General features: G+C 40.6%; 3 protein-coding genes across 17 annotated transcripts; 1 reads left to right on the top strand and 2 right to left on the bottom strand.

Moving 5' to 3' along the window:
• Window positions 1-41,135: 41,135 nt before the first annotated feature.
• HTR4 (5-hydroxytryptamine receptor 4) lies at window positions 41,136-435,561 on the top strand. 7 transcript variants are annotated; one of them, XM_068536142.1, is made up of 13 exons: window positions 41,136-41,234; window positions 98,146-98,268; window positions 140,106-140,176; window positions 228,173-228,415; window positions 236,730-236,837; window positions 238,355-238,403; window positions 263,351-263,423; window positions 354,038-354,163; window positions 355,441-355,641; window positions 378,907-379,060; window positions 379,991-380,032; window positions 382,685-383,253; window positions 403,761-404,028. In XM_068536142.1, the coding sequence occupies exons 7-13, from the start codon at window positions 263,398-263,400 to the stop codon at window positions 403,849-403,851; spliced, it is 1,209 nt and encodes a 402-aa protein (XP_068392243.1). In that variant the 5' UTR covers window positions 41,136-41,234; window positions 98,146-98,268; window positions 140,106-140,176; window positions 228,173-228,415; window positions 236,730-236,837; window positions 238,355-238,403; window positions 263,351-263,397; the 3' UTR covers window positions 403,852-404,028. The 7 variants fall into 7 exon arrangements, with proteins under 7 accessions (XP_068392243.1, XP_068392245.1, XP_068392242.1 ...); XM_068536144.1 differs by lacking the exons at window positions 41,136-41,234; window positions 98,146-98,268; window positions 140,106-140,176; window positions 403,761-404,028 and adding exons at window positions 210,077-210,472; window positions 432,588-435,561; XM_068536141.1 differs by lacking the exons at window positions 41,136-41,234; window positions 98,146-98,268; window positions 140,106-140,176 and adding an exon at window positions 210,077-210,472.
• Window positions 87,735-89,787, bottom strand: ADRB2 (adrenoceptor beta 2). Its single transcript, XM_068536140.1, has one exon. The coding sequence runs from the start codon at window positions 89,545-89,547 to the stop codon at window positions 88,291-88,293; it is 1,257 nt and encodes a 418-aa protein (XP_068392241.1). The 5' UTR covers window positions 89,548-89,787; the 3' UTR covers window positions 87,735-88,290.
• Window positions 435,562-440,796: 5,235 nt separating the features above from the next.
• Window positions 440,797-493,256, bottom strand: FBXO38 (F-box protein 38). 9 transcript variants are annotated; one of them, XM_068536130.1, is made up of 22 exons: window positions 493,171-493,256; window positions 485,949-486,138; window positions 482,043-482,176; window positions 479,091-479,254; window positions 478,716-478,881; window positions 476,198-476,335; window positions 474,866-475,003; window positions 473,119-473,212; window positions 471,972-472,102; window positions 468,026-468,196; window positions 466,240-466,382; window positions 465,130-465,340; window positions 457,983-458,102; window positions 456,336-456,515; window positions 453,992-454,762; window positions 448,867-448,967; window positions 448,545-448,647; window positions 445,519-445,685; window positions 443,444-443,589; window positions 442,854-442,957; window positions 442,244-442,357; window positions 440,797-441,457 (listed from the first exon to the last, which is right to left on the bottom strand). In XM_068536130.1, the coding sequence occupies exons 2-22, from the start codon at window positions 486,074-486,076 to the stop codon at window positions 441,279-441,281; spliced, it is 3,603 nt and encodes a 1,200-aa protein (XP_068392231.1). In that variant the 5' UTR covers window positions 486,077-486,138; window positions 493,171-493,256; the 3' UTR covers window positions 440,797-441,278. The 9 variants fall into 9 exon arrangements, with proteins under 9 accessions (XP_068392231.1, XP_068392234.1, XP_068392236.1 ...); XM_068536133.1 differs by having other exon boundaries at window positions 454,025-454,762; XM_068536135.1 differs by having other exon boundaries at window positions 454,151-454,762.
• Between the last annotated feature and the right edge of the window lie 6,749 nt (window positions 493,257-500,005).

Raw genomic sequence — 500,005 nt, 5'->3', positions numbered from 1 at the left:
CCTGACTGTGCCTGCTGTCTCTTTCTTTGCTACTGCCTACCTTTTTCTTGACACTTAAGTGAAGCCCAATTGCTTTACTTCCTACAAGCCCTCATGCCTCTGGTTGTTGTCTAGATAGATCATCCTTTCTGCTCTCTCATTCTCGTGTCTGTGACTCAACTTGGGTATCATTTCCTCTAGGAAGATTTCCCCGACCCCCAGGCTGGGCTGAGTACCACTCCACTGGTACTCATAGCATTCTCCTAGCACTTACCAAATGATACTACATTTTCTGTGGACAGACTTATCTCTGCCAGTTCTACGTTTGTCTACAGATTGTCTCTTGTTCACCTTTGGACCTGGAGTTCCCAATAAGGTCCTGTTACACGGTAGGTGTTCAACAGACATCTGTCCTCTTATTCCACACCCCGCCCCTTATGAGAGCCATGTCCTTGTCCAATGAACATTCGTTGAGCACTTTTGTGCAGCTATGACAGGGCATCACAGAGCAGTGGGCCGCCTTCATTACTGTAGCCATGACAGTGCCCGGAGTAGAATCTTTTATGCTATCGTTTTTCGGGAAATACTGTTTTTTTAATCGGAGCCTATCTTCTCTTGCCAAAATTGCTTCAACGCAGCATTTGGAAGCTGTGAAGGACTTGAGCAAGCATTGCCAGGCACAGGGACAAGCAAGGCATTGGAGAATCTTTGAAATAATTTCTTAGGGGAGGAAACCGCTAAGGTAAATTGCCCTTCTTGATTTGCTTTTATCTGTGCCAAAGAGGAATTACTCGGGGCTCTATGGAGATAAATGAATCCTAGATGGTTAGATCTGTAAAGAGTTTCAGGGTGATGAGGTGGAGATGGGCATGGAGTTTGCACAGAGTGCACGCAATCACACATTCCCCAAGAAAGAGGAAGAATAAGGAAGCTGGAGAAAGTTTGACATTGTCTCTCCCCTCAAGTCCAGTTCTGTGGGGATGGAAACTAGTCTCACGAAATGCTCAGGAAGAGCCGGAGAGGCCACAAGATGCAAACCCGCTCACCCCGGATTGGCATGGAAATCTGAAAACAAATGCTTTTTGGTCTGCTGGCTGAGCCACAAATCCTGCGCAGAGGCAAGATCTGACGGGCAGAAGCGTATCGGGGCTTCAAACCAGCCAAACGGGAAAAGGAAAGGCCCCTTCAATTGTTTGAGGGAGAAGAGGAAGACCAAAGGCAATATTATCTTTCATCAGCCACTCCCTGTGGGGCAATGAGCTTTCCAAAGACTACAGCCTCCTCTTAGCAGGGCAGGGAGAAGCCGCCTCTTTCTTCACTAAAAAAGCCTGATTCTGACCAGATAGCAAATCTGTGAGAACTGGAACTACTTGGGGTCCAATCAAAGCCAATCACTGGGTTGGCGATGATTATCTCTCTGCAGTGTGTGTGTGTGTGTGTGTGTGTGTGTGTGTGTGTGTGTTTGTGTGGTGTGTGTGTGTGTGTGTGTGTGTGTGTGTTTGTGTGGAGGGGTTGGTGGGGAGGACTGTGAGATTTATGCTGCAGAGGTTAGCCAGGTTTGTAAGGAGTCCTGGCTTCTGACCTGTGCACTGGGGACACAGATAGGATTATGAGCCAGTTCCTGCCCCCAAGGGACCAGAGGCCAGTAGGAGAGACAGACATGCAACATTAATGACGGCAGCAGTAACCGCTACATTATTGAGGGCTTTCTGTGGACTGTTGTGATCTCATTTATTCCTCATAACGGCACCAAGAGACGTTATTACTCACAGCAACTCTCCATTACACCCACGAGGAAACAGGCTCAAAGAGCTTAGTTACCTATTCAGTCACCATGGCAAATAGATGGTAGAAGAAAGACTCAAACCCAAGTCTTTGTGACTCATACTCTAAGCCACAGTTTCTCAATGGGGAGTGATCTTGGTCCCTCCCCGCCACTCCCCAGGGGACACTGGCAATGTCTTGGAGGCATTTTTGGTTGTCACAACGTGGGAGATGACCATTAGCATCTAGTGGGTAGAGGCCACCAGAGCTGTCAGACATCCTGTGGTGCTCAGGTCAGCCCCACCCCACCCAAACAAGGACGTATTGGGCCCGAAATGTCGATGGTGCTGAGGTTGAGAACTGCTGCTGTAGGCCATCTCTGCCCACTTCATTAAAACAGGTCTCCACCAGCCCCCCATTATGTTTAGCTTAGTTCCTCAATGTTTCATTTATGGTGCTCATCACAGTGTATTATTTTTGTTTGTGGTTTCCTTTGTTATCTGTCTCCCTCAGTCTAAGCTGCCTGAGGGCAAAGACTGCCTTCCTCCTTCAGTCCTGTATCTCCAACACCTGGCACACTGCCTGGGACATAGATGGTGCTCTGTGACTATTTGTTGAATGAGTAAATGAGCAAATAAACAGAGAAATTAAACACTCTGTACAAAGTCACAAGGACAAACTGGCAAACATAGTGTTGAATCCTAGGTCTGTCTGATTCCAAATGTGCTCCTGACCCACATGCACAGGACTAAGACAATTTAGTGTCATGGGACGGAGGATTGTCCTCTAGGAGCTCCAAGTCCCGCAGAGGAGAGAGAAAGTCAGTGCGTGTCAGGGTCTGATGCCAAATTCAAACTGGGAGCGAAATGAGGGAAGGAAGGAGATGGGAAGAGGCTCAGGGCTCAGCCAAGGACCCTGGCACTTACAAGTGGAGAGAGGACTTAGTGGAGAGTTTCGCAGATATTAAAAAAAAACGGCTTAGAATGACCAGAATCAATCTTTCTCCCCTTTTAGCAAAGATGGGCAATACATTTATCTTCTCCCAGTCCTCAGGGACTCTGGGCCTCTTTTAGTTCCCCCAAAATAATGGCTGGTGGCATCACAGAGGCATGTTCAAGTCTTAGAAGCGCCCTAAAGTCAAGTTCCAGGCCGGCTCCATCAGGTGAATGAGGCCCTGGCAGCAGTTGTCTCCTGCCCCGGGCTTGTGTCTCCTCTGCAGCCCGCCAGCCTGCCAGCGACAGCCTTTCAGGAGCCAGTGGGAGAGCAAACTCCCATGACTCATGGCTGGGGAAGCTGTCAGGGTGAGGGGAGGCAAGGGCACACGAGGGCAAGGGCAGCGAGAGAGGGGAAGGCAAAAGGAAGGGGAGTGAAGGGGAAGGTGGGAGCCAGGTTAGTGACCGAACAGGGAAGAAGCAAGCAAGAGAGGGAGAGAAGGAGGGAAGGAGAGCAATACTATGAGTAATAGTAATGATAGCAAATACTTGGAGTATTGACAATTGCCTCAAATTGTGTGAAGTCCTTACAATGCATAATCACCTTTAATCCTGAAAATAATTCTATGGTGTAGATTCTTTTTTTTTTTTAATGTCTGAAACATTTATATTAACATATTTCCATACATATTTCCATACAAATACAAATATAAGATTTTTAGGAATTTCATGTAATGTCTGAAGCATTTATATTAACATATTTCCATACAAATAACTCAATGAAAGTTTAGTATTAGTTGTTTTGTTTGTTTTTTTATACTGCAGGTTCTTATTAGGCATCAATTTTATACACATCAGTGTATACATGTCAATCCCAATCGCCCAATTCAGCACACCACCATCCCCACCTCACCGCAGTTTTCCCCCCTTGGTGTCCATATGTCCATTCTCTACATCTGTGTCTCAACTTCTGCCCTGCAAACTGGCTCATCTGTACCATTTTTCTAGGTTCCACATACATGCATTAATATACGATATTTGTTTTTCTCTTTCTGACTTACTTCACTCTGTATGACAGTCTCTAGATCCATCCACGTCTCAACAAATGACTCAATTTCGTTCCTTTTTATGGCTGAGTAATATTCCATTGTATATATGTACCACAACTTCTTTATCCATTCGTCTGCTGATGGGCATTTAGGTTGCTTCCATGACCTGGCTATTGTAAATAGTGCTGCAATGAACATTGGGGTGCATGTGTCTTTTTGAATTACGGTTTTCTCTGGGTATATGCCCAGTAGTGGGATTGCTGGGTCATATGGTAATTCTATTTTTAGTTTTTTAAGGAACCTCCATATTGTTCTCCATAGTGGCTGTATCAATTTACATTCCCACCAACAGTGCAAGAGGGTTCCCTTTTCTCCACACCCTCTCCAGCATTTGTTGTTTGTAGATTTTCTGATGATGCCCATTCTAACAGGAGTGAGGTGATACCTCATTGTAGTTTTGATTTGCATTTCTCTAATAATTAGTGATGTTGAGCATCTTTTCATGTGCTTCGTGGCCGTCTGTATGTCTTCTTTGGAGAAATGTCTATTTAGGTCTTCTGCCCATTTTTGGATTGGGGTGTTTGTTTCTTTGATATTGAGCTGAATGAGCTGTTTATATATTTTGGAAATTAATCCTTTGTCCGTTGATTCATTTGCAAATATTTTCTCCCATTCTGAGGGTTGTCTTTTCGTCTTGTTTATGGTTTCCTTTGCTGTGCAAAAGCTTTGAAGTTTCATTAGGTCCCACTTGTTTATTTTTGTTTTTATTTCCATTACTCTAGGAGGTGGATCAAAAAAGATCTTGCTGTGATTTATGTCAAAGAGTGTTCTTCCTTTAATCCTGAAAATAATTCTATGGTGTAGATTCTTTTTATCATGTCCTTTTTATGGATAAAAACAACAACAACAAAAACCCCACAAGTCACAGAGACCTTAACCAATCTAAGGACACACGGGTTGTTGTTGGTGGATTCAGATGGGAAAGAGGGAAGGAAAGAGTTGGTATGGTAGATGAGTGGAGAATAAACTCAAAGTTCCATAGTGTGTCGGGGGCAGACAGCAGAGTCCTGGAAACTGAACTATGGCTTAGAGTCTTAATGAATGTCTGTCTTTAACTGTCCTACTCATCTAGCATCTTAGAATCAGCCTGAGAAGGTTCTTTGCTTGAATGGGCTTCAATGACAGATTATATTGGAGAGTCCTTTGTGACATGTGAGCCCAAGACAATTGCAATGCCATCGTTAGATACTGATTCTTCCTTCGTAACACAAACAGGAGTCACAAAAATAATCCAATCTTATTATGCCTGGGGGCAAGGAAAACAAACAAAGAAAGGAAGTTATATTAAAATAAATACAAATTGCTTCTATATGCTTTGACATCTATCGGTCATTTTCACATCTGTTATCTCGCGTGATATTTTCGTTTGTACTAGGTGTCAGGCTCCACATTGCACCAAAGAGGAAATAGGTTCAGAGGGAGGAACTTCAATTAGTAAGAATCTAGGATCCAAATTTGGGTCTTCTCCAAATCTTTAGCTTCTTCCTAAATACAAATCTTGGGCACCGTATTGAAAGTCATGCTCAGTGTCTCTTAAATGCAATTATTATTATTTTTTTTTTTCAAACTAACTTCCCAGAATGAAAAGTTCTATTGAAACAAGATCCTGGCCAATTTTTCATGAAGAGAAGATTAATGCTAGGATCTGTTTAAAATCATATTGCTTATGTCAAATGTCCTTTTAATTAATTAATTAATATTTTTCGTTGTGTTGGGTCTTCGTTGCTGCGCGGGCTTTCTCTAGTTGTGGCAAGCAGGGGCTACTCTTCGTGGCGGTGCGCGGGTTTCTCATTGCGGTGGCTTCACATTGCGGAGCACGGGCTCTAGGTGTGCAGGCTTCAGTAGTTGTGGTGCACGGGCTTAGTTGCTCCGCGGCATGTGGGATCTTCCCAGACCAAGGCTTGAACCCGCGTCCCATGCATTGGCAGGCAGATTCTTAACCACTGCGCCACCAGGGAAGTCCTGTCAAATGTCCTTTCGATAATTATTTATAAAAGGGCTTATTTAAAATACAAAAAGTCGGTTCCCCCAAAAGTAATATGTGTCCTCCTAGGGACAAATTAATAGAAGCAAACAGTAGTGTTCTTGGAAATCCCTTGGATAAATAATTTTGTACACGCTGTTCCCTTTAGCCCCACCTTACCTGGGGCTACACCTTGTTCCTCTCTTGGATCAACTCTGCTGAAGTCCTCTTATTCTCTGCACTCTGGTTGCCTTTCCTTCCCTCCACTCCACCTCCCACACCCTCAGCTCCTATGGATCTTTCTTTCCGTGTAATTTCTTAGCCCTTCCTATCCATACCCCTTAGAAAGCAAACCCCCTGGGGCTGGGGCCTGGTTTTTCTTCCCTGTCACTGTGACCTCAGCGTGCTGCCTGGCTCATAGTAGTTGAACAATAAATATTTGTTGGATGAATGAATGCGTGGGTCACCCGCTACTAAACACAGCCTGGCTGGCATTAATTCGAGTTCTCTCCTTCTTTACTTGTCTCTTCTATTTATACTCCTAACAACAACCCTGACACACAGAATGGGAGCTCTGTTTGTCAAGTGAATCAGGGAATGAAAGAAATACTGAAATATTGTTTTATAAAACATGCTTTCAATAGAAACAGAATTTATCCATCTTGTGAAATAACATCATATCTCTCCTGTGTCCTGAAGAGAGTGGAGATGAGATGTTGGGTGGTGGAGGTAATTTACAGTCTCTATAAGTGGGTGCATTTTTATGGTGCGTTTGCATGATCACAGATTCCTAATGCTTCTGGTTGACAGAGACCTTAGCAATCGAGTGGCAGTAGTGATAATAGTGATGTTTAACAGTTATCGAGTACTTTAGTCCAGGCTCTGTGCCAAGGGTTTTGTTTGTATTAACTCATTAAATTCTTACAACCAACCTGTGAGGTAGGACTGTTTATTATTCCCATTCAACAGCTGAGGAAACTGAGGCACAAAGAGCTACATAAACAGGACTCTCTGAAGACTTATGGGTGTGTGGGGGAGCTTCTAGGCTGCTCTGGGGATGAAGGGAAAGTGCAAGACCATGTGAAGGCAAGGAAGGCTATCAGGCAAGAACCTGCCCTCCTCTCCTATATCCAGAGCTGCTATTCTGTTAAATGTTTTACATATCAGGCTCCTGCAAAAATATTTCTTAGGGGAACAGGGTTTTATCTAGCTAGAAAAAAAGACAGATATTTTAGTTTTACAGATAAGATACAAAGATTTCAGGATGTTAAAACCCTTGGCAATTGTCATCAGTGGCTAAGCCAGGTCTAAAAATCTCGACTCCAAATAGTCCAGGAATCTATTTCCTATGCCATGTTACTCGGGTGCCCAGGTATCTCCATAATGGCACTTAAATTTGGTATAACTCATTGACCATGACTTCCTTGTCCAAACTTTTGTTTCCAGATGTATGTTCTGAGCAATACTGAGTAAAATAAGGTTAATTACAAGGTAAATTTAGAAGTATTTGTCTTGCAGAATTGTTAGAGGAAAACAGGAAAGACAAGGCAAAGCTAGACAAGGCAGGAAGTAGAAAGAGTACTCAAGGCATTTGGTGAAGCCCAGGTTGTGTGTGTGGAGGTGTGTGTGTTGGTGGGGGGGGTACTGTGTATGACAGAATGGGCAGGCTTCTGACCCTGGAATAAAAATGACAACAGCAATAACAATAACAATAACATTTTTTTTTGAATGCCTAACATGTGACATGTTCACAAAGCTCAATGCTTTACATGCACCATCACTTTTAATATTGAGGTCAATCAGCTCTCCTTGTTTCCTTGAAGAGGAAATAGACGCTTATAGAGCTGGTAAGTGGCAGAGAGAAAACCAATGTCTGTCTGGCATCAAAGTGCATGCTCTGAATCCCTCAGCTACACTGTGACTTCAAACCCCCAGAATCACTGGGACTTAGGCATTTTTGTACCCAGCGGCAGCTCTTGGGACTAGGTCTACCTCAGAGCTAAGGCCCCTGACCCTGTCTCAGGGACCCTATGAGAAGCCTGAATTAGATCTACCTTTACAGCAAGCTGAGCCAGTCTAGGGTGATTCAACCACCTGCTACTTGGATGCCTGAGATTCTTTGACCTGGGGACCAAGGCTTCCATTCATTCCCCAGTTAGAGATAAAATACTGAGATTCTCGGTGGCTGAGTTTTAGTCAATTAGCAAGTTGGAAACGATGGCCCAAAGCAATCCCTGCACTTTTATAGCCTTTTAAGATTGTCAAAGTATTTCCCCTCTTTTCAAGGTCATTAGGACAGATGTTACAACTCCTACTTGACAGATCAGATCAGAACGAAGGAAAAATTATGGAGAGTTACACACATCTCAGAAGTGATTGACCAAGAACTCAATCCCCCGTCTTTTCAGGTCATTTCCTCTTTGCCAGGCACTAGAATGGTGAAGGTCCTAGAAGGGATTAGAAGTCTTAAGGGCAGGAGAGAAGCTCTGCTGAGGGGCTCAATGTGGAAAAAAACCCGGTAAGTGACTCTTCAGAGGGTACAGCGTTGGCTGGCCCTGCTTCTCTTCAGCTGGGTGGGAGCCCAGAGGAACTGTGCCTGGAGGTATTTTTGACTTGTTGTTTCAGCTCAGACAGCTCCACTTGGAATGATTTATGATGATTTCTTGGGTTTGTTTTGTAAACACAGTCATACCACAGGAGGGAGTTACATTCCCAGGGTCTTCCTTCACCAGTGGTATTGTTCTAAAATTATTTTGCTTTGGGCTGATACTATACTGTTAAGTGTTCTCAAGTTGTTGAACCTAGAACTTTAAGATGGTGAGAGGCCTCAGAGGTTACCCAGCCCATCTGTCTCATTTTATAGTTGGTGAAACTGAGGCCTAGAGATGGGGAAGGAGTTGCCTGAAGCATACAGCCAGCTATAGCCAACAGCTGGGCTAGAACATCTATATACCCTCAAATGTTTCTTCCATGATTACTATATCTCTGGGAGGAAAAAAGCGAGCACAGCAGATACAGTCTACTGCTTCATGGAGCTCAGACTTTATTAGGGGAGATAGACCTAACAGGTAATTAAAAACCACTTTGAGATATCACTTCACACCTGTCAGAATGGCTATTATCAAAAACACAAGAAATGAATGTTGGAGTGGGTGTGGAGAAAAGGGAACCCTTGTGCACTGTTGGTGGGAATGTAAATTGGTGCAACCACTACGGAAAACAGTATGGAGGTTCCTCAAAAAATTAAAAACAGAAGTACCATATGACCTAGAAATTTTATTTCTGGGTATTATCTGAAGAAAACAAAACAATAACTCGAAAAGATGTATGCACTCAGTGTTCATTGCAGCATTATCTACAATAGACAAGATATGGAAGCAGCCTAAGTGTCCATCAATAGATGACTGGATAAAGAAGATGTGGTACATATGTACAATGGAATATTACTCAGCCATAAAGAAGAATGAAATCCTGCCATTTGTGACAACATGGAAGGACCTAGAGAGTATTATGCTAAGTGAAATAAGTCACAGAAAGACAAATACCATACGATTTCCCTTATATGTGGAATTTTAAAAACAAAAACAAATGAACAAACATAAAACAGAAACAGACTTCCAGATACAGAGAACAAACTGGTGGTTGCCAGATGGGAGGAAGGTAGGGGGATGGGTGAAATAGGTGGTGAAGGGAGTTAAGAGGTACAAACTTCTAGTTATAAAATAAAGTCACAGGGATGTAATATAGGGAATATAGTCAATAATATTGTAACAACTTTGTATGGTGACAGATGGTAACTAGACTTATTGTGGTGATCATTTCATAATGTATAAAGATATTGAATCTCTATATTGTACACCTGGAACTAATATAATATTTTAAGTCAATTATACTACAATTAAAAAAAAAACAAGATAATTACAAGTGTCGCAGGGAAGGAGTAGAGGTGCTTTGAGGGCTTATAACAAGGGGGCATAACCTGGCCTAGGGTTGAGTGATGGCTGCGTTGAGGGCATGAGTTTCAGAAGGAGGAGGAAGAGTTGGTCCACGGAGCAGTAGGAGAGACCTCGTTCTGGGAAGAGGGACCAGCACGCACCCAAGGCAGGTAGAAGCATGAGTCTGAGGCTCTGAAAGTTGGCCAGGGCAGGAGCCAGGCGCCACAAGGCAAGGTTAGGGAGAGGGGCAGGGGATCTGGCGGGCCTCATGGGAATTTAGTCTGTACTCTAAACAGAGTGGAGAGCCATGAGAGTTTCAAGCAGAAGAACAGGAAAGTGATGAGGTTTGGTTTGATTTTTAAGTCACACCCCTCCAGCTGCTCTGAAAGAAATGGGCTGGGGAACATTGATATAGAGACTGGCTCCTTCCCCTCTGCAAAGTGGCCTTCATGCCTGAGAGTCCCCCATTAGCGTATGCACCACTAGGATAGTGGATTCCAGTTGTGGTTTCTTTTAGGGCAGGTGTCAAGCACAAAACTGGGCACAGGACACATGCTCTGTAAAACCCTCGTGGCCGGAATTGGGGCAAAAGCCAGACAATGGTGTCTTTGCTGGTGTTCGAGGGACACAGTGGAAGTTTGTAGGGCCTGAAGGAAATGCCTGGGGTGGAGGATGTGATGACAAGGGGCAGGGTGCAATCTGGTGGACTTTGATGGCTGGCCTGGTCTAGGTCTCTTGACTTGGATGGGAACAAAGCTGTGCTTGCCAACCTGCAGTTAGAGAAAGTGATGCATGTCTTCAAGTGCCTGTGAATGCAGGGAGCTCCGGGGCTCTGACAACCCAGCCCCACAGTAGTCTCTGCACACCAGGCAGGGACATCAGAATCTGGAATTTTCCACCCCTGATTTCCGGTTTAGAAAACCTGTTATATGACTGATCTAGAGAGGGCCCCTCTCTCATACAGGTCTCAATGCTTCCTGTTACAGAGTTTTACAGTTCAAAAAGCTATTTTAAATGCTCTTTCCTTTTCCTGTCTCTCTGTTCTTCTATCTGCTTCCCCATCTCTCTTTCATTTTTCCCCTTAGGAGGCAGTATGATGCAGTTAAAAGCAATTGGCTTTAGAGATAGGCAAGTCCGGGTTTGACTTGTGGCTTTTCCACTCACTAGGTGAGTTACTTTGGGCACATTTCCTAACCTCTTGGATTCTCAGTTTCCTCATCAGTAAAATGGGTATGTTAATATTTTAATCATGGAGTTGCAAGGTTTGAATCAGGCAATATGCATAATATACATAAGAAAGTGGCACATAGTAGGTGCATAATAAGCTACTATTGCTGATCATTTGTTCAGTGTTTATCTGGTAGCTACTGTGGGTCAGGCCCTGGGCTAGGTACTGGAGCCATAATGTTGATCCCCAACATACCTCTTTCAAGTCTTGGGCAGGGATCAGTGTTTCCAAAGCCCAATTGTAGCATGTGAAGAAAATGGCTCCCCTCCGACCCCCGCCCCCCACCAAGGGAGGATCTGGAAAATGGCCCCAGATCTAGAAATGGGTGTAGGTGCTATTTAAATGATGCTGTCAAGGACCTAGACTCTCCCTTTTCGCCATATTTTCCCCTTGGAGTTTCCTTGTTCAGTTTTGTTCAAATTAAAAATCACATCATGCTTACTACCATGTGGCAGGCCCTGGGCTAGGTCCTACAAAGGACTGCAAGGTGAGTAAGTTGTGGGCCTTTGTCAGTCCGATAGTGACCATAGGATGGCAACTAAGATGGTCATGGGACAAGACCTGCCCCATGAGGCATGTCTGCAGGGGCCAGTCTCTTTAGCTTGATGGTGAAAGACTCAGTGAACCTTCTAATTTCTGAAGCCTATCATAGGAAAAGGGGTCACATATTATTTTGTGGTCCCCCGGAGGCAGAACCAGGGCCCATGGCAGAAATCACCATAAGGCATATTTTGTCTCATTAAAAGGAATGGAGCTTTCTAATATCTTCAGGTGTCCAGCAATTAGGAAAGTCCCTCTGGTAAGCAAAGCAAGCTCCATCTCTGGGAATGCTCAGGCAGGGCTGGATAAATACCCATCAGGGTGTTGTAAAGGGAAGGCCTGATTTGGGTGGGGGCTTTGATGGGATGACCTCTAGGCTTCCTAGTAGCTCTTCGATGCAAGAATTCTAAGTTTCCATTGTCTGCCTGCCAGCTTCCTCCCTCTGGGGCTCACCCTGCAGCTTACCTCACTCCTTCCTGAACCTGGCTCCAGAACCTTGCCATGGCAACTTAACAACCCGTGTCCAACATGTCAGGCCACCAGGGCATGTGTGAAATAGATTTCACTCTGTGTTCTGGCTGAAAAATTTAGTTTTGTTATCACATCAGCCCCTTTTAGAAATCTTCCCCCTTTAGGTATGTGGGTTTTCTTTCCCAGATTTATATTTCACACACATTTCATATAAAAAGACATACCGGCATCTGTTACTATACTTTTAAGTTTGATATTTTGGAAAATCAACATCATAGTAGTTTTAAAGTTGCTGAATTCAAATCCTAGCGCTACTACTTACTATCAGTGTTGTCCTGGCCAAGCCTTTTAATCTCTCTAAGATATTAATATCTTAATACCTGTAAGACAAGGTAATAATGACATCTAGGTCATACAGATGCTGTAAGACTAAACAGATAATAACATGCAAAGAACTTAGAACAATGCTGGCACATTGTTTTCAGTAAATGCTAATGGTAAATAAATAATCATTCAATAATAATGTCATTCACTACACTTCATCTGCTATTTACGTATTAATTTTAGAACTATTTCTTGCACATTTTAGAGGTCAGACTATATCAGCTTTGAAAGGGTTCCAGAAGTTACCAAATTCAACCCATCTTTTTACTGCTAAGGAAATTGAGCCTCAAAGGAGGGAAGCTACTTGCTCATCTAGAGGCAGAGGCAGGAGGAGGGTGCAGGGGTCTTTGTTCTTGTCTGACACCTTTTCACACATCACGATTCCCTAATGAGAATTAATTAAGGGTTACCGAATTTTTCTGGTAGGTTGCTTTAAGAAAATAACAAATCACAAGCATGTAACTAACTAAATAAATACTGAAACCCTTCCAAGGAAATTTATTGTTTAAAGAATTGGAAACAGGAAAATGGGATTTATATACTACTTTCTATCTCTGTATTTGGGAGGACTTTGGACATTGGCTCCCAGGGATCCAGCAGCCCTGCATCCCTACCCCACCCAGACTTCCATGCCTTTTAAGGAGCAAGGGTTATCCCTGAGATAACCTCGCATGAATGCCTCTTCTCAACAGCCCTCCTAGTTTACTTCTTGGAATACCAGTTCCAGGGCCGGTGCTCTCAGCCTGTGTGGTTTAAATTATTTACAGATGTGCTGCCAAACTTTCTTCAATGTGTGTAAAATTTATTTTTGCTTCAGCTGCGCATCACACTGTTGCAAGGCTGCCTGCTGGGGAGAACTCTGAGCTAAGTGGATGCTGTGATGTCCTTCAGAGCTGGGTCAACTGGCTGTAAAGAGGCGTGGTGTGAAGCTGAGGCATTCCAAGGAAGACTTTACTGGAATAGGTGGCAACTTGGTTTTGGGAGTTTATAAGAAAGTTTATGATCAGGGCAGAGCCAAATTCAAGTCAACGTTCAACTCAGCACTGAGTGAATCATGCAGTTCTGGCTGTCCCATGGAGAGACCTTGTTAAACACTAGACCCGCCTGTTCCCATTGCCCGTATTCCTGATTTCAAGGGTGCTGCCCCAATTCCAGAATTTGAAAATGTACTATGAACAAAAAATCTGAGAGCCATTGTCCTAAGGGTGATATGGAACAAAGTGTCCCCTGGTGACATAATTTTGTGCAATACTGGTTTGAACAAAATTCAACCTGATTCCTCACTGCAGGATTTCTCAGTGCCTTTAATGTGCTAATGTATGTGGTGACTCCCCCAGAGCAGGTGTAGAATGCAGCATTTATCCATCTTTTCTGGTCACAGAGTCATGTTTTTCTTTCCAAAGACATATGTGGGGACTAGTATCCTGAGGAAACACTTCGGCAGATACTGTTTCAGAAGTATTTCACCTTCTTTTTCTTTTTGTCTGAGTGAAGTCTGAAGGCTGTTATAGGAGGGGTTAATTCAAAGATTGACCCTTGGTAGTCCCCGACACACAACTCAGCCACTCACCTGGACACCTAACTCTATTTAAGGTACTTTTTGAACACATCTCAGGAGGTTTGAAGAGCTACTCACTCTCCTTGGGGGGAGATGAGACCAGTTCTTACTGCAAAAAGGGAAGATGGTAACTCATACACTCTACCTTAGGGTTAGAGCATCTTTGGGGGCTCTGACCTCCTTAGTCAGATATTCTTGTAAATCCCTTTTGCTTACAAGGCTGCTTCCAAGATGTAGCTGCCAGGCTGCCCCTGCACAGGACACACTGTGTGTTGGAACTGATTTCTCTCCATCTTGCTGTACACTGTGGAAAGCCTTCATGTTTTGGCCTGAATGTTACAGGCTGGAGCTGATCCTTTGGCCAGCATGTCATTAGCCTGATTAAGTTAATAGCTTGGAATGTCTTTCCAGTTTTTTTGGACTCATTTTTTTCTCATCAATAAATGCAACAAGCACTCACAAACATTTGCTGAATCTACCTCAAGCTAGATGCCATGCTTTGGCAATGCACAGTGAATAAAATAGGGTTTTTTGGATAGATGCATGACAATAAATTAAAATACAGCATGCTATCTGCAAAATGTGCTGTGGAGACAGAGAGGAAGAAGTGATCACTTCTGTCTGGATGATCTTTAAGGTTCCTTCCAGCTCTTATGGTTTTCTTAGATACCATACCTCCAGGGGATTTTCTTCTCGTTGCAGTTGGCCCAGAGCCTTCTGATGCTCAGCACAGCAGAGAAGGTTGAGGGTCTCTGTCATTGGGTGCTAGATGACTGTCAGCTGATCTCCTCTTGACTAAATTTCACCTGGCATAGACCTCGACTCAGCCCAGGCCAGCAGGGCCATCCTGCCCCACTCCCCCAAGTAGGGGTGCACGCTCGTCCTGAACACAGTCTACCTTAGACGTTTGGGCTGGAGTGGAGCAGGAGCCTGTGTGCTGTCTTATTCATCCCCTGGACCAGCCTCCTAGTTTGAGAGGGAGAGGATGGGTTTCCACGTGGAAACCTCAGGTTCTAAACACTTCTCACGGCCTAAAGAAAACAACTAAAATTCTTCACAGAGGACCACAAACCCTCTCAGTTCGGCTGCAGGGTACCCATTTCTCATCTAACCCTCTTTACATCCTTCTGAGACCTGGAGACTCACCTTCTTCCCTGTTCTCATTTCTTTCCTCCTACTATTTTTCTTCCTTCTTCTCTCCTTCCACATTTCCAAATACCATTGTCCGAGGGCGATTTCAGCAATAATGAAATCGTCAATGCTAATGAGTTGCTGGTTATAGTTTCAAATAGAAAAATCAGGACACATGGTCTGATAATCCTCAGCTGACCCAGGGTGTGAGGAAAGACTTTGGCTCTGAGCACCTTCAGGCACTTCTGGTATACTCTAGAGAGCTTGGACCATTCTCCCTTCCTTAACAACAACAACAGAAAGTTTTATTCCACCAGGGACAAAATACCCGGAAGCAGCATTGTTAGTAGTTGTAGCCACAAGCCACCCACCCTCTGCCCTTCCTCACCTTCATATCCCCAGGGACGCTGCAGCAAACAAAGAGTTGTGTCTGGAGAGAACCAAAGGTGGGCTGGCACAAGGAAGCCTGGAAACCTGGATTGGGGAGTCCAGGAATGGGAGGGCCTTAGCTGGGGGTAATGAGGAGGAACTCCCTCCAATCCCTTCTGAGTAGTTAGAAATCAGGTGCTCTAATCTCCTCAAGCCTTCAACCTGAGGTCACCACCTCCCCACTCTACCTGCCTAATCAGGAAACCACCTCCCACCCACCTTACTGATAACTCTGAGACCACCCACCATTTTCTCAGAACTCTTAGGATTGTCAACCACCATCTTCCTCCCTCCTTTCCTCCCTCCCTCCCTCCTTCCCTTCCCTTCCCTCCCTCCCTCCTTCCCTTCCCTTCCCTTCCCTTCCCTCCCTCCCTCCCTCCCTTCCCTTCCCTTCCCTTCCCTTCCCTTCCCTTCCCTCCCTCCCTTCCTTCCTTCCCCACTAAATGTATTCCCGTCACTTGTTTCACCTTATTCTTCCCTGGTCCCTCCCTGGAGCTCCCCTCAAGGCTTCTGCAACTGCCCCACTTTCTTCTTTTCTCTGGCTCCTGTCCTCCATCTGACATGTGGGCAGAGAAGAGCGGCCACTGCTGACTCCACTTTTCACCCCACTCCTTTGTTCATCTCTGCACCACCACTCTGCCACTGAACCTGCTTTTTTATGGGTAACCAATGACCTCCCAATAGCTCTTTTTCTTTTTTTTTATCCTATTCAACTCTTTCAGGGTATTAAAATTTAAATTAAAAAATTTATTATAAAAATACCAAAAAATAATACTTTTATAAAGAATTCAAATATTGAAGAAGTATGTAGAGTAGAAAATGAAACATCACCTTGGGAATTCCCTGACAGTCCAGTGGTTAGGACTGTGCACTCTCACTGCTGGAGGCCTGGGTTCCATCCCTGGTAGGGGAACTAAGATCTTGCAAGCCAACACTCCCCCACTCCCAACTCTATGCCATTCCCCAGAAGTAACCACTATAAAATAGTTTGGTAAAAATTCCTCTATGCTGTTGCTTATGAATTTACAAATTTGGGATCATTTTAACATATGCTTCTACAATTGGCATTTTCATTTAATACTGTGCTGCAGATGTCTTTCCATGTAAGTGTATATGGATACATATCATTTAAAAAATGTCCAACCAGTGTTCCATTGTATGACTATATCACGATTTATTTAGCCAATCTTCTTTTGATAAATACTGAGGTTTAGAAATACCATTTATTTATTTATTTATTTATTTATTTATTTATTCCTTCATTCATTTGTTCATTCGCCAGTCTTCCTTTGATGGCTACTGAAGTTGTTTCCATTTATTTGTTTGTTTGTTTACTTATATATTTATGTATTCATTCATGCATGATCCCATTACAAGCAATGCTGCAGTGAATCCCTTGTACCTTATGTCTTTGCACACTTGTGCTCAGAGTACTGGACACTGCTAATCACTTTCTTTTTTGACACTTGTTGCATCTCCAGCTTCTGTCTTGCTTCCCTTCTGCCCTTGTAAACCACTCTTTTCCCTGAGCACACAATGCATGTTCACCCCTTCTGGCTTCTGTCCAAAGTCTCTTCTCCTGAAATGACCACTTCCAACTCATTCTTCTTGCCCCAGTCTTGTGTAGAATCATCCCTGATTCCCTAGACTAATCCTCCCTAATGGCTTCCCTTTATGTAGCACTTACTATGTGGTAGGTTGCGTGCTGGAGCAGACGTTATATCATTCCGTCCTGTAACAGTAGGATGAGGCACAGACTATAGTGCTGTCAGCATTTAAAGGTGATTAAAAACTGAAGCTCAGATAGTTAAGGAACTTGTCCAGGTCATTCGACTCATTCAATGGAAGAGCCAGGATTCAATCTCAGGCTTCTCCTGCTGTATAATCCGTGAATTTACATAAGCACCACATTACACTTCATCTTCTGCTCTGCTACTCGCAGGACCTCACACGAGCACTGGCTGCAGCACCTACCAAATGGAATGGTGATAACTTACTCACAAGTTTGTTTCCCTTCACTAGACTGGGAACTCCCTAAGGGCAGACCCTGTGTCTCTTCTTTCTGCATTTCCCATATTGAGTACAGAACCTGTTTTATCTTAGGTGCTGATATGGATTTGAATGAAAGAACCTGTGTTTGCTGATGAAGAATTCTAACACTCCCTGAACCAGGTCAAGAGTCACACTTCAGCACTCAGTAACACATGCTGAACTTGAAGTTTATTTCCTGCTAGTTAATGAAAATAAAATACCCTACTCCCAGGGCCCTAATTAACTAAATTAGAAGAAGCTCTTTCGATTGGCAGGCAGTAGAACATAATGATTTAAGAAACAGGCCCTGAAATGAGTTGACCTCTGTTCTGATCCCAGCTCTGCCATGTAAAGGCAAGTTGTTCAATTTCCATAATCCTCAGTTACCCAGCTAGTAAAATGGAGCTGGCGCTAATGACAGTTACTTAGAGCTAACTGGGTTATCATGAGGATTAAATGAAGAAGTTGATAGGAAACACTTAGCATAGTGCCTGGCATACAGAAGGCACTCAATATATGTTCGTTGTGCTATTGTCATGAGGACCAGTATTAACCCCCTCAGTCTTTGCTCAAAGTGAAATAGATCAAGCATTCATTTCTTTTACCACACTCCAAAGCTTTGACTAGGAGAGTTTGTTTTTATTTTTACTTCCAATTTACAAAAATTCTCTTTCTGGCTCTTACTTGTGAAACAAACATTTATTGAGTGCCTTCTGTTTATCAGACTCCTTTCTGATTGGTCCTTCAGCTGCTGGGGAGAGTCTACAATCTACAGTAGGGAGGATAAGCATTGCCCAGGCTAGCAGCCTAGGGGAGGATAAAATTTTCCTGCTTTTTACTGTTGAGAATATTACTTGATTCTCTGGAAAACACACCTTTTTCTTTTCAAACTTCAAGGATTTGTTTTAAAATATTTTCTCATGAAAGTCTGAAGGTTTTGTACCGTGATGCAGGAAGGAATGGTTACATAGTTTTTAGAGTCTGAATCATAGAGATGCCTGTGCTGTCTTTGTTCTTTGAGGCAGAAAGCTTTCTCATATCAGCAGGTCTCAAAGATGACTTTAGGAATCAACATTTGTTCTGTGGTTCCGTGCATGGTTCTTACCCATTACCAAGTATTTATTTTTTAGAGAGGTTGTTGTTATTTTGTTTGGGCTTAACCAGTTTTTTACAAGGATTACATTTGAGAAAGACCCTACCCCCCGCAACCAAAACCAAAACAAACGTAAAAGAAAATCCCCAACCCCAAGCTCAAATCCCAACAAAAGCGAATGACTCAGTACAAGCAAGCTTTCTAGACCTAATCGATAGATTATTCAATTTCAGAACTATATGTTCCCAGAGAACCATGCCTACTATTTTAATTAAATTACCTGAAAAGGAGGAAATTCCTTAGTAATGCGACTTAGCTTTGAAACTTGGGATTGTCTTTCCTTGCATGTTACATACACATCTCTTATTACAAACGAAGGGGTCTCTTTTCCAGGTGATATCTGTTCAGGAAATCCAGCTTTAGGGATGCAGGGAGACATGAAATGGGAAAGGCTTACTTTTCTTTGGTGAGTGTCGGAAGTAGGCGTGGCTTTACGTTATGCAAGCACCTGGCTGCTTGCACTGGGATACCTGTGCTGTCAGGGGACAGGCCTTCTGGACTGCCAAGTGCTCCTAGAAGCTCCTAGGGCCGGGTGCTTCTTCTTGCTCCTTGCTTCCCTGGAGCCCTGGCTTCTTGGTTAGATGCTCTGTTATCTGAACTGCTCAGGCCACCACACAGGAAGGAAGTTGTGGGCCAAATGACTAAAACTCTCACCTTGAGCCCAAAGTGTGACCCTTCTGTCTGAGCCTCAGTTCCCTCAGCTGAGAGACAAGGAGTTTCATTTGAGTGTTTCTGAGCTCTGATATTCTGGGGTTCCAGAAACCCTTCCCCCAGCCAGGCCAGTGACCTAGTTGTGAAAGACAGTGAGAATGAAGCCGTTGTTTGGAATTCATGGGTGGGGTGGGTAGGGCACCTCCTAATAAACTTGAGTGGGGATTGGAGCAACCTGTTTCTCCAATCCTCCAGTGAGGGCTGAACGAGGCATGTCCCTCCTTTGGCATTGTTGCAGAGACATTTGGAATGCACTTATTAGAGCACATCGGGCTCGTGAACTTGACACTTCACCATCTGAAATACCGAGAAAGATAAAAATTGCACAAGACATGGAACCCAGGTGATCTGCGGATCAAATCAATATTTCAACTCTGTTTCTCTTCGGAGCTCCTGTCTGAGGGAACACCTCCTCTGTCATCTCAAAAGACTTTTTAATACAGTTTACCCCTGTGTGATTTTGTCCTCAAGAGGAAATGTGGGAGGGCCAGTGGGGATTTCGAAAGCTTAATGCTGGACTAATTCTGTGCCCTAATGATTTTGAAAGCCTGTGTATTTAGGGAGGTGGTGGCAGGGAGTCTAGGGATGGAAGCTTGGGTTCCAGTCTTGGCTTTGCCACAGCATGGCTGTGCAGTCTTGAGCAAGCTGCTTCATCTCTCTAGGCCTCCGTGTTCTCACCAAACAACATCTATCTATGGTCCTTTCCAGCCTTGGCACACCACGATGCTAAGCCCCAAAGGCAGAAACGTACCGTCTTGGGTGTGGAATGAGGCCAGATCTACCCAACTATTTTTGCTAGTCTACTTGTCCCTCGTGTGAAGACATATCTCTGGTACGGAGGTTATAGTGCCTTCCCAAGCTCCTCCTTTTTGAAGGTCTTTGTAATGTATCCAAGGAAGTAGGAGAGAGGCATGGATGTTTGAGGCTTGGAAGGGGCTTTAAGGAGAATCACCCAGCTGTTTGAAGAATGTCTCCTACCCTCATTGTCTGGTGGGAGGTGTTTGGCAAGTTTGGGCATCAGCATTTCGTAAGAGTTAAGAGCCCTGGCTTCAAAGTCAGCCAGCTCTTTTTTCATATCCCAGCCTTGCCAATCATTTCAGTTCATTAGTCAGCAAGTATTTATCAAGTGCCAATTTTGTGCTAAGCTATTTTGCATACATTATCACATTTAATCCTCACGGCCCTGTGTAGCAGGTACTAATTTTATCTATACTTCAGATGAGGAAACTGAAACTCAGAGAGGTGATGTGACATATCCAAGGTCATACAGCTAGTAAGTGGCAAACCTGGGGCTTGAATCCAGGTCCAGTAGCTCCAGAGTGATGGCTGTCAGCCATGACCCTCTGCCGTTTCCCAAACCTTATTTTATTTAATCCTTATTTAAATCCTCATTTGCTTTATTGTAAAACTTCCACCTCAGTGCTTCAGAAAAGCCCCTGTGAGTTTGCCAGTCCACATAATGGATTAATGAGCAGATCCACTTCTGGAGGAGGATTGAGTAGGCAGACATTGGACGGTGCAGTGGGAAAAGCTCTGAAGCATGTATGCCTCCAATAACTCAGGCCTGCCTGGCCCTTACTAGTCATCTGATCTGAGGCATTTCCACTCTCTGAACTTTATCAGCCTTGCTTTCCTCACAAAGATATTGTAAGAATCAATCCAGACCGTGGCTATGAAAGGACTTTACAAACTAGACAGTGATGAAAATTGACTCATTATTATTGTGGTCATACTTGTCTGTTTTTGTCACTCACCGTACTGGACAGCAAATTGCATGTTGTCTTCAAGAATCTTGAAATACACCACCCAATGATCCAAGCCCTGGAGTCCCATGAAGAAGTAGTATGAGGCAGGTTTACACTTGGCATTCCTGCCTGACTCATTCAGAAGTACCACATTCTAGACTGTGCAGCATTACAATGGCTGCCACTGTGACATGTGGCCAGCCCAGAAAGGCTGGAATGTGAAATTCCTGAACAGATTCAGGCATGAAAAGAGAGAAGAAGAAAACACAGCATTTGTAAACAGACAGCCTGGAGCTCATTTTCTGCACGCTTGTTTTGAAAGTCTGCGGTGGTACAGCTATCTGCCCATCACTGGATCTTATGTCCTTGGGAAGCATGCACTGCCACACACCTGCAGACTGCCTCACCCAGGGCCTCACGCTCTCGGACCACTGATTCCAGGAGGGTTGGGCAGGGGAATCACTTGCTGAGTTAACCACTCAGCCCTCCAAGGAATGAGAGGAGATGAAAACCGAAGGTGCCATCTGCAGGTGGTTGAAGACCCCCTGCACTGTTGGTTGCTGAGTTTTCCCGTGTGTGCATTTACTCTCTGCCCTCTGCCATGGCTGTGCTAAGGGTGACACAGGAAGAGGATTTTATCCCTTTTGAGACTTTGTTTGTGTCTAGTTTGGGGCCCAAGGGGGAGAGAGAGAAGCAGATCCACTGGTCCAGGCTTGGATAAGAGCATTTCTTTAATTAGACAGAGGAGACAGGCTGCCAGAGAACAAGCCAAAGAGCTCCTGGGGCACATCAACATCCCTCCTGTCTAACGATTAGCAGGTAATCAGCTGTTGGAAAATCCTCTGCTTGGGGTGGTACCAAGGAAGGGGCTGTAGTCATCGAAGTGAAAAAGGCAAGAGTCCAGAGGATGCTGAAAGCAAACACCATTGAGGGAAAAGCCTGCAGAGCTAGTTGGAGACCTGGGCTCCTGTCCCAGCCCTGCCATTGGCCTCTGCGTGAACTTGGCTGAGTCACTTGCCCTCTCTGGGACTATATTTTATGAAAGAGAGTAAGGCAGTGATCTCTTAGATGCCTTCCAACTAGGCTGACCAACCATCTCAGTTTGCCCAGGACTGCCCTGGCTTTACTACTGAAAGTTTCGCATCCAGGAATCCCTGCTTCCAACTGAAAATTCCCCTACCTGATTGTTCTAGTATCTTCCTTCCGGGGTCTCAATCCCTTTCCTCTGTGCTGTAGAAGCCTGGATTCATTGGATCAGAAAATCCCTGGGATGATTGCTTCTGCTAAGGGGTGTGTCAGGGGTGATATTCAAAGCACGTAACATCCTCTGTGACCAGGGCACCAACCCATCAGAAAGGACCAGGCCATAAACCCCAGGCTACTCCCCGCCCCCAGACATGAACAACCCTACATTGAAAGTGGGCGTCCATCTTCAGATCTGTGATAATCCCACCTCTTTTTGTAGTCACACTAGTGACTTCAGGACCAGTAGAGCTGAAGGGTGACCCAGCTTCTCTTTTGATCCTTGTTCTCAGACCAAAGGTGGTGACTCCCCAGTTTACTGGTCAGACCACCCTCAGCCCAGCTTTTTTTTTTTTTTTTTTAATCTTTATTGGAGTATAATTGCTTTACAATGGTGTGTTAGTTTCTGCTTTACAACAAAGTGAATCAGCTATACATATACATATATCCCCATATCTCCTCCCTCTTGTATCTCCCTCCCACCCTCCCTATCCCACCCCTCTAGGTGGTCACAAAGCACTGAGCTGATCTCCTTGTGCGATGCAGCTCTTTCCCAGTAGCTATCTATTTTACATTTGGTAGTATATATATGTCCATGCCACTCTCTCACTTCGTCCCAGCTTATCCTTCCCCCTCCCCCTGTCCTCAAGTCCATTCTCTACATCTGCATCTTTATTCCTGTCCTGCCCCTAGGTTCTTCAGAACCATTTTTTTTTTATATTCCATATATATATGTGTTAGCATACGGTATTTGTTTTTCTCTTTCTGACTTACTTCACTCTGTATGACAGACTCTAGGTCCATCCACCTCACTACAAATAACTCAATTTCATTTCTTTTTATGGCTGAGTAATATTCCATTGTATATATGTGCCACATCTTCTTTACCCATTCATCTGTCGATGGACTCTTAGGTTGCTTCCATGTCCTGGCTATTGTAAATAGAGCTGCAGTGAACATTGTGGTACATGACTCTTTTTGAATTATGGTTTTCTCAGGGTATATGCCCAGTAGTGGGATTGCTGGGTCATATGGTAGTTCTATTTTTAGTTTTTTAAGGAACCTCTGTACTGTTCTCCATAGTTCAGCCCAGCTTCTTACAGCCTTTAAAGTTAAGACTGCTCTGGGCACTGATGACTAAATCCAGAGTTTAGTTTCTACCCTGAAACTAACTGGGCTGCCAGTTGTTTTTTCATTCAGAGAGGAGCCCCTAAATTATTTGGGGTTGAGGAAGTTTAAAGTTTCAAATAATGGTTGCCATATATGTATCAAGGGCAGAGGAAAGAAAACTCATGTGCCCTGTGGCTCTCGTTCACCTCCATGCTTGTTGAGCCCATTTCACATGACCTCCCTGCCTGTTTTGGTCCTTCCTTCCTTGTCTCCCTCATCCGTTTATGTTGTGTCTTGAGTGTGGTCACTTGCATTAGGCATTGTGCTACAGGTTGGTGAAGCTGAAGTTGGATATGACCCCTACGGTGACGCTGCAATGTGGCAGGGCAGCCCGACGTGAGCAGCTGTCCTGGGATGTGGCTTTTGTGCTCTAACAATTGGAGAGCCATCCCAGCATAACTGAGGATGAGTCATTCTGCCCCCGGGGTGACATCTGGGCTGGGCCTAGAAGGTGAGGAGGAGCTATGGGTGGGAGAAAGCAGGCATGCCAGGCATGGAAAATGGCACACACAAAGGCAGGAGCTCTCGCCCACCCCCTCTGACCATCTCCCTTTGTCACCCACTGTGGGTGGCACTGTGGGCGGCAGTGGGTCAGGGATTGCTGGGCCAGAGGCCAAGGCAAGCAGAGTCAGCCCTCAGGCGACTGCCAGGCCCAGGGAGCCCTGGCACACCCAGGAGCCTTCTTCCTATTCCCCAGAGCAAATGGAGGCTGCAGACGTGAATTTCCTCCCTTTCCTTTTCGTTCCTCGGAATACCTGCGTCCTCCTGTATCAAAGGGCCAGCTCTGACCCTGCCTTCACCCCCCAGGCCCCTCTCCACTCCGTCGCCAGTCACTGTCGATCCTAGCCCTCTGGCCTGCACTCCCTCCTGTCCAGTTCCACAGCTGCCACCAAGGTTCAAATCCCAGTCCTCTCCCACCTGGTTGGTTGCAACGTCTACGTCAATCCCGTGATTCAAGCCTCTTGGTTCCTTACTGTCCTGTGTGTGCTGCCAGATGAATCTTTCCAAAACAGTGTTTTGTTGACCTCATGCACCTGTTTTGAAATCTCTGTAAGCACATTTCCTCAGACCTCACCGTCCACTGTGTTCAAACAAGGCCACTTTCATATTCACAACCCAGTTGTCTTTGGCTCCTGCCTCTCTGCTGACATTGGACTTGTCTCTTCCAAATTGTACCCCAAGCAGTTCTGGGAAGCCCCGGGGTAGTGCTCTGAGCATCCAGGCCAGTCTGTGCATGTTTGCTAACAGTCTGGACACAGGCCAGACATACACCGAGAAGAAGTGTTTGGAGACTTACATGCTGTGACCTCTAGTATATGTGATTTTTTATTTTACAAAACAAACAAGACACTGCCCCAACAAAAACACCTGGTCCTTCACCATAGGTGATTTGAGAAGCACTGCCCTAGGGGATTCTCATACACAAGTAAGTCTGGCCCCTCTGTGCATTCCCTCATTTGCTTCCTGTTACCCACTGGCAGACCCGGAGTTGCTTTTTCCGGAAATCAATCCTTACTGCTTCTCTTCTTGGAGCACGGGTGTCCAGAGTCTTCATGCAAGAAGCAGCTTTCTTCAAAAAAAAAAGAAAAAAAAAAATACCAGCAATTCAGAACATCTGCCCTTTTAACGTTAAATTTGGGATTTCCATTTCATTTATTTGTTTATTTATTTATTTGGCTACGCTGGGCCTTAGCTGCGGCACGTGGGATGTTTAGTTGCGGCATGCGGGATCTTTTAGTTGCGTCATGCGGCCTGTAGTTCCCTGACCAGGGATCGAACCTGGGTCCCCTGAATTGGTAGCATGGAGTCTTAACCACTGGACCACCAGGGAAGTCCCTGGGACTTCCATTTCAAATCACTATTTGCCTTCTTTCTCCAAAGCATTTCTTTTTTCCTGTTTAGCATGGTAACTAAAAAAAAAAAAAAAAGACACTTTAAAATCAACTTGATTGAAAGTTAAGTTCCATACCATAAAGTGCACTTATTTTCAGTGTACAGTTTGATGAATTTTGACCAATGAATATACTTATTAGATCACCACCCAGTTAAGATATAAAACAATTTCATCACCTTAGAAAGTTCCCTTGTATTCCTTTGCAGCCAATCCCCACTTCCACCTGCAGTGAGAGGCAATAACTGATCTGCTTGCTGTTACTTCTTCTATAGATTGGCTTGGCTTCTTCTAGAATATCACATAAAATGGGATCATCCAGAATGTGCTCTTTGATGTCTGGCTACTTTCACTCACCATAATGATTTTGAGATTCACCTATGATGTTGTATGTATCGTAGTTCAACCCTTTTACTTGCTGAGAAGCATTGCATTGTATGTACCACAATTTGTTTATCTATTCTCTTGTTAATGGATATCTGGGATACTTCCAGTTTTTGGCTACTTGCGTAAGTTCTCTGAACATTCACGTGCAAGTCTTTGTTGGGACAATTGTTTTCATTTCCCTTGGGCAAATACCTAGTAGTGGGATTGCTGGTCATGTGGTAGAGACCATGTTTAACTTTGAGAGAAATCAACATTAATCCATAGTCCCTGTCTCTTTTGATGGGGATCATATGATTTCTAATGAGACCCCAGCTCCAGCTGCTCTGGAAGATGTCAGTTGTGCCCTGCTCCAGGGACTCACCAAATCAAATTTCACATGGAGTTCTCTCTCTTAGTGTCATGACACTAATGCTGTTATGATCTGCTGTGAGTTGTGTTGCAAATAGTAACCTGTGATAAAAACATATTTAAAAGTACCAATGTTTTTGAAAGATTTGCCTAAGAAATATAATGATATATAGAATCTATGTATATGTAGAATATATGTAGGGTTCAAGGTTATCTTTGTAATACACACATTTTCATTCAGTTGCATTCTACTAGGCTTATCCATTGCTACATCTTGTAGTAAGTGGCTGTATTAGCATCCAGCCTGAGTTGTGTATAACAAAGACCCACAAAAACAGCAGCTAAATTAAACCGAGAGAAGTCTATTTCTCAGTCCTGTAAAACACTGATGGGGCAGCCTATGTCTGGTATGGAACCTCTACAGTCATTCGGGACCCAGGCTTCTTCCAGTTCACCATCCCTAGGGGTGGTCCCAGTCCTCATGATCCAGGATGGAAATCCAACTGTCATATCTACAATCCAGACAGAGGTGGGGGGGAGGGCGAGGACACACTTCCTCCCCTAGGGACACATTCCAGAGCTTGACTTTGCTATTTTTGCTTACATCCCATTGGCCAGAATTTAGTCACATGGCCAAGCCTCACTACAAGGAATCCTGGGAAGTGTAGTAATGCTCCTACCTAAAACTGGGTTGCTGTATTACTGAGAAAGAAGGGAAAAGGTAATACGGAGGGACAAGAAGCAATTTCTGCCATTTGGCCATTATTGAAATATTATTAATAGTTATTTTCAAACGATTGCAGTTTCTTATGCCCTACAGCATTTTGGTGGGTAATAAAAGTGTGGGCATGTCTGTAGTAGTGCTTTGTGCCTGGGAACAATGTCTTATAGGTGGTGTTGGAAAACAGGTTGAGAATTCCTCTCAACTCCTTACCCTGATATTCAAGTGGCCACAGATTACTTATCCAAAAATTTCACCCTTTGGTTCCATATTGAGAGCTCTATTTTAGCCCAAAAGGGCCTTAAACAGATCTTTTTCCTTCTCTGTCATCGCTCATGTTGTTTCCTTCACTTAGAACCTTCCTCGGGTTCCTTGAATGTCCTGGGCTCATTCCCCACCTCAGCATTCTTGCATCTCCTCTCTCTGGGATGTTTTCCTCCAGAAAGCTTTTCAAACAGCCCTCTCCTTTCTGTCATTCAGATCTCATTTCAAATATCAAATGCTCAGAAAGTCCTTCTCTGAGTAAGTCTTCTAATACTACCTCTTCCTCACCCCACCCCATCACCCTACTTTATTTTCTTCATAGAATTTTCTTCACTATCTGAAATGAACTCATTCCTTTACTTGTTTGTAGCTTTTCTGTGTCTTCCCCACTGGAATGCTCTAGGAAATCCAAGGGCTTGTCAGCTGCCCCCCGCTGCATCCCTAGCTCAGTGAAGCACCTTAGAGGCTCAGTACTACATTGCTTAAATTAACAAGTAACTGGACACCTTTTTCTCTCTCCCTAAATCTACTCATGCTCTAAAGCCCAGCCCACACCCTCAACTTGCCCCATGAAGTGTGTTTTGATCCTTTCCCCCCCACTTGCCTTATGCCTGACTACTTCGCATCTTTTAAGTTGAAACGTAAATGCCTCTACCTTGGAAAGGCCATCGCTGCTGAACCCAGCTCAAGCAGGTCCCCATTGCTTTATTAGAGGACCCTGCTCATTTCCTTCAGAGCACTCCTCCTGACTTATAATTCTACATTTACTTACTTGTGCACTTATTTTTTGTCTCTCCCCACTGGAAGTTAAGCTCTAGAGAGGAAAGTTATGTCTGCCTTGTTCACCTGTATATCCCTCGGGCCCAGCACGGTGTCTGCTATCTACTAGGCGCCCCAGAAACTTGAGGATTAATGGATGAATTCCCAACCTGTTTTGTCTGTACCACTTCCCCAGGGAATAACGATTCTCTCTCATTACCTTAAACTGGTTTTCAATCTTGCAAAATTCCGCATTTAGGCAAGTGTTGTCCCACAATTTTGTAAGCTCCTTGGAAACAAGAACCAGTTCTCTCTTTATACCTCTTCACCCCAGCATCCTGGGTTCCCTTAGATAAATTTTTGTATCTATTCCAGGAATATTAATAAGCATTACAAGGAAACTGGATTCCAAAACTGTGGCCAAAAAGTTTGGTTGGGACGAGGATAAACTTTAAAAGCTTTTTTTAAATTGCAGAATTTTACAAGGATTTTAACATGCTAAGGCATGCTATAAATCTCCAAGAGCAGAGATAAAATAGTCAGCATCATTATTTGTACATTGAACCCTCCATGTTCTTTATTCAGAGACTCATCTTCTGTGCCCTAAGCATTTAATGGTACACACCTCCTTTTCCTCTAGTTTTTCCTGTTCCTCTTTCTGCCTCCTTACTTCCTTCCCTACTTTTTCTCCAGTCAGCCTCCCTTCTTGTTAAAACTCCCTTGCAAGTAGCCTTGACCCTGAACCCTCATTAGTGGTGTGCAGAGCACAGGTGTAATTGCTCAGGCCTACAAAGACCCACATATCTCTGGGTCTTATTTTCCACTCAGAGGATTTAGAAAATGGGACGATAAAGGATGCTTTCCTGATAAGTGTCCGGGGGATGCATTTCATATCTCAGACCATCTGTGGGGTCCATTTCCAGTTTGGAAGATGGAACTAGTGGTCGATCAGGAGCTGTGAGCAGGGTGTGAACCTGCTCCAACCTTAGGGTAGAGCAACAGGGTCTCAGACAGCTCTGGGGGACTTCCTCAGCATTGGACACTTTAATAGAAGTGAGTGTCTGACACCCCTGCTGAGATGTGAGTGTCTGATCTGAACCGTTGAGAAGTGTTTCCTGGCTTACTATATGCTTGAGGTATTGACTACACTTGCAGCAGCAAGATAAGCAAACCAATAACAACAGCAAACCACAAACTGAACAAACAAATAAAAGACCACCCACATTTACCAGGGAAAGCCCCACACAGCTTTGAGAAGACTTATTCTACATAACAGAATTCCGGAATGGCAGAGTCAAGAACTTAGAGAAAGCATTGTACGCATGGCAAAACTGAGGTCGAGTTGAAGGGTCTGCCCAAGGCCACACGACTGAGGCTGTGACTGAGCAGGGATCAGCATCTGGAACTCCCGATTCTTAAGCTGGTGCCCTTTTAATTTTCCCCAATGTCTCAGTAGAGGATATTTTTAGTACATTGTACTTATAAATACAGTTTTATGTTCTCTGGTGCCGTCTTACAAGCTTGGGAGCCAAATGTTTTATAAGAAACACAAATTGAATTGTTTATTCTATGTACCCATTAATTGGTTCCATAGGACGATCTGGGGGCTCAACTCAGTGGAGAAAGAACACTGTAAGATAACTATAAAGCAAGGTGAAGAAGGAAGCATTACTTTTGTCATGTTCCTTTGGGCTTGGTTTTGAAGGTAAGCAGAGACCACCTTCAAAGTTGTCATAGAATCAGAATGTTAGAGCCAGAGGGCAATTGGAGAACACACCCATTTCATAGATAAGGAAACTGAGGCCCAGCAGTAATATCACTAGGTTAGATTATATGAGCTAATTCATGTAAAATGATTATCGCAGTGCCTGACGTAGTCAAGCTTCAGTTAATGCTAGCTGCTGTTACTGTAATCAGTTTCCTTGTCATCATCATTATCAACTTCATCATTTTTTGCAGAGGGCTCTTTCTGCTCTGATGATCTATGTTCATTCTATGCTTTGTTGCAATCACAGTCTGGGCTCAGCGGGAGACAGAACCCTTCCTAATTCTATTCCTAGCAGTAGGACGGGGCATCCTCCTAATTAGGTCTCCTGGCCTGTTCCAGCCTGGGCTCCAGAAATAAACGAAGCCAAGCTTGAATGTCTGGGAAATGGCTACCACACTCCTAGCCAGACCCCATTCTTCAAGAAGAGGGAAGGAGAAGAGAATACTCTGTCTCAGCTAAGCTCCTAAAGTACACTGCGAACCTGAGACTCCTAAGGCATCCAGGTCAGGTTCTGAACCCAATGTGGTCCTCCACAGATGGCAGTAGACAGACACCAAGCTTCAGTTTCATTTTTAAGTCCGTCACAGGGTGACCTTGGCCAAGTCGTTGTTTCATCATCACAGGGATACATAAACCTCCTCTCTCCTTGCTAAGAACTTCCTGGGTGGAGTGAAGTGGTGTCATATGCCAACAGGCAGTGGGGGATGGGAAAACTGGCTAAAAAAATGCATGATACAGATACAGATGTTACGGGGGAAGGTGAGCTTTGTTTGGTGTTACCCTTGAGGGACTGGGATCTACAGGGTAGTCTCAAGGCATGAAGGGAGCACGCTAGGACGTGGAGAGCAATCCAGGACCTGTGCCCAGGGGCTGCTGGAGTAGCAGGCAGTTAGAGCCATTGTCAGCTGCTCTAGTGCTTGTTTTGCTACCTGCCTTGGAAGATTTTTCACCCTCTTTACCCTCTCTCAGTTGCCAGCTTCACGTAAACAATTTGGTGAGGTTGTGCCATCAGAAGACAAGGCACACTGGTTTGCTCTGCTTTTCACTTGAGACTCACTTTAAACACTGATGTACTTACTGCTTAGGACTTTGGGCATCTTGCCATGATGAGGCTAGTGGTGGGGCAGTGGTGGTAGAGAATTACGCCGTTTATAAGAGCAGTTTCCCTTTGGTACTGTGAGGCATACAACACCCTTCAGAAGTGCAGGATCCCGTGTGCATCATGTTTTATTTGCCTCTGCCTGGGAGGGCCATCACAGGGTTTGGACTAGACATTAAAACAATGTGTCACGTACCTCTAAGTAGAGACGATACTGTTGTACAGCCCTCCTAATAAACGACAAAATTTGTGTTTGAATCCAGAACTACCCTTCAACTCCACCTACTTTTTCAAGGAGCTCCTACATGGCTTAGGACTGAATCTTGGCTCTGCCACTGGTAGCTCTGAGATCTTGGGCAAGTTCTTATACTTTAGTTTCCTCATTTGTAAATCAGGGATAATAGTGCCCACCTCAGAGCTGTTATGAGTTTTAAATGAAATAATGTGTAAAAATGTTTAATGCAGCGTCTGGCAAAGAACAAGCACTTACTGCATATTAATTGGTACTGCTGCCACTATTAGTAATTGGGAAACAGGAATAGGAAAAATGGGGAGATGGGAATTGAGCTCAGACATGTAACCCAGCCAGAAATTTGTCGCCAAACTATGAAATAGATACCCTGCAAGTTGGCTGGCAGATCACATCACCTTCCTTTCTCAGGTGCTCTAACATGAAGCCCATGGTACCTAACACAGTGTCTCAAACTTTTTTGATCACGCCCTCTATCAGTAAAATAATTTTAAGTACTCTTCCATAATATGTGCATATTTGCTTGTATACCAATATATTATCAAGTACATTATAAAACATATAAAATAAAAAATTTTAAAACCGAGATAAAAATAAATATCAAGGGAAACTCTAATATTTCCTCCCATATTTGAGTTTTTTGTGCTGGTCTGTGGGTGGGATTGGGGGCTTGAGAGAGACCATTCTATCAAGCACCCTGCTGCAAGGATCAAATGAAATAGCCTCCTTCATTAAGCAGTTATAGGATTTTAGTTTGCTTGTCATTAACCCATGTATGCACATAAGCAATAATAATGATAAAGTCTCCTGAAAGTTATGGTTCAATGAAAGCAATAAAGCTGTACTTTGAAGGGTCTAGTTATCAAAAACCTCACTGAAAAATGCCATACCACATACCAAATGCCACTGCAAGAACTGGGAATGGAGATGAATAAAACAAAATCCTGGCCACCCAGCATCTGGACTTTTAATAGGGAAGACACCCACAGTGAATAAACACAGCACCATGTAACATATGCAGTGAAAGAAAGTACAAAATCAGAATGAGAGGAAGGAGTAGGGGTTGTCAGGGAAAGCTTCCCAGAAGAAGTGATGCCTGGCTATGGTTTTAAAAGATAAATAAGTATTTAACAGACGGAACAGAGAAGAAAGGGTGTTTGGGTTAAAGGCACAGAGATGAGAAATAGCCTCCACATTCAGTATCCTGATTGGACTGTAAAGCGGGGACAAGTGGGCAGAGATGATACTGGACAGATGGTCAAGTACAGGTCATGGGGCCTTGAGCCTTCTGATGAAGTTTGGGTTGAAACCCAAGAAGGGGGGATCCATTAAAGGCTATAGACAGGGGGGTGTCATGGTTGGATTTGCACGTTAGAAGGATCTTTCTGAAGACCCTGTGGATGGAGGGTTGTAAGGCATGAATCTGGGAGACTCCTGGGGCTTCAGGAGAGAAGGAAAGGGAGCCTGAACTAACTCGACAGGAGAGACAGTGAGGCTGATGATGGTGCGACAAAATTGGAATTTAGGAATTCAGACTTGGAATCTGCACGGCCCTCTCAGCTCCTTCAGTCTGTCAATTCTAGGAGATCAAAGGAAGCCTCTCATTCTTGAGAGGCAGTGAAACTTGAGGAGAAAGTTTCTAAGCCTCAGGTCTAGAGACCCCAGTGCCTTAGACTTTTTCCCAGCAAGACTTTCTTAAGTTCACTGAAACAATTCCCACAAGGCAATCTACAATCCTAGCAGGTATCCTAGCTGATCAGACCACCAAGGCTGCAGTGACATCACTACAGCTCCTACAGTCCCCAACTACAGACCTGAGCACTGGGTCTGACCTTTAGAGAGGTCAGGGGGCTGCTCCACTGGATTGGACTGGCTTTGCCCTAGACAGGGAAGGCTCAACATTGAGCTCCCCAAGGCCAAGAACTGGCACTGCTTAATAAGTGAAGACTGAAGACCACCTTTTTCTGAGTTAATTTAGTCCCTCCCATTTCTGGGATTCTAAGACTTGGAGACACTAGACATGAAACCAATTACTTCACCTACTTTCAGAACTCCAACCTCCTTTCCAAGTTTACTGGAAATATATTCCATCGCTTATGACTCCTTGTACCTACACTTTTATTTTTTTAACTTTTAAGAGGAGCATAGCAAATATACAGAAAAGTGCCCAAATTGTTAAGTGAATTTTCACAAAGTGAACATGCTTGTGTAACCAGCATCCAGATTAAGAAATAGAAAATTGCCAGCATCCCAGAAGGCCCCTCTTGCTCCTCCCCTCTTGCTCCTGAATCTAATCAATATTCAGATTTATAGCACCATAAATTTGTTCTGCCTTGTTTTGAGCTTGGTAGTTCACGTATTTTCCCTGTTTTATAGTATTTTATTGAGAAAATACACCATGAGTTTTTCTATGGTTAAAGGGGATTGAGTAGTTTCCAGTTTGAAGCTGTTACAAATAGAGAGTTATCACCATTCCTTTACATGTCTTATGGTGTGATAAGCATGCATTTCTGTTAGCTTCCAAAGTGGTTCCATAGATTTACATCCCCACCAGCAGTGTATGAGTGTTCCAATCATTCCACATCCTTGTCAAGACTTGAAATTGTCTATTTCTTCATTTTAGTCATTCTGGTGTGTGTGTGTGTGTGTGTGTGGTGGTATCACATTGTGTTCTAATTTGCATTTCTCTGATGACTAGTAAAGTTGGGGATGACTGTACTTTTTGACCAGTCTAGGTTTTTCACCTCCATTTCTTCCCCTTCCAATTACCCTTCACTTTGTCCAACCCTAACTTCTCCGCTAATGTTGCTGTCTCTAAAGTTGCCAACATCCCACTCAGCTGTAGCACAATACTTGTCCCTCTTTCAGTTTTCCCTAGCATCACTCATGTATGAGTTTGGGCTCCTTCAGATGCCAGCATCCATAAACCCAAAGCAAAGTGGCTTATGTGAAAGAAAAAAAAAAAAAAGGAAATTCTTTAGTTCCATAAGTGGAAGGTATTGTCTTATATCTCAGGTACAGCTTGATTTAACACTCAAATACTGTCATCTCTGGCTCTGCCACCGCTGTGTTGGCTCTATGTTCAGATGGGAGATGGCTGCAGTAGTTCCAGTTTATACAGTTACAGATTCAGTTTCCAAAGTAAAGATACAACTCCTTCTCCAAAGCCAAAGAAACAAAGAGCCCTAAAATTGAGTCTTTGTTGGCTCTGATGGCCTGTTTGGACCATATGACAATCCTGGAACATGGGAGATGAGCTTAGGCCTGGGTAATAGGTATAACCTGGAGGAGGTGGAGTGGATCGGCCCTGCTCAAAACAAATGGATTGAGAGTGGAGGCAGGTTGATTCCTCAGAGGGAAGTTGGGGTAAAATTACCTGGACAGTGAAAAGATTCCAAAAAGCAAATTCAGCAGTTGTCTACTACATTTGTGGACCCAGTTCTAAGGCCAGAAACCTTGGAATTATTCTTGAGTTTTTTTTCTTCTTCACCCTTTACCTCCATTAATTATGACTGCCCATCAATTCTACATCCTAAATAGCTTTCTAATCTATCCACTTTATCCTGCCTGTCACCATTCCAGGCCAAGAAAACATTAACTCATCTTTTGACTTGTGCAATAGTTTTTCTTACATTCTCTTTCTTTTCTCTAAACTCAAAAAATAACAACAACAGGGACTTCCCTGGTGGCACAACGTTTAAGAATCCGCCTGCCAATGCAGGGGACGTGAGTTCAATCCCTGGTCCAGGAAGATCCCACATGCCACAGAGCAACTAAGCCCGTGTGCCACAACCACTGAGCCTGTGCTCTAGAACCTGCAAGCCACAACTACTGAGCCCACATGCCACACCTACTGAAGCCCGCGTGCCTAGAGCCTGTGCTCTGCAACAAGAGAAGTCACTGCAATGAGAAGCCCGCGCACCGCAACGAAGAATAGCCCCCACTCTCCACAGCTAGAGAAAGCCTGTGTGCAGCAATGAAGACCCGATGCAGCCAAAAATAATAAATAAAATAAATAACTTTATAAAAAAAATAACAACAACAATAATAACCTAACACTTGTTGAGGGTTTATTAAATACCCAGCTCTGTGCAAAGCACTTTACTTTCACTACCTCATTCAGTTCTCAGAGCAACTCTACGAAGTAAATAACAGTGATATTCCCCCACCAGATAGAAGGGGAAACTTTAATTAGAAGCAAAATTCTTAACACTCAGATTTCTTCAATGGCTTCCCATTTCCCTACATTCCTGACATCTATTATTATGTAAGGAAGTACTTCCAAACTTTACTGTCTTGAAAACAATAACAATCATTCGTTTACATTAAGAATCTACAGTGTGGGCAGGGCTCAGCAAGAGAGGCTCGTCTCTTTTCCTTGCAGCATCAGCTGAAGTGGCCTGACTAGGGGATGGAGAATCCACTTCCAAGATGGCTCACTCATATGGCTGGCAAGTTAGTGCTGGCTATTGTCTATAAGCTCAACCAGGGCCAAGGGTCAGGACCCTCAGTTCATGTCCTCGTGGCCTCTCTATGTGGGCCTCTCCATAATCTGCTTGGGCTTCCTTACAACATGGTGGCTGGGTTTCAAAAGTGTCCAAAAAGACAGGAGGTAGAAGTTGCCATTTCTTAAGACATGAGCCAAGAATCTGGCACAGCATTGCAGAGCACACTGGGAGGATTATCAGAGAATTTTGGGGTCAGGTTTTAACTTGCCACAGCCTAACTATAACAATCCATAAAATAGGGGCTTCCCTGGTGGCGCAGTGGTTGAGAAGCCACCTACCAATGCAGGGGACACGGGTTCGAGCCCTGGTCTGGGAAGATCCCACATGCCGCGGAGCAACTAAGCCCGTGCGCCACAACTACTGAAGCCTGTGTGCCTAGAGCCCATGCTCTGCAACAAGAGAAGCCACTGCAGTGTGACGCCTGTGCGCTGCAACAAAGAGTAGCCCCCGCTCACCGCAACTAAAAAGAAAGCCCGAGTGCAGCAACAAAGACCCAGTGCAGCCAAAAATAAAGAAATAAATTTTTTAAAAATCCATAAAGTAAACTAAAGAGCTTTCGATGATTTGGTGCTTGTTAACCAATCCATTATCTCATTTCATGATAATATCTCTCTGTGAACTATGGCCTTCTTTTAGTTCCTCCAATGTATGTGGTTCTCTTTCACCTCAGGGTTATTGCATTTGCTATTTGCACCCACCTGGAATGCTTTCTCTGTCTTTACCCACTCTCCTAGCTTCAGATCTTAGCATAAACGTCCTCAACCAATACTGTTCTAGGTTAAGCCCCTTTGTTTTAAGCTCTCATAGAATTCCTGGCTCACAGTAGGTACATCTTAAGTACATTGTGAAAACAAAACAGTTGAATGAATGAGAAAATTCACTGCCCCTTCAGTCTGAAACACTTTCCCATCTCCATGTCTTCTCATGATGCACCCTTGCTCCACCCAATGTCCAGTTTCTGGTTGGATGGACTCCATATCTTGTAGCATTTCAACTTTTCTTAAAATTCCATCTCCTCCGGGAAGGTGATAATTTCCCACCCAGGATAAACACACAGCTTTCAGAACTCACTGACTCCATTGCTTGTATGAATGGAAAGTCTTGAGTGCTTGTTTTTATGGAACTTTGGTCTACTGCTCGTAGTATTCCTATCAGTATTGTCACTATTTAGTTTGAAGATCCTGGAAGGCAGGCACGATATCTCTCTGATTCACTCTTCTCTGTATTCTTAGAAAACAGGAAACAGATGGCCTGAGGACCAGCAGAGTAGAGTTGAATTTTAGTAGGCAGAGTGTACAGAATGAGCAAAGACTAAGTGTGCTGGGTGTTCTCCCTGCCTTCCGGTGGGGAGAACTTGGTTCTCATCATGCCACAGCCTAGGATCAATTTCTAGTCAGAGAAGGAGACAGTTCTTATAACGGAAAACAATTGCATAGCAAACCAGAGTTCTGGTTTACCACCACCAGGGGCTGTCACTTAGTCTTCCTGGGAATTACCTCCTTACCTGTAAAGCAAGGGCACTTACACAGAAGGTAACTAGGGGCTGTTCCAGCTACAGTGATGGTTGATTTTGACAATGGTTTGCTGGAAAACAAAGTTATTGAGAACCACTTATAGGAGGATGTGGTGCAGTGGAGTGGTTATAATCTTGACTTTGGGGTAAGATAATACATGAGCTTAAATACTGGTTTCATCATTTACTAGCTATGCGATCTTGGTCAAGTGACTTATCCTTTTTGAATTTCAGTGTTCTCATCTCGTACTGTGATTGCTATTGTAATGTGATTATTGCGATGATTCAATAAGATATAGTATATAAAATGTTTATCACAGTGCCTGGTATATAGTATATGCTCAGTAAATAAAAGCTGTTTTTAAAAATTATTACAAATAACTACTCTTCTTTAGGGAATAATATGTAGATCAGTTTGGTTGGTATGCAGGGAAACATGTAGAGGAATACAGGGACATATTTAAGAAAGATAGGCTGGGATCATATGTGGTGGTTCTTAAATGCACAGGTGAGGCTTTGGATTTTATTCCACTGGCAATGACAAGCCACTGAACAAGGTCAGGCTTTCAAAAAGATAATGTCAATGTAGGAGATAAAAGATCGTGAAGAGAAGACACACTCGAAATGGAGAGACTTATCATTCATTCACTCACTTATTTATTCATTCATTCTGTCAATCATCTAACAATTATTGAGCCCCTATCTGCTAGGCACTAGTGAGGATGCAGGGAACGATAGATAATTAATTAAATAATACATAAAATGTAATAAGTGCTAAAATAGAGAAGTACGTGACTCAGAATTCTAGAGGGATCCAAAAATTCTTCCAGAAGGAAGTGACATTTAAACGGAGACCTGAAGTATTAAGGAGGGAAAGAGCATTCTAGGCAGAAGAAGTATCAGGGGCAAAGGATGCACAGGCCAGAGAGAGCAGGGTGGGTGGGGGACTTGAAAGACGTTCAGTCTTTAAAACAAAAGTAAGGAGAATCAGAACTAGGGTGATGACCAAGGTGATAGAGAAGAGGGGATAAATGAGCGTGTCATTGTGGAGATAAAAGCTATAGAATATGATGACAAACTGGGTATGTGGGATATAAGAGAAGCGTCAAGGGTGACTCTAATATGACAACCCTTCCCATGTTGGTGAACCCTTAACTTAGTTTGCCTTTTACTTTTCAAGAGTGTGCTGAATTTGGCTGTGTCAACTTAGTTCAGTTGGGAACTACATATATTTCCCTTTATGGTCCCAGTCCAGAGCTGTGCAAAAGAGGAACTTGTATAATTTGGAAGGCAGAAGTGAAGCAGCAGCCATTAAGACTCTCTGGAGGTCACTGTGGTCAGATGCGGTGACAGGCGCAGAGGTACCTCATAGGTTTCAGGTCATCCAGCTCTTCCTCTTGACAACCAGTAGCTCCAGGCTCACCACCTCCTCTTGGTACCCGCAGAAGCAGTAGCCTCTGAGAGGTAATGGTGTTTCAAACCTCTTCATGTATTACCTTTTTGTGAGCCTACTTTGGTGGCTAGACATGCTTGATTTTTCAGATTTACTATGGTCCCTTTTCTAATCCTTCAAATATGCTTTCAAGACTTTCACTGCCCCAGCATCACCCACAGTTGTCTAAGGTCTAATTTTTATAGTAACTCTCTTATTCTATAACGCTCATAATGAATATACCCCCAACTGAACCCTGACTGATACAAGCCTCATAAAGTTCTAAGTAGCTTGGATTTCACTTATCCTTGAGTATTTCTGGCATACCCAGGCAGCCAAGGATGGGCTGATATTAATATTTCTTGCCTTTAAGGAGAGGCATAGATCATAATCTTATTTAGTCTAAAACCACACAAAGACTATTATCCCCTGCTTTAGCTCAGTAGACCAAGGCATAGGAAATGATAAACTAAATGGCTAAGCAGTAACATAACAAAAGGGGAGAGGAGAAAGCATGTTCCAGGAAGTGGGGACAGGATGTGCAAAGATCCAGAGATCACAGCTGCTGCTCATCTACCTTAGGCTTGTTGTGGAAATTAAATGAGATAGTGAGTATGAAGGCACTTGTAGATTGTATAAAGATGTGCAGATATGGCAACAAACTGGGAGGACCATTTCAAAGAAAACCAGTTTGTTTTCTGCTCTTTAATAGTCCTCTGGGATCTTCAGTTCACCTACGTGCTCCAGTCATCATACAACTGGAATATCAAAGAACATAATTATGTGGTTAGAGCTGGCAGGGGCTAAAGCAGTTGGCTCAGGGAAAACCATTGTCTGCTCCTGAGCCACTAGGAAAAAGGAACTGAGAGTGTCTAAAGACCAGTTTGTTCTCCTTTCATGCCAGGACTTTTCTGGAATGGAAGTGTACTGGTAACCTCAGAATTACTTCACTTTTCCTGCCCTCGAACTCTTTCAATTTATTATTTCTCCTCTGTCCTTCGGACAAGTCAGGGAAAAACACCCCTAAGGAATCTTGACTACAACACTTGCTTGTTGTGTGAATGTGGACAATTTACTTCAGTTCTCTGCCTCTCGGTTTCTGCATCTGCAAAATGGGGATAATGACTTATCTCATGGGGTTGTTGTGAGGATTAAATTATTTATGTGTATCAAGTCTTTAAAACAACACACAGCACATAATGAGTGATCAGCAAATGTTAACTGGTATTATTATATTAAAAATAATTTTTATTATTAGTATAGAATCAAAAGGTCAATTGCAGCCTCCTTGGTGTCCAAATCAAATGTTATATTTTCTACAGTTTTATTCCTGGCATTTTCTTCTTAGAGAAATCAAGTGACTTAGAAGTTCAGTGGTTCCTGACCAGTAGTAACATTGCTTATCGATTCTAGTACATGTGAGGAGAAATTGGTCTAATTCATCTATTCAAATGAATAGATGGGTGGGTTCTCCCATCAGGTACCACTGATGGTACGCCAAATGAATAGCGTGGGTTCTCCACCAGGTACCACTCCATCTTTCTCCTTGTCTTTATAGCCATGTGTCTCCATGTGCTGTCTCTACTTCTCCCCCTACTCACCTGCTGGTCAGCTACCACAGAGACTGGCTTCCTCCCCCACCTTGCAACTGAAGCTGGCTTCCCAAAGGTGACCAACAACTTTCTAGTTTCTAAATCCAGTTAACATTTCTTTGTCTGCAGACTACTTCTGCCTTCTGAAATTATTCTCCTTGCAGGATTCCAGGATACCACACTTTTCCTCTGTAGGCGTTTTCCTTACTTCCTTTCTGGGTGCTGCTCATTCTCCAGTCATTTTTATTCTTTTCAATCTTATTCTTTTGTCCAGACCTCACATGTTGGTGTTCTTCAGGTTCTCTCCTAGCCCTTCCTGTCCTCTCACTATCTACTCCTCCCAAGGGAATCTCATCCATTCCCACGGCTCAGTCATCAGATGTACAGAACTGTAGCCCAGCTCCTTCTCCTGAGCTTCAGACTCAACCTCATTGCCAGCTAAATGTCACAAAGGTGCTTCAAACTCAGCTTGTCCTAAAGCCGACTCATTATCTCCTCCCACAAAGGGACATTCCCCCCACGTCCTGTGTTCCCTCTGTCAACAGATGGCACCTCAATTGGCAGGTTACTTTATCTGCCTATACTTGAGAATCATCCCAGCATCCCATTTCTGCCTCTCTCTCACCTCCTCATACTTGATTAATCTCTACATTTGTCAACTTTCTGGGAACAGATATCTTTTCTCTCTGTTTCTTTTATTCTGGTTCTTACCATCATCATCTGTCTACTGACTGATTGCTATAGACTCCTAATTGGTGTCTGGGTCTTCACTCTTTCTTTTCTTTTTTTTTTTCAGAAGCAGAGGAAATCTGCGTTCTTTGATGAAAAAATGGAGAGGCGCGAGCTCCTGCTCTAGAGCACACGGTCTCCTCTCCGCAAAGGCCACAGGGCGGGGCTGCTTTATAGGGTTTCTGTAGTTCTCACAGGTCGGGTGCAGCTGTGCTGCTCGTGGCTCCAGGTGGTCGCAGGGCCGGGTGCAGCGTCTCTGCACACGGCGCGCCACCGCCGCGTTGAATTGTGGTGCTGCGCGCAGACCTTCTGTGCACGGTCTGCCGCGGCCATCTTGAGCTGAGGTGCCGTGCACGGCGCTTCTGCACACGCCCGCCAAGCCGAGGCGTCCGCCACCATTTTCACACTAGGAAGTCTGGTCTGAGGTGCTGGGCACGAGATGTCTGCTCGCAGCACCCTAGGAGCGAGTGAAACTAGACTAAGCACAAAGGAAAAAAGGTTAGACTTTATTTTCTTACCCAGATTCTTTTTTTTTTTTTTTTCTTCTGGGAATTGTTAATGGGCTTTGCCGTTCGGGCCTTCATTCTTGACTCATTCGAATTATTCTCCACCAAGCTGCCAGAATTATATTTTGTAAATGGAAAACTGACCCTGACGCTTTTCTGCTTAAAACACTTCCAGTAGTTTTAAGGATAAATTTAAATATCTTAACTGAGCTTTCAAGGCCCTGTGGTAACCAGTTCCCTGGTTACCCTTCCGGCCTCATTGCTGCCTCCCCCCAGCCCCTGTCAGCAATACACACGCCGTCCTCCTGATCTTTCAGTTCTCAGAACGTGTCCCCAGGTCCTCATCTGGAAGCTTCTTAAACAACTGTAGCCCATTCATTCATTCATTCATTTATTTATTTATTTATTTATTTATTTATGGCTGTGTTGGGTCTTCGTTTCTGTGCGAGGGCTTTCTCTAGTTGCGGCAAGCGGGGGCCACTCTTCATCGCGGTGCGCGGGTCTCTCACTATCGTGGCCTCTCTTGTTGCGGAGCACAGGCTCCAGACGCGCAGGCTCAGTAGTTGTGGCTCACGGGCCTAGTTGCTCTGCGGCATGTGGGATCTTCCCAGACCAGGGCTCGAACCCGTGTCCCCTGCATTGGCAGGCAGATTCTCAACCGCTGCGCCACCAGGGAAGCCCCCGAAGCCCCCTGTATCCCATTCTTGAGGTTGCTTCTTTCAGAAAGTTTTTCCTCATACTCAAGTCTGGGCTAGGTCTTCTCCCTCTCCTGGTAACTTTGTTCTCTTCCTTGTGATTTATTTAGAGTTTGGGCTTTGGAATCAGACCATTGGGATCTGAATTCCAGCTCTACCACCTACTAGCTTCTGTTTAACCCAGTGAGCTTCATTTTTTTATCTGTAAAATGGGTCTAATAACAGAAACTGTTTTATAGGTTTGCATGTTTATTGAAATAGGGATTAAATGGCTCTTAATTCATTATTTGTATAATTAATTGTTTAAAATCTATATTTTTAATTTGAATTTAAGCTCTATAAGGGCAGGGGCTATACCTACCACTGAATGCCCAGTATCTACTATAGTGCAGGTAGCAGCTCAACAAAAAGACATTGAATAAATTATTAAGCATAACTTGATATTTTGATTTAAAAAAAATTTTAACATTATCTTGGTGGCTTAATAGCCTATTGCATAAATGTCCCAGAAATGATGTAGCTCTTCACTTATTATTGGACATTTAGGGTATTTCAGTTCTTCATTATTTTAAATAATACTGTGACAAATATTCTTGTGCATAATTTTATGTCTATATCCTTTTTAAAAAGATTTATTTATTATTTATTTAATTCGTTTTTGGCTACATCGGCTCTTAGTTGCGGTACGCAGGATCTTTGTTGAGGCCTGTGGGATCTTTCGTTGCAGTGTGCGGGTTTTCTCTTCACTAGTTGTGGCGTGTGGGTTCCAGAGTGCGTGGGCTCTGTAGTTTGTGGCATGTGGGCTCTCTTGTTGAGGTGCGACAGCTCAGTAGTTGTGGTGCACGGGCTTAGTGGCCCCATGGCATGTGGGATCTTAGTTCCCTGACCAGGGAGCGAACTCGCATCCGCTGCATTGGAAGGTGGATTCTTTACCACTGGACCACCAGGGAAGTCCCCTTATGTCTATATCTTAGATTCTTTCTTTAAGTTACTTTTCTAGAAGAGGAATCTTCTTGTTATGTCTTCTTTTGAAAATATTCCAGAGCTCTCTATTCTATTTCCTTTTTTATTGCCTATAAAACATTTACCCTTAATGTTTTGTGAATTTTTCTTTCTTTCTAATGGCTTTGGGATAACTAGTACCCCAAGCCCAGGGCTGAGCCTTACTCAACCTTGCTGCTGTCCATGCTAGGGGTAGATGTTCTTGCTCCTACACTGGAAGCTACCAACATTTAGACCTTTGACTTATTAAATCTATCAGGTTACAGAGAGGGAATAAAAGCAGATTTTTTTAATTCTTCTTCCTCTTCCTACTGCTCTCCTTTGTCTTACCTCCCCCATCCTCTTCCTCCTCCTCTTCCTCTTTTTCTTCTTCTTCTCACACTCACCTTTTTGAAGAAGGAAAGATAAAACTCTTTGAAAAAAATAACAAAAATATATTTGTTATATAATGTGGGTAATTAAGGGAGAAAAACAATGAAAAGAAGGGAAGGAAAGAAAAGAGAGAGTGAGAAAAAGAAGTAAAACTAGAAAAAGAAAAAGAGAACGGAATGAAAAGAGACCAGAAACAACATTTTAGGATAGAAAGAATAATTAGAGAATGAGAGAGGAGAAAACAGGAAAAAAAAATACTGATGTAGCAAAGTATACCTGTGGGGCCATTCTTATACATCCCTTTGATTTAAATTTTACCTGACAATATTTCAGAGATTTGAAGAAGCTATCCTAATTCCATAAGATTCATTTTTACTTTTATTTTTGCTTTTCTCTGGGGTAAATTTACCTAATTATTTCCACCATTCCTTTGGGGACACAGTTTTCATACTCCTCAATAGTCCAGTTATCCTTTCTGGGTAGTATTCAGTTTGTCAACTTCCCTATTAAAAGTGTGGTGCTCAGAGTTGGACAGGGTAGTCTTGAGTGTTCCTGGTGTGGGATGATGTACAGAGAGCACAACAGGACAGTTACCTCCTGTGCTTGGTACATGGAACTTCAATTTACTCTTTTGCTGTTTTTCAAACATTTATAGAAGTGATTCTAAACGTCTTGGTTTTAGATCATTTTACTCTCTTAAAAAAAATGATTGAGGACCACAGATGAATTTTGTTTATGTAGATTATATCTACTAGTATTTACCGTATAAGGAATTAAAACATATAAGTTCAAAAAATGTTGATTTATTAATTCATTTAAAAATAACAGAAATAACAAAAATAAACCCATTACATGTTAACATAATTAACATATCTTTATGAAAAATTTTCAGAAACAATAATATTGAGAAAAATGGCATTTTATATCTTTTCATAACTTTAACATCTGACTTAATAGAAGACAACTTGATTCTCATATTTGGTTCTGATTAAATCTGTTGCAGTGTTTTGTTGAAGTGTATAAATAAAGTCTGGCTTTGCTCAGAGGCATAGTTGGAAAATGGAGAAATATTTTAATGGTCTTTTTAGATAATTATGGGTATTCTTCTTTGATATTACGCTAAAACTTGACATGTGGAATAGAGAAGCATATCAGTGACCTTTTCATATTTTATTACGTTGGTCTAACTTACACTAAACAGAGTTTTTACCCATGCATGATTTTGTAACATCATGCATTGCTCAGTGGGAAAATATTGGATTACTGAGTTATGCTGGCCTTCCAAATGTTAACACATTTCATTCTATAATATATAAAAAAAACTCGCATTCGTTAATATTACTTCAATCTCATTAGAAAAATCTTTAAGTATTGAGAAGCTGATGAGTTTATGGTAGCAAATATAAGTCTTCCCACATTCACTTGAAATCTTGAAATTTACCATTGGCAACAAACATTGGTAGTGATTTTCCTTGACATGACAGACTCATTTCATTGATTTTTGAGAAAATGTCTGTGAAACGCCTTTGTTATCTGAATAATAAAGTTTGTTAGGCAGTCAATCCTTTCAAGTAAAAATGTTCTTTCATGACAAAAGCAGCTAATTCATGTTGCAAATCAAACATCTGCAGGAGTGCTTTTCTTCCAGAAAACTATTGTATTACAGTGTCCAGCAGAAGTACTTTATGCCTGTCTTTATTTTGTCACACAGAATATTAACAAGAAGTATACTCAAGGGCCAGGATTTAATAAAATTAACATTTATAGCTTAATAAAACACAGTGTTAAGTGAAACAGGCTTTTTTCTTTCTTTCTGGTGCCTAGCAGTAAAGAATACAGTGGTGAAATGTACTTGGGAGTCACTATTTTGATTCATGCTAAGGTACCAGCAGTTTTGCCTGCCATTGCTTTTGCACCATTGGTGTAAATATCACTGCAGTGAAAAAGGCAAGGTAGTATTTTCTTGAAAATAGTTTTGGCTTTAGGGATGCCTAGAAAGGGTCTTGAGAATTCTCCAAGGTCTGTGGACCATACCTTGCGAACTCACTGTTTACAGGATGCCTTGTATAGTAGTTTCATTAGTTATGTCGAGTCTTACAGTGATCCCATCAGTGATGGCTTGGCTGTCACCAGCAGAACGGGGGGTCTTTAAAGAGAGAACACTAACAGCAATAGGAACTAACATATCTTAGGTGCTGCGTCAGATACTTTTTTATATACTATCTCACAGCAACACTTGAGGTAGGTTCTATTTTATCCTCGCTTTCAGATGAGGAAACTGAAGATCAGAGAGGTAAATTAACTTGCTGAAGATCACACAGCTGGTAGGCAAGAGAGCCAGTATGAATATCCAGGCAGTCTGATTCCAGAGCCCATGCTCAAACGGCATTGCTATTGCTAGAGAGGCTAACAGGATGGGCACAGTGAGGGAATAGCCCATTAGAGGGTCAGGAGGTCAGAGCAGTGGCTGAGAGTCTTGGACCCAAGGGTCTAAGTAACAATTCAAAGGTTTCCTCCGAAACTATTTTTCCAACTGATTCTCACAAAAGCTCTCTGAGTTGGCTGGTCACAGTTCTAATTTCCCTCTCATAGTTCAGGAAGTTGCTGCTGCTTAGCAGAGAAGGAACCCCTTAAAGGCCCAGAGTCATATACTGGGAGAGTTCTACCTTCTCACCCAAAGCCAAGGACTCAAGGCCCTTCTTGGTAGCTTTTTCCCTTTGGGGTGTCCCGCTGTCACATGTTATGGTGGGGAACTTGGCAAAGCAGGCGGTGTTGGCACTGATTCTAGAGAGAGAAAGAGAAAGGAAGAGCAAGCCCATTAGCCCCGGTGCCATAGAGGAAAAATGAACCGAGGTCTGGCAACCATGGGAGCCCTCCTCACCCCAGGTGTCTGTGACTGAGACTCAAAGTGGTTCCCCATTCTGGAGATGAAATTCCCCATCAAGCAGGAAACAGTTTATCTGCCAACAAAAAAAAGAGATGTGGAGGGGTGGGGGGAGAGAGCAGGTCAGAAAAGTACACCAAAGGCTTCGAGACTGCTGACAAGGAGGTTTGAAAGAACAGAGAAAAAGGTGCCCAGATGCAGCCCAGATCTCTTTCTATGGAAGGAGGAACTGAGTCCTGCAGTGGGGAGGGAATCTGCCAAAAGTCATACAGCCCATAAAGTAAAAATGCTGTGCTGGCCCGCAGGTCCCTGATGCTTGCTTCACAGTACTCCCTGAAAAGAGACCATATCGCAGATGTAGAGAATGGACTTGAGGACATGGAGGGGGGAAGGATAAGCTGGGATGAAGTGAGAGAGTGGCATGGACATATATCCACTACCAAATGTAAAATAGATAGCTAGTGGGAAGCAGCTGCATAGCACAGGGAGATCAGGTCGGTGCTTTGCCACCACCTAGAGGGGTGGGATAGGGAGGGTGGGAGGGAGACGCAAGAGGGAGGAGATATGGGGATATATGTATATGTATAGCTGATTCCCTTTGTTATACAGCAGAAACTTAACACAACATTTTAAAGCAATTATACTCCAGTAAAGATGTTAAGAAAGAAAGGAAGAAAGGAAGGGAGAGAGGGGGAGAGAGAGAGAGAGAGAGAGAGGGAGAGAGGGAGAGAGAGAGAGAGAAGGAGAGAGAGGAAGGAAGGAAGGGAGGAAGAAAGGAAGGAAGGAAGAAAGCCTGCTGGGATCTCCCTTCTGCTTTCTGAGACCAGAGGAGGCACAACTGGCAGCCAAGGTTGCTTTGCAAGGAGAAGCCCAAGCTCTGGGGAACACGTGCCCCTTCTATGAAATTCTTGTGAACATAGACTGAGAACCAGGATAGAATTTTGTTGGTTTATCTGGACCCCTCCCCAGGGGGTTTGTGTTGGTATTCTTTCTGCATGCCACTCTGGGTGGTATTTCAATTCCAAGCAGGTTTCATATTCCATTAGCTCTGAGATTCCTTTCCTTCCAACGTGTGGATTTTGCCTTTGTTCTTTTGTTTATATTCCCTAGACAATCAAGTTCCTGAAAGTTACAGGCCTCCTGGCTGTGGAAGGGGGGAAATTTCAGGACAGTTCCTGAATGTCCAAGCCTTCAAAGCCCCATGCAAGGCCAGCAAACAGCCTCCACAATCAAGGGGGAGAGCCTTCCTGAGTCAGGGTCTGCTCCAGGTAGAATGTCTGTTCTCAAGTGCACATCCTCCTGCGGTCCCCCTGCCCTGGGGCAGTGTGCCTCCACTGCCCTCTACACAGGGCTCCGTGTAGAGAAACCTTTGCAGGAGTAAGGGGGATGATTGCTGTTCCCCCCCGTTCCTTTCCTCATTAGCAGGCTGAGTTCTGAATTTTAACAATTAGAAATTAATTCTTTAACTTCAGGTTTTGTTCACCAGGACAAAAGAGAATGTTTTATTGTAGGATGACTTCCCCTCTCACTCTCCTTCCTCTCTTCCTTCTTCTCCTTCTTCTTTTCTGTCCCCAATATTTATTGAGAATTTGCTATGTCCAAGGCCCTGTTCTAAGAGCTGGTGATTCAACAATGAAGGCAGACATCTCTGCCCTGGTGGAGGTAGAGCTGATGGCCCTTTGAGGGAGTCAGACGATATATAAAGTGATGCACAGTGTAGGTTAAGGGCCTTGAAAGTGACAGAAATGACAGTTTAGACTGGGTAGTTAGAGGTAGGCTTAGAGTCAGGAACAGGGTTAGGAGGAGAGAGTGAGGAGGGGGTATCTGAGTAGAGATCTGAATGAAGTGAGAGACTGTGCCCTAAAGCCACCTGGGGGATGATGCCTACTTGCCAGAATGGTCCCCAGGAAATGTGGCAGGGTCTGCCATCCACTCATGGATGGCACAGGACCAGCTTAATCCTGTTTCCAGGTGATGTCCTCCTTTACATTCTTGAAGACAATTCTTAGATCCCAATTAAATCATCTTATCCCAGCAAATTTGGCTGTTATTTCAGCCTAAAGTAACCTTTCAGAGTAAATTTCCCTGTAAAAACATCTATTCCAGAATCTCAAGTTACTTGACTAAGTCTTTGTTTCTTCTTCTTTCATTCTTGATCCTCAGAAGATTCCAGTGTTTTAGAGTGGGAAGTGCCCTTTGAGGTCAGAGGGCCCAATCCCCTCATTTTAGAGATGGAGAAAGTAAGGCCAAGGCATAGGAAGGGCCTTGCTTATGGTTGGTTGGTCACAGGGTTAGGTACAGAATGGCAGAGTGAGGACACACACCCAGGTGTCCTCCTGTCCCAGTGCTTTTTCCCCTTCCACCCCCACTGCACCACATGACATATGCCCTCTAATCCACATCTATTTTCTATACTTGCAGAATAGCACTGCTAGCTCATATTTCCCCAGAACTTGGGTTTCCTCTTGCAATGTTGTTCTGTTCTTCTCTGAGAAAGTTTTCTGAGAAGAGAAACTCTCTGTAGGTTTCTTTTTTTCCCTTTTAAACTAAATATTGTCTTTTGCTCTATGCCAGGCTCTGTGCTAAAGGCTTTACACCCAGGAGTTCATTTAACCCTCACAAGCCCTTTGTGAGGTATTATTATAATCATTCTTACTGGAAGACTGGGAAACTCAAGTTTAGAGAGAGTAACTTACCCAAGGTCACACAGGTGGAGAATAGTGCAGCCAGAATAAGAACCCAAGCAGTGTGACTCCAGAGCCTGTACCCTCACCCACTAGGCTAGTCTCCTGTTCATGTGTAGCGTCTGGCACCAGCCAGGGCTGAAAGCTCCCGTGTTGGAGCATCTGTACCTTCAGACTTACAGAGCCTCTATCTCTTTGGCCATTTTGGATATTTTCCTCACCTGCATTATCATAGCAGGTGGTCCAGGCAAGGAGCTTACTGCCCCCTAACCTTCCTCTGGGAGGCCCTTGACACATAGGTTGGCATGCTTAGCATTACCTGACCTTGGTACCCTGACTACAGATGACACAATACAGAATGGCAGCTTGACCCAAAGACATAATAGTGTGTATGCTCTATCCAATAGGAGCACTGTGCCTTGGCTGGGGACTGGCTGAACCAATCAGACCTTGATTCTTAGAGAGCAGTAAGATAGGAGTCAGGCACAGAACAATGCTCCTACTCAGAGGAGGAAGTGACAGATGCCCACTGCTAATGGAGAGATGAGATAACCTAGTCACTAAGAGTGAAAACAGTCCAGTGGCTGAACAATATTCTCGCCTCCGGGTGGTTTGGCTCTGCGGCTCAGATTGTTTCTTATCTTTCTTCTCTGTGAATTCTTAAAATAAATTCCTGGTAAGTGAGTAACATTAGTGGGTCCCTGTCCATGCTCCCTGGAAGAGGCAGATAACTGTCCTCGGTCTGTGTCCCTTCAGTTACAGCAGTCAGTTCGGCTGATCACCCTCCAGTGCCAGGCACCCACGTCGGCCAGGACTTCCACGGTCGTCCATTTTACTGGTCCCTGGCTAGACCTGAGATCATTTTCCCAAAGGCAGACCTAGTGATCATCTGGGCAGATTCCCGAGGCCCACCTCAGACTTGCTAAATCAGAATTTCTGTGGGTGGTGCCTGAGGGATTCATGTACCAAAACTCCTAGGCTGCTTTTGTTCCCAAGTGATTTTTATGGATCCTGAAGTTTGAAAACAATAGCCATGGAGAGCTGCTTTTGGATCAGATACTCATCCCGGGTTCTACCAAATGTGATCAGCGTGCATTCTCTGGAGTAACGTTCCCATGTTCTGTTGGGGGATTGGAGGTGGGGAGCATTGAACTGCAGCAGCCAATACCTGCTGATATGTTTTAGAAACTGATTACACCTGAAATTGCAAAATGCCACTCATGAGCTCAATCTACACATTGTAGAAGTATTGTGCTTGAAAGATTTTGAATTGTTTGCCAACCTTAATGATCAGAAGATTTCACACAAAAAATACCGACTTCCAACTTTTGAAAATCTGGAAGCTCTAGTGGCATTGAACCTTCATTCTGTTTGGCAACGATCAACCGTTGCTGAATAACAGATGCCACCTTTAGGTGGGGCTTGAATGCCCTGACTTAGTCCCCTTTCCCTCTAGTCTCTTCAAATTTGAGGCTTTGTCAGTGGTTCAAGAGAAATGGGAGTGAGCACATTTCTTGGTGGATATGAAGAATATTCCTTCATGTTTAATAGGTCAGTTTTGTGACTGTATTGAAAACAACAGAATTCAAGATGGCTAACTTCACTCATGCCTGATGTGCACCTGATCTTAAAGGCATTTAGTTGGGACCCTGGACATTGACTCCCAGATCACTCTGAGGGTCTGTAACTAGAAGCTGAAAGTCCACCATAAACCCAGAGAATATTAGAATTCAATTGTAGAGTGCAACACCCTCCTTGTACAGATGGAGAGACGGTAGCCCAGAAAGAGGAGGAGCTCTTCTGGAGGTCACTCAAGAAGTGGAGTATGGCCGGGGTGCCAGTCCGGTGCTCACTCTAGTGCATCATCCAGCTTCCCCCATCTTCATCTATAGCTGGTACTATTTCCTACAAATTTTCCTTACACTTGGCCATATCATTTTTTCCGCTGGATGTTTACTGTATTCCAAGTACAGGGCTAACTATAGTGTTTTACAAGCATGTCTGATTTAATTTTTATCTCTGTTTGACAAATGAGGAAACTAAGATTTACAGAATCACTTTACGTATCAGTAGAAGAGACAGGATCTGAACCTAGGTCTGGGTATAATCAGAGCCTTCCCCACTGTGCAGCCTCATATTGACCAGCCCAGCGACCCTGCCAGGGAGGCACCATGCTGTTCCCATTTTACAGATGGAGAAAGCAAGAGGGTAAGCATCTTGGCCAGGATCCCACAGCTAGTAACTGATACAGTCAGGACTGACATCTAGGTCTGGCTTCAGGCCTGGGCGCATAACTGTGTCTTCATTTGCTGCCCTTCTGTACCTCCTGGGACCACTTGAGACCTTCCAAGAGTTCATTTGCATTGCTCGGCGTGTAATCACCCTACAGAACTCATTGTCATATGTAAATTTGGATGTGTAGAGGGGCTGCATCCATTCTGTGCCACACTTAGTATACCTGTGTGGTTAACTATAGTGCAACCTTCTGTGCCAAACATGCTGAGCGGCAGCCACAGCCTAGACCCTCAGGCAAAGTGACCTTCGTGAATGGGGACTCTTGAGTCCAAAGACAGGAAGGGACTTCTCAGGTGTCACCCAGTTCGTGCTAACTCTCCAAAGACTAGAGCCAAAACTCCAGGGCTCAGAGTCAAACACAGGGCCCAGACCTTTTCCTGCACCATCCTTTCTCTTTCCAACACACAATGCTAGTTCCCTCTTGTTCCATTTTAACCAGGGAAATGCTGTGAAATGCTTCAGTGCCCTTGTGTTATCTTTATCTTGCTTTGTGAGACATGATGGCAGTGACCTTGTGTTTTTAATCTCACTTTGTGAAAGATGAGATAGTGACCTGTGATGACTCAGAACCCTAACACCCCCGAAAGGGAGGACTTATCAGTGGTTTTCACGCCATGCTCCAAAGAACCCTGCAGTCTCCTGTACGTCCTTCAAGATTTTGAAAATAACAACATCTTTGCCACCAAAAAATAAAGATTCAAACAGACTAAGGAACATGTTAATCACTCATTTAAAAATATATTTTATATATTGGGATTTAGTGCAAGATGTCATTTTGAAGAAAGAGTTCTGCTACTAAAAAGATTACAAATCTCTTTTACTAAAATACCATGGATCACAGAGCTATAGGTTACATCTGCTCAGAGGTAGAAAGTAATCATGGAACAAAGTCAAGCACCCCAGCAAAGCAGAGGAACGAAATCTTCATCTTGGGCTAACCAAGCACCTTGCTGAAAGGCGATCCTGCCTTCCCAGCATTCCCACCTCAATCTGCTGGGACAATGACAACGCATCCTCTGTCCCCACTGGGCATGCATTGACCTGCCCCATCTTTGCAATGCAGGCTCTGGATTGCCCAGCTTTTCCCTTGCTCAGACAAAGGCCTGAGCTTACTGGAGAGTCTTAATATAGTATATAGGCTGCCCTGTAGGATTCTACACTCTGGGCCCTCCAACCCAGAGACCTGGCTGCAGATTCTGGCCCTAGAAACCTGGGGACAAGGGTCACTGGTAGAGGGGTGCTGTGAAGGTTTCTGGAAACAGAGCTACAGCTGATGTTTCCTTCTCTGTGAGTACAAGGGATTAGAAAGGTCTGTTCACACAGGAACAAACTTGAGAAAAGCAAACAGATGAAGCAGATATACACTCAGGCCTGTTCTCCCCTGTGCCTCTCCAGCTCAGGCAGGCGGGTGCATACACACACACACACACACACACACACACACACACTCAGATTCAGAGTTGGTTCGGTTCAGCTATAGTTCTGGTTCAGCTGTGGTTCTTAGTAAAGTGGTTTAACTAGTCAGGTCAGATCTCCTGCTTCTTTCCTCTCCAGCCAGCCTCACCGCCTGTCCTCCTGTCTTTTTCCACAGTAGGTAAATAACCATGGTGTTCTCCGCTAGCCTCCCTGGCAGCTCACCCAGCCCTGGACCCTCCCAGTGCTCATCTCCTCAGCACCATCCAGGCTCCCAACCCCTTCTGCTGCTCCTCCTGACTTCTTTCTTTACTCAAGCTGTTCCCCTTTCAATGCACCACGAAGGCGCTTAAACTTCATCTCAGACTCTCCCTTCCTTGCTCATTGTTTTAAATCAACGTTACATTAAACCCTGTGGTACGTTAAACCCTGTTCATATGTTCTCTGTGTTTTTGGCTTCAGATCTTTGTTTTCTGCCTCCCTCCCGCCTCAAATCCACTCTGCAAGGCATTGCCATGTTATTCTTTTTAAAGCAGTGGTCGGATCACGTCACTTCCCTCCTTAAAGACCATCACTGGCTCTCTACTGCCTGATGAGGCAGCCTCCCCTTCTTTAGCGTGGCCTTCGAGACGCTCTACCATATTGGGGAAGCTTCTCCAAGCATAGCTTCCTATAATTTCTCTTTACCTTTCCAGCCCTCCTGCCAAGCCAAACTATTCCCAGTTTCTCAAAGGTCCCCAATACTTGTCCTGTCTAAATACTTGTACCTTCTGTTTGGAATGCTCCACTGCTCAGCCTTCCTTGTGGGACTTCATTCCATCTTTTAAGGTCTAGCTCAAAAGCCACCTCCAGGAAGCCTTCCCTGAACAAAATTCTCTCCCTCTGCTACCACCCTCATTCCTGTTCCCCAGCCAAGGAGGCAAACTCTCACCATTTGACAACTGTTTATGGAACATCTACTATGTGCCAGGCACTGTGGATACTCATTCATTCATTCTTCCAAATCTCGGCAAATACTAAAGGAGTGCTTAGTATGTGGCCAGCACTATCCTGATACAAGAGATGTAACACTTACTGCCATGATATAATATCAGTGCAATGAAGAAAATAGAAAGCAGCTAAGTCTGATACACAGGGCATGATAATAAGTGAGGAATGAACAGGATCCACCAGGATCCAAGGCACTGAGGGACACCTGCTCCAGAGATGTGCAGGCCTAGCTGGACCTGCTCAAGAGCAAAAGTTCAGCACCAGCCTCTGGCAGTTCTATGGCTCGTCCTGCATCCTGACTCCTTTGATGTTGATTGACACTGTGGCTGCTGGGCCTCCTTTTTTAGTGCTCTCCAAGGGGAATGCAACCATGAGAAGGGCCTTCAGATGTAGGAGCTCCCCATGGCTGGGCCCTGGGGGCTCTGTCCTGATGCCAAGCACCCCACAGTCAGAGGAGGAATGCAGGTCCAGGCCACTGGACAGCACAGGGCAATGCAGCCAATCAGAACAAAGCCTTCAGAGAAGGGTGAGGGGGTTGATCTTTCCTTCAGTGTGCCCCTCTGAAGTCTGTGAGCAGGATGGCAAGCTTCAGCCAAGAGTAGTAGCTCAGGTGGCCTGATCATGCTGGACATGATGGACATCATAGGCAAACCGGCTGCTTCCTCTGTGCTCCACTCAAGTCCCACCCCATGGAACGTCCACCCCGTTTTCCTCTCTGATGCTGGCTGCTGAGGATGCTGATGAGGACTACGAGTAACGTTTGCTGAGGCTCTGTGCTAAGTGTGCTGGGTGGTTTTTCTCATTGCATGCTCACGTATAGTCCTTATCCCTATTTTGTAAGTGAGGACTCTCAGGCTTATAGAGGTTAAGAAATTTGCACAGGGGCACACCAGGCACATGGGAGTGTCAGAATTCAAAACCAATTGGATGCCAGACTCCAGAACCCCTGTGTTTAATCACATCATAGCATCTTCCTGTGCTATTAAAATTATACTCCACCCCAAGGCCTCATTCAAATATCACCTCTACTATGAAGCTTTTCTTGATTACCTTTTCCATCCCTGTATATGGCACATATAATTTCCCTGAGTAGTAGTTGTCATTCATTCATTCAACATTTATTGCATGTCTACTAACTGCTCTTTGATGAATAACTCTGCCTCTCCTCTTGGGAAGCTCCCCGTCCAGTTTCTACAGGGCAGGATCCAGGCTACTATGTGATATATTTTGTCTGCTTGAAGCAGTACACTCTCACTTCCAGGGCCTGAGAAAGTCGTGGGCCTATTCCTATAGCCAGATTGTCAAAGCCATTTAACAGTTCAGGTCAGACATATGGGAGTTTGCCTGCAAAACAAGCAGGTGGAGAAATAGCAGGGAGTTCCTCCAGGCAAAGCAGTGCTGGAGGGAGAGCGAGTATAATTCTTGCCCCTTTCCATGCAACAATCCTGCAGAGCTGAACTTCCGAGTCCTCCGAAGAGAAAGGAATGATCTGCTGAAGCTGTGCTCAGTGTGATTCTGGTTTTGTGGGCTTTTACCAAGTGTTTATGAAGTCACTTTAAGCAAAGCCCTGCTCCTTTCTCCAGGGTGCTATCACTCCAGCACCTCCAAGACTAACCTACCCAGAATTTAGAAGGAGCCAGGATTAGGCTGTGCCCTGTGGAATTCCCAGGCTCAGGTCCAAGAGAAGCCCTCCCACTCCCACCCCACCAAGTAACTGAATGGTATTGCCTCTGTCAATTAGAAGACCTTTAAAAAGGAGGATAGGAGGAAACTTGCTGAAAAGAGCTCCAGGCAGGCTATTTAGAAACTTCTGTCCTTTTGCCCAGTCCCTTCTCTAGAACCAACGGGTTCTTAGGGACCCAGCTGGAGGCAGTGGTTCTCAGCTTTTTTATAGAACAGACAGAACTTTGAGAATCACACCAAATTTATGCACTCTCTCCCCACAAAAATCCCCCCCTCTCCCACATACAACCAAGTATACAGTTTTAGGGTATTCAAGGGATTCCCGAAGTCTACCCATGAACCCAAAGTATGGTGTCCCCAAAGTGTTGTATGCAAATAAGATGATTTTAGGTGGTATGTGGACAAATACTATTTTAAGTTTTCACTCCTGAGTATTTATTTTAATATGCTTTGGAATCATAGTTAACGCATCACGCCTATGATATTGTAAATGTTCTAGGATGAGGATAGGCTAAAAAATTATGACTAGAATTGAAGTCAGTTTTAAAGGGAGCGTTAAGTAAATGATCACCATTCCAGGGAACCTGTGTCTGGAGAAAAAGCTGGGAAGCACTACACACACGACCCGTGTCATGGATGTGCTGCCCTGGTTTGTGGAAACTCCAGTCTGATTCAACGACCTCATTGCACAAATGAGGCAACTGAGGCGCAGAGTTAAGTGACCTACCTGAGAGCTCTCAATAGTCAGAAGCAGATTGGAGGAAAGTCCCCAGAGTAGCACACTCCCAGGCCAGTGTTTTTCCTATAAGCACCATTAGTTTTCTTGCTTTCTTCTGTGAAGTTTTAACCTCAGAGGGCAAAAGGAGTCTACCCAGGTTCACTCTGGGAGCAGAGAGAACCAGCAGTAACCTCAAACAGCCAGTTAGATCACTGTCATTTTACAAGGGTTTTTACAAGTATTTTCCTTAGATTCTTCTCACTGCTTATACTTACAAATGAAAAAATGTTTCAAGATGCTTGTCATTCCTCCCACATTGTTCCAGGTTTGCCTGTGTAGAGTCTCAGGAAATGATTTGATGTTCTCCCCTGGGGGTTATTCTATTTAGCTGGAGTCATAAGAGAGAATCAACTTTGTTTGTTGTGAGGCTTCTTTCAATTTGGGTTGACATTGTGCTCTCTGGTCTGGTTGCCAGGTTGAAAACTAATGGTGTGTAATATAAAGACTTTCTTTAAATCCTCTGCCTGGGTCAGCCCCCCTGGGGAGCATTGTTCTGGGTTCTGAATGCATCCCTTTAAGGAGTGTGCTCAGAGAGAGGGTAACAGGACAGGGAGGAGACTGCTGTCTAAATCAGAGGAGGGACGACTGAAGGAACCGGTGTTGAGAGTTCCAGTTGCAGGCAGAAGACTTGAGAAGCCATTCCAAGGTCACTGCAGATCTTTAAAGGGCTGCTGTGGGACCGGGCAGGGCAGGCACACAGTGCTGCAGGTCTGCTGTGCTCCTGTTGGCAGAGCACGTCTGTGGAACGGGGTGGGCAGGTGGAACAGAACGGATGAGTGGGCACCTGGGAAAAGAGAGGAGGGGTACACAGCAGCTCCAGGTTGTCACGCAGGCTAGAAATCTGCATTTTATATGAAATCTGATTTTTAAATGGTGGCAATACATTTCAAAAACATTTGAAAACATTGCTTGGCCAAACAAAACACACCCGAGTCAGATCCCAGCTGTGGACCACTATTTTGTATCTTCTGCCTCTGTGTTCATGAGTTACTTAGGTGTTCCTGGTTCCTGATCCAGTACTTGAGCCCAAGCATGGACTCCCCCTTTTTTGGGTGGCAATTCCTGAGTCATGGTCCTGTGAGCAGTGTTCAGGGTACACATGGTCTTAGAACAGCATCTTCACCACACTTTGGGGTAAAGTGGGAAGCTCCAAGGGCTGGGGTACTCCTTCTGGGGTGAAAGGAGGGACAGGCAATGCCAGGGAACCTGAAGGAGGTAGCATTGTACCTAGAAATATCATTGAATCAGAGGCAGGATATCTGAGTTCTCATACCATCTGTGTGATCCCCTAGTTGTGTGTCCTGGAACAAGTGACTTCTCTGGGTCTGTTTCTTCCTCTGAAAATGGGAGATGGTATTGGATGGGGTTCTGTGATTTTTATGACAGTCACTCCTCCTCACCCTCATCCCCACCCCTGTAGGACTTCCAAGTCCCTGTATCCTGTGTCCCTTTCTTCAGTGGGTTTCTGCCAACCCTAGGAAATCCCTCTGCATATCCAGCCTGGGTCAGGTTGTCCTGTCCTGTCACCTTAGGGATCTCTCTTCTGCTTATAATGTCTTCCTTTTCACTGTGCCCAGTAATTCCTACTTATCCACTCTCTGGGCAAGCTTCTCCTGACCCCAGGCCAGGTCTGTTCCCCAGTTATATGCACCTTTCCATCAGAGTACCCCCTATAGTTCTCCTACTCATTATTTGTATGATTATCAGGTTAATATCTCCTTGGATAGATTATCCTGATGGTCTCTTCCAACCCTGATATTCATTGTTTCTGGAATTACCAACCGACAAGGGACAGAGCACAGAGCAGTGGTTCTCAAGCTTTATTTCTGCCCCATGCACCTAAGAGATTACAGTACACACCCAGCATGAACTTTGCCCATTGGACAGAAACACTCACACGGAGGTGAAGAACACAAACCTGGTCTTAACATTTTCCCTGCTGCTTGTTAACTGTGTGGCTTTTTAGACGAAGTTCTCTGAGCCTCAGTTTCTTCTTCTGCAATGTGGAAAAAATAGCTTCCCCACAGGGTTCTTGTGAGGAGTAAGTGAGCTAAATCCCTTAGCCTCCTATTGGGCACGAAGCAAGCATGCAACACATGGAAACCATAAGAATATTTTCAAATTGCATGTTAGAGTATCCTTATGGTATAAATCCTAGCTGAAGTTTTGGATATTTGCTCTCTTCACCAATTAGCATCCCACTCTCCACCAAAGGACTAAGAAAGACAAGAGGCTAAATCAGTGGTTCTCGACCAGGGCACATTTTTCCTTCAGGGAACATTTTGCAATGTCTGGGAATATTTCTGATTGTCACAATGTAGGGCAGGAAGATGCTATTGGCATCTAGTGGGTACAGGCCTGGGATGCCGCTAAACATCCTGTAGTGTACAGGGCAGCTCCCACAACAGAGAGTTATCTGGTATAAAATGCCAATAGTGGGCTAAACAATAACCCAGGGACACAGACTACAATGGAGAAATAATTTCATGAGGTTTTATATATGTGTGTGTATATACATATATATATAATACGCATACATACATATATATATACACACATTATGTCTCTCCGTATATACCATCTGTATATGGACCATATACTATATGTATACGTATATATAATCTTATATGTTCTAAAGTCCATACACATACCGTCAACTGACAGCCAGCACAAATACAGAGCCAATGCACAGACTCCCAGCCACACACCAGACTGACTCACACTCTGGAGGCTGACTTACCGGAATGGGAAAGTCAGCATTTGATCTATGCACAACTTTTCGGGAAAGTAAAGCTTCGGGGAGGCTGAGATGTCCCTGGTTTTCTATGCAGCATGATCAGGGAACATGACATACATTTGTGCCCACACCCTCTTCCTGCTTAATCTCTCCCAATAGCGAGCAATTCCTGTCCCTGGGAAACTCTTTAGGAAGGTGAGAGGCAGAGAGGTGGCAGGCAGCAGGGGAAATGGCGGGGGCTGGTGGTTGTGCTGTGCTACCAGCTGGCTGGGCCACCTTGGTTGACTCACTTTCCCCTCTTTGGCTTTAATTCCCTCATCGGTGAGATGAGAGTGTGGGCTAAAACGACACCGTATGTCTTCTTTCTGTTCGGACAGTGCTGATTCTTAGTAAGGCAAGGTTGGAATTCCCTTCTTGAAGGCCTATTTTCCCAGCCACTCTGGTAGGCAGGAGACCATAGAAGTTGGGAACAACAGCTTGGGAATTAGAGAATCAGACAAACCTGTGTTGAAAATCCTAGGTCCTTCTCTTGCTTCTACGTAACCCTTGGAAATTTTCTTAAATGAGAATGGTAATACTACTTACCTCAGTAGGCTGATGCAAGATGAAGTAAGATATTGTTTGACTAGTCTATGACACAATAAGCATTTGATAAATAGAAGTTGCTATTATCATTATCAATATTATTATTAGGTATTGGATGATGGTGCTGGTGGTAGTGTGATTAAGAAGTGGTCGTTCTACTGGAAGAATTTACAATCTACCAAGAGAACCAGATAAGTGATACAGAGAATGATGAAGTGCTAAGTAGGAGCATGGCCACTGAGATTCAAGGTGGGGTTTGCATTTGGGATGAAGAAATTCATCCCAGCTGGAGAGGTCAGAGAAGTCTTTATTTAGTGGAAAAGGCAGGATAGAGGCTGGGAATGTTTCAGGATATGCTGGGAAATTCCCTCACCTAAGATGTTTTGTGGATTCTAAGCACCCTCATCTTTACTCTCCTAAGCAGCAGTCACATGGGACAAACAAGTTCTCTCTGTGGTCCACATTCAGCCCAGGTGTCTGTGGAACTGATGGATTCCACAAATATTATATGTTCTTCCTGACCCTTCTGCCAAAAGGAACTGGAAAGAAAGGAAAAAAAAAAATACATTCTGTGTCCCAAAAGAGTATTTGGTGGCAGGACACAAGTGCACAAAGGGGAAAAAAAGAGCAGGAAAATTTGTGGTGGCTCTTCTAACCAGGAACTCAGATGGGGAGTGTAAAGAGTGACTGTTGGGGCTTCCTTCCCAGTGGATAAGACTCTGCACTCCCAATACAGGGGGCATGGGTTCAATCCCTGGTCAAGGAACTAAGATCCCGCATGCTACACAGTGCGGGCACCCCCCCCCCCAAAAAAAAAAAGAGTGACTGTCTTCCACTTAACTCTTTGGTTGCTCTGTGAGGCTCACATCACACAAGCTGTGCATGTCCAGCCAGCACACTTTGCTCTCAGGTAGCAAAGCAACTTCCACCGGAAGAGAGGGGCAGCGAGAAGTGAGGGTGAGGCCAAGGCAATGAGGCAAGTCCTGCACAGTGGAACAGAACCCTAGACTTGGTGTCTCAGCCCCTATCAATTTCCCTCATATGTGGAATATAAAAAAATAAAAAATAAATAAATGAACAGACCAAACCACATGAGAATAAGCATGTAAATACAGAGAACAGAGTATTGGTTACCAGAGGAGAAGGGTTGGGGGGAGCATGTCACTTGTATGGTGGTGAAAGGAAAATAAACTTTTGGTAGTGAGCACACTGTAGTGTATAGAAATTGAAATATAATATTGTACACACAGATATATAATAAAGTTTTATTTTAAAAAGGCCAGCTGGGGGAAGGGCAAAAATTCTGGACTTGGGGCCCAGACCTGGGCTGAAGTCCCACCTTACTAGTTGTGTTATCCTCTACGGCAGTGGTCCCCAACCCCCAGGCCACACGGCAGGAGGTGAGTGGCGGGTGAGCAAGTGAAGCTTCATCTGCCTCTCCCCATCGCTCCCCATCACTCGCGTTACCGCCTGAACCATCCTCCCACACCCCCACACACCCGCGTCCTTGGAAAAACTGTCTTCCACAAAACTGGTCCCTGGTGCCAAAAAGTTTGGGGACCGCTGCTCTACATCACAGGTTGTAATGGTATTAAACGGAAACCACAGGTAAAGGGGCTGCTGTAAAATGCACAGTGTCCCGTGTGAAACAAAGATACCATTCCCCAGAGATGAGGAAACTGAAGCACAACAGGCAAGGTCTTTGCCTGGGCCCAGAGCAGTAAATGAAAGGCAGAGCTGAGAGGAAGGTTCCATCTCTTCAGGCCAGATGGGCAGGTTGCAGGCAGGCCAGGGTCACCTGAACAGCCAGATCCTTTGCTTCAGCCACAGGAGCCAGGCTGGGTCTGATAAACACAGCCAAAGGCATATCTGGTGCACATTTCAGCAGCCCGAGCCTTTGCTGCCACCCAAGCACACAGGTTGGTTGTGGGAAGCCCCGGGGAGCTGAGAAGAAGAGCTTGGGAGAACATGGTGGAAATTGAGCCTGCCAAGAGAAATGAAGAACACCTTAGCTGGTGTGAAGGGAAGAGGATGCAGAGGCATTATCCATAGCTTCAATGTTTCCATCATCTGTGGCAGAAAGGTGAAGGTGCCTTTCTTCAGCGCCAGCCCCAGTCCAAAGCCCAGGCTGCTTAAGCAAAATGCCTTTAGACTTCTCTGTCAAAAGTTTTGCACGTAAAGTGACAATGACAAAATCACTGCAATATAAATGTGCAGAATTTCCACAGCTTGGCTTCCAGGTTGGTCCATGGAAACCAACTTGTGTGTACTTTGAGGAATGGAGTGGGAATCGGGAGACTGGAGTTTAGTGACAAATTTCCTGACTTTTTGAGTCAAGAGGCAAGGATGCAGGTGGGCTTCCATATCAATTGGCCGTGATTTGCCGAGCAAAGTAACTGCCCTGCTTGAGTCTGTTATTCCCCAGCAAGACATCTGGATGGGAAGAGTTATGGGGTCCTTTCTAGGCCTAAAAATGTGAGGCATGTGGGAGAAGAAGGGGAAAGCATGAACATTTATTAAGTATCCCTAGTTGCTGAGGAGTGAGTACTAGCTTACATATTTTATTTATATATATATATGTATATATATATACAATATATATAATAGTATATATAAAACAATAATATATATAATATATATAAATTATATATATATATATATATATATATACACATACATAAAAATATACCCTTTAAGGTTTCCCTTTGAGGACTGTGTTACTGTGTTATTGTCCCTAGTTTAGATATGAGGAATCTGAGGCCTGGAGAGGTTTCAGACTCATCCAAGGTCACACAGCCAATAATCACAAAGTTGGGATTCAAAGTCATGTCTTTTGCCCTTCAAAGATCACGGTAAAATAGTGGGAGCAATACTCTCGCCCCTGAAAATGATGCTGTCATTGAACATGGCATTCCTTGTTTCCCTCATGGGCCTGTCCCATGTCCTAGTTCTGGATATTTTAGGGGAAAGATCTCTAGCTTTGGAGATGGGACATAGAAGTGTGTGCTGGGGCTGGCTTACACTGTCTCAAAAGAGTCAGTTGTGCGCATCTCTTTCTCAACTCCACATTCAGTGACGTCATGTTGGTGGCTTGAAACTGGCCATGGGAGGAGTATGGAAACAGGCACACTGCAAATCTAAGGGCTTGCCCCCACCAAGAGCCAGCTTACTAACACACCACTGGATGTGGTCTTATCTCCATCAACACCTGAGACACTAAGCGGTTAGAAACCCATATAGTAATTGTGGTGTTGTTGTGATATTCAAGTACATGAAAAGTGAACTTGTCTCATTGAGCTGGGTTAGGCTGGTTGGGTGTCGGTGAGTATCAGAATTACCTGGCATGCTAAGAGAGAGGACAGAGACCCAGGTTCCTTGAAATAGGGTAGGGCTTACTATGTTTTTACCACATTCCTCCGTGATTCTGATACCCATTACAGTTTGAAAACTGCTGGTCTATAGTACAGACTGTGAATAGGAATCCCTCCCTTGACCTTCCTCACAAGGATGATTATTGGAAGTATAAACAAACAAAATCAACACTTAAAAAGGAAAGCATCATATAAGCGCCACTGAGGCCCCATCTCCTTGACTATAAAATGTGGATAATTCTGCCCTTGCCCGTTGGTTATTGAGAAGGTAATTCCGTAGTAATGTTTCTATAAGTGGGAAAACTCTGTATGACATGTGGCATTGTGATGACAGAAATAGATGAGTTCTCCTTTGGGTCTACTTTCCTTGGAGTGCTGGGGAACACCCTTTTTCACCTTCTGTTCCCACACCCTGTTTTTGAACCTGGCATATTTTGGCCGAGGGATTAAATGACCACTGGGGAGAGCAAACCTGCGTGACTACCCTGCTCCGGCATTTCCCAGCACCTCTGCTCCTTGCAGCAGCTGACCTGCCTCCTCCCAGTGCAGATCACTGGCCTCCAGCCCGGGCTGAAGACACCCAGCAGCTCCATCTCCTTTCCCAGGGTTGCTTTTTAAAATCTGACACTTAGCTTTTTATGTAGTAGCTACTTCACCTCAGGAGGCTACTTAGTTTTAATTTTTTATATATCCCTTTCTCCCCTGTGTTTTGGAGTAAAGCCAACCTGACCCTAGCCAGTGACCTCTCCTATTCTTGGGTACAGCTGAAGTCCCCAAGCCTGTGGGGCAAGGGCCAACATTTTAGTGTGCACTTGCTGTGATCTTGCCAGCTGGTGTTCCTTCTCAGGGTCTCCCTTCCTCCTTTGGTGTTTCCCAGAAGGGAGCTGTTGGCATTTTGTGTGGGATGATTCTTTATTGTCCTGGAAATTGCAGGAAGTTTAGCACTCCTGGCCCCTAGAACTAAATGCCAGTAATGTCTGTTTTGTCAACAGTGACAACTTTAAGCATCCCCACACATTTTCAAATGGGCCCACGGGGCTGGTTCTGCTCAGGGACTGTGTTCTGAAGGGCCTCAGTTTCCTCATCTGGTAAATGAACAAGAGAGACTCCCCAGAACCAGAGGGGCCTCACTCAGGAGCAGCTACAAGAACTGCCTGGGGCTAGAAGGAAGAGCTGTGTCTCTGCCCTGATCTGACCAAAACTCTGCTTGGATTTATTTAATCTGTAGTGGTTCCACAAAATAACTTGTTTGGAGAAAACCTTCTGTGGCTAAAAAAAAAAAGTGTGAAAACCACTGAACTGGATCAGAGGTTGCTAAATGACAGCCCAAGGGTCCAGTGTGCTCTGCATACATGTTTTGTTTGACATGGGATTTTAAGATATTTGGAATCAATGTTGAAAAAAAAATCTGGATTTTAGGCCTCTCAAAAAAAATAAAAACAAGCAAAAAAGAAAACAGGAAGATTTGGCAGCACTAAGCCCAGATTTCTACAAGGCAACAGTGGGCTACAGCCGAGCACAGGCTGCCCACTGAAGTGGACTCTGTCCTGTCCTCATTTTCTCTACTTGCCTAGCCTCGGAGGCACCTTGATGTGCAATGTATGGATTAGATCCGTGCTTCTCAACCCAGAATACCTGGAGGAGCTTTTAAAATTCCAGTACTAGGACCCTAAGCCAGACTAATTTAATAACTGTCTCTGGGCGAGGGGCCTAGGTATGAGGTGATTTTACTGGCCGGGCAGTCATGAGAACCAGCGGACTCTAGAGGATCTCTAGTTTGAAAACCAGCTCCAAGAAGTCCAGATTCGTGGCAGGGCTCCTGATCCCTACCTTTCTACCCCTTAGGCTCCCCAGCCTCCTTCTCTTCCTCTGGAAACCCTTGATCTGCCCCAGACTCAGCCCCATTGATCTCCTTGCTCGGTTAGTGGGTTCTCACTTGGCAGAATGTCCACCTGGCCTCCCCCGGGTTCAGTGCTTTCTGGTTGGATCCAGTCAATGCTCTGTTCTTACCAAGGCCCCCAGGGCTCAGCGCCCTCTCCTGGGGCCCCAGCCCCACCCCCAGGGAAACTCCACAAGCCTCATAACTCACCAGCTCCTGTCAGCCTCTACCACAGAAGCAAGGTCCAGGCTCCTTCCTAATACTAGTCCTTCTGGACTCACACCTACAGGACCCTCTTCTCTGGGCCTTCATTTGCATAAACACAGAAAAGCAACTTGTAAAGCAGGGTTCTCAGCCTCAGCATTTTTGATATTTTGGGCCAGATAAATCTTTGTTATGGGGGCTGTCTTTGTGCATTGAAGGATGTTTAGTAGTATCCCTGGCCTCTACCCACTAGATGCCAGAAGGACCTCAATCCCCTGCTCTCCCTGCCCCCACAAGTCATGAAAACCGAGAGTCTGCAGACATTACTAAATGTCCCTTGGGGGCAAAGATCACATCCATTGAATACCATTGCTGTAAAGTAATTCAAGTTCTCACTTTCTCTTAAGGCGTAGGTAATATTTGCTAATATTCCACTTCTTATAGCATCCACATACCTGTACACTCTCCAACCCGTGTCCCCTAGAATCCCGTTTCCCTTTATAGTAAATAGTGCTCTCTAGTCCCACCCACCTCTAATGTTCCTTTACCACTTCAATAATAGCACATCAATTCACCCTGCTGCTCAAAAGCCTAGAAGTTTTCTTTGAGTCCTCTGATTCTCAGTTTCCGTATCCAGACCATCAGCAAGTCTTTTTTTTTTTTTTTAAATAAATTTATTTATTTATTTATTTTATTTTTGGCTGCGTTGGGTCTTCGTTGCTGTGCGCGGGCTTTCTCTAGTTGCGGCGAGCGGGGGCTACTCTTCGTTGCGGTGCGCGGGCCTCTCATTGCGGTGGCTTCTCTTGTTGCGGAGCACAGGCTGTAGGTGTGCGGGCTTCAGTAGTTGTGACACGTGGGCTCAGTAGTTGTGGCTTGTGGGCTCTAGAGTGCAGGCTCAGTAGTTGTGGTGCACGGGCTTAGTTGCTCCGCGGCATGTGTGATCTTCCCAGACCAGGGATCAAACCCGTGTCCCCTGCATTGGCAGGCAGATTCTCAACCACTGCACCACCAGGGAAGTCCCCATCAGCAAGTCTTAATAGGATCTATGTTTAGACATATCCCAAATCCTTCCACTTCTTTCCATCTCCATTGTTACTAATTTTGTCTATCATTTTTTTTTTTTTTGGTCTGGGCTATTTCAATGGCGTCATTCTGTCTTCTACAATCCATTCTCCTTCCTGCAGTCAGAGGGGTCTTTAAGAAATATAAACTGTAGATCTAGTTGCTTACCTGCTTAAGAGCCTTCAATGGCTTCCCATTCTTCAAATAAAACCCAAACTCCTTACTAGGGCCCATGAGGCCAATCTGGTCCCAGCCTACTCCTCCAGCCACTCCTCATGCTACTTTTCCCTTATTACATTCCAAGCCATACTGGTCCCCTTTCCACTCCTTAAATCTACCAAATGCTTTCCTGCCTAAGGGTCTTTGCACACACTATTCCCTCTGCCTGTAACTTTTTTACATCCTGGTGTCCACAGCTGCTTCCTTCTCAAGTTTCAGATTTCGCCTTAACTGCTGCTACTGCAAACAGTCACTCCCCCATCCCAAGTTATTCAATATCCATTCAATAAAGTGAATTAATCCATTATATATTTTTTATTACCTTTCAAGCAGTTATTACGAACTGAATTATCTTGCTTGTTTCTTAGTTTCCTGTTATCACGCATCTTGCCCCACTAGCATATGTGAGGGCAGACACCTCATCTGTCTTATTGATGTCTGTACCCCAGGACCTAGCACAGTGCTTGGCACGTGGCACAGGCACAATAAATTTCTGCTGAAGGAACCAGCGAATGGATACCCATAATCTTCAGGTCCCAGACTTCTCAATGCACCCATAGTGGATGATGATGACAGATGCCCTTCCAGCTCTGACATTTTAAGATGCCACAGACTCTGCACCATTAAAATGTCAATTCACAGTGGGCCACTGGGAATGACATGAGTCATGGGATTATTACTATCTTAGTGCCTCTGTGACCATAATAGGCCTTCTTTGGTAGAGGGATACTGATTTCTTAAATGTCAGTGCCAGAAAGGATCTTACAGACAATGAAAGCACAATCTCTTCATTTGTCAAGTAAGAAATAAACCCTTAAATTTTATCATCCACTGACCACTGACCCTTACCACTGAGATACATGAAAAGTTACAGAACACAGGACCATTCTTGCTGAGAGAGTCAAACCACCTTGTTCCACTGGTAGAAAATACTGCCTTTCTCTTGGGCCTGGTGTGAGTGCCCTGATGCTTAGTCACACGTTCTGGCTATGACCTGTACTTTCTGGTACAAAAGAAGTAGAAGGGAAGGGATCATACCTTATGATTTTCACTGGAAGCCTTGAGGTTGGCAGTAAGGCTGATCTCAAAGAATTTGTGATGATACTCTCTTACACCTGATAGCAAAGGGAAATTGAGTTATTTAGAAAAGTTTACATCCACTCAAAATAGATATGGCTTAGTGCTCAGCTTTCGTTGTCCATCAGCAGAGTATAGAGGAAAAAGTCTGTGAAACTGAGTTGTCAAAGATTATTAGGAAGAAGAGATAAAAGACTAAAAGAAAAGGAAGAAGGGAAAGTTGAAAGTACAAGCTACTATCTGAGATTAATTTGAAACCCCAAGGTCCAAGGAAGAGAGGACTGGTAAAAGGAAGAGTGAGTCTCCTATTGGGCTCCATGCCTCTCTCTGCCAAGAATTTGGTATGTGACAACGTGCAAACTCCATCTTCTCTCTGGTCCTCTGTAAAATGAAAACGGTGGAACAAATGGTCTTGAAGTAATTTCTAGAGTCCTGTTCATTTGTCGCTTTTTGATTCAAAACCACAGACAGATCCCCAAATAGAACTGAGAGCGGGCTCTGACATCCTTTCAGTTATGTGCCAATTTATTCAAAATCAGTTGGGGATTTCGAAGCCTGATGGCCCAGAGTGACAGACTGAAATAACAACCAGTAAAAAGCAGAGCTGCTTCTTTTTACTTAGGAAGTTAGCTCGGCATATAAAGTTCCCGATGACACCTGAACACCATCCCATTTTTTTTTTCCACCAGAGCCTAAAGTCCAAAGCACTTTGGATTAAAAAACCAATAATAAAAGCCCTTACATTTGTATATATGCCTTTTGAAGCTTATAAAGTGCTTTCTCCGATTTTATTTCATGTAAGTCTCACAAACAAATGTGAGAGTTACTATTCTTCTCAAATTGCCAATGAGGAAACTAAGACTCTGAGAGATGAAGTGATTTGCCCAAGGTCAACTGGGGTGCCCATCAGCCCGTGTTTGTTTTCTTCTCCTTTCTGCATACTTCCTCTGCTCTGCTCTGCATCATGGGGACCTCCACCCTGCAGGTTCCCCACCCTGTTGCTTCAGGGAAAGTTTGGCTAATGGGAATCTATGATAGAAGACTGGAGGTGAGGCGGGGAGAAGTGGCTGTTTCTCCTCTCTTTCTGCCTCCTGTGGTATCTTCGGCAAATGGCTTCATGTGTTCTGTGCCTCAAGCTCTTGCCAAATAAGTGCCCTGGCTTCTGGGATCTTGTAACACCACCTTCTCCTGTGTCCCTCCAGACCCAGGAGCAGCAGCATCTTCCTGCTGTTCCTAACCTCTGGTTCCTCACCATCCCCTGTTTGGCTTTGCAGCTCTTCTATCACCTGTGCATCCAATTCCTTATATTAAATTTCTTACTTTGAAAGATCTAGAGTGGTTTCCATTTCCTGGTTGGACCCAGTCCAAATCCCCTGGCTGGGTGGTCACTACTATGAGGAGCTATAAGCATGGCAGAAATAGCCTGAGATAGCATATCATACTTGTGTATGTGTGTGCATTTCATTATTACATGGTGAGAGCCTTTTCACCCAGGAACCGAGTTTATACAGCTTTAGGTCTTGAGGTTCTAGCACAGCGCTTGGCACTCAGCAGACACCAGTACAGTAAATGTTTGTTGACCTAATATATTTGTTTGGTAAAACAAACCCAGCCAGAGTGGCTGTTTAGTTTATCTCTATATTTCTACGTGTCTATTTAGACATAAGAATACAGGTCCTTCCAGTCTATAAAATGTACCAGTGAGCCATTCGGCCACACTCTACAAAGCCACACAGGGGACTGCATCATTTGCAATTTCTATGGGATATTTCTGACTTTGAACCATAGTAGTTATTTCAGATGCGAAGATATTAATGAGTTGAAACTTGGAAAAATATACAATTGACCAAAAAAGAAAGTGGATGAAAACCATGGGAAGACAGGAAAAGAGTTTTTTCTAATTATGTTAGTTTTCATATGCTTATATAGGCAGCGTTTAACTGAGTATAATGCTGGACTGGGATTGGAAGATTGGGTGTTTGTGTCAGCTCTGCCACTAACCAATTGTGTGGCCTTGGGCAAGTCATTTCTCTCTGGCCCTTGGTTTCCTTTGTGGTAAAATGAAGTAAGATTAAATGATCTCTTGCTATAAAATATCCAATAGCTCATCAGTGACTAGAGAATCGAGCCCAAATTTATTGTCATATAAAATAAGACCTCACCTAGTCTGACCCTAACTTACCTTTCTAGCCTCACCTCATTCACCAGCCCTCTATGCTGCCTGCTTAGCCAGCTCCTTACAGACCTTGGCCTTTAATCCTGTTTTCTCTATTTGCAATTCTCTTCTGTGCTCTCTTCACCTCACTACATGATGTGACTCAGCTTAAATTTCCTTCCTTTTCACAGTGGTCTCATGTTCCCCTTCCTGATGGGATAAAAAGAACAAGATTCCTTGTCCTGAAGAAGCAATGTGGGGTGCTGGTTAAGAGAGTGGACTTTGGGGTCAGAATGAGTGTGTTTAAGCTCTGGGCCTGCAATTTACTAGCTGTGTGACATTTGGAAAGCTACTTGCTGACTATGCCTCAGTGTTTTCATCTGCAAAGTCCTGATCATAATAGTACCCACATGAAATTTCTTATGTGTAAAGACTTAAAGTGATTCCCATTTTCCTGGTTGGGCACAGACTAAATTACCTGGCTGGGGAATAATAACTAGTGTGGGAGCCATAAACATGGCAGAAATGGACTAAGACAGTATATTAGATATATGAGTGTGTGCATTTCCTTATTAGGCAGAACAAGTATTTCTACTGTGATCTAAGCTTATATATTTTTGGACTTCTGGGCTTAAGCATAGTGATTGACATGGCAGGCACTAATGAAGGTTTGCTGAATTTAATCCTGACAAGGATTAAATTAGATAATACATTCTGTGTTTCGCAGTGTACATGGCACACAGAGATGCTTGGTGATACAGCTATTATGAATATTAACCACTGTCTGTTCTCCACAAGGTTTTTACTTTCCTGTATTACAGCAGTTATTACATTGTCTTGTCATTCCATTTTTGGGCACGTCCATCCCTTTCATTAAACTGTGAGCTAGTCAAGACTGTTATTGACTGAATTGTGTACCCCCCAAATTCATATGCTGAAGTCTAAACCCTCACTATCTCAGAATGTGGCTATGTTTGGAGGTGAAGCCTTTGATGAGGTAATTAAGTTAAAATTAGTCCATTAGGAATCCAGTCTGACTGGTGTCCTTCTAAGAAGAGATTAGGACACACAGATAGACACCAGGGATGTGGGTATACAGAGGAAAGATCATGTGGCGAGGCAGGAAGGTGGCCTTGGAGGAAGTCAACTCTGCCGGCACCTTGATAATGGATGGCCAGTTTCTAAAACTGTGAGAAAATATCTGTTGTTTAAAGCACCTAGTCTGTGGTATTTGTGATGGCAGCGCTAGAAAACTAATAGAGGCTATGTTTTTATTCATTCATTCAACAGATATTTATGGAGCAACTATTACGTGCCAGGCACTGATCTGTGAAATAGGGTATAGAGTGCTGAGAAAACAAGGAAAGAAAAAGGGCTTCTGCTCTCAGGAAGCTTATAGCCTAGTGGGAGAGATGGACAATCAAAAGATCACATGAGTAGTGTGGTGAGAATGAGGGAGAGGTTGCTGTGCTCTGAGGGTGCGTGATGCTGGATGGGGGTGGGGGATGGTAAGAGAGGGCTGTTTAGTTGAATGTACTGTTTTATCCTTAGCACAGTTGCTGCAGTGCTGTGCTCACAGCTGATAACTGTAAATCTTGGTTGGCTTTTGTTGAAGGCTACGATCTCTCAATTCTCTACGTGGAATAACTGGAATTTTTAGCACTCAAGGAAAGAGAGCCCACAGGCAGATGCTGCCAAGTGTGACTGTTTATAGGGCCCCACGAAGCTGGGGCAGTAGAAGGACTGATGGATGAGAAGGACGAGGAAGTTGATCTCATCTCAGCCCTGCCACAAGCTGGTGGTGTGGGGACCTACTACAATGCCCTTCCCTTGTCTAGACCTCCGTTTCCTCATCTTCAGCAATGATGAGGCTGGGCTGGAGTAGTTCATCTCTCAGATCCCTTCCAGCTCTGTGAAATCTTTTCTGAAATCTAATTCATGTAAGACTAGTACTGAAAAGAGGAAGGAAAGGACAGAGGGAAGCAGGGATGGGGGAGGGAGAAGCGGAAAGAAGCTCCACCATTATTTGCTACGGGACCCTGGGCAAGAGGTTGCCCCTGATCTGAACCTCAGTTTCCTTTTTCTTAAAGTGAGGAAGTTATTTACATTTAATATTCCTTTAAGTTCATGAAGATTTTATAAGTCTATGAGTATTTGGAATTCTTGACTCTTCCCTGAGCATTAATTTCAACAGGAAAACACCTTTGGGTTAAAAGTCTGCATTGAAGGTAACCCTGACGGCCTCTGTTTCCCTATTCACTCCATTCAGTTGTGAACACTTACATTGGCTTATCTTTCAAACAGGAAGTTTTAGAAACACAACTCTTTACTAACCACAAATCTTAATAACTAGATCATCAACTAAGTCAATTTGCACTGAAAGAGGTCGCAAAAAACATACAAAACTAAGGGTTGGTCTATAGCTATTTCGTGGAAAGGAAGTAATGTCTTTTTTCCAACTACTCGCAGTGAGAAACAGTTACTCCAAGCACCTTAAAAACCAGGTTCTATCAGAATGATTTGCACAGAAAATAGATCAATTAGAAAAAAATTAAATTGTCATTGTCCAACAATAGGGAAATGCTTAAACTACTTTTGATACATCCATATGAAACTTTATGCAGCACTGAAAATAGTGTTTAAAAAGATTGTTTTATAACATGTGGAAATACAGTATAGAGATAAATTAAAAAGCAGGATATAAACCATAACTTAGAATAATCTTAATTTTTAAATATGTACTATGTATCATATATATGTATACACATAGAAAAAAAAAAACCTGAAAAAAGAAATAATCCAAAATATTAACAGAAGTAAAATCCAGAAGGGGTAAGTATGAGTGATTTTTATTTGCTTCTTTATACTATTCTGCGTATTCAAATTTCCTTCAGTATGTACTCATTTGTTTGTTTAGTTTGCTGAATATTTAGAAATATTCAGCAAATATTTCTTATGTATCAACTATGAGCCAGTTGTGTTGTCGACACTAAAGACAGAAGCAAATCTCAGCTCTCCCGCAGTATACCCTCTAGTGAGTGGACACAGATAATAAAGAAAAATAAGTAAACGTGCAAGATGATGCAGATGGTGGTCCATGCTGTCAGTGCCTCCAATCAGGGGGATGGGAAGGAGAATGCGTGGGGTCCTGCATCAGCCTTGGTCAGGGAAAGCAACCCTGAGGTGGTGTCTTTAGACTTGAGACTGAATGGGACAAAGAAGCCTGACGATCTGGGAGAAGAGCATTCCAGTCAGAGGGAACAGAAAGGTTGCAGGGACCTGTCCACACATAGGCCTGGGAAGAAGTTTGACTTCTACTTTAGCTGCAGTGGGGGCCACAGAGAGCTTTCCCATGGGGAGTGACAAGGTTGCACACCCATCAGACAGATGACTCTGGCTGCAGAGTGGAGAGAGGCTCCTGCTGATAGAGGCAGAGTAAAGCAAGGAGACCTACCATGAGACATGTTTTCTTATAATTTGCCAATTCTGTGACATCAGTTTCCACTACTGTAAAATAATGAGATAATAATGACCCTGAGTAGGGCAAGGTCAGTGATTTCTAAGAGCCCTTCAGTACTTAAAAAATAAAAGCATTATTATTTTACATACCTTTTAAAAAAGTGTGTAAGCTTCTTAAACCCAGGGCCCAAGTCTTACTCTACTCCTCTTTTTATTCCCTGCATGCTGCCTTGCACCTCACAGAACTGAATGAAGGGACACGCTGTGGGCTGGTATCACTTGGGGTGCATCATTACTTCCCAACGTGAGTTTCCACTGTGCTTCTGTGGGCTCACCTGCTGAAGCCTTTATCCTGAAGGTAACAGGGAGCCACTGAAGGTTTTTCAGCAAAGGTAGAGTTCTGTGTGTTAGAAAATTCACACCGACAGTGATGAAAGGGGTCTGGAGTGGTCCACAAGCAGAAGAAGCACAGAAACAGAGAGACACATTGTTTCCTTGAGAATCCCCCTGGGCTGTGATACTGAGACCTGCCAGTGGGAAAGGTACACCTCACCTGCACAAAACCACCTCGACAGGGGGCCCACACACACTGGGAGAAAGTGCGAGACTCCACCTATTTTTGGTTGGGGGAAATGAGGCACAAAGAGACAAGTGGCTCATGTGCCAAGGATTTCTGGCTTCAGGGCCTCCACTCAGCTAATGTGAAGCCAGGCTGCACTTAGCAGGTCATGGCGGGGAGGGCTTTTGCTTGTGCCAGAACAGAAGGGAGCGTCAGGGGCTGGGGCAGGGTGGGGAAGGGGGAAGACACGAATCCTGGGCAGAAGCGGTGACAAATGTTCCAATACCTTCATTTTGACGCTCCCATAATCCAAGAAGGGCTAAAATTGGCTGTAGAGCTTGTGTTACGAAACCAGAGCAGGTCAAACAAAAGAAATAAGCAAAACTTGAGTCAGCCGGATGATAATCCTTGTGGTGAGCATGCAAATCCAAGCGAAAATAGATCAGAGACATTTTCCCAAGAGACACAGAACTTGGAGATCCTGGAAACAAACCCATCACGTGAAAGATGGGGAGGCAAAGGAAGGAAGGGAGGTTAGCATCACACCCTGGAGAAGGAGACAAACTTTGCTGGCAGAGCCAGGACTGGGACTCGAACCCAGCTCTCCGCATTCTGAGGTCAGAGCTCACATCACTCCTTCAAAACTAATTATGGGTCTAATGTTTTATTTGCCAAACCTACTGATAGGCACAAGAGCAGGAGGCAGTTAAAGTGATTTCAAAGCACCCTGTGTATACTCAGTGTGGCCACACGCACACACACACACACACAGAGCTTTAGTTTGGTGAAATCTTTCTTTAATTAAGTACTATGGACCAATTAAATATCTGCATTCACTGCCCCAAATCAAAGGCACAGCTCATGGAACCTAGAAGCTATCCTAGTCCAGCCCTTTTATTTTATAGACAAGAACTGGAATCCAGAATGGATGAAGTTGCAGTCACTTAAACCAAGAACCAGGGCACCCTGCCCCTGAGTTCAGTGCTCTTTCTAGCCCTGGCCCTAGCACCACAGGCAGGAAAAGTGTAATCTTTAATACACATGCATTACTTTATGTTCTTAAGCATGGATTCTCAAAAGGAAGGTGTTGGAGACAATTTCCAGTGTATTACTTTGACTGGGGCCTGAAATCTTGGTACACTGATCAGTGAATTTCAGGAGAAGGCTTTTAACTTCTTTAGAAGTTTCTACCATGATGATAACAATCACAGTCTTCCATTAAATAAACATTTACTGAATGTCCACTATGTACCGGTCACTCTGCTGGGTCATTTGTGTACTTTTAATCTCTTAATTTTCATAGTACTATGATACAGGTGTCATCATTCCTGTTTTGTTTTGTTTTTTCCCCACAGTGGGGAATACAGTTTGGAAAGGTTAAGCATTTTGTCCAGGTCATAGACTCAGGAAGCACAGAGCTGGGATTTGACCCTCTGTTGTCTTTTATTATGCTGAGCACCTTAGATATGAAGTGATCTGTACTACACCACAGGTACTGCATGGGGCACTCTCATAGTCCTAGAGGTGTGTGAGGCTGGTTTTCTCCAGATCCCATGTTTTTCTGGGCTGCTAAGTTCAGCTGTGAGCTCTATGCTACATCTCAGGTTTATAAGCCACTCCCAGAGGCTCAGAGTGGGGTTTCCAACAGCCAGGACCCAAGGTAGCTGGGCTAGGCTATGAAGAGGCCCAGACTAGAGCAAAGATCATTAACTTGTGAGGACTAATCTCCTAGAGGGATTTGGCTTACAGATGTGAAAGGAACATAGTAACAGTGACTCCAAGACAGATGGACTCAGACGGCAGAAAGGATATAGATCATGGGACAAAGTTTTAAAGAAAGTTTGCTGTTCTGTGTTTTATGTAAATAAAACTTCCATAACAGACTCGGAGAATTTCCTACACATAACAAGAATTTCCTCTAACGTCCCTGATGGCGTTTTTGTTTCTGCTTTAATGTCTCCAGGAACAGGGAGCTCATTACCTTTCAGACTTTTGTAATTGTTAGAAAGTTCTAGTCTTCAAATTAGGTCAAAAATCTGTCTCCCAGATGTGTTCATGCATTGGGTCCAGATCTGCCCTTTGGTTTACAAAGACTAAATCTGCTTTCTCCCTACTCAGCAAGACTCTGGATATTTGAAGACAACATTTATTTTTTATATCAGCATTCCCCAAAGTGTGCTGAGCAGAGTAGTAAGTTTTCACAGTGTTAATAGGTGTCCTCTATAAAACAAACATATCAAAACAAACAGACAAAAGCCCATAAATAGCATTCTGTGGGCATGCTAGGTTAAATCAGGTCAACCAGATATGTTTCCTGCAAGGCTGCTCAGGACGTTTACTACGCTGATGCAGAGTATGGATTCCAACGTGGAAATACTGGGCATGCAGTGTTTCCCAAACTTTCAACCTCCCAGATTTTTTAATCTCAAAACCCTTTTTTTCCCCCAGTATACCTTTTACTATTTTCCATATATACTTTTAGAAACTCTTCCCTACACAAGTCTAGGTTCTTACTCTTTTCTCCAAGCTAAAAAGCCAGGCTCCTTCAACTATTCATTTTCAGACAAAGTGTTGGGTTTCCTCACAGTCTTCCCTCTGGTTCTCTAATAGGGCTGTCAGTTTAAAATACAGGATGCCCAGTTAAATTTGAATTTCAGATAGACAGTGAATATTTTTTTGGTATGAGCATGTTCTATGCAAAATTTGGGACATACTTATATGAAAAAGAATTCTTTGCTTATCTGAAACTGGATGTCCTGTATTTTTATCTGCTGAATCTGGCAAACCTAGGAGGGCCCCAAATGCCCTTCTTCTCTTGAAAAATGTGGCCCGCAGAGCTGGGCACAGTATTTCAGATGTGGACCAAGATAGACACAATTGATAACTTTGTGAGCCACCATCAACTCCGATTTTCCCAGTGACATTTTTAAAGGGATGATAGAAATATTTTTTATAGATGATTAGAGGCCAGTCTGAGACTGACAGATACCAGATATCTTTCTGGATCTACTGGCAAAATGCAGAAGCCGATTTCCCATCCCTCACTCCTGTTCATAAGTATACTTAAGTTTCTCTGGTGTGAGTATTAGGGAACTCGATCCAAATACCATTTATAATTCCCTTTTCACTGTCTGTCTTCTCCATTAGACCGTAAGAAACTAAAACAACAGTGACCAACCATGTCTACCTCAGTCATGGCTGTATCCCTGGTAGTTAGCACAGGCTCTGGCGTATAGAAGTGTTCAGACATCTTTTGAATGAATGAATGAGCAAATTAGTCACACATTGCTTAGAAAGCTAAGTAAACCAGATAAGCTTACACTCTGAGGAGAAGAGATGGCCAACAGGAGCTTTCCTTGTGGTTGGATTTGTCATCCACTCCAAGCTTTCCCAGATCCATTAAATACAGTTCACCTGTGCTGAAGGCAACTCTGTTGGAAGATGTGTGTGTAAAACAAGAACACCTAATTGCTCTGACTAAAATAATTTCAACCCAACACAAGCCATTTTCAAGAATTTGAAATAGTTCCTGGAGCCTGCAATTTTTATCGAGGTGTGGAACTTGGCCCTTAAAAGAAGGCTGGGCTGTGGCCCAATGTGTGTGGGATTGGGGCAGCAAATCCCACTGGGTCTTCCCACAGGAACATCCTAATCTAAGAGGAATTGGGCAGAGTGAACAAGGACAGCCTCAGTGGAGCCCTAAGTTGCCAGCAGGGCATGTATGGGAAGCAGGACATGTGATTCCATAGCTCTGACTTGGTGAAAGTGCATCTGGTGACTGGCATGAGGAACCCAGAAGGCTTGGAGCTTCTCCTCTAAGCCATAGTTGATAGAGCTGGGCCCTGCCTACTCCGAGTTTGAGCTCACACAAGCTCGGGGCTTGTCAGTATTGAAAGCATCCTGGGGACTGTCCCTGGAGCTGGCAGTCACTTATCTGCTGCTTGGCAGCTGTGGCTTCTGTGCTGGGGAGTGTTAACCCTAAAATTTTAAGTTAAAATGCAGCAGAAAGCAGGAAAATACAGTGAGAAGAGCCCTGGGTCCTAGGAGGGTAGCAGAGTGTGAAAAAACTTCTTTTTTTTTTTTTTTCTGCATGTGAGTATGAAGACCTAAGTTTAAGTCCCAGCCCTGCCATGTCTTAGTGCCATGCCCTTAAGCAGGTTTTGAACCTCAATCTTTTTATCTGTGAAATGCAAACAACCATGCTGACCTCAGAGTTGTGAGGATTAGAGAAGATGGCATATAAAAAAGCCCTTTGTAAACTGCTAAGTGCTGGATCAGTGTGAGGGATTGCTACAACAGTAGCCCCATGAGCATAGTGCTGTGGCCTTCAGTCCTTGACGCATCTGGTACTTTGCTGCTGTGATAGCATAAAAGAACCACCCAACTGAAAGAAAAGAAGGATGTTCCTTACACAGCCTGAAGCAAAATAAAAAGAGGTTCAAATTACATTATATAATTCCTTTTAATTATGGAGGAAAACATTTTGCAAGCACGTATTTGAAAACATAAAATCTCAGTGGGTAGGAGTCTTTAGAATATATAAAAAAAAAATCACTTGGGAACATCCTTAAGACCCTAAGATGCAAGGCTCTAGGTGAGCCTTTAATTCTGCATGAATGTTTCTGTTGATCTCCCTGGAGCCTGTCACTGCCTCTGGTCAAGGCCTTTGCTGCCTTTGCTGGTAAACAGAAGCAAAATGTACACAAGTGCAGTTCTAGTTCATTGGAGGGAAAATAATGCAGGGTATTGTGGCTGATAATTACTTGCTACTTCCTCTGCTGTGAGATGGTACACCCACTGGAGGAAAATTTGTATGTGTAAATATGTATGTACATGTGTTTTCTGTGCCAGGGCAGTAAGGGACACCTTGTCAGACATCTTGCCTTGAAAAGGCTTTCTTGCCCGGCTTTCTCTTTTTCTTCCTCCAGTGTCACGTTTCACACAGTGGTTAGTTATGGAGCACATTGCTTCGAGTCCCATCGCGATCCCCATCAGGACCCACAGACCTCTGATTGTGGATCCTTATGTTAATATCTTGGTAGAGCTGACTGTGCAAAGATTACTTCAGGCCTGGAGCTGGGCAGAGGCTCTGCTTATACAATTCTGGGGGGGGGGGGCACAAAGCAATCTTTATGCAACCCGACCTGCCCACCCTCCCCTCCTTGCCTGGGCCAAGAATAGTGAATGATCCTGTTTTGGAAGAAACCCCACCTTGTCACTGAGTGCTCTGAGCCAAGAGAAGGGGGAGCAGAGCTGGAGGCACAGGCATGAGGCCAAGCCACAAAGCCCAAAGCTCCAAAGTCAGAGGGTTCAGATCTGATACACCATTTGCCTTGTCCCTGCACCATGGACTGGCTTAGTTAGGCCTGATGGTACCTAGCAAGGAAGGTGTTTCCCTGCCTCCTAATGCCCACTGGATTTATATGTACCATGAATATAAACACATAAGAGTATGTTCACAGAGGCAGTGTTTGCAAGTGAATACTTATATGTAAATATGCGTTTTAGGAAAACATACACAAGTGTACATAGGAACACATATGTGTGCACTTACCTATGTGAGAATGCTTTTGTATGGACAAGCATATCTTCAGAGACAGTCTTTCAAAATATACATCTGATCTCTGCTGTAAACATATCAATGGCTTTTAAATGCTTTTAGGATAAAGAGCCGAAACCTAATGCAGCTTATAAGGCCCTTTATGTGTGGCCCTGCTACGCTCCCTCTCTCTGCACACCTTCTCTACACTGATCTTTGCTAAGTCCTTTTTATGCATGAGGTTTCCTTTCACCACAGGACCTTTATACATGCTTTTCTCCCTGAATGGCATGTTCTTCCTTTCTCTCCTTTTCTAGAAATTACCTAGTCATCCTTCAGCTCTCAGTTGAAACCTTACTTCTATGGGGGAACCTTTACAAACCTCTCAGAATTAGTCAGATTCCCTCAAAACACTCTGAATCTCTTCATAGAAATTGCCACAGTTAAAAATCTGCCTTCATTAAAAAAAAAAAAAACTTACCCCTCCCATTACACAAACTCAATAAGGGCAAAGATAAACTGTTTTTGTTCGCTCACTGATCTTCAGCACGTAACAATTCCTGCCACTTAGTAAGAACTCAACAGACATGTATTGAATCAGGGGTGTATACATTTACCTAGGAAGAAGGGCCAGCATAGGAACCTGTGTGCCTGTGTGTACTTAGGTAGCGGTGGGACCATGATTACGTGACATGGCATATTTTCTCATTTGGAGCACACGAAAGTGTGCTTAGGAATACCCATGTGTATTTATCTAAGGGAGAATGTTTAGGTTGAGTACACCTGTGTCCTGTATGTGTGAACATATTCATATGGGAGTATACACAAAAGAACATAGATGTGTCCATACATCTAAGTGAAAATGTGTGTGTGTATACTTGTGTTGATATAGGTGTAGGCATCAATGTAAAAGTCTGTGTGTGTTATGTGTGTTTATTTGGGTATGTGTGTCTATGGAGGTGTATGTATATGTATGAATCATCCTCTTCTCTGCAGCTGGGTGGGTCCTCCTTCAGATTTCTAAGTAGGAGGGTTTATGTAAATTAGGCAAATTGATTCAGATGGACTTTAGTATGATTTGACTTAGTCATAGCAGAGTGTCCAGGAGGAAGGAGCACTGGACTAAGAGTCCATCCCTGCAGCAAAATCCTTTTTTCTTCCTGTGCTGCTATTTCTTGGTCTACATGCAGAGGGTTCGGGACAATGAGACAATGATGCTGTTGTGGAGGTACAACTGTGTAGATGCCATGTTGTCACAAAACACATTTTAAATCAAGTGCCTAATTGCTCAATGCACTTTATTATCACCTTCGTCTTTCATAGTAACTTTTTATCATTTATAAATTGTATTCATCTACATTGTTTTATGTGATAACACAGGGAAATTAGGATTCTGTTTATTTGACAGAATGGTTATTTTTGTGAATGTATGCAGCTGTACAGGATCAATTTTTACAAGCCTACATTTTGTGCTCTTGAGCAGGAGGAGTGGGCAGGGGAAGACAGTGAGATCCCTAGGTCCCCAAATTGCCATCCTAGGAGCACCTGCATCACAGTCCTCTGGGGAAGTAGTGACAAAATGCAGATTGCTGGCCCCCAACCACAGTCCTGTTAGAATCTCAGGGAAGGGGGTCAGGAATGTGTATTTTCTCAGCGCAGATCATTTTTGGCCTCTGTAAGGTTTGGGACCCACTGCAGTAACAACATAATGTCAAAAGACTCACTACCTAAACCAACACCACAATTTTATAGAAAGAAATTTCTAAGGCTGCCCACCTCAGGCCCTCGAGATTGACCCTTGGTTCTCTTAGGTTGAGGAGGCTAGGTGAGCATCTGGATTTATAGAAAGACACTGTGGGAACTGAAAAAAGAAAGGAAGTCTGACAGGCTTATTGTTGCAATACATATTGTGAGAACTGTGAATCTCTCTCAAACAAAACAATAAAAACCCAGCAGATTGTCAGGGTTGACTGTAGTATTTAGAGACATCTACTAGAATTTTTATAAAGAGAAACACTGGGCAGTAGCATAGAGACAGAATTGTCTAAAAATGAAGGAATCTCCCCAACAGCAGTTGTGGCTTCTGGGCACAAGGCCTGGGGCTGCAACGCCAATATGGTGTGGTAGAAAAGAAAGAAAGCAGGGATTACCTAGGACTCCAATTCTGCTTTGTCATGGGTGTTGCCATTATGATTTCAAAAACTGTTTTCTCTTCCTGGAGAAATGAATACATGCAGAAACTCCAGTCTTTCCCTCATAGCACTAGATAAATAATAATAAAACAAGCCATGAGAGATGGTCATCTCCAGGTCCCTGTGTTACCTTGCCACTGACGTTGCCTCTTGGAATCTGGGGTTTCTTAGTACACTAAGGGCGTATGCACTCTCTCAATGCCCCTCCTACCCTGATATTCTCTACCGTGGAGACTCAGATGCAGACACAGACCTGGGCAGAGAAATGGAAAGAGCACCCCATTTCCAGCTGTCAGGAGCTTCCTGACCCTAAAGCACTGACTTGACTCAGCACAAACCCATGTGCTGTTAGCAGGCGCCTCCCTCTGCCTCCTTCCTGGCCCTGGCGGGGCAAGATCACTCAAACCGTGCCTGAATAATGGTGAAAGAGCGTGCTGCCAACTCTCAGCACAGTCTGGTTTCCTAGCTGATACTTAGCCACCGCCTACCTAGAGGGCATAGGCTTGCCCCTTAGTTCCAAGGCTCAGAAATCCATCAGACTGCCCTGAAAAGAGTCCCTGGAGAATAAAATAAAATGCACCCATTAAAAATCTCCTCTCACCATTGTCTCCCTCCCTTCTTTCTTACTTGATCCCCAACAGGAGGAAATATTGCCTATCTTAATGGTAAAGCACATGGGCTCTGGCTCAGAATACGTGGGTTTTACTGCAGTATGGTCTGTAATCTTCAGCAACTTAGTTGATCCCTTCGAGTCTCAGTTTCTTGATTTATAAGATAGGGACAAACATAATAGTACCTATTTTGTAGGGTTGCTGTGAGTACTAAATGAGATCATGCATGAGAATTGCCAAGTACAAGGCCTGGTTCATGGTAAGTACACTGTGTTTATTAGCCATCATGATCACAACAGGTGCTCTATGGAATGGAAACCTGCTGCTGCACTTTTCAAATGGTAGGTATTGGTCACTATAAAACTTGATTAGACTTATTTTAACACAAGTCAACAGGCTGGGTCAGAGGCACTTAACAATGCAGAAAGAACCCTGCCCTGGAAGTTTGGTGGTTAGTTTCTCATGCTCTGAAAGCAGATCAGAGCCCGTGAATTGAGCTTTCAAAGAGACAAGTACCGCATAGAAACATCTTTTTCAACCACCAGTAACAGGAGAGGGAGCATTCTGTTTAATTTACAAAATTTATCTCTGTAACCTTGTTCCTCAAAATGTGGTCCTTGGAAAAATCCATGGGAGCATGCTAAAATGCAGATTCTTAGGTCCCAGCTCAGATTTCCCAATCCAGATGCTCTGGAAATGATGACTCTTTTGTACTCCTAAAGTCTAAAACTGCTAAATACTCTTTGCCAGGCTAGTAGCAATTACGATATCTGGATCATATTATATATAAAACATATTCAAGGAGGCATTTGTTAAAGTGTTATCAGTGGGTACAAAATTGTATGAATAATAATCATGTATGAATACTCTAATTCCGTTTTTATTTAAAAATATATTTCTACCCATAGCCATGCTTAGGACAAAGGCTGAAAGCATATACATCACATTTAACAATGGCTGTCTCTAGGTGGTAATGTTATACGTGATTTATCTCATTTTGTGCTTTCGTATATTTTAAAATGTTTTACAATGAGTTCTATTACCTTTTTAACAAGATAAAAATGTGCTTTTAAAATAAGAGCCATCCAGCCAAATGTGCAGCACTGAAGACTTCCTGAAATCTTACAGAGTTTTGGAGAAAGAAGGAAATGCAGGACTTACATAAACCAAACCATCTCTGCTCAGAGATGATGAAACAGGTCTAGAGAAGGGAAGTGACCTGCCTGAGGTTGCCCAGTGATTAGGGGTAGGCTATACAGTTCCCAAGTCTTCAGGACCTTAGGCCAGAGGGCTTTGAAGTGCTCCCTGTGCTGGCCAGGGACCTGCCTCCCTTCCTTCCCGTCCTGTGAGGGTGACGGAAAGACCACAGGAAGTGCAATGATTCTGAGTGTGGAGAAGGATGTAATAGACTCTGCAGAGAGGACTTTGCAGCTCTCATTATTTTCTCTCTGGGAGTTAGTAGGTCATTTGCAAAAGGCATGGGAAGAGCAGCTGATGAAAAGGTCTGATAGTTTGGAAAACTGCTTAACCTTATTGCTCTATTTCTGGATTTCCCCCCATGGCCAAGGACTGTTGAGATCCTGATTTCCCCCAGAGGTTTCCTGGTTAGGAATGCAGTGAAACCTCTGAAATCCAGAGGAATTGGGGAGAAGGCCAGCTGGAATTAGGGAATGGTCTGAATACTTTTTAAGAACATTTAGGTCTGTTGTTTTCAAGGACATAGAATCACAGATTTGGAAGGAGGTTAGTCCAGGCCCTGCTCAGTGTAGGAACCCCCTGTGCTTCATCCCACACAGAGTTTTATTTGGACGTCTCTTGAATGCTTCAAATGACAGGAGACTCACTACTCTGATAGAGAACCTGTTTCACTCTCAGAAAATTTTTCCTTCCCCTGAGCTGGAATCTATCTTCCTGTAATGTTCTACTTGCCTTCTGGTATTCATCTAAAACAGATATGCTCCTTTTTCCCAGATGGTCCTTAAATATTTGAAGGCAGTTATCATGTACCAAATAGTCCTTCACAGCATTCTCTTCTGCAAGCTGACCACCCCCAGTACCTTAAACCATTATTTATATGACAAATGTCATCAACTCTAATTAGAAACAAACTGCTGTCTCTAATTAGCCTCTTAATTAACAGCTATATAAATTCAGAGCTAAGCAGAGCTTAGAGACCACCTGCACTAGTCTCATTATTCTACAGATGAGCAAACTGAGGTCCACTGAGAAAGCAGGAAAACTGCCTTACCCAACTAGAGAGAGAGACAGACAGAGGGAGAGGAGAGGCAGAGTTGAGACCTGAAATCTAGTTGCATGAATCCCAGTCCAGGCCTCTTTTCGCCTCACCGGGCCTCGTATTATTCGTGAGACGCAAGAATTTCTCAAGTTCTTGAAAGTGGCTGGGAAGTTTGTTCTCTTAGGTATTTCAAAAATTCCTCCTTAAAATTATATTTGCACTGTCTGTGAAGTAGGGATTAGCATAGGGCTGAATTTAGTGGAGGTTATACTGTCAATGGAAAGCATCCTACAAAGTGTATTAACTCTCATTGCTCTCTGCTGTCAGAAGTTCATCTCCATTGCCCTAGAATTCTAGCTCAAAACGGCCAGCACATGTATAGGGCCACCTAGGCCTGCCAAATTTTCCATAAGGTCCAGATACCTGCTCAGTGTAGGAGACCTTCCCAACTCTGGAACCAGAAAATGAATTTGCCAGGACGTGAAGCAGGCTGTGTTTCTGCTTTACCCTGTGCTTGTTTTAAAGTTTCATATCCTCTTTTCAGTCTGGCCTGATTCTCTGATGAAAAGACAAAGCAAAGACTCAGAGAAGCAAGCTAGGCACTTCAGTGATTGGTTTCCTGTCCCAGTCCACAGCAAACTCTGCAGTCACATGCTTCCAGGGGAACATTCCTCCCTGCCCCAATCCACAGCAGTCTCCCTCTTCTCTCAACAAGGTATTGCATTTCCAGTTCTTACACTTGTTCTGGCATGGATTATAAATTGCCTCATGCTGCTCCCTGGTTTCCATGTGTGCAGGAATCACTGCACCTGGGTTCCAGTCCTAACTCTGCAACTAGCTGGCTGTGTGGCTTTGGAAAGTGACAGCCTTTCTGAAACTCAGTTCCCTCATTTGTTAGCTGAGGACAGTTTTGCTACCTACCTCATAAGACTGTCAAGGTCACATAATGCCTAAAAGGTGCCTAGCACAGTCCCTAACATTTAAGATTTTAGAAAAGATATCTATGTAGTATTATTAATATTATGTTCCAGAATTCAGAGACAGAAACCTGTATTTTTCTCCTGTTGCACTCAGTAGTTGTAAATACCCCGATTGATCCTGGTCTAGTCTTCTTTTGGCAGTAGGTACATCGGAAACATTCTAAGCATCGTGTAATGACAGTTCCTATTTCCCAGCTCCCTTTTCCCAAGATTCCCTCTCCCAATAATGATCTCAGTGGGGAGGCCCACCCTGTCCTGCCACTTTGCACACCTGTCAGCTTGCATCTCAGGATAAGGTTCTCATTTGACAGACTCCGAGAACTTGCTGTCCAGGCAAAGACAACTTTATGACGATGAATCCAACACAAACCTTATGTAAGCAACCTGTCAGCAAACAGAGGGACAGGGAGACACTGACAAATGCCCACCCCCAAAAGAAACAAAGCAGAACAAAAGGAGAGAGAAAGCAAGGAGTTGAGATAGGCCTAAGATGCTCTTGCTTGTCAAAACCCTTAAAACTGATCAGTGTTCTTACATTTAAAGTATTCCCAAATGAACATGAATTAGGCTAAACTCCCTTTTAGCTGAGAGTCTATGAACTAACATTCATAGCAGAGTTCTAAACTGAAATTACATTAAAATGCATCTCTAACCAAAGGAGTGTCTATACAACATTGTTTGTTAATAATATTTATTGTCCATGGGACTTAACAAATGATGACAGAAAAGTTTCCAACTTTTTTTTCTTTTAAATAAGACTATGGGAAATTTCTACCTGGAGTGGCTTGAAATCCCTTCAGGTCATAAAGAGTTAAGGAATCTCCCAATTTCCCTAAATGCTGAGGATATCCTAGTGAACTCTTGCCGAGAAAAAGGAATAATTCTTTCTTTTGTCCCTATCGCAGATTATTTGTTTATTGCCTGCGTTTTGTATTAAGGGCCCGAAAGAACTAAAAATATCTGCTGAAATGAATTTGTTAATGTGACAACCCCAGGGAAAAGCTTCCACAATTGAGGGTGAGGGCAGAATTCAATGACAATGTGGTGGAGAGCATACACCAATTCCTGGTATGACAGCCGGGTTCCCTGGCTTTAGCCCCATCTCTGACATCCTTGGCTTCTTACCTTGGGCAGGTCATCCCCCCTCGCAGGCTTTTGGTCTCTTTGGATGTCAAATGCTTTCTATGCTTTCTCTTGCAAGTCCGAGATCCCATGAGACTATGAGGAGTGTGAAGATTAGCTGGAGAAGCTGCCTGCATCTCTGAGTGCAGGGCCCAGAGCAGGAGAAGAATGTGATAATAGGTATGAAAGCCCTTGGAGAAAAAGCAAAGTGCTAAAGGGCACACGCTCTCCAAAGCTCGATGGCACATTCTAGAAACACGGGCAGCTAACTTTCTCTTGAGAGCTCAGGGCTCACCCAGAAACACCCCATCACTGAGCTGACAGGAAGCAGAGGAGACTAATGCTTTTCTGGTTGGGGACCGTGACTGGGACAGAGGGAAGAAAGAAGTGGAGTCAGCTTCATGAGCGAGTGAAATGGCAGTGAACCCTGCAGGCTGATCCTCTCCAGGCTGCCGTTGCCAAGGAGGATGATCCACTCGGTCAAACCTGGGCCAAGCTGTGGCTCAGACACACAGGCAAAAATAGAAAGGGGGTGGGAGAAGAAATGTGTTTACTTTTGTGATTTTTCCCTTACGTGCCTCTTAACGCTATTATAATCTCTCCACAAACAGGCAGTAACTGCTCACAGTCCTCACCTTCATTGATAAACCGTCCAAAACAATTCATGTCTTACAGTCAGTATGTGGGCAGCTGGAGAATAAGCTGGGAAGGCAGCGTGATGGAGTAGAAAGAGCACTGGCCCGGGGTCTGTCACTAACTGGGTGAACCGTGAGAAATTCCTCTCTGACGCTCTGCACAATGAAGTGGTTACATTAGGCAGAATCTAAAAATCTGTTTAGATTTTTGAAGTTTATAATTGTGGTTCTCAGCCAGGGGTAATTTCATTCCTCAAGGGAAGGGTACTTGGCAATGACTGGAGACATTTTTGGTTGTCACAACTCAGGGGATGCACTGGCATCTAGTGGGTAGAGACCAGGGATGCTGCTGAACATCTGACAATGTATAGGACAGCCCTTCACAATGGAGAATTATCTGGTTAAAAATGTTAATAGTGCGAGGTTGAGAAATCTCGATTTGTACTGAAGTGACTAGAGTCACAGGGAGAGGGGAAAAAAGGGACAGCAGTTCAAAGGAGGAGGGGTCAAACCCTGTTTCTAGGTCATGAGGTATTCACCAGTTAAGTGTTTCCCAGCTTTTCTCCCTATAACCCACGACCTTTTCATTTCCCTTGGAATTACGGGGCTATGTTTGAGTAGCTTTTTCACAAGAACTTTCTTATCCTTAAAATGCCAAGCCCTGATGCAGTACAAAGATCTCTACTGTAAGACACAGCAAAGATAAAAATATAAGCAGCTACAAAACAAGTAGAACTGGAAGGTGGGCGGTGGGGGCACATGAAGGGACACAACAGATGCCCTTAACTCCGTTTCCATGAGTCAGTGTTTCTGATGTTACAACACAAGAATAATACCGGTAGGAAGAGCAAGATGAGCTGTGCTCAGGGCGGGCAGAACTGATGTGGGGGCACCAGCGTCAGGAGAGATACAGGTTTACAACAGCAGATTCAAAGGCAAATGAACGGGTTAAGCAATCAGTGCGTGTCATTCCACATTAAGTCACTGGGAAGTTATTGCAAATAGTTACCTGCGGTTTTCAGTGGGAGAGGCAGCCACACTCCAGTCAAGGGGTTTTGGAGAAACAGGTGCAATGAAGTCATGGTCAAACAATTTATTTACTGTAAACTTTAGACTTTGCTCAGGAAAACAACCAAAGCTGCCCCTCAAATCCCTGCCTACAACACCCCGTTTGAGCAAATAAGAGGGGCGGGGAGAGTCCATGTTCACAGCAAAAGGTCCGAGAGACTCGAGATCGTCCAGTCCAAGGGTGCAGGAAGGAAGGTCTCCTTCAGATACAAATTACCAGCAGCAATATATCACCCCTAATACTTGATCAATGAGGTAGATATGCAGGAAAAGTCATTAAAACATAGCAGCCCCAGATCCTCTGAAACTGAAGCCCTTCAGACATAAACTTACAAGTTCCATGCAGAGGAACTGAACTGTACAAGAAACAATCACTCAAATACGTTTTCTCTTTTTTGCAACTTAAAAAAATAAAAAATAAAAAAAAAGGCAGAAGGATATCCTTCCTCCTGCACATCTCTATACAAGTTTATTCTAAATTTATTACACTCAAGTTAAATAGTCTGTTTAGTGTTTTGTTGGGCGGGGGGGAGAAGGGGTCTTAAAAAGTAGAAAAAGCGCATTACAGCAGTGAGTCATTTGTACTACAGTTCCTCCCTTGCGAATCAGTGCTATCATTGGGCACAGTACCTTGCCGGTTCACAAAGTCTTCCGTGCCTGGGGGATCCTCACACAGCAGTTCACTGTCTTTCTCCTCCCCCAGGTGATATCCACTCTGTTCCCCTGGGTAGTCAGTTCTGCCATTGCTGTTGCTGGAGTAGCCATTCCCAGAGTCCTTCAAGGAAGACTTGCGCCGGCACAGGAGCTCCTGGAAAGCAATCCTGAAATCTGGGCTCCGGCAGTAGATAAGGGGATTGAAAGCAGAGTTGACATAGCCCACCCAGTTTAGAAGGATGTAAACTTCCTTAGGGATGAGGTTATCCTGGATCACGTGCACAATGTTGACAATGAAGAAGGGCAGCCAGCACAGGGTGAAAGTGCCCATGATAATGCCTAAAGTCTTGAGGGCTTTGTGTTCCTTCAAGCAGAACTTGGAGGCCCTGCGTTGTCCGGGCCCGCTCCGCCCATCCTGCTCCACTTGGCTGATGTTCTGGGCATGGAAGCGGCCCTCAGATTTGTCGATCTTCTGGAGCTGCCTTTTGGCTACCTGGAAGACCTTGGAGTAGACGAAGACCATGACCACCAAGGGCAAGTAGAAGGACACAATGGAGGAGGCAATGGCATAGGCTTGGTTCGTGAAGAAGTCACAGCAGGTCTCCTTGGCATAGCAGTTGATGGCTTCCTGGTGGGTGGCCCGGTACCAGTGCATCTGAATGGGCAAGAAGGAGGTAAGGCCGGACACGACCCACACCATCAAAATGACCACCCGGGCCTTATTCTTGGTCAGCAGGCACTGATACTTGAAGGGTGATGTGATGGCAAGGTAGCGATCCACGGCGATCACGCACAGGGTCTCAATGCTGGCCGTGACGCACAGCACGTCAATGGAAGTCCAAAACTCACACCAGAAGTTGCCAAAAGTCCACATTTTCATGAGGATGTGGCTGGCCCCAAAGGGCACCACCGCCAGGCCCATGACCAGGTCAGCACAGGCCAGGGAGGTGATGAAGTAGTTGGTGACCGTCTGCAGACGCTCGAACTTGGCGATGGCTGTGATGACCAGCACGTTTCCAAACACAATGGCCAGGACGATAAGCGACATGACGATGCCCATGCCCACCACCCACGCCTCGTCCCGTTCCTGTGTGACGTCTTGGTCCGGTGCGTGGCTTCCGTTGGGCGCCAGCAAAAAGACGCTGCCGTTCCCGGGCTGCCCCATGGCGCGCAAGCTGGCAGGTGAGCGCACTGGCGGCCAGCGCACCAGCCGCCCCTCAGCGAGCGAACCTCCGGCGGGGCGCTGCGGGCAGCAAGCGGGCACCTGGAAGCCTCATTCAGCGGCCGTGAGGTGGGTGTGGTGGGGGCGCGTGGTATACTCAGCTCCGGGGGTGCTCTGGGCTCGCGGTGCCCGTTAGTCCCAGCCTGCGCTCTGGAGAAGCCGCCTCGGAGTGCGCGCTGCCCGTTATGGGCACAGGGCTTTAGGGGAACTGCCCTCCCCGTGACGTTCTGGAACTTTTGACCAATAGCGTGTGCGGGAAGCCCCGAAGGGGCGAGGCCCTCCGCCCCTTCCTTCCCCTCTCCCGCCCCCTCCTGGGGGTGGCCCGGGCGGGCTCCCCCCCCCCCCCGCTGCTCTCGGCGGGCGGGCGAGCCGGCCACCACTCCCTCCCGGCTCCCTTGGCTGGCCCCGAGGGCTGAAGCTGGGGCTGGCGTGCTTACCAGCCAACCCAGGAGGTGCTGGTTCTTCCGTGTCTGCTACCTGTCTGCGCGGGGCGCCTGTGCGACCTGAGATCTCAGAGCAGAGGGCAGTAGGCGGGGCCTCCCTCCCGTTCGGAGATAGATGAGAGCGCCCACCGAGACACGCACCGGACAGGCACAGTGTACCCCGACAGACATGCACAGACTTACACGGAACCAGAGCCACAGACACTCAGATACACCCGTCCAGCGCACCGACAAGTGCGCGCGCAGGCACAGAAGCCGACCGGCACAAAGTCACCCCTGTCCAACACAGAGACAGAGACACGGCCGGGGGCAAACCAGGAGCACCCAGAAGCACAAAGACATGGGCACACACACAAAAAGAAGTAAATAAACAACATACGAACACCCACTTGGAGGCAAGCAGTGCTCCACAGCTAAGGACTTCCCATCCAGGTACTCCAAACTCCTCAGCCCTGCATCCTGGCCATCCACCCCCTCTTCCCCAACACGGGGACACGCGGCATATTCCCTTTCAAACATTTGGCAAGACCACAGGAGGTGACTTCAACAGCAGCCGATTTCCTCAGCACGCTTGCTGTCAAGTACTTTTGGTGCCCTCCTTGGGAATTTGCAGGCATTGAGACATAATTTTACACTTGGGAATTCATTCGGAGCTGGGGTATACACGTATGTGCATGGGGACGGAAAGAGAAAGTTGTATGCTTTAATTTTTAATTCTAGGGAGTGTGGCATCACTCCATTATATGTTAAAATGAAAATGCGTTGAAAATGAGATTATTTTCCTTTCAAGTTCAACTTCCTCAGTAATCCCTTTGCAACTAGAAAAATCATCTGGGTAGTTTGTTGATCTGTTGGGCTGAGCCATATGAAATTGCCACTGTTCTGTAGTTTCTGACTTTAAAAAAATGGCAATTTCATATGGCTCAGATTATTAAGAACGTGTTAACATTAAGAATGTTTTGAAACCACAGAAAGCAAAAGATAATTTCTCTTAAAAAAAGAGTCAGACCAAACCTTCAAACTAGGGTCTTTGCCATGAAATACTATCCTTTGCATCTGGCATATGACTTTACTGTTTAAAAAAAAATATTTTTCAGTATTTGATTTCACATGTATCAGTTGTGCTTTTGAAAAATGGAAAATATTTCATGCAGTGTAACCAAACATATTTTCTAGATTACATAATAACATAACTATGGCTAACATTTATGGAACATTCTGCTATCTGCTTTTCATGCATTATTCCATTTAATCCTTCCCACAGTCCCATGGTGTGTGTTGTTGGGGGGGGGGGGAGGGTGTAACTATTTTTAGCTTAATTCACAAATGGGTCTCAAAGAAGAAAATAGTTTGCCCATGGGCACAGAGCCAGGCAGTGCCAGAAGCAGGAGTTGAACCCAGTTCTGTTTGACTCTAAAATCCACCTTTTAATCCTTTCAATGTACTGTATCACCACATGCAGAAAGGAATGGAGGATGGGGAAGAAGGATCACAACTGGAATTGGTATATCAGGTTCCAAATCCCCATCTTAGAACTTTCTAGCTCACATTCCTTAGACAAATTAAAAATGTGGACTCTAATTTCCTCCATGTCTAAATGGGGAATAAAGTCACTTCTATTGATCTGAGTGAGAATCCAATGATATAATGACAAACGTAATAGTGTTTTGCACGTATAAATGCCACACAAGTATAGGTTATAAATAAAATTTATATAAATTACTTAGTAGTCTAGAATATGTTGTTAGTGTTCTCTAATAGAACACTAAGATACTTTAGGACCAAAGTAACTTGAGCATTTACACTAGAAGTATAACTCAGAAACAAAATTTAACCTACATGCCCTTTTTAACTTCCTTCACTAGCAGAAATTGTTTTTGCATGACAGATGCCTTAAAAAACAAGTATTTCCCATAAAAGCCGTGCATATTAATTAAGAATCTATTATGTTCACATAGTTTTCAAAATATACCCATCCCATATTTGTGTTTTCCAAAATTGGCTCTGGTGTGATGCATTTTAGGAAGAGGCAGTGTGTTATGCAATATTTCTTTAAATATATATCTACCCCAAACTGTGGAACTGAGCCATTTAAAGCCTCCTTCCTCTTTGTGAAGCTATGGAATAAATAAGCATATTTCTTAAATTTCTCATAACAAAAAAAGAACAAAGCCCTTTTAGGACAAACACTAATTGATCATTTAGATATACACATAAGTCACTTAAAAATTTAACTTTGATTATTTTGGTAAGCACCTTTAAAAAACCCACAAACACTAAATCTAGAAGGGAGGACTGTTTATGTCAACAAAGTTCCAGACCTTTGTCTCATCAGCCTTGCCAAACGGACAATACCTCTCCCTCAGTCTCTTCCCCTTTCTTTTTCCTGCATCACCACGGCTGATAGGAATTTCAAAATGTCTTCACGCCAAGAGTCTTTTTCCTGACCTCCCTTTTAGAATTATAGGATTAAAGAGAGTTAGAATGGGAAAGAGTTTAATAGATCATTTACTTTATTCCCCCCAGTCCTCCAATTTGCAATTGAGGAAAATGTCCAGTCAAAGGTGGCAGGGAAGATTGGGAGTCCAGGTCTGTTCCTGGCCTCACACGTTTTCACTGCCCAACATTGTGGCTTCATTTCCCAGCGGAAGAATGTGACTAGCACTGCTTACTGAGCTTGTGGTCTTAGAGAGCTAATGCTTTAGTTGAACTGGAAAGTTCTTAGTAGACTAAATTCACCTTTATCTGATATGAGAAAAAGCAGGCTCTTTTATGGTGATTGATAGTGTCTAATTACATATTTTGTCAATCCCTTAAGACACTGATTTGTCATTTCCTGCCTACCAAACAGGAAAAAAACCCCTACATTTTGATTTACCAAACAAATGTTTGAATAGGAGTAAGGCTCTGTGAGCCAGGGAACGCTCTCACATGAATATCTGGACACTTTAGGAAAATCTTATCCTGGTCTTGGCTTAGACAAGATTCCTTCCACCTTTTAAAACATTTTTTTGTTGTTGTTGTTGAGGTGTAATTGACAAATAACATTATATCGGTTTCAAATGTACAACATAATGATTCAATATTTGTATTCATTGCGAAGTGATCACCTCAATAAGTCTAGTTAACATCTGTCACCATGCATCATGGTTAACTTTTAGGATTTATTCTCTTGGCAACTTTCAAATATGCTCTACAATATTACTGACTACAGTCACTATGCTGTACATTACATCCCCGTGACTTATTTATTTTATGATTGGAAGTTTGTACCTCTTGACCCTCTTCACCTGTTTCACCCTCTCCCCATCACCACTCCCCTCTGGCAAATACCATTTTGTTTTCTGTATCTATGATTTTTGTTTTGTTTTCTTTTGTTTGTTCATTTGTATTGGTTTTTAGATTTCACATGTAAGTGAAATCATACGGCATTTGTCTTTCTCTGTCTGACTCATTTCACTTAGCATAATTTCCTTAAGGTTCATCCATGTTGTTGCCAATGGCAAGATTTCATTCTTTTTTTATGGTAGAGTGGTAGTCCATTTATGTGTGTGTATATATAGAGAGAGATTCTATCATATCATATCATATCATTTCATATCTTATCCACTCATCTATCAGTGTACACTTAGATTGCTTTCTTATCTTGGCTATAGTAAATAATGCTGCAATGAACATGGGGGTGCATATATCTTTTTGAATTAGTGTTTTTGTTTTCCTCAGATAGATACCCAGAAGTGGAATAACTGGATCATACAGTAGTTCTATTTTTAATGTTTTGAGCAACTGAACCCCCATACTGTTTTCCATAGTGGTTGCACCAATTTACATTTCCTCCAACAGTGCACGAGGGGTTCCCTTTTCTCCACATCCTTACCAACACTTGTTATGTCTTATCCTTTTGGTAATAGCTGTTCTAACAGATGTAAGGTGATATCTCATTGTGGTTTTGATTTGCATTTCCCTGATGACTAGTGATGTTGAGCATCTTTTCATGTGTCTGTTGGCCACCTGCATGCCTTCTTTGGAAAAATATCTACTCAGATTCTCTGCTTATTTTTTAAAATTGAATTATTTGTTTACTATAGGGTTTTATGAGTTCTTTATATATTTTGGATAGTAACCCCTTATCAGATATATGATTTGAAAATATTTTCTCCCATTCAGTAGGTTGTCTTTTCATTTTGTTGACTGTTTCCTCTGCTGTGCAGAAGCTTTTTAGTTTGATGTAGTCCCACTTGTTTGTTTTTGATTTTGTTGCCTCTGCTTTGGATTCAGATCCAAAAACTTTTTGCCAAGATCAATGTCAAGTAGCCTACCATCTATGTCTTCTTCTAGGAGGTTTATACAAAGTGGATACAGAGGGAGGGAATGTACCTCAACCTAATCAAGGCCATATATGACAAGCTCACAGCAAACATCATACTCCATGGTGAAAAGCTGAAAGTTTTTCCTCTAAGATTAGGAACAGGATGACAAGGATGTCCACTCTCCCCACTTTTATTCAACATAGTATTGGAAGTCTTTGCCAGAGCAATTAGGCAAGAAAAAGGAATAAAAGGTATCCAAATCAGAAGTGAAGAAGTAAAGCTGTCACTATTTGTGGATGACATGATTTTATATAGAAAACCTTAAAGATGCCACCCCAAAACTGTTAGAATAATTGAATTCAGTAAAGTGGCAGGGTATAAAATAATATACAAAAATCAATTGTGGGACTTCCCTGGTGGTGCAGTGGATGAGACTCTGTGCTCCCAATGCAGGGGGCCCAGGTTTGATCCCTGGTCCGGGAACTGGATCCCACAGTTAGATGCCGCAAGTAAGAGTTTGCATGCCACGACTAAGGAGCACGCATGCCGCAACTAAGACCCAGTGCAACCAAACAAATAAATAAATAAATATTTTTTAAAAAATCGATTGCATTTCTATATAATTAACAACAAAGTATCAGAAAGAGAAATTAAGAAAACAACCCATTCACAACTGTCAAAAAGATAAGATACCTAGGAATAATTTTAACCAAGGAGGTGAAAGATCTGTACGCTGAAAATGATGTAATTGATGAAAGAAATTCAAGAAGACACAAAGAAATAGAATAATATTCTGTGCTCATGGAGTGGAAGAATTCATATTGTTAAAATATCCATATTACCCAAAGCAATCTACAGATTCAGTGCAATCCTTATCAAAATTGTAATGGCATTTTTCACAGAAATAGAACAAACCATCCTAAAATTTGGAACCACAAAGGCCCCAAATAGCCAAAGTAGTCTTGAGAAAGAAGAATAGATCTGGAGTCATCAAGCTCCCTGATTTCAAGCTATATTACAAAGCTATAGTAATCAAAGGAGACACAAAGATTAATGGGACAGGATAGAGGACTGAGAAATAAACCTGTACATATATGGTCAATTAATTTACAACAAAGGAGGCAAGAGTATACAGTGGGGGAAAGAACAGCTTCTTCAATGAATAGTGTTGGGAAAATTGGACAGCCACATGCAAAAGAATAAAACTGGACCACCATCGTACACCATACGCAAGAATTAACTCAAAATGGAGTAAAGACTTGAATGTTTCCTAGAAGAAAACATAGGCGGTAAGCTACTTGACATCAACCTTGAAGAGTCCTTCCATCTTTACAATCCTCTAAGCAGAGAAACATCTATAGATTTTTTTCTAAATGATGGTCTCAAATGTTTGTCTTTAGTGTTATCTCTGTACAGTATCATCTCATTAAGCTTGCATTAAATGAGACTAAATGCACGCAAAGCTTAGCATGCTGCCTTGGAAAAGAGATAAATATTACTGAAATCTTATTTTTGAATCAAAATGTATATATAGAATACATGTCTTATTCAGATCATGTTGTGAAAAGACACTTTGAACATAAATAATGAGCAATTTGTTTTTAATTTGAATTTCTGTGAAAATGAATTTAAAAAGGAATGAAACTTGGTTCCTTAGAAAGAAGAATGATTCTGAAAATGACCATCATCACTGAGTTATATAGCTGGATGGGATGTTAGTGGTTTTTGAATGAAGCATCTCACAGCCTAGTCAGCTCCTTCCACAGTGCATCCACCAAAACTCTTTGACAGCCATCTCTAATGAAAGCAAGCTCACCAGTTCCTTTCATCAGTGTATATTTCTCCAACTATCCAGATATTGAACTGAAATCCATCTTCTGATAGCTTCTACCCATGGATCTTAAGTCTGCCCCCTTGAGGCCACTCAAACAAGTCTCCTCTCTCTTCCCCAAGATTGTCCTTGAGATTTTGGTAGAATCCCTTAGAGTTCTCCTGAGCCTTCTACTCTTCAGGTTAAATATTTCTGTTCCCTTGGGTCTAGAGTCTTCTTTACCATCATGGCAGGTCTCTTACTAGTCATACTTGGGTTTGTCAATGTCTAAACTTAACATCAGTACCTAGAATGATCCAAGAACAAGTCATCAAACAATCAGTTTACAATTACCTTGGCAACCATAAAGTAAGCAGAGCAACCAGCAAAGCTTTCAGAGCAATACCAGATGAATTTAATTTCCTGCTATGCTAGTGTTTTATGAGAGACATGCTGATAAATTCTCTGTGTCTCAGGGGGACTGAACAAAGAAAGATGGCATTAAATTAAAGCAGGAGGAACTTCAGATGGTCATATGAAGGACTCTTTGGCCTGAGGACAATTAATCTTCAAAAGGGGCTAAACTCTAGCAACCTTCCGTGGTTGGGGTTTTGCAAGAGGATTAAACCCTACAGAAAAATATTTGAGTGGCCATTCTTCCCAATTCTCCCAAGGATGATACAAAACTATTACCCTACTAAGAACATATAATATAATAGATGCCTTAGGGAATAAGGCTTAATTTCTCTTACTGAATCTGAGCAGAACTGCTTGGAGTCTCCTTTAGATGTGGGAATGAACAGTGTGTGATGGTAAATACAAGTCATCATCAATCTGATGCAGAGGAGAGAGCATGAATTGGGGATAAGGAGACCTAGGTTCTGGTCCCAGAACAGCTATAATGTTATCCATAACCTTAAAGAAGTCACCTTCTTTCTTCGAGCCTCGGTCTTTGTCCATAGTTGGCATCTAAGAGCCTTCCTATTCTAAACTGAACAAGCCTGTAGTGGGAAGGAAGCACATTGAGGGCCATTGAGGAGATGAGTTCCTGCTCTGAAGAGCTTGGCAAGCAAAAACTGTCAATATCCCACAGAACAACTTGGTTATGTTTGTTTGGTTTCTTTTTGGCATACTTCACCATTGTGATTCCTGCTATTCTGAGTAGCAGGTGTACTATTATTTACTGAATACTTCTTTTTGACACTGACTTCTAAAACTCAAATACATTTATTTATTTATTTACTTTTAAAAATCAGTTGTTTTTTTTTGTTTTTAAAATTTTATTTGTTTATTTTTGGCTGCATTGGGTCTTCGTTGCTGTGCCCAGGCTTTCTCTAGTTGCAGCAAGCAGGGGCTACTCTTCATTGTGGTGCATGGGCTTCTCATTGTGGTGGCTTCTCTTGTTGTGGAGCATGGGCTGTAGGCGTGTGGGCTTCAATAGTTGTAGCACGCGGGCTCAGTAGTTGTGGCTCACGGGCTCTAGAGCGCAGGCTCAGTAGTCGTGGTGCACGGGCTTAGTTGCTCCGCGGCATGTGGGAACTTCCCTGACCAGGGCTTGAACCCGTGTCCCCTGCATTGGCAGGCGGATTCTTAACCATTGCACCACCAGGGAAGCCCTCAACTATATTTATTTTTAAAGAAAATTTTGTATTACTGCCATTACCGCAGGTGGAAAACCTGTGTCATCGGCCATAAATAGAAGGTAACCATGAAAACGAAACAATGTTAATAAATTCTAGCTAGATTTTGTTGCCTGCCAAAGTTCTGAGCCTGGGGCCTGCTCTCATTTTATTGAAAAGGAAGATTAGGAAGTGCCAGGGAGATATTAACGGTATTCTCGTAATAAATGGGACTTTCTCCATCTATTTTAGAAGATCGAAATAAAATTGAAAAGCGTAAAAATAACTTCAAAGTAGTACACTGTTATTCAATGTACTGTTACTGAAGTGTTTAAAATAATCTCTTATTACATCTAAAGGTATCTCAGCCCCAAGCTCGGGCTAATGGAACACACTGCTGTGAAGGAAAGAGCATGGGCTTCGGAGCCAAATGGATCTGGGTTCCAACCCTGATAATGCCCTTAACCAACTGAGCGCTGCAGGTAATATACTTGAGACCTCTGGGCCTCAGAATGTTTGTATGTAAAATGAGGATAAAATCTCTTGGATGACTGTTAAGGAAATAGAAAGAATGTATAAAAAACTGGGTTTGGAAAGGGAGGGAGAGAACCAAGAGATGAGGCAACAGAAGAAATCAGCCTAAGTTGGATTGGCTGGGGGTTGAGGAGATGAGTCAAAGGAGTGGGGGCCGTTGCCCAGCAGGTGTGAGGAGAGCAGTGGCCTAAGTGTCTGTAGCACAGGAAGGAGTGATGAATTCCGATATAGCCACATCAAGTTGGAGGTTTTGGTCGGGCATCAAAATGGCAGTTAAAATATCATAATGTTTAGAAGATAAACAGATTTGGGGTGATGTGTCTGTTGGTGGTTGCCATTATAGTGGAAGCATTCCCTGAGTAGCAGTACTCTCAGAGGACACTCTTGATGGGTAAATGAAATAATGCATGTAAGGTACTTTACACAGTGTTCCCAAAAGAAAGTGTTTATCGTTGCCATCATCATCACTGTCATCATTATCGTCATCTTAGATTTTCTAGCACAGCTTCAGTTTCACAACATTATATTTGTTTCTCTAAGGGCAGTCCTTTAAATGAATTAATAAATTTATCCAACATGGAAAAAAATCCTTTGTATATATCCAACTACTAACAGTGGTAACCTTTGGGGTGGATTGTTGGAAGAAGTCTTAGGTTGGATTTTCTAGCAGCAGCTGCTGAGATGAGGGTTTGTGAGTAATTGTTGAAGGAAGGGCTCCCAAGAGAAACCCGTCAGAGAGTGGGAGAAGCAAAGCCAGTGGTGGTTTCAGACAAAAACCCAGGCATGACCTGATCCTGTGAACAGGCGCTCTAGAGCGTCTCTGGAGCCAACTGCTTGGTTTGAAGCCCTGCTTCCTCCAGTTCTTAGCTGTCAAACCTTCCTCCAGTTCTTAGCTGTCAAACCCTGAGCAAGTTACTTAATTTCCCTGTGTCTCGACTTCCTCATCTGTAAATTGAGGCTATTGATAATAATATCTCACAACCTCTTGGGGGTGTTCAGAGGAACAAATGAGTTAATATCTGCAAAATGGTTAGAACTGGCCTGACACATAGTAAATGCTGAATTAATTACTGATATTAAACCTAGAGAAGCCATGGAAAGGTCTTCTGGCCATGGAACTGAGGAAACCTCTCACGGGGAAGAGATTGTACATGCAGCCTCTTGGGCTGAAGATCCCCTAAGCGCTAACTGCCCAGCGCTGGAGCCCAAGAAAAGTAACTGCAGTTGCGGGCCCTGTAGGAAAGTAGGGATGAAACAATTGTAGGGATCAAGAAGTGTCTGCTTGAAGAAAAGAAGCAGAGCTGACAGGGAAACAATGGGAGAAGGTAAAGCCAACTGTGGCTGGGGAAGATGGGCAAAGGAGGAGAAATGCCTTCCAGGTGCTTGAAAGGGAGCAGGGCTGGCCTCCCTCCAAAGTGGTGCCTTTTACTGATGCCACAGAGGGAAAGATCTCACTGGCTCAAGGTGAGAAGGTACAGATGCCCAGCTGAGTCTAATCACTGCGGGGTGGTGAAACATGTGCTGGCCCGGAGGAGGAGAGTCCATCCTGGCCCTCACCCCTGTTGTGCGACTGCCCCTCACTGGGCCTCAGTTTCCTCAACTGTAAAATGGGAAAGTTGAATCAAGTGACCCCTTCATAGTTCGTTCGTGGTTGTTAAGGGGTCTGAAAGACAACAGGCATAGGTTTTATTTATTATGTGCATATTCTATATACCAGGAGCTATGTGTAGCACCTTACCTGCAGTCTCTCATCTTTTATCTCATCTCATACAGCACTACGAGGTGGCACAGTTATTCCCATTTCACAGATGAGAAAACTGAGGTTTAAATTAAGCAGCCTGCCGCAGGTTACACCATAGGTAAAAGGAAGAGGAGAAGGGCTTTAGACCCAGCTCTGTCTGATCAAAAGCTTGCCTCTGAACCACTTAGTCAGGATTCAGACTCAATGAAAATACTGCGTGTTAAGGCTGCCGAGGTGGAAGTGCCCCAGTTGTCAGGGTCTCGGAGCTAGGTTCCACCACACTGCCGGAGGCTGGAGTAGTGGCAGCACTCTCCAATCACCAGTGAGGAGAGAGGTTGGAAGTCGTTGACCATGAGCCTCTGGGCTTCATCCAGCCTCCTTCCTCCACTCATAGTAGCTCCCTATTCCACCTCCTCTCCTTCTCCCCTCATCTCCTGCATGGTCTCCATCCCCAGTGCACGCGTACACACACACACACACACACACACACATTCACAGTCACACTCACTCACGCTTTGTCAGCTTCCTCCAGGAAGACTTGCTAACTATGAGACCAGGTTAGATGCCCCTGGTATGTGCTTTTGTGTCACACCAAACAGTAGCACTTGCCCTGTATTAGTATTATTCCTCATTTTGCTTTCTAATACTAATTTATTCATCTTTGTATCCCCAACACCCCAACACAGGGTCCAGAATACAGAGGGCAGATACTATATGTATATGTGTGCGTGTACACACACACACACGCACACACACATATTTACTTAGATATCCTTAAAGTATGCGGCTGAGAAATGTAAAGAAATGAACGAGGCAGGGCTCTTGCGTTGAAGAAACTCACAGGCTTAGTAGTGGAGGTTAGTACATAAACTTCAATTCCATATAATGAAGTAAATACTGTGAGCTGGGAACTTGATTTTATGCACAAAAGAGGACTGATTCGGTACCCAATCTCCCCACATAAATACTGGGGAGGAGGCATGGGGAAGACTTCTAAAAGAGCAGGGAGTATTGGATAATAAAGAGTCTTTAGCCAAGAGACTAACAGGATTTTAAAAAAGAAAATAAATTGGCACAGCAGTTTCGAGAGTAATTTGGTAGAATTTATTAAAATGTAAAATGTATATATCCTTTCACCTAGCAATTCTCTTGCTGGAAATTTGTTTCTTAAATGTCAGATGTTTATGTAAAGATACTGTTTCACTGTGTTTAAAACAAAACTAATTGTTCAAAAAGGGGAAATGGTTCAGTAAATTAGAAGAAATATATATTGTGATGTGTAGTTATTAAAAAGAATGAAGTAGACCAAAACCTGCAGACTCAGGAAGTTGTCCACGCTTTATCACTAAGGTATGAGAGCAAATTATATGCCAGATTGTATGAAATGGTTTCATTTTTGTCATGTTCAAAACATACATATGAGAGTTTTGGGGGGCACCTTAGTTACTACTTCCGGGTCCTGCTGAGAGCTCTGGGGGGACACAGTTAGCTGCCTCCCAAAGATTTACTGTAACACAGTGAAGTTAAGAAGGAAAATTATGATATGACAGGATGTGTGATAAAGGCTATAAAAGAGGTATAAAAGAGACCTGCATTCAACAGAGGGCTGGTCTTCTTAGTTATGTGGGCGAAGACAAAGAGAAATTATAACAAGTTTCATTCAGTTGGTGGCCATTGAGCTTAGCTTGAGGATAGTTGTGATTTGGGTAGTCAGGGAACAGAAAGGGAGAATACCACAGAGGAGATATGATGTGAACAGATATGGAAGTGGGAAACCTTGAACTGTGTTTGAGGAACAGTAACTATTGCTGGAGAGCTATAACACCTGATATATGAGGAGAATAACAGTAAGATGTGAGTCATGCTATGCATTTTGAAAGCCCCTGAATGCTGGGATAAGCAGTTGAGGTTTAAGAGAAATTACAGAAGGAGGCAGGCAGGCCATGGAAAGCTAAAATCTGGGAAAAAAATCGGTGGTGGGATAAATGAGGCTATTTCACAGAAATTGCCCAGCAGCCGTGTGCCAAAGGAGCAGATGAGGAAAGAAACCAATTTGGCAAGGGGCGTGATATGGCGCTGCTCCCGTGGGCCTTGCTGGGTGACAGGTCTTTGTTTCCACATTTGTAAAACAGAGTGTTACTGCACTCCTACCTGCCCTCAGACTGGTGGTGAGATCAAGTGCACTATGTGTGTGCAATTGTAGGGCTGGATGCCGCCAAAGGGCTGATTTCCTATAGAGGATTGTGATTAATGCTGCGAGAAAATACAGGACAGACCGCACAAGCAGGGAACTCAGGTTGACACAGGGAGAGGGATGTGTGACAAGCTGTGGGAGCATATGGCGTGGTCATCTGGGCACTGAGGGAGGAAAGGAAGGGAGTAGATTGACATACAAAATCCAGAAACAACAGCAAAAATTTTTTTCTCTACCACACTGGCAAAATCGAATGCTTTACAAAAACTCAGGGTTGGAACCAGACTAGGATAGACACTGTTATTGTCTTATTGAAATTTAAAATGCACATATCCTCTGACTCAGCAATTGCATTGCTAGGAATCTAGGAATTTCTCTTGGAGATATATGCACACGGATATGCAAAGGATATATACAAAGGATATTCTTTGAAGTGTTGTTTAGCATAATTTAAAAGCTCCCAAACTGGAAATAACCGAAATGTTTGTAAAAGGAAAATGGCTAAATAAATTTATGTATTGACATTCAGTAGATTATTGTGTAAACATGGATGTTTGTAGCAGCTGTATTCATATTTGCCAAACTTAGAAGCAACCAAAATGTCCTTCAGTAGGTGAATGGATAAATAAACTGTGGTACATTTGGACAAAGGAATATTATTCCACAGTAAAAAGAAATGAGCTATTAATCCATGAAAAGACATGGAGGAAACATAATGCATATTACTAAGTGAAAGAAGCCAATCTGAAAAGGCTGCATACTGTATGACTCCCAACTCTATGACATTCTGGAAAAGGCAAAATTGTGGAGACAGTAAAAAGATCAGTGGTTGCCAGGGGTTAAGGATGAGGGAAGGATGAATAGGCACAGCACAGGATTTTTAGGGCAGTGGAACTACTCCATATGATACTACAGTGGTGGATACATGTCATTCTACATTTGTCAAAATCCTTAGAATGTACATCAAGAGTGAACTCTGAACTATGGACTTTGGGTGATGATGATTTATCAGTGTAGGTTCATCGACTGTTAAAAAATGTAGCACTTTGGCGGGGGGAGGCTATGCACGTGTGGGGCAGGGGGCATATGAGAAATCTCTGTGCTTTCCTCTCAATTTTGCTATGAACCTGAAACTGCTCTAAAAAATAAAATCTCTTATCAAAAAAAAAAGAGGTAGCTCTGTACCAGCTGATATGAAGCAATATCCAAAATATATCATAAAGTAAAAAAGCTAACTGTACAACAGTGTAATATGTCCCCATTTGTGTAAACAAAACATTGTATGTGGCATCTTCCTAACAACACATACACGTCAATAAGGAGATGTGTAACTTGATTAAACAAATTAGTGTAACTGTACAGTGGAATGTGGAATTGTATGCTGCAGTTCAAAAGAATGGGATAGTACATGTGATAGATAAAGCTCTCTAAGATATTAAGTGGAAAGGGTTGAAGCAAAATAGTATGTGTGTCACCTTTTTGTATAACATATGTTTCTATTTTCACAAGCATAGTTTGGAAAGACACTCAGAAACAATTAACAGTGTTTAATATATAGGGGACCAGGGACTGGGAGATGGGGCTGGTGGGGAAGGCAGGACAGTATACTTTTACTTTCACTTTTTACTCATCTGCTCTGCTTGAATTTTCACTCTGAGTACTATTAAAAAGCGTAGTTTAATTAAAACAAAAAAAAAGTAATGCACACAGAATTCTAGAAAATACTGTCATGGCCACAAGAGTCTTTTCCTTTGACTACTCTTTTTTGGTGAAGAAATTGAGGTGGGATTTAAGCAAAAGTTAGTGAATTCTCTGTAATTATGGAGACTGAGGGTGGGTTTGGGGAGGGGAGTACAGTAGATAACAGCAAAGAAATCAAAGTAGAAATTATTAGAATTTTTCAGTAACTTCTTTGGAGGGAGAAGAGGAAGGATGTGAGAAGAAACCAGGAGATGAAAATAAAGATGGCAAAAACTTGAGCAAATGCGGAAGCTATAAGAGAGAAGACAGAGCTTGTTAAAGCAGTTTCTGGGGCCTGTTTTCTATTTAGAGTGTACATGAGTGTGTATCTCTGCTGATGCGGCCCTTTTTGACAGTACAGTGGATTAACAGGACTGTGAATCATTCCACCTTGGAACTGGAGTGCTCTTAAGGATTGCCTAGCTCAGAAGGGCCCCCACTTCAGCAGAAGGCCCTCAGAGGCAGCCACAGACACAGGGAGGTGGGTGGAGGTCCTGGGTTCCCACTCCAACCAGAGCTGCTCCCCTTGTAGTTGCCTTTTTATATCCTGCCTCTGCATACAATTAGACTTGTGCAAATCTTCCATCGCTAAAAAGATACCCATTAAGAAGATATTCTAACCCTCTCACAGTAGGAATGGGGAAACTGAGATCCATAATGAGGAAGAAAGTTGAGAAATGTCGCAAAGATAGTTGGAGGAATGGGTCAGAAGCCAGGGCTTCTGACTCTCAATCTTTCTTATGGCTTTTTATTCTTATGTTTTAGTTGAGACTGAACAGAAGAGGAACAGGCCTGCAGGCAAGCTTAAATTTCAGTGGCTTAAGTTGTAAAGGAATGTTCCTAGGGAAAAAATACTAGACTCACAAAGACCAAAAAGGAGGAAAAACAAATCAGATTGACAGAATGACAGAGGAGAGTAGACAAAGGAGGAAAATTAAGCCTAAATATGTTTGAGGATGAATTGGACCATAAAGTGGAAACTTACAGAACTGAACAGCAGGGATTAAAATACATATTAGCTGGTGCAACCAACAAATATGTTTTGATTACCCACTATGGGCCAGACAGTTTTTATAGCCGTTACAGTGATGAATAAATCAGCTGCAATTCCTGTCCTCAGTGGATTTGCTGTCTAGTGTACAGTTTGGCAGTTTGCACAAAACAGGACCATGGATTGATTTACACAAGCTCTCATTTGACATACCCTCGTGACGTACTAATTATTTGCAAAGAGCTGCAAAGCCTGCTGTGCTGTCTGGCATAAAAAAAGATGTTGGCCTCAGCCTCTGTAAAGCCCCTAGTCAAGAATGAAACTAGCCTTCAAGGGCAGCTGTTGAGGGGGAGAGACATAAGGCATTGCTTACTGGTTATGGTTACAGGAAAGTGGAGGAGAGGCTGGGTAAACAGAGCAGCCAGGGGAGCAAAGCGGAGTGTTGCTAAGAGGAAAGGGAAGGAGGGACAACAGAGGCTCCTGCCTGAACGTGGAGCTGACCTGCTGATGTGCTAAGTGGGTGAAGGAGCCAGTTGGTGACCACCCAGCTCAGAGGATGCAGTATAGACTCTCAGACCCTTAGAATCCTAGAGCCACCCATCTCTCTCTGCGTAGTGGAGGAACCTGAGTCCCGCAGGTGGGAAGGAGCTTGCTCTGTCACACAGCAAATCGGAGGCCGTGCTGGGAGCAGAACCCAGGATTTTTCTTATTGCTCCATCCTTGCCTGCTAAAAGAATATCACAGTGCTTAAATGCAGGATATTTTGGAGTCACACAGACCTGGGTCTACATCCTAGTTCTGCCACTTGTTGCTGGCTTTGTGATCTTGGCAACTTTCTTTCTTAGCCTCTGTCCCTTCATCTGTACGATGGTACTGTGGTGGCTTATCTCCAACACAGTCATCATTGATTCATTCCCTCCTGTATGCACATGCCATTGCTCCATCAAAAGATGGGCTTTATTCTTCCGCCCCCTTGAATCTGGTCTGACTATGACTGCTGTGACCAATGGATACAACAGAAGTGACACTGTGGCATTTTGGGTGCTAGTCTCTATGAAGACTGGCAACCTCTGCCTGTCTCACCTGAATAACTTGCTCTGGAGGAAGACCTCTGCTATAGGACTACCCAGAGACCTCATGTGAAGAGGCAGCCCAAACTAGCCACGAGGTGGAGAAGCCCCTTGGAAAGAGATGCCCCCTGCTCTTCCAGCCAGTCTAAATAGCTCAGCCCCAGCCACCATCTGGATGAAAATGCACGACGAGCCCCAAGGAAAATCCACCCAGCTGAGCCCCTTTCACAATCAAGAGACAGGATAATGAAATGATTGTTGTTTAAGCCACTGAGTTTGGCAGGTGTTTGTTACACAGCAGTGGTAAAGGGAGCATGTACCTTCTGAGGCTATTGTGTAGACTCATGAGACAATTATTTAGACCAGGGCCTGGGACATGTGAAACTGAATAAATGATAGCTTTTTATTTTAACTAAAAGCAAACAACAAATCCTAAACACTCCCATCAGTCTCTTATGGAAAGTGTGTCTGTGGCACCCCTAATGGATGCATTTGCAGACTGCACAGAACAAGCCTCATGAGGATAGCCTCCCAAGTCCCTCGGGGGGTGCTCCCACCACACTGGCCTTCTTAGTCCTTCCTGTGAGTCAGGTATTTGCACATGCTGTTCCTGATGCCTAAAAGCCTTTCCTTCCCCCTGTTTACATCATTAGTGCTCACTCATCTCTTAGCTCTCAGATGAATCATCATTTCCTATGGAAGTATAGGTCCCCACCCTCTGGGACACACCCTCAGAACACTATACCCCTCTCCTTCCCATCACTTATCTCAGTTTTGCACCTTTGCATTTGTTTTTGAGATTATTCAATCAATATCTTTCCAGAAGACTCCCTCGGGGTAAGTACAACATCAGTTTTATTTGCTTTTGCTTATCACTATGGCCCCAAAACCCAGCACCAGCTGGAACCCTGCCACATGTAGATGCTCAATAAATACTTTTTGCCAGCAAGCCAGCCAACTCCTGTTTCCTCTGTGCCTTTTCTTCAGACTAAGCATCCCCAGTCCCTTCAAGGTGTAGGACTTGGTTCTGACTTTATTCCTCCTCTCTTCTCTTGACCTCTGGTCCAGACTACTGAGCCCACATGCCCTTCCCTCCCCGCTACCTTCTTGACTCTGACCTCAAACCCTGTAATGGGTGGCTTGTTTAGTCTTTTTGCTATTTTGGGAGGAGGGCTCTCTAATACTAAGTGGTTCCTCCTCTCCAGTTGTCTGTTATCAAACAAGGCACTTCCTTCCTCAAACTTGAACAGTGGGTCCCCAGGGCTCTAGGCAAAACTGTGACATTGGTACCCGTCTTGGGCTCCCAGCCCCTCCCTACATCATCAGTTCTCCCAGCACTCCCCCCCAACCCCCCCCTCCCAGCTTCCCTCTCCACTGCCCCAGTTAAGGCACCAATCATTCCTCACCTGGAATATTATCTTTCCACTACCTCTAGTTTCTTCCCACTTCAATCTCTCCTTCATACCAGGTACCTCAGAAATTTTCTCAGGAATTTTTTGCTCCTGTTACTTCCCTGCCTAAGACCTTCGATGAACACACCCCTACCCTCTTTGCCTTTAGCAGAGGTTGCATATTGATAGCCATAGGCCACATTTGGCCTACAGATGTCTTTGGTTTGGCTTAGAGAGAGTTAAAACATTAATCAGGCACTAACATTTAAAAATTGGGGACTTTCACATATTTATATGCTCAGCTTGTCTTAGAAATATAAGTGATCCAGCCACACTGGAAATATGGAAGAATGAGTTGGGGCTAAGTAGCCCTTGGAGCACATGGTCTTGAGTTTGCCACAGCCTACACCACTCCCCAGCAGTCCTCACCTTTCAGGCCAGCGTTCAGCTGCCATTTACATTGAACTTGCAGTGGTGCGTCTCAGGTGTTTCACTTGATATCTCACCTTCCTGTTTTCTGTAGGGCCTTGCGTTGCCACCTGGTCCTGGTTTATAAGAATTCTCAATTTCTGAATCTGTTAAGAAGTAGAAAAGAAGGAAAAGAATAAAGAACATTGTCACCAGTCAGACCCTAGTAGTCCAGTAGCATTTGTAATTCACAGAGAAGTCTTAATTTTGTGTATGTGGGGGTGAAATTATAGTTAATTTTTATTTTCTTCTCTGTGCTTTCCTATAGTTACCAAATTTTCTGCACTAAACATGCATCCTTTTTTGCAAAGCTAGAATTAAGTAGGAGATATACCTACAGAATTTCAGCTATGTCTATAAAATCTAGAGTACTTAGCTCTGCTTTATATAGTTATACTATTGGCTTTGTTATCTAAGTAGATCACTTCTTATCACATGATACTTTTTAGTTCATAAATTTAACTAAATTTAAATCGCCTTTTACTTCTTACAGTTTTACTTTTTTTGGATTGTTGTTTTATTGAAGTAAAAAGCATACATGTAAGTGTAAAAATCTTAAGCATACTTAGTACATTTTTATAAATGCACTTTAATGCTTCATGTATTTTATTAAATGACTACACTTTTGTAAAGTGTACCCAGAATGAGTAGGCACTTCCACACATATTAGCTCATTTGATCCTTATGATCTTGAGATGCAGGCAGAATTGCAGGCGAGGAAAATAAGGCTCATAGGAGGCAAAAATAAATGCCTTGCTTTAGGTCTCCTGCCTGGCATGTGGTTGTGCTGAGACTTGAAGTGAGTCTTCTACACCATGGTTGGACTCCCAACAAGGCCACAGGGGGCAGAGAGCAAGGCCAGGCCAAGGGGACTGGAGAAAATATTGTTGCTGTGCATCAGACACACAGTAGATTTAGGCCCTGTGTGCACACAAAACATTTGCTCTTTTCGCTTGCCTCCTCCCACTTGCTCCTGCCTCCCCTGACCCCCCACCCTCTGCACTTCAGTTATTTGGTCACTTAACTAAATGTGAAACATTACCCTTAATGGCTATTTTGGGATTGGTTTGTCTGAGAGAGTCATCATATTGGAGAAATGCAGCCCTAGCTTCCTTCCTCTGCCTTCTTTGGAGCATGTAAACAGTAGCTGCAGAATGGGAAAAAGGAAATGTCTTATTTATATGATGGCTAAAGCCTGAGATTGGATCCTCTAGAGTGACATCATCATTCAGAAATCCCTAGCAACTCCCTGGTGCTTCTGCTGTCAAACCCCTGCTCATACTTAGAAAGGCCCTAAGAGATCATCTAGTTCTTTTTCCCCTGCCACGGATGGGGAAATTGAAGCTCAGAGGAGGGGAGCTCCTTGCCCAAGGACATAGTCAACCTGTGACAGAGCCAGGGTTTGAAACCCGCTGGCAGGAATCTTTCATAATTATGTGAAATATATATACCTTTGTATCAGATTCTTGGTTTGTGCTAGTTATGTGTCCATTGCCTTTCAGCTTGTATCCCACCTTCCTATCCCTGCTCTGTGATGCTGGGGTTGGGAGTCTGCAAACTATTGTACATTGCCTAGACTTCCATGCTGGGTATCTTGAGGTTTCCCTCTGACAGTAGAGGACAGACATGGCTCCATCTCCAGCAACCTTCAGCACACCCTGTATCACCTATGGTGTTCTCCAAATCAGAGGTCCAAGCTACAGCCATGTGGTTTCTGCCTGTCTGAGATCTAAGCTTCAGCCATGCCTGACACCCTCCTCTAACTCTTAGTTTTTGGTAACATTTCCATTTCGCTTCTATTCCCTCAGTCCTAGGAGTGGTAGCTGCTTCCTGTAGTCACTCATATCTGGATTTTCTCAGCATTCTCTGTTTGCCTTCCCTTCCTTCCAACAACTGTGTAACTAAGTCCCTGTATTAAATACCTTTTATTGGAAATAACTAGCATGGATACTGATCTTCAAACTAAACTCCAACTGATACGCTGCTTAACAAAATTTTGCTTTCTAATTTTTTTCTAAAAATTTTGCTTTCTAATTTTTTCTCCCTCTAACCATCCATAGAAACAAAATAGGTGATGCCAGAATCTGGAAAGAGATGTTAGCATTCGTTAATTCAACAAACATTTACTTAGAATCCATCTGGGTTCTGAGACATAATTTTAGGGAAACTTTGTTGAAAAGATATTTGAAGTCTTGTGGGGAGACAAGCAGTAAACAGGCAAGTATGGTGCAAAGTGATAAGGGTTGTGGGAGGTGTAAGCACAGGGACACTAGAAGGTATGAAAAAGGCTCTAATCTAATTGGTGGGTTTGCGAAACGTTACGGAGGAATTATCCAAGAAAGCAATATCTAACTGAAACTTGAGGGATGAGTAAGAGTTTGCCAAACAAACTGGTGACTGTGTTAGTTTGTTGGAAGGGATATTATGGGCAAAAATGGTAAGAGAACATGTCAGGGCCTGTTATAGGTTGAGTTATATCTTCCGAAAATTTGTATGTCGAAGTTCCAACTCCCAGTATCTCACAATGTGACCTTATTTGGAAATAAAGTTGTTGTAGTATATGAGGTCATACTGGAGTAAGGTGGATCCCTACAATATGACTGGTGTCCTTATAAAAAGGGAGAAATTTGGAGACACAGGAAAAATACCATGTGAAGATGAGCGCAGAGATTGAGGTGATGTATCTGTAAGCCAAGGAATGACAAGGATTCCCAGAAAACCACCAGAAGCTAGGAGAGAGGCCTGGAACAGATTCTCCCTCCAAGCTCTCAGAAGAAACCAACCTTGCCAACACCTTGATCTTGGATTTCTAGCCTCCAGAACTGTGAGCCATTGAATTTCTGTTGCTTAAGCTACTGAGTCCACGATGCTTTGTTACGGCAACCCTTTCAAACTAATATAGGTTCTAATCATGAAGAGTATTATAAGGCTTGTTAGTAATACTGTACATTTAATAAGCACTTATATACATCATGCTCTGTTCTAAGGGCTTTATAGGAATTAACTCATTTAATCTTCATGACAACTCTAAGAGGTAGGTACTATTATTATCTCATTTTGACAAATAAGGAGAATGAATACCAAGAGTTCAAGTGACTTGGTGAAGATTACACAGTTAATAAGTGATATTATGAGGCTGGGCTTTGAATCCAGGCTGAGAAGGAATATCTAATCCACTACGTAATACCACCACCCTGCAAAAAGTTAGATTTTTACCTGGAGAGCAATGACTATCATTAGAGATTTTTTAAGTCGGATTTATTGAGATACAGTTTACACACTGTAAAATTTACTCTATTTAGGTGTGTGGTTCTATGGATTTTGACAAATGCATAGCATTTTGCAACCACCACCATTATGAGCTATGTAGTCACCGTTGTTGGGGGATTTTCAGGAGAGCAGTGACATGATAAAATTTTTGTTTTAGAAATATAACCCTGGCTACGGTATGGAGAATGAATTGGAGGGGGTGAGCATGGAGACAGAGATAAAAGATGGTGGTGGCCTGGACGTAAGCAATGGTGGTAAACATGGAGAGAAGTGAATAGGTATTAGAGATCTGGAAGAGGTAGAATCCATGGACCTTAGAAATCATTTCTTGGGTCAAATACAATCTGAATGACCCCAGATCATCTGCGATCTTTCAGTAAAGACATTTTTTAACCAAGTTATCTGATACACCAGCAATAATGTCTATTCACCTATTGTTGCTCCTTTTCTGTAACCTACTCTGGCCAGGAGTCTCTCAATTAGGCTTAGAACAATTAGTATTTACAATGAAACCTGAGCAAATTATATAATTTGAGGCTACTAACTTATATTAAAATTACACCATGAAATTGGATTCATGATGAAAGGTTTATTGACAAAGGGGGGGACAGGCTTAAACCAAGCTCCCACATGCATCTAATTTAAATTTGAGGCAATTTCAATAGTTATTTAACAGCTGTGGGCCTTCTTGGATATTAATGCCTTTAGTTCCAATTCCATGTAGCCTGTGTATACTCATTTCTTACTCCTTCCTTCTCATCATTCTGTTCTTTGCTCAAAGCTCCCTTCCCCAGAGTGCCTTCACTGACTACTTCATATAAAATAGCCACCACCCTGCATCTGTCACTTTCAATCTCTGACCTTATTTTATTTTCTTCATGGGCTAATCGTTTTCTGAAACTTTCAACCTGTTTATTCTGTATTCCTCACCTCCACAACACACCTAAAATACAAAATCCTTGAATACAGGAACTTTGTTTATATTGGTTATTATCATATTCTCAGTGTCTGGAACGGTGCCTGGCACATAATGGGCATGCAGTAAATATTTGTGGAATTAATGAATAAAGCTATAGCTGACTAAGGAACATCCTCAACATCCAGTCATTTGCATTTGCAGATGAGGAAATTAAGGCCTAGGGAGGTACAGAAATTTCCTTGAGGTTCCAAGCAGGTTGGCTGGGCCCAGATGTTCCCTAAGTTCCCTGGTTCCTGGCCAAGACCTCTTTTGACTGCTTTATATGGCCTCATAAACCTGTCCAGTCCCAGCACAGCAGAGTGGGTTAAGAACATGGACCTCAAAAACCAGACCTTGGTTTAAATCTAAACTCTACCATTTGCAGAGGTGTTGCTTTACATGTCTGGATCTGTCTCGCTCACCTATAAGTCAGGGATAAAATAAAACCTACCTAGTAACATTGCTGTGAACCTTAAATTGATAATTCAGTCAAAGTACTTTGAGCAGGGGGCCTGGCACAAAATAAATTCCCCATAAATATTGGATATTGCTGTTCTTTCATGAGAACTACCAGTGGGCATTATATCTTTCCTAACTTCTAGTGGACTGGAATCATTCCTTTTTTTTCTTTTTAAACATCTTTATTGGAGTATAATTGCTTTACACTGTTGTGTTAGTTTCTGCTGTATAACAAAGTGAATCAACTATATGCATACATATATCCCCATATCCCCTCCCTCTTGTGTCTCCCTTCCACCCTCCTTATGCCACCCCTCTAGGTGGTCATAAAGCACCGAGCTGATCTCCCTGTGCTATGCAGCTGCTTCCAACTAGCTATCTGTTTTACATTTGGTAGTGTATATATGTCAATGTTACTCTCTCACTTCATCCCAGCTTACCCTTCCCCCTCCCCGTGTCCTCAAGTCCATTCTCTACGTCTATGTCTTTATTCCTGTCCTGCCCCTAGGTTCATCAGAACCTTTTTTTTTTTTTTTGATTCCATATGTATGTGTTAGCACATGGTATTTGTTCTTCTCTTTCTGACTTACTTCACTCTGTATGACAGACTCTAGGTCTATCCACCTCACTACAAATAACTCAGTTCCGTTTCTTTATATGGCTGAGTAATATTCCATTGTATATATGTGCCACATCTTCCTTATCCATTCATCTGTTGATGGGCACTTAGGTTGCTTCCATGTCCTGGCTATTGTAAATAGTGCTGCAATGAACATTGTGCTACATGACTCTTCTTGAATTATGGTTTTCTTGGGGTATATGCCCAGTAGTGGGATTGCCGGGTCATATGGTAATTCAATTTTTAGTTTTTTAAGGAACCTCCATACTGTTCTCCATAGTGGCTGTATCAATTTACATTCCCACCAGCAGTGCAAGAGGGTTCCCTTTTCTCCACACCCTCTCCAGCATTTATTGTTTGTAGATTTTTTGATGATAGCCATTCTGACCAGTGTGAGGTGATGCCTCATTGTAGTTTTGATTTGCATTTCTCTAATGATTAGTGGTGTTGAGCATCCTTTCAGGTGTTTGTTGGCAATCTGTATATCTTCTTTGGAGAAATGTCTATTTAGGTCTTCTGCCTATTTTTGGACTCAGTTGTTTGTTTTTTTGATATTGAGCTGCATGAGCTGCTTGTAAATTCTGGAGATTAATCCTTTGTCAATTGCTTCATTTGCAAATATATTCTCCCATTCTGACGGTTGTCTTTTCGTCTTTTTTATGGTTTCCTTTGCTGTGCAAAAGCTTTTAAGTTTCATTAGGTCCCATTTGTGTATTTTTGTTTTTATTTCCATTTCTCTTGGAGGTGGGTCAAAAAGGATCTTGCTGTGATTTATGTCATAGAGCGTTCTGCCTATGTTTTCCTCTAAGAGTTTTAGAATGTCTGGCCTTACATTTAGGTCTTTAATCCATTTTGAGTTTATTTTTGTGTATGGTGTTAGGGAGTGTTCTACTTTCATTCTTTTACATGTAGCTGTCCAGTTTTCCCAGCACCACTTATTGAAGAGACTGTCTTTTCTCCATTGTATATTCTTGCCTCCTTTATCAAAGATAAGGTGACCATATGTGTGTGGGTTTATCTCTTGGCTTTCTATCCTGTTCCATTGATCTATAGTTCTGTTTTTGTGCCAGTACCATGCTGTCTTGATTACTGTAGCTTTGTACAGGGAGCCTGAAGTCAGGGAGCCTGATTCCTCCAGCTCCATTTTTCTTTCTCAAGATTGCTTTGGCTATTTGGGGTCTTTTGTGTTTCCATACAAATTTTAAGATTCTTTGTTCTAGTTCTGTGGAAAATGCCATTGGTAGTTTGATAGGGATTGCATTGAATCTGTAGATTGCTTTGGGTAGTATAGTCATTTTCACAATGTCGAAAGCTTTTTCTGCATCTATTGAGATGATCATATGGTTTTTCTCCTTCAATATGCTAATATGGTGTATCACATTGATTTATTTGCATATATTGAGGAATCCTTGAATTCCAGTGATAAACCCCACTTGATCATGGTGTATGATCCTTTTAATGTGCTGTTGGATTCTGTTTGCTAGTATTCTGCTGAGGATTTTTGCATCTATGTTCATCAGCGATATTGGCGTGTAGCTTTCTTTCTTTGTGACATCTTTGTATGGTTTTGGTATCAGGGTGATGGTGACCTTGTAGAATGAGTTTGGGAGTGTCCCTCCCTCTGTTATATTTTGGAAGAGTTTGAGAAGGATTGGTGTTAGCTCTTCTCTAAATGTTGGATAGAATTCGCCTGGGAAGCCATCTGGTCCTGGGCTTTTGTTTGTTGGAAGATTTTTAATCACGGTTTCAATTTCAGTGCTTGTGATTGGTCTGTTTATATTTTCTATTTCTTCTTGGTTCAGTCTCAGAAGGTTGTGCTTTTCTAAGCATTTGTCCATTTCTTCCAGGTCATCCATTTTATTGGCATATAGTTGCTTGTAGTAATCTGTCATCATCCTTTGTATTTCTGCAGTGTCAGTTGTTACTTCTTCTTTTTCATTTCTAATTCTGTTGATTTCAGTCTTCTCCCTTCTTTTCTTGATGAGTCTGGCTAATGGTTTATCAATTTTGTTTATCTTCTCAAAGAACCAGCTTTTAGTTTTATTGATCTTTGCTATTGTTTCCTTCATTTCTTTTTCCTTTATTTCTGATCTGATCTTTATGATTTCTTTCCCTCTGCTAACTTTGGGTTTTTTTTGGTTCTTTTTTATCTAATTGCTTTAGAGGTAAGGTCGGTTGTTTATTTGAGATTTTTCTTGTTTCTTGAAGTGAGATTGTATTGCTATAAAGTTCCCTCTTAGAACTGCTTTTGCTGCATCCCATAGGTTTTGAGTCATCATGTTTTTATTGTCATTTGTCTCTAGATATTTTTTGATTTCCTCTTTGATTTCTTCAGTGATCTCTTGTTATTTAGTAGTGTAATGTTTAACCTCCATGTGTTTGTATTTTTTACAGATGTTTTCCTGTAATTGATATCTAATCTCATAGCACTGTGGTCAGAAAATCTACCTGATACGATTTCAATTTTCTTAAATTTACCAAGGCTTGATTTGTGACCCAAGATATGATGTATCCTGGAGAATGTTCCATGAGCACTTGAGAAGAAAGTGTATTCTGTTGTTTTTGGATGGAATGTCCTATAAATATCAATTAAGTCCATCTTGTTTAATGTGTCGTTTAAAGCTTGTGTTTCCTTATTTATTTTCATTTTGGTTGATCTGTCCATTGATGAAAGTGGGGTGTTAAAGTCCCCTACTATGATTGTGTTACTGTCGATTTCCCCTTTTATGGCTGTTAGCATTTGCCTTATGTATTGAGGTGCTCCTATGTTGGGTGCATAAAGATTTACAATTGTTATATCTTCTTCTTGGATTGATCCCTTGATCATTATGTAGTGTCCTTCTTTGTCTCTTGTAATAGTCTTTATTTTAAAGTCTATTCTATCCGATATGAGTATTGCTACTCCAGCTTTCTTTTGATGTCCATTTGCATGGAATATCTTTTTCTATCCCCTCACTTTCAGTCTGTATGTGTCCCTAGGTCTGAAGTGGGTCTCTTCTAGACAGCATGTGTATGGGTCTTGTTTTTGTATCCATTCAGCCAGTGTATGTCTTTCGGTTGGAGCATTTAATCCGTTTACATTTAAGGTAATTATCGATATGTATATTCCTATTACCATTTTCGTAATTGTTTTGGGTTTGTTTTTGTAAGTCTTTTCCTTCTCTTGTGTTTCCTGCCTAGAGAAGTTCCTTTAGCATTTTTTGTAAAGTTGGTTTGGTGGTGCTGAATTCACTTAGCTTTTGCTTGTCTGTAAATGTTTTAATTTCTCCATCGAAACTGAATGGGATACTTCCTGGGTAGAGTAATCTTGTTTGTAGGTTTTTCCCTTTCATCACTTTATATATGTCCTGCCACTCCCTTCTGGCTTGCACAGTTTCTGCTGAAAGATCAGCTGTTAACCTTAAGGGGATTCCCTTGTATGTTATTTGTTGCTTTTCCCTTGCTGCTTTTAATATTTTTTCTTTGTATTTAATTTTTGATAGTTTGATTAATATGTGTCTCGGTGTGTTTCTCTTTGGGTTTATCCTGTATGGGACTCTCTGTGCTTCCTGGAGTTGATTGACTATTTCCTTTCCCATGTTAGGGAAGTTTTCGACTATAATATCTTCAAATATTTTCTCAGACCCTTTCTTTTTCTCTTCTGCTTCTGGGACCCCTATAATTTGAATGTTGGTGCATTTAATGTTGTCCCAGAGGTCTCTTGAGTCTGTCCTCAATTCTTTTCATTCTTTTTTCTTTATTCTGCTCCCTGGCAGTTATTGCCACCATTTTATCTTCTAGGTCACTTATCCGTTCTTCTGCCTCAGTTATTCTGCTATTGATTCCTTCTAGAGTATTTTTAATTTCAGTAATTGTGTTGTTCATCACTGCTTGTTTGCTCTTTAGTTCTTCTAGATCCTTGTTAAATGTTTCTTGTATTCTCTCCATTCTGTTTCCGAGATTTTGGATCTTGTTTACTATCATTACTCTGAATTCTTTTTCAGGTAAGTTGCCTATTTCATCTTCATTTATTTGGTCTTGTAGGTTTTTACCTTGCTCCTCTGTCTGTAACATATTTTTTTGTCATTTCATTTGTTTGTTTGTTTGTTTGGTTTGATGGGTGGTGCTATATTCCTGTCTTATTGGTTGTTTGACCTGAGATGTCCAGCACTGGAGTTTGCAGGCAGTTGGATAGAGCTGAGAGGAGGACCTCTGGGAGGCCTCACTCCAATTGATATTCCCTGCGGCTGAGGTTCTCTGTTAGTCCAGCAGTTTGGACTCGGAGCTCCCACCACAGGACCTTGGGCCCGACCTCTGGCCTGGGAAGCAAGATCCCGCAAGCTTCATGGTGCGGTTAAAAAAAAGAAAAAAGAAAGAAAGAAAAAAGGAGTAGTACAATATCAAAGAATAAAAAACAAAATAAAATTAGAAAGATAAAAAATATATTAGGAAAAAGAAAACTATAATTGAAACAGCAGGGTGCTGGGGGTTCCTCCCGTCCCCTTAGGTGTCCGTGGTCCCCCACCGGTGCCCGGTAGGTGCCCTACTTGTGAGGAGACGCGAATTCCGTGTCCTCCTAGTATGCCATCTTGACTCCTCCCCTCTAAAATTCTATGTCTTTTAATTGAAACTTTTTCAAGTATTTTCAAGAATATGAAGTTTTATAAGATTGTCTTATAAAATTTTTCAGATAGAAGTCTTCACGTAGAATTAAAAACTTGCAATCAAGGAGAAACATAAAGCATTAACAGGAGCAGGTGTCTCCAAGGCTGTGCTTCCAGGCTTAAGGATCTTGGTAGGGGCCTTAAGCCCGCTTGGTTTTAGCATAGTCATTGTACTTAGTATGTCAGAGCTGTTCTTCCTTCGCCTGTTGCCACTATCTTTCCCCAGTCATTGATACAACTGTGGGTGTTTCTATAGTGAAGTCAGTCTCTGGGTTAAATCTCTCGCCGCCACCTTGGTCGCCACCAGTCACCCCCACCTGCCCCACTGCAGCAGCACGAGCAGCAGCAGCAGCAGCTGTGTGGCCTTTGCCTCCTGCCTCCTGGCTCATCTGGAATCATTTCTCATTTAAAGTTTAAGCTGTTGATGACAGCAAAGTACTAGGAGATATGTTAATGTATGATGGAAAAAAAGGGGAAAGGGTTCCCCTGCATGGGAGGGAGACATGCATATGGAAAGAACTAGTCCCTTCCTCATTAAATCCGATTTTACTCATCTGTAGAGTGGAAGGCTGAACTCCATAATCTCTATGATACTGTCTGTGTCTGGCATCCGATGATTCATCTCCTGAAAATAGAATGAGGTTAAAATGGTTCATGCTGAGTATGAGTTTAGAAGTTGAAGGAAGGTAACCTGGTGTGTCAACCTCTTTTTTTATCCCCTAACAATAGCGGATTGCTTTGAAATTCATTTCTTTCTTAATGAATAGTCAACACATGTCTATTATGTGCTGGACCCTGTGATGAACCTGGGAATGGCTTTGTCTATGAGAATCTGAATGGAGGGGTTTTCCCAACTTCCTTCAGGTCAAGGGTGCTCCTGGACCAAATGCTCTCTAGATCACTGTGTTAGTTTCCCTGGGCTGTCATAAACTGGGTGGCTTAAAATAACAAAAATTCATTGTCTCACAGTTCTGGAGCCTAGAAGTCCAAGATCAAAATGCCAGTGGGTTAATTCCTTCTGAGGACTTTGAGGGAGAATCTGCTTCTCTCTCCTCTCAGCTTGGTGGTTTTCCAGCAATCTTTGGCATTCCTTGGCTTATAGATACTTCACCCGGATCTCTGCCTTCATCATCATATGATGTTCCCCCTGTGTGTGTGTCTGTTCCTGTGTCCAAATTTCATTTTTCATAAGGATGCCAGTCATACTGGATTAGGATATACCCTTATTACCTTAACCTTAACTTGCTCATTGGCAAAGACCCTGTTTCCAGATAAGGTCACATTCACAGGTACTGGGGGTTAGGACTTCAACTTCTTTTGTTGGGGACACAATTCAAACCATAACAAGCACCCTTCCAGCCTTAAATAGCAACCCTGAGCCTTCCCTACAGAGAGTCCAAAATATGTTCTCTTGGCTTTGACTTCCCATGGAATTAGGCTCAGAGCTACTGAATACCATGAGACCATTAGTGCAACCCAAGATTCCATTTGTGTTTCTGGCAGTCACCTCCCATCATGGGCTCATTAAGCTTGTGGTCAATTAAAAGGCCCAGATTTCTTTCATATTAGTTGACAAACCAGTTCATCATACCCAGTGCTTGAACAGCTGATTTATGAAACTAAGTACCAAACTTTACACAGATTCCTAAACAATTAAATTTTGAATGGCTCAAGTTGGTATCATGAGAACTTAAGTTATTAACAACTTTAGGTCCAGAAATAATTTCTTTAGTTGCCATTTCTCCATGGCCCCAGGATCCAGTTAGAGGGCTATTTTGTTCAAGCAATTGGTCCCATTAGTCACAGGCCTGTAGCTCCTCGTGAGCAATCTATCCCAGCACTGGAGACTTACTTGTAAGGTCTCCTCAGGCCCTGGTGCTGGAGGTCCCCAGATATGGCTGGAATGAGGGTGAAGTGAGTGAGGCACTTGCCTCAGGCACAAATTAATGCAAATATATCCATGATGAGCAAAATATCCAAATTTTAAATAAGGACCAGAATTAGAATGAGGTGAGTGAGGTGAATCATGCAAAAGCAGGGTTGGATACTATCTTTATTTAAAATTTAAATATTTTGTTCATTATGGATGTTTTGTATTAATTCTGATTTATAAAAATATTGCATGAAAGTATTATCTTAGCGTCCCTTTAAAATTTGCACTTTAGGTAAGTGCCTCACTCAGCACACCCTGGTTCTGGCTTTTGGTCCAGGTGTGGATCCTTCTGGGTCAGAGTGGAGTCTGAGATCAGCCTCATAACTGGAAGTCAGGACACCTGGGTCTCATCAAGTTCTACTATTAATTACCTGTGTATCATTGAGTAAGTTACTTCCCCTTGGTGGGTCTCAGTTTCTCCAAATGCTAAATTATGTGGATAGAATATGATTTTAAGGTACAAACTAATCACAAGATTCTGTGATGCTAACCAGAGTTCTGACTGGGGGTTGGGAGACTCCCCTCTTTGAGCCTATCTGTGCTGTTCACTGACTCTGTGACCTTGGGCAAGTCACTTCCAGTTAAGACAGACTTTCTTCTCTCCACTAGCTAGGGTGCAATTGAAATGATCTGCAAGGCTCTTTTGAGTTCTGTATTTCTCTGATCCTTTTTCTGTTTTAATGTAAACAAGAATATCCAAACACCATAAAGTACTGGCAACTAGGCACCAGTTACAAGCAACTATATTTTATCAAAGGGACTTTCTCAAGAGCAAAGTTAGTAATTTGGCAAGATGTCAGGAAGCCTTCTCTACAGGGAAAGAGAATTCAGTGTCAAACAGGCAATATCTAGGTATTGTTTAATTTTGAAACACCCTCATTAGAAACTTGAGTTAGTGTGTTTTGCTGTTGAAGACAAAAGCATGGGTCAGGGTACTATATTTTTCACTGACATGTTGACATTTCATCCAGTGATGTGGAGAGGGCCCTCATGGAAGCTCAGTGTGAGTGTAACCTTGAGAAAGGCTCATGACTTCTGTGGAATTCTTTTTCCACAGAAAATGATAGGGACAACAAGACCTGCTCGTGGGGTTGCTGCAGAAATCAAGTAAGGTCTGAGTATAGGTGAAAGTGCAGTTTAAGCTAAAGAGTTCACATAAGTTATGAAATCTCATTCAAAATTGCCAGAGGGCAATTTGAAAATGCATATCAAAGACGTTTAAAATGACTCAGTAATTCAACCTCCAGGTATTATGTCTGGGGAACTAATAAAGAATATGGACAAAGATGTAGTTGCTGTGTATTTATTGCGGCACCTTTATAATGGAAACAAACTAGCAAAAATGAGCTTTCTGGAATAATAATAGAAGATTGGTTGAGCATGTTGTAATAGCTCCATTTGGCGGAATGTGTTGAAATGACTTCGTAGAAGCGTATTTATTGACATACATAGATGCTCAGAACATATTGTTGAGTGAAAATTACAAAGTAGTATATATAATGTAAGCCGATTTTTGTAAAAATAGGCATGGGTTATCTCTGGGTGGTGATATGATAAGCTTTATTCCCCCCCCCCCCTTTTTTTTGGTTTTATCTAAGTTTTCTGATTTTTCTACAATGAATATATATGACATAAAATTTCTAAAGGCTGTCTTAAAAACAGAGATACATTCAAGAGATTGTTCTTCTGAAAATAGTGTTGATCACATGTTAAAAACAAATGAATAAATATCAGAGGTTTTTATGATTTTTTTTTAGGAAATGTTATAGTGTGGGATCTTGATCTAGAAAATTATGTTCATTTTGCCCAAATTTTCCTGCTCTGTATTCTTTTGCTGAGTCCTCTGCATATACTTATTCACTGATTCATTCACTGAATCATTCATTCATCTTGCCAACACGTGTTGAACACGTATCATGTCCTGGACAGTAGGCTAAATACTACAATCAGTGCTGCAATATGGTTGCATAATGATTGATTGGCCCCCTTGTTCTAGTCTGTCTCAGTTTCCTCAAAAGAAACTTCAACCATCTCCAGAGCTCCTAGCCTTGGCGTCACCATTCATTCCACTCCATATCCATTGTGTCATAGTTGCTGCTGATGACTACCTCTAGCTCCCCAACACCCTCTCCTCCCTAATGCCACTCCCATCAAGTTCCTGATTTAATTCCTTCCTCTTTACTTTCACAACCATATCTTGATGCAAGCACTGTACATTTCCTTCTCCAGGTCATCTAATCTAGCAACCTCCAAGCTTTTTGTGATCAGACATACATCCTTAACCATAACATTTTTGACCACCCAAACGCAATGTATATATTTATGAATAATATGTGCCGCTTTCAATGCATTTAGTAAGTATTAGAGTATTCGTTTCTTTATGATTTTTTGAAACAATATAAACAGATATGATATTTTCTTCCCACGCTCCAGTGGATCATCTTGTAAACTCCCTGGAATGTTTGGAGACCTTTGCTCTACCTATAGTTCTAAACAGGACACAAAAAGTGACCTTCTTATGTATTTATTTGTTATGAACTTAGTTATGAACTTTGGTAAATTTACACTGGCCTCATGTTAACCCAAAATGCCTGATCCCTGGATTCAAGGGCTATTACTCATTACATCCCTCCAAGTAGGTCTTAGCTGGTTTTAAGCTGAAGTTGTTACACTGGGGTTTCCCAAGGTGTGTTTTATGTGAAGAGTCCTGCAGTTGAATAAGGTTGAGGAACCCTGCCAACTTCAGTCCTGTTGGAGTCCACTTGCAAATGACCACCCTGAAGGTTCTGAGAAAGCCCTAGTAAAGAGGGAAAAGGAGCATTTTCTAGGCTGACTTGACCCTTTATTGTGTAACATTTATTCACACACCTTGAAACTACTGTTAGCGTAAGATTCTTTGGGAAATACTAAGTTACACAGCTGACTGACTTCTGCCTACATCACCACGTATATATTTGCCATCACCAAGAATGGCTTCCTCCTTCTTATGTCTTTTCCTCACTAGGATCCATGTTCATCCCTTAATGAAATCATCCCAGATGGACCATGACAAGCAACAAAACTTTATTATTATTTAAGAAATCACCTGGTCTTTCATGGACAGCGCTGTATAACAATCAGTTATACGTTAGTCTTTTAAAAGTACAGATTGTATATGTTATTTCTCTGCTCAGAATCCTTCAATGGTTTCCCAAAACATGCAGAAGAAAATACAGCCTCCCTAGAGCCCCATGATCTGCCCCATCTGCTTCTCAGATTTTCAACCTGATTTTCATCCCCTTCTTACATCTTTCCAGTCACACTGGCTTTCCCTCAACCGTGCCAGCTTACTCTCGTTTTGGGATCTTTGCACTTGCTCTCCCTTTCACCTGGGATGCTCTCAGTCCAGAACCCATGTGGATCACTCCCTCTCTTTGCTTAGGATTCTCTCACAGATCACCTTCCCAGTGAGGTCATCCTGGACCTATGCACCTCAAGCCCCACTCCCCCCATTGGCTGCTTTCTGACCCCATGCTCTGCTGCTTTTTCTCCATAGTCTTACCACTACCTCCCTTATGCCATACAATCATTAGTTTATTTATTTCTTGTCTTTATCTCCCACAAGAATGTAAGGCCCAAAAGGGAAGGGAATTTGGTTGATTTCTTCATCACTGTATCCCCAGAGCCTGGAAGAATGGTTGGCACATAGTAGGAGTTCAAGAAATATTTGTGGAATAAGTGAATAAATAAAAATGCTTAGTCAAGGTTAAAATTCTGGTTGTTTGCATGATTTAGTGAAATAACTGGGCCTCTATTTATGTTTCTCTCCCATAGGGCTGTTTTAATAAATGGGACTGCCTGACTATTTTTATTATTATACTCAGCTCAGTAACCCAACTACTAGACTATAAATTTGAGAAGAAAGGAATAGTATTTTATTTATCATTCCATAGCCCACTGACACAAGCACAGGACCTTAAGAATAAAAGGCACTGGAAACTTGATTCCTTCTAGTTCTGATTAGCACAACTCGCTAAAACTTTGAGATACATAGCTTTGTTTAGAGTATTTCAGTTTGACGGTAATGAAAGCTTTATTATGTTTTTTTATTATTTTTCAAGGCGAAATGCAATTTTAACCTTCAGCATGCCAACTTTGTTCTGTATAAAGAATCTATACAGTCTTAATGGCTCCTAAATACAGTTGTAGGTGTTCTTTGTTGTTGTTTGTATTGAATTTTAGGCATTTTCTAATTCGCAGGCAGTGGGACAAAGGTACTGAGGCTGGAAAACCTTGGACTACACATTCACCTGACTTCCTTCAAAAAAAAAAGGAGATGAGAGGCCTTAATAAACATTGAGTTGAATTCATTGGTAAACAGAAATGTGCCCAGTTCTAATATTCATTTCTGGTATGACAATGGACAAGTCACTTGACCACTTTTGCAAAATGGGTATAATGATAGTACTTGCTGCATATGGCTATTATGAAAATTAAATGAACAATGCATGTAAGGTGTTGGGCACATAGATACTATTCTTTCATTTTATTGTTTTTCCTGCACTGACTCCATTGCCTAGCACATAATAAGGATGGAGAAAATGTTAGCTAATATAATTATTAACTCAGATACCTCCTTTTTCCTAAAGTTTGCAGACTGATCCTTTACCAATCAATCGATGCATATTTTCAGAGGTTTTTCCTGTATTTGGCACTCTACAAGGCATTGTAAGAGGGTATGTACACATATGAGATATGTACTTGAGATGATTGTAAGTCAGGGAGAAAGCATAAATGTATAATAATATCATTTGAAAACTGGGAAGACTTGAAAATGGACTGTAAATGATGAGACGCCTGGATAAGTTATGCTCTGAAGGATAAGTGCTACCTGACATACAGGGAGAGGAAAGGGCTCTCCAACGATGGAGAACACAGAGAGGAAAGGGGCAAGGTCCAAAAGGGAGAGGTGTGGTGACAAAGGAAGGGGGATTGATAACCAGGAGGATAGTGAGATATGCAAGGAGAGATAAAGCCAGGGAGGCAGTATGGGAAGAATCATGGGTCTTGGTGACTATGAATGAGTAAAGTAGAGGCAAAGGAAGAAGACAGACTATCAGGTTTTCAGCTTGGGCTACCGGAAGGGGTGGTGCTGTCTGTAACTAGATGGGGGTCCAAGAGGAGGAGTGAGTGTAGGGTAGAAGAGGAAGTAAATGGCACTGTGAATAGGGAGAGTAGCTCTGAGATTAAGTACCTGGGGAAGGTTGGAAGGAATGAGGAAATGGAGGATTTGGCTTAAGGAAAAAAAGAGATGTTTCCCAGAGATTGGAGGAGGGATGGGGGGAGGGTAACACCAGTGATTAAATCAGATGTGCATAAAAGTACATTGATAATAGGTATCATGTAACATGCCCTTGTCAAGTATTATCTCATTTAATGCTCATGGTGGTTCTATGAGACAAATTCTTTGAGGCTTACATAAAGGCCAAGTAATAAAGGTTGCTTGTCCAGGGTCATATAAAACCTAAGAGCAGAGACCAGATTTAGATTCAGAGTCAGACTCTAGAATCCACTCCCCAAACCTTTTGCTGCCAGTTGTCCAAGGACAGGGAGGGCTGTGATGCATGCAGGAGTGAGGCTGGGGTTAACTCAGGAATAAGTAATAGGCTGAGAGAAAAATCAGGGAAGTGGCGTTGGGGAGGAAGGAGAGGCCAGAGTCCTGTGGGGTGAGTTGAGGATTGAAGGAAAGAAGTCGTCCAGAAAAATCGCTGTGGGAAAATATGTTGGGTAGAAAAATGAGAAGGGAAAATGGAGGCCTGACTCAGAACAGCATGGGGATCTGCTCACAGGGGGGCAGAGAAAGTCATTTGAGGTGAAGCCTGGAGACACATGGAAGGCTTTCGTCCTCATCACCAGGGCAGCCTTTTAGAGTTCAGGGAAGGAGTTTCCAGTCTCTCTCCTGAAGGCTGAACATCGCTCTTTCCTGAGTGGGTAACTCTGAGATCTGGATCTGCTTAGGGTGCAGTGAAGTTGTGGCTCTCTGTGGGTCTGAGAGGCAGAACAGACCAAGATTCAAACTCAGCTCCTCCACCACTGGCTGTAGAGCCAGGGGCCAGGAATCCTTGTGCCTCGGTTTCCGTAACTACCCAGCACCCACTTCAGAAGAGTGTTGTTAGAATTAAGTAAAGTTTCTAACATAGGCTGCTGCAACTTCCCTAATGTATACATTACATCCTGAGAACTATAAATGGCTATACCAAATAAAGGGAAAAAAAGATTCAAACCATGGCTATTGGTTATTGGTTTAAAGAGAATTATGTTCCAAAAACTCTATATAAGCTATTGAACTTTAGGCATTATGTAGATATCATATATCGCTATTATTACTTGCTATAAGCCAAGTAATGATTTATTTTCTAGACCCAGCTCATTGGGTTAGCCTTTTGCTTGTCCTTTTGCCATCTCTCTCATTCTGTTATTCACTTTTCACTGAATGACACCAGTTTACACAAAGTACTTTTCACTTACATTATCTCATTTCATTTTTAAAGCAAACCTATTAAGTAGATGCATTTATTACTCCCATCTTATAGATGAGGAAGACTGAGGCCCACATACAGAAGGTGATTTCCTCAAGGCCCCATGAATTTTCTACCTCCAAAATCTTTTTTTTTTTTAATGTGAAAACTACTCTGCCAACACCCCTCAAAAAACGGCTGTGTTGATAAAATAAGAGAGGTGATTATGCCTTGACCACGTAAAAAGTGCTATAGTAGGTTGTGGGGTTTGGGAAGCAAGGACGGAGGACAGAGGAAACCAGGATGACCTGGCTTGGAATCCTGGCTCTGCCTACTTGGGCAAGTCACCTAACCTCTTTGAAATTCCATTTCCAGTTACTTATCATCTCTAATCCCTTAGCTTCTGAAAACATATAATAATCATTTTTACTAATGGAGTTGTTATGAGGATTAAAAGGCATAGTGCATCTGAGCATTGATCCTAGCCTAAAATACACTGAGTTAATTATGAATTCCTTCATCTTTTATTTCATACAGTCTCTCGTTGGTCCACAAACCACCTATTTATCTTTAATGCAAGGAGGGTCCGTCCCTTGCCAGCTTGTCATAGATGTAGTAAAATCCCCTAAAGATTTTAGGAGCTTGGTCTAGTGGTTAGAAAGCAGAGCCTGAGTCACAAAGTCTGTTTCCAAAGTGAGTCACTTTGTAGCTAGCGTTTTGCCTCAGCAAGAGTCAGCTGGGGAAGAAGGGAGACCCGTCAGTGGGGTAGGGGTTAAGGATGGGACTTCTGCTTTCCATGGAGAGCAGCTCTGTAAAGACCAAGTGGTGTTTTACTGGATGAATTATTTCAGTTTATCATTGCTTCCATTGTTTACATGTTACCGGCTCCTTTCTTTTTACTCCTCAAAAACTTGCTCTTTGAAACATCAGTGGTACTTGCTGTGTGCCCCTGGCCAGGTCTCTTCCCCTCTCTGTGCCTCATTCTCATCTGTTAAGTGATGGGATTGTGTCTGACATCCTTAAGGTTCATTCTTCTTTGGCATTCAGACCCTCTGGGATGGGGAATGGAGACTCAGGTGTGTTCTTTCTGTGCCAAGGAAAAGAACATGACATGATCATCTCACACCCAGCTTTTCCTGGTCCCTGACACATCATCCTGTAATTTTTGACTGGCTCCCAGGGCACCTCATGCCAGACAGTTATTTTCCATCCTCCCTACAGCTCTGCCATTCTCCTGGCATGAGGAAAATGGTGCTGGTGCTAGAGAGATTTAGAATTTTCAGGGGGACAAAATACCCCAAGGGCTGCTTGCTTCTTTAAGCCCCCAGGTGATGGCTCAGGAGCCAGAGGGATGGCTTCAACCTGAAACAAAACCATTCATCAGGAGTCATTTCCCATTTATGGCTGGTTGTTGTGGTTACTAAACAGATGGACATATATGGAATTGTATTTTCCCCTCTCTCTCAAGTTTTTAATAGTGAGGTGGGGCCATTGTAGGATTAGCTTAGAGCTGTGAGTCACTGGGTACAGGGCATGTTCCTATTTGTCTTAGCATTTTAGTATTATTATTGAAGTGTGTGGGGCCCTGTGGATACTGAGCCCTAGCTCCACCACTTCTTCTCCTCCAGACGGCCTCCGTGTTCCCATATGCATCACGAGCATGATGAGGAACAGCTACGTAGACATTCAGTAATGGAAGACACGCCTGTTGAAGTTAGGCCAGAGTTCTGCATACCTGACCAGTTTGCAGGCTTATAGTAGTTGGAAAGATTGGAGAATTTTCAGAAAGGGGAAAATGGAGAGAACATTGAATTGGGAACCAGGAGTTTAAGCTCAGTTATTAACCATTATATAAATTTGGGTCAATGATTTCACTACTTTAAGAGAGCAGGGTGATGGGGAGAGGTAAAGAAAATAAAGTTCATCTAGTTTGCCAGAACCAATTAATTGGTAGTTGCTTTCTGATGTGGCATGCTGAGAATTATGGGGCATGATTTGGGCTCCAGGGAAGAAGACCCCCTAGGAAAGTGACAGCACTGGGACTCTGTGTGCAGAGCTGGGTTCAATTAGCAATGTCCACCACTGGCTCTAGGGGCAAGAGTGTCAGGGGGTGTCAGCCATTCAGGTACTAGATGATCTCTAAAGTCCCGTTTAGCTCCAAACATTTCATAATTAGAAATTAAAGAAAATAAACTTGTCCCAAATCTGTCACCACTTCAATTTTGTCAGTGGGACTTGATCACCAGGGTATCTAATTGTCAAATATAGCTATATTACTGGAAAAGTGAATGTCTCTGGGACTTTTGTTATATGCACAACACACATTAGATCTGAATAAGATTCCAAATAAGAACTATAAGAACTTCAAGTCATCATAAAAGAGATGTCCTCTACAATTTTCAAGGGGACTGAACATAGGATGGATGAACAGCATGTGCAGTTTTAGAAAAAACTGTGTTCCTAATACTTACTGCTTTCATATTATAAACTTCAAAACACAACCTCCCCACCTCCCTTTCCCCGAAACCCCTTTCAAATCTTGACTCATGTCTGGGGCATGTGTTTAGAAGGCATAAGAAATATTGCCAGTCATAAAGCTGAGGCAGCTTTTTGAGAAGAGTAAACGATGTTTGGATGCAGAGAGGGGTTGCTGGCGTGAAAGAAAGTGAGGTAGGAGTCTTTGGTAAACACAAACTCTAATAAACCAACTAAATTTTTGGGCTGCTAAAAAGCTGAGCTAATCTTCGGCTAAATTAATAGACATACAATAAGTGTAAAATTTCTCCATACTCTAACCTAGCAGATCTACTTATGGACAATTATACTCATGTCTGAGCATCACGTGATCAGGATGGCGAGATATTTGGAACCACGTGTGATTGTGCACAATAGGAAAGTCAGGGAGAAGAGAACTGGGGAACCAGAGTTTTATTAGGGTTCCCTCTGGGTGTCTCCCATCTCAGCTGTCACCGCTCAGCCCCATTTCCTCCTTCTACAGTTGGGATTCCTCCACAGTGACATAGGCCGGGTTTTCTGGGAAAACAGACTTTAAGATGGAGATCAGTTTGGAGAGTTATTCAGAACATCAGCTGTGGAGAAGTGAAGGAAGTGGGGTGGGGTCAAGGGAAACGTTGGGCTGCATTGCTCTCACAACAACGGCCTTAGCCCACCCACCACGTGGGGGTCTGGAGCTGGGAGAGCTCTTCAGAATTGTCCTGGATGGAGGCACAGGAGCCAGGTGTTTCTACTCTAATTAGCCAGTCGCTGGATGTGGGCTGTCTGCACCTGGAGAGGGCATAATCATGCTCAAGGCAGTTCCCTTAGCTCAGAGGAAAGACTCAGCTGTGAGCCTCCAGCAAGCAAAACTCATGGCATTTGGGGGAGTAAATGCAATGTATCAATCCTGAATCTGGTGGCACATTTGGTGGCCCACCACAGCATCCACTGCAATGAGGCCAAAGACATGGCTACCAGTAGCCCTAGATTTATACTTTCCTAGCCCTATGACTTCAGAGAGAAAAGAGTCTCAATTCTGGCTTTAGTTTTAAAAAGTCTTGGAGAAGACTGGGTTGGCTTGGGTCACCAACTCTGGCCAGACGTTGAGGAATTATGATTGGCTGATTTTGAATGTGGTTGACCATTATGGCAAAGTGGATGAAACTGGTTAGCAGAGGAAAGGGTGACAGCACTACTGTGGGGAGCAGCCAGCTTTTGTCACGTTACCTGTCCTGGGAATGAGGGAGCTCATTGGCTCTGCATAGCATTAGAAGGCAAAAAGAGAGTGAGTTCAGCTCCGTGGAAAGTTAATTCTCTTTTAGTAATTAAAAATGCTTTCTAGGGCATTCCCTGGCTGTACAGTGGTTAGGACTCCATGCTTTCACTGCCAAGGGCCCAGGTTCAATCCCTGGTCAGGGAACTAAGATCCCACAAGCCGTGCAGCATGGCCAAAAAAAAAAGGCTTTCTGTGGGGAAGAAGCTCCCTAACTAGAAACATTCCAGCAAAGGCTGTATGCCTCTCTTTCCAGTACTCCGTAGAGAGATTTTTTTGTATTTGGATCACATCAGAATTAAATGAAGAACTTTAAAACGATACTGATTGCTGGGCTCTGTTATGAGAAGTTCTGACTCAGGAGGTCCAGGGTGAAGAGTTCATTCCAGGACTCTTGTATGTTTTTTTTTTTTTTTTTTAAACCAGCCGCTCTTTTTAAAAAAATAATAATTAATTAATTAATTTATTTTTATTTTTGGCTGTGTTGGGTCTTCGTTTCTGTGCGAGGGCTTTCTCTAGTTGCGGCAAGCGGGGGCCACTCTTCATCGCGGTGCGCGGGTCTCTCACTATCGTGGCCTCTCTTGTTGCGGAGCACAGGCTCCAGACGCACAGGCTCTGTAGCTGTGGCTCACGGGCCTAGTTGCTGCGGGGCATGTGGGATCCTCCCAGACCAGGGCTTGAACCCGTGTCCCCTGCATTGGCAGGCAGACTCTCAACCACTGCGCCACCAGGGAAGCCCCTCTTGTATGTTTTAAAATCTTCCTATTTGATTCTCATACGCTGCCAGGTTTGGAAATCCCAGAATATGAAGCAGATATTAACAAAACTGCTCTGTTGAATTGTTTGAAGCACCAGAGGGAAGTACAGGAGGCAGGTAGAGACAAAGGAAGTGAGTTTGCTTGTCCACTCTGTCACCCTGTTCTCATAAAGATGATATCTAAGCCATCTATGTGGGACAGAATTTAAAATCCACTAGACTAAAATTTTAGACTATCTTCTAGCTCTAAAAACTCATTGACCCCATGGATATTCCAGGTAAAATAAAGCAATAACTCTGCTCATTGTTCTTTACTGTTTCAGATAATTTTGGGCATTTCTGAACTGAGACTTACTTGGTGAAAAGAGGTTTATTAGATCTGTCTTATTTGTAAATGTTTCCTCAGACTTGCATAAGGCACAACTAATTGTGGGCCCAGGAGTAAAGAAAGAAAAGCGAGTTACCTTCGGAAACTTTAGAGTTATGAACGGTCTCTTCTGATTCAGCAGAGGAGATAATTTGGGAGTGACCGAAAATATTTTTCCTTCTTTAAAAAAAGTGCATGCTTGCATAATACTGCGAGGGAATTAAAAAAACAACAAAAATCTCTTTTGAAACTATTAAGCTGTTAACCCCTTGTCTTTGATATCTTCCTGTCATTATCAAGGTGCAAACAGAGATTTTATGCAGCTCTACATGGGTTTATGCAATCTATTGTTTTATTTTTTCCACTTGGCATTATTTTATATATGCATCTTTATGGCTCTTGTAGTTCTTTCTTTTATGGCTACGTAGTATTTCATTGCCTTAAAGTGCCATGGTAGACTTTATCTTACTCTAATTTGGGGTATTTGGGTAGTTTTCATTTTGTCAGTATGCATTTGGGTGGTTTCCATTTTGTCACAGTGCATTGCATTGCCATGTACCATCTGGTACCCGTCCTCACCTGTAACTGCCCCACTTCCAGAATTCCTAACTTTGAAGCTCCTTTCCCTGACTACAGATTCTCTCTGGTCACTATTGTCATGTAAGGTTTTTGGCTTTAGTACATAAGGATTGCTCAAGAAATATCAGCTATTATTATAATGACTGTGATGATAATCATGATTATTGAATTCAGGGTCAGTGTCTCACTCATCGTTGCCCAATTCACTACCCAAGAGTGTCTGACCCACAGACATCATCCCATCCCAAAGTTATTTGCTCAATGAATGGATGATTTTAATATTAATTATTTTTATCAAATGTTCTTTCTCATGTTAAATAATAATCCATTTTACCTTTTTTAATATAAAAATATCACACTAAATTCCTGGAGGACAGAAAACGTATCTTATTTTTCCTTTTATTCCCAATACCAGTCTGATTTCTGTCAAAGTTTGATAGAGAATTTTATCAAAACTCTTTTTGATGGTTTCTGCTTTCCTTTACTGTGTTAGTAGTTTTCTTTGAATTTTTCCAGTTTTGTTATGATAGGATAAACTATATTTAATCACAGAGAATGAGAATAATTTTCTTACTATATGGATGAATTCTATTTGCACAGATTCAGTTTAGAATAGTCTCATAATAAAACAAATTGCTTATAACAATTTTGTTATTTATGAACAGGGAGTTTCCTAAACGAAAATTTGAAAGAAAAATTTCCTTAACACCAATTATCTTTTTGTAATAACATTAACAGTTCTTTAAAAAATTTTCCAATTTTCTCTTGGTTTTTTAGTAAGTTTACACCTCTTTATTTCTTTCTGGTCACTTTTGGTCATTTTTAGTTTTGTAAAGGCTCAACCATGTCACTGTAAATTCAAATATATTAGCATGACACTGTGAATAATACAAACACTAACTTCTTAAGGTACTTTTTCCTTAATAAGTAAGGAAATAAGTAAAGTAGTAATGCATGCATGTATTTAAAAAATTCAAGATATAGTTTTTAATGAAAAATAAAAATTCTCTGCCCTACATATTCATATCTTAGCTCCAATTCCCAGAGTCAACCACTTTCAACTCTTCTACCTGTAACCTCTATTATCTATTTCAGTATTTCTGCATAACCTACTTATGCTGCCATTAGTTTTTCAGGTAATCTACATGTGTCTTAGTTCTGCTCTGTTCTCACTCTTAGAAATCCTGGTACCCCAGTTCCTGGGTGGTTGGTTCCACAGCTGCCCCCTCCTTCCAAGATTTTGTGGGCATCCCATGTTGGAGACTGTCTTCTCTTCTTTTTGTCCTTGTTGACTTAGTACTTTAAAAAAATATCTTGTCCTATCTATTTAGTAGGTGTCAGGAGGATATAGAGATAAAGCATATTCACCACTTGCCATGCTTAACTACTAGTCTCTAATAACTTTTTAATGAACTCAGATAATTAATAAATTAATTAATCATGATAAATAAACTAATCTCAGTGCTCAAAATTCAGAAGGTATAAAAAGTTTTAGAGTGAAAACACTCCTTTTACCATGGCCCCTGGCCGACCAGTTCTCTGCAACTAATGTCAATGGTTTCTTGGACAGCCTTCCAGAGATACATTATGCATGTATGTGCAAATATATGCATGTTATTTAGTCCCTCTATACACAGAATTCTGCACACTTCTTTGTTCCCCTCACTTAGCAGTACGTCTTGGAGAACATTTTTTATCTTTATATAAAGAGTTTATTTTTTAGTGGCTACATAATACACCATGATTTATTTAAGCAGTTCCCTGTTAATGTTCACTCATATATTTTCTAATATATTGCTCTCATGACCAGTGCTGCAGTAATTAACCTTGTTTTTTTGTCATTTTGTAAGTCTGTTAATTGATTTGTAGGATAAATTCCCAGAAGTGCAGTTGCTGGGTCAAAAGTACACCCATTTGTCATTTTGTTAGAGTCTGTTAGATTACCCTCCAGATAAGTTGTACAACTCACATTGTTCATTTCGGCAAAGTTTTAATGTGTATTTTTCTCATTATGAGTAACGTGGGTCATCTTTTCATATAATCAAGAGCCACTTGAATTTCCTTTTCTGTGAATATTTCATCTATTCTTTGCCCACTTTTGTAATGAGTGTTGTTCTTTATCATTTTTCAGAGGCTCTTTATATGTTAAGGAAACAACATGTGGTTGATCATATGAGTTGCATTTTTCCCAATGTGTCATTTGTCTTTTAATTTTGCTCATAGTTTATTTTGCTGTGTGGACATTTTAAATTTTTATGTAGTCAAATCAATCAAACATCAAACCACAGAGGATTTTTTACAGGCCTTGAAACCCAATGGAATTTGCCCCTTGGGTTTCAGACTCGCTTGGGACCAGAGACCCCTTTATTCCTTCCCATTTCCCCCAGTGGGAATGGGAATGTCTATCCTATGCCCATCCCTGCATTTTGGAAGCAGATAACCTATGTTCTAGTTTCACAAGACCACAGATAGAAATTTTGTCCCTGGATGGATGAAACCCAGAATCTCATTCAGGCTTGATTTGAATAATTTAGATCATGAGATTTGGGACTTTTTGAATTGATGATATTTGGATGAGATTTGAGACTTAGAGTTGATGCTGGAATTGATTAAGACTTTAGGTGATGTTGGGGTGGAATGAATGTATCTTGCATGTGTGATGCACATGAATTTTGAGGGGCCAGAGGATAGGCTGTGGTGGGTTGAATAGTGTCTCCCCCAAATTCATGTCCACCTGCAACCTCAGAATATGACCTTATTTGGAATAAAGATCTTTTAAGGTGTAATTAAGGTGAGGGTTGAAATGAGATCGTACTGGATTAAGGTAAGCCCAAAATCCAATGAGAGTTTCCTTATAAGAGACAGAAAAGGAGACACAGAGACACAGAGAAGAAAGTGATGTGAAGATGGAGGGAGAACTTGGAGTGATGCATCTATAAGTCATGGGACACCAAAGATTTCTGACAATCACCAGCAGCTAGGAAAGAGGTGTGAAACACTGCCCTTAGACCCCGGAAGAAATCAACCCTGCCAACACCTTGATATTTTAGGCTTCTGTCCTCCTGAACTGTGAGAGAATAAAGTTCTGTTACTTTAAGCCACCCAGTTTGTGGTAACTTGTTATGACAGCCCAAGGAAATGAATAAAGACTAACCTGGAGTATAGGAAAAGGCAGAGAGCTGGCAATGTATGGGAACACTGAGGGATGATGGTTAAAATCATGGCAATTTATAGGTTCACTCATTCGACAAATATTTACCCCCCGAAACATCTGAACTCCTCTTTGGTGCATATCTTGTATATACTGGGATGAATCAGATATATTTATTACAGTATGCTCACATCCTGGGATGCCTAGGTTGAGAAGGGCAAAAAGATGAGATGGTGAATCTTAGGAAATACCGTAAGTAGAGCAAGCCTGAGGGAAGAGTTGAGGAAGGAAACAGAGAAGTGGTTGGGGACACAGATGGAAGACTGTGAAGGAGCTTTATCACTGAGGTCAAGAGGGGAATGGTTGGTGGTGGAAACTGCTGAGGGGGCCATTTGAGTTGGGAAGCCTTTTGGATTAGACCGTTGAGGTCACAGATGTCTTATAAGAATGGTGAGAGCCTTGAGAATCAGAGTTAATGTGTTAAGGTGCCATTTTTTCAGAATCTCAGAACTAATATCTTCCTCATAGGTTGTCTTTTATTATCTGTTAATTCATCCCCCCCCAAAACATGGGCCAATACTGCACCAGGTATAGGTGTACAATGAGGAACAAGAGGGCGTGGTCCCTTCCCTCTTGGAGCTTAAAGTGCATTCAAAGAAACAATATTAACCGATAAAATTATGGAAAGTATTATTTTATTTCACCTGCAACAAGTGTTATGAAGGAAAGTGCATTGGGAACATATGAAAGGCCAATCTTACCTAATTTTCTGGGGGAACTGAATGAAGTAGCTTGTCATGAGAGCATGTGGCATATCTTATGCTTAATATGTACCAACTGATACTAAAAGAAGTCTAACTTTTTGCTTTAAAGCTGAAGAAACTTAGGCCCAGAAAAGTTCAGTGACTTGCAGTGTGTTGTTAGAAAAGCCAGGATTATAATTTAAATCTTAGTCCTCTTTCGTGTTCTTCTCTAAAGTATACTAACTCCCATAACCACACAAACACACGCACATGCAAGTACGGATCTCTATCTATATCCACATCTATATCTATGTCTCTGTATATACATATATGATGTATCACTTATATTATTAAAAAGTATATTTTATGAAATGAGTCAATTTAAATTTTGGATTGCACCCATACATGAAGAAAACATTGTATATAATCCTGTCTCTTTACCTATATTGTCATTGGCCACCCACGTTCTTTCTAGAAATGGATGAGTTATACATCATTAATTATGGAGTGGTTATTTTATCTGTGGCCTGGGGATTCTCAGCTCCTGAGCCTTTAGGAAATACTCCAGTGATGCTGTTACCTTTGTTGGGGGTATCTGTGTCACAGGCTTCCCTGCAGGGCTGGAGAGGATTTTCATGGTGAGAAAGTTTTATTTACTTGCACAGCCCTCACCCCTGGCGACTCTCATGGCTCCAGTGCCAGGATGTCAGTTATGATGCTCTCTGCAGGCCAGCCAAGGGCTCCTCATACTCAGTGAAGAGGTCTGCTCTCAGTAGCATTTACAGCCTCTCCTCTGAGTTGGGGCCACTCAGGAAATCCATGTTTACGTGTACAGACAGTGCCTTCTCTTCACTGTAATGCTGTTCTGGAAAAAGCAGTTGAAAAGCAGATTGCCAAACAGCAGGTTTAATTTTCCCAATAATGTTATCATTGGTTCTTTGTTGGTAACCAAGGATTCTGCATCAAACCAGTCAAGAGTAGGACCAAAAGTAGGTCTGAAAAGCAAAGGTACAGCTGTCAACCACCACTAATATTTGAGGTTAATACGTTATGCTTACTTCCAAATCTGGAAAAACAATCATAAATAGATTGTGTCCGTTGATTATTGCAAGGGGCATCTTATGCTGTAAATAATACATGCAGGACATGAAATTTAACCTATGTCATTAGGCTGACAATATTTTTCTTACTGTGGAAAGGGAGAAAGCAAATGAATTTTGGGACCAGGTGCATCGAGTGTGAATCTTGGCTTTATTACTTCTAGCTAGATCACTTGGGAAAGTTAAATAATCTCTTCTGAGACTTTTTTTCTTCCTCTGTAAACTGGGAATGATTTCTACACTAAGGGAATATTATGAAGATTTCAAGAAAGTAAAGAATGTAAAATACCTAGCACAGTGCCTAAGTATTGTTGACATTCAACAAATATTAATTTTCTTAACTCTGCATTTTCCCTTAATTTATCAAATGTAGAGTGTCTGGAGGATGGTTTGAATGAGTCAGATCTCTGACAAAAACTACTTTGATAATTTTGAATGTCTTGTGGGAAAAATATTTTTAAAAGTACTAAGCCAGTTGTTTTTTTTTTTTTATCTCAAGTTACCCCTAACAGTTTCTACAGTTTTTGTAGCCCATGGTTAAATAATACATAATCTGATAGGAAAACACTGTTGATTTGCAAAAAGAAAAAAAAAAACATGAGAAGGAAAAAATATTTCTTGAATCTGGGTTTTACATGTAAAGAGCCAAGCCAGGAAAGTCACAGCAAAGATTATTTATCTACCGTGGATTAGAAGGATGGAAATAAGAAATAAGAGCAACTCCTGCCATACGAGGGCAGGGGTGGGAGGCATGTGGAAATACCCCAAAAGGTTTAGGAGATAGCAGGTAATAGATGCTAGGAAGTGGCATGGGAAGGATGTAACTTCATATTTGGCAAGGTGCATAGCACTTATGTCCATGCGGCAGGACAGTGTAGAGAAGCAATGCCAAAGGGGGATGCCTGGGTGAGTGGGGTGGGTGCGGGAGGAACCCTGATCACTTCAGCTTGGTGAGAGTTTCCTGGGGCCCCAGAGAGAAGTGTGAAAGAGCTGAGTGTTTTGACAGACCAGAGGGACTGTGGTTGGGCTGAGAAGGTCCTAGACTGCAGACATCTTAGGATCAGAGTCCATAGTCAATGGACATCAATAGTGGAGGCCAGTGCCATGCCCTCAAATCCAGTTTGGGGAATCATATCCAGCTGATACCAGTGGAGGGTGCCCAGAGTCTGGGGCTAAGAAGGTCAGTTAGGTTCTGGATTCCAGCCTCCAGTTTTGCTATTCCTCACTCCCTAACCCAAAGAAGCCATGCTTGGGAGCTACCCCCCTTTCCCCCAGATGCCACTGCAGGACAGAAGGGGAGTGGAGAACCCTGAGTGGGGTAGAATAGTCCTGATACGGAAATTGAAATATGCATTGCTTCAGCTTATACCTTGGTGGTAAAAAAAAGTCCTAAGTTAAAAAAAAAAAATTAACTAAATTTCTGAAAAAAGTTTTTTGGAGGGGAGGAGCATTTAGAAAGAAAATTAAATTCTGTTAGAAAAATAAGGAATTCCCTGGTGGTCCAGTGGTTAAGACTCCAAGCTTCCACTGCAGGGGGTATGTGTTTGATCCCTGGTCGGGGAACTAAGATCCCACATGCTGCACAGTGCGGCCAAAAAAAAAAAAAAATCCATTCCTGGCCATTTGATTTCTTGAGTATAATCTTTATACCTGCTCCAAGCATAGAACTTCATTCCTCCTAAGCTGATCAGCAAGAGGAGGATGTCCAAACCCTTCATGAGTATAGTGCATAGCATCTTTTAGTATGAATGCCTGTTTACTTGCCTGTCTCCCCCACTAACACGAAGGAACCTGAGGCCATAACTGTATGCTGTTCATTTTCCCCAGTTTGGATAGGACTTGGCATATGGCAGGTGCTCAATAAATATTTGTAGAATCATTTAATGTCACTGGCTTTATTGCTGACACATGAGATGTGCCTTTTTAAAAACAACTGGTAGGAATCTTTTGCATGACCAAACTGTACACAAATGCATCTATAAACAAATATATTAAAATTGAACCAAAGTCTCATATTAGGAAGGCTGAATTGAACGGAGCAAAGTGACCATCTTGTGTAAGCAATGAAGTTCCTAGAAATCACAGTGCTTTTTACAGAACAAGATTGCATATTACTATGTTAAATTTAAAATTAAAAAAAGCATTCAAGCTGTGCTAAATCAGATGTCATCTTATACTTGATTCTAGTATAGACCAGAATTGTAGGAACCAACAAGTATAAAATAACTAATTATTAAAATTCAGAAAGTTCTGTTTACTAAATATAAGTGCTTTGCAAAGTACAGTAGGCAAACTAGTGGTGGAATATGGATAATTTTAGAGGCACATAAACATCTTAATAGTTGTTTGTGTGTTTTAATGAGTATTAGAAAAAATATGACCAGCACAAAAGCCCCATGATATCACAAATCTTATTGCTTTGGGTGAAGCTAAAGTAGATATCTGAGTATAAGAGGTGTGTTGATTTGAAGAACAATGTGAAGTAACGAGTAGCACAGGAGGTACGGTTTTGGCAAAAAGCACGAAGGAAGCACTGAGATCACAGAGGTTTGGCATGCCCAACATTAACTGTTTTTATTTTTAAAAAATTCAATTATTTCCCAGTTGGTTTATTTTGAAGTAGGTTAGACAGAGTGGATGGATTGCCTGCTTTGTAGTTTCCTGGTTCTCATCAGGGGGTAATTTCCCCTGGTGGAGCAAGTCAGGGAGCTAGAATCCTCATCTCTTACATGCAGAGGTTGGACTGAGCCAACAGTTTTGAGACTATATTCCTTAAAACTAGGGTTCCATACTTCCTGATTTGCCCAGGGCAGTCTCAGTTTACATCGGTTGTCACAGCATAGTTATTAATGGAGTCTCTTTTCATGCTCAAAAGTGTCCCGGTTTGGCAATATATCATACGGCCCCTTTACTTGGAGCCAACTCAAAGCACTCCAAGCAGTGGATACAGGGCTGGGCATTAAGGAACATGAGCAGGCATTGCTCAGGAGCCCCTATTTCACATGGAGCAGTTATACTTTTATATGGTAGGGTTTCGCATAAGATCTCATTTGGGGGACAAAAAGAGGATTATAAAGATAACAAAAACAAGAACTAAAACTGCATCACAAAATGAGCTTCAAGTTCCTTTCTCCCTCCAGCTCAGTTTGACTGAATTCAGTGTATTCAGTCCCTGAGGGGCTGTCTGGAGATCTGAAAGTGAATGAGAGTGCAGTGATTTACATCACTGTGTGCAAAGTCTCAGGAAACAGCAAGCTAACTTTCCAGTCCACTGTCAAGGAGGAGAAATAGCAGAGCATTGTAGTGTTGGCTTTTCTCTCCTAATCGCACTTCTTTTGATTCTAGGTGTCGCCAGCACCAATAGACTGAAGACGTCTGCAGAACATCAGGGTTCTTCCTTCACAGTTAAAACTCAGGTAACATGGCTTTGTGAGATTAAGATAATCTTAATCTCAGGACTTCTTTGATATTTCACATTTCTTTTTAAACATCAGTATATAAAGCTGTATTTCATAGGCCACAGGGGATAAAAATAGGGTCATGACAACACAAGACAATGTGTCTCTGGCTCTGCCTCTGTGTCCTCTCTATGGAAACATCAGTTGCTCTCAATTTTTTCTGTACAGTTTTAGGAGTCCCTGAGAGGTGTCTCCCATGTAATCCAGAGACTGGCTCTCCAATTGGCCAAATGGGGTCTGCCATTTCTCTTGTTGTGTTGATGTCTGGTTGCTACTGTCCCTGCTGGTGGCAGTTACGCTACCAAGAGGGCCGGGGTGGAAAGAGCATCAGCATATGATACCAGATTCTGCTCACACAGAGTCATCATACACAAGTACAGAGCTTGGACTCTGGCTTCAGGTGGCCTAGAACAAGATCCTAGCTTTGCCACTTGGTAGTTATCCAACTTCTCAGGCATCAGTTTCCATGGGGGAAACAATGATACCTGCTTGACTGGGCTGTTTAAAAGAGACGATTGTGTAGAGTTTAGTACTTTGCCTTCATTAACCGTTAGTTATTTCTCTTATTACTACTATTGTTTTGAATCACTCCCTCCACCCTTTTCTGGACCACTTCTCAGAATACTTTTTAGTGTCTCATGTAAATAAATTTCTGACAGACCTGCCGCATAGTTCTTTCCCTTGAATCCTAAAGAAAACACAGCTGACGCTTAAGCTATGTGTCTGCAAATAATTGATTAAATTCCAATCATTTAGAAGTTGAGCTAAGTATTTAAAAAGGTACTTTATTACATGTATTATATAAATTAGCTTATTTATATTATTAAACAAATGATACAAGCACATGATATAGTTAGGCAATACAAAAACATTTCCAATGAAAAACGTACCTCCTCCTGTCTCTAGATCCTCAGTCTCACTGCCTTGAGGCAACTGACTTCAGCAGTTTCTTGCATGTTCTCCCAGAAGTTTTTATGCACATACGCTGATGTACATGTGTAATTGGAATAGGTCTGGGTTTGCTCCGTGATTTTAGTGTAATAAATGTCTCAGTTGCCAAGTATGAAGATTGATAGTAAGTGAAATCTGTCATGCTTGAGGGATTTGCCTTCCTTAGGGTAGTGTAAGACTCTTAGGAGGTTAAAGCCTATGGGAAGTGAGGAAGGCTGGGTCCTAATAACAGTGCAGGCGCCCACCATTATGACTCCTGCTGTGGCTGCTCCGTGCTGCTGGCCATTACTGGTCCTCCGGATGGGTTTGGAGGTGGCTGTCATACCCTTTCTCTGCACTGAGCCAGGCTCAGCTACAGAGACCCTCCCTGCTTCTCTCAGGAACACATGGCTTAGGGTCTATGATCCACAGACATTTAGCAGTCAGTATTCCAGAAAGTTATCTGTAAAAACTTCTGAACCGCTACAATATTACTTAATCTCAGACAAGCTATCTCTCAGTTGGAGCTTTCCTACTCTTTAATGCAAAGCCTGAGCTTCCATCCCTTCTGGAAACACTCAGAAGTATCCCCTACATGCCTAGAAAGGGCTGGTGGGATTTGTCTTCCCTAATCCAACAACTTTTGATTTTGGCTGTAAAACCAAGAGCTACTGACAATCCTGTAGAGCAAGAGTGCCGTAAAATCCTGTCTGTGTGAAGAAAGATGTATTAGGAGCAAGGAATACAAACACAGAGAGAGTTATTCCCTTCAAGTAGTTTACTGTCTAGAGTAGAAGAAAGACAAATGAAAGATTTTAAACAGTGTGCTAAGCATCAGCGTGAAAGGATGCACAGATACAGTGAAACAGTGGAGAGCTCTAAATTAGATTTGGGGAACATCCTGGAAGCTTCGTGGAAGAAGTGATGCATAGGTGCAAAATTTTTAAAACATCGTTTAAAAATAAGGCATTTTTGTGTAGCGTGAAATGTTCAGACATCAGTTATATAAACTCGAGCTGGAATTCTGGGCTCTACCATTTGTCAGTTGTATGACACTGGGCAGGTGATATACACATTCTTTTAAAGTTTTGTTTCATCATCTATAAAATAGTGATGAAAATAATACCGACTTCATTCTGTTATTGTGAAAATTAAATAACATAAAGCACATACAGTTCTTAATCTAGTGTCTGGAACATATTTACTATTCAGTAAATAACTATTCGTTATTACTTTTATTGTTATTATTTCACACATTAATCAGTATGTGATCTAATCAGATTTTCTAAATATTTGGCCTTCTCTGTATTCTCAGAAATATTACAGAAAGGCTTCATTCTTTTATCAGAGGAGATTTTGGGGTAGAGGTCACAAAATGCACTTGGGTGTATGAGGAATCTACGAGAAGGTGCCAGAGAGGAGGCTGTGTGGGACCCTGGGTGAATGCCAAACAATCGGGATTTTAATCTGGAAACCTCCCTGTAATTTGGAAATGACTCTGGAAGCCAAGGTGGGAAGGGGTGGGGCTGCTCTGGGATTTCAGCATCCCTAACTACTTCAAATCTCTTCTCAGCTTGAGTGCCCTGCAACATCAACAATGAGGCAGGCGCCTACCCCACCTTCTCTGGATTATCTTCTCCATCTCCAGAAAAACACAAACAGAATGGAAGGAAGGAAAAGGCACAATGGGCAAAACATTAGGAAACACTTTCCTTTTAGAGTTCCTGGCAGCGAGCAAACTTTTCTGTTTTGGGGTACAGTTATTTGGACATTTAAAATATCATAGGGTCATAGAAGGAAAGCTTTATGGAGATCTGACAAGACCAGTCCATCTATTGATTTTATAGATGAGAAAACTGAGACCCAGACAAGTCCACAGAGGAAATGAAAAGAATCAAAGTTGATGAGCTCTGGAATCAATTATCTGAGGGGTTTCTAGAGGGAGAGAGCAAAAGGCTGACTGAGGACCAATGGGTGGTAATGTCAGGGGACACATTTTGTTCAATAAAGAAGGTTAATAACTTTCAAAGCTTCTCAGAGATAAAAAAAGGATACCTTGGGAGGCTAGGCCACCACCTAATAGGAGTGTTTCAAAAATTGTAGGGTGGAAGTGGTGAAGAGAGAAGAGCAATAGTGGGTCTGATGACCCTCTAAGAATCCTTTCAACTCTGAGCTTCTAATGTGTTTAAAAGCAGCCGAAGAAGGTTAGGATCCTTTTTACTTGGTGATCCAGTAATTTACATTTCAGTAAATTCAGTACATTTCAGTTACTTTCAGTAAATACAAATAAACTTACCTGTATTTCTGGCTAACCCATGTTCTAGAGGTGGGAAATAGTAAAGAAGGGCATTTGGAGTTGAAACACTTATTGTCTGTATGCTTTTAGGAAAATCACTGGCATAGTCTCTGTGTCCTCATCTGGAAAACAGGCAGTTGTGTTGACTGAATAATGTAGCATATGTGAAAATGCTTTGCTAAATTGCTGAAATGATTAATAATATTTAAAGATGGAAAATAGCAGTGACATATAAGACCACACAGGTTAAGACTTCTGTATGCTGAAACTATTTATACAAATAATGATTTTCTTTCATAGCTAATTCAGGGCATAGCTAGAATTTCAAATGATTCATGTCTTTTGTGTGTGTACAAACCAGAGATAATCCCCAGGTTTCCAGGTGAGAAGTTTTCTCTAGCTGGGAGGGAGCTAGGCAAATAGGTCACCTTACAAGAAAGGAACTCTTGTAATCAGCTCTAGGATGGCCAAAGTTTGTTGTGGCAGAAACTTCTTTAAAGTCTTTATAGTTAAGTTGCAATTTAGATTATCTTGTCCAACAATCTGGAGCAAAAATCCTAGCTCCACCACTTATTAGTTAGGATAACCTTGGCCAAGTTATTTCAACTCTTTGAAAGTAGATATCCTCATCAGCAAAACATAAAGGTTTTAGAATAGTGCCTGGAACATAGTAAAGTTTTAATAATTATAAGTGGTTGTTATTATTGTTGTTGTTGTTGTTTATTTTATTATTAGAAGTTAGTGCCCAGAAAGGAGTCAGGACTTGTCCAGGGCCACACAGTGAGGTGTACACTATGAATAGAATCCATTTTTTTTCCTTGCAGATTATTTCTTTTTTCAATACAGCCCCTCTGCTTTCTAGCTAGCAATCTGTGTTCATAGATTCAGCTTGTAGAGGCCATTAAGCTACTGATCAAATTCCACAACCCTAACCCAACTTCTCCCAGCTTCCACTTGTACAGCAACAGTCTCAAATCCTACTCAGACTTGTCAGCGCAGCTTAAGTCCGGCCACCTCCATGAAACCTTCCAGTATGTTGCCCAGAGAAATATTGACAAACCCCTACTTGGAAGCAGTGATCTTAAAGCAAGTACAAGTCCTTTTGCAAGACCTGTCACTTCCCCTCTCTGGACTTTTATTTCCCCAGTTGTAAAATGAGAAGGATGTAAAAGAGTCAATAAAAAATTCACTGCTGACTGGGGGCTGGGCAATGTGCTAGATGACAGAACAAAAGATGATTTAGACCAGCTCCCTGTGCCCAAAGATTTTATAGTTTACTGCAAGAGACAGGAGAGGAAATGTGAAGTTATATGGACTGTTATAAAAGTCTCTGCTCCCCAAGCAGTAGACTCTTAACAGAGATTTGAATAAGTAGGTGGGGAAAAATGAATGTACCAAGAGTGTGGGGAGTTAGAAAAAGTGGTATTCAATTTAGGTCTTCTTAACAGGGAAGGAAAGAGGAAAGGAAAGAAGGGTAAACAGCATGTACAAAGGCTCAGAGGTATCAAGGAGTGAAATAAAGTGGTTAATTATGGCAAAACGTTTTGTGTGCTGGGGAAAATTTAGGGAGGGCAGTGATGGCAATAGAGGAAGTAGAGGAAGATGAAATTGTAACTGGTCTCTTGTCTCCCTCATTAGACTATTGGCAAGGGGAGGACAGAGATCTCAGTCACCACTCCTTCCTTTTTTGTTTTGTTTTGTTTTTTTTTTTCCAGCAAACAGGATGTGAACAAAAACATTTGTTGAAAAAACCAAAGGAAAGAATCATATGCCATGAGAATTATATGCCATGCTATGGCATTTGGACTTTCTCTTGTCCAAACAGGGGCCCTGAAAAGTTGTTAAACAGAAATAACATAATTAGATTGGGTCTGTGGAAAAGATGGGTAGAGGACAAAGCAGGGTAGGGGACAAATAAGAAAAGATTGAGACTGGAAGTAGGACAATGTGTCAGGAGACTATTTCGCTCATTTGGGAGAAGAAGGATAAGGCTCTGAAATCAGTGGAGGTAGATGAAGAGAGGAAATTAAAAAAAAAAAAAAAAAAGAATTGCTGGGACCTGGGAGCTCGCTGGTTGTGGAGAGTGAAGCAGGAACGAAGCCTCAGGAATTACTGAGATTTCTTTCATTGGAAGTTGGTGAATGGTATTCTGTTTGCCCTTTTGGCTAAAAGGTACTAGTGAGTCGTTTAGGAAAATATGGCCTCGTAGGCAGTTGATATCTAAATCCCTTCCAGGTCTCTCATTCCAACCTGTTCTACCTAATTTCAACTTTGCACTGCCATCTTTCTGGTAAATGTTAATAATACATCTCACCTGGACTACTGCAGCAGTCTCCCAGCTGTTTCACCCACATTAATTCCATTCTCCGCGCAACGGCCAGAATACTTCTGAGACAAAAATATGATCATTTTCTCTTTCCTTAAAGCACTTCAGTGGCTCCTCATTACAATGTATCATTCACAGTGTCCTAGATACAATCAAAATTACTAACATACAAAGAGCAGGAAACTGTTGACTCCTACTTGAGAGAAAAGGCAATCAAAGGAGACTGACTTTGAAATAACCCAAATGTTGGACTTGGCAGACAAAATTTTAAAGCAGCTATTATAACCATGCTCAGAGATGTAAAGTTAAGTAATTATTGTAATTAATAGACAAATAAGAAATCTCAAAAAAGAAAAATACTATAAAAACTGAAAATTCTAGAGCAGAAAAATGCAGTATCTGAAATAAAACATTTACTGAATTGACTTAACAGTGATGAGAGATGACAGAAGGAAGAGTCAGTGAACTTGAAGAGAGAGCAGTAGAAATAATTGAATCTGAAGAAAAGAGAAAAAGACTAAAAATAATTTAATACAACCTTTGCAACTTTTAGGGATCATATCAAAAAGATGACTATATAAGTGGAATCCCAGAAGGAAAGGATTGAGAGAATAGAACAGAAAAAATCTTTGAAGAAATAAATGTACAGATAAATTTACAGATTCCAGAAGAACAGTAATCCCAAATAGAATAAATACAAATAAGGCCATATCTAGGTACATCATAGTCAAACTGCTGAAAACAAGAGATAAAATCTTGAAATCTGCCTGAGAAAAGTGGCACATTCCATAACAGAATAACACTACATATCATCTCTGACTTCTCATTGGTAGTGATGGATTCCAGAAGAGAGTGGAACTACATCTGAAAGTGCTGAAAGCAAGGGGAGGGGAGTGGGGGAAACAGACAAACAAACTTCTCAACTTGGAATTCTACATCACTAAAAACATCCTGCAAGAATTAAGGTGAAATAAAGATGTTTTCAGATAGAAGAAAACTAGAGAATTTATCACCAGCAGACCTACACTTCAAGGAAAACCAAAAGATGTTTTCCAGGCTAAAGGGAAATCATACCAGACTGAAACATGGTTCTTCCAGTAAGAAAAGAAAATATCAGCAATGATAAACATGTGGGTAAATATTTTTTTAGAAAATCATTTTTCTTCTTAACTTCCTTAAAATACATATGACTATTTAAAGCAAATATTGTAACTTTGAATTGTGGAGTTGATAACATTTATGTATGTAAAAACTATAATAACTATAGCATAAAGGACAATGTTAGGGGTGGGTAAATAAATGTATATGGTTACAAGTTTCTCTCATTTAACATAAAGTAACACAATATTAACTCTAAGCAGACTGAAATGTTAAAAATATATGTTGCAACCCCCTAGAGCTACCACTTGAATAATGAAAATAAAATAATAATAATGCAAAGGCATATAGCTAAGAAGCCAATAGATAAAATGGAATTCTAAAAAAAGAGAAATATTAAATTATCCCTAAGAAAATCAGGAAGGGAAAAACAGAAGAACAAAAAATGAATGAAGCAAATAGAAAATAAATAGTAAAACAGAAGGCCTAAATCTCCATCAGCATGTTGACTCCATAAAGACAAAGACCGTATTCATTTTTGTTCATGATTTATCTGAATGAGTAGGTGAGGGAGTGAGTGAATAAATGTATGCTCTGAGCAACAGCTCCTGCAGTCCTGGGGTCTCCTTGATGACTTCTTGTGATAAACAGGACATATTATACATTTGTTGATGTTCTGCTCGCCAGAAAGTTTTCAACATTTTGGGTTTGTAATTCTTTGGGTAACTCCTTGAAATGTATGGAAAGACACGGGCTAAAAGTTGAATTGGATAATCCTTTATATTGAAATCCCACAAATCCACTTGTCAAGAAAATCAGTCCCATTTCTCTACATGGAAACCTGGCTGTGGACAGAGTGTTGCCTAAGGAGGCCCCCCAGGATTTGGTGGGTTACTTTGGCTTTTACTGTGAGACATGACTGTTGAAAACTGATAACAAATAATTTGATTATATGATTGATTTTGATTTGGAGGGGATTCCAGCTGTAGGGAAAGTAGAAAGTCTCCAATCAAGTTCAAGTATTTCATGGAGTGAGAATGAGAGGCAGAGGATTCTTCTAAGGACCAAAATAGTCTAAATTTTTCTGAAACAACGTTTAAGTATTGATACTTGGAGACTTTTGTTTTTAGTACCCCAAGGACCTCTTCTTTGGAAGATAACTCCTAACTGATGAGTTTCCACTGAGGATACAGTTTTACTATCAAAAGTGAGGGGTGGACTGAGTGACTAATACATTTAGCAACTATTTGTCAAATATTGATTGTGACCACTTAAGATTTTAATTTTTTCTCAGCTGGAAAAAATTATGCTTAATGGGGGAACTCACTTTAACAGAAGCCAGATATAGTATAAAGAGGAACAGATTGGGAATGGGGGGATGGTCCTCATTCACCAGTTATTTATATGATGTCTGCTTTCTCAAAGGAATTTTGGGATTCTGTAGGAGACCTGAGGTCAGAAAACCTCACTTTCACTCCCACTCTGCCACTTAGCAGCAGGTTACCCTGAAACAAACCACATGGCTTCTCTGAGCCTCAGTTTCCTCCTCTGTAAAATGGAGAAGTAATAACACCTTTTCTACAGACCTAGGATGAAATGAGAAAATAGATGTGAAACAGTGAAGTGCTGGATGAGTATGAGAATAATCACAACCAAGAAGAAAAATATAAAGAGAAAAATTACATTTTAAATGTGTTTGCCTTTTTACTTTTATGGGGCTTGAGACAATACTAAATACCTTGCATGTTCACTTTGATGTCTTCTATAATGCTTTTATTAGTAATAGTGCCATGTTAAACAGCAAACCAGTCAGTAATATACCCAAACACATAGGGAACTAAATATACAATCAAGGGAGTATTTAAAATCAATAGAAAAAGAAGGATTATTCAGCGAACAGTTTGCGGAGGCATAAAGTTCAATTCTTACCCTTATAAATTCTATGAGAATACAAAATTTAAATACAGAAATGAAATCATAAAAGTACTAAAAGAAAATATTGATATATATTTAAAAAATCTTGCTTGGAGTGAGGAAATTCTTTCAAAGCAAGACACAAAAACCTAGCAGCTATAAAATGTGTGATTCATTTACCCATATAAATGCCTGCTAGGCAGAAAAATAAATTGCAATACATAAGAAAGATGATATGCTATTTTTTTCTGTTAAAGAGCTATAACAAGTTTGGAAGAAAAACAATGAAACTGGTTAAATGATATGAACAGGAAATCCACAGCAAATAAATAAAATGACTTCTAAATTTATGAATATGTTCAACCTCATTCATAATTAAAGAAATGTAAATGAAAACATTGAAATGCCATTTTCCCACTCATAAGGTTAACAGATATTGAAAAGAATGGCAGTATAGCAGAGATTCATCTTCATATGCTATGTGTGTGAGAGTACAGTTCGGTGCAGCTTCTTTGAACAACAATTTGGCAAAATCTACCAAACTTCTAAATGCCCTTCCTTTGGACAGCAAAGATGTACGTACATGATCATTTATTATAATAGTTTTTTTTTGTAGTAGCAAGAAACTGAAAAAAAAAAACCCTTTGTTGTTCATTAGTAGAAAACTATTAAAAATTTATGGAACATCTGTATAGTAGAAAAGCATGACACCATAAAGAAAGAATGAAGTAGAACTTTATTGTAGCTCTAAGGTATATTGTTACGTGATTAGAGCAGAATCCTAAACAGCAGGTATGGTATGTGCCCTTTGGGTTATAAAGAAAAAAAATTTTTTTCTGCGTATTTATATTGGTAGTCCCAAAGGAATTAAAAGGCAACTGCTAAACAAATGTTCTTTAAATGGATTAATTCACTTGCTATAATCCATGACATAGTAGGCTCTGGCTGCCTGTGAGGAAGCCATACTTTTCAAGGCTGGAATCTCCTTTCAGCATTCCTCCTCATTAATTTTTAATATGCTCAGACGAAATATTCATACACACACACGTGTGTGTTTGTGTGTATATATGTCCCTTTAAATAATGAATAAGGAAGAAAGGAAGAAAGGAAGGAAGGAAGGAAGGAGGGAAGGAAGGGAGGGAGGGAGGAAGGAAGGGAGGGAGGAAGGAAGGGAGGGAGGGAGGGAGGGGAGGGAGGGAGGAAGGAAGGAAGGGAGGAAGGGAGGAAGGATGAAAGAAAGAAAGGAAAGAAAGAAAGAAAGAAAGAAAGAAAGAAAGAAAGAAAGAAAGAAAGAAAGAAAGAAAGAAAGAAAAGAAAGAAAAGAAAGAGAAGAGAAAGGGAGGGAGGGAGGAAGGGACTTGGTCTAGCAACATACATGGTTAGAACCTTAAGATACCAGATATAATTATGCCCAAGGGAAAACTTTTGACTCAAAACTTAAAAATTTTGAAAAATTTTTAAGCAGAGATTGATAACAGTTAAGACCAAATAGAAATAAAAAGTGTGCCTCATGTGTTTATTTTATTTAACATTTGTTTCTCAAGAACATTTATTTCCTTTTTAATGGTTATGCCATTTTAGTAAACTCTATAAAACATGTTATTCTCATTCTTGGTTACCTACACCTTTAGGAACTCTCTCCATCTGGACAATGAAATTGAAGGTAATGCATCACCACTTACCTTGCTCATGGTTAAAATACCCAAGAGAAATCCTGAGAATATTTTGGGCAGAGCTTTCCGTGGAAACAATTAGATAACATTAGCAGACAGCACACAATTTGAAAACTATCAAGTATGGAAATATAGACAAATTTCAATAGGTGTTATGAATAGTAGGAATGGAGTTGGGATCGCTGTGGGCTGCAACCATTGGCTGGGTTTTCATAGAGGACTTGGCAATGAAAATAGGACTTGGAGTAGTTGGGAAGAATTTATAGAGAAAAATAACAATGGAAAGGCGGGTCAGGAGCACCAGCAAAGACAGAAGAAAGGCACAGGATGTGCCTGAGACCCAATAAGGAAATTCAAATGACTGGAGTACAGACTGTGAGTGAGGAAGGCAAAGCAGGTATGATAGGCCAGGCTCAGGACTTGCATGCTGAGGAGAGATGTAGCCATGTGGAAGCTATTGGAAGTTCTTGTGTCTAGGACTGACATGAAGAAAGTGTGTAAGGAAGATTAGCTGTATGATGGGTAGATTAAGAAGTGGAGGGACCAGAGGCAGGAAGAACCATTGCAAGGGTATTGTAGGGCTACGACCACAAGGAGAGAGCCAGGAGTAGGCAGGCAGTTCTGGAACAGACACTACCACGATGATTTTCAAGCTTGAGATGCTGACCAAGCCCTTCAAAGGAAAAAACATTTCTTATGGTTCCCAGTGTTGACATGTTTCTTTTAGTATAATGTTATCTACATGTACACAAACATAAACATAGGAATACGTTGTTCATTTTATAGCTTGTATACAACTAAAATGACAAAAATAAAGTTATAAACTAAATGCAAATAAAATGACAAAGTAACTACAATTTAAGTGGACAAATTTAATTACATATGAAGGATAGTCCTGTTTGGCTGAAAGGAATTCACTGCTTACACCTGCTCTGACAAGGTCCTTTGGAGTTTGATTTGTCTGTACTTACTTGAGCCTCAGATCTCCCATCACAAGTTTTCTATTTGCATTGTTGCAAAACTTTTGTTCCATGAAGTTCTGTGATGTCATTTGCCTTTCACTTGCTGTGAACACATCACTTATTCATTAAGACTTCTTTTATTTTTTTCATTACCCACGACAGCTAAATAGTATTACTTGAGGCCAATGCCAATTTGCTTCTAAACACAACAAATACAGGCACTTAAATCTCATAAATAGTAATGCAGGTGACCCAAGTATTAAAAGTGTTTGAATGGTTATAAAAGTCAAAGGAAAATTATAACATTATCATAGGATGCCCAAGAATTTGTGGATCTCTGAGACTCCACTGAGAAGTAGAATACCTATAGAAAGGTTTCCTGGGCTTATAGCCTCTTTCTAAGGGAGCTGCCTTTTCTAAGCCTCTGCTACTTAAGTGACCATGTCCTGTGCCTTATCACCCATTGGCCTTTCCCCACCCCTACCCTCTCTGGCCACTGTGGGTTGGGTCAGGAAGGGAGGGTGCACTTGAGCCAAGGATATGCAATCCACTGGCTAGTCAGTAGCCAGAAATTTTTAGACAGCAAAAAGAGAGTTGGCTGTATTTCGTCCCTCTCACTTCTTTCTCCCAGATATGGAGAGAAGTTGCCAATTGACAACACATATGAATGCAGAAAGGTGATGTCACATGGGGGCTAGAGACCTATGTTGCCCATGAGCAAAGTGAAGTTATGGGGAAATGGACACTGTGAGCATTCTGAATCACTCCTCAGTTGCAAGTATCAACAGATCCAGCACAAGTTATGTTAAGCAAAGAAAGGAAATGTCATTGCTCCAAGATGGGCAGGTCAATCATTTCACCTGGACCAATTTTCTCTCCTTCCAGTGGTTCTACTTTCCTGTCTGATTGCTTCATTTCCAGATACCACGTGATGGTAAGAAGGAAAGTGGACACACCTCTCCACCAAACAATAAAAGTCTTCTTGTATCTCGTTAACTCTAACCGAGTCTATAGGCCCATCCCTGAAGAAATTTGTGGGACCTCAAAAGTCTAATACTGTTATTCACGTGCCCCATCCTGAGAGTGATAAATGGTGTTGTCAGATCTTCTTAAAGTACATGGACTGAAAACGGGAGCGTGTTCCCCAGAGGAGGACTAGGAGAAGGATGGAGGGATGTTTGGCAGCATCATTACTTATCCACTACACATCTTTTCTCTGCACCCAGTTTCTTTGTAAAATGATAATAGTAATCCTGCTCTGCGCACCACTCAAGATAGTTGTGAAAATGAAATGAGGCAGTGGGTATAAACACATTTCTAAACTATAAAATACATGCAATATGAAATAATATTGTTTCAAGGGCTTGCTATCCCCCCTTGTCGGGTACACAAGAGCATAATCGAGCTGCATGGGCACTTTTCACCCTACTGACTGCAGCTTCAAGTTTCCTGGGACCAGTTCCTCGTGCAGGATTCAAGGGTATTCCCCTTATTTTATTTTGGGCAGCACATGTGATTCACAAAATGCAAATATTGCTATTTTAATCGCAGCTGCTAGAGGTTTACGGAGTCATTAATTTTAATAGTCTGAAGGCTTTCTCATTATCCAAAGTCTTTCACTTCACAGTTAGAAGGCATGTACAACTTGCATTTTTACTGGAATCTGGACTGGCAGAGAATGATTATAGCTCAAAAGAGGAGGGGCACTGTAAGAAAGCTGACAGTTTCTGCATGTTAAAGGCTTCCTTGATTTTGAAATGTATGTGATTCAAAGAGCCGAAGAACACTATACTCTTTGTGTGTCTTCTTTTGGACAGTGCACAGTTTGATGCAAGAGTTGTTAGGGTAGATTGGTGTTTAGATAAGCAACCCCTCAGGAGGGAGGGTCAGTGGTGAGAGGGGCAGCAGACTTGGGGCCCAGAAAAAACTCTCATGTGGCAAAAATAATAGTTAATCAATAGGGCCTACTTGCTGGGTTTCTTTGATGTGAAATCTGAGCCCAGATATGCCTGAAAGAAGCTGGAAACTAAGGCATAGATGGAGCAATTCTGAGTGGACTTTGTGTTCTAAATTGGAAAAATGTAGGTGAACTTCTTGGATTTATATCACTGTGTTGAATACAAATCCCATCCTCAATTCCAGGAAAGTTCAATATGCACTTTTGGCTGTGTTTTCTGTATAACCTGTGTCAATGTAAGGGTTATGGAATTTGTTATTAGATAACATTTGGAGGAAGATGGCTTGGAAATACAGCAATTACTATACAGTCTGCAGGCCACTCTGGCAGAGAGTGCCTTTGTGTGAATAACAAAATGGCATCTGCTCCAAAGGAACCAAGAACAGGAAAGCTCTTTCTCTTCTGGGCTAACACTGCTTTACCAAGGCCCGTGGCTGGCCCTGGCAGCCCTCTTGGCTGGGGTCCTGTGTGCAGGCACAGGGAATACACACTCCCAGGGAGAAAACCTGGCAAGGTATGTATCCTAGTTTGTTTGAATTAGGGGGAATAGGAGGGACAAAAGAGTCATATTTGTTGTTTTAGTCAGCATTTTGGGGGCATCTCCTTGGAGAAGAGTTTCTTAAGGAGGGGACTTAATAAGAATTAACTGAAGATACATTTTTAAATTTGGGTGCATAATTCTCAACCCAAGAAATTCCTATTTAGGATGTCTGGGTTAAGGGCTAGACGTGTGCATCTTGAAAATACTTTCTGGAATATGCTGATGCTCAGTCCTGATGTCATCAGTTATTTTCCTTTGGGGTTCACTGGATGTTCTCTTTCCCTTCCTCACTGAGTTCAGTGGCTCCTTGATATGTGGCCAGATATATCCTTGTGAGAAACCCCTACTCCCCACTTAGGGCTTCACTATTATGTCATTCCTGCCTCCTCTGAATTCCTTCAGCACTTTGTCTTCTCACACAATACTTATCTCCATGTTCTGTATTGGAGTTATTTATGAACATGTCTTATCTCCTAACACACAAGTCCCAAAAAGGCTGAGACTCTGTGACACCCAGAGGTCACCCACTGGGGCCCTTGGATTGCATCCTGTCTGTAGATATGTTTTCCTTGGCTTAGAGTCTTTAAAACTTTTTTGAATTACTTGCCAGCTTTTAAAATCATAGAGGTATTCCTCCCACCCCTGACTTTCCCCCTAAATATAATGACCATTGTGCAATAATTTTTCTGTTGAAATATCTGAAGTCCTGTCAACACAGGCCCCACATTCCTGCATTGCTGCTATTGACTAGAGCTGAGTAAGTTTCCCATTTCAAATGGGGATTGCACTCTCCAGTTCACTACAGTCCCCACCACTCCCTATTGTCTTACACTAGACTGCTTCTTTCATTAACCTTTCTCTCCTGGCACCTGTTAGGCATTTGAATTTGTAACCCCATTAAGCATTTTTGATTTCTTCACAGTATCTGACTTTTTTAGGTGCTTCATAAATACTTGTAAAATGGCAAAATGAAAGTCTAAACTGCTCCAGGGGTATGGGTGCTTAAGTGGACCTTTGTCTCTAAGCTGCCAGATATGAATTCATAAGAAGAACAAAAGAGTATATTATATTAGATTTTGTATTGTGGTTTACCCCAGTCAAGAATTATGAGCTTGTTCCTCATTTTCAGGAGCTTTATCTAAATCCCTTTACTTACCAGTTGTCAAGTAGCTAAGCAATCCTCCTCAAGCTAGAGAAAATTGATACTAAACATGGGAATTTGAGTGAGCAGGTTGTTCTCACCCAGTCTCTCCCTGAATTTTTCTTTGTTAGCCTGCTATTTGTCAGGGCTTTCAAAATTGGCTTTATGTAAATCTCCACTGGAAAGCCCCTTGGGCTGAGCAGTTCTTGTCCAGGAATATCCTTTTTTATGGCTGCCAGGATCATCATCATGGTTTTTAGGAGATATAAATGGAATAGTGCTTTCAGTGCTGATTTCTGAAGTAGCAATCTCATCCCCTTAGCTCTCTAATTAAAATTTCTTAATGTCCTCCATTCCCATATCCTATATAGGATGTGAACCACTTGACAAAATTTTAGGAGGCATGTGAGAATTTTATTGGTCTTGTGCTCAATTTTCTGGTTACCTGTTCTTAATGGCAAATGATACTGTCTTTCCGTATATAGTACTGGCAATATTATTAAGCTTTCCTTTAAAATATTTTACATAAAAGTTAAGTTTATTGAAAGAAAAATAAGGAAATAATAGTTCTGTTAGAATGAGGCTGTGGCAGAAGTGCTAAGTTTGCTATGGCTATGGCACATGTTTGGGAAAGACTAAATTTTAAGATAAAAGTCTGAGGCCCTCTGCAAACAGGCCTCAGCTCCCACCAATGTCTTTCCCCCTTTTCCACTGTACATCCTAATATAACAGGAACATTTTACTGTTCCTCAAATATCCTGGGAGGTTTCCCCAACTTTCAGGAATGGTTTCACAATGGTTAAATGTCTTCTTCCTGGAGAGCATTGGGTATTCTCTCTGCTAAAAGGATCCTCTGGGCCCCCACTCCCACCTCACCATCTTGTTCCTATGACTAATGGTTCTCATCCTTCATTTGCAGCTACAGTGCAACCTCCTCCAGAGTCCTCGCTGGACCACCCTATATAATATAGGCCTTACCTCCTATGTCCTTCACAGCATCCTACCTTTTTCCTTCCCAGTTCTTCCAACAAACTGTATTTTTTTAAAAATCTATTTCCTCTCTTGATTATTAAATGTCTCTCCCACTGCATTGTGAGTTCCTTGAGGACAGGGCCCTTGTATCCTGTTCACTGCTGCATCCCTAATGGCCAGGAGAGTGACAGGCACACATAGTTGCTCAGTAGATATTTGATGGATGAGTGAATGTTCTTCTTGCCTTTGTACCTTGGTGAATTCCTTCCTATCTTCAAGGTCCATCCAACCCATGAACTACTCACCTGAGGACTTCCTGCACCTTCCTCAACCAAGACCGAATAGTCTCTCTCTTATCTGGGTCCACAAGGCATCATCTCCACATGGCCATTATAGTATCAAATACATTGTATTATAACTGGGTTAAAGGTCTGTTTATCCAAAAAGACTGTGTGCTTCTTGAATACACAACGCCTCCACCCTGGCCCCGCCATCTAGTATTCATCCTCTGTTTCTAACCATGATGCTACTCACACCAAGGGAAACCATCTCCTTCTAATGACTTTGTATCCAGAGCTGACTGGGGTGGGAAGTGAGGAGGGAGAGCAAAGACAATGAGAAAACATTCTTGGTATTTATGGGATGTTCAAGCTAAGTATGCATGGCTTGTAGATGTGCCCATAAAACTATCTTAATAAAAGATGTTATTTCTTTAGAGAATTGTTTGGTTTAAGGTAAATCCTCCCACTCAGAAATCTCCAATGTGATGTTTCCATCTGCAGAAAAAACTGAACTTTGCCAACTAGTGGTAGAAATCATGAACTGCAGACATACATTCGTTATTCGTTTATTCTCTTTCTCCCGCTCAGCATCTATTTATTGACCACTTACTATGTGCCAATAATTGATGCAGAGAAGTCTCTGTCCTTATTTAGTTATTCATATATTGATCACTTTCTGTAGGTGGTGAGTCATGTTGTTTGGAGCTTTAGTGTCTACAGGTTTAGATAAACAGACCCAAGGGAAGCCAGGTCTATTGGTGCAAAGGCCAAACACTGGCATCTCGGGGCTCATGCAAGTTGATTTTTTGAAATATAAACAAGTTGGAGAGACTTACACACACACACACACAGACTACATGGACTTCTGGCTTCTCTGGCAAACAGCGCCCTGCATTCTTGCATTTCAGCAGTTGGCTGGAGCTGAGAAGAAGCTTGTCCTTCTAGCTGGGGTGACTCCGTCAGCCCCGCATTGGCTGTCTTGTCCACTTACTCATTTGTGTGTGATCTCTTTTTGGACATATCCAGACACTTGGATTTTGATTCTCTACCTTCACTCTTAAAGAAGGACATCTCCAAATCTCTCCAGTACTTCCAAGAAGGCCCCTCTTTCCAGTAAGGGCAATTATAACTGCACAATTATCAGTAATATGCTTCTTGACGACCCCTAGATTAAGGGCCATTTACTCCTTTGTGTTTCTGTCCTTAAGAAAAACCTCTTTGCTCAAATCCCACCCCCTCCCCCCATACTTGATTATTTCCCTTTCCTACCTTGCTTGGTGAGATAGAAGATTCTTACGGAGATGTTGAGTATTTCTCCCACTTATTTGTTCAACAGAGACTTAATGAACATTTCCTAAGGGCTAGGGCCTCTGGTTCATATGGGAGATGTAGCCGAGGATGCAACACACATACCCTCAATGGGGCTGGCTGTGTGGCCATCATAAAAGGTCCGTAATGCCATGGGAAAGTATACAAGGAATGCATAAAAGGAACGCTGGACTTAATATAGGGGTAGAAATGGATCGAAAAGTGTCCCTAGAGAAAGTAACATTGAACCTCAGCCCTCAGGATCAACAGGAATTAACCAAGGGGGGATAAAACCTGCACAGATGTCCAGATTCAAGAACACTGTTGAGCGTGGAGAGAGAAATTCAGTAGTGCCTGTGAACTCTTTGCAGAAGCACAGACTTCATTCTACAGGTGATGGGGAGCAAGAAGAACCCACAGTCAGGGGGTAAATGTAAATGTTCACATCTTCGTTTTCAGAAGATCCCTCCACCCAGAAATCCATTTTAAGAAATTTGGCTGAGAGCTAGGGCTGCTGGTTCCTTTGAACCCCTCCTAGTTCAATTCTGTATGGGACAGTTTTGTGGTGAAGGACTCGGGAAGAAGCACCTTTGGCATCCTGAAGGCACAGTGCTGATGGCTATTGTCCCATCCCTGTAGCAGTTTTTGTTTTGCCCTTTAAATTCTTGTTTTTCTGTCTCCACTTTCCTGGGAGTTCTCTCTGTTTTCTCCGTAGTTCCTCGTCACTTTCCATGTAATTCAGGCATCTTCCTGGAGCTGCTGTGGGTTTGTGGTTGCCTAGAGAACCATGGCAACAAGGCCCTGAACTCCCCACCTACCCCAGGGAGACCTTATATCAAAAAGTTAGCTTCAAAGCCTAGTTGGAAGTAGTCAATATGAAGCAAAAAGTCAACAAACATTTCCCTGGAGTCTTGGCACCAGAAGGTCTTTTTCTTTTTCCTTTTGCTCAATTCCCAGCTGGTTAGCAGCCTGAACTTCTGCCTACTCATTCGATCCCCATGGCAGCTACCAACTGGGCTGTAGTAGTGCCTGTTGAGGTAGGATGTGATCCTCCCCCTATCCAGGAGCCCTTTCCTTTTCTGACAGCAGGCCAGTCTCCTTTCAAGATGAACTGGTTTAGGTGCCTAACACACCCACATTCTGGTTTGAGCTGCTGTAATGGCTGGCTGTGTCATCTCAGGAAACTTATTCCACCACCTGGGGCTTGGGTTTCCTTGTCTGTAAAATGGGAATGATAGTCCGTGTTCTGCCTACTTCACAGGGTTATTTTGAAGAGGAGAAAATGACTCTACAGATTATTCAATCATTTACAAAACAGTTACTGATTACTCAGCCATGTGCCAACTGGTGGGGGATGAAAGCCCTTGTTAAACTGTAGCGTGCTACACAAATATGACATTCTCACATGCAAATAATTCACTACCAACTGGGTCAGATTGGATGTGTTTGTTCTGATTCCCTCACCTGTCTTGCCTCCAGGTAGAAGAAACCACTAGCTACCCGAGTACTGCCCACCCATAAGCATTCAAGGCAAAGCTTTAGTGAGAGACTAATAAATAGAAGATATCAGCTAGCAATCGAAAGATCTATGGTGGCTGGGTTGTGTTTGGAAGCTTAATTAAGTCCTGCACCAGATGCTGTAAGAGGATGGTCAGCCATATTTTCCCTATTGCTCCAGCACTGAGAAGAAGGGCTCAAACAATGGACAAAGAGGAGTTAGTCCCTTATTCCAAAAAGAGTTTTCAACAGTTGGGGCCAGGACATCCCTCTCCCCACAAATCCTCAGGGCTTCCTAAAAGTCAAAACTGGCCTTACCACCATGGGCCTTTCAGCTTCCTCCATCCTCCCCTCCAGGCTACGTAATAGAAGTCTAGGAGAGGAGAGGAAAGGAGAGTCATTACAGGGTCATCTTTGTTGGGAGTGAAGTGCTCATGCGAAGGTGTGTAACGGTTAGGGTCCCAGTGGGAAACAGATGGGACCTCACATCAGAACAATCTAGGGAAGGTTTATCTACAGAGAGGAACCACTGAGGCTCACGTGGTCAAGCAGGGGTAGTAGCAGCAGAGCTCTCACCACTTCTAGGCACAAAGAAATGAGGGGAAGGAACTGAAACCAGAACCCAGAAGGAGAGAACCCTGTTTAGACCAATCAGAAATCTTTTTCAGTGGTTGGCCAGGGTATTGATGAGCCCCATATAAAAGTGACAAGAGTATTGGAGAGAAAGGTGAAAATATGAGAGCTATTTGGAAGGCAGGCTTCACGAGGCTTGCAGATGGAATGGATTGTGAAGGAAGAAGGAGAGCGAGGAAAGGGAATCTTACAGGTTTCAGGCTTGGGCAACTGGGTGATTGGTGGTGCTGTTAATTCTAATTGGGAACACAGGGTGGGGGTTGGGAGGGTTGGAGGATCTGTGTTCAGTCTGGAACCTGAAGGTTGAGATGACTGTAAAGCATCTAGATGGAGGTGTCCAGTATTCAGCTGGATATGGCATCTGAGGCTCAGAAAAGAGACCCCAGCCAGAAATACAAAATTATACTATATGTGAACAGTTACAATTACATCTGTTAAAGGCTGCTATGTAACATGTACATGAGGCTGTGAAATCTGATGCTTCATAGGTGAAGAAATCAGTCCTTGGCATTTTGAAAAATTGTTTTTGCTACCACCCTGGAAGTATGGCCACACCTGGAAAAGATAATACCATTATGCTGGCCCATGCTAATTACTGTCCACAAAATAGCCATTTTGTAGTAGAGGAAACTGAGGCCCACAGAGATGAAGTATAGTAGTTAGAATTATTATTCTTGCAAGTGCTCAAAATCTCAGTTTAAACCAGCTTAAATAAACAAAGAAATTTATTGGCTCAGATCCAGGGGTGCTTTTTGGCTTTAGGCACAGTTTGATCCAGAGGCTCAGAAAATGTCATTAAGGCACAGTGTCTGTACTTTTCTGTTTGTTCTGCTTTTCTTCATGCATTTGTTGACTTCATTCAGACTGGCTCAGATTCATGAAAGCAAGATGGCTACAGCAGCTGTAAGCCTCACATGCTCATGCCTTTACACCTAGTGAACAGATACCAGACTTTTCTCTCCCAGAAGCCCTTTTTCAGGTGTCCAGTCTTCTCATTGCTCCAATCAGGTCCTGTTCTTAGCCCTGATCCATCACTGTGGCCAGAGGGATAGGATGTGCCAATTGGATGGAGACAGTAGAGCTTACTTGAGAGCTGGAAGAAGTGTCAGTCCCACATAAACATTAGGATTTCATAATAGAAGAGGGGTGTATCCACAAGTGAAAAACGGTGCGGTCACCTGAGAAGAGATGCTGGAGAGGGGGAAAAAACAAGAACCATGGGAAGAAGGGACCTGTTTGAGGTCACCCAGCTTGTCAGCATCAAATCTAGAGCTCAGGTATTCACCCCATCTTACTTTCTTCAAACTCTACTGCCTCCTGAAAGCTTTGTTTCCACCAGTGTTCCTAGAGACTTAAGGTGGTCAGAGGCCAGGAATGGGTTAATAAGAGAAGTAGTAGTACTAAAAAAACATTAGAGAAGTCACAAGTCCTTCAGGATCTTCCTGTGGTCCAGGGTCACAAATTGGCCAAAGTTGTCTCCAGAGTAACAAAAGGAAAGGCACTGCCCCAGTGGGCAGGCAGGAAAACAAGCTGGTCAGAAAAGCTCCTGCTGACCACTGCCCCAGCCCACACTCCCTCGGCCTGGAAGAAGTCAGACCATAAGCAGCCAGGGAACTTTCAAGACCTGCAAAGAGCCGGTTAGGACCAGTCCACAGTGGTTTCTACAAGCATGTCCAGTTCATTATTCACTGTCAAGTTATTCCATGTGACTTTTTCACTCTTTTCTCTCTGTTTTCTCCAGACTCAAAAAGTTTTGCTGGTTCTGGTTATTTTTAGCTCAGTATGGCCCTTGGGGATCATCAAATCCAACTCTCTGGTTTTGCAGAAGAGAGAAATGAGACTCAGTGTTTCTAAGTGAGTTATTAAGGCCACACACTTCCTATCAGAGTTGGTCACCCTACTTGGGTCTCCGGGCTTCCAGCCCATGGATTCCATGGCACCTGGCTGCTTCCAACAACCTCTTTGTGGTCTCAGCAAGGTGACCAGCTGGGCTCTGCCTTATTAAAGAGCCAAATGTTATCCCAGCACTAACAGGCACAGGTCATTTTTATCTTAGAAACAAGGTGGATTCCCAAGGAAGATTTGCAAGTCGATTTTTGAGAGTTTAGAAACAGTTCCCGTAGAAAAAATGTTTTGTTTTATAGGTTCTCAGTCTCACAAAGCCCACTGGACCTGAGATACCATAGACCAATAGTGAAAATTAGTTAATTCCTGTTTCTGCTCTTAAGGGGTGGATACTAAACTTCACTTTGGGACTTCTTTACAGGAAAGCTTTAGGGACCTCCACAGGATGCTTTTCTTTGGCATTTTGTTTGCAGCCTGGGGCCCACTTAATTTCTTTGCTCTTGAATGATGGCTTCTTTTTTTTTTCAGGGCTGGCTTCAAGGGTTTGCAATCTGTGTAGTTAGTTGTCTAGGGACCCACACTCAGCAGGTCCTGTGTTTAGTTTAATGGTCTGTTGTGGCTATCTTGAAATTCTTAATAATTTTATCTTTGAACTTGTGTTTTATAAGTAAAGTCCAATGGGACAATGGAGCATTCATGTGAGCAGAGGAGATGCATATGTAATATATGTATCCACTGCTGTTCCTCACAGACCCATTTGCATACAGCATTCACGATGTCCCATGAACACGGAATTCAGCTGCACCCATGATGCATGGAAGTTCAGCGAAACTCACGTTGAGTACCAGGCAAGTGTGTTATAGGTACCACTGAGAGGCCATGCTTCTGTTCAAATCAGAACTTGCTCTGAAAACAGAAGGAAGACAGTAGGATCCTAAGAAACATGAGTGACCAAGGATCCCCATCATATCCTTTCTTATTCAGGTTACTTCTGTGCATTAGACAATACTTAGGCTGAAAATTAGGACTTAGGAAGAAAGTATGTTTCTTTCCTATAGTTCTTTTCTTTTCAGTCCTTCCTTACTCATAGGTAAGGTGAAGGTAGGCAGTGTTGGTAGAATGTACAGGTAACAAGAAGTGAAATAAAAGTTGAGTTAGTACTTTTGTTGCATTTCCATTGTTCTGGTAAGAAGGAAATACATATACATGTGTGAACTACAAAATATGTATTCAGCATATGAATTTTGGGGGACACAATTCAGCCCATTACGGGGGCTTTTACACTATTTCTTTTTATAATAGCCTTGAGGGAGCAGCCAGTACACTTATTTTGTAAATCCATTCATTCACTAATTCAACAAATTCTTACTGGGGACTTACCAATTGCCAAGCACCAGCTAGCTGCTAAAGATATAATGACCAAGAAGGCAGGCAGGTACCTGCTTTCGTGGAAATTAGGCTGTAGTGGGAGACAGGCAAAAAACAATTAAGCAAATAAAGCAATTACAGACAGTGGTAAGTACAAGTAAGATCCTGCACACAGTGCAGTGATAGAAAATAAAGTGGGTTAGATTTTTGATAGGGTCATCAGGGAGGGCCTCTCTGAGAAGGTGACAGTTAACCAGGTTTAAGCACTGAGGATTCCTTAATGCAAATGAGCTCAGTAGAAGAAAGAGTCAACAGGGGAAACAGCGAGTGTAAAGGCCCATAGGTGGGAAAGAGCTTAATATGTTCTAGGTATTGACAAAATGCCAGTGTGTGGGAGCATCGTGTGTGATGTGGTGGTGCAGTGAGATGGCAGGAGCAGGAAGAGGCAGGGCTCTGGCAGCCTTGGTTTAGGGGTTTAGGATTGATTCTGAATGCAGTGGGAAGTCACAGAAGGGTTGCTGGCAGGACAGTGGCCTGGTCTGCCCTGCAGTGTGGAGGATGACTTGGTGGTGGGCAGGAGTGGGAGGTAGAGAAACTGAGTCCCGGAGGTGTTCAGTGCCTGCCATTCACACCACTTCTAAAAGGCAGGGCCGGGCAGGTACAGACACTGAAAGCTGGGACGTGTATTACAGTCCCATAAACATGGAGGAGGGTGCCCTCTGCTGTTCCATGTGTTCTTTAACCCTCCTTTGAAGGCAGGTCTTCTAGGAAGTGAAGAAAGGAACCTCCCAGCTCTTGATTGTGAAATTCTCCAATCACATTTCCAAAATAGACATATCAACATTTTGAAGTGAAGAAGAAGAGAGGGTGAAGACCTTACCAACCAGGATGTGCAACCTTTTCAGTAAAGCTGGGTTGGAAATGGAATAAGCTGGCCCTTTTATTTTTAGGAGTAATTAATCATGTTACTTTTTTTTTTTAATTGTACATGCTAATTACAAAAAAAAAAATCAGGCAATACACAAGCATAAAAAAGCAGAAAATTACTCCAGATCTTACCACTCAGATGTAACAAGTATTAACATTCAATGAACATTATTTTAGTCATGTGCATGCATGTAGATACACAGGTTGGATAAAAATGTCCTCTATAAAGATCCCTCTACAGTTAAAACAATTAATATAGCAATTTGAAAGACACAGTCATTTTTTTGTTACATATTTCAATTGTAGTTATATGGATATATTTATATAATTTAAATATATTGATATTGTCTATATTATAAAACAAGTCAGCAAACATTTTTTTGCAAAGGGTCACAACCATTCTGCTCAGCCATTATAGTAAGAAAGCGGTCAGAGACAATACTTAATGACTGAGCATGACAGTGCTCCAATAAATCTTTATTTACAAAAGCAGGTGGTGGGCTGGGTTTGGCCCGAGGCTGTAGTCGGCTAAACCCCTACTACTAAAGAGAAGAGAATTACTGTGCTTATTTTCCTTCCACCTCACTTTTCCAGATTTTGCTTATAATATTTTCACTTTGTTAAGGCTCTGATATGTATATTCTTTTATGCTTCCTTCATGTCCACACATGATTAGCTTTAGCTGTGAAATTAAGTAAACTTGATGTTTACCTTAGTCCATTTGGACTGTTACAACAAAAACACCCAAAGCTGGTTTATAGACAACAAGTATTTATTTCTAACAGTTCTGGAGGCTATGAAGTCCAAGATGCTGGCTTCAGTAGATTTGGTGTCTAATGAGGGCCCACTTCCTAGATGGTCATCTTTTTGCTGTATCCACACATAGTGGAAGGGGCAAGGGATCCCTCTGGGGTCTCTTTCATAGGGGCATTAATCCCATTCATGAGAGCACCACCCTCATGACCTAATCACCTCCCAAAGGCCCTACCTTCTAATACCATCACCTTGGGCATTAGGATTTCAACATATGAATTTTGAGTGGACACAGGTATTCAGACTACAGCAGCATTTCACAGTACTTCTCTATTTCATCGTTTTTTCGCTCGTGAGTTCTTTATTTTTATTTTATTTTTATCTATTTACTCTTTTAAAAACCATGAAATATTAAGGGATAAATTTAATAAACTATACAGTACACACACTGAATATCACAAAACATTGCTAAGTGAAATCAATCCTTAAATAACTGAAAGAATATAGCATGTTTGAGATTTAGAATAACCAATGTCTTTTTTTTGGTAATTTTTGAATTTTATTTCATTTATTTTTTTATACAGCAGTTTCTTATTAGTCATCTGTTTTATACACATCAGTGTATACATGTCAATCCCAATCTCCCAATTTATCACACCACCACCCCAACCCCCCGCCGCTTTCCCCCCTTGGTGTCCATACGTTTGTTCTTTATTATTGAGTTCTTTATTATTATGAGTTCTTTATTATTGTTTGACTCTTGTTCAGCTGGGATTACAGTTGATTCTTGAACAATGTGGAGGTAAGGGGCGCTGACCCCTGTGCAGTTGAAAATCCTTGTATAACTTTTAACTCCCCCCAAACTTAACTACTAATAGCCTACTGTTGACTGGAAGACTTACTGGTAATATAAATAGTTAACACATGTTTTGTATGTCATATGTATTATATACTTTATATTCTTACAATAAAGTAATCTAGAGAAAAGAAAATGTTATTAAGAAAATCGTAAGGAAGAGAAAATACATTTACTGTACTGTACTGTATTTATCAGTACTGTATTTACCATAAGTTTACATCATCTATTTACAAGATGAATTGTCTATCTGTCAGTACCTACATTAATATTGTCTTATATGATACAAAACACTGTAGATGTTATACGTAATACTAAGACTAGACATCAAAAATGAAAAGATAATATGCAAAAGCAATTCATATTTATTTACAAGTATAACAATTCGTGCATTGATAACAAAGAAGTAGCAATATAATTGCTTTATGGTAGCCTAGCTTATACACTAATTTATAATGTTGTTATAAAATTTTTATGGCATACAGTATTCCAGTCATATGCATAATACAGTATTGGAAACATTGTTAACATTTTTTTAAAAAAACACCTGGGATGGTAGACCAATATGCAGTTTCTCCACTTATGGGAGAAAGAGGGGCAAACTGTACAGTAATGTAATTCTTTGAAAGCAAAGTTATAAAACAGTAAGAAAACTAACATACTATTAATTTTATATTAAATATGCCTATATAAGGATAGACTAGTATCTACATATATTTTATGCATTCATGACATAACATTTCTTAATTGTTTTGATATTTCTAGAATACACAGTTTGTGACTTTTTTTTTCAGATTTCCACAAAATTTTCCAATGTATTTATTGAAAAAAATCTGCGTGTTAAGTGAACCCCTGCGGTTCAAACTTGTATTGTTTTAGGGTCAACTGTATTTGTCAAATAGCTTTGCTTAGTTTGTTTTGTTTTAGAACGAGTTCATGGGTATTATATTTCCTGAACTCTTTCATATCAGAAATTATCTGTCTTTTATTTCCATACTTGGTAACACCCTGACTTGGTCTAATATTCTTGGACACACTGTTTCTCTCAGAAGTTTGTAGTCATTGCTCCACTGTCTCTGGGCATTGGAGTTGAAATGGAGGAGCCTTGAAACCCACCTGACTTCTTCCCCTCATGTGGCTGACTTGCCTTTATCTCCCTGAATGTCTGAAAGATTTTTTTTCCTTAACATTGAATAGTTTAACCAGGAAAGATCTCAATTTTGATCATTCTGTATCAAATTTTCTTAACCTAAGGTGTGCCCTTCTTATCTGTGAATACAGTTCTTTCTTTCAGGAAATTCTTCCTAGGTTATGTCTTTGAATTCATTTTTGTTTTTCTTTATACTCTAAGGATGCAATGTCTCCATGTTGGATGATTTTTTCTCTATATATCTTCTTTCATCTGTTCTTTAATCACGTTGTCTTTTCACTCTGCACTTTCGATGATTATCCCCAGCCACCTCTCTATGATGTTTTCATCCCCACTTTTCTCTCTTTTGCCATTTATAACTTATTAAATCCGTAACAATGTTGTTTCATTTCTCTGTTTTTTTCTTAGCTCTGCAATCACTTCTTTTATCTTAGTCAATTGTTTTATGATTTTTCTTTGAGGTCTTGTCTTAATGAATTTGTATCTTAATGAATTCTTCTCTATAATGAAGCATTGAAAGGGAATCAGCATTTCTCCTTTGGGTTTTATTTTCTTCCTGAGGGTTTTTGTTTGTTTGTTTTATCTTTGTCTTGCCTGATATATTACTCATTTTCATTGTAGTAGATTTGTGTAATTTCTGTACTACTTCTTTTCATTTTGCTCACGTTTAACAATGAGTAACTTTGCTTTTAGCTTCTCTGAAGTGGTGTAGATGGATTCTCCTGAACACCTTTCCCACTTTACCTGGGACCAACTTGTCTACCCTCCATCACAGGATTGTTTAAGAGCTGAGTGCAGCTTTCTATTTACTTTTCAATTAGACAACATCATTTTGAATTCCCAGTATTTTGTTGACTAACTCTGTTTTGGGACATGGGTGTGACCTTAGGAGTTGACCTCAGTCACATTGGTGTCTCTTTTCTTTTCATGGCTACCAAACCTAAAAGATAGTGGTTCAAGTGCTACTCTGTTCCTCTCTGGTTGCTGCTGATTAATTATTGGCCTTAAAGAAATAACAGCTTCATCAGATGTGGGAAGAAATTTCTGTGATCTTGTTTTACTCTGCTATCTTTACGTGGAAGTCGGGTGTTGAAGAAAGAGCCAAGTAAAATTTTGGAAGGATTGAGTTATGAAATGGAACAGACTAGATGAATTTTTTTTTCAGACTTCAAGAAAGACTAGATGAATTTTGAAGTCGCATTTAGTTCCATCTTCTGAGACATGACTAATATAACAGTTGAGGTCACGCAACCATTACAAATTGTCAGGAAGTGCAAAAACAATTTAATGATGACGCATTGCAAGTTTTAGACCGCGAGAGGGCAGGACTTGGCCACAACTTGAAGTAGTTCCATGATACAATAACTATTGTGAAAAAAATTATACTGGATTTCATATGAACTTTTGTAAAAAATGCAAAAAGGAAAAACAGTGAGGGGCATGGAGCCAGAATTATCTGGCAGACAAGAGCTACTCACTGGTAAGATGGATCCCATGTTTCTTTCTCTGGGCATCTAAATCCAGCCCCACTTATGAGCTCATTTCTGTCAATCCCCCCAGTCTTCTATGTCTGCAAACTATTAAACCATACCCCAGTTCTCAGCCAACTGTGCTGTTTTCCAGCCAGAGTGCAGAAAGGTGAAATGACTTGCCCAGAGTTACAGCCACCTACCTTGTAAATGGTAAAGACCTGAAATGGAGCACCCCTGTATTCTGGGCTCCTGGGCCTTCTACGGGTTTCTCCAATAGAACAAGCTCTTGCTTCTGATACTTTGTGTTCAGGATTGCAGCCTAAAGAGAACCAATGCCAGCAAGAAATAAATCAAAGTCCTCCCTTCAGCCCTAGTTGTCTGCAGCTCCCTGTGGCATTCTGCATTGTTACTCCTGACTGAGTCTTTTGTGGCCCAAGGATAAGCCTCTGTACAACAAAGATGATGGAAACCTGCCTTTGCTGGCAGCAGTGTAACATTTGTTTCTTAGACTAGATCTTATTGTTGTAAGTACCATTTGCCAATATGAACTTTCAGCTTCTTGCTCACCAAATTCCTCCTTATATCGATTGTAATGCTTCAACAGGGAATTTAAGGCTCAGTTTTTCCTTCTTGGGCTGCATTCTTAGCCTCAAGTCTTTAGTGAGATGTTTAATCATGTACATTTAAGATAAATGTCCACTCATCATTGTACTCAGGGAAGCTCTGAACCCACAAAATCACTCAAACCCTGCCAAAGATTTCAGGTTGGGGTATAAAGTACTCTGTCATAACAGAAATTGGGAGTATCTTCAACAGGACTGCATCCTTACAGAGAAGAGGCATTTTATTTATTTACTTTTTATGTAGATTTTATTTGGTCTGTCCCAGAAAATCACGTTGTTTTCCTTGGGAAATACATTGGCTTAAACACTGTCGTTAGGTTTTCACAAAACCAGATCCCTCCCAACAGGAAGCAGGTAGGTTTGATCTTTCCTTCATGATGAGGTGTAAGCATGAGCTATAGCTGGTGTGGTGCAGTTCATTGTGGGTTAAAGTATCCAGTACTCCCTCCCCAGCACCTCCCCCCTATCTTTTACGCTGGAAAAACATGCAGAGAATTACACTTCTACCACTGGAGTTGCTTTGTTTGGACTCCAGCATGGGGGCAATGATATATGCTTATTGTGATTCTCCGTGATAAGAAATGAATAGAGCCTCAGATTAGGGGCAGGGATGGCTCTGCTTCCTCCTTTCTCTGGGGCTGAAGGGAGTAAAAGCTTGGACTCGGGGCAAAAGAGAAAAACAACAAAGCTCTCTTGGAGGAGGTGACCCAGTCCTTGAACTATAGCTCTGTGTACTGGGGAAGGAAACCAGTTTCAGACCTATAGATCCTAGGAGCTGTGCTGCTTAATATCGAGTTCAAAAATTTCTTTTTCCTTGCAGTTCTCAAGATTTCAATAGTATTTTATCACTCATGTGCTGGATTACGGAGAATTAGGACAGGGCTTGTACCCTCCTGGTGTGGGCCATACCAAGACAGGGGGCATGTCCTTGAGGCTGTACCCTTTAACAAAGTCTTGTAGTGAGAGCCTGTAAAACAACGGTGAGATGGTGAGAGGTGACCGGCAGAGGGTTGCAAAGCAGTGGTCCATAGCGAGAGATGGTAAATGATGATCAAAGTGGATTTGTTACAATGTGGAATTATGCCCTGAGGATTCTGAGGAATAATAAGGAGAAGCACCCCCCCAATAAATATGGATATTTCATAATAAATAAATAAAATATAGGATAGGGCTCAGGCAAAATTAGTTGGATATTAAGCAGAAGGGCCTCCCTTTAACACTAAAGAAACTTGAGAAATTGGGGGTACCTATTGTTAGGGCCTTCTTGTTCGATGGTCTGCCACTTTCCATTTCCTAAAATAAACTCAAGTGAAGAAGGCTGGGACAGGGCTTCCCTAGTGGTGCAGTGGTTAAGAATCCACCTGCCAATGCAGGGGACACGGGTTCGATCCCTGGCCCGGGAAGATCCCACGTGCCACGGAGCAACTAAGCCCATGTGCCACAACTACTGACCCTGCGCTCTAGAGCCCATGTGACATAACTACTGAAGCCTGTGTGCCTAGAGCCTGTGCTCCGCAACAAGAGAAACCACCGCAATGAGAAGCCCGTGCACCACAATGAAGAGTAGCTCCCGCTCACCGCAAGTAGAGAAAGCCCATGCACAGCAACGAAGACCCAACACAGCCAAAAATAAAAACAAATAAATAAATTAATTAAAAGAAAAAACAAAGAAGACGGCTGGGATCACCTTTATTGAGAAGTTCAAAGAAGAAAATGTATATTACCTTATGATCAATGTCTGGCTGGAGTGTACCTAAGGGAAAAACAGAGTGGAATTCATTGCTAAGCAAACATACAGTTTAGCCCTAGAGGGAAATGCAAGATGTTTACAATGCCAAGAACAAGAACATTAAAACTAGGAGCATATCTGCAGAGAACGGAGCCATGTAGGTAGTGCAAAGAACAGCCTATTTAATTACTTTATGGTTCTGAAAGGTGATGGGAAAATCCTGTGTCTTAAATAGGAGTGAATTTAGTGTTACAGAGAGCTACAGATCTATGGAGTGAAATGAGAATCTCAGTAAAGATGTGGCTAGGTGTAACAATGTATCCTATGTTTAAGTGAAGTATTCCATAGAAGGAAGATTGGAAAGATTTGATGAATATAAGTGATATTGGGAATAATTGGAGAACAATTGGGGGAAAAATTATCTTAGAATGATACCTTATACCATGATATACTGGAAAATTGTTAAAATCACCTAGAATCTATTCCTCCTTCCTATGATAATAAATCTTAACTTTGCTTGGGGGGATAACCTCTCCTCTTGCATGTGCACTGTGGGTGGGACTATAAATCAAGGTTCATTGCCTTTTTCTGGTCAAGGGGTGGCTGTACCCCAAGTCAGAACAATCAGAGTCTGTCTCAAGGAACTGTGAACAGAGCAAAGGAGGAATATGTATTGAGTACCTACTGTGTGCCAGGCAGAGGTCCCTGCCCCCATGGAGCTTACGTTCTGGTGGGTGAGGAAAGGGGCAGAGGACTGTAAGTGCCCCTTCCTTTTGCTGCCATATTCCTTTTATGTCTGATGAGTGGTTTCTCCTGCCAAGATCCCCAGAGCTGCCTGGTTATTCCCTCTCCAAGCCAAGCTCATCAGCTTTCACTTCAATTCTGTAAATTCTCCCCAGTCTTTCCAATAAATTCCTTTTTGGCTTAAATTATCCTGAGTCAATTTATTGCCTGTGAACATACATGAAAAATAAATTTCATATGATTTAAATAAGTGATTTTGAAACTTCAGGTGCAGAAGAATCACATAGAGGGTGGTTAAAAATACACATTTCTATGATCATTCTAGAGAAATGTTGATTAATTAGGCTTGTCATGGGTATTAGGGATGGGCATTAAAATAAACAAGCAAACAAAGCAGGTAATCTGGTGCAGATGATTCTCAGACCACCCTTTGAGAACCATTAGGTTTAAGAGTCAATTATGGGCTTCCCTGGTGGCACAGGGAATCCGCCTGCCAATGCAGGGGACACGGGTTCGAGCCCTGGTCCAGGAAGATCCCACATGCCGCAGAGCAACTAAGCCTGTGCACCACAACTGCTGAGCCTGTGAGCCACAACTACTGAGCCCACGCACCACAACTACTGAAGCCCACACACCTGGAGCCCGTGCTCTGCAACAAGAGAAGCCACTGCAATGAGAAGCCCACGCACCGCAACGAAGAGTAGACCCTGCTCGCTGCAACTAGAGAAAGCCCGCGTGCAGCAATGAAGACCCAATGCAGCCAAAAATAAATAAATTAAAAAAAAAAATTTTTAATGAAATTAAAAAAAATAAATTAATGACGACAAAAGATTCAAAGAAATGCCAATAATGCACTGGCTAGGGTAGGCGTCAATTGTCAGTCTCCTGCCCCACTGGTGGCAGTTTAATTGGGATTGAGGAAACTCTTGGAAAGCTATATTCCCAGAAATGACCAAGGTGTTCTTCTCTATTTTTGAGGTCCATGAAACCTTTAATATAAGACTTCTGCTTTTAGAATTTATTGCTATAAAGGAATAAGTCCCAGCTCATCCCAAAGTCCAGCTCCTTCAGTCCTTCTGACCTAATGCTTATTGTCTGTTAAAGACATAAGGGCCCAAGTTCCAACACTGCTCTATGCTAGGGCTGCCAGATTTAGCAAAAATTAATAATACTAAAATATAGAACATGCATTTAAATATTATGCAGGATATACTTATACCAAAAAATTATTCATTGTTTATCTGAAATTCAAATTTAACTGGACACCCTGTATTTTATCTGACAGCTTTACCCTAAGCATGCATATCCCATCCATTCTCTCCTATGAAGCTTGCAAAAAGACCCCCATTGAACAGTCCAGGAAAACCTCCAGCTCCAGGCATTAGTGGTACCTTAGATGCTTGATTGCTTAGAACCATAGAGCAAGGGCATGACATTTTTCAAACTTTCAAATCTACTAACTCAACCAGGGACCTTTATAGGGTCACTTTTAGTGGAGTGCCTTGACTCTTGACCCTCAGACTCTTGACCCTCATATAGCCAACAATGACCCTGGGAGTAGGTGGATTCTTGACCAGCCAAAGATCAGCCCAGAGGAAGACTCAGTCAACTTCTTCAAACTTTGGATTCCTGTGCGTAAAGGAGTGTGAATAATACTATCTCCCTTCAGTGAAAATAAGAATATATATTTTCTTTTTTTGTGTGTGTCTGCAGAAACTAAGAAACCAGACAGATAAACAAGAGACAAATCAAAGTGGTTACCTATAAGGGGTGAGACTGGGAATGGGGTAGATGGCGATAAAGATGGGGGGGTACTTCTCAGGTATAGCTTTTTGTATCATTTTTAGTTAGGAACCATGTGAGTGAATTATACACTTGAATAACCTCCCTTGCAAGGCTGTTCTGAGGATAAAATGTGGTCATGCAGGTACAGTGCCCAGCACACTCAGGGGTACTTGTAAAATGGTGCTAACATTATTTCCACCACAGCACCTTGAACCTGTAGGGAACCTGTTCCTTGTCTGGCACCTAATGGCGCATACACTAAGCAGTGACAAAAATCATCAACTTTGTTCTCAGGGAGCTGGTCTAACATTTATTTAAACCCTAAAGTTTGTGGTGACTCTTGCTTCCATGACTTCTGCATTCTTTCCTTCCTGCCTTCCTCCACCCATGTCTAGTCCAATTTGGTGCTTCATGATTTCATTCTGGCTCACTACTACCCGCCCCTTTTCCTTCCACCAGTTAAATGCTACCTCTTCTTGGACAGTGCAACCAGTAACTTGTTATGTTTTAGATGAAGCAACTCTTAATAGCAGGTGTCAAGAACTGTACCAAGGAAAGAGTTGGCTCTGAGTGGATGTGGTCATGTGGGAAAGCAATGAAGTGAGGAGATTTAGGAGGCATTTGATTAATACCAGTAATTTAGAGATTCATTTGCCATTACTGGATTCCAGAAACCTTTCAGGCTGACTTCATCCAGTTTCTGGGAGTGTCTCTCTGGGTCAGGATTTATTTGTGATAAGATTCACTTTCCAGCAATGAAAACAGAAGAAAGGAAGAACAATAGAAAAACTTGTATTCCAGATTTATGAGAGGTGGCTGGGAAAGGAAAGAGATTAAGGACTGAGGGGCTTTAGGGCAGGAGGTGAGGAAAATTCCTGGTGTAAGTAGCCCAGCCTCAGCATTCAAGATGGGGATACACATCTTCACTGTGCTGTTGCCATTTGTTTAATGGGTGATCCAAGTTCTTTCTGAACCTGTAAAATGAAGACACCAGAAGGCCCTGCATATCCTTGGCCAATCATGGAACCTCAAATGAGTCTACTTCATTTACTGTAAATTTCTCTCAGCAAGAGCTACTCCTAGGAGTTAAATGAAATCATGAGCCAGTGATTGGGGCTCTAGATTCAGAAAGCCGGGGTTATAATCCCATTTCTGCCACTTGCTATCTGTGTGACCTGGGGACAAGGTATTCAATCAGTTATTTTTTCCAATTTCTTTATGTAAGAAACAGGAATAAAATGTATTGAGCACATATAGTTGTTGTAAGGACAAATAAAATGATCTATGTAAAACATGGAGAACAATACTTGGCACAAAGTAAGTGTCCAGTGAATGTTTCATGGAGTAGTGATGGTAATATTAGTAGTGAAAGGTAATGCATATAAAGATGGGTGCAAAGTCTGGCACATAGTAAGCCTTCCGTATGTGGTATCTGTTATTACTCCGGCTTCTCCTGCCTTCAGGACCTCCCCACAACTGTGTCTGCCCCCAAGTTCTGCTCCAGCTCTAGCCCTTCCCTGAAACAGGAACTCCAACCCTATGAGCAGGAGTGGACTGAGAGTAGTTTGGTGCCCTGTGGTAAGGGGAGTGATGCAAATGGGCATTTCTTGTTTATCATGGCTATGATTTTCAAGTCCTCAGGACTGTACTTGTGCCTGGTTTTCTGAGGTTATTACTGTATCTCTGCCACATCCAGAACCTGGCAGTGAGTTCCAATCTGTCCAATAAACTGATTCGTCCTTCCTTTGGCTTGTTTTACCCTAGTGGGGTCCTATTTCAAACCCACCTGGGACTGTGATGCTACCACTCACGTGATGCAGAATATTCTCTGGTCATGGACACTTGCTACAGTGCTCAGCTCTCTGTATGAGCTACCTTGGATATCCGAGCCTGCTGAGGCTGGGTGGAACTGTCTGTAAGCCTGCTGCCCTCCTTTGGGGGACCAACTCCTTATTTAGCCTAGGATGCTCCTCTTTGTTGAGCTTTTTGTCTTATGTTTCCTGTCTTCCTGGTCCCAGTTCAAAAATATTCATGAAACTTTCAATCATGAGGTTCTATTGCCCCTCGTTGAACTCCAGAAGCATATTATAATTTCAAAAATAAGTCTCTGTGTTGTAGAAAAGGAGCATATGTCAAAGATACAGCAGGAAAGGTCTTGGGTCAGAATTTCCTTTGAAGCTCAATAATGTAGAGGTATCTGGAGAAATAGACTTACTTTTTTGTTCACTCCATTTTTCTTTTAAAAACATTTTTTTGGTAAGTATGTGCTGGCACCTAGCAAAATCTTGGGACTTTCTCTGTCACAGTTTTTGTCTGGTTTTTTTTTGTTTGTTTGTTTTTTTACTTTTCTTGGGAAAAAATGCAGCAAGCTCAACTATCAGAATGGAAAGCCTTAGGAGGTGGCATTTATTAAACAAATGTTGAAAACTAGTGCAAGTTATATTCATGATACTACTGTATTATGTTTCAGCAAGAAGTGTTGCTTGCTAATTTCATCCTCCAAGTGACATTTTAGAAGGTTTCATTGAATTGATCCATTAAATTAGGATCTGGACATGAAACCACTGAAAGTTTAGGCTTCTGAGTGAGGAATGTAACACTTAGAATACAAATTTGATTTTATACCCTGAAATCACTCTATAGTTTGTGCATGAATGCATTTTTGAATTGCTCAAGACTTATATTGCCAGATATGGAAAAACTGACTATAATAAAAACTGGGTTATTTGGGTTGGAGCTATTATCTCTATTTAGATATATGTTTGAAAATTATTAGCATAAAAAGTTAAACATGCATATTGCACAATGCCATGAGTGATTCAGATTAATATTGCTCTTCTCTGCTCTCAATGAACATGCAGTTTGGTGAGGAGAGGAGCTAGGAATAAGACAATTATACTAATTCATGCAATTTGCGTTACCTACTAAAACAAGACACTTTTCAATAAGTAATGGAGATACAGAAATGAACAAAATAAAGTATCTACCTTTACAGAGCTTACATTATTACTTAATAGGATCTTATTAGAATTTTGAATTACAGGTTTCAGAGGAAGAGAATGTTTTTTTCCACCTGTGAACTGGTGGTTGAGAAAGATTTTGACATATGGTGTGGAAAGGTTCAAGACTTAAAGGAGGAGTCTTAACAAAGGCACAATGGTGTAGATATGCAAGATGTGCCCAGAAAGTCTGGCTATAGTAAAAATTTTACTGCAATAATAAGTGGAAGCATGGACAGATTATGAAGGAACACACTTCTAATTTTCCTTTCTATAATGTTAAATCTAATATTTTAAATAAATCACTGAGCATAGGCAACTCCTATATATAAGTTTTAAGGAACCCAAGGATCAAAATTTGGAAACATTGGCCAAAACATCTGATTGCATTGAGAATTTTTCAGGTAGAGAAGAAAGTGGAAATGTTAATAAGAAGAAAGTAACCGATTGGCTGGTCTTCCATTTGATGGGGTTAACTCACCCTGGGTTAAAATGACCTTGGCAAACACAATGGTACTGATTAAATTCCTACTCAAAACTGGCATAACGAGAATTTTTACCTAGCCATGTTCAATTGGAGTTCCACCAGTCAGGAAAAGTAATGTGTCATTGACATGGGGCATTGATTCTTGATGAAAGAGTAATTTCAGACAGAAGGTAGCTAGGTCAGTATAGAATTAAAATGAAAGGAAGCTGAAAATTTTAAGCACCAAGCTGGAACATTTGATGAATTGTCATCTTCTCTCTGGGAAAAACTCTACCTCACTTTCTGATGAATTACAGACCTTCCCAGTGGGCAATACTAGTCACACTGACCATTCTTAATCAGAACTTCTCATTTTTAAAGACCCGTTTTCTTGGGCTATGAGAGAACTACATGTCAGAGATTATATTGCTTGAGTTATATTTTAGTCTCCTCCATCATATATGAGAGACACCATAGTTTAATCAGCAACACATTCTTAGATCTTATTACTTCTGCAGATGGTAATCTCATCTGCTTCACATGGCTTCTCTTGGAGGGTGACTCATTAAAAAAAAATTTCATTGCTTATTTTCTTAGTATAAAAGTAATACACATTTGATGTAGGAAATTTGAATATAAACATAAACAAAAGGAAAAAACCCAAATCTTCTATAATTCCATACATACGAAAGGAAACATATTGCATATACCATTTGATAATTTGCTTTTGCTACAATGATTTAAAAAATCTTTCTATGTAATTAAATATCCAGGTATGAGATTCTTTTCTTTTTATTGAAGTATAGTTAATTTACAATGCTGTGTTAGTTTCAAGTGTACAACAAAGTGATTCAGTTATAGGCATACACACACACACATATTCTTTTCCAGATTCTTTTCCATTATATATTATTACAAGTTATTGAGTATAGTTCCCTGTGCTCTACAGTAGGTCCTTGTTGTTTACCTCTTTTATATATAACAGTGTGTATATGTTAATCCCAGACTCCTAATTTCTCTCTCACCACACCGCCCCCGCCCCACACTATACCCTTTGGTAACTGTAAGTTTGTTTTCTATGTCTGTGGGTTTATTTCTGCTTTGTATGAAAGTTCATTTGTATCATTTTTTTAGATTCCACATATAAGTGATATCATATATTTGTCTTTGTCTGACTTACTTCACTTAATATGATAATCTCTAGGTCCATCCCTGTTGCTGCAAACGGCATTATTTCATTCTTTTATAAGGCTGAGTAATATTCCATTTTGTATATATATATATATATATATATATATACACACACACACACACACACACACATATATTATTTTTATATATATATATATATATATATATATATATATATATATATATATATATATATACACCCCATATCTTCTTTATCCATTCATCTATTGATGGACATTTAGGTTGCTTCCATGTCTTGGCTATTGTAAATAGTGCAGCTGTGAACACTGGGGTGCCTGTATCTTTTCGAATTAGAGTTTTCTCCAGATACATGCCCAAGAGTGGGATTACTGGATCAAATGGTAACTCTGTTTTTAGTTTTTTAAGGAACCTCCGTACTGCTCTCCATAGTGGCTGTACCAATTTACATTCTCACCAACAGTGTAGGAGGATTCCTTTTTTCTCCACACCCTCTCCAACAGTTATTATTTGTATACTTCTTAATGATGACCATTCTGACTGATATGAGGTGATATCTCATTTTAGTTTTGATTTGGATTTTTCTAAGAATTAGTGATATTGAGCATCTTTTCATGTGCCTTTTGGCCATCTGCATGTCTTCTTTGGAGAAATGTCTGTTTAGGTCTTCTGCCCATTTTTTGATTGGGTTGTTTGTTTTTTTGATATTAAGCTGTATTACTTGCTTGTATATTTTGGATATTAATCCCTTTCCAGTAGCATTGTTTGCAAATATTTTCTCCCAGTTCGTAGGTTGTCTTTTTGTTTTGTTTATGGTTTCTTTTGCTGTGCAAAAGCTTTTAAGTCTAATTAGATCCCATTTGTTTATGAGATTTTTTTTTAAAATAGCTACACAGTATTTTATTGAGTGCATATTCCCTGGTTTACTTAACAAATCCCATGTTGTTGTATATTTAGGTTAAATATATTAGGTTAAACGTTTTGCAGCATTGAACATTCTTGTAGTTTATTTTTACTTTTGTTTACTTTCCCACTCAGTCATGGTTACTTTCACGAGAAGTTTCTATATGTAGAATTGCTTGGTCAGTCTACATCCGCGTCTTAAGGCTTTTGCTAAATATAGTCAAACTGATCTCTTAGAAGGTTGTATAATGTATATTCTGAACTGCATTGTTTGAGGATGCTTGTTTTCCTAGATGAAGTGTGTTCTTTTCGACTTTGTCTCCAAATTATGGGGTTTTCAAATTTGGAACCTATGAATTATTTTATAGATGGTGACTGTATGGGAAGAATAGTGAATTCCTGCCAATGATTCCTGCCAATGTTTGTTACATTTGTTAATAAAATGAATACATTAGGTAAGAAAGTTGTTTTTGGATACAGTAGTACCAAATTCAAAGTCTTTAGTACAATGGAAAGGACTGAATATCAGCGTAGGTGACATGGCTTGAATTCTGGCTATGTAATCTTAAAGAAGTAAAATTGCTATAAGCTTCAGTTTTCTCATCTGTACAAAGAGCCTCCAATATGCCCTATCTATTGGGAAGTGAAATGAAGACCATGTGGTCTAGATTGATTGATTCCATTCCCACTTAGAGGGTAGGCTTTGATTGATATAAGCCCAAAAGTATAATCCTCTCTCCCTTACCTGGTAAGGTTCAGGGATGAACAACCCAATTTATCCCAATCAGCATATAGAATTTGCAGTAGATTATGCTATGTTCAAAGTATATCAAGCTCATCCCATCTACCGATGATCCTACCAAAAGATCTTACTCCCATCCCACTGACAACACAGTTAGGCAATGATTTTCTTTGCCCCATAAAATGTGGGTGGAATTTTCATGTGCCACTTCCAAGTGGAAGTTTTAAGGGGCAGCATGTGGTTCTGCCGTCACTCTTCCCTCTGCCACAAGAGTAATATGCTCTAGAAATGGCCTACTCCTTCAGTCTTAGTCCCAGAATGAAGAGGACACGGATGAAGTCTCAGCTATTCCATAACTGCCAATATGCAAGCTGAATGAGAAACAAACCTTTTATTGCTTTGTAAGCCATTGAGGTCTTAGGGTTATTTGTTACCATGGCACAACTTAGCCTAAGCTGACTCATATACTGTTTCTTGGGCCAGAGTGAACATTTTTCAAGAGTGGGTGCCTAACCTAATTTGGTCCTTTAGGGACGAAGCTCAGGGCATTTGTGTTACATCTGGGAGAAGAGTCTCTCTCTTTCTTCAGATGCTGTAATATATAGTGGTGTCACTAAGAACTGTTGTAGCATTTTGTTACTGTACTAGAAATCAGTCAGAGGAAAGAGCAGACAGAGCGGATAACACCAAGAAAACTGCAGAGAAAGGGAACCGGAGCCCCAATCTTTAATCGGTACCTGAAGCTGACCTACCTTTGAACTCCTCAGTTAAATGAACCAGAAACAATAAATTCCTTTTACAGTTTAAGTTGGGTTTTCTTTTATTTGCAGCCAAAAGCACTATGGCTGATTCAAATTTCTTTTGCAGTATGATTCAGAAGAACACAGTTTGCGAAGCATGAAAATAGGACAGTACCATGAGATGATAATTTCTGATAAGTGCATGTGCTAATGGTGGTTGAAAGAGGACAAAGGTGAAACTCAGAAGGTTTCCAGAAGATGAGCAATTCTGAGACTAGGGTGCAATACAGTTGTTCCACTGTGAGGTGGAAGGTGAAAACTGGATGGAGGGTAGGGTGAAGAAGAGACGGTCCATGGTTTCATACGTGCTGATTTCTAGAAGTCCTCTGTACCTTCCTGTTGTTACAGTGCTAGTACTGCTTCTGTCTGCCTTCGTTGACCTGTAGGACTTCAAACACTGCCTGCTGAACTAGATGTCCATTTCCATCCCACCCTGTTTCGTCACAGTCCGTATACTGTGGCCTCTTCCTGGATTCATCACTAGACTGGTAGGGGGCTTAATTAATTAGCATTTTTAAGATGTTTTAGCGGATTAGGGGTAATTAGGAAAGCAGAGCCAAGAGCTTTTATTACCTTCCTCTCTGCTGTCTCTTTTCCTGCCTCTTCTGAGAAACTGGCACTGATGTTGACTTGAATGAGTTTGAACTTGTTATACTGTATCATTTCATTTTTCATTAAATAGATTCAGAAGTCCCCCAGGTCCCATATGGGAAATGCTTTCCAAGGATCAGTCATTTCTCCTGTAGACCAGGCAAATTCAGTGTTGATAAATAATCCAGGCTTATAATCGCCATAAAGGGCAAAGTGTTTGAAAGCCACAGGTGAAATCTGCTGGATTCTTACAGCTTTCTCTTACAAGAACCCCCCTCCACTACCCGGCTTGGACATCGCAGTTATCCCATGGCTTCCATCTAGTAATTCCCTCCCCATTAATGCACCATCCTCTGAAAACTAGACAATTTTAAAATGCTCTCTTTTGTTAACATCTTGATTAAATATTTTTTGCTGTGCCTTTTTTATTTTACCATACAGAAGATGAATCAGTTAGGAACTGTATTTGGGGGCTAATAACAGAAACCTGAAATAACATGGTTTAACAAGATGGAGGTTTATTTTTCTCTCATATATAGGCAGTCTGACGGCTGACTTTCTATAGTTATTACAGTTGTTCTATGACACAATCTGTGCCCTAAGCTTCTATCTTTTTGTTCTGTCATCATTAGCATGTGACTTCCAATTTTAAGGTTCAAGATGGCCACTGCAGCTCCAGACATCAAGTCTATATTCCAGGCAGGAGGAAGGAAGAACGGGAAAAATGCAAAAGAGCCTCCTACCTAATTTAGCAGCCCTCCTGAAAGCCTTATCCCGTACTTGGTTACCTGGCTACCCTTTTCATAATGTGATGCTGGAAAAAGTAGTTTTGTATCAGTGCACATTGATGCCCCCAACAAGATCAGGTTTCTATTATTAAGGAAGAAGTGATGATGGGTAATTACCAGCTTCTATCACACCACATTCCTGAAGTATGTCTTAAATAATAATTCTTACCTGAATAATAATTACTAATATTTGTACAGTGTATTAGGGTGTCAAAACCAAACCCTTCAATGGTTATGGCCTCTTGTGGTCCTGGGTGATTTAAAAGAACACAGAGACCATTTTATCCAGAAGAACATTAGGAAATTTTATTTGCCACAGGGTACCCAGCCATGACCCATCTGAAAGAGAGACAAAGGGAGAAACCTTCTCAAAGATTTTAATAAGTTCAAACATTATATTGACTTCCCTAGACACCTCCTAGTAGTTTCACCTGCAATTACTCTGGAGCAAAAGGGACAGAATATGAGGTTCTGGTGCTTCCTGTGCAGAGGCCCTGTCTAATCTCTTGCTCTTCCGGTTGGATTTATGTCATTTCCAATATCTTCAGCAGTGGGTTTTTTTTAAGGTGAATTGCTTAATGTGTTAGTCATCAATTGCAGTGCATCCCAACTAGGGATTCAGGAGGTCATTGCAGAATTCTAGACTTGGGGCAACAAGAACAAAACAAAAGATACTCATTGTGCAACTATCTGGCCATTGACAATTTTCAAAATTGTTCTGCCTTGGGGAGATAATGACAGATGGTTGTGTGTGGGGTGAACGGTGGGGGCAGTGCAGGGAAGAGACAAATAGAAAAAGACTGGACAATCTTCTGAGTTTGATGTAAGGAAAATACCCAGCAGATAGCAGGTTAGCAGGTGCTCACTCAGTGTTAGTTCCCTGTGCCCTTTGTGGTTCTGGGACTAGGAAGTTTAAGAACTGCGAGGGAGATTATCTCACAAAGACATTTCATTTCAACTTATTTTTGTGCTATCATCTAGAAATAATGAGAGAAACTGAGGCAAAAGTACTGAGACCTTTTTCCTACCAGGGGTTAGAAAACATTTCCTCCACCATCTTCTTGGAATCATGTAGTATTTGTGGGTTAGACCTTACCCAGAAGCTATTTCTGTCAGCAAAATGCAGCTTCCTTCTGTCCCACCACCCACTTCTTGCCCTGTTCTGTCTCTGTCAGCTGTTGTTTTCAGAGAGCAGGAAGCAGAACTAATACACCCTTTGATTCACTTTTGGTGTCTACTAACGAAGTTGTAGTTCAGGTATGGAAAGATGTCATTTTTCCTGTGAGGTCTCTTTGTCCTTGTCTTCTGCCGATGCTATCTTAGAACAGCCATCAGTATGCAAAGTTCAGAAGCAGTGTCATTGTTTGGGAAAAGCATATGGAACCTGAATTTCATTTCTCCCCTGGGACATACACTGCAAAGGCAGATTCTAAAGATTGCAGTCGGAGTATGTATTGTCATACTGGAGAGAACTGAAAAATCCACTGAATGTATTTCAGCTTCATGTCAATCATTTTATATTTGAGTGAAAGTAGTGAGCTATTTGTTGTATATCACATTTAACAGAGGTGGTTAATACACTGCTTAATATCCTTCAGTGCATTCCCAACTCTTTGGAGAAAGTCTGAACTCCCTAATATAGTCTCTAAGACCTTTTGTGATCTGATCTCTGGCCATCTACCATTTCAGCCTCATGTTTTACCACCTTCTCATATATACTTTATTATCTAGCCATATCAAGCAAATAATAATAATAAAAGCCCACATTTGGGGGCCAGCATCTATGCTGAACACTTAACATAAACTTCATGTACCTCAAAGTAAGAATCCCAGAAATAGGATTGCTGAGTAAATTAAGGTCTCAGGGGTATGCTCCCTATAGGCGCTTGTATACATTGTTCATTGCTGATTGCTGTTCTGTTCTTTTCACATTCCCTGACACCATCATGTGTCTTTAATCACAGTTTCTACCAATGTCCCTTAGTTGGATTCCAAGTTGATGCGGCTGGGCTGCAGGGCCATTCTTCATACTGCGCCAGGTCTGCAGTCAACCCGATTGCTAGCTCATCTGCATCCTCTGAGCTGCAGCCATTTCCTTTTTTTTTTTTACGTCTTTATTGGAGTATAATTGCTTTACAATGTTGTGTTAGTTTCTGCTGTATAACAAAGTGAATCAGCTATATGTATACATATATGCCCGTATCCCCTCCCTCTTGTGTCTCCCTCCTATCCTCCCTATCCCACTCCTCTAAGTGGTCACAGAGCACTGAGCTGATGTCCCTGTGCTATGCAGCTGCTTCCCACTAGCTCTCTATTTTACATTTGGTAGTGTATATATGTCAATGCTAATCTCTCACTTCATCCCAGCTTCCCATCCACCCCTACATGTCCTCAAGTCCATTCTCTACGTCTGCGTCTTTATTCCTGTCCTGCCTCTAGGTTCATCAGAACCACTTTTTTTTTTTTTTTTTTTTTTTTTTTTAGATTCCATATATACGTGTTAGCATACGGTATTTGCTTTTCTCTTTCTGACTTACTTCAGTCTGTATGACAGTCTCTAGGTCCGTCCTCCTCACTACAAATAACTCAACTTTGTTTCTTTTTATGGCTGAGCAATCTTCCATTGTATATATGTGTGCCACATCTTCTTTATCCATTCCTCTGTCGATGGACACTTAGGTTGCTTCCATGTCCTGGCTATTGTAAATAGAGCTGCAGTGAACATTGTGGTACATGTCTCTTTTTGAATTATGGTTTTCTCAGGGTATGTGTCCAGTAGTGGGATTGCTGGGTCATATGGTAGTTCTATTTTTAGTTTTTTAAGGAACCTCCATACTGTTCTCCATAGTGGCTGTATTATCAATTTACATTCCCACCAACAGTGCAAGAGGGTTCCCTTTTCTCCACACCCTCCCAGCATTTACTGTTTGTAGATTTTTTGATGATGGCCATTCTGACCAGTGTGAGATGGTACCTCACTGTAGTTTTGCTCTGCATTTCTCTAATGATTAGTGATGCTGAGCATCTTTTCATGTGTTTGTTGGTGAACTGTATGTCTTCTTTGGAGAAATGTCTATTTAGGTCTTCTACCCATTTTTGGATTGGGTTGTGTCTTTTTTTGATATTCAGCTGCATGAGCTGCTTGTATATTTTAGAGATTAATCCTTTGTCAGTTGCTTCGTTTGCAAATATTCTCTCCTTTGTCAGTTGCTTTGTTTGCAAATATTTTCATTCTGTGGGTTGTCTTTTCATCTTGTTTATGGTTTCCTTTGCTGTGCAAAAGCTTTTAAGTTTCATTAGGTCCCATTTGTTTATTTTTGTTCTTATTTCCATTTCTCTAGGAGGTGGGTCAAAAAGGATCTTGCTGTGATTTATGTCATAGAGTGTTCTGCCTATGTTTTCCTCTAAGGGTTTTAGAGTATGTGACCTTACATTTAGGTCTTTAATGCATTTTGAGTTTATTTTTGTGTATGGTGTTAGGAAGTGTTCTAATTTGATTCTCTTACAGGTAGCTGTCCAGTTTTCCCAGCACCACTTATTGAAGAGGCTGTCTCTTCTCCATTGTATATTCTTGCCTCCTTTGTCAAAGATAAGGTGCCCATATGTGCATGGATTTATCTCTTGGCTTTCTATCCTGTTCCATTGATCTGTAGTTCTGTTTTTGTGCCGGTACCACACTGTCTTGATTACTGTAGCTTTGTAGTATAGTCTGAAGTCAAGGAGCCTGATTCCTTCAGCTCTGTTTTTCTCACTCAAGATTGCTTTGGCTATTTGGGGTCTTTTGTGTTTCCATACAAATTGTGAAATTTTTTGTTCTAGTTCTGTGAAAAATGCCAGTGATAGTTTGATAGGGATTGCATTGAATCTGTAGATTGCTTTGGGTAGTAGAGTCATTTTCACAATGTTGATTCTTCCAATCCAAGAACATGGTATATCTCTCCATCTGTATGTATTGTCTTCGAATTCTTTCATCAGTGTCTTACAGTTTTCTGCATAGAGGTCTTTTGTCTCCTTAGGTAGGTTTATTCCTAGGTATTTTATTCTTTTCGTTGCAGTGGTAAATGGGAGTGTGTCCTTAATTTCTCTTTAAGAGTTTTAATTGTTAGTGTATAGGAATGCAAGAGATTTCTGTGCATTAATTTTTGTATCCTGCTACTTTACCAAATTCATTGATTAGCTCTAGTAGTTTTCTGGTAGCATCTTTAGGATTCTCTATGTATAATATCATGTCACCTGAAGACAGTGACAGCTGTACTTCTTCTTTTCCAATTTGTATTCCTATTATTTCTTTTTCTTCTCTGATTGCTGTGGCTAAAACTTCCAAAACTATGTTGAATAATAGTGGTGAGAATGGGCATCCTTGTCTTGTTCCCGATCTTTGAGGAAATGGTTTCAGTTTTTCACCATTGAAAATGATGTTGGCTGTGGGTTTGTCATATATGGCCTTCATTATGTTGAGGTAGGTTCCCTCTATGCCTACTTTCTGGAGAGTTTTTTTTATCATAAATGGGTGTTGAATTTTGTCAAAAGCTTTTTCTGCATCTATTGAGATGATCATATGGTTTTTATCCTTCAATTTGTTAATATGGTGTATCACATTGATTGATTTGCGTATATTGAAGAATCCTTGCATTCCTGGAATAAACCCCACTTGATCGTGGTGTATGATCCTTTTAATGTGCTGTTGGATTCTGTTTGCTAGTATTTTGCTGAGGATTTTTGCACCTATGTTCATCAGTGATATTGGCCTGTAGTTTTCTTTCTTTGTGACATCTTTGTCTGGTTTTGGTATCAGGGTGATGGTGGCCTCATAGAATGAGTTTGAGAGTATTCCACCCTCTGCTATATTTTGGAAGAGTTTGAGAAGGATAGGTGTTTGCTCTTCTCTAAATGTTTGATAGAATTCGCCTGGGAAGCCATCTGGTCCTAGGCTTTTGTTTGTTGGAAGATTTTTAATTGCAGTTTCTATTTCATTACTTGTGATTGGTCTGTTTATATTTTCTATTTCTTCCTGGTTCAGTCTCGGAAGGTTGTGCTTTTCTAAGAATTTGTCCATTTCCTCCAGGTTGTCCATTTTATTGGCATATGGTTGCTTGTAGTAATCTCTCATGATCCTTTGTATTTCTGCAGTGTCAGTTGTTACTTCCCCGTTTTCATTTCTAATTCTATTGATTTGAGTCTTCTCCCTTCTTTTCTTGATGAGTCTGGCTAATGGTGTATCAATTTTGTTTATCTTCTCAAAGAACCAGCTTTTAGTTTTATTGATTTTTGCTATTGTTTCCTTCATTTCTTTTTCATTTATTTCTGATCTGATCTTTATGATGTCTTTCCTTCTGCCAACTTTGGGGGTTTTTTTGTTCTTCTTTCTCTAATTGCTTTAGATGTAAGTTTAGGTTGTTTATTTGAGGTTTTTCTTGTTTCTTGAGGTAGGATTGTAGTGCTATAAACTTCCCTCTTAGAACTGCTTTTGCTGCATCCCATAGGTTTTGGGTCATCATGTTTTCATTGTCATTTGTTTTTAAGTATTTTTTGATTTCCTCTTTGATTTCTTCATTGATCTCTTGGTTATTAAGTAGCGTATTGTTTAGCCTCCATGTGTTTGTATTTTTTACAGTTTTTTTCCTATAATTGATATCTAGTCTCATAGCGTTGTGGTCAGAAAAGATACTTGATATGATTTCAGTTCTCTTAAATTTACCAAGGCTTGATTTGTGACCCAAGATACGATCTATCCTGGAGAATGTTCCATGAGCACTTGAGAAGAAAGTGTATTCTGTTGTTTTTGGATGGAATGTCCTATAAATATCAATTAAGTCCATCTTGTTTAATGTATCATTTAAAGCTTGTGTTTCCTTATTTATTTTCATTTTGGATGATCTGCCCATTGGTGAAAGTGGGGTGTTAAAGTCCCCTACTATGATTGTGTTACTGTCGATTTCCCCTTTTATGGCTGTTAGCATTTGCCTTATGTACTGAGGTGCTCCTATGTTGGGTACATAAATATTTACACTTGTTATATCTTCTTCTTGGATTGGTCCCTTGATCATTATGTAGTGTCCTTCTTTGTCTCTTGTAATAGTCTTTATTTTAAAGTCTGTTTTGTCTGATATGAGTATTGCAACTCCAGCTTTGTTTTGATTTCCATTGCATGGAAAATCTTTTTCCATCCCCTCATTTTCAGTCTGTATGTGTCCTTGGTTTGCAGTGGGTCTCTTGTCGACAGCATATATATTGGTCTTGTTTTTGTATCCATTCAGCCAGTCTATGTCTTTTGGTTGGAGCATTTAATCCATTTACATTTAAGGTAATCTCGATATGTATGTTCTATTGCCATTTTCTTAATTGTTTTCGGGGTGTTTTTGTAGGTCTTTTCCTTCTCTTGTGTTCCCCACCTAGAGAAGTTCCCTTAACATTTGTTGTAAAGCTGGTTTCGTGGTGCTGAATTCTCTTAGATTTTGCTTGTCTGTAAAGCTTTTAATTTCTCCATCGAATCTGAATGAGATCCTTGCTGGGTAGAGTAATCTTGGTTGTAGGTTTTTCTCTTTCATCAGTTTAAATGTGTCCTGCCACTCCCTTCTGGCTTGCAGAGTTTCTGCTGAAAGATCAGCTGTCAACCTTATGGAGATTCCCTTGTATGTTATTTGTTGCTTTTCCCGTGCTGCTTTTAATATTTTTTCTTTGTATTTAATTTTTGATAGTTTGATTAATATGTGTCTTGGCATGTTTCTCCTTGGATTTATCCTGTATGGGACTGTCTGCGCTTCCTGGACTTGATTGACTATTTTCTTTCCCATGTCAGGGGAGTTTTCGACTGTAATCTCTTCAAATATTTTCTCACACCCTTTCTTTTTTTTTTTAATAAACTTATTTATTTTTAGTTTTACTTTATTTTTGGCTGCGTTGGGTCTTCGAAACTGTGCACAGGCTTTCTCCAGTTGCAGCGAGTGGGGGCTACTCTTCGTTGCGGTACATGGGCTTCTCATTGCGATGCCTTCTCTTGTTGCGGAGCATGGGCTGTAGGCACGCGGGCTTCAGTAGTTGCAGCGCATGGGCTCGGTAGTTGTGGTTCGTGGACTCTAGATCACCGGCTCAGTAGCTGTGGTGGACGGGCTTAGTTGCTCTGTGGCATGTGGGATCTTCCTGGATCAGGGCTTGAACCCATGTCCCCTGCATTGGCAGGTGGATTCTTAACCACTGCGTCACCAGGGAAGCTCCTCTCAGACCCTTTCTTTTTCTCTTCTTCTTCTGGGACCCCTATAATTTGAATGTTGGTGCGTTTAATGTTGTCCAGAAGTCTCTGAGACTGTCCTCAATCCTTTTCATTCTTTTTTCTTTATTCTGCTCTGCGACAGTTACTTCCAGGTAACTTTTCCGTTCTTCTGCCTCAGTTATTCTGCTACTGATTCCTTCTAGAGTATTTTTAATTTCATTTATTGTGTTGCTCATCATTGTTTGTTTGCTCTTTAGCTCTTCTAGGTCCTTGTTAAACATTTCTTGTATTTTCTCCATTCTATTTCCGAGATTTTGGATCATCTTTACTATCATTACTCTGAATTCTTTTTCAGATAGACTGCCTATTTCCTCTTCATTTGTTTGGTCTGTTGGGTTTTTTCCTTTCTCCTTCATCTGCTGCATATTTCTCTGTCTTCTCATTTTGTTGAACTTACTGTGTTTGGGGTCTCCTTTTTGCAGGCTGCAGGTTTGTAGTTCCTTTTTTTTCTGGTTTCTGCCCCCAGTGGGTGAGGTTGGTACAGTGGCTTACGTAAGCTTTTTGGTGGAGGGGACTGGTGCCTGTGTTCTGGTGGATAAGGCTGCATCTTGTCACTCTGGTGGGCAGGGCCACATCTGGTGTTGTGTTTTGGGGTGTCTGTGAACTTAGTATCCCTTTAGTCAGCCTGTCTGCTAATGGGTGGTGTTGTGTTCCTGTCTTGCTCGTTGTTTGGCATGGGCTGTCCAGCACAGGAGGTTGCTGGCCGTTGGGTGGAGCTGGGTCTTAGGGTTGAGAGAGAGATCTCTGGGAGAGCTCTTGCCGATTAATGTTACATGGGGTCGGGAGGTCTCTGGTGGTCCAACATCCTGCCCTCGGCTTTCACACTTCGGAGGCTCAGGCCCGAAACCCGGCTGGAGCACCAAGACCCTCCCAGCTGCATGGCATGGAAGAAAAGGAAGAAAACAAACAAACAAACAAAACGAACAGACAGAAACCCAAAACAAATAGTAAAAGCACAACTAAACAGACAAAATCACACAAAGAAACATATACACACACACTCACAAAACAAAAGGAACAGACAGAACCCCAAGACAAATGGTAAAAGCAAAACTAAACACACAAATATCACACAAAGAAACATACACACACACACTCACAAAAAGAGGAAAAAAGAACAAAAAAAGGAAGAGAGCAATGAAACCAATAAACAAACCCACAAATGAAAACAAACATTAAAAACTAAACTAACATAAACATAAAACCAAAAACAAATCAAATGCAGAAAGCAAACCCTAAGTCTTCAGTTGCTCCCAAAGTCCACAGCCTCAATTTTGGGAGCACTCATTGTCTATTCAGGTATTCCACCGATGCAGGGTACATCAAGTTGATTGTGGAGGTTTAATCCGCTGCTCCTGAGGCTGCTGGGAGAAATTTCCCTTTCTCTTCTTTGTTCACACAGCTCCTGGGGTTCAGCTTTGGTTTTGGCCCCGCCTCTGCATGTAGGTCGCCTGAGGGCATCTGTTCCCCACCCAGACGGGAGGGGTTAAAGCAGCAGCTGATTAGGGCTCTCTTGCTCACCCAGGCCGAGGAGAGGGAGGGGTACAGTAGTCAGAACTGGGATGCAGGGAGTGCCTGCGGCAGCAGAGTCTGACACGTAGTTGCAACAGCCTGAGGCGTGCTGTGTTTTCTCCTGAAGAAGTTGGCCCTGGATCACGGGACCCTGGCAGTCGTGTGCTGCACAGGCTCCTTGGGGGTGTGGGTAGTGACCTGCATTTGCACACAGGACCCTGTTGGCAGCGGCGGCAGCAATAGCGGTCCATGCCCGTCTCTGAGGTCCAAGATGATAGTCATGGCTCACAGCCATCTCTGGAGCTTGCTTAGGTGGTGCTCTGCCATCTGTGGGCACACAGAGCAGGGGGCCCCTCTCCTCGCGCACCCCGAAACAATGGTCTCTTGCCCCTTAGGCAGTTCCAGACTTTTTCCCGGACTCCCTCCTGGCTAGCTGTGGCGCACTAGCCCCCTTCAAGCTGTGTTCACGCAGCCAACCCCAGTCCTCTCCCTGGGATCTGACCTCTGAAGCCTGAGCCTCAGCTTCCGCCCCAGCAGGTGAGCAGACAAGCCTCTCGGGCTGGTGAGTGCTGGTCGGCTCTGATCCTCTGTGCAGGAGCCTCTCTGCTTTGCCTTCTGCACCCCTGTTGCTGTGCTCTCCTCTGTGGCTCTGAAGCTTCCCCCCTGCGCACCCCCCGTCTCTGCCAGTGAAGGGGCTTCCTAGTGTGTGGAAACTTTTCCTCCTTCATAGCTCCCTCCCAGAGGCGCAGGACCCATCCCTATTCCTTTGTCTCTTTTTTTCTTTTGCCCTACCCAGGTATGTGGGGATTTTCTTGCCTTTTGGGAAGTCTGAGGTCTTCTGCCAGCATTCAGTAGGTGTTGCGTAGGAGTTGTTCCACATTTAGATGTATTTCTGATGTGTTTCTGGGGAGGTATGTGATCTCCACGTCTTACTCCTCTGCCATCTTGAAGGTCTCTCTCTCCTGCAGCCATTTCCTTGAAGCCTACTGGGGCTGCTGTTACACTTGCATTTCAGAATGTAGATTGACACCTGTCCTTTGTTACCCTTAGGAGTGCTTAGCCCTGTTACCTGCGCAATCTTGGTCAGCTGTCATGGGTCAACATTGCTTGCCAGAATGCAAAATAAATGGCACAAAGGAAATTAACAGCAGAGTGAACTATACATCTTGATCAATACTTTCCATGCAGCCTGTTCTTGAGCTCTCAATTGGTGGTGAACAAATGTGTGCATATAGACTGCATTATAATGATCCATTCTATGTAAGTTACTGTAATGATTTATATGGATATGCAGTATATTTTAATAAAAATACATCAAAGACAACTTTATTACAAAGCAGCATTTTCAGTAGGGTCTAGCTGTACATGCTTCCTCATTTAGTTCTTGTAAAACCCTTGATTTAAATAAATTAGATTAAGTACTATTATTATTACAGATGTGGAAACTGAGGCTTAGAACATCCTCAGTGGTGTGTTTAATGTGGCATACAGCAGAACAACTCAGCCAGTATACCAGAGGGAGTGCACTAATAGCTCTCAGGTTGAAATCAGCCATAGGTTTGGGGGTGGGGGGAGAGAAGAGGGCACAGTAGATTTTATTATTACAATTTTAGACATTCAAATTTACTAACAATTTCATACATGCATCTCAACACAGACTTGTATTTCTGTTGAAAAATGAAAATTTGTAGGAATACTAGGTCCTGCCTAGCATCAGTCACTGGAGCTGGGGGTGGGGTAGATCTTTTTGAGTGCAGCATGCCCTCCGCAGTTTGCTACAGTCTCACTACTCTCTCTTGTCTTTCCCAGGACCCAACCAACTCCACTAATTCACATTACCTCTGGCTCCTATGGCCCTTTGAGGTTAGGACCACTGAAAAACACACACACACACACACACACACACACACACTCTCTCTCTCTCTCTCTCTGTAGCTCCTCCAGAGCACTATACTCTGCCCTTTCCCTCCTTTACAATTGCTCAACTGTCCTATCACTTTAACTCAACCAATACAATTCACTTCCTTTCCTGCCTCTCTATCACTCCCTCTTCCCAACACTTTCCACCCCTGCTAACACATGCCTCTCTGAGCACTCTGGGCAAACCTCTCTCTTAGTCCTTCTGCAATGTACTGTAATTGTCCTTTAAATGTGTTGTTCACGCAAGCCTACTGACATTTGGGAGTAATGTAAATCTCGAGGCCTAGCTTGCTCGTGCTCAGTAAGGATTTGAATGAGTAGATGAATGAATAAGTGGATGGATGGATGGGTGAATGCATGACTTGTTGACCAGAACTCAGGTGAAACCACTTTCTACTCTCCTTTCCAGAGTAGGGGAAGTGAATATTAAAAGCCATCGGTAGTGACCTGCCCTTGGCTTTTGACTGGAGCATAGCATGTGCTTGAACTGCTTGCTGGTCTGCTCAGCTATTGCTTCTAAACCAAAAATATCCGGGAGGAAAGAATACGATGTCTTTTTCTTCCCAAAGGAACTCAGAGCAGTAAATACTATTAAACCACAGATAAAGCTGAATGGTCATTTAGTTTTTAAGAATTAAAAAGAGCAAGTCTCTAGGATCTTAGTCACTATAGTTGAGTGCTGAATTTAGCCTGAACTAGTAGTAAAGGCAATTCTAGTCCACTTAAGAGAAACAGTTATTAAACAAGACATTCTAGCCAGAAAGTTAAAAAAAAAGCCTCCTTATCTGATCACGTTACTGAAATATTTTAGTTGACTCTTATTTCAACTAGGCATTCTGCCATCTGCAAATAATGATATTTTACATATACTTTCCCAACAGTTTGATTTCTTTTCTTCCTTTCTAACCATTACAATTGCACAATTCTCCAATCCAACATTAATTGTGAAGTTAAATGCCAACCTTGTTCTGGCCCTTTCTTAAAAAAATTATCAAAGTAATACATTCATAAGGTAAAAATATGAAGCGGAAGTCTCACAATAAGAAACAGCCGGGCTTCCCTGGTGGCGCAGTGGTTGAGAATCTGCCTGCCAATGCAGGGGACACGGGTTCGAGCCCTGGTCTGGGAAGATCCCACATGCCGCGGAGCAGCTGGGCCCGTGAGCCACAATTACTGAGCCTGCGCGTCTGGAGCCTGTGCTCTGCAGCAAGAGAGGCCGCGATAGTGAGAGGCCCGCGCACCGCGATGAAGAGTGGCCCCCGCTTGCCACCACTAGAGAAAGCCCTCGCACAGAAACGAAGACCCAACACAGCCATAAATAAATAAATAAATAAATAAATAAATTTAAAAAAAACCCCAGCCGTCCCTTGTCCCTCCTCCCCAGTTTCTCTCTCTAGTAGCAATCATTTCAAACTATTTTTAGTTATCTCTTATTTTAACTAAATATTTCTAAATGCTCACCTTTACTGCTTTTCTTTATTTATTAATTTTAGATATTATGTACTTGACTCCTTGTTATAGAAGATGGTGATTCAACTCTCATACCATCCTTCTTCTACTCTATCCCCTCATCTTCTCCATATGTACAGTAAACACTACTATTTTAAAAACAAAATCTATATCCAGTCATTGTTACTTTTGCATGCAGTAGCCCCTCAAAGTCCTCTTGTTTCTACTCTCGTCTCCTTACATTCTAGTCTTAATAGCAACCAGAGGGCTCCTTCTAAAATGCAATGGAGATCTTGTCATTTCTCTGCTCACAACCTTGCAATGTTTCCTCAACTTACTTCGTGTAAAAGCTCAAGTCCTTACAATGCCCTTGAAGGCACTGCACTTTCTGACTCTCATTACCTTCTGATCTAGTCTCTTACTACTCTTTGCTTTGTGTGCATCTTTCCAGACGTGTTGGTCTTCTTGCTCTTTGTCAAGCATCTCAGACCCACTCTTACCTTAGGGTCTCCACAAGGGCTGTTGCATTGGAATGTAACACCCTTCTAAATATTTTTGTGGTCAACACCCTTACCCTCCTCTCAACCTGCCCCCCTCCTGCCTCTTCTCATCATTTTTAGTTCCCTTCATTCTGTTAATTGTAATTTTTCAATAGCCTTTTACTTTTTCAATAGCAGTTATAACCTTCTAACCTACTGAATTTATTTACTTATGTCTCAGTTTGTTGTCTATATTCCTGCTCCTTGCTAGAAGCTCTGTGAAAGCAGGGATCTTCATTTTGTTTACTAATGTGTGCCACATACCTAGAAGAGCGCCTAGCACATAATAGCTGCTGAAAGAATTGGATAAGTGAATGAATCAATATTATGATTAAATGTGACACACCGCAGGGCCAGGTATAGTGTCATGGGGAGGTCATCGCCTTTCTTACATTTTTCTTTTTCTCCAAGAGTTTATAACTATGCTTTTTTTCTCTTATCCCATCTGCTATCCATTCATTCTAACTTTCATCCCAAATGTTCTGTAATATCAGGGTTTTGCTTTTAAGGAGAATGACTGATGCTTCTCTAATAAGTATAATTTTGGCTTTGTCAAAAGATTTTATCATGTTAAGAGAGCATTCTTACACTATTTTAAAACAGCTTTTTAAAGATATAATTCACAAATCACACAATCATTCCTTTAAAGTGTACAGTTTGATATTGTGGAAGAATTATGTCCCTTCAAAATTTATATGTTGAAGCCCCAACTTGCAAGACCTCAGAATGTAACCATATTTGGAGATAAGGTCTTCAAAGAGACAATAGTTTAAAATGAGACCATTAAGGTAGGATCCTAATTCAGTATGGCTGGTGTCTTTATAAAAAAGAAGAGACACCAGAAGTGCAGATGCACAGAAGGATGACCATATGAGGAAAAAGCAGCAAGAGGGTGGCCATCTGCCAGCCAAGGAGAGAGGTCTGGGAGGAGACCAATCTTGCCAGCACCTTGTTTGTGAGCTTATAGCCTCTAGACTGTGAGATAATACATTTCTGTTGTTTAATTCATTCATTCTGTGATATTTTGTTATGGCAGCCCTAGAAAACTGATACAGATGTTCTTTTAGTATATTCACAAATATGTGCACACATCACCACAGTTAATTTTAGAACAATTTCATCACCTCAAAAACAATCCCCATACCCTTTAGCTACCAGCACCTTCTACCCCCTCTGTTCACCCCAGACTTGGGCAACCACTATTTTGTGTCTTCATAGATTTGCCAATTCCAGAAATTTCATATTAAAGACATCATATAATATGTGGTCTTTTGTGACTGACTTCTTTCACTCACCAAGTTTTTAAGGTTCATCCATGTTGTAACATATATAAGTACTTCATTATTTTGTGTGTGGCCTAACACTATTCTTTGTATGGGTATACCACATTTTTATTTATCCATTCACCAATTGATGGATATTTGGGTTGCTTCCACCTTTTGGCTATTATAAATAGCCCTGCTACAAACTTTTGTGTACAAGCTTTTGTGTGGACATATGTTTTCACTCTCTCGGTTATATACCTAGGAGTAGAATTGCTGGGTCATAAGGTAACTCTATGATTAATTGTTTGAGGAACTATCAGACTGCTTTCCAAAGTGGCACCATTATACATTCCCACCAGCAGTATATGAGGGTTCCAATTTCGCCATATTCTCACCAACACCTGTATTATCTGACTTTCTTATCTTAGCCTTTTTATTAGGGGTGAAGTGGAATTTCATTGTGGTTTTGATTTGCATTTCTCTGATGACTAATTCTGTCAAGTATCTTTTCATGTGGTTATTGGCCATTTGTATATCTTCCTTGGAGAAATGTCTGTTCAAGTCCTTTGCCCATTTTTAAATTGGGTTATTCGTCTTACTGTTATTAAGTTGAAAGACTTCTTTATATTTTCTAGATACAAGTTCCTAATCAGATATATGATTTGCAAATATTTTCTCCCATTCTATGGATTGTCTTTTCACTTTCTTGATAGTGTCTTTTGCAACACAAAAGCTTTTAATTTTGCAGAACTCCAGGTTACCTATTTTTTCTTTTGTTGCTCATGATTTTGATGTCATATTTAAGAATCCATTTCCAAATCTGAGTTTGTAAAGATTTACCCCTATGTTTTTTTCTAAGAATTTTGTAGATTTAGCTTTTAGATTTAAGCCTTTAATCCATTTTGAGTTAATTTTTGTATGTGATGTGAGGTAGGGGTCCAACTTTATTCTTCTGCATGGGGCTATTCAGTTGTCCCAGTGCTATTTGTTAAAAAAAAAGACTAGTCTTTCCTGAATTGAATGGTCTTGGTATCCTTGCCTAAAATCAGTTGACCACAGACACATGAATTATTTTTGACTTTCAGTTTTATTCCACTGATCTATATGTCTATCCTTATGCTAGTACTATACTGCCTTAATTATCATTGTCTTTTAGTAAGTTTTAAAATTGTGAAGTTTTAATTCCTCCTACTTTGTTCTTCTTTTTTAATATGGCTGTGAATATTCTGAGTCTATTGCAATTCCATAAGAATTTTAGAATCAGCATGCCAGTTTCTACAAAGAAGTCAAGTGGTATTCTGACAGGAATTGTGTTCCATCTGTAGCTAAATTTGGGGAGTATTGCCAGCTTAAAATATTAAGTCTTCTGATAGTGAACATGCGATGTTTGCCATTTATTTAAACCCTTTAACATTTCTTTCAATATTGTTTTATAATTTTCAGAATATAAGTTTGCATGTCTTTTGTTAAACTTATTTTTAAGTATTTTATTCTTTAGATGCTAGTGTAAGTGGAATTGTTTTCTTAATTTCATTTTTAGATGGTTCATTGCAAACGTACAGAAATACCACTGACATTGTTCTTTTTTTTTTCTTTCATTCTTTTTTCTCTGTGTTCTTTGGATTGTATAATCTCTATAGATCTCTTCACATATGCCAATTCTTTCTTCTGTCAGTTCAGATCTGCTGTTGAACATCTCTAGTGAATTTTTCATTTCCACTATTACACTCTCAACTCCAGAATTTCCATTTAATTCTTTTTTTTAATAATGTCTGTCTCCTTACTAATATTCTCTAGTCAATGCAACATTGTCATCATATTTTACTTCTTTAATCATGGTTTTCTTTAGTTCTTTGAACATATTTTTGATGGCTACTTTGAATGCCTTGTCTGTTAAATCTAACACTTGGTTGTCTCACAGGCAGTTTATTCTATCTGCTTTTTTCCTCAGTGTATATTTCATACTTCTCTGTTTCTTTGCATGTCTTTGCAGTTTTGTTGGAAACTGGATATTGTAGGTAGTGTATTGTAGCAACTCAGTACTGCCTTCTCCCTTGTTGCTTTTCATTGCTGTTTGCTTAGTGACTGGATGGATTATTTTAGTGAAGTCTGTTTCCCTCCTGCATAGTGTTAAGCATCTGATATTGCTTCTTAGGGGGTGCAGCCTTGTATATGTCTACTGTCGTTTTGGGCTGACAAAGGTTTTGGTAGTGCTCTCTTTGACCATCTTTTTCCCTGTCCACAACCAACTGTTAAAGTCCATTAACTGCAGGTTGGTTACTCCATTTTTAAAAAAAAAAAAGCCCTGGGGTATAAATTGCTCCACAGATGAAAATTTAGTCTCTTTTGAAGGAACAGTACCCAAGGTCAGTGTTTGTGATTTGTTCTGACCCTAAATATCTCCTCCCAGCTGTGCCTTTCCCTGGTTCTCTTGGATAACTAGCTGGTTTACAGTTCAGGCTAGAAATCCAGTGAATCTACCAATCTCCTCCCAATTGCCTTTAACCACAACTTTCACTGTTCTTGAGAGTGTCCTTAGGCTTGAACTTCTCTACATTCTATTCCAAGTGAAGTCAGTTCCTTTGGGAAGAGATTAGGATCTATCTACTTTATGGCCTGCTTCTTCCCTCAGGCAAAATATCTGAGAGGGTTCTGGAGCTGAGGGTGGGGATAATGAACCATTTCTCTCCAAGTGATACCACCACTTTAGGAGCTGAACTTCTGGTGGAGGTGGGAGCAGTAGCCCCAGTCTTCTCAGCGTGCCTCTCCTGCATGGCACCACTACCTTAGGGCAAGGGCTGTTGGGACTCCAATATTCTCAGAGACAGCATACCCAAGGTAGAGCCTTCACACCACAAGTGGAGGGTGAGTGGAGGAAGAGAGCTCCCACCTCTCAGTGGCATTTGCCTGGAACTTAGCCTCACCAGCAGGTAGCTAGGGGCAAGATGAAAAGTGCTAACATTCTGCTCCTCCTGGGAAGACAGCCCTTTGACTGGGAGCTGCGGGAGAGGGAGACCCGTTTTTCTATCTGTACCAGTCTGGAGCAGAGTTTCCATCTCACTGATTTCAGAGGGAGAAGGACAGAGTATGTCTCAGTTGAAATACCAGACTTGCTATTATTACCAAACTTTAATAGATTTTCTTGAGTAAATTTCATTTGCTGTGTTTCCTTGGGACCATTTCCAGAGACTTTAAATGGTTGTGTTTGTTTTTATATAATCTTCACCAGTTTCATTGGAGAGCAAGTCTGTGGAGCTTGTCATGTTGTCATGCTGCCCTTTACTATTTTTAAACCATCCAAAAATCAGGAATGGGTCTTAGGTTCTGTCAAATGACTTATTGCTTCTATCAATGTGATTTTTTTTGTGTGATGAAGCTTTTGAAATGAAAACATTAAGTAGAATATATTTCCCTTTTGTTGTATTCTTCTAGCATGCCTGTATTCTGCTGACATCTTCTAGCATGTAATAATTTATCACTTTATTCAATTTGCTTTTTTTATTGAAAAGTTTACATCTATAAGGGGAAAGCTCACCATTGGTATGTGTGTATGTGTATACCCTAATCACTATTAGGAATAAAACCAATTTTTTCTTTTATAGTAGTTTAGGTAGTTTGTTCTTATTTTCTTTTTTGGGGAATGAAATAGGTAGTTAGGTTACTATTTGCTATTTGAAAGTTTGGAGAAGTTTTGATCAAAACAAGTATATCCAGTTATGTGTGTGTAGTGTGTGAACAATTTTTCAACATATTTAGTTACTAGATATTCAAGCTTCCTCTTCCTTATTGTGACTATTTTGACGTTTTACATTATTAGGATGAAAATGTGGAAAAGTATAAATAGTATAGGCCTTACAGATCTGAATTTGAATTCCAACTACATCTCTTAGTAGCTGGGTGACCTTGAGTATACAGCTTCATCTCTCAAAGCTTCAGTTCTTGTTCTTAAAAGGAGGACAAATATTTATCTCATGGGGTTATCACAGCAACAAAAGGAAAGAATGCACATAAAGCACTCAGTGCTGTGACTGGGTACCAAGTCAGTACTCAGTAAGTGATAATTCCCTTGCTTTTGAGAAAATAATTTATTTCAGATAGAATTTTAAATAATTAGCATTTAACTGTGCAAAATGTTTCCTGATAATTTTTTCCTATTATCCTGGATGCTCTATTTCCTGCCCATTTCTCATTATATTAGTTTTCAAATTAGACTTGCTGTTTTTTGGCCATTTGTTAGTCTTTTCCAACAAGTTATCTTTGGTTATATCAATCACTTCTTTATATTTTATTTATTATTAAACTAATTTGTTGTTCATTTTATCACATTTACAGTTTCTTGTCCTCTCTTTTTTACTCATTTCCTCATCTTATATAATAAGGTGATAATTTAGTTGATTTTCCTTTATTTTTTAAGGAATGAAGACAAGGAAAGTTATGAGCTCTCCTCTAAATATTGTTTCAACCACTTTCCATAGATTTTTGATTCATAATTATTATTCTCTTTATATTCTGCTGCTGGATTCTGAGCACATGGTTAGAACCAGACTTTCAGGGATGGACTAGAAGTAGGGACTAGTTAAAGAAGCTATCACACTTGTGAGCTGAAAAGCTATACCCAGCTATCTAGACTGAGAATACTGTTGGGTGCTAGAATATCTGGGGCTTAGTAATAAAATCAACCAATACCAGCTGAATGCCTATTATGTGCTGAACTCAGTTCTCCTGATAGCAATTTTGCATATGTATCTCCTTAATTCCCACATCAGTATCGTGACCCTTATCTCATTCCTTCTTTTCTGCAGCTTAAGATATTGAAGTAGTCAAATGACTTGCCCAAGAGCACAGAGCAAGTATAATCCATTCATCAGGAATCCTGATTAGATGTTCTCTTCACTGCTATGTCCTGTCACCCCATTATACATCTCTCATAGGCTTCTTCTTAAGCCAAGTCTTATTCTCCAGACTGTCAGTGGTGAGCATTGTTATCTTTTAATTAACTTTTTTGGGGACAGAAATGGTTTGTGTTTACTTTGCAGTGTTACTTAAGATGAGTTACCCTAAGAGAAAACAAGGGTGTCACTGGGAAGAGTTTTCAAATATAGGAGAAAACTTACATGTGGAAGAGCTTACTGATCTATTTCACAAGCCTCCATAAGACCAAGCTCAGTAAGAACAAGGTGTAAAACACTGATAGTAGCTACAGTTAATTAAATAACTACGATGTGCCAAGCATTGTGCCATAAGAATATTACATGCATTATTTCAATTAATCCTTATCACAGTCACAAGAGGTGGGTATTATTGTTTTTATTCTTCCTTATTTATAGATTGGGATATTGCCACTCCAAAGTATTAAGCAATTCATCCCAAGTTGCAGAACCAGGAAGTGGCACAGCTGGCAATTAAATTTAGGTTACCTGACTTCAAAACCGGAGACTTTATGTTTTTTGCTTAATTGCCTCTCCTGGAAGCTATAAGAAGGCAGAATATTAATCAACACAAAGGAAAATATTAAGAATGTTCTACTTCAGGAGGTGGTGGACATTTTTGTTTCTGGAAGGATCCAGGCAGAGGCTTGTGATCCTCTGTCCACAAAAATAAGAGGAAATCTGTGACCTGCAGGCCACAGTGATACTGACCCTGAAAAATACTCTAGAATAATTGTAAGAAATAGGGTAGTATGTGGTAGAAAAATCAGACTGTCTTGTGAGGTAGTGAGACTCCTGCCAGTGAGTCAGGTGGGGTAAATGGTGTATCTTTTTGCAGATAGAGTCTAAATTTGGATGTGTAATTTAACTCAATGGCCATTTAATGTTTTCTGATGACATTTTAAGGACTTTTTACAATCGAATATCTTAAATATTAATTTTGATTTTTTTCCAGAAACAGACGTTAGAACAGCAGTTTTCAGGTTTTTGTGTATGTGGCTTACATTCAAAACACTAAAAGTTTAGAGCTTCCCTCAAGGGATCAAGAGATTCAAAAGAGCTCTAAACAAGTCAGCAATAATTGCAATGTAAACACTAATCCCTGGTACCGGTGCCTCAGAGAGTCTGTAGAAGCATCCGTAGTTTGTACTGTGTAAATTCATCACCCATCCGCATTGGGGAGCTCCTAGGGGAGAGCCTTTTATTGCTCTCTTCTGCTCCTCCTATATGCACGCAGCCATATGCCAGCAAACATGCATCCTTTCTTAGATGCCAGCTGGGTACTGAGCTGTACCAGTTATTCAAAACATGTTCTACCAACTCTACATTATTTCAATAAACCATTCAATTCAGTGTTACACCTGACAAACTGCCGTAACAGTGTGAATAAACAGTTAAAGCAAAATTAAGTTTACACATTGAGTAACTGTAGGAGCACACCTGTGATGAGACCATAGTACAATTCTTATTATGTGATGAGCACTAAAGAAACTGTTGTATTTTGACCACTAATGCTGCCTGGGACACAAGCTGGTGGCTGAATTAAGAAGCCTTTTATCATTACTGTCCATGAACTAGACATTGTCAGTAAATCTGGAACATATCTTAATTCAGAGGAAAGATCCGCTCCTTATTTTATCATGGGCTGGAATAACCCCTATCTGAAGTCTTCAGACTGCATGGGAAAATCTGACTGTGACTCAGTGACCACTGTTGCCCAAGGTGAACAAACTCCATGAGGCCCTGTTTCCAAGCCTCATACCCTTCTGTTGACTTATTGCTATGCAATCTAGGCAAGTCACTAAACTTTTGTGATCCTCGATTTCTTTACCCGTAAAATGGTTATATTAATATTTTCTCTGTAAGATTGTACTGTGGAGGCAAAATGAAGTAAAGACTATGAAAGATCTTTATAAACTGTAAAGTGCCATGAAGGAAAAAGAGTAATTATTATTTTAAAAGTGATGTTCTGGCAGAGCCTGGACTGTAGCTGAAAGCAAGCTGACTCAGAAGCAGGTTTGTAGGGGAGCTGGAAGCCTGCTGGGGCATTTCTAAGGAAATCAGCAGAGAAATGTACGTCACTGAGCCCCATCCCTGTCTGCCCACTGCAGAGTATCTACCAAGAGCACAAACAGTGCAAGGGACCGGTCATGGATAATTTGGGAAAAAAACACATCAGATTCCATTTAAGAAGGGAGAGAAAGTGGGAGCAGGCTCCAAAGAAGGAAAATATTTCTCTTGGTTACGAAGAGGAAAACACTTCCTGAATATTTCTAATCGACATGTATAATGCCATCTGGACGGCAGAGGGAGAAAGCTGGCTCTTAGGTTTCCTTTCAGAAGGGGAAGCCTTTGTCCCTGGCATCATTTTGATATTTGTAAGTAGAGGAAGTTTAGTAGCATAAGCCCTGGGAGTCCCTGGGCTTAGCTAATGGGTTCCACTGTCAGCTTCTTTGTTGAGTATAACAAGTTCGAATAAAAATGAATCTTGTGACCCTGGGAATGAAATTGTGGAAAGTTTTCAATGTGTCCCTTTGAATCTCTGCAACATCTCTCATATGATCCCCTTCCTTGCCATGAATACTTCTCCTACCATTGTCGTGATTTCCATGATGGGTTATTTTCCTTGCTCACTTTATACCTGAAATGGAGGATACCTAATAAGCGTTCTAAATTCAACTTTGCTTAATGGAACTCCTTATTGCCCATTCTCACCCTTAAGAGTGCTTCTCCCCCAGCATTAGAATTCTAGCCACTATTGGACCACTTGAGTTACGAACCTTGAGGTTATTTTGACCCTTGTCATTGTCTTACCTAGTATAATATCAAAAAATCCTACTGATTTTATCTTCCTGGATCTGCCTAGTCCACTGGGACTTTCCAGATTTGGGCCTTCACCATATCCTGCCTGGACCATGGATTTGGGCCTCACCTCTAGCTTTCAGTCACTTTAATACCTCTTCCTGAAGCAGCTAAATCCACCTTTCCAAAAGGCATACCAATGTGTGCCTTTCACTTACTTGAAAGCTTTTGTTGACTTCCTGTTACCTACAGAAGTGCACACTCTTTTCTATGGCATTTGAGTTCCTTTTAGGGACAATACTGGGAATTGTATGACCAAACAAATAACTGTAGTGGCAAGTGGGGCTTAATGCAGTGTGGTCTTGAGCTAAGGTCTTGGCATGGTCAAAATTCCTCTACAGACAAATCATTGTAGTGACTACAGAGAAGACTGGATACATAATCAAAATTGTTTTTTTTTTTTTAACATCTTTATTGAAGTGTAATTGCTTTACAATGGTGTGTTAGTTTCTGCTTTAAAACAAAGTGAATCAGTTATACATATACATATGTTCCCATATCTCTTCCCTCTTGCATCTCCCTCCCTCCCACCCTCCCTATCCCACCCCTCTAGGTGGTCACAAAGCACCGAGCTGATCTCCCTGTGCTATGCGGCTGCTTCCCACTAGCTATCTATTTTACATTTGGTAGTGTATATATGTCCATGACACTCTCTCACCCTGTCACATCTCACCCCTCCCCCTCCCCATATCCTCAAGTCCATTCTTTAGTAGGTCTGTGTCTTTATTCCCATCTTGCCACTAGGTTCTTCATGGCCTTTTTTTTTTTTTTTTTTCCCTTAGATTCCATATATATGTGTTAGCATACTGTATTTGTTTTTCTCTTTCTGACTTACTTCACTCTGTATGACAGACTCTAACTCCATCCACCTCATTACAAATACCTCCATTTCATTTCTTTTTATGGCTGAGTAATATTCCATTGTATATATGTGCCACGTATTCTTTATCCATTCATCCGATGATGGACACTTAGGTTGCTCCCATGTCCTGGCTATTGTAAATAGAGCTGCAATGAACATTTTGGTACATGACTCTTTTTGAATTATGGTTTTCTCAGGTTACATGCCCAGTAGTGGGATTGCTGGGTCGTATGGTAGTTCTATTTTTAGTTTTTTAAGGAACCTCCATACTGTTCTCCATAGTGGCTGTATCAATTTACATTCCCACCAACAGTGCAAGAGTGTTCCCTTTTCTCCACACCCTCTCCAGCATTTATTGTTTCTAGATTTTTTGATGATGGCCATTCTGACCGGTGTGAGATGATACCTCATTGTAGTTTTGATTTGCATTTCTCTAATGATTAAGGATGTTGAGCATTCTTTCATGTGTCTGTTGGCCATCTGTATATCTTCTTTGGAGAAATGTATATTTAGGTCTTCTGCCCATTTTTGGATTGGGTTGTTGGTTTTTTTGTTATTGAGCTGCATGAGCTGCTTGTAAATCTTGGAGATTAATCCTTTGTCAGTTGCTTCATTGGCAAATATTTTCTCCCATTCTGAGGGTTGTCTTTTGGTCTTGTTTATGGTTTCCTTTGCTGTGCAAAAGCTTTTAAGTTTCATTAGGTCCCATTTGTTTATTTGTGTTCTTATTTCCATTTCTCTAGGAGCTGGGTCAAAAAGGATCTTGCTGCGATTTATGTCATAGAGTGTTCTGCCTATGTTTTCCTCTAAGAGTTTGATAGTGTCTGGCTTAACATTTAGGTCTTTAATCCATTTTGAGTTTATTTTTGTGTATGGTGTCAGGGAGTGTTCTAGTTTCATACTTTTACATGTACCTGTCCAATTTTCCCAGCACCACTTATTGAAGAGACTGTCTTTTCTCCACTGTATATGCTTGCCTCCGTTATCAAAGATAAGGTGACCATATGTGCGTGGGTTTATCTCTGGGCTTTCTATCCTGTTCCATTGATCTATATTTCTGTTTTTGTGCCAGTACCAAACTGTCTTGATTACTGTAGCTTTGTAATATAGTCTGAAGTCTGGGAGCCTGATTCCTCCAGCTCCATTTTTCATTCTCAAGATTGCTTTGGCTATTCGGGGTCTTTTGTGTCTCCATACAAATTGTGAAATATTTTGTTCTAGTTCTGTGAAAAATGCCAGTGGTAGTTTGATAGGGATTGCATTGAATCTGTAGATTGCTTTGGGTAGTAGAGTCATTTTCACAATGTTGATTCTTCCAATCCAAGAACATGGTATATCTCTCCATCTATTTGTATCATCTTTAATTTCTTTCATCGGTGTCCTATAATTTTCTGCATACGGGTCTTTTGTCTCCTTAGGTAGGTTTATTTCTAGATATTTTATTCTTTTTGTTGCAATGGTAAATGGGAGTGTTTTCTTAATTTCACTTTCAGATTTTTCATCATTAGTATATAGGAATGCAAGAGATTTCTGTGCATTAATTTTGTATCCTGCTACTTTACCAAATTCATTGATTAGCTCTAGTAGTTTTCTGGTGGCAGTTTTGGGATACTCTATGTATAGTATCATGTCATCTGCAAACAGTGACAGCTTTACTTCTTCTTTTCCGATATGGATTCCTTTTATTTCTTTGTCTTCTCTGATTGCTGTGGCTAACACTTCCAAAACTATGTTGAATAATAGTGGTGAGAGTGGGCAACCTTGTCTTGTTCCTGATCTTAGTGGAAATGGTTTCAGTTTTTCACCATTGAGGACAATGTTGGCTGTGGGTTTGTCATATATGGCCTTTATTATGTTGAGGAAAGTTCCCTCTATGCCTACTTTCTGCAGGGCTTTTATCATAAATGGGTGTTGAATTGTGTCGAAAGCTTTCTCTGCATCTATTGAGATGATCATATGGTTTTTCTCCTTCAGTTTGTTAATATGATGTATCACGTTGATTGATTTGCGTATATTGAAGAATCCTTGCATTCCTGGAATAAACCCCACTTGATCATGGTGTATAATCCTTTTAATGTGCTGTTGGATTCTGTTTGCTAGTATTTTGTTGAGGATTTTTGCATCTATGTTCATCAGTGATATTGGCCTGTCGTTTTCTTTCTTTGTGACATCTTTGTCTGGTTTTGGTATCAGGGTGATGGTGGCCTCGTAGAATGAGTTTGGGAGTGTTCCTCCCTCTGCAATATTTTGGAAGAGTTTGAGAAGGATAGGTGTTAGCTCGTCTCTAAATGTTTGATAGAATTCGCCAGTGAAGCCATCTTGTCCTGGGCTATTGTTTGTTGGAAGATTTTTAATCACAGTTTCAATTTCAGTGCTTGTGATTGGTCTGTTCATATTTTCTATTTCTTCCTGGTTCAGTCTCGGTAGGTTGTGCATTTCTAAGAATCTGTCCATTTCTTCCAAGTTGTCCATTTTATTGGCATAGAGTTGCTTGTAGTAATCTCTCATGATCGTTTGTATTTCTGCAGTGTCAGTGGTTACTTCTCCTTTTTCATTTCTAATTCTATTGATCTGAGTCTTCTCCCTTTTTCTCTTGATGAGTCTGGCTAATGGTTTGTCAATTTTGTTTATCTTCTCGAAGAACCAGCTTTTAGTTTCATTGATTTTGGCTATTGTTTCCTTCATTTCTTTTTCATTTATTTCTGATCTGATCTTTATGATTTCTTTCCTTCTGCTAGCTTTGGGGTTTTTTTGTTCTTCTTTCTCTAATTGCTTTAGGTGCAAGGTTAGGTTGTTTATTCGAGATGTTTCCTGTTTCTTGAGGTAGGCTTGTATTGCTATAAACTTCCTTCTTAGAACTGCTTTTGCTGCATCCCATAGGTTTTGGGTCGTCGTGTCTCCATTGTCATTTGTTTCTAGGTATTTTTTGATTTCCCCTTTGATTTCTTCAGTGATCACTTCGTTATTAAGTAGTGTATTGTGTAGCCTCCATGTGTTTGTATTTTTTACAGATCTTTTCCTGTAATTGATATCTAGTCTCATAGCGTTGTGGTCGGAAAAGATACTTGATACGATTTCAATCTTCTTAAATTTACCAAGGCTTGATTTGTGACCCAAGATATGATCTATCCTGGAGAATGTTCCATGAGCACTTGAGAAAAATGTGTATTCTGTTGTTTTTGGGTGGAATGTCCTATAAATATCAATTAAGTCCATCTTGTTTAATGTATCATTTAAAGCTTGTGTTTCCTTATTTATTTTCATTTTGGATGATCTGTCCATTGGTGAAAGTGGGGTGTTAAAGTCCCCTACTATGATTGTGTTGCTGTCGATTTCCCCTTTTGTGGCTGTTAGTATTTGCCTTATGTACTGAGGTGCTCCTATGTTGGGTGCATAAATATTTACAATTGTTATAGCTTCCTCTTGGATCGATCCCTTGATCGTTATATAGTGTCCTTCTTTGTCTCTTGTAATAGTCTTTATTTTAAAGTCTATTTTGTCTGATATGAGAATTGCTACTCCAGCTTTCTTTTGATTTCCATTTGCATGGAATATCTTTTTCCATCCCCTCACTTTCAGTCTGTATGTGTCTCTAGGTCTGAAGTGGGTCTCTTGTAGACAGCATATATATGGGTCTTGTTTCTGTATCCATTCAGCCAGCCTGTGTCTTTTGGTGGGAGCATTTAATCCATTTACATTCAAGGTAATTATCGATATGTATGTTCCTATTCCCATTTTCTTAAATGTTTTGGGTTTGTTATTGTAGGTGTTTTCCTTCTCTTGTGTTTCTTGCCTAGAGAAGTTCCTTTAGCATTTGTTGTAAAGCTGGTTTGGTGGTGCTGAACTCTCTCAGCTTTTGCTTGTCTGTAAAGGTTTTAATTTCTCCATCGAATCTGAATGAGATCCTTGCTGGGTAGAGTAATCTTGGTTGTAGGTTTTTCTCCTTCATCACTTTAAGTATATCCTGCCACTCCCTTCTGGCTTGCAGAGTTTCTGCTGAAAGATCAGATGTTAACCTTATGGGGATTCCCTTGTGTGTTATTTGTTTTTTTTCCCTTGCTGCCTTTAATATGTTTTCCTTATATTTAATTTTTGACAGTTTGATTAATATGTGTCTTGGCGTGTTTCTCCTTGGGTTTATCCTGTATAGGACTCTCTGTGCTTCCAGGACTTGATTAACTATTTCCTTTCCCATATTAGGGAAGTTTTCAACTATAATCTCTTCAAATATTTTCTCAGTCCCTTTCTTTTTCTCTTCTTCTTCTGGGACCCCTATAATTCGAACGTTGGTGCGTTTAATGTTGTCCCAGAGGTCTCTGAGACTGTCCTCAGTTCTTTTTATTCTTTTTTCTTTATTCTGCTCTGCAGTAGTTATTTCCACTATTTTATCTTCCAGGTCACTTATCCTTTCTTCTGCCTCAGTTATTCTGCTATTGATCCCGTCTAGAGTATTTTTAATTTCATTTATTGTGTTTTTCATCGTTGCTTGGTTCCTCTTTAGTTCTTCTACGTCCTTGTTAAATGTTTCTTGCATTTTGTCTATTCTATTTCCAAGATTTTGGATCATCTTTACTATCATTATTCTGAATTCTTTTTCAGGTAGATTGCCCATTTCCTCTTCATATGTTAGGTCTGGTGTGTTTTGACCCTGCTCCTTCACCTGCTGTGTGTTTTTTTGTCTTCTCATTTTGCTTATCTTACTGTGTTTGGGGTCTCCTTTTCACAGGCTGCAGGTTCGTAGTTCCCGTTGTTTTTGGTATCTGTCCCCAGTGGCTAAGGTTGGTTCAGTGGGTTGTGTACGCTTCCTGGTGGAGGGGACTAGTGCCTGTGTTCTGGTGGATGAGGTTGGATCTTGTCTTTCTGGTGGGCACATCCACGTCTGGTGGTGTGTTTTGGGGTGTCTGTGGCCTTATTATGATTTTAGGCAGCCTCTCTGCTGATGGATGGGGCTATGTTCCTGTCTTGCTAGTTGTTTGGCATAGGGTGTCCAGCACTGTAGCTTGCTGGTCGTTGAGTGAAGCTGGGTCTTGATGTTGAGATGGAGATCTCTGAGAGATATTCACCGTTTGGTATTACGTGGAGCTGGGAGGTCTCTTGTGGACCAGTGTCCTGAAGTTGGCTCTCCCACCTCAGAGGCACAGCCCTGATGTCTGGCTGGAGCACCAAGAGCCCTTCATCTACACAGCTCAGAGTATAAGGGAGAAAAAAATAGAAAGAAAGAAAGAAAGAGGATAAAATAAAATAAAATAAAGCTATTATAATAAAAAATAAGAAAAAAAATTATTAAGAGTAAATGTATTCAGAAAAAATATTTTTTAATTTTTAAAGATAGATTTAGTAATTTTTTATAATAAAAAATAAGAAAAAAATTATTAAGAAAAAAATTTATTAAGAAAAAAATTTTTAATTTTTTAAAATAAAAAATATGAAAAAACTTATTAAAAATTTTTTTTAAATTTCTAAAAATAGAAAATAAGGAAAAAATTATTAGGAAAACATTTATTAGGAAAAAAAATTTTTTTTAAGTAAAAAAAAAAAAAAACAGACGGGCCTAACCCTAGGACTAATGGTGAAAGCAAAGCTACACAGACAAAATCTCACCGAGAAGCATAGACATACCCACTCACAAAAAAAGGAAAAGGGGAAAAATTAATATATCCTGCTCCCAAAGTCCACCTCTTGAATTTGGGATGATTCGTTGTCTATTCAGGTATTCAACAGATGCAGGCACATCAAGTTTTTTGTGGAGCTTTAATCCGCTGCTTCTGAGGCTGCTGGGAGAGATTTCCCTTTCCCTTCTTTGTTCGTACAGCTCCCGGGGTTCAGCTTTGGATTTGGACCCGCCTCTGCATGTAGGTCGCCTGAGGATGTCCGTTCCCCGCCCAGACAGAACGGGGTTAAAGGAGCAGCTGCTTCGGGGGCTCTGGCTCACCCAGGCCGGGGGGAGGGAGGGGTACGGATGTGGGGCGAGCCTGCGGCGGCAGAGGCCGGCGTGACGTTGCAGCAGCCTGAGGCGCGCCGTGCGTTCTCCCGGGGAAGTTGTCCCCGGACCACGGGAGCCCGGCAGCGGCGAGCTGCACAGGCTCCCGGGAGGGGCGGCGTGGAGAGTGACCTGCTCTCGCACACAGGCCCCTTGGTGGTGGCAGCAGCAGCCCCAGCGTCTCCTGCCCGTCTCTGGGGTCCGCGCTGATAACCGCGGCCCACGCCCGTCCCTGGAGTTCGCCGAGGCGGAGCTCTGAATCCCCTCTCCTCGCGCACCGCGAAACAAAGCGGCAAGAAAAAGTCTCTTGCCTCTTCGGCAGCTGCAGACTTTTTCCCGGACTCCCTCCCGGCTAGCACCGAAGCCCGAGCCTCAGCTCCCAGCCCCCGCCCGCCCCGGCGGCTGAGCAGACAAGCCTCTCGGGCTGGTGAGTGCTACTCAGCACCGATCCTCCGTGCGGGAATCTCTCTGCTTTGCCCTCCGCACCCCTGTTGCTGCGCTCTCCTCCGTGGCTCCCGAAGCTTCCCCCCTCTGCCACCCGCAGTCTCCACCCACGAAGGGGCTTCCTAGTGTGTGGAAACCTTTCCTCCTTCACCGCTCCCTCTCACTGGCGCAGGTCCCGTCCCTATTCTTTTGTCTCTGTTATTTCTTTTTTCTTTTGCCCTACCCAAGTACGTGGGGATTTTCTTGCCTTTTGGGAGGTCTGACGTCTTCTGCCAGCGTTCAGTAGGTGTTCTGTAGGAGCAGTTCCACGAATAGATGTGTTTCTACTGTATCTGTGGGAAGGAAGGTGATCTCCGCGTCTTACTCTTCCGCCATCTTGCCCCTCCCTCCCAAAATTGTTTTTAAAATTGTGTTTTCTGAAAATTCCATTGGTCATGAGCAGTATTTAGGTCCCTGAATTACTTTTGGCCTGGATAACTAGGACTAAAAGAGCTGTGATAAATGAGGAATGTGTTAAATAAACAGACTAGAAAGTCTTTTCCATTACAGATTTGTAAGCATGAAAAATGGACTGGGGACCATCATTATTGAGAGTAAGTATGTGGGGTTTGTTGAAGAAAGCCATTTATGGCTTGTTTTTAACGCTAGATCACACTCAAAATTATGTATATTTTTTAGTTGCCTGTATATTCTTGTTTTAATCACTGTCTATGATTTATGGTTTAAAAAAGATTTAGAAAACAAATAGTCCTATTAGAAATAGAAATTTATTTTTTAATTTTTAAATTTAATTTTATTTATTTTTTTATACAGCAGGTTCTTATTAGTTATCCATTTTATACATATTAGTGTATACATGTCAATCCCAATCTCCCAATTCATCACACCACCACCACCCCTGCCGCCGCTTTCCTCCCTTGGTGTCCATACGTTTAGAAATAGAAATTTTTTGCTGAGGTCCCTTTTTCTAATCATTCTTCCATTTAGGGACTGACTTAAAAATCAGACTATAGGATCTTCTGGGTGACAGACAGTTCAGATAGACACATGGAGAGAAGAAATTGGGACCATAATAACTGATTTGGTTAAGACTAATTAAAAGCAAACATAAGATATACTCACATATGCTTAAAATATTCAAATGGATTACACATGGAATGATGAGCAGCGGCTACTTCTGCAACTGGGTAGGGGATTTTTACTTTGTGTTTTATACCTTCTACATAAGGAATTTGCTTAACCATGAACATGTAGTACTTCTACTAAAAAATAATTACACATATTTATATGTATTGCTATGGAAAGGATACAAAATATATTGTAAATTGAAAAAAGTAAGTGGTAAATGTATATTGCATAATTCCATTCTAATTAACAAATATATATTTTTTTCTGTAAGCAAATATTTATATATCCGTGTGTGTGTGTGTGTGTGTATATATATATATATTTGATGAGAAATGTCAAATTATTTTCTTTGAATCAAATGAAATCTGACTCTGAGTCCCCATTTTGACAGGAGGACAAGAAATTCAATCCTCATGATTTTGGGGGAGTTTCTCTCCCTTCTTAGAGTCACATACAAATTATCTGGTCCCACTTTCCTATGGTGGCCACCGATACCTATTTGGTCCACATTTGCATGGGCAATAAGTTGTTTTACATGCTAAGCTTGGTGGAAATCTTTGCTGAGACTAGACTTTCCCTCTGAGAGATCCCTCTGAGGTCCTGAATTCTCCTTGAGGGTGGCCTTGGGAATTGAAGCCCAGGTTCCTATTGCTTTTGGAATGCAAAATCTATGTCCTCTTGTCTGTCTTGAGGATTGTCTATCTCTAGTACCTTCTCTCTTAGCACAAATCACTCCACAAGTTCAAGGTCCAGAAGCAGGTTTTTTGTTTTTTTTTTAAATTAATTAATTAATTTATTTTTGGCTGTGTTGGATCTTCGTTTCTGTGTGAGGGCTTTCACTAGTTGCGGCAAGCGGGGGCCACTGTTCATCGTAGTGTGAGGGCCTTTCACTGTCGCGGCCTCTCTTGTTGCGGGGCACAGGCTCCAGACGTGCAGGCTCAGTAGTTGTGGCTCACGGGCCTAGTTGCTTCACAACATGTGGGATCTTCCCAGACCAGGGCTCGAACCCGTGTCCCCTGCCCTGGCAGGCAGATTCTCAACCACTGAGCCACCAGGGAAGCCCCAGAAGCAGGTTGTTTTTGCAGTCATCTTTTTTTGGCTCTAAGTCAAAGAGACACAAAAGGCCTGGAATTCTTGGAATTCACATGTGTGTACTTGTGTGTGAGGATTTGTGCACATACATTTGTCTTAATGCACATGCATTTACACACATGCATATGTGCATGGGGGTTTGGTAAAAATAGAGTGAGAATAAAATACAATTTACTATCTTAATAAATCATTTTGCCACACTCATTTTACAGATAAGGAAACTGAGGTTCAGAGAGATGAAGCAACTCATACAAGATTAAGCACTAATAAGTGGGAGTGATAATTTTAAATCCTGATTTCTCTAGCCCCAAGGCTCATTCTAATTTCCTCAGACTTAATCATAATCACATTTTACAGTAAATACAAAGACTGGACATTTCAGGCAGACTTTCCCAGATTTTCAGCTTTTTAGCTATTTGAAAACTTGTAGGGAAAATACCAAACTGCTTGATTTTTTTCTTCCTTTTCAGACTTCTTCTGAAGGGTGGATGCTCTGGTAGAGAAACAACTTTAAGTCCTAGGAAGACAGTAAGGTGCTAGGACTGGAGGAGACTTTAGGGACCATCTAGGCTGTGGTTTTGACTTTTTTCTTCTAAGAAACACTGTGCTAGGTTATTCGGTTTTAAACAACAGAAACCCACTCTGTCTAATGTATGCCAATGAGGAATTTATTGAGAGGATCTGGGATAAGTCACAGATTCCAAGGAAAGTCGACATACCAGACCTTAGAAAGAGCAGGTCTGGGCCTCTGAGGAGCAAAACTCTGAAGCCGTCTTTTCAGTCTTTTCCTGGGGATTAATATGTTCCAATTTTGTTCTTTCCTAGAATTCCATGTTTTAAACTTACATTCTCGGAGAATCTGATCACCCTGATATGGGCCATGGAACCACCCCTAAGTCCAGAGAGGTTAGGGGCCCTTGACTGACACCCCATGAGACCATGCAAAGTGGGGGTGGGGGTAGTTGACTTTGCCCCAAGTTACCCAAATCTGGACAGAACAGAAACCACAATCTAGACTTTCCAACTCGAATCCTGGGCGGCCCCTACTTTTGATATTATGATTATTGTGCATTCCATTCTAAGTAAGTTCAAATTAGAAGCTACATTACATAGTTTACTGGGGGTATTTTTAGGTGCTAAGCACCTTTTCAAGGATTTTTTAAAAACAACCATATCCAAACAGTCAAGAAGAAAAATTGCAAACATTGTGGGAAGTGATTATCATTCATCAACTGAGATCAGACATCCTGCAAGACTGTTTTGTGTGGTTGATCTGCTGCCTGATTAGAACTGAATGAAATCTGGAAACTCTTATTTGTTGGTTCTCAAACCTGGCTTTGTGTCAGAATCCACTGTGGATTTCCAATAAGTGCTGGCTTTGGAGCTGTTTGACCTGGGTTGGATCCCAGCTTTGTCTCTATCCAGCTGTGTGACCGCATGAAGGTTGCTTAAGCTCTCCAAGCCTCAGTTTCCTCATCTTAAAATGCTGACAATTTTACTTTCAAATCATAAGGTTGTTGGGAGAATTAAACAAAATCCTTTGTGGATTATATTTATCATCGTGACCTGGCACCTAATACATGCTCAAAAATGTTAGCAGTACAGTCCACTGTATTCTTCTTCCTTTACCATGGCTTTTTAGGCTTTGCAAAACCCTTTCACACACACACACCTCATCAGTCTTCAGCAGCTCAATAAGTTCTCTTATAAAAGCCAGAATCACATAAGACCACAAAACAGGTTATTTCATGAAAGTAGAATTTCAGAAGTAAATTGGAATTGATCTGCTCTTAGAAATAAAAAGTATTCGATCCAGATGGTTCACTATTATATTTAAATCAAACAGTGCTTGAAAAAGCAGCAGAAAATCCTATCAAAAGCAGAGTAAGTTTCTCTTCCCTTTGAGGGTGATGACTCCTTTCTGGTGGAAAAACAGCAGTCACCCGGGGACCTACTATCTACTTGCTCCTCTTTGTGAATGAAGAGGCTGCTAAGCCAGGGGCCAGGAACCAGAGCAGACAGATGGTTAATTGCCTTCTTCTTCCTTTCTGCTAGCTAGAAGCCTCCTCCTTGTAGTATCAGGGCAAGAAGGATGGACAGGCAGGTGGTGGGCAAGAAAGTGGCTGGCACAAGATACCCACAGAGCAGCAATTCCCTGCCAGCACTTGGGGAAACCTGAGAGTTGACGTCAAACTTCCTGCAATCCTAGGAGGGGTCTGTTTCCAAGAAAACAGGCTATGATGAATAAGAAAGCAGTGTTCTGATCAAATCTGCATGCAGATTGAATAGTGAATCATGCCAAGTTTTGTGAGAAAGGTGACAATTTGTGAGCAGGTGTTCATTTCACTCCAGTTTTTTTGCAGCTAGGTAAAACTAGATTTGCATATAATATTCATGCCTTTTCTAATCTTCGGTAGCTACTAACAGTGATTTTGGCTTACCAGGTTTCTTCCCCCCCTTCAAGCACCCATACCTCTGAAGAGAAGAAAGGTAAAATTGCAAATTCTGTTAAGATGTCTTTTTCAAATGCTCTCTCAGGTTATACTATGAGTTTTTAGGTTCTGAAAAAGAAGTGAACTTGTGAGCTGAAGCCATTGGAACAGAATCAATAGTGGCAGCCTTAGTTAAGGCCTGGAGAAAGTTCTATGTAGTCCTATGTAGTTAGGTTAAACACCAAAGGGGAATTATTACCAATAGGTATTCTACAAACTAAAACAGCAAAGGAATTTACAAGAGAGGTTTTTAAGAAACCTAGACTTTAAGATTTTTAGTCTCTTGTTTTGGTTATCTGTTGATGTGTAACCTAGTTCCTGCCCCCTTGCAAGCTAGTGGCACAAAACACCACCGTTTTATTATGCTTCAGATTCTGGAAGTCAAGAAGTCAAGGGAAGCTTGCCTCTGCTTCACAACGTCTAGGACTTGAGCTGTAAACACCAGAAGGCCTGAAGTGACTCAGCAGCTGGGGGCTGGAATCATCTCAAGGCTTACTCACTTATATGTCTAGAGGTTAATGCTAGCTGTCTACTGGGGCCTCCGTGGGGCTGTTGGCAGGAACATCACACGTGGTCTTTCCATGCGGTCTCCCTGCTTCCTCATAGCATGACAGCTGGGTTCTAAGAGGACCAGGTGGAAGCTGCAACCCTTTTTATGACCTAGCCTAGGAAGTCACGTGAGGTCACTTCTAGTCACAGTCTCACCCAGATTCAAGGGGAGGGAAGATAGACCTCATCACTCTCTGGAGGAGTATCTACTTCATATTGAAAGAGGAGCATGTGGGATGGGATATTTGCTGTGGCCATCTTTGGAAAATATAATAAGCCATACATTTCAATACCTTCCATCAACTTCCAGAGCTTAAAACCCTTCCACGATTTCTGATGACACTTATGATGAAGTTCAATATCCTAAGACGGCCTCATATAATCTGACTCCAGCCTCTCTTTGACCTCATCTCCTGTACTATCTACCTTGCTCTTTGAGCTCCTGCCACACCAGCCTCTTTGCTGTTCTTCACCACATCAAGCTCCTTCTCACTTGGGAAACAACAAGCATGCTGTTCCCTCTGCCTGGTATACTCTTCCCCTCTTTATAATGTACCTTCCCAAGGGGGGGACTAAAGCAGGATTATTTTCTGTTTTGAACTTCTTAGCCCTGTTTCTGCAAATTCTCAGATTCACACATGTATGCCTTTCTTTGCTCACACCCTCTACCTCAGAGCCACTGACCCTGACAGAGGGGTGTAGAGAATGTTAGCACTGCAAAAAATGCAACCTCCTTTTTACCCTTCCTGTGTCTGAGCAGCAGGATGAAGGAAGTGAGGATCCCAGGCCCTGGCAGCCTTGATGTCACCAGATGCTGGCTGTCTGCTTCTGACATGGGAGATGACAAGTCCCACATTATTTTTGTTTTTGTTTTTTTCCTAGATGGGGCACTGCAAGTGGAACTCACATGTTCCTACCCCTGCAAGTAACTGCCTCATCCTAGCAGGGGCAAAGTGGCTTATGATATGGGAGTGAAGCCTTCAACTGAGGCCTCAGTTATCTCTTAGGGACACTTGGGGCCAGAGAGCAGGCCAATCACCTTTACACACGTTGAAGGCACTTTTCCTGGAACCAATATAGTTCCACTACTTTAAACATTTAAATGCTTCCCTCAAGCAGCAACTTCAATACTGACAATTTTATCTTCTCAAAAGAAACACTTTCTTATAATCCAGAAAAAAATTTATGGCAAACTTTTTCTGTAAAGGGCCAGATAGCAAATATTTTAGGCTTTGCAGGCCATATATTCTCTGTCTCAACTACTCAGTTCTGCTGCTGTGGCATGAAAGGAGCCATAGACAACATGTAAAAGAAGGGGTGTGGCCATGTTGCAATGAAACTTTATTTATGGAACTGAAATTTACATTTCATATCATTTTCATATGTCATGAACTATTCTTCTTTGGATTTTTTTCCAACCATTTAAAAAGTAAAAATCAATCTTATCTCATGAGCTGTACAAAAATAGGCAGTAGGGCCGGATTTGGCTCACTGGCCCTAGCAGTTTAACTCATTACTTTGGAATACTCAATTCTCTCCAACTTACAGTTTAAATCATTACGTCAAATGATTTGCCAGGCACAACCTGGCTTGATGATACTGTCTTTTCAGTATTTATAACATGGCATCAGTCCTCTCTGCTTTGTTAATTATTACATATTCTTTGAATCTCAAATTTGGTAATTCTATTTTTAATTTTTTAAGGAACCTCCATACTGCTTTCCATGATGTCTGTGCCAATTTACATTCCCACCAACAGTGCAGAAGGGTTCCCTTTTCTCTACATCCTTGCCAGCACTTGTTACCTCTCATCTTCTTGATAATAGCCATTCTGACAGGTGTGAGGTGATATGTCATCAAATTTTGATTTGCATTTCCCTGGTGATTAGTGATGTTGGCACCTTTTTGTATACCTGCTGGCCTTCTGTACGTCTTCTTTGGAGAAATGCCTATTCAAGTCCTTTGTCCATTTTTAAATCGTGCTATTTTTTAATTTGCTGTTGAATTGCTTGAGTTCTTTATATATTTTGGTTATTAACCTCCTAATAGATATACGGCCTATATGTTATATGGCAAATATTTTCTCCTCTTCTGTATGTTGCCTTTTTATTTTGTTGATGGTTTCCTTTGCTGTGCAGACGCTTTTTAGTTTGATGTAGCTCCACTTGTATATTTTTGCTTTTGTTGTCTGTGCTTTTGGTGTCAAATCCAAAAATTATTGCCAAGATTTATGTCAAGTTGCTTACTACCTGTGTTTTCTTCTAGGAGTTTTATGGTTGCAGGTCTTATGTTTTGGTTGATTTCGTGTATGGTGTGAGATAGTGGTCCAGTTTCATTCTTTAGCATGTGGCTATTTTTTAGCCTTAAAAAAGAAGGAAACCCTGCCATTTGCAACAACATGGATGGATCTGGAGGATGTTATGCTAACTGAAGTAAGCCGAACACAGAAAGACAAATACTTTATAATCTCTCTTACATGCAGAATCTAAAATAATCAAACTCAAAGAAGCAGAGAGTAGAATGGTGATTGTTGGGGATTCCAGGAAGCGAGAAATGGGGAGGAGATGGTCAAAGGATACAAAGTTTCAGTTACATAAGATAAATAAGTTCTGGAGATCCACTATACAGTATGGTGCCTATAGCTAACATTACTATATTGTACACTTTAAATTTGCTAAGAGGGTAGATATTTATGTTAAATGTTCTTACCACACACACACAAAATAATACAGAGAACAGGAGGAAACTTTGAGAGATGATTGATATGTCTACGGTTATGGTGGAGGTGATGGTTTCAAGTGAGTTTTATAAACCCACTGAGTTGTATAGATTAAATAGGTACAGCTTTTTAGCATGTCAGTCATACCTTAATAAAGTGGTTGAAAATCTCAATGTGAATTTCAGTTCTTAGAAAAGCCTTTCAAGAACCATAATTGGAATTAAAGTATGTTTTCTCATAGGTTCTTGTACTTTTGGGCACTTATAATTTGTATTTATGTCTTTATTTGTGAGATCAGGTAATTACACCTGATCTCCTACAAAACTGCAAGCATCAGGGGAAGAGAAACCATGGTCGTCCTTTTCACCACCCGTTGTATCCTAAGCTCTAGCAAAGTGCTTGACACATAGTGGGGACTCCATAAATGTTTGATGAATGAATGAAATATAGTTTCCTTTTATCTGTTCCTGCTCCTGCTTTGAAGCGAAGCAGGGCCTCTAAAAAATGGCACTTGAAAAGTCAGACTAACTGTGGAGGCAATAGGAGAATTTCTTGCTCAGGTCTTAAAATGAGGGCAGTTAGAACTGAACTCAGACCTCAAACATGGAGAAGAGTTTGAGTTGCAACAGAGAATCACTTCCCACATTCTGAAAGCTCGACCTCTGTTAATTAGGTCATTGTTGCTCCTAGCGCCCCCTATTTCATACTACTTACTGCAGTTGTAATTACACATTTATTTGTGTGATCATTTTATTATTGTCTTCCCTCCATGAATGGAGGGACTATGTACATTTTGTCTAAAAATTGTCAAAATAGGAAGACTTTTAAGACAAACACAGCACTGGGAAATTGCATTAGATCAGATAAATGAGCTGGAAAATGAGTCCATTAGGCACCTTTATTTGGAACACAGTTTTTGGTCAACTTTATTTTTCAGCTCTTAATTTTGTCTAGTTCTTACATTGTCAGGTTAATATAACTCTGACTGATGCTCTGACAGGTTTAAAATACGTTTAACGTATTGTTTTAGGATAATGCCAGAGAAAGGCTGAGAATTTATTCATTCATTCAATGAATATTGAGAAATGCAAGATTACAAAAATATGGTCCTTGCCTTAAAGAAGCACAATGTGGAATATGCATACCACTTCCCTTCCCTGTCCTTATCCCATCCTTGGCTTGCTCTTGATTCTGTAAATTGGCGTTTGGTTTAGATCAAATCTGAATTAATCAAAGGAGCCCATGACCAACAAGAAAGTTTTCACTGGTTTCTGGCCCTCTCTCTTTTCCTGAGACGTTAGCATAAGTGAGGGGGGGACTGTCGTGTCTTGGATCTTCCACAGACTGAGGATCCCCTTTCTCTGTCCCTGTGTGGAGTGAGACCCCAACAATAAGATTTGGCTGCAACTCTGTGTGAGGAATCTCCTGCCAGTGAAGGAAAGAAGTCTGAAGGGCACTGGATGGCGATTTGGAAACCTTGGTTTCATCCTGGCTCCTCCTCAAACTCACTACATAACCTTAGGCAAATAACTTTTCTCCTATAGGACTTTAATTTCCTGTAAGAACAAGAAAATGAAAAATTAGACAAATGACTTATGTTATTCAGGGCTCACGTTCTCACTTTCTACTCATCACTGTACTCCTGTAGTTGAGAAAGCACAATTATAAGATGCATTGTTCTTAGTTTACTAACCATCCTGTTTTGTTAAAATTAATTTTTCAGTGTCTCTAAGAAAACAAGTTCAACCCCTTTATTAGGTCTCTGGCTGAAAACAGATGAAGATTAACAGGCTTTATGGTGTGAAGTGGCAATTGAAATTTTTTCAGGAAGGGGAAGGCTTCACCTTGATCTCGAAGATCCTTTTGGGGGACTTCTCTTTGGATGAGCCCCAATCTGATAACAGGCAGAGGGAGAAGGCTTTTATAGTTCAGAACAGTTGACATTTATTGAGCATCTGTTAGACACCAGGCACAGACCTAATTGCTTTGTATGTATTACCCCCATTTAATCCTCTCCACAACAGTGTATCATTCAAACAGAAAATTGGAAGAGTTCTCTTCTAACAGGCCAGCAAGGAGCAGGATGCCTAACATCAAGATGAAAGTGTTAAGGGAGCAATTAAAAATGCATTTTTATGAGTTCATGGCTCTGCAATGAAATACCAGTGTTTATTTTATTCACCAAAGGCTTTCTAGCAGTCTTTTTGGTCCAAAGCCACTAGTTATGTCATGTCACTGCAGCTTAAATCCCATGCTTAATTGAAAAGGATAATGGAGAGGAATGAGGTGAGCCTACTAAAGAGAAAAAGACCTGAACAAGTAGGTGAAGGGGAGTATGTGTTTTCTCTAGATTTATTAGCCCAGGGGATAGTTCATGTAGTTTTAAGTGAGAGAGTAGTTTGGAAGGGTAAATTGAGGAAAATTACTAGAAGGATTTATTCTATGATAAAGTTACTGTGTTTGTTTGCAGGAGACTCAGAAGCCAGATTATGAATGATTGGAAGTGACAGATATAAGCAAATGTAGGAAGTGCTAGTAGGCAACAAGGGGAAGAGTTAAGATGTAGGGCTCATTCTGGTAAAAGGTGGAGGCTGCTTCAGGATGAGGAAGGCCCAGGAATGTGTGTAGGAAGGGAGCAAGTAGTGGAGGGAAGGAGGGAGAAGGGAGAGAGCTCGAGAAAGGGATAATCAAACTCTCCCTTTAGCTGTTCTACTTAGATCTCTCAAAGTTTCTACAAAATCAGTATTTCCCACTTTGTGGAAGAAAACAAGTTCAAACCCATTTTATTCTGAACACTAACTTTATCATAGAATAAAATGGTGCTGAACTTGTTTTCATTCTATCATAGGATAAAAACAATCCCCTCCCTTGTTTTACCCATCTCATTAAAAAGCATAACCCAGTTGTTTATACCTGAAACCTGGGAATCATTCTTGATTCCTTTCCTGACCCCCTACATTTATAAAACAAAATTTGTTGAGTCCCTATCATGTAGCACACTCTGTTCCACATTCTGGGTATCTCATGGAAGCTTCTCCCATTCCAGTGCAAGGAGTCGGACAGTGAAAAATATAAAAAACAAAATAACACAACATGTTAGAAGGTGGAAAGTGCCAAGAAGAACATTAAGGCAGGAAGGGTTATAAGGATTGCCAGCGTGGCGGCATGCAGTCTTAAAGAACATGGTCATGGAGGGCTTTAATAAGATTCATTTGCGCAAAGGGGAGAAGAGTTGAAGGGGTGAACCATGAGAGGAAACTGGTGAAACATCCTGGGGAAAATTATTTCAGGCAGAGGGAAGAGAATAGCTGACAGCATGGCTTTAATGTTCAAGAAACAGCAAGGAGGTGAGTGTGGTTGGAATGAGTGGGAGATGAGAGCAGAGAGGTGAGGGGAGGGGCAGATCCTGCAGGACCCTTACCTTACACTGAGTCATAAGAAGAGCCATCAAAGGGTTTTGAACAGAGAAATGACACAAGAAGTCCTTTCAAAATATTCCTCAAGTGCATTTACATCTCTCTGTGTCTACTGCCACTATCCTTGTCTAAACCACCACTAGCTCTTGTTGAAATTCTTGAAAATCTCATGCCTGGCTTTCACATTTTGTTACTCACCCTGTCAAAACTGTTCTCTGTGCAGCAACCACATGATCTTTGAAATGTATATTGGATTATAACACACTCCTGCTAATAGTGCTTCAGTGACTGAAATCCTCTCCACCACACATAGTCAGTTTCCTTCTTTTGTACTCTGCTAAGGGCCACATGAACCTTCTATCCATTCCTCAGCCCCCTGACTCTCTCTGCCTGCAGCTCTTTGTACCTGCCTGCAACAGTCCTCCCCCAGCTCTTCACAGACCAGACCCTTCTCATCTTCAATGCCTCATCCTAAGAGATGCCCATCCCCACTCTTCCTCTGTTAGTCTCCATCAGAGCTCCTTTCTAGTTCCTGCACCTCCCCTGTGCAGTTGGTAAGGATGTGCTTATTTGTTTGCTTGCTTTTTAAGTTGTCTATTTCTCCTGTTAGACTGTGAACTCTGTGAGGGAAGAACTCCTCTTACTCATGGTTGTGTCCCCAGAGCTGGCCATGGTGTCTGGCAGGTTGTTGTTTACGCTTGTAAAAAAAAAAAAAAAAAAAGACTGAATGAATAAATGAAAAGAAGAGAGAGAGGGTCATAGATACAGACCCTGCAGGGACCTATATATTTTTTGTTCTGTCACAGTCAGTTTGGGCTGCTATAACAGAATATCGTAGACTGGGGGACTTAAACAACAGACATTTATTTCTCACAGTTCTTGGAGGTTGGGAAGTCCAAGATCAAGGTGCCTGCAGTTCTGGTGTCTGATGAGAGTCCTCTTCCTAGTTTGCAGACTGCCAGCTTCTCATTCATCCTCATGTGGCTGAGAGAAAGATCATTTCTCTCCTGTCTTTTCTTACAAGGGCACAAATCTCTTTCCTGATGGCTCCATCCTCGTGACCTAATTACATCCCAAAGGCTCCACCATCATATTGGGAGTTAGGATTTCAACAAATGAATTTTGGGGGGACATAAACATTTGGTCCGTAACACTATACAAATAAATTGTATTATTAAGATAAAGGAGGTAAGCTTTGTAAGTAATAAAAAGCTATCGTTTTATAAGCTGTCTTAAACATTTTCCTAAAAGAAAGGGCAGCAAATATAATGTGAATACTTAAAGAAGTGACATTCTTTTTACTTTGTAAAATGATATTTTTAGTATGTTCATTTCTCTTCTAATTGTTACTGCATTTATTTTGGTTCCCATGCGAACCTAGAGAGGGACTTTGCCTATTTTCCCCACCCCTTTGGGCTTCAGTAAAGGAAAATGGACATAAGGGATTCTTCAGGAACTGCTTCAAAATTCACTGTTCATCAGGTGGTTGAGGATAACAAGTACTTGCTGGGACTTGCTCAGTGCCAGATGCTGTGTCTGGCATTGTGGAAAAGGAGGTGAATGAGACAGTGCTTACCAGGGAGGTTGGTGGCCACTACCTGAGTCATTTCAAAACAGTGTAGTAAGTGATGTGATGGGCTTTGCACAAGGTGTCAGGTGCAAAGAGAGAAGTCAAAAGAGCTTCTGGAGAGACAGTGCCTAAACTGTGTTTGAATATTGTCCTGTAGCTACCCAAAAAACGGAAGGGAGAGAGAGTGGGAGGAACTCTCTCATCAATTGTTAATTATTTTCCAATTTCAATTTAAAATCATTAAGAAGAGTTGAAGCACACAAGGAAAAAAAAGAGAGGAATTAAACCTCCGAAAAGTAAAAAATACATCCTGCCCATTGCTTATGTCCTGTGCAAACGATTGACATGGGTCTAGGTAAAGAAAATTGTGAACTATGTAAGAAAAGGAAATAACTAGACTTTTGTCATCTTAGGTTTTCCCAGATGAAAAAGGTCGAATAGCCACCTTTGGGATGTATTCAATAATATCATGTAAGAGAGTACCTTAGAGCAGGGGTCCCCAACCCCCGGACTTTGGCCTCTTAGGAACTGGGCTGCACAGCAGGAGGTGAGCAGCGGGCAAGCGAGCAAAGCTTCATCTGCCGCCTGAACCATCGCCACACCCCCGCCCCCGAGGTCTGTGGAAAAATTGTCTTCCACGAAACCAGTCCCTGGTGCCAAAAATGTTGGGGACTGCTGCCTTAGAGTACATGTGGGGTGGGGAGGGGTGTATCAATCTGAAAGGGGGTAAACCTGTCCAGGTGACTGTTGGACTCTCTGCAGCCAATAGGAAGGCTGATAATGCCACAGGTTAGGGGGTGGTAGAGGGGGATGCCCTGGTTGGTCTAGGACTAGTGTTTTATCGAAACACATCCAGCTATGTACAGTCATTTAAAAATAAACCAAATCCTTTGTAAATATGTCTCAACAACTGAAGTGGAAACATAATCCCTAAGGACTTTCAAATTCTCTCTTTTCCTGCTTTCTCCTAGCTACCTCTCAAACTGCAGATTCTCCCTTCCAGTTTCTCTGCCCTCTCTCTCCCCGTATCCTCATGTTCCTTCTGTTACCCTCACACACATCATTTCCTTTTGATCCTGCATCCTATAATCCCGAGAATGATAGGGAGGATGTCCCTTCCCAGGCATGGAAGGACCTTCAAAAGCTAATTATTTTCATTCTGTCAAATGCTCATTAATTGAATCTGCAGAACTCAATTCTGCTACAGACATAGAATCCTAAGATGTGAGAAGCAGAAGGAAATGCGGGATCTTAGTACAATGCTCTTGCTTTACAGATGAGAAATCTGAGGTACATAGAGGGGAAGCCAGAGTAGTTTCTCAGGACCAGGAACTATCTGATAAGTGAGGCCATATGTTCATATTTTAATAGCTAAACTCCCTTGAATGAGGCTCAGAACTTAATTTCCTTATATTGAATTCCCATCCCCAGAAGATTCTATTGTGTCACAGTGGGAATCACAATGCTACCTTAAAGATTCTCCTCATGAAGCCAGAATACATTTTTCCCTTCTACTTCTATGTTTGAACATGGTAATAATGTTTTTAAAAATTGCCTTCCTTGTTGGAATTTTTATTGATTCTTTCCCGGCAACTACCCAACATAATTAAATGCATAATATGGAGCAAAATGTATAGAATCATCCAAATTCTTATTCTTGGTTATGATCTGCCAAGTTAAAACCTTGTAGGGAGAGAGTTTAGAACAAATGATAATAACAACGAGGTGCCTGGCACTGAGCCTAGAGGCTTGCATGCCTCGCTCAAGCCTTACAACACTCCTGTGAATGATGGGCCGCCATGTTTCCATTTCAGTAAGTCGAGGTTTAGAGAGATTAGGCTCCAGGTCAGATGGTAGAGCCAGACTCCAAGCCTACGTATGGTAGAATCAACGTCTGGGCACTTAATCCATCCATTTTACTCATCAAAAAACAAAATAAATCGATTCAAAGGTGTAATCACTTTACATTTCACAGTTTAGTTGTCATAGATGGATGCCATGAGAGTAAGCAGTTTCCACTGTGTGTAGAGCCCTGAAAATGATTTAATTTGGGGGGACTCTTTCCTATGGGCTGTGAGAACGCTCATTAGATAGCCCCTTTGGGGTAGATCAACCAAAGTATCTGGTGACAGTTTCAATATCTTATCAATTCCTGCCCTGCAATTCTATCTCCTTGTTCCTCCCTGTTCTCCAGTGTGTGTCTCCTCGAAATCTTTTTGGATTTCTGAGTCAACAGCAAAATCATTCCTTCCTGAGCATGTCATGTGGCCTCACTGGTCATACACACACACACACACACACACACACACACACACACACACATCATGATTGTCTCTTTTGCTTCACAATTCACTGTCAGTGTTTTTCTGGTTCAAGTACCAACATAAAACTATCTTTACATTCCTTTGATGATTATTACAACTCTGCTTGTCTATTAACTTTTCATTATTATTAAAAATAAATAAGGGGACTTCCCTGGTGGCGCAGTGGTTAAGAATCCGCCTACCAGTGCAGGGGACACGGGTTCGATACCTGGTCTGGGAAGATCCTGCATGCTGCGGAGCAACTAAGCCCGTGCGCCACTACTGAGCCTGCGCTCTAGAGCCCGTGAGGCACAACTACTGAGCCTGCGTGCCTAGAGCCGGTGCTCCGCAACAAGAGAAGCCACCGCAATGAGAAGCCCGTGCACCATAATGAAGAGTAGCCCCTGCTGGCTGCAACTAGAGAAAGACCGTGCGCAGCAACAAAGACCCAACACAGCCAAAAATAAATAAATAAAATAAAATAAATTTACTAAAAAAAATTAGACAAGTTATCTGTAGCTAAGTAATTTTTAAAGAAAAAAACTTAAAAAAATAAATAAGTAAATAGGATACAGTCACTGTTAAGTAACTGGGCTTTAATCAGGAATGAAAGCATAATGTAATTTCTCTTCCTCTCTCATCAGCCCATGGAGAAATCCAAATAGTGATAGCAACTGTTCTTCAAGGTAACATATTTTCCTGTAACTTTTTGTGGACCTAAGAATGCCTTAACCTAACAGATGACCCCCTAGGAAGGATTTCAGGCTTGGTAGTGGTCATCCATTCTTGTGGCACTAACAATGTGAATAGCTGCTTCATTTCCATTTCTAGCCTAATCTCTCATCCAAGGTACCAATGCTTAACCTTCAAGTAACTTGGAGGCATTGCTTTCTAGATGTCCTTCAGCCAAAACAAATTGAATAAGTTTAAAACTGGACTCATTGTTATTCTAGAACTGTACTCTTCAGTATGCCATGTGTGGCTATTGGGCACATGAAATGGAACTAGTCTGAGTTGAGCTGTGCTCTAAGTGTCACCCACACTCAACTTCAAAGACTGAGTACAAGAAAAAGAATGCAAAATATCTCATTAATGGTTTTTATATTGATTACATGCTGAAATGATCTTTCATATGTATACAATTAAATAAAACATATTATTAAAATGAATTTCAGCTTTTTACTTTGTAAAATTGTGGCTATTAGAACATTTAAAATTATGTAGCTTATGTATATTTCTGTTGGACAGTGATATGCTAAAATATCAAAGCTGGGAGGGACTGTCTAATCTCATCCCTCATTTTATGATTGAAGAGGGATAATAGTAATAATAACTCATAATTGAGTAAATTTCACATGCCTGATAATGTACCTTAGCACTTACATGTATTATCTAATTTAATCTTTACTGCAATCCTATGGTAGGTACCATGGTTATGCTCATTTTAGAAATGAAGTCTATGGAGGGGAAGTAGCTTGTCCAGTGTTATAAAGCTTGTAACTTGGATGCTCTCTGTGTAGCTTCAATTCCTATGAATGATGAAATACACAAATACTTTTCAAGACATACATAGATACCATGGGTATGCTTCTGTGGTTCTCTCTCACTGAATCCACCTTTCTCTGGTAGCCACAGTACTATGGACTAACTCCTCAACTATCTTTGCCTCCAATTCTGATCTCATTTGTCTTTGAAAAGAACATATACACAGTTTAAAGGAAAAAGTCACTCCCTTGGAGCAGAGACCTCTACGATTACTGCAAAATTGATTTTATTAACTACCAAAGGCAAAGGAAAGTGACAAAATGTTAAGCTCTGTGATGGAAGGTGAGTTTCCATTCTGCCTAAAGCATCTTGCCTGTCACAGCAATGCATGCCCATGTGCCCGCGCACACACACGCACACTCGTACATGTGTTCACACACGTCGCAAATAGCTCTTCCCAGACTTAGTAGACATTTACAGCGTTTCATTTTCTCCCTAAAACCATGATGATTTTGCTTTGTGTTAAAAAGTCAATTGGCTAATTCATTTCAAAGGTGCCTCTTCTTATACATTTTATTATATATAAAATAGATAACCAACAAGGACCTACTGTATAGCACAGAGAGCTCTACTCAATATTCTGTAATAACCTAAATGGAAAAAGAATTTGAAAAAGAGTGGATATATGTATATGTTTAACTGAATCACTTTGCTGTACACCTGAACATTGTACAGCAAACATTAATACAACACAAACAACACAACATTGTAAATCAACTATACTCCAATATAAAATAAAAATTTTTAAAAAAGAAAAACAAGTTGCCTCTTTGACTTTGTGTTCTTAATCTGGAGTTTGTTGTAATTACTGGCGCCAACAAGAGCTATCTATATCAACTTTGTACCTTCTTTCCTTTTCTTTCCTCAAGGTACTTTATGACCCAGGCTGCCTTCTGGATCAGAAAGATACTGGAAGCTGTAAAACACACAAAGCCAGGCTTTATCACCTATGTGTGCAGAAGGACACCAGCCCTGAGTGTGTGCCACTTCATGCCCCTGTCACGTGCTCCTCTCTTTACCCGACTCCACTTTCCCGGGTCCATCCCTGGATAGAGGATGAAAGAAGCCACAGTAAAACCTGGCTGCCTGGGGCTAGCTGCCCATTCATGGAGGTGAGTTGCTGTGTTCCTGTGTTCATGTCTGTTTAGAGTATGTGGAATGCACTCTCAGGCTACACCTGCTGCTCTTAGCCCTGAGAGTGTGGCCCTCGGCACGAATGTGAGGACAGCCCAGTTAGCCTTTGGGGCCAGGCTGCTTCATTTCCCATCACTCTGAGCCCAGGTGTGGTCATATCCCCTGCTCTAGTTTCCCTCAACACAGCTGATGCCAGCTGGTGTTCCAAAATAGCTGTGTTATAAATGCTCAGGACTCTTTTCAATTAAAAAATATTTTAAACACATTTGGAAAAAAGTATATTGCTTTTTTTCTGATCATCAAGTAAGATATGTAGAAAATTTGACAAATGCTGAAAAGTATAAGTCAAAAAAGCAAGCATGAGCTATGATTCTGCCACCCAGAGACATCCACTGCTAATATTTGGGGAAATTCCTCAGGAAATTCCTCATAGATTTTTAGTCCTGTACCGCAGGCATTTCTACAAGTAGGATGCTATTAAATGTGCTGTTAGGCATTCCACTTTTTTCTCTTCATATTATTTTGTGAATATTTTTACATATCATTTAATAGTCTATGAGACCTGTTTGAATATGTTTGTATGTGTGTATATACATGTACACAGTTCTTTCTAGTGATTTCTTCCATAATTTAAAATTTCTCTTAGATGGAGAATTATCCTGCATTCTGTATAACATTAATCTTCATGTGTGGTAGCCCTAGAGCTCCCCTAAATCATGTATTTTGGTGTTTTACTTCTTACTCTGTGGCCTCTCTGTGACTTATTATATTGTATTCATATTTTATTTTTTACATCAAAGTTTTAAAAAATCAAATAATGCAGTGCTTATAGGAAAAGAGATAGTCATCTGTCTAATTTTTCAACTATCCAAGAATCAGTTGTCTCCAGAGAAGAGAATTTTTCGTTTGAGTTCATCTATCAGGACTGTTCAATTTTGCAAATTACAGAAACATCAGCTGTATTGGTTAGGAATAGGTTTACTGAATATAATAGAAAATACAAATTAATAGTAGCTTAAGCACTTTATCATTTATTTTCTTGGGTAAAAAGATGCCTGAAGATATGCAGTCAATCTTTGCTATGTAAGCTCCACATTCATCAGGGACCTGGGCTCTAATTTCCCCACTTCCTCATGGCTTCCATTTTCAAGGTTTCAAAATGCTTGCTTCTGGAGCTCCTTCATCCACACAACAGGAAAGAGTAAGGAGCAAAAGAAAGATGGCATGCTCTAGCCATATCAAGAAACTTGAAGGAGTCTTCCTGGAAGTTCCATACAGAACATCTGTTTAAATTTCATTGGCCAGAGCTCAGCCAAGTTCTGGGAGTTTGAGAATGTAGTCATTTATTTGGGATCAGTGCACCACTGAATAAAATTGGGGTTTTATTACCCATAGAAGTAGATGAAGAATACTGTGTAGGCAATCAGGAAATATATTGCTTTACAGAACTAAATAATTCAAGGTTTATCTATGGCTTCAGGTACAGTTTGATCCAGCTGATGATAACATCATCAGACTTTCATTCCATTTCTCAGAGATCCTCTGGCTCATCCTCCTCATGCACTGTTTTTACCCACAGATGGGCTCTGCCTAGAATGACAGAGTTGGCTGGAGTATTTCATGATATTGTATCCTACACCTCACTGCCCAGAGAAGGACATTTTTTATTTCTTCATTTGTGGTTGTTTATTGACCACCCAATATCATATTCTCAATTCCTTCTCTGGTCACCTCTACAACTTTAAATAGCACAATTAAACCTTCATTTCTTATTCCATTAATCACAGGGATGGACATCTCTTGACTCCCACGTTGTATGATAAGGACATTTACCACACGTTTAACCATTTACCACACCTTCTCACTTTTACCTCTCAAACTTTGCCAGTTTTACCTTTATTTATATAATGTTGAGATTGAGAAATATACGTTCTCACCATCCTAGTTAAGTCTTCTTAAATGTCCCTAGGCTGATTCTAGAAGCTTAAAACAGAAAATAACATTTAAATCATTATAATATTATAAATACTGTCCTTGAACATCCAAATGGTATGCTAGGTGGTCAAAGAAGCAAGTCTGTGCCACTCAAGTTAAAATCCTTTTAGTTTTGTTGTTGTTGCTGTTGTTGTTATTTGGCCACACCACACGGCACGCGGGATCTCAGTTCCCCGACCCGGGATCAAACCCGTGCCCCCTGCAGTGGAAGCGTGGAGTCTTAACCACTGGACTGCCAGGGAAGTCCCCCAGTCTTTCTGTTTTTAAACACCACCAAACACCTTTACCATTTCTATAAGTTTTCTAAGATCCTGTTTAAACTGATTCACCTCTTTTTGTGTTTTTCCGTAGAGAGGTCTTTTCCATGGTCATCTAGGCCAAATTAGACCAAGTGCTCCCAAGACCAGCAGCCTGGATATCTTATATCCAAGATGTAGGTCTGAAGCTCTGAAAAGAATTCTGGGCTAGAGTGTAAAATTTGGGACCTGTTAGCGTACAAATGATAAAGCAAGCACAGTGGATGAAATAGTATAGGGGCCTATAGAGAGTAAAAGAAGAGGAAGGGCTTTGACATTTAAGTGTTAGCCAGAGAAGGAGCTGGCAAAAGAGACTGAGCTTTTCAAATTTCAGCATGAGAGAATCAGTGAGCTGGGAGAGTAGCAGAGGTGATGTTGAACCTCGCACCTGGAACAGGGGTTCTTGCTTCAGCATTCCTGGCAGATGGCACCCAGCCTGTGCTTTGATACCTACAGTGCTAGACGGCTCCAAATGTTGAGACAGTCTTACACCAAGCTGAATTGTTTCTCCAAAATATCCTGGCCCCTGTTTCGCTTTCTCATGCATGAAAAATCCAGCCCGATTTTATTGTGTCTCTCTGCATAATAGCTCTTGAAATAGTATGAGATAGTTAAGCGCCCAATACATATAATATCATCAACCATTAATGTTGCTTATATATTGTTATTATTATTGTTATGATTTTTATTTCATGGTTACTCTCAGCAAAGTCTTTAAAGTCAGACAGCCTGAATTCTAACCTTGACTCTGACCCTTTCTAGCCATGTCATTGTCATTTCAATACCAAGTTCCTTAACCTTTTTTAGCGATGTGATTAAGCAAATCATATGCACTCAATAAATGTTTGTTATGTAATAATAAAATAATAACAATAATACCTACCACGAGCTCCATTTGCCACTTGTGCTACCTTATTAACTTTTACAATGTGTTGAAATGATCTGTGTCCAACCCTATCTCCTGTAATTGGCTCTGGGTGCTTTGAAAAGAGGGATCCATCCTCTTATCTTATTCATCATATCCCCATGGTTGAGCACAGGGTCTGCCACAGAGAAAACTAGTAAAACTTCTGTGGGACAGATATTTGCCAACCCCCTAGCTACCCAGGTTGCCCTTCTTTAAACATAAAATGATAGATAGCTCAAATCATCCACTAACCATCCTATTGTAAGTGCCCCCTTATTATCTGTGGGAGACCCCAAAGGGATTCTACACATGTACCTGGAATCCAAAGATGTCAGCCATACTCACCTTGTCCCTCTTTGCTCTGACCACCTCTGTTGCCTTCAGTGCTTCTTGGTGACAGGTCACTGCTGCCTCTGCCCTTCATGGGACTGTTGGTGTCTGTGCCAAGGAGTCTGGCTCTGAATGACCTGCCTCTCCAGGTGCAAGGACGGGCTTCCTCCCTGGGTCGGAGCTCTGCTTCATTAGTTGGGCCCTGAACACAGAGTATTGACTTGTGCCGAGCCTCTCACAAATCCTTCCTGAAGGGTCCTATTGGTTTCTGCTTCTAATCCCTTCTCGCTACAGCTTAAACCAGTGAGAGGCCACTCAATATCCCCAACTTTTCTCTTCTTCCCACTGTAGCTTCTGCCCTCAGTAGAGCCCCATCTTCTAGTTACAGGGAAGAAGCTTCCAAATTTATGAATGGGACCAACTGATATAAGGCAGGGGAGGATGGGCAGTGTGGAGGCAGAAGAGACTTGTTCATATTAGGCAAAGCTAGTCAAAAATATCCCACTAAATAGAATATCCCCAAATACCCTGGTCCATGTTAAAATTAGTTTTGCCATATCCTGAATGTGGTGGTGATTTATTTTATTTCATTTATTTTATTTCAGATTTATTTTATTTCATTTATTACATAACTCTATACATCTGTTAAAACTCACAGAACTGCACACCAAAAAATACAGTTAATTTTTACTATGTACAAATTTTAAAATATGTTGTACAGTTTCAGTTGTGCCAGAGTTTTACCTGGCAGATCACACTCATGATGTTTTTCTTGTGACTTGGCTGTTCTTGGAAGATTTTATTTTCCCGTTTTCCTTCCCAATAGACTAAATATTCATTTATTTGGTTTTTATTGATAATAAAACATGGATTAGTTAACGGGCTTTTCAAACATAAATAGATTAAACCCAACAATATCAGGATGACTAGAGGACAAAGAACAGCAAAGCACAAAAAAGGGCCAGGAGCCTCTTATCTGGACAGTGATAACTGTGCTTGGCTGCCCTTTATTTGCCTCTATTCTCTGCTAATTCAGGCAGCCGGCTGTTCAGTGTTCAAAGCAGGTTCATACAGACTTTGCCACATAGCAAGTTACTAAAAAGAGCCTATCTTTGAATTCTTGTGCTCTCATACTCTCTTGCTCAATACTGTTAATCCCCTTTGGAATAGACTGACTTCTGGACAGCTCTTTCCTGGCCAGAGGCAACCTGAAGCTTCTCTCCTCCTTCTCTGGATCCTCATCCACTTTTCAGTTGCAGACATAATGTCACAGCATCTGAGCCACCTGTTCCATTTCACAATCCCTCCTGCACACGAGTCTGTATCTCCCAAAGCCACATCCTCTCACAGAAGTGCATGATCATCCTTTCATTCACAGGGTTGTGAGTTCCTTTGGCCTCCAAGGGCCCTTGGTTCTTGGGCAACTCTGACCCACTGGAAAGCACAAATGCAAATCCAACTGTCCGTTCGTATTTCTGTCCATTCAACTCTTACCAAGGAGTATCCACTCTAAGCCAGGCTCTTCCTGAAGTTCAGAGTCTCTTACCTCTAGTAGCTTATGTTTTACTGGAGAGGCAGAGAGTAAGCAAGTAAAAAAAAAAATACATCAATGAATTAGTTACAGAGTGAGATGAGGACTGTAGGTGACATAAACGGAGTGCTAGAACAAAAACTAATGGGATGGGGGATAGTTGGTCAAGGGGAATCCTCTCTGTAAAAGAGATACTTAGGCCAAACCAGAGGAGAAGCATTTCAGGTTTATGAAACAGCAAACGCAAAGGTCCTGAGGCCAGAGAGCCGTGCATGACTAAAAACCTATAGCCCAGGATGGCTAGAACTCAATGGGAGAGCAGAGTGTGTGAGCTGGGGTAGAAGAGGTAGCAGAGTTCAGGACAAAAGCTCCCTGGAGGCTGAACTGAGGAGTCTGAGCAAAAAGCCTCGCTCATCAGGTCTGATTTGGGTTTGGGGGAGTGGGAGATAATCAAACACTCCAGGATGTGTAGCAAAGTAAGAATAAACACGACCCTCTGTGGGAAATTTGATTCTTACAAACAACAAATTGCAAATGTTTCTCCATTTTCAACTTTATTTAGAGGAGGTTTTGTTAGAAGTTGTTTCCTGACATAGAACGATTGTCTACAACAGGGGTCCCCAACCCCCAGGCCGCAGACTGGTACCAGTCCGCGGCCTGTTAGGAACCGGAACGCACAGCAGGAGGTGAGCGGCAAGGGAGCGAAGCTTCCTCTGCCGCTGCCCATCACTCGCATTACCGCCTGAACCATTCCCCCCGGCCATCCCGACCATGGAAAAATTGTCTTCCACGAAACTGGTCCCTGGTGCCGAAAAGGTTGGGGACCGCTGGTCTACAAGGTAAACTGAGGACTCCAGTGAATGGATCATGTGAATGACATGTGCCCAGGGATGCCACAGTGTCTTGTTCTAGGGTCTTATTTATTCTGTGGTGTTTATTGAAATGAAGCCAGCCACTCTGGCTTCATTATAGGAAAGGTTTTCACAGTTTGGTTTCCAGTCTTTTGCAGCTGCATTAAAACTCTTTGTCCAACTGTTTAAATTTTTAGCAGCTCTTAGTGGATGGAAGGTATGCAGACTTCAAGTTTGTGAGTTCAAGAGAAGTATTGATTTATTTCAGTAGTTTGGATTTGGAATTTGATTTCCATCTTCTTTGTTCCTTCCTCTTTGTCTCCGCCTACTTTCTTTCTCTCTCTCTCCCTCTCTCCCTCTCTCTCTTTTTCTCTCTCTCTCTCTCTCATACACACCCCTCCATCTTGCAGCTAAGGCACCCAGAGTCAAATAAACTTAAAACAAGCTTTGAAACTTTTAAGATAACCCCCATGGTGTGTTGCTGATAAGGTGCTTCAGTCCATGGCAGGCTGCTCTGCAGTAAATACGTAACAGGACATTTGTACCAGTTGAGCAGTGTGGACAACCAGAAGAGAAAAAAATAGTATCTTTTTTCTGCAGACTAGAAGAAATTAACAATAGAAACCTTAACATTTTCAAGTTTATAAATGAAATAATAGAATCAAAGCTTTCTTAATCTCCTCTGAATGGTGTTTCTGGCCTGGTAGCTCCACTGAGCTATTTGTACCAGAGGCTTCCTGGCAGGGAAACTCGGCCTGGAAGGCAGAACAGCCTGATGCCTGGCACATCTCAGGGGCTCGTAGTGGCCACTTATTATTTTCAGGCTGTCAGCTTCCATTTTGCCTTCCTAACAGCACCCCAAATTTACTGGGGAAGTAAAATCTCCCCTACTGTGTGTAGTCTTGGTGAAAGGACTAGATCTTTCCTTCCTCACTCTCTGATTCAGAACAGGGGAAGGAGGAGATACAAAGCTAACTTCAGCCTGTCTGGTGTGTTCTCCAGTGACTTTGGACTTGGTTGAGTGACCCAAGGATGGAGAACTGGTAGAGGCCATTCGCCATATCAGGAGGGATGGCACATGGTCCTGATGGAGCTCCTTTGTGAACCAGGTGCTTCACTTTCTGCTTTTTGGTTCTCTGGAACTCTTCCTGGTACCTGATTCTCCAAGCTGGGCTTCCAGTATCTCAGCAATTCTGTATGTCCCTAAATAACATTCCAATAATTTCCCTTAAGTTATCTAGAGTTCTTTTCTGTTGCTTGCTGTTGAAGGCCTTAATTGAGATGGTACAATAAATGTTCCTAGACTGAATGAATTAATGGAATGAATTATATTTCAAGCCTTTTGTGATTTTCCCCTTCTTTTGTCATAGTCAGAGAATTAAATCTCATCTGTAGATGAATTTTCTTGGAATTTGGAAAATTATCAAAGTTTTATACAATTTTCCTTTTGGAGGTAAAGCTATTTTAAAAAAACAATTAAACCTAAGTTTTAAATATAGGCTTATTATATGGTAGTTAGAAAATAAAGATAAACATAAAAAAGAATATAAAAAATTCATAAACATCTTTCTATATAATAAATATCAGTTGACAAAACAATGTTTGATAACTGAATGGTATCTCATGGTAGAGATAATATATTTAGATAATCCCCCATTACATTTGGGCTATTTCCAATTATTCACTCTTATAAAAGATCCTGCATTGAACATGCTCTTAGATAAACCTCTGTAGACATAGGCTTATTATCCTTATGATACATTTTAAGTAGTAGAATTGTTGGGCCAAAGAGTTTGCATGATTATAATCATTTTACTTATAATAGTAGCCCCTTTTAAATGAAGCGGATAAAAAGGAACGTTTATTGTGGGAGTCTTCTTCAGCAAAAGCAAAACAAAAACAGAAACAAACATAAAACAAAGAAAAGGAAAGAAAAGTCTGTGATTTAAGCTATGAATCAAAGCAGTCCCATTTAAAACCTCATTGCATTAACTGAGGTGCTTCAATTGACCAGCCCAATTAAATAGAGCCAGACGGTACAAGAAAAAATTATTAATAGCCCTGTCTGTTCAACACAACCAGACATTGCACTTGCTCTCTTCATCCATTCATTCAAGATACGGTTATTGAATCCCTACTGTGTACCTGGCATGGATCTCGGGGCTGGGATGTAGAAAGGGAGGTAAGACCTGTTGTCCACCTTGGAGGCACTCACTATCCAGTGTCCAAGCAGACCTTTAAATAACTCACAGTCACACAGTGTGCTGGTATCTGCTGCAGTAGAGAGAGGAAAACAGCATTGTGGGAACAGAGAACCTGGAGCAGTTTCAACCTGTGCATGTAAAGTCCATTCTTCTCTCTCGTTCCCTTCTCTCCCATTAGAAAGCACCAACTGAAATGGAATATACCTTGAAAAATACAAAGTTCTGGAGAATCAAGGAAGGGAGAGATCACGAACAGCTCCACGGAATCCATGAGCGTTGAAGAGAGGTAGGACACGCAGCATCTGGAGGAGGGCACTCTGGAGAGGACATTGTGAGCACTGGTACAGAGAAGAAAAGAAAAGCAAGTGTTCAGGGAACAGATTGCTTGAAACACAAGGTTTGGGTATACCAAGATGGCTGAAAAGAGGGGCTACCTTGGATTGCCGTTAATAATAAGACAAGGCATTCGTGTGTACCTCCATAAGTAAAAGAGAGGCATTGTATTAGTTACCTATTCCTGGTGCAACAAATTACTTAGTGGCTTAAAACAACCCAAATTCGTTATTGTACAGCTCTCTAGAGCAGAGGTCTGACGTGAGTCTTATGGCACTAAAATCAAGGTGTGTTCAAGGCTGCCTTCCTTTCTGGAGACTCTAGAGGAGAATCTGTTTCCTTGCCCCCACCTCAGCTTCTGTATTCCTTGGCTTGGGACCTTTCTTCTTCCTTGAAGGCCAGCAACAGCTGCTCAAGTCCTTCTCACACTGCACCACTCTTGACCTCCTCTCATGCCCATCACTTCTACTTTCAAGGACCCTTCTAAAGGCCCACCTGTGCAACCAGGATAATCTCTCATCTCAAGATCCTTAACTTAATCACATCTGATTCAGTCCAATGGGAATAGGGAGGAAAGAACAGCTGCCTGTGGAAGAGTTGGGAGAGACTCCCTAGGAAATGGGAAGAGGTTGAGTGGAGACTGGGGAGAAGGGGAAGAGAGGTAAGAGTTGTCAGAGATGATTCAGGCTTTGCACTCCCAGGAGGGTGAGGATAATGGTGTCATCCATCAGGAATATTTGGTTTAGGGAAGTGGCATAGTGGTAAATTTAATTTTGGATCTTTAGAGAAATAACTGACAACTTTTCCACTTTCAAATTTGAATGGGGATATAAGATCAATAAAGATTCAAGACATATACAATCCAGGGAGAGAAATAATGGGTGGGAATGGCTGAGAGTGAGGAGTGTTGAGACAGAGACAGGGCACAAAGAAGGTAAAGAAGAGATACCTAGGGTGGGGAGAGACTGAGATGGGAAGCGAGAGATAGAAGAGAGAAAAAGTGTACAAGTAAGATGGGAAAGAAACACAGACCATGAGGAAGACACACCAGGTTGGCAAAAGAAGGAGGAAGAGAAAGGCAGGAATATCAACAGAGAGAATCTGAGAAAGGGACCAGCTCAGAGGTTTCTGGCATGAATACGTTGGTCAATTTAAATTTCCGGTTCACTTGGGTTGTGCTCACAATTGTAAGTTAATAATTTTTAAGATTGTCTGGAAAGATTTATTTACTTTTGCAGGTTAATTACTGTCACAGCTCCTCTGTTTGTTAGGCTTCCACGGAGACTCTGTGGTCCTGGAGGGGGTGAATTATCCTACCTATAGGACCTTTGGCCCCTCACCTGTCTCATCAAAGGAAGACTTCTTTCCTCTTCCCTTCCCCAAATGGCCTAACTCCTGAATTGTTTTGTCCCTGGAATCTGAGGCCTTGGAAAGATGTATTGAGGAAAAATGTTTTTCATTCTTTCACAGTTCTTCACAGATATTACAACGCACTAGTGACACACAGGCAGGAGCTTTGGTAAGTCTCAACACAACTGGGAGTTTATGGTCCCCGTTTTACAGATGGGAGCAGTGGGTCTGGGCTTTCGTCTAACCACATAATCAAGGTCACAAGTGGAAAAAGCTGGGAGAATAGGCTTCCTGCAGATGGGGGAAGCAAAACAAGTATTGGCAGGATTACTTAGGAAGACCAGTGGATTGAAACACTGACCCTGGAAAACCTGGAAGCCTTGTATCTAAGGGACTACGGATGTCACTCTGAATCCTGCTCCCAAACTAACTGTGCCCAGGCAGAGTCAGAGGCATGACAAGGAAGTAGGCTGTAGATTTCCCTTAGCACGGACACCACAGGCACTTTCCGTTTTCACGTTTATTATCTTTCAGTAGAGGAATGGGTACTTAGAGAGGTTAACCAACTTGCCCAGGGTTACCCAGGAGCCAGCAGTGAGCCCAGGGCTAGCTTCCTCTGTTGGGCAGCGCTCCCCGGGGAAGGCGCCCCGCTGGCCCGCCCCGAGGGGTGAGGTCCCTCCGTCACCCCTGCGCCCACTGCCTTGCGCGCCCGGCCGCGCCACAGCCACCCCCGGCGTCCGCAGGGGGCGGCCGCGAGGACCACGCGGGCTGGGGGCTGCTGAGCCTGCGGAGCCAGTCTCGGCCGGCCGGGAGGAGGACGATGCTCGGCCCGCCCAGGTGAGCCTGCGCTGGGGTCCCTCCGCCCGCAGCCCCGGGCGGGCCCGCGCCTCGCGCTCGCCAGCCTCCCAGCGCGGGGGCTGAAGCCCGCACCCGAGGGGGCGGCGGGGAGGGCGCAGGCAGCGGCTGGGAGCGCGGCGGCAGAAGCTCGGCTCCGCGGCGAGGGGTGGCGGGTCCGGTCCGCCAGGGCGCCTCGCTCCTTCGCCTCAGGCGGAGGGTAGGTGCGGCGAGGGCGCAGGGGTCACGACCCTGCGAGCCCACGTGTTTGCGGGGACGCGGCGGGGGCGGGGCGGCGCGACGGCGACGCGCTGGGGGCTCTGGACTTATGGGACCCGGCTTTACCTCAGGGATGGGCTGCGTGGCGGCTCAGGCTGTAGGTGGGCTGGCTGGTCGTGTAGGACATGCCTCCTGCGTGGGACCACTAGGGTTGGGGCTAGTGCCCTACACTTGTATACGTAAGTACTTGTGAAACTGCTTGTGTGTTCGCTGGCTCTGTGAGGTAGTGTGTGTAAAGGGTGTGTGTGTGAGAGGGAGAAACAACATAGGCTGTGCGTATATAACCGTGTGTGTGTGTGTGTGTGTGTGTGTGTGTGTGTGAGAGAGAGAGAGAGAGAGACAGGGTACATGTGTGGACGGTATGGATGGTCCTGGATGTGTAACGGAGAGAGTGTACTCTGTCTAACTCTGTGTGTGTGTGTGTGTGTGTGTGTGTGTGTGTGTGTGAGTGAGACAAGATATGCATACCCGGAGTGTATACCTGGCTGTGTGTGTTAAGTGACCGTGAGTGTGTGGGCACGCTGTGCTGCATGAAGCGTTCGCTGTGGCTGCCAGGGCTAGCTTCCTGCAGTTGTCTTTCACAGAATCCCAATCCCAATTTAAGATGCATTTCTTCTCAGCTTGCTACCCAGTGTGTGGCACTGTGCTGTTAGTTGCCTTTGGAAGAAGTGGCTGTTGATACAGGGAAGTGATGGCTGGCAGAGGTGGAGAAGTCATGGCATGAGCTTGTCTTCCTAGAAAACATTGGCTTGATTTCCCATTGGTTCATTAAAATACACAAAAAATGTTTCTTAGGGTACAGGTTTGGCATGAACCAAACGGCGGCTTTTGATGGAAGGACACTGAGGCTAGTTTGCTCTCCTGTCTTAATATTGTTGGGACGGAGTCCCCAGGTCAAAATCTGTGGGTGACCCTGGAGGTGGTGGGTGGTGTTTGCCTAGTCCCCTGTGTGGAACTTCAGCATTGGTGATGAGGGAGGAGAAGTTGCTGCGTGCTGCTGGTGAGCCCAGATGATGAAGGGAAAGGACACTGGTGACGGATGCAGTTCCCTAGAAACAAGGAAGAAGTCAGGACATGGATGAGACTCGTGGAGCTCTGAGGAGCAGCTCTCAAGAAATGATGAGTGCGGAAAAAATTAGTATAAAGTAAAGAGGATTTGCATCATTCTCGAGTCATTTTTCCATCTTACGTTTATTTTTTCCATGCCAACCTTACTTAGCCTACGCTCACTCCTGTGTTTTGGGAAACGTCTTTGTTATAATTATTATTGTACAGTTCAGTGGGTCATCATTTAAACTCCAGGAGAACTGTAGCACATCAGGCTAGCAGGAGCTTCAGGGAGTGTTCAGTTCAGCACATGTTGAGCAGACAGAGGTCCTAGGGCTCAGAGGACAGTGACGCTCTTGGTTCCTCTGAGTTATCTGGATTTCAGTCCTGAAGCTGCTCCTTCTAGGGGCCACAGTGGCCTTGTAACCTCCAAACTGAATGTGTTTTCTTCCACTCGAGTTCTCCCGGACCCCCCTGACACTGTTCATCCCCTCCTCTCTTTCCCTAACTTCACAGACTGAAGAACAGCACCTGAAACCCAGCATAAGTACCTGCTACCCAGACCACCTCCTGACTTCCCCATCTATTATTGAACCACCACCATCCTCCAAGTCACCCTGGCTGGGAACTGAAGTCACCTCTTTATTTCTCCTCTTTCTTTATCAGTAGCGACCACAGCTTAATCAATAGGTGGGTCTTATCCATTTTTGCTCAATATCTCTTGAACCTGATTTTTTTGTTTGTTGGTTTTTTATTCCCACTTCCAGCACCTAATCAGGTGAGACCCATATTCAGGGATTTCCAGAGATAGGAACAGATACAGACTGTGATCATTGAAAAAATGCAAAATAAAGGCACATAGAGAAGTCCCTTGATATTATCAGTGAGTAATACATAAGTTCTTTGGAAGAATCTGGACCTTCTGATGGTTGTAGTATTATGTGACCTAGATCAAGTCTCTCAGCCTTTCTAAATCTCAGTTTCTTCATCTGTGAAATGAAATGGAAGATTTCGACTAGAGTCTGTTTGCTAAATCATATCCAAGGTTTTTTCCAGCTCTAAAATTATCTGATTATCATTGATGTTCTTTGTTTTAGTGAGAAAATTTTATCCTAATGTCTTATGATTACCTTCCAATATCTAACCATCTTTTAAAAAAAAAAATTCAGTTTGTCTTCAGGGAAAGGAACTAGGCAAAGGGAAAAGGGTGAAAATGCACTATTGACTTAGTTTTGTGGTTGAGCATTAACTGCACACATCAAGCCTTAGAGTTGGAAAGGTCTTATAGGTCACCCATTCTCGCCTCCCATCAAGTGCCAAAATCTTCCATACTATTGCCTTTTTGAAAATTAAAAAAAAATCTGTCAAGCCTTCTTAAGATAACTTCAAACAACGTTGTAATTCAGGGTTTCTCAAACCTCTTGTACCATTAATGTTTTGGGCTAGATAATTTTTTGTTGTGAGGGCCTAGCTTGTCCATAGTAGGATGTTTAGCAGCATCTCTGGCACCCATTAGATGCCAGTAGCGACTCCCTGTTGTGATAACCAAAAATATCTCCAGATGTTACCAGTATCTCCTTGGGGGACAAAGTACCCCCCAAACACCTGTTGAGAACGACTGTTGTAATTCAAACACAAATCTTGGGGCCTTGAACAGAAAGACCTTACAACAAAGTATTTTAGTAGATAGATGAACTGCTGTGTTGCTAGCTGCTTTTCCACCCCCTTCCAAAGTAGCCACCCTCACACGTTTACCTTTATCCCTCCTGGTTTCTCACTGCCTTGTTGCTATGTCTGGAAATGCTCAAGATGCTGCTGAAGGCTGAGAAGTGTTTTAGAGACAACATAGTAATGATCCTAATAGCTCACATTAATCCAGCCCTTATTATGTGCCAGACACAGTTCTAAATGCTTTACATGGATAATCTCATTTAATCTGCATTAAGAATCCTATAGGAGAGATACTTTATTCTCTCCGTCTTATTAGAGATGGGGTAACTCATACTTAGAGAGGTGGAATAACATGTCCAAGTTCGTTTAGCTGTGAAGTGGTGGAGCTGGGGTTGGGCTGTGTGCTCCAGAGTCTTTGTTTTGAAACTTTGTTCCCCACATTAAACTGCCTCTGAGAATGGGATCTTGATGTTACAGGGTAGAAATGATCTTAAACATTGTCTGTTTCAATTGTAGAATCAAGTCTGCTTCTGGGAAGGTTAGAGACTGTGAGGTTGATAGTTGTATTCAGTTGACATATTGTGACTTCTTCCCTTTTTTGTCTTCTCCTCTCTCTTTGTAATTCAGGTTATTCAGAAATAGCTCTAAGGCATATGCAGAGTGAGAGAGGTGGTGGCAGGGTTGGTTAAGTTGGGGGAGAAGGGCTCAAGGGAAAGGAAGAATGGCAGAAAGAAGCAAACAATGGCTGAGACATTTCTTTTTCCATTAAGTCCTCACTATTATCTAAACTTTAGATATCTCTTTTATCACCCAAATTAAAGTTGCCGTATTTTTATCAATTCCCTCCTTCTGTATTCTTCTTGGCCCGCCCTTTCATTCTTCCATTCTGCTTGCTGTTTTTATACTTTGGGACAGTAGAAAGTAGTACACATTTGGAGAGAGGGAAATATAAGTGTGATATAAATAGCCACCCAACAGGCTTATGGATAGGGCTAACCTTAAGTATAGTCAGAGTAAGAATGACTACTTTACCAATTACCATTAATATTGAAGATCCAAGGCAAGCCCTAAGAAGGTTGACTATTTCCTTTAAGACCCTATATCAACACACAGATTGCTGATCCCCACTCCTAGAGTTTCTGATTCAGTGCTTCTGGGTTGGGGTCTGAGGATTTGCATTTCTAACAGATTCCCAGGTGATGCTGATGCTGCTTTCCAGGGACCACAATTGGAAAACCACATGGTTAAGACCTAATAACCAAATAAAGCTCACAACTCACCCACTTGAGATTTTTTAAATAAAAAGGTATCTTATTTTTAAGATCACTAAATATTTGGATTTAGGAGAATCAATAAATAAAGCAAGATTGAAAGACAATAAGTGCTAGGGGCTAATTGACATCTCTCACTAAGCATCTAAGCTTTGCCTCTCATTTTGAATTTCAGAAAAACGTATTCTTTTTCTCAGCTGTGATACTTCTGGGTTAATAGTTCTGATCTTAGATCTTTTCTTGTTCCCTCCTTCCACCTACCACTCAATTTGGGTGATAAAAGTCCTCATTAGTCACAGAATAATCCAAATAAAAAGTACTTTAATATCTTGTCTACTGCCAGATAAATTCTGACCAGTCCCTCTGAGATTAAGAAATATATGTTATCTGTGCATCCAGCTTTTGCTTCCTGTTGCTTTATACATTTTTCCCTTTCGAATCATCAGCAGCACAATGAAGAAACCCAACAGAAACTCCAGTCAAAACATTAATATGTAACTGATTAATTTTTTTTAAATTTCAATCAGAAAAGTTTCTTTTAAAACCAAATTTCAAACTCAGTCAACTCCTTTCTTCTTCTTGACTGCCAGCATCAGTCTCTTTTTGCATGACCACACATCCTACACCTAAACAAGGTGTCTCCGAGTACTTACTCAGAAAGATTTAGTGATTGTGAAACTCAGATGCAATTTAAATAATGTTTATTGGATACTTACTCTGTGCTGTGGAGTTGTTACACCTAGTTTTTTAAAATTTTTCAATCAATCACTGAGAGATGAGGGGTTTTTGTTGTTGTTTAGCGATGAGGAAACCAAGGCCTGGAAATTTAAATAAACTCATATATTATTAGAAAGCTAATTGTATTAGTAAATATATTTTTTCCTCATACATAATAAAAGCCAACTTTAGCTTGCTTAAACAGAAAGTGAAATTTATTGGAAGGATAATGGGACTTCTCATAGATCAAGGAACTAGATAGACCCCAGGAAGGATGGGAACCAGGTCATCTCTGGAGAACTCAGTTGCAGGCATTCACAATCTTTTCCCCATTGCTCTTCACTTAATATGACACATTCCCACAAGTGTGTCTCTTGGTTCAAACTCTCAAGAGAAAGGATCTGATGGCCCAAGGTCATAGCAGAAGAGTAGTTGCTGTGGGCTCACTCTTGTATTGTGGTAGGTATTCCTAGTAAAAGTGGTGTAGAAGATGCTTGAATGAATATCTCCTGTTGTCACATACCTAGTTGGCAGAGACAGAATTTGAACTCAGGTTTGACTCTAAATCTGATGCATGTCTCCTACCAAAGGGATAGTTGAGAGAGAAACACATTAATTTGGCATGTAATAATGGCCATTTGCCTTTATTTTCAAGGTCCTCCCCATGTTAGCCATTCCCTGCATAGGGTCCTGCAGCTTTCATTTGTGCATACCTCCTGGTTTCTCATACTTCTGTGACTGCATCCTGGCTCCTCCCTGTCCATCTGGTCTCTATGCCACGTGGCCTGGCTTCTCACTCTGCTCATGCATGTCATGTCTGTGGCTCACCTAGCACAGCTCTGACTCACAGATTGTACGAGCTGAGGGGATCTATCATCTTGTCCCATCTTCTACCTGTACAGTAAATAGTCATTTCTAAAATATGCCAAGCACTTACCATGAGCATTGCTGAGAGCTCTATATCTGATCCAACTCTTCTAACAACCATGTTGTTGCCTTTTTGGGGGTTTATTTCCCAATATTTTATTGTAAAAAAACTACTTAAATGTTGAAAGACTTGTATAGTGAATACCCATATACTTACCACATAGGTTCTACAGTTAACATTTTACTAACTTGCTCTATCATATTTCTATCTATTCACTCCTCTATCCATTCAGCAATTCATTTTTTGGATGATTTCAAAGTAAGCTGTTGTTCCTTTTTTTAAAAAATTAAAGATTTCTTATTTTTATTTTTTTTAACATCTTTATTGGAGTATAATTGCTTTACAACGGTGTGTTGGTTTCTGCTTTATAACAAAGTGAATCAGCTATACATATACATATATCCCTGTATCTCCCCCCTCTTGTGTCTCCCTCCCACTCTCCCTATCCCATCCCTCTAGGTGGTCACAAAGCACTGAACTGATCTCCCTGTGCTATGCGGCTGCTTTCCACTAGCTCAGTATTTTACATTTGGTAGTGTATATATGTCCATGCCACTCTCTCACTTCGTCCCAGCTTACCCTTCCCCCTCCCCGTGTCCTCAAGTCCATTCTCTACGTCTGTGTCTTTATTCCTGTCCCGCCCCTAGGTTCTTCAGAACCTTTCTCTTTTTTTTATTTTTTACATTCTATATATATGTGCTAGCATACAGTATTTGCTTTTCCCTTTCTGACTTACTTCACTCTGTATGACAGACTCTAGGTCCATCCACCTCACTACAAATAACTCAATTTCATTTCTTTTTATGGCTGAGCAATCTTCCATTGTATATATGTGCCACATCTTCTTTATCCATTCATCTGTCGATGGACACTTAGGTGGCTTCCATGTCCTGGCTATTGTAAATAGAGCTGCAATGAACATTGTGGTACATGACTCTTTTTGAATTATGGTTTTCTCAGGGTATATGCCCAGTAGTGGGATTGCTGGGTCGTATGGTAGTTCTATCTTTAGTTTTTCAAGGAAGCTCCATAATGTTCTCCATCAATTTACATACCCACCAAAAGTGCAAGAGGGTTCCCTTTTCTCCACACCCTCTCCAGCATTTATTGTTTGTAGATTTTTTGATGATGGCCATTCTGACCAGTGTGAGGTGGTACCTCATTGTAGTTTTGATTTGCATTTCTCTAATGATTAGTGATGTTGAGCATCTTTTCATGTATTTGTTGGTAATCTGTATATCTTCTTTGGTCTTCTGCCCATTTTTGGATTGGGTTGTTTGTTTTTTTGATATTGAGCTGCATGAGCTGCTTGTAAATTTTGGAGATTAATCCTTTGTCAGTTGCTTCATTTCCAAATATTTTCTCGCATTCTGAGGGTTGTCCTTTCGTCTTGTTTATGGTTTACTTTGCTGTGCAAAAGCTTTTAAGTTTCATTAGGTTCCATTTGTTTATTTTTGTTTTTATTTCCATTTCTCTAGGAGGTGGGTCAAAAAAGATCTTGCTGTGATTTATGTCATAGAGTATTCTGCCTATCTTTTCCTCTAAGAGTTTTATAGTGTCTGGCCTTACATTTAGGTCTTTAATCCATTTTGAGTTTATTTTTGTGTATGGTGTTAGGGAGTGTTCAAATTTCATTCTTTTACATGTAGCTGTCCAGTTTTCCCAGCACCACTTACTGAAGAGGCTGTCTTTTCTCCATTGTATATTCTTGCCTCCTTTATCAAAAATAAGGTGACCATATGTGCATGGGTTTATCTCTGGGCTTTCTATCCTGTTCCATTGATCTATATTTCTGTTTTTGTGCCAGTACCATACTGTCTTGATTACTGTGGCTTTGTAGTATAGTCTGAAGTCTGGGAGCCTGATTCCTCCAGCTCCGTTTTTCTTTCTCAAGATTGCTTGGGCTATTCAGGGTCTTTTGTGTTTCTATACAAACTGAAATTTTTTGTTCTAGTTCTGTGAAAAATGCCATTGGTAGTTTGATGGGGATTGCATTGAATCTGTAGATTGCTTTGGGTAGTATAGTCCTTTTCACAATGTTGATTCTTCCAATCCAAGAACATGATATATCTCTCCATCTGTTTGTATCATCTTTAATTTCTTTCATCAGTGTCTTATAGTTTTCTGCATACAGGTCTTTTCTCTCAGGTAGGTTTATTCCTAGGTATTTTATTCTTTTTGTTGCAGTGGTAAATGGGAGTGTTTCCATAATTTCTCTTTCAGATTTTTCATCATTAGTGTATAGGAATGCAAGAGATTTCTGTGCATTAATTTTGTGTCCTGCTACTTTACCAAATTCATTGATTAGCTCTAGTCATTTTCTGGTAGCATCTTTAGGGTTCTCTATGTATACTATCTTGTCATCTGCAAACAGTGACAGCTTTACTTCTTTTCCGATTTGGATTCTTTTTGTTTTGTTATTTTCTCTGATTGCTGTGGCTAAAACTTCCAAATCTATGTTGAATAATAGTGGTGAGAGTGGAAAACCTTGTCTTTTTCCTGATCTTAGAGGAAAAGGTTTCAGTTTTTCAACATTGAGAACGATGTTGGCTGTGGGTTTGTTATATATGGCCTTTATTATGTTGAGGTAAGTTCGCTCTATGCCTACTTTCTGGAGGGTTTTTATCATAAATGGGTGTTGAATTTTGTCAAAAGCTTTTTCTGCATCTATTGAGATGATCATATGGTTTTTATCCTTCAATTTGTTAATATGTTTTATCACATTGATTGATGTGCATATATTGAAGAAACCTTGCATTCCTGGGATAAACCCCACTTGATCATGGTGTATGATCCTTTTAATGTGCTGTTGGATTCTGTTTGCTAGTATCTTGTTGAGGATTTTTGCATTTATGTTCATCAGTGATATTGGCCTGTAGTTTTCTTTCTTTGTGACATCTTTGTCTGGTTTTGGTATCAGGGTGATGGTGGCCTCGTACAATGAGTTTTGGAGTGTTCCTCCCTCTGCTATATTTTGGACGAGTTTGAGAAGTATAGGTGTCAGTTCTTCTCTAAATGTTGTGAGAATTCACCTGTGAAGCCATCCGGTCCTGGGCTGTTGTTTGTTGGAATATGTTTAATCACAGTTTCAGTTTCAGTGCTTGTGATTGGTCTGTTTATATTTTCTATTTCTTCCTGGTTCAGTCTCAGAAGGTTGTGTTTTTTTAAGAATTGGTCCATTTTTTCCAGGTTGTCCATTTTAGTGGTTGCTTGTAGTAATCTCTCATGATCCTTTGTACTTCTGCAGTGTCAGTTGTTACTTCTCCTTTTTCATTTCTAATTCTATTGATTTGAGTCTTCTCCCTTTTTTTCTTGATGAGTCTGGCTAATGGTTTATCAATTTTGTTTACCTTCTCAAAGAACCAACTTTTAGTTTTATTGATCTTTGCTATTGTTTCCTTGATTTCTTTTTCATTTATTTCTGATCTGATCTTTTTGATTTCTTTCCTTCTGCTAACTTTGGGGTTTGTTTTTCTTCTTTCTCTAATTGCTTTAGGTTGTTTATTTGAGATTTTTCTTGTTTCTTGAGGTAAGATTTTATTGCTATAAACTTCCCTCTTAGAACTGCTTTTGCTGCATCCATAGGTTTTGGGTCATCATGTTTTCATTGTCATTTGTTTCTAGGTACTTTTTGATTTCCTCTTTGATTTCTTCAGTGATCTCTTGGTTATTTAGTAGTGTACTGTTTAACCTCCATGTGTTTGTATTTTTTACAGATCTTTTCCTGTAATTGATATCTAGTCTCATAGCATTGTGGTCGGAAAAGATACTTGATATGATTTCAATTTTCTTAAATTTACCAAGGCTTGATTTGTGACCCAAGATATGATCTATCCTGGAGAATGTTCCATGAGCACTTGAGAAGAAAGTGTAATCTGCTGTTTTTGGATGGAATGTCCTATAAATATCAATTAAGTCCATCTTGTTTAATGTATCATTTAAAGCTTGTGTTTCCTTATTTATTTTCATTTTGGGTGATCTGCCCATTGGTGAAAGTGGGGTGTTAAAGTCCCCTACTATGATTGTGTTACTGTCAATTTCCCCTTTTATGGCTGTTAGCATTTGCCTTATGTACTGAGGTGCTCCTATGTTGTGTACATAAATATTTACAATTGTTATATCTTCTTCTTGGATTGATCTCTTGATCATTATGTAGTGTCCTTCTTTGTCTCTTGTAATAGTCTTTATTTTAAAGTCTATTTTGTCTGATATGAGAATTGCTACTGCAGCTTTCTTTTGATGTCCATTTGCATGGAATATATTTTTCCATCCCCTCACTTTCAGTCTGTATGTGTCCTTAGGTCTGAGGTGGGTCTCTTGTAGACAGCATATATATGGGTCTTGTTTTTATATCCATTCAGCCAGTATATATCATTTGGTTGGAGCATTTAATCCATTTACATTTAAGGTAATTATCAATATGTATGTTCCTATTACCATTTTCTTAATTATTTTGGGTTTGTTATTGTAGGTCTTTTCCTTCTCCTGTGTTTCTTGCCTAGAGAAGTTCCTTTAGCATTTTTTGTAAAGCTGGTTTGTTGGTGCTAAATTCTCTTAGCTATTGCTTGTCTGTAAAGGTTTTAATTTCTCCATTGAATCTGAAGGGAGACCCTTGCTGGGTAGAATAAACTTGGTTGTAGATTTTTCCCTTTCATCACTTTAAATATGTCCTGCCACTCCCTTCTGGCTTGCAGAGTTTCTGCTGAAAGATCAGCTGTTAACCTTATGGGGATTCGCTTGTATGTTATCTGTTGCTTTTCCCTTGATGCTTTTAATATTTTTTCTTTGTTTTTAATTTTTGATAGTTTGATTAATATGTGTCTTGGCATGTTTCTCCTTGGATTTATCCTGTATGGGACTCTCTGCGCTTCCTGGACTTGATTGACTATTTCCTTTCCCATATTAGGGAAGTGTTCAACTATAGTCTCTTCAAATAATTTCTCAGTCCCTTTCTTTTTCTCTTCTGGGACCCCTATAATTTGAATGTTCGTGTGTTTAATGTTGTCCCAGAGGTCTCTGAGTCTGTCCTCAATTCTTTTCATTCTTTTTCTTTATTCTGCTCTGCGGTAGTTATTTCCACTATTTTACCTTCCAGGTCACTTATCCGTTCTTCTGCCTCAGTTATTCTGCTATTGATTCCTTCTAGAGAATTTAAAATTTCATTTAGTGTGTTGTTCATCATTGTTTGCTCTTTAGTTCTTCTAGGTCCTTGTTAAATGTTTCCTGTATTTTCTCCATTCTGTTTCCCTGATTTTGGATCATTTTTACTATCATTACTCTGAATTCTGTTTCAGGTAGACTGCCTATTTCCTCTTCGTTTGTTTGGTCGGGTGGGTTTTTACATTGCTCCTTCATGTGATGTGTGTTTCTCTTTTAATTTTGCTTAACTTACTGTGTTTGGGGTCTCCTTTTCACAGGCTGCAGGTTCGTAGTTCCCGTTTTTTTTGGTGTCTGCCCCCAGTGGCTAAGGTTGGTTCACTGGGTTGTGTAGGCTTCCTGCTGGAGGGGACTGGTGGCTGTGTTCTGGTGGATGAGGCTGGATCTTGTCTTTCTGGTGGGCAGGACCATGTCTGGTGGTGTGTTTTGGGGTGTCTGTGACCTTATTATGATTTTAGGCAGCCTCTCTGCTAATGGGTGGGGATGTGTTCCTGTCTTGCTAGTTGTTTGGCATAGGGTGTCCAGCACTGTAGTTTACTGGTTGTTGAGTGGAGCTTGGTCTTAGCTTAGAGATGGAGATCTCTGGGAGAGCTTTCGCTGTTTGATATTATGTGGGGCCAGGAGGTCTCTGGTGGACCAATGTCCTGAACTCAGCTCTCCCACCTCAGAGACACAGGCCTGACACCCGGCCAGAGCACCAAGACCCTGTCAGCTACACGGCTCAGAAGAAAAGGAGAATAAAAGAAAGAAAGAACGAAAATAAATAAATAAATAAATAAATAAATAAATAAGAATACTTAAAATAGAAAATTTAAATAAATTATTAAAAATAAAAATATTAAAAAGTAATAAAAGAAAGCAAGCAAGAAAGAAGAGAGCAACCAAACCAAAAAACAAATCCACCAATGATAACAAGTGCTAAAAACTATACTAAAAAAACAAAAAGCAAAAAACAAAAAAAACGGATAGACAGACCCCTAGGACAAATAGTAAAAGCAAAGCTATACAGAGAAAATCACACAAAGAAGCATACACATACACACTCACTAAAAGAGAAAAAGAAAAAAAATATATGTCTATATATAAAAAGGAAGAGAGCAACCAAATCAATAAACAAATCTACCAATGATAATAAACTCTAAATACTAAACTAAGATAAACATAAAACCAGAAACCAGTCAGGCGCATACAGCAACCCCCAAGTCTACAGTTGCTCTCAAAGTCCACTGCCTCAATTTTGGGATGATTCGTTATCTATTCAGGTATTCCACAGATGCAGGGTACATCAAGTTGATTGTGGAGATTTAATCCTCTGCTCCTGAGGCTGCTGGGGGAAATTTCCCTTTCTCTTCTTTGTTCGCACAGCTCCTGGGGTTCACCTTTGGATTTTGCCCTGCCTTTGTGTGTAGGTCGCCTGAGGGCGTCTGTTACCCGCCCAGACAGGACGGGGTTAAAGTAGCAGCTGATTAGGGGGCTCTGGTTCACTCAGGCCAGGGGGAAGGAGGGGTACGGGATGCGGGGTGAGCCTCCAGCTGCAGAGGCTGGCATGACGTTGCAACAGCCTGAGGTGCGCTGTGCGTTCTCCCGGGGAAGTTGTCCCTGGGTCATGGGACCCTGGCAGTGGTGGGCTGCACAGGCTTCCAGGAGGGGAGGTGTGGATAGTGACCTGTGCTCGCACACAGGGTTCTTGGTGGTTGCAGCAGCAGCCTTAGCGTCTCATGCCTGTCTCTGGTGTCCGCGCTGATAGACGAGGCTCGTGCCCATCTCTGGAGCTCATTTAGGCGGTGGTCTGTATCCCCTCTCCTCGTGCACCCTGAAACAATGGTCTCTTGCCTGTTAGGCAGGTCCAGACTTTTTCCCGGATTCCCTCCCGGCTAGCTGTGGCGCACTAGCCCCCTCCAGGCTGTGTTCACGCAGCCAACCCCAGTCCTCTCCCTGGGATCCGACCTCTGAAGCCCGAGCCTCAGCTCCCAGCCCCCACCCGCCCCGGCGGGTGAGCAGACAAGCCTCTCGGGCTGGTGAGGGCTGGTCGGCACCGATCCTCTGTGCGGGACTCTCTCCGCTTTGCCCTCTGCACCCCTGTTGCTGCGCTCTCCTCTGTGGCTCCAAAGCTTCCCCCTCCCCACCCCGCCCACCCCTGTCTCCACCAGTGAAGGGGCTTCCTAGTGTGTGGAAACTTTTCCTCCTTTACAGCTCCTTCCCTGAGGTTCAGGTCCCGTCCCTATTCTTTTGTCTCTGTTTTTTCTTTTTTCTTTTGTCCTACCCAGGTACGTGGGGAGTTTCTTGCCTTTTGGGAAGTCTGAGGTCTTCTGCCAGCGTTCAGTAGGTGTTCTGTAGGAGCTATTCCTTATTTTTGATGTATTTATGGGGAGGAAGGTGATCTCCACGTCTTACTCCTCTGCCATCTTGAAGGTCTCTCTTAAGCTGTTGTTTCTAATTCTCGTTTTTATCACTGGGAAACTGAGACCAAGACAGGTGACATGACTTGCCTAAGGTCATTCCTGAGGAGGTAGTGGATTTAATGCTGTTGCTCTGACTCCCCCAAACCATTTTCTTAACCGCCAAGCAGCATTGTATCTCCTGGAAGGGGAGAAAGAAAGACTCACTCAAGGTCACTTAGTGGCAGGGCAATGACCAGCACCCAGGTCATCTGATTCTCAAGCCCCTGAAATTTCCATTGCATTGAGCCATGATAGTCTACTTTCCATGTAGAAGCAGTGTTTCTTCTGCTCCACAAATATAGGTACTTTACCACCTACCAAATCTCTGGAAAATCTGATTTTTGACACAGATGATTTTGCAAAACACTCTTCCTTCTCAACATTTTAAAATAATTTGTGGAAATGATAGGCTGGGAAATTATCATTCTAGATAACTTTTTACAGTGTTCAGAGGACTTTCACATGTGTTATCTTATTTGAACTTCATGAGTAATAGCAGATATGCAAGACCGGTGGGCTGGATATCTTAAACACGTTGAACAGCTGGAGACCTGGGACTTATGGAAGCAAAATGAGGAACTCAGTGTCACATACTGCTATGAGCAAAGTTGGGCTTTCGTAACAAAAAAATTATTCTCTTTCAGGTGGCAGTAGACATTCTGTAAGTTTTGATGAGCTACATAAATATCTAATTAATAAAAATGAACTGGAAAAGTTGATCTGGATCCCTTATGGGATGACTTAATGGTTGAAAGGTCTGGGCTCTGGTGTGGCCTTAGATAACATCTTCTTTCTATGCCTCAGTTTCCTTGTCTGTGAAATGGTATAATTGTAGTACTCCTTTGTAGCATGATGTGAAGATGAAATGAGGCAATGAATGTGAAGAATTTGGTGCTTAATATGTGTTAAACAAATATCAGTTATAGAAACATGTCATTACTCCTCTCCTGCTTCTTCCCCAGGAGTCTTCTCTTCTGTGTTAAGTGGGCCCCTTTAAAATCTATGGTTTGGTTTTATATTTTCCGAGAGATTTGTTTGGGAACTATTGGTAGGAAACTGTGGGCAGCAGCCTTTTGGGAGGTAACATCTTATTAGTCCAGTAAAGATGCAGCTTCTGGTCAAGAATTTACATCTAAGCTCTAAATAGCACACGTCCTTTGAGATTGCACTGGCGTGCTTAATTGTATATGATAATCAGCACATGATATCTGAAGCAGAGTGTTCTGTATACACAGTTTTCTACTCCAGGAGGTTCAGGAGAAATAGAAAAGAGTGAGGACAGAAGAGGTATATATGCTGGCGTAGACTTTTCTTTTGGCATGCATAGCAAATACTGTAATCCTGGTCTCTCAGCTGATGAGGCATTTAAACAGATACAGGAAAACAATTAAAGAGGATTTCAGAAGGGCATGCTCACCTGGTGGATTGCAGTCCAACCTTGATGTGTTTTCCAAACTGCTCTCCATGAATCATCTGCACCAGAATCACTGAGACATTTGTTAAAATGCAGATTCCTGGACCTAGTGATTCAGATATTCTTTGAGTGAGGCACCTGAATCTGCAGTTTTGCAAGTGATTTTTAGGTATTCGAATGTTTGAGAACCACTACTGTCAGCAGCATAATTCTGCGAGATACAAAACACTAATTTGGAAGCTTAATTTAGATGGAATGCAAATTTTGGCTTGACCTCCCAATTCCAGGCCTCTGAAATCGGTGGTGACAAAACCCTTTGGGTATTTTCAGGCTCAGCTTTCAGGGACCTATTCTGTAGAGAAGAAGAATAATTTCTGTAACCACATCCCAAAGTAGGGGAGATCAGCCCCCAGGTGCCTAGCTGCCTTTGTGGAGAAGTAGAGTATGAAACATATAGACTCCAGTGACTGAGGCACTGCCAAACTGGAGACCACCTTGATACAATAGCTGGCTAACTTTATATTGTGAACTTTCTGGGCACCTGCTTTCTAAGTATTCATTTTCATTTATTTTTTGCAGTAACTTTGTGATATTGGTATTATGCTTACCCCTGTTATACAGATGAGGCCACTGAGGCAAAGAAAAGTAAGTAATTTGTCCAAGGGCATACTGGTAATTGATGCCTTGAATCAGGGGCTGGCAAACTATCTGACTGGCTGCCTGTTTTTGACTGGCCTGCGAGCTCAGAATGATTTTTACATTTTGTAATTGTTGAAAAAAATCTAAAGAAGAATACTATTTTGTGACAAGTGAAAATTATATGAGATTCAAATTCAGTGTCCACACATAAATTTTATTGGAAAACAGTCATGCTCATTCATTTATGTATTGTCTGTGGCTGTTTTCATACTATAACACCAGAGTTGAGTAGCTGTGATAATGACCTGATGCTTGAAAAAGCCTAAAACATTTGCTAAATGGCCCTTTACAGAAAACAGAAAACGAAAAAACAACTGCCAATCTCTGCTTTAAACCACTATGCTAGCATTTCCCAAACTTCAGTCATTTGAGTACTACCCTTGTGATTCTTGCCACCTTCTCATGCAAGCATCTGGAGCATTATCTGCATAGCACTTTTCTTTAGATCAGTTAGTTTTCCTTAAATAAATTTATTTTACAGAGAAAGAAAATTATAAGTGGAAACCAGTACCAACTGCAAGAAATGGAAGGTAACTGTAAAAAAAAAAATGCAAAAAACACAGTGTATCAGATTTCAGCTAAATAGTTGGAGCAGATACTATCAACTGTTCCTCCCATTTTCCCACAGATCCCCTTACCATTTCTGTGTATACCATCCTGACTTCCAATGATGAACCAACATAATTTTTGGAGGGCTGCCCTCAGTCTGCTGAAATCACCTTTCTCACAAGCACAATGGACTGGAGATGCCTGGGAATCCATGTCCCCCTACGGACAGCTCTTAAGCAATACATAATGGCTGTGGGAGTATCAATACCCCCAGTTCCCTCCCCACTTGTCCAGGATAATTCTGAGGCATACGTTTTACACTGTTTCCCAGAACTTCCCTGTGGGATTAAGCTTCAGTGGCTTATAAGCTGCCTTTCATCCTCTTTCCTGTATCATTACTTCCCTGCCAGTGTACCTGCACCTGCCAAATCAAATATGTGCATCTATTTAATCCTCACCTCAAGAACTGCTTCTTAGGGGGACCCCAGTAAGACAGTAGTGTTTCTAACCAAAGCCTGTGAGCCTTCGACCCGTTTTTTATTATGAAAGAGAGATTACCAAATATCAGGAAGGACTCGAAGATAAGCTAACACATATATGAATCCTTTTCTTCAGTGTAAACAACAGTGATTAAAATAGAAAATGAAAAAACACATTTTTTTACCATATGATCCAATGGTACTTCTGTCCACCTATTGCCTAATATCATGTGCTTTCTCCAGGAGACGTGAGAAAACATTGGGAAATCTGTGTTTTACCTTAAGGAGTCATCCCAAGAACAGCAGCATCAGCAATACCTGGGCACTTGTTAGAAATGCAAATTATTCATTCTAAACTTACTGAATCAGAAACTTGGGGGTGGGACTCAGCCATTGTGTTTTAACAAGCCTCCAGGTGATTCTCATGCATGCTTAAACTTGAGAACCACTGCTCTACAGTAAACAGTCTCTTATTTAGTTCTGCTCTCGCTGCATTCCTGGATTTCATCAGAATTCAGAATCATCCAAGACTTGCTTCGTCCCCTCAAACGTGACTGACGGATGGTTTTCTGGCTTCTGTTTGAGCCTCCCACTGAGGTGGACCTTGTTACTTGCCAAGTCACACAGGTCAATAATTGGACAGCTCTGATGTCAGATGATTTACCTCATAATGCGGTTCAAACTTCTACTGAGACTCCCACCATCTCCCCTTTGGCAACACAAAGACAAGGCTAATTGCTTCTCTAATTATCAAGTTGAACTTTCATATCATGTCATACCATTCATTCAAAAATACTGATCGCGTACTGTGTCTCTTTCCATGTAGAACCTGTCACCATATTGGGAGTGGGACATTAACCAAGTGATCAGAAAAGTAAATATATAAATAAATGACTTGAATCTTCTTTTTTTTCTTCATGAAATATCCAGATCCACATTTAATTGGATCTGATTTCTTGTAACCTCACAGTCCTCATCACGTTATTTGGGGGTGGTGGGGGATCTATGCCTTAAAAAAATACAATTTCTAGAAATGCTCTAGATATACTCCATTCAGTTCTACATGAAATGGAAGTTCATATTCCTCCTTTACATTTCCTGTAATCCATTTTTTCCCCAAAGGTAGAATGGGTATGCCTCTTAAATATTCTTTCATTGGTTAAGGGCTGTTTTCAATATCAGTTTTTTAATAAAAGGACTATAGCTGAGAAATGTTTTCTTACCTAGAAAGAATATTCTTAATTATTTTGAAAAAAATTAAAAGCCATTTTGCATGCTAATTGTATATATTAGAATGGTGGTCCCTTAAGTGTAACTGAGTTGGCATCTGTTTGGATTTTCAGTTATGGAAATGAAACAGCTAGAAGGTTTTTATTTAGACTAAATCTTTCTAGATGACTTAGCACAAACGGCATTTTGACTATCAGCCCTAGAAAGAGACACTTGCAATGAAGGTCTAGCTCCTGGAATACAGACTCTTTTTTTTTTTTTCATGGTTTATACGCATTTGCGCTTGTGAACTACCATCACTTAGATGTCTAGATAAACAAATAATGTAAATTTTCTTAGGACTAATTTACAGAGAGAAATTCTTTTAGAGAGTATGATCAGCTGATTGAAGTCAAAATAAAATGGTGAAACAACATCCTATAAATTCCAAATATTTTCCAGAAAACAAAGTCATAGTAAATAGCCAAGGAGAGGGCTCTTTTTCTTCCATTTAGTGAGAATTTGCACAGTTGCAATTTTTCAGATGATCCAAGAGTTTTCATCACAGTGAAGGTTAGTAGGAAATCATGATCACCATGGGATGCAAAAGACTATTTTGGGGAATGCTTGTGTGTTTGATCCTGGTGAGATTGGCTGTTTTGGTACATATGGCTGGTAGTGAGTTAGGGTAATGAGGTGATGAGGCCAACAACAAGCATTTGACAGCTAACTCTTAGCGAATATCTGGCTTTAGTTAATTGCACATTACATTGCTCTTCTTTTAGTCCCACCTGTTAAGAAATATCTGTGATCGTGCTCAGGAGATGGAGCCTGTTTGGGACAGTATATGTGAATTGATCATAACATTTTTTTAATTTGGAAAATCATTCAAAACACTTGGTCTTTTGCTAGGGATTTGAGCAGAACTAACACAGACTATCACGGTCCTACAGTTTTAGCATTGGAAGAAACCTTATCAGTCACCAGAATCACATTTCTTGTTTAGACATCCTTAAATAATTACCCACATGCTGCCTAAATGCCTCTAATGACAAGCAACTCACCTTTTCAAAGTTTCCTTTAACTTCCGAGAAGTTCTAATTCCTTGAAATTTCTCCCTTTGCTCACCCTGTCCAGTACCTTCTGGCCTAGTTGATTCTACAGTTGGGACAGTTGAGACCTAGACTGATGAACAGACTTGCTTAAGAATAGGAACAGTGAGTTAGTTAGTAGTGGGTCAAGCTGAGTGACTCCTGGTCCAGTGTTCCTTCCATTGTGCCAAGCTCCCACCCTCAATTTGGCAATTAAGATAAATAATGTTTTACTTATTCCTGACACTTGTCCAAAACAAAGGTATTGGAATATGCCCTTTGATGTAGAAATTTAACCCATGTAGGCATACTCTATAAAGAAACGTGGTCAATCCATGCACAGTTATGCATGAATATCTGCCCATGCGGCCAAAACCAAAGGAAAAAAACCAAAGTGCAGCAAAGCAAGCTGAGGTTATGACATAGCTCCAAGTAGGCAGATGTTGGCACTATACCAAACTACATCAATATTTCACTCCAATAGGTGGGGACTATTTACAGGTGAGCCCTGTGCTCTCACTTCTCATAATAGAGATGCAACTACACACCTTCTGTTAACCATTAACAACTGTTCCACAGCAATCTTTCAGAGTATTCTGAGTAAAAGAACAAGGGTAAAGATGGGGTGTGCTTACCTTCGGGGTTTGCCCTTTAGTTTTTTAAAATTTGTAAGCCAGAAAACTAAGGGTTGGAATCAGCATTTGGTGGCATAAAGAATTTCACCTCTTCCTCCTCCTTCTCCTCCCGTTTTAAGGAAAGATCAGTCTCAATGTATCCAACAAGGAAAAGAAGCTCCAAGGAATGTGATGGAGTTGTATGTTGCTGTAGCTTTACTTTTGTGACAGATAAAGTGTTTTGAATAATTAGTGACTTGATGTCCTATTGCTGAGATAATAATGAGACCTTCATTTGTACCTCACATGGTAGAAGGGTTTATTTGGCTCCCTCTTCCACCCCTTTCCCAGGACTTGCTGTGCTTTTTTTTCTGATTATGATGATCTAGGAGTGTTTCTCTGAAGGAGACAAGGATACAGCATGACTGTCATTAAAACACACACATACACACACATGCACGTGTGCCATATGCACACGAGGGCTAACTGAATTTCAAATTAGAACTTTTAGAAGGGATGTAGCTTATATCTGAGCATGGGAGATGCTCTCAGTTGATTGTACTTTTAATTAACTGGGTAGTATTTTGTTAAGGAGTCAGAAATGTAAGTATGCAACATAAAAGCATGGTTCCTTGCACACACCTGTCACTCTGAGCAGTCTTCCCAGCAAGTGGTGTCCCTATAATCACAGCTCAGATTAGATATCCCTGGTGAGCACGGCAGAAAATAGTGGACTATAATCGATGAATCAATTCAGGATAAGTACTAATCACCAGCTTCTCTTTTGTTACTGTTCCCTTATCTCTAACAAAATGCATGTTCTCACTGGCTTGTTAAATGGCAGTCATTTTAAATTTGCTCATTGAGTTTCCATGAGCAAAATATAACAATGTACATTGCTATGAATATATCGTTTTCCCCATGTTGTAACATTTTCAAATGCAGTTTCAATGAATGAACTTTAGCTAGCTTTTAACTGTTTTCCTTAGTTCCAGCTTTTCTTCCTTCTCATCTGTATACAAATACAATGTTGATTTTCTTGTATATAACTAAGGATTTTTTTGTTTGTTTGTTTCAAATAATGGTTGGCCCAACTCAGATTGGCTTACAGAGGAAAAAGAGAATTTTTTGGCTCAATATAATTGGGAAGTTTAAGTATAAATTTGTCTTAAGACACTGCTAGACCTTAAGCCTCAGATTATCTCATCAGGACTCAGCATTCTCTATGTTGCAACTCTGTTTTCCTTTGGGTGTTAGCTTCGTTCTCAGACAAGCTCTCCCCACAAAGTGGCACTGATGGCCACCAGCAGCTTTAAATTGAAAGTCTATCAGTTTAGCAACAGCAGGGGAAAGACAGGCTCTTTCTAGCAAAAATCCCAGGGCTGGCTTTACAGTCCAGCTGGTGAGTTAATGAATCCTTGTGGCCAGAGAATGGACTATTCTGATTGGCCAGTTCTGGTCATGTGCTCATCAGTGGGATTGAGGCAGGGGAGGCATTCCACAAAGGAAAATCAAGGCACTGTTCTCAGAGAAAGAGGAAATAAATGGTCAGCAGAAAATTAAAGGAAATATTCACTTTCATGAGGAGTTTCCCTTGTTAACAGTGGGAGGAAGTGTGATAGGATGACAAAAACTATGCAAGAGGGAAGAGAGATGGGAACATATGTATATGTATAACTGATTCACTTTGTTATAAAGCAGAAAGTAACACACCATTGTAAAGCAATTATACTGCAATAAAGATGTTAAAAAAAAAAAAAAAACTATGCAAGATAAAGCTTGAGTTTCAGAATTGACAACCCTGGATTGAATTCTCAGTTTGGTTAAGTGCTAGCTGTGTGACTTTGGCAAGTCAGGTAACCTCTTTGACCCTTAGTCTCTTCATCTAACAATAGACATAACGTCTCAGAGGTTGGAGGAGAAGGAAAAGGACAGTATTTAGCACTTGTTAATACTTAGTAAAGAGTAAATAAGTTGAACTGGTTTTTGATACTTTTAAAAATTACAGTATTTATTCTGCAGTGGTTCATATACTACCTCCCAGAGGGAGAGTCACAAGCTCTCAAACCTCAGTTTCCTCATTTGCAAAACGAATTAACTACTTAGTTGACTCAAGAAATATCTATGAAGAGAATACTTTAGGCATTTTTCTAGGCACTGAAGTTATAATAGTGATCAAGATATAACTATGCCCTCTTGAAACTTATATTTTAGTAAGGGAGGTAGATCACTAATAAAGAAGCAATGGCGTATATATAAGGTGTGTACTAAGAAGAAAAAAATAGAGTGGATACAGAGGATGGAAACTTTCAGAAAATGAGGTCTGAAATTTTATTTAGATGGTCGGGGAAGTGACAGCCTTATTTCCTGTGTCCCTAAGGAAGTAAGGGAGTGATCTACATGGTAGCATTCCAGGGAGAGGAAACAAGTGAAAAAGCTCTGAGGTGAGAGCCTACTATGATGGTCAAGGAAAGACGCAAAACCAAAGAGTTCAAAGGTGGTGAGGGGGTGGGGCATGGCTAAAGTTGGGTTGGAGAGGAGCTGGGACCAGATCATGATAAGGAGTTTGGATTTTATTTTAAGCATGACAGAAAGCCACTAGAATTTTATATAGGCAAGAAATGATCTGACTTTCATTTAAAAAATATTCTGGCTACCATGGGGAGAAGAGATGATAGTGGAGCTAGCAGGAGACCAGTTAGGAAAGTTAGGAGAGTAGTTAGGACACCAGTTGGGAAAGGAGATGGTGGCTTGGACCAGGTGCTGGTTTTGGAGTTAATGAAAAAAAGTCAAAGATTGAGGAATCATTTTCAAAGTCGAGGGAGTGAGTTTGCTGATAGATTTATTGTAGGGTGTGAAAAAATGTGGTGTTTTGTCTGTGCAACTGGATAAATGGTGGAGCCATTTCCTGAGATGGAGAATGCTAGGGGAGGAGTAAGTTTTGTGCTGGAGCGGGAAGTGAAGGGTTTAGTTTGAAATGCTTTTTAATCATACAAGTTGAGATGTCAGGTAGGTGATATGAGTCTGGGAAAGGCCTAGACTTTATAACTTTGGAAATCTCTAGTGAACAGACTGTTTTTTAAGCCATGGGAATGGATGTTAATCTGTTATTTTTTGCTCTTTCCAGAAACATAGGTTATTTATACGATCTGCATTAGGACACTAGCTAGTGAAAATAGGTAACTGTATTGTTATGATTAAAATAGTATGAGTATTTTCAGTTTTTTTAAACCGTTTTTGAGGGTGGGTAATCATATCCCTTTGAGAATCTAGTAAACTCTTGATCATCATCTGCCTAGAAAAAAAATAGATGTGCACACACACCATCTCACTTCAGGAATGATTTTAGATAGAGGAGTACAAAGGTTGGAACCCTCCCGCTTCAGTAGTTAGGGCTTTGTACTTATGTACTTCAAATAAAAGATTATTCCAGATTCAAAATGTAAAAGAGGTAGAAGTAGACAGAAGTGCTTTGTTTGAGGTCAGAGTAGGGGATTGAGTCCTGTAGGCTGAGCCTTCCTCATACCTGTCACAAACCCAGAAATGCCCATGGGAGCCCATGTTAATCTTAGAGGCTTTAAAGGATAAACTTTGAAAAACACAGAGAGACCCATGTCCTTTCCAGCTCTGGTGGCCTGCCATTCTTTTCCTGGCTGCCAGGCATATATGTTTGGTTCACCCTGGCCAAGGAATCCAAGGGCCCAGGCTGAGTTTCATGGTTTTGTTATGTAGATAAACAGATTTACATTTTCTTCCATGTAAAATTTTATTGGAAAACCAGCAGATGGAATTATAGAATATCAGAGCTAGAAGTAAACCCAGAGATCATCTCTTCCAATCCCTTCTGTTTATTGAGAAGTAGAGGATGAAGTTAGAAGGAGAAAGGGTCTTGCTTAGGGTAACTCCAAAAGAAACAGACTGAGCTCCACCCCTATGTTCTCTGATTCACCATGTTTTAGAACAAATGTGGTTAAAAATATAGGAATTCTTCTGAAAACTGAAACTACACAGCCAGTTCAGAGATCTGACTTGGTGGAGATCAGTGAGTGTCCATCCATTAAAGGGTGTAAGGTCTTCTGAGGGTCTATGCTAGAGGAACTTACAGTAGTTTGAAAATTGACTCCTCTTCAGTTGTGAGTTCTTAGCCTGGGGTTCATGGAGGGGCCTCAAGGAATTATGGGCTCCCCGGAAAGTGTGTATGTATGTACACGCACATCTATTTTTTTTTTTCTAGGAAGAGGGTTCTCAAGAGTTTACTAGATTCTCAAAGAGATTTATCCACCCTCAAAAAGGGTTTTTTAAAAAAAAAACCTGAAAAATCCTCATAGGAAACAAGATGGCTGACCATTTTAGGCAATGTACTATTTTAATCATAACAATGTAGTTACCTGTTTTCACCAACTAGTGTCCTAATGCAGATCATATAAACAAGCTACGTATCTGGGAAGAGCAAAAAATAACAAAAGAAATACCTTTACGTTTTAATCTCTAAGAGATTAGTCAAATGTAAAGAAACTTTTTGCAGTACTCAGCTGTGCCATACCTCAGTATGCCAATAGCTTTTTGCTGTTGTATTGTTTATTAAATACTTTTCCGACACACTACAAAAGTCCTAATAATTAGGAAGCAATGATTATTTGGCATTTTTTCCCCTCACGACTTTTATTTTCCTACATTACTTTCTTGTCTAATCTCTTTTTTATTTCCCCATTACAGTACCCTGTGCACACTGAAATCCAACTCACCCATGCCTATTTCCTGTAATGGACGAACTTGATGCTAATGTGAGGTATGTTACATTTCTGTATATATTGTGCTGTAAATTGTGGTCATTTGAACTCTAAGGTCTCTGAAAGGTCTGTTGTAGTAGAGTTACAAAGCTAATAGATGTGGATTTTCTTCAATATTTCATATATAATCGTGAGTGTGGTACTGTTTGATTATTAATGTTTTTTCATTTCTGTTTAAATGATAAATATAATATGGCTATAAATGATTCCAGATGCCTATACTAAAAGTCTGCATTACGGGAGATACTCTTCCATGAAAATAGATATTCATCTCTGTAATAGGAAGAAAGAAGATGTATTTAAATGGGAGTAAAAATAGCTTAAGAATATTTATCTGTACATCTAAACTTTAGATATACCTTTAAATAGCTTTTTGTGACAAGTGCTAGTTTGCCAGTTCTTTTATCAACCAGGTCATTAGATTATGTGACATGATGGTTGCATGGTATAGTTACATAAAGCTAAATGATTTTTGTTTTGTTTTTCTGTAATTTCCTGCAACCCTTGGAGATCAAATAATAGGATGGCTTCTAGGGATTTTTTTTTCCTTAAAGGCTTGCTGCATTTTATTCGGTACAACCAAATATTGTGGATAAAATTATATTCAATAAGGCTTAAATGTTATGAATTGGCATTTGAGGCTGAAGATATCATCGATATCAATAGCTGGAAGACATGCTCAAAAAATACATTCTTGGTGCAATCACAGGAGCAGTTTTTCTTTCATTTGAGATCTGTAGGAAAGCACATTTCAGGTATAGATCAGGGGCACTATGCCTCTGTGTTTGATGTAGGAGAACGCTGTGACAAAATGGAGCTGTCAAATATCTTGACAGAAACTCACAGAAACTCTAGTGTAATGTGACTGGAGCTGCAAAGATGTACTATCACTCCAATGCAGGGGTTCCTTAAGGGTAGAATATGTCTCATGAATAATCCCTGGCACATGGTGGGTATTTAGTAAGGAGTTATTGATCAGCCAGTAATTGTGCTACATATATTTCAAATAGGGTGATGTTCTAGTACACTTAGGTATGCACAGAGACTCTATATTCAGCAGTAAAACATTTTACACTCCCAATGGAAGCATCGTGGACTTTGATATTTACCAAACACACTGACTTGATGCAGAGTCTTAGGCCTTTAACAGAGATTTTTAGGCTAGCACCACATACTTAATTTTCCTCTGAAAATTTGTGGCATTATTTGCACAGAGAAAGCATAGTGGAATCTAGAGAGTCTCCATTTTATTTTTATTAATTAAAAGGCCAAAGTGAGCAGTGTCAATGGTGATAAGTTTATCAAATTGTTTTAAGTTTCAGACATTGTATTAAACTGGATCAGTTGGTTAAAATCAGTACTTCTTTTTGGATGATTCAGATAGTATGATCCCTAACATTTCCAGCTTTTCAACATTTATTTATAGCAGAATTGGATTCTAATAGCAGAATACAATTCAATTAAATGAACATTAGCCATTCTCCTGGGTGCTGTAGATCTGCAATGCAGGATACAAGATGATATCACTCCTCGGAATCTTGTCTCTGGACCATCCTCTCTGTCTGATTTCTAACCTGATCCCATCAACATATGCTCATCCTCACCTACGCCCCATCTCTACCCACAATATTAGTAACATGCAAGTGCCACAGACTTTCCAGCCATTTCCTTCTCAGCCCACCCTCTGGGTGTCCATAGTAAAGGACATTTATTTACCAAATTGTGATGCATGGATCAATAGTAATGCATGATGATTTTAGGTGGTACATGAACGTCTGTTTTATTTTTAAATAAATATTTATTTTAAGGCAACCTTATGGTGGTAATACTATTTTGCCACTGATAGTAGTGAAATAGAGTTTTCTTTTAAAATACATTTACTTAAAATTTGAAAGTAAGTTTTATTTAAAGAAAAAAATTATAAGCAGTGTTTTTTCATTATTATTATTATTATTGGCCATGTTGGGTTTTTGTTGCTGCACGCGGGCTTTCTCTAGTTGTGATGAGCGGGGGCTACTCTTTCTTGCAGCACGCGGGCTTTTCATTGCGGTGGCTTCTCTTGTTGCGGAGCACGGGCTCTCGGTGCGCGGGCTTCAGTAGTTGCAGCACGTGGGTCCTAGAGCGCAGGCTCAGCAGTTGTGGCGCACGGGCTTAGTCGCTCTGTGACATGTGGGATCTTCCCAGACCAGGGCTCGAACCCATGTCCCCTACATTGGCAGGCGGATTCTTAACCACTGTGCCGCCAGGGAAGTCCCTATACAGCAGTGTTAATTATATTTATCATGTTGTACTTAGGCGTCTGCATCTTTTACCTGCCTTCATCCTTGTTAAGAGAGTAAATCCTAAGAGCTCTCATCGCAATAAAAAGTATTTGTTTTCTGTTTCTTTAATTATGTATCTGTATGAGATGATGGATGGTCACTAAAATTATTGTGATAATCATTTCATGATGTATGTAAGTCAGCTCATCATGCTGTACACCTTAAACTTATACAGTGCTGTAAGTCAATTATATCTCCATAATGCTGGAAAGAAAGAAAAATATTATGTACTTTTAAAATATTCATTAATAAATGAATGTGAAAAAAATCACAAGGGTACTATGCAGATGACTAAGGTCCAGAAACCCATGTTCTAGGTATAACTAGATAGAGTAAATTTTATCATTTGAAGAATAGGAACCAGAAATTTTTTTTTGGTAAGGAAATGTCTTCACTTGGTAAAGTGCCCGTATAGAGTGAAAGCCAAAGGGTCTGGGTTCCTGGCACAGGAGAGGAATTTTTTAACTTGCTCTGAAGACAGGAAAATGAGTGACCAGAGGAGGGAGAAGGTAGGAAAAGAGAAGATTCAGAGAAGAAGGAGAGTCTGGATCCTGCTTAGCAGAAGGTGGGACATCTAGCTGCGTGGTGGCTGTAAGACGCTGAGAGGAGTTAGGTTGCATCTTTTTGTTTGTTTGTTTAAAAATGCATGATGTGTGTGCTGACCTCTCCCAGCACCGAGTTCTTCAGCAAAATTTTCTAGCTTGGCTAGGAAAGGAGTGTGGAATGTTTACTATGTGTGAGGTCATCATGAGCTATAAACTTAACGTGTATTATCCTTTTAATTTTTAAAACGATCCTCTGAGGCACATCTTTATTATCCCCATTTTACAATGTGTGGTAACTAAGGTACAAAGAGGTTAAGTAAACTGCTCAAGGTCATAAAACCACACTGCCTCCTACTATACTACAGATATTTTATATGAGTGTGTGTGTGTGTGTGTGTGTGTGTGTGCGCGCACGCATGTGTAAATTGGTGAGATGCCTGACATTCCTGTCTGGGTAAATGTAGTTTGGAAGAGAGAATGCATGTGTGAGAATGAAAACCCCAAAGGCACAGGATGAGTGTGAATCAGAAATCTGAGAGAAAGATTTCTACGGGCTATAGAATTGAGAGTCTCCAGCCAATTTTCCCCAGATATCAAGGAACAGAGATGTCCTAGTTGACACTTAGGGCTAAATAAAATGTCTAGCATTTAAGTATTTTGTCAGGCCATACTGGTTACTTAATTTTTGGTTTGTTTGGTTTCATTTAATTGAGTTTGCTATTTCACCTTGATCCTTGCTATTGTATATCTACCAGTGTTATTGACTATAAGCATCAGAAACTAACTTGCTGGGCTTCCCTGGTGGTGCAGTGGTTAAGAATCCACCTGCCAATGCAGGGGACACGGGTTCAAGCCCTGGTCCGGGAAGATCCCACATGCCGTAGAGCAGCCAAGCCTGTGCACCACAGCTACTGAGCCTGTGCTCTAGAGCCCGCGAGCCACAACTACTTAGCCTACATGCCACAGCTACTGAAGCCTATGCACCTAGAGCCCATGCCCCACCACAAGAGAAGCCACTGCAATGAGAAGCCCATGCACCGCAATGAAGAGTAGCTCCTGCTCACCGCACCTAGAGAAAGCCCAGACACAGCAACGAAGACCCAACACAGCCATAAATAAATAAATAAATTTATAAAAAAGAAAGAAAGAAAGAAAGAAACTAACTCGCTAACATATTCAAAGGTAATTTTTGGGAAGCTACAATGTATATTTTCAAAGAATTAAGGTGAAAATTCTGGGGGACCAGGTTTGCAACTGAACAAGAACTTTGAGAATTCTAGTAGAGCTAGGAAGTGGAACAGTGACCAACCATGGAAAGAAGTGGTCAGTACATTTCTGCATCATGGATAATGTCCAACCATTTCCTCTTTCTGTATGCTACTCAAGAGTCAGAATCAGACATCTGATTGACCAAGCTAAGTCATGTGGCCACTTGTTGTCCATTTCATAATGGGAGGCAGGCATCACTCAAGATGACATGCAATGGAGGAAAGTTAAATCCTCCAAAGTAATTGGTGCTTTTTAGAAAGGGGGAATTGAGGCTTGGTAGCCAAAATATGTTAATGTCCAGCTCCATTCATTTTGTAGCAGTTGGATTTATTTATGGTATTTCAATAATGCTGCCCCATTGGTAAATAAAAATATGTGAGGGTTCCTTCATTCGTCTGATATAATTAGTTAAGCACCTAAACGATGTGCCTGTTTAACATAAGAGTTAACATAAGTGCCTGTTCTTAAGTATCTCAAGCTAGAAGACAGTTGCACAAATAGCATTTAATACAATGACAAAAGAGCCCATATAGTGGGCTATACAATGAGCTGTATTCTCTGTGAACTAAGTATAAGGGAGGACTGAAAAAAAAAAAAAAAAGAAATGCTAGGTTTGGATTTTAGAAATAGGAGAAGCATTACAAGCATTTTTTCCCTTAAGAGCTTTCACTGCAGAGAGCAGTCGATATAGGATGGATTGACTCAGGATGAAAAGCCAGCAGTGAATCAGGCCCTGGTTGGAGCGGCAAGTTCCGGATGAGTTCTGTCCCTTGGTAAATACTGTAGTGTCTCACAAACTTAGCAGTCACCCCTTTCCAGGCAGTCTGACACCCACCTGATGTCAGTTTTTGGTCTGTTTGCTTCTTGTTGGGGCTCTAGAGGAGACAGCTGCATTCTTTTTGAAGGGTTGAAGAAAGGAAAATGGAAACAGTGGCTTCAGTGATTTTGTAGCATATACTCTTTGAGGATATCATTGGCCTGTGTTTGGGCAGCGAGCCTGGCGGTGCCTTACCCCAGTGCTATCCCTAAGCCCCTGAGGCTGCTTAATGCAGCCCTGAAACACTTACTGCCTGACTTCAGAGATAACCCATGCCTTTTGTTTTGTTTAACTACCAGATTCTTCCCACTGACATGTGGTTTTCCTCAGCTCAAGTGTGATCCCTAAAGGCCACCCAGGTCTCCATCCTTTTCTTCCTGCTGTTTATTACACTTAAACAGTTTCTGCTTTCTAAGAATTTTTTTTTCTATCAATTTCTAGTTCCAGAAAGTGCAGGGTTCAGGCAGAAGACGTAAGGGGAGGAAAAGTCCAAATATACACACAGTTGCTCTTTGAAGATTTCTCAAGATAAAGACCTCAGAGTTTGAGTGGAGAGAAAGTTTATTTCTTAATCTTGATTCTTTTTAGCTGTGGCTTCTTCCTAACCTTGACTCATCGCCCTGCCCCAGTACACTTTCCTGCTGCACTGCCTCTCTTTAGTAAGAATACCTTGGTTTAATACTGTTTCTCCTCTACAGAAAAACTGTTGTGCTTTCTCATTAATGTTTCTCATTAGCAACCAAAAAAGCATCATATAGGAATGATTAATCATATAAATGGTAGCATTTCCCTCCTTTTGCTACGGTTTCTAGCAAAGTCAGAACCAAATTTATAACTACCACTGGCAACTACAGAAGATCTCCAGGCACTTACTATGGCTCTAACATGCCCTTATTTTATTTTTCCAGCCCTTTTTGTCACTTCATCTTACTTTTTTTGCTTTCTTAACTACATCTTATATTGTTTATTTTTGTAAGCCACTTTAAGGAATGAAGGAAAGAAGGAAGAAAGAGAGGGAGAAAGGAATCCAAGAAGAAACCTTTTTTCCAAGGGAGAATCTTTCTTCCTTCTTTGGTAGGGCTTGATGCCATGTGCTGGGGAGCCACTAAACATCATTGAACAGAAGATCAAGATGGCAAGCTTTTGTATAAAGCACAAAAAATCTGAATAAATGCCAAAAGCTAAATACTCTAAAATATAAAATACATACACGATGTAAATACAACCACCTATTGTACACACATCACAACATTAATTAAAAGCCATAACAAAGAAGAGTATCTGGCTTCGAGTTACAGTTGACCTTTGAACAACATGGGTTTGAACTGCTTGGGTCCACTTACATGCAGATTTTTTTCAAAAGTAAATGCTACAGTACTGCATGGTCCGAGATTGGTTGAATCCATGGATGTGGAACTATGGGTACTGAGGGCCAAGTATAAGTTATACACAGATTTTTCAACTGCTCAGAGGGTTTGTGCCCTTAACCCCCGAGTTGTTCAAGGGTCAACTGTAATTACCCAGTTGCTTTAATTCTGTCATGGCACTAATTTGCAATTCATTACTTCAAATCAAGAAATAAAATTAATTGGAAATCAATGTGACTACGAGAGTTAATTGAAATGATCCAATTTTAGCGAAGAGAAAAAAGAACAATTTTTAAAATAAGGGAGTTGATTTCTGGTTTGATTATTAGTACTGGTGACAATACTTATATTTCACTAAAGTCTCAGGATGAAGTTGGAATTTTTAATGCTAAATATTCTAAAGCCTTGAAATAACTCCTAGAGTTTAAAATCAATGTGTGCAAGTTGTCAGCCCTAAAGACTTATCAATATGTAATTGATTTGGAAGCAGAGTTAATTCATGTTTGTAACCTGGCAGTTGCAACATGTGAACATGTGCAACTTTAAGTCAGTGAAATGTTTTGCAGGAAATCTCTCTTCAGGCTTTGAAATTGTGACATGCATTAGCATATAAGGAGAAAGTGAGTGGGTACCATTTAAAAGGGGTTATTTTTATGTTGCTTTAGAAATGTAAATGAGAATCATACTCAACTTTATTGCTTGACTGATACAATGGTGATTATTCAGTTAGTCTTCTAATTAGATCATGAACATAGTGACTATGAACTGGAACTTACCCTGTAGTGGAAACCCCTGTTCCTTATGGGGTCACAGGGGACCTTAAGGGGGAGGGTGACATGTTCCTAAAACAATGGTCTCTTGCAATGGGTGAAATTCGCTGGTTGTGGCACAAAGCTAGCAGTCCTCTACATCAGGGGGTCCCCAACCCCCAGGCCTTGGACCGGTAGCAGTCCACGGCCTGTTAGGAACCGGGCGGCACAGGCAAGCGAGCAAAGCTTCATCTGCCACTCCCCATCACTCACATTACCACCTGAAGCATCCCCCCCACCTCCCACCCCCCCCACCTCCGTGGAAAAAGCTGTCTTCCGTGAAACCGGGCCCTGTTGCCAAAAAAGGTTGGGAACTACTGCTCTACATGATGTCACACTGTACAGCTTCTGAAGTACATATATCACAGTGATTTCAACTGGCAGCATCACAGGAAGCTGGAAGAGTGGGGTTTTGGGAAACAAAATGATGTGGGTTCAAGTCTTGGCTTTCTCATTTACTAGCTATATGACCTTGAACTAATTATTTCATTTTCAGAGCCTTTAGTTTTGGCATCTGAAAATGGTTTTTTTGTAAGGATTATAATGTAGGTAATACTCTTAGCAGAGTGTCTCACACATACATGGATCGAACAAATGGTAAATGTTGTCTTTAGTGATCACAGTAATCATGAGATATTGGCTTTATTACCCGTAGGACTGATAATTAACTACTCTACTTTGTAAGTTTCTTGATTGCTTAAATTTGGTGTCCATTTAATTGGCTGACCTTATTAATCAGTTGTTAACTTTTTTTGACTATTTGTCCCTGATTGTGCCCATTCTCTGTTGAGGAAACTGAGGCTCCCAGAGGTGATAGAAACAAGGGGCATAATTGGGATGAGACCACTGCTCTTCTCTACCCTATTCGGCACTGTTTTCTCTTTACTCTGCAGCTTCCATGAATGTGGATCCATTCCTGTTTGGGAATTGGAGGATCTAGGGTTCAATCCTGTGTCTCTTTGACTCTTAATCTTGTGTTCTATTCAATAAAGACAGCTCTCCATTATATGCAATGCATCCCTAGATTGATGATCTTTGTTTAGAGGAAAACACCTCTGACTTGTTTCTTTCTGCTTCTGTATTTATCAGTGTCCAGTTGGGAAAATAGAGGCTGTTTAATACATTTCAAGAAAAGGGAGGTTTAATGCAGGGCATTGGTCACAAAGCTCCCTGGAAGGGCAAGAAGAAGGGGATGTTAACCAGAGGTCATGAAGCTTCACGGATCTGCTGCAAGCCCTGCTCCCATCACATCTGTTGCTTAAGGAATCACCATTTGCTGCTGCTCCCACTGCTAATGGCACCTCCAGATATTGGAGAAAAAGGTTCTTTTTCCTTCTCAAAGTCCAGTTTCCCATTCTGAACCTCCTATTTGGAGAACATAACCAGAAGCCAGCTGGCAAGGAAGTATGGAAAATGTAGTTTTTAGGCTTCTGCCCTTTCTGATTGAGATAAGTGCCATCATCCAGAGTCACATTTCTAGTAAGAGGTGAAGCCAGTGTTTTCACCCAGTTTGCTTGATGTCAGAGCCTAAGTTTCAGTTTGCTTGTGCAAAAATTTCTGTGTTGTAGAGTATCTGTTCTATACATTTTTAGACTTGGGTTCCCAAACTAAAGGCCTGGCACGTATGTTTTTCTGGCCTGTCTCAGTTTTTAAAAATTGACTTAAGCACCTGTGGGGAGGCTGGGCACTCTCCAGTTTACCAGAGAAACAATGAATCCTATTGCCTGCAAAGAACCATTACATTACCTTCCATAGCTACAGCGTCCAGTTGGTCAGGGAGTTCGATCTACCTACCACACCCTTGAAGGCTTTTTATTTTATCACTTAAATTTTGAAAACAGTGGTAAGAATCATTTCCAATTTTATAGATCATATTATGACACTTAGTACCTGCTATTTTCTCCCTGGAAATTTGTTTTATTATCATTTAGCAAATAGGGTTGTACTGAATTAAAGAACTTTTTTCAGTTAAAGAATTGGAACAGGTTTCTAAGTAAATATCTGTTAAGTGATTACCATTTTATCAGTCAGGTAATGATGTTCAGGCAGTGTTCTTATTTGCATTTCTAAAGAACTGTAAGAATAATCTTTTTTTTTTTTTTCCATTCTCGTCCGCCCACTCACTTGCTTCTGAACTTATAATGGCTTTATTAATTTAAGTGCTTGCAAAAAGTATTATACAAAGTACTCATCCTTGAATGTTCAATACTATCGTGCCCTTTGCATAACAGATATAGATGCATATTCATTGTAAGGTCTCACTATCAACAGTGTAACTGACATTTTTAGCCTTACCTTATCTCAAATGCCACCATTGTTCATTATGTATAATTATTGCAATCCAAACCCTCAAAAGTTGAATTCTAGAAAAAGTGTATGTGTAGATAGTATAGAACTCTGAAGTTGCTTTTTAAATATGAAAAAAAGACAATTTCTCAGCATTCAAAAAATATTGGTAATAGTAAATGAAGAAAACTAGATATGGAAGGTCCAGAAATGTGACCAGAAATGTGACCTCTTTCTGCACAAAAGAGGGAAAAGTCATGTCAGGTATTGTGGGAGGATGACTCTGAGTACAGGCTGAATTACAGTGGATGACAGGAATTATGGGCTCAGGGACTCAGGTGACTGTTATACTTGTCCAAGGGATGGTGGATAAGTACCGGAACTAAGATTGAGGGAGTAGGGAAAGAGGAAGAAGACACAGATTCTAGAGGAATTTAAGAAGTAGAATTCATGGTAGAAGGTGACCAATTGAATGAGAAAGAAGAGGAAGACATTTTGAAGGTGACAATGGAGCAGTAAGGTGTCTGAAGAAATAGAGCATAGTTCGGAGCTGGTGGAGATGGAGGAACCTGTGAGACATTCTGGTGATAAATATCTAATAGAAAGTTGGCTAAATTGGTGTGGGGCTCAGAGGGGAAATGTTTGGGGAAAGATTCTGATCCCATCTGATGCATGATGGATCGAATGGAATAGAAATTGACCCCCAAAGCTCTAATTATCTTCTAGACAAGGGAAAAATGAATGTAGCTCTCTAAATATTAATATCAAAGAGACTGCCTGTATATGAAACTTCTTCCTTCTTGAGACTTCAGGGGTTATTTCATTCTCTAACTTGCAAGTAATAAGGAAGTTTTGCACAATTAGGATGTGTGTAAGAGTTAACAACTATGACCCTACTGAATTCCTAACCTCAGAAAACTTATGTGAGCAAGCCACCTCCTGTACATCTGGAAATACTAAATTATTTCCTTTGTACTTTAATTTCTAGTCAGTGTGATTGTGGGAATTGAGTCTAATATTTTTCATGGTAAATAAATTATTTATGACTCATGGGGTTATGATGTAAGAAATGCACAAGTATTTGGAAAATAAATAGTGCATTGATTTACTGTGAGTTTTAGACAGGCTATGATAATTAAGGATTTCAACCAATGTAGTACTTTAGTAAAGGATAGGATAGAATTCCCTCTGTAAAAGGGAATGTTTTGGTGGCTTGTCCTGGGATTGAACTGAATTTTATCATTGCATCACTGACAGAAGATTTGAAAATAAATTGAGTTGCCCCAAAGAATCCTGAGAATCAGAAAAATGTGGCGGATTTCTGTTTGCAACTACAGACATGTTATTTTCTATGCTTGTGTTACTGATGGGCTCTCCAGTTTGACACTCCTAATTGACAGGAAGAAGTACCAGCCAACCAGTCTTCTAGCTTATTGAGAGATTTTATAGGCCTCTCAGACCAGTTCTCTGGTGAATCAGCCTGAGGTTGGGGTTATGGTTTTTTTATACTAGTGAAAGAGGAATTGGCTCTGCGTAAAGATCAGCTTTGGAATCTGGGAAACGCATTTGTGGGAACAAAAGCAGAAGAGAGAAATGTTCAATCCACTTCAGAAAAAAACTTGGTTCTAAGAACCTCCACTTTAATTGTTTGCAGGAACATTGATGCTGCTAATTAAAAGTAGCGAAGTTGAAAGGTATTTAAAATATCTCATCTAGTCAAAAAGCCCTAAGCAGTTAGTCATATTTTTAAAAAATTTGTAATTCATATTTGATTAATTGTGACATGCTTCTATCCAAGTTATGCTGAACTGATGAGGTTTTACTCTGTGGAAAAAAAAAATAGTAACCTTTTTACACCAGCTTAATTTTAGGACTGTTTTATTTAGAATTATGTAACCTTGACTCTGCAACCCTCTGCTTCTCTTCCTGTCATTTCTGTCATTAGGCCTCACCATTTCTTTTCTGAGCGATTGGCGTCATCGCCAAACTCCTTTCTTGACTATGGCTGTCCCACCTCCAGTTCATTTAGCAGTCACATGACTGCCCATCTTTCTATAGCTTATGTTTAATCATGCCCATCCCCTGTCTTTTGTCAACTTCCTATTCACACTTTGAATTCAAACTTATCTTCTACAGACCCACAAGCCTTCCCAACCTCCCCGCTATGCTCCCGGATCTCTGTATACAAATTGCTGTTATCAATTGTTTGTAATTGTCAGAGTTGATTGTAGTTATTTGTTTAATATGTCTACCTCCTCTGCTGGATTTCATGTGGCCAGTATTTTTCACACTGTCTGGCATATTATAGTGTTGGAGGAATTTAAGTAAAATTGAGAAAGCCTTTATATTTCACTTTACAATTCTTTAGACAAGATCTCATCATCACTCCAGGCCTGTCATAGACAGGGTTGTGCCCAGCAGATGCTAGCAGCCACCACCTCTTCCTCCCACCCCCCATACACCAAATCTCACTTGCAGTTATGGATTCGCAGGCTGTGAGATTTGGAGAGGAGATAGGAGGATGGAAAGAACACCTGTTCTCTATTTGAAGTTGAGAAGGCCTCTCCGGTGGGGCTGTTTACAGATTCACAGCATGACCTCTAGTGACAGGGCTGGTGCTCCCTTTATTTTGCGTCCTTTACCTGGGATGGACTCTTTTGCAGTGCTGCCACCACCATTCCTGCTGTGTCTCACTAACAGGTATCGAGCACTCAATAATGTAGGTGCTGTGCTAAACCCTTTATCACTACTTTTTCATTCACTCCATATAACAATTCTATGAAGGGGGTGATCTTATCATCTGCATTTTATAGGTAGTAACACTGAGACATAGAAAGATTAATTAACTTGCCCAAGTGCATACAGCTAACACATGGTGGAGTCAAGGATCCAAACTTAGGAGGTCTGACTCCTGAGCTCTGTCTCCTGACTCCTGTACTGCAGCTTCCTCTTTACCACGGTACCACGGTGGTGCATTACTGATGCTGGTATTATTATGCCAAGCTCTCAGACCACCATTACTCATTTACTTCTACAACTTCTGCTACTACTTCAACTATTATTATTAATTCTATTATTTCTACTGTCTTTACTACCACAACTTTGAGTTCCTAATACTTTCTTTGTTCCGAATACTATGCTAAGTGCTTTATCAACAGTGTCACTGGGGAACAATACAGGTGACCAACTCTGAGAAACAAAGCCTGTGTTATCCCAGAGAGAGGAGCCCGTGAGCTCTGTGATCAGAGGAGATTATGCCCTTTTCAATAGGCTTTCTGTTTCTCTTTGCCTCATTCTCCAGGAATTCTTCCTCACCTCTAATAAGAAATCCATTAGCTGTATCACTTCTGTTTTTTTTTTTCTTCCCATATTCAGAGGAGACTGAGATCGGCTGGGGACCTAGAATATTAGCATAATTATGGTCCTTCGGAGACCTTAAGAGAGTTGAAGGCTCTCTCATGTATCAGAATTCCCACTGTGGTGTCCTAGGAAGTAGACACCTGCTTCTGCTTGAAAATTCCACTCCTCTTTTTAAGTATGTCCAGGTAATTGGTTAAATTAGACTTAATCATCAATTCAATCCAGATTATTATGTATTTCAGTGAAGAAAAGCAACCATGGTGAGACTGTCAAATTATGTAATATTTTAATAGTCAGGTCTGGCAATAGGTTTTATTTTACAGACTATTAAGTTTGCCCTCTGCGCCTTTACTCTTTCTCTCATTTTCTGTGCTGTTGTTCAACATGCTACTTCTTTGTTTGTCCAGTTGCTGTCCCTGTCTCTTCCCACAGAGCAGGCATCATCTGCATCTGCCTCCAGGGAACAGGTTCGCTGGGCTGGACGGCTTTCCTTAAGACAACTTCAGGGGGTTAGTTCTTTCCTATCTACTTGAAAGCCAGGAGCCCATTTCCATCTCAGTCCCTGGGTTTCCCAAGCAGATAACTCTAGTTTAAGAATGACTGATGCCTTTTCTCTTCTGTCACCTTTTCCTGTTCCCTGCTGTCTTTTCCTCTCCTCCTCTTCCTCTTCTACATTGTGTTCCTGGCATGTCACCTTGCATCCCTCTCTCCCTGTCTCCCCTAGTTCTCTTTTTCTCTTGCATTTCCACTCTGCTTGGCACTTCTACTCTCATTTACAACCCATCGTTTTCATCCTCTTCTTTTTTCTCAATATTTTTATCTCCCCTAACCCCTTATTAGTTCATTGTCAAACATTTTTCTTTTGTTTTACAAATGGATTTTTAGGAATACTTGCATACAAACTTGTGAATTGACAAGTGTTCACCAACTATCTACAATATGTATGGGTGTTTGTGGTTGAAAAGAAGTATGAGATAACAGTTCTGGCTAGTGATAAGACCTCATATTAATAGTTTGTTTACAAGGTATTTCAGAGTTTACAGTGTGCTTTCTTTTATTTATTTATTTAAAAATTTTTATTGGAGTATAGTTGATTTACAGTGTTGTGTTAGTTTCTGCTGTACAGCAAAGTGAATCAGTTATATGTATACATATATCTACTCCTTTTTAGAGTCTCTGCCCATATAGGTCATTACAGAGTCTTGAGTAGAGTTCCTTGTGCTATACAATAGGTCCTTATTAGTTATCTTTTTTTTTTTTGGCCGCACCACATGGCTTGCGGGATCTTAGTTCCCTGACCAGGGATCGAACCCATGCTCCCTGCAGTGGAAGTGCAGAGTCTTAACCACTGGACCACCAGGGAAGTCCCTAGTTATCTATTTTATATACAGTAGTGTGTATGTGTTAATCCCAATTTCCCAATTTATCCCCCTCTCCCCCTTTCCCCTTGGTAGCCATCAGTTTGTTTTCTACATCTGTGACTCTATTTCTGTTTTGTAAATAAGTTCATTTGTACCATTTTTTTTTTTAGATTCTACATATAAGTGATATCATATGATATTCATCTTTCTCTGTCTGACTAACTTCACTCAGTATGACAATCTCTAAGTCCATCCATGTTGCTGCAAATGGCATTATTTCATTCTTTTTTATGGCTGAGTAGTATTCCATTGTATATATGTACTACATGTATATCCATTCCTCTGTCGGTGGACATTTAGGTTGCTTCCATGTCCTGTCCACGTCCATTGTTACCTAATTCTCACAACATCCAGCAAAATAGGGCAAGTATTATTAACCTAACTTACAGATAAAGGAAATGAAAATTTGACAGGTTATGAAAAAGATTTTTTGTGCTTAAGGTCACACCACTGGTATATGACAGAACGAAGATTAGAATCCAGGTGTTTTGATTCTGAGTCCAGTGTTGTTTTTACTATACATTGGGCAGTAAGTACACACAAGAGTATCATAAGTATATCAGCATGGTAACAGTGGTGTTATATGGTGCTAAAATGTAAGTAGAGAGACATGATGTAACTAGGTATTTGTTCTAGGCTGGGATATGTGGAAGTGTTAACTGAAGTCTGGTGAGAAGTGGCTGAGACCTAAAGACAAATTATCCATCAGGATAGGTTTGTTTACAAAGAAACATAACAGGTACATGATGGAATGATTAGTCCATGAAGTGATATTATAACAAGCAGCTGGCATCAGGCAAACCCAGGAATGGTATTATTCCTACCCAGCAGTGGGGAATCTGGAAGTTGACCATTTTAAATCATATAGATCATTGTCCTTAGGGAAGTTTCTCAAGATGTACTAGGGACCAGTGGGAGGAATGGTGAGGGAGACCTCTGATGCTGAAGTGACTGGGGCTTGGGGGGTTATTACAAGAGGAAGTCAGAAACATAGGGGTGCATTTGGATACCAGTCAAAGCTGGAATGCAAATTGGCAGCTGGGTCTCAGGCTCCATACTGAAACCAAGAGCCCAGAGCTGAGATGTAACCCAAATGAGCAGTAAGGATGACTTGATGTCGAGGATTGTCAGTAACTCAGCATGAAATATTAAAGTGACCTTTGAATTCTCTTGATTATGGATGGACCAGATCTCCAAGGCAGGTTCTAATAAAGAAAATGTGCCCTACAGACCATTTGTTAAAAAGGACAAAATAAAGGGAAAATTCAGGGTGAGCTTCCATCAACAGGGGAGACTTCATGAGAAGTTGCCTTTGAAATACAGGAAAAATATAGATTATCCATGTAGTGGCTAAATATTTGAAGAGTGCTGTTAGTCAGAATTCTTCCAGTTTCAGGCCAATTCAAAGTAGCTTAAGCAACAATGAGAATTCATTAGCTCACCAAACTGAAAAGTTCAGGAGTGCAACTTGCTGGACCAGGGTCTCAAACCAAGATCCTTGGAATTGGTCTCTCTCTCTCTCGACTCTGCCATCCTCTTAAAGCAGGGCCTTTCAATGTAGCAATGCCTTGAAGTTCCAGGCTCACAACCTATCAGCTTCTAATATGGATAATACAAAGGTCTTCCTTCCTAACAGAGTCCCACAATTAAGTCCATTGGATCGGTTTACATCCATGTAACCATCTCTAAACCATTGTGGTTTGCATTATATTTCTATTGAAATGTCTAGGGGAGTTAAATATGGCAATTGGCAAGGCCTAGATTCTGTGCTGTCCCTGGAGATGAGATGGGGAAAATAGGCTCAGTCCCACCCAAACCGCAATATGGTTCCCCCAAAGAAAATGGAATTCTTTTACCAAATGAAGAGGGAATGAGTGCTTGACAGCTTAAAATTGCAGATGTTCAATACAGGTGCCAAAATCCTTGCTTAGAGGAGACTAACCTCAGAGGTCTTTGAGGTTGAGTTGTGAAGGAAATCCTTTGTTCACTGATGTAAGAGTGTATCATTTTGCAAATTTTTGTATAATTGTATCATTATGTAAAATTATTGTATCACCATGGTGGACCAGACAGAGTTTAGATCAGGAGTTTGATGTAGTTGGCAGGTACTGAGAGATAGGTATGCCAGGTGATAGGTGCCAGTGAAATTGACAAGGCTGTAAGGATCTGGTGGCTCTTAGGATTCAGAGAGAGCAAAAGTCCAGAGAAGACGACTAAGAGAGCTGGATCCAATTGTGCTGGTTGGTAAATCACACTAGAGTTTTTCATTCCAAGATACAAGCTTGGTTTTCACGCTCAGTTATGTATGAGCAGCCCTGGAACTCTTGATAACAGGTAGAAGACTTGTGCTAGAAATACTTCTCAGTGAACTGGCTTCTTGTTAGGAAATGGGAGACACAAAGTTCAAACACTTCTTTTGAATTTCAAAGAATCTCTTCTTGTTAACAAGCATTAATGACTCTCCCTCATTCAAACAAAGGATTGCAGTTGACAGTAGAAATGTAAATCTCACTGTAACTAATGATGCTGCTAATATTCCTTACCTATTTATGGATATTATTCTGACATATACGAATATGATTGTATACATATATGGTAAGTGGTTGTACACATGAGGAGGTGATGGTGACTGTTCTTCTAAGTAAGTGTATATTCCTGAGTGGGTGTGAGTTGTGGTGTGGATACAGCAGCTGTTGAGTCTCAATGTGGTTTTCTTTTTCTTTTTTTTCTTTTTTAACATCTTTATTGGAGTATAATTGCTTTACAATGGTGTGTTAGTTTCTGCTGTATAACAAACTGAATCAGCTATACGTATACATATATCCCCATATCCCCTCCCTCTTGCGTCTCCCTCCCACCCTCCCTAGCCCACCCCTCTAGGTGGTCACAAAGCACCGAGCTCATCTCCCTGTGCTATGCAGCTGCTTCCCACTAGCTATTTTACATTTGTTAGTATATATATGTCTGTGCCACTCTCTCACTTCGTCCCAGCTTACCCTTCCCCCTCCCCATGTCCTCAAGTCCATTCTGTATGTCTGTGTCTTTATTCCTGCTCTTCCACTAGGTTCTTCAGAACCATTTTTTTTTTTTAAAGATTCCATTATATATGTGTTAGCATACAGTATTTGTTTTTCTCTTTCTGACTTACTTCACTCTGTAGGACAGACTCTAGGTCCATCCACCTCACTACAAATAACTCAATTTCATTTCTTTTGATGGCTGAGTAATATTCCATTGTATATGTGTGCCACATCTTCTTTATCCATTCATCTGTCGATGGACACTTAGGTTGCTTCCATGTCCTGGCTATTGTAAATAGTGCTGCATTGAACATTGTGGTACATGACTCTTTTTGAATTATGGTTTTCTCAGGGTATATGCCCAGTAGTGGGATTGCTGGGTCGTATGGTAGTTCTATTTTTAGTTTTCCACTTATAGCACATCTGAATTTGGACCAGCCACATTTCAAATGTTAAATAACTACGTGTGGCTAGTGGCTACTGTAATGGACAGTGCAGTCCTAGAATCAAGTTCCAAGATCAGCAAATTACTTGAATGAGCCACCACTCTCCATTCTTATCCCACCCCTCACCCCAACTGCAAATGATACTAGTCTATTACTCTGTGTTCCCATGTCCTGGTTCTGTGACCTTACCATCCTTCTGGACAGTTTTTGAGGCTGTCACTACCAACCGATCAGTTACTGGACAAGTGACTTAAAACCATTTTGCCAATGCAGATAGTTCAACCTCTGATTTTTCCTCCGTATTCTTCTCACTGGGTTCTGCTCCAGGTGTCCTGTCCTTGCCTGACCTTGTCCTGAGTAAACATCTAAGTCTTTCTCTCGTTTTCCCCCAATATACCAACAAGTTTAGTTTCCCACACTCAGTTTGTCTATTGCCTGTTCCTGTACCTGGCTGTTTATTTATTTATTTCTTTTTTTAGGGGATTCTTTTGTATATATGTCCATGCCACTCTCTCACTTCGTCCCAGCTTACCCTTCCCCCACCCCGTGTCCTCAAGTCCATTCTCTGCATCTGTGTCTTTATTCCTGTCCTGTCCCTAGGTTCTTCAGAACCATTTTTTTTTTTTTTTAGATTCCATATATATGTGTTAGCATATGATATTGTTTTTCTCTTTCTGACTTACTTCACTCTGTATGACAGACTCTAGGTCCATCCACCTCACTACAAATAACTCAATTTCGTTTCTTTTTATGGCTGAGTAATATTCCATTGTATATATGTGCCACATCTTCTTTATCCATTCATCTGTCAATGGACACTTAGTACCTGGCTCTTTATAGTGGATATTTTTAGCATGAAATACCTCAGAGCTTAAAAGTTTTTTTTAATCCTTTTTAATAATATCAACTGCCTCACTTCTGAATAAACAGGCTCCATTTTCCAAGCTCCTTCTTTGCAACTGATATGTTTCATGTTTTTCTGTTTTATTTTGTGACTCTGTCAAGTTACAGCTCATTTCCTGCTTTGGCCTTTTTTTGATCTTCCTCCTACAGCGTCCACAGTCTTGGCTGGACCAGGCAAACTACACAAAGTAGTGCAGGGACTCCCTCCTCTGCAGACTTTCAGCTGTATTTCTAATCTGGCATTGCATCCATGGCCAGGCTGTGTGGGCTCCTGCTGGCTTCAGTAGTGCTTTTCTTGGGCTTCACTGCAGATCCCTATTGATAGCCCATGTTGTCTCTACATAAAATTTGGTCTGAGGCAAGAAGCCGAACAAAAACAATTTTGTTTTGAATTGAGGTCAGTGCCTTAGGTTTCCATTCCATTATTAACTTAAATGATTGCCTAGTTTTCAAAAAGAATTTACTTTCTTGGTCAAGAGAGACATTTTTATCCAACTTAGTAAAATATCTTTATTTTCTTTGAACTGGCCGTGTTTGTAAGTGCATTTGTTTTGCAGGCATCATTAATTGTAGTTCATTAGGACTAAACATATTATTAAAATCCCAGTATTTGACAGATCAGGACAATGAGACCCAATGAAAGACAAAGCTGGGGTGAGTTTCCAGGTTTACTGACTCCAAAGTCAGAACTCTTTATCACTATGTTCTTTTTTTTTTTTTTTTTTTCCAAATTCCCTCCCTCCCTTCCTTCCTTCTTTCAGTTTTTTCTAGGGAAGCTAGAGCAACTGCATTAAAGTATAACCTTCACAAGGTATATTCCAGATACACACTACTAAATCAAACGAATATGAAAGCAGTTGGAATCACTAGTATGTGTTACAATCTTCAGTGATTTATGTGGTTGCCAAAGCTCAGATAACAGTGACAGGTAACTTGTATTAAATTGACTGTAGCCCTTAGCCTTGAACTTTCAGTGTTCCCGTTTATTTCTTGAATGAGGATTTTAATGGTTAACCAGATTTGTGGTTGGTCTGAAGGAGCACTGATAAGTTGAGCAACCTGATAGGCGGCTGCACCTGGCAAGGTCCCCTGGAAAGAGAATATGAATGGGGTAAAGGTGTGTGAAAGGTTAAAAGAACAAGGGGTGGTGGAGTACCCTCCGGCTCACACAGCAGGGAGCTGTTACCACCCCTGTGTCTGAGGAGCAAAGGGAGAGAATTATTAACAGAACTGAAAGAGGATCTGTAGTTGGTTGTAGAAGTTTATCCACGAGGAGCTGTGGTCTTCAGTGCAGGGATACAGCTACTGCCAGCTGGTGGACCAGCAAGGAGAGAGATGGAGATATTCTCTGACCTGACTCTCCTGTTGATGCCTCCTGTTGACTAAACCCAACCAGAAACCAGAGGAAAGGGAGCTGATTGATATGATCCCTGCACAGAGCCCAGGTGGAGAAGGGTGGCGAGCGGATCTGAAGGAGCAAACGGAGCACAGAGGATAATGATAGTGAATAGGTACTGTTCTTTTTTTTTTTTTTTTTAAATTAATTAATTTATTTATTTATGGCTGTGTTGGGTCTTCGTTTCTGTGCGAGGGCTTTCTCTAGTTGCGGCAAGTGGGGGCCACTCTTCATCGCGGTGCGCGGACCTCTCATCATCGCGGCCTCTCTCGTTGCGGAGCACAGGCTCCAGACGCGCAGGCTCAGCAATTGTGGCTCATGGGCCCAGTTGCTCCGTGGCATGTGGGATCCTCCCAGACCAGGGCTCGAACCCGCGTCCCCTGCATTGGCAGGCAGACTCTCAACCACTGCGCCACCAGGGAAGCCCAGGTACTGTTCTTGACTGCCCGGTATCTGTTCCCCCTTTCCCTGGTAACAGCTCCCTGATTTTGCTTTAAGGAATGACCCCTCCTTGACTCTTGGGCTTTTGTGTTTATTGGGTATGGTAGACTTTGTCCCTAGACTCCAGAGTGAGCATGTCCTCTAGGCCTGGCCCCCCTCAGAGCGCCTGGCCTCTGGCCACAGTGGTTGGTCATCAGAGTGACTCCTAGGACTAAATCAGAGGAATGCTTTTTCCTCTGGAATTCCTGAGAACATAGAAGCCTAGAGATGTTAACCAGCCATCTGGTCACTATTAGGGGAAAGCTCTCCCAAGAATTAAGCCATTACAGAAGAGGGAATTGCTGGGAGGTAGAGGGAGTGAGGCCTTGTCCCAGTGACCTTATTTGAGTCCATGGATCCCACTGTGCATTCAGCTAGCCCCTGCTAATGAAACTTTCAACCATATAGCTATACATTTACTTTTGCTTCGGCCACTTTGAGTTGGGGTGTCTGACGTGTAAGACTGAAATTCATTACTGTAAGAAGCCAGGTAAGAGACTTGTACTAGGTTCATGCTAATAGAAATGGAAAGGAAATAATGGTGTGAGACTGGGGAATTAATAAAGCTAGCTGTGGTTATGTTCAGGAGATGAACAGGAAGATGCAATAAGATTAGTAAAATTATCTGTAACTGGTCATTTATTCTGTTAATTATCCCAAGTTTTATGGCAATGCTTAAATAATTATGGCATAGTATAGAAGGCATTAAGTACTATGTTGGCTATTGTTGAGTTTATAAGACATGTTATGACTTCATGTATACAGGTGATGCAATTCTGTAAGAAAAAAAATCTGTGTGCATATGCACAAAAAATAATCTAGAGTGATATGCACCAAGATATTTACATTGCTTGTTTCTTGTGAATAGGATAATGGATAGTGATGTTCATTTACGTGTCTGTATTTTTCTGCTTTTTTGTTAATGATTATGCATTGCTTTGTAATAAGAACAAAATAAAACAGACTTAATTATAGTCAACAGCATTATATTTTTCACCACAACTGAATAGAGTAAATGCTGATCACAGGGGATGGGAGTTGCTGCTAAGGAGATAGAAAATGCCCTTGTAATTAATCAGTTAGGTGAGGTGAACTGGTGTGGATGGGGAGGAAACAAGCTGAGATCAGGCTGAAGGCTGTTGAAATAGCCCGAGTTGTAGGTAATGCAGGCTTGAACTTGGCAAATAGAAATAGAGGCCATTTTTACCTAATTTCTCCATTCGAGCTGATAATCATTACAACATACTGTGCCAACTTTGCATCAAGGAGAATTTTCAACACATCTTGGAAAAATAAACCACCGGAAAGGTTTAAAATAAGTGTGCCTTGTCCCTTCTCAGGCAAATCCAGGAGCATGTGTGTCAAAAAGTACTAACCCCTGCGGTTATCAAGACAGTTCACTCACAGGCTCCTATTTCTCCTTTGTGCAGATGCTCAGGATCCATTCATTGAGCTCATACGTGGCCCTTGTTGCCTAGCAACATGAGTGGAATTGCTATGTTTGCTTCTTAATCACTGTGAAGTCTTGTCCTTTATTTTATATCAAAAAATAGAAAGGGGAGAGGGAAAGAAAGACTATAGAAAACAAAGTGAAAAAGAAAATGCCCAGATGGTATCTTCCAGCTGCAAATTAATTCATAGCATCTGAATAAATTTAGGCAGGGGAAATATTTTTCAAAAATATTTTTGGTTTCACCTGAGGGATTGATTGACAAATGAAAGTCCCGAGTCAGCATTTTACCTGAGCAGTTGGCAAAAAAGGAGGTCACAGAACGCCATCATTTCTTTAGGAACGTTCATCTGCAAGGTCATGAGGGCTGGAAAAAGCCCCCACTCATTCTTTTTCTTGGATAGTTGTGATAAGCAATGTTTTTTCCGGAAAGATAACATCATACTAGGGTTGTTCTGAAACCCCTCTAGTTTCTTTCATAACCCTCCTGGAACTTATAAAATTGGTATAAATTGGGATTTTTAGGTTCTACAACTCTTAGGATAGTGAATTCCATTATTTACTTTTCCTTGAAGTGGAATTTCACTCAAGGGTTCTCAAGGTCGGTGCCTAAGGTATATTTTCACATAGTAAAAAATCATCCTTAAAAATTTCTTAAGCTGTAAGCATTAAAGTACACTATACAAAAGTGGAGACCAGAATGCCCTCTTTCAGTAAATCCACATCACCATTTTTCTTCTCTTGAGAATAATATTAAGTAATTGTCTTACATTTTGCGGAAGCATTTTTTTGGAAATTCAAAAATGCCTTTCTTTGATTACCAGAATTACAACCAGAGTAGCAAGGGTTGTACCCAGTGAGGGACAGTGGGAACCAAGTTGACTGAATGAACAGCTGATACCCAGTTGCCTTCTCATGCTTATTTGGGGGCATGTGGTCATTCAGTAGAGCAGTGAGCAGAATGCCTGTAGTATTCAATTGGTCCCTCTCTTTCTCTCAGAGTAAGTTAAATGAATGTACAGTGCAACTTCATTATAAATAGTGTGCTTTATTTTTATGTCTAATATCTTACCAATTTTTAGGCAACAAGGGATCCCTACTTCTATTATTCAAGAAATCAGTGAATAAATAATTATTTACTCTTAATCCCTATTGCCAGCACAGAATCAAAGTACTGCAGGCTTGAAAGGGATCCTGAGTGATGTGAACCAGTCCCCTACCTGACATAAGAATCCCTTCTGTATTAATATCCCTAATAGAATATATCATCTTGATTAGCCACCTAGGAGTGATGGTTGAAGATCAGGCAAGCTCAAAAACTAATAAAATATTAAGTCCTACTGCTTCTATCTCTTAGAACATTGTCATCTCTTCTTCTGGCTTATTGCAACAGCCTCTTCCCTGGTCACACTGGGGGACTGATGGAAATGTGCTCCTCTTGTCTCCCTTCAATCCATTCTGCATACTGCATCTGAAGTGACGTTTCTAAAACGTGAATCTTGTTATGCTGCTTCCCTACTTAAAAGCCTTTAGCAGTTTCCTGTTGTTCTCAGATTAAAATCCAAATTTCTTAACATGGCTTTTAAGAATTTCTGCAATTTGGCCCCTGGTCTGTCTCTTTTGTATCATACCACTCTCCCCTTTACTACTTGCATCCAGTCCTAGGGCGGTACTTCCATTTTTCCATATATTGCATTCGCTTATCACTGAGAGCATTCTTCCCCATTTCTTCACCTGGTTAGTTATATCACATCCTCCAGGTCTCAGCTTAGATGTTGCTTTCACCAGGAAGCTTTTGTGGACCACCCAAGCCTGGATTACCTGCCCTTCCAAGCTGTCCCCCTAATATTTCATTATAAAACTTATGATTTTGTATGATAATTGCCTATTTATTTGTGTCCTCTACAAGGTCTTAAGGTATATGAAGGCAGAAACTGTCTTGTTTTATCCAAATTCTTAGCACAGTATACGCTCAATAAATATTAGTTGAGTAAGTGCAAAGGTAAACCAGGTTTACACTTTGGGCTCTGACATAGCCGTAGTTGCTTCTTGATAAGATAGCTCTTCATCCAGACAAGACTATATAGACTATATTTTTGGATGGACTTCAGATCTTGTGGTGTGGTCCAGACTACCTAAGTTTCCAGTTGTAGTTAGTACAGAGTAAGTGTCTAGGCTTCTGGACTATTCTTAATCTTAGCTGTCGTCTCCAGTGTTCTGACTGGAATCCACTAGGGATCAGGGACTTGGCAGTATAAAACTTTGCCAAGTTAACTTTGAAAGTCTAAAGAAATAAGTTTCATGGTTTTTTCATTTCTACATTAACTCACCTAAAAACTAGTCACTGAGTGAGGTGGGGCTTAAACCATGGAACTTAATTATGTTTTAGATTCTAAGTATTCAAATATAGTAGGAAGGAAATAATAGAGAATCTTCTCTTGGTAGTTCCTACACGTCTCGTTATTCTTAGGAATGGACCAACTTGGGTCATGTGCACAGTGATGAACCAATCACTGTTGCCAGAGAAATTTGGTTCTCTGATTGGCTGGGCCTGTGTCACATGCTTCATCTCTGGAGGCAAGTGGTGACCCTCCCCCCAGGCCACTTGGACTGTGAGTGGGAGTGGAGAGATTTGTCAAAGATGATTTAGGGCCCTGTTAGGAAACAAATGGGGAAAGGATGCTGGAGAGAGGGGTATAAAAACAGCAAAGATCCATAAAAAAATGACTAATTTTATTTCCTTCAGCTATCTTCAGTCAATTATGGCCCTTCTACAACATGCATTATTGCTGCCTATGGTAGAGAATTGGACAGGCCAGGTCAGTGTTGGAACTATCTCAGATTGTCTGGTCCAGTCTGCGCCCACTGCTTTTTTCAGTGTTTATGTGGTGTTCTGAGAAAATGAAAAGGAAGTAAATATGTGCCTAGGCACTGTGTTAAGAGCACAGGTGTTTTATTTCAGTACTTTACAAATGAGGGATTGGATGCCTGAGAGACGAAGCAACTTCTCTGAAGAGGAAGGAATAGTATTAGACTCCAGTCCAGATCAAGCTGATTCCATAGTCAGTGCTTTTTCCCCACAATACATTTTTACTTCTCTGATGATGAGTAAGGTTTAACTGAGACAGGATCAGCTTTATTCTTCAGAAATGGTTTACTGTAGTATTGCTCAAGTGAGAGGGGTATAGAAACATTACCAGGTAGGCTTTATATCTACAGAGTATCCACATCCTTCAATCAAATGTTGCATACTTCCAACATGCTATTATTTTTTATATGAGGCTAATCCATGGAAGTGACAAATGAGTTATAGACCCCTTTTATACATATATGAAAAGATAGGTTCCCATCACTAAGTACTTTTTACAGACTTGAGCCATAGCATCACATACACAAATTGTAATAAAATTTACAGTACCTCAAAAGCTGATTTTGAACCATCATTACGTACAGGCTTGAGTACGTATGTTACTCTCCTTCATAGTGGTAGCTGTGGAGTATGAGGATCAGGAGCTGTCAGGTACTTGTTTTCCCCGTGCAGGGAAATCTAATTTGCAGTAGCAGAGAAAGACTCAAACATGTGGAGAAAAGCAGAGACCTCAAGAGAACACACAGGAACGTGTCCTGGCCACGTTCCCTAGGTCCAGTTGGTCCTAATACCCAGCTCAGCCAACACCCTTTATTGTGGTTATGTGAGATGTTTCAGTGAGTTTCTATATTGCCTGAGCTATGAAATAGAATGGGTATAGTGGTATCTTACTTTACATCACAATTTACAGTTTGCAAAATGCTTTCCTTCCCTCATCTCATTTAATACACTAGGTAGCCAGCCATCTTCTCCATCTTCTTACCCAGCTGGCCCTGGGAAGTGGTAGAAAAAAATGTTATTCGTGGAACAGCTGTGCCTGTGATTTTACTGTTTTTTACAACAGTTGCAGCTATATGAGGGATGAAGTATTCTGTATTTGTGACCTTCTATATTATGTAAGTGGCATTATTATCTTGTTAAGATGTCAGTTTTGATAAAGGTGTATCTGGAATCCTTTCAAATGAAAATTGGATTATAAAATCAAAGGAAGACATCAGGAAGACTAGGAAATGACTTGCATAAGAGAAAACAGATAGAGGAAGAGCCTGATGAGAAAAGCAAATGTGATTAATTAATTATTTTTAAGTAAAATTTTTATTGAAGTAGAAAACGTACCTAGAAATGTGCCGAGATAAGGATACACCTTGATAAATTTTCTGAAATGAGAAGACTTATGTAACCAACACCCAGACCAAGAAATATGTTTCCTACACCAGAATGCCCAGTCACAACCCCTCCCCATCAAAGGTAACCATTATCCCACCATCTAACATCATAAATTAGTTTTGAATTTCATTTAAATGGAATCATAGATTCTGTGTTCTTTCACTCATCATTATATCTTTGAGATATCTTTATATCTTTTTTCATTTTGTTGCTTGTAGAAGTTGTTAGTCCATTCTCAAGACCATTAAGTATTACACTGTAATGAGTGTACCACAATTTATTTATTCATTTTACTGTTGAGTCTTTGAGTTGTTTCCAGTTTTAGGCCATTATGATTAATGCTCTACAGACTTTCTTTTTTTTTTTAGTGGGTATGTACACCCATTTCTGCTGTACCTGAGTTAGCATTGAGATTGCTTGGGCCACAGGATATGAGTGTGTTCAGCCTTAGAAGAAACTATCAGTTTCCTATCAAAAGTATATGAGAGTTCTAATTGCTCCATATCCTTGCCAATGCTGGTATTTCCAATGAGATGTTTGTTCAAGTCTTTTGCCCATTTTGCTATTGAATTGACTGCCTTTTCTTTATTCATTGTTAGGAGCTCTTTCTACAATTCTGGATTAAACTCCTTTTTTCTCCCTATATATGTATTGTAAATATCTTCTGCCACTCTCTTAAAGATGATTTTCTTTTCTTTTCTTTTCTTTTCTTTTTGGGCATCGGGTCTTCGTTGCTGCACGTGGGCTTTCTCTAGTTGTGGTGAGCGGAGGCTACTCTTCGTTGCAGTGTGTGGGCTTCTCATTGCAGTGGCTTCTCTTGTTGAAAAGCACGGGCTCGAGGCGCACGGGCTTCAGTAGTTGTGGCTCGTGGGCTCTAGAGTGAGGGCTCAGTAGTTGTGGCGCATGGGCTTAGTTGCTCCGCGGCTTGTGGGATCTTCCCAGACCAGGGCTCAAACCCATGTCCCCTGCATTAGCAGGCAGATTCTTAACCTCTGCGCCACCAGGGAAACACCACAGGTGATTTTCAATGAACAGAATTTCTTAAAAATGCAATCCAGTTTATCAATAGCATTTTTTATGATTAGTGCTTTTTTTATATCCTTTTTAAGAAATCAGGTTACCTCAAGGTCAAGAAGATATACTTGGAAGATTTCTTCAAGAAACTTTATTACTTTATCACTCATATTCAGATTTATAATCCATTTGGGATTGAGTTTTTATATAGTATGTGGCAAAAATTAAAATGAATTTTTTCGATACAGATATTTAATTGACTCAGCACTGTTCATTAAAAAAGGCATTTTCCCCCGTTGCAATCAGTATTCTAAGTCAGTGATGATTATGTGGGGGTCTGTTTCTGGACTCTGTTCTGTTCTTTTGGTTTGTTAATTTCTTCTTATGCCAACACCACACTGTCTTAATTACTGTAGTTCAAGACATTTGATGTACGACTATGCATCTATAAATAGCATCATTTAAAATTTCATTTGCTAATTATTTTGTTGCTGTTATGTAGAAATAAAATTTACTTTTATTTTTTTATTTATTATTTTTTTTATTTCTGAGATATACATTTTAAAGTAATAACTAGAATTATGACTTATAACATTAACCCAATGAAAGTTTAGTATTAGTTGTTTTGTTTGTTTGTTTTTTTATACTGCAGGTTCTTATTAGTCATCAATTTTATACACATCAGTGTATACATGTCAGTCCCAATCACCCAATTCAGCACACCACCATCCCTACCCCACCGCAGTTTTCCCCCCTTGGTGTCCATATGTCTGTTCTCTACATCTGTGTCTCAACTTCTGCCCTGCAAACCGGCTCACCTGTACCATTTTTCTAGGTTCCACATACATGCATTAATATACGATATTTGTTTTTCTCTTTCTGACTTACTTCACTCTGTATGACAGTCTCTAGATCCATCCACGTCTCAACAAATGACTCAATTTCGTTCCTTTTTATGGCTGAGTAATATTCCATTGTATATATGTACCACAACTTCTTTATCCATTCGTCTGTCAATGGGCATTTAGGTTGCTTCCATGACCTGGCTATTGTAAATAGTGCTGCAATGAACATTGGGGTGCATGTGTCTTTTTGAATTATCGTTTTCTCTGGGTATACGCCCAGTAGTGGGATTGCTGGATCATATGGTAAAGCTATTTTACGTTTTTTAAGGAACCTCTATACTGTTCTCCATAGTGGCTGTATCAATTTACATTCCCACCAACAGTGCAAGAGGGTTCCCTTTTCTCCACACCCTCTCCAGCATTTGTTGTTTGTAGATTTTCTGATGATGCCCATTCTCACTGGTGTGAGGTGATACCTCATTGAAGTTTTGATTTGCATTTCTCTAATCATTAGTGATGTTGAGCAGCTTTTCATGTGCTTCTTGGCCATCTGTATGTCTTCTTTGGAGAAATGTCTATTTAGGTCTTCTGCCCATTTTTGGATTGGGTTGTTTGTTTCTTTAATATTGAGCTGCATGAGCTGTTTATATATTTTGGAGATTAATCCTTTGTCCGTTGATTCGTTTGCAAATATTTTCTCCCATTCTGAGGGTTGTCTTTTCGTCTTGCTTATGGTTTCCTTTGCTGTGCAAAAGCTTTTAAGTTTCATTAGGTCCCATTTGTGTATTTTTGTTTTTATTTCCATTACTGTAGGAGGTGGATCAAAAAAGATCTTGCTCTGATTTATGTCAAAGAGTGTTCTTCCTATGTTTTCCTCTAAGAGTTTTATAGCGTCCAGTCTTACATTTAGGTCTCGAATCCATTTTGAGTTTATTTTTGTGTATGGTGTTAGGGAGTGTTCTAATTTCATTCTTTTACATGTAGCTGTCCAGTTTTCCCAGCACCACTTATTGAAGAGACTGTCTTTTCTCCATTGTATATCTTTGCCTCCTTTGTCATACATAAGTTGACCATAGGTGCGTGGGTTTATCTCTGGGCTTTCTATCTTGTTCCATTGATCTATGTTTCTGTTTTTGTGCCAGTACCATTTTGCCTTGATTACTGTAGCTTTGTAGTATAGTCTGAAGTCAGGGAGTCTGATTCCTCCAACTCCGTTTTTTTCCCTCAAGACTACTTTGGCTATTCAGGGTCTTTTGTGTCTCCATACAAATTTTAAGATGATTTGTTCTAGTTCCGTAAAAAATGCCGTTGGTAATTTAATAGGGATTGCATTGAATCTGTAGATTGCTTTGGGTAGTATAGTCGTTTTCACAATATTGATTCTTCCGATCCAAGAACATGGTATATCTCTCCATCTGTTGGTATCATCTTTAATTTCTTTCATCAGTGTCTTATAGTTTTCTGCATACAGGTCTTTTGTCTCCCTAGGTAGGTTTATTCCTAGGTATTTTATTCTTTTTGTTGCAATGGTAAATGGGAGTGTTTCCATAATTTCTCTTTCAGATTTTTCATCATTAGCGTATAGGAATGCAAGAGACTTCTGTGCATTAATTTTGTATCCTGCAACTTTACCAAATTCATTGATTAGCTCTAGTAGTTTTCTGGTGGCATCTTTAGGATTCTCTATGTGTAGTATCATGTCATCTGCAAACAGTGACAGTTTTACTTCTTCTTTTCCAATTTGGATTCCTTTTATTTCTTTTTCTTCTGTGATTGCCATGGCTAGGACTTCCAAAACTATGTTGAATAATAGTGGTGAGAGTGGATATCCTTGTCTCATTCCTGATCTTAGAGGAAATGCTTCCAGTGTTTCACCGTTGACAATGATGTTTGCTGTCGGTTTCTCGTATATGACCTATATTATGTTGAGGTAGGTTCGCTCTATGCCCACTTTCTGGAGAGTTTTTATCATAAATGGGTGTTGAATTTTGTCAAAAGCTTTTTCTGCATCTATTGAGATGATCATATGGTTTTTCTCCTTCAATTTGTTAATATGGTGTATCACATTGATTGATTTGCGTATATTGAAGAATCCTTGCATCCCTGGGATAAATCCCACTTGATCGTGGTGTATGATCCGTTTAGTGTGTTGTTGGATTCGGTTTGCTGGTATTTTACTGAGGATTTCTGCATCTATATTCATCAGTGATATTGGTCTGTAATTTTCTTTTTTTGTAGTATCTTTGTCTGGTTTTGGTATCAGGGTGATGGTGGCCTCATAGAATGAGTTTGGGAGTGTTCCTTCCTCTGCAATTTTTTGGAAGAGTTTGAGAAGGATGGGTGCTAGCTCTTCCCTAAATGTTTGATAGAATTCACCTGTGAAGCCATCTGGTCCTGGACTTTTGTTTGTTGGAAGATTTTTAATCACAGTTTCAACTTCATTACATGTGATTGGTCTGTTCATGTTTTCTATTTCTTCCTGGTTCAGTCTTGGAAGGTTATACCTTTCTAAGAATTTGTCCATTTCTTCCAGGTTGTCCATTTTATTGGCATAGAGTTGCTTGTAGTAGTCTCTTAGGATGCTTTGTATTTCTGCAGTGTCTGTTGTAACTTCTCCTTTTTCATTTCTGATTTTATTGATTTGAGTCCTCTCCCTCTTTTTCTTGATGAGTCTGTCTAATGGCTTATCAATTTTGTTTATCTTCTCAAAGAACCAGCTTTTAGTTTTATTGATCTTTGCTATTGTTTTCTTTGTTTCTATTTCATTTATTTCTGCTCTGATCTTTATGATTTCTTTCCTTCTGCTAACTTTGGGTTTTGTTTGTTCTTCTTTCTCTAGTTCCTTTAGGTGTAAGGTTAGATTGTTTACTTGAGATTTTACTTTTTTCTTTAGGTAGGCTTGTATAGCTATTAACTTCCCTCTTAGAACTGCTTTTGCTGCATCCCGTAGGTTTTGGATCATCGTGTTTTCATTGTCATTTGTCTCTAGGTATTTTTTGATTTCCTCTTTGATTTCGTCAGTGATCTCTTGGTTATTTAGTAACGTATTGTTTAGCCTCCACGTGTTTGTGTTTTTTACGTGTTTTTTCCCTGTAATTCATTTCTAATCTCATAGCGTTGTGGTCAGAAAAGATGCTTGATATGATTTGAAGTTTCTTAAATTTACTGAGGCTTGATTTCTGACCCAAGATGTGATCTATCCTTGAGAATGTTCCCTGCGCACTTGAGAAGAACGTGTAATCTGCTGTTTTTGGATGGAGTGTCCTATAAATACCAATTAAATCTATCTGGTCTGTTGTGTCATTTAAAGCTTCTGTTTCCTTCTTTATGTTCATTTTGGATGATCTGTCCATTGGTGTAAGTGAGGTGTTAAAGTCCCCCACTATTATTGTGTTACTGTCGATTTCCTCTTTTAGAGCTGTTAGCAGTTGCCTTATGTATTGAGGTGCTCCTATGTTGGGTGCATATATATTTATAATTGTTTTATCTTCTTCTTGGATTGATCCCTTGATCATTATGTAGTGTCCTTCTTTGTCTCTTGTAACATTCTTTACTTTAAAGTCTATTTTATCTGATATGAGTATAGCCACTCCAGCTTTCTTTTGATTTCCATTTGCGTGGAATATCTTTTCCCATCCCCTCACTTTCAGTCTGTATGTGTCCCTAGGTCTGAAGTGGGTCTCTTGTAGACAGCATATAGATGGGTCTTGTTTTTGTATCCATTCAGCCAGTCTATGTCTTTTGGTTGGGGCATTTAATCCATTCACGTTTAAGGTAATTATCGATATGTATGTTTCCTATGACCATTTTCTTAATTGTTTTGGGTTTGTTTTTGTAGGTCCTTTTCTTCTCTTGTGTTTTCCACTTAGAGAAGTTCCTTTAGCATTTGTTGTAGAGCTGGTTTGGTGGTGCTGAATTCTCTTAGCTTTTGCTTGTCTGTAAAGCTTTTGATTTCTGCATCGAATCTGAATGAGATCCTTGCTGGGTAGAGTAATCTTGGTTGTAGGTTCTTCCCTTTCATCACTTTAAGTATAACATGCCATTCCCTTCTAGCTTGTAGAGTTTCTGCTGAGAAATCAGCTGTTAACCTTATGGGAATTCCCTTGTATGTTATTTGTCGTTTTTCCCTTGCTGCTTTCAATAATTTTTCTTTGTCTTTAATTTTTGCCAATTTGATTACTTTGTGTCTTGGCATGTTTCTCCTTGGGTTTATCCTGCCTGGGACTCTCTGTGCTTCCTGGACTTGGGTGGCTATTTCCTTTCCCATGTTAGGGAAGTTTTTGACTGTAATCTCTTCAAATATTTTCTCTGGTTCTTTCTCTCTCTCTTCTCCTTCTGGGACCCCTATAATGCGAATGTTGTTGCATTTAATGTTGTCCCAGAGGTCTCTTAGGCTGTCTTCATTTCTTTTCATTCTTTTTTCTTTAGTCTGTTCCACAGCAGTGAATTTCACCATTCTGTCTTCCAGGTCACTTATCCATTCTTCTTCCTCAGTTATTCTGCTATTGATTCCTTCTTGTGTAGTTTTCATTTCAATTATTGTATTGTTCATCTCTGTTTGTTTGTTCTTTAATTCTTCTTGGTCTTTGTTAAATATTTCTTGCATCGTCTCAATCTTTGCCTCCATTCTTATTCCCAGGTCCTGGATCATCTTCACTATCATTATTCTGAATTCTTTTTCTGGAAGGTTGCCTATCTCCACTTCATTTAGTTGTTTTTCCGGGGTTTTATCTTGTTCCTTCATCTGGTATATAGCCCTCTGCCTTTTCATCTTGTCTATCTTTCTGTGAATGTGGTTTTTGTTCCACAGGCTGCAGGATTATAGTTTTTCTTGCTTCTGCTGCTAGTGTTGCAGGGTCTCCTGCAGAGGCGGGGGGTGCCTGTGGCTCCCCGTGGGGACAAGGACACTGGCAGCAGAAGTTCTGGGAAGTACTCCTTGGCGTGAGCCCTCCCAGAGTCTGTTAAATAAAATTTACTTTTAAATCGACCTTGTATCTAGCAAATTTGCTAAATTCTTTGATTAATTCTAACAGTTTGTTTTCATATTATTTTGGATTTTCTATATATATATAACCATATTTCTTTGCAAATAATGAAAGTTTTGCTTCTTTCATTCCTATTTTTGTACTATATTTTCTTGCCTTATTACCCTGGCTAGGATCTCCAGCACACTGTGTCTCCAGACATAGTGAAAGTGAACATCTTTACCTTCTTCTTGATCTTATAGAAAAGCTTTCACTATTTCTCTATTAAGTATGATATTTCGTGCACAATATCTTTATATGATATTCTTTTATATTAAGGAAATTTCCCTCTATCCCTAAGTTTGCTAAGAGTTTTTTTCTTTTTAAATTACAAATGGAGGTCAAATTTTCTCAAATGCTTTTTCTGAGGTGATAATATGAGTATTCTTTATTTTTTTAATGGGAGAATTGCATTGATTTGTGTTTGAATGTTAAACTAACCTTACATTACTGTAATAACTCTAATTTGTTGTTTTAGATATTGTTGCATCCTATTTGTTAATGTTTTGTTTAGGATTTTTGAATCTATATTTAGGAGTTAAGTTGGCTATAATAATTCTTCTTGTAATGTCCTTTCAGATTTTGGTACCAAGGTCATTCTGGCCTTTATTTTCTAGAAGTTTTTGTGTAAGATTAGTGTTACTCATTTCTTAAATGTTTGGAAGAATTCACCAGTGCCGTTTTCTGGTCCTGGAAACTTTGTGGAAAGGTTTTTGGTTAGAGATTCAATTTTCTTTGATAGACGTGGGGTATTTAGATTGTTAAAATTTCTTATTGAGTCAATTTGGTAAATTATGATTTTCTAGGAATTTGTCCATTTAACCTAAATTTTAAATTTATTAACATTAAGTTGTTCATATTCTCCTTTTATTACCATTGTAATGCATATAGAATGTCTGCTATGTTCCATTTTTTATTTCTATACTAGTAACTTGTACCTTATGTCTCTTTCTAAAATTTCTTTAATAATATCTCTCTCGGGTCGATTTTATAGTCTTTTCAAAGAAGGAAGTTGGGGTTTGTAATTTTCTGCACCGTTTGTTTTAATTTAATTAATTTCTGCTTTAGCTTTTTCTATTTCCTTCATTCTACTTTCTTTGGGATTCTACTTTCTTGAACTTGCTCTTGTTTTTCTAACTTCTTAGGTGAATATTTAAATAATTTTAAAAGTTTTTATTTTTTATTATATTCTCAGTAAATGCTTTTTTACAGTATATGTGTTTAGGATTATAACTTTACCTCTAAGCCCTGCTTTATTTACATCCCACAGATATTAATATATCATATTTTAATTTTTATTCAGTTCAAAATACTTTCCATTCACAGTTTGATTTCTTCTGTGACCCATGGTTTATTTAGAGACGTACTGCTTGATTTCCAAATATTTTAAAAAAAATCTTCTAGTTATTTTGCTGCTGATTTCTAGCTCAGTTCCACTGTGATCAGTGGATTACTCTGAATGTTTTAATTTTTCAAAAAATTTCTTGAGATATGCTTCTGATCAGCATATGGTCAGGTTTGATAAATTTCTATGTGTACTTGGAAAAAAAAAATTCTGTCATTGTTGGGTACAGTGTTCCATGTGTCAGTTAGGCCACATCTGTTAACCCAGATCCTCTATCCTTACTGATTTGTGTGTGGGGGGGGGGGGTTTTTGCTACCAGTTCATGAGAAGAGAGTGTTAATGTCTCCCACTCTGATTGTGGATATGTCTATTTTGCTTTTTGTTTTGTCTCTTTTTTTCTTTATATGTTTTGAAGATATGATATTAAATACATAAAATTTTGGAATAAATATATCTTCTTGATGAATTGATACATTTGTCATTTTGAAATATTCCTTTTTACCTCTGAAATACTTCTAGCTTTAAGTTTATCTGTTCTGATATTACAATAACTATACCAGTTTTCTCTTAATGTCATATATATGTGCATGTGTATGTGTATGTGTATATACATACATGTATATTTTATATATATATATATATAATTTGACCCTTGAACAATGTGGGGATTAGGAGTGCTGACCCTCCCTGCAGTCGAAAATCTGTATATGATTTATAGTTGGCCCTTGGTATACACCGTTTATCTGCATCCCCCATTCCGCATTTGTGGATTGAACCAACTCTGGATCCTGTAGTATTTACTATTAAAAAAAATTTACATATAAGTGGAACCACACAGTTCAAGCTCTGTCATTCAAGGGTCAAGTGTATTTATATTTATATTTATGTTTATACTTTACTTGTGTCCTTATACTTAAACTATATTATAAGCAGCCTATATTTTTTAATCCAGTCTATCTTTTCCTTTTTATTGGTGTATTTAAACAGTTTACATTCCAATATATTTGAGTCTGTGTCTATTATTTTAATTTTTATTTTCTAGTTGTCCTACCTGCTTTATGGTTATTTTCTTTGCTTTCCTGACTTATTTTGGACTAATAATTTATTTTTTATTATTGTATTTTCTTCTTTATTAGCTTGTTAGATGTACATCCTTTTAGTCATTACTCTAGATATTAAAATATGCACTAATGTGTTATTAGAGTTTAAAACTAATTTGTACTTTTTCCACTTCTCAGACAACCCTAAATTCTTAAATACTTTTTCATTTATCTTCTTCCCTTCTTTTATGTTTTACATGTTAAGTCTACATATATGTTGAACACCACACTATGTATTGTTTGTACAGTTAGAAATAATTTAGAGTTATGCATATATTTAACCTTCCCATTGTTCCTCATTCCTATCTGTATTCCCATGTTTTTCTTTGGGGTCATTTTCCATCATAAGGAGAACTCTCTTTAAGATTGCCATGGGGGACTTCCATGGTGGCTCAGTGGTTAAGAATCTGCCTGCCAATACAGGGGACACGAGTTCGATCCCTGGTCTGGGAAGATCCCACATGCCTCGGAGCAACTAAGCCCATGCGCCACAACTACTGAGCCTGCGTTCTAGAGCCCACAAGCCACAATTACTGAGCCCATGCACCACAACTACTGAGGCTGCAAGCCACAGCTACTGAGACCATGTGCTTCAACTACTGAAGCCCACGCCCTCTAGGGCCCGCATGCCACAACTGCTGAGCCTGTGTGCTGCAGCTACTGAAGCTCACGCCTAGAGCCTGTACTCCGCAACAAGAGAAGCCACTGCAATGAGAGAGAAGGCTGTGCACTGCAATGAAGAGTAGCCCTCGCTCACCGCAACTAGAGAAAGCCTGCATGCAGTGATGAAGACCCAGCGCAGCCAAGAAAAAAACCAGATTGCCTGTAGTGCAGGACTAATGATGGCAAATTCTCTTAGTTTTATTTGGGTGAAAGTGTTTTTATTTTTCTTTCACTTTTTAAGGATATTTTCACTGGATATGGAATTTCTAGGTTGACACTTTTATTTTCTTTCAGCACGGCAAAAATATCATTACATTGTCATTTGACTTCCATACTTCCTGTTGAGAAGTCTAGTGTAAATCTTTTTGCTTCTTTGAAGGAATGTTTTCTCCTCTGGCTGCTTTACAATTTTTCTATTTGTATTTGAGTTTAAAGCAGTTTTTTATTTTTCATTTTGTGCCTAGGTGTGCTTTTACTTTGTACTTATCTTGGTTGGGTTCACTGTATTTCTTGAATCTGGAGTTTGATGTATTTTAGCAGTTTTAAAAATGTCTTCAAATAATGCCTTTGCCTCTTTCTTCTTTTCACCTTTTCTTGAATATTGATTGTGTTTACATTAGATCTTTTCAATGTGTCTTATCTACCATGCTATTTTTTTCCATTTGATTTTTATCTCCAAGATTCAATCAGCATTTTTCTACTTACCTATCTTCCTATTTTTTAATGTTCTCTTAATCCGTATCCAGTCTGCTATTAAATCCATCTATTACATTCTTAATTTCAGTAATTGTATTTTAATGTTCTAGAATTTCCATTTGAGTTTTTAAACAATATTTAAAGTTTTTAATTGTGAAATTCTGTCCATCTTGTCATCTATTTTCTTAGACATATTAATTACAGTTATTTTAAAGTCCGTGTCTTTTTTAAAGTTCAAGGTCTGGATCACCCACCGGTGATTCTACCAGTGATTCATTCTGTCATTCAACATGAATTTTGTTACCAGAAGGAAAGCTACTAGGCAGGCAAGCCCAAGGATGTTAGCCACACTGCTAAAGCAGTAGGTTTAAGTAAAAGTAGATTTGGTTAGAATCTATTAAGCAAATGTTTATTTAGTACCTGCCATGTGCCAAGGCACTTTAAAAAATGCTAAATTATGTGGCTTGAAGATCTCACTGACCACTAACATTCACTGATTTCACTTATTCTGATCTCATCTCCTGGCTTTCTGAGCATCACCTTCCTATTCCATTTCTTCATCCCCCTTCCTACCCCACCCAAATCTATCCTTCCCTCATTTTCTCCTTATTCCTTCTGACTGTCCTATTCTACTTGCACTTTTCCTGGTCTACTGTTTCCTCTTAATCTCAGAATCTTCACTTAGAGTTCTCTGGAGTCAAGCTTGATGGATCCTTAAGTCATCTCAGATGAACCTTTCTCTGCCTCCAACAGCATTTAGTCAAGAGCTTTGAATGCCTGGCTAAGAACTGGACTTTGAACAGTACACAGTGAGACCCAATCTAGGGTTGACATTAGGGAGTGACTGAATTTGAGGTTTGCTTCAGGAAGATGAGTTAGGATTATTTGTCAATGAGTTCGGGGTAATTGTACCGTTTCAATGAAAACAACAAAAAAAGAGTTTACTGGGACACATTCAGAGACTAGTAGTAGGGCATTATCATCATGCCCTAATGTTTTTACAAGCACATTTTCACACACGTTGTGTTTGTCACTTAAAATGGGTGTCAGATAGCTACAGTCTATACATTTTGGGGTTGTGAGACTTCTCATTAGCATTTGCTTAATTACTGTGTCCTCATCTGCTGCTCTAGGTTTGATAGAAGCACAAATGCCATATGCTGTGGTTGATTTCCAGCCACAGTCTTTGATCGGAAGTCTGTGGGCTGCAGATTGGTGTCTGAAGCAACTGATCTTCTGCACGATATTTTTAACTAACTTGGAAAGATAAAAACATGATGTTGCAAAGGTTATTAGTCATAGCAGTAAGTAAGTGTGTCACTACTGTAACTCATGCAGCTCACAGTTTTATGGATTTCATCCCTGTAAATGGGTGGTATCATTTTTAGAATTTATATCATTTAAATTGGAAAAAGATTTTTAAAACAATTTTTTGAGGATGCTGGAGGGTGGAGTGAGTAGGGGGCCATAGAAAATTTAGAAATTATCTCTCACATCTAGCATAAAGGAATAGGAAAGGACAAACTGAGTTATTTATTACATTTGGAATCAATATTAATTGCTTTCAGCAAGGTGATTTATATAGAATGGTCGATGTGTCAATCTCAGCAGGCTAATAATTAATATAATGATGTCATATAAATTAAAGCAACAAATATATATGAAGATTTCTCCTGCTACAAATGTTATATCACTGTATTGCAAGATCTTTAAACAGGTCTCCTGTGTTTGGGACATTTTTTGTTCTTTGTGGGTAGAGTATGTCCTGTGTCCTGGGTGCTGTCAGTCAAATCCACTTCAGTGAAGTATTTGGAAGAGAAGAATGTGAGGATGCAGATGCCGTGGGAAATCCATTTTCTGGCTTTGGGAGGCAGTGGAGGATCTGACTTTGGCAGCAGATCAGTACAGGTGGTGTTGGCTCTGATGCCTACCCACATCCAGAATGTGAGCTGTGCCTTCTGTGCCCAGTGGTGGTAACAGTGCTGAAATTTTCCCTGGAGTAGTCCCATAATGTTGTTTGTGTTTTTTCTGGTTGAGTGGACTCCAACCCCAACTCTTTTGTCTTCCTAGAGATTCTGGAACTTTCTAATGTCTTTTAATAAATGGCTTTTCTATCTAAATTAGCTAAAGAGTATTTTGCTGTTTGCAACTAGAAATGCTGACTAATAACCCATGTATGATCCTACATTTGTTTAAAAGAGATTATGTTTCCATAGAAAAAAAAAGTCACAGTGGTTATTTCTGCCAGATGGAATTTCTAGAGATGTCAATCTTTTATGTGTTTGCTTTTCTTTAGTTTTGAAATTTTCTGCAATGAGTAGAAACTATTTCTTATGTCAAAGCTTCTGGGTAGTAAATACATGGGAAAACTTGTTACTTTATAGCATTAATCCATTAATGGAAGATGAGAAATGAGAAATCCTATTGATTTTCTGAGATTAGGTTGAAATTATTGTAAAAAAAATTAGAAGTCATAGCCATAGCTCTTTGTGAAGATTTATGAGATCGGCTTTGTTGCCAGCTTTGCCTCTGACTAATTGTGTGACCTTGAGTACCTCATCACCTTTTTGGGCTTATGTACTTTCATTTGCACAGTGACTGGGTTGGGGTATATGAATGATTTTTAAATTTGGCTCTGTGTAGCCTCTGTGTTTCTGGCAAGAGAAAGATAGATTACATGTGCCTAGGGCCGCAGCATCCTATACTTTAAATTAAACCAGAAGAGACTGACGTGTCTGTCTTGCATGTTGGATTTCAAAAGTTTTTTTTTAAAAACCGTTTCCGGGCTAGTAACAGATTTGAGAAACTATGGACCTAAATTATCTCTAAGGTCACTTTTGCCCTAATATTCTATGATTTCATTACTTTTCCCACTGAATTGCCCTTATTATAATACTCGGTAGCTTTACATACACACACACACACTCCTAATGCAAAAGTACAGAATGTTGAACATCAACTTTTTACTGTTATAATTTCTAATCATATCTAAGAAACTAGTTCCCCTTTAAGAGCTCACTTACCTTAAGACAAGCATTTATGTTTATGAGGAGTCTATTATTATATTTGCCATTGACAGTATGTTTATAGGACATAAAATATCTTATTATTAGGAATATATATTATGCCGTGACTGGAATATGAACAAATGAAAGTAATTCCACTAGAATTACCAAAAAAGTAGAACACTGTTGCTGACTACAACAATTTAATATGCTTTCACTACTAAGCATAATGAAGAATAACAATTTCATCATCAGGAAAGATATAATAATTCATGCTGAGAAGCTTGCACATGGATTTTATGGATCAACTCATTGATTTTTTGTAGCATATTCAAAATACATTCTGGGGAATTGAAATAGATTGAAAATCTACTGTGGTTAAGGCATTGCTCATTTGGAGGCACTGAGGGGAAATTAGTAAGAGATAAAAGCTTAAAAGAGAGATCAGATTATCTATGGTCTGAATTTCATCTTAGATTTTGAGTTTTATTTTGAAGGCAATGGAGGGGGACCATAAAGGTTTTTAAGCAGAAGAGTGACGTAATTCAATTTGAATTTTAGAAAGATCAGTCTGGCTGCAATGCAGATAATGAATTAGAGGAAGTCAAGTCTTGTGGCAGAGGGAGTAACTAGGAGGCATATTTCAGATATGAGATTAAAAAACTAAATTAGTTGTATTAGAGGTGGAGGAAAGTAGATGCATTCCATTAAAGAGATAGAAGCTGTAAGACTCACATATTCCGATGTGGGAGTAAAGAAATATGAGGCCTATTAAGGATGATGTGTTATTTTCTCAGACAGTTTTCTTTTTTAACATCTTTATTGGAGTATAATTGCTTTAAAATGTTGTGTTAGTTTCTGCTGTATAACAAAGTGAATCAGCTATACGTATACATATATCCCCACGTCCCCTCCACTTGCGTCTCCCTCTCTCCCACCCTCCCTACCCCACCCCTCTAGGTGGTCACAAAGCATGGAGCTGATCTCCCTGTGCTATGGGGCTGCTTCCCACTAGCGATCTGTTTTACATTTGGTAGTATATATATGACAATGCCACTCTCTCACTTCGTCCCAGCTTATCCGTCCCGCTCCCCGTGTCCTCAAGTCCATTCTTTACATCTGCGTCTTTATTCCTGTCCTGCCCCTAGGTTCATCAGGACGATTTTTTTTTTAGACTCCATATGTATGTGTTAGCATATGGTATTTGTTTTTCTCTTTCTGACTTACTTCACTCTGTATGACAGGACTCTAGGTCCATCCACCTCACTACAAAAAATTCAAGTTCATTTCTTTTCATGGCTGAGTAATATTCCATTGTATATATGTGCCACATCTTCTTTATCCGTTCATCTGTTGATGGACATTTAGGTTGCTTCCATATACTGGCTGTTTTAATAGTGCTGCAATGAACATTGTGGTGCGTGACTCTTTTTGAACTATGGTTTACTCAGGGTATATGCCCAATAGTGGGATCACTGAGTCATATGGTAGTTCTGTTTTTAGTTTTTTAAGAAACCTCCATTCAGTTCTCCATAGTAGCTATATCAATTTACATTCCCACCAACAGTGCAAGAGGGTTCCCTTTTTTCCACACCCTCTCCAGCATTTATTGTTTGTAGATTTTTTGATGATATGCATTCTGACCAGTGTGAGGTGATACCTCATTGTAGTTTTGATTTGCATTTCTCTAATGATTAGTGATGTTGAGCATCCTTTCATGTGTTTGTTGGCAATCTGTATATCTTCTTTGGAGAAATGTCTATTTAGGTCTTCTGCCCATTTTTGATTTGAGTTGTTTGTTTTTTTGATACTGAGCTGCATGAGCTGCTTATATATTTTGGAGATTAATCTTTTGTCAGTTGCTTCGTTTGCAAATGTTTTCTCCCATTCTGAGGGTTGTCTTTTTGTCTTGTTTATGGTTTCCTTTGCTGTGCAAACGCTTTTAAGTTTCATTAGGTCCCATTTGTTTATTTTTGTTTTTATTTCCATTTCTCTAGGAGGTGGGTCAAAAAGGATCTTGCAGTGATTTACGTCAAAGAGTGTTCTTCCTATGTTTTCCTCTAAGAGTTTTATAGTGTCTGGCCTTACATTTTGGCCTTTAATCCATTTTGAGTTTATTTTTGTGTATGGTGTTAGGAAGTGTTCTACTTTCATTCTTTTACATGTAGCTGTCCAGTTTTCCCAGCACCACTTATTGAAGAGGCTGTCTTTTCTCCATTGTATATTCTTGCCTCCTTTATTGAAGATAAGGTGACCAAATGTGAGTGGGTTTCTCTCTGGGCTTTCTATCGTGTTTCATTGATCTGTATTTCTGTTTTTGGTGCCAGTACCATACTGTCTTTATTACTGTAGCTTTGTAGTATAGTCTGAAGTCAGGGAGCCTGATTCCTCCAGCTCTGTTTTTCTTTCTCAAGATTGCTTTGGCTCTTTGGGGTCTTTTGTGTTTCCATACAAATTGTGAAATTTTTTCTTCTACTTCTGTGAAAAACGCCATTGGTAGTTTCATGGGGATTGCATTGAATCTGTAGATTGCTTTGGGTAGTATAGTCCTTTTCACAATGTTGATTCTTCCAATCCAAGAACGTGGTATATCTCTCCATCTGTTTGTATCATCTTTAATTTCTTTCATCAGTGTCTTATAGTTTTCTGCATACATGTCTTTTTTCTCCTTAGGTAGGTTTATTCCTAGGTATTTTGTTCTTTTTGTTGCAGTGGTCAATGGAAGTGTTTCCTTAATTTCTCTTTCAGATTTTTCATCATTAGTTTACAGGAATACAAAAGAGTTCTGTGCATTAATTTTGTATCCTGCAAGTTTACCAAATTCATTGATTCGCTCTAGAGTTTTCTGGTAGCATCTTTAGGATTCTCTATGTATAGTATCATGTCATCTGCAAACAGTGACAGTTTTACTTCTTTTCCAGTTTGGATTCTTTTTATTTCTTTTTCTTCTCTGATTGCTGTTGCTAAAACTTCCAAAACTATGTTGAATAATAGTGGTGAGAGTGGGCAACCTTGTCTTGTTCCTGATCTTGGTAGAAAATGTTTCAGTTTTTCACCATTGGGAATGATGTTGGCTGTGGGTTTGTCATATATGGCCTTTATTATGTTGAGGTAACTTCCCTCTATGCCTACTTTCTGGAGGGTTTTTATCATAAATGGGTGTTGAATTTTGTCAAAAGCCTTTTCTGCATCTATTGAGATGATCATATGGTTTTTCTCCTTCAGTTTGCTAATATGGTTTATCACATTGATTGATTTGCGTATATTGAAGAATCCTTGCATTCCTGGGATAAACCCCACTTGATCATGGTGTATGATCCTTTTAATGTGCTGTTGGATTCTGTTTGCTAGTATTTTGTTGAGGATTTTTGCATCTATGTTCATCAGTGATATTGGCCTGTAGTTTTCTTTCTTTGTGACATCTTTGTCTGGTTTTGGTATCAGGGTGATGGTGGCTTTGTAGAATGAGTTTGGGAGTGTTTCTCCCTCTGCTATATTTCGGAAGAGTTTGAGAAGGATAGGTGTTAGCTCTTCTCTAAATGTTTGATAGAATTCGCCTGCGAAGCCATCTGGTCCTAGGCTTTTGTTTGTTGGAAGATTTTTAATTGCAGTTTCATTTTCATTACTTGTGATTGGTCTGTTTATATTCTCTGTTTCTTCCTGGTTCAGTCTTGGGAGGTTGTGCTGTTCTAAGAATTGTCCATTTCTTCCAGGTTGTCCATTTTATTGGCATATGGTTGCTTGTAGTAATCTCTCATGATCCTTTGTATTTCTGCACTGTCAGTTGTTACTTCCCCTTTTTCATTTCTAATTCTGTTGATTTGAGTCTTCTCCCTTCGTTTCTTGATGAGTCTGGCAAATGGTTTATCAATTTTGTTTATCTTCTCAAAGAACCAGCTTTTAGTTTTATTGATCTTTGCTATTGTTTCCTTCATTTCTTTTTCCTTTATTTCTGATCTGATCTTTATGATTTCTTTCCTTCTGCTAACTTTGGGGTTTTTTTTTGTTCTTCTTTCTCTAACTGCTTTAGGTGTAAGGTTAGGTTGTTTATTTGAGATGTTTCTTGTTTCTTGAGGTAGGATTTAGTGCTGTAAAGTTCCCTCTTAGAACTGCTTTTGCTGCATCCCATAGGTTTTGGGTCATCATGTTTTCATTGTCATTTGTTTTTAGGTATTTTTTGATTTCCTCTTTGATTTCTTCAGTGATCTCTTGGTTATTAAGTAGTGTATTGTTTAGCCTCCATGTGTTTGTATTTTTTACAGTTTTTTCCCTATAATTGATATCTAGTCTCATAGCATTGTGGTCAGAAAAGATACTTGATATGATTTTAGTTCTCTTAAGTTTACCAAGGCTTGATTTGTGACCCAAGATATGATCTATCTTGGAGAATGTTCCATAAGCACTTGAGAAGAAAGTGTATTCGGTTGTTTTGGATGGAATGTCCTATAAATATCAATTAAGTCCATCTTGTTTAATGTATTATTTAAAGCTTGTGTTTCCTTATTTGTTTTCATTTTGGATGATCTGCCCATTGGTGTAAGTGGGGTGTTAAAGTCCCCTACTATGATTGTGTTACTGTCAATTTCCCCTTTTATGGCTGTTAGCATTTGCCTTATGTATTGAGGTGCTCCTGTGTTGGGTGCATAAGTATTTACACTTGTTATATCTTCTTCTTGGATTGATCCCTTGATCATTCTGTAGTGTCCTTCTTTGTCTCTTGTAATAGTCTTTATTTTAAAGTCTATTTTGTCTGATATGAGAATTGCTACTCCAGCTTTCTTTTGATTTCCATTTGCATGGAATATCTTTTTCCATCCCCTCACTTTCAGTCTGTATGTGTCCCTAGGTCTGAGTTGGGTCTCTTGTAGACAGCATATATTTGGGTCTTGTTTTTGCATCCATTCAGCCAGTGTGTGTCTTTTGGTTGGGGCATTTAATCCATTTACATTTAAGGTAGTTATCAATATGTATGTTCCTAATCCCATTCTCTTAATTATTTTGGGTTTGTTATTGTAGGTCTTTTCCTTCTCATGTGTTTCTTGCCTAGAGAAGTTCCTTTAGCATTTGCTGTAAAGCTGGTTTTGGTGCTGAATTCTCTTAGCTTTTGCTTGTCTGTAAAGGTTGTAATTTCTCTGTCGAATCTGAAGGAGACCCTTGCTGGGTAGAGTAATCTTGGTTGTAGGTTCTTCCCTTTCATCACTTTAAATATGTCCTGCCACTCCCTTCTGGCTTGCAGTTTCTGCTGAAAGATTAGCTGTTAGCCTTATGGGGATTCCCTTGTATGTGATTTGTTGCTTTTCCCGTGCTGCTTTTAATATTTTTTCTTTGTATTTAATTTTTGATAGTTTGATTAATGTGTGTCTTGGTATGTTTTTCCTTGGATTTATCCTGTATGGGACTCTCTGCACCTCCTGAACTTGATTGACCATTTCCTTTCCCATATTAGGGAAGTTTTCAACTATAATCTCTTCAAATATTTTCTCAGACCCTTTCTTTTTCTCTTCTTCTTTTGGGACCCCTATAATTCGAATGTTGGTGCGTTTAATGTTGTCCCAGAGGTCTCTGAGACTGTCCTCAATTCTTTGCATTCTTTTTTCTTTATTCTTCTCTGCGGTAGTTATTTCCACTGTTTTATCTTCCAGGTTACTTGTCCGTTCTCCTGCCTTAGTTATTCTGCTATAGATTCTTTCTAGAGAATTTTTAATTTCATTTATTGTGTTGTTCATCATTGTTTGTTTGCTCTTTAGTTCTTATAGGTCCTTGTTAAATGTTTCTTGTATTTTCTCCATTCTATGTCTGAGATTTTGGATCATCTTTACTATCATTACTCTGAATTCCTTTTCAGGTAGGCTGCCTATTTCCTTTTCATTTTTTTGGTCTGGTGGGTTTTTACCTTGCTCCTCCATCTGCTGTGTGTTTCTCTGTCTTCCCATTTTTGCTTAACTTACTATGTTTGGGGTCTCTTTTTGTCAAGCTACAGCTTTGTAGTTCCCGTTTTTTTGATGTCTGCCCCCAGTGGCTAAGGTTGGTTCAGTGAGTTGTGTAGGCTTCCTGGTGGAGGGGACTGGTGCCTGTGTTCTGTTGGATGAGGCTGGATGTTGTCTTTCTGGTGGGTAGGGCCATGTCCAGTGTTTTGTTTTGGGGTGTATGTGAATTTATTATGATTTTAGGCAGCCTCTCTGCTAATGGGTGTGGTCGTATTCCTGTCTTGCTAATTGTTTGACATGGGGCGTCCAGCACTGCAGCTTACTGGCCGTTGAGTGGAGCTGGGTCTTAGCATTTAAATGGACATCTCTGGAAGAGCTCTTGCCAGTTGATATTACATGGGACTGGGAGGTCTCTGGTGGACCAATGTCCTGAAGTCAGCTCTGTCACCTCAGAGGCTCAGGCCTGACACTAGGGCAGAGCACCAAGACCCTGTCAGCCACATGGCTCAGAAGAAAAGGGAGAAAAAAAGAAAGAAAAAATAATTAATTAATTAAAAAATAAAATTATTAAAATTTTAAAAATTATTAAAAGAAAAAAATTTTTTTAAAGTTAGAAAAAAAAAGAGAGCAACCAATCCAATAAACAAATCCACCAGTGATATGAAGCACTAAAATCTATACTATGATAAACATAAAAATCAGAAACAAGTTAGTTGCATACAGCAAACTGCAAGTCTACAGTTGCTCCCAAAGTCCACTGCCTCAATTTTGGGATGATTCGCTATCTATTCAGGTATTCCACAGATGTAGGGTACATCAGGTTGACTGTGGGGATTTAATCCAGTGCTCCTGAGGCTGAATGGAGAAATTTCCCTTTCTCTTCTTTGTTCGCATAGCTCCTGGGGTTCGTCTTTGGTTTTGGCCCTGCCTCTGTCTGTAGGTCACCTGAGGGTGTCTGTTCCCTTCCCAGACAGGATGGGGTTAAAGTAGCAGCTGATTAGGGGGCTCTGGCTCACTCAGGCCAGGCGGAGGGAGCGGTACAGAATGCAGGGCAAGTCTGCGGTGGCAGAGGCCGGAGTGACATTGCAACAGCCTGAGGCGTGCCTTGTGTTCTCCCGGGGAAGTTGTCCCTGGATCACGGGACCCTGGCAGTGGCGGGCTGCACAGCCTCCTGGGAGGGGATGTGTGGATAGTGACCTGTGTTTGCACACAGGCTTCTTGGTGGCTGCAGCAGCAGTCTTAGCATCTCATGCCCGTCTCCAGTGTCCGCGCTTATAGCCGCGGCTTGTGCCCCTCTCTGAAGCTTGTTTAGGCGGTGCTCTGAGTCCCCTCTCCTCGTGCACCCCGAAACAATGGTCTCTTGCCTTTTAGGCAGTTCCAGAGCTTTTCCTGGACTCCCTCCTGGCTAGCTGTGGCGCACTAGCCCCCTTCAGGCTGTGTTCACGCAGCCAACCCCAGTCCTCTCCCTGGGATCTGACCTCAGAAGCCTGAGCCTCAGCTCCCAGCCCCCAGCCACCCTGGTGGGTGAGCAGACAAGCCTCTCAGGCTGGTGAGTGCTGGTGAGCACTGATCCTCTCTGCGGGAATCTCTCTGCTTTGCCCTCTGCACTCCTGTTGCTGCGCTCTCCTCTGTGGCTCCGAAGCTACACCCCCTCCCACACCCCGTCTCTGCCCGTGAAGGACCTTCCTAGTGTGTGGAAACTTTTCCTCCTTCACAGTTCCCTCCCAGAGGTGCAGGTCCTGTCCCTATTCTTTTGTCTCTAATTTTTCTTTTTTCCTTTGCCCTACCCAGTTATGTGGGGAGTTTCTTGCTTTTGGGGAAGTCAGAGGTCTTCTGCCAGCGTTCAGTAGGTGCTCTGTAGGAGTTGCTTCACATGTAGATGTATTTTTGTTGTATTTGTAGGGAGGAAGGTGATCTCCATGTCTTACTCCTCCGCCATCTTGAAGGTACCCCCTTAGACAGTTTAATGGAATAAAATCAGAAGAAAGAGTAATTTGGGAGCAAATGATGAAAAGTGTTTGGTAAGGGAGATGTGAGGTTTGAATTTCTGCTACTTTACTAGTCTGGGAACTGGCAAGCCAAGAAAATATCATAAAATTGGACCTGGAAGGTCTCCTACCTGAAGAAAGTTCAGATATCTTCTGGAGAGAAACATGCTGAACCTAGGTTGTCTAGAATTCTCACAAAGTCCCACCAAAGAAGACTCAGTCCAAAATTGCCAAGTATATGAGAGAAAAGGTTGCTTTCAATAAGAGTCAGCAGACCCCCAAATCAACAGCATTTTAGCTTAGAGAACTTGAGATAGCAGACCAGTTTAATAGAAACTACAAAATAATTGTTTACAGTGAATAAAGCTATAAAAGAAGGAATCAAAACCGTAAGACAGTCATGAGAGGCAATATTCAAAGAAATTATGGCTGAAATTTTTCCAGAATTGATGAAGGAGATGAGTATTAATGTATAGGAATCACAATGAGTCCTAACTAGAAAAAATGAAGAGTAAATCCATTTATAAACACATTTTAGTGAACCTGTACAACATTAAAGACAGAGAGAAGACTAAAAGTTATCAGAGGAAAGAACAAGTTTATCTGCAGAGCAGCAGCAAACTTTCAGCAACAACAGAGGCCAGAAGATGGCCTCTATCAAGGGGCTATATCAAGGGACTATTACCTTCAAAGAGCTGAGAGGAAATAATTATTAATTTAAGCACCTGTATCCAATCAAAAGTCTTTCAGTATTAATTCTGAAACAGACACATCTCAGACAAGACTGAGAGCAATTATATATCAGTCCCTGACTTAAGTATTAAGGGTGGAATTTAGGAAGAAGGAAACTGAACCGGAAAGTAGAAATACAATGCAAAAAGAAATATTAAGCGAAGAATTTGATGAACATATACATAATACTAAGCAAGTATTTGTTATGCTGTTCTATAAAAATAAAATGAAAATAATGGTAGTGATTTGGTGAAATAAAAACAAGGTAGACCTGAAATCCTGGGGAAATAGCATTTTAGATTGGAGACATATTACAAAGACCTAGTATGGTATTAGAGTAGGAAAAACATCTTTAATGAGACACAAAAATCATAATCTAATAGTAAAAGATTGCTATGTTTGACTACACTAAAATTAAAGCTTCTACCTGGCAAATATACCAAAACAAAATTTAAAAAACAAGCCAAACTAGAGAAGTTATTTGTGAACCATATAACCACTGCTTCCCACTAGCTATCTGTTTTACCTTTGGTAGTGTATATATGTCAATGCCATTCTCTCACTTTGTCCCAGTTCACCCTTCCCCTTCCCTGTGTCCTCAAGTCTATTCTCTACGTCTGCGTCTTTACTCCTCTCCTGCCTGTAGGTTCGTCAAAACCATTTTTTTTTCTTAGATTCCATATATACGTGTTAGCATATGGTATTTGTTTTTCTCTTTCTGACTTCCTTCACTCTTATACACTGACTTTTAGTGTACTGGTAATTTCTGGGGAGGGAGGGTGAAGGAATCAAGGCTTTAGCTATACCTGGTTTTTCCCCATCATCGAAGTCCAACACTGTCCTAGAGTTTAACCTGTAGTTAGCTGTGATAGAACCCTGCCGTCACACTTGCTCCTGGACCTCAGAGTTTTTCTCCGGTAAATATTGCTCAGGCCTGGGTGTCTGGTCTTCTCATCCTTGTTTTCTGATCTCAATGTATTATTTTCCTTACTTTTTGCAATGTTTGAAATGTTTCATAATTTATAATTGTTCTAGAATTTTTAAAGAGGCTCTTAATAATGCCAGGTGGTGCCGCAATTAAATCAGACCGATGCTGAGAAAAGTGTATTGGTCCTGTAGTCACAGAGCTGATTAATGGTTTAGCAGGGGAGACCCAGAGCTGGTTGGTGGCAGAGAAGGAACTAGCTTTGAGTCTTAGGAGACTTGTTTTTTTAAAATTTCTTCCATCTGATCACACTGCTTTCCGTTTTGGTTAAAATTACTTCCAATGTCCCGAAATCTAGTTAGAAGGGAGCAGGGAAAGGCTGATAGTAAAAGGGGTGAGGTAGGAAAGGCCCAGGGCAGTTACCCACCCCACGCAGAGGCTGGCATGGCCAGCAGAGGAAGTGTAAGGGTGTGGGGGCTGCCAGTACAGCTAGCAAGGCGCCTTCCAGGCACAGCTTTGATACCTGCTGCGAGGTGCTGAGTCTGATTTACTGACTCTCACTTCTTGGTGGGACTTTCCCTGAAGCCCAGGTGGGAGGATGTGCAAGAAAAGAGAAGAGAATTCTCCAACTCGAGTTTCCCTCTGTTCAGGACTGTCTTGTTTCTTCAGAGGTTTGGTTAAAGGAACATTATTCTCTTCTAGAGTAAACAGTATTTAGTTATATAAAGTGACAGAAAAGATACAGATACAAATTAGTGAAGGAGGATGAAGGCACAGATATATCATTATGCGGGAGGAGCAAGCATCTTACCTTTCAGAGTGCTGCTGGGAGGAAAAGCCTGAAAAAGGTGGGCTCAGCCCAGACAGAATCTTGATGATGTTCTAACACCTGCCCCGCACCACCCAACCTCCTCCCACCTCCAGGACCTCAAAGCATTCCTACCCTGTACCAGACCAGTTTGGTGTGATATAAGTAAGTTGAGTTCCACCCCAAATCTACCACTACCTTACTCTGTGATTTAAACATGTCATCTGCCTTTCTAAGCTTCACTTTCCTCATTCTCAAATGAAAGAAGTGGAATCAGACCACTTCTACATTTTTTCTACCTCTGATATCCTATACAGCTATAAATATCTTTAAAATATTGCTCTCCATGCCACAAAATTAGTCCTGGATCCTTTACTCATGGTCATGTTTTATCTAGTGCTAAGAGCTGGGGAAATTACATTTTAGCCCTGATACCAAGATGGTAAACTCAGACATCTTCTGGGACCAGGGAGGTAATATAAATTTCTGAAGCAGGCAGGTGTGACATAGTAGGGGGCTGTGTGGGTGTTAGGGAACTGGAGAGTGTCTGCTTACCCAAAGGCATTCACGTGCAAATGTTTCATAAACACCATGCTGAACAAACAAAAATTTTCTGGGGCTGGGTTTGGGCCAGGAGCCACTAGTGTACAGCCTCTGATAAGAGAAAAGGAAAATCTGTGATGGAATTTCAGGCATTGATCACAGGAGGTTTAAGAGGATTGGGGCAGCAGGGAGTGAAGAAATGAGAGATGTAAGGGCATATTACAGTCAATCATCATTTGCTATCTCATCCAGCATTTGTCTAACATTTTAGACAGGCAGCCTGTGATAGATTTATCCCCAGCCTCACCCCCTATTACACATTAGTTGAATTCATTCAGTTGGATCTTGAGGCAGGTCTCGGGCTTCACTTTCCTCCTGTTTCACATGAAAGGGTTGGAGTAGCTTTGTTCCAAGATCTCTTCTGCATCTTATGTTCTACAAAGCTAAATATGAAATGGCTTCAGGATTCATTCATTCAACATAAATTGCCAAGCATAGCTCACAATTATTTACCAGATGAAGATTGCTTCAGGAACCTAGAATTCTAGAGCTGAAATTCAGTCTTCATTTGACAGATATTTATTGGGTACCAATTTTGGTTTCAGGCATTGTTCTGGCCTCTGGAATGCAGTCGTGAGCAAGGTAGACAAGATTTCTATTCTTATGCAGACCAGCAACAAGCATGTCGGAAAAAAATTAGTAAGATAATTTCAGCTGGTTACATGAGCTAAAAAGAAAATGGTTGAGTAGGGATGATATCTTTCATGGGGTGGTCCAAAAAAGTGGCATTCAAGTTGAGACCTAAATAATGAAAGAAGGCCATCCAAATAAAACGAAGGGGGAAGAGCAACCAGATGGAGGGGACAGAGAGTGTGAAAGTCCTAAAACAGGAACAAGTTGACAAGTTTGAAGAAATACAACCAAGACCACACTTAATGGTGCATAGAGAGAATGAGAGGTTAGCAGAAAATAAAGGGACCACAGGGATCAGATTTTGTTTCTCAGTCATGACGGTAGACAGCAAGGCATGCCTTGTGATGGTATACAAACATTTAAATTCAGGAGTATTCAGATATAGACAAAAAATAATGCAAGAGGCATCAGCAGGCTGGAGTTCTACTCTGACACCTGCCACTGGCTGCTGTGTGATCTAGGAAAGTCTGCAAGTCACTTCACCTCTCTGGGATGCAGTTTCCTCATCTGTAAAATGAGTTGATCATAGCAAATACACTTTGAGGAATGCCCCCACTAGAATATAAGGACTATGAGAACAGTGGTCTTATTTCACTTATTTACTGGTGTATCTACAATGAGTAGGACAGTGCTGCACATACATTTGGCACTCGATAAATACATGTTGGATAAACCTTGAATGATCTTTCTAGCTTTAGCATTCTAGGATTCTGAGGCAATCTTTGATGAATATTCATTAGTCTTGTTTTGGTAATTTGTGCCTTCCACAGCCAGTCTAGATATAAAGTTGTGAGGGTAATACATGTTGTTTGCTGAGCAATTAGATTGACTCTGCATATATCCCCTGGTTATACATTGGATAATAATAAACTAATTTGAGTGAGATTCCTGGATTTAACCAGGCTACCACATACTGAGGGCTTGCAGTGTGCTGGGCACCATTATAAGCCCTTTATATACATTATTTTACTTAATCTTAAAATAATCCTGTGAGTTGGGAAGTCTGACACTCAGAGAAGATAGGTAACTTTCTCAATGTCAGGCAGCTAGCTATCCAGGACTCAAACCCAGGTCTGTTTTGGGCAGTGTCTTTATCCACTATAACAAATTGCTTTCTGAATTGTTGTTTCTCATCTTGAATAAAAATACAAGTAGTTCAGGGCTGGTGAAGGAGGTCAGGGATATCAAGAATCCACGCTCCTTCTATCTTTCCATCTTATTGTCCCTTATGTAAGGCATCAAATTTAAGTTCAAGGGGAAGAAAGGGGAAGGGATGATGCTCAGGAGAGCAAAAGCTTTCCTTAACTCCCTCGCCAACTTCTGCTCATTGGCTAAAATTTTATCTTGTCACCCCTGGCGGCAGGGGAGATTGGAAAAGAGAGTAGCTTGATGGAGCTGGGCATAATGGTGCCCCCAAACAAAACTGAGGGTCTGTCACCCAGGAAGAAGGAGAGGATGGCTACTGGGAAGGTAGCTGTCAGTGTTTTCATTACGTGTGTAGAACAGCCTGGCCACTCAATCATCACAGAGAGTCTCTGCTTGCTCACTAGTGCTTTTAAGCTCTAGTGAGCTATTTTCACTTTAAAATCATTTATTTGGGTCTTTATATGTAAACACACACACAGAATGAAAGAAGCTAGTTACTAAGCAGAGCCTTGTTGGGGGTGGGAAGGTATAAACCAGTTGCCTGGTGGGGTCATGTAATTGGAAAGGATACAGCCCTGAGCGAGTGAATTCCTGCTGCCCATCTAGTCCTGGTTCTGCCTCTACCTCATGATTTTAAGAAAATCCTTTCTTCAGTTTTTCCATCAGTAAAATGAAGAGTTTGAACCAGATGAAATCTAAAGCGTCTTTGAGTATCAGCCTTTGCTGACCTTATTTATGTTGATTATGGATTGACATTTGAAGAGAATGAAGGGCGTTAGTTGAATAGGAACAAAATGTTTTATATGCTTTTATAAGATGTGAGAGAGCTTTTGAATACCACTTGTCTCCACTGAAAGTTGGGTGAGAGGGGGTGAAAAGCTTTAAAATAAATAACAGGTAAAATTAGGTAAAGGAAGTTGTATAACCAGGAAACAAAGATCAAATGTAAATGCCAAGAGGGCTGCATTTTGCACTTGGCAATGCAAATTCCACCATCAAGTTGGTGTTAAGAGACTGGAAGCTTCTGGATTCTGGTGTGGTCGGTTCCAGGACTAGAGTTTCAACAATAGCTCTCTCTAGGATATTAAAGAAGCAGCCAAAACAATGACCAAGCATCTTCCCAGGGAACAGCGGCTCCTTAGAAATGCCTTGCAAAGTGCTCACCATCTCCACGGTCTTTTCCTGGCTTGTGGAAGGTGCTACTGTAGGCTTTTGGGGTTCTCCTTTCTAATGTAAAAGTGATAATGATGGTGATGGTGGTGGTGGTCATGGTGGCAGCCGATATACATTTGTGAGTGTTCATAGTATGTGCCAGATCCTGTGATAACTGCTTTATAGATATTATCTCTAAGCCTCAATTTATTCATCTGTAAAATGTGGGTGTATTAGTCTCTGCCTCATTCTTTTGTAGAGTGAATAATTTTAGAAACCTAATCAGCAGCAGTCACCCAAGGAGCTTCTGTACTAGGCTCATTTCATAAGGTCTGTTAGGAAGATGAAATAATGAAAACAGAGAGACTAATCCTGAGTATACTGAGTACCTGGAAGTGTTTGTCTTTGTTTCTTTGTATCCAAATGACTTTTTCGGTGTAGTGAGCACCACTGTCCCCACTGTATGCCCAAAGCTTATGGGGCCAAAGTGGCTCACTGCTGAGTGTCAGAACTTGGAGATGCCCCCAAGATTTCGTGCTCCCTGGAGTACATGTTCCTTCTCCTATGTACTTAATGGAATACGAATCTAGGTACTGCTGTGAAGGGATTTTGCAGATGAAATTAAGGTCCCAAGTCAGCTGACCTTTAAATAGGGAGATTATCCAGGTAGGCCTGAGCCAATCACATGAACCCTTTAAATCTAGGTCTAGAAGTAAAGTCAGGTAAGTCAGAGAGGGAGTTGATGTGAGGGAAAATCCTACTGGCTTTAAAGATGGAGGAAGCCCCATGGCATGGAATGTGGGCAATCTGTAGGAGCTAAGAGTGGCCCCAGCTGACAGCAGCAAGGAATGGGGGCCTCAGTCCTTCAACTGCAAGGATCTGAATTCTGCCAACAACCATGTGTGCTCAAAAGAGGACCCTGAGCTCCACATGAGACCCTGATCTGCCTACGTCTTGATTTCAGCCTGTGAGATCCTGAGAAGAGAACTCAGTCATACTGTGCTCAGACTTTTGACCTATAAAACTATGAGCTAAAGAATGGATGTTGTTTTAGGCTGTTATCTAGCTATAGAAAACTGATGTGCTTACCATGAGGCACGTGACTACCCCGTGACAGAGCTAGGATTTGAATTCAGGCCTGGCTAACTCTAAAGCTTTTGTTCGGAATCTCTCTTACACTGGGGAATTATGCAAATTCCAAATTTTATATTAGATATTTTATTAATTAATTTATTATTTTTTTTACACAGCAGGTTCTTATTAGTTATTTATTTGATACATATTAGCGTATATATGTCAATTCCAATCTCCCAATTCATCCCACCACCAGCATCCCCTGCTACATTCCCCCTTTGGTGTCCATACGTTTGTTCTCTACATCTGTGTCTCGATTTCTGCCTTGCAAACCGGTTCATCTATACCATTTTTCTAGATTCCACATATATGTGTTAACATACGATATTTGTTTTTCTCTTTCTGACTTACTTCACTCTGTATGACAGTCTCTAGGTCCATCCATGTCTCTACAAATGACCCAATTTCGTTCCTTTTTATGGCTGAGTAATATTCCATTATATATATGCACCACATCAGTTTTACCCATTCGTCTGTCGATGGGCATTTAGGATGCTTCCATGACCTGGCTATTGTAAATAGTGCCACAATGAACATTGGATTGGGGTGCATGTGTTTTTTTGAATTATGGTTTTCTCTGGCATATGCCCAGTAGTGGGATTGCTGGGTCATATGGCAGTTCTAGTTTTAGTTTTTTAAGGAACCTCCATACTGTTCTCCATAGTGACTGTATCAATTTACATTCCCACCAACAGTGCAAGAGGGTTCCTTTTTCTCCACACCCTCTCCAGCATTTGTTGTTTGTAGATTTTCTGATGATGCCCATTCTGACTGGTGTGAGGTAATACCTCACTATAGTTTTGATATGCATTTCTCTAATTATTAGTGATGTTACGAAGCTTTTCATTTGCCTCTTGGCCATCTGTATGTCTTTGGAGAAATGTCTATTTAGGTCTTCTGCCCATTTTTTGATAGGGTTGTTTGTGTTTTTAATATTGAGCTGTATGAGCTGTTTATATATTTTGGAGATTAAACATTTGTCCATTGATTCGTTTGCAAATATTTTCTCCCATTCTGAGGGTTGTTTTTTCGTCTTGTTTACAGTTTCCTTTGCTGTGCAAAAGCTTTTAAGTTTCATTAGGTCCCATTTGTTTATTTTTGTTTTTATTTCCATTACTCTAGGAGGTGGATCAAAAAAGATCTTGCTGTGATTTATGTCAAAGAGTGCTCTTCCTATGTTTTCCTCTAAGAGTTTTATAGTATCCGTTCTTAAATTTAGGTCTCTAATCCATTTTGAGTTTATTTTTGAGTATGCTGTTAGGGAGTGTTCTAACTTCATTCTTTTACATGTAGCTGTCCAGCTTTCCCAGCACCACTTATTGAAGGGACTGTCTTTTCTCCATTGTATATCCTTGCTTCCTTTGTCATAGATTAGTTGACCATAGGTGCGTGGGTTTATCTCTGGGCTTTCTATCCTGTTCCATTGATCTATACTTCTGTTTTTGTGCTAGTACCATATTGCCGTGATTACTGTAGCTTTGTAGTGTAGTCTGAATTCAGGGAGTCTGATTCCTCCAGCTCCGTTTTCTTCCCTCAAGATAGTTTTGGCTATGCGGGGTCTTTTCTGTCTCCATACAAATTTTAAGATTTTTTTGTTCTAGTTCTGTAAAAAATGCCATTGGTAATTTGATAGGGATTGCACTGAATCTGTAGATTGCTTTGGGTAGTATAGTCATTTTCACAGTATTGATTCTTCCAATCCAAGAACATGGTGTATCTCTCCATCTGTTTGTGTCATCTTTGATTTATTTCATCAGTGTCTTATAGTTTTCTGCATACAGGTCTTTTGTCTCCTTAGGTAGGTTTATTCCTAGGTATTTTTTTGTTGTTGTTGCAGTGGTGAATGGGATTGTTTCCTTAATTTCTCTTTCTGATCTTTTGTTGTTAGTGTATAAGAATGCAAGAGTTTTCTGTGCTTTAATTTTGTATCCTGCAACTTTACCAAGTTCATTGATTAGCTCTAGTAGTTTTCTGGTGGCATCTTTAGGATTCTCTATGTATAGTATCATGTCATCTGCAAACATTGACAGTTTTACTTCTTCTTTTCCAATTTGGATTCCTTTTATTTCTTTTTCTTCTCTGACTGCTGTGGCTAGGACTTCCAAAACTATGCTGAATAATAGTGGTGAGAGTGGACATCCTTGTCTTGTTCCTGATCTTAGAGGAAATGCTTTCAGTTTTTCACCATTGGGAATGAAGTTTGCTGTGGGTTCCTCTTTGATTTCTTCAGTGATCTCTTGGTTATTTACTAACGTATTGTTTAGCCTCCATGTGTTTGTGTTTTTTACATTTTTTTCCCTGTAATTGATTTCTAATCTCATAGCGCTGTGATCAGAAGAGTTGCTTGATATGATTTCAATTTTCTTAAATTTACTGAGGCCTGATTTGTGACCCACGGTGTGATCTATCCTGGAGAATGTTCCTTGTGCACTTGAGAAGAAAGTGTAATCTCCTGTTTTCAGTTGGAATGTCCTATAAATAGCGAATCTATCTGGTCTGTTGTGTCATTTAAAGCTGTGTTTCCTTATTTTCTGTCTGGATGATCTGTCCATTGGTGTCAGTGAGGTATTAAGGTCCCCCACTATTACTGTGCTACTGTCGATTTCCTCTTTTATAGTTGTTAGCATTTGCCTTGTGTATTGAGGTGCTCCTATGTTGGGTGCATATATATTTATAATTGCTATATTTTCTTCTTGGATTGATCCCTTGATCATTATATAGTGTCCTTCCTTGTCTCTTGTAACATTCTTTATTTTAAAGTCTATTTTATCTGATGAGTATTGCTACTCCAGCTTTCTTCTGAATTCTATTTGCATGGAATATCTTTTTCCATCCCCTCATTTTCACTCTGAATGTGTCCCTAGTTCTCAAGTGGGTCTCTTGTAGACAGCATATAGATGGGTCTTGTTTTTGTATCCATTCAGCGAGCCTGTGTCTTTTGGTTGGAGCATTTAATCCATTCACATTTAAGGTGATTATCGATATGTATGTTCCTATTACCATTTTCTTAATTGTCTGGGGTTTGTTTTTGTAAGTCCTTTTCTTCTCTTGTGTTTCCCACTTAAAGAAGTTCCTTTAGCATTTGTTGTAAAGCTGGTTTGTTGGTGCTGAATTCTCTTAGCTTTTGCTTGTCTGTAAAGCTTTTGATTTCTCTGTCAAATCTGAATGAGATCCTTGCCAGGTAGCGTAATCTTGGTTGTAGGTTCTTCCCTTTCATGTCTTTAAATATATCATGCCACTCCCTTCTGGCTTGTAGAGTTTCTGCTGAGAAATCAACTGTTAACTTTATGGGAGTTCCCTTGTATGTTATTTGTCATTTTTCCCTTGCTTCTTTTAATAATTTTCCTTTGTCTTTAATTTTTGTCTATTTGATTACTATGTGTCTTGGCGTGTTTCTTCTTGGGTTTATACTGCCTGGGACTCTCTGTGCTTCCTGGACTTGGGTGGCTATTTCCTTTCCCATGTTAGGGAAGTTTTCGACTATAATCTCTTCAAGTATTTTCTCAGGTCCTTTCTCTCTTCTCCTTCTGGCACCCTAGAATGCGAATGTTAGTGCATTTAATATTGTCCCAGAGGTCTCTTAGGCTGTCTTCATTTCTTTTCATTCTTTTTTCTTTATTCTGTTCTGTGGCAGTGAATTCTACCACTCTGTCTTCCAGGTCACTTATCCGTTCTTTGGCCTCAGTTATTCTGCTGTTGATTCCTTCTAGGGTAATTCATTTCAGTTATTGTATTGTTCATCACTGTTTGTTTGTTCTTTAATTCTTCTAGGTGTTTGTTCTTTAATTCTTCTAGGTCTTTGTTACACATTTCTTGCATCTTCTCGACCTTTGCCTCCATTCTTTTTCCAAGGTCCTGGATCATCTTCACTATCATTATTCTGAATTCTTTTTCTGGAAGGTTGCCTATCTCCACTTCATTTAGTTGTTTTTCTGGGTTTTATCTTGTTCCTTCGTCTGGTACATAGTCCTCTGCCTTTTCATTTTGTCTGTCTTTCTGTGAATGTGTTTTCGTTCCACAGGCTGCAGAATTGTAGTTCTTCTTGCTTCTGCTGTCTGTCCTCTGGTGGATGAGGCTATCTAAGAGGCTTGTATATATTAGATATTTTAAATTGCTAAGTGCAAGTTTAAAATGCAAGTAAATGATGTGGTTGATTTGGAGTAAATACTGAGAACTATGAGGAAAATAAGTTACCTGGAAGTTATACATTCTATGCATAACTCAACCTAAAATATTATTAAAATGAATGTGAAAAAGGATGGTTGGCCATGCCACCAGGCCTAGTTTAAAGAAAGAATGGTGACTTATAAATACTTAAGTGTAGTTATCTAGTTGCCTAATTAGCCTGACAGGATCTGACAGCTATGAGTGAGCTGAAGAAATTCTCCTGTAAGAAAAGAATGCCTGGAATTTGGACAAATAGAACTTGGGGTGCAGGAACCCAAAGACTGCACATTGCCATGGGTTCTACAGTGTTTTGAAGTGCAACTTATTTCCAAAGGCTCAGACAAGTAGCAGAGGTGGGCAAAGGAACATCATAATTCTCCTGTGGAGTGACCATGAATTGGGCTTGGGGTAAGGATGCCATCATAAGAACCCTTCCCCATAAGGCATAGACAGTAGCTATAAATAATAATAATAATAATAATAATAGTATTTGTCAAGGACTCCCTGTGTGCCAGACATTTCTCTAAATGCTTTACATGAATTTCCTCATCTAATCCTTAAGCAGTCCTGTGTGGTTGGTACTTGTGATTATCTCTGTTTTAAAGATGAGAAGCCTAAAACACAGAAAACCTGAATAACTTGCCCTAGGTAAATATTAAGCATTAAGCGGAACTCAGACATGTCTCCAAAGGCTATTTCCTTAGTTGCTGTACCCATCTCCCTGGGAAAAAAAGCTAAAGTTCTAGGAAAACGTGTTTTTGTTAATGAGGAAAGTATTTATGTGATCAAGAGATAATGTTAAATGAAAGTATACATGTTACATTATCACTTACATAAAAAGGAAAGACACACATGTTCAAACAATGCTATATATATATTGAGTAGAAAAGAACTAGTATGTAAAGCAATTATACTCCAATAAAGATGTTAAAAAAAAAAAGAAAAAAAAGAAGCTGCTCAAACCAGTATAAACTGAATCAGAAAAAAGAAAAAAAAAGAAAAGAACTAATAATTAATAACAGTAGATATCCCTGGAGTGTGCCTAGAATGAGGCTTTGGGTACTAGTCAAAGTGAGGTTTAAGGTTATTTGAAATGTTTGAACTTTTTCTCTAGAGTATTTACAATTTATTATTTTTTTTCTTTTTTCTTTTTTTTTTAACATCTTTATTGCAGTATAATTGCTTTACAATGGTGTGTTAGTTTCTTCTTTATAACAAAGTGAATCAGTTATACATATACATATGTTCCCATATCTCTTCCCTCTTGCATCAATTTATTATGATGTAGGTCAAACTAACAAAGTGGCACATAGTATAATGGAAGAAATTCCCACATACCGTCATCCAGGTTAGGAAATAAGGCATGACAAATACAGTTGAGTCCCTCATGTTTGCATCTCCTTGCTTCCCTCAACAGACAATTGTCCCCGAGAATTTAGTCTATTGTTCTGTTGCATTTCTTTATACTTTTTAGTATGTAAGCATGTATTCCAAAAAATATATTAATAGGTTAATAAAATATTCATGTTTCATGTTTTTAACTTTACATAAATAATATACTGTGAGTATTATTCTACAACTTTTTTAAACTCAGCATCATATGTGCAAAATGTATTGATATTGATGTTTATCTGGTTTATTTTAATTTTTTTCACTCCTGGGTAGTAGGCCATAACTTATTTTTTGGTTATCCTGTTGATGAGCATTTAGATAATTCCCAGTGTTTTGCAGTTACAGAAAATTATTTCATAAATTATCATGTCACTTTGGGTACATGTGTGCATTTCTGTAGGTTCTATGCCTAAGAGTGGTTTGTAGGGTATATACATCTCAACGTTACTAGGCAGTGCCACAATCCTCTCCAGTGTGGTTGTACTCCTACCAGCAGTTCATAAGAAGCTCCATTGTTCCAGATCTCTGTCAACACATGGCCGTGTCAGATATTAATTATTACTAATCCAGTTTTGTTAACGGAAGAATGTGTTCATGTTTTACCCATGTAATGACAAAGAAAGGGAAGGGGGAGGAGAGAGAGAGGCAGAGAGAGAAAAAGAGAGAAAGGGAAAGAGAGAAAGAAGGAGGAAATCAGGCATAAGGCATAGGAAAGAAAGGAATCCTGTTGCTAAACTAGAGTGTGGCTTTGGTGTTTGGTTAAGGCCAAACTGGAGCCCCAGGCAGGCTGAGTTGAGGTTTAGACCTCTAGGTAATTGACCAGGGCTGCTTACCTCTCCTTTTATTAAAGGCTATACCAGCCCCAGAACTGGAGGTTGAGAGGAGCCAGTAGTGACTCCAAGTTGGTGAGAAGAGACAGGTAGAAATAGGTAGACAGAGAGGAGATGCACTCAGAAGCTCTTCTCTTGACTGGACCATCAGCCAGTCAGCCGTTTTATCTACAGATGTTTTGGCTCATTTTCAGGGTGCTTGGTGGTTAACTCTCATGTGGACATAGTCATTAGTTATCCTGTAATGCTGGCTTCCTCTTGGGATATAATAATCAGCTCCACTATGAGGACATTTTAACAGCATAAACCAGAGAAAATTATTTTATGTCACTTGGCGATTAATTAAAGTAAAATGAATTCCATGATGGGTAGAAATTTGACTTAATGCAGAATATCAAAGATAAATAATTTACCTGAGAACGTAAGAACTGCTCTATATTATAGGACTCATGGTCCCTCAAGCCCAGCGTTCCATCACTGACTCTGGCAATGAGGAGGCGTTGGCGGGGTGACGAGGTGGCTCTTTCTCTGTTATGTCAGCTTTGGCAGGTTAGGAAGTCCGTTTTTGGCAAACACCCGTTCAGGGGCTTTCCTGTACACCACATATATAAGAGTGAGTGAGTGAAATTAATCTTTTTGAACCTGAGTTTCCTTGTCCAAAAGTATCAATCATAATAACAATCCTAACTGCTCTGAAAAATGTACATTAAATAAGAATAACAAGGAAAGCTTTTGCTAACTGAAGGCTGAATTCAGATGTTAATTTTAAAAATCTATTGTGTGTGTGTGAGTGAGACAGGCTTTAACGCAATTTCTCACATGTTTTATCCATCGTTGCTTAGTCTGACTGGCTGCTAATGGGCTTGGGTGAACAACAGATCATTTCCTCACCTAACCATTTGCTGTCCTATCTGTTGCTGAATAGAGAGACTGCTAGTCAGGTTCTGGTTTTTATAAAGAATCCTGATAGCACTAAAAAGCTTGCTATAGGGGTTTCTCCCAGTGGAAATCTTTTGCCTTGCTTTCTGTTTGATCTTTCTGATCATTATCTCTCCTTGGGGAGAGAGGTAATGTGACTGACTCTTGTGGAGAAGAGAAGCAAGGATGCAATGAGGATGGTCAGCTCATGTTTTGGTCTGTTTTAGTTGAGTAAGATTCACTCCAGTGCTTGGCCATGTAGTTGGTTTGAGAACTAGTTATTTCTCTCTAAAGATCTGGCTGCATTTAGTACAAGGTTCTACAATGCCTAACTCTTTTTATATCATTGTGATAAAGGACTCATGTAGAAACTCAGAACTATGGGCTTCCTTATTGTTCCTCTAGTCTATTAGATGGAGGATAGACATTGTGTTGTTATTGACTTACCGTTCTCTGACCTTTTCTCGCACCCTTCTGGTGTTGGGGAGCTCACTGCCTTGGGAAGCTTTGTAGGGCAGCTCTGGTGGTTAGGGTAGGAATGAAAAGTACCAGACTGAAATGCCAGAATGTCTTATCTGGACCCGTGAGGTACACCACCACTCACTGTGCTGTTTGTGGTACTCATTATGCTACTCACTGTTCTCTCCTTCTGGGCACATTGTAGGTTTGAATAGCCTACCTTCCTTATGGCTGTATGGGGCCATGTGTCTAGTTCTGTCCAGTTGTTGAGTGGAAATGACACAAACCACTTTCAGGCGGGACCATTTCATTACCAGTTTGTGATACACACACGCACCCACCCACTGCCTGAGTTCTCTGTTCTTCTAGAATGGCAACTGGCAGCATTTAAGATGGTGGCTACTCTATCAGTCTGGGTCCCTGAGTGAACGTGATGAGCAGAGGCTCCTTGACCACCCACCATGGACACATACGTCGAGTGAAAAATAAACCTTTGTTCTTTGAAACTACTGAAGATTGAGGATTGCTTGTAACCAGAGAAAAATCTAGCCCATTCAGACTGACACAGTGATGATTGATGGCCCATTCTCAGTAACCTTCTCAACATAGCATTTCAGCTATACAAGTGGATTAAACTTGTAATATGAGAAAAAAAAGTATTTGTCATTTTGTCTTTGGATGAGTTGAATTCTACCGTCCAGTGTTTTCCCTCACTGGTCCCAGTCACACTTTTTAGAGCTACTTGACAGTGTTTCAGAGACTAGAGTTAGCTACCCCAGCACCTCTGAGTCTTTTGGTCCTTAGGCTGAAATCCCCATTTCCTCAGCTGCTCTGCTTGTAATGCTGGGAATAATTTGAAGGGCTTTTCAAAATTCTGGTAAACTTTGTCTAGATATTTTTGTATCTCTGAATAATTATTATCCAGGACAGTTCTCAGGATAGCCTTAGACTTCTAGCAACTTTAGCATGCATATCTTTAAGATCCCATAACCTGCCTGGGGTGTGTCATGTTCTAAGGTAAGAAGGGTGAGGGCTAGTGTAAAAGTGTTAGGATCAGTGGATTGACTATCCTGAGAGACTGAAAGAATTGCTGGAGTCAGACTGCTGAAGGAATGAGCTCTAAAGATAGGAAATGATGGTTGGAGAGTGAGATATTTGAAATTGAGATTGTTGGGAGTTACAGCTATTGGTAATGACAAGTTCAAGGTTTGAACATTGGAGTAACTGAGGAAGTATGGAACACAGCTTATTGAAGGAGAACAGGTTCAGAAACTTGTAGTTCTCAAAGGAGTTTCCAAACCATTATTTAAGAAGTAGCATTTATATTCATCTCTATTCCAGATTATGTATTTTAACTTTTAGATTATCTTCATAAATTATGCCACTGATTAGGAAATTTTCTCTATATGGAACACAGCTTATTGAAGGAGAACAGGTTCAGAAACTTGTAGTTCTCAAAGGAGTTTCCAAACCATTATTTAAGAAGTAGCATTTATATTCATCTCTATTTCAGATTATGTATTTTAACTTTTAGATTATCTTCATAAATTATGCCACTGATTATGAAATTTTCTCTAACATGTGGGAACATTTATCCTAGTGCATCATAGGTTCTGGAGTCAGGGAGATCTAGATTCAAATCTTGAATTTACTGTTTACTGGTTGTATGACTTTGGGCACATCAATTCAAATCTTTGAGCTTCAGCTTCTTCATCTGAAAATTGGATAGAGTAGTAATGCCCATCTCTATAGACTTGTTGTGACAATAGAATGAGTTAATGCATGAAAAACAGCATTCTTGCTGGCACGTGGTGGCACTCAGGTAATGATAATAACTATTCTTTACCCCATTATTATCAAAGCAGAGAGGCCAAAGAGGCCTGAAGGATTGGAAAGCTGCCACAGTCAACCATAAGGGAATATCCTAATTATATTACATTACATTATGTTACATTACATATTACAGCCTAGCATTTATTTTCAGGCTAACCAAAAAATTAATTTTTCTATCTCAGCAGTTTCTAGCATGGAAGCATTTCTACCCCATAAATTATTGAGAATGAATAACACACACACACACACACACACACACACACAACAGAATTCCACAAACTTGATTTGCAAATATTGTCAAATTAGATATTTATAAGATAATGAAATACAGCTTTTTACAGAAGATGTGTATTACAACTATTAAAAATCCTTCAGGACTATGAATGAGAAAAGCTTGAAGCTAGATCTTTCTAATTTTCTTGATAGACAAGTAGTATGCTGCCTCTGCCCCTGCTCTTTTATTTCCAACCTTTGACATTCACTGATCTTCTTTAACTGCATATTTCCAGGATTGATAAATCAGGAATACTTCAGTGCTTTCATTTTAGACAAGACACCTGAAGTTCAAGAGAACAAAACAGCCAAGCTCTTGAAAGTCATTACACTTTGCTAGACCAGTGATTCTTGACCATATCAGGTCAGGCACTACTCTGCCCTTTTTTAAACAAATATTTTGTAATACCCCTTGACTATACTGAAATGAGATCCATGAGTAATATAACCTGTCTATTCACAATTAAATTATGCACATACTTCCTTAATTGCAATACAAAATAGCAATAAAGCAAAAGTTATTTATAATATAATATTTGTTTCATTATAAATGCTCAGACTTGTCTACAGTAGAAAACATAGTAAAGTAGTCAGATATGTGTGGCTTGTACATTAAAATCACTGTGAATGCAACAACTACTAATGAAGTCCAGCACAGGTGTGTTGGGTTGTCAACTCTAATACCACGAGTGGCATCACTGTTGGTGACATTTAGAGAATCCCTGTTCTGAACAAAATGAAAGTGTAATTCCCCTTCATTTAGTGTATATAAATTACTATGCAAAAAATTATTTGTGTTTATATGTAAAAGGGGTTAAGTGCTAAATTGGGTAACTATAAACAAATTTTTCACTTATACAGATGGCTGATAGGACATTCTAAAATCATGGAGAATGTGGGATGTGATTTTTTAAATGAGAGATTGTCCTTCATATTGTAATGTCACCTGTCCTCTCGCTAAATGCCTATCGTGTTCCCCAATCATAACCACAACCCATGGCCCCACAAGTATCTCAAAGAACCTCTGGGGGTGTTACCACTTCTCCTGAGAACCATGTTCTAGATATGTTGACTGGAGTACATATAATTAAAAGGTTTTAAAGTTACTAAGGCCAAAGTCCATCCAAATAAAACTCACCGTTGTCCCTCTACACTCTAGACATGTCAAAATGTAAATCTGATCATGTCATCCGTAATGCCAACCTTCTTTAAACAATTTGTGACTCCCCACTGAACTCATAATGAAGACTAAATACTTAGCTCAGCCTGTGGTCCCCTCCTGATCTGACCCTTGTTGGCCCCAAGTGCTGGTGGCTCTCCTGGCTCCCAGCACTACAGGTATGTTGGTCTTCTTTCAGCTGCTGGAATAAATCACATCATTTTCACTGCTGCACTTTCAGCCCTGGCCCCTGACATTTCGTACCTTTTTTCAGTCAACTCATGTTCTTCCTTGAAATTGCAGCTCAGTGATCACACTCTCAGAAAAGTGTTTGCTGATCTCGAAACAGGGTTAGCACCGCCACGTATACCTCTTCTCATAGCCTCCACAGCAGGGGTAATTTTACGTATATGTATAGTTGGATTCATGTCTGTCTGCTCTGGTAGCCTTTGAGCTTACTGAGGGAAGGAACCATGCCTGCTGTCTCTTCTCAGTGACTGAAATAGCTTAGCCCCTCACATATTCCATTGGGTGCATACACAGATGACTGAGTAGACAAAGGGATGATTGAATGAAAAAATGAGCAAACATATGCCTATAGCTAAGCTGACATTCCTGGGCCAAGCCTAGTTGAGTCAGTGAGTTTGTTTTCTAATCACAGCAGAGCTCACACCCAACTGCTTAGAGAAATTAATGCTCTCATGTATGACTTATTTGGCAAGAAAAATACGTTAACCTTCTAGTGTGAAGTGAGAAGGGGTGTGGTTGAGAAGTGCAAGGGAAGATGAGATTCACAGCAGAGGGAGTAGTACTTCCTTATTCTTCAGTTGAACAAGTAATAAATAAATCTATTCTTATCATTTCAAATTCCGATAATACCCTGAATGAAAAAGTTTCCCATTACCTTCTAGTCCTCTGCCCAAAACATTTATGATTAACAATTGGTTGTACACTCTAATGGCCATAACCTCTGAATTTAATTATATATATATGCATGGATGCATACATAGCTCTCCTCTCCCTGTTTTAATTTTCCTTCAAATATAATTTTATTTGGATATAAAATATATAAAGTCTTCTGGAAAAGACAGCATGTTCGATTTGTAAGTAGATGACTAAAGTACCTGAAAGCAGTACTTTGGTCAAAATAAATAACGACATGTTATTTATTATAGATTGAATTGTGTCTCCTCCCACTCACGTGTTGAAGCCCTAACCCCCAGTGTAGTGGCATTTGGAGATGAGACCTTTGGGAAGTAATGATAATTGGATTTAGAAGAGGCCCTCATGGTGTGATTAGTGCCCTTATAAGAAGAGATACCAGAGAGCTTGCTCTCTCTCCACTGTGTAAAGACACAGAGAGAAGGCAGCCTTTTGCAAGTTAGTAAGAGAGCTTTCACCAGGAACTGATCTACCATCATCTGGATCTTGCACTTTCCAGCCTCCAGAACTATGAGAGAATAAATTTTTGTTGTTTAAGTCACCCAGCCTATGGTATTTTGTTATGGCAGCCTGAGTGGACCAAGGCATTATTGTAGCAGGCGATATAACCATAATTTCCAGGATAATCTAATGGCATCATTTATTCCTTAATTTAAACAAATATTTGTTGAGTACCTACTATGTGCCAAGAAAACAAAGGCTCTGCTTTCATGATGCTAACAATCTATTGGAGGGTGGGGGTGGAGGGGTTGGGAGATGCATTCAGTAGACACTAAAAAGCAAAGAAACATATGTTAGATAAATGCCATGAAGAAAAATAAAGCACTGGAAGGAATTTTACAAAATTCAGGTGTAAGAAATGCCAGATTTCTTTTAATCTCTAAATTAGTAAACTTTTCAATGAACCCTTCAAATGGGTTTCAAGGGGAAATTTAATCTCAGACATTTTGTGAACTTCTTCCACTTCCTGGGACAAGCTGGACCTTTTGCTTTTTAGTCCACTCTGATTACCACACCAGGCTAGTTGTCCACTTTTACCTGGTCCCAGGAAGAAAGGAGGTTTTGCTGCTTCCATATCAAGCTTGACACTGGGGCCTTTGATTATAGTGGTTGGTCTCTATGGGTGCTGAGAGGGAGTGTGGTGTTCCTTTTTGCTGTTCTTGGAATCTGCAAACCCCTGCTTTCTCCTTGTTATAGCTCTACAGACCTCCCTCCCTCCTTAGTTAGCTACTTCTGCCTTTAGGTCAGGTGACTATGCTCTGGTGCCAGAAACCGCTGCCTTCAGCTCTGCAACTTGAAAAACCCATAACCAATGTTGCTGATAACTCAAAACACAAATTTTAGTTATCTTCTTGCAATAGAGAAGAAAGATAACCACTCATTCCTTCTAGTCTTTTTTTTTGTGGTTTTAATAAAACGGTCACAAGTTAATCTCTCAACAGTTATTTTCCTGGACCTTTATGTAAATACACATTTTTATAAAAAATTGAACTTGTGATTTACTGTTTCATACCTGCTTTTAGCACTGAGCAATACTTATGAGAACTTTCCCCTGTTGTTAAATATTCTTTTCAAACCTGTATTTCAGTGGCTGTGTAAATATTAAATAAATATGAAATTGTTGATGTAACTGATACCCAAATTTAGACATTTAGGTTATCTCCAGTTTTCCTAATTAGAAGCAATATGATTGTGAGTCATAATATATATATATATATATATATATATATATATATATATATATATATATATATATATATATATATATATGTATATATATGTATGTATATATATAAATCTTTAAGAGCAGCTCTAATAATTTATTTCTTTCGGATAAATTCTTAGAAGTGGAATTATTGGATCATGAATGTTTTTAAGATTCTTTTTACATTTGTCATAAGCATAGTCTGGACATGCATTTATGAATTGTAATACAGTACAGTTCTTAGATTTGCCAAGTGGGAATGCTCCAGCAGTCATTTTTTTTTTGTTTGATTTTTTTGTTTTGTTTTTGTTTTTTTTAACATCTTTATCGGATTATAATTGCTTTACAATGTTGTGTTAGTTTCTGCTGTATAACAAAGTGAATCAGCTATGCATATACATATATCCCCATATCCCCTCCCTCTTGTGTCTCCCTCCCACCCTCCCTATCCCACCCCTCTAGGTGGTTACAAAGCACCAAGCTGATCTCCCTGTGCGATGCAGCTGCTTCTCACTAGCTATCTGTTTTACATTTGGTAGTGTATATGTGTCAGTGCTACTCTCTCACTTCGTCCCAGCTTACCCTTCCCCCTCCCCGTGTCCTCAAGTCCATTCTCTACATCTGCGTCTTTATTCCTTTCCTGCCCCTAGGTTCTTCAGAACCATTTTTTTTTTAGATTCCATATATATGTGTTAGCATACAGTATTTGTTTTTCTGTTTCTGACTGACTTCACTCTGTATGACAGACTCCAGGTCCTCCACCTCACTATAAATAACTCAGTTTCGTATCTTTTTATGGCTGAGTAATATTCTATTGTATATATGTGCCACATCTTCTTTATCCATCTGTCGATGGACACTTAGGTTGCTTCCATGTCCTGGCTATTGTAAATAGTGCCCAGCAGTCATTTTTAAATCATCTTACTTTATAGGCTCTAGGAATGTCTAGTAGCGTCCAGGTGGAGAATCTAAACTTTGATCTGTCTATCCTTGGGTAACACCACAGTTATTCTCCACCTATCTTCCTCCATCCCCATCACTTTCCAGCCTGCTGTTATGGATTTTGTGCATGGAGGTGTGAATGAATGTGCTCCTGTTGATGGTGAACTTGAATCCAAAGCCTTTCTCTTCAAATTGCTCATGCCCTATCAAGATGTTAGATATTCCCCACTTCTCTTATGCTTGTGGCAGCTCAATATGCTCCCAGATTCTTACTCCTTACATTTGTATACCACCTTCCAAACTCCATCTCCATTCCTATGAACTTTCAGCACATTTTTTTCCTTCTCTGCTCTATCACATTTGCTTTTCTACCAGTTATGTCTGGAAGAACTCCAGTGTATTCCTACTCACCATCTCTCATCTTTGGACTCCATTTTTACTTGTGATTTCAACAGCCCCCAGCCAAATTACAACATGCTGTCATAGTGATCAGTCATCCATCAGACTTTCTTGCTGTACTGTGAACTGGAGGACCAGGACAAGTGTGGATGCCATTTGTGCATTTTTGAAATGAACAGAAAAGAGGAATACTAACAGTTAGCATTTATTGAGCATGTAATGTATGCCAGGAAGTATCTCAAGTGTTTTACATGTATTTTCTTAATTAATGCTTCCAACAACTTCAGTGCCCAAGACAGGGCTAGAAGATAGATTTAGAAGTATTGTTCTGGAAAATAGGTTTAGAAGTATTGTTAACCCTCAGAGTAAAACTTGGGAAAGGCTTCTAATATTCTCTGGAGAAACTAGCTAACTATTTGGTAATCTGCATATGATGTTAGCAATTATAAGTTATAATTCAAAGAGATGATTGGTGGCCCTAATACTCCTGACTCAGGGAGTGGTTTAGATGTAGGATTAAATAGAACTATTATTAAGTTGAAGAAAGGAAAAAAAAAATACACCTTTATGCTGATTGCTAGAGTTTAAGTTTCTTTCAAATAAGGGCTAACATATATCTTTTTATTTGGTTGGTAAATATTTGTTGTGCTAGGCACTATGGATACCAAAATGAATAAGATAGTATGGTTGGGGTGACATATATTTAAATGAATAATTAAAATATAGTGTGATAAAAGCCATGACATAATTATAGAGTGCTATAAAGCATGTAGAAAGAAGTTCTTGGAGTTAGGGATGGGATGACTTCCCAGAGAATAAGAAGTTTAATTGAGCACCAAAGGACATGGAAGAGCCTGCCAGGTAAAGTAGGGGAAGGAGAGGTGGGGCTTAACAAGTGTGTACCAGCTCCCTGAGTGGGCATTTGGGTACTTTTCTCTGGAAGAGTTGATTACGGAGCAGTGTCAGAAATAGAACTGGAGAACTAAGTAGGGACTGGGTTAAACCAGGTCAAATTTGGTATTTTACCAAAATCACAGTGGGACCACATTAAGGATTTTGGACAGGCCAGGAGAGATGAGTTAATTCCTTCTTGAAAACAAACCAGAACAACACATTTTGACTTCAGTGCTGACAGTGGTTGGGAAGAGGAAGAGTCAAGGCAGATGACCAGTGAAAGGTGACTCCATTCATTTGTTCATTCATTCCACAAATACTTTTCGAGTACTTGTATGTGCCAGGCACTGTTTTAGGTGCTAGAAATACATCTGTAGACATAACAGACCAAGTTCCTGCTTTCAATGAGATTTCAGTCAAGCCATTCTAGTGTGTGGGAGGGCATACTAGGTAACAGCTGTGAAAATCAAAACTACAAGACACAGGAATAGAGAGTGAGAGGAGGGGTCCTATTTTAAATATGGGGGTCAGGAAAGCCCTCTCTTCAGAGGTGAATCTGAGCATAGACCTGAATGAAGTGAGGGAGTGAGCAGTTCCGATCCCTTGGGATAAAGAGATCCAGATGGAGGCAGCATCAAATGAGAGACCGTAATGTGGGAGCCTGGTTGTCTCCTTTGGGGAATGATGAGGAAGCCTTCATGGTAGGAGCAGCATGGGAAAAGGAGAAAGTGGTAAGAGCTGAGATCATAGAAGCAGCCAAGAGCCGGCCTTATAGAGCCATTTAGGCCATGGTAAGGGTTCTGGGTATTACTCTGAGTGTGACGACAAGCCATCTCAAGAGTGGTGAGTAGGGTACCCTAACACCATACACAAAAATAAACTCAAAATGGATTAGACACCTAAATGTAAGACCAGACACTATAAAACTCTTAGAGGAAAATATAGGAAGAACACTCTTTGACATAAATCAGAGCAAGATCTTTTTTGATCCACCTCCTAGAGTAATGGAAATAAAAACAAAAGTAAACAAATGGGACCTAATGAAACTTCAAAGCTTTTGCACAGCAAAGGAAACCATAAACAAGACGAAAAGACAACCCTCAGAATGGGAGAAAATATTTGCAAACGAATCAATGGACAAAGGATTAATCTCCAAAATATATAAACAGCTCATGCAGCTCAATATTGAAAAAACAAACAACCCAATCCAAAAATGGGCAGAAGATCTAAATAGACATTTCTCCAAAGAAGACATACAGATGGCCAAGAAGCACATGAAAAGCTGCTCAACATCACTAATTATTAGAGAAATGCAAATCAAAACTACAATGAGGTATCACCTCACACCAGTTAGAATGGGCATCATCAGAAAATCTACAAACAACAAATGCTGGAGAGGGTGTGGAGAAAAGGGAACCCTCTTGCCCTGTTGGTGGGAATGTAAATTGATACAGCCATTATGGAGAACAGTATGGAGGTTCCTTAAAAAACTAAAAATAGAATTACCATATGATCCAGCAATCCTATTACTGGGCATATACCCAGAGAACACCATAATTCAAAAAGACACATGCACCCCAATGTTCATTGCAGCACTGTTTACAATAGCCAGGTCATGGAAGCAACCTAAATGCCCATCGACAGACGAATGGATAGAGAAGATGTGGCACATACATACAATGGAATATTACTCAGCCATAAAAAGGAATGAAATTGGGTCATTTGTAGAGACGTGGATGGATCTAGAGACTGTCATACAGAGTGAAGTAAGTCAGAAAGAGAAAAACAAATATCGTATATTAACGCATATATGTGGAACCGAGAAAAATCGTACAGGTGAACCGGTTTACAGGGCAGAAAGTGAGACACAGATGTAGAGGACAAACGTATGGACACCAAGGGGTAAAGCAGTGGGGGGTGGGGGTGGTGGTGGTGGGATGAATTGGACGATTGGGATTGACATGTATACACTGATGTGTATAAAATTGATGACTAATAAGAACCTGCTGTATAAAAAAATAAATAAAATTAAAAAATTAAAAAAAAATAAAGTGGTGAGTAGAGTAGTCACATACTCCACTCTAAACATATTACAAAGCTCAATCTGTCTACTGGGTGAAGAGTGGATGGTATATAGAAAACAGTGGAAGCAGGAACACCAGATGGGAGGCCTTTGCCATCACCCAGATGAGGCGTGATGTAGTTTAAACAAGGGTGGCGGTGGTGGAAGAGCTGCGAAAGGGCTAGAATCAGAAAACATTTCTAAGGTAGAGCTAACAGGATTTGTTGACATGTGAGGTATGAGAGAAAGAGACTTGTTAAGAATTACTCCATGGTTTTTGGCCTGAGCAACAATATATTTGCTGCTTATTGAGATGGGAAGCAGGTTTGGGGTGCGGGAAATTGAGTTCAATTTTGGATATGTCTCATAGACTGATAGCTGAGGACAGAGTAGGCAGTAGTGGTTATAGTAGTCTAGGCAAAGGTAACAGAAAGCCTTCCATTCAGAGTATTGACAGTGGACTGGAGAGAAGTGAAGAGATTTAAGAGATACTCAAGGGGACTTCCCTGATAGTCCAGTGGTTAAGACTCGACGCCCCCACTGCAGGGGGAGCAGGTTCGATTCCTGTTCAGGGAACTAAGATCCCACATGCTATGTGGCCCCAAAAAAAAAAAAAGAAAAAAAAAGAAAAAAAAGAAGAGATACTCAAAGTAGATAATGACTTAGGTGAAGGAGAAGAAGCTATGGAGAAAGATGCCTGGCTGGCTTGGTCAACTGGAATGATTCTGTGTTCCACTTAGTTAGAAAATCCAGAGGAATGAATCACCCCCAGTTAAATAGCAAGTCTTAGTGTCTCTATGCCATATTCTTCTTTAGACCTAACATATCTCTGGTTCCAAAAGAGCAAGGGTCATCAAACTTGTTTCATAAAGGGTCAAAGAGTAAATAGTTTCAGCTTTCTAGGCCATACAGTTGCTGCTGTAATTACTCAACCCTGCCTTTGTAGTGGAAAGCAGCCATAGAAAATACATAAGCAGTTGAGTGCGACTGTGTTCCAATGAACTTTTATTTACAAAAACTGACAGTGGGCTGAATTTGGCCCATTGGCCATTGTTTGGCTACCTCTGCAGTAGAGTAACACCAAGCAATTTCTTCTTTCTGCTGAGCGTAAGATTTTTATATTGTCAGAAGCAGAGGTGAGACAGGAAATCATAGTACTTAGCATACAGCAAGCCAGAACCATGGCAAAATATGCAGAGCTGAATCCACTAGCAATTGGGCCCAGTGACAGAAGCCAGCTCTAGCGAAGGGATGGGGAGCAGGATGTTATCAGAGTATGGGAAATTCCACTTTTCCTTGAGGCCTTATCGTTCTGGTAAATGATTGACCATAGTAGAGAGGCCCCATGTGGTCCATCTTTTTCCCTGGGTTGGATTTCTCAAAACCACAAGAATAATTTCAAGGAAATGATCAGCCAAATACTGAAAACATGCCATGTGTTTTACCCCAAAGGATGACCTTTCTGTACCTGATGAACATTTCTATACCCTGAGCAAGTGTGGGCAAAGAGATATTTGCAAAACAAACCAGAGACCCTACACTGAATCCACATATAAAGAAAAAAAGATCTATCTCTGGATCTGTTTACTCAGTTCCAATTTTGGAAGAATGGGTTTTCTTAAAGTGAGACTTGCCTCTAAGGTATAATTTACTGGCACTGTCATCTAACATTTTACTTCCTAGAAGAATGGAAGCCCTGGTAGTTAACACACTGTGCAGCAGTGAGAATCTTGTCACATCAGTTCCAGCTTGACTTTACATCCAGACATGGCCTCAGAGAACAGTGTCTTTGATCCTGATATCCCTTGTGTTCCTTGCAGCTTTGAGCTCCGTTATACGCCATACAGACAGATCCTCTTTGGCTTTGAAGTTTTTCTCATTCCCAATGTGTGTGATCTTTGAGGCTCTGGAAATGTCTATTAAAAGCTTGCCACAAGAATTTTCCTCCACATGTTTGCATTTGAAAAATACCTAGCCTACATCCCTTATGCACCAACCCCCATCCCCACCCTCCCACATTCCTCTATAGGGTTTTCAAAAACAATCAAAAAAAGTTCTTTTAGAATTGCATAGAAACTCCATTAAGCATAATTTCCATCTGTATGAATTTTTTTCCCTTCTATTTTCTATAACAAGCATATTTTTACAAGGTATATTAAGCTGTCATCATCAACATTTTTTGATACTAAGTTTCTAGATACAAGGTAAAACTTTAGCATGTGTTTTTTTTTCCTAAAAGGAAATTTATTCAATTCCAAATGAGCATGCTTAACATTTAGTGGGTAAAGCATTGGGCTTGCAATCAGAATGTGTAGGTTGAAAATCCCATGTCTACCACTTGATAGTTGTAGTATCTTAAGTCTCCTTACCATGCTGAGCACCAGTCTGTTCTGAACAAAGGGCATCATACTGTAGACTACACGGTAATTGTGAAGATGAAATGAGTCAACATTAAAATTGTTCTTAGTGTATTGCTTGCCATATAGTAGGAGCTTCATCAATATCACAATCTCCCCACTTCCAAGGAGGAAGTTTTAAACCTAGAAGCAAAGAAAGTAATTTGCAATGGAGAAATGAGGGTTAGGGTAAAGGGCATCTTTCACAATGCTGTAGGTCAACTGGTCTTCAAAATATAGTCCCAGACCAGCTGCATCAGCATCACCTAGAAACTTGTTAGAAATGCAGATTTGGGGCCTCACTCCAGATGTACTGAATCAGAAACTGTTGGCGGGTCCAGTGCTCTGTGTTTTAATCAAGCTTTCCAGGTAATTTTGGTGCTCCCTTGTGATTGTGGAACACCACTGCTTTGAAGCTCTTATTATGAAAATGTTTTATATGAATTATTTAATTTAGTCCTTCTGTTTTTAAAAAAAAGCATTTTTAAGAGAAGCATACTGTTAAAAAAAAAAGTTAACTGGGCCACCTGAAAAGTTATTAAAAACCCAACGTAACATAAGCCAAATAATAAGAAATTCTTTCTCCCTCAGAAAAGACTTCTACCTAATTTGAAAATATAGGATTCCAGGTAAGTGTACATCTAGAGCATATCTAGAATGTGGAAACAAAGATCACACGAATCAGAACAGAGACTATTTATCCAGAGCTTGCTATAGCAAGTCAGCCGTCATCACTTGCATTTAGCAAAGACTCAAAGTCAGGAGGCGGAGTAGAAAAGATTATAGTGAACAAAACGGCTTCAGCTATGCTCTAATCAGAGGTTGTTGACCGAGGAAAGCAGGAGGTGCACAAACAAGAAGTGGGACATCTAATGTAGTTGCTTTGGGAAGCATATTTGGCTTTCTGTGGTTAGTCTTGAGCTGGAAGCAGGTAGGAGGAGAAAAATAAGGAAGCTAGCAGTCACTGAACAAGTCCTGACCTTCCTGGGCTGGTTGCCACAGAGATTGTCAGAGTTTTATTGTTATATATAGGGTCTGGCTATTGTTTGTATGTCAGTCTCTCAAGAAACCTATAAAGAAAGGGCACACATATAAAGGAATGATGTATGCTTTAAAAAGGTTACAGTTACATTATTTATCAAGTTTTTTGCTTATAGGGAAAAACAGTTAACATAGTCATGGACCCTACTATTTCTATTTTGATTAAAAAGGCATTTTGAACATTAATTTATATAAGAAATATTGCCAATCCAATTATCTGAATTTAACTTTCCTACGTGTATTCCAACTGTCACGGATTTTTTTCATGGGGAGTAATAGAGGTAATGAAGACAATACATGCATGACATAATTAGTGGTAAAAAACCAACATATTCTGTCAAAGCAAAAATTGCACTGGACAAAGTTAACAGGTAAGGATGACTTTTTTCAAAGCTATTGCAATAGAGAGAGAGCCCAGAATATAGTCTGAACTCAGTTTCACTGAAACGACAGTCAGGAGAGGCTTTCAGATACGGAGTGGGGGGCAGGGACCCTAGGCCATCTGTGTTTGCTAATTGACCTTTCCCAAAGGAAAGAGGAGGTAGGTTTTTTGGGGTTTTTTTTTAACATCTTTATTGGAGTATAATTGCTTTACAATGGTGTGTTAGTTTCTGCTTTAGAGCAAAGTGAATCAGTTATACATATACATATGTTCTCATATCTCTTCCCTCTTGCATCTCCCTCCCTCCCGCCCTCCCTATCCCACACCTCTAGGTGGTCACAAAGCACAGAGCTGATCTCCCTGTGCTATGCGGTTGCTTCCCACTAGCTATCTATTTTACGTTTGGTAGTGTATATATGTCCATGCCGCTCTCTCTCTTTGTCACATCTTACCCTTCCCCCTCCCCATATCCTCAAGTCCATTCTCTAGTAGGTCTGTGTCTTTATTCCCATCTTGCCACTAGGTTCTTCATGACCCTTTTTGTTTTTTCCTTAGATTCCATATATATGTGTTAGCATACTGTATTTGTTTTTCTCTTTCTGACTTACTTCACTCTGTATGACACACTCTAACTCCATCCACCTCACTACAAATAACTCCATTTCGTTTCTTTTTATGGCTGAGTAATATTCCATTGTATATATGTGCCACATCTTCTTTATCCATTCATCTGATGATGGACACTTAGGTTGCTTCCATGTCCTGGCTTTTGTAAATAGAGCTGCAGTGAACATTTGGTACATGACTCTTTTTGAATGATGGTTTTCTCAGGGTATATGCCCAGTAGTGGGATTGCTGGGTTGTATGGTAGTTCTATTTTTAGTTTTTTTTTTTTTAAAGGTTTGCTTTTTTAAAAAAAATTATTTATTTATGGCTGTGTTGGGTCTTCGTTTCTGTGCGAGGGCTTTCTGTAGTCGCGGCGAGTGGGGGCCACTCTTCATCGCGGTGCGCGGGCCTCTCACTATCGCAGCCTCTCTTGTTGTGGAGCACAGGCTCCAGACGCGCAGGCTCAGTAATTATGGCTCACGGGCCTAGTTGCTCCGCAGCATGTGGGATCTTCCCAGACCAGGGCTCGAACCCGTGTCCCCTGCATTGGCAGGCAGATTCTCAACCACTGCGCCACCAGGGAAGCCCCCTATTTTTAGTTTTTTAAGGAAACTCCATACTGTTCTCCATAGTGGCTGTATCAATTTACATTCCCACCAGCAGTGCAAGAGTGTTCCCTTTTCTCCACACCCTCTCCAGCATTTATTGTTTCTAGATTTTTTCATGATGGCCATTCTGACCGGTGTGAGATGATATCTCATTGTAGTTTTGATTTGCATTTCTCTAATGATTAATGATGTTGAGCATTCTTTCATGTGTTTGTTGGCAATCTGTATATTTTCTTTGGAGAAATGTCTATATAGGTCTTCTGCCCATTTTTGGATTGGGTTGTTTGTTTTTTTGTTATTGAGCTGAGGAGGTTGTTTTACAACTTGGAGCAATGTGCCCACAGAAGGTAGGAAGATAGGCTTCTACCCTTTTATAGAGACTGGGGATGGGGGCTTTCTCTTCCTTGATGATTACATTTCAAAGGGATGGCTACCAGGCCCTTGCAGAAGACATCCTAGCTTGGAAAACTGGCAAGAGGCTTTTAAAAAGGTTTACATCCCAAAGGGCCAGAGAAAGAATTTACAATTACAAGTTTTCTGAAGTAAAACGCTCTAAGAAAAGGGAGGCCAGAGCCTAGAGTCAGGAAGAAGTCTATCTAAAGTTTAGTCAAGCTGAGTGAAAAGTTAAGGCCCTCTTGTTCAACACCCAGTCTTTTGTCATTATAGGAAACACCAGGGACCTTACACTTAAGGTTAATAAAATTCACACTGAGAAGAAAACATCCAGTTTTTAGTCAGGCTCTCATTTAATTCAGAGTGCTTTTGCATTCTTTGTGCTGACTGCTGATTGGTAAGAAAATGAACACTGTTTGCTCTAATTTACATGCAATTATTTCATAAAGGATTGTACAGTGGTGGGCAGGATGAGTGATGAAAGCACTCGATAGGGAGTATTTTGAACTGCTTGGAATCCTTAATGGATGTACTGTGTGTATTTTCAAGAAGACTGTTTCCTGTGTGGTTGACACAACTGTGGCAGAGGAGAAACGTTCTGCAGAGATCATTGGTCCAGTGATGGAGCTCTGTTGTCAAACATAATTTTATTGCAAAGCTCAATACATAAAAAGAAAAGGAAGAACTACTATAGTTATGCTGCCTCCTTGCTTCGCTTTGTTCCCAGAAGTGGCCCTGCGGTATTCCCAGGGAACTATCAAGAAACACATTTTTTTCTCACTTGACACTTTCTTTGTACTTGGCTTCCACAGCAACACACTCACCTGGTGTTCCTCAGACACCCCAGCAATGTCTCCTCTGCTTTCTTTCTCAGTTTCCTCAGCTGATTCCTCCTTCTCTACTGCATATCTCAGTGTCAGAGTTCATCAAGACTCTGTCCCTCTTCTTGAGTGATTGCATCCTTCCCCAAGGCTCTAAATCCCATAAAAATGCTGGAAGTCCCAGTGTGTATCTCTGGCCCCGTCATCCTTTCTGAGCTACAACATGAGTATCCATTTGCCTACTTGACACCTACACTTGAATGTTTTATACATATCTCACACTTAACATGTTTTCCCATCTCATTAAATGGTACCATCGTTTACTCAGATGAGCAAATCAGAATTATAATTTTCATTTCTGCTTCTTTCTATCCACTCATGGAATCTTTTGTTCTTACCTATCCCTTTACTTCTCAAATATACCTTTATTCCACCCACTTCTCTCCATCTCCACGGCCGCCACCCTATTCCAAGCCATTGTCTTCCCTTACCTGGACCCTGCCAAGGGCCCCTGACAAGTTTACTTACTTTCTCTCACATTTACATCCCCACTGTCACTTTTCTCCTTAAATCACTTTATTGTATTCTCACTTGTTGTCTAATAAAACATGAATGTCTCACCAGCACATCCAGAGCCCTCTGGGTCCAACTTCTGACTACTTTTTGGAGCTCATCTCGGATTCTTTATTCCTTGTTCATTCCTCTCTGATAGTACGCACCAGATGTCTTTCCTGTCTCAGGGCCTTTGCACTTGCTCTTCTCCTGGTTCCTCTAACTCATGGATCCTTCATGTGTGTCAGAACAGCTAAATCCACTGTTCTCTGATTGCTTGTTTTCCCTTTAACCTAGTTGTTCTCTATCACCATCATGCCAATGTCCTTGATAGTCTTACTGCCCCAAGTGTGATTCACGAACCAGCGGCAAGAGCATCACTGATGCTCTTCATGGGCCTATGTACGGGCTTGTGAGGAATGCAGAACCCCAGAGCCCACATCAGACCAAATAATCAGAATCTGCGTTTTAATAATATCCCCAAAAGATGCATATAAACATTAAGGTTTAAGAGTGTAATTTTGAAACACTGATCACAAACTGTATTTCTTTGTTAGTTGTATACTTGCTTATTGTCTGTTTCCATCAGTGGTGTGAACTCCATGAAGGTAGGGACCTTGTCCACCTTTACTGTTGTATTCCAGTACTTAGCATAGGTCTTGGCATATGGTTGGTAATAAATACGTATCTGATAAATGAGAGATTTACTCTAACTTCCTCAATTGATCCAGGATAAAACTGAGGCTCAGAAAAGGGAAGTGACTTTTTTGAAATTACATAACTATTGTTAACAAAGCCAGTGCAAAAAAAAAAAAAAAGAGAGAGAGAGAAAAGTATTCTTGACTACTAACAAAGTTTATTGTGTGTGTGTGTGTGTGTGACCTTGAAACCAATTATTCTGGATGATATAACAAGGCATAACCTAAAACTTCCTTACCTATTGTCCCTAATGGGCTTCTGATATTAATAACAGTGATTACTTATTTATATTATACTTTGTCATTTACAAAGTGTTTTCACATATACTAACCTATGTGAAAATTTACCCAGAATTACTGTCATGTTTTCATTTATTAAGAACAGAGAAAGTGGTAAACAGAGCAAGTTTGTGGAATTTCTTTATTCATGGATCAAGAGATCACTGGAAAAGGAAAAAAGAAGAGAAAGTGAAATTTCTCATAAGAATAACTGTCAAAGAACTGATTTAGTGGAGTGGATAGCTCTTTGGTCAGATAAGAATTGTCTGGTGGTGGTTGACAGTAGTCTTGGAGGGTGTCAGAGGTAATCCAAGGATCTAACATGGAGTCAGTAGAAGTGGCTCCTAATTTATTTTAATTATCATGACTGGATTTACATTTAGTTCAATGGACAGTTCTACCTAATTAAAAATGCTATGGTTAACGTTTTGCTCTTCACTCACAGTTTAAAGTTTAGCTATTTCTAGCTCCTAATTGGCATGCCACAAATGAACCATAACATTGAACTTGCAGTTCTCTGAGCCTGACATTCCCACTTAATTTGAAATATACATTCTCTGGAGCCAGAGGTGTTCACCTCAGACTCTGAATCTGTTCTTTTCTCTTACAAGAGGAAAGGCAGTGCAGGGGAGGTTGTTCTCATGGTGAGGGTGTGGTTGATGGACAATCCATGTTCTGAGGATATGTTAGGATCACTGTCCATAGACAAGAAAGGGACCTAAAATCATCCAGTACCACCTGCCTCCAGTACAAGAAACCTATACAGCATCCTGATATAGGGTCATCCATGTTTTCTTCTTTTTTATTGTGATAAAATATATCTAACATAAAATTTACCATTAATACATAAAGTAACCATTTAACATGTACAATTCAGTGACAATAAGTTCATTCACAATAGTGTGCAACCATCACCATTATCCATTTCCAGAATTTTTTTCATCACCCCAAATAGAAATTCTGTACTCATTAAATAATTCCCCATTCCCCTCTCCCCCACCCACCCCAGCCCCTGGTAACCACTATACTACTTTGCTTCTCTGTGTATTTGTCTATTCTAGGCACGCCATATAAATGGAATTATACCGTATTTGTCTTTTTGTGTCTGGTTTATTTCACATAGTGTAATGTTTTCAGGGTTTATTAATGTTGTAGTATGGATCAGAACTTCATTTCTTTTTGTGACTGAATAAAATTCCGTAGTATGTATATACTACATTCTTTCTGTCCTTTCACCTGTTGATGGACACTTGAGTTGTTTCTACCTTTTGGCTATTGTGAATAATGCTGCTATGAACATTGGGGTGCATGTATCTATTCATGTCCCTGCTTTTGATTCTTTGGGGTGTATACCTAGGACTGGTACTGCTGGATCATATGGTCATTCTATATTTAGCTTTTTGAGAAACCACCAGACTGGTTTCCACAGCAGTTGCACCATTTTACATTTCTACCAGCAATGCAAAAAGGTTCTAGTTTCTCCACATTCTCACCAACACTTGTTATTTTTCAGTTGTGTTTTGTTTTTATAATAACCACTCTAATGGGTGTGAAGTGGTATCTAATTGACACCTAGGTATTCTTAAACACTTCCTGAGCCAGGGCACTCAAAACAACACCAGGAAGCTATTGTGGATCATCCATTACTAAATCTTGCCTCCCTCTAGCAGTGATTCTCAACCTTGGTTGCACATCAGAATCACGTGGGAGCTTTTAAAAATTCTAATATTCAGGCGGCAAACAAGACTAATTAAATCAGCATCTTTGAGAATGGGGGCCTAACATCAGGATTTTCTAAGGCTCTTCAGGTGATTTCCGTATGTAGCCAAAGTTGAGAACCACTGCTTACAGCCTGCTCACTGGTCCTACGTAGTCACACAACCTCAGGCCATAAAGTGTGACAACCCTATCACTGAGCCTTCACTGACAACCCCCATAAAATAGCCATTTCTTCACGCCCCCTCCACTGAGAGTTCTGTCTTCCTTTCTCTCCTAGATTTCTTGCCATAGTTCATATTACTAGCTCACTTCACATATTTTCTTGCTTATCTATTTGTTGCTATCTGTTTTGCTTATTTTTGCTTCCCTAAGACTACAACAATGCCTAATGCAAGGTAGGTGCTCAGAAAGTATTGTTGAATGTGTGCGTCCACCAGAGGGCAGACAGCAGAAGCAAGAAGAACTACAGTCCTGCAGCCTGTGGAACAAAAACCACATTCACAGAAAGATAGACAAGATGAAAAGGCAGAGGGCTATGTACCAGATGAAGGAACAAGATAAAACCCCCGAAAAGCAACTAAATGAAGTGGAGATAGGCAACCTTCCAGAAAAAGAATTCAGAATAATGATAGTGAAGATGATCCGGGACCTCGGAAAAAGATTGGAGGCAAAGATATGGAAGATGCAAGAAATGTTTAACAAAGACCTAGAAGAATTGAAGAACACACAAACAGAGATGAACAATACAATAACTGAAATGAAAACTACACTAGAAGGAATCAATAGCAGAATAACTGAGGCAGAAGAACAGATAAGTAACCTGTAAGACAGAATGGTGGAATTCACTGCTGTAGAAAAGAATAAAGAAAAAAAAAAAATGAAAAGAAATGAAGACAGCCTAAGAGACCTCTGGGACAACATTAAACGCAACAACATTCACATTATAGGGGTCCAAGAAGGAGAAGAGAGAGAGAAAGGACCCGAGAAAATATTTGAAGAGATTATAGTCGAAAACTTCCCTAACATGGGAAAGGAAATAGCCACCCAAGTCCAGGAAGCACAGAGAGCCCCATACAGGATAAACCCAAGGAGAAACACGCCGAGACACATAGTAATCAAATTGGCAAAAATTACAGACAAAGAAGAATTATTGAAAGAAGCAAGGGAAAAATGACAAACAACATACAGGGGAACTCCCATAAGGTCAACAGCTGATTTCTTAGCAGAAACTCTACAAGCCAGAAGGGAGTGGCATGATATACTTAAAGTGATGAAAGGGAAGAACCTACAACCAAGATTACTCTACCAGGCAAGGATCTCCTTCAGATTCGATGGAGAAATCAAAAGCTTTACAGACAAGCAAAAGCTAAGAGGATTCAGCACCGCCAAACCAACTCTACAACAAATGCTAAAGGAACTTCTCTAAGTGGGAAACACAAGAGAAGAAAAGGACCTACAAAAACAAACCCAAAACAATTAAGAAAATGGTCATAGGAACATACATATCGATAATTACCTTAAACGTGAATGGATTAAATGCTCCAACCAAAAGACACAGGCTTGCTGAATGGATACAAAAACAAGACCCATCTATATGCTGTCTACGAGAGACCCACTTCAGACCTAGGGACACATACAGACTGAAAGTGAGGGGATGGAAAAAGATATTCCATGCAAATGGAAATCAAAAGAAAGCTGTAGTAGCAATGCTCATATCAGATAAAAGAGACTTTAAAATAAAGAATGTTACAAGAGACAAGGAAGGACACTACATAATGATCCAGGGATCAATCCAAGAAGAAGATATAACAATTATAAATATATATGCACCCAACATAGGATCACCTCAATACATAAGGCAACTGCTAACAGCTCTAAAAGAGGAAATTGACAGTAATACAATAATAGTGGGGGACTTTAACACCTCACTTACACCAATGGACAGATCATCCAAAATGAACATAAAGAAGGAAACAGAAGCTTTAAATGACACAATAGACCAGATAGATTTAATTGATATTTAGAGGACATTCCATCCAAAAATAGCAGATTACACTTTCTTCTCAAGTGCGCAGGGAACATTCTCCAGGATAGATCACATCTTGGGTCACAAATCAAGCCTCAGTAAGTTTAAGAAAATTGAAATCATATGAAGCAACTTTTCTGACAACACACTATGAGATTAGAAATGAATTACAGGGAAAAAAACGTAAAAAACACAAACACATGGAGGCTAAACAGTACGTTACTAAATAACCAAGAGATCACTGACAAAATCAAAGAGGAAATCAAAAAATACCTAGAGGCAAATGACAATGAAAACACGACGATCCAAAACCTATGGGATGCAGCAAAAACAGTTCTAAAAGGGAAGTTTATAGCTATACAAGCCTACCTCATGAAACAAGAAAAATCTCAAACAATCTAACCTTACACCTAAAGGAACTAGAGAAAGAAGAACAAACAAAACCCAAAGTTAGCAGAAGGAAAGAAATCATAAAGATCAGAGCAGAAATAAATGAAATAGAAACAAAGAAATCATAAAAATCAGAGCAGAAATAAATGAAATAGAAACAAAGAAAACAATACCAAAGATAATAAAACTAAAACCTGGTTCTTTGAGAAGATAAACAAAATTGATAAACCATTAGCCAGACTCATCAAGAAAAAGAGGGAGAGGACTCAAATCAATAAAATTAGAAATGAAAAAGGAGAAGTTGCAACAGACACCGCAGAAATACAAAGCATCCTGAGACTACTACAAGCAACTCTATGCCAATAAAATGGACAACCTGGAAGAAATGGACAAATTCTTAGAAATGTATAACCTTCCGGGCTTCCCTGGTGGCACAATGGTTAAGAATCCGCCTGTCAACGCAGGGAACATGGGTTCGAGTCCTGGTCCGGGAAGATCCCACATGCCGCAGAGCAACTAAGCCCGTGCGCCACAACTACTGAACCTGCGCTCTGGAGCCCGTGAGCCACAACTGCTGAGCCCGCGTGCCTAGAGCCCGTGCTCCGCAACAAGAGAAACCACTGCAACGAGAAGCAGCCCCTGCTCGCCGCAACTAGAGAAAGCCCCTAGAGAAAGCCCGCATGCAGCAACAAAGACCCAACTCAGCCAAAAAAAAATAAACAAATAAATAAATAAATTTATAAAAAAAAAAAAAAAAAAAAAAAGAAATGTATAACCTTCCAAGACTGAACCAGGAAGAAATAGAAAATATGAACAGATCAATCACAAGTAATGGAATTAAAACTGTGATTAAAAATCTTCCAACAAACAGAAGTCCAGGACCAGATGGCTTCACAGGTGAATTCTATCAAACATTTAGAGAAGAGCTAGCACCCATCCTTCTCAAACTCTTCCAAAAAATTGCAGAGGAAGGAACACTCCCAAACTCATTCTATGAGGCCACCCTCACCCTGATACCAAAACCAGACAAAGATACTACAAAAAAAGAAAATTACAGACCAATATCACTGATGAATATAGATGCAGAAATCCTCAGTAAAATACCAGCAAACCGAATCCAACAACACACTAAACGGATCATACACCACGATCAAGTGGGATTTATCCCAGGGATGCAGGGATTCTTCAGTATATGCAAATCAATCAATGTGATACACCATATTAACAAATTGAAGGATAAAACCATATGATCATCTCAATAGATGCAGAAAAACCTTTTGACAATATTCAACACCCATTTATGATAAAAACTCTCCAGAAAGTGGGCATAGAGCGAACCTACCTCAACATAATAAAGGCCATATACGACAAACCCTCAGCAAACATCATTCTCAATGGTGAAAAACTGAAAGCATTTCCTCTAAGGTCAGGAACAAGACAAGGATGTCCACTCTCACCACTATTATTCAGCATAGTTTTGGAAGTCCTAGCCACAGCAGTCAGAGAAGAAAAAGAAATAAAAGGAATCCAAATTGGAAAAGAAGAAGTAAAACTGTCACTGTTTGCAGATGACATGATACTATACATAGAGAATCCTAAAGATGCCACCAGAAAACTACTAGAGCTAATCAATGAATTTGGTAAAGTTGCAGGATACAAAAGTAATGCACAGAAATCTCTTGCATTCCTATACACTAATGATGAAAAATCTGAAAGAGAAATTAAGGAAACACTCCCATTTACCATTGCAACAAAAAGAATAAAATACCAAGGAATAAACCTACCTAGGGAGACAAAAGACCTGTATGCAGAAAACTATAAGACACTGATGAAAGAAATTAAAGATGATACCAACAGATGGAGAGATATACCATGTTTTTGGATTGGAAGAATCAATATTGTGAAAATGACTATACTACCCAAAGCAATCTACAGATTCAATGCAATCCCTATCAAATTACCAATGGCAATTTTTACGGAACTAGAACAAATCATCTTAAAATTTGCATGGAGACACAGAAGACCCCAAATAGCCAAAGCAGTCTTGAGGGTAAAAAACGGAGTTGGAGGAATCAGACTCCCTGACTTCAGACTATACTACACAGCTACAGTAATCAAGGCAATATGGTAGTGGTGCAAAAACAGAAACATAGATCAATGGAACAAGATAGAAAGCCCAGAGATTAACCCACGCACCTATGGTCAACTTATCTATGACAAAGGAGGCAAGGATATACAATGGAGAAAAGACAGTCTCTTCAATAAGTGGTGCTGGGAAAACTGGACAGCTACATGTAAAAGAATGAAATTAGAACACTCCCTAACACCATACACTAAAATAAACTCAAAATGGATTAGAGACCTAAATTTAAGAACGGATACTATAAAACTCTTAGAGGAAAACATAGGAAGAGCACTCTTTGACATAAATCACAGCAAGATCTTTTTTGATCCACCTCCTAGAGTAATGGAAATAAAAACAAAAATAAACAAGTGGAACCTAATGAAACTTAAAAGCTTTTGCACAGCAAAGGAAACCATAAACAAGATGAAAAGACAACCCTCAGAATGGGAGAAAATATTTGCAAACGAATCAACAGACAAAGGATTAATCTCCAAAATATATAAACAGCTCATGCAGCTCAATATTGAAAAAACAAACAACCCAATCCAAAAATGGGCAGAAGACCTAAATAGACATTTCTCCAGAGAAGACATACAAATGGCTAAGAAGCACATGAAAAGTTGCTCAACGTCACTAATTATTAGAGAAATGCATATCAAAACTACAATGAGGTATCACCTCACACCATTTAGAATGGGTATCATCAGAAAATCTACAAACAACAAATGCTGGAGAGGGTGTGGAGAAAAGGGAACCCTCTTGCACTGTTGGTGGGAACGTAAATTGATACAGCCACTATGGAGAACAGTATGGAGGTTCCTTAAAAAACTAAAAATAGAATTACCATATGACCCAGCAATCCCACTACTGGGCATATAACCAGAGAAAACCATAATTCAAAACGACACATGCACCCCAATGTTCATTGAGGCACTATTTACAATAGCCAGGTCATGGAAGCAACCTAAATTCCTATCGACAGACGAATGGATAGAGAAGATGTGGCACATATATACAATGGAATATTACTCAGCCATAAAAAGGAACAAAATTGGGTCATTTGTAGAGACGTGGATGGATCTAGAGACTGTCATACAGAATGAAGTAAGTCAGAAAAAGAAGAACAAATATCGTATATTAACGCATGTATGTGGAACCTAGAAAAATGGTACAGATGAACTGGTTTGCAGTGCAGAAATTGAGATATAGATGTAGAGAACAAACGTATGGACACCAAGTGGGGAAGCGGCGGGGTGGTGGGGATGGTGTGATGAATTGGGTGATTGGGATTGACATGTATACACTGATGTGTATAGAATTGATGATTAATAACCTGCTGTATAAAAAAATAAGTAAAATAAAATTCAAAAATTAAAAAGAAAAAAAACTTTTGGGTTACTTGTTAATGAAGCATCCAGAGAACCTCCTTAATTTTTTTCCTATTTATTTTAACAACATTTTCTAAGGAAAATTTATCATAAACCTCTAAGTAATTTTTAAAACATGTTTTAAGGAGAATATTCTATATACTTAAAGCATCATCTCTTGGTTAATTAGCTGTTTTAGCAAAGAGGGTATATTTTGCTTTAAGAAGTTCTCTTTATAATATGTAACTCTTATACAGTTAAGAGTTGTATGTTGAACGCACCAAAAAATAAAACAAAACAAAGTATTGTGGAATGAATGAATGAATGCATAAATCTATTCTTATTTCAAAGGACCGTCCTAAGATAGTTAAAAATAGCTTTTATGTCTTATCCTTGGGTCTTCTCTTGTCTAGGTAAAAGCTTTTCTATACCTGCAGCCTGTCTTCAAAGACATTGAAGAATACACCTCACCATTATGAACACAGTGTCTTTCACTCAGCGAGTAATTGTGCACTTCCTATATACTGCATCTACCTTTACACTACACATGCTGTAGATTAGACACTGTGCCAGGAGCTGGGAATTGTGGTGAAAAAGATAACCAAAAGTGAGTCTGTGGGGGTAGGGCACAGACAATAACTGAAGTCATTTCAGATAACAATAAATGTTATAAAGAAAATGAAAAATGTTTGTTGGCTATGGCACATTAAATGGGAGTTAATTTTAATCTGCAACCTGAATATTGAGAAGAAGCATTCCAGGAAGAAGGCACAAGTGTAGAGACCTTGAGAGGGGATCAAGTTTCAGAGGGGCTCTGAGTCAGAACCTCCGAGAAGGACAAGGAAAAGAGCATTATCACCTCCTTTATTAGACACTTCACCTCAGTGAACATGGCCTAAAATCAAAATAGTTTTGGATAGCCAAAACATGCTACTGAATTCTTTTTCCTCATTGAGTTAAATCTTACTTGTCCATTATTTGTACTGTCGATAGTTGGAATTTAGGTGTGGAAGGGTGATTTAGATGGACGTACCTCAAATTTCTTTTCATCCGAACCCTAGCCGTAAGGACTTCAGTGAAGCAATAAAACCACTGTGAGCAGAGTGGAACTTTCTGACTCCTTATTCCAGTTGTCACCTTGTCTTCCATGCCAGGCCTAATGGAAAAAGTTTTGGACAAAGCCAGAGCCCAGACTTCGTGGGCTGCTGCGATTTGGGACCAGCAGCCATCTTGGTTTTCAGTCAGAAGAGCTCAGTAAAGACAGATCTTTCTTGGTTCAGTGGGACCTGTGTTCCGAGTGGTGGCCTACAGAACAAGCAGCTTCTCCCAGACTAGCCACTAATGTGCTCTGACAACTCAGTTCCCCTCTCTGGGCCTTAGTTTCTCTGTATTGAAATGTGCGTTTGGGTCTAAGAGTTTTAAGATCCTTTGAAACTTCATTTAAAAAGAACATTTTACTACTCTATTAAAAGTGAAACTTTTCCTGTAGCTTCTGAATAACCTGCATTCATTATGCTTTTATTGATAGGGGACACTCGCTTCCAAGTTAGCGAGACAAAATGCTGAGTTGACAATAGGAGGGCAGGGTTTATAGAATCAAATCAGTTGCTGAAATTTACAGGAACACAAATTGAACTGTTATATTGGGCACCAAAAGAAATGTAGTTCAGGGTAGTGAAAGGAGTCCCTGAGTTTATTGATTGTCTGCTGTCTTTCCCATGGGCTTTGCAGAATACGAGATCAGTTTGTCCAGGTCAGCCATATAAGAACAGCCTTCAGCCATGACCTACTCCTTGGACAGCCCACCTGCACACAGCAGCTTCTGCATGGGCTGGGATGCGGTACTGAAAACAGGGTGGTCTTTGTATTCACATAGTGGTTCAAGTTACCGTCATTCACTCATTCAATGTCATCTTTCCTTCATTCGATAAATATGAATGATACATTGAAATTGAATTCGTCAGTGGATAAAACAGACGACGTCCCTGCCTCATGGAGCTTACAACCTAGCTGAGTAGGTGTGCCAAACAAGAATCAACAAAATAACATTTCTGAGCACAAGCTGAGGTCAGTGCTCTGAAGGAAAGCTCAAGTTCTCTGATGGAGAATCACTGTGCAATCTCAGGATAGTTAATCCACCTCTCTAAGCCTCCTCCTTCTCATGTAGGAGTTAACCAGGATAACATGTAAAGTGACAAGTGCAGACATTGGCATATATTAGGTGCACAGTACATGTGTGTTGCAGCTTTGATAGTGAAGTTACCTTCCTGAAGATGAATGAGGAAAAGACTAATTTTCTTTCCTGTGTCTCAGAGTTTCCTTCAGTTCTTTGTGTTTGTGTGTCTTCCAGTTCCAAGGAGGGTTTCGGGTCAGTGGAGAAGGTCGTGCTGCTCACATTTCTCTCGGCTGTTATCCTGATGACAGTCTTGGGGAACCTGCTGGTGATGGTGGCTGTGTGCAGGGACAGGCAGCTCAGGTGAGTCACGTGAGGCAACCTCATGAGGAAACCTGGGTGGAGTTCTGGGCTCTCCCTGGAGAACTGAGGTCTGAATTTATAATTTCCATTATAATTTGTAATTATGAAGTGAAAAAGATTCATGGGAATGATGTTTGGAAAATAGAGCAGGGAAAAAAATCACATATAATCCCATAGTTCTAACATAACCAGTAGTACAAGCACGTAAGTGAATTTCTATCCTGTCTTTTTTCCTCTGTTTCCTATGTTGTTTTTTCTGTAATAGTTGTGATCACTATATATAATTGCTGAGAGCACATCTAATCTAACCTCCCCACTTTATTAATTGGTTCAGAGAAAGGGTAGCTGACTAGTAGTTGATCTGGGATTTAAACATGGGTCTTCTGCTCTTTCCGCTTCATCCTTGGCTGCAATTAGAATCACTTGAAGACCCTTTTAAAATTACTAATAGGTGGGATGAGTATGTCCCATGCAATATTTGTGATATACTTATATTAGAAAATTATTCATTGTTTATCTGAAATTCAAATTTAACTGGGCGCCCTATGTTTTATCTGGCAAACTTGGGGATGGGTAAGTGGGTCAATCACACAGAGTCCCTGGACTAATTGATCTGGGGTGAGACCTGGGCATCAGTACTTAGAAAAATTGACTAGGTGATTCTAGTGTGCAGCCTAGATTAAGAGCCACCAAGCCGTAAAAGGGGATAAAAGATGCAGTCCTATCTCATCTGCTGCTTCCTCTTTAAGCAAGACGTGCTCTAATCAAGAAAGTGTAAAAACTAAATTCTAACAAGCGTGGCAAAAGTGAGGCACATGGTGGTCAAAGAGTGGAAGACAGTGGAATTTGACACTTTTTTTTAAGGGGGCCCCTTGGGAGGGTGTTCTGAGAATGACTAAACCAAGGCCTAAAGGGTAGATGGGGTGTAGCTAGGCCAGTGGTGGGGAGAGAGAGCACCCTGTAAAAACCCTTGAGAGGGACTCTGTGCATTGGGGGCTCAAGTCAGGCCAGTGTGGTCACAGGGGAGGGCAAGAGAGGGCTTCTGGTGCAAAGGGGTCTGGAGAAGTCTGAAGTGACTAGACCATGCATGTGACAGAAGGGGAAACTGAATCTCACAGGATATGTTGCACATCTGACTTTTCTTTCCTTTTCTTCCCTCCCTTCTTTCCTTCTTTCTTTGCTTCCTTTCCCCCCTCTTTTCTCTCCTGCTCCTTTCCCCCTAACCTCCTTCCTTCATCCTTCCCACTGCTTCCTCCCTTATACTTTTCCACCCACAGGAAAATAAAAACCAATTATTTCATTGTGTCTCTTGCCTTTGCGGATCTGCTGGTGTCAGTGCTGGTGATGCCCTTTGGTGCCATTGAGCTGGTTCAAGACGTCTGGATTTATGGGGAGATGTTTTGCCTCGTCCGGACATCTCTAGACGTCCTGCTCACAACGGCATCGATTTTTCACCTGTGCTGCATTTCTCTGGATAGGTAAGGCCAGAGCCATTTGCGTAGTGGAGCTCCGTGCTGGAGACAAAGCCGGATGGCTACTGGGCTGTGTCTTTCTTTCTTCCCTAATTCATTAGAGGAAATGAATCTCAGAGAGGTAAATCTGGCTATTCACGTATTCATTCACTCTCCAGCTTTAGCACAGCACCCTTTTTAGTCAGGCATTCTCTAAGGCGCTGCAGACGTAGAGATTAGTAAGGCCTAGAACCTGCCTGCAAGGAGCTTACAGTCTAAGCTGCAATCATGTTTCCCACAGATAGAGCCCTAAGTTTTATACTGATGGCACGAAGAAAATTCTGAGGATGCTGAGAAGCAAGAATTAATCTCTCTGCCCAGTAGGCAGCAGGGTGGTTCAGAATGATAGTGTTCTGTTTGAACATGACCTTCTGAAAATGTGTCTGTATCATCATTTTATGTGCATATTTAGGTTTGTGCCTGTGACTGAGGAGGCTCTTTTCCAGAAAATCAAAGGTGATTATAAAATCCCCAATAATTGTTTGCTTTTTGGACCCAAGCTAGCATTTCATTCTTGTTGCATAAATGTGTTCTTCTTCTTCACATTTGACTTCAGGAGGCCTAATGATTTCTACCTTTGCCTCATTTGTTGGAGGTACATGTTTACCATTTGTATCAGCACTTTTCATTTTCCAATTCCTGCTTATTTATATTCAATAATAAAGTCAGAATGCAATTGAAAAGTCAGACGATTACACTAACATATGCTGCCATCACTGTAGTCATATCTTAAGGGTAGTTCCCAAAAGAAAGTGTGGTGTGAAAAATCTCATATTATCAGAATTGCCAGGGACAATCTCTTACTGTCTCTTGATTAGTCCAGAAGACCCAGCTTTCCACCTAGTCTTGGGATAGGTCACTGTTTCTTTAGTAGAGGAATAGGAAGAATAGTTGACTTAAAATTAGAGATTGTGCTATATCTAAAATATGTACCTTTTACTGATGAACCTAGTGGCAGGGCAGGAATAAAGATGCAGACATAGAGAACAGACTTGAGGAAGGGGAAGAGGTGGGGGGGAAGGGGAAGCTGGGACGAAGTGAGGCAGTAGCACTGACATATACACATTACCAAATGTATAATGGATAGCTAGTGGGAAGGAGCCGCATAGCACAGGGGGATCAGCTTGATGCTTTGTGACCACCTAGAGGGGTGGGATAGGGAGGGTGGGAGGGAGGCTCAAGAGGGAGGGGATATGGGGATATGTGTATACATATAGCTGATTCATGTTGTTGTACAGTAGAAACTAACAACAGTGTAAAGCAATTATACTCCAATAAAGATATAAACATTTTTTTTAAATAAAATAAAATAAAATACGTACCTTTATACACTAAAATCAGAGTTTTCCCAGATAATTACTCATGCTGTGAAAGATCCTTAGGCACTGAAACCCGCTGAGGGAACAGCAAATTCATCTCCTATTTTATGGAACAGGTGCTTATTGATTGGAATGGCAGGCGTAATGGCCTGCTCTATTTAAACTGTACATGTTCCCTCTCTCTTGCTCTGCCAAGAACGTATAGATGAATGTACGTAATTTAAATGCAATGTATAATGAGATTCCACTCTACAACTAGAAATGATACCATTGGTAAAACAGGACTGTTGGTTGGCAGGCAGAACCGTAGTGTCAGAGTTTGAAATCTGTGTTTATTAGCTTATTTACAACAATCTGATTTCAGTGCATGAAAGACTTTTTAAGACAGTCAGTATATACTGTAAAAAAAAGTTCACATTAGAAAAAATAAAATGTGAGGAAACAGAAAATATATGGACATCCTGCAGGGTAGCCTGCATGTGATCGTTGCCAAAATAAGTGGTGAGACTGAAAGTATTATAGGAACTTGGAGAAGGCAAAGCTGAGAAGATGAGGGCACCTGGAGGTAACCTTGAGGTTTGGGCAAAAATCCTGAGCGGGTGGGGAGTGAAGAATTGGGGGAAATGTAGAATCATCTTCCTGATGTGGATGGTTTTCTCTGGGCAGCCTTGAGAGAAGAATTGAAGGTTTCCTAGGAAGGTTTGGCTTCAGAGTTCCAGGTTGACTATCACCTTTTGAAACCATGAAATTTTCCCTGAGTAGTCCTCAGTTGTCATGAAGCAGTATGGGCTGGTAATTAAGAACCATCGGCTTTAGAACTGAGGTAATCCGGGTTCAAATCCCAGCTCAGCCAATTTTTAGCTCTGAGAATGGTGATAAGTTACTAAGCCTTGCTGAGCCTCGGTTTTCTTACCTCTGAAAATGCGGGCAATAGCACCTATTTTATCGGATGGCAGTTAGGGTGAAGTTACATGATCCATTTAAGGCATAGCATTGGCCCAGCTTGGTGCAGCCCTCCATGTTAGTGGATGTTAGTTCCAGTTTCTTGTAACTATCCATACAACTCATGATCTTTCTTACCAAACTTGGACCTCCTCCTCAACGAATGGCTTTTCCAGCAGCTGCCACATCCAGAAACCAGGTAGTTACTCTTAACGTGGTCTTCCCTTATCCTCTACATTTAAATAATGACAAGTCCTACTGATTTTTCTTCCTGCACAGATCCTAGTCTATTTCTTCCCATTTCTGTCATCCTAGTGCAAACTAATATCATCTCTTGTATGTCGCTGCAACAATCTCCTATTTTATCCCCACTAATTTATCCGCTATTTTATCCCTGCTAATCCACTTGATACTTACAAGATCTCATAGCGATCTTTTCAATACTGCAGCTCTTATCCCATTGTTCCTTTGCTTAAAACCCTTCAATGGCTGTTCATTGCACTGAGGATAAGACCAAACTCCTTGACCTGTAGGGTTTTGCACCATCTATTTCCTGTCTGTGTTCCCATCCCCTCGTCATGCCCTTCATGCCCTTCACCAGCATCACTCTTGACATTTTTTCTCTTTTTCCAGTGCTCTGTGCTCAGCCACTTCAGCCTTGGCTCATGCCTCTGCCCAGAAAGCTCCTTTGCTCCCTCCTCTCTTGAATGTCTTTCACATTTTAGCTCAATCCTCTCTTCCTTGCAGAAGTCCTCTCTGAGCCAATCAAAACCATCCTTCTCCTTTGAAAACTTAGTGCAATTGTGATTAAAACCACAATTGATTTTTCTTTAATTTTTTCTTAAATGTCTCTATCTCCCCCAATGGGAAAAAGATCAAGGACATGAATAAGGACAAGGCTCCTCCCCTCACAGAACTTACCTTTTAATTGAGAGATTGATAGTTAACCAGTAATTACATAAACACTGATTTAGGTATTTTGTAAACACCATTGAACAAATGGACTGTTCAGCACATTCTCTTTTTTTAATAGTTCTGCCAATAATTCCATTTCCTTCTCTGATAGTGGACATCAAAATTCTAATACTGTAAGTTAAACGGAGTCAAATGGTTTTGTTTTCTTCTGGGAGTCTTGGAAACTTACCATTTATCTCCCATCATTTCCTGTCCCAAGAGTGACATTCTCATTGAGGTAGAAGGTTCACTCTGGATGTTACAGGACATTTTAGTCTGAAAGAGTATGATTTATTTACATCTAGCTTCTATTTTGCTGTATTCCTCCCAGCATGACAATTGGGCTGTCATGAGACAGCCCGAAGTACAGAGTGAATGTCTCAGAGAGGTGTGATGTTGCTGCTCGCCAAGTGACTCCTGGCAAGATATCTTGTCCTTCTCTCTAAAGCTGCCCTGAGTCTTTGGGGGTGACTGATACAGGGTAGTGCCTCTCGAGCAAGAATGCTCACCTTGATTCCTAATTCCACCCAGATGGCAGACCTCTGTATCAAAGTAAAATGCAAGACTTCATTAATATATTATTGAATGCATTTCTCCAACCACCATCTTCTATCCACTATGCTTCCTGGTGCTTTGAGAATCGAAACCTATTAATGAAAGTTTATTGACTCATTAGAAGTATTTTCCAAAATATGATTGAAATACATGCATCATATAGTATGGGTCACGGGAGGTCAAAAACTGCATTAAAGCTTTACATACAGTTGGTTATTTTAAATCTAAGGTTACTGTGAAAATTAAAACCAACCAAGTATTTGTAACAGAGTACTGGTTTTTAATGTGGAATATAATGCAGCCATTAAAAACCATGAGAAATAGCTCATGTGTTGTCCTAGAAAGATATCACTGGTTTATTATGTGGGGAAAAAAAGCAAGTTTCAGACTCTAATGTTTAGAATAATTCCACTTTTGTAAAGTAAATATATAGGTGTTTGTATCTGGGTGTACATGAATGAGTGAGTGTGAGAGAGAGTAGGAATGAAATTGTACCAAACTATTAACAATGGTTATATGGGCGCAGTAGGGGGTAGTGTTGGTTAGGCTGGATGGTCATTTGGATTTTGGTTGGGAGCCTTCATTTTTACTAATTTCTGAAATATGTATTCAGTTTTCTCTTTGCTAGAAGTTAACACCTCTTGAATGTAAGCATGTCCACAATAGCCTTTTAGCTGAAAGTGCTCCTGGGACAGCACATTCCTCAAATTGCTGAGAACATTCTGACTTTAGTGTTAAAAGTTCCCTCTGAGGTCAGAACAAGGTGGGGAGCATGGACATCTTTCTGATCAGTGAGTTCTCTCTGCTTCCTCACAAAATGCCCTAGAATCTCCCCCCAAGGGAGCCTTCACCATCTCCTGTTGGCAGATTCTTCCTCTCGAAGACCCTCACCTTCATCTTTGATCACCCCACCCCAGTTCATGACCTTGTGTTTGATCTATTTCAACAAGATCTTTTATAATCATCACAGTTTAAAAAAAATCGTAATAATAATACCTGAGCATTGTAAAAAAAAAAAGGTCATCATTTCACAAGTAATAATGTAAAAATGTCCCCATTTCTTCCTCTCCACCTCCACCACTGTACACCCTAGAGTTAACAACTGTAAATAGTAGCCCCCTCTAAATCCCAATCGTTTCATATACAATAAGCAAACTTGTTATGTGAACATGTCTTTAGTTTATTCAAATGGGTTTATGTTTTAAATAAGACTTTGAAGAGGGCTTTCTCTGTATATATCCTAATGAATTGCCTGAGTATAGTGTTTTTACCAACTTGCTTCTCGGATGATGTATTACTAAGGTATTTTTCAGCATCATGTAACAGAAGATAAACTGATTGGTTCATAGCTGAAAAGTCAGGCTTCAGACATGGCTCTGCAGGGCTTGAACATTATCATCTAGTCTAGCTCTCTCCCCGTGTCTCTGTCTCCCTCTCCTTTTTGTCTCCTTCTTTCCTTCTCTTTCTCTCCGTGTCTCCCTCTCTGTCTCTATGTCTCTATGTCTGTCCCCATATTTATATCTCTCTCTTTGTCCCTATGCTGTTTTGTTGTTGGATTCATTCTCAGGCTGTGTTCAGAAAAATAGCTATAGTCAAACATGTGTCTTAAACCATCCTTAACTCATGAGCCCAAAGAAGAGAAACAAATGCTATTTCTCATTGAAGAACTTTGGTTGGCTTTGCTTGAGTCAGACACTCTCCTCGTGATTAACCATCGTGGTGTGGGGATGACACATCAGGTTGCTGGGCAGAGGTGAGGCACTGTGACTGCCAGCTTTACCAGAAACATATGTTGCAGGAAAATGGCATTTCCCTCTGGAAAGAGGGATGTTGGGCAGACGAGGATAGCAGCTATCAACTTCTCTTAAGCTGACCAAAGGACTTACAGGTATCTTTATGGAGCCTCCACAACATGACAGAGGTGTGTCATCCCCAAGTCTTCTTTATATTATGCCACATATTGCTAGATCCTTCCACTGGCTTCATATGCCATACTTCTCAGACTTTTAACCATTCCTATCCTCTTTCTCTGATCATGCTGTATTTTGCCCTGCATTTGGCTCAAATGTAGTTCCCTTCAAAACAGCTATTTCACTTCATTGAGGATACCATCATCTATAGCATTGCAAGATTTTCTCTTTGATATGTCCATCTGAATTGTCACCCTTCCTCTTGGCAGCCCAGGAATTTGATGTGTTTTATCTGCAAAAATCCTCCAATAGTTCCTCAGTCACAGATTTTCTTTTAAAACAATTTTGCTTGTATAGTAAAACATACAATTCTGACTCAAAGATTGCATATTTCATCCTGTGCTGGAGATAAGTGTGCCTGCATTTCTTAACGATCTCCCTGGAGCATAACTCAATTTTGTAATGTATAAATGAAGTGTCTGTCACTGTGAACTTGTGTCACACAATTACATTTGTTTTCCCAATAGGATTGAAATACGTTTCTGCAAGGAGTGGGGATTATAAGTTTCCCCTTCTCACATACTCTTTGAGGTTCATGCTTTGTATGTAATAATAATATTTGTTGAGTTTCATGCTAGAGGATATGAAATCTTATTTTTATATTAATTTCATTAAATATTTATTGAGTGCTTACTAATTGCCACAAGGTGAGTAGAGCACTGGAAGTGCAGTGGTGAACAATCAGAAAAGCTCTGAATCACAGAGATTTTAGTCTAGTGGAGAATACAGATAGTGAATAGGTAATTATAGTAAAATTGGTGGTCATTGAAATAGAATAAGGGGAAGTCAAGGAAGTCGTTGGAGCACGTGACCTCCAGTGCAGGGAAAGCTTTCAGAAGAAGTGTTGCTGAAGCTAGGATCTGTAGATGATATAGATGCCAGTAGGTGAAGGGGGAGAGGGTGAGGTATGGGGAGTGACAGTTCTAGAAATCAGCATGTGCAAAAGCCCCAGAGGTTTTTCAGTTTCACATTATCGAATATAGGCTAAATTCTTAGCTTATCTTTCAGTCCTTTTCCCAGAATTATCCTCAGTCTATGCCTTTCCTATCTCTACTCCCACCCATGGGTGGTCTGTTATCATTTCCTGAGTATGGTGTGTTTCCTTGTAATTCCATGTTGCCCCTGTGTCTTGAGTTCCTTTTCTTTTCCTGGTGGACATCCACCCTTCTTCAATACTCACCTTCTCCACTAACTGGCTGAGCTTCATTCCCAAAGAAAATTTGTTATTTCTTTCTCTGAGCTCCCACAGAATGTTAAATATTAACATAGCAGTTATCACTCATTTTAATAATTGGTTTATTTATCTGTCTCACCCTAGACTACCAGCTCCTTGAGAGTCAGCCTTTATCTCATCCGTTTCTGTGTTCTTCTTACAGATCCCCAGTAGCTGCTCCAGGCATGTTTAGCTGAGCATAGAATGCTCTCAGATGTGACTTGTGGTTTGATATGACTTTAGTGTTAGATTTTCTACCCTTTTAGAAATCTTGATATATAGATATATAAGAACGAGGCCTGGGGTGCTAGGTTTCCTGGATTCAATCCCAGATTGACCAGTTACCAATTGTATGATCTTAAGGAAGTTATTGAAATTCTCTGGGTTTTATCTTCTCATCAGCAAAATTGTATTAATTATAGTATATTCCATTTGGAGTTTGTGAAGACTAAATTACTGATTATATGCAAAGAACGTAAACTAGTGTGTGGCAACTAGTAAGCATTCAATAAATGTTAACTACAGTTATTATTCCATTATTGTTTCCCTTTCCCAATGCAAATTCCTGGTGACTATTGTGGGTGCCTTCCTAGACACTGACACTTGTCTTTTTCTTCCTATTTGCATAGCTGAGTGTCCTTCAAGGTTAGACCCTCAGCCTTCCAGCCCTGGGTATCTCCCTTCTCTTTTTTAGAGAGCTCACCCATCCTGTGGCTTTGCTTGCACCTCTGCCCTCATCTCTCCTGCAGTCTTGTCCCATGCTGGGTCCTCTGGCCTCTGTTGAACAGCTAGCTGCCTGTTCGACATCTTGCCTTAAGCATCTTTCTGTCGTCTCAAACCCAGTGTGCTCAAAGTGGAAATTTCCATCGTAAACAGATATCCTCTTCCACTTTGTACATCAAAGGTGCATTTATTAGTCAGCTTTTAGTCATTTAAAGGTAATTCTCTGAGGACATCTTTTATTTATCTACCATGACCAGCTGGATGCCAAGTCATAGCTATATTTTCATAAATATCTTTCAAATCCATCTTCCTCCTTTTTATACATTTTTTCATCCCATTTCAGATTATTGCAGTAGCTTCTTAGTTATTATTCCTGTGTATTATCTTATCTGTCGGGTTAATATTTAAATATGTCTTTTTTCTTGTGTCCTCAGCTAAAAAAGCTTAAAGGGCACTGCATACTTCCTCTTCCTAGATAGGGGTACTTTTGTCTAGGCTTGCTTTCTGTCAGCATTACCAGGGCATGGACTTTGGCAAATGTAGGTTTAAGTCCCAGTTCTACCATATCCTGGCTGTGTGATGTTGGGCAAATGGATTAAATTCTCTGAGCCTCAGTTTCCTTATATTTAAAATGTGGATGTTGAATGTTGCCTTGCAGAGTTGCTGTAGGAATTAGATACAATGTAGTATAGACTTCTGACACAGAGTATGTTCTCCAAAAATAGGTGGTGTGTATAGTAGGAATAATAGTAATTGTAGCAGAGAAGGAAGTGGATAATTATTACAGTTAGAGAAATGCTATGTCACAGATATCTACAAGGTACTATAAAAAACCAGGGCAGAGGGAGTTCCCTGGCGGTCCAGTGGTTAGGACTTGGCTCTTTCACAGCTGGGGCCTGGGTTCACTCCCTGGTTGGGGAACTAAGCTCCCACAAGTCACGTGGCATGGCCAAACCCCCCCCCCCCCAAAAAACAAAAAAAACCAGGACAGAGATGGAGAACCAATCCATATCTCTGACAGAAGGGAGTCTCTCCCCTGTGGTCCCTGTTCATGATCTTATGTTGATGCATGCTAGATTTTTTATGTGACAGCTCCTGGCTCCAAGAAACCAAGAGTCCTCTTAACAATTGGGCCTGGGACTGGCATACAACACTTCCAATGTACTCTGTTGGTCAAACAAGTCACAGGGCAGCCCTGTGGGAAGGGGACAGATGCCTTACCTCTGGATGAGAGAAGTGGCCATCTTTTTTTTTTTTTTTCTTTTTTAACATCTTTATTGGAGTATAATTGCTTTACAATGGTGTGTTAGTTTCTGCTTTATAAGAAAGTGAATCAGTTACACATATACATATATCCCCATATCTCTTCCCTCTTGCATCTCCCTCCCTCTCACCCTCCCTATCCCACCCCTCTAGGTGGTCACAAAGCACTGAGCTGATCACCCTGTGCTATGCGGCTCCTTCCCACTAGCTTTCTATTTTACATTTGGTAGTGTATCTATGTCCATGCCACTCTCTCACTTCGTCCCAGCTTACCCTTCCCCCTCCCCGTGTCCTCAAGTCCATTCTCTACGTCTGTGTCTTTATTCCTGTCCTGCCCCTAGGTTCTTCAGAACCTTTTTTTTTTTTTTTTTTTTTTAGGTTCCATATATATGTGTTAGTATACGGTATTTGTATTTCTCTTTCTGACTTACTTCACTCTGTATGACAGACTCTGGGTCCATCCACCTCACTACAAATAACTCAATTTCGTTTCTTTTTATGGCTGAGTAATATTCCATTGTATATATGTGCCACATATTCTTTATCCATTCATCTGTCGATGGACACTTAGGTTGCTTCCATGTCCTGGCTATTGTAAATAGAGCTGCAATGAACATTTTGGTACATGACTCTTTTTGAGTTGTCGTTTTCTCAGGGTATATGCCCGGTAGTAGGATTGCTGGGTCGTATGGTAGTTCTATTTTTAGTTTTTTAAGGAACCTCCATACTGTTCTCCATAGTGGCTGTATCAATTTACATTCCCACCAACAGTGGAAGAGGGTTCCCTTTTCTCCACACCCTCTCCAGCATTTATTGTTTGTAGATTTTTTGACGATGGCCATTCTGACCGGTGTGAGATGATATCTCATTGTAGTTTTGATTTGCATTTCTCTAATGATTAATGATGTTGAGCATTCTTTCATGTGTTTGTTGGCAATCTGTATATCTTCTTTGGAGACATGTCTATTTAGGTCTTCTGCCCATTTTTATATTGGGTTGTTTGTTTTTTTGATATTGAGCTGCATGAGTTGCTTGTGTGTTTTGGAGATTAATACTTTGTCAGTTGCTTCATTTGCAAATATTTTCTACCATTCTGAGGGTTGTCTTTTCGTCTTGTTTATGGTTTCCTTTGCTGTGCAAAAGCTTTTAAGTTTCATTAGGTCCCATTTGTTTATTTTTGTTTTTATTTCCATTTCTCTAGGAGGTGGGTCAAAAAGGATCTTGCTGTGATTTATGTCATAGAGTGTTCTACCTATGTTTTCCTCTAAGAGTTTGATGGTGTCTGGCCTTACATTTAGGTCTTTAATCTGTTTTGAGTTTATTTTTGTGTATGGTATTAGGGAGTGCTCTAATTTCATTCTTTTACATGTAGCTGTCCAGTTTTCCCAGCACCACTTATTGAAGAGACTGTCTTTTCTCCAGTGTATATGCTTGCCTCCTTTATCAAAGACAAGGTGACCATATGTGCGTGGGTTTATCTCTGGGCTTTCTATCCTGTTCCATTGATCTATATTTATGTTTTTGTGCCAGTACCATACTGTCTTGATTACTGTAGCTTTGTAGTATAGTCTGAAGTCTGGGAGCCTGATTCCTGCAACGCCATTTTTCTTTCTCAAGATTGCTTTGGCTATTCAGGGTCTTTTGTGTTTCCAAACAAATTGTGAAATTTTTTGTTCTAGTTCTCTGAAAAATGCCATTGGTAGTTTGACAGGGATTGCATTGAATCTATAGATTGCTTTGGGTAGTACAGTCCTTTTCACAATGTTCATTCTTCCAATCCAAGAACATTGTATACCTCTCCATCTGTTTGTAACATCTTTATTTTCTTTCATCAGTGTCTTACAGTTTTCTGCATACAGGTCTTTTGTCTCCTTAAGTAGGTTTATTCCTAGGTATTTTATTCTTTTGGTTGCAGTGGTAAATGGGAGTGTTTCCTTAATTTCTCTTTCAGATTTTTCATCATTAGTGTATAGGAATGCAAGAGATTTCTGTGCATTAATTTTGTGTCCTGCTACTTTACCAATTTCATTGATTAGCTCTCGTACTTTTCTGGTAACATCTTTAGGATTCTCTATGTATAACATCATGTCATCTGCAAACAGTGACAGCTTAACTTCTTCTTTTCCAATGTGGATTCCCTTTATTTCTTTATCTTCTCTGATTGCTGTGGCTAGAGCTTCCGAAACTGTGTTGAATAATAATGGTGAGAGTGGACAACCTTGTCTTGTTCCTGATCTTAGAGGAAATGGTTTCAGTTTTTCACCATTGAGAATGATGTTTGCTGAGGGTTTGTCATATATGGCCTTCATTATGTTGAGGTAACCTCCCTCTATGCCTACTTTCTGGAGGGTTTTTATCATAAATGGGTGTTGAAATTTGTCAAAAGCTTTTTCTGCATCAATTGAGATGATCATATGGTTTTTCTCCTTCAATTTGTTAATATGGTGTATCACATTGATTGATTTGCATACATTGAAGAATCCTTGCATTCCTGGGATAAACCCCACTTGATCATGGTGTGTGATCCTTTTAATGTGCTGTTGGATTATGTTTGCTAGTTTTCTGTTGAGGATTTTTGCATCTATGTTCATCAGTGATATTGGCGTGTAGTTTTCTTTTTTTGTGACATCTTTGTCTGGTTTTGGTATCAGGGTGATGGTGGCCTCGTAGAATGAATTTGGGAGTGTTCCACCCTCTGCTATATTTTGGAAGAGCTTGAGAATGATAGGTGTTAGCTCTTCTCTAAACGTTTGATAGAATTCGCCTGTGAAGCCATCTGGTCCTGGGCTTCTGTTTGTTGGAAGATTTTTAATCACAGTTTCAATTTCAGTGCTTGTGATTGGCCTGTTTATATTTTCTATTTCTTCCTGGTTCAGTCTTGGAAGGTTGTGCTTTTCTAAGAATTGTCCATTTCTTCCAGGTTGTCCATTTTATTGGCACATAGTTGCTTGTAATAATCTCTCAGGATCCTTTGTATTTCTTCAGTGTCAGTTGTTACTTCTCCTTTTTCATTTCTAATTATATTGATTTCAATCTTCTCCCTTTTTTTCTTGATGAGTCTAGCTAATGGTTTATCAATTTTGTTTATCTTCTCAAAGAACCAGCTTTTAGTTTTATTGATCTTTGCTATCGTTTCCTTCATTTCTTTTACATTTATTTCTGATTTGATTTTTATGGTTTCTTTCCTTCTGCTATCTTTGGGGTTTTTTTGTTCTTCTTTCTCTAATTGCTTTAGGTGTAAGGTTAGGTTGTTTATTTGAGATGTTTCTTGTTTCTTGAGGTAGGATCGTATTGCTGTAAACAATACAATGGAATTGCTTTTGCTTCATTCCATAGGTTTTGGGTCATCGGGTTTTCATTGTCATTTGTTTCTAGGTATTTTTTGATTTCCTCTTTGATTTCTTCAGTGTTCTCTTGGTTATTTAGTAGTGTATTATTTAGCCTCCACGTGTTTGTATTTTTTACAGATTTTTTCCTGTAATTGCTGTCTAGTCTCATAGCGTTGTGGTCGGAAAAGATACTTGATATGATTTCAAGTTTCTTAAATTTACCAAGGCTTGATTTGTGACCCAAGATATGATCTATCCTGGAGAATGTTCCATGAGCACTTGAGAAGAAAGTATATTCTGTTGCTTTTGGATGGAATGTCCTATAAATATCAATTAAGTCCATCTTGTTTAATGTATCATTTAAAGCTTGTGTTTCCTTATTTATTTTTATTTTGGATGCTCTATCCATTGGTGAAGGTGGGGTGTTAAAGTCCTCTACTATGATTGTGTTACTGTCGATTTCCCCTTTTATGGCTGTTAGCATTTGCCTTATGTACTGAGGTGCTGCTATGTTGGGTGCGTAAATGTTTACAGTTGTTATATCTTCTTCTTCTTGGATTGATCCCTTGATCATTCTGTAGTGTCCTTCTTTGTCTCTTGTAATAGTCTTTATTTTAAAGTCTATTTTGTCTGATACGAGAATTGCTACTCCAGCTTTCTTTTGATGTCCATTTGCATGGAGTATCTTTTTCCATCCCCTCACTTTCAGTCTGTATGTGTCCCTAGGTCTGAGGTGGGTCTCTTGTAGACAGCATATATATGGGTCTTGTGTTTGTATCCATTCAGCCAGTATATATCATTTGGTTGGAGCATTTAATCCATTTACATTTAAGGTAGTTATCAATATGTATGTTCCTATTCCCATTTTCTTAATTGCTTTGGGTTTGTTATTGTAGGTGTTTTCCTTCTCTTGTGTTTCTTGCCTAGAGAAGTTCCTTTAGCATTTGTTGTAAAGCTGGTTTGGTGTTTCTGAATTCTCTTAGCTTTTGCTTGTCTGTAAAGGTTGTAATTTCTCCATCGAATCTGAAGGAGACCCTTGCTGGGTAGAATAAACTTGGTTGTAGATTTTTCCCTTTCATCACTTTAAATATGTCCTGCCACTCCCTTCTGGCTTGCGCAGTTTCTGCTGAAAGATCAGCTGTTAACCTTATGGGGATTCCCTTGTATGTTATTTGTTGCTTTTCTCTTGCTGCTTTTAATATTTTTTCTTTGTATTTAATTTTTGATAGTTTGATTAATATGTGTCTTGGTATGTTTTTCCTTGGATTTATCCTGTATGGGACTCTCTGCACTTCCTGGACTTGTTTAACTATTTCCTTTCCCGTATTAAGGAAGTTTTCAACTATAATCTCTTCAAATATTTTCTCAGTCCCTTTCTTTTTCTCTTCTTCTTTGGGACCCCTATAATTTGAATGTTGGTGCATTTAATGTTGTCCCAGAGATCTCTGAGACTGTCCTCAATTCTTTTCATTCTTTTTTCTTTATTCTGCTCTGCGGTAGTTATTTCCACTCTTTTATCTTCCAGGTCACTTATCCGTTCTTCTGTCTCAGTTATTCTGCTATTGATTCCTTCTAGAGAATTTTTAATTTCATTTATTGTTTTGTTCATCATTGTTTGTTTGCTCTTTAGTTCTTCTAGGTCCTTGTTAAACGTTTCTTGTATTTTCTCCATTCTATTTCCAAGATTTTGGATCATCTTTACTATCATTACTCTGAATTCTTTTTTAGGTAGACTGCCTATTTCCTCTTCATTTGTTTGGTCTGGTTGGTTTTTACCGTGCTCCTTCATCTGCTGTGTATTTTTCTGTCTTCTCATTTTGCTCAATTAATTCCATTTGGTGTCTCCTTTTCACAGGCTACAGGTTTGTAGTTCCTGTTGTTTTTGGTGTCTGCCTCCAGTGGGTAAGGTTGGTTCAGTGGGTTGTGTAGGCTTCCTGGTGGAAGGCACTGGTGCCTGTGTTCTGGTTGATGAGGCTGGATCTTGTCTTTCTTATGGGGAGGACCACATCCGTTGGTGTGTTTTGGGGTGTCTGTGAACTTATTATGATTTTAGGCAGTCTCTCTGCAAATGGGTCAGGTTGTGTTCCTGTCTTGTAGTTATTTGGCATGGGGTGTCCAGCACTGTAGCTTGCTGGTCGTTGAGTGGAGCTGGGTCTTAGCATTGAGATGGACATCTCTGGGAGAGCTCTCGCCGATTGATATTACATGGGGCCAGGAGGTCTCTGGTGGACCAATGTCCTGAACTTGGCTCTCCCACCTCAGAGGCTCGGGCCTGACACCTGGGTGGAGCACCAAGGCCCTGTCAGCCACATGGCTCATAAGAAAAGAGGAAAAAAAAAGAGAATGAAAGAAAAAATAAATAAATAAATAAATAAAATAGTGTTATTAAAATAAAAAAAATTATTAAAAATAAAAAAGTAATAAAAAGAAAGAAAGAAAGAAGAGAGCAACCAAACCAATAAACAAATCCACCAATGATAGCAAGTGCTGAAACTATACTTAAAAAAAAAAAAAAAAAGGACAGACAGAACCCTAGGATAAGTGGTAAAAGCAAAGCTATAGTGAGAAAAATCACACAAAGAAGCATACACATACACTCTCACAAAAAGAGAAAAAGGAAAAAAAAAAAGAAAAAAAAATATATATAAAGGAAGAGAGCAACCAAATCAGTAAACAAATCTACCAATGATAATAAGCTCTAAATACTAAACTAAGATAAACATAAAATCAGAAAGAAATTAGATGCAGAAAGCAAACCCCAAGTCTACAGTTGCTCCCAAAGTGCACCGACTCAATTTTGGGATGATTTGTTGTCTATTCAGTTATTCTAGAGATGCAGCGTACATCATGTTGATTGTGGAGATTTAATCCGCTGCTCCTGAGCCTTCTGGGAGAAATTTCCCTTTCTCTTCTTTGTTCGCACAGCTCCTGGGGTTCAGCTTTGGATTTGGCCCTGCCTCTGCATCTAGGTCACCTGACGGCATCTGTTACCCACCCAGACAGGATGGGGTTAAAGTAGCAGCTGATTAGGGGGCTCTGGCTCAGTCAGGCTGGGGGGGGGTGGGAGGGGCCTTTAGCTGATCTTGATTGGAAATTTGAGCTCAGTGATCACCCAAGATGCTGTCTTCAGCCATCTCAGTTAGAAGAGCTGGGCCTGGATTAAGTCTATGAGAGGATACTGCATCTAATCAACCCCATTGATTGTAGCCAGTATGGTCTCATCATTTCCATTCACCTTAGGGACCAACTCATTTACCTTTTGTTTCTTAGAATCAACTACTAAGAGAGCTGTTGAACCCAGTGGCTTCTATTTTATTTGTTAAATAATTTAGAGTCCCTGGTTCCAAAATGTATTTAACTTTGCTTACAATAACATGCATGAAATAAGTATATGTATACATATAATATCAGAGGGGCTGAGAATAAAAATAGTAACTGCTATTTATTAAGCTTTATGTGCCAGGAACTTCCTAAGTTTTAAACGTATTATTTCATCAGTTCCCACAGCCAATCAATGAGCTGGACATAATGATCTCCACTTTATAGATGAGGAAACTGAATCTTGGAGAGGTTAAGTAACTGATCCTAAGACCACAGAGTTGGTACCCAGATGCAAAAACGTAAGGTGACTGCTAAAATCTCCTCTGATTCTGAGAGTGTAGGGTTCCAGGTTGTTCTGTTGGCTACTTCTGCCCTCACTGTGGTTGGGAGGACAGGAAGTGAGGAGGCAGAATTTTCCTTAATTGCAGGAGGAGTGGGGAAGAGATTAGCATGGAACTTAAAATACATGACTGCCTTCTAAGAGTTGTCAAAGTAAATTGTGTCCCCAGAGACATTTAAAAGCAATTTGATCACACATTTACACATGGCTGTGGTTGGGGAAGCTGATGACTGATCTACCAAAGCGGGTTTTAATGGAGTTTTGTGAGCAATACTTAGAAATGTTTTGCATAAGATATTACTTTGTAAATATCCTTGCTACATTTTAGTTAATCCTGACCATCTGGAACCTCACTTGTCATTTGAACATTTACTTAACCACTGTGTAAAAGTTTTCTAGTTAAAAAAGAATGCCAGTTGTCCAATGGAAGTCTAGAGAACAGACCGAATAGATTAGTCCTGAGATGAGACGGAATTGTTTTTTCTGATGAATACTATCCACCTAGCCTGTGAACCAACCACTCTGTCTCTTGAGTTTGTTGTAATTCAGCTCCTTTGGTAGAGCAGTGTTGATTGTGATGGACATTTTCCAGTTCAAAAAACCTTCTGGTGATTCCTCTGAGTATAGCACTCAAAAACCTCTAAGACAGTAGTTCTCAAAGTGTGATCCCCAAACCACCAGCAGCAACATCACTTGAGAACGTATCAGAAATGCAAATTCTTGGGCCCCATTCAAGATCTACCTGCAATCGGTGTTTCAACAAGCTCTCTAGGTGATTCTGAAGCACACTATGTTGGAGAACCATTGCTCTGAAATCTTCCCTTCAGCCAGCTTTCTAGGCTTACTTCTTCTACTTCCATATGAACACTCTACCATCCAGCTAACTTGTACTCTGTTATATTTATATGGGTATGTGGGTACATGCATGTATATTTATAGATGGATATATATTTATATGTATACAACTTCTGTCTCCGGGTCTTTGTCCATGCTCTTTACAGCAACTAGATTATACTTTCTCCTCCACTGTCCTTGCCCAGTCTCTAAAATCCAACTTAAAAGACACTTACTGGAGACAGCCTTTCCCCATCCCTCTACTTTCACATCCCAAAAACCTGGTTCCACATTTTAATGTAATTTATTTTAATTGGTAGTTATTCAGGGCTTACTATTTATTCAGCCCTTTTGTGAGCATAACTCTATATCTAGCACTGTACTAGGCATTGAGGATACAATTGTGAACAGGCAAACACCTCTGGAACTTATAGATCAGTTAGGGGTAGACTTTTCTTACCTCCTGTCCTAGATCATAGCTCTGAGAAGGTGCAGGTGTCTTGTACTGCTGGGTGTCCCCCGGGTTGTATTAAGTTATGGCTGGCAGGGTAGCAGGTGATGTTCTTGTCTCCTCTGGTCTGTACAGGATACACCAGAGTATGATGCTCTCCTTGTGGCTGCCACTCTTAAGAGGGAATGGCACACTGTAACATACAGAGGACACAGAGCCCCTGCTGTTGGTGAAAGGCTCCTCCTCTAAACCAAAGTTTCTCAAATGTGGCACTACTGTCCTTGTAGACCAGATGATTCTTTGTTGTAGGGGGCTGTCTTGTGTCTTGTAAGACATGGGGCAGCATCCCTGATCTCTACCCCCTGGTTGCCGGTAGCATCACCCTTTCCAATTATGGCAGCAGAATGTGTCTCCATGCATTACCAAATATCCTGTGGCATGCAGAATCAACCCTGGTTGAATACAACTGGGAATAGTTGTACCTGCAGAAAATAAGACTTAAGAGGAATGTAGAAGCTCTCTTCAGATATCTGTAGGACTACTGTGCAGAAGAATTAGAGAGAGAAATTTTAAATTGAGACAGAGGGTAAAACTGGAAGTTACAGAAGATCAGTTTTGGAGGAGACCCTTTTAACCTCAGGAGAGCCTTGAGCTTAGAGTGTACTGTCGCAGGACTTGGTGACTTCCCAGTCCTTAGTGCATTCACGCAGGCTTGGATATACCTCATTTTAGAGGGAACGTGGGGATTTCAGGATTTTGAGGATCCTTCAAGTTTTGAGATTCATTGTTTTTATGTTTCCAAAGTGGCTCGCAAAGAGTTAGAATAAATCCCTTGGGGATTTTGGGAAGGTGGCAGAGTGAAGTGATGGTAGTGAAATTAACCTCCTGACCCTTGTGTCAGGCTGCCTGGGCCAGATCCCAGCTTGGTTCTTACCACCAGTGGGACCTTGGACAAATCTCAACACTTCTGTGTTTCTGTTTCCTCATCTGTGAAAGGGGCGCATTTATAGTTCCTATTTCAAAAGTAGTTGTGAGGACCAAACGAGATAATACAGGTAGACCTCTTGGTAAGTAAATGAAAAGTAACTCTTATTATTAACTCAGCCAGTGTGCTTTGCCTAAACTCCAAATAACTTGCAAATTTAACTAGCTGCTTCTGTCTATTTGTGTTGTACATGTGTTTGGGAGGCAGTTCATAATAGGGCAAATATATTTGTTATTAGCACTGGTAATATAATCCAAATATAAGTATTAAAAAGCAACCATGATAGGTAAAGATCAAGTTTTCTGACTTCTATCTGGTCCTTGATCTGTAGACAAAAGTTAGAATTTTAAGGGTCAGTTAACACTAGAACTGAATTTTTATTAATCATTTTATTGAGTGATGTTTGTTTTCACATACTTAATTTACACTCTTGAATGCAGCCTTCAAGAGGATGTTTATTTTTCAGATCCTTTGCTAGAAAGCAAAGATTGGAAAGATATGAGGAAAGAAATTAGAAGAATATGAGGTGGCTTATTTATGGCAGCTGTCTCAAGGATGCCAAGGCCTTGGTAAGAATCTTGGGCCCATAAAATCGAGTGCTCTAATTTGAGCTCCAGATAAAAACCTTATATTCTCTACTCCGTGCCGTTTAAAAATCATATTATTTTTACTGTAATATATAGCACCAGATTGAAGATGTAGAGGAGAAGATTTAAGTAAAACACATACATAGACACAATTTGGTATTTTTCTTATTCATCCTTACTATTATTCACAATTCAATCAGTATAATTTGAAGAAAATGAAATTCTTTTTTCCCTTTACTTATTGCTAATTTTTAAAGTAGGGAATGAAGGATTTTTCCCAGGCTTGCCCAGCCACCTCACATCATGCAAGAGTAACTTTCTGCAGCTCTCTGTGCAAGAAACCATGGCTGTGTCCCACCTTAGCCCCTTGGGAAATGAGCTGTCCAAGCAACTTTATTGCAAGCACTCATTGTCCAGGGCACAGACTGTGTATGTAAATGCATAAGGGATTGGTAGCATGTGTACTACATCCACAGGATCCCCCTTGAAGTTGAGTTTCCAAAGGAAACCCGTCACCATTATTTATTTCTCTGTAGCAGCAGCTCCTAATAGCCTAGGGTAGTGCAAATTAAAGCATAGAACATTTGGACAGCAGAACTTGGGGAGATCTTATTGTCGACAGGATATTCATCATGCCATGGGAATCAGACAGTCACCCTGGCCAAGTTAGACTTAGAAAGAAAGGCTTTCATAAAAACGTTATGAGCACCAATATAACCATGTATTCAAAGTCCTCTTCTGTAAATTCTATTGTCTTCCCAACATAATCCTCTAAACATCCATATCCACTTATGGAAGTCAGAAGAACATCTTGCTTCCTCAAACATACCTTCTGTCCTGCAAGGTGTTTAATTTGGCTTTGTCTTTTTGAATTTTTAGATTTATATGACAATGGAGATCCAACCCAAATTCCTAAAGTCTTATCTTTACCCAGTATCTTGACATCTGTTCCAAACCTCAAAAATTATAAATTATACAGCAAAGGTAGGGGGGACATCTATTGGGTTGGCCAAAAAGTTCCTTTGGGTTTTTCCGTAACATCTTACGGAAAAACCCAAAGGAACTTTTTGGCCAACCCAATATTTTTCACTTATCCCTTGATTGCCTTCCTTGGGTTGGTAGATGAGGGGATGCTGTAATTTGAGCTATGATCTGGAGGTATACTGAATAAAAACAAAGGTATTCTTACTTAGAACAAAGCATCTGTGAAGGACATATCTGGCATTCAAAACCATTTTTATTGAGGCAAGGTACTTTGGTTGCAAGTAACAGAGACTGCCTTTAGCCAACTTTGTTAGCTTTTGCTAGGGCTGTCATAACAAAGTACCATAAACTGTGTGGTCTGGAACAACAGGATATTTATTGTCTTACAGTTCTAGAGGCTAGAAGTCTGAAATCAAGGTGTTAGCAGGGCCCTGCTCCCTCTGAACCTGTAGGGAAAAGGTTCTTCGTTGTCTCTTCCTAGCTTCAGTTGTTTTGCTGGCAATCTTTGGTGTTCTTTGGCTTGTAGAAGCATCATTTCAGTCCTCTGTCTTCACATTGCCATCTTCTCACTGAGCAGATCTGTCTGTGTCTAACTTTCCCTTTTTGAAAGGATTTCAGTCATGTTGGATTAAGGCCCACCCTAATGGCCTCATTTTAATTTTATTACCTCTCTAAAGATCCTATTTCCAAATAAGGCCGTATTCCAAGGCACTGAGGGTTTGGATTTCAACATATCTTTTGGGAGAGGGGACACACTTCAACACATAAGATCAACTTAAGCAAAAAGGGAATTTTGTGGGAAAATATGAGGTGACTTATTTAATTGAAGGAAGAGCTAAAGAATGAGGACCCAAAGGGGCAAAAGCATGACTGCCCGAAGATCCAAGGAGCAGGAGCTACTCTCAGCCCCACCAGGTAGCTGCTGTGGGAATAGAGGAACCTTCTCTGACTTTCCCATTTTTGCATCACTCTGCATGACATTCAGAGTCCCAGGAAAAAGTCTGATTGGGTCACCCCCTGGCTGGAAAAGTCAGTCCCATCATTTATTTTCCCAACTACATGACAGCAACAGAGAAGAGAATTCCCAAAGGATTTGGGATGCTATTACCAAGAAAAAGGAGGAAAAATGGTAAATGTACAAAACCAATATCTAATCTAGGCCCTCTAGCAGGAAATAAGGAAGGGAGCAAAATTTGAAAAAAAAGTATATTTTTATGTACTCCAAATTCATCAACTCTGTGTTAGTAAGCCTCTGATGATTGTTAATACAGCCATTCAGAAAAACTTGCCACTGTGATATAATTTGCCTTTCTTATATAAGCGATGAGTGTGGAGAGAATTCCAGCTAATCATGGTTCTTTCCATTACTGAGTTACCTTTAGTTAGATTTGGCTACCATGTCAGTTTTATAGATAGAGAAAGTTAGTTCCTGAGTAATTCCCTCTCCCATTATTTGGTCTGTCGTTCTATACTCTGGTCCAGATCAGGATACCCTGTCTTGCTGGCCACAGGGAGCTCCCTGGTACAATGTGGTTAGCTACTCTTTGATGCCCTGTAGGGAAGGATATAATCCCCTTGCAGCGCCTGAGGCACTCTCTTCTCATGCTTTAACACTAGGCTCTCCTTCTCATTGCACCCTCTCTCCCAACTCATCCTACCACCACCTTTTCAAAGAATATAGCCATTGTTCTATTAGTTATGCTTTGAATTAAGAAAAGAAAGGAAGAGGTGGTAAAAGTTAACAAAGTGAACTGCATAAAATGAGGGGTATGAGGGGGTGGCTCATCCTTAAATGGTGTAAAATCTTAAAGAATAGGCTTAGTCTCCAGGCTGTCTCTTTGCATTTTTTCTTTGGCTCTTCCAAAGACAAATGGCTGATAGAACTACCATGGTATTTTGCCTGTTGCCAGTTCAGTGAACTTCCTGGGCATGGAAGTAGTGATCTCCATGACTGGAACAACATACAAAGAGCAGTCTGGGAGTTAGAGACCAGATCATTGAGTTTGGCAAGTTGCACCTCTCTCTGGAGATACGAAGAAGGTTAGCACTGTAGGCAGAATCTGGGCTCAGGAAGGCGTGAGCAGAGAGTCCCATGAGAAGGATCAGACCCTGATAAATGGGGATGAGATGGTCTCTACCAGTAGGTAGGAAATGATGGAGCAGGAAATATTTGGAACTTGACATTCTTGGCATCAGAGAAACAGTTAAATGGTTCAGCCCAGAAGTAACACATGTCAATTCTGTTCATGACTCATCGGCCAAGTCTCTCGGCCCCACTCAACCACAAGGAGGTCAGGAAGTGCATGTGCCCAAAAGGGGGAACTGGACATACCTAGCAAACAGCAGTAATGACTTCCACTTGTCAAAATGCAAACTCCAGATTCCTCCCTAACAGGCTCTAATTCAGGAGATCCTTGGAATCTGCATTTTAAGTAGGTCTCCTCAGGTTAGTCTGATGCAGGGGAGAAGGGCAGAATCTTTGGACCACAATTTAAAGAACACTGACTTAGGGCTTCCCTGGTGGCGCAGTGGTTGAGAATCTGCCTGCCAGTGCAGGGGACACGGGTTCGAGCCCTGGTCTGGGAGGATCCCACATGCCGCGGAGCAACTAGGCCCGTGAGCCACAATTACTGAGCCTGCGCGTCTGGAGCCTGTGCTCCGCAACAAGAGAGGCCGCGATAGTGAGAGGCCCGCGCACCGCGATGAAGAGTGGCCCCCGCTTGCCGCAACTAGAGAAAGCCCTCGCACAGAAACAAAGACCCAACACAGCCATAAATAAATAAATAAATAAATAATTAAAATAGCTTTAAAAAAAAAAAAGAGCACTGACTTAGAGCATCACCTCAATATAGGTAGGTGATCAAGAGGATGGGGACAAGTTTGAGATACTGTTCTTAGAGCTCAGATATAGGGCCAACCCTGGGTCACCTCAAGTTGTTATCAAAGAGGACTGCATATGTCTAGACACTGAGGCCCAGAGAGGTGGACAGAAGCTCTTAAAATGCCCAGGCAGGCATGAGGGTAGTGTTGGATCCGTGCCTGAGACTGAGCAGACCCTCAGGTATATGTTGAGCTTCTCAGATACTGGGAGAGGAAGAGGGATATGGGACCAATGCCTGGTTCTCATAGGTATGATCTAAAGTTTATATTTATAATAGCAGAAACTCTTTGACCAATATGATATCTTATTGTACCATTGCTTTTTTCTTTCCTCTGTTCTTTTCCCACTTCTCTCTCCTCCTTCCCTTCCTCTACTACCCACTCACCCCATTTGCCCCCATTATTTTCTCTTCCTTCCTTATTTTTATTCTCTACCTTCCCCTCTAATTTTCCTCTTTCCCAATATCTCCTCTTCTTATTGCCCTTCTCCATCCTTCTCCCCTCTTCTCTCTCATCAATTATGCTCCCTCCTTCTCCCTCTCATCCATCCTTTCCCTTGGCACCCCCCCATCCCCTCTCCAGGTATTATGCCATCTGCTGCCAGCCTTTGGTCTATAGGAACAAGATGACCCCTCTGCGCATCGCATTAATGCTGGGAGGCTGCTGGGTCATCCCCATGTTTATCTCTTTTCTCCCTATAATGCAAGGCTGGAATAACGTTGGCATAATTGATTTGGTAAGTACTCGTGCAGACCCCACTGGTTTACTGTCTGACTAACTTTGTTTGCTTGGGATTCTAAATAAACAATGTCAGGTTAGGTGGATATTCTAAGAAAGATCCTGATAGCGGTCTGAGTAACAACAATAACAACAAAAAAAGCAGGCTAACATTTTCCAAAGCTTACCGTATGCCAGAAAGTACACTAAGTACATATAATCCTGACAGCATCCCTTTGGGAAAATTACAATACTTTTCCCCCATTTCACAGATGAGAAAACTCAGGGTCAAAAAAGTGAAGTAACATGCCCAGTGTCGCACAGCTATTGAATAGCAAAACAGGTGTTCAGAGCTTAGCAGACATACTCCAGAGCCTGAGGGAAGTGATGTGCCCCAAGAGGCCTTCATCTCATTTCATGCTGAGACCCTATGAGGCTTACAGTGACCCACAGAAAGCCTGTCATGGAGGTGGGGGCTTCTGGAGAACGTATGGGCCAGGAGTCGAGAGAACTGGACCCTGAGCTCAGCTCCATCCCTGACCCACTTCCTAAAGGGCTGTGATGAGAAAATTCATGGGTCCTCAGTGGGAACAGTGTCTTCCAGTGGTGCAGGAGAACAGCACATGGCACAGGTGCCAGGCGTCTGCCAAGCCCTGTCTGGATGCTCATGAAGAGTTTCCAGCTCTGACATACTATGTTTTTAGTATCAAACTTGTAATGAAGATCGAAAGCTATGGTCTGGATCCATTAGCAGGTATATATATTCCCTGAGGAAGTTGTCAGGCAGTCACTTTAAAATGGATCCCAGGACCGTGTTGTGGTAGGGAGGGGAATGGGGAGGAGAGATTGAGAGTGAGCTCTGGCCCAAGAGGACCAGTCAGAGTAGGAGCTGCCCCTTCCTCTCTCCATCCCATTCCTAGCCCCTAATCTTGCCTTATTCTTTGTCCAGGAAAGGATATCCAAACCAAGGCTGGGCCAGGATTTGCATGTGGTATGTCAGAACGAGAGTTCCTTGGGCTTCTGAAAGAAATGCTGGGCACAGAGGAGTGGAGAAGTGAAAGGGGATCCGTACAAGGGAGACTGTATGGATATTTTCTTAAATCCTATCCCTCTTCTTTCAAACTTTCATTTTTATCATTCTTGGGGGAAATGAAATTCAAATTTCCAATAACCAGTAGAATAATAATTATAATGGCCAACAAATGTCGAACACTTACTGTGTGCCTAGCCCCATGTTAATTTAATCATTATTATCTCTCTCAGGCCTCACAGTAATGGTATATGTAAATCCTGTCATTGTCCTCAGGAAACTGAGGGTCAGAGAGGTTAAGTCACATTGGTAGGGAGTGGTGGTGACTATATCTAAGCCCAGGCTTACTGGACTCCAGAGTCTATGTTCTTATGTTTGTGCTAAACTTAATCCCTAATGGAGAAGCCTTTGGAAGCATAAGCTTCTGTGCATCAAAATTTGTAACAAGGGTACAGCACTCTTACCTTCTGCTGTAGAATTTTCAAGGGGAATGACCTAGGGAATTTTGTTCATTTGTGAGAGTGAGATAGAAGCATCCCCTGTTTACTTCATGTAACTGAATGGGGCATCTGCTTACTATTAACATGCCTAGTATTTGCTCCATGGTATTATAATTGCATTTCATATCTTTTTTACTCATTTGCACATTGAACCTGCCTAGAGAGAAACTAGCATAACCCAGATGTTCATAACACATGTACAGTTGATCCTTGTTATTCATGGTAATTAGGGTCTATAAAGTTGCTGCAAATACTGAATTAGCGAATCATGAATCTTTGTTCCTAGGTGAAATATAGAGTTAGATTCCTGTGACTTAAGGCAAGTAATACTTAGATAAAAAGAGATTTTGTAATGATTAAAAATGTCAATTCAATAGGAGGATATGCTATAACCTTACAATATATCAATACTATAGGACAGGATATTAAATGTGTACACAATGAATGAAATAGTGTGTTATGTATCAAAATATACATGATACATATCTCTATTCATGTGTATATTCACACTGCATGCATGCTGACCTCAGGAAGGGAAGAGTCATTGGGTTACACAGCTCTCTTCAGCCAAGGACTATTTCTAGAGAAGGCTGGTAACTAAGAGCTGTCAGCAGGCAGAGTTTATAGGTGGAAAAAAAAGTCTTTCAATTCTTAAGAGGGATCTAGTATGTCACAGTATCCAATACAAGTGAGGTTTATGCCAGGAATTTAACACAATCAATGTAATTCACTGTATGAATAAAAGAAAGAAGGGAAAACCCACATGATCATCTCATTACTGCCAAAAATGCATTGACAAAATTCAATATGCAATCATAATTTTTTTCATGATGATGAATGTGTAAGTATACACAGAAATTTTATTTATTCTTTTTTTTTTTAACATCTTTATTGGAGTATAATTGCTTTACAATGGTGTGTTAGTTTCTGCTTTATACCAAAGTGAATCAGCTATACATATACGTATATTCCCATATCTCCTCCCTCTTGCGTCTCCCTCCCACCCTCCCTATCCCACCCCTCTAGGTGGTCACAAAGCACTGAGCTGATCTCCCTGTGCTATGCGGCTGCTTCCCACTAGCTCTCTATTTTACATTTGGTAGTATATATAAGTTCATCAAACTAAGAATAGAAGGGAACTTTCTCAAACAGAGCGCATTGACAAAAAACTTACAGCAAGTGCCATACTTAATAGTAAAATATTGAAAGCTCCTCTCCTGAAACTGGGACTGTAACAATGGTGTCCACTATTACCCCTTTTATTCAGTATTGTACTGTTGGTCTTATCAAGTTCAATATGCAAGGAAAATGGTATTAAGACTGGAAAGGAAGAAGTGAAATCGTCATTATTTGCAGATCACATGAGTATTCATGGAAAAAATTCAGAAGAATCTAAAGATGAAATATTAGTTACTAATTTAACAAAGTTCCTGGATACATAGCCAATATACAAAAAATTTTCACTGCGTTCTGTGTATTAGCAACAGACAATTAGGAATAAGAATTTTAATGTAGTACTATTTGCGATAGAATAAAAATAGAAATACTTAGGATTAATCTAACAAAAGATGTGTAAGACATTTACACAAAAATGTAAAATATTACTGAAATTCTAAAAGACTTAGGTAAAGGGAAAGAATTATCATGTTTGTGAATTGGAAGACTTAACACTGAAAAAATGTTATTTTTCCTCAGTCATTCTATTCTAACTCCAATCAAAATTCTAAAAGATTTTTATGGAAGTTGATAAGCTGATTCTAAATTTTATATGGGAAATACTGAGATGTAAGAATACCCAAAGCAGCCAAAAGTATATTCCTTTTCTGCCATCATGGTTCTATGTGCTATAGGCTTATTAGAAGAAAAAGAAAAGCTTTGCTGATAAACCTTCTTTTTTATTTCCTTTCCCTTCATCTTTTTCTTTTATTCATCCCTCCCTTTCCTTCACTATTCTTCTCCCCTTCTTTCTATTTTCCAAACCCTCCTTTTCTCTTCTTTTTTATCCTTTTCCTTTTCTTACAATTTTTCTCATTCCCCTCCTGCTTCTTCCTGTTCACTTTTTCCTTCCCTTTCTCCCTTCCTTCCTCATTTCCTCTCTCCCTCTAACTCTCAGATAGAAAAAAGGAAGTTCAACAAGAACTCTAACTCTACGTACTGCATCTTCATGGTCAACAAGCCCTATGCCATCACCTGCTCTGTGGTGGCCTTCTACATCCCGTTTCTCCTCATGGTGCTGGCCTATTATCGCATCTATGTCACAGCTAAGGAGCATGCCCACCAGATCCAGATGTTACAACGGGCAGGAGCCCCCTCAGAGGGCAGGCCCCAGCCAGCAGACCAACATAGCACTCATCGCATGAGGACAGAGACCAAAGCAGCCAAGACCCTGTGCATCATCATGGGTTGCTTCTGCCTCTGCTGGGCTCCATTCTTTGTCACCAATATTGTGGATCCATTCGTAGACTACACTGTCCCTGGGCAGGTGTGGACCGCTTTCCTCTGGCTTGGCTACATCAATTCTGGGTTGAACCCCTTTCTCTACGCCTTCTTGAATAAGTCTTTTAGACGTGCCTTCCTCATCATCCTCTGCTGTGACGATGAACGCTACCGAAGACCTTCCATTCTGGGCCAGACTGTCCCCTGTTCAACCACGACCATTAATGGATCCACACATGTGCTAAGGTGAGTGCTTCAGGGCTTATTAGATTTTGCTCATTTGCAGGACTCAGAAGAGGTAACTTTCCAGTTTTCTGTTTTCCAGATAGATTATTCTTGAAAACTTGTGCAGTACTTTCAAAGGTTAAAAAAAAAAATTCTGCCATCTGTTAATGGAATAGAGTAGTGGGTAAGGGCTCAGGCACTGGGGGCGAATGACCTACATTCAAATCCAGCCTCCATAGTTCTTTGATTTGGGGCAAGTCATTAAACCATTCTGAACCTTCAATTCATTAAAAAAAAATGAAAATCATAATCATGATTTCTACATCGCGGACTTTTTTGAGGGTCAAATTAGCTAATATATGTAGAGCACATAGTACAGAGTCTGACACATAGTAAGAACTTAGTAAATATTATCTACTCCTACTTATAGGTAGTATTTTAGGGTAGTGATTAAAAGCATGGTAAAATAGTCTTTATTTTGACTCTCAGTGCCACTGCTAATCATTTGTATAATCCCTTTTGATTTTTATTTTCTTCAACTGTAAAAAATGGTAATAATAATGATACCCATCTTATAAGGCTTTTATGACAGGGATAATGTATTCATATAGGGCCTGATACATAGTAAGTGCTCATAATACTACTAATGTGAATAGTAGCATATAACCTGATACCCTAAGATGGCCGTAAAATAACATGATAAACTAAAATAAATAGAATGATAAATATGCAATAGTAATGCTATGTGATGTATGATATATTGGAAGTATGGACAATGTAGAGTGGGGATATGAGTAGGCAAGAAGCTGATTTGGTTAAGGGAATCAGGGAAAACGTCACAGAACAGCATTTTATAAGAATTTGAGACTTGGAGGAGATGTCAAGGAAGGCATTCCAGACAGAGAGAACAGCATGAGGAAGGAAATGGAATATGAAAGAGTGTGGAAAGGTCAGGTGGTTTACCCAAGGTCACATAGGTTGACGGAGGTGGGAGTAACTTTGAAGTTCAGTGACTAGGCATGATGCCTCTTTCCAAACTGAGAATTTTCTTGCTACCCTGGCTTAGAGTTGTTCTCAGCTGTGGAAAGCTATGTGTGATAAATACATTCATCCTGTAGCAAAGATGAATTGTCAATGACAGTTTTTTCCTTTGCCCTGAGATGCACAGGAATTTCCAAAGAGCAGTTCCTTCTTTGAGACAAGCATTTAATTTCTCTGATGATGACAATATTTAGCTCTTCTGGCAGCTGAAAACTGGGGACTTTTCATCTGCATATGTAAGAAAAGAAGAAAAAAATAGGAATTGCTATGAAATGTCAGTGCTCTGCCTCAGAGACTGCTCAGAAGCATGAATTCAATTTTCTGCTACCAGTGTGGGCAGACTTGTAGCTAAAGCCTAGTATGATGTTGAGATTCCAGCTGGTGGAAAGGCCTCAAAGGATACTCCTATAGGCTGTCATTCTTTCTTAATTATTGTGCCTTCGTCAGTGTCATAGAAAGGATCCAACAGCAAAGTGTGTGTACAAGAACTTCTGTGCGGGTGCCAGCGAGTTTTTAGCTATTTAAGCTTAGCAGGTGCCTGAGTACAGGCTGCCGACTACTTACAGAGTATGCTCCAGCAGTGCATTTACTAAGTCAGTTGTTTAGAACTGGTGCCTTTTCCCGTAGAAACAGTCATAGAAAGAATTTAGGGTTTCTAGGGCATCCCAAGAAACCTATTTTACTAATACTATATTATTTTATCCCTGCTGCTTTTGGAAATCTGCAGCATGATTGTTAAGCAGAGATGGCAGTTTAGAGATGGCTTATGTGTATATTCTTCATACTTTATTCCTTACACTTATTTCTTCCTGAGGTCATGAGAAGTAAAGAAAGTTGGTCTGAGGTGTTTTTCTGTGGGCGTGAGGAATCTTATAAGAGTGGGGATGGCCTATACATAGAAGAGAAAAGTATTTGAAACTTGAATCCACTAGAGTGTAAGCCTTGCCAGGACAGGAATCCTGCCTGTTTTATTTCCTGCTACATAACAAATAACCCAATATGTTGCTTCATGGGTAAATTAACAAACCATAAAATTAATTCTCCAGATCAACTGTTTTAACTTAACACAATCTAAGGAAAATGTGTGTTTTTCTTAAAAGTCCCACAAGTAGGACATCAACAAATTCACGAGTTCATGAAATATAAAACCAAAACAATGAAAAGTAAAATCAGCTTTTATCCTGCTAATCCTACCCCTAGCCTCAGAGACAAGAATGACCACTAGTCTGGAAATCTTTTCAGTGCATTTACAAACATTCATAAAAACATACAAATTCATAGATTTTTCTCCCTTCATTTTACATAAATAGAGCCGTGCTGTGTGTACTTTTCTGCACCTTGCTTTTTATCCGTTAACAATGTATTTTAGAGATCATCCCACCTCAGAACATATAAATCTAACTCATTCTATTTAACCGTTCCATAATCTTCTGTACTAAAAATACACATTAAATTTTATTTAATTATTTCCCATTAGCAGATATGTAGGTGTCTCCAATCTTTTGCTGTTACAAACTGTACTATTTTTAATGCCCTGGAACACATTTCTTTGTGCATATGCCGTTATTTCTCTCAGATAACTACCAAAAGTGAAATCGCACTATTGACATGTATGTGCATTTAAAAATGTTATGCTTACCATGAAATTGACCTCCCAGAGCACCATAGTGCTTTGCATTTTCATCAGCAGGGTGTGAGAGTATCTGCTACTCCTTCCCCTCACCAACACTGGATACTATGCATCTTTTATTAATATACTAATTTAAAATATGCTCTTTCGTTTAATTTGCATTTCCCAGATGATCTGATAGATTGAACCTCTTTTAAATTAGTTATTGACTGCACCTTCATATGTTTGGTACTTTATCTGACAACTTTGTTCTATTTTTCTGATTAATTTCTGGATGTTCTTTATTATAGTCCAAATATTAATCCTTTGTTATATAATTTTCAAATACATCCTCCCATCTTCTGCTTGGTTTTGAACTTTGGTTAACTTTTGTCTTACAGAAGTTTCAAATTTTGAAAAAACTATTCTTATTTGACCTCTTACAGTTGGCTCACTTCCTTCTTGAAAAATTTTCCACATTAATTTTCCTAAACACCATACTTGTCTGGTTTTCCTCCTAACTCACTAGCAACTCTTTCTTAGAATCCTTAACAGGTTCTTCCTTCTCTATCTGGCCTCTCAATGTTGGAGTTCTTCAGGGCTTGGTTCCTGATACTCTCCTCAAACTACATTCTCACTTGGTGTGATTTAACCATCCATAGCTTTAAATACAATTGTCATGCTGTCAGCTCTCTCTTTAATTAATATCTCCAGGTCATAGCTGCCCTCTAAACTCCAGACCACAAGATCCAGTTTGCTTCCTTGACAACCCCAGTTATGTGCTTCTTTGGAGTATCAAATTTCATGCATCCAAAACAGAATCCTTCTATATCTCGTACCCCAACCGCAAATTTCCTGAGTCTTCCCTATCTCCATAAGTAGAGCTATCATCTACCATGTTACTAAATCCAGGCACTTTTTTGCAGTTCTGATAGGAAACTAACATGTTAGAAGGCAGACTTAAAGATTTTAGAAAGGAGAACCAATCAGCCAGTATTGGAAATATAGAGTTAAATTGAAATAAATGTAAAATTCAACCATAGGAGCAAAATATAAATCACAGAAATGTAAGATGATGCCTGAACAAGTTTATAGCTGCATATATAAAATTTGGAACTTGATAAGTGTGCCTTCAATTTCCTCATCCAAGGCATCTATTGACAAAGTACTGGGCAGGCCACCAGAGACCTCCTTCCATATTAATAATGATTATGATTCCTAACATAATTCCAGAAAAGACTGTGCCAGTTACTGTATTTAAGAACTCTGAATGCATCATTGCATTTAATTTTTACAACACTCAAAGAATTTGGTATTATAATTATCGTCATTTTAAAGATGAGAAAACCAAGGTTTAGAGAGAGTTAAGTAACTGGCCCAAACTCACACAAGTAGTAAATGATGAAGCTGGAATTCAGATGTAGGTCTTTCTGATTCCAGAGTTCAGTCTGGTCCAGCCCACTTAGAGTTAGGAATAGGGTTACCACTTCTCATGTTTATCTTGACTATTTGGATAAATTTGGTGAAATATTTATCAATCCGTCAACTCTACCATCCTGCTTATATTTCTCTATCTTGTCTGCAAACCGTGAAGATTAGTAACTTGTTCAAATCCAGGCATTTTTCAATCTCTTTTCTATAAAGGAACTAAGGTTAGATCAGATGGCCCTATTCTTAGTAATCTCAGATTAACTCCTGTCCCTGGGTACACGTTGACTATTCAAAGAAATAATCAATTTAATAGTAGCTCACCTCAGGATAGAGACTAAACTCTACTATAGAAATCACCCTTTTCACATTTTTTCAATTGGATCATTTGTTCTTTTCTACTTCTTCTGAATGGCAGTGGCCTGTTTACAGTACTCTTTTTCATGGCATTTGTGCTGCTTTTGATTATAGAGTTCCTTATTTGACTGCTATAAGGCCAATTATTCCTTGAGGGTAGAAACTATGGCTTTCTTTTCTCCATGTACCAATTAGCCCCTCACACAGTATCTGCAAAATAGTATATAATCAAATGATCAGTACATTTTTGCTGATGAAATATCTTCATGATTATCTTCAGGTTTATGAAGGATTCACATGCTCAAAATTGAAAATTATCTGGTTTTTTTTTTTTTTTAATCTTCCCTGAGGCTCTAAAAAGTATAGAGGACTTAGTCTACAACCCAAGACTCACATTGAGGAAAGCCAGTTCATGGCAGCACTATGAGACTATGAACTTTTTTCTCTTAAAATCTTTTTGAGAGAAAGGAATTGTACTTTTCCAGGTTGAATTAAAAACAAGCTAGTCTGGCCTCAGTGGTTTAGAATAGTAAGTTTCCCATGCTTGGTCCTGTCCTCATAGCCCTTTGACTTACATGACATTTTATTATTAAGCAAGCAGTTGGGTAGCCAGTGAAATAAAATATGCTTTTGCAAGACATTTTTAGAGGACTTTGATCACTCAGATTGTACTAATTATACACAGTAGCAGAGATGTCTGCAGTTGTGTTCGGTTGTTTTCTGTTGGATAATTGTCTTCTTTGGGAATATCCAGCCCACAATCAAAATAGAAGTGAAGATACCATTTGGTTGGCTGATGAAATAGTTTGTCCTATAGATATGTACGTTACATAGTCCTTTTTTCTTTTTTTTTAAATTAATTAATTAATTTTTGGCTGCGTTGGGTCTTTGTTGCTATGCGCGGGCTTTCTCCAGTTGCGGCGAGCCGGGGCCATTCTTCATTGCGGTGCACAGGCTTGTCATTGCGGTGGCTTCTCTTGTTGCAGAGCGTGGGCTTTAGGCGCGTGGGCTTCAGTAGTTGTGGCACGCAGGCTCAGTAGTTGTGGCTCGTGGGCTCTAGAGCGCAGGCTCAGTAGTTGCGGCACATGGGCTTAGTTGCTCCACGGCATGTGGGATCTTCCCGGACCAGGGCTCGAACCCGTGTCCCCTGCATTGGCAGGCGGATTCTTAACCACTGTGCCACCAGGGAAGTCCCGGGTACATAGTCTTTTTAAAAAATAGCTTCCAAACATGAATTATTGTCATAAAAATGTTTCTAGGGGCTATTTTAATTTGTATGCACACATATATAAGAAAGAGGCATTATGCCAGCATGTGGACAATGGATTCTAACAGGTTCATCCTGTGTATGAACTGATTCTTAGTGAATTTGGAGCCAGCGTCTCTCTCCTTGTCACATCTTTAACCTGATTCTATAACTATGTTTTCCTCATCTGCCAACGTCTCTCTTAGTCTCATAGAAGTTACTTTTGCCACTCTAGGAAACTCACATCAAACATAACAGCAGAGAAAGGAAGAAATATCCTAATGAGAAAACATTGGCTGCTTTCCTACTCAAGTCAGGAATAAGACAAGGATGCCTTGTCATCTCTGCTGTTCAACATTGTGTGTACAAAATCCAAATGACAGAAGGAAGAAACATGATAATTTTATCTGATGTTAACCAGTAAAATTTGGGAGAATATTCCTTTGGAAGCCTGGCCTCAGCTCAGTCATTCTTCAAGCCAAGTGATACTCCCCACTTGGGAGGCATAGTGTGAACATATAGACTGTGACCACACAGAGTCACGTGGGTGACAGGTGATAGGAATAAGCCATATTGATTTGATTTGGGGTTAAATAGGGATTTGATTCTGGAGTTCTTTGTTCATTGGATAAATGCCAAGGATTTTGCCAGTCTTGTTCACTGCTGTATCCTCTGAGCCTAGTAAAGTACCTGGAACATCATAAGACTTGACAAGGGAATGAAGGAATGCTTCTGTTCCTTCTCCCCTGGCCTAGTTTCTCTTCTATTTAGCCGTCTCTATGCTGATTAGCTCTGACGATCCATGGCAGAGTAGGGACTCGGGATGCTGACAGTAACTTTAGACAGAGATTTTTCTCTACGTGAAATCCACTGAGGATTCCAGTTTTGGCTTCTTGGGTAAATAATTCCTATCCTGCCTATCTCACTACCTCACTGTGAAAATCAAACAAGGTAATAGATGTGCAGTTGCTTTCCTAACTGCAAAGCTCTGGTCCTCATGGGAGAGATAAGTATGTTGTAAGAGCAGACTATTTATAAGTTAGGTAGCACAAGCAGAGATTACATGCAAAGTTTAGCTTTGTGGTTGGGTTTCTCTGCTCATGCCAGGCTTCAGTATCTTCCCTGGTTCTCCAAGTTTAGATCTTGCTCAAACTTAGGTCACTCACCTGATTCCTAAGAAGGCTGAACATTCCTTCAAGCACTTCCCAAAGAACTTCTTACCTATCTAACTTGGCTCTTGGCTGTCATCCTCCATCCTCCACCCTCAATCCCCTGATGAAAAGGTTTTCCATTGACCTGGAGGTCTCTAGACCTGCCCTGTCCAATTGGGTAACCACTAGCCACATTCCAAGAGCTCAGTGGTTACATATTGTAAGTGGCTACTGGATTAGACAGTACAAATGTAGACTATTTCATTTATCGTAAAAAGTTCCAATGGACAAAACAGCTCTAAAGCAATTTGAACCTTCTCTCTCGAAGGAAACAATGTATATTTTCCCTCATACTTATTAACTCCTGTTATCCACCAGAGCTTAATAATAAATAAACTGATTCTAGTGGATAGGCTATATTAAGTCTTTGACATTTCCATGCGTAAGATTAGTATATTCAGATTTATATGTGGAATCAATAAAGAAAAATATGAAGACAGGGAAAAAGTGAAAGTAAGAAAGAGGCAAAGAGAATGAGGTTCCCCCAAAAAACAGTAGAAGGAAAAAAAACTCTTTCAGGTCATTATTGCCTCTTGTTATCAGAATTTATAATTGTATTCATGTCTTGTTTACTTCTTTATTATCTATCTCCCAGTCAGACTGTCAGTCCCTGAGGGCAGATAACATCCATTTTATTCCCAAAAGTTCCCCCAGGGTGTAGCACATTGCTCAGTTAATATGTTTGCTGAATGAATGAATGGATGCCCTTATCAGACCCTATCTGGACCCTATTGTTCACATGGACAGTGTATACTCAAATAAATTTTCACCATTAAAAAAATTTTTTTTGTTAATTCCTTAGCTGGAATAGTTTTTTGTTTGTTTTGTTTTTCCACTGTGTAGACACTTGCCAACTTTTAGTTTCACCCCATCAGAATTCCCCTTAATTAAGTAAAGGTTTTCACATAGTAGATTGGAAGATTACCCATGGATGAGGAAATAATTTAGGTTTGATTTACTTTGGATCCTTAGAGGTTTCTGCTAATGTTGCAAAGCTGTTTGACATTTAAAAGCCATTTTTTGGCCTTTACCTTGAACTTTGGAGGCTACAATTGGATTCAACATTTGCCTCATTGTTTTGAGCCAAAGCAGACTTAATCTGGGTAAACCAAGGCTGGGTGAGCATGACCTTGCCTTCTGGCCCCCAGTCTTCCCCAGGGTTGGCTGCATAATTCGCAGCCCCAACGCAAAATGAAAATGTGGGGCCCCTGGTTCAAAGGGCAGGAACACATTTCTGTTAAAAGCATTAAGATGGAAAGCCTTTTTCTTTCCTCCTCAGTCTTTCTCTCAACTTGTCATATGTATTTTATTTGCTATTTACCTTTTCTCTAGTAGAAAAACAAAATGCAATTTTAAAGTATTAGCAGAAAATTTACCATCTGTCTTTATATTGTGCACTGACAGTTTTAAATGCAAAAATAAGAGCATTTAACTTGTATATGGAGTCACCAAAATTGTACAGATTACACAAATTGTATTTTGTAGTTCAGACATGCTTATGTATTTTATTTTTACCAGACAGTGCACAAAACTAACGCAGCTGTTTTTATTTCACTTCTTGATACACACACATTCTACTAACATTCTCCCTTCAGCTTACTGAGGAGTAAAGAAGGACTGAAGAGAAAAGAACCATGATTTGCTCTATCATATCCTTTCTTTCTATGTCAGTATTTTCAACGTAAGTGCTTGGCTAATACAGGAAAGCAATGCATGTGGAAAAGACATGGTAGGGTTCCTTGATGGTTCCTTTTTCTTAGAAAATCACTGCCTTCTTTCTGCATCTGGCAAGTTCTGGTTCAAATGGAAAACACGGGCTCTCAGGGCCACCAGCCATCTGCTTACTCAGTCATAGATGTGTTGATAGGAAACATGAGTGCAGTGTTGTAGTGGACCCCTGATCTGTGGGACTTCAGCAAGACTCAGCAAATATAAGGTAAGCATGTTACAGAAGCTGCTGACAGAAAAACGATGGGAGAAAGGAAAATGCTTTAATATACATTATGTATTCACGTTGTGTTTGCTTTGAGTCTTAGTAACTCTTTATGTATGGTTGGTCTACCAGAATTCTGTGCTCACAGGGCATCACTAACGTGAGAGGCAGCAAGGAACTACGGTGTACACACATATTGCACGTGTCATCTCTGCTCACATGCATGCTTCATTGTCCCTCACAGTTCACAAGTTCAAAGATAAAGTTATTGAGAATTCCAGGATGAGGACAAGCAGAACATTACACCAAGCTCTGGGTTCCTGTGTGACTGCTTTGGTCACACACCCATGAAGCTGGCCCTGTCCTCAAGTCCTTCCCCAATCCCAACCTGAAGCGGCTCTCACAAAACATTGTTCTTGTTGAGATCACACCAGGAAAACAGTGAGAATAACATCAGAAGAGCTCCACTTGCCTCATCAGATACTCAGGGTTAGAAAAGTTAGTGCTGTTTGCAGAGTGTACTTGCAAAAGTTTGGTAACCAAGTGGCTTAAGCTGTCCTCCAGGATGCCCACTGCTGGACTAAAGTGCTGAGGCCTAAAGCATTATCCTTTCCACTGTCTCTGACTCAGAGGAAGGTGAACTTTGGTATGTAAACAAAGGGGCATCGGACCCAATGTAGCATAATGGCTATAGGGGCTGGAGTCTGTCACACCTGGATGTCAGTCCTGTCTGAGATCTGTCATTTACTATCTATATAATCTTTAGCATGTGACCAGACATCTCTAGACCTCTGTTTCCTCACCTGTAAAATGGGAATAATATTAGAACCCATCTCCTAGGGCTTTTGTTAAGGTTAAATATGATAACGTATGTGCAGAGCTGATCCCAGCTTCTGTTACACAGAAAGTACTCCATGCACGGAAGCTGCTGTAACTGTTGTTATTATAATTGTAGATATAACATTGTTCATATCTTGGTTAAAGCAAACAACTTCTCCAGTTATTTTCTCAGCCTCCTGATAAGCATTTCTTAAGAAATGAGTCAATAGAAATCTCTGTGTTCTAAACACTGCTCCTTAAACAAGGAACGCAGAGCTCCCTCTGTTAGAAGAAAAGCCAGAAATGAATGAAATGAAATTAATCACACTGTTTATAAATAATTGTTTAAACATGAGACAAGACTTGTTTCCTGGGTACATCATGCCCTGTGCTGAACAGTTGGGGCTGTTATTTTGAATATGCCTTCTGGCTTTTAAATTACCTGCAGGCATTTCTTTGATCCAACATAAAACATGCTAACTTGTCGAACAAGTTGGTTACAGTCTATGTGTATTTGTTTTCCCCCTTTGGCTCTGCAGGTGCTCTTGTTGCTAGGGTGTTAGGGTTCCATGTACCAGCCCTCTGAGTTTGGTGCCCACTGTGCATGTCACACTTCAGGGCAAACCCCAAACCACACCCAGCTCCAGTGGTGCTCAAGGTGATCTATCAGAGGTCAAGAATAGAGGCAGTGTGATGTGGGGCTCTGACCCTTGACCCTGGCTGCACACTAGAGTCACCTGGGAGCTCCTGGGTTCCACATGTAGAAATTCCATTTTAATTGGTCTGGTTGGGGACCAGAAATGCATATGTTTTAGGAGCTCTAATGTACAGCAGGATTGAGAACCATCAGTGTACTGGAAAGAGCAGGAAGCCTGTCTTCTAATTCCTTACTGATTGCTATCATTTCTCTCAGCACCAATAAAATGAGAAAGTTCGCATAGATAATGCTTCAAGTTTAGGTCTAGCTCCATGTCTTAAACTATTGAGATAGTCTGGATTTAAACTGGTAGTTCTCAACTGGGGACAGTTTTGTTTACCAGGGGACATTTAGCAAATGCCTGAAGGCATTTTTGGTTTTCACAACTGGTGGATGCTACTGGCATCCAGTGGACAGAGACCAGAGATGCTACTAAACATTCAAGAATGCATGGGACACCCCCCTGCCAGAGAATTGTCTGGTCCCTAATTTCAAAATAAATCTGTGGTTGAAAAACCCTGCTTTAAACCAATCCTCTGGGATTTGCAACAAAGAACCTCCTTACCTCTGCCAGGGGACAGCAGGAGAGGTCTTTGAACAATGCCAGGAGTTGTGTGTGCTTTTATCTGCCTTCTACAGTGCAGCCCCTGCATCCTTTGGCTCCTCTTAATCCACATCCACTCCCAAGACAAGACAAGGCAATTATTTCTGAGAGGAAAGGCCCTGAATGTCCGTGGTTAGAGTGCCAGTAGTAATGTTGCAGATAAGCCCTTTCTCCGAGGCAGGCTCTGTGAGCTTGTTCCCTTACAGCATGCACTTGCCAGAGACACAGAGACACTTGCCTCCCGATTTAGTTGGAGCAGCTGTTCAGGAAGGAATCGCCTCCAAAGCACACTAGGAGACCTACTAGGAAACCATATCCCCATGTAAATGTGTGCTTAGTCCACACTGTAATGATACCTGACTCTGGCCCATAGAAGTGGTAAAGCTGCTTCTTATTCTGAGTGTCGACAAACTAGAGTGTCTCCAGGAGAGGATAAACATCATGATTTTCTTTGCAGAATTCATGACATGTGAAGAACGATGTAAGGAATGGGGGATGATGAGTTTAGGGCTCAAAGAAGATTCAGGTCATGAGCGTTGTTTTTAATATCTCTGAAGGCTGTTTTGGGAAAGAGGGATCTGATTTGTTCTGCATGGTCTCAAGGGAAAGAGGTAGGTACAAAGGATTGAAGTTTTAAGAATACATATTTCAGCACAAAACGGAACGGATCCTCTTACTAAGAGATGTTCCTAATAAAGTAGAAGGAGAAAACTGGATGATCACCAGTCACTTAGAAGTGTTGATGGACCATCAGTCACTGGAAGCATTGACTGATCATTTGTCAACATGGCCAAGGAAGGGGTGAGAGGTCAAAGGAGAGATTTTCAGACCCTTTCTTTGTGATTGTGTGAGTTACAGAACCACCAAGTCCTCCCACAGTGCAGTTAAACACAAGAGAGAGCAAAACCTACTTTAGCCAGTGTAGCACTTTGTTTGGTTGAAGCTGGAGACCTTCTGGAAAGGTTACCAGTGGGAAGAGATGTGCCAGAGGTGATTTTGTCAATTGCAGAGACCATTCTCTTTTCCTTTATGATTCTTCTAGCAATCTGGCTAGTAGGAAGTTTAGACACATCTAAGGAAGGAATCCATTCCTGGGTTCTATAGATGCCTGCTCAGTGGTTAAGCAGCTGATTTTATTTCTGAGATTCTGTTTGAGAAAAATGTTGTCATATCCACCTATCCAGATAAATTTCTGTTCTTTGAGGCTTTAGTATGAAAGGAATTGCTGTTTAAATATTTGTAAGGAGAAGGACTGAGATTAAAGAAACATCCCCTTAACCTGGTTTTCATGTTCTTCCTTTTTCACATGGGGACAGTTAAGACCTGAGCTTCTCTGATCTGAAGGTAGTAAGGCAGGGTCCCAATCTAGAGGAAATCAGAGTACTGATGAAGCAGTTTAGTGTTATGGCTAAAAGCATAGGACTTGGCATTTGATGGACCTCAGTCTGAATTCAGGTCCTGCCACTTTGAACCTGCGTGATCCTGGGCAAGTTACTTGACCTCTTGCTGCCTTGGTTTCTTCCTGTACAAAAGTGGAAGTAAAGGTGGCTCTTGCCTCATAGCACTGTTACGAGGCCGGTGTGAGATACTGTACATATAGAGCCTGGGATAAGTAACTTATTGATATATTGTGTTCTCCTTATCATAATCATCATCTTAGTAGGCAAAAAAGCAGGAACACTAGGTTGAGAAGACAAGGCTTCTTCTTCTGGAACACTGGTTCATTGTCAGAACTGGGTCTGAGGGGAAATGGTTTGGGGTCAAAATCACCATAATATCCTCCTCATAAGGTACAGGATAGTTCCTGAGCAACAAGTTCAGAAGGAGAAGGAAAATTACTTCAACTGCAAGGATAGGGGAACTGTGGGGAAGGGAGTGAGGCAGAAAGTTCTAGCTTCTGTGCTCCAAGAAATGCTGTGAAATCATCTCCAACCCTTGAGCAAGGAAACCTGGTGGATGGCTTCTGGTTATATAAACAAATATCTGAGTGTGCTCTGGGTTATATTCAACCAAAGAGCCAAGGACCTGCTTTTTACAAAGTGATTTCTGAATTATTTTCTCATTCTCATTTTTTACAAGATTCTCGGAAACATTTCACAGTTAGAATTGTTCTTGGAGAGCTTTTTGTTCTCTAAGAAATGGGTGAATCTATATTTTGATAAACCTGACAAACAAATATATTTGGTGCCTACTCATGTTCCTTTTATTCTTTTCAAACTTTTATTTCCTTTGCTGGCTGGCGTAATGGAATTTTTCTTCTATTTGTGAATTTTCATTGCCTGCTTAGAGTTTCTGACTTTGGGGAAAGGAGTGTGTGTGTGTGTGTGTGTGTGTGTGTGTGTGTATGATTGTCATGTATAATAACTAGTTGCCTACGAATAACTTGGTTTCCTGGTCCAGATGTCACCATCTTTATTATCATCATCTTAGCATCTACCATTTACCGAACACTGGCTTTATATGCCAGCCATTGCGCTAAGTGCATTACATGTGTCATCTCATGGAGTCCTTAATATAATCCATGGAGCAGGTATTATTATCCCCATTTTACTGATGGGGAAATTGAGACTCAGAGAGGTTAAATAACTTGGCTAGTGTCCTATAGCTGGTGAGTGGTGGGCCAGGATTCTAACACATGTTCACCTAATTTCAGAGCCCTTGCTGTTAACCACTAAGCTATGCTCCTTGCTAGTTAATTAAAAACTCTTGAAATAATGCAGAACTTTTGATTCTTAGACATGGAAAGGGCTTCAGAAGTGATCTGGTCAAATATCCCAACCAATGCAGTGATCTCTTCTACAGCTTACCTAGTAGGTAGTTGTCTGTCTCTCTTCCCAGTGAGGGGTAACTTATTATAATCCAAGGCAAGACATTGGCTGGGTTGCAAATTATAATTTTTTTGCCTCTGGTTTTCTTTTGGGACTATGTGTATAATATAGCCATAGAGAGAGAAGCTACTTCATGTGTATCGTTTAAGAGGATGTTAAGGCCATTCAGACACGTGGGATTTTAAACTGTAAATGCCAGCTGGATTGAGCTGTAATAGAATAGCCTTGAGCAATATAGTGTGACTTGCAGTGGGCAGATGGTGAAGGGCATATAAAGCCCTTCTTGCCTGACCCAGTCTGGTTTTCCAACTCATTTCCCTCAACTCTCCCCCGACCTAACTTCCTATGCAATAAGCATGCAAGATTGATCAGTTTTCCTTAGATAAATAGTGAATTCTCCAGCCTCTGGATTACTTCTGCTGTCCCAAATGCTCTTTCTCACTTTCCCTCCTGGCACAAGCCTGCTCATTCCTTGAGGCACAGTTCCAATATGAGCTCTCTCAACTTTCCTAATCCCTACCCCCTGAATATTGGACCTAACCACTTCCTCCTCTGGGCTCTCACACCACCTGCTGCTCTTTTTCTTGGAGGCTCAGCTCATCCTGTGGGATCTTAAGTAATTTTATGCACTTAAAACACCCTCTGCTCACCTGGACAGCTTCTCGAGAGCAGGACATTTCCTACCTGCAGTGTCTAAGAGCCGAGGGTGCCTCTTCAGTGAAGGTGCACATTTAGTGAAGCTGGTACAATAAGACTCTTGAGTTGGATTTGCCTGGTTCAGCTGGTGGCTCCACCTCTCCCTAGATGATCTGACTTGGGCAAGTTACTACGCCTCATTCCACACAACTTGAGCCTGTAAATAATAAAACCTATGTGATAGGATTGTTGTGAAAATTATATGAGATAATCCATGATTAGTTTAGCACAATCACTGACACATAATAAACGCTCAATTAATATTGGCTGATATTATCATGGATCCATACTTTTAAGGCATTTTCTCCTACATATTTTTAGGTTCTGTCATATCAGAATAGTTCAGCAGAAGAAGCAGGCAGACAGTCTGATCCCCCAGACTCAAAGTTCCAGTCTTTTATTTGTCCTTTAGGAACTGTGGTAGACAGTGGAAAAAGGCCTCACAAGGAAATTGGTTTGACCTTAATTATATGTGCACATTGAGAAATAGACGTGCATTCGGATTAGAATAAGCCATGCGTACTGACTTGATCTTGCACTTTGGCATGTTGAAACATGGACATATCTTGAGGCTGGTGATGGAATTCAAGAGCCCCTGAGAATATGTTTTGTCCAGAGCTAAGCATTCCAAACTGTGCAAATTTAGCTATCTGGGATTCTTTCTGCAAGCAGCACAAAATAATACAAAGATCCCGGAGTTCCCACCCTGAGGATGCATTGCTTTATGTCCTTGTCAAGACAGTGTGTGTGCTCCCTGCAATTAAGTTTTCTCATCTGATAGGGTTTTTTGTCATTTGCCTGCTATTTTCACAATTTTTACCCGTATCAACATTCTGCCCATGCTATTATTTATTTACTATTTATCTTTAAATACATTTTTAATTTAAATAAATCTGTTTGTAAATGAAACTCTCTATTATGACCTTAAGTGAAAAATCATGTAGAGAAGATGATTTTAAAATTAAATACAATGAAAACAAAACAAATTATTATTATTTGCATAACTTTTTTACTATTAAAATTTAATAATATTGTCTGCCAAAGGCTCTGAGTCAAAGGCCTGCTCTCCATTTTATTAGGTAGTAGAGAATTGTTAAAGCCAGAGTGGGGCCAAACTGAGTACGTCTCTTTAAAATGAGCAGAATGAGTGAAAGAAGTATTGGATCTCCTTACTGTGATTCAGATTGTTTAACGTTGTGCCTCTTTGTTTGGCATATCACCTGTGGAAAACATCCCATGTTTGGGAAATACTGGATCTTCCAGAGTCAATATTCTGTTCTGGTTGATAGTGATCTAAAGACAAATGAAGAAATTGGCCTAGGCCATCACCTTTTGAGCCATTGAATTTACTGATAAATTAGTACAAGTTTATGTGCTTACTGTTTGTAAACAGTTCAATTAGTTTTTATCAGCTAATTGTAACCAAGCATTCTATTTTTTCATCACATGAAAAGCACCTTAAAAAATATTGCTTTGTGCATCTCTTTACATTTTTTGCCACCTCGCTTTCATGATTTATCACCAAGTCTATTCTCGTTTCATCATCAGTGTCATAAAAGCCAACAAATACCCCTTGTCCACTTTGCTAAAATGGACTCTTTGCATGCATGTCAATGCTTCCTTTCTGATCCCTTGTGCAGAATCGCTGAATGTCTCATACTGCTAGCTCTGGCCCTTCCCACTCACTTGTCCTTTCTCTTACTGCCCCCTGTCTCCAGTGCTAAGCTCTGCCTCAGGTGTGAGTAGAATAACTGGACATTCACCTCCTCCGGGAATCTTTACTCCCATGTGCCTAAGAATTATGTGAGAGCACTTTTTAAAAATGCAGATTTATGCCCTCCCCACCCCACCCCTGCCCTCTCCCCACTCCACCCCTGCCCTCTCCCCACTCCCCACTCCCACCCTCTTGTCAGAGGTCTGATGTGGATCCTGGGAATCTGTATTTCATAAGTACCCAAGATAATTCTGATGCACATAGTCTCTGAACAATTTTGTGAAAGATGACTTAGCTAGTGATCTCTCTCATCTTTTCCTCTTTTTCCTTCTCCTCCTCCTCCTCCCTCTTCTTCTGGAACAAAGGGAATTGTAACTCTATTTCGTCAACCATTAATATTAAACTTCATCACAAAACTCTTCCCACTGTACAAATGATTTCCATGTTTCCCAACGGACAGAATTCCTGATTTGGGAGGCAGAACACCTGATTTATAGCACTAGATCCACTGTTACCCATCAATCAATCCATGCCCCTACATTGTACCTACTTTCCTTCCTTACAGGTTTGTGTTGAACATTAAATGTGGAAAATGATACAAAAATGCTTCATAAATTGTAGAGGATTTTACTAAAACTATTAAAACAAGAAACTGCATCTTAAGTCTGTAAAAATATCAGAGATTCTTTTTTAATGATGTTTTGCATCAGAAATTTTGAGCGGCTCTGCCAGTGTTTCTGATCAAGCACATGTGTAAGGAAGGACAGTTGTGGTCTCGCTGCATTTTAAGTTGTGGCATCTCAGGCCCTCCCTATCCTATCCTAACCAGATACATTTAACAGCTTTGCAGTGTAACTTCACAGGTTCAGAAATTGAGGTCTTTCAAATTCTTTAATACAAATCCAAAAATTATCCTCCCTGTGTTTCCAGCGAAACCTCTTCCCTCCACACAGAATATAAAGCATCAGATACTAACAATAGAATATTAAAGCCAAATTTGAAGCAATTACCCACAGCTTTGGAGAACAGTCCCACACACAGCTGGTACCCAATCAGAAGGTCTGTATTTGTCACCCACCATCTCTACTCCTCATAGAACCAGAATGTCAGAGCTGCAAGGGATCTTATAGATAATCCTCCTTGTTTAAAGGACGGGGAAAATGAGGCACAGGAAAGGGACTAAGTCCTCAGAGGCATGCATGGATGGAGGCTAAAAAGGCATTGGAATCCAGGTTCCTGTCTTCTGGTTTATTGTTCACATTGCTGAGTTAGTAAGGTGGCCTTGCAGTTGAAAGTGAAAGGGGCTCACTGAGTGTTAAAGCTGTGCCTCCTGAGTGTGATTCATTGTATGGGTTGAGGTCTCTTGGGGTGCAGCATATTGCACCGTGACTTTGTATCCTGAATGAAGACCTAAAAGGCAGATGATATTAAATTGTTAACTGTGAACAATTAGATTAGTACAGGAGTGTAAACTGAGACTGACACAGGCCACAACCAGGACACAAGATCACCCTAGCATTATTCTCAAGTCTCCTTTTTCCCTACTTAAAGGGAGTTGGTTGTGAGTCCTCCTTGGAGTTAAGAGGCTGGGCCATTTTCCTTTATTCATGACTTCTCTCCTTGGCAAGGGCTATATTGATGTTGTCTGAATAAAAAGGAGTGGTACCAGGCACCCAATAGCAATTCTGCAGAAATCTCAGTCTTTATTTGAATATTTGGAAGGATTATATGAGAGAACCAATACAACATTTTGGAAACACTTCTCAAAGAGCCTCCTCCATGCTCCCCAACTGCTCTGGAGCCTCCCACGTACCCAACTCAATGCTTCACTTTAGCCCAGGTCTTCCTGCTTTGTCTTCCATCCTCTCTCCTCATTCTTCATTATGTTTATTCACTTAGCCCCTTCCTCTGCTCTCTCTACTTTCCTCCTGACTCTGCAGGTTCTTTTTCCTTTTCTACCTAGTCTCCCTGGTTCTGAATCACGGAAAATATATACGCCTCTTGGCAAAGATGTTCCTTTAGTGGGTAAGAGGGGTTAGCAGGAAAGAGTCCCATGTTAACGTCCCAGTTACACTGTGTTTCAGTAAGAGGAGGAGACACATTATACTGTAGGCTTCCCACGGGAAGGATATAATATACACCCACATACATATTCCTTTTACCCTGAGTCCATCATAGTGGGACAAGGAGATGCTAGAGACAGCAGAACCTGAACACTGAACTTAGTGGTGGTTCTCAAGATGATGAGTGACAGTGTATCAGGACAATTCAGAGCCCAGACTTTGGAATCAAAAATGACTGGAATGTAGGTCTGATTCTGCCATTTATTAACTGAGCAAATTTGGGCAAATTATTTAAACTGAAACTCAGTTTCCTTGTCTGTTAAATGGGTTTAAAATACATGAATTAATGCATATAACACACTTAGCCCAGTGCCTGGCACACAGGTGCTGCCCTAATGGGTGGTGGTTTTTATTGTTGCTAATAATGATAATAATAAGTATGATACAAAGGGAATTTGGCCAGTGAGAAATGAGAAAACCTTCCTTTCTCCCTCCCTCCCTCCCTCCCTTCCTTCCTTCCTTCCTTCCTTCCTTCCTTCCTTCCTTCTCTCCTTCCTTTCTGTTCATTCATTCTTTCTTTTAATAGATATGTTCAGTGAATAAAACAGATAAAAATGTGGGGCGTATGTAAAGACATTAGGCCACATCTTGAGTTTTCTAGAGAGCTTATACTTGAGGAATGGCATGTGGAAAATCTGGCAGAAGGAATGTATAACCAAAGATGAATCAAAAGGTATGTTTAGAGCAAGTGGAAAACCCAGAAATAGCTCTCATTATTTAGGGACGAAATCTTGCATATTCTGCTTTAGTAAGAATAATCTTGCAACTGGAAGGAAGAGAACATCGCAGGGAAGAAGTTGCTGCCTGGGATTGACGGAAAACTTTTAACTGTCTCTGAGCCAAGATGTATTATTTCTCACGGGATTAAAGGAACTGGTTGATAAGACCTCTGACTGGAGCTCTTTTGTGGACTCAGGATATGATGGCAGCCTGGAGACCAGTAAATATTGTCCCAGTTCTTAAAGAAAGATTAAAGCTAGACTGCAGAAACTTTAGACTCATAGCTTGAAACAGACCTTATCAAAACTCAAAGACAGTTATTATACAAATGATTTGTATGCAAGAGTCAGTGTTGTTTCATTACAAAATAATTCATGCCAACTAATTTCATTATCTATTAGGACAGATTTACTGCTCGACAGAGACATTTCAGCAAGGCATTACATAAAACCTTCCATGGGTGGGTCCATTCTCAGGCACACGGATTGTTACCTGTGTGCTGGGAAGGCAGTCTGTGGTGGGGTACCACAATTCTCTGGTTTAGCCCTGTTCAATCAGTAGTTTTTCTCTTGACTGAAGATTGAAGATCTAAGAAGCGGATGATGCTAAACTGAAAAATCTAGGTAGCAATAGATTATCTGATCTCCCTATGTGTTGGTAGAATCCTTAAAGTCTAGCTTGAGTCAGTGCTAAATAATCCTATCTTGAATGTTGAAATTGTTATGGTTTAGAATGATCTCAGTTGACTAAAATGATACCAAATCAATAAAATGAAATTAAACTGAGACAAATGTCCTATATTTTGGCTAAATGAGTGAATGAGTGAATAAATAAAAAAATAAATAAATAAAATAAACTGCACCAATGTAATAAAGAACCACAAGAATTGACAGCTGTTTGTATCAAAAAGATAAAAGTTGGCAATGAGCTTAACATATAAGCCAATAGCATATTACCATTGTCAGAAATGAACTTAATGTTGACTGCATTCATAGACGTGAACTAAATTGATGATGAAAAGTATGTGACATAAATCAGGCTCACTGTGTAAATTTGGGCTCTTTCCTGGTACTATATTTCAAGAGAGATATTTATAATAAGGACTGTGTTTAGAGGACAGTGCCCATTATGGACAATAATCTGGAAGCCATAATATATAATGAACTATTAAAGAAAATGGAAATGTGTAGCCTGGAGAAGAGAGAACTTGGAGGATATAATTAGTAGAGGGAAGAATTTTGAGTGGGCCTGGAGGGCATAGTAGTTCCACAGGGTAGAAGCTGTAGGAAGGCTGATTTTGGCAGAACATTAATAAGCTCTTGCCAATAGCTAAAGTTGCTCAAAAGTAATATGGCCTGGCCGGTCAGTGGAGATTCCTAAGCAGGAGCTAAACAACTACCCATCTGCATGGCACAAGGGGCTTTCCTGCAGTGGGTGGGCTCTTTCACCAGCCTATCTGTCCGTTCCAACTCTGAGGTTCTGTGATCTTTTCCCCTCTCTAGGGATGCAGTGGAGTGTGGTGGCCAATGGGAGAGTCAGTCCCACCCCCCAACAACTTCTCCTTTGGTGGCTGCTCAGCCCAGTGACACTTAGGCCCCTGGGGCAGTGACCCTGAAGACAGCCATCCCTCCAAGAGAGGGCCAGGTCCTAAGCTGCTGCTCGTGCCTGACTGCACCCGGTATTCTCTTCACCCAGCATTCCATCCATTGGTGCAGGCACCCCATGCCCATCGGGCTTTTCCTCCAGGATTCCAGCATGTGGCAGGGGACAGGAGGGCTCCCTTGTTCACTGGGGGTTCTCCTCCAGAGATCCCCCTTGAAGGGATCTTTTTATTTCCTAGCACTCCCACTTCCCGGCTTCATAGTCACCCTGGCCTCATAGTCTCTGTTGTCCCCAGTATATCCCCTTACTGTGCCTGGTTTGTCTCGCTCATGTTTCAAACACAATCACTCACTGTGTCCTATCTCAGTCATAGATGTCCGCAAATATTCCTTCTTTGCTGTGCCTGCTCACATGCACTGTCAAAACACATCCTGCCTGTACCTGCCTTGGTCAGAGTTGTGTTCCAAAAGCACGCATCTCTTGCTTGTTTGTGTCTGTCACAGCCATGTTCAAACTACTCACCAGCTCATCTCTGTCCTGCTCTGTGCCAGACACTAATACACTTTCCTCCCGGAATGTGGGTCCAAATGTGCATCCTCCTGGCCAGCCCCCCATATCAGTCACAGACTTCCACTTGCTTTGCCTTATGTCCATGTCAGTCCTTCTCTTCAGGACATGCTCCATTTATTCACCATGGAAGAAACAGGGCAAAGATCCTTGAGAGGAAAACAGTCTCTGCAGCAACCTCGGAGGGAAGCTGAAGACAGACAGCTCCCTGCCAGTGCCATGGCCTCAGGCCCTCCTGCTCTGAAACGCTCGCTTTCCTGGAACAAATCCTCTCCTAAAGCGCCTTGGGCAGGGCTGGCGGCATCATAGTGTTTATTGAAAGACTTTGGAATCTTTCCCACGAGCTTGTAGCAAAGCCCATGGTACCAATTTATAACCCTTGAATCTGGCCTTGCTGCTCCCAAAGGAGAGAACAATTGGAGGCGCACCCTGCCGAGACGTGTCACTCACTGCAGTTTCCCCAGGTGGAGGAGGCAGAACCAAGCAGCGCTTGCGGTGGAAAACAGTGCTTGACTTCAAGTCAGAGGACCCGAATTCCAGCCCTGGCTCCACTCCTAACATGTGGGAGATCGTGACCTATGCCCTTCCATCCCTGGACCTCACTTTCTGCATCTGTCAACGGAAGTTTGGACCAGGGGATCTCTAAGATTCCGTTCTGTTTCTGTGACAACAGGATGCTGCTATGGCCATCAGCTACCTCAGAAAGGTGTGGCCTGCCTGCCTTTTGACTTTGTTTCAGAGGAACTAGCCACCTCATTTGGGCCTTGTAGACCCTTGACCTTGCCAGCTTTGCCCTTCAGATAAACCTGGATGTCTTTCATTCAAAGCGAAGTTCATGGCTCTTACCACCTGCCCCAGAGTGAAGGTCCCAGGGAGGTAAACGCCGCCACATCCCAGAGCCGTGTGAGGTTTCAACTTTGGTCTTGGCTGTGATTTGATAGCGTCTCAGGACTTCATCATACTGTCCTTGTTCCTGCTGCTTAAGAAGTCAGGTGTCATTTCCACTGACGTTGACTTCCGTTCCGGAATTGCACCAGACCGGAAAGAGACTTGGAATGAGGAAGAGAAGATTGCCCCAAACCACCCAAATACAAAAAAAAAAAAAAAAAAAAAAAAAAAAAATTATGTGCCCTGCAAAGGCTTACAGTTTTGTTGTGGAGAAAGTCATTCCTTAGGGAGGGGGCAAAGCCTCTACTGAGCAATGTGACTCGGGACTCCCAAATGCTGCTGAGAAAGACTGCGCCACGCTGAAATGCTCCTGGTGCAGGCTGGGGCTCTCACTGATCCGTGGAGCAGGTTCATCTGGGGGCCTATTCTCGTCATATATGAAGAAAGTTTATTTAAGTCCTTACTTGCACGTTGACTCTGGATGGGCCAATCCCCTGTGCTTTTTTAAGTCACTGTTCCTCTGCCGTTAATGAGGTTGGGGCACAGGAGGCAACCACCGTTTTGAGGATGATCCTTCTCTAATACAAAGGAGGGAGCAGCAAGGGATTGAGCCCCAAGGCCCTGAACCTGGCAGTGAGACTCACACTGTTTGTCTGGCTGCTGCACACGCTGTTCACAACCTCTGTGAGCACACAGTAAGGATGGGTGCAGCAGAGAAGCAGCACGGGCACTAAATCAATTGCTGACTTACTGTGTGACCCTGAACTAATAACTGGACCTCTCTGGCCTCAGAAGCAATCTCTCCTGCCTACTTCATGAAGTTGCCGTGGAGAAAAATAAGACAATTCTTGTGAAGATGTTCTGTAAATCATAAAATGGCATTCTGTTTATTATGACTTCGGGTTACTTTGGATGCTCCTGGGCGCTCAAGGACTAAGAATTTCTTCACCAAGAGGTGGACCAATTTAGAGAGTGAGCTTTCTGTACTGAAAAACAGTACCAAGTGATCATCTTTTTGGGGTCCATTCTTCCAAATTCACCCCTCTGCATTTAGTTATTCTAGGTTACCCAAAACACACAAACATTGCAAATTTATACATCACAAACACTCTTAATTGAGGGGATTTTGTTGTTCTCAAAGTAAAGAGGTGGATGGAGAGAGATGGGGACTACAGACTAACTTTGGTGAGAATGAGTCTAATTTTTCATGTAACTTCAAAGTCACATGGAATAAATTCAAATGCCTTTTTGCCATGAAAACATTTATTTAGAGGAAAAAGACTTGGGTCATCGAAATTATCCCCACCCTGTAAATTCTCTCTCTCTCTCTCTCTCTCTCTCTCTCTCTCTCTCTCGAATCCCCTGTGAAAAGAACCCTCCAACATAAATCAGATCATGAATGACCAGCTAACAAGAATGTTACATAAAGGGTCTACTAAGATACTGAACCAGATAATTTTGAGATTTTTTCCTAATCTGATAGTCTATGTAAATTATTGTTAATTATCGTTTAGTGTTATTTAGCAAACACCTTAATTTTGTTTACATTTTTAATAAAGCAGAATTACAAGTGGGGCCACTCATACAGTTTCTAGCAAACTGAGTCCCTTTGTGTAATCAACATATAAAGTACATGTGTGCCCATTATACAGAACATGGAACTTAATTATATAACTCAAAGGCTTACAAGTTTTAATGATGGTTGTATTTTTGTTTTTATGAAATTGTTAGTTATGCTTCTGATTTATTTGAAGCTAAAGCTTTGAAGTACTAGGACCCCTGATTCTAATTTGTTTCTATGGAAAGCACCCTTGGCTTTACAATAATCCACTTTTTGATGCAGTTCCCCAGAATGTGTTCTAGGAAAAACAGGAGCCCACAAAGACTTGTTTTTTTCATTGATAAAGTCTCTCTATTTATTGATAAACGTTAATAAATTACACATGTTTATATTTGTGCATTCTGTACATGTTGAAGAAATTATATATGGAGGGAAATCTAAAGTCTTAAAACCATTAAGGGAACTTTGAGTACACAATAAAATGCCAAAGTCAATTCCATGCCTCAGTTCTGTGCAGCTTCTCTGTAATCTCTGTAGCCCAACTCATCCCTCAGAAGCTTCAGGCGTTCGAAGCTGGAGAATTTTTCGTCTCCAGTATCAGGTTCTCCTCAAGGTAAAGACAGAAGTCCAGGACTCCTAGATAATGTAATTCTACCTGTCTGTCTGTCTGCCACCTTTGTCAGCCTCAGGTGCTAGGACAGATCTCTCTTACATGGGTCATCCCAAGAGCAGGTGATGCGGTAGGATTCAACCCAGCCACACTCAGGGCATATGCCATAGGAGCCATTCAAGTCAGCTTGACAGTTGTACTCTATATTCAGAGGTCTTGAATTGAGGTTATTAAGCATCTGCCTCCTTTTTTTGGTGTCATGAACAACCCAGGATTCTAGAGTCCAGCTCCCTTGCCATGGAGCTCCTGGGATTTTAGGCCTAGAGTACATGTCAATGAAATCCAGGTCCCAACTCTTCTGAGTGTGGGGCAATGGAAAGACCAACATCAGCAGTCAGGGGCAGGGTACTCACCCCAGTTCTTCTGTTCAGTCCTTGGGGCCACCATCATCTCACATATGAAATGCAGAGAGTGGACAAGAATCAGGTTTCAAATCAAAATACGTTCTTCATACACAAATTTACCTGGAACTCCATTGCAATAGGTCAAAGTAGGATGGGGAACAGGTAGATCTGGGTCCCTCATCTCTACTCATTATAAGCCATCCAAAAACCCTAGGCAGCTGGACCAGGCACTCTCCACTGAAAGTCTGTGATGGTGCTTGGCTTTCCCTCCTTCTTAATTATTCTAAAGCACTCATAAGACTCCTGTGAGCTATTTCTCCTGATGACTTTCCTCAGAATCACACCTGTCCACTTATTTGCAGAACCTCTTCCTGCATACAGAAAATGCCTCATCTCCTGAAACATCCATCTAGAATGACAACCTGAGCCTTCACCTCCTGTGAAGTATCTGCTGTGTCAAGGCAGAGAACTAGACCCCAGAAACTCGACTAGCCTAGCCTTGGACGACTATACCCTTTTTTGTTTTCCTTCCAAATTGTCTTTCTTCACTTTGGAGCAGCCATTCTCTGGACCCATGCAAGGGGGAGGAATGAACATTGATTCAGTACTCACCATGTGCTAGGTGATTTCTGTGTGCTACATACTTTAATTCTGTCAATGTTCAGAGAAACATATTTTTTAAACACCTACTATGTGCCAAGGCCTGTTGCCAGAGGTCCGTTAATAAATAAACTGATAAGATCTCTGCTCCCTCATTGGGAGCCAGAAAATAAACAAGGAGACATATATATATGAATTAGACAAGTTTAGATACACACAAGTGCTATAAAGAACAAAAAAAATTGAGATGAGGCAGGGGTGTGGACGTTATTTGGGGCAGTCAGAAGAGCTTCAAGGAGGTCAGCCCCTGTGACGGGGGACAAGAATGTTGACGAAGAGTCAGTCATGTGTTAATCTGGGGGGAATATTATGTCAGGCAAAGAGAACAGCAGATGCAAAGAATATGAGGCAGAAATGAGCTTGGCATGTGTGCATGGCACTCAGTGAATGTGGGGAAAGTGGTAGGAGATGGGATCAGAGAAGTACATAAAAACTGACAATAATGTGGTAGCTTTAATTACCATTCATCAGTTCCTTACTGTGAGCCAGGCTTGGTGGGAAGCATTTTAAATGAAACCCTGCAAGGTAAGTATCATTTTCCCATCACATGGAAGTTAACCTGGAATTTCCCCAAGAACAGAGATTACTTGGAGCCAGAAATAGGGAAATGGAACCCAGGCCCTGCCAAGTCCAGCCTTTCTCCCCAGAAAGGCTGAGGGGACTTGATCCACCTGAGGCCTGTTCCTTTTAGCACCAAGAACCATCCTTGAAACAGATGAATTCTCTTCTTGTCTTTTTCCTTTTGCTTCCCTTCTTTCTCCGTGGAGTGTTGGCTATCTGTAAACAAATGAAAGATGCATTTATACAGTGATTCTTCATTGATTTTACCTATGCTAATTCCAGTAGCACCTAATTGGGAGTAAAAACCAATTCTTGACTAGTCAGAAAGTGATTTCCTATAAAACTATTCATTTCATCAGAAATTAGAGGAAATTCAATCTGGTTATATAATCAGTAGATTTTCCTCGTGCACTTTTTTATCTCCATCCTTCTACAGCTATCTTCATCTGGACTGGGGAGTTAGGCTGTAAAAGACAACTTTGAGCATGACATTTCCTGGATCAGAACCTCCAAAGGACTCCTTATTGCCAACCGGATCTGGGCTGTCCATAGTTTTCTAAGTCTGCTACTTAGAGTTTCGCCTCCGGTTATCCCTCTTTATCCCTCCAAAGCAGGCAGGCTGCTCCGTGTTCCCCTCACTCGCTCTTTGCGTTTTCACCTTCAGTTTATTGGTCCTTCTATCCTTTCCTTTGGGCGTACGTCTCCCAGCATCTCTTACGTGGTCTATCTCAAATGCCACCTTCTACTTGAAGTCTTTTCCACCCTCCAAGACAGAGTGAAGGTTTTTTTTATCTATTCCAATCCCCAAAGTACTTTGTTTTCTGCTATGACATTTTCATAAGCTTTTCGGTGTGGTTCATTAATGATGCCTATTCTGAACTTCCCTCCTGGATCCTGGATTTTGAGCTCCTTGGGAACAGGAGCCAATTCTTACCGATCATCTTTTTTTCCCCTTTTTCTTGCGCCCAACACAGGTTTGTATACAATGAAGCTATCCAGTAAATTCACTGAATTTACTTATTTGGGAGAGTTTGGAGTTTTTGTTTACAGCATCTGCACTGCGCCATCCTGCTTAGCTCTTTCAGCCTTCAAATCTCACTGCTGCTCTGCTGTTTAACACTCCATCCACTGCAAAAGCTGCAGCCTTCTGATAAGAAGAAAATCCTTCTGTGACAGTTCTGAATAAAATCAAGATGTTTATCATATTTCTTGCAAGTAGCAAAGGATTGGAGTTTTAAAGTACCATTATTTCCGTGATTTATGGCAAGTTTTTTTCCCCCTTTTTTGATTCATGTCTGTCTATTGAAAAAGAACTTAAGCTTAAAGTTTTATATTTATAGAATGTGGTAGTGAAGTGTGAGTTACTTGATGTTGTATAATCCTAGAGAACCATTGGCTACCATTTCACCAGTAATGGTATTTATGGACACAGCACAGAGCATGGAGTGAATGATGGGTGATGGTCCAGGCCATGGATGTGGAATGGACAACAGTGGAGTTGCTCAGGCTAGGGTATGATAGAGCATGCTCAAGCGATGTCAGGAAATGCGTCCTTTCTGCCCAGCATCCTAACTTGCTGTATGACTCTGCACATGTCCCTGCCCCTCTCTGGCTTAAGTTTTGCATCTATAAACTGAGAAGCTTTTTGTGGTTAAGAGCTTGGGCTTTGTCATTAGATAGACATGGGTTTAGATTCAGGCTTTTCCAGTTACTAATTGTGTGTAACTTTGGAGAAGTTCGTGACTGTCTGAGCCTCAGTTTCTTCCTAGCATAGGGATAACGATAGCCCATCCTGTAGAGTGTTGTTGTGAAGAGTCAGTGGATTAAAGCTTATAAACAGTGGAGCATAGTCCCTGGCATACACTCTCACTGAAGTGTAGCTGTTACTATTATTACTCTGGATTCCATGACATTTGAAATTCAAAGCTGCATGTAGAGACATATGGAAAGGGTGTTGAGAAACCAGAGGTGGGGAAGTGGTGAAGGTGGCAGGCAGTGGTTATTTCTATGTCAGTTGTCTGATCCAGAAAAGGGCAGGCTATGAACACTACTCAGGAGAAGCTGGAAATGATAAAGTATTTGGTTACAGAGTCAGAGAAGATTTACATGATGAGAGTGGGCAGGAAATGGAGTTCAGTTGATTCAGTGTCTTGTTACAGAACGCCTAAAATGTCTCTTTATTTTCTCCAATTCATGAATTTTCTAAGCAATAGTAACACTTCCCCTTCTAAGATGGTAAAGGGACACAACTTTATTGAGCACCTAAGTTATGTCAGTACTACTTTGACACTTGACATATAACATTTAATTCTCAAAAAAAGTATTGATTGTATTGAATCCTAGCTTCCTAAGTTGCCAGCTGTGCTTCTTTGGGCAAGTTAATTAACTTCTCTGAGCCTCAGTTTCTTCGTGAGTAAAATAGAGGTGTTAATGCTACCTAACTTATGAGGTTATATAATTTAAATAAAATTTTGCATATGATAGCAATTACAACACCACCAGGCAGATAATTGGTATTTTATATAATAACCCTCGTGTTATGGATAAGTAAAATGAGGCTTACGGTGACTAAGTTTCTAACCCAGGTTACACAAGTAATTATGAGCAAAACCAGGATACAAGCCTAGATTTGCCTATCCTGAGAGTTCATACTCTTTTTTTCTGCCTGTGTAGAAGGTAGGAGACAGAACAATGTCATCAAACTTTGAAGAGACACTCCCTCCAAAATTAGAAGACATTTTATAATATGTGTGAGTATCCTGGTAGCCTGAATGGATGGTCCTTTAAATTCGTCTGGGGCCTTGGATGAAAGGTCAGACATTATCTGTGCTTTTAAAAAACTTGGTTGAGATCAGATAATTTAATTTCAATTGAGTCTTTCTCAGTATTGAATGCCATTGGGGGGTTACGTCATTTTATTCCAGCCTTGGTCTCCTGAATTAGCATGATAATCATTAGGATATGGTCTTCTTGTCAACAGAGTCCAAATGGGGGCCCATATGCCACTGCTTAATGATGAAATTCTTGGCTAGAACACAGACCCTCCCTCCCACCCCACATTCTTTCTCCAAAGCCTTATAGCCATCTCTCTTTATCATCCTCAGGAACTTGCCTTGGAGGAGACTGTGAGTCATCCATTCCTAAGGCTTTGTGAAAGGGAAGGGAAGCCAGGGATTCAGAATTTCAAGTGAAAAGCCCCTGGCTGACTGAGCCAAGGCACCATTTCTGGTGGACCTCTTGTACCCGCCAGCCAGAGAGTGGGCAGTTGGTCAAGGCGATGTGAGTCAGTGGAAGGAACCAGGAAAGAGTGGTTTTATCAGGGTTACCCTTATTACTGCATCTCCTCTCCTTAATGCAGAGCCTTCCGGAAACATTGAGCTTATAAAAGTAAAAGCCAAAGTCATTCCAGAATTCTGTCTCATCTAATAGTAGCCCTCTCAGTGGAGAGCAGTCTCTATTTATTTTCTAATTTTCTGGCATTTATTTGCTATTTAAACCTTCCTTTGCAACTGATGGTTTCACTTGTGATAGCCTGTATAATGGGGAAAAAAAAGCATGGATTCTGATTCTGCCTTGCATCCTTCACCAGCTGGGTGACTTCTGGAAAGTCACTTCCCCTCTGGGTCTCAAATTTCTCATGAAACAAGTGCCCTAGCCCCCCTCACAGATACCAAACTTTATTTATTCACTTGACAAAGGTTTTTGTGCTGCTAGAGAAGAGAGAAATAAATCAATTTTTTTTCTTTGGCCTTTGATGGCTTCCACATTAGTAGTCAGGAAAAGATACAGTCACAAAAACTAGAAAGCCAGGCAAAAAGTGGTAAGTCCAGTGAGGTTAATTAAGACACAGTAACAAAAAAAAAAGAAAAGAAAAAAAAAAAGACAGTATTCTAAAATGTATAGGACTGGGCAACAAATGCGAAGTATTATTATTATTATTCTAGTACTCCAGGTGGGAAGTCATCTCTGATTTCTTTACCTTTTATGCTTAAATTTAGTCTCCAAATTCTCTTCCTTTGAAAAGACTTAAATCTAGTCTTTTCTCCCAGTTTCACTGCCGCCTCTTAGAGCTTGTTCCCCATCACCTTACACTAGATAACTACCTTTATCTTCTAATTCTTTTCCTTTTACATCTGTATGGGTTAATCTAGTTTTAAAATCACACATATACACAAAACAACTAACGGAAAGAAAAACTAAATAACACCCCCCTAAAATGTTCTATACGCTGAAAATTTTCCATATTCAACAGCTCTACTCAAAAACTTAAAGTGGGTCCCATTTGCTCATCCATATATTGTCCACACCCATGACACAATGCCCAACTCAGAGTGGAATGAGTAAGAATGAGCCAAGCACCACTTCCCTTTCCAGCTGTTAGGTCCATATGTGATTTCTCCCTGCTCTGCAGCAGCAGCCCGCTGTGCTTCTCTCCCACCACTTGCCATTAAAAGCCAAGGCCTAGTTCATGGACTGCCTCGTCTGTGAAGCCTAATCCAGCCCGCCCTGGTCTAGGCCCACAGAACCTAATTCCCTGGGGCAACAACCATAATCTCCAAGGAAGGATGCTCTCAGGCTCACAAACAAAAAGAGAAGCATCCAAACTAGCTACCTCAGCATAAAACCATCACCAACAATAAACAGTACAAAGTAAAAAACACCCTCTAATTGACAAAGACAAATGAGTCCATGTAGACTGTATACTTGAGATAGTATCTTAAGAGATAATGGAAGGACACAATCTTATTAAGCATAGCAGGAATGAAAGGAATAATTTTTATCAATATCATTATTATCCTAATCTTCATTCAGATAAATTTTTATTAAACACCCACTATGTGCCAGGCATTGTGCTAGGTGCTAGTAATGAAAAAAAAAAAAAAAAAAAAAAGCCTTGTTATGACAGTCTCTGTGGGCCTGATCTTGGGGGTAAAGATAAAACTGGAAAAGACCCTGTTGCTGCATTTTGTAGCTGCTTTTACCCTGCTGGTTACCCTGAGTGTTTGTCACTGCACCCAGCTTAGACAGGTGATTAATCTTCTGGTTGGATTGTAGACCCAGACTCCCGTGCCAGCGGGGAACTGGTGAGCTGCTTTAGGATCCTAAGTGGGTATCTTGAGAGTATAACAAAGCATCATACTGACAGGGGTATCTGGAAAACCTAGCACTGATCACTACACACTGGCAAGTTTTATCTTTCCCTTTTCCTCATCAGGTGCAGACTACACTGCAGCAATTTTATTGTAGTTCTAACATTTAGGGTATAATAAAACTCTTTGAGAGTCTGATAAAATCTATGGCCTTCCCCCTAGAAATCTGGACAGAATTTTGAATACATTTCCAAGAAGTTCACTTATTCCCTGAAGTAAAAACCCAAGGTTAAAATAAAAATCCCTGCTTTATTATGAGATTGTATTGGTGGATACAACAATATTAACTTGATGAAGTCACAGACTTGTCCCTATTGTACTGTTTCTGGCTAGTGATATATTTATTTCGAAGTCATAAATAGAGTCTCCAAGTGCCATTGCTGTCAATAGAACAATTCATCGTGGAGATCATATTTCTTTACATAATATCTTTTCTCCAAATAGTTCTATGGAAATTATCTCATAAATTGTTACAGATTCCCTATGAACTAGATGAAGGACTATGTCATTGCCTTCATTTACAGACTCAAACACAAGGTCTTGAGAGTTTGAGCAAATGGCTGAGATCTTGGTTAATCACTGAATCTAATCAGAAATCAGAATTCTTTCACTCAATACAGATATATGTCATGCCTACTATGCATCAGGCACTGTACTAGGCATTGGGTCTGCTAAATCTCAACTGTTATCTTGTCCCCAAGTCTGTTCAAATAAGAAAAACCTATTCTCTTTGGAAATTGACTGGGATGAGTATAGCGTCCCTAACTCAGTGGTAATATCTTACATTTTAACAGCATACATGAAAGCAATAGAGTATGGGTTGACACACTTTCTGGAAGCAGACAAAACTGGATTAAAATCCTGATTTCAATTACTTAAGTACTTGAGCATTAGTTTCCTTGTCTGTAAAATTGAAATTATGTCTAGAGCAAGGGTCATTAAACTATGGTAGGCCATGTTCAGCTGTCAGCCTATTTCTGTGTAACCCTTGAGATAAGAATGGTTTTTACATTTGTAAAGGGGTTTAAAAAATCAACAAAAACGAGAACTAAACCAGCCCCCCCCAAAAAAAATAAAAAAGAAGAATATGCAACAGAAATGGCATGTGGCCCCCAAATCTAAAATTCTTACATCTAGCCTTTTATAGAAAAAGTTTGCCAACTTCTGTCCTAGAACCAGAATGCCTATGTTTGAATCCTTGTGGCCTCTTACCACCAGCTTGTTCTTGAGCAGATTACCCAACTGCTGTATCCAGTTTTTCCCATATGTCAATTAGAGATGATAATAGTACCTATTTCACATGATGTAATGATTACTTATGTTAACATGCATAAAATGCTGACGCTGGAGGCTGGTATATAGTAAACACTTAAGAAATGTTAGCTGTTGTTATTAATATCATTATTACCATCATCACCAATGTTTCAAAAGATGTTTGTGGGTATTAAATGAGATGGTGTCTATTAAACACCCACTAGGGTGCATTTCTCACGATAGGCACTCAGTAAATGTCAGTTAACCTTGTTATTATTATCGTCATCACCATAATCATTATAGTTTTCAAAGCTCTTTCACATACATCATCTCATTAAAAAGCTCCCAATAGCCCAGTGGTTGGTGTTATGATCTCCCACTAATAAATGAGAAACAGAAGCTCAGAGAAGTGAAGAGGTAGACACTGAGCCAGGAAGAGGCAGAATATGGAATAGTGTTAGATTCTGCGTTCTGGACCAGTGCATCCTCTTTCCACACCATGTTGCCGCTCCATCAAAACATCTGGGGATCTGTTGTTTGTTAGTTTTCTCCAAATGATATACTTTGAGTCCTGGGAGCCTGACAAGGCAGGCAAACACGACTGTGTTCTTCTCTGGCAGGGCTCTACAGACAGGAAGCTGGGATAATTGGATTCCAGCCATTCGATCTTAGGACTGCATTTGTAACCAGCCAACTGCTGATGACCAAACCTAATGGAAAAAGCCCTGACCAAACAAACACAACGCCCCTGCAGGACCTCATTGTGAATGCTGCAGAGAGTGAAATTCATCAACAGCAGCCAGATCCCTTCTAATAGTTCCTATCCAGGGCAGAGGTGGCTTCAGAATGTGCTAGACCTTAGCCTGCCACTAGGGACAAGCCAGAGGTCCCTGGAGTAGGGAAGTGTGAGGTAAGGAGCCAGGACATTTTTGACAGCAGAGCTGATGTGGTCAGATCAGAGCCGTATTTTATTTGGTTTTGGCCAAAGGCTAAAGCACATTTGAACAAAGTGAGCACCAAGAGTGATGTTAAAGCAAGTTGTTAAGATCATAGTGGTACAACCTTAGAGTGGGTTAATGACTATAAAAATAGGTGATATTTCAAAGTTAGCTCATGGAAGGAGTCCCAGCCATTTCCAATCAGCTTCAGCTTAGAACAACTTTAGGTCAGATTTTTTTTAAGGTAGTAGATTCAAATAGACGCTGTTGTTGGGCAGTATGTAAAGTTGTGTTTCCCGATATTGTTGCTGCAAAAATAATGAAAATTACCCTTAAGAAGTTTCATCATTGCCCCTGATGTATAAGGCAGAATAAATGGAAGAACACTTTGTAGATAGGGATTTGCCATGCTAGGGGAAGCTGCCTTTGGTTATGACATTAAGCTTTGCTTAGAAACAGCTCTGAGACTTGGTCCTCAACTGTTGTCCAGGAGACATAGAGCCCTCAGTCTGAGGAAGAGGATGATATGACCTCCCTGCCCGGGGAGGACACCGCTGTGGGTCCCTACCTTGGGCCAGATGTATGCTTCTCTTCTGAGCCTATGGCAAATGATTTTAAGGTATTAACTCAGTATTTGTGGATAAGACCTTTTCTAGTAGCAAAGACTTCCTCCAAGAGTAACAGGGGTTGACCTAATCAGGAAAGCCAGGGTTCTTAGTCAAAGCAGGTGGCAGGAGCTGTCCAGGTGTTTGAAGCACTCTGAGCTATTAACTAGGATCCCAGCTCTCTGCCTGACCTCTTCCCTCTATCTGCCACCAAGCCTTGTTTCTCTGGCTTTGAGTTTTCCTAACACCTGCTGCCAGGCAGTTGGCTAACCACCAACCAATCCCTAGCCTGTCACATCCCCATCCAAACGACAGCCAAGTCAGCCTGCACAGTGCTCTTTCCTGGGTCTGTGACCTACCTCAGCTGTGTCCCAAGCTGCCAGGTCAAGACTCTGCCTGGACCGTGTTTGAATTTAAGAAAGGTAAGACTGATCAGTTAGCGTGGTCTTCTACATTGTCTGGGCAGGGGAAAGGATGTTTCCTTTCAAACTTTCCATTCAAAGTTTCCATTCAAACTTTCACAACACCAACCTCCTGGGTTTGTGGTAAGTAAAAAGTAAAATGATGATTGTCAAAGGCTTTGTAAGATCGTGGTCTGCAGTACAAATGTAAGGAACAATCTCTGTATATAAAAACATAGATTCCAACTGGGCGAGGTCTTACATGATCACTCCAGCCAGTAAAAACTCAAACAGCCAGAGGTCACAGGAAAACTATTCAGCAGGGTTGACACAGACAGGGGACAGACAGTGAGGTCTTTAATACAAATTATAAAATTTATGAAAATCTGAATTTTTATTTTATAGTAATATTGTAAATTTCATCTTGTTTCTTCAATATGTAACTTTAATCTCATCCCCCATGTTTAAGTGTATTGCAGTGCAAAAAAAAAGTGTTTGTAAGACTTATATCTTCTGAGATTTTCATAAGGAAAGGCTTTTTTTTTCCCCCAGAATTACTCACTATTTCAGACATGTCTATAACTTACCTACACGTTGCACTCCCAAAAGTTCGCTCATTAAACTCGTTAAGGGTTATATCCAAGAAAAACAATGTTGTTACTTGCATTTAAAAGGAAATATATAAATATGTAAGAGTAGTTAAATTTTTAATTATTATGAAGGTCTAACATATATGTGCCAAGTATTAGTTATTTGTAATAGTTTGCATTATCCTACGTGTAATCCCAGCCCCCGCACAGATTCTGGAAACCACTGAACTGTGGAAGACCCAGAGCCAAGGAGTGGTCTCAGCTCCTCTTGCACTAGAATGCATCACGGCTCCTAGTGTTTGAGTGGCCAGGTACCGATTGCCTGATTTCCAGGAAAGCATATCATGCAAACAGACACCCAGATATTTAAATCTGTGATTATTTATAGCCCACTGAAAGTTTCTGAGTTTCTTTCTTAAATTTTCATGCCAGCATATGAGTTATTGAAATTGAAACTTTTCATAGACTACACATAGTGTTTGGATGAGTGTTTAGAGAGTCTTATTCGTGAAGGATATTAAGGCATGTCATCAGGCTAATGAAGAGCTAGAGAGAACCAGTTGAAGGAAGAAAAAGTTGTGGGTCCATATCACTATGTAATCATGTAGTTAACTTAATGTTTGACTAGCGCAGTACTGGCTAATATTTTATGAGCACCGTGCCAGGCATAATGAGCACATACGATCATGCCTCACCATAACTGGCTGAGGGAGGTACTGCTTTCATCTCTATGTCAGAGGAGGAAACTGAGGCATAGGGAGGTCCAAGATTGGGAGGCTTCTAAGTAATGGAGCTGAGATTAGAATTTTGGACATTTGACTCTGAACCACCATTGCTTGGCTAATGGTCAATAAAATAATAACTGTGCTAGATGAATAAGTTATGGTTCCTTCCCACAAGAGGCTTGTAATTTATCTGGAAACATGCTACTTAAATGCATACACAGTTGTATTTAACAAGACACAGTAAGGTCTGTCACAGGCAGTTTATATCGTCAAATAAATTATAGAAGCAGAAAGTGCTATGTGTGTTTGTTTAAAAGAGGGAAAGGGAATAACATTGAGATGGCCAGAGGTGGCTGTAAGGAGGAAGTGGCCAAACCCAACTACATTCTCAGAGATCCCTCAGCACGGACATATCATCGGAGGTTAGCTAAAGAAGAGGGAAGAAGGGCAAAGAGGGTATGGTCTGTGCTTTTTAATCTTTATGGTGAATTATTTTAATCAGATTGCCCTTAAGAATTCTAACTCCAGGTTCCTGGTTTTCTGTCTGGTCTCTTGCCTCATCTGAAGTAGAATTTGATGTTTTGATGAGGGAAGAAGTGGGCGGAGTAGGGAGAGCCTTTTAGAACCTGGGGCCCTGAAGGTATGGAGAGGACGTTTGGATGGGGTTTCCTAATACAATATCTCTGGGAAATATGAGGAAGCCATGCGTGGCTTTTCCTTCTTGGAATGGGACCCAGAGCTCGAGAAGAGCTTCGTTGCTTGCCTGGTCCAGAATCTGGGGACTAGGGAGGATGGGGGTGGGGAATAGGTTGCTCTAGCCTTTAGAAGGGAGGCCCTGAGGTCACGATGCTCAGTTTAAAGGTGTGTGCTTCTGAGTCAGAGGGCCTTGACGTCGAGTCACGGTTTTCCCTCTTACTAACTAGATTATTTTGGTCACATTGCATTTACTAAGCCTCAGGTTCCACATTAGGAGATGAGAGTTAATAGTACCTACCTCACAAGGTTGGCGGAATATTATATATGGGGATATTGTATATGGGAATATTATATGGGATGATTCATGTAAGGATGGGGCCTGGCTAATGATGAGGAAGAGGAAGGGGAAGGAAAGAGGGTGGCTTCCTGTACATATCTTGGCCATGATACCATGAAAGGTAATTCAGAACACTTGGCTTCTGTTCTGCCTTAGATGCGAACTATTGGGTGCCCTTGGACAAATAACTTTCCTCTCTGTGCCTGTTTTATGACTTGGTAAATTAAGGTAGTAACCTGCACTGTAAACCTCCCAAGTGTTTGTGTGACTCAAATGAGATTCTGGCTATAAAAATGCTTTCCAGAGGTACAGTGTGGCATAACCATGTTGCGCAATAAGTATGCTCCCCTCCTTGTCCTCCCCTAAAGGCACTCTGAGCCTAGTAGAATGCTTGCTCGGGCTAGGATCACCAGTCCACTAACCTCTGTGTTTTCTTTCTTTTCTTCTTTCCCAACTTCTGCTTGGCTCTTCCTCATCTGTGGCTGTTTTCTGTTTCAACTAAAAGTGGCTGTTCCTCTGTCTCCAGCTTCCTCCTGCTCTTCTGCAATAGACCAGTTCCTGTCTAGCTCTGAACGTGCTCTGTAAGTCTGTCACTGTCTGTGTTGTGAGTCTGCCTGCATCTGTCCATTCACTTCTTCCTACAAAATGCCCTTGGTTTCTGCTTATCCTTCTGTCCTCCCTGGACCAGGTTGAGTCCAGTGGACACATCATACATCCTAGAAATATCACGGTTGTTGGCAGAGGCCTGCCATGCCAAGAGAGTTCCTTCTGGACCTTGATTGCTATTGATCTGAAGGCCAAAGGTTTGCATGGTTTGAGAGCTTTATTGTATTTTCTGTTCCCTAGTTTTAAATTTTGTTTGGGGCTTCTTCCCTGTTCTGGGAGCATAGCCTTTCCAAGCCCTCTGGGAGATGAGCACTTGACTGAGCTGAATTCAGCCAGTGTTATCGTGGTCCTCAGAGGCTCATCTGGGTTATCCCAGACCCCAATTCATCCTGTATCTCCTTGGCTGTAAGTGGTGAACTCCAACTTTCTCAAACAAATGATTGTGACTAAACTGATTTTTTTCAGTTTTTTAAGAAATCTTTTACTTTGAAACACTTTTTTTTTTTTAATTTATTTATTTATTTATTTATTTATTTTTGGCTGTGTTGGGTCTTCGTTTCTGTGCGAGGGCTTTCTCTAGTTGCGGCAAGCGGGGGCCACTCTTCATCGCGGTGCGCGGGCCTCTCACTGCCGCGGCCTCTCTTGTTGTGGAGCACAGGCTTGACGCGCAGGCTCAGTAGTTGTGGCTCACGGGCCTAGTTGCCCCGCAGCATGTGGGATCTTCCCAGACCAGGGCTCGAACCTGTGTCCCCTGCATTAGCAGGCAGATTCTCAACTACTGCACCACCAGGGAAGCCCCTGAAACACTTTTATATCTATAGAAAAATAATACAGAGATAGTACATAGCGTGCCTATATACCTTTCACACAGCTTCCCCCAATGCTAACGTTTTACATAACTATGGAACATTTATCAAAAGCTAGAAAATTAACCTTTATCCAATACTATTAAGTGAACTACAGACTTTATTTGGATTCCCCTAGTATCAAATCAGACTTTGAGTAACTTTGTTCAAAGTCATTATTTTGAATTTCCATTATTAAGTTATTTTACACTACAGTAATGGCCTTGAGGGATGTTTGAAATATTTTCCTCTGCCCTATATGGCCCTGGTTGGTTTTGCTATGTTGATTTTGTTGACCTTCTTATGTTTCTTTTCTCTTTGCACATGTCAGCTATCATTTTTTCCTGCAATCAGTTTATCTACCACTAGCATTACGTATTTCCCTTCCCATCCTAGTTTCCAGTCTCTCCTCTGCCGTGTGTGGAAGAACCAAGCTTTCTAGAGTTGTATGCAAACTAAGTTTAAATATTCTCTGAGGGAAAAACGAGGAAGACTGCAAGGAAAGTCCACACCTTTGGGACAACTACTCTGATTACTCAGAGACCTTTAAATAGAACAAACAAGCAAACAAACAAAAAACACCTCAGTGCAGGTTTCTGGATAGTTAAGGTCGCTGGATACCTGACCTTTAGATAAATGCAGTGTTACTAGTAAAAGATTCACAGAAACACATACATGCACGTGCCCCTCTGCTAGTTCATTTTCTCTTGATGCCTTAGGTTTTCCTGAGTTAATGACTAATGGCAAAAAAGTCCTATCTCCACAGTCTATACTGTTGTTTCCTGCTCTCTCCATCCATATTCTTTCTTTGACTCCTTGAGATCTCCTGTATTAGTCTGCTCAGTCTGCTATAACAAAATACCTTAGACCAAGTAGATTAAACATCAGACATTTATTTCTCACAGTTTGGGAGGCTGGGGAATCCAAGATCGAGGTGGAGGCAAATTTGGTTCCCAGTGAGACTCCTCTTCCTATCTTGCAGACAGATGCCTTGTCACTGTCCTCACATGGCAGAGACAGAGACAGAGAGACAGAGACAGAGAGAGCATGGCAGTGAGGGTGGAGAAAGAGGACTCAGTTCTTTTTTCCTCTTCTTACAAGGGCACTAATCCCATCATGGATGCCCCACCCTTATGACCTCATCTAAACCTAATTACCTCCCAAAGGCCCCATCTCCAAATACCATCATATTTGGGTTTAGGACTTTAACATATGAATTTGGGGAGAGAGAAAAAAAATTCAGTTTTTAACACCTTCCCATCCTATACCAGTTGAAAAATATTCCTTTTGTATCCACAGACTCCTAGCTTCTTTGCCAGGGGGTTTCCATGGCAATGACCCAACCCATGATGTAAGTTTTGTGCTAGGATAGCTTTCTCAGTCTCCTTCTCATGGAAAGATTGAGAACCAGAAATACCCACAGCAGGGCTTTATCCAAAAGAGGGATGTGTAGAGGTGTGGGAGGTTACATCTCCCCCCACACCATCCCCCAGAAGATATGACATTGAACATAAAAGAATGGAAAGCGACATCACAAATGCAGAGATAACCTGAGTGGTGTGACACACAGGGCTATCATGAAGATCAATGGGAGAATAGTTGCCAACATACTTTGTAATCAGTATAAGTCCCAGGCAATGTGGGGGAGGATTGTCTCATTCTGTAATCCATTCAGTAAATATTTCTACAGATTCTATGATATTCTGCACTATACGTGAGGTGTTGTGAGCTATGTAGCAAGTATTAAAAAGAATAAGGCTGGGAAGTACTAATAGCAAAAAGGGCTTGGGATTCTAGCATGCCTGGGTTTGAATCCTGGCTTTGCTGTTGCCAGCTGAGTGACCTCTGGCAAATCTTAACCTCTCTGAGTTTCAGTTTCCTCATCTATGAAATGGAGATATATAAAATAAGTGCTGACATCATAGACTCATTGTAAGTATTACATGCAATAACATTTTAAAAGTACAGGGCTGGGACTTCCCTGGTGGCGCAGTGGTTAAGAATCTGCCTGCCAATGCAGGGGACACGGGTTTGAGCCCTGGTCCGGGGAGATCCCACATGCCGCGGAGCAGCTAAGCCCGTGCGCCACAACTACTGAGCCTGCACTCCAGAGCCCACAAGCCACAACTACTGAGCCCATGAGCCACAACTACTGAAACCCACGTGCCTAGAGCCCGTGCTCCGCAACGAGAAGCCACCGCAATGAGAAGCCCGCGCACCGCAACAAAGAGTAGCCCCCACTTGCCGCAACTAGAGAAAGCCCATGCACAACAACAAAGACCCAACACAGCCAAAAATAAATAAATAAATAAATTTATTTATTTTTAAAAATAAATAAATAAAAACAAAAGTACAGGGCTGAAAGATTGTTTCTTCCTATCATATAATAAGATATGGGCTCTGCCTTCCAGGAGTGTCAGGAGGCCAGACATATGTCCAATCAGACACCTCACATTAGCAGATAATTTGTGTTCCTATTGACAGTAAATGCTCATGGATGTCGTAGAAGGCTTCTGGAATGGGTCTTAAAGGGTGGGTAGGATTTGGATGTGGCAGAATGTGGGAAGTCATAGTAGACGTGGAAGACAGGGATCGTGGGCGTTATGTCATTTAGAATACTTTGGCCTATAAGCACTAGAATGCCTAACTAAAATTAACTTTAAAAAATAAGATTATCCATTTACAAGATAGAAAGCTTGGTTTGGTAGAGTTTGGTAGTTTTAGAATTGGTTAATTCAGTAATTCAATAACACTGTGAAGGACCCAGATGCTTTTCCTCTGCTCTTTTCAGCCTATTAGTTTTCATTCTGGATGATACTCTCATGGTCACAAACTAGTTGCAACAGCTCCAAACATTGTATCCTCCTCACAAAACCACAACCAAATGCTAGAAGATAAGGCAGACTCTTATCATACTTGTCTTCTATTCAGGAGGAAAACATTTTCCATCAGATTCCCCTAGCAGACCTTCAGGTCATCAATCAGAAGATCAGAGGCCAAACCCTTAGCTGTCAAGCATCTGGTGTTTTTGCCTGTACTAGGAGACAGGGTCTATTAGAAAGAAAGAAGAGTGTGTGGGCACATGCTTTAAAGTAAATAACTCACAATGCCTACCACAGGCTCTAAGCCCATTCATGCTTCCTGAAGAAAAACAAAGGGAGATTTATTGGAAAGATACAGAGATATCTCATGGATCCCCAGAGCAGGAAATTTACTGTCTTTCATGGTGACAAATAAGGAATATGGGTGCTTTTAGGGATTAGTGTTCCTCTTTCCACCTGTCTGAGACCATAATCTCTTGTCTATTTTTCACTGTACATCAACTTCATTCTTTTCTCTTTCTGGATCAACTTTCTCTGATTCTATGAACACATGGGTCAAACCTGGCTCCCCCAGGCAGCCCTTCCCATTCTCAGTTCAAGCACTAAGACCCTGATAATATCTCCAAGTCCCCAGTCACATATTTCCTGGAGGTAGAAGCAGAGTAACTTTGGGCTCTGCTATGACCAGGAGATAGAGCCTCCTGCAGGGGTGGGGACTGGTCCTCAGATTATGGAAGACAAGGGCTGGGGGGCACCGCCACAGCTGTGTCCTATGGTGAAGAAGCACATGTAAGAGATGGTGAGCCCGAGATGGCATGGGGTGGGGAGGCCAAGAGAGGAACACAGTTAAAGGAGGCATTCCCTGTTTTGGAATCACTATAAATGTCTGTGTAAAAACAAACAGCTGAATCATAGGTGTGGATTTTGATCCTGGCTCCGCTGATAATCAAAGAGAGGACCTGAGGCCAGAATCCCTTAACTGTTAACAAGAATATCTGTTTTCTAATGACAGAAATAAGCTAGTCCAGAGCAGAACAACCAGGGAGCCAAGGGAGAATAGGAACCCTGGTCTACGAGGAATCCTGAAGGACTGGAGGTGTTTCTCCTGGAGAAGAAGAGTCTCAGGGGGGTTGAGGGCTCCATAATGAGTGACATCAGCATCCACTTAGGTCTGCAGGCTAAACTCAGACTGGACACCCTTCACAGTCAGTGGAATCAGTGAGGGTGTCCTGCCCATCACTGTCTGCAAGGTCCTTCTCTTCCTCCTGCCCACTGCTGCTACTTGTGCTTTAGACCTGTCTTTTCTCTTCTGGAGGAACGAGGCTCCACACTGGTCTCAGTGTCCCAATCGTCCCCGTTATTCCCCGCAGCGCAGCCAGTGTTCATTTCTCTCTCCATTACCTGAAGACTCAGCCCAACCTCCTGAGCCTAGCTTGTAAGACCCTCAGTCATGGGGCCTCTACCTCCTTTAAGCCTCATCTCCCAGCACCCCCATCCTCATCATGTAGGATACACTCTTAGAACATTCACCATTCCGCAAACATCACTCCAAGCTCTTTCCTGCCTCTCTGCACCTTGCCTAGCCCATGCCGTACCTTGAAAGCCCTCATTGCCCCCATGTCCAGTGCATCACTGGGTCCTGTCAGCTCTATCTTCAAGATGTATCCTGAATCTGACTGTTTCTCAACACCTCCACCGCTACCATCCCACATCTCTGAGTCGCTAACATCTCTAGACACCTTGAAAAATCACCTGTGATGTATATGTGTAACTGATTCACTTTACTGTACACCTGAAACTAACACAACATTGTAAATTAACAATAAAAATTTTTTAAAATAAACTAAAAATAAAGAGAGCCAGTCCACACTGCCAAAAAAAAAAAAAATTAAGCATAATAACAATATTAAATTAAAATTAACGTATTCCATCTTAAAAAAAGAAAAGAAAATCACCTGTGTCAGGCAAAATAATGTCCAAAGAGATCCACATCCTAATCCCCAAAATCTATGAATGTATTACCTTAGGTGGCAAAAGGTACTCTGTAGATGTGATTAAGCTATAAGTATTGAGATGGGGAGATTTTCCTGGGTTATCTGGGTGGGCCCACTGTAATCGCAAGCATCCTTGTAATAAAGAAGCAGGAGGGTCAGAGTCAGAGAAGGAGATGTGATGGTGGAAGCAGAGGTTAGAGCAATGAGGCCACGAACAAAGGAATGTGGGCAGCCTCTAGAAGCTGGAAAAGGCAAGGAATGGCGTTCTCCCCTAGAACTTCCAGAAAGAATGCAGCTCTGCCCAACGCCTTGATTTTAGCCCACGGAGACCCATTTTGACCTTCCGACCTCCAGAACTGTAAGATAATAAATTTGCATTCTTTTAAGCTAATAAGTTTGTGGTAATTTGTTATAGAAGCAATAGGAAGCTAAGATAGCTCCTGACTTGCCTCTGGGCTCCCACTCCAACCTCACCTCTGCCCATTCTACACACCACAGCTAGAGTGTTCTTCCAAAACATGAAGTCCTCATGAATCCATTCTCATTACCTTGGCCAGCTTCCCACTGCTCTTAAGATGAGCATAACAGCCCTTAGCAGGGTGAGTCTCTGAGTCTTCACTCTCCTCTTAAAGTGCTACTTGCCCTGTTCTACTCTCGCAAGGCACACCTGCCCTCAGGACCGTGGTCTTTTACTCTTGCTGGCCCTTTTGCCAACATCTTCCTCCTCTTTACCTGTTTAACCCCTACCCGTCTTTCAGTTCTCATCTGCCTCACTTCCTCAGTCACGCTACCCTGACACACTAACCTCGGCCACATCCCCTATGACATGTTCTCACAGCACCGCCAAATACCTCTCATCCCTAACACTTCTCAGGCCTGCGATTCTCCATCTCACTGTGGTTCTCCCGCACTACACTGTGAGCTCCTCGAAGACAGGGACTGTAGATTTTCCTCACCGCCCTGTTACCTCCAGGGCACGACATAGTGGTAGGCACTCAAAATATATTTTTAAACAAATAAGTAGCTGAATGAATAAATGCCTAAGATTTGAAAGTCTCACTTCTCCCTGAACATCAAAAAACACCCAAGATGAGATCTTTGTTTCCAGGTAATGGGGCTCCGGCTTTCGTGAAACTCTTAGGGTTGAGTCTCTTTAAACTCATGCACCTTGCGTTTTAATAATTAAAACATCTTGCAGTCGCCTCCATATGAGCAATGCCATGCAGGGTAGGGCCGGGATGATGTGTAATAAAGTCTAATCATTTCCTTATAATACTAGGCTGGGCAGGCAGAGGGGGCTCTTATTATGCGACTAATTACCGCATCCAGGCTGCTCTAAGTGTGATGCTAATTGCCCAGTGAATGAATTGTAGCCTCAGGTAATTACCAAACCTAATGTGGCTTCAGTCGTGCTTGAGTAAATTAATGTAAAGAGGGAAAGCAACCCAGCTTGAAGGGAGCTGCCTCCTGCCTTGCTGTTGCTTGGGAAACAGCAGTTGGGTTTTTTCATCTGGACTTGGAGCTGCCCAGGTACACCCACACATCTGGGGTCTGCTTTCCCCAGCGCAGCTGCAAGATTGCAAGTAAGATATTACACCAAACAGAGCTGAGAGACTTTTGCCACTCGGAACAGATGACTGTCTCTCTCTGGGGCTGTTTCTTTGTCTGTAAAGCCATCTTGAAGGTTTCTTTCAGCCCTGTGATCAATGACTAAGTGAACAAACATTTGGTTAATTATTAAAGAATGGATTTCTGCACTGAATCAGCAATCAAGCACTGTGTTCAAGTCTTACCTCTGTCATCAAATAGCAACAGTTCTCATAAACATTTACGGAGTGCTTACTAGCTGGCTGTCACTGTTCTAATAAGCATTTTATGTGTGTTATTTCACTGAATGCCCACAGCAACCCAGAACATTTTGAATAATTCACAGAGCTAGTCAGTGCCAGAGGTAGGATTTAACCCGGGCATTCTGACTCAAGAGCCTATACTCGTAACCATTCCATACATAACTCCTTCTCTGACCCTGGGAAAGTCACATTTTTTGCACCTTGGTTTCCTTACCAGTGAAGATTTCTGCACCCACTACATGTCCAGACCTTTGCTAAGCTCTTTATAGATGTTCATTTTATCATCCCAACAAAGCTGTGCGGTAGGTAGAACTAATCTACTTGATTAGGTCACACAACTAGTAAGTGGTAGAGTCAGGATTTGAATGCTGTTCTGCAGTATCATGTACTTTCATGTACCCTTGTTAGAGAAACACTGCACCAAGTCATTCGTTGTCACCACAACATCATGTGGACCTGAATGCAATTCAAGCTCTGAATTCCCAAGGCAGTATGAGTTCATAAGGTGGCTACTAGATCATCCCAAATCTGCTCAGATTGTTTATTTACTATCAAAGTGAAAATACCAAATTAAAAATATATCTCATGAGATTTGGGAAAACCTCTGCAGGCCAGACTCCATGTGAGACACACTGCCCTCTGCTAGAGTCCTGCCAAGGAAATCTCAGACTAGCTCCTCCTTTCTGGGTGCATCACCCACCACAGTGAGAGGGCCACCCAAAGCTTGTAGCAGAACACATGCCTGTCTGCTCACCCTCATATGGAACGAGAGCTGCTGCCTTTCCACTGAACTCTGGAGAAAGGGAGCCTCCACTCGTTATTCTGAAGAATTCGCTTACTAGCACATGAGAAATAGATACTCAGGAGAGACGTGTTCAAGGCTTCTGTAGAGGTGTGCCTGATTCCATGGCAGTATATCTTCTTATATGATCAGAAATACCAAAAGGTACCTCAACCAGGACACCCTCTTCATGTGGACTTGACTGATTGCCAGTGAACGTGGCTTATTGGCCATGAACAGGGCAAAGGTTCAGCAGTGTGTTCTGAGCTTAAGAGTGTGGGCATCGTGGACACTGTGACCTTAACATAAATTGCTGCTTGATTTCTCTGAGCCTCAGTTTTCTCATCTGTAAGGTAGGTCCCAGTATAGTTGCTACCACTTAGGGTTGTGAAAAGTAAATGATATAAATGAAGTCATGTATGTAATTACCAAAACTCATGCCTGGCGTATATCCTAATTCCTTCATAAAATGAGCTGTGTATGATTTTCAGATACTGCAGTACAGCCCCATTTCACAGGGGTGTTTGGTTCTGAGCCCTTTTTTGAAGACCTGTATTTAAGTCATTAAGCAATGCCATTCAGGGGCAAGAGCAACAGGCAAGCATCTGACTGTGGTCCTGACCAGGCTCTGCCACTCACTTACCATGATGCTCAGTACTCACTTAACTGAGCTGAGTCTCACTTTTCTCCTCTGTATAATATTGGTCTTATTGCCTACTTTGCCTGGCTTGAAGAGCTACTTACAAATAAAGTCATGGGTGGGGAAATCAGTTAGTGCTCTTTTGGTACACATGCTTGCCAAAAGAGCTCTTGTGATTCTGATAAGGGAGAAAGACAAGATCTGGGAGCCTTCTACATCTTGAGTTCTTTTAGGTTTTACCTATAAAGGAAGTAAAGGAGGAAGATATTTTTAAACAGTAAACTGCTGTGCATATATAATTATTGTCATTATTACATACTCATAACTAAATGAGGTATTGAGGGAAAGAAGTAAATAGAATAATTTCAGTTTCAATATTTTGAGATTCTACTTTGTGCCAGACCCTGTGCTCGTGTTTTCCATACATGATGCAATTTGATCCATACACCAATACTGTGAGGTCGGTATCATCACTCTCAGTTACACTGGAGGAAAATGAGGCATAGAGAGATTGAATAACTTGCTAAATATCACAGAGCTGGTAAGTGGTAGAGCCTGCTTTGGGAATGAGGTCTGTCTGACTCAAGTCATAGTTTTCATCACTATGCTGCATAACACAGCCTCCAGTGGGTGAGCCAAGGCAAGGGAAACACCAACACAAGTGACAGAGTCCAAGAACAGTTGTACAGGCTAAACCTTCTGGTATTAAGTATAACAGCAAACTACTCTGTCACCTGGATTATTGCTGTAACCTCCTAACTGGTCTCCCTGTGCTCACCCCACCTCCATTCCATCTACTCTCAGTAGAGCACCCAGAGAGAGCCTGCTAAGAAGTCATTTCAGATCATGTCAGGGCGCTGCTCAAACCTTTCACATGTAGGAAAAGTCAAAGCCTTATCGGGATCTGCCAGCCGTGGCTCCTCCACCCCAACCCTCTGGCCCCGGCTACCTCACTGACCTCAGCTCTCAACTCCTTCCATTCCGCCCCTCACTCCTTCTGCCTTGGCGCCCAGCATCCTTGCTTTTCTTCAGAAGTTCCAGACAGGATCTAGCCTGAAGCCCTTTGCAGTTGCTGTTCCCACTACCTAGAATGTTCTTCTCCCACATATGCACATGCCTCCATTCTTCATTATATCTCACAGGATCCAGACAGAAGACAGAAACCACACCAGCTATTTAAACAATATTTTAATAGTGTATATGGAGGTAGCAACTGCAAGAAGCAACCGCTCCCTCTAGGGCTGAGGGAACAAAGGGAATAACCAAAAAAATGTAGAGACTTAGAGGGATCCCACAGAGCAGAAACTTGACCTCTGAGGATGAGGCACTGTCTCTGAGGGGCTGCCGTGAAGCTGGTTATGCAAGAGTTGGAAAGACTGTAAACAAGACTTTCCGCTGCTACTGCAAGGCAACTGCAAGGCATCGCCGCTGCTGGGCGGACGAAGCGTGGCTGGGGTGATGCCCACGAGAAGCAGGAGCAGGTAGCAAGCTCACAGGCGAAGCAAGGCCCTTCTCCTCCTTCCAGGCTTCCAGCCTCTTCCAGTTGGAGGAGCCTGATAGGAGCTAGCCGACAAGCCAACATTTGGTTTGCAGAAGCACAAAGCCAAGCTTAGAAGGGTGGTGTTGAGGCTGAGAGATTAGGACTCAATAGCTGGAATGCTGACCTCCCTAAAGCCTATACTCACGTATCTCACAGGGACCTGCCCTGGCTGCCCTCATGAAGACTGTGTGATCCGACCCTTTCTATAACCCTTCCCACTGCATTCTTCTCCTCAACACTCACCTAGCAGGTGCTTGTGGTTCTTCAGGCCATATCCCCTCCGCTGACCTCTGTCTTAGCAGCACCGCAGTGACAGTTCTGTGAGAGCAGACTCATGCCCTTCACTTTGTGTTCCTCAGCTAACACCTGCTTCTATCCAGCTAGGAGGACTTTTTATTCTAGATCAGGGCACTATGGGCATTTGTGGCCAGATAATTCTTTGTTGTGGGAGTCTGTGCTGTGTATTGAACAATGTTTAGCAGCATCCTTAGTCTCTACCCACTAGATGCCAGTAGCATTGCCCCTGCCATGACAACCAAAAGTGCCTCCAAATTGTTCCGGTTAAGACTCACTGTTTTAAATTTATACCTACTCCATGGCTTGCGTGCGAACCAGTTAAGCATGTGGGTGTTGGCATCAGATAGACCAGGTTTGATTGGCTGTATCTTCACATATTACCTGTATTCCTTTGGGCAAGTCACTGAAGCTATGTGTCATTTTGCTTAAATGAAAAATAAACATAATAACCATCTCATGGGGCTGTCGTGCAGATTACATAAGGTAATGCGTGGAGAGAGTTTAGTACCTGGTACCTTGTATATGCCAACAAGCCAACATGAGTGAGCAATAAATTATTATAATTCAAAGGAAAGCATCAATATAATTCTTGAGAAACCACCCACAAGTTGGTTGTCAACATATGATGCCAAGTAAGTGGTATGTGTTTTTTTATTTGTTTTACTGAATGGGCTTTACACTGGCCTTGGGAATGAGAGGTAATAACGCTCCTAAACTGTACAATGTCATAAGAATAACTGCCAGGTGCTGGAAGCTGGGTTACTGATGACAGGACCCACTTGCAATTGAGACTGATTTAAATGCAGTTAACATATTGAGTGTAACCGTGTGATACTGCAGAAAAATAATAAACACTTGTCAAGTAGTAAATTTCACTCTGATGCTTAGAGTCAACTTGCTGTTGGATTCATCTAATCGGTTTACTATCCCAGATGTCACCAAAAGGAATCCAACTAACAGATAGAGCTACATTGTCTTTCAGGCTCTGAGTGGTTTACTAATCTCAGTCAGAACTTGGATATTGCTGAACCCAGAGCCATCCCTTGGGAACTTAGCATACTTAGATACTGCTTGAAGTGGTACATAGGCTCCATTTTGATGAGTAACACGAGAGCCCCAGGCTTTGTTGTGGGGAAATAAATCTGGGTACCAATCCCATCTCTGCCTCTCACCCTCCATGTACCCCTTTCCTCCAGGACTTCAGTTCCCCCCCCTTAATATAAACAGTTCAGATGCTGTTATTTGGGCTTCCCTCTTGATGAAGTACCAGCCCCTGCCTGGCCCCACCTGGCCATGCTCTCGGAAGTGTGCAGCAGAAAGGAAGTCAAGAGTGGTGGGAGTGCTGTCTTCGGTGGATTTGAAGGATGCCTGTCAAATTCTCAAGCTTTCTTTCCATCCTTCCTAGGTACACAGTTCTGCACAGTGGACATCACCAGGAACTCGAGAAACTGCCCATACACAATGACCCAGAATCCCTGGAATCATGCTTCTGATTGAGGACGTGGCTCACAACTAAGCCATTCATTGCCATTCATGTCTGCATGAACAGGATACCCTGGCATCTCTCCTGACCCTCATCACCACCAGTGAGGCATGGGGCAGTGGGACCAAGGGCCCAGGAAAGGTACATGGATGACAGGGTTGGACAGGATCCAAGGCCAGAGCATGGAGGATCTCAGAGTTGAGAAGGGACTTCAGGCACCGCCAGATGCAGGCTCCCAGCCAGCACAGAAGCAGCATCCTCCATAGCGTCCCTGGAAGTTGGTCAGTCTTTGCTTGTACACCTCCAGGGATAGGAGCTCACTACCTCCTAATGCAGTTCCTTCTATTGTGGAGAAGCTTTAGTTATAAGGAAGGTCTTTCCTTTGTTGGAACACAAATTTGTCTCTGCTCTAGTTGCATCTGGGAACAAGCAGTTGGCCCCTTCTTCCACTGAGAGCCCTTAAATATTGGAAGACAGTGATCTGCCGCCTACCCACCCTTTTAAGTCTTTTCTTTGAACTCAACAGCTCCAATTTCCTCTCCATTCTGGCCATCTTCCTCTGGACTTGCATTGGTGGGTGAATTAATCAAGGCTCTTAAAATGAAATTAGGTTGATAGTAGTGCCAAGATGTCTGTCCAGAAGCACTGAATTATGACAAGTGAAGCATCAGTGTTTTTTGGTTCATAGACCTGAATATTTTTCTTTTTTTCTTGGGGATAGACATTGGAAACTCTGCTTAGGTTTTGGTTTGGATCCATTACCAGAAGGCATCTTTACAGCTGGTCTGGTGTGTGTGTCTGTGTGTGTGTGTGTGTGTGTGTGTGTGTGTGTGTGTGTGTGTTTAAAGATGACATTTTCTCATTGGCATACTGGCTGTGAGGTCATTTGAAGTAAATCTTGATTCACTCCCCTTCCATGATAATGGGGAAAGGACCTACACCTTTACCGAGAATGTCGATTGAGAATTGTCCTACAATTCATATTTTGGGAGGGAAACTCAGTTGCTTCTATAAGACACCTTTAAGGGGCTTACTTTCTTGGGAAACTTCACTAGCCTCCTGCCTGTGAAGTTCCTGGGCTACCATTTTTCTACACCTTTTCCAGTATCTCATTTCCTCCAATCTCCTAAGGAGATGCTTCCCTGATGTCAAAGCTACCAACATATGACTTTATGTTGGGGTGAATTATCCCCTCAGGTTGAGACTCAGGTTTTTCAGTTGCCTTTCTTTTGGCTGCTGATAAAAACCCTACTGAAAGGGTTAATTGCTGATCCTTATAGGGAAGCTTAGGGAACAGGCAACGTGGGGGATGGTTGGGAGCATACGTAACATGAACTACAAGATAAAGATGTGCCGTAACTTTCTAACCTCACCAGTTCTCCTTGCCCTTCTACTTGGGCTGTTGGCCCCTCCTTCCTTCCCAAGTGATCTCAGAAGCCACAGTTGCCTCCTTCTCACCCATTTCATCCATGAGGGAAGAACTCATTAGCCCTCCCTCTTCTCTCTGTCCCCACATATGGTGAGAAGGATGGTCAGGCTCCACATAGGATTAGGGTGACCAACACCCTGGTTTTAGCACCAAAAGTCCCACATTCTAGGAAACTTCTCAGTCTCAGACAAACTAGGCTGGTTGGTCACCCCCTAGATGGAACCCTCCCTGTGCTGAGGGTTAATAAGACTCCTCAGAGTTGCATTTCCTTTTTTTCCCCACTTTTTCATGGAAAAGGCAGAGATGAGTGAATTTGGGGGTCCAGAGTTTTCCACATGCTGTCTGAATGTGGTCTCTCTTCTCATCAAAGCACAAAGAGCTTCTTAGGGAAAGACTAAGACAGTCATAGAGCCAGCTCACAGTGAGGAGGAAAATGTTTAGTGCATTGAGGCAGCTGGTAAACTTTAATACCTCCAAAGTCAATAATTTCTACTATTTAATACATACATGCATACACACATACATGAATACAGTAGGATTTCTTCCCTATGAAATGTTTTTCTTCCCAGGACCTTAGCAAGCATATCTGCTTATGCAAAATATTATTTCTCAGTGGCAGTCTCCCATATTAAGTGGCAACTTGAACTCAACAGGGATCTATAGATTACAACATAGGTGGGAAAATGAGACCTTACCATGTCACAGGTCCATATCTTCTGGACTCTTTGGTCATGCTTGTGTGGGCCAGCCTATGAATGGTGTCTGTAGAGGTCACACGCACCCTGGGTCAGGGAAAGGACAGCAATTGCAGGAATAGGAGCCCTTGCCATTGTCAAGAAGAAGGACCCCTTTGCAGAGAGGGCCTCACAAGCAAATTTTGCTATCTCTTTGGAGCAAAGCTGGGATGATGAGGGTGATGCACCAAATGCTCGCATTGGAGCTTCACAGGACAGAAGCAGGCTTGCTCTCTCTGGACAGCTACTAGCCTGGCATTACTTAAATCTCTGGCTCCCAGGCGTCTAGGTAATATGGCCTGTGTGTGGAAGCCTTGGAAGGAGGAGACTTGCAGCTTGTCAAGGAAGGAAGTACTTTGCTGTCTTCTCTGAGGCCATCCTCTTTCAGAAAGCCTGCAGTGTCATGAAGGGATGCTCCCAGAGAGAAGGGACCATGGCCCCAGCCACATCTGCCAGATTGGCCTGGACAGTCACTGGGGTGATGGATGCTGCAATTAGACTGCCCCATGCCCGGGATAAAGGGGGGTTCACCTGTGCTGCTTTGCACCTTGACTCTCCAGCCTACAGGGCTGTCCAGGTAGAAGCCCTGAAACTCCCCATCCAGCTCATGATCAGCAGCTAGGAAGCAAAAGGGATACAAACCAACTTCAACAAACTCAAGTATGTGTTTGCAGAAAAACTCGTTCTTTCTGAGACTTCACCTTTTCATCTCACCAACATTTCCACTTCATGCTGCTAACTTGCTCTGTCCTGAAGCAAATTTCTGTCTAGCTGGGGGATGGGGGTGTGGGCATGGGGGTGGATGAGGGAGGGAAATGGGGTGGGTTGCTGGGGAGTGGCTTTAATTAAATTGACTTTGTTATTGTCTTCAAGTAAGAACAAAAGTAATGTCTTCTTGGTGCTGTGCTGTCTACCCGTTTTTCTCTTTGGTGTTGTATCTCTCTTTGGTGAGAGATCAATATTGCTTTTCTCTTTTTCTGTATTACTCTGCTTTACTCTAGTCAAAGTCCTTTACTGTAATAGCTGCTCTAGAGGGGGGAAAAAAAAAAAGACTAATGCACTTACCTCTTCTAGTCATAACTTGCAATCTCTTTTCCATCTAGCCTAGAAAACTGAGGCCAAATATTTGGTTTGAATTTAAACAAATCAGGGATGGATTTGAAGGCTTGAGTTTGGGACACCGTGTCACTTTGGGCCCTAACCAGCACTTGCTCCACTTATGTCATCTACGAAATGGAGAAAATCTCTGAGCTGGTGGGATTGTTGAGTGTTCCAACATGTGTCACCCAAGGATTTTTACCAAATGTGTGTCCTGCCTGTACTGTTATTTACTTAATATTTTTATTTAAGTCAATTCAAGTTTTCACCTACATAAATTTATTTTAGAAAGAAACATTGTATCAGTACCCCAAATAGAAATTCAGAATTGCCATTAATAGAAAGCAGCCATAGAGAGGAATAAATGAAAACAAAGCAAGATTATTAAGTTCTAACTTGAAGCCAATGCACAGAGCCTCCTCTCTGCTTCCGAGTTTGAAAGGGACACAGTGAGTGTCAGAGAGCTGTTAGGGCACCCGCCTCCCACGAGGGGTTCTTTAAGCCGAGAAGAGGTGAAAGGGAGTTTACCAAAGAGAACTCGCAAACTTTATGAGCTAATGTGATTTCATGACAAGCTGCATTCCACATATTGTGGCAGCATAGAGAGAAAGGAAGTGAAACTGCTTATATTTTGAACTACTGTTATACTCGGTTCAGATTAGGCTTCTCCTTTCCTTTTCCTTCCTTTTTCAGCTCACCCCGGAACATGTCTTAGGTAATAATAAAATAATAATAATAATGTAATAATGTAGCAATAATAAGAGAAGTAACATTTAATGAGCTCCTTTCTGCCAGGTACTATGTTAAGTGCTTTATTTACCTGGATCATCTCATTTAATCCTCATAAAACCCTTACAAGATAAGTGCCAGAATTTACCCCGCTTTCCAGATGAGCACGCCTCCACTGAGAGATCTGGTGACTAGTCCAAGGTAATAGACCTGGGAAGTGTGGTTCGGAATGGGAACAATGGCAGTCTGACTGTAAAGCCCACGGTCCTAGACGCGTGCAACACGGTTCCTTATTTGGACTGACTTACTCCACATCCACGTGGCGGACCCTGTTCCAGGAGGGAGCAGTGAACAAGCCAAGCCTGGCCCCTTTCCTCATGCTGCCTAAGAACTTCCCTTCCATGTCATCCTGGGACCTGGAAAGGAACTTGGGACATGCCTACTCCAGAGTGAAACTCTGCCACACACCCTCTGTATCTTCTTCTGCTCCCTTTCACTCTCTGAGCCTCAATTTCCATCTTTAAACATTGCAGGGATTCAGGTAGATGATTGATCAGGAGGAAAGGCCCTTCCACACTGATCTGTCATAGTCTTCCCAGTATTCAGCAGCCTGGAGTCACTGAGTAACCAGCAAAGAACCCTGGGAATCAGGTGTGTGAGCCAAAGAGAGGATTAGTCTTTTATGTTTCAGACCATCGCTGGGGCTGCCCACAGCAGGAGGGACCCCAGTGGAAGGCAGTTTGACTTCCTCACGTTTCTAGTTGGAACTTGGAACACTACATGGACATGTTCCCATACGTCCCATCAGCTCAGCACTGCAGGCTTCTCAGCACTTTACAGCTTCTGTGCGCTTTCACAGCAAGATCTCTGAGCTTCTCCCAGCAGCTTGCGGGGAGGGATTACTGACTTCATTTTATAGAAAAGGAAACAGACTTTGTCAGGGAACGTGATTTGCTCAAGGACACAGAGCTTATACGGGGCAGAAATCAGGGCTGAAAACACTTCGGGTCACTCCATCCTCACAGAGTGATTTCTTCCTCCTCTTTTAAATATTTTATTTCTAAATATGCAAATTATATATTTTTAGACTATATAAATGACAGGTTATACAAATAATGTATTTATGTACTCCACCCCATTATAAAGAGTTCTAATAATAAAGATACCACAAAATACCCCTTGACACCAACTCAGTTCCACTCCCCTCCCAAGAATTGCCCTCATCACCTGGCTTATATAATTCAAGAACGTGTTCTGTGTTTTTATATATGTCAAAATGTACATATAAAAATACATGGTTTTGGTTTGTTCTTGTATATAAATGAGATGATGCAGTATATAACAACTGCAACTTGCCTTTGCAAAGGTATACCTTCAACATCATGTCACATCAATACGTGATTTTTATTCATTCTCTTTAGTGGCTGTGTATTTCATACAGTAGACGTTGTATAGTTTGCAGTGTTGTTTCTCTTATGTTTTTACTGCATCCCGTGTCTGAGTGGGGCATTTGAGGCCTGCATCAGAAAATCAGCAGCCTCCATATTTTGGGACTGTACTAACCATGCGAAGGTCAGCTGGAGTTGTTTCAAGTTGAAGCGGCAGCAGGAACTCTGACTGGGCAGCTTCCCAGGGGGGAAGGCCCGCCCTCCGATGGGCCTCACATGGTCTCTTCCCTCCCTTTGAGGAACTAAGCCACTTTGCTCAGTTGCTCAGGCTTTAGAGTCAGACAGCTTCCACTACTTTTTAGAATTGTGTTTGTAAGCAAGATGTTTAACCTATTACACCCTAGTTTCCCCAACAGTGAAGTGGGGGACATAATAATCATACGTATTTTAAAGTGTTGGTATGAGGATGTATATGGAAAGCACTTGGTAAATGATTTTAAAAATGCTTTCACAGTATCGTTACTTCCTCACCAGTTCTATCTCTGTTTCCTACCATCCTGGGATCTGGTCTAAGGAACGGAAGGTTATAGGAAGATTAGTTAAAAAAAAGAAGATAACCCTTTCATAATAAAGGGAATTATGGTGGAAGCAATACTACCTCCACTTGCATCTCATCGTTCAGTTTACTGAAGGCTCTCATTGGACCTTCACAGCTGCCCTGTGGGGTGGGTGTGTTAGTCCGGGCCATTTTACAGATGAGGAAACTGAGGCTCCAGAGTAGGGCTTATGACCATCCATGTCATCCAGCAGTCGTCTGAGGGAGTCAGAATGTGAGCCCAGATTTTCTGATTCCAAATATGAAGTTCCTGGAAGAATTGTGGCGCCAGTTATTATTTAGAGAGATTGTTAGGACTCACACACCTGGCAGCATTGTAAGAGAGACACGATTCTCTAAACTTGACATTAATTCAGTAATCCATCCATGAAACATTTCTTAAGGTCTTTAAAACATGTGCCAGACACTACAACTCAGTTCCCTATGGCAAGTAGGTGTGGGCAAATGACAGCCTAGGGGCCAAATCCTCCAATCTGTAAACTAAGAATGGTTTTTACTTTTTTAAGTGGTTGGAAAACAAAAGATATTTTGTGATGTGAAAATTATGTGAAACTCAAATTTGTTTCCAAAAATAGTTTTATTGTAACACAGCCATGCCCATTCCTTGATGTTTCCTTTGTGACTGCTTTCATACTACAACAGCAGAGCTGAGTGGTTGCCATAGTTGAGCCTGAAATATTTACTATCTATCTGGCTCTGCACAGAAAAAGTGTGCCGACAGCTGCTGTAGAGCAATCACTGTCCAGCCATTCATTCCATAGACATTTACCAAATGCATCTATCAAGTTTCGTTTTTGTAGTTGTTGCAGTCTAGGCATCTTTAGAATGATTTTAGAGTGGATCAGGTTGAGACAGTGAGATAGACAAACCAACAAAAATTAGAGAGCAGTGGCCTCTAGTGGCCTTAAATCTAAACATTATTTAGATGATTTGGTTATGGTTACAGTGAAAAAAACAGGTTTAGATGGAGTCTTAGCAGAGAGTTGGGGGTCTATATTACTTTGAAATATCTAGAATGTCCCGTAATTTGTTTCCCACCTTTTAGTGATCAGAGTTTTAACCTGGAGAGTGGAACACACTCTTTTAATTATAAGAGAGGTGAGCTGAGTTAAAAACAAGGTAATAAAGAGATGACTGAATGCAGCACCAAACATTCTTCCTAATGTAAATAGGTGAATTTAAAGTCTTGGAAAACAGAGAACTTTGAGGAAAGAAACTGATTATCATTCATACTGTGAGTGTTTGTTTGTTAGGAAATACTTGCTGGCTCCTTGCATTTCTATGAATATTAATGATTGATTGATGATGAAGGTAGAGGCAGCCTGGTGGGAATTAGGCATTGGATTCTTATCCCGCCTGGCCTCAACCAGCCCCTGACTGTGGGTTAGCCATTTTCCCTCTGGGTTTCCATTAATCCCCTGTAAATGAAGGGGTTGGACCCTTACACCTCATACAGACCATAATTACATATTCTATTTGGGAAGAGTTTCTAAAGTATTTCCACAGAACTTCAGTTTGTGCAATTTGTTGAGTTCACTCAGCTAGCAAGTGACAAAGCCAGCCCTCAAACACAGGTGTTGCTCTGGAGCTTTTTTTGCTTTAACCCCTGACAGACACTATGATACTGCATATTATCACTGCCATATATCAGGTGAATTTCTCTCCTTGAGAAAGGAGAAAGGCCATCTCCTAAAGACCAGATATTTGGGGAAATTCTGCTGTTCCCAGTGTTCTGTCATAAAGAGTTCTGTGAGTTAAACATCTTGCAGCCACAGAACTTTAAAAAAAGAGATCAGAGATTAGATTACACTGAAATCTTACTTAGACACAACTACACATTCCTTTTCTGTGTAGTATTTGCTACTCTTCTTTAAAATGAGGGATTCCGTTCCAAAGCAAGAAAAAAGTTTTTAATAAATTTTTATTCTTATATTCAAGATAAAGCATATACACAATATGGAAATAAATAACTAGAAATGCTTTGGAAACTTTTCCATTTCCCCCTCAAACTCAAGTTTTTTTTTTAAACCCATGAGTCTTTTTTTTACTTCATTTTAAGAAATATGGCAACTACGATACCAAGAGGAAAAAGAACCACAATTTTGTACAGAAACAAACATACAGCCACCTCTGACCATAGGGTTTAGTTGGAGTTTTAATAGTAACACAAAAAGAGCACAAGAGACAAAAAGACGCTTCAACAGGTTTACTCAAACAGCTCTGCTCGAGAAGAAAAAGGCACAGATTTAAGGGCGTGACAGTGATGATTAAGAATATAGTAAACAGGGGCTCAGCCAGAAAGTGACACTTTATGAACTAAGTCTGGAAAAACGAACAAAACGAACTCTTTCCAATTCCCAATTCTCTGCCTTCATTAAAATGAATTTTTAAATTAAATTGTATAAACATATGATATAAAGTTGGTACTTAGGAAGTATCTTTGTGTATTTCCTCTATGTACAAATCTTTGTATACAACTTCAATGTTACTTATACATTTCCTATATACCAAAATGCGCCGGAGCCTCCCAACTGCATGCCCCAAGGTCTGTGAAGCTCTCTGGCAGCTGGATGGCCCCAGCAGCTTACTGCCAGAATAGCTGGAAAGAGGAGGGACCAGTTAAATGTAGTCATCTTCAACAGGCTCTCCATTGACGTCACAATAGTGGATAAAAATTGCCACTACTCGCTGAAACACGCCCTTCTTCATCTGACGCATCTCTGAAATTTCCTCTCCTATTGTTTCCATACAGATGTCTGCAGACAGCTGCCCTTTCCTTCGAGGAGCATAGATGGTGCCTTGGAAATTAGAAAGAAAAGGGGAAACAAGATTATCAGAATCATATGGAAAGCCACTCTGATTTAGCTGGTCCATGAGATATGCCTGTATACTCTGATGCAGTGTAACTGATGTATGTATAGTTCATGGAATGGGTCCCCATCAGTTTGGTTATATACTATGTTTGATGCCAGAAAGAGCACACATGATTAAAGGCCCAAGGTGAAAAATGCACCAGAGAGGTAAGTCATATATATATACATGTAGTTTATGAAATCCAGTTCCTCCTAAAATATTTTTTTTAAACTTCCTACAAATGGATATTCAAGGGTGTTAACACTTAGAAGAACTATATTCCAGAGTTCCTTCAAGTTCCCCCATCAAGTATCCGTACCTAAATCATAAGTTCCCACACGCTACCCAACAACAAGCAGCTCATAAGTAGCAGAATAATTAGTATAACAGGAACAGTTTTGAAACAATACAGTTGACCAAATTCTTCAATAAGGAGTAACAAGATTATAAACATTTAGGTAATAAAAAAAATCTAGGTAGGACAATCTGTCTGAAGGAATCCTTTCCACCAACCTTCATATATCCCTAGTAAGTCAACTGGTTATCTATTGTATACATTTAGAGCTGTTTTTTTTAGCAAGGGGTGAACCAAACAATAACAAAAAGCAAAAACATTTATATGGGAAGTGATAAAAAGCTGCGCCGCTCGTAACTCAGACAAGATACTAAGTATCTAACACCGTAGGATAACCTCAAACTAGAGAATAAAAATCAAGTCAGGACATAATTACTTTCTTCATCATCCTCAAAATCATATCTGGCAAAGCTGTTGGGTTCTGCTGCCCGTAGTGATCTCAACCAAGGGAAGTCAGAAATCATGGAATACGGTGCTCCATCCACAACACCTAAAAGAAGACAGATCAACAGTGCTACTGGGGTGGAAGTAACGATAGGGCCGAACGCTGTTAGTATTTTGAAAGCAGCACCAGAGACATAAATTCCAATTCTAGCTCTGCTACTATTTAGTCACGTGATTTTGGTCATCCTTTGCTTCCATTAAGCCTCAGTTTCCCTCTCTATATATGTGTACATATATATACACACAAAATACAGGGGCTGACACAGGTTCCCTCAAGTCACTGCAACTTTCAAACTGTATAGCAAGTTTCAATTTTCTTTCACTTTTTGTGTTTCAAGACTGCTGCTGATTATTTTAGGGATGGTAAAGACTCATACAGGGAGAGCACTATTTATCTGGTCCCTGCTACCTGCAGATATTCAATATTCCCATTATTTTGACAAACTGTTAGGCTCCTACTCCAATCTTCCCTAAGACATGTCTCTCCGTCTAATTAGTTAACAGCTATTTAGCTTTCCAACCATTTACAAATAAATGCTCACCTTCTAAAGTATAGATTTCTCTACCCCATGGGTACTTGGGATACTTCTTTAAGTCATCTTCACTTCGTGTGGCTTCAGGGAAGAATTCATACTTAATGAGCTCTCTGGAGGCAACAAGAAAAATTAAATAAAAATTATAAAACTGAAAATAATGTTGGGATGTAGGTTAGAAAGGAACTAGCAAAATGTGTCATGCCTAGATTCTAATGAAGGTCCCAAATAAAATATTAAAATAACAAATGCATAACAAGTCAAATTTTCTGATGATGTAAAACATCACAGTTTTAAAATCTTTAATATGATCTCTCTTCCATGCTGTAAGGCTAAAGGAATGAAACTAAATGTACATGTACGGTCTGTTCTTGTGACTTTTCTCTAAGTTTGAAAATAAAAAGTTACAAATATATATGTACGCATTTTAGTTTTAAGTCCTCATTTCCCTTTTTTTTTCACATTACATTTCATGTTTCAGTGCCTGAAAAGCCCAGATGAAATCATTTAAAATAAAAAATCATTAGGATTTGTTGTTTCTGGGCATCCTTGCTCTGGGAACTGACTTAGAAGGTCGTCAGGGGCTGCAGATAACTTACTGGTTAATGTTTGCTATCGTGTCCATCCAGCTGCGAATGCGCACCTTGTTCCGGACATTGGGAGGGTTACTGAATTCATGGATAATACAGATGTGATAGGGGTAGGGACCACTAAATAGCTTCTGCTCCAACGTTAGTGTGTCCACCTGTGGAAAACATGAGAGAGAGGATTTTGGACCAAGGAAGGGAATGCCTTAGAAATCTATCTCCTAGGGCTTGAACAATCTTTCCTTGGGACCTCAGTTTTTAAATCTTTGGCTGATTTGAAAATCAAAGAGTCACATTCCACCCTGAACACAGCTTGCCATGCTAGGGATGAGGTTTAGCAAATTCAACTGTTTAGCAAGCTCAGCAATTTACATCTCACTGTTATATAAATGTGAATTAAACCAGAGAATCTGGATTCAGGTAACTGATCCCAGCAATCCACTTCTGAATATATCCTTTACAGGTTTAAATTTTGACTGCACTATAGAACTGTGAATGTGTAGTACCATATACCCCATTATAACTGGACTACTGTCCATTCCTAAAGACAGAACACACTTCCTTGCCCCCTTGTAACCTTTGTTCACATTGCTTTCTTCTCATGGAATGCCCTCATCCCTATTTTACTTACGAAATCCCACTTTGTCATCCTAATGACATATATGTCTACCCCCTTTGTGGAAAGGCAAACCTCTCAAGAAGGATGATGTCCTGTGTATTTTTCAGCCCCAGCAAATTATAAACACTCAATAAGCAATCTGTGTGTTGAAATGATTCTTTTGAGGCCAGGTTCAAACACTGACTGCAAAGGTTCATATTTCCTTTAAACCTTCTTTTGACATCAAGCACAGAGTCTTACATACGATGTTACTCTTTTTTCCCCTAGTTTTATTGAGAAATAATTGACACACATCACTGTATACCTTTTAAGGTATACAGCATGATGTTGCTGGATTTTTTTAACATCTTTATTGGAGTATAATTGCTTTACAATGGTGTGTTAGTTTCTGCTTTATAGCAAAGTGAATCAGTTATACATATACATATGTTCCCATATCTCTTCCCTCTTGCATCTCCCTCCCTCCCGCCCTCCCTATCCCACCCCTCTAGGTGGTCACAAAGCACCGAGCTGATCTCCCTGTGCTATGCGGCTGCTTCCCACTAGCTATCTGTTTTACATTTGGTAGTGTATATATGTCCATGCCACTCTCTCACTTTGTCCCAGCTTACCCTTCCCCCTCCCCGTGTCCTCAAGTCCATTCTCTACGTCTGTGTCTTTATTCCTGTCCTGCCCCTAGGTTTTTCAGAATCTTTTTTTTTTTCTTCTTAGATTCCATATATATGTGTTAGCATACAGTATTTGTTTTTCTCTTTCTGACTTACTTCACTCTGTATGACAGACTCTAGGTCCATCCACCTCACTACAAATAACTCAATTTTGTTTCTTTTTATGGCTGAGTAATGTTCCATTGTATATACATGCCATATCTTCAGCATGGTGGTTTGATTTACATACATTGTGAAATGTTCAGCACAATAGGTTCAGCTAACAGCCATCATCTCATAGATACTATAAAAAGGTTACTCTAATAATAATGATGATAATAGTAACAGCAACTATCATATGATTGCTTAGTACATGCCAGCAACTGTTCTAGCACTTAACATGTATTAATTTAACCATCACAGTAACGGCAGGTTTTTATTCTTCTAATTTTAGAGATGAAGAAACTAAGACATAGAAGTTAAGTAATCTGCTACAGGTCAGTGAACCAGAACTGGAACCAGGAAGTCTGAAACCAGAGTCTGTGCTCTTCACCACAGGCAACTTTTAATAAGTATAAAACTTGCTGTATAACAACTTCCCTCATCATATAACTTGCTAAAAGCCCACAAAATCTATCAGAGAAGCACTGATGAAGAAGGCTGGCAAGGTAGTCTAGGCTGGTTAAAAAAACTCTGTAGAATCTAAAGAATCATTACTGTGGGTTCAGCAAATGAATAAAAGCCAATTTCAAAAAGGCTGAACACTAAAATAAAAATATCACTGCAATATGTGATCACCAAAAAGAAGCAGAGCTCGTTACCTGCTGCATGGGGCGTAGGTATATGATACGGTTTCTCTCAGGAGGCATCCTTAGTATCTGGTCTAGTACCTGATCCATATTCAGCTTCTTGCATTGTGCATAGTCAAATCGGTTTACAATTGGTGCATTTTCTACTTTTAAATGTTTCAGTACCCTGCACCTGGTAGCTACAAAATGAAAACAATGGTAAGCTCTACAAATAATTTATACAAAATAACAGAGCAACGCATACCCTATTTGGAACCCTCTTTGGAGGACTGGCATACCTTTTATTAGCATAAAATACTGCAGATGTAAACATCTTTGACATAGGTCAAGTACTAGTGCAAAGGACAACTGACAGTCATCAAAATGACTTGAAAATATGATTCTGTCCTGTTCAAAAGAAGGCAGTCACCCTCATGCTAGAAGGGAGATACCTTTTCCTATCTAAGATGTTACTGGCAAGAAATTCAAATTCCAGAGAATGAGTTGCCTAAATATAGGAACTGTTTAGGAAATACATATTGAAGAGAATGAATGACAGCAACTACTGAATTATACAATTTTATGGGTAATGGTTCCTGGGATAATTCACATATGTTATCTTACATTCACCCACAGGAAATGAGCAGTGTTGATTTTAATTCTTACCTCAAGTATAAAACCAGAACCTTAAAAAAAAGACCCAGAAATATTTGGATACTTTGGTCTAAAGTTGTACAGTCCAATGTGGTAGCCACTAGCCACCTGTAGCTATTTAAATTTAAATTAACTGAAATGTAATAAAATTAACAATTTAGTTCCTCACACACTAGTCACAGTTCAAACGTTCAACAGTCACAAGTAGCCAGTGGTTACCATATCGAACAGTACAGATATGGAACATTTCCATCATTGCAAAAAGTTCTGTTGAAAGTGCTGGTCTGAAACATGATTAAATATTCTTCCCGTTTAACATACAAAATATTGAGGTTATAGAGAAAAGTAATTGTGATATAACAGACACATTTAACTACAACAGTATACCAACTTCAGAAAAATATCCCCTTCCTTTTTTTTAATCTCACATTTCAATCTGATCCAGTTTTTACCATAGATTTCAACCTGGTCCAACTCAAGAGACAGAATCAGATCAAAGATATTCTATCCATAAGGCCAACATGCCTGATCTTTTTAACATTTCATAAAGACATGTTCTGTAACATCCTTGATCCAAATGTCATCATCTTACTGAGCAATCTAGCCCTGTAATTTTGATGTTTGAACACTGACCAAGTCTTATGCCTTTCAGACTCATTTTCTCCTGTGACATGGCAGGAGGAAGAGGAAGCAGTGTTGGGGACAGGAAAAGAGGGAAGAGAGGACTAGATGGCGATAAGGGTTCAATGGTTCCCTGCTGTAAAACCAGACTTGGCTAAGGTCAGTTCTCATCTCATTTAGTCATCTCATCCACCATTAACAGACAACCCATCCATCAGTGGGTGTCTAGGGACTGAGCTTCTTATCTAAGCTCTTCTGTCCCACAATAAGCTGAGCTAAAAAATTTGGTTTAAGGAGAAAAGATTGGGCCTGAGGCCATGTGATCCACCACTAATGTTAGAGAAGATATAGAGAGAATCATCAAAGTCAAGTGCAGAGGTGAAAACCAGTCAGATTCTCAGAGAGCTCAGAATAGAGACAGGAATGAGAAGTCAACCAGCGGAGTCCAAAGGTAGAGTCTCAGACCTCGGAGAGTAGAGTGCTGACACACTGAAAGCTCTTATGCTAGTCTGGGCTCTGCTGCTGCTATGATCTCTGAGCTTTTGAAAGAACCCCGTTCCATTTTAGGGGGACACTTCAACATGAAATAAAGTACCACCTTGTAAGGGTGAACACGGGGTATTGGGGTCCCCATGTCTGGAGTCTTCTAGAATTCAAGAGAGAGGTAGTGCTTAAATTTCAGTTTTATCTCTCCTTTTTGGGATTTTCCTAGTTTATGACAAAATGTTTGGTAAGGATTTCCTTGTTTTATTTACTACCAGTATTGGAGAAGTGCAAAAAATAGAAAGCCCCTAAATACTTTTTTGCCATACTAATACAAATGAACATTTACTAGGCTTTTACTAGAGGTCAGACCCTCTACTGTGTTTATGTGTAGGTACATACATCCACATATACACATGTGTGTGCATGTATCAATCACTCCATTTAACCTTCACAAATGCTTTATAAGGTAAGTAAAATTATGTATACTTCACACACTGAAAAAAATGAATGCAGAATACATATAAACTGCACAAGGCAAGGAACAAGTCAGTTCTTCATAATTTTATATGGATAGGTATCAAAAATATAAATTTGAATAATAATGGAAAAATAGATCATGTATGAGACATATTATGTATCTAAAATTTTAAAAACTCACACAAAATAATACCCTATTATTTGTTCAGAGACAAATATGTCTATAAAAAAAGACATGAAAGACAGACTGAAAGGACATATATTAAATACCTGACTACAGATGATGGGAGCCGATGGGACTGGCAATGAGGGACAAATGGGACTGAAAAGAAAAGTGGGGCTTGGACTAAGGATAATGTGCCATGAATTGAGGTTATGATTGATGATATCAATCAAATCCAGAGCTGTTAAGCACTTACAGCTCAGTCACTATTCCCCCCTCCTCCCAAAACACACATAAAACATGTCCAACATCACACAGCTAGAAAATGGCAAAGACAGGATTCAAGGTGAGGTCTACTTGACTCCAAAGCCCATATATGCTGTTAACTTAACCTCTGTCAGATCAGGTTTTAATTATCATTTGGAGGAAACTGGAGGAGAGGCTATATATTAAAAGATGAACCAAGTCTCTGCACATGGTCCCTTGTAAATACGACTGAATAATTAGTTGAGAACTACAGAATGAGGACAGAAATAGAAAAATCTAATAATGATTCTTTTGAAAAAGTAATATAGTAATGTTACTGTAGTATTTATGAGACTTTAATTCTTTAAACTCAATCATGATGCTCTTATATGGCATGGGCCTAAATACATACCATGGATAAACATCATCTTGGGACAGTCTTTCAGCACTAGATCTGTGATTCCACAGTTGGTCATAGTGACTCCAACAAGATTTTTGGATTTTAATACAAGGACCTACAAGAAGAAAAATTTAAAAGATGTATCTTCCTGTACTTTCGTTCTTTCTTTTTTTTTTTTTAAAGCTTAAGTGTTTTCACTGGCACAAGTGAGAAGCAACTACTACCAGTCTCTTCTCTTTAGGGCAAAGAAACTATGTAGATGGGAACTTCAGTTCCTTTACATTATTCAGGAACTTGGCTGGACCGAAAGATAAGCAAGGATTTTCTCCTTCACCTGCACATGGTCATCCTCAATCACAGGATCACTGGTACTGGTGGACTTATCTGCTGTCCGCTTCCGCTTCATGGCATGACGTGGCTTTGTTTTGGCAACCTCTAAAAAAGGCGAGAGGAAAATCCAAATTTTAGCCTTGTCTTTCCTTCAAAGAGAGCACATTCAACTGCATATGTATAAACTCCACCAAGGAAACTCTCAATTCTACTACTTGGTTCCCAAAGGAATACAGTCAGACTGCCATTTCCAATTGCCTCTTCCAAAGCAAGATAACCTTCCGTTGTCTCAAACATATCAACATCAAACGTAACACTGCGCTCTTCACACCTGGCCCATTCCAACAGTCTAATCAACATTCTCGTCTCCAGGCACTCAACCCATCCTAACTACTACTGGTAGATTAAACTCACTGCTTTCCTGCTAAACAACTTAAAAGCATTGACTACTACTGCTTAGTGAATACATTTCAATGCCTGACATTTGGAGCTATGCTTTAGCCCCAAATGTTCTCAATTTTATTCCATACCATATCCTAGTCATCTCCCATTGCCAATGCCTCTGAAGCCATTAATTGTTTTAGCTTTTTCTGCCCAGAATACCTTTCCTGACTTTACTTTTTGAAATACTACCCATCCCTGAAAGGTCCAGCTTAAATGCCACCTATTCTAATAAGTCGCTTGTATCCCCAAACATCGTATGTGGTTCTGTAATTCCCTGTATGTCTGTTTTATTTCTCCATTTAAACTAAAAGCTCCTTGAAGACAACATCATTGTCATTTCATCTTCGTATCAATGTCAGCCGCTAGCAATGAGCTAAAAATGAACATTTATTGAATGAACTGGCACTCAACATTCACTGAATGAATGAATGCATCATAGATACGTCAATGTAATAACAATAACAGCAAATATTTACTGAGTGCTTACTGTGTATCAGGCACTGCTCTCAGGGTTTTACTCGTATTAACTAATTTAATCCTTTTACCAGCCCTCTGAGATAGAGTATTCTCTTTATTTTACAAATAAGTAAACTGAGACATGGGAAGGGAGAACAGTTTGCCAATGTATTTATCAGTATGCTAGAAAACCTGCAATCATTTATCTGCCAAACCCTGCCTAGTATGGCCCTAATTCATTTACTAGTACTGTTCTAAAACGTTATAGTTTATTATAAAAACAAATATTATGTTGATATTATTTAAATACAAGTTCTAAATTCACCTCAAAAACTTAACAAGCACATATATATTCCAAGACAAGACACTAAAAGTCACTGTCTTCATTTTGAGAGTCACTCTGTAGCAGAGCATATATTGAATGAAAAAAGGTTGACCTTTACGAATTAAATCCCACCATACTGCACTGCTACTACTACTAGATTACAGGGTTACCACTTGGTTAACACTCTCACTTCAAACATGAAAGATTACAAAGAAAGATAGGGAAACGAGGTACAAATATTGCAAATTCCCAAAGGCTTGGAGTTAGACAGGGACTCTATAGAGATCTAGTTCAAGTGTTTGTTGTTTTTTTCTTTTTTTCAATACACCAGAAGCCTTTCCTCCACCATTCGAAATCTTTGTGAAATCTTATTATAAAACAATTGAAAGCAGCTAATTTGGTTGAAGCCTAAAAGGGAGCCCAAGAGTTTTATCCATCAAACTTCCTCCAAGGACCCTGAACCCAAGCAAAACACTGGGTTTCTGGAAGAGAAAACTACTGATCTAGGTGACCCACTGAAGGCCACCTTCCACAGTATTCCTGAAGGAGCTTCACGAACAATCTATCTTCACTGACAAGGAATCTTCTAACAGCAGCCACCATTTCATACAAGAGCCAAGATTCATACTCCTGTTACAACCAATAATAGGTCCTGGTTCCCTCTCCCAGTACCACAAAATGAAGACAAACAAAAACAGGTCTGTTTCCATTCCTTCATCACAGTGTTCAAATAAGAATCTTCTATTAGCATTCTCCTTCTATGCTCCAATTTTCAACCTCTCACCTTCATGGACTGCTTCCCTCCCCTACTCCTTAACTGATCAGAATATGGGGTTCAAAGTTAAATTTCCTGGTCTCCTGAGTACCCAAACTGGCAGTTTGTTTTCTAAGAAAAGTTTGTAAGACTGAGTCACACTTTATATGTAGATAATCTTGAAAAACACATGCTTCCCAATGTAAAAAGAAAACAGAGTTCATTGTGTTTGTTATTTTCTTATGTCTCCCTCTGTTTATTAGGGACAGTAAATCTTTGTTTAGGGACAATCCTTAATGATTTCATACATCCACCAGCATCAACATACCTCATATGATGGCTCCTACCACTTATTAAGTTCACAATTATTCACTGAGCCCCATACAATGTAAGACATTGTGCTAGAAGCTGGGAATATAATGGTGAACAAGCAGACACTGTCCCTGACCTCATGGAGCTCACAGTCTATTGGAAAAATAGACATTAAAACACGGAATTACAACACACGGTGTAGTTGACATTAGCAAGATGCTACAGAAACACAGAAAAGCATACCAATCCAGTCATGGGGTGTCAAGGAAAGAGGTCAGTATTCCTGAGAACCATATCATATTCATCTTAAGTGCTATTCTTCGACAATCCGTTATTTTTGTGATATTTATTTTATAAAGTATTATACAATAAGGGTAAAAAGAACAACTTACAGGCATTTGTTCCCCAAACAGGAAATCACAAGACAAATAACTACTTCTAACACGGTTTTAACACTACGTAAGGCCGTAAATCAAAAACCAAATTAAAATTTCAATTATTTTCTTTGAAGGGATTAAAAAAAAAATCCATAACAATCAAGTTTGTTCCTTTATTAGTTTGGATTTACCTCCTTAAAACTTTTAAAGCAGAATGGCCAACAGATATCAAAAACATGCTAGGTTAAAAATAACAAGTTGAAAGCCACCCAAATAACTTGTTCTTCTTTCCAAAAGAGACCTGGATAATTTAAAAATCAGCAGTTTGACATTTCTCCAGAAAAGTTGTTACTGAAAGTAAATGGACATTTGTATTGTGTTTTAAAATATTAGCAAGTAATTTACCTACCATATATATACACATTAGCTACATACATTAGAAGTCTTCTCAAATTGGAAAAAAAAATCATTAAGACAACAGATATAATTAACCTTAAAAAGTAAAAAGCACTACATAAATGGATTTTTTAAAAAAATTCTAGGAAATTATTTAACCTAAGAAAAGGTTCTGGTCATGAAACAAGTCAGAAGAAAATGACAAAGGGAATAGCAGAACATAAGGCAAAGAAGAAGTTAACCCCCCTCCCCCTAATATGGTTAATGTGAAGGACCCACGTTAAAAACAAAAACAAAACAAAACCCACCAAAACAGTAACAACTATAAAACTTTACCAAGACACATTAAGACAAAATAGTCCCTAAATAGGAAGACTCAAAGCTGTAAAAATGACACTTATCTTTTCAGTCAATCAATGTAAAGGAATTGCAAACAAAGCACAAAGATTTGTTTCTGGAACTTGACAAAATTATTATAAAATAAAACTATAAAAATAAATGATAAATGCATGTCTAGCCAAGGAAATTTTGCAAAAGAGTAATGAAAGAGGACAGAACACTGGAACAGGACAGCATGCCCAGAGATAAACCACAGTATGGTCAAAGTACATGATAAAAGAGCATTTCAAAATGACATACGGATGGATGTCAATAAATAGTATTGAGACAACTTGGTGACAATTTGTAATAAAAAATAAAATTAGTTCCCACAGATTAAGATAAAGAACTAAACTAAGATAAACAAATAAATGAATAAAAGAATGAGAAGATGTGAACAGTTATCTGAGCCAGGTGTAGGGAAGGCTTTCCACAGCATAAAAATAATGAAATCACAAAGGTAAACATGTAGATCTGACTTAACAAATATGAAAAACCACACAACAAAGGGTGTCATAATGAGGTGTTTCTGTTTAATGGATACAGACTTTAAGTGTGGGAAGATGAAAAAGTTGAGATAGATAGTGGTGATGGTCCCACAACAATGTGAAGGTACCTAATGCCAATGAACTATATACTTCAAAACGGTTAAAATGGTAAATGCTATGTTATGTATAAAGAAAGAGATAAACCATATAAAATTCAAGCTGGGAAAAGTATTTTCATCACGGCAGAACTGATGTTTGCAAAGCATAATAAAATCTGCAAATAAAACTCATGTACTTTAATATGAGCTTAGGCTACTATGATAATTAGCACATAATTAATTAATATCTCCTATTTATCTTATGAAAGCTTGTTTTTGTTAGTTTAGCTCCACATGATTCAACCAGCTCTATTTATTGCAATAGTAGATAAAAAGGCACTCTATGTACTGGGTGCTGATTTTAAGATTTTTAAATTGAGTAAGGCTTAGAGAAAATAAAATGTATTATTATTCATTGACAGGTATTCATGACTTAATAAAGGCAGGAGAGGTTATTTAAAAATAAGATCAGAAATATAAACAGGATTATAATTAAGGAATGTGCGTACCCCGCCAAACCCCATGCCTCGGCATACATCTAAATGTTATTAATGAAATTATAAACATATATGTGTCTTGAGGATATCTTCACCAAAATGATTCTCAGCTAGAGTACTTACTTACCTGCTTTTCTCCTGGCAAGCCTACTGGCAGCAAAACTAGCCTTTGGGAAAATTACTCAAGGCTACAGAGGCGGGGCGGGGGGAGGGGGCACCCGCACGCCGGGCTCCCCCAGGCCCAGCGACTTCCAGTCCTTACCTTTCGGCTAAGGTTTTAAAACTGCACTAGGAGTTAAGCCTCTGCAGTGTGGGACGGGAGCAGAGTTTACATACTGGGAGTGAGACGTGGGACTGGCACCACGTTTAAGGTCAGTACACACACACAGTCGCACTCTTCTCAGAAGCTTAACTCTCTGCGCCTCTCCTGGCTGGTATTTTACAAGCTGTTTTACATGCCACCCGCTCCCCACCCCCACCCCATCGCTGAAAGTGAGCTCAAAATCTGTATGAGCACGGAACCCCAACGTAGAAATCAATTTGCCCAACTGGCTTTATGTAAGAAAACTTACGGAAGGAGCAAATGCCCTTCTCAAGTCCTAACCTGCAGTAGCTAATCCTGGCAGCGTTGTCATACCTGACTCAGATACCAGCGGTACATGGGAGAGTCTGCTCCTGGCCCTTGTTAGGGGCCTCCGAGGGTAGTCTTCATTAGACTGCACGTCACAGCTCTCAGGCTGGGAGCTCCCCCTCCTGTCCTCACCTGTAGCCCCAGAGCCACTCCCATTAGTCCTCTCATCATGTGCTGGGCCTGAAGACCCCCCTGGTGGCAGAGTCCTAAAGGAAAAGGCGGATCTCGTACCATCCGGGCCATTCACAACACAGGCTCGGCTGGTTGAAGGACGTTCCTCATCAGAACACCTGCTAGTTCTCCTTTGGGATTCCTGGGGCCTGCGACAGCAGCATCTGGGGCAGACAGAACTCTCTGCATCTCCCTCCTCCACGGCCTCAGAGTCCTCTGACCCACCGGGGGAGCAGACACACTGCCTGGACACATCCACTTCTGCAGGCCTAGGCTCGGAAGAGCCGCTGCTGTTCACCGTCCTTACAAAGTCGGGGCTTTGAGAAGCAGCGCTGTGCGAGCTGGAGTTCCCCACTGTGCTGGCGGTGGTGCTGCTGCAGCTGGGATAAACATCCTTGTTTTTTTTCTTTTCAGGAATATCCCTAGCTGCTTTCATATCGGCTTTGATCTGCTCACTGGTGACCTGACAGCCTTTCTCACAGCTGCTTTCCTCGAGGGGAAACTGCTTCGACTGGCCCATCTGATGGGAGTTGTACCTCTTTCGAAGTGGAGTCTTGCCTTTTCCACTTACTGCTTACAGAAAAAGAAGAATGGCCCGAGGAAAAGAAAAGATTTCAGTACAAATTCTGGACAAAAGGCAAGAGTAAATCTGGAACAGGAAACAATGTACACTAATTTTCCTAAAGTACAAATGGTGACCACATCACTCAGCTGCTCAAAAGTTCTCTATGGCTCCCTAGTGCCTACCTGGTCAATACTCCTTAGCTCAGCCTTCAAGGCTTACTGTGACCTAACTGAAAACTAACTTTCCATTCTTGTCTTCTCTATAAACATTCTACACCCCAGTCCAAACTTTTCTTTGAATATACCCCTGCCTTATTACCTTGGAGCCTTTACTCTTCATCAGTCCTTCTGCTTTGGACCTCTGTCCAATCTCTTCCGCACCCCACCCCAAAGCAAGTGCAGTATATGCCCTGTAATATTGTTATCTATGTTTCTGACCTGACTCTTCAGCCAGACTACAGAGAGAGAGACAGAGAGACAGTGAGAGAGAGGGACACAGAGAGAGAGAGAAAGAGAGAGAGAGATATCAAGACTTATTCATCTCACCCCTCACAGCACCTAACACAGTACCTGGGGCACAGTAAGCCTCAATGAATATACAAAGGAATACTTAAATAAGGTTTTGTCTGGCTGACAGAAGATCTGGTTTCTAAATTCAGAAACTAAACTTTCTAGGAAACATCAGGTTAGTCAGCTGGTCACATTACTTTTCCTAAATTTCAGTGTCCATTAAAACTCTTTCAATCACAGTATAAAGATATCTGAATTTCTTAAAAGGAATAAAATGAGAATTGAGTAATCAGTCAGTGGTTAGTAAGTTATTCCAAGTCTAAAGAACTGAGCTTACCATACACTGAAGTGTGTATATATTTCAGGTTCAGTGTTACAGGTATACAAATGTATACTAAACATTCAGATACATTAATGAGTAGGGTACCCAAGGAAAAATAAGTAGACAATTTTACAAAACCTCATCCTTTGCAGAAAGTGGTAAGCATATGGTTCTGGGAAACAGAAGGGAAGACAAGGAAAGAAGTATAAACCTAAAAGTTAAGAGAATTACAGTTTCTTGGTGAGGCAAATGGCAGAAGGTTGTTGACTGGATTTAAAGGGAGATAAGGGATTGTAAGAACATACTTTAGGACTTCCTCAAGCACCAAACTAGCCACCAACATTCGCTAAACACAACTAGACAGATTACCAACTGGGGAATGGTTGTTTTTCACTGCTCTGGATGACTCAGTTGTCATCTTTTATGTGAGGCACAGGCCCCTTGCTAATCCCTGATACTCTGATGCCACAACTTCCTAAAGCCTCCACTGTGGGACTGACAATCCTCACATCTTCTCTTCCCTGAGCCCCAATTCCACAATATTTTTATCGTGCTGCACCTGCCCTTGATAGCACCACCCAGATTTTCCTCTCTTGCTTGGGCTGCTGCCTTTCTTGCCTCCTGTCACGTTTTGTAAGGATATGTTAACTGCACCACAAGCTGTGGCAGGGACACCATTATATAAAGGCCAGTGTGTCTGTTCTCATGGTGACTCTCACTAACAGGTCAGAGTAAGACACAGTCTCTCACCTGATATTTCCCTGGACTGTACAGACTCTCCGGTTTTTTCTTCACGCTCAGAGAAACGCCGGGCACCATTCTTAGGAATCCAGACTTCTTGGAGTTCTAGACTGTCTTCCTCATCGTCACTCTCTGAGTCATGGACAGTAATTGGGGTTGGTTTTACTACACGCTGAAGACCGCTGGGTCCTAAAAAAAGAGCACAAGCCTAACAGTCACTTTTTGCCCAACGAAGGGTCTCACTCAAAGTACTGTTTCCAGGGATGTGGGCTCACAGAGATGCTTTGGCTCTATGCAGCTTCCCTGATCACTCATTTTAATGAGCATATACTTGGATGAGACACTGTGAAAACACTTTAATTCTAAAGTAAACATTAAGTATGATTAATATACCACCCAACATTATATATCTCTAAAGGAAAATTAAAGTAGAAGAGCATATGGCATCTCCCTTCAGGATCTTCACTGTTTGAAAGAGTCACATAATCATCCTAAAAATAATCAAAATAAGAGTCATAATAATCATTTTAAAAATAGGCTAGATATTTTCCTAATTCTGCAAATGTATGAATGAAAGCAAAGCAAATGAAGATGAGCCTCTGACACCTATGGGACTGGTGAGAACTCTGCATTCTTTAATTAAGTATAGGTCTAATGCATTGGATGTCACAGACATGTTCTTGAAAGGCTAGATGCATGTTACAGTTCGCTTATTTGATTACATTTATGTCAAAAATGTTTTATCTACTTGGCATTACACATTGTAAACCTTCAGCTCTTACAACCCACTTTTCTCGGACAAGTGACTGATATCTGCTCCATCAATAAAATATAAGCTCCAAGGAACCTTCCCTGTCTTTTTCCTGTCACATTGTACAATGCCTGGCACAGAGTAGGCACTCAATAAATATTTGTTGAATAAGTGACTGCATCTGTAAGACACTTAAAACAAGAGCAGTTAAAGAATATGTTCAATTCAAAGACAAGGTAGCATTTGAACAGACCAGGAGTGAGAAAACTTGAGTTCTCATCTCAATTCTGTCCTTTGATCAATAGCTGAGCGGTCTTGAGTAAATCATTCAAACTTTTGAAAGAATATTAGTTTCCCCATCTGTAAAGATGAAAGATTATATTAGGTAATCTTTATGTACTATATGACTCTTAGCCTGCCGTAAGTGACCCAATGGCAAACTGAGACTAGATCTTGGTCTGTTTCTTAAATCAAATCAACCTCTCCACTGCTCCTTCTCCCCACCAAAATGAAGGGAGAGGACAAGCAGAATATTTAATCAGGTTGTTTATCTTCCTAGCTATAATTTGAGTGCTTTCTTTCTCTACACACACACACACACACACACACACACACAAATACACACACACACACGCACAAATATGCACGTGTGTACACCAATATAGAAAGAGGAGTTGCTGCCACAGTTACAAAAAAATCAAAACCAAACTTTATTAGAGATATGTACACACATGCACAGCAAGAAGAACATCAAAATGTAATACAGGCCTTGTCAAAAATAAGCAGCATGTAACACATCGTTAGCTGTAATGTTGAAAAAAATAATCATTCTCAGTGTTTTACTTTGTTCATTAGAGTCAGGCCCTAGTTTTCAGAACCATGAATGTGGGAAGTCACACACTTACCTGCTTGTTCCTCGTCGACGTCCACAGGAATAACTGCCTGACTGTGAGCTGGAGCCTCATGTTCACTCTCAGCCGTCACCTCTCCATCTTCTTGAACCATGTCTTCCATCTCGTTCAGTGCTTAAACAAAAATAATCACAGTCAAAGTAAAACCAGGAGATGTCTAAAACAACCACAGTGGCAGGCAAAACTGTGGCACCCTTGAGAAATGAACAGCCTCATGATCATTAGGCCCATTCAGAAAGAATATCATGTAATTGTGCTTCATTATATCGACATCAATAAGGAGTGTCCAATTCTATAGGAGGGGAGCTCACAGATGGGAAAGGATCACTTGGTAGAGAAAGTCCATCATTTTAAGATGAAAGCAGGGAGAAAGGCACAGCTGAAAGAAGAAAGCACCTGTTCATTCCTGAAGATGTTACCAGGGATGGCTGTATGAGGCAACTGTTTGTCTCCCTCTAAGCTATTTGCCTGATGGCAGTGAGAGCCAGCTACTGGAAGACCTTACGATCATCTTGTAAGCAATTAGTCTTGCAGTATCTGCCAGTTGAATCAGGATGCATTCATTGAGCAGCCAAGCTCAAATTGCGTATTTTCCTGCTCTCTAGAGACTGCATCATTTTTGGCTAATGTGTGGCAAGGATTATTAAACACAGTAAGTACATATTTAACATTTTAATATCACTCAAATGTTTTATTTGCATCTAAGTCTTCACTAGGGTTATTAGTGCCTATCAGTGAATGGGAACGTTTATATTTTTCCAGATGACAAGCACAGTGAACAGTATCAGACTGATAAGCTTCGATCACTTTACTACATCTTCTTAAGATACAACGGTCACTTTTCTACGAGGATCCTAAATAAAATAATTCCTGGCTTTGCCAGCTGTTTACAAGATTAAATCCAAATCCCTCAAGTCAGTATTCAACCCAGTACCCTCTCACTACCTACACCTAAGCTTGGGTACCCGGTCCCAGTTTCAGTCAGGACAATACCAATACTGTCCTTTACATTTATAGCTCAGCCAGGACCCAGAGGGCGGCAGACTGTGCTTACCCTGTGCACCACTCAACGCCTACGGGTGCTCAACACTACTGCTGGGAAATCAACCAACCATCTGAATGAAATGAATGAACCAACACAGAAGAAAACAATATCCTGTTCCTGAAAGAACTAAAGAATCTACTGAATTTGTAAGTAGACAGGACAAATTCATACAGTCAACAAAGAAACAAGATAAAAATATGAGTAAGCCAGAAAGATACCACTCAGATAAATGCCACTGGAATATACAGCAGAGAAGTCTGAGATTTCAGGGGGACAGTGGGGTTTGCTTTGGTCTTAAATATACATACACAATAGTACATTCCCCCTCATGTTTAGCCTCCCATCCCAAATTCTTGCCCAGCCCTAGCCCTCAATAACTACACTTTATTTAGGGCCAAAAAGAGAACTCACCTTGTTCAGAAACATTACACGATAAAAGCCAATCAATTCGCTTCTTTCACTCAACAGTGATTATGAACAGCGGCTAGTAATTAATGTGTACATACTCTATGTCCGGCTCTATGCTAAGTGCTCTTATATACATTACCATATTTATTTCTTATAGCAATCTTATGAGGGTACTACTACTAGCCTCATTTTTGCAGTTGAGGAAACTGAGGCTTAGAAAGGTTAGTAATTTGCTAGGATTTGAAATGAGGTCTGTTTCCAGAGCCTGCTACAATACAGGGACGATGAATAGATGGGAAATTTATAGTCCCTGCTCTCAGAGAATGCACACCTTCGAGCAGAAATGTCAGACACACAGAATAAGGTCAGAATATACTCATTAAGGGCTAGAACAGTCCAAGTAAGGGGAACATGGACAAAAAAACAGCAGTTAATTCTCCTGTTCAACAGGGAAGGTTTCACTGAGATGGGGTGACATTTCATATATACTAGGAAGCACGTTACATTTTCCAGAAGAGTAAGTAGGCCAGTGAGAAAAAGAACAAGAGTTTGTGTTGAGATGAGGGTATGAAAGAGAAAAGAAAGCTAAAAAGGTAGTCTGGGTCCCAGATTGTGAAAAGCTTAGAATCGCTTCTTATAGGCAGAGGGAACCACTGGAACAGAAGTACATTCTTATATCTACGTGATAAGGTTTTCCAAAGCTGTTGAGTAATTGCTTTTTAGGTTGCCACAATAACCTGTGGAAATATTTAATATAATATCTCAAGGTTATTTTAAACTTAACTTCTTTAATTGTATTCATTCATTTGGATATTTATTTAGCGCCTACTACAATGTGTTACTGTTCCTAGGTGCTAAGAAACAGTGGTGATATTCAGTATCTCTATTTTCATGGAGCTTATTCCAGTTGAGGAAGGAAAAAAAATGTTTAATCAACAATAATGAAAACATCAGAAAATAATATCTTATGTAACAAAACTAAAAGAGGATGATATAACAGAATGAATTGGTGACAAAGTGGTAAGGTGATCAAAAGGTACAAATTTATAGTTACAAAATAAATATAAGTCATGGGAATATAATGTACAGCATTGTGACTGTAGTTATTAATACCGTATTGCATATTTGAAAGTCGCTAAGAGCAGATCTTAAAATTTCTAATCACAAGAAAAAAACTTTGTAACTATGTATGGTGATGGATGTTTACTAGACATCCTTACTGTGATCATTTTGCAATATATACAAACACTGTCAATTATACCTCAATTGAAAAAAAAAAAAAAAGATTAAGGTGGTAAGGAAAGACAGCTCTGAGATTAACATTTAAGCTAAGACCTGAATATCAAGAAGAAGCCAGTCATGCAAAGATGGAGGGAGGGACATTCTAGGAAGAGGCAGCAGTTGGTGACAGCTTGGCACATTCATGCATGGTGTGGGAGGTGGGGAGTAGCACAAGGTGAGGACAAGCCAGATCATGTAGCACTTTATGGGCCAAATCAAGAAACTGGATCTTTTTCTAAAGCAGTGCGAAGCTACTGGAAAGTTTTAAGAAAGGGAGTAACACTGTCTGGTACATGTTTTTTAAAAACTGCCCTGGCTGCTCTAAGAACTAATTTTACTTTGAAAGCTGTTAAAACATTTAGGTAAAAAAGGTCTGGTACAATGAGAAGGAGAACGTAGATGGATTGGGGAGATGTTTTAGAGACAGTCAACAAGACTTGCTAAAGGACTCGATGTTGGGGAGTGCAGGTAGGTGCAAAGCAAGGATAATGTCTCAATAGATGTCTCTGGTAGTTAAATGAGATGATGCTACCCTTGGGCTAGGGAAAATGCAAGTGATTCTTGGTTTTGATTTTTTTTTTCTTTATTTCAAAATATTTTATCATTGGGCAGTACATCTTTTTCAGAACAATTTTAACTTACAGAAACGATGTAAGCTATCTTTTAATCAAATATCAATGTTTACCAAATATTCTGTTCAGGAGAAATGTTATTTCAGTTTTAAAAAAAATCCTGTTACCAAATATAATCATAAACCTTAATGGATTTGAGCTATTTTTACAAATATATTAACTGGTCTCTTTTATATAAAACCTGATTCTAAATTTATAGCCTTCATTAACCATTATAAAATAAAGAAGTCACTGACGTTTAATAAAATAATTTGCATGCAACAATTTCTAGTATCAGGAATAACTATTCAGCGGTTGACAAGTATTTGCCCCTAAATAGAAAACAAAATGAATCTACTGGGATTTTTTTTCACATTGTAGCCTGTCCTCAGACTTCAAAAACAAGGATTTTCCAGAAGTCAGTGGTTTTCAACAGATGATCCCCAAACAGCAGCATCAGCATCACCTTGGAACCCGTTACAAATGCAAACTACCTGGCCCCACACATACCTACTCAGAGCCTCTGAGGTGAAAGCCAGCAACCTGTTCTAACAAGTCCTCCAGGTGATTCTGATGCACTCAAATTTGAGAACCATTGCCCAAAATAAGTGCTGCAGAGCAATTGCACTTAGTGGTTACTTTGTGGAGGTAGTGGTGAGGGAATGCAGTGGCACCCCACTATTAAAAGCAGTATGTAGGATTTGTTTTAAATCCAGATAGAAAATTAGTTAAATGATGTATAGGCAAAACTATGCTTTGTCGTTATAATTCCTTCAAAAGTAATTATATTAAAATAATGTGGCAAAATGCTTTAGCAATTACAGAAGCATGATTTTGACACATGGTAATGTTATGTTAGGCAATGTGAATTGTTAGAATATATGAACATCTCTTCCTGTTTTACAGTGCTGCAAAATGAAGGTAATGAACTTGTATTTTCAGTGAACATAACTAGCTCACAATAAAGCATTCTAAATCTTAACACTTTTGGAAGCGCAAATCTAAGAAAGATAATATCCTTAACCAAATTATAGAATTTTGGTAAATTAATACAGTACTCTGTAAAACAATAAAAGCATATTTTTGTTGGAGTCATCTATTACCTTAATGATAATGTTCACTATAAAACACCATATTTTATTTCAGTGGTTTATAAAGCAAAGACACAACTTATACAAATTAAAGGGCTTTTAAAATTATACAGTGCCCTTCTTTGATAGGCAATTACTTCATGCAAGCTGATTAAGTTAAATACAACAGAGCAAAAGAGTGAGTGAATCCGCTTCATTCCAGCGTTGGTCCAAAAGCTCATGTATGGAAAGTTTTAAAATTCTACATTAAGGAAAGTCAACATGTGAATACCAATTTCAAACTAAAGTAATATTTAAAATATTGTTATGCTTGTACCTAAAGAGTGGAAGCATCAATGTTAGCCATTTCAACTAACGTTATTTCCCAATGATCCCTTTTATTTTTAATCCCTGTACCACTCTTTATGTTTTTTCTGTTAGTTGTTTCTCTTTCTTTTATTCGAATTCTTTCCACCACTGCTGGTTTTGATCAACAGTCACATGGCCTTTCTCCAGGTCCCCTTTTTTTTTTTTTTTTTTTTTTTTTGGGCCGTGCCATGTGGCTTGCGGGTCCCCTGGTCAACCCAGGCCACAGCAATGAATGCACCAAGACCTAACCACTGGACTGCCAGGGAATTCCCCTGGTCCTTATTTTTTATTTAAAAGGATCAACCTGACATGTATGTAATAATAAATATACATAAACATATTGCCAAGTTGGAAAGACCCATGGAGCCTAATGTTTTATGCCAATCTTCATTTCTCTAAAATTCTGCCACCATCTTTGGTATTCTTAGGCTTCTTCTTGTTGAAGCTGTTGAATTCCTCAATCTTGGCATTTATGTCACTAATTCCTTTGCTTCTCAGCATTTGAAGATATATTTGACAAATACTGTACCTCAAGTATTTGGTTTGTAGTCATGTCTCTCATCTACTGAACCTTAGTTTCAAATGTTAGTAGATTTAAGTTTCCATTGTTCTCTCTTAAATCAAATAACGTGTTCTTGCATAAGTTTTAGCTCCTGCTGCATCAATATATGACTTCACAATGGAAGGCATCCTCCATGCTATACTGAGAAGCCAATGGCCATGTAACTTTCTAGTGGAGTCTATAATCTGTCCAGTACATCAACTTCAACCACAACTGGGTTTGTAGGATTTGGGGAGTTCTGCACTGCAGCTGCTGTAACAGTCTTCTGTGAACGGTTGGTATTCTCTGAAGTCCAGATCCTTATGATGGCACTCAAGAACAAGGCAAAGAAAGAATACCTGACCTCACTCCCCGCTCCTTCACCCCTAGCACCTGCTGGCTCTGCACTTTTGTTTTTGTATTTTAGGAGGAGAGATTTAGCCATAAGTTTGAATGCCTAAGAGTACTCATGTGGAAATTAAAAGTATGAAGTTGGATATAACTGCAATTACTTTAAAAAACAGAAATATCAAAGCCGAAAATACAGGTTTAGAATTCATTAGCATATAGTTGGTACTGAAGCCATGAGACTGAATGAGGTCATCTAGAGAAAATATGTAGAGAAAAACGGAGAGCAAGGACAAGAGCGGAATAGAGGAGGTGGTGCAAGCAAACTGAGGAGGCATGTCCAATGAGATAGGAGGAAAACCAGGAAAATGGTTTCAGGACGGCCAAGAGGAGCAAATATCTCAGGAAGACAGAAGTGGACAACAGTGACAAATGCAGCTGAGATGAGATGTCAAAGAAGATGCAAGTGGAGAAATGACCACTAGCCTTTATGAGAGAGTCACTGGTGACTTTGCCAAGAGCCAAAATGGACAGTTCTATAGAGAACATGTGAGGTAAGGAAGTGAAGACAATGCCAGAAGATGATTCTTAGGTCAGGACATGCATACTCAGAGTGATCCTAAAGGAAATTAGGCTCTATACACAGAATACTTTCATTATGAGAGGAGTTAATAACACCAGGGCACGCCATTTCTCATTAATTACTCTGCCTAAGAGAATGAGTGAAAGGGCAACAACCAAATAGTGGCTAGAAGAGATTCGTTTTCCAGTTCTTAAGGGTCAACTGGGAACCTGGAAAATTTGTTAAGGAAACGATTTCACTCCATTCTCACTCATCAACACAGGGGCAGATGAAGCCCAATAACAGATGGGCTGGCACACAGCAGGAGTTCAGTCAGTATCAAAGAATTGGAATGGATAGTTACATAAGTGAAATCCTGTAGGTCCTTATTAGCTCACGTACTTAATTTTCTGGGTGGTTTTGAAGACTTAATGATGAAAGGTATATGAAAGGTTTCCAACACAATGTCTAGCACATGACTACTGTTCATTTTTCCAGTTCTTGGAACACCCAAAAATGATCTCCATGTTCAAGTCCAACGTAGCTATCTACTGGTCAGCGAGATATTGAAAGATGCTCCTTCACCCAAATCCTGACAGTTAAATCTCCATTAAGCCAGGCCTCTAAGGCTCACTGTACCCTAATTCTCATGGCATCTAAGTCCTTCCTTTTCTGTAAATACCCCAATAGCTTCTATGGACAAGAGGCATTACAAAGATAACTTTAAAATAAGCAAGCAGATAGGCAAACTCCATCCACCCCCTCATTTGCTTTGTTAGCAAGGTCCCCCCCAATGTGTAAAGTGACAAACTGAAATAGGAGGTGAAGGAAAGAGAAGAGAGTAAGAGAAATATGACCCAAAGTAAAAATCATTTCTATCTGGAGCTCACAAAAGATCTGGGTTACCGTCGGCTGCAAACTGCTGCTCTCCTGGCTGCAGGTCTTGCCGGAAGTCATTCTCCTCGTCTGAGTCATCTGGATGACGGTGATTGTTGTCGTGGATGTTGGCATTATTCTGGGCATTGTTATCATTGTCATTGTTGGAGTTCTGATTGCTAACAAGGGCCGAGGAAACCCCAATTCCTGTGCCTGCGCTCAGACCAACCCGAGCACAGCCCTAAAGCAAGAAGAAACCATGTGCTTATTAATTTGGGTTAGTATAGAACCCTGCATTTTTAATATTCCTTCATTTCATCTTTACATAGAATATTTATATGGCACTTTATGAAATACTTTCACATATTCATAAAGGACCTCGTTTAAGGCCCAGAACACTTCAAGCAAGATAAAGCGTTATCAGTCTTGATTTACAGATGATGACATGCACAATGGGAAGGGATCTGCCCAACAGTGCACGACCAATAAGTGGTACAGCTGGGACTTGAAACCCAATAATCTGTCCTCAAACCCTGAGCTTTCTCCACTATATCACACTGCTTCAACACTGGGAATATAACCGTTAAGAACTGACAAGAGAGAACATAATTTGTTGAAACATTAAGTTTTTATTATGATGCGAGTATAAAGCTTTATTTGTTAAGCAGTTTTAAAATAACATTTTGTACAACTGGGCAACCTCGGATTTCCCCAGATATGCAACTGAACAGAAAAGGTAGCAGCAAAGTAAAACATTTCCAGAACAAAATTCCTAATCCTTACTTATATTTTGGGTTGCTAATTAGAGATTTAATCTTCCAACTAATTACTCTTGAGTAATAACTTTTGCTTTAGCTCAAATTTCCACCTTTGCTCTCACCTTCACTTTATAAACCTGATGGAGACAGCTTACCACTTACTTTTTCCTTTCCTTTCTCTGGAAATCCCTCAATAGTCATTTACAAGAACAAGTGGCCATACATTATTATAACCTTTATGCCTTCCTTCACTGAGGCTGGCAGTAAAAAGTCAAATTATAACATTGTAAAGGCATATTACTAGGAAAAAAAATTACTTAGGCTGTTTTATTTTCTTCCTTCAGTATCAAAATAAACAAAAATGCTCTCAAATGTGACTTACTTTGGGTGGTTCACGAAACATCTGGTCCAGTGAAATAAACTCCAGGCTGGGCAACAATTCAATAAACTGGCCAAAGGAGTCCAGCTTCAAAGCATGGCAACGCACTAAGTTGATATCAACCAATCGAGTCCATCTTGAGTGGTCTATTGAAGAAATAATATGGCCAGAGAGAATGTAACTAACAGTTTCTCCATTACTCATGAATTTTGCTATAGGTCACAAAGACTTCCAAATCCTTTTTCCTTGAGTAAATATTCTTTTATTTCATGATCTCTAACACTTGATGACTCTAAACTATGATGTTTCCTTACCTAATTTCATTGTCAGAACTAGATGGCTTGGAAATCGTTAACTTGAAACTAAGTCAGCCTATATTTAAATGTGATTCACTTAAAAACCTACATGTCTATTTAACGATAGGATACTACTTAAAAGAAATGTTGGCATATTCCTTTCATAAAACAGTATGCAGCTATTAAAAGAATGAAGAAGAACTGAATATGCTTACTAGTATGGAAAGCTCTCCAAAATATTCTTAGTGCAAAACACAAGCTACAGGACGATGTATACACAGTAAGGTCCTTTCGTATATGTAAATCATTTTTAAATGCTATATATGTATAGGCTGCAATATGCACAAAATAACCTGTCCAGAAGAATATACAAGAAACCGTTGATGGTGGTTACCTTTGAGAAGAGGAGACTTTTCATTTTGTACCTTTCTGTATTGTCTGATACTGTTTATCAAGTGCATGTATTACTTTTAGTTTTTAAGTGTTAACAGGAGTTCTGAGTGATGGGATTATAGGCCATTTTTTATTTTCTTCTTTATACTCTTCTGTATTTAAGAAAACAAACAAACCAAAAACCCAATAAATGTTATTTTTTAAAAGCGATCTACGCCGCATACAGCCTAAAGTTTATTTCCCAATAACTTCTTGGTGCTGCTGGGGAAGGGGTAGAACTTCTCTTCTCATGGGTGAGACATGGCCATTCTAACAAATGATCTCAGCAGAGGCCTGGGAGCCCTACAACAGGTCTGGAGATGGGTTTTGTAAGGAGCTACAGTATCCCTGTGCGGTGGCTCAGAGGGCAGAGGAGACTGGTCTGCAGGTGTCAGTAAGGGGGCCTGGTTTGGTAAGAGGATGTCAAAATGAAAATTCTCTAGCTCTGAATTTATTTAAAGGCTTGTGAATTTAAGTATTTAAGAAGGGCTTTAAAAGAAATAAATAGCATTACTCTCAGGGAGGGAAATTAACTCCCCTCATAAGGAAAAATACCAAGTGCAAAAGTCACACTTCTATACACAAGGGATACTGTATGGAGGGGAGATTCGACATAGCCTAGGATTTTAAGGCAATAGAAAATTTCACAAGTTAATGTTTAATATGTCACCTAATTCAAGTTTTTAAAATACATACCCACTTTGTTGGTTCAGATGATATGCCATTTGAAGGTAATACAGAGAAAACAACCATAACATCCCAGGCAACAATTCCTAACCTAAACTTTACGTGCCTGGCCCAAAGAAAAACACATAAGGATCAGTACAATTGAATCTATAACTTGGACAGTGCAAATTTCTAGGCAGAGAATTTCAGGAGTTGAAAGAGGCACTGAAAATATTTCCAACTCAGTTATCAAAGGTTCCCAGAACTTCTATGAATGATCCATATAAAATATCTACATTTTATATTAGGAATGTTAATTCATGACACAAACAGAAAACAAAGATACATATTATTTTGACATTAATAAAATAGAGCCGCACTTAAGCATACAGTACCTGAGATCCAATTGTATGGGTTATGTAGATGCGGGCAATTATAAATTGCCAGATATTTGATACAGGAAAAAACTTCATTGACTGCCTTCATCCCTATATCAGTGATGATACCAGGATTTTCTACCACATCAGCCAAACCATACTTCACCAGATCTGCATTAGCCATTCTGCCTAGAAAGAGAAATTGATTTAAAAAACAAAAATAGGTTCTTAAAGTGTCATGGAGTGTTGCCAATTCTTTATTTTAACATCCAGTATGATTAGTCTCTATGATCATCCGGCGTCATCTCTCCATCATCAGGTTCAGGTTCAGGTACAATTTTAGGTTAGGTATTCTGTACGAATGGTAGCCTTTATTTTGCAAAATAAAAATTTATGTTAAAAGTTAAGGGACAGCTAGTAGGAAAAGATTATTTTCAATTGTTTAGAAAAGGAAAAAAGAAGGCAAAGTCTTAAAGCAAAACTGAGGGATAAATTATATTGGTTTACATTTATGGTGAAGTTTTAGTTTAAGCTTTTAAAAAGAAAAATAAAATCTTAAAAATGTAACTCTTTCACTCTATAAGGATAATGTTTTTGGAGTCGGGTGTGGCCATGTGTAGAGAAGAGTACACTTTGAGAATTCAGATTCATTTTTAGAACCATGTATAGGTTAGTAAATATGTACCTAATCTCAGAAAGTGGACTTTGAACTCACACATACACCCACTCTCTCTGCCTTTGGGCTTTAGTGCCTACTGTCTTGTCACAGACTAGGGAGTGGGTTTAGTAAAAGAGGATCCTCCATTCTAGATTATGCCACTGGAAATCACACCTTATCCCTTGCTTCCTATCATTATTCCTGCCACCTGCCTGACCTTTGCTCTAAAGGATGGTCCACTTGACCACAAGCAATTTGAAGGAAAATGGGACTTTGCCTAGTTAGTTTATAGTTACATTTTCAATGTCCAGCATAATGCTGGGATATTATGATATAGGAACCCAATAAACGTCTCTCATGGTCCTTGCAATCAACTGACATAAAATACAAAGAAAACACTGTTGCTCTGGAGAAGCTGCCCTGCCCTTCAGGGCAGGGATTCATACCTTTAGCCTGGACATGTTTAAAACAACCCGCCTACTCCCAACTCTTCCAGTTTCACTTTCCATATAGTTCATGGTCTCTCTCCTAGAGTCCCTGTTTTTTGTATTTACTGGCATTTCTTGGAGATTTCACCTTAACCAATTCTTCATAATTTTTCTGAGCAATTTTCTTTAGTCTCCTGGTAAAAACTTCTTTCTTGCCCTTTGGACTTAAAATTTGCCTTCTTCCTTATGATCAGGTAGATTTTGAACTGATCCCAGGTAAGGTGTTGTCAGAATAATTGCTACAGCCTAGCATGATAAATCTATGTCTTACATTCATTCCTTTGAGACCTGTTCCTGCTCTTAGGTTCTCCTGATCATCACACCCCCTCAAAACCCTGATGGCATCACCTAGGACTCAGATTGTTTCTTTCTGATTCAGCCCAGAGGTCAGCTAAAAGTAAAAGCTACCATTCACTGAATGCTTTCTAAGTGTAAGAGATTGTAATACTAAAAGACCATGTTTTCTCATTTGTTAAATGGAGATAAGACCGTTTCCCACTTTTTTATTGGGTGGTTTGAACCCACGAAATAACTTGCCCCATGATTAATGAAATTCCATCTCACTCCCTCTTTCCAAAGCCCCAGCACTAAACACTACTCTATACTGCTTCTGGATCTGAATGAGTTTTACACCCCTATCACCTTCACATGAATCTCTGAAATCATGAATCTGTGTAAACAAAGAACCCCTAAGTATTCATCCTTGGATCACTTTTCTTATATTCCCAGTACACAGCATCTACATTTCAGCACACCCATTTCCCCAATCTGGCACTGTCACTTTTACGATAAGTGTATGGGGACAAAGGTGATGTTTCTATTTATATTTTGCCAGAACCTTTGTAACAAAGAATTGGTGCAAGTTTTACCAGGAGCCACCCCAACCTCCTGGAGAGATGCTTCAAAATCTAAATGGCTGAGAAGCAAGAGACTAAGTGAAAGAGTGTAAGCAGTGACCTCTCATTCCTCTCTACATAGTCTGTTAGACACACCTGGCACCTATTTTCATACAGAGAATCCCAGACTGTCTTTGGAGTAATAGAGGAGAGTACGTATACAGGAGAAACGGATGAACTGCAACAAATATGAAGAATGGCTTATAAAAAAAATCAAAACTAAGAGACTATTAAATATGAAGGAGACTATGAAACAAGTTACGTTGAAAAACGAGATAATGGTAGTCAAAAGGTAAAGTGTTGGGACTTCCCTGGTGGCGGAGTGGTTAAGAATCCGCCTGCCAATGCAGGGGACGTGGGTTCGAGTCCTGGTCCAGGAAGATCCCATGTGCCGCGGACAGACCAAGCCCATGCGCCACAACTACTGAGCTGCAACTACTGAAGCCCGCGTGCCTAGGGCCCGTGATCTGCAACAAGAGAAGCCGCCGCAATGAGAAGCCCGCGCACTGCAACGAAGAGTAGCCCCCGCTCGCCGCAACTAGAGAAAGCATGTGCGCAGCAACAAAGACTCAACGCAGCCCCCAAAAAAAGGTAAAGTGTTTTTCTATTGAAAATGTGTGTTGAGGGGAAAGAAACACTATAGGGAAATAGCTGGTTCTAAAGATAATTCTCAAAGACATTCTTTCAGTGGACCTGAATGTGGCCATCATGAAAATACAAAATTTGTCAAGATTTTAGCTTTCGGGAAGAACAAAAAACAAGACCATAGAAAAAAACACCAATTACCAAGCTAATAATTTTAAGTTACTACACAGATACTGTAGAAACGGAATGTTAGCAACTTCACTGAAAACCAGAAAAGCCTGATATCAAATACATTAATTTTATTTGAAATCACTATGCTAGTTTAGCATTTTAAAGCTACGTTGGTAAAAAGCTGATCTTTTCAAAGCTATATAGATTAAAAATGATTCCTGTGTTAAAAAGGCTAGAAAATAATGCTTCGATTTTTTTTAGTGCTTCACCTGTATTGATGAGAACTGCAACAAAGTAAAAACAAAACAAAAAAACCCAACTATTATTGTGACATATATCAGAAATGAAAGGGGACAAACAAGTCATATTGTTTGATCTGGACTAAGAAGAATTAAGCCTTCTTATGTTCTTCTACAATGCAAATTAGATCCAAAGAAAAAATGCCATCTGGTATGACAGTGAGAGTTTAAGAAGACTTGTTACAAATTACATGGGTAAGAAACTAAGTCTTGCAAAAATAAATACATGCTGAAGGTGTAAATGTTTTTGCATGTCTGACTAATGTCATGTGGAAAAAAAGTTTGAATAATGAATTGACATGCATTCAAACCCAAAGGAATGAGTTCCCAATTGTAAATACATTCCAGAAAACGCTGTGAACAAGCCTTCCAACAGCAATCATCATTAAACGAATACTGACCATTATGTGCTCACACTATCTGGAAAATCCAGAACCCCCAGTGGGCTTATTACAGAAATGAAGAGCATGGGCAGGGAATGGGACCTCATCAGAGAGGACCATCAAAAGCTTCAAGAAGTGTGGCAGATCAAATTCAACAAATGGAACCAAGGATGACATTCTGTGAAAAAAATGAAGCAGAATGGGAAAGAAACTTGGGGAGCAAAGGGGAGACAATATCAAATGTAAATAAGGATCTTTTTTTGGGTAGACAATCACTACACTTTCTATAATATGCTAAAATCAGAGGCAATATAGAAAGAAAAAAATCACTGACACTTCAAGTTTAAATTTTTCAAGAAGTGAGAGCACCTAAGATTTTAAGCTGTTTAAATTCAAGAAAATAATGGCACATCCCAATTCAGAGTTCACTTTGTCAAGTAAGTTCCTGACAACAATTTTAGGGATTAAATGAGGTAATTCTTACTCTGCAGCAAAAACTCATCTACATATCCCAGATGAAGGGTTTCAAACTGGGGGAACTCCAACTCTGCCATCTTCAGGGCAGAAAAGACACCATCTTTGGTTAGGGAAGGCTGGATCCGAACTTCATGTAACCTATGAACAAAGAGATACATATAAGAGTAAAATGAAAGCCATCAGAATCAAAGGTACTTCCTAATGTAAGGCTCTGAAAGAAGTTTATTTTACTGAAGTGTCAAATGCAAACAACTTTCCCCCCTCCACTAAAAAATATCAGATGTTTCCTTTAAAAGAGTATTTTGTAAAGTGTGGGCACATCTTATGTGTACACTGAAGTTATAGTAAATAACAATGAATTACACTGTAATAATCTTATATCCTTTCTGGTACTTTCTTAAACCTGATTAAGTCAAGGCAAGAATCTGCATCTGGCATTTCTTTAATATCTTTTTAAGGCTAGTATTAAGTCCCATTTTAACAAAGAGTATAGTTCTATAGTAGGTAACAATATTTACTCAAACTTAGATACAGTTTTGTTTTATTTATATTCTTAATATTCTATTGATGGAAAGTAAGAGTTTTGCTTTTTAATAAATTGAAAAATGGTTAATTCAATTTAAGTATTATAAAAGTAAAAGTAGAGGTAGACTTTTGGTATGTAGGAAGTAGTAAACATGGCATAAAGTGATGTGAAAATAGGTTAAAAATATAAAGGTGTTAAAGGTCAGGACTCTGAAAAAGCTGACTTATAACACTGATTTCTGAATAGCAAATATTACCACCAACTAACTAAAACAACTGGGAAAACCATCTGGAGGTTAAAACAATGGCTCCTGAGTGGGCGGCTGACACCAAAGCATCAATACTGACTTCTGTTGGAGTCTCAGGCACTTTCAGGTAATAGACTGCTTTTCTCTGATGAGACCACGCCCATTCAAAGCTTGCTAGGTCTGGAGTGCAGCTCAGTTGGTCATCAGTTGTAACAGAAGACTCCCACTAAGTGATAACCTACTGCTATTTAAACAACTCCTTTGTATTTTAAATCTGAAAAAGGCATGCTCAAACTTCAAACACATATTCCCACCAATTTTTATAAAACAGGAAAAAACATAATTCTAAGACAAAAGACACAATGTGAAGAGGAAACATACCTACGGGCAGCAGTGATGATGAGGTAACCAAGATCTACTTCAAGTGCATTTTTGCAAGCTCCCAAAACAATAGTGTGCAAATTTCTAAAACCACCTAGTTAAAGACGGAACAAAAACAGTAAGTGTTCCATATGACCACAGCACTGTCAGTAAAGCATTTCTACATACTTTAGATGATAATTGTTTAGGCGTAATCATTTTAGTGCTTGTATATCACATTGGTGCTTTTAATTTGCATTTCCCTAATGATTAGTGAAATTTATCATATTTTCATGTTTACTGGCCAGATATCCTCTTTTGTGAAATCTTTTCTATTCAAAATGTTTTCCCATTTTTCCTATTGTGTTTTCTGACTTTTTCTTACTAATTTTAGGAGTTCTTTCTGGATACAAGTCCTTTGTATGTTAGCTGTATTGCAAATAGCTTCTCCCACTCTACAGCTTGGCTTTTCACTCTCTTACTCACGCCTTTTGATGAACAAAAAAATCTTTAGCACAGTTTACCAATTTTTTTCTTTATGGTAAGTGTTCTTTGGTATACTATTTAAGAAATCTTTGCCTACCAAAGGTCCAGAAGACGTTCTCCTGAGTTTTCTTTTAAAAACTGTATTTTTTACATTTGGGTCTATGAATCATCTGGAATTAACTATTGTGTGAGGTATGCTGGCCCCTTAAGTAAAATATAAGGTAGAGTCATTCTTAAACACTTATCAGGGAAGAAAAGTCTCTGCTGCTCTTTTAGGCCCTTTATGCAAACTCTTAGCTTTTGGTACCTCTCTCCAGGTCTTCTAATGAGTGACTGCACTGTAGTCTTCTTTTCCTTTCTTTTTTAAAATTTTTTATTTTTACAAGAGATAAATAAACTGACACCAAGCATTCTTTTCCTTTCTGACTTTATCCTGTTAGCTAGAGCCATGGAATAAAAATTATTCTGTTGAGGAAGTCTCCATCCCCTTCACACAATGTAATGAAGTGTGCTTGCACCAGACTTGATTAACTGACAAAATGCTAAAAATGTACTTACTCATATTTTAACAGTATTAATGATAATGTCTACTTGTTACCAATGGTACTAGATAATTTTTCATTTATATTTTGGATATCCACAGTTACATTTTCTGTTCCCAACTATTAATTATCTATATAGCTAAACTTCTTGGTCTTTTTGTTGCAATGAGGAGATAATTAATGTGGAGCATGTTATGGTACATATGATCATTTAAAATATAATTATGGGAGCTAGAAAGTAAAATCTTTTTTTCTTTTAAAAGCCAACATCTGATGGATGGATCTAATATCCAACTGATAAACATGAAAACATTTTATATACTATAAGTATTAAGCAAATGTTAGATTAACATTACTAATGCCTAAGTTCTTTTGTAGAACTAAGTTGTCTAAGTCAAAAAACATCTCTTCCCAGCAAAAGGCACGAGGATATCTCCATTAACATTTCTCAGAAAGATTCCAAATATAACATGAATTATTAACTAAGCAATAAGTATTATAACAAGCCAGAAAACATGCCTTATCACTCTACTATTTTGAGAAGGTTTAACATTGCATACAAAGGAAATGAATACTGGCTACACTCACGGTTACTTATTCTTCACTAAATACATCAGATAGAAAGTACAATTACTAACAAGCATTTTCTTTTACAAAGACTCAGAAGAGAAGCTAAATAAAAGCTTAATAAATTTTAAACTAATTTTTAAAATATTTAGTAACTAAAGGAAAATGAATACCTGATCTCCAACTGTCTTCAACTACATGTTGGATAAGACCTCCAAGGAAAGGTACTCGAACCATTTCCAAATGTTCCAAGTTGCGGGCAGAGGCTAAGCCTGTTACTAAAGGGACATATTTCAAGGAGTTTGTGGGTCCTGGAGAAAGACAATTTCAATGGAACAATGTAAATTGTAAAGATGATTTTTCAAATCAGCAACTGAAATGAATAACTTATAAATTCTATGTCTGAAAATGACAGCCAAGTGGCTGGCTCTCTGCGATTTATACTTCTCATTGGAAAAAGTATTAGTCTGTTAACCACATACTTATTCAGCGTAAGGATTTTTCAGTAACGTTGGAGATTTAGTATTTTTTGTAAATTCCCTGAAGTTTCAATAGTTTTGAGCTCAAAATAAATAAGGGGAAAAAGCAAGTTGAAAATTTGATCCTTCACTCTAACAAACAGCTCAATGACTTAAACATCTCTCTATGTGACCAGTGTTATATTAGGTGTTATGGAAGATTACAAAAGATAGGATCCTATCCATCAAAGAGCTTGCAACTGACAGGAACATAAAACTAACAGGAATAATTTTAAAAAAGATAAAAAGGCAGAACATATCAGGTACAAAAGTAAGATCTGATATACTACATAAAAAAGAAAAAAGAGAAGAAAGTAAGTTTAAAGAACAAAACTTAAAAAATGTATACAAAAAAAAAAAAAATGTATACAAGTGAAGAGGAAGAAGGAAGTGTAAACCTCAGGACAAGGAAACAATAACAAGGAAAAACACTCAGGCGAAAAATGGTATGGTTGTTTGGGAACAGTGAGTAGGCAGACCTGACAATAAAAGGAGTACCTTGGAAAGGAGTCTGAAATAAGGATATCAAGAGGGGCCCTGGGTATTATGAACTCTGAAGCAGACAGTTCCCACTTGACACACTAGGGCAACAGAAGCACTGAAGGTTTCAGAACAGAAAAGTAGTATCATAAAAGTAGCGTTTTATGCTATAAGGTAGATTAGGTCAGACAACTATTTACATGCAGAATGATCAGGAGACCAGAGACAAAGAAAGTAAAAAAAATTTATTAAAACGATCCTATAAAAAGTGCCTATAAGAAATATGTAGAGACATTTTGACACCTTATTTTTTCTGCTAAGGGTCAAAGACAAATCATATGTCTACTGTCTTTAAAACAAAAAGTACATTTACCTTCATAACGTAAGTTACAAACATAAACAGTAATAGCATAATATAATTTCACTTACAAATGTAGCTATGGAGTTTGCTTTAGGACATTTTTAGAATAGTGTGTGTATAATTCCACCACAACTATGTACCCTTACCTGCACAGTTCCTCATGACAAAAGTTCGTAAGCTGATGCAAAGAAAATCTTTGAATGGCTGTGGTTTAGTGAGTCTTACCCACTTCATATAAAGGTGCCTTAGCATTGGGATACAAGGAATTTCAGGAACATTCACCCCTAAAGCATATATACAAAAAAAGAAAAAACAAGAAAACCACTAAAAGACTCTGTATTCTGTGTATAAGTTCAATAGTCTATTTTTCAAGTTAACAATATATCCTTCCTGTATATTTTCATCAGAACAAATTACCTAATTAACATGTAGGAAGATAAGCTTATTTAAAACAGGCTTGTAAAGAACAATAAACAGACTGTTATTTCTTTAGAAAAGGCATATGGGAAGATGGGATTTAAAAAGTACTTCTACATTTTATACACACAAGTTTTTCTTGCAACTCTAGCTCTTCCAAAGTTACTAGGAATCATACCTGCAGAGGACCATTTCTGGAAGAAAGGGGATGTAGAGTGGGAGGATAAGTCAGGAGATATGGAAGGAGACACAGCATGGGTAACTTGAAAATTCTTATGGTAGGAAGCAGTTTGAGGAACCTGTCCAAGAGTCTAAACACTGGAGACTAGGGAACAGCCAAGAAGTGACACAATTTTCGGAGAGAAATACAAGGATCCAGGGTGATGGCATTTAAAAAGCAGTAGCTGGCAAAACCAGTTTAATATATAACTTTTAACCTTGAGTCAGTAGAAGCCCTGCTAGCAATGGCAACTAGAGAAAGCAAAATTGGGAGTACTTAAATTGTTGGTTCTTTGAAAGCTAAATTCTACAGAATGCTCCTACTGTAAGGATTACTCCTTAACCTGGTCCACCCAAAAAAACACAGTTGGCTTTAGTACTGAACTATGCATAAACACTGTACTAATTGGGGATTAGTCCAAAGGAAGAAAAACAGAAGAATTGAGGTACAGATTGGGACTCAAGTTGCAAAACTCACAAAGGTACATTTAGCATCTACCATGATGGTGGTAGCTCTGACTAGGAAACCCAAGGGTAGCAAGGGTGAGACAGATCCAGACAAGACAGTTATATTCTATGCCCAATTGACATTTTACCCCAAATCCATTCTGTAAACAAAGGACACAATTGCCTGCCTTCCCCAGCATTTTCATTAATTTACTATACACGTTTGTATCACCATCGCAGTGTTAAACTGCTGAATTAATCAAATGAATTAAATGCATTTCAACAAAATTTACCAAGTACTTATTATATTTGCAATGAACTGTGACAGGCATCATGGAAAATATAAAGATATAAAAACAGTCTCTGACTTTACAGAGCTTATATTATAAACTTTAGATATTATAGAATCCCTTTATTATCTAAAAGTCTGAATTCAAACTAGATATCCAACTCCTTCATCGGAACCACTCCTCGATCTTGTAGATGAAGGGTTGCTAGAGAGCTGTGCTCTTCTCCCATAATTGCACATCTAAGACTTATTTAAGACCTAGTCCTTATCATCCCTGCTGCTCTCCCTTCACCACCTGACCCAGTTTCAGAAATATCCAGTTCTTCAGGACCATCCCCAATACCTGGAATAAGGTACAGGAGATACTCAATATGTATATATTAAAGAAAATATTTAATAAATATTAATAGTCAGACTATAGTAACAGGAGTCCCCCAAAATTCCTTTCAGCAATCTAAGCCAAAGATGACAAATTAAATTTGAGGAAATATCTGTTCTTATCATTTACTTAGGTTGAAATTATTAGGATACAATTTCAGAGAATATTTAGATGGAGAATGCACACGGTGACCATAGCAAATAAGGTGCCTTTGGAAAAAGACCACTCCCTCTCCATTTCTCAGGAAAAAGGGAAGTGGCAGAGTTTTCCATCAACTCTGGATTGAAGAAAGAGGGGCAATTTTCTGCTTGGAGAAGATACAAGTAAACTTAGAGTTATCTAAGATTTTTTATTCTGTGATGTTCTAGAGCTGAGCAGGATAATTAAGTAGCCACTAGCTACATGTGGCTATTTGATAAATAAACATAAAAAAAAAATTTAAAAATTCAGTTCCCCTGTTTCACTGGCTACAGTGGGTACCATATGTCATAGAGCAAATATAGGACATTTCTATCACCACAGAAGGTTGTACTGGAGAACTCTCCTCTAGAGGGTAGAACTAGGAGCAAAAGGTGGCTTTCTGAGAACAAGGGCAGGATTCTGGCTCGTTCAAAAAAAAAAACAAAAACACAAAAAACCCAACAACTTTCAAAACTACCCAAACTGTCTATCAAAACGGGATCAGATTGGTTGTGAAATAGTAGTTCTCTCACCTACCTGTCTGCTGCCAACCCCCCACTCTCTGGGGCCCTTTAATGGGAAATCTAAAATTGTATGCAAGTCTCACAAGCATTTCTTTTGCCATCATCAATCAGCAAAGCCATTTCTAAAATCCTCATTATTCCCTTTCAGTGAATATTCAGTTGTATGGCATTTCAAGGAGTCACAAGCAACCCAAGAAACATGTACTCACCAACTAAATGTAAAGTTTGGATTTTGGCTCCTACAGGAATTTTCAGCTTATTTTCAGGAGGAATTGGAAATGCTCCATTACGATTACGAAACTTCCCCAAAATATGAACATGTGGCATGTATGTCCAAATGGATTCTACCAATTCCAAATGAGAAGTTTCCACACCCTACAGAATAATGCCAAAGCAAACACAAGAAAGGCTTTTAATTTAGCATCCAAAGCTTCTATTTCTGTATCATAAGATGCTAAGTATGCAGTGGAACTTAAAAGTTCGTTGTGGATGAAATTTTCATGTGACTGAACATGTTCTATCATTCTTTTAATTTAATATTTCATCAATTAGTTGATGTCAAATGTTCAACCAGGTGCACTCACCACTAAGTTCGGGCATGCCTGCAAAGCTTCCAGAACTCCTGGAATGCTAAAAGCCTCATGGCCCCGTACCCTTCGCCTCTCAAGGTATCTAGGGTGAAGGCCATATAGCTGTTCAACATCTGGCATCTTCTTCAATAGTGTCAGAAAACTGGAATCTGTGAAGCCTAAGAAGTTCACAAGTATTTAGAGCCAAGTTCATCTTTCTGTTGGTCAACATTTATAGGCACTTGTAATTGTTATCAAAAGTTAAAACAACAACTAAAAAAGAGATTTCCTTTTTAAATTTTCATAAGGCTAACACTACAGCTGAACAAATGGTTAAACAGAAAATATTTCCCTTAGTAACAGAGGAAATGTGTCAGAAACACCACTTATTCTGAGTTGATACTTCACAGCTGAAACTTTTAATTTACTACTTTCTTTTTTGTTGTTGCTCCTGCTTTTAAGGTACAGAAATCTTCAACTAAGAACAACACACTTTTAACCCAGATGACGTGGACCTATTTGACTGATGTGTGAGGACAGACAACCTATCTGGCCACCACCCTCCTCCCCAAAAGGCACTCTCTGGTCCATAAAACCTCTAGGCTCTACAGAGGTCACAACTAAAAAAATAAGTAAGATAGGATCCCCGTCTTCAGGAAGCTCACAGTTCTAACCCAAATCCCATCTCAAACTGGGTTCTCTTAGTTACCCATTTCCCAATAATTACTTTATCCTGTGTTTAACTATCATTCCCAGGACATTTTAGACAATTCATTCCTTTGAAAAAGACGGATGCAAGTTAGCTAAGAGAGCATAAGCAATCCAAACTACGAGGATGCTGAACTGACAGAAAACTATTTATCTGAGAGGCCAGCTGTGCTCCATAGTGGGAAACAACCAGATGGGAAGAGAAAGATACAGGTTACTTCCACAGTACGAGTTGCTGGTGCGGTAAGTAAGGAGATAAGTCTCATACTGATGATACTTTATTATCTTACTTTTTGTTTTTAATGGAGGCCATCAGAAAGCCAACTGTCTACTCACTAATGATAAATAAAAATATTAATTTTCAAGAATAAAAATGAAGTCCCAAACCATTAAGTCTTACTACAGTTTTCAAAAGTTGTTCTACTTGTACAGGGCTAGTCTAGATGCTATGTTAGCTTCAGATTCACAAAAAATGAAGAGTAAGAAGGGACCTCAGAGATTACCTGGTCTCTCTAATTATAGTAACAGTTCTTATTATTGTCTTGTACAGTAACTCTACTAAACCATTCAATCATTTTACATATCTACTCTCACAACCCAATGAAAAGGTTTATCACCCCATTTAAAAATGTAAAAAATGAATGTGACCTTTGCCAATGTCCATCCTCTCTTGTTGTACATTACACGTTGCCTCTCTCCAACTTCTTTACAGAGATGGTATGACAGTCCAAGGAGATCATATATGTAAACCATAAAGTGCTATATAAAAACCTTATTTAGCATTATTATATAGAGAATCAGGGTATAAACTCCAGAGACCAGACCAAGGTGGCATTAGCAAAGCAGGGTTAGTGAGACCTTATTCTAGGCTATAGAGACTTTGCTTTGACTCTCTTTTATATTTGTTGCAGTGATGGGAAGTCTTGGGCTCACAGGTATTTATCACAGTCTAAAAGAAGCCAGCAATGTGCAGACAAATTCTTCTCTAATTTGATACGGGGCAGAGATTTTAATTGTAAGATTGCACCACATGGGAGCTCTGCTATCCTATGTCTTTATGTAGTGCATTAACCCCATGTCCACATTTCCTACTGGCCTAACCTCTGTTAAAGAAAATGTAATAAAAGAAATGACAGTCCTTTTCACATTGCCCTGATTTTTTCTTTCCTGCTGTCTCTGCAATATGATGAATGCTTTTCCCTTACGATAGTTTCTTTAAAGTATTTGAAGACAAATGTGGTTTGCCTCCCACCAAGCTATGTTCTAGCCTCAAGTCTCTGCAATGTTCTTCACAAAAAGATATAGTGATAACTCTGGCCAACTGATAAAAGAGTTATCAGTTGACTAATGGCCCTCTTGAAAGCTTATGCAGCACCCCAAACTGTACAATATCTCAGTATTTCAGAGGCAGTCTGTTCTGTTCCACACAATAGAACAGAAGAAGACAATTATCTCCTCAGCCCTTCACTTCTATGAAGGACCCCTCCCCTTTGCCCAGCACCACAGCTGCATCACATTTTCAAAATATCAGGATCTGAATATTGTTGAAGAAAGGTAGTTTAAAAAGACATTCAAAATTGCTAAACAACATTAACTAAAGTGGCATAATTAACAGATTGGTGTTAACTGAAAAGAAGCCTGATTAGCCCTTAATATTATTTCTTCCCTTTGAGGGGTGCTCTGCTTAACTAAAGTCATGAACTTTCTTTTCTGGTGGTCTCTTTACCTGAGGTCCATTTGTTGTGGTTAGGGTACTAACTCTGAGTTCTTCACATGCAAGGCCAATGCATTATTTGAGAAATCTCCAAGACCTAGCACAGGCCTTTTAAAAGTGCTAAAGAAAATGAAAGTTCCAGAAGTGCAATTTCTGTGACCTACAACTAGAGCAGCTTTACGAAAACTGATAAATATCTGTTTAACCAGAGGGTGCATGAAAACCTGCATCATGGAAGAAAAGACACTTTGTCAAATGTGATAGACATATACTTAGCTAATCAAAGGCTCAATATGTATTCTCCGATCATATATTTGTGGAATAGACTGATGCAGTTTCTTAAAGAGAAGGAAATGAAAAGAGACCACTAAAACAGTAAAGCCTCAGGCAAAACTCATTTCATCGACCTAAACCAACCTAAAAAATTTATCCATCTACAAGGTGCCTAGATTGCCTATTCCAAAGCAACAAGTAGCTTTTGATGGGAACGTTATTAGTAGTTTCCAGTGGGGCTCCACTGTACGTTACAGGCTAAATTTACTTACCACTCGGCATGTATTCCCACCATCGCCCTGCACAAAGATCCACTACCCTCACAACTCTCAGATATAGGGTGACCGCTTCCTTTAGCTTCCGGGAAAGACATTCCATACACATGATATCCTGCAGAGGGAGGTACCTTTGTAAGAGAAAGAAACTCATAATATATCAAGTGGGTAAGTACTTCATCTCACTGACAGGTTATTTTTTTCCTTCCTCCATTCTCCTGCCCCTCAAATAAAATAAGACTGTAGTAATATTCACTGAGTTTTAAGATTAACATGCATACATACCTTTTTACTAAAAAAAAAAAAAAAAACAAACAAATCAGCAAATACTCAAGCATCCAAATAAAGTGTGGAGCCCCCTCCATAGAGCATTTGATAAATCCTGCCTTTCTCCTTTTAAGTTTTTAAGGACAAAGAAAATCTCAAAAAAAAAAGGAAGGATAAAAAAATCTCAGTACATTTCAAGGTACAGTGATAAGGGAATGTACAAAAGATCAGAGAGAACTGATCAATTTGAACCTAACCAATATTTTTTCATAGTTTTTACAGAATCCATTTCCTAAAGTGGCTAAAAAAATTCCTCTCTGCTCCCACTCAACACCACCCAGAATCTCTACTATTTTCTTCAACAAATATGTATACTAAGTTTATAGTGTACATTTTTCCCTAGATCTTTTACCTTTTAATCACATACTCTAATAAAAGTATTGCATAAGCATTAAGTGAAAACACTCATCTGAATTACAATTTCCTTTTTTCCGACCTCCCCTGTTATCTCTTCCTTCAAGAAACTTTTCAACTAACCTCTACTTTTGTTCTGTTTCCAGTAATACCAATATATATATCTCTCTCTCAACAGACCTAGGTTAATTAAAAAAAAAAGAAGAAGGCAAAAGCTACCCTTTATTGAGCTGGTATTGTGTCACAGTCACTGTTTCACAACTTTTGCAAGCTAGGTTCTTTTCCTGTTTGCGACACAGCCCTCCCCCAATCCTTTCTCTTCCCTTCTCTGTTCTGCTGTGTTCCCCACCCCTCTGGCTATGAGGCGACTTTGGCCAATGGAAGGCAGGGCAAAGGCTTTCTGCTATTGCTAGTCCCCTAGCTGAATGAATCTTCAGCATCTCTTCCTCATTCCCTTAACCCTACCTACACCTCTCTGAATGATCCCTTCATTAAGTTATCTTCAAATTCCAGCCGAGGGTATCTTGTTTCCTGCTACGACCCTCATTGATATAGTAGGTGCTACTGTTACTCCACTTTACAACTGGTGAAATTGGCTCAGAAAAGTTAACCAGAAAAAAGTCAACAGCTAAATAAGAGAGAGGAAGAGCAAGGATGTCAACAGTTGGGTCTATTTCCTAAAAATTAAGCTAATTCTAAAGGAAAGTCCAGGTATACCTGCTGAATATTTGTCTGCTCTATTTTTTTCTACCTCTGGCCCCTCTGCATTCTCCTTTATAACTATTTAAATAAAGAGAATAAAATAAAGTCAAATTCTCTACCAAAAAAGCATAATTGCCAACTTAATTTACAGTTTCCATAACTTAGATATGAGGATACTTTTCAGAAACTATATAACTATACACTTTATAAACAATGAAAAACTGAATTTGTTTTCTAAATCAAGTTTTGCCACTAAAACTTTTTTCCACAAATCACTGATTTTTATCCGAAGTATTTGCCTGAGTTAATATTATACTCCCTTGAAATACAAACATCAGTAATCTTATGGAGATTATCTTATATTTGCCCTCAGAAAAAGAATGTATTTTTACTCCACAGATACATAGTCAAAAAGCTGGAGTTCAAAAGGCAGATCAAACATATTTTAGAAAAGATGTGTTTAACATGGCAGGTACAGCAAAGATTAAGTTTCTTTTAAGGAAGCCATGGTTTTTCTTGTTTCATGAAAACATGCTAAATGGTTATTACAGGACTACAAAATGAGTCCTCAGATAAAAACTTTAGAAGCCTAAAAATAAATGTTTATTTTTAGAATACCATATTCAAGTACTCAGCTTAGTTCACAGTTCTCCTTACATTCTGCCAATTTGCTGCATGTTTTTTTCATTATAACCAGGGTAACATCCTTCTATTTGATTCCACTCCTTCTACTGTATATTCTGTTTGAACTGCAAAATCGAACCCACTCTCAATTTAAAATATGATCAGATTTGTTCATAATATGCCCTACCATTAGTCAACAAACATCTAACACACATCCCTAGAAACGATTTTACCTATGCTTTCCTCTAGTATTTTAATAACTTCACTGTTTAATTCACTGATACATTTAGAATATAGCTGTCAGATATGAGAGAGAACATGCTTTTATTATTTTCTTCAAATGTTTTTAGGTTGTGACATCATCACTGAATAATCCACTCAGCTTTTCCTCACTAATGTGAATACCAAGTTTATCATAAACTAGATCCCCACGTATATTTGAATCTACATATGGAGCCTATATATGGAGTTTGTTTTACCCAACTGTCTGGCTATCTTCTCCTGTACCAAATCTTTAATTATTGTGTATCTTAGAATACATTTGAACATCTAGTAGGGTTAGACTCTTTTTCTGAAAAATTTTGGCTACAGAATTTCTCCTGCCAGATGAACTTTAGTATCATCCTGTTATGTTAAAAAAAAGTCTATTATTTTAATTGGGCCTTCTATTCCCAGACAGAACTGAACAAAAACTACACTGTGTCACATAATAACAAACTGCAGAAGATAAAGACTAATACAAATTTATACTGGAAAAGAAAAATAAAGTGCCCATAGTTCCCTAAAATAACTCTGCTATCACGATTTTAAAACTTCTTAATCTGCAAATATTCAATAATTTTTTAAAAATTCAAAATTTTTCTAGGAGCTTCATATATGGAAATCTCCCCTAGGTAAATAATCTAAAATAATGGAAAATTCAGAAGCTTAGAGAAGTTAGTTGCATTATATAAGAGAAAAATTAGAAACAATAGAGACGAAAGAATACAGGAAAAGGTAATTATCATGTCATGGTCAGTGGAATAGAAAGCAGTGACTAAAATGATAATTATGAAGACCATGCAGCAATATGAAAAAAGGCACAACACAATATAACCATTAACACTTACCAAGTGTTTATGCCATTCAGTGTATTGAGTGCTTTAAAAGCATTATCTCATTGAATTCTTATAATAAAACATCTTTATATCTATCATTGGTCCAGAGATAGTAAATGAGAGACTCAGGATCAAACTCTGGTCTCTCATTCCAGAGAGAAAGTATATCAGGATGTGCTTATTTGAGTGGATAACGAAAGAAGACAGCAGGAGAAGCTATAATGAAAGGGTTTCACTGGTTGTTTTTTTGGTTTTGTCTCTGGTTTCTTTAACAATTGTTATAATACAGTTTAGATAAAAATATAATTTTAAAAAAGGATTTTGAAAAAAATTTACCTCAAAACAACTTTAATGTGTGCACTGCATATACCAATGATGGGTATTATTTCACAAAACTTTTTTCATTTCCTTTCGTGTATGTGCACACAGAGCAAAATGTGCTTCTCGCTATGGACTGTAATCCAAAAGTCAGAAACACTGCTTTATATCATACACACAAGGTACTGTAATAATAAAAGTCAACAAATCTATCAGTCAGTAAGAATTCCAAGAAGCCTGGAATGTTAACACAGTCTAGATAATGGCCGCCCAATAAAACTTTCTCCAATAAAGGAAATATTCTCTATCTTCACTGTCTGTGCTGTCCTATACTGTAGCCACTAGCCATACTGGATCTTTACTTTAATTTAAACGCCACATGTGGCTAGTGACCACCATATTGGACAGCATAGCTCTAGCATTTGCTCCTACTTATACTATACATTCCATGTAGGTGACAATCAACCAAACAAAATCTTACCTAAAAATATGGCAAAGCACTTCATGTGAAAGTTGATTCATATAGTCTTTTGTTTCATCTGATATTGTTTCTTCAGGAATATCATTGTTCATGAGACACGTTTTAACACTTTTCTTTCGTGGACCCATTGCTGCGTTATCTCCAGTATCAAAGAGCAAATCTCCCCTTTTGGTTACTTGAGTTCAAAGACCTGAAAGCAAGCAGTGATTAGAGTAGACCAAAACACACCAAACCCAGATGCAGAAATTATCTTGGTAAAACAATGTTTATTTTAGAATATAGACACACAAAGATAGTGCTATTACAATGGTACAGACTACATTCAAATTAATAAAAATACTACATGAAAGGCACAGAACATCTTTTCTCTGAAGAGCAGTAGAGATAAAAATGCATTATTTAGAATGAGCAAAAATCCAAGGAATCAGGAGTCCTGGATTCTATTTGTACTCTGTTGCTTCCCAGCTAATTCACTCAATTTCTCCAAGGACCAAATTCCTCATATGTAAGATAAGATTAAACTAGACAAACAAAACCCCTTCCAACTCCAGGAGCTTGTGATTCTAGGACTGCCCCTAACACAGCAGAAAGGAGAAGACTCTTGGATTCTAGTCCTGGATCTGCCACAAACTACTTCTATGAACTTGAATCACCTTTTAAATTCTTCCTTCTCCCACCTATAAAGTGAGGGGATCAGATTTCACTGGTGGGTCACATATCCCCTTATGAATTTGATTAAAAAAAAACTATTAACCTTCTCCACAAAAAGCAATAACCAAAAAAACTACTTAATTTTACATGCAATTTCAGAGGAAGAATAAAACAACCCTTCTCCCTCCCCTCTCCCTCTCCCATAAGTATTAAGGAGCAGAGGTTAATTCACTTTTGTATCAGATGTATGTTTTGTTTGTTTTTAAAATAAGCTTTAGTGAGGGAGGAAGAGGAGAAAGGAGGAGGAACGGAGTGGGGGAAATAAAATAAAAGATGAGCGAACTTCTGCCCAGAGGTTTGTTTTATTTTGCAGATCAGGTTAAGAGGGAACTGTATGAAAACAGTGTCCTTTAAATAGCATTATCAATTATCTCTGGTAAAATTCGGAAAACTTATCTGGATTCAAAGTGAGAGAACTGTAGAGTTCAGAGCTTAATCATGCTACAGTGATGCAAAGAATTGCTCTCGCAAATCTGTCATCTCTAGATTAAACAGTGTTTGCTCCCTTTTATGCACCAATGTTTTTTCTTAATTATAATCTGTTACTATCAGAAGTTTCTAAAGTGGACCCCATGTTTCCATTTTCTTACAGAGTTGCAATAAAAGTGTAACCTTTTCTTGATGACCTGAGGTTATCATTTGAATATACATTATATTCTGCAATATAGTCTCAGGGACTCCTGAACTATATGGAGTTCCTGGGGTTCCTTTGCTTCAGCAGCATATGGGAGCAAACTACAAGGCTAAGTGAATTCTTATATTTCTTGTGTGTGTGTGTGTGTGTGTGTGTGTGTGTGTCTGTGTGTGTGTGTGTGTGTGTGTGTGTTTTCTGGTCTCTTCTTCCCTCACTGAAAGGTTATGCACTGTGACTTCTGACAGGTGTCAGCATGCTTGCTTCTCCCTGCACTCCACCCAAACACACACACACACACACACTCACTCACACACACGCACACAAACACGCCTCTAATTTGCTGCTTCTAATCAGCTATGGCCTGGGAAACCAAAGAAATAAGTTTTTAGAATTGTGTGTGGATTAATATCAACAGGCAGTTGGTAGTATGGACTTAAGGAATTCTGCAAAGAGTAGGTACGTGAGCTACAGTTCACTGAATTTGTTTTTAAAGAACTTAATACACATGATCAAACAGAAACCAAATCAGCCTACAAGAAATCCTAGTTTGCAGAGGATAAAATCCTTCCAACCTGACCAAGCCATCTTTCCAGTCTCATCTTTCAATTCTTACCACTTGCTCACTCCAGCCACACCAGTATCCTCAGTTCATCCGTTTGTTTAACATTCATCTTTTACTCCTAGTAAGCTACTAAATCTGGCTAGAATGTCCTTCCCTTCCTTTTTTTTTTTTTTTTTGGCCTGGAAAACCACTACTCTGCCTTCAAAATCTAGTTAAACGTTAAATCCTCTGAAAAAACGTCTCCTACTAAACTCCTCTTCTGAGCTCCCTGTGAGACTTAACTAACATTAGCTTCTCCCATAGCAACTTGGATAGTATTATATTGATCATGTCTCTGCCAGGAAAAGGAAGAGAATCTCAATCTCCTGCCACTGGGTGATAACAAATCACACATGTCTGATGTGTGAATATCCATCAGTCTTTCCATTATTCCATATGCGCCCAGTAGCTGCAAGGCTGCTAAGAACCATTTCACGCTCCTACTTTTGCCACCACAGCACTCAGTGATCTCAGCAACAAGCCTGTAACCCTGGCAAAAATGCAATCACACTTTACTCCAATAGGAACACATAACAATTAGCTACCCTGAGGCATTCAAATACGTTGACAAGGCTATTAACCAGTACAGACCAATCCAACCATGGATTAATTCTCCAGCTATGTTATTTAGCACATGCTTCACCTTTTACACCCTCACCTTTGACAACTCTAACCGTTCATGGATACCACGTTCTTGATTTCATCCTCTAAGTAAAAATCTTTCTTGGCCCTTCCTCCTTCTTTTTCTTCAGCAAATCCACACCACTTAGTACTTTCCACCCTCATCTTATGATTCCACCTTTTATTGCTCCTTATTTTGCAATACTGTGGTTTTGTGTGAATCAGATTTAGTAGCTCCAGTGCACAACGTACACTTTAAATTTTAAACCAATAGATTGCACCTTAAATACCACTGATTTTATATAAAGTTCCCTTGTTTAGCACTCAGAAAAATATTTACTCACAGATACGACATTACACAACATTATCGAGAGGTTAGGTTAAGTCTCCAGTAAGCCCACAAAGATCCAGTTAACCTACTATGCATTAACACTACTACCAAAGGGCCTAAATTAGCAGGACTACAACAAAAATTTAGGTGAAATTGTAACATAGTTCCCATATCACGTCTAGAATTGAAAACTTGGTCATAGAGCTACTTATTTGGCAGCAGCTGGAGTAGTGACTTCCCTGCTACAAGGCTTCGGTGCGAAAGGGACTTGTGGAGATGAACGTTGGGGTAAAGGATAAGACCGCCATCTTCCATCTAGGGGCTTTAACAGTTCAGGACTCATAGCTGGGGGAAATTCCTCAGTCCTCTCCAGTCCAAGTAGGTGCCCCTGGCAATATTCAGGAGATAAAAGGCTCATTCAAGGACTCACTTATTTTCCCTCATCACCACTCAAACTCTATTTAAAAAAACAAACAACAACAAAATAACCCACACAACTGTCTCAACTAAAGCTGGCTTCATCATCACTTAAGTGAAATACACGACTGGACTATGCTGAGAGCATTTCATCCCAGGCTGTGAGTACAGAGGCCTGGTATCCCCGTTTGAAAAGAAAACACCACGAAAGACAGAGACCTAGTGATGACGGAGTCTCTCTTATATGTGCGTGCTCTCTCTCAATTGCTTGTCTTTTAGTGGGATGAGGGATAAAAGCAGGGGAGAACAGAAAACTGCCATGACTAGTCTTCTATGTCTTGGTTTCTTCCTACCCCTATCTCCAAAATATCACCACTCGCCACTTGAGAAACTCAATAAGGTAGAGAAGGTCCAAAGCAGCAGCAAGTAGAAAGAGGAAAAGAGGGAAATTCCAGTTATCAACAGTAGATAAAGATGACACACAGGAACGGGCCTAGCAGAGGAGTTATGGAGGGTAAGGGAGAGGTGAGTATAAATAACAAGTGGGTATAAATACGCAGAGACCGTATTTTGCAGCACTAGGTGTTATTTTTTAGGGTTAGCAAGTCCTGGAGGCTGAGATTCTAAACCTCAAAGAAATATCATTTTGAACCCCAGAAAGTTAAAAGGTGAAGGGTCCTTCACAGACTTAAAGGGTCACACAGTTCTTAATTTTTTGTGGGTCACAAACCCATCTGAGACTATGATGAAAGCTGTACATCCCCCCAAGACAACAACAAAACACACCCAGACTCATATATACTTTCAGGGGCTTCACAGAGACATGGAAGCTCATCCAGAGGACCCTATCCAAGGCTGGTCCCTCAATTTTTAGATGGACAAACAGAACCAGAGGGTCTAAGTCACTTGCCAAGGACATATATTAAGTGGCAGAGTTCAGGCTGGGATTCAGATTTCTCGGCCTACACTATACAACCTGTCATCAAGTCAGTCCTTTGCACCTCGGCTGGCTGCCTGCATTCCAGAGCTATGCCCCAGTGCTTGGAAATGCACTTCTCGATGCTCTGATAGAACTGCTGCTGACCACACCCTCCTTCACAAATTAGAGCTTGTGGTCCATCTAATTTGGCTCCCACACAGTAGCCTACAGCAGCCCTGGGTGTCCTACAGTCATCCTGTGGCTGGCTGTTTAGCAGACCTTAGCCACAGGAAGCATCACTTTTGTCCTACTGGTCCAAGTATGTTCTAAGTAGTAAGCCTGAATTGTTTCTGAGCATTCTTTAAACTTGAGAAACTCAACAAGGTAAGGAAGGTCCTTCTCATTAACACGTAGGTGTGCTCCTCTCCTACCCCAAACTAGACTACACTATCCTCTACTAAGTTAATTCATTCTGGTTGCTCCCAGATTTATCCCTATCTTTTAAACCTTAACCCTCCAGGCTATTTCTACTTCTTGTTGAGGAGCACCAACATTTCCTTGCTTGCAAAAATCATTTTCCTTTTTATTCTCTATTTTCATTATAGAGGTTTTAACACGTATTGTACACAATTCTGACAATCGTTGATACCTATAAAAGTCCTATATAAACCTACTCTTTTACTCCCTAAATGCACAACTTAGAAATCTTCTTACACCTGTTCCATCTTGTCAACATCCTCTTTCATCCCTGTCTTATTCTACTAATTACTCTCTTACTCAGATCACACTGGACCCTCCAAGGTACGTGTTTGTCTCTTACTAACATACTTTATAGGGAAGCGATAAACCGACTTATCTTACAACTAATGAGAAAACTTAGGGACCTCTTCTTTTATGAAACTTTCACAATGCTGAATCAATTTCCCCATTCTGTATCTAATTAATAACAATTCTTTGGAGAAACTCCTTTTCTAAAAATTGCTATCTTCTATCTATTCATCGGTCCATCCAACCAACCCCTCACTCGACTATTTTTTTATTGCCTATTAGGTGCTAGGTGGTGACAAAGTCTTTCCTCCCATGAAGCTTACAGTCTCACAGTGGAGACAGATTCTACCACCAGTGTCTGACAACTCAGCCACTCCAATTACTATAACTTAAATTCCCTTTCATTAACCTCACCAAAAATATCTCTCTCCCATTTAAAACTTCCCAATGTCTTCAATCATCCTATCTGGTCAAGGGCTTCCCTGCCCTTCAGGTTTCTAACACCTTTCTTTAGTTTCTATTGGCTTCAGCTTGCTCATATCAATGTAATATTGCATGTCAATTTGACACCATTCCTCATCATAGATCTTCTATGTCTACTTCCTAGAACAGCCTCTCTTGCCTAAAGAAATGCCGTACCACATCCACCAAGCTGCTCAGATAAAAAACAAATAAGAAAACAGAATTATAGTACTGAAAATGTCCAGGAGTCATCCAGTCCAATCTTTCATTTTCCAAGAGAAGGAAAGTGAGAACCAGAGAGGTAAGCTGGCTTGCCCAAAGTCACAAACCCAGAAAGTATCAATACCAGTGCTGAAACAAGGATCCATGTCTTTAACTCTAGTTCAAGTCCAATTTTATTTCACTATGTCACTTTTCCTTACTGTAATCTAGCTTTTCCCTCTTCTCCTATTGTATGGCTTAGTATCTTTTTTTAACTAAAGTGTGTGTACTTCCAGGCACACAGTCATTTAAACAAACACACACAAAAGTCTATATTCTTTACCCAAAGAGGACATACAAATCACAGTATCACAAATTTTAAAGAGAAAGAGCCTTAGTGATAACCTAGACCAGTAATTGTCAAAAAATGTTAAAAATTACAAGCACAGATTTTTCGATCTATATGGCTACATAATATGTACTCTCCACACCTCACCTTTTCCCTCCCCCAGAAAATCATGGCTTTATAGAGCCATTATTTTATTCTTCATTCGTGCAGACTATGGGAAAGGGGATTAAGAACCTGTGACCTAATCTAACTCATTCGTTTGTCAGATGAGAAATCTCCAGTCCAGAAAAGGAAGGTAAACCAGCAATTTAATAGCAGTTTTAAGATTAAAAACCAAAGGTTTCCTATGTTTCACATCTGCGTGTTTTACACTGCTGGTACAGGTTTCTAAAACAAAGTCTTCAGGACAGAGCTTTCCACTACACAGGAAACATAGGAACCTTACGAAGTGCCAGTTGCCCTTGGCCGATTTGGTGTCTGGAAAGAAACATGGTAGACACCTCTGATAAGTCATCTCCTGGCTACACAAAATGCAGGGAAGAGATGCTTTTCTGGCCTGTCTCTAAGGTAAGACTCCTTGAAAGGGAGTTGAGAATCTGATTTTAGAGTTAGGAGGGGCAACAGAAGCATCCAACACCTTCGTTTTACAGATATGTAAACCGTGCCACAGAGAGGGTAACGGACCTGGGCAAGGTCAGGGAGTCGGTGGACGAGTAAGACTAGAACTCCGGGCTCCCGATCCCTTAGCTGGCCGCCTCTCCAAGATGTATTCACTGCGTCCTGCTCAGAACATCTCCTCAGTAAGCTGACTACAGGCCTTAACTGACCGGCTTTAACACTGACTTAACGTTAAAATCGTGGAACTTCTGACGCCCAGAGTGGGATGGGGTCCCAGAAGTTGGCCAGGCCAAAACTCCCCATTGTGTTGAGAAAATCAAGACTCAGAGAGGGTTCTGTATCCTGGGATCTTGGGCCAATTCAGGCAAGGTGGCAAACCCTGCCACCAGGGCCTAGAAGGCCAAGAACCACAAACCCAATCCCGGCTCTTCGGGGAGCTCTAGGCCCGAAAAGGGGCCGAAGACCAAGAGCCCGAGAGGTCGGGGGCCGCAGAGCCCCATCCAGCCGCCTCCAGCCGCCTCCACCCGCCGCACGCATCCCGGGCTCTGCAGTCCGCCGCCCGCCCCCGGCCCACCCGGCCGCCGCCTCACCTACGCCAGCCCTCCGTTTGTTGTAGTGGTGGAGGGAGGGAGAAACGCAACACACACTTCCCGCGGCCCCCACCGCCGGAGCGCTTCCGCTTCCGCCGCCCCTCGGGCACTTCCGGAGTGTTGGTATCCCGGGCTAGGCCCGCTCCCCATGCCCATGCTGGGTGTGGGGCGCGGGCGTCCAGGCCCGGCAGCCATGTTAAGCGTGGCATTTGGAAGCGGGCTGGGGGCGCGTCCTTCATTCACGTGACAGCGGCGCCACTCCCAAAGCGTCTAGAGTCGGACGCCGGATAAATGCTCGTGATTCGGTGGTTTGCTTCTTGTTGGCTTTGGATGAGCTTTCGGTTTTCGCGTTTCTCTTTTGTAAAGTAGCGAGCTAGGTTCCAGTAGAGGTATTTCCAGAATTCGTTCACCTGAAAACAGAAAATCTTTTTATTGGGGGGGTGGGGTGGGGCAGTTAAAGATGTCAATGTTAAATCAGCCCTTCCCTACTTTTGGGGCGTTGTCTCTGCACGTAATTTACAATATTTTATAGTTTCCAAAGGGTTTTCACGTCATTGCCTCATTGAAAACTCCTTGACACCGTGACGTATGGGCAGGAGTCAGTTTAACCCGTTTTTTGTTTTTTTTTTTCTTATAAAAATTATCTTCAGAGAGGATATGGACTGAAAAAAAAATGCACAACCTGGAAGTTGAGAATTATGTTTTATTCAGCTCACTTGCTGAGGACTTGAGCCCGGGAGACAGCCTCTCAGATATCTCCGAGGGACTGTTCTGAAGAGGTAAGGGAGGAACCAAGATATATAGGAGATTTTGCAAAAGAAAACAAAAACAAAACGCAAAACAAAGACAGGTAGTCGAACGTGAAAATATTACTGCTGATTAAAGAAAAAACAGACATGTCAAATTAGTGACTTTAGCTCTTTTTTATGTATGAGAAGATGTGAGAATCTGGGCTTATTGAAATCATTCCTTTGATATGTACCGTAAGTGTCTAGGGTCTGTAATCCTGTTTTTCTCCATCCTGAATCCCCTTAGGGTGCACCTTCAGGGACAGCTGCAGTGATTGATGGCTTGACGGCCACACCATTCTTTGTTAACTGAAATGGCAGGCAGCATTCTATGTCTACATAGGTAATTTCTCAGTGTCACACAGCTAGACAGAAACCCAGATTTTTACCCTCCAAATCCCGAGTTCTTGCCCCTAAGTACAGCTAACCCTTGAATATCTCTGGGATTAGGGGCCAAAAATTCACTTATAACTTTACAGTAGGCCCTCCGTATTGCAGTCCACATCTGCATGTTCAACCAACCATAGAGTACTCACTCTGTGACCTTGAGATGTCAGCGCTAAGCCTTGGGTTTGTTAGGTAAAAATGGACATCATTGTGGTACCTGCATAGCAAACCAGTGCAGAATTTAGTGGCTAACACAAATAATTTGTTAGGATTCTGTGAGTTGACTGGGCTCAGCTGGGCAGTTCTAGATTGGGGTTTCATGCATTTGAAGTTAGATGTCAGCTGAGACTTTAGTTAACTTTGGGCTACAATGGAAGTTATATTGTAGGCAATTTAAGCTGTAAGCCCTCTAGGGGCTCAGCTAGAACTATCCACCAGAGTGCCTACGCATGGTCTTCTCCCTCTGGTTTGGATCTCTCTGAGCAAATCGCTGGGTTCTGATAGGGAACACTCGGAAATAGAGCGGAAAGTGAGTTGTTCCAAGCAGTACAGGAGGAAGCTCAAGGACAGGACTTCATATGATCTAGCCTTGGGAGTAGAAGTTACTTCTGTCACATTTTGTTGATCAGGGGATCTCCCCAGATTCAAGGGGAGATAGGTAAGATTCCTCCTCTTAATTGAACGAGTAGCAAAGAATTTATGGCCATCTTTAATTTACCATGCTACCTCATTTGTTTAACTGTTTGTTCTTGGAGGGATGTATGTCGATTTTATTAGCACATGCATCAAAAAGGAAGGCTGGTAGCCCCACCAGTACAGTCTTGAGTCTGTACATGAATGATTCTTTACATGATTTCTTTTTAATTGTGGTGAAGTACACATAACACAGTTTACCATTTTAACCAATTTTAAGTGCACAGTGGCATTAAGTACCTCATTGGCATTAAGAATATTTACATTGTTGTGCAACTGCCCCGCCATCCACCTCCAGAATTTTTTCATCTTCCCTAATTGAAACTCTATGCCCGCTAAGTAACAACCCCCACCTGCGCACCACAGCCCCTGGCAACCACCGTTCTACTCCCTGTACCTCATATAAGTGGACTCATACAATATTTGTCCCTTTTTGTTTGGCTTTTTTCACTTAGCCTAATGTTTTTAAGGTTCATCTATGCTGTAGCATGTGTCAGGCTTTTCTTTTTAAGGCTGAATAATATTGCATTGTATGCATGTATCATATTTTGTTTGTTCGCTCATCCATCAGTGGACATTTGGGTTGCTCCCCAAACGTCTGTTGTGAATAGACATTTGTGAATAATGCTTCAGGGAATATTAGTGTGCAGATATCTCTTCTAGATCCAACTTTCCATTTTTTTTGGATATATACCCCAAAGTGGGATTGCTAGATCATATGGTAATTTTTAATTTTTCCATAGCAGTTGCACCATTTTACAATCTCACCAACAGTGCAAGGGTTCCAGTTTCTCTACCATCTTTCTCTCATTTGTTTTTTGTGAGGTAATATTTGTAATCCACTTAAAGAGTGCCTGGCACACAGCAGATATTCCTCAAAGGTTAGCTGTTACTGTTTGATTCTTCAGAAGCCTCTTTTTCTTCCTTCTTCTCAGCAGTGTTTGAAGTTGCAAGGGCTGAATTCTTAGCATGTGATATTCTTAGCATGGCGTTCACTTTCAAAAGCATCTTAAATTTTCCCAAGTTACATAAGGAAATGCTGTGAAAGGATGTTGTATGTAGGTATGTGCATAGGGAATCAAAGTTTCAAAACCAAACACAAGGTGGTAGATTAGGCACGCACACACACGCACACGCACACACACAAAAGGAAAAAAGAAAAGAAAAAGCTGCATAGGAGGCTTTTATAAACATGAGGTCGGAGTGAGCATAAAGGAGCAAGGCCCTTGTTTTTCATTTTTAATTTGGACCATACTGTTCAAGATCAAGGTTATGTCACAAGAAGGTGAAAAGATTTAGAATGAAACTTCAGAAACTCAAAAAGCTTTCTTTTAAATAATTAGCCTTGGTACTTCCCTGGAGGTCCAGTGGTTAAGACTGCATGCTTCCACTGCAGGGGGCACGGGTTCCATCCCTGGTCGGAGAACTAAGATCCCACATGCTGCACGGTGCAGCAGAAAAGAATAACAAATAAATAGCCTTACTGTGATTTCCCTGTCACTGCATCTAGTGCTGATCTTTTAGCCTGATCTCTAGACGTGTGAGAGTAAATAAGCTATTTTTTTAGAAAAAAAATTGTTTGAAATGCCAAGAGCTATTTACCATCAGCCGACGTTTACTAAAAGACTACATGGGGCCTGGGAATATGTTAGACAGGGCTGCAGAGATGACTAGGAACAGTCTCTGCTCCTAGGCAATCTGGGAGACATCATCTACAAGAACACTTAAGTGAAATTTGGGAAATCCTGGCACGGTGGAATGTCAGGATGCCCAAGCAGCACAGAAGACACTGAGTGAGTCCAGGCTCTATGCAGCTACACTTGAAATAGTAATTACAAACACCCTCTTCAGCTCACTTTTCCTTCCCCCATGAGCTTCTCTGTCACTACTTCTTAATTGTGTCTCTGTATCATCATCCTGGCTCTAGTGTCTCTCTTGCAAATTCTTATTGTTTTGTTTTGTATTCTTTTAATCACAATGTCTCTCTACCAACCATTTTAAATACATGATTATATTTAATCCCTATGAACTCTGTAGGTATTGCTTGCCCCATCTTACAGGTAATGTAACTCAGGTTCAGAGAGGTTAAGTATTTTGCTAAAGCTCACACAGCTAGTAAATAAAGAGAATCATTGTGAAATTTTCACTGTCTTACTTCAAAACCCATATTCCTCCTGTGCAATCTTGTAATTTTTCCTCCAAATAACAATCTGATTAATCTTCCTAAAGCACACTGGGTAATGTGTCAATGGCTCATTCTTTCTTCAACTTTAAACCTTAAAGTATACATTTGTAACTTGTTAATCAGACTTCCAAGGCCCAGTATTCATTGGTTGCAGCCTACCATTTCAATCTCATTTTGCTTCACAAACATCATGTCCTATGTGCACACAGGACTCACTGTTTCCCCTCGTATACCCTATGACTCTCCTGACCTTGACTAAATGAGCAAGTTGCCCCCCCTATAAGTAGAAGGTGAATCAACCTCATCCAGCTGTTACAAGGAAAGAAATGGAAAGTGCTGGTGAACTGGGCCCAGATAGGTGAGCCCAGTACTGAGATGGAAACTAATCTTCCTTAAATTCCAAAAGTAGCAGGTAGAAAGCAGTTGCAGTTTTCAAAAGCTGGTTGCATTTTGAGCCTGACATGGTTCATTAATTCATTCAACAAATATTTTTGGGGCGAGGCATTGGACTAGGTGCAAGGGAGCAATTATGATAAGTGGATATGTTTCTACCTGCAGTTTGGTAAAGGGAGACAATCAAATAAACATCCAGGTGAATCAGTTTCTCAAACATAAACGGGGGGGATGGGCACACAGTTAAGTTTAGTTGAATGAAGGAATTAAGGAAAGGATAAATACACTCAGTTTTTGCTTTTAAGCACTTCAATTGTTTAACAAAAAACCTTCACAAGTAAATGTTACAACTCTATTCAATTAAACATAAACATGGCAAATGACAACTTTTCAAAATGCCAATAACATTTACAGTCTTAATAAAATTTTTATTCTCTTAAACTTAAAATTCTAAATTTAAATCAATAATTAAAAATTTCAAGTTGGAATCATAAGATTCATCCAGCATATTCTTTACTATGCTATATTTTCTTAAAATATAAATATTTTAAATTACAATTATTTGTAGGCTGTTTCTTAACCCAAACTACAATATAGATGTGATTTATTCCTCATTTCTGTGCTTACGTTTAATCTTTTGGAGGTTATAAGACACTTACTTAAAAAAATTCAGTTCCCTGTACTGGGGGATTGCAGTTGCATATTGATGGGGGGGGGGCGGTGGCTAAGCCCCATGATTTCCCTTCTTCCCACCCCCAACCCTTTTCCTTTTGGCTCTCGAGCTATGAGAACACCTGCCTGGGGTGGTAGCAGCCATTATATCATCATGTAGATGGAGTGTGTATGGGAGATGATGAAACCAGCATGTAATGAAATTCATAGACTAGCAGAGGGCAGAGGTGGAGAGTAAGACTCCTGGCATTGCTTAAGTCTGGGGATACTGCGGTGCTTGAATTAAGACCCACCCTGGATCCTCCTAATCGCATGAACCCACACAATTCTTGTTTGACCGAGGCTAAGTTTCAGTTAGATTTCATCACTCTTAACCAGAATAGTCCTAATATATTTCCTATGCTATGTTAGCCATTAATCTCCTCTGTTATCCCAAACGTTCAGAAAACGTTTGTTACCCTGAATAGCCTTGAAGGTGCTTGAGGAATGAAGGAAGATGGGGAGAGTCTAACCTGCACCAAAGTGGTGGAGAATGAGGTGTCAGTATTAAAAGGTGAAATGAGGGGCTGATGGAGAACTCTGCAAAATTAGGGATACGGAGCAAGAAGTAACCATGAGAACATAAATGCCCTGGGGTCCTCTGAATTTGGGAGGACACCAGACTGCCCATGGTTTGTGGGCCAGGATGTCAAATGATTTTGTATGGGTACGAAAGTGTATTTTCCAGAAGCTTTAGCTCTCTGGGTGACATTTCCTTGCCTTCTACCTAGATAGTAAAGTGTTTCAGCTCCTGGGAGTACCATAACTTATTATGATACAAATAGGCTAAATAGTTAAGTGTGGTAAAGGCAGAAAAATAGCAGGGGGTTGAGCTCTGGGTAGGCCTGAGGGCAGCCTCAGATTCAGAGGAGGGGAAAATGGCATCCAGAAAGGGTAGTGTCAACGCATGTTGATTTTGCTTGACTTCCTTCATTTCTCCTGGCAGTAGTGCCTCAATAGTCCTTTGGGGAACAGTTCTTTATCCTCTTCTAGTCCATGTAGCAGGGCTGCCTCACCCCTGGCTCCTTCAATGCCTTGTAAATCAGCCCATTTCAATTTCAGTAATAGTTAAGCAGGCTTGTAGCACTAAAGACTGATTCAGCAGTCTTATCCCAACTAGTCTAATAAGCTTCAAATCTTTTGTTTTGAGAAAGGAAAGTTCTACTGAAATTGTAACTCTAGAACTGCCAGTGTCTGCCACTGCGATGGGAATGGGATGGGGTGGTCAAAGCCTGAGAATGAAGACAACCTCGAGGAGAGCATGGATGGATCCAAACAATGGAGAGAGAAAAATTCTGGCAACATTTTTTGAGACTCCAATATCTAGCCATGCCTGAATTCAGAGATTCCTCTGGACTTTTCAAGTACAGGTGCCATGGAAATCCTCCCTGCCTCCCCCACTTCGCTTCACATCCCCCCACTCCCCTTTTTAAAAATTCAGTCACTGAGTTGGATTTTCTTTTGGGTGTTATTCTTCCAAAGAAGTTCAATATGCTACACGTAGCTTCCCCACTAGAGGGTGTAGCTCACTCACTGTACCAGGAGCAAGCCTTCAGAGGGGTAATGCTGGCAGGCAGGCATTTATTGTTAGACCTGTTGGGACGGTGCAGGGTCCCAGCCACAGAGGTCACGTTGCTGATAGGGCGCTTGTCTTGGAAGACCTGGGAGAGCAGTCATG

Source organism: Eschrichtius robustus, chromosome 2, assembly GCF_028021215.1.
Source record: "Eschrichtius robustus isolate mEscRob2 chromosome 2, mEscRob2.pri, whole genome shotgun sequence".
Taxonomy (NCBI): Eukaryota; Metazoa; Chordata; class Mammalia; order Artiodactyla; family Eschrichtiidae; genus Eschrichtius; species Eschrichtius robustus.
The sequence above is the reverse complement of the archived record's forward strand: the minus strand, read 5'-3'. Positions and strand labels throughout refer to the sequence as shown.

Excerpts from the sequence above, each read along its gene's own strand:
- FBXO38 (XM_068536130.1), bottom strand. The coding sequence starts at position 486,076 with ATGGGTCCACGAAAGAAAAGTGTTAAAACGTGTCTCATGAACAATGAT. Across the intron at positions 475,004-476,197 it reads TGTCATGAGGAACTGTGCAG|GACCCACAAACTCCTTGAAA; the intron begins GTAAGGGTACAT and ends GTCTTTCTCCAG. Across the intron at positions 468,197-471,971 it reads AGATGAGTTTTTGCTGCAGA|GCAGAATGGCTAATGCAGAT; the intron begins GTAAGAATTACC and ends TTCTCTTTCTAG.
- ADRB2 (XM_068536140.1), bottom strand. The coding sequence starts at position 89,547 with ATGGGGCAGCCCGGGAACGGCAGCGTCTTTTTGCTGGCGCCCAACGGA.
- HTR4 (XM_068536142.1), top strand. The coding sequence starts at position 263,398 with ATGGACGAACTTGATGCTAATGTGAG. Across the intron at positions 379,061-379,990 it reads ACGTTGGCATAATTGATTTG|GAAAGGATATCCAAACCAAG; the intron begins GTAAGTACTCGT and ends TTCTTTGTCCAG. Across the intron at positions 380,033-382,684 it reads TGGGCCAGGATTTGCATGTG|ATAGAAAAAAGGAAGTTCAA; the intron begins GTATGTCAGAAC and ends TCTAACTCTCAG.